The sequence below is a fragment of the Mauremys reevesii genome, linkage group 16 (genome assembly GCF_016161935.1).
Source record: "Mauremys reevesii isolate NIE-2019 linkage group 16, ASM1616193v1, whole genome shotgun sequence".
Lineage (NCBI taxonomy): Eukaryota > Metazoa > Chordata > Testudines > Geoemydidae > Mauremys > Mauremys reevesii.
In genome coordinates this window covers 26,205,039-26,706,397 of record NC_052638.1, presented here as the reverse complement: position 1 = coordinate 26,706,397, position 501,359 = coordinate 26,205,039, and the positions used below count along the sequence as shown (strand labels likewise).

Genomic DNA, 501,359 nt, shown 5'->3' with positions numbered 1-501,359 from the left:
AACTGGAGAAGCAAAAACTTTTTCACAGAATGTATTAATTTGATTCCCCCCAAAGGGCTGATGGGTGCTGTGCACTCTGTTGAGGTAACCCTCAAACGTCTGAGACCTGATGTGATGAACTGAGCCCTGGTTTGATTTCTGTGAGCAAATAAGGTTGCCCAAATCTCTCAACTTTAAGAAAAGCTGTTTGTTTGTTTTTCCAGGGGCGGTATCTGGGAAACCCTTTGGTCAAATGGCCTCCAAATCTGGATCACTAACAGAAACCTAGGCCCCCAGGAGGCATTCCACATTTCAAGGCACACTGAGTAATGGCATAGATTTTAGAGTACTTAGGAAAAGTTGCACTTTAAACAGAAAGCTGGCCCAGCCTTAACCCTACCTACAGGACAGCTATTGCTCTGCTATAATTTCACCCCAGAGGTTGCTGCATTTCAGGGGAGGGTGAAGAGATTCTAGTTTGCATGTCATTTGAACGACCTATATATAAATGCAAATTATTATTATTAAATTCTCTCAGCCCTTTTTCACAACCTGGCTTTGGTGACAAATCTGGCTTCAATTTCAGATGCTTAATAAAACCTCATTGTCTCTTCATTGTAAGTTTTCTAGGGCAGAAACTGGCCATAGCCAATGACAAAGTTTTCAAAAGTGACTGGTGATTTTGAGTGTCTAGAACACTAAAGAGGCTTTGTTTTCATATGGCAGCTGCTCAACAGTTTCCTGAAACTCAGGGATTGCCCTTCAGCGTGTCTCAAATTGGCCACCCAAAAATGAAGGTACCCAAAATTAGCAGTTACTTTTGAAAATCCTGGTCTATATGTTCATACGTGTGCAGCACCAGCCCCTCCTCCCACCATGATGAGACCTCTGGGCACTACCAATATTCATGATGAATAATAAGAAATCATTAATATTCAGCCACCTATTATACTTATTAGGATCCAAAACCCTGGGCTCGAAGATAAGGAGGCTCTTGTTTTGTAGTTTTCTTTACTTTTCAGAATTTATGGCTGGTTTGTTTTCTACCTAAATAAAACAGAATGAAGAATGCCAGATATGGGGCTGCGAGAAGAGGGATTTCAGACTCCAAAATAGGAATTAAATGATCAGCATTACCCCTCAGTGGGCAGATATGGTTTCTCACTATACCCCACCATAAATGGCCTTAATCCTCTGACCAATGTCTAAATATCTAGATCACGGAAACACCACACAGTCCATCATTCTCCATTCAGGAAGGGCCCAGGATGAGACTATTAAAATTATCCCAGGCTAATACTGAGATGCACTGGCAGAGCATTCAAACTTCACCGTGAGAATATTTACCAGATTCATCCCCAAAGTCTGAAAAAAGTTATAATATTAGCATATTTAGATCAGCAGCTCTTTTGCTATGTGTCTGTACACTGCCTAGCACAACAGGACTGATCTTAGTTGAGGCCTCTATGCTATCAGGACACAAATATTAATAATCATGGTAATAACCGGAGACAACAAATTAAGCACCAAGAATGAGACTGTGCTATCTCCTCAACAATAAGAAATGGAAACTTAGCAGATGTTAAGCATACTGGAAGACTGCTCAATCTCTCTATCAATTGCAAAATGGCCACTTTAGGCTCCAGTGACTTGGCTCCATCAAATTTAAAGGGCCAGTCCTAGAGAGGCATGCTAGGAAAAAGATTCTTATAAGAAGGCAACTCTGCCCTATGAGAGTCAGTAAGGACCAGGAAGTCACAAAGAAAGGTATGATTACATAGAGACCATTTTGGAGGCCCTTTGCTTTTATCAGTTGTATGCACCAAATATCAGATCTTGCAATAATTTTAAATTAGTCAAGAGTGACTGCTTTTCTTAAATGACAAGTGATTCTTAAAGGTACCAGATTAGCAGCCTGGGAGACTCCATTGCTGGGGTGCTGTCCTATTCAGAAAAATGGGAACAAAAATTCAAAGTAAAATCACCCCAGCTCTATGCACCACTCACAGCTGTTAGTTTAGCAGCATTGCTTTTCCAGATGAAGGCCCCCATACTGGGTCAGCTGTCCCTAGGCTACATAACACCCGTGGGCACATATCTGTAAGGGGTTCCAAAACAGCAGCACTCTGTGCAGTTTGTCAGTCAGTACACAGCACTGAGAGGCACCTTCAAAAGTGCCCTCAGGTAACAGACGTATGTACAGCCAAGGAAAGTCACTGAGCCTGACCTATATCCATTCTGCCTGAAGAGTGATGATTCCTGTTATCCACAGCACATAGTGACAGGATACTATGTACCTTAACCATACCCAGTACCAGTGCTGAAGTTCAAGCAGAACTTTCCCTCTCACCCCCTTCATTCAACCTGCCCCCCCCCCCATCTTTCCAATTGGTTTTCTTGGAATTAAGAGGATGCACTTCTCTCTTAATGCTTAAGTTGTCATGATTTTGCGTGGTGATTACTATTATGTAAACTTTACAAAAGGTGTTGTCAATAAAATATATTTCTCTTAAAATATTACAACATAATTATTTGAATTATAGTAGCACCGAGAGGCCCCAGTCAGAGGCCCACTGTGCTAGGCCCTGGACACACAATTACAATACTGTTTTAATACACTAGTGTAAAAATGGAACTTATGTTAGGCTACACAATATACTTAATGACTAGAATGCTGTTATGAAGCTGGGCAGCAGAAACTCCTGATGCAGAAGGAGGAACCACTGCACATGTCTGTATAGCAACTAACACAATGGGGTCCTGGGCAGTCACTAAGGCTCCTAGGAGCTATCAGAGTACAAACCATTGTTATATTCTCAGCATCTTGGACCCAGCCTTCTCCCTTTTCAGGCCATTTAAGTTTCCTGCTGACAGTGACATGATTGGGATTGTCATAGTCCTCTTCCGCATGGGAAGATATGAAAGGGGAGGATGCTCCATGCACCTATGAAATTCAGTGTCAATGGCATATGGGAATCTGCTTAGGGACCCTAAATGGTGCAAAATAGCTGTTGAGCCCAAGATTGTCCATAAAAATGTATTAAAAATATGCATTAAGCCAAATGAACCCTAGTTACATTATATTTTTTACACTGAAAGGAAAAGACATCATGCAGAGCTTCTTCCTCTTGGTCTTCATAATGGTACATATGCCAAAGATCAGAACAGAGGCCATAGGCCTGGTCTACACACACTTTTTTTGCACTGTATAACTATTTTGGTTAGGGGTGTGATTTCCTGCTGAAGTAATTTAACTGGTATAGTTTATTCCCATATGGGCATCTTTATGCCAGTGTAACTGCATCCACGCAAAAAGGGCTGAATTAATTTAGTTATACCAGTATAGTTTAAGTGGTACAATGTTTGTGTAGGCAAGCACTTAACTGTGAGTAAATGTCTCTGTTCACACACACCCACACATACCTTGACTGTAATTCCACTGAACTCAATGGAGTTTCACTTGAGGATGAATGTGGCCCAGTATTTCTGACAACTGATTATTCAAACCACTTCCCACGCCAGTTAATTAAATAAAAAAAAAATCTGTTGGTGTGTTCCAATTTACATTTTTTAAAGTCAAAATAAAATTGAGCAGAAAAATCATATGGCTGAACCAAACTGTGATGTTATGGGTTTGATTATTTAAAAAAAAAAAAGGATTAAACTACAAAGACACACCCAGTCCACAAAGTCTGGAGACAATAAGATATAAAGCGACCCTCCTTCTGACCTCCCATTAACACAGAAATCACCCTACAGCATAGAAGTGTCAGCCAACAATGGCACCTAGTTATTTCCTGTCAGCTGGTCCCTTTGATCTAACCTGATCCTTCTTCACTTTATTAAAAACTTTCTAATCTTTTGTCTTTGATCTCCCTGTAGGATTCTTCAAAGAGCTTCAAATTAGCAAACATGCAAACAATATATATATAATGTTCAGTACTCTGCATCTGTAAGAAAGAAGGAGGTGAGTGGCTGTTTCCTAGAGACACAGGTTTAAGTAGGGGTAGTTTTTTAAAGCTAATGGATGCTGTAGTTATCAATTGTTTATTGGAATGAGGGTGGATGACAGAGTCCAAGCTTTTTACTGCGGGGTGGTTTGCTCTGAAGGTGTAACAAGGCAGCCCAGCAGGGTTAGCAAAAAAGCCATGTGCATTCTTCATTCAGCATGCCAGATGAAAGGATTATGTCACATTCAGGAGCAACAAAGAGCTCTGTTTAAGTTTGTACCAGCCTGGAACAGTGGGGGCAGCCGTTACAGACCACCAAGGTTTTAAATAGAACCCGACACTTTAAAGTTTCCTACAGTTTTCCTTAGGGATAAGTCCACCCAACATGAAGGGAATGTCAGTATCAGCTGGGAGTAAGATTGTTATGGGTTTAAGAGAAAAATTTTATTAAAATAAATCCCTTTATTGTTGCATTTTTCTTCTTTGTAAAGTTACCTCCAAAGTTAATTTTATTACCATTTATATTCTGTTTTATCCTAGATTGAGTCAGTAAGAGAATTTATGCTGGTGAAATGTATTAGTAAGCAGCAGTGTCACCGAGGCTCTCTCATAGCAGAGTGCCTCATTTTAGTCCCAAAGTTACCTGGAGTGTTCCACACAAAGTTGGTGTTCCCCGTGCTTTTATTGTTGAACATTATTTACATCAGAAACAAAAACAAAAAAAAGTCATGAAAGTGAGGTTGGCGAGGAAGTGTGTGTTATTTACACTAAAGGGGAGCCTGCAGCATTTTAAGTTTCTTGTATGAATATTTGGTACATGCCCCTCATCTGGGGTCTTTGCATTCCACACTGTGGCCTTGGCTGATGGAGAGGTAAGAGCCATACACATTAGCTCAGTTGTTCCAGGATGCCACAAAATATTTTCTCTGTAGAGCTTGAGTTTCCAGGCCACAGGAATCTCCCCAGGATTGCAGTTAATAACCAAGGACCCAATCCCATAGCTACTGAAGTCTATGGGACTCCTTCCATTGATGTCAGTGGGAGCTGGAGCGGGTCCCAGATGAACAGTGTTAAGAACCAATAAGCAGTTCACAGAAATAAAAGATTCTACAGACAGTACCAGCCTCAAGGAATGCTTTGGCCTCTGGCCACTTGCCCTGTTCACTCTGTAAGCCTCCCAGCTTCTTCATGCAGGGACAGTCTCGCTCAGTTCAGGAGCGTTGTGACATCACCACCAAAGGTTGAGAGGTTTGTGGCTGAAGAGTTTAATACGTGTTTTACGCTGTCTGCCCCAGGCAGCACCGACATACTGCTGTCGATACACATCTGCCTAGTGGGAGGGGGGGGAGAGAAATCAGGCAGTTTGGGAAGAGGGGCTATAGCCCGACTTCCCAGGCTCTCCCTGGGGTAACAATCCAAGATCCACCCAGAAGAAGGTGCCTAAGACACACTTCTCGCTCCCCCAAAATGCTGACCGATAGGCAGAGGTACAAAGACAGAAGCAAAGGCCTCACCTGTAATTAGGGAGAGGAGAAACCCAATACAGTATCAGTCAATGGGAGAACCGACCAGTCACCTCCATAATGCCCACTCCAATAACCAGTCACACTCACCCACCTTTCCCCAGATAACTTAAATTCTTTCAGCTCAAGCAGTTGAATCCCAGGCCCAAAGTCACTTAGTTCCCCCCACCCCACAATGGTTTTACCCCGGCTCACTGCTCTAGAAAGTCCTGTAGGCTGTAAAGAAGAGTCTATGTTGCAATACAAGCCCACAGCACCGTGTCTCAGAGCCCAGGTTATCAGACTCAGTCTCAAGGGGCTTGGACTGCAGGACTAAAAATTGCAGTGTAGACATTTGGGCTCAGGCTGGAGCCCAGGCCTGGGACCCACCCTACTCTCAGGGTCACAGAGCCCAGGCTCCAGCCCAAACCCAAGCATCTAGGCTGCAGTTTTATACCCCTGCAAGCCAAGACCCATGAGCCTGAGCTGGCCCAGCTGCATCCTTGCTGCGGGTCTTTTATTACAGCATAGACATACCCTGACTGACTCTAGTCTATTTGATCAAATTACTCACCGCTCAGCCATGAGCCCTGCTGCGCGTCCTTGCATGGGAATAAGGGGCCCTAAGGAGACCCCATTATGCTACTGTGTTGACTATGTGCATTGCTGGAACCTGCTGGGGGTGGGGCAGGGAGTGGGCAAGCAGAGGCAGAAAATGTGGGCAGTGTTGGCTCCACCCCTCCTTCTGCCTCAGCCTGCATAACAAGGAGTTGAAGGGGACAAGTAACATAAGCCAGCAAAAGGGCTGGTGCAGGTTCTCTCACCCACCCCACCCTTGCTCCAGAGGAGAAAATTGGCCAAATTCTGTCTCCCAACAAGAAACAGTAGCAATTGCCTGAACTGAATGCTTCCTACAGCTATTCAACACCAGGATTCCCTCATTCTTCTGGGCAAAATGAATGAATGAATGATGATTAAACAATTGTCTGTTTACTTCAATGATGTATACAAATTCATGGCACACCTGTCTAACCCTTTAGACTGCAGATTCATTAAAAAAAAATAAAAATTGACAGATTCAGCTCATGTCCTGAGGAAATTCTGCTCAGATTAGCTCCCTTCAAGCAGTGCAAGCTCAGACCATAAAGATCACACTGAAGTCTGCTATGACTAGAATGCAGTTCTGCTGGAATTCTTTATTTATTGCTTCAGCGTTTGGAAAAATATAACAACCATTGTTATTTTAGATGACCAAAGGTTTTGCCAAATGGCATCTCTTATTGATAATTCCAGCCAAATTTGCAGCAAACAGAAGGGCTACAAGATGCCATCACTGTAATCATAACACTCAGAGCCAGTCTGTTAGTAGTTCACATTACAATGCAAAAATGTTCCTTTTTTAACCTAGCATTCTCAGGCTGTACTACATGTATTTCTGGTGGGAATGGAAGATGAATCTGTTTTTATTTCTTTTCCCTTTGAATGGAATAATTTATATTCCATGAACTGTTAACATTTCTTCATATGTGAATTTTGACTTTGAAGAAGTTACAAAGTTTACACAGTCAAGCTACCATCCTCCATCACCTGCAGAGCAGCATGGGTAGAACAACATCAGCGAGCCACGCAAATGACACTTACATGCTTACCTTTATGCACACAAGTAGTCCCACAGAACTTAATGGAACTACTCATCTGTGTAAGAATGACACATGTAACTAAGGGCTTGCAGGGTCGAGGCCTAAGTCATCAAACCCAATACAGACACCACAAAGCCATCACGTTAAATTAACCTAATCCACTTCAGATAAAACCATCTACATATCTCAGTTTCCCTGATGGACTTCAAGATTAAGGATGGCCCTGTGGTTAAGCTGCTCTGGCTGGGACTCAGGCAATCTAGGTACAGTTCCTGGCTCTGCCACAGAGTTTTCTGCGTAACCTTGGGCAAGACATTTAGTCTCTCAATGCCTCAGTTCCCCTTCTGTAAAAGAAAATATTATCCTCCTTTCTCCCACCCGTTGTCTGTCTTGTCTAGATTTTAAATTTTCCACAGCAGAGATTGTTTCTTACTGTGTGTCTAACATGCTAGCACAATGGGATCCCAATCTTGGATGGAGCCCCTAGGAGCAACCGTAATACAAATAAATAATAGGACAACCTCCTCTCTCAAGTGTACTTCTGGAGACATGGCCAGGACCAATCACAGTCTACTGGCTGGCCCAGACCTTATTCCGTGTGGACCTTGCTTTATGAGGCAGTCTGTCTTTTCAGAAGCAGCATAAGGCTTTATCACCATCTCCAGATCATGCAGAAATCATTTAGCCTGTCATGCAACAGGGGATTTTAATAAAGGATCAAATTATATTGCAATATAAATTACCTAATAGAAAAAAATATAAATCCCCTGGAGCTAGAATCCCCACTCCTGAGAGTCCCCAAGCTCTTGTGTTTTCCACTTACTCAGAAATACACCATAGTCTGGCCATATGCAGGAGCTTCCTCTGACAAGAGTTGCAGTAACTAGGCTAACAGCACTTTTGACTGTTCTGGTCTTGTGGAGTGCATCCCCTTTCAGGGTGAAGACCTCAGGCCATCCCCACTCTCAGACCAGACTTGGGCTGCAGTCCTCATATACTGGCCACGATTACCTCAGCAGGTCTGAGCACCTACATCCAGCACCTGCAAGTCTGTTCCTTCCAGGTGCAATGAGAGTGATAAGCAGGGACAAATCAGCCTATTTAAAGCAAAGTACTATTTATTAAGAACAAAAGCATATCTGGCATTGTTTTAAGACCTGTTGTCGCTGACTATACACAGGTCTGGTTTATCAATAATCTAACCATCTTCCACATAGTAGGTCTATGCTTCCTTTAGACATACCAAGACTCCTGGTGTAGTCTGTTCCCTCAACCCACAAACTATTCCCCCTCCCCCTGCTGCAGGGAGAATCTCCTTCAAAAACTGTTCATTCCTTTTCATCTACTAGTTCCCAGCCTTAGCAAAACAAGGCTTGCAACTTGTTGGAGACAGGATTGTAGGTCCTCAAAGCCAATAGCTTTGCCTATTATCTTTCAAGTGTGCATGGGGGCAGGGAAGGGAGAAGTTTCTTATCTGGAGCTGCTGTCTTCTTCCTGTTTGTAATTTCCACTGCCCCCTATTTAGCTAGATCAATGTATTCCCACAGGAAAGTCGAATCATTCACAAAATAATGCCCCCTCACTGACCAGGTCAGTGAGGTCACACACAGTGTTCATCAAATTATTATGTCTCAGTATTTTTAGGTTACCACACAGCAATTCCACTACCACAACAGGTACTAAGACTGCTGGCCAAGCCTTTCCTGACACTTCTGGTTCCTCAAAACAAACAAGCAACAATCAAAGACTTTGTTAAATTCTTGAATAGCAAGCATTTTACATGGTACAAAGAGCTGGAGAGTTCAACCTGCACCCATCCTGAGAATGGGACTAAAAGCGAGTGCAAACAGCCCCAGGAAAGAAGGGACGTGTTACAACCATGGGAGATACCAATAATCCACTGGATCAAAGCAGGTTTCCTCTAAATGGTCCCTGATCATTGAATGCCTTGGTAAATCCACAGCAACAAAACCAATTACCTGAGGATTGCTTACAAGACACTGCATTAGAAGGGGGGAGCCACCCCTGACAGAGAAGCATTTTAATAAGCATATACATTTGCTATATCACCCACCACCAATCACACAGGAGCAACAGTAGGAAGAAAGGCCCAAATACCAGAGAAATAGGTCAAAGTAGCTAGCTCCCTTTTTCTATCATCCCATCCTGCACAGCAACTTTTACTGCATTTCTAAGGGGTGGGCCAGGGAAAGAGAATGATCAATCATCCTCTGCAGCTGTGAGTGAGGATTTTTCAGCAGGCCAGGGGAAGCTGGAGCATGTGTCACTTTAATAATGGGCCCAGCTAAGAGTTACTTTCTGGGACATAGTAGTGGGATGCTTGACACTGGAAGGACTTGCTACCCAAGTTCCCCTTTCCAGGTGGATGTGGAGGGGCTCATTGTAGGACAGCAGCTAGCATAGTTATTGGTTTTTTTCTAGGAGAGATACCTGGAAAGCAGGAAACCCTTCTGCCCAACACACACACACAGGAAGTGAAGTAGGTAAGTAGCAGTATCCCTGTTTTACATATGGGGAAATGGAGTCACAGGAATTAAGTGATTTTTCTCAAGGTCATATAGGGAGTTGGTAAAGAAGTCCTGGTTGTTAGACCCATGGGCCTTTCTGTAAAAGTGACTGACAGCAAGAATCTCCCTTCCACATTAAAAACATCCTGAATGTGGAAAAATCCTTTGATTCTGACAGTATCAACATCCTACAGACACCATGGTTGCACAGACCATCCACAGTTTGTTTTGTGCAGCTCACCAGTGTATGGCTCTCAAGCTGAGGTCAGAATTAGTACTGGTAATAAAGCACTAATTCAATAAAGCCATTGGTAGTCTCTTCCTCTAACTTTGAGTTAATGTGCACTTCCCAACTGCTAAGTCTTCCCCCATCAGAATGTTGTACGCTTCAGCAATTGTTTTTCAGAGGCAATTGTGGTAGAAACCTGTAGGACCACTTATGTAAGAGCCAGTGGCTGCTATTTCTCAGTTTACATAATGATAAGCTTCTCCCCTTCCTCCTCTCAGAGAAATCCCCTCACTTCAAACCCTCAATCACTTGGAATCAATAAATCAAATATTCAGCGTGACTTACCCAGTAAGCAAGTCCATGGGGTTTGATGGGGTGTAACTCAAAGTTGCTTCAACAAGACTCTGTAGTTTTCAAATCTGTATATTCTAATAGTCTGGCTCTATACCCCTTTCCAGGTAACTAAACTTCAAACAGGCCTTTAGAACACATATTGCAGTCTATTGTCAGGCTATGAAGCCAACAAGGATATGGGCTATTACTTAATTAAAACACATTTTGTGTTGGTATTAATTCTGATTTCCCAATCAACAATTAAGCAAAATCAGCTGCTGCCTACCCAATTAACCTGCTTGTATGAGCACAGTAAAGCCATAGACCATAGTAAGAGTTGAGTGATAGATCAGGAGGATTATTGGCATCTGTTGCAGCTGCTTGCCTATTAGTCCTATTCTTTATACCAGCTGGAAACTGGTTCCTTTCAGTATGGAGCAGCTTATACTGTGGTTATTGGATTCCCCACTTTTTGCCAGGCTTCTTAAAAATATTTATAAATAGGCATAGTACCAAAGCTATAAACAGCTGGGAGTGTTGCTAGATAAAATTCCAAAGAGAAAAGGGAAAGAGACAGAACTACATTACAAAGTCTGGCCAAAAATGTTAACCAGAAGTTTGCTTATACAGTTGTAGAGGAACAACTGAGGATTTACCCTCCAGATCCAACTTTCTCCCTATAGAGTAGAAACCTATCCCAGAGGATGTTTGACTAGAAACATGAGGGAGTAGTCAAACTTCACACTGTGGGAGATCTGATGATGACAGAATAATTTTAAAATCCAGATAATGTATTAGGAAATTCAAAGGGCACCAGAAGAATATGCCTTCTAAAGGGTGGTTTACTCACTACCATCATTTCACCCTCTGTTGGGAAGTAACAGTGCCCACTTGCTCAAAGGCACAGTCCTGCAGATTTTTAGTGGTGCTAGTTAACTGAAGTCAGGGGATTATCTAGTGTGAACAAGGGTTTGCAAGATCAAGCCTCAACAGTTTCAAGCAACACTAAGGCCCCTTATCTGGATATGTATTATTCTCTTCTCATCAAACCAAAGCATGCATGTGTGTGCAAGCACGCACACGTGCGCACACACACGCCTGCTAGCTGCTTCCAGCTGGTTGAAAAGCCTATGCTTTAGCAATGCCTTCCTACCACACAGGTGATTCATGAGCAACAATTCCTCATCCAACTGGCTGATGATGACCCTCACAGTTTCAGTGCCCCATCCTGTAAGTGCCTGCAAGAGCATAGAAGAGACTGGTTACCACTAGTGCTGTTTCACCAGGTTTCTGAGATGCATACAGCTCCTCCAATCTGCTTAAGATCTTAATTGGCACCAACACCTGCTACTTATTACAATGTACAAAATTTAGCATGGTTAAATTATTCTGCATCCTAAAGTTAAATGACTGTCTCCCTTGAAAGCAAGTCTGGATTAATTTGAACTGGCCTTGTTGCTAGCTGCTTTATTTGCTTGGGGGCATATTTGTAAAAAAATAAATACCCATAGTAGTTAAAATCCAAGAGACACAGGTGCCATCAACAGTATGTTGTCTTTCTGCTTCCCAAGGCCATGTTGAAATGTTTCCAGAATGAACATTGTGGGTGGGATTTTCAAGAGCACTCCACTCTGGCCTCATTCTGCTCCCATCAATGTCAACTGTAAGATTCACTGACTGAGATCAGAGATGGTCAACCCAGAGCACCTTTGAAAATCCATCTGTCTGACTATACTTTGCTGGAGGGGAGAAATCACCCCTTTTCTCATCCATAGAAAGGCTCTGCTTCCTACAAAACAAACAGTAAGGGAAAGTTCCACTCCAATTTTTGCTGTCTAGTCTTGTGCTAGGAATCAGATGGTTTGGTAGCAGTGACTTTATGCTCAAAATTGCCCTTCTAATCCTAATAATCAGTAAAGAGGTTGGCAGAAAAACTGGATTTCTACTAACAGTCTTTCTAACTGGTGCAACTGATGCCCTGCCTCCAAGGAAAGCTACCAGAATTTTATAACTTGCAGTGGAGGGAGGGGTAGAGACTGGAATTCCAGCATTTGAGGTAGAAGGAAAAATTCTAAAGAGGAAAAAATGGGTTACCAAGCACATTGAACAGGAACTGTCTACCTAAGAGCATAACAGACACTGTGGACTAAAAGGGGTCATGTTGTTTCCCACTTGTATTTAACAAGAGAGCAAAAGACAAGCATCCCACTGCTCTAGTTTGTTCAACAGTGACTAAGCACTTGAAGGAATTCACATTACAAATAAACTGCAGTGTTGTATCTAGTAACCCCCTCTTGGTGGTTTCTTTTATTTAAGTTTATCACAAAAGTAGCAGGTAGGGTGAAGTATTTGACTTGAGAGAGCAAGTGGTGTTGACTTCTAGAGGTTGCTGGAAAAGAATCTTAAAAAAAGTCTATATAGGTGTGTTTAGGACCACCTGGTTATACCATAAGAATTAGAATACCTTGACTAACTTTTAGCAACATGCCATGGTTAGCAGGGGTTCACTGACATTCACATTGAAACATTTTAAATTCCAAAATGAATATATATGGTCACTTGCTATTTTGGTTATTTGTCAGCAGCAGGGTGCTGCAAGAAACTTGTCTTTTGGAACAGGAGGGTTGCCTTATGTTCTACCTGTTGAGTAAGCTTACAAGGAAGCTGCTGTTGTGCAGTACATTGCTCAGGTTCATACTCCTGTATTTCTGGATAGGAGATCAAATCCAAGCAACCACAGGAGATTATGGAAAATTATTAGCATTGCAGGAAGTGTTAGATTAGTGTTGGAGCCACAACTGTCATACATGTGCCATGTCTCCAAGACCCAAATTCACATGGATGCAGTATGCATTTGTGTATGCAGATAAGGGGTTGCAAGCTTGAACTTTTCTACTTCTAGCTTGGTTTCTGCTAGTTTTCTTTTAAGCTGTATTTGGTGTGTAGGTCTCATTAAATTAAAAAGTTAATTGGTCTTGCTTTCCCCTCTCTGCCCCACCCCCTTTTTGAGTCTTGATTAGGATCAAGAACTCATTTTTAATAGACTGTAAAGAAGAAATAGAGGTTGTAAGAAAGGCACCTGTGCAGCGTTAACATGATACACACACTGGCTGAGGGGATTTTAATTTCCATAACAGACTTAAGGCTTGTTTGTCAAGGCTGTTTTCTGTTCTCTTTATTCAATTTGCAGCAAATACAAATTCCTGTATGTGTAATTGTCTGAAGGATCCTGAAAAGAGATCTAGGAAACCTGAGGAGTTTTCAGTAAGTGGTGCTAAGCTTTAGCAGCTTGATAAGAAGTTGCATGCAAATATACCAAACATCTAAGTGTTTCTGAAGTCTAAAAAACATCAATGTCACATCAGGAAAGAAGTTTCCTCCTATTTGGAGTAGCTGTTTGTCTGATATATCCCTAGCTCCTGGAGAATCTGAGCAAGTAAATACAGAAGAGCCACCATAGTACACTTGTAAACCTTCCCTATCTGTTTAGCATGATAGCAGTAACAATTAATTCCTGGGGGTTAGAGTGTCCATTATGATCAGGTTTTATTCTCAGAATGTATCATGCTATACAATCTGAGCAATGCTGCAACACTGAGTTTGATTTCTGCAATGAGTTTACCCTAATCCTAAACCCCTTATCTTACAGTAACACCAGTCTCAAAAGAAGAGGACACAAATTGAATTTAGTTCCCTCAGTTTCAGAGTATCTAACTGGTAAAGCTAGGATTATCAGGCTTGCACTTAACAGAGTGAAGAGGTTCTATTGTCCACTGTCTTTTATTTTCTGATTTTAGTACATGTGATCAACTTTGAGGGAGTAGTGAGGGACATATTAGCTGCACTTTACAGTTTGACAACCACAAAAATGGAAGGCAACTATACAATCATTCACAAAACTAGCTTTCATGTGCAACACATTTGACAGAACAGGATTAGCTGCAACAAGTTACGGGGCTCCAAGTGTAAAGTGCTATTTTGGTTAAAAGTATCTGAAAAGCAATTACTACAACATTAATCTGGGTGTTCGGCAGTTAGACTGGTGGTATCCTCTGAATCTTTCAGGTCAAGCTTTATGCTTCTTGATGAAGTTAATGAGCCCATTTGTTGAGCTATCATGAGATGTCACTGGGGCATCAGAATCCAGTTCTGGTTCAATTTTCTTAGCCAGTTGCTTTCCAAGCTCAACTCTGCATTTTATGGAGGGGGAGAAAAAAATTAGTACAAACTCATTTAGGCCCAGACCCACAAAGATATTTAGGCACAAACCCCAGATTATATATTACTGTGATCCATAAAGCCTTGCTTAGCTGGTGCCTAAACTCACTCAGCACCTAAAATTTCAGGGGAAGTTCCCTAGGTGCCTAAGATTTGGCCTCTTGGCATACACACTGCTGCCTCATTTAGGTGCACAGAGGCCTACCTCATGCCTAAGCCCCAGCATGATCCACAAAGCGAGGGAAGAGAGGCATTCCCCTGCATATCTTACCTGCCATGGGCTACTGGATAGATCCCCATTTGAATCTGGCCAGAGGAGGTAGTGATGCCATCTCCCTTAACTTTTAGCCCCATGGATATCAGAGACCAAGTCACTGTTTCCCACTCTGCCTGATGGGGAGAAGAGATTTGAACAAGGGCCTCAGGATATTCTGAAGTGAGGCTCCCTCATTCTCTCCTGCTGAAGCAGTTCCACTTTAGATAAATTAGAGTCACTAGAGCAACACGGGACAGGAACCTGGTCTCCCACCTCCCAGATGGGTGCCCTAACCACTGGACTATAGAGGCATCATTCCTCATTCTGGTGGCACCTCCTCCTTTCCATACCTCACAGGTTATCCTTGCAGGAGTTATGCTGTTCTAGACAGCATTACACCCTGCAGAGACCCCTGTTCAGCTTCTACTTCAATGATTTGGAAGAAGCATGGTAGCACAGCTATGTAGGAGAGATGCAGAAAGTAGACTAGCAGTGAACAGGAACAGGGTCTTGGATCTCCAGAGTGGAGAACAGAGTCCCTTGTGGAATCCTGGGCTTTATAGGGCCTCATCCTCTTCCACTGCCCTCTCAAGAGGAAGGTACAAGTTTCATCTGAATCTTATGCATATCCTAGCCCCTCTACTTCCTCCTGGGAGTTTCTACACTGGAGAGTAAGTCATGAGCCATAGTCAGTGGTAACAGTGACAAGGAATGGCACTGACTGGCCCCTGAGAAAGGCTAGTCTTCACCTGAAAGGAAGAAAAGTGGGGAACTCCTCAAAGGGCTGCTGTCATTCAGCAACACACACATGACCCAGGAGGCAAGAAAACGTTTATTTAGTGACTTGGTAAGTCAACCAAGTACTGTCCATGCCTGCTAAATCAAGAACCAAGATTTTCAAGTGACTAGTTGTTTTAGGCACCCAACTTAAGAGCTCTTGAAGGGACTTGAGTCAGAGCCAGGTGCTCAGCACTCCCTGAAAATTAGGCCCCTGTAAGAGGTCTCAAGTTGCAGCACCTCAGTTTCTGGGGGCCCAAATTAGTCATTTAAAAAGTTTGACCAAGATGTACAAGATGCACCTCATGTGACAGTGGAGGGGATCATTTGCAATACAGCCTACATTATAGTGTTAGGGCACCTAGGTCAGAGGACAACCCTGTGCACAGGAAAAGGAAATCAAAAGGTGGGTTTTTTGGTTGCTTCAGTATCTTGGCAGCTGCTGTGCTCTCATATTGCCTAGTAGTGGTTTCCATATAGTGAAGGTAATCCATGTTGACCCTTTACTCAAGGGGGAATTGCTTTTTGTAACACTTTCTTGGTCAACTCTGACCCAGTGTCTTTCTCCACCTCTAATATTTCTATAAGTATTGCTGAAAACTCCTTTTCTTCTCCCCCTTCCCCCCTCCTCCCATATATAGTTTCTTAAAGCTAAGAAAAGTAGAGTTCCCTTAATCTTTCCTCAAAACTATCTCTGTTGTGATGCCATGCACAGGTTTAACAGGGGATAAGATGTTTTATCCCAGAGACTTGCCTTTCGAGCCACAGTAGAAGCTTTTGCACTTTGATGGATAGCACAAAGAATATGTAGCTGACTCGCTTCATTACCCTTAGCTTTCTTTTTTAAATAGGTGAGAAGTTGAGTGCCATAGTTCATAAGGATTGGAGATAGAGGTGAGTAAGACTTACCCCCACTGGTCATAGCTATTAATATCCCACACAACTCCTTGAACAAAGATCTTGTGTTCATACATAGCTATAAAAAACAAAACACCACAGAATTAACTGTAAGCCTCATCAGAAAACATCACTGAACATTACTAGTAAATTAGACATATTTACCAATTAAGGCTCCCAGAATGAATGGGGAAAGTTTTGTAAACACAATGGAATTGGTTGGGCGATTTCCTTCAAAGACCTTTCAAACAAAATAAAAACAGCGTTACAGCCCCAACAGTCTCTCACATCAGAATCATATGAATCTATTTTTTTTCCAAGAGCAGAGAGTCATGCACAAGTTATGTTTTATTTGAATTAAAGATTGTACAGAGAGCAACATGAAGAGCATTAGAAGGAGATAATAGCAATTTCAAGCTGTTGGTCATCCCCATAGACCATATTGTAATAAGTGTGTCAGCATAATAGTAGTAAAATGCCAGGAGCATGCACAGTGGAGTCCTGCAACCCAACCCAACGGGGCGCAGCGACAAGTGTTGGGTCCTGGTCAGATCAGGATGTTGCCACTAGCTGCATGGTGTAATGCCGAGTGAGTGTGCCAAGGAGTTGCAGTGCCTCTCACTCTGCAGCACACAGAGCAGGGGACTGCAGATGACAGGCGCAGGGCGTGCTGACCTCACGGGCACAGGTTTGGGGGGAGGTCAGGTTGAAAACAACTCTGCCTACTTGGATTTTGATTTTGTGGGCTTGGGTCTTGTTTGGGCCTAAAAAATAGGCCCAAGCAGACAAATGCACAAGTTCAGTACTATGGGGATGACAGCAAGTGCAGTAAGATCAGGCTTCCAGGGCTAGACATGGAAAAGCCTGTCCTGTCTGGGGAGTGCTGCAAGGTTGTAGTGTTCTGGTAGCACAACAATGACATGGTTTGTTTTTTTAAAAGAGGAATTTGCCCCATAGAGACCTCCCAAGTTAGCCACTGAATCTCTAAAAATTTAACATTTGCAGCTTGCTGCTGCTCAGATCTAGCCAATCGCCACCAGAGGGCGCCCCATTTTTCCTAACTTATTACATTTAAACATTTCAATAGTACTCTCCCCTAATGTCTGCAACACACACACACACCACTTCTGACACCAAAATGTAGCAGAGTAACTTGAATTACAGTGGTCACCACATGGATACCTTATGTGGAAGAAGTTTCTCCAGAGGATCTCCACTCAGACCAGTAGCCTGCAGTTCTTTTCGAGCCTCATCAGCAGTCTTTCCTTTCATCAAGGCCTCAGTCTGAGCAAGAAAGTTGGCCAGAAGGATCTAATGGGAAGACGTTAGATATTAACAAGCCAGTCAAATTACTGCCCTTCTAGTTAATGGAAAGGGAGCACTGTCTAGTGCTTAGAGGCCAGGACTGCACCAGGATTCCTGGATTCCATTCCAGGCTGCACAACCTCAGGCAAGTCACTTAGAGCTAAAATTGAGGTACCAGGTACAGCACAACAGAAATATGGTTTTTCTTCCTCCAAGTAGAGTCAGAAGGCTTTTCAATGTCATGAATATATGACAAGGAGGATTTAAAGATTTGGGGTGAAATCAGACTTCAGTGGGGCCAGGATTTCACCCTCAGAAACCACCACAACCACAGCACTGGATTCCGACCTCTGTAGTGCTCCTTGTGTTTTACCACTTTCATCCACAAGAGTCTGCACTTTCTTCCATGCCACCCCCCTCCCCATATCCATGGGATGTTCTTAATCAGACTACATCAATTCACCAGCTTCTCCTCAAGGCCGATACAAAAAGTTAGCCAGCTGAGAAATCCATTAACTCAGACAGAAACCTTAATGTCATGCCACATACCAGCCCTACCTGAACAAACATATATTCATATTGCAGTTACCCATCATTCCTCCTCTCTACTATCATGCTACCTCCTCGTTGCAGACTAACCCATGTGATGCAAGCTCTTCAAGGAAGAGATCACATCCTGTTTTGGGCACTGCCTATCAGTCACCATAATATATCATTTCTAATGCGCCTAGGAATGATTGAGTGAAACTGCATTTTCTCCCTTTTTTTTTTAATTAAAGTTCTTTATATTTGTCTGAAATCAGTGTTAACATCTTGTCACAAGAATCTAGAGTGCAATTTAAGAGGAGTACTGGCAACCTGTGTTTGAAATTGGTACTGGAAGTAATTCAAATTTGAGGACACCTCTCCCCAAAGCTTGAAATAAAATGTTAGCACTGGGAAAGTTACATATTGCACTGGGAAAGTTAATGGAAAAATCAGTTTGTAATTATGTTAAAGTGTGCAAATATAAATGGATTGATTAAACCTTTATCAAATCAGTCCAGGTTTATAGGACACAGTGCTCAGAAGATAAATAGCCTGTTGGTATCTTTATGAATTATTCTCCAAGGACTTGAAAACCTTGGAGGTCAGGAGCATCTCTTAAGAAAAAGGGATCATCTCCTTTGAGCATCTAACTCCTTGCAATCTGCAGGCTAAGCCTGCAATATTCTCTCCCTCTCCCCACCCCTCAAAACACCAACAGGCCACATTTTGTCTGCCTCTAGAATAGAGTTTTGCAAGTTCTGCAGGAACAAAACCTCTGTGTAATCAAGTCAGATTGTTCTGCCACACCCTGTGTGTGGGGGCAGTCTCAGACATTAAAAATGTGGTCCAGTGTCTAAAACAGATGAATTCTGATATACTGTAGTGTTGACTGAACTCTAGCCTCTTCAGCAGTAGTAAGAGGAAATATGACTGCCAATGATTACAAGCACAAGTAGTTTTACCTTGTGATGCAAGCCATTTCTGATGGGATGTTGGGTCTGGACTGGGATTAGAAAATCGCAGGGGATTATACGAGTTCCTACAGGGAAGACAATGTTAAAAATCTATGAATACTTTGTATTAAAATCAAGCAGGAAGTGTTTTCTTAAAAAAAAAGAAACCCAAAATTTTGACAAGTTTCAGACACTCTAAACTAGTCTAAGACAGCAGCAAAAAGTTTTCCAAAAAATTAACATTTCACAAATTCTTGACCAGCTCTACTTTAGTTTTTTAGAAGTCTAAATCCTTTTGCTGCAACACCAGAGCACGTTGCCTTCTAAGGCCACTGGTTGACAATAATAGGGTGATGGTAGGTAAGAGGCCTATGCCAATTTAGCCAATACCTTGCCCTCAAGACAGTATCAATTCTGCAACCTCTGCAGCATCTAGGGTGACCAGATGGGAAGAAGAAAATATCGGGACACATGGGGGGGGGCGGGGGGTAGTCCCACCAGCAGAGCAAAAAGAGGAGCAGATTCCCAGAGTCCCACTGGCAGAGGAGGAAAAAAAAAAGAAGGAGTCCCGCCAGCAGGGGGTGGGGAAGAAGAAGGAAGCAGAGTCCCACCCATGTCTGGTCACCCTAGCAGCATCTGGTGTTCAGAATTTCCTCCCAAGCCCAGGTGTTCTGCATAGCAGTTACCAGTTTTACAGTTGTACCTTGATGAATGAGCTGATAAAAGGCATGCTGCCCATTAGTTCCAGGTTCTCCCCACACAATAGGGCCAGTATTGTAGTCCACACGAGTGCCTTTCTTGGTGATGTATTTCCCATTAGATTCCATATCACCCTACAAGCAATGAGGTTAGAAGTTTATAATCAGATATACCCTATGGGCTTTTTTTGTTCTTGTAGAGGCCTCTATTAGGCCTGTAACAACTTCCTCCATTTACTTTAACTTTGTTTATCTTTATCAATTTTAAAACACGTTAAAGTTAGTAGTTTGGTTTGTTGACATCAGGAAGGTTGGGATGCTAACAAAATCTGTGTTGAGACAGGGTTTTTATGAGCTTCTCTATGGATGGTTGTGAATACAGCCAATAGTTGTATTGCTGTCTGTTACCAAGACAGTATTCTTCCTGAGAACCCTCCAAAATGCCATTATATGAGGTATGCAGTGTTTTAGCAACATCAATCCCAGGCTATTAAAAAGACAAGATGGTTGAGGCAATATTTTTTATTGGACCAAACTTCTGCTGGTGAAAGACAAGCTTTCAAGCTACACAGAGCTCTTCATCAAGTCCAGGAAAGATACTCCCAGCATCACAGCTAAATACTATATGGAACAGTTAGTTTAGCACAAGTAGTTAACACATATTCTAAGGGACCATTCCAGGTGAAGTAGCCTGTTATATTACGCTCCAGTGATCACCATCAAAAAAGAGATTCTTTGCTTGTTAGGGTAAAGTGCACCCTGACCTCAAAAGGCAGTGAACTATCTATGCACAGACTTACAGACAACCTTCTGTACAAGCTGAGCCTTACCTGCTGGAAGTAAGCAGCAAATCGGTGCATGTACTGGTCATATGGCAGGAGTGCATGGGTTTCACAGCCATAAAAGTTTATATACCAGACACCCAGCATGGCCAGCAGAACTGGCACATTCTTTTCCAGTGGAGCAGTGTGGAAGTGGTTGTCCTATGTAGGAAAGAGATGAGCGATAAAGAAAACTACAGCAACCAAAGAAATTTACTTCCTTGAATAAGACTATCAGATTCTGAATTTGGTCCAATTGTCCCCCAAATTGAAGAGTGGCAATAAAAACCGATCTAAGACTGGGAAGGAAGGGGTGAGCTCCAACAGAAAGTGTTTCCACTGCTTTGAAAACAATAAGGAGCTTGGGGAAGACAGGTACTTTTCCACAGGTGATCTTTAAAGTTTGTCACCACCAGTAGTCTTAATAGCAACATTGTAGCAAGTTAATGGGAATACAATATTTAGCAAGTATTGGCATACTCACCATCCAGTGGGCTCCTGCAAGCAGTTTCTCAAAGTTGTCAAAACCTAACCCAAAAAAAAGTGCATTTTAACTATCACAGCTTACACATGGTTTCCTTGGAAGATGAGGCCTCAACACAGCCTAGATTCTTGTACACTGTAAGATTTCCTTTCGTTAGTGAAATTTTGCGTTGGAAAGCTGCATTTCTACTACATTTTATATCTTCGACTCTATCTGTGCCCCCTAGGTTGGGATGTACTTAATTTTGAGTAAGTCTGGGCTTTAAAATTTCAGGGCTCAACTTCAGTAAGTTTTTATACGTTAACCTTAGCCTGAAAGCCAAATGAGACAGAATAAGTAACAAAGGGAAATGTACAGAGGCAGCATCTGTTATCAGTATCTGAATTACTATAGCATAGCTTTCTGTTCAGTCTAATTAATGGGACATAGTTCACCCTAGAAAAAAATTGGAGAACTTTATCAATAATTTGCCTAGCTTGGTTTATATACAGTCTTATAGCGGTCCTTAACCAGCACCACTCATCAGTGCACATTAGAAACTGGTGCCCTAATCACTCCCAACTACACTACAGAATTAATTGATAAACCTGTCCCTCTTCAGTATAAAATTCTGAAGAGGAAGAGAAAATGGAACTGGTGATGAAAGCAGTAACTCTGTACAGAGCTACTTTTGTAGACTACTGGATCAAGAGCAAATAGTGCAGCTAAATCAGTATGCCAGCAACGTTTATTTAAAGGCAGACTTGGGTTGCTCAGGCAGGCAGAAGGGTACTGCCTATCTGCCACTTAGTTAGAATGGAAGAAATCTATTTAGTTTTACACAGCCAAGTAGTATTTCACACACTGCAACTTCCAATACTCAATCTCAAAAGCACAACTCTATTTCCTCATCGCCATGTCAGTGTCCAGGAAATTTTAGTTTTCATTTAGAAAATGAAATTCAAAAAAATGACTGACTTTGCACAGAAGTCAAAAATTTTTTGACCATGCAAGTGGCCAAGATACATGGTTGGCCATTTTATCAAAGGCAAAATTTGTGGGTGCAATTTCAGAAGTTGAGATGTGCTACTGAAATCCAAAGAGCCAAGTTATATATTTCACTATAGATCATTTTAGCATATTCAATGAATGTAAATCACACTGATCATGCAACCCATGTTGAGTATTTTTATATAATATGGATACATACCAACATGTAGAGCAATGGAGAGACCAATGGCTGACCACAATGAGTAACGGCCACCAACCCACTGCAAATAAAAGATTGTTTTAGATAGCAGTAACTTTATATGAGGATTCTGTGTTTAAACATATGGCAACAAGTTCTACTAATTCCTCTTGTACTGCACTCTTTAGATCTTAAATAGAAATTTCCAAATTCATTTTTGCTCTTCAGAACACAAGTTTGCATTTTAATACAGTATGGAGATTTGTGTCCTTCCTTGTTCTGCACACCCACACCAGACCATCTCTGGGAATGGGTTTAGTTTAACTGGTAGAACAGAGCCAGAAGATGCTTACACTTTTTATGGGTTCCAGAATCAGCTGCCTTAAGTGTTCAAACCAAAATGGAGCTACATGTCATTTTTACAGAATCACTTTTTGGCAATGTGGGGCTGTGTCCATTGCCTATGAAGGACTATCAGTTCGGTTATATGGGGGGGGGGGGGGGAAGGGAGAAGAGGAGAAAGGGATTTCTTTAATAAAATCTTAAATATCAGAAGTGAAAAAAAGCCATTCCATAAAATAATTCGAGTGGCTCAGTGATCTGATTGGTGAATATGCTTGGTATGTTTTATGTGCATCCATTAGGAGGCAAATGTGTTTGGAGGCTGTCAGCCAGTGAGATCAAAGCTTGTGGTCCAGGGAGCTGGCAGATCACCTAGTACTGGCTTCTACCTCACTTCCAGCTGCTAACCTGAATCAAAGCCGCTAAATATGCCTTAACTGCTGTCCTAATATTACTTTTGCTTATAAGTAATCCTTGTGTCAACTACAGCAATGTGAAGGCATTGCGAATGGGAGAGGCGGTGTACCACAAAACACTGACAAGTTGGCCAGGCTACAAAACTGTTCAAGAATCCTTGTTATAAGGGTTAAACCAATCTGGATGTTAAATAGCTTTCATGGTTTCAATAACAGCATATTTAAAATTAGGTTTTAAAATTCTTGTCAGGCATGTAACAAGGAGCAATATAGCGATCTGTCTGATGTTTACAGGCATAGGTCAGGTATATTTATTTTTCACAAGGTTTGAGATGAAGGTTCACTGTACTTACAATTTGTGTCCATTACTAAATATCAGATCAGATTCTGGTTCTTTGATATTTGAACTTTACTGATCTAGATTATATACAGTAGAGTGCAACAGTCAAATGTCACAGCTTATAATAACTACTTGTAAGACCTATGCTGGGAGCAATGAGCTATCTCCTGTTACTCAACAGCTGTCTAGACAGCACTGCCTACAGAAAGCTCTTCTTCTGACCTTTGACAGGGAGACATTAATCTGAATGGCCAAGATTGATATATATCGCTACTTTGACATGTTCCCTCAATTAGCTGTTAGTTAGGATTCTTCTAATATATTATTGTCTTAAAAGCACTAGTGGGTTTACTTTAGCACCTCAATTTTTTCCCCAGAATTTTGACCTTTTAATCTGGCTTTTCTGAAGCAGGTTAAGTTATTTTAACAGTTAGCATCTATTGCTTAGTGTTAAACATTTACTTACATCCCAAAACTCAAACATATTCTCAGTGTCAATTCCAAAGTCTTTAACTTTAGGCTAGAATAAAAAATACAAGGGGTAAATACATTCATATTAGAGAACACAGATATCATAAACAGCAACTCCAGGATACATCTGTAGCTAAAGTTATAGTTAGCTTAAAGTACACACACAAGACACATCTCCCTGACTTCATACTCTGGGTCAAAAGTTTAAAGCCTCCACCAGAAGATAAGCCATGACTGATCCTTCATTCCTCCTGGTCAATGTACCATCTGTCAGTGGTCCCAAACCAAGAAGTTAAATTCAGTGGTGTAAACTGATCAGAAAATTTGTAAATGGCAAGTAGTGTAATGAACCAACATGGCATTCAGTGTTGTGCAAAATGAATAGTTTACATGCAGCAGGGCGAGAATGGAATAGGAGAAAGAAAATTTAAATCAACTTGCAGAAGGCTTTGAGGTAAATGAAGACCTCATCTTCTTATAGATGTTCTTACTAATTGCTGTAGTTTTTTTACACTACAGCCCCTTTATGCATGCAAATTTTCACTGTACATTCCCACCAAATGCCAAGACTATGTGTTACACTACTTGTACCCAACACCTTACTTTCATCATTGCAGAACTCAGCCCAAAAGATTTAAATGGTGTTTAAAACCTACTTAACAGGACTTTGGACTTTACCCAAGAGAACATAACTAGTTAAGCAAGAAGTAGCACCCTTTGTTAATAATGGGGCAAACATTTGAACTAAGTCAGAAAATGATATGGAGTACAGATTTTTACAAATTTGATCTAAAAGTATATAAAGCAGATTTGAGCAATAGTTCCCATCCTAAATAAACCAACTTTTGAAGGCCCTTTGGAAACTGGATTTTCCCATAATCCACCATTGGGAATATTATTCTCTCTTGGAAAGGGAGTCTTACAATTTCATGTACAAGAGCAAGATGATCTTGAAAGCATGAGGGATTGTTTTCAGACCAATACGTTTCTACATCTTACAGGGTTTTAATTAAGTCCATTGTTAGAACCTATAACATAGGTCTAAAAGTGTTATACTTACACCATTGGTAGACAAGGCGACAAAATGCTTGGCCACAGCAGAAGGCTTTAATAAAATAAAAATATAAAATAGTTAAACACAGAACACTGCTAAATATTTTGCATTGCTGATTAGCCATGAAGCTGGTCTACATGTGCTGACACAATGACGACTTTTCTTTTGATATTTGCTACTGCTGGCATTAAGAAAACATTGTTGACTGTTGCTATTCATGTATATTTGCTCTGTCTGTGAACTTGATTTTATCATGAATACAGACATTGTAAGAGATTAAGCAGCATGTCTGTCTGACCCAACTATAGGCAAGGTTCAAAGATAGTTTAGGTCTTCTTATAGCAGATATCCTGGAGAAAAACACTCAACCTTCAGGACAAGGTGCTGAATAGGTCTGTCTTTATCAACCCTTGCTGACCAGGTTTTGGAGCAGCCTGAGTTTGTTTGATATTATGTTACAAAGATACTCCCAGCTATCATCAAAAGGTCAGTGGAGGCCAGAAATCCTTGCCTTGGTTCTTTAATGGATCAACCCCAAGTGACAGGCTTGAAATTCAGCACCTCACTTAGAGATTCAGGTTAAGTATTTCAGTATTTCTGGACTAATGGAGGTGTTATATGAATAGTTTACAGGAGAAATGCTCTCAAACCCTGATCTTGAAAAGTAAATCTAGTCACCCTAGTGCGAGTGGGTTAGAGATTGCTTCTTTAGTTAAAACTAAGGCTTGCATTTCAAAGTACGAGTGGTAGGAGGGTGAGAGAAATAGTGAGGTGCCAGAGTATGACCTGAAGACCTTTATTCACAATTCGGACATCTGCTGCAGCAGCCTCCATCTATTGCTTCAACTAACTGTGTTTAGATTTGAAAGTTTTGCCAAGTACTGGCAGGCCATTCCATGTAGGCTAGCATCTCCTCAAGTTTCCTCCACCTCACAGAAGTCTGGCAGTTGTACCATAATACAAGGTGGTTCTGAGATACAGGCTACAATCTATTCAAGTACTTTTATACAAAGGATTTTAGGTGCAACTCAAACATCTATCTTAACACCTAAATGGCTTCATCACTGATTAAGATTAGACATGCAGCCAGTAACTGTAGTGGTAATGGAATTTAGTTGAATGTGACAGATCCAACATTTGCTAACGTGTATAGTATGTCTTTGGACAGCTGTTGGCTCTGCTCCAGACCTTGCTTAGAACAGACATGGGGAAGCGCTGTTATGTATTCAGTTATGTAATTTAAGCATATTACACTTACATCATTAGCAGAAAGAAGAAGCCACTCTCTGGCCGTTTCTGCATTGGTAATAGTTTCTTGGGTGGTGAAAGTCTGCACAGCAGAAAAGAGATCTTTTAATACAGTCACATTCACAGAAAAGTACATGAAGTTTGTATGGTGTTTAAGGAGTGCAAGACAAGGTTAGGTTACCAAAACATCAAGTTGTTCCAGCTAGTCAGAGCAGAGTAACCCTAAATTTATACAACAGACAGCAGCAGCTTGATTTCAAGGAAGAATGCACCCACTGTGCATGCACAGACAGATGTTCAGATATTAGTATTTCTAGGTGTACACTTAATTTCACATTAACATTGGCCTGAAGATACAAAAATTAAGGATTTTTTTTGGCAGGTACATAGTTTTAGCTCATATAATTGATATTTGAAGGAGAGCGTGAACTGTTTGGACTATAATTTCCACTCTAAGATTAGTGTTAACTTCAAACTGAAAACTTAAATTGAGCTAATAATCTAACTACATGGTTTTCCCTATTTGTTTTCATTCCCATTTCTCATTTGGGACATTCTATTCTACTTCGTTTCTGCTAAGACTCTTGCCACAACTTCATTTTGTTGATTAAAGAAAACATGTTCCTGCTTTATGAAGTGTGCAAACAAGGTCAGTCATGCAATTCTTCTAGGATCAGCTTCAGCCATTCTGATTTACTCAACCATCACAATATAGCTTTAAGGATGAACATTACATTCATTCTACTCCCATCCATCTCCAAAATTATTTTGTTATAGAACACACATTTGTTAAGAAAATAAAAAAATACCATTCATGCCCTTCCAAATATATCCAATTATCTAACTACAATCTGGCAAATAAACTGAACTGTTACTCTTTCAATCTGGCAATATTTTGAGCCTTTGAACTGTGATGATTGAACTCAATTACTCCAAAATGACCACTAGCATTGTTTTGTAAGTTTCCTTCTTACTTCATACATTAGTTGCTGGTCTATGTTACTGCCAAAATGAGATAATGAGCAATACAAGCAAAGCAAGGTCAGCATTACACACATGGGAATTTGTTAGGGATTGTGCCTTTAAAACCAATGGGGTTCTGCTGTGCTTTAGAAATGAAGGAACCTCAGTCATACAACTATGAAATTTTTGTCTCCAACTTCCTCAGGCAAGACAGAAGCCAGCGTTTTAGTTAGTATTCCCCAAAGAGGAACAACACACAAAATAAAGACAAGACCTTCCCAGCCATGATGTTCCTGAATTAAGGCAAACCATCCTCAAGCACTGTTCTAGAAATTCAGTTATAGTAAGTTTATATTAAAATGTAAAACAATTGTACAGAATGCTTACAAATTGACAAAATATTATGCAGGCAATTTGTAGCTTCTACAATGTTTACTGTGATCAAGAAATTTAACACTGAGTTCTTCGGGACAAAGACTTGTCCATTTTGTGTTTGTACAGAGCTTAGCACAGCAGGGTCTGGTTCTGAGGGACTATCACAATACAAAAAAGTAATATAGAACAGCTACTGTGACAAATGCTACAGAAGGCTACTTAAATAAGATCTCACTCGTGTACTGTACTTTGAAGGATCTATTGTATATACAATTAAGGAGTAAAACTAGGTTTTAACTAATAGGAAAAGTGCATCAGAAATATGGGGAAAAATGCTAAAACCGATCTTTAATTTTAAAGAATAGCCACATGACATCACAAATTCCATCTATGGGATATGAACACACAAAGACAAGACTTTTTGGGTATGGCTCAAAGTACTATCGTTTTTGGACACAAAAAAAAAATCACATTCACTTAAACATCTGGAGAAGTTAGTATTTTCATAGAATTGTAGGACTGGAAGGGACCTCAAGAGGTCTTCTAGTTCAGTCCTCTGCACTCAAGGCAGGGCTAAGTATTATCTAGACCATTCCTGACAGGTGCCAGTCTAACCTGCTCTGAACCTCCAATTACAGATTCCACAACCTCCTTAGGCAATTTATTCCAGTGTTTAACTACCATGACAGTTAGGAAGTTTTTCCTAAGTGCAACCAACACTGCCCGTGCTGCAATTTTTATATATTGAGTGATCTCCATTTTGACCATTTACAAGTTGAGAAAGTGTTAATATTTGCTATACCTTAGATGCAATGACGAAGAGTGTTGTCTCAGGGTTAAGCTCAGCCACGGTTTTGGCTATATGAGTACCATCAATGTTCGATACAAACCAGACACGAGGGCCTCCCTTGGAATATGGTTTCAGGGCTTCAGTCACCATAACGGGGCCCTGGAAAGCATCAATATAGTTAGGTTGTAACAGCTTCGCTGCACGTGTGCACACGAACCCCACCTCCCCCCCACAACGTTATGCATAAGTCAGTACTTGAGAGCTTACCAAATCTGAGCCACCAATCCCAATATTGACCACATCGGTAATTGCCTTTCCAGTGTAGCCTTTCCATTCTCCACTACGAACTTTCTGCAGTTTAAATACACCAATGAACATACACAGATTTCAATTAAGGTTAAGTTACAATGACTACAATATCAAGACTGTCATTTACATGGAGTAGGTTCACAAATACTCCTGAGAGAATCTCCCAAAAGGTTCTCCTTTTAAACAAACAAATACTAAAGAACCAAATGCACAGCTAAAAAGTAAATCCACAAGACAACAAAAAAGGATTTAGAGCGTTATTAAAAGAGACTTGATCATTATGGACACAAATATACTGACTTATAAAGGGCAAAGGTCAGCCTTTACATATGCACATACTCCCCTCACTCAACTCCAACTGGAGCTGCACATTTTTCACAAGACTAATAGGGCCCTTATTGTAGAGCAGTGACTAATGTTAAAGCTTCATATAGGCCAGTGATTTCCTCATACCACAGCCAAAGTACTGCATACTAATACCAGTGGCTAAGTTTACAAGAACAGTATACAAGACCATGGTAACCCTTCCTCTGTGTTCCATCATGGCAATTACAATAAATATGAAAGTTAAAGAGGAGAAACAAAGGAGCATCCCAAATTTAAAAAACAACAAACCACACCCCCCCCTCAATAGATAGATCAGATATATATCTATCTATACATATATATATATCTATATATCTATATATATATAGATATATAGATATATAGATATGTATAGATAGATATATATATAGATATATATATATATATATATATATATATATATATATATATAAGAGAGAGAGATGAGTCTGAGCTATTAAATTCTGGTTTACATTTGAACTTAAATTCAGAGGTATTTGGATCTGAAGTTCTGCATTGGGTCTCTAATTAAAATAAGTAGGTTTAGCTAGATTATAATAGAACACTTGTTCTAAAAGGTGTCATGAGTATACAAGATCTAGGTCTAAACAAAGTATTGAAAGGTTTTCCATTGTACGCAGGTCTTGGATTAAGAGAATAATTTCTATGATTCAGCCCTACTCTTGTTGGTCTGCCAGCTACTGGAAGTTTTGAATAAAAACTGTCAAACTGGTATAATACCAAAATACCATCCTGCATTTGCCCATCAACCATCTGTACATTAATCCCACCTCACTGCACAGAGAGAAGCTTGCAAACATGAACAACATCCACTACCTAGAAGAGCTGAAAATTTTACCCAATTCTAAAGTGATTTCTTTTCTGCAATCAGATTAATCATCTGAGCGCCAATTATTCTAATACTTTCCCCCAGACATGCTTTGTTAAGATATGATTCTTTACTGAAGAAAGCTTGTAGATATAAATTGTTACATAACTGTGTACAACAATCTTAGCTCCAGGGTACTTAAACAAAAAAAAACCAAACAAGCCAGACTCTTCTCAGCCTCTTAAAACCATGTTAAGGAACTATATTTTTAGCCTTAATAGATAAGGCTAAATCAAGCATCTTTTAGTTTCCACCAGCACAGGGAAGATTAGAATGATGTTTAAACATGATTATTTTGGTCACTCAGACAGGGGTTCTGGTCTGCATGCAAAGTCCTTATCTGCAAAACAGGTATGGCAGACAGCAGTAGAAGCTTCCCCACACTATACCACCAGTACCTTTTAATCCTGACCAGGAGGGAGACCTTCTAAGGGATAAAAGAGTGTTGAGCTTCTACAGCCCATTCCATTCTTAACTGTGGGCTGAGGCTGCCAACAAAAGATGCCAATTAGTGTCAGTTATTTTGGTTTGGGCACTTCTCCACTGGGAACTGGATCTACTCCAAACTCATTTCACATAGGCCACCCAGCAGTCATCCGGCAAGGGTAACTTTTGGTCACTACCATCTGGTCAGGATTTACAACTGACAGCCTCATAAGCAAAGATTTACCCCGTTATCTCTGAACCTCAATGACATATTTGTTATGTATTGACAGGTTTAAGATACATAGAACCGTGAATATTGATCAGCCCTTATCAAGCATCTGAGTTTGGCATTCAGGCATATGAAATTCATCCAAATCTTAAGCTAATACCCAGTTTGTTCTCCATGTTTGTTCCTAGCCAACTGTTCTTAATCAAAGAATTGTCACTGTAAACTAGAACTAGTTTGACAGAAATCTACATTTTAAAGATTGTGCTGTACTAAGCTAAAGACAATAGTCATTTATGATTTGAGAGCATAAGGTGCAAGGTTTAGACTAGCCAGGGGGCAGACCAAAGAATTCTCACACTGTTAAGTTGCAAACAAACAAACAAACAAAGAGTTGACTCTTACATTTACCTTATGCAAGACCCTGAGATGCTCCACACAAAAAAATGGCTACATGATTAGAAGAGACCATGGAAAAAGTCCAAGACACCTCTTCTACAATACACTGTAGAATTGTTGGAGCTCCTACCAAGTGACAAGTGAGCTGGGAGCCTCCTGACTGCACTCACATTAGTAAATAATGACATTAAGGGGGAAGTTCCTTCTAGATGAACATTTCTACAGTAAGTGAGATATGACCAAGTGATTAATTAGTATGGGGAGGGAAAAGTCATTAAGTGTTTGGTGCCTCGTTGCCATTTGTGCCCAATATTTATATGATTGGAACTCAAGGTATGAAGAGGAGGGTAACATATTACTTTAAACAAAACAAAAAAGTTTGCATTTAAACTCAGTAAAGTGTTTTTCTAGCAAGTCTTGTTGAGAAAAAAGTAGCCATTCTTGGAAGACAGGTACATATATGGATCTGTTTTGTTCATGCAGCTACTGCTATCCCTCATTCAAACTAGTTAGGTACTGTAGTAGTCCATATTATAAGTGTAACAGAACACAGTTATGCCAAGTACACAGGTCAAATCAATTCACTAAGGACTTTATACCTGACAGAAGTGCTTCATCTTGTCCAACACCTTGTTAACTTCTGGGACTACATCTTTGCCATCCACTAATATTGGAACATTGGAGCGATTCCTCAGGGCAATATGAAGCACAGCCCGATTCTGAAACAAGAAGTCATGGTACACAAACACCATAAAATATTAATGGAGGCAGTTTGGCAGTATAGATACACAAAACAGCACCCAGAAGGCAGCAGTATAGCATTAAAGGCTGTGAAGCCTGCCTATCTAAGGATCTCTCAGACTATTAACTTGAAAGTCTTCTACGACCAGTAGCCTGCACCTCTCTCTCACTATTTCTAACATGCTCACTGTGGTATCTAAGCACCTGATCAGATTTGACAGAGTTGGTGGAAAACGGTCCAAAAGACATTTCTAGAAAAATTAAAGTATGTAGGATGCATATTAGGCAAACATAATAGATTGTTGTGAGAGGTAATGAATTTGAAATTGTAGTTAAAGCTTGATCTTTTGATAAACAATTGTAATATATTTGCAATTCATACTTCTGCAGTAAGCTTAATGAGTTCAGCAGAAATTATGGTCTTCAGGATTGAAGATAGGAGTTGATCATAAAACTACTTATATTCAATAACTCAAGGGAGTTATGTACTTTAGCAGTTTCTCAGTGACTGCAGCAGTAACAGCCCCTTCAATACAAAGGAAAAGATAAATAAGCATATATAAGTAGCAGCCACATGACAGGGAAATGTGATAAGCATGTTCTTCTATTCCACTGCTATCAGTGAAAGGCCCCAAATACTTGTGTGCTATGTTAGAATTCTAGGGTAATGCCAAATTCTAATCTCAGATGCACCACACCCCTGCTTATATCACAGGCCAGAATTTGAGTCTTCACCATCTGCAGTGATGAGTTTGTTGCTGCTGTAATCTAGGATGGAGGATTTACAGTTGAATAATTCACCTGGTCCGTCTCACTGTTCTTTGCTACAATGAAAAGAGCATTGTGAGGTAAAGCCAACAAGGAAGATACAAACTGCTCAAGTTTATGGGTTAAATTACAGTACTCAATCCAAACTAAGCGAGCTTTGGTGGCTGCTGGGTCAGAAGACTCAGGAGCTTCCTGAGCTATACAGTTATGAAGATGCACCCTGTTTTTAAATTGGGGATTAAGGATGGTCCTGGTCACTCTCCACCATGGAATCAAATATTAGTACTTGAACGGATTTCTACTTATATTTTTATCTTTAAACTTTTCAAATTGATAAATACTGCATTTGAAGAGATTTATTACTGCTGCAGTGACCATTAAACAGTAGCTTACCATCCAAGTTGTAACTCACCTGGGATGTACACCTGGCATTGCTATGCATAGGTGCACTAAATAGGACTTTTACATACATGCACATCAGGCAGCCAATGCCTCCAGCATCAAAATACAGATCAGCCTTAAATGTGGTCAACAGCTTGTTTAGATTTAGAACTCTCTCTAAATTAGAGTACAAGTCAATTCTGAATCTTTATTGCTTTGGACATGTTAAAAGGGATACCATCAAACAAAAATATTTAAGTAATTAGGACACTTCTGATTTTAAAAAATTATTTGGACATGATGTTCTGCTTGGCCAGATAGAGTGTAAATTAAACACAGATCTGATTATAGGTCAACCTTCTGATGTAGTTCTGCTAACTGCAGAGGAGAGCTAGGAATCTCATAAATGCAAGTGTTTCTGGACGCTTAGAGCCACCAGAGGTGATTGTTTTGTAGTACTACCTCTTACCATAGCAGCCCCTGAAGCAGGGAGTAAGTATTGGAGCCAAGCAGGGAACAAAGTCCACTCCTTTAAAAGAATGTTCGTTTAGGATAGAGTTCTCTGGTGAACAGTTATCTTGACTGGTATATTGTTCCAAGGCAGGGAAGAGAGCAGCCTCATAAGGAGTAATCACAAGGTAGCCCATTTTTGACAAGCCACAGGCTCTTTATGCCAGATTGAGCCACAAAGGGAGGTAGAACCTCAACACCCAGCCCTCACACTAGTCCCCATATAGTTAATAAAAAATCAAGAGCTGAATGGGGCAGAGCTGTGCCCTGCTCATCCAAGATAATCTTGGAAAGCAGGGTGCTCCCACCTGGGGCTGGGTGACTGCACATGGGAGGGATGAACAATCACCATGACTGCACTGACTTGGAAACTCTGGAGAAAAATAGTAATTTCATTCTGAACCTGAACCAGTGAACTCTTCCAAGCATTGTTTCTGGATTACTGGTCAGAATTAAAAGAAGAGGTTTGATTGGCACAAAGACCCAGTTTTCAGATAGTTGAAATTTGAGGTCTGCACATACACAGTTGCAAGTACAAACTGGCTAAATTCCTATTTCTGGGTCCAAACACAGACTTCAGCTTTCTGAAGAACAGTTAGGTTTTACAATGGTCTGTAGTCATTCTAGCCACTGAAGTTTTAACTGCTTGCCTTTTAAATAAAAAAAAAAAAGGCAGGCAACAATTTTATCTCCAGCTAAGGTTTTATTTTACTTTTGTCTGTAAGTGCAAGGGATTAAGACAAAAGAGGGAGAGAAAGCCTTTCCAATGCTGCTTTATCTGAACACTCAATACTCTCAAGCAAAACATAGCTCTTAAAAGCAAAGGGTTTAACAGTGTCTCTGCAAGTTCACATAGTCAATAAAAACAAGCAAATAACTTCCATCAGAAAAGCTCTATAATGTGAAAGGACCTTTAATATTGAAGACAACCCACTTGGTTGAGCTATATTGTAAATCACCCAGATTTTCTTCCATTCTCAATTTAAAAAAAGATGAGCAGCTATTTAATTTGTTTTATCCAACTTAACTAAAGTCCTATGCAGCACACATCACCAACTTTGAGCAAGTGTGTTCTAATAAGGGAGAATCTGGATACCCTGATTGCTTTCACACCTAGAAAAAAAGGGAAGGTATCCGTTCTCTTGATGCAATAAGTGGCTAGTTCCCAAAAACTGGGTTTATAACTGTAACTGATAAGAATCCTCAACAGCACAAAGCAGAAGTTCTTACATAGTTCTTACTAGAACTTCTTGTGTCATTTGCTAAGCTTCACCATGACTGGTCTTAAGCAGAAGCAAAGGAAGTGGCCCCCTTGGATCGAATACCCTGTCCCATGTCAAATATGAGCTCTGTAATTCATCAGTTGGTCTCATCTCCCGTCTCCAGCAGAATGCCTTCAGAACAGGCCAGTGTTGGAAACAATTTCTGGCCCAGTTTCTTCCACTTCCAGCAGCTTGGGGCCCAGTAAATTGCAAGGCTGGTCTCAAGCTCTATACACCACCTCAGTTGCCATTGATATCACTGCTTGTTTTTGTCTTCTCCCCAGAGCCTGTGTGTGCATGGTGAAGTACATGAGCAAAGAAATAAATACTACCACATTTAATAGTTCAATGCACCAAAAGTAGCCATGTGGTAGTAACTTCCAGCCCCACACTCCTCCAGCATAAATATGCATAACCTAGGTCAGCGGTTCTCAACCAGGGGATGTGTACACCTGGGAGTACACAGAGCTCTTCCAGCAGGTACATCAACTCATCTACATATTTGCCTAGTTTTACAAGAGGCTATTTAAAAAGCACTAGTGCAGTCAGTGCAAACTAAAATTTCATACAATGACCTGTTTATACTGCCCTATATACACTGAAATGTAAGTACAATATTTATATTCCAATTGATTTATTTTATAATTATATGGTAAATGAGAAAGTAAACAATTTTTCAGTACTGTGTGCTGTGACACTTGCTTACAAAATCAGACATAAAAATACACAAGTAGTATAAATGAAGTAACTTGGGGGTATGCAAGACAAATCAGACTCCTGAAAGGGGTACAGTAGTCTGGAAAGGTTGAGAGCTACCGACCTAGGTGACATAGCCAGAGACAGAAATAACCTTACCTCGGTGAAGTTGATCTTCTCTCCAGTGAACATTTGCTCCCTAGCATTTTCAACACCTCTTGACTTTGCCTGAGAAGGGTAAAAATATATCATTCACTTAAGGACAGAAGTAACTAGTCCCTCCCAGATAGGCCCAACTGCATCAAAAAGGCAAGAATTTCCTCCATAAAATAAGCTGGCTACAACAACAAAAAAGTTATATTGGCTGCCAGTAGTTTACAGCTGTAAGTTCATTCTCCTATTTTAAAGGAGATTGGTTAGAGAGTGTTAGTTCACTGAGGGGACAGTGGTATAGGTGAAACTGACAAGACAATCAACTTTTTTAAATTACTCAGTTTAATCTTGTCAACATCAGCAATACACCAGTCAATAGCTTCTGTTTTTATTAAAATAAATAAAACTGATTGAAAGTAATTTTTTTTACTGCTGGCCCAAATTTCTACTAGTACTTCCAAATACAATGCATCACAGATGCAAGACTGTCTTGGTCTTTCACCTAACCAAGTAGCCAGGGAGGATGGTAAATCTTGACATCACACTGAACTGAGGTTATCCATGCAAATCTTTTCAGAAATGACAGTCCTGAAGCTTTCAGATGACTATTTAAGCAACAAGAGATGTTTCATGCATCACTTAAATTGCAGATGTAATTCTGTTAAGGACTTGACACTTGTACTAATTTAGTTTGGTTCCTTTTTTATAATGTAAAAAAAAAAAGCTTGTTGTTGGAGACCTGCACTGATCTTTAAAAGCAACTGATTGACGAGAAACTTTTGGCTTCACAGACAGATATTTCATTACATCAGAATGGACCAATTGTTATATGGTTAATGCCAGCATGTAGATAGATTGGGCTGTGGTGGCACTTTGAGCCAGCTCTCAGATGTACAATCTAGTGGGGGAGTAGAATAGCCCTCTGCTAGTGCTCTGCAGCTAGGAAGCGGACAACAGCCATCTTTCATGGCATAATCTTCCCATTCTCAATTCCATGAGGAGTCCCATCTTATATTAATGCAGACCTTATCAGTATTGTCTTATGCTGGTTGCTCTGCTGCACAGCCAAACCCCTCCTGAGGTGGGACTCATGGCCAGTGAGGAGGCTTTGTTAGAATAGCTCCTGACAGAGTCACGCTGCCTTGGGGCCAGGAAGCAAAGCTGTGAACATACCTGCAGACCATCCTAGGGCTGCATGGGCTGATGCCTACCAAATCCTTGTGAAGGTGGGAAAAGAACTTCAGTTTCCCAATACCCTGAATGATCTGGACCTTCATGTCCTGTGCTAGAACCAACTGTGCCAGGAAGAATTTAGCTCCTCATTTTTCTACAACTTGTTTTCACCGTTTATTAGATCAGGGTGAATGTAAAGAATTACCAGTTCTATCAGCATCTTCATGATCTCTTCTGTTACAAGGTTCTTCGAATAATCCACCAAGATATCTCCATGATCAGTATTCAGAGTCACACTGCCAACAGAGATAGTTTGTTAAACTGCAAGTTCCTACAGAGCTATTGTTTTAAGCATGCAAGTAATGAGACTACCCAAATAATTTGAACCCCAAATCTACAAAAGATAGTAAGAATAGCCCAAGGGACAGTTTTGCCCAACAAGTTTCATAAGAGATTTACTAGACAGTAAACTATGTTTTTTAATTTGACTATAATTTTCCAACAAGTTAAACTATAGTGTCCATTTTCTACTTGAAGAGTTTAAATAGAATGAAATATATTAAACGGTGTTAGAAACAATCATATTGAAATGACTGGCATAAATGTCAATAAGTGCAACAAGATGAAAGCAATTAAGTATTCATATTCATTCCCAGTATCAAAGTATGACAAAAGCAAGTATGCTAAAAAAAAAAAAAAAAAACCCCCCGCTATTACAACACCAAGTATACTAAAAAAAAATGCACTCTACTCCATTCAGTATTAATCTCATTTGAGAGTTGTGTAATCTAATCCTCACTGTCCCAGTGGAGCTCGCCAAATTATTTAACTAATCCTTGTCAGAATATAGTATAAATCTCAGAAGATCAGCATTTTTAGCCTTAGATCTGTTGAAGGCTGCAACATGAAGATGCGTTTATTAGAAGTAGCATCAAGACAAATCATGTTTTGCCATGCATTTGAGTCTTCTTGGAAGATGGGACTACTTTATTAGCCCCTCGCTATAGTAGGAAGCTCTAATTATTCCATACCCCTCAAAGTAACAGAATCCTCCAGTCTTATACATCCTAATTTTCTTTGTGCTGAGGACTACTTTCACAGCACACTCTTCTGTGGAGGGGAAACTCAAAATGGTTTCCTATTGCTCATTCCAACACTAGAAAGAGAGTCTCTGCCCAAGGAATCTTGCGCCCCTAGGCTATACTATTTTTCCTTTTGCTCCAGGTGCTGTGCACCCACAAGTCCCACTGAAGTCAATGGAAGCTGCAGGTACTCAACACCTCAATGTGGATTCTGATCCTGAGTTCACTATTATCTTGTCTTTCTGCAGCAAGCTTTCCTTCCCCAGTGTCTGAACACAATTTACACACTATTTTGGAGTACGCAGCTGTGCTAGGAATCTAACAAGAGCAATAGCCCCTAGCCCAAATAAATTTGATGTGACACAACAAGCAAGGGCCACAAATAGAGAGGGCTACCACAACAAATCTAACTATCACCCAGACCTCATCTGGAGTATGAAGGGGTACAATGTAATTTTATTTTAAACTCTTACTTAGAGAATCACATACTCTTCTTAAGAAAACCAAAAAACCCCCCATAAAAGCAGCAAAGAGTCCTGTGGCATCTTATAGACTAACAGAAGTTTTGGAGCATGAGCTTTCGTGGGTGAATACCCACTTCATCGGATACAGGTATCCTTTCCTGCCCCATAATATTCATCCGACGAAGTGGGTATTCACCCACGAAAGCTCATGCTCCAAAACTTCTGTTAGTCTATAAGGTGCCACAGGACTCTCTGCTGCTTTTACAGATCCAGACTAACACGGCTACCCCTCTGATCAAAAAAACCATAGATCAATAGTGTTCTGCTACAGTGCACATGCAGCATCTATTAGATGGTGCTACCCATGTGAACACAATGGACTTGTCACGTAAGCCACATCCACACTTAAGTGATGTAACTGTTTTGTGTAAAGCCATTACCGTGGTACCATAGAGAATACTGCTCTCCCCCCTACAGTGTTAAATATTAAGAAGCCATTTGCAACCTTGAATTCATCACTGCTCAAATTCCCAGGTGACATGTAATGCTTTCACACACACACACACACACACACACACACAATTAGTTAGCCTGGAGGATCTCTGTTCCTTTCTGACGTAGGCCTTACAACAGTCATTTAAGTCTTTGTAATCGCCATGCTGTATTACAGCAATGCACTCTACCTAGGGCTATCTTTGAGAAGCACTCAAACTTTAGCTGGTGCAGAATGTAGTGGTCTTTTCTGAGTGGGGCAAGCTGTTATGAGCACATGCCAGCACTGCATATGCCGCCCTGGTTATTTACTTCAGAAAAACTTGACTTAGTCTGCGATCTCTATGTATTTATGATTTGCTGGGGTTACGCTGCTGCCAGCAGTTTTGGTGCTGAACCCTCCACAGCTGGTGGTCAGGTATTCTTAGTGGACAACCCATGCTTCTGGAATCTGCTTCTTCTGTCAGTGTGCCAGAACTAGAGATTGAATTTCAAGGAGCAGTCAACTATGATCCCAGTGATGAATTAAACTGCTCTCAGCATTTGTCAAAAGACCTATGCAGTTTTTGTTGAAGAGTTCAAATTCATGTGACATTGTGGGAATTGTTCACTCTTGCCTCCAACTATGAAGTATGCCAAACTAATTGGCAAATGTGACTTTTCCTCAGCAGGGATGCAGCAAAGGAGGAGTATAATCCATTGATGAATGTAACAAACAGGATAACACAGAATGTCTGTCAATATTAGGCATGCAAAGTAAGAGTGAAATAATAGGGGTTCTAGACTTTAAAAGATGTACATTTTATTGATAATCTCATTTCAACTTTATCTTTATTAGTCACACCTCTAGATATCCCTGCTCTCCTCTCAACAACAAAAAAAGAAGCTATCAAATTCAGTCCCAAATGCTGTATTAGACACAGGGAAACCTTGTAAGCCAGAATTTGATTTCTCTGCTACAAAGAAACAGGAATTTGTTTTTAAAACTTACAGATTTTAAAAGTACAAGGTGGCACAGTCTTGTTACCAGGGTCATAGGGCAACCATTACACAAAAATGAGGATTTAAGTCTATTATTTCATCAGCATAGAGGAAGTAGGCATACAAGAAAGCTTAGACACTAATGTGGAGAAATACACATCTTGGTCTTCAACGTACTCTTTAAAATGCTTAGATAGTTCATAAAGTGTGAAGCCCCTTTTCAAGATGATGCCAACAGTTGCATCAATCTCCCACCCAAGTGATGCCAAACAGGAAATTATCTGTACAGCAGAAGGCAACAGCTTAGGGTATCTATAGCTACACCATGATCTACAGCCATCTGAAGAAGCCCAATAATTACTATTTAGCACGTGTATGTTAATCAATTCTAATCACTCCTGCTAGGCAGGGGTAATCTTGGCTCCATTCGACAGAGAGGCTGAGCAGCGTTAAACACGGTCTGTGGCGAACCTTGTGCTTCCCCTTCCTGTGTCACAATCCCGCCTCGCTGTTGCAATGTGCTTTGAGTAACTCCGTGGGGAGCGGAGGTGCTGGGGGCCGTGCGCGGCTCTGCTCGGGGACAGCCGGGGCACCCTGCCGGCTCTGGGGGGGGAGAGGGGGCGTTCAGCGCCCTTTGGGGGGGCTCCCCATGACTACGCACGCGGATGCGAGCGGCCGAGCCACGGCGGACCCACAATGCCACTCTCCCAGCCGCGCCGTGCTGGCCAGCACGTACCGTGCCGTAAGGATGAGTCAAGGGCAGGCGGGCAGCCCGGCGAGCCAGGGGGCTCCGCGGGAGCAGTGCCCAGAGAGCACCGCCAGCTCGGGGGGAGACTCCCCCGGCCCCTCCGCGCTGCACTCCCGGGCGGGCGGGCGCCAGGGGAACGGGCTATTGGGGCCAACACGGGCCAGCCGGTGGGGAGACGGCGCCCGGGGCGGCTTGCGCTCTCTTGCGGCCCTACTCGGGCAGGTGGCAGGGCCCGGGAAAGGGTCCCGCAAAGCCTCCCGGCGGGCCCGGGCCCGGCCCAGGCAGCGCCGCCTGCAGCCCTGGGAGCGGGGGCTGGGAAGGACCCTGCAGCAGCCCGGCCCGCTGCCCTGGGAGGGGACTGGCCCGGGGGCCGGGGCGGTGCCGCTGGGCGCGCCCGCGGCCTCACCTGAATGTCTCGAAGCGGCCCTTGTCGGCCTCGAAGAGTTGCCTCAGGACGAGCTTGGCGGCGTTCGCCTTGTACCACTCGGCGAGCTTCCTGAAGGCGGGGTCGCTGGACAGGGCCATGGTGCTGGCAGGCGGCGATGCGGCAGGCAGAGCAGGCGCTGGCGGGGACCGGCGCTTTTTAACAGCAGACCCGCCCCTCCAGTGCCGGCCCCGCCCCGGCCCCCAAAGCCCGGCCCCTTGCGGAGCCGCGCCCGCCGTGGGCCCCGGGCTCCGCTTACACGCGGCTGCGGCCCCGCGGCCGTGATTGGCCTGTGGCCGGGGGTCCGCCCGAGCCGGGGCGGGGGGCTGGAGCCGTGACAGCGCTCCCGTGGGCGGCGGGCTAACGCCTTTCCCGTCCACAGCCGGGACATCCCCGCAGGTGCGATCCCGCCCACCCAAGGCTGGCCATGAGCGCCTTGCCTGGGGGGGAGCTTGCACTGGGACGCATCAAACTGTGCCCTGGGGACGGTGTGATCTTCATACCCTCACCGAGCCGCAAGGCGCCGCCGCTCCCTCCTTCTGCCTTGTATCGAAGTACATGTAGCTCTGCGGGGAAGAGACTAGAGGCCAGGTGTTTGTACAGGGCCTGGCACAGTGACAGTGGGACCTCCCTTCGGACTGGGATCTTTGGATCAGAGCCGGTGGGATGGGGCCCCCAATGACAGGGGCCCCCCAAAATGCAAGTCAAATCTCATGTGACAACCTGCCCCTGAGTCTTAGCCGGCGGTGCAGCAGGGCCCAGGCTGGCAGGCTGCCTGCATTCCGTGGCTGGTGGCCCCATGGTGCTCCCGGAAGTGGCCGGCTGCTGGCATGTCTCTGCGTGCCCCTGGGGTGGGGGAGAGGGTGGCGCCATGTGCTGCCCCCACCCCATGCAGTGCACGGAGACCCGCTGTTCCCCTCCCTCCAAGGAGTGCACAGAGACGTGCCAGCAGCAGAGCTAAGGCAGCTCCCTGCACTGCCTCCTTCCCATCATGCTGTGCCCCTCCCGGAAGCAGCCAGCATGTCCCTGCAGCCCCTGGGGGTGTGTGGGGGTGTCTCTGCGCCTTGCCCCCACCCCGAGCGCCAACTCTGCAGTTCCCATTGACTGGGAACTGTGGCCAATGGGAAAAATCCCCCCACCCCGAGCAAGGGCGGACCGGCTAAACAGGGACAAATCAGCTCGCGTGCTGCCTTGGGCACCCGTGCCATAGGTTGCCTACCCCTGGTTTAGTGTGCTTTGGGGTGAGGGGGGAGAGTGGACTGTTGAAACTCAAGACCTGGTAAATACTCCTTACTCCTGTCCAAACTGCAGACTGGCCTGGGTGCAGAACCATGTCAGAGCCTGATGCATATACTTACCCATGTCCCCCAGGAGTATTAGCTTACTCACCTCCATACATCTGTCTCTGGGGTTTAGATGTAGACAATAGGGGGGTTGTGGCACATCTAGCAGTTGCTAGTGTAGATATTGCCTATTGGGAGCATGTGCAAGCATGTACACAGTCCAGTAAGAGAGGATGTAAGCCAGTATAGGCATAGCCTTCCTTGGTTCTCCTACCTAGGTTACCACTCTTTCAATGCTCTCCTCCTCACTCTCCCTTTTGCTGCTGTTCTCTGGGTAGTACGCCACCTCTATGATGATTACTCTGAAAATTACTACTTGATTTCTATCATCTGCACAAGTTTACATCTCTTCCAGTGTGTCAATAGCTTCTCCTGGATGTCTTGCTGCTTTCTCAAACTCAACAGGGCTAAAGTTGAATTTCTCAACTTTCCTCTTACTTCTTCCTCTTTTCTCCATCACTGCTGACAACTTCCCTTCCTCTCAGTCACTCAAACCTACAGCTTTGAACTTAATTTAACTCTTTCCTGTCCTTTTCACACCAAGGATCTCATCACATTTTGTTGCTTTTCCCTCTAAAGTATGCCCTTCTTTTCTGTCTCCACTGCTAATACCTTCATAATATTATTCACACACTCCTGGAGTACTTTAATCCCCTCCTCTCTGGCCACTCTGGCCCCTACCTCTCCTTTTTTTAAAACTATCCACCATATTACAATTAATGTTCTATTCTTACTGCTCTGACCACATAACCCAACCTCCTTGAATTTCTCACTGGATCCCTTTATCTTTCTACATGAAATATAAACTCCTTTCCTCACCTTGAAGATGCTCCATGACTCTGCCTCTGCCTGCATCTCAGTCCTGGGTTCCATCTAAGGCCTGGTCTACTCTACAAAGTTAGGTTGATGTAAGTCATCTTGTTCATCTACTTGTGCATGTGTCTACACTCAAATTTGTCTCCAGCCATGAAAGGCCCATGAATCCTAGCAGGAAAAGGAAAGCCATATGCAACAGGACATAATGGGTCTTCTCAAGCTGCACACCCTGGTTGACCTGCAGGGCCAAAAATCCTGGACTCCCCACCCTATGCAGTCCTTAGAGTACTCTAAGGTAGCAGCCTCCTACACACCTCAGTATACCACGTGGCATCACACGCTGCATCCTGGATCCTACCATTTCATTCTGGTAGATAGCAAGGAAAACCACAGCTTCACATACACTGACCTTTGAGAACCATGGCTGGTATATGTGTAGCCACAATGGAGTACATTCGTGCACTGAAATGGACAGAAATGTTTGCTGCCTTCCTAATTTTAAACGTCAGATTCCATTAGTTTATTTTATAAGTTTGTCTAGCATTTCCTGTTGTTGTTTTTTTGCACACTGTTTTTCTGCATTGTTTTTGCCACTCAATAAATTTCTATCTAAAAAAAAATTATATTTATTAGTTTTCAAATATTGCATGAATGCATAGTGGCACTCAAAGCACCCAGTATTGTAAATGCAGAGCACACCAGAACGCATAAGTTCAAGGAACCACACAGTCTAATATTTATAAATGTACAGCAGGTGCTGCATAATTCATAGCTTCAGTAAAACACACAGTCATAGTGATAAATGTATGGCAAGCACTAAACAATGCCTAACAGCACCCAAAGTCCAGCATAGAACGTTCTCGTGGCTGACCATTGAAGTGCTCTTTCAAAGCTTCCCTTAACCACTTAGCTCCATGCTGAGTTCTTGTAATGGCCCTTGTGTTGGGCTGTTCAAACTCAGCAGACAGCCCCAGCATCTCTGCTCTTCATCCTGGTGGCAGCTTCCCCCCTTTGCCTCAGAGATATTATGCAGGACACAACAGGCAGCTATAACCATTGGGATATTTTTCTCAATGAGATCCAATCTAGTGAGCAAACATCACCAGCATCCCTTCTATCTACCAAAAGCACATTCAACTGTCATTCTGCACCTGCTGACCCGGTAGTTGATTCTTTCCTTGGTGCTGTCCAGGTGGCCATTATATCTCTTCATGACCCTGGGGAACAAGAGGTAGGCTAGGTCCCACATAATTACTGCTAGCATATCAATCTTGCCAATGGTAATCCACCATTCAGGAAAGAATGTCCCTGCTTGCAGTTTTCTGAACAGTACTGTGTTCTTAAAGATGCAAGTGTCATGCACTTTCCCTGACCAGCACATATTGGTATCGGTGAAGTGTCCCTGGTGATCCACCAATGCTTGCATAACCATAGAAAAGTCTCTCTTTCTGTTGATGTACTCTGTGGCCAGGTGGGCTGGTGCCAAAATAGGGATATGTGTGCCATCTATCATCCCACCACAGTTCGGGGGGACCCCATTGCTGCAAACCCATCCACTATGTTCTGCACATTGCCAAGTGTCACAATCCTGCATAGCAGTTGATGATTAATGGCCCCCACTGTGGATTTTCCAACTCCAAAATAATTTCCCACTGACTGGTAGCAATCTGATGTTGCAGACTTCCAGAGTGTGATTGCCACTTGCTTCTCCACCGTCAATGGACCTCTCATTCTGGTGTCCCTGTGCTGAGGTCTGGGGCAAGCTCAGCACACAGCTCCGGGAATGTGGCCTGTTGTATTGATCTTAAGAGCCAAATGTGTTAACATAACCTAATCACTGTCTAACATTAAACAGTGTTAAACAAAGTTCAGGGTTTGGTATACAGAGACCTCAGCCTGCTTAATACCATGGTGTAATGGGGTGCTCAGCACACCCCGCTGGGTTCAGCCTCCTGGCCCCACTCCCCAATGAGTCAGGACCACTCCAAGCTGATGCAACACCCTTGCTCTTTATTCTTGTGTCCGATCCCCACCACCAAACTCCAATTATTTACAGATTATTTACAGGTTTGGCCTTTCACAGGCCTCAGTGGTAGCAGGCTCCTTCTGAGCCTATTCTCACCTCCTGGTCTCCGCCCCTCCTTAGACTCACTTCCTCCCAAGCTTTTTGCTCATTAACAAGGCTGGCAGGTGTGGCCAGTTTCCAGGCCAGGCCTAGCTAGTGCCAAGCCCCAACCCATTTCCCCTGACTGGGGCTGGGGTGGCAGGAGCTGATTAGGGTTTCCCCTGCAGCCCCCTGCCACACATGGCAAACACCATTAAAAGATTAAAGATACAGAAAGGAAGAAAAAAAATTAAAGCATTTGAAAAGTAAAGTATTAAGTAAAGCTTTCATTTTAACTACTTTTTTGTTCCCTTTCCCTTTAGCAGGAGAGAGTACTAGAAGGAAAAAATCTGTTTAACAGTCTCTTAGGTGGTATCAAAGATGGTAATTAATAACTGTCCTGTTGGGTAACAGAGAAGAAATGTTGAGATGAACTATAGCTATTGTTGCTGTTGTTGTTAAAGTCCAATCCATTTCATCGCATGCGTTGTTTGGGGTTCAGCTGGAATTGGTGGTAGGGGTGGCAACATCACCTGAGTCCCTCTCTCTGGCCAGATCTGGTCAAGACATCTCTCTGGATTAGGATGACAAAGGCCCAGGGTCCCAGGAAATGGGCATGGAGGCAGACATAATGGTGAAGTTTGCTCCATTAGCCTCTGTTCTTCCATATTTCCACCCCAAAGTCTCTTTAGGGATCCAAAAAGGAAGTGATGGGTGGAATAGACGATCCCCTCATTATTTTGTCCATCAATTACACCTAGTTTCCAACACACCAATTTTGGTTCACTAATTTCCAGACCCACATTTTCTTGTTTACCAAGCATGATCTTAACACAGTCCTTGAGTTATATCAGCCGGCCTTTCTCTTTAACTTTAGACTAATTTGGTCTTTCTGTCTCCCTTTCATACCTTTTTCCACCAACATTTGTTACTATAGGTTATTGTGACATCTCATGAACTTTTACGTACTTTTGACAGTTCATAATTAGGGCAAATTTGTCGGCCCAATTATCACAACAGGCCTTTTGCATCTGGAAGTTCTGAAGCCACTGCTTGTTGCCCTAAACCTGCATTACGATGCAATGTTTCTCAGTTCTAGATGTCGCACTCCACTGTCAGCAGCTGCTGCATGAATGCCACCAACAAATTCCAATTATTTTGTATGCTTCTTAGCAATCTGACGTTGAAGAAATCCTCAGTCCCCCACTGTTGTGGTACTTTCTGTGGGTCTGCAAATGCAGGAGAATCATGCGTCCTGAACATTTGCAAGCATATGCAGAGCTCTGTGGGCTCCATGCTTCTGTCATAGATGGGGGACACAAAAAAGTGCTGTGAGGGTTTGTGGGATTTTAAAGAAAGGCATAAAAATTATGGGATACAGATGGCATTATAGGATGGAGAAAGTTGTATGCTGGGAACTTGTCTTCTAGCTCCTAGAGATCCCTGCGTGACTCTTTTCTACCCCACAACACATTCTGCCTTCAAATCTCTTCTTCTAATACTTATTTTGCTAGCTTTCCACAGCTGACCAACTCTATAATCTCTGTGTACTCTACTGTCCATTTCTTTTCTTTTGCCCTACCTTAGTCTCAGATTTTAAAATCTGGTTCTTTATTTCATACACCTTTGATTTTTTAATTGTGTCTGTCATTTCATGGCTTTTTCCCTACCCTTTCTTCCCTGTTGTACTCATTTCCTGATTGTTTTTGTTTCTAACTTAGATTGTATTAAACTCCTTGGAGAGTTTTAGAATAAAAAATATTTTTGTAATGCACCATGCAAATTTTTATGGCATAAAAGTGACATGCTCTGGTCAAGGTTCTACTCCTAATCTTTAGAGCTCTCAGTGGAAGGAGGCTTGTAGCTGACTCAGGGACTGCCTCTATAGACCACCATAACAGCTGCACTGTACAGAGACAGTAAGGCCTTGTCCACATTAAAGAGATCAATTGATTTTATGGTAGAGGGCAGAGAAGAGATTCTGACTAAGGAGGTTCATCAGTTGCAGCAGTTGTTGTCTTTGACAGCTGCCAGCTATCATAAGAGCTATACACATTCTAAACAGTTTAAGGCAGCCCTAGTGTGGATGCCGGGCAAAATCTTTAACTGAGGGTGGCTAGTATTGACAGAGTGATTCAAAATAACTGACTGCAACACAACCAATTGAATGCTCCAATGTCAGCAAGACCTAAGGCTAATTGAGCCTGGAGTAAAAATGTTAACGGGTAAGACGGGGTGTTTTTCGTGGATGAACTTCTATTATGGAGACTCCTATAATTGGAGATCAGAATGAATCTGAGTTTGCCCATTTTTAAACACAATGTATGGCATATCACTTTACAAAGGCTTGTCCCTATTAGCGGTAGCTGCAGAATGACCCAGCTATGTTTCTCATGAAAAAGACAAATTAAATTTCCATTTTGGAAGAAAGCTTCAGAATAAAGGAGGGATGGTAGTATGAGCCTTTTGGTTGGAAATTATTCTTTCTAAATGAGATGTATAAGACCTAGATACTACTGAGAGGCATTTTACATATATCAGAAAGGTTAATTGGAAAGATTATTAGATTACCTCTATGATTAATTTATCAGAGAGAGCAAGTCCGTTATAACAAAGTGACTGATTTCCCTTCATTCAAATTTTCTGGCATTCTATTAATCTTTTTCCCTTTTTGGTTTTGTAATACTATTTTATCTGTTTAAACCCATTTTAATAACTTATTACTAGAAAGCAAACATCTGTCATTTTACTACAAAATCTTGTACTGTACATATGAACGAAGAGAACAAAATACTTGAACAATAGCAAAAGAAGCAGTGTAGTGGATGGTTCAGGGGTTTGGTAACAAGATACAGGGCCAGATTTTCAAAGCGCTCATTTAGGCACCTGAATGAAGTGGTCACATTTTCAAAGGTGCTCAGCACTGATCAATTTCCATGTTCACATTGGAAAAAACCTGATTCTGCACTCATTACTCAGGCCAAACTCCCACTGATTCAGATAGGATCAGGCCCAATCCAACCCTCACTGACATCAATCGAGACTCATTTTCTTCTGTGGGGATTGAATCAGACCTAGAGAGAGTCACACTGTAGTGGTCTGCATATAGGATTAATACAGAACTCCTGTGTTCTGATACGACACCCACAGTTATCTTGAGCAAGTCACTTCTGCCTACATTTTCAAATGTGTCTACTAATTCTGAATGCCTCAAACTTTTTACTTCATTGGGTAGGTGCTCAGCCCTTCTGGAAATCAGACCAAAGGTGTCTCAACCGGGGCACTTTTGAAAATACTGACCCACATGATTTGTCCAGGTTAATCTAGTGATTAGTCTAGTCAGTGGCACAGATGGAACTAGATACAGAACTGGGAGTTAGAAGACTGGGATTCATGTTCCACTGCACCATTGAGATTTGGCCCACAGCGTATGAAACTCCTGTTGGCTAGAAAGTAGAATTATGCTTTAAATGCTATCTACGTAGCACTTTTCATATGACTCAAATGACTTTACACAGGTGAACACAATGCCCAGATCATCCACTCCCACAGGAAATACCCACAGGCCTCTTGGGATCGGAAATCTCTCTAAGGCCTCCCTTGTGAAGATTCTTCACATATCATCCTGTCAGTGTGGGCAGAGTGTCTCCCACAGAAAAGACTGTAGGGCTCATCTCCAAACCTGGCAGATCATAGGTAACAGGCAAGAGGATCTGGCCCATCTGTGCACAGCCTCTGAGCCTACATGCATGCTCTGCTCTCCTGACATTTCCACCAGCTCCCTGGCAACATGGCTCCACAAAGGGTATAATCTGACCCTAAATAACACACCCCTGAATTACAGCCTCCTTGGGGGGTGGAAAATAGTAGCTGTTTTAACATTGTACAGCAATTCTATATGACAGTTTAGAAATAAGTGAAAACACGGTATCCAACGGTTAAGCAATTCCAGAACATTAATCACTCTAACCAACAGATGGCAGAACTGCATTTATTGTTTGTTACTCATACATAAATGAATATGAATGATTCCATACCTCACAGTTAATTACATAGTATAATAATTACACTGTACTTTTAAAATGCCTTTCAGAATCATGTAACTTAGAAATGATATTCTCTGCCTGAAAAGTAAGTGTGAACATATTAATCACTTGAGGCTGGACATAAAACTAGCATATGACTGAATAAAGGAAATAATCAATAAAATCATTAACAGAAGAATTTTCAATAGTCTTCTTTGCTAGCCTAACTGCCCCCAATTAAGTTAATGGTAACTTCCATTAATGATCCTGGGAAGAGATTTCTGTCAACACTGAGTGCTTTTGAAAATCTCACCTAAAACTACTAGACATATGTCCCAAATCACAACATTCAGACCTGCTTTGGATCTAAATCTGAATTTCCCAAACTTTGGAAGTACACTGATTTTATTATAATGGTGTAAGAAATCTTGCTTTCTATAAGAAAAAAATTTACTGGAGAGAAAAAAAAAAAGGCTGTAACTGCAGAAATCCCAGATAACACAATCACTGGCCCAACTTCCACTCTGATGTGAGCAAACACAACTCCCAATGGCACTGTCCAAACTAGGAATATTTTTCAAAAGTTTTCCACTGCTGTTAACAGCGGTTCAGCTGCAAAGGTGGCAGTGATGTCGGGAGCCCTAGTGCAGGCAGAGATCCATCAGCGTCTTAAACACTGGATATTTTTATCTATTCAGAGCAGGTTTAGATGACACAGTGCTTAAAACACTAGTTTCAGGCAGTGTGGTTTCTGTACTCTGGCTCCCAACATTGTTAACACTGATGAAGCATAACTGGCATTAACACTCATAAAGGAGTTTTTAAAAATGTCCCTAATAATACAGACCAGGACAGTGGGAGTTGCTGGGTCAGTGTGATCTCTTTACACCAAGGTTACTTTGGTCCACCATCTGTATTTCAGTGGATTTCTCACACCTTCCAGGTTTCCTTGTTATGTAAACAGATTTACTATTCCTGTGTGCTAGTGAGTTATATTCCAAGTGATAATTTAAAAAACAATAACTCACCAGGCCCAGTTGCTATATATCCAAGAGTTCTGAAGAAGATAAAGTATGAAGCAGCTGAGCTGCTATAAAAAATATGTAACCTCTCATTAAAACAGCCATTGTTCCATAGGATTAGAGGGTAGCATATAGCTAAAAAAAGGTTCTAGGGATGATCTGGGGAATTATAAACTAGTAAACCTTACATCTGTAGCTGGCAAATTGGTTGAAATTATAATTAAAAACAGAACAATAACACACTTGGAAGAGCATGATATTATAGGGTCTAGCCAATACACATTGTGAAAAGGAAAATCGTGTCTCACTAATCTCTTAAAATCCTTTGAATGTGTCAATAAAGTAGAGCATAACTGAGAACCGGTTTACATAATTTATTTAGACTTTCACAAGGCCTTTGCCAAGGTTCCCCCATAGGAGGCTTCATGAGGCGAAAGGCACAATATTGTCATGAAACAAAAACTGACTATAAGACAGAAAGCAGAGTGGAATTAAATGGTAAATTTTCATTATGGCAAAAGGTTAACTGCTGAGTGCCTCAAGGTTCCAGACTAGGTCCTCTGTTGTTTAATATATTTATTAATGATCTCAGAAGCAGGGTGAGTAGTGAAGTAGGAAAATGTATAGAGGGCCCAAAGTTATTTAGGTTACTCAGGACCAGAGAGGGCTGCAAGGAACTTCAACAAGTCCTAAACAAACAAAACAAATAGGCAACATGATGGAAAATGAATTTCACTGTTGATAAATGCAAAATAATGTGCATTTGAGGGGAAAAAATTAAACTACTCACACACCACATAGGGTTCTAAATTAACTATTAATTTAAGAAAGAGACCTGGATGTCACTGTAGACAGTGCAATGAAGACCTCTGCTCTATATATAGCTGTGGTCTGAAAAGCAAACAATATGAATAAGGAATAGGATGGTGAATAATGCTGAGAATATTATCATTCCTTTATATAAATCGATGATGCAGCCTAACCTGGAATACTGTGTGCAGTACTGGTCACTCCATATTTAAAAGGATCTTGCACAACTCAAAGGGGTTCTGAGAAGGATGACAAGAATGATCATGGACATGGAAAAGCCTCCAGTTAAAAGAGAGAAAAATATTGGCATTATTTACCTTAGATATGAGACAACTAAGAGGAGCTATGAGAAAAGTATATACAATAATTAATGGTAGAAATCAGACTGAGAACTTTTATTCTTCCTGTTTCATAACAAAAGAACCACGGAACATTTAATAAAATTAAACGGTGGGAAATTCAAAACCAATAAAAGGAAATACTTTTTCAGACAACATGTAATTAAACTGTGAAACTCATTGTCACAGGAAGTCGTTGAGGAGAAGAATTTAACAAGATTGAGAAAGGGATTGGACATTTATATGGTGCTCAAGAAAATCCAGGATTATCATCATTAATGATAAAAAGTTTGTGGAAAGGATATTAAATCAGATGTCTCAGGGCTTAAGCCAATCTCTGTTAGAGATCAGGGTGAACCCTAATGTGTGTGGGGGGGGCATATTACCCAATATATGCATACTGCAAGGTTCTTAAACCTTCTTCTGAATCCTGGTGCTGGCCACGGTCAGAGACGGGTTACTAGGATATTGGACTATTTAGACATTGGTCTGGTTCAGCATGACAATTCCTGTGTTCCTATGTCAGGTCCACAGTGCATGCAATGTCTACTGAGAGTCACATTCTGCAAAGGTAGCACTTTTTAGTGATTCTGGAGCCACAAAGTTCATGTTCAGCAAATCTGTACAAGGATGCATATCAATATCCAATAGTGGTTTCCTTATTATTCATCACTTACTGTGTTTGTGATGGCTGGTCAATTTATTTATTGAAAAATATACTTAGTGTCACGCCCGCCCCCTCTCCCGGATTACCCAATAGTACCTCTGTATGAAACAGTTACGCAATTTTGCTTTCAGATCCATGTCTCTTCACTGATACATAGCACCTCATGAAGGAATAATAAATACTACTACTAATAATAATAAAATTTAGATTTGTGCAGTGTTTTGTAGTGGCTGTGGAGGCTCCAAAGTATTGTTCTGTTCTGCCATTGATTCACTTTGGCCTGGATCACCCTCTCCTAAGCAAAAATTATTTTCCTCCTTCTTTTGACCACAGTTTTGCTAATGGTACCAGGTCAAAGTTGATGCCTGTTTCAAATAAAGGTCGTTATTATTAGTTATTCATTGTCACCCATCTGCTACCAGATTCACATCCCCTGTCTTCAGGACAAATTCACCCCTGGTTTAATTCCCCTATAGTCAACAGGATTTCATCTGGGAGGAATTTAGCCTGCTGTCTTCCAGTGTTTTCCAGTATCTTGAATCACACACAGCAAAAAGCCAGGGTTTTCTTTGGGAACAACAAGCAGAAAACCTTGAATGTTCAATAGCATCTGCTACAATGGAAATCACAAGTTCAAATGCTGCTCACGAACACATACTGAGATGGTACTGAATTGCTTCAGATTTAGATTTCTGCCTCCAGGCTAGACTCTCCTGGTCCTGGCAATTGTGCTGTAAACATTAATGTTTGAACACAAATGAACATTTAAACAACCATTGACTTTAATGGGATCAGAATTAGGCTCCATGTATTACTCCTTCCGGAGCAGCAGATGGCACTACAGAGCAGTGCAACGCTGCTCTCTACTTCTCATTTGGTACCTGTTCTTAATTGTGTACTTTCCCCAAAAGATAATACAAATTGTTCTTTCTCAGACATAGGGATTCCTCAGTGAAAAATCAACAGCAACTCTGAATATATATTCTTACTTTTTACTGTGGGAAGCTAACATTATTATAAAAGGATATGCCTGATTTGGTTGTGTTATCAAAATTGGTAGCTACAGTTTATTTGAAGCATATTTAAAAATTATATACAAAATTAACTAATCAATTCTCACAACATATGAGTGTGTTTTCTCCCTCATTTTTTAAATTAGGGAAGTTGAAGCACAGATGTTGATGTCAGGTCCTTCCATGAAAAGTGACTCTGGAAAAATAGCATTGTGAGTTTCTATCTTTATTATTTCCCTCTCTGGCTATCAGATCAAATTTTCTCATTTTACAAATACTCCAAGAGATTTTTCTAAAGCAATTCCTAGGCATACATATTTAAAGCGGGATCTTAACATCGAGCTGTGCTTTTTCTGACTTCATATGACAGGTAATGGAGTTTCTGAAATCAGAACTAAGTTAACAATTTTGTTGATGATGCCCAAGTCAGAAAAAAAGCTGTCTCTCTCGTCTGTCTCTCTGCATTAGCTCTGCCTGCTAACAAAACTAAATAGTAATAAAAAACTATTCTTCCAAAAAGTAAGTAGACATGATTTTTTGTGTATATACTAAGCAGATCCTTCTAGTAAGGTTTTGTTTTCCAATTTTTTCCTGACCATACCCATACTTTGGGTGACTTGCTAAGCGCACAGAGGGAATTATTGTCTCTGTATGTCTTATGTAACATGAGCCAATCAGTTGGGGTAAAATCCTGGCTGCATTGAAATCAGTGGCAAAATTCCTATTGACTTCAGTGTAATCAGGATTTCAAGTGTAGTACTTTGAAAGAAAAAAATTGCAAAGGGCTGTTATTTAATTTTTTAAGGTGGCTAATATGCCTGCTGTCTGTGGAACAATAACTACTTTTCCAAAGAGGTTTTCATTATACTTATTCTGAGAATATATTTACATTATAGAGAGTAAAGGTTCTGAAAGTAATTCTTTTTGAGAAAATGCTAAACTTTTCCTGAAAAATGTCCTTTTTACAAATGAAATAATTTTAATATAAATGTGTAATTGAGAGTTGTTTTGGTCAATAGCAAAAATACATTTTTTACATAATTAGGAATTGCTCCTGCGATTATTAAGTTAATAATAAGATAGCTGTTCACCTCAATGGGGTCAGGACCAGGCCCTCAGTATATATTCTTCAAAATATGCTTGCTTCTTTGAAGAATGCTCGTTTTCTATCCAATATTAGCATTGAGTAATACACCTATTTGGAGAATTAGGACTTTCTCTAGAGCAAATGGGAGGTGACTTCCATTGATGATATTTTGCTTATTTGCACATTATTAATAACTCTATTATTTTTAGATTATCAGGGACCCTTACTGGGGGAGCAATGGCAGGTAGGCAGTAACATTCATGTGTGGCAATGTTTGGTATCTGAACCACTGGAGTTAAAAGTTTTAACAATTATGTGCGGTTGTTGTTGTTCCCACTGCCAGTCTTCTTCCTCCTCTCTCAGTGGGGCTGCTACTGGGCTTTATAAAAGACATGACTGGAGTAGCAATGGTGTGCCAATTAATGTCTTCTAGACAGGGGCCTACAAATAAAAGCCAATTGGATAATGCCATTTGGTGTACTGCAGCACATACCCTAGTAATGTAAACCAGACTGTCAGCAAAGATAAACGGTTGTTCAGCAATATGTTAACGTAATCTCTAGGTCTTAAAAAATAGAAACAAACACTTTGATATTCATTTATAAACAGGATTTCATAAAATTATTATTTAAAATCATTGCAATTTAATGAAATTGTGTCAGTGAAAGACAAGGTATCCTATCAAAAAATTTTAAAGCTATTTTAAGAATTATTATTACTAGTGTTGAAAACCCTCTCGGGAACTGTACATTCAAACATACTACAGCTGGTCTCAATTTCAAAGAATTTGCCCTGTAATTTATACTTCTATTTTAGAAGAAGAAGAAATAGGATAACATCATTAACCTGATTTTTTAAAAATTAAACATAGATACCAAAAGACAGCTTCTCATTCTCTGCCAAGAATTATCCTCATAGTCTCTCTATAAATCTCACTACTTTTGTGGAGCCTTCCAAAATTGATCTCCACCCAGACATTGTTCCCTCTCCATATTCCGTTTGAACTCTCTGCCTGTATTTTTTATTTGCCTGTCTGCGTATCACAGTTCTTTGAGTTCGAAAAGAACTGTGAACATATGTGGTAATACAGGAATGATTATAATGCAAATAATTGCAGGCCCTTAAATTGCAGGTACAATTTTGCAATCCATCCTGCAAGGTGCTGAATAATTCTTTCAACTCCTAAGCACTCTGACATTTTCAACTATTTGCTGGATTAGAGGTCAGATTGAAACCATCTGAAAATGTGATCCTTAATTAATAAACTGTGGACCCAATCCTGCTCCCACTGAAATGAACCACAAAATCCCCATTACCTTAAATGGGAGTAGGATCAGACATATGATGGAGCTATATTAGTTGATCTATATTTATGTCAGCAGATGAATTTCTGTTATACAATTTTAGATCCCAATCCTGCAATGAGATCTTGGCAGGATCTGCTTGCATGGATCTTATTGCAGGATTGAGGACATATCTTTCAAAAGATAAAAGGATAGAATAGGGTGCTAACAAGCTTTAGGTCTACTCCATTGTTGTTTCTGTATTTATATCTGTGAATCCTGGAATTAGATATGTCTCTTTTATACACTGGATGTATGTGCATTCTGCCCAGATTTCTGCCCTTATATTTGAAATATATAGGAAGGATTAAATTCAGTTTGCTACATGCTCACTGTCTATATGCTCATGGAAAAACAACGACAGTGTCTAATATGGTCAAGATGTATATCCACATATTAATTAAACTTAATCCTAATTTTGCACCATACAGTATTGCCAGTCCCAAGTGTTCAAAAATCATGAGACAGGGCCCTAAACAAATTATAGTTTGGGTTGAAATGCTCACATGATCCCATGATTCCAGGAGCTGTCGCTTTAAGAAAACACCAGATAGTGGTGGAATCTCCATCCTTAGAGGTTTTCAAGGCCCGCCTTGACAAAGCCCTGGCTGGGATGATTTAGTTGGGGTTGGTCCTGCTTTGAGCAGGGGGTTGGACTAGATGTCCTCCTGAGGCCTCTTCCAACCCTAATCTTCCATGATTCTGTGACAAGACTTGCAATCAGATTGCCAGAATTGGAAACACTGGATCCTGTCAATATATTACTTCCCCAGTATAAAGAGAAAAACACAACCCCCTTAGTGCCAAATGTGCATGGCAGAAAGCACACTCCAACCAAAACCTACAGACAGGGCCAGCTCCAGGCACCAGCTTAGCAAGCAGGTGCTTGGGGCGGCCGCTCAGGAGAGGGGCGGCACGTCCAGGTATTTGGTGGCAATTCGGCAGAGGGTCCCTCGCTCCCGCTCGGAGCGAAGGACCTCCCGCTGAATTGCCGCAGTTCGCGATTGTGGCTTTTTTTTTTTTTTTTGGGCTGCTTGGGGTGAAAAAACCCCTGGAGCCAGCCCTGCCTACAGAGGGGCCACTCTGCAACAGAAGGCATGGGTTCATTGTTGGTGGGCAACGGGGTCACATTTGTGGTCCTGTGGTCCTGGCAATGGCAAATCATATCCTCCCACAACTGCACCGATCATTCACTCTCCAGCAGCAATAATATGCACAGTCAGGGACAATGTGTGCTGCTGGTTTGAAAGCTGGGGCATATTAACAGTGCTTTTGTAGTGTTCATGAGTGTTCATTAGGTGCCATTTCCACATCAGGATGGAATGGTCCCTAAGGTTGCTTTCTAGAAAAAATGTTTGCATTTCCATTCTGTCTCCCCAGCTCAAGATGTTGCTGCTGATGGGCTACCTGTAGATATTACAGTTTATTCGCCGTCTTGCTCTCTGTAGAGCATTTGGTACAATGGAAAACAAAAACATATGTGACAAAGTATGTGCACTTCAATCATTCAAATCCGTGTAAACAACCTATAGTTCAAGCATCTCTTACGGTATTTGTGGAAAAGCAGTCGAGATAGCAAAATACAAATATATTGAAACATATCGAGGTCATCTTTGAATTGGATACAAAATTGGCACTAATGGAATATCAAATAAATTTCTTATGAGACATTTCGTATCACCTTTACCTCATACTGAGTTAGTACATATTAACCATGCAGAAAGTGAACGCTATTGTGATAGAGTCACAAAAGGATCCGTTATTAATTAGTAAGCTTTTTCTAATGCTCACTCTGATTAGGCATTTCAACTTATTTTTTCTCCCTGGTTTATAACAAAATGATGAAGTCTATGAACTACAGCAATATGTCTGTATTCTGAAAATGTTCTCTTGTTAAAAAGGAAGGCGAATGGGTGTAGTTTCCCTCTATACATGATACTCCCTTCTGCATGTTATTACTCCATTTTTAGGATTCCTACCATTGTTCTGTCCTCTTTCTGCTGTAACTGCAAAGGTCCCTAAGATGCCTATAATTTGTTGATAGTAGAATGCTAATTTAAATAAGGTCCCATATGGTATGTGTCTCTCTCTTATTCAAATTCCAAAAGAAACTAAACATATGCAATCTCTAATAGTAGAAAAGAGCTGAATAAGTATATAATGGACTATTTATTATTTTCCATTCTTACTATCCTCATACATCTTTTGGTTGCTTTTGCTACATGCAGCTAAAGAATCCTAGGTGTGTGTATTTGTACTGCAATATCTGATCAGTTAGTGTGAAGTTCATAAAAATTGAGGGGCAGGTACAGTTTGCTCACACCTTTTAAAATTCAGTAACCTGGGAGTAAAGTGCAGCAGCTATTTAACTATGGACAGCAAAAATAGTAGACCATTCTTACCTCCAAACCTCTCATTTTAGGAGAATTTAATATGTGGTCAATTGCTAAAACTCCAAAGGAAGAGGCAGGACTATTCAGTGAAGGAAGGGAGAGGCAGGACTTCCGACTCATTGTTCCCCTGCTGCTAGACAGGCCACGTATGCCTCATCAGGCATGTGATTCTCCTTTCCCTTACAATCGTCTTGCAGCGGTGTAACTCCAGTGAGCTTGATTCAGTGTTGCTCTGTACCTTGGGTAGTCATTTCAGCTCAGGAGTTGAGGTAGGAGATGTAGTGAAAACACTTAGAAACAGCCATTCATAAGAAAGCTTAGGTTGTGGTTTATATTTAATTATTCTTGAGAAAATATCTTCCTATATGTTTGTACAGTGTTGCCTTTGGGCACTACTGTAATAAAATAAATTTATATTAATAAAGGAAACTCCAGAAAGGAGGTGTATATGAACTAAGTTGTGTCAACAACGCTTTCCTGTACATTATCAAAGAATTGTGCAGGGCTTCAACTGTGCAACATCCATTGACATTAATGAAAGTTTTTCAGCTAGAACTTGGCACAATTATTTTCACAGTATCACATTCTCCATTTCTAAACTCTCCTTTATTTGGCAGCAATATCCATTGTAGGCCAAAGGTGGTAAGATTACCACTATGGCTGTTCAAGTCAAGTCGCTTTTGCTACAGTACCCTCACCAGAGCCAACAACACAATGTAGTAGTTTTCAGTCCCCCATGCTGTAGTAACCATTGCACAGAAACCCTTTAAAGCAATCTTAGTGGTACCGTTACCAGACCATTTCCTAAATATTAAGTATTATTTCTTTAAAAAAAAAACATTTTCGTCAAGAATTACAGCTCAGATATTAACATGTATCTTGAGTATAAATGACTAAAACTGCCTTATTTGTCCAGTCCAAGATGCATACGGATTGGGGCCAAATCCCGTTAATCATATTCATATGAATAGTCTCACTGGGATTAGTCATATGAGGAAATGGAGTAGGATTTGGCACTTAGTGTCTTAGCGAAACACATTTTGGAAAAAAATCCAATAGGTAGTTTATACTAATGCTTGTTTAAACCTCTCTGTCAGCAAAATGTATTCTATGGTCTGTTCTACTCTTCCTTAAGAGGTGTTTTAGTACTAGTATTTTTTGAGACATGAATATATATCATAATAGTTATTGAGAATTAAGATTTGTTCCCACTTGGAACCTTACACTAGTGTGTTCTGCATCACTACACTCACATTTCTAAACATAGAAAACATCTTATATCTAACCCTCATTCACACATGGAGTCCATATCTGTTTTTATGGCAGCCTTCAAGGGACCAGTCCTACAAGGTGTCATCCATTGCCAACTACAATTCAACTTTGCACCTCACAGGATCAGGCCCCAAATGTCTCCATATTTCCCCCATGTTTTGTACATTTGTACACATTGCTGGTACCAACAAATTAATAATAAATGCATAATAATTTGTTAATCATCAGGAAAAATTATTAAAATACATGGACTTCTCCAATATTTCAACTACTTTGCAAACTGCTTTGCCAGCATCCTGGTTGCAAACTGCATTTTTGTGGTTTTTCGGGCTAATTCCTTTTCATGAAAGTTTTAATCAAAACAAGCAGAATGAGATCCCAGACGTCTGAATCATCAGGCATTCAAAACAATTATACATGTGCTTATTTCCTGAAATAAAAATATCAAATTCAGATTACTATTGTGTGTGTGCAACTGGGGTAATTCTATGTCTGTACCCGGTGTGGCTTGTAGGGGCAGGGAGGGGAGCTTTAGTTTACTTCAGAGTCGAGTCCTCCAATTCAGCACCGGTACTTGGAGGCAGTTGTCTCAGTAAAACTTCTGACCAGATCTCTAATGATGTCTACTATTTAAAAACAAACACTTTTTCTGCTTCATCTCTGGACTAAGGATGTTGACCTTAAAAATAACTGAAATTCTTCTGTGGTCTGTAAACAAAATGGATTGCAGGGAGTCATGCTTATATGTCACTCTTCTAAAACATTCTTACTTGTTGGTAATCTTTTGAAAAGTTTATTTGCTGCCAGTCAAATGAGAATTTTTGTTTTTAATAACATTGATGACATCAAGCCCAGATATGAGAAAAATCAGTGTGGGGAGTCTCAGTACATTAGATGGCAGGACATTGGGCAGATCCAGCTCTCACTGAAGGCAATGGAAAGGCTTCCATTTACTTCAATGAGAATTTGATTGGAACTCATGGAAGTAAGAGAGATTTGTAATTATTTATTTTTACTATGGTGAGTATTTTAAGGTGACTTTTTCCAACTATAACCTGATTCTCATTTTTGTTTGTAGACATGTAGCTAGTCGTATGCATTCTTCCCAAAGTCTGACTGGCTGAGTGGAGGCAGTGGGAGAATTTAGCAAAGTAACAGGCTGGGGGGGACAAATCATTAATTTCTTGTCATTTGGTGGTGTTTATAAAGGAACTGGGCAGGAGGCCAGTGCTCATTTGAGCCTCAGACTGGACACAATGGTCAGTCTGTGCAGTTAAGTGCAGGTCAGCAGCTTTTTGTCAGACAGAAAATAACTAGATTTCACATGTATGAAATGGGATTTTGATTGTGCAGTGGCTCTAGGACAACAGGATTATTCCTACCCTGACAACTGGAATGAATGATTTGTGACATTTATTTTTAGAAGTCTTATAAGACTATGTGTATTCCAGCATTGTCAAATATCCACAGACGGCAAGAGCAGTCAGGCTACAATCCAGTAGAGGAATGTGGCCTCACAAAATTATAATGTATTGTACAAAATGCACAGTATATCCATTTCTAAAACTGCCTTTTCACTACAGTTCAGCCTCGAGTGCAAACGTACAGTTCAATTATCAATACTATATGACTGCTGTTCATGTACTTCAACATATTATAACAACAAGATTTATGTACATTTGACTTACAAGCAGGGACGGATTTATGGAGATATACCTATCTCATAGAACTGGAAGGGATCTTGAAAGGTCATGGAGTCCAGTCCCCTGCCTTCATAGGGCAGGCGACCCAGGCGTTTGCCTGGGTGCTGGGCTTGGGGTCATGGGCCATGTGTGACTCCTCCATTGGGGGAGGCTGTGTGCGCCTGGACCATGGCCCCGCCCTGAGGCCTGTCTCCGCTCAGCCTCCTCCCCCGCAAACCTCCACCCACACTCTACCCCAGGTCCCACTCGGCCCCCTCCTAGGGTTGCCAACTTTCTAATCACAGAAAACCAAACACTCCTGCCCTGCCTCTTCTCCGAGGCCCCACCAATTCTCCAAGGCCCTGCCTCCTGCTTGCTCCATCCCCCCTTCACACCATAGCTCGCTCTTTCCCACCCTCACTCACTTTCACCGGGCTGGGGCAGGGGGGTGGGGTGCAGGAGGGAGCTTCGGGCCGGGGCATGGGTGCAGGGGGGTGGTGAGGGCTCCGGCTTGGGGTGGGGCCAGGGATGAAGGGTTTGGGGTGCAGGAAGGGACTCCGGTCTGGGGTAGGGTGTTGAAGTGCAGGGTTCCGGTGATGCTTTCCGCACCTCCAAGGAAGTGGCTGCCACGTCCCTGAGGCCTCTAGATGCCTGGGCAACCAGGGAAGCTCTACCTGCTGCCTTTGCGCCCACAGGCGCTGCCCTCACAGCTCCCATTGGTCATGGTTCCCGACCAACGGGAGCTGTGGAATTGGCACTGGGGCAGCCAGAGAGCTGGCGGCCTCTTCCTGGAGCCATGTGGAGCTAGGGCAGGTAGGGAGCCTGCCTTAGCCCTGGGCACCTGCTGTGCCACTGAGTGGACTTTCAATGGCCCGGTCGGTGGTGCCAACTGGAGCCGCCAGGGTCCCTTTTCAATCGAGCATTCTGGTCGAAAACCAGATTCCTGGCAACCCTGTCCCCTCCTCGAGGCCCCCCCGCTGCTCATGCTTCTTTATCCCCTCTCTGAGGCCCCCACTCTGCCTGCCTCTCATGCCTCTTCATCCCCTCCTCCAGACCCCCACTTGCTGCTCACACCTCTTTGCCCCCCTTCTAGGGTTGCCAACTGCCTAATTGCACAAAACTGAACATCCATGTCCCGCCCCCTTCCCCTTCTCCTTCTCTGAGGCTCTGCCTGCTCACTTGCTCCACCTCCCTCCCTCCGTTGCTTGCTCTCCCCAACTCTCCTCACTTTTACCAGGCGGGGGCAGGGGGTTGGGGTGAGGGAGGCAGGTTGAGGGCTCTGGCTGGGGGTGCGGGCTCTGGGTTGGGGCCAGGGATGAGAGGTTTGGGGTGTGGGAGAGGGCTCTGGGCTGGGGTTGGGGTTGGGGTGTCGGGGGGTATGGGCTCTGGGCTGGAGGTGCGGGCTTCAGGTGGGGCCAGAAATGAGGGGTTCAGGGCACGAGAGAAGGCTCCAGGCTGGGGTAGGGGGTTAGGGTGCGAGGGGGGGTGACGGTTCCAGCTGGGGATGTGGGCTCTGGAGTGGGGCCGGGGATGAGGGGTTTGGGGTGCAGGAAGGAGCTCTGGGCTGGGGCCGAGGGGTTCGGAGTGCAGGAGGGGGTGCAGGCTCTGGGTGGGGCTAGGGATGAGGTGCTTGGGGTGCAGGAGGGGGCTCTGGGTTGGGGGTTGAGGAGTTCAGAGTGTGGGAGGGGGTGTGGGCTCAGGGAAGGGGCCAGGGATGGTGGGTTTGGGGTGCAGGAGGGGGCTTCCACCCTTCTGACAGCGGGTCGGCTGTTTGGGGAGGCTTAGCCTCCCCTGGCCTCTTATATCCGCCACCTATGTTTGGGATACTGTTTAAAAAGTTAAAAAAATTAAAAGATATTATAAGCTTAGAGGAAACAATTTTTTTTATTTACTTATATATGGCATGAATAAATACAATGTGCAAATTTATCATCTTATATGACAGAGATAAGTCATATATGCATATCATGAATCAAAGTCGTGAAATGGGCTACAAATTCAATAAAAAATAAGGTATTCGAAAATTTAACAAATGCGGGGGAGGGGGGCCCAAAGACGCTCTTCTCTTGGGGTGGCATTTGGTCTAGGGCCAGCCCTGCTTACAATAATAGGCACCCTCAAAGGGGAAATCAATGTTGATACTACAGAATATTACTGATCTCCAATGTTTTCCAAAATTATCTTGAATTTCTCATACTTCCTTTTCCTACACCTAACATCCCTGTCACATAAAAAATCCCTAGTAAATCAGCTTTTTCCTTTACTGCACATAAGACAACCCATTCTTTAGGAGTTTTATTACCAGCATCCATCCTCCTAATCTTATCCTACACCTTGTTGATAGGAATATCCTTATTATTAACCTTACCACAGTAAGATTGTGCCAATTCTGCCCTTTCTCTGAGCTAATGGTTTCTTCCTTTTACAACGTATGAGATCAGAAGCACTCATAGTACATTTAATGATATAAAAAGCTGGCTTCCTCTCTCTAAACAGCAGCTACATTCTTTGTTCCACCAGTGCACAGATTTCCTTCCTTTCCTATTCAATGGAGTTTTTGGAAAGTAATTCTCAGAGATATTAATACACAACATTCAAAGGAAATGAATAGATGTAATTAAACACAGCCATTGTATGCAAATTTCATCACTCTAATAGCTGATCTTATTACCACCTTCCCAAAGTTAGGAAAAAGTAAACATTACACTGGTAATTCATAAAACATGAATAAGGATATTCAGCTACACATATAGGAAAATTATTGAACTGGAATTTGCAAGCCAAACTAGAACTGTCAAAATGAATGTCTATATAAATGGCCAGCACATTATGTATGTTCTCCTTCTCTTTAGTTACACAAGTATATTACTCTTTATTATACATTAGTACTCTTTATTATACATTAGGTGGTATGGACTTTAGTCAGACTGAACGGAACTTAATTAGCATAATCCAACATATACTGATCACATCTAAAAATGTGTTAATGGTTTTGTTGTTGTTGTTCCATTAATGTAATCGGGTTCACAGATTTTGGCACCAGAGCCAGAATTTTACCAGGGCTGCCCAGAGGATTCAGGGGGCTGGGGCAAAGCGAGGGAGCTGCGGCACTTGTACTCACCCGGTGGTGGTCCGGGTCTTCGGTGGCATTTTGGTGGCGGCGGGGGGGGGGGGGGTCTGCAGATGCTCCGCGTGTTCGACAGCACTAAAGGGCCCCCCGCCACCAAAGACCCAGACCTCTGCCAGGCCAAGGCTCGCGGGGCCCCTGCAGGGCCTGGGACAAATTGCCCCACTTTCCCCCTTCACCCCCTCTGGGCGGGCCATGAATTTTACTATTAACCTCCTGGACTTTGACACTTTCCATTTATAACCTTCATCAATAGTAATTCTAAAATTCAAATATCTCACCTTTAGGTACAGACACACATGTTGAAATTATTAGCTTTGTAAGAGTTGCATAGGGATATGTAAGGATATATTGGAAAGTAAAATCAACACAATCATTTTAGGGCTCGATTCTGCCATCTTTACTGATGTTGGCACTTCTCTCTGTTTTATGAGTCCACTTACTTCAATAGGATTATTTGTGTAGCAAGATATCAGTCAGTGTGAATAAATAGGGCATAACCAGGCCCAGTGTGATCATTAAGGCTCTTATCTTGCAAACACTTAAACATAAGAATGGCCGTACCGGGTCAGACCAAAGGTCAATCTAGCCCAGTATCTGTCTACCGACAGTGGCCAATGCCAGGTGCCCCAGAGGGAGTGAACCTAACAGGCAATGATCAAGTGATCTCTCTCCTGCCATCCATCTCCATCCTCTGACGAACAGAGGCTAGTGACACTATTCTTTACCCATCCTGGCTAATAGCCATTTATGGACTTAGCCACCATGAATTTATCCAGTTCCCTTTTAAACATTGTTATAGTCCTAGCCTTCACAACCTCCTCAGGTAAGGAGTTCCACAAGTTGACTGCGCAGCGTGAAGAAGAACTTCCTTTTATTTGTTTTAAACCTGCTGCCTATTAATTTCATTTGGTGATCCCTAGTTCTTGTATTATGGGAATAAGTAAATAACTTTTCCTTATCCACTTTCTCAACATCACTCATGATTTTATATACCTCTATCATATCCCCCCTTAGTCTCCTCTTTTCCAAGCTGAAGAGTCCTAGCCTCTTTAATCTTTCCTCGTATGGGACCCTCTCTAAACCCCTAATCATTTTAGTTGCCCTTTTCTGAACCTTTTCTAGTGCTAGAATATCTTTTTTGAGGTGAGGAGACCACATCTGTACACAGTATTCGAGATGTGGGCGTACCATGGATTTATATAAGGGCAATAATATATTCTCAGTCTTATTCTCTATCCCCTTTTTAATGATTCCTAACATCCTGTTTGCTTTTTTGACTGCCTCTGCACACTGCATGGATATCTTCAGAGAACTATCCACGATGACTCCAAGATCTTTTTCCTGACTCGTTGTAGCTAAATTTGCCCCCATCATATTGTATGTATAGTTGGGGTTATTTTTTCCAATGTGCATTACTTTACATTTATCCACATTAAATTTCATTTGCCATTTTGTTGCCCAATCACTTAGTTTTGTGAGATCTTTTTGAAGTTCTTCACAATCTGCTTTGGTCTTAACTATCTTGAGTAGTTTAGTATCATCTGCAAACTTTGCCACCTCACTGTTTACCCCTTTCTCCAGATCATTTATGAATAAATTGAATAGGATTGGTCTTAGGACTGACCCTTGGGGAACACCACTAGTTACCCCTCTCCATTCTGAGAATTTACCATTAATTCCTACCCTTTGTTCCCTGTCATTTAACCAGTTCTCAATCCATGAAAGGACCTTCCCTTTTATCCCATGACAGCTTAATTTACATAAGAGCCTTTGGTGAGGGACCTTGTCAAAGGCTTTCTGGAAATCTAAGTACACTATGTCCACCGGATCCCCCTTGTCCACATGTTTGTTGACCCCTTCAAAGAACTCTAATAGATTAGTAAGACACGATTTCCCTTTACAGAAACCATGTTGACTATTGCTCAACAGTTTATGTTTTTCTATGTGTCTGACAATTTTATTCTTATCTATTGTTTAGACTAATTTGCCCGGTACCGACATTAGACTTACCGGTCTGTAACTGCCGGGATCACCTCTAGAGCCCTTTTTAAATATTGGTGTTACATTAGCTAACTTCCAGTCACTGGGTACTGAAGCCAATTTAAAGGACAGGTTACAAACCTTAGTTAATAGTTCCGCAACTTCACATTTGAGTTCTTTCAGAACTCTTGGGTGAATGCCATCTGGTCCCGGTGACCTGTTAATGTTGAGTTTATCAATTCATTCCAAAACCTCCTCTAGTGACACTTCAATCTGTGACAGTTCCTCAGATTTGTCACCTACAAAAGCCAGCTCAGGTTTGGGAATCTCCCTAACATCCTCAGCCGTGAAGACTGAAGCAAAGAATCCATTTAGTTTCTCCGCAATGACTTTATCGTCTTTAAGCGCTCCTTTTGTATTTCGATCGTCAAGGGGCCCCACTGGTTGTTTAGCAGGCTTCCTGCTTCTGATATACTTAAAAAACATTTTGTTATTACCTTTGGAGTTTTTGGCTAGCCGTTCTTCAAACTCCTCTTTGGCTTTTCTTATTACACTCTTGCATTTAAGTTGGCAGTGTTTGTGCTCCTTTCTATTTGCCTCACTAGGATTTGACTTCCACTTTTTAAAGGAAGTCTTTTTATCTCTCACTGCTTCTTTTACATGGTTGTTAAGCCACGGTGGCTCTTTTTTAGTTCTTTTTCTGTGTTTCTTAATTTGGGATATACATTGAAGTTGGGCCTCTATTATGGTGTCTTTAAAAAGGGCCCATGCAACTTGCAGGGATTTCACTTTAGTCACTGTACCTTTTAACTTTTGTTTAACTAACCCCCTCATTTTTGTATAGTTCCCCCTTTTGAAATTAAATGCCACAGTGTTGGGCTGTTGAGGTGTTCTTCCCACCACAGGGATGTTGAATGCTATTGTATTATGGTCACTATTTCCAAGCAGTCCTGCTATAGTTACCTCTTGGACCAGCTCCTGCGTGCCACTCAGGATTAAATCTAGAGTTGCCTCTCCCCTTGTGGGTTCCCATACCAGCTGCTCCATGAAGCAGTCATTTAAAGTATCGAGAAATTTTATCTCTGCATTTCGTCCTGAAGTGAAATGTTCCCAGTCAATATGGGGATAATTGAAATCCCCCACTATTATTGGGTTCTTAATTTTGATAGCCTCTCTAATTTCCCTTAGTATTTCATCATCACTATTACTGTCCTGGTCAGGTGGTCGATAATAGATCCCTAATGTTATATTTTTATTAGAGCATGAAATTTCTATCCATAGAGATTCTATGGAACATGTGGATTCGCTTAAGATTTTTACTTCATTTGAATCTACATTTTCTTTCACATACAGTGCCACTCCTCCCCCTGCACGACCTGTTCTGTCCTTCCGATATATTTTGTACCCCAGAATGATTGTGTCCCATTGATTGCTCTCAGTCCACCAGGTTTCTGTGATGCCTATTATATCAATATCCTCCTTTATCACAAGGCACTCTAGTTCACCCATCTTATTATTTAGACTTCTAGCATTTGTGTACAAGCACTTTAAAAACTTGTCCCTGTTTATTTGTCTGCCCTTTTCTGATGTGCCAGATTCTTTATGTGACTGTTTATCATCTGATCCATCCCTTACATTATCCTCTTCCGTCCTCTGCTCCTGACTATAACCTGGAGATTCTCTATCATCAGACTCTCCTCTAAGAGAAGTCTGTGTCTGATCCACATGCTCCTCTGCAGCAGTCGGCTTTCCCCCATCTCCTAGTTTAAAAACTGCTCTACAACCTTTTTAATGTTTAGTGCCAGCAGTCTGGTTCCACTTTGGTTTAAGTGGAGCCCATTTCTCCTGTATAGGCTCCCCCCATCCCAGAAGTTTCCCCAGTTCCTAATGAACATAAACCCCTCCTCTCTACACCATCGTCTCATCCACACATTGAGACTCTGAAGCTCTGCCTGCCTACCTGGCCCTGCGCATGGAACTGGGAGCATTTCTGAGAATGCCACCATAGAGGTCCTTGATTTCAGTCTCTTCCCTAGCAGCCTAAATTTGGCTTCCAGGACATCTCTACTACCCTTCCCTTTACACATGACTAGTCCTATTGAAGTTCTAAGTCTCAGCGGGCAGCTGTGTTAGTCTGTATCCGCAAAAACAACAAGGAGTCCAGTGGCACCTTAAAGACTAACTGATTTATTTGGGCATAAGCTTTCGTGGGTAAAAAACCTCAGATGAAGAAGTTAGTCTTTAAGGTGCCACCGGACTCCTTGTTGTTTTTACTGAAGTTCTAAAGTACTGGAAGGATCAAGACCTAAATCATCTTAACATATAAGAAGCAAAAAAGCAGAGGCAAAAAATCCCAGAAATATTATCTCTTACTCAATCCTGTAAATTTATACCAAACTTCAAGGCTCATCATCCAATGAGTTACATACCAACACGTTTTTTTATTTTTCATCCAGTATTGCTTGTCCTTGTCAGTAAGGGGCCTTTCTTTCTACCTCTTCTTTCTCACGCTTGTATTTTTAATATTTTATTACAGCAGGGCTTAAAAAATTTACCTGACACCTACTATTCAAAGGACAAAGCCAACTAGTCAGGTGAAAAACACTGCCATGCCCCCCAAACCCACAACCCCTTGCAATATAAAGGAATACAAGTCTTTGTATTCTCAACAGTAAGACTGTCAATCACCTTTGTATTTAGTACATTCTGAAAATGTATTTGATGCCCTCGCTCCATGCCTTTACAATAGCTTCTATCCCTTTCTGGCTTCACTCCACTTTTTCTTTCTAACATGGGTATTGTGTATCTTTTCTTGCATTGCTTCAAATGTCTTTTCCTTCTTCTCATTCTCACTCTATCTAGTCCTCTTTCTTTTCTTATATTTGTTCTCTATCTTCTTCCCTATAGCGTCTGTCTCTCCTTCCTTCCCAACACAAATCTCTCAAACCCCAGCTTCTCTTTTCTAACTCACTCCTCAATCTCCCTTCTCTGTACCCACATTTTGTTTAAAACAAAGTAGAAGCCTCATTCTTCCACCCCTCCAGTAAAAGGAATAATGCCACAAGGACCATTGTGCTTCCCGACTGCCCACTGTGGTGACGTAGCCAGCTGTGCTCCAGACATCTCTTCCCTGATTGCATCTGGCCCACTCCATGGTCATAGAACTTGAAAATTTCCCAAGAGACCTACTAGTTTGAAGACTAAATTTACTAGCAAGAGGCAGATATGGAACATGTGAAAAGGGCACAGCAAGGTCTTATTAGAAGCTCAGTCCTTCAGCCTCCATCAATTGTTGAGAAGCAAGTGGCTCTAGGGATTTCTACCAGGCTTCCTACAGGGTTCTGATTAACAAGAATTTACATCAATTTCTGCTGCTAATTTTGTTCTGCTACTATCTTCTCCAAAACATTCATTTGAGAGTTTGTTCTGAGTTAATGAAAGCCCATCAAACTTTTAGGCCCTTGGATCAAAACATTTGGCTCTCCCCAGGCTAAGAGTTCTTAAACTACTCTACTAGGACTACATAAATGTTACTTTTTAATCCAACTTCCACCTGCCTATTCTGTGACTGCATTACACTCCTGTTCACTTTCCAAATTAATACCCCATATCATTTAAAAAAAACCCCAACACATTACTCCTCCCCCTTCATTAATCCTACTTTCCCTACAAAGGAGTATTCCTGGATTTGAAAATCCATTACTTTCTGCAACCAAGGTTCCTGTACAGACATGAACTCTACAGCAATATCCAAATTGTGTGTTAATAAATTTGTTTAAACTCCTGCCCTGAAGACACCACACTTCAAACATTTCCTGAAGAGTGCATAAAACCACTAGTAAATACATCATAAGTGACTGGTGAGAAAGCACTTTGCAGATATGCTGCACTGAAAGTTCTCTAATTCCAGTCTAATATAATTTAACAATGATGTTGAATTTTATCATGTTCTTTTAGTCAACCTTTTTAACAAAATTGTGGACAGGAATAGTTAAAGACCTCCACCATAAAATAATAATAATTTCTGCACTAAGGAAGGAAACTCGTCCAACTTAACTATTACATATCAAAGCAGCAAATCTCATTAATGGCTTATGCAGCTACAATATATTCACTAATTTCTTTCCCGCCTCTCCTTCTATATTGAGTTTTAACAACCTAAGCTTCCCCACATCACCTGTTTCTCCTAAAGTGCCTTTGAAGTTCATTTCTCGAATTCATTCTTCTCCTGGGACATCACTGCAGCATCCACTCTGTTCTCTGGACACTTCAGTACAATACTCTAAGGCCTGGACACTTCAGGGGGCTCTGCATGGGGTGCTTAACTGGGTGCACTCTCTGGTCAGGCCGGTCCCATAGTGCCCTCTCCTGAGGAGATGGAAAGAGCTAGGGGGAGCGGGAAAGAGGTGTTGGAAAGGAGAAAGATTGGGGGAGAGATAGGAGAGGGGGATGAAGCTAGACTCCCCCTTCCCAGCCTCTGTGCTTTCCCCTCTCCCCCCACCCTGACTCCTCATTTCTTCCTCTCCTCCCATTAGCCCCATCTCCCCTCTCTGCGCCCTTGCTGGCTTCCCCATCTCCCCACAGCCCCGGCCCCCCTTTCTCTTCCCCTCCCCACCCCTGTCACTCCCCGGCTCTTCCCCGCCCCGCTCTGCCTGGTCCCTCCCCCCGGCGCCCGGCTGAGGAGCCGCCGTTTCCGGAGTACACAGAGCGGGGCTGCTGGCCGTGCTGTGCCGTGAGGGGGTGACTGGCCGAGGCAGGCAGGCAGGTGAGCGAGCGGTACGCCCGTCCTCCCTGGTCCGGGCCCGGCCCGCGGGCTTAGCTGTCTCCTTCCCGCCTCCCGCAGCGGCGGCGGCTCCCGGGGGAGGCAGCAGCCCCACGGCTCGGCTGGCGGGGGCCTTGGTGGGGCGCGAGACCTGGGGATGGCAGGGGCAGGGCAGCATTAACCCCCGCCCCCCGGCCATGAGGGGAGAGCCCCTTAAGGGAGTAATCGCCCGGGGGGGGTGGCGGGGCGCCCCCTGGCTGGGAAGGGGCGCCTATGGGGGGCTGTGAGGAGACTCTCCGGAGGGGCTGGGAGGTTAGGGGAAGCCCCTCGGGAGGTAGCGCCGGGCAGGGGAAGCCCCTGGGGAGAGGCTGGAACGCCCCAGGGCCCCTGTGGGTTGAGCCCCTCCGTCAGAGGGGGGGTGCTGATGGCCGGCCCCCTTGCGGGTGCGGGGAGGGAAGAGGGGGGATTGGGGTGCAGCGAAGGGGCCAGGGCGCCATATACACCCCCCCCCACACACACACACACCCCACGGCTGGTGACCTGCGTGTGAGAGTTTCGGGTGAAACCGGCAGAGACTGCGCCTGCGGGAATTCCAGTGCACCTTCCTGCTAAATAGTGACCCGCCCTGAAATACTCTCTGTGAGAGTGAGTGAATGTGAGAGCTGCCGCTGCCAGGCTCTAGAGAGGCCTTCTCTGATCTCACTCACTGGAGTCAGCCTCCCCGAGAGAGGGGAAAACATGATACAGAACAATGTAGGCAGAGGGATTCTTAGCTCATGCAGGCACCAGCCTTCTATGGGTTTATAAACCCTCTTATCTCCAGCCTTGTACACGTAAAAAGGAGTGAAATTGTGACCACTCTGCTGACTGCAGTTTTAGTCAGTGTCTTACATTATATTATTTTGTATGGTACTAGCTGGTGCTGTCTTTAATCACAGAAAGGAGCTATGTCTCTTATGAGCAGCAAAATTCTAAATACATTAATAACTCATTATGTGTAGCTAAAGCTTTTCTGAAGTACCTATAACAATATTTCAGTACTGACTGTTGTAGCTTGCTAAATTTATATCGACTTGCATGAGTTTTATTCATGATTTAAGATTTTGGATCTAGTGTGTTAATGGTGCCTTTTCAGTTTCCCTCACTCAGATGTGTCAGTTTGAGAAAGTCTTGTTGTGTGGTAGTTATGTACTTTAAATGAAGAATTGGTAATATATCTAGATCTAAACCAACAACTATATGTTACATTTATATGTTGAGACTCTTTTACATCCTAGTCACAAGTATGAACCAGCCCTTATTTTATTATTTTTTTATTTTTTTATTTATTTTTTCTAGAGGAACTTTGCATCTGTAGATGTTTGGATATTCTGGTCATGGGTGTGATATAAATGAATGGTAGACAGTTAAGGAACATGCTTTCCTGTGTATTTTCCGGTACTTCTGGTAAGGCCAGAAATACTGAGACATCAACCTTTCCTACTGATATTTTGTTATTTCTGATTCAGAACCAGGACGTGCACAGGTGTGAGGAAAATTAGAAATAATATATGGTTAGCCAAAACCTTTTTTTTGAGGTTCAGAAGTTTTGGTCAGTTGTTAAATAATCCCAAAGTAATGCTTAAATAACTGATATAAGCTGTATTTTTAAAAAATTCTAAATTTACATGCTGAAACCATTTGTTTACTCACCTGCAACCTTCCTTAATGCCTTATATCAATGGTTCTCAACCAGGGATACGTGTATCCTTGCGGGGGTACACAGAGATGTTCCAGGGGGTACAACAACTCATCTAGATATTTGCCTAATTTTACAACAAGCTATACAAAAAGCACTACTGAAGTCAGTACAAACTAAAATTTCATACAATGACTTGTTTATACTGCTCTATATACTATACTCTGAGATGTAAGTACAATATTTATATTCCAATTGATTTATTTTATAATTATATGGCAAAAATGAGAAAGTAAGCAACTTTTCAGTAATAGTGTGCGGTGACACTTTTGTATTTTTATGTCTGATTTTGTAAACAACCAGTTTTTAAATGAGGTGAAACTTGGGGGTACGCAGGGCTGACTCCAGGGTTTTTGCCACCCCAAGCGGCGGGGGAAAAAAAAAGAAGCCGCGATTGCGATTGGCGGCAGTTCCACCGCGCCGCTTTCTTCTTTGGCAGCAATTCGGCAGTGGGTCCCTCGGTCCCTCTTGGAGTGAAGGACCAGCTTCTGAATTGCTGCCGAAGAGCCCAACGTGCCGCCCCCTCCCCTTGGCCGCCCCAAGCATCTGCTTGCTGGGCTGGTGCCTGGAGCCAGCCCTGGGGGTATGCATGACAAATCACACTCCTGAAAAGGGTAAAGTTGTCTGGAAAGGTAGAGAGCCACTGCCTTATGCCATGTTCTTCTAATCTTCCTTATCCTTTTCTCTTCTGGTCTCACTACACTCCAGCCCTCTTTTCTTTCACTTTTTCCCCAATGTCCATCATTCTTAACCACCTTTTCTTCCTTCCCACTCAATGCACCTCTATAATCATCAATTTTCCTCTTTTGCAAAACTAAGGGAAACACATTGTCCTGTCCTGTAAGGTAGATGCATGTGTACGCATCCCTTTACGGGTTGTAGTGATTGTATCTTTCTGTAGTGTCCCTTGTCTCTGATAAAATATGATGTCCTATGGAAAAATATGATCCATATAGTTGCTCATGTGGGGAAATTGCCACCCCAAAGCAATGTGGCAGAAGACTTGAAAGTTCATTTTTCATGGTGGTTCTTGGTGCAGTGGGAGGGGTATAATGATGGCACCTGGAATACTGTTACTGACAGCAGATTATGGGATGATAGTGTGCTTTCCTGTCCCTAAGACCTACACCTTATCATTACTAATACTATCTCACATATGTAAAGCTCCTTTTATTCCAAAGGGTCTCTAAGTACTTAACAAACTATACGCTCAGATAAATTAATGCACCCCTGAAAGCAGCTCTCAGATGAAATGTGGAACTCTTTAACAATGAACAACAATACTACATGACAGTTTAGAACAGGAAGTGGAGAGTATCTTCTCATTGTAACTGCAGGGGTAATCATAGGTAAGTAGAATGTTATTACTAGAGTTAGATGTTAGCCAGGACCCTACCCCAGCTTTTATGAAGAGTGTCAGGAGACCATTAATAACTACACAGGGGGGTCAGGACCTTGGTTTTATGTCTCATCTGAAAGATGACTTTTACAGCAGCATGTTTAACTCCATTACAAAACAACATGCTGGGGCTGGTTCAGAGGGCAACTGACCTGATTAGACTTTACAAAATCTAGCTTGTGATAACATCAGCTTTTGCAGAACAAGATGGTATGTCTAGATTGCAGACAGTGCTGTATAAACTCAAAAACTCTGCTTAGTATAAGTTTAGCCATTGTAGAATTTGCCAGATGGAGGTGTTCTCCAGGTTCACAAGAAGTTAACAATTGCCTTGTTTTATTGGTCCTTTGTTTTTTAATCTTCTGTTGTTTGTATACTTTCGGATAATTTCATGATTGGATGAGTATAGAAATGCATTTTAATAGCCTTATGTTATAAGAGACTCTTTACCAATTGCCTTATTTTTCTAAAGCGACTAGTAGAAAAAATATGTGCACAATGCTTCTGTCCACAAATGCCAAGTGATGTTTGAATCATTGTTGAGAGATGCTAGTCTCTGTCTTTCTGGGGAGTTCTTTTTGACCACCCGCTCTGACTTTGCCAAAACTAAACCAATCCATCTTAAATGTCCACATGCAATTTATCAGATTTGAATTTTTCTGTGAAATTTGAAGCAAATTGGACACGATGTCTTGGTGTTTAAAAATGAGGTATTTCCACTTCTTGGGAACATTTTCAAACAGTGTTTTGTATTGTCATATCTAAGAAATGGCTTGGCTTAGCTATATGAGTTTTTTGTTTTATTCTTTTTTCTTCAGTAAGAACTGATGCTTTGAGTAGTCTAAGAAAAATTGGGGTGAATATCCTATTATGTGCAGTTGTTTCAAGGTTATAAAACCTTGCACAGTGCAAGTTGTGGGCTTCCAAAGTCCTGGATTGCAGCAGCCTTAGGATAGAAAAAGAGAGAGGAGAAGGAGAATGAGAACAGGAGATATCTAGGGAGTGTGTTCAGAAGTGAAAGAATGGAAAGAGAAGGCCATAAAGAGGCATATGGACTAATGTGTGTGTTGCTGAAGAACTGCTAAAATCTGTATATAGGAATAAAAGATTAGTATCTGTGTATATGGGGTGGGAATAACAGGCCCAATGTAGGACTTCTAACACTCTAAACAAGATTTGTTATGCTGTAGGACAGAGATTTTCAAGCTGGTACACAGGCTGCAATCAGGTGACACATGAGATTGCTTATCAGAATAAGCATCTGTTAAACTGCACTGATTAAAACAACAAAGATGGTGTAGTCAGTATGTTTGAATTTTAGATTCTATTCTATATAGGTTCGTATGCTGCGCTCATCACTTATATTATCTGACTGCCATCCAATATTGCATTAAGTGACGTGACTAACATCTGTCACATGTTTTTATTCCTTTATCTCCCCAAAGGAAAAAGTGTGTGCATTGTCTTGTTTTGGTAGGATGTTCTTTGTTTGTTTGTTTTGTTTTTTTTTTTAATATGTATCTTTATAGAAGGCATAGTGAACATTTTTTTATCAGACTTTTTAAAATATTGGATTTAAAATATTGGAAATCATCAGGGTGGGATGGAATCTTGTAACTAGTATGAGATGATAGCTCACAGATGCAGCTATATGAGAGCTTAATATCAGTGAGGAATCCAGTAGTACATCTAATTACAAACTGAATTGAGCAGTTGTGGATGTGTACCTTCAGCTAAATGAGATGTGATGTACTACGGCTTATGTTTGGAGAAGGAGAAATAAAAAATCTGTCCGTGCTAAGGGAAGTCCACAAAAGGGAACATAGCATTTGCTGAAAATATCTCTTTTTGCCTAATACTGTATTTATTTAAAAATGTTTTGAAGAATTCTTTGTATCTGTTTGGTGCTCTTAAAATGTTTACTTTCACCTTTTTCCTGTAAGCTTAGGGTATGCCCATTCATACTAATAATACTTTACATAATAGCAAAAATGTACAAGGAAACTTTTTAAGATGACTCATTGGAAAGATGTGCTAAAATGTACTCTTAAATTGTAACCTTTTCTTGTCTTTCTAATTACTTTTTAAAACTAAATCATTCTTTTAAGGTAGTATTTCCCTCTGAAATTAGTGGTAAGTATTTTAATGTTAGCTAAATCTTAGCAACATTTTTATTGTCTTGGAATAGGGACATAATCCTCCCCTGCCATCTTTTGTTTCTTGCTTTTTCACTTGCTTGTTGGATTTTTCTAGTGGTTTTTGGATAAGTATAACTGTCTTTCCCTAAGTTTTTCACCATTTCCTCTGGTCACTTTTCACTGTGCTATTTGTGTAATTCTAATCTTCCTCCATTTTGTAAACACATCTAGAGAATACAGATTATATGGAGAATTCGGATAATTTAGGACCAAAACAGGCTCTCCTTGAATTTTTTTTCAGGTCTTGGCTATGTTGTTTTTGTTCTTTCCTGACAATATAGTGGAGATTTTTAACTAAAACTTTTTAAACACATTAGCTGTTTTTTGGGTAGAAGAATGTTGATTGAACTTCCAATTCCAGCGCTGTAGTAATTACTTTTGCTTTGTAAATCAGGATTGTGCTCAATGCCCAGCATGAAGTGATACAGTGTGATTAAATAATATTCCCTGGGGGTTGGTTGAATCTTAAACATTTTGGTATAATGTGGAAATAGAAGAGCAGAATCCTGCTTTTGTTTAAATCTTTTCCAAACATGTCGTAAGGGAAGCTTGTCTTTCTCTTATCAAAATGATGTGCCCCTTTAATGTTCTGTTCTAACATGCTGAGTTTCAGGGTGGACTTTTTAAAGGGAGTCATGGAATATTAAAGTTTTCATCAGATGGCCAAAAGTTAGGAGGAGGGTAAAAAGACCCATTGTGACCTTTTTCTTTTCAATGAGGACCTCGCTACTATGATTCATGCTACAGTCACTTTAGTTAAATTATTCCAGTGCACTGTATCTCGAATCCATTCCGAAACCAAAGCTGGCAGAGAATGTGGTTCATGCTTGTTAGGTAGGGTATCTCACTGTGAGCATATTACCCTGGTGCTGCCTGTGGTTTTGGATGGTATCAAGAATTTCCCAAGACTTCCTGGGATGAAGGCAAATTCCTCTGAAGCAGGCCCAGACCTGCAGTGTGCAATATCAGATCAGTGGCTTTGTGGGATTTTTCTTCTTGAGTTAGGCAAGCTCCTGCTCCATCAATACAGATTGTAGATCCTGCAGATATGGTCTCAGAAAGGATATAGGCAGAGAGTAAAAAAGCATGAAAGTATCCTCCAGAGAGAAATAAGGCAAAACCCCTCAGTGTCCAGATCACATGTTCCTTGAAAACCTGTGGCTGAATTTCTGAGGTCTCTAATCCCCTTCATCTTCATGGTCCAAAAAGATGACTGCTTGTTTCATGGCTTCAGGATAAATTATCTACTGCCTATGATCAAAAGTATGTTGGTTGGAATTATGATGAACCATTTGGACAAGCAGCAACTTTTGCTACTTTTTAAGTAGCCATAAGCTTATGTGAGCCATTTTGTTGCTTCTTTATAAGAAGCAGACCTTTACAAACAGGCAACATAGGCAAGTTCCTTAATACGGTGCGGAAAGATTAATTTAACACTCTAAAAATAGTGTCCCCCTTTAGGCAAAGATAAAAACTTACACTTATTTTAATACATTCACAGCAATCCTTTCCCCAAATCTCCATGTTAACTGCTATGTAAGACCTGCACACAATAGAGCTTGGTGATATGCTGATTCTGTAAAAATCAATTTCTTTTCCACGGAGGGAAATACCATTATTACCTAGATTATTTTCATGTAAACAAGTACTTGTTGACTTTTACATTTTTGATGTAAAACCTCATAACGTATACAATTCTCTGCTACCTTAATTCAGTTCCTTGTAGACAACTAAAATCATCCTCATGAGTTATTCAGTTTTTATCCTGTTTATTTAAACATTCCAATCATTTCCAGGACAACAAATCATAATGTCAGATTCAGCACTTTGACTCAGTTTCGGGCCCAAAGTGGGGTATGACTGTATAGAAAGAGTCAATTGTTTAAAAACAAAAACAAAACAAAACAAAAATTGGGTAATTAGCAAACTTGGTACAAAATTATGAAACATAATTTAAAAGTTGAAGTAGATTTGAATTTAGCATGAATCAATTTGGAAGCTCTTGCGTGTCTTCTAATTCATATTACCAATACTAAGTAGAATGTCTAATTTTTTTCGTATCATATTTAGTCTTCAGAGTGAAATAGCAATTTAGGGATTTGGGGGCAGGAAGTAATCTAGTATGGTAATCTTTGTTCATAAGCAGTTATTATTTTTATCATTGTGGAAAGGTAGTACATTTGACCTGTGCTATTTTGAAATTAATCTATTGCTTGGTTTTGTGGTTAAAAAGATTTAGGTCTGGTTAAGTGAAATCTATTGCTCTGCAGATGTTACTGGATGTGAAATCTGTTCAAAACCACTAATGATACATATTTTGTTTTTGTATAGGAATGTCACATTTTTGTGGTGACGGATAGGTATGATAGAGTAAATCTGTAGTCAACACACAAGATTTAGTGAGATCATTTTGGGAAAAGACAGTGTATTTTTTCCTTTGAAGAATTTTTTTTCCAATTCATTTTCTGGAATGGTTTATATTTTTATGACATTTGATTAAGCTATGCATGTGGTCAGTTAGATAACTGTTTACTAGAATGTGATTCACCCTCTAATTATGTATCCTCTGCACATCTCTTAGAGAGGTACCAGAGGCTCTCTTTACTTCACTCATCTCTCCATACCACGGTGACCATATTTTCAGCTGAGGGCTGGATGGGTTCCCTTCAGATTGTAAGGGTGGTTGTTTGAACAACACGAGGTGTTCCTGCCACCTCAGGAGTGCACATTCTGAGCTCCTTCTGACCTGATGTTTAAAGACTAGGCCTAGAAATCTCTTCATGACTTCAGGTCAACTCTGGATGCCCTTCTGGAAGGTATGCTTTAGTCAAACATAAGTTACTTGGATCAATACGTAGATAAATGGGTGAAATGTAATGGACTGCAACATGCAGGTCCCTTCTGGCTTTGAAATCTATTAATCGGTTAAACAGAATTTGGATCTTGGAAATGGCAGTGTGTCAGTTCTAGAGCTTGATTTTTATGGCAAGTTAATGCATTTTCAAATACTTTAAATAAAGCTATGCTAGTCCATTTCTGTGCACACATCTTTAAATTAGCATGTGGCAGTGCTGCTTCATTTGATTGTTTAAGTACAATACAAAGGTGTGAAATCTTGCCAGTTTTAAGTTTCTTTTGTTGGTGACTTTGCTCACCACTTCAGCCGTTGGTATGCAAAAATGTGGAGTTCTCCATAAAGTCCCCTCTTCCCACCCTCCTACTCATTGTTTTTAGTTTAGAGTAGTGAATTCTCATTTTGCGGGCAACTTGATGGAAGAGAGATCCTCTTATGGATCTGCGTTCCCTTATGTTTTGAAATCTTCTTATCTATGTCTCACCAAAAAGCTCTTAATGGACTACAAGTCTGAGAACCACTGATACAGAGAGGGCCAGTCTGTCTGATGCTGGTCTGACTGGGAGACGATGTTGCCACAGTTGTTTCATGTTAAAAGCCAAACTTCTTTTTGTGTATGGGGGGAAGTTGTATACTAATTAATTATGTTTTTTAGTCTAGATTGCAACCATCCATTAGCTGCTGCTCTCTTTACTGTTACATTTTTGTTGCCACTGACATTTTGCTTGCCAGTTTCTTAGAAACAAACAAACAAACTTTATTTGTAAAAGCTGTTGCAGTTACAAATGCAATACTAATGAAAGGTAATACACGTGACTTATGGGGACTTAGAAAACATAAATTTTTTCCAAGCCATTGATGTAAAATTACAAAGAAGAAGATTCTACATAGACACACATAATTAAATACAGTATTTAAATTTTAATATTTTAAAACATAACTGTCAACAGGAAGTAGTAAATCCATATTCTGTTTTGAAGTGCTTTAGCAGACACAGGGCATTTGTTTTTCAAAAGTTTCTTTTTTCTCTGGGAAGTAAATGTGTCTTGTCCACCTGATTGCCTCCTCTTACTTTGTTTTGGAGTGAGAAAATTGTGTATCTGCTGTACTGGTCTCCTTTTGTTGTCCCTGTTAACTTACATGATAAACATGAGAAAATACAAGTAGTTATGGTAGGCTACAGAGTGAGGCTTTGTGTACATCTGAAAGTTGCACAGCATTCACTATACCAATATAGTTAAAGGAGTACAACTCTCACTAGTAAAGATGCAGTTATATTGCATAAAGGTGCATTATACAGGTATAAATTGATGTGTATACCTGTACAGGAAGAGGAGTAAGCTATACAAGTATAGGGCACTTTTATGGCAGTATAATTGCATCTACACTAGCAAGGGTTTTACTGATTGTACAAGCTGCACTATTGAACAGCAGTGTCCCCTTAATTCTCCAGCCCGGAATACTTTTTACAATTCTTTTCTAGTAAACAGCAAACCCCTCCAGGCTCTGTTCATTCTCAGCCATTCGCATGCAAAGGCATATCCAGCAAAGTTACATGAATGCTCTCCCAGCCACTCATGAATAGACACAGGGTGACGTTCAGAAATTCTTAGCCCAGCCTCACACCCCAGAAATGTGCATCTTTCACTCTCTAGCACTCTACTGAACAGAGCACTCTCATTAAATAATTTGTCATTTTTATCAAAGAAAATGATTATGTCACAGCCTTTGTTAATCTGAGTAGCGATTCCCCAGACGCGTCAACGAAATCACACTGGTTTAGATGAAACATTAAAAACAAGTTTATTAACTAGAGAAAGATAGATTTTATGTGATTATAAGTGAAAAGGCATAAAAGTTAGCTTGTGTGTTTATCTTTTATTTTTTTTGTAACCAGTTCTATTTCCTAAACTTTACCAAGCTAAATAAGATTTGAAAGCAAAAAATGGTTTCTCACCCAAAAGCTAGAAGCTAGAAAACTAGAAAACCTTCCAGTTAGGACTGTGCCCCCCCACAGTTCAGTGATGGTTCTTTGTCTTTCAAATGCTCTTGCTGCCATGTGTAGAGATGGGGGAGAAGGAGTAAATGAGGAAGCCATGGTCTCTTATTTTATACCCTCCTCCTCTCCACATCTGATGACCTTCAGGGCTTGTTGCAAGACTCATCTTATTTTCTCAAGCTTTTGAAAATGATAGGGAAATGAAATTGTAGGAGTGGGGAATTGTCTGATGGGGTGGGGGTGAGGAAAGGAATTTATGATGGGTTAACTTAAAAATACATGTGTAGCAAGTTCATTATGTCAAGATCACTTAGAGTATAGCTGGATGCCTATTTTAGCAATTCTGTAAATAGAAACAATAGTATTTCAGAGACCTTCTCCTTAGGTAACAACTGCCCTCCTTATATTTAATATTCAGACACTGGTGCCTTGTAGTTTGTAGCATGGGAAGACTGATTCTTTGTTTTTTGATTATGAAAAGCAGTTCTTTCTCAAACTGATCTCTGCCAGTTCTTCCAGATGGATTGTGTTGCCTCAGTGTTCACTGGAGGCAGACTAGAATGGTCAGTTGGAAGCCCTGCTGACCTTTATACAAAACACTTGCTCCCTCTTCAAGTTTTCTGGAGTTCTCAAATCCATTTTTTCTTCAAAATCTACTGAGATGTTGAAGCTGACTTTGTATGAAGGCTATGGGAAGAAAATGTATCTAAATAGCCAATTCATAGTTGTGATGGGGCACACACATCCCGCACTGGATGGGGAGGGTTATCCCTACATTGTGGTCTGAGGAAGCCATGTCCCCTCATCTCTACTGGGCATGCTCCAAATGCACTAGTATAAAAGGGAGCAGCTCAGCTCATTTGGGGCTGACCACTGGAGAGGAAGGATGCACGCCGCAGGCTCCAGCCAAAGATCAGCCGAAGCCCAAGGACATGGGAGCTGGAAATGCTGCAACTCAGGTAAACGCCAGGGTACCCACAGAGGCCCTGCAGAGTCCAGAGTTGCCGGGGACAGTGCAGACCAGGGAACCCGGAGGCAGCAGAGACTCCCAGAACCACAGTAGGAAGCAGCCCAGGGGAATTAGACTGTGGCCCTGTTAGTGAACTGGAATTTTGAGGCAGCGTGTTTTGGTTGGACCCCCCACACTGACTCAGTGGCATGTGCTCCTGCCACTCCTGGGCTGGGGCCCAATGCAGAGGGAGGGCCCAAGCTCCCCTACCCAAGCCCCTGCCGCTCCCCCGCTGTTTTTGTGCGTGGTGGCCACTAGTACTTACTACTTCATGGACAGGAGCAAACATATTGACGTTGGCCACCAGGCCTTACTGCCCTGCTAACAGGGGTGAATCTATTGACTGGCCACTGAGCCTAATTACCCTGTTGACTGGGGCGAATCCCTTGACTTTGTCTGGTAAGCCTTACTGCCCTGCTGACTGGGGTGAATCTATTGACTGGCCACTGAGCCTAATTACCCTGTTGACTGGGGCGAATCCCTTGACTTTGTCTGGTAAGCCTTACTGCCCTGCTGACTGGGGCATATCTATTGACTCCAGCCATTGGGTTGCATTGCCCTGCTAAGAGGGGCGAGTATATTGACTCGGGGTACGGAGGCATAGACCCAGGTTACGTACGCTCCGCACCTACACCCTAAGGGAGACGGGGCACACTTGCCCCACACTGGATGGAGTCCCCCCAGCCCTGTCACAATAGTTAACATTTCATTCTGTTATGACCCTAGAGGATTACACTTCATTTAACATTTGAGAAGTTTAAAACAGAGATAAATTGTGGCAAAGCCTTTCAGGGTACAATACTGGGTGTGGTATAAAAATCTAAATAGAATATGAGGCTTTCTGTCAATCCTGAACAACTATTTTCCAGAAACTTTAATAGTATAGACTTTATTTTCTTGCACTATTAAAACACTTTTTTGTTTGAGGTAGATAAGTAACACTTCTTACCAGTAAAAATGCTCTGTTTTGTCCAAGATGTGGACAAAGGAATGTGTACTTAAATGGAATCTACATACTTCAATCCTGGAGGCAAAGAAAGGCCAACAATGTGAAAGGCATCAAGACAAGTCAGTGGAAGAATTTCTTTTCCAGACACAAGAAACACATTAGATCAGACCAACTAGCTACATTTTACTAGTGACTGCCAGTTTAAATGATTTAATGACCGGCACATAACCACAGTTCAATATGCAGAGGAACTTTCAATCAGCGTTATAGTACAGGATCTAGAAATATTATTTTAATTTTAAATCTAATTGTATTGATTAGATGCAGAAAGGGCTGGAGGCCAGTGGCTTAAATTTTTAACAGTTGATTCATTCTCTAAAATTCTCCTATACCAGCCCATCCAGATGAGTTGCTTCTCAAACAGGCACATAGAATTCTTATTTTAGAGAAGAGACCTAGACTTCACTTGAAATATTGTCTTTAGTTAGGGAGTTGGGTAGAAAAAACCCCACTGTCATTCACTTTACTTGCCAAATCCACAGTCTTCTTTCTCCCTTCTTTTGCTGAATCCAGTCACCCTCATTTTCCCATGCCCCTCTTTTTTTCCCACTTGCACTTCCTCTTCCTTTCTCTATCTCTCATTTTAATGAACACTGAAAGATTTTAAAGGTTTCCTCCCAATTTTAATCCCAGATCTCAGAATCAATCACCTCTTTTGCTATTGGGTCCAGGGCTCCTCATGCATCTCCCACACTGTTGGTTTCTGTTCTGCTGGTGACTCTTTTCTGTTGATGTTTGCTTCTCCTTCTGTATGTTAATCAGATAGAGTGAGGACTGGAACACTAGCTGGGAAATGCAGAGCAAAATTTACCAACTCGAAGTTGTAGGAGGATTTCCTACCATTTTATATGGGTTTTGGTATGCAGGTTAGTGATACTTTTTTCTTCATTCTTTTTCCTTCCCTGCATCCAAGGGGCACTCTTTCGTCTCCCACACAACCAGGGTGTTTGTGTGGTAGAGTGAGAGAAGCTCTTGGTCTGTCATACTAAAACATTTTGATCACTGTTACTCCCATTCATGGCTTAATTCCAAATTGCTGCTATTAAAATAATTTTATAAATGAATGAGACACAATAATCTGTTTGGGATTTTCTTCCATTGTCTGTTTCTAAATTTCTAAATACAGGAGCTGGGAGATTTAAATTCTGCTACTATTGTTGAAAAGTCTTTAAAAGCCACAAATTTTACACCACATAAATGTGCTACCTTGTTTGGTTGTGCAGCAGCAGTTACACTATTTCTACAAAGGTGACATCAATGATACTGGAACACAGTCCAAGTGTAGGCATGTAAATTTTACATTAGAAACATTAGCAGGGGAATCAGTGCTTGCCTGTTTGTTTTGTTTGTTTTTACCTCTGTCTGTGGGGGAAAAAGAGCAACAGAGGAGTTTTAATAAGTAAAGTGAAAATAGGAGGCTGAATTTACTTTCTAGTGGCAGGGAACTCATGTTTTCCCAGACCTTTTAATTCTGTGGCAGAATCCCACTGCATGATTTGTCTTCAAGCAGCCGCAGAATGCAATTGTTGCATAAAAAATTGTTTCACTCTGCTTCTTTTGGGACATAGGTGGAAAAAGCCATTCTTTAACTTCCTGCTTCAAATATTTTATCTTCTCTCAGCTGGAATGTAGGTGAAAATGCCAGTGGCAGAAGTAGCAAACACAATCCCTTGCCACTAGCAAGAGCTCTCCCTCCTGCCCAAGCTCCTGTACTGCCAAAGCCAATGAATTGTGTCTATGCTGCTGTTTTGTCACTAGCACTTTCACCTATATTCCAGCAAAAGAGAAGGTAAAATATTTGAATACAGTGAGTGTAGTCATTGGGAGAAACATGCTCTGCACAGGGATGGATTAGGGTCTGTAAGCATACACAGTTGCTTGGGGTATCATTGCCAGAGTGTCTTGCTCTATTTAATAGTCAGATGTATAAAGAAGGGAACATATATTTATATATATTCAAAGATTTTACTACTGTTATAGAGGCCAAGTTAAATTTGAAAAAATTGATAGGTTGAAATGGAACTAAGTTCATGAACTCGAGATGAGTGTGACTTACGCAGCACAGTCCAGTGCAGGGACACCTCAACTACATTTAAGAGACAGAAACCAGTTTTGACTCTCTTGCAGCTGGTTTAAGTAGTTACTCCTTCCCTTAGCTGTGCAGATTCTATTTACTAGCCGTTTTTCTTGCTAAGTTTAATGCATTTAATTCAAAGCACCTATAAATAGGATACTTGATAAAGAAGGCATATATTGTCTCTCAAAGCAGTGTGCTTTCAAACATTTTAGAAATAAATAAAATTAGCTAGCTCTGTGGCCTGGTGAGTAGTGCTCAATGTTACGATGAAGGAAACAGAAACTTCATTTGTGGTTTCTTACTTCCTGGAGTAAGCATGCTGTGCTTCTGTAAGGGTGGGAGAAGAGGAAATACCTGTGCCTATGGAGCAGGTTACAGAGTGATGAAATAATGAAGAAATTTTCATTAACATTAATTCGGCTGTAGTATAGTAGCAACTGTGCCAAGTTTCTACTGATATTGAAAGGGATTGAAAGTGGCAGATGCTCAGGAGCGTTGGGGGCAGGAAGAGATTGAAAGGCCTAATTTCACATTTAAAAATTCTGATTGCTTCCTTAAAAAACAAAAAAAACAAAAAAAAACAAACAAACCCCACAAACTTTCAATAAAGCATTTGAGATTGTTGAACCCATTGTTAGCTGACTGGACACTGAGGCATTACATTGGCTAGGATGTCTTGGGGAATGGAATGAGCCATTTATCACTAATGGGAGAAGTACTTGTTAAAAAAAATCTTTTTGAGGATGTTGTATATTAAAGTGATAGCATCTATTTTGGTTGCAAATTTGACCTTTTAAAATCTGATTTTCCAAATCATATTTACAAAAGTGTAAGTATCCAAGTTCTAAAATTGACCATTCCATTGTTGAAAATTTTCAAAAAGCCATACTTTTTGGTGCGTTTAGTAACTGTGATCTTGAATTGAAAGCAGAGCAAGAATATTCTTCCCATTGCTTGATATTTCAGAATTGTATAAACATTGTTGCACATCTATATTTGCAAGCACTACTTTATTATTTAAGAGAATGCTTTGTTTCAATTCTTTATTTTACGTTTAGCCAAAACTAAGACAGAGTGTTGTGTCCCACCCTATCTCTAAGGTTGCCAACTTTTTAATCACACAAAACTGACCACCCTAGCCCCACCCCTTCCCCAAGGCCCTGCCCTTCCCTTTCCAAGGCGTGTTCACTACATTCCCCCTCCCTCGGTGGCTTGCTCTCCCCTACCCTCACTCACTTTCACTGGGCTGAGGCAGGAGATTGGGTGTGGGAGGGGGTGAGGGCTCTAACTGGGGGTGCAGGTTCTGGGGTGGGGCCAGAAATGAGGGGTTCAGGGTGAGGGAGGGGGCTCTGGCCTGGGGCAGGGAGTTAGGGTGCAGGCTCTGGGGTGGGGCTGGGGATGAGGGGTTTGGGGTGCAGGAGGGGGCTCCAGGTTTGGGGGGGCTCAGAGCTGGGGAAGGGGATTGGGGCTTGGATTTGGGGCATGGGCTTACCTCTGACATCTCTGGCACTGTGCTGTGCCCTAGAAGTGGTCAGCAGGTCTGGCTCCTAGGCAGGGGGGCCAGGAGGCTCTACACACTGCTCTCGCCCACAGGCACTGTCTCCCCAGCTCCTATTGGCTGCAATTCCCTACCAATGAGAGTGCGGAGCTGGTGCTAGGGATGGGGGCAGTACGCGGAGCCCCAAGGCCCCCCCGCCTAGGAGCTGGACCTGCTGGCCACTTCCGGGGTGCAGCGCAGTGCCAGGACAGGTAGAGACTAGCCTGCCTTAGGCCCCACAGCACCGCCAACCAGACTTTTAATGGCCTGGTTGGTGGTGCTGATCGGAGCCGCCAGAGTCCCTTTTTGACCAAGCGTTCCGGTCGAAAACCGGACACCTGGCAACCCTACCTATCCCAGCATGGTATACCTAGGGAATTTAGCACTATGAAGCAAAAACGTAGCATTTTAAATGGGTCATTGTTGTGGTTGCTCACTCTGTCTCCACCTTTTCTCATGTCACTACCCTAATAGAAGACCAACATATCCAGCTAACAGTTCAGGGAATGCATTGCCAGTCAGTCATTAGGAAATGTTTCAAACAATGTACAGTAGTAGATAGATATCTTCCCCATAAAGGTAGAGCATTTCTCCACCATCATTATTCCAATTATTTTTCTTCTTGCTTTGAGTGAACCACAGTAGCTTTGAATCTAGGTTTTCTCATGTGCAGGTGTAATGTAGTAACAGTTAAGTCATACCAGCAGCCTCTTAAACTATTTTTAACTATTGTGTAATTATAGGCATACACCTCACATTATTGAAGGCTTAGTTCATCTCATGCCTCAGAATCCATCTTTTAATCTTCCAGCCCATATTTTGTTCTCTACTTACTTGCCAAGAAAGCCTGGCTCCATTAATCATAACACTTAAAACAAAGGAGTATGAGATACATTCCCCAATATGGGATATGCAGAGATACACAATATTTCTGTGAAATCACTTAAAATTGATGTGAACCTGCCATATAGTGTATGTAGAAAAGAACTCAATTACAATTTAAAGAGCTACAGCAAGTTATTGATATGGAAAATTGTGGTAATATACCTGGGAACTCATTTTTTACAACAAATGAGATAAATAATTTTGTTACGCAACTTAGAAACTATATAAACTTAGTTCATTTAACCCTGGGATGATCTGGAGTGAAAACATGTTTGGGTGTTTCAAGCAGGACTTCAGCAGCTATTCTTCTCATTTCTGTACTTTCATATAAAAACTTGGAATAATATGAAACAATTTTTCAAATATTTAAGAGCTGCTCTTGACAAGTAATTTTGTATTAGTTTTTGTTAATTGAGCAATTTGTTGGAGACTAGGATGGTGCGACAACACAATATAACTTGAGAAATTTTTTAGAGCAGTTATTGAAGGGTCACTGGAAAATGGAAGTTTTGTCTGTTTTGCATTTTAAACACTATCATCCCCTCTTTAGAAGTCTAAAGATTTTCTCCCCTAAAGTCTTTTTTTCATTTGGCAAATGATTTTATTAACTTGATTAAAAAACATCATAATTTTATCATGAGTCTAGAGATATTTGGTGTTTTTTCTTAAAGCCTCAGCTCTTGCGGGCATTGATTATATGAGAAACTCAGCTTTTTCTTTTTTTTAAAAAGTTTCTAGTCATCCTGGCTGCAGAGAAGAAAAGTGTGGACCCCAAAGACTCAAAACCAGAAGGCAAATAGAAAGAACTCCAAATATATTATGTTTAAAATCTCATGATATATTGGGGACTGACTTATAATATTTAAATGCTTGAGATTGACAATGCTATATTTAAAAATGCAGAAACAAAATATTAACATCTTTATTGTTACTAGTTTCCAGTCCATTTCTAAATCCAGCTAAGGGAGGCTGCTGTGTTTTATTCAAAATGCCTCATCCCTCTCCAGTTTAAATTTTATTCACCTAAACTCTTCAGCCTGTTTGCTCTATTTACTCTTCCAGCCTAGTTCTCCTTACCGTTCACTGATGGAGGCCGTTCTCCCACTCTAGCTACTGCTTTTATAAAGAAATGTCACCCTTCTCAAATCTTGTCCCAAATCTTTAGTTCAGAAAGCAACAAACTAAAAATAAATTTTACCTCACAGATTTTCAGTTAAGTTCTAAACTTAAGCTGTTTGGTTTTCTAAAAAACTGATATCCTAAAGTTTTCTCCTGTCTTAGATGGAGAATGAAAGCTGAAATAGCAGTTTTAAAAGTCACAGCTATATTGACCTAGGATGCCATGTCCAAAATGGGATGGAAGCATGAAATTGTAGACAGAGAACATGGAACAAATGTCAGTGGTATTTATTGAGACATTAGTTCTGATTATTATAATATAGATTATTGTAAAATATACTATGTAAACTTTAAACATTTTTTGCTAAACTCTGTGTCTTGGTATTTGAATTGGGAGTCAAACAATCCCTGTGGAACTCCTTGCCTGAAGAGGTTGTGAAGGCTAGGACAATAACAGGGTTTGAAAGAGAACTAGATAAATTCATTGAGGTTAAGTCCATTAATGGCTGTTAGCCAGGATGGGTAAGGAATGTTGTCCCTAGTCTCTGTTTGTCAGAGGGTGGAGATGGATGGCAGGAGAGAGATCACTTGATCATTACCTGTTAGGTTCACTCCCTCTGGGACACCTGGCATTGGTCACTGTTGATAGACAGGATACTGGGCTGGATGGACCTTTGGTCTGACCCAGTATGGTCATTCTTATGTTCTTATCCCCATTTCCTGGTTTTGCTTCTGTGGTCAGATCATCTCATTCAGCTATGTCTAAAACAAGTGCAGTTAAGCAATCTTGTGAGCTAGTTGGGACAATTTGATTGTAAGCAAGCTTCTATACTGACCACTATTTTAACTAACAACTAATAGTGTAGATGTAAACTGGTGTAGTTTTGAGTGTCTGGGTACAAGGGTGATGGGAACACTAGAAGTGCATCAAGATAGTTTCTGAACTCATTTAATTTAAAATGAGTACAGTGGAAGTCTCTTGTATTGCACAATCAATGTATGAGATTATTGTGCCAGTCACTTATTTTTGACACAATGAGTAGGCGTTCATGCATAATGGAGAAACCATTGTCCCTTCTCCACAATGTAGCTGTAGGGAGCTGCACACATTCCCTGAGGATCTGTGCTGTATGGGTCTTCATCCACAGCACACTGCAGGGTGTGAGGTGGAGGGTTGGCATATGGTTGGAGAACCTGCAACAATGTAAATTCTCCAAATATAAACCTACCACTGTGTTGTGAGTGGAGGGCAAGTCTGCGGCAGACATCATGACAGCCTTGAGGCTACATAAATAATGGGAAAAGCTCTTTTGGTGTTTCAGTAACCTTCGGAGGGAGGATTCCTTCCCAGGGAGCACTCAAGCCAGATTACTTGGGTTTGAGTAGCAGGAGACAAAATTTGGCCCTAAACATTCCTTTAATACCTTCACAGCTCAAATTAGGTACAGGAGAGAATTACTGTTGATGACATACAATTCAGGGGCCAACCAAGGACCTTAATCCAATTAGGGCAAGAAATTCCATGGTACTAAACCAGATGATCAGTGCACAAAATAGTAAAAAAGAGGATCTTTAACAGGTTTGCATAAAGACTTGCTATAAGTATTTGCCATTGAGAATCATTATTCCACTGCATAATGAAAAACCTACAACTAACAAGACTATAAGCTTAATGGCTACAAATATGCACTAACTATATTTAAATCTTTGGGAATTGTTTTGCTTTGCAAAACCAAAATGCAACATATGCAGTTCTAAATGTTTGTGTATTAAATGGTGTGTTTTCGATTAAAAACTCAAACAAGTAAAACTGTCTTTGCTATTGAAGTGGAATACTAACCATAATACTGGAAGGTCTCTTCACAGTGAAGTCTTTCAAATTAATTCTAAAAATAGAATAAAATATTCAAACTCAAACTTAATTCAAAATTAAAATAAAATCTTCCTCAGTTGTGAGTGTAGGCTCACAAATTCTAAAATACTCAGTGCATTCTGATGTAGGAACCACAGTCCACTGCAGAAGAGAATATTTAATTTAAAAAAATGCGAGAAGGTTCCTGAAATGTGTGCTAAAAATAGAAAATAAGATTAGAGGTTATGTTTCAGACATGGAACCTTCTCTGGGGGAGAAAAATAGAACAAGGTTGCTTCAAGGTCTGTAGCCTGAGGGAGGAAGGGGAGAAAGGCACTAATAAGGGCTAAGCTGAAGGGTAGTTGGGGAATTAAAAAAAATAAAAATGGATTACTCTTCTTGTATGTTGTATCCCCTTTCCTCCCATAATTTGTTGGTGTTTGTCTTTCATGTTGTAAGTTTTCCTGAGAAGACACCTGTCTATGCATTTGTATGGTGGATGCAGTTGTGATTGGACTCTTTGGTTGCTACTGCAAAACTAATAATCCTTGTGGCTAGAAGGTTACTTTTGAAAAATCTAGTTTTATGTAACCATTTAAAAACACAGTTTAGGCCAGATCTGTATACTTGAAACTTGTGCCAATATCGTAATGTCACACGTGGTGCGTGTCTGACATTTTTATACTGTTAATGCCCTACTGTAGACACAGTTTTATTGGCAAAAAAGTACTTTTGACAATATAGCTTATTTCATTTGGGGGGAATGGTATAAGCTGTTGCGGCAGAAGCACATTTTTTGCCAGTATAAACTGTGCCTACATGAGGAGGGTTTGTTGGAATAGCTATATCAGCAAATATTTTCTATTGTAGACCTGGCTTTAAATGCTGACAAAGCATTGTTTTTAAAATGTACTTGATATGTCAGCTGGTATCAGATAAAGGAGACCATGAAGAAATATTAATAATCTTGTTAACATTCCAATATTCATTAACAGAGCTACCACGAAACTTGGCTAGTTAGATATACAGGCCTACTCTTCTGTTGGTGTGCATGCATAGTTCCTAGTAACATTGGAGTTATGTCTCTATAGATCTTAGTTTTCAGCAAGCTCTGATAAATAATAATTTAAGCTTTCAGAATGTTCAGTCTTTAGTACAGTCACTTGTCTCTAATCAACAGACCCCATTTTGTTAGGTTAGATTACTAAATCTATTTATTAAAAGTTGATCTTTTAAGGTGTAACATAGCAGCAGCTATATCTTGTGGCTTCTACTGGGGGAAAACTTAAGTTACACAACTGGAGTCAGAAATGAAGGCTTAAAAGCAACATGAGGACAGATCATGCCTGCCTTGATCTGTTTGTGGTTCGCCTCCATGATACTATCAGTGCCTCTCCACCAACAGGGTCTGATGAAGCCCTCTCTTTGTGGGACCAAGATTGCACTTTTGGGAGGGATAGAGGCTGGACGGACTGGGAGAAGTGTGGGGGGGTGGGAGAGTATTCACACTTTGGCCCTTCAGAACTTAAACTCTGGTTGTATTGCCTTTTCTGTCTAGCCCCTGCCATGGTCACAGGGAGCTGCATCAGTAAGGGGTGTCCTTATAATGGTGCCAATGGAGCAGCTGAGCCAGAGTGTGGGAAAGAAGCCTCTCTGGGAGGAGGTGTCACTGGGGTTACAATGGATGGGGGCATAGGGCCTCCTTCCTGATCTCTTGGGCTACCTACAGATTCTCTTGGGATTGACTATTGTGGGGGATGGATTTTCTGCAAGTGGGCAAACTTCTCCCCACCCCGACAGGACAAGAGCTTATTATCCTTGCTGGGGGTATCCTTGCAGAGGTTTCCCCCTAAGGAGACCCCTGATAGTTTTATTTAAATTAATTTTTCTTTCCACTGACATTGTGACATTTCTTACTATAACTTTTTGTCCCAATATGTTTTGATATGGGGCTAAGATTATATATAATTGTTTGAATTGTTCATACTAGATGTTTAAATTAGCACACCAAATGATCAAAGGCTTTTCTTTGGAAAGATCAAAAGTACAAAAACAAAACTCAATAATTACTGCTGTCCCACAGGTATAAATCTTAAACAGGCCATGTTAGGCCCTCATTTACAACGAGGCAATCTTGTTATTTTGCACAAATGTACTAATAGGAACTTAAAAGCAATTATGTCAACCAACCAAAAGAAGAATTGAGCGTATTCTCTTACGACCTTGTTGACTTTGATAGACTAACAGGAATTAAAAAAAAAATATACATTTGGTTTTGGCACTAAAGTTAGCTGTGTGAATATGCAGAGGGAACAGATCTATTGAGTAAGATAATGCCACTTACCGGTAATCACTTTTCAGAGTATAACCATCCTATCAGATGTGTTTCTGTAGATAAAGCCTTGTTATATACTCATTTGCCATACATGTATTAACTGTTTTTATTATTTGTGATGTTAGTAAGATTTTTGCCAAACTGTTATTACTTTCAGATGCAGCAAACTGCTACTTCTGCAAATTAACATAGGTAGTTATCTTGATATTTTGTAATATTTACTATTATATTTACAGAGCTCTTCAGAGGGCAAACAAAAAAGACATTTTCAAGAATGCTGATTTTTAACTCTGGAATATATTTAGTCTCTCTTAAACAAACCTACCCCAACACATTAGCACTTATATAAGTGACATTTTAATGATTGCTATATGTCTTTCCATACCCAGTACTTTATTCAGTAGTTTAACACCTTAAGCTAGAGAAGTTATGCATGCTGCTTAGATATGTCAGCTGAATTCCATGTATGCTTTTGTAAACAAACAGCTGTTCTAATAAGTACTGTATTTTCAAATCCTTCATATTCTTTATGGGGTTCTGTGCTAATTATGGGAAATTAGAATTATTTTTCAAAAGTGGGACTTGAGTTTTTTTTATAACGCTCACTATGTTTTGTTGTGAAATAAATATTGTTTTCCTGCTTCTCTGAAAATTGCAATGGTCTCTAAACAAATCATTCATTATCTTTTTAATATTAACAATGTTTAGCTTGTTTTTAATCTCAAAGTAAGTTAAATTAAAATTATAAAGGACATGTAAACAAAGTCCACCCAAAAAAGAAAATTTATTAAATTCCTAAAAACACAATATATGTATTACAGTTATAGAAATAAATGTAAAAGAATCCCCCAACACTCATAACTCAGTGTGTGTAACTTCATATTTATATTGTTTAAAGTTGACGTTCGGTGCAACTTCGTGCACAGGATAACAAATTAATGCCATGGTGTAAAATAGGAAACAGTATTACTGAAGCTATTAATAGAGGGCACTACTTATTGAAGTCTCAAAGATTTAATCTATTACACTTCTGGGAAATGTGGAATGAAGCTCACTAGAAAAGACTCTTGTCAAAGAAGGTTTAGGGAGCCTCTTGTTCTACAACATTTATCTTTTATTCTCTTTTGTTTGTTATACCATTAATTATGTTTGTAGGAATTTGAGCATCTCTAGCAAGGATATTTTAGTTATCTGCAGGAAAGCAAGGAGAGGGATCAGATGAGCACAAAGCATTGGGGTTTTTTGTGAGAGAGGGATTATGGTCTTGCAAAATAGTAATACATTGACTGTGCACTTCTCATTTTTGTTTTCTTCTTAAATAGTTAGAATCTGGGCTCAAAATTTGATTTAAACGTTATAAATTAATGTGCAATGTCCTCCATAGTACTGGAGTGACTTTTATGTGGGTTTAAATAATACTTGCTTTTTAAAATCTGGACTGCTTGTGACACTTTCTTTTTAAATCCTAGTTCTTAATGAAGAGAGCAGCGCTATGTTGAGGAGGAGCAAGGAGCTTTTTTGTAATGAAAAATGAGGAATGCTTGTGAGGTATGCATACTACTATTTTAAGGGGTTTAATCTCTGAAATCTCAGGCTTCTATGTCACCCAATAGTACCTTCATCAGCTGTTGAAGTCCATTTTAGATACTTCATTAACATAATGAAACTAGCAGATTATGTCATGAATGTGAGGACAGCAATAAAACACTGTATTGATTATTCTAAAATATGGCCTATCATAAAAACTTAGTTCAAATAATTGTTTGAAATCTTAGCTAACCAAATTACAGAGTAGCCTGTCAATTAGTGCTATTTATGACCTTGCCACTTGCAGTAATTTTATATCATGAGTTTGAGGTGCCTGTAGAAACTATAGTGTTTTCTGCTTTTATATCAAAATCAGCTCATATTTGCACTGGACTGCTTTGGTTTATTTAAATATTGTAATGACTATGAATCAATACTGCCATCCTTACAATGACAGAATTTCCTACGGACTTCAGGGAGCAAAGCTGGTAAATGTAATGTTCAAAGGTAATATGTCAAAATACACTTCTCATTAGTTTTAATTTTTCACTATTACATCTTTCTGCTAATTCCATAATTTTCAACATAAGAGGTGAAGGGCCTAATAACCATGTCCCTATCTTTCCTACATAGAACATGGCTTGCTTTCCTGGGCAAAGCTCCAAGAGTTCACTGGTGAATCTATTGCTATTTAAATAGAGTAAGCCTATAAACCATTTGGAAAGTCTGCTTGTCAAAACACAAGAGTTGTGGCATGGAGACATGAATTTCTATATTAGCTTGACGAGAAAAAGCTCATGTTTCACAACTGTCATGAGGCCTTTAGGCCAATGTATGTGCCGAGGTCAGCATTGTCCTGATATGATGTTTTCCTCTTTTTATTTTTAGAACTCAAAAGAATACATGCTATTCGGAGTACAGAACTCTTATTTAGATAACCATAAGAAATATCTCTTGGAAACAGGAGGGCCTGGATGCTGGATTTTTCGTTTATTTATTTATTTTTTTTTAAAGAGGGAAAATAGTGGGGCGGTGATAATATCACAGTAAACAGACTCTATAAACTGTATTACAAGGAATGAAAATTCTGGATCGAGTTTAGTATTTTCCTGGTACATTAGTGTTGTTTAATTTTGTTTAATATCCATAAGTAGAGTGAATAATTTATACGTGGAAATATTTGGCAGCTATAGCTATTTCATTTGTACATACACACATCAGAAATAACACTGTTTAAAGAAAAATCATATTTGTAATTTTTCACTGGGATGCAGTGCAGTCTAAAGAGAATGTGGAAGATACAATCTTAAGCAGCATTACAGTGAAATCACAGAAGAAATGTGTATTTGGGAAAAAAATTATGTGGGTATTGAGTTGCAGTTATATGTTGAGACAGATTCTTCTCTCCTACTCTTATTGTTGCAAACATCTAAGAAGGGCATTCCTCTTACTAGTCTTGTAGTTACTTTAATATTCAGGGCTTGCTGTGTGCCATCAATCTCCCATACTTGTAGTGTTCATATATATTACATAAAATATCTCTCCAGCCACTCACTGAAGAGTTTTAAATGGCTAACTGAATGAAGATAATTTATATTCAGTTCATTGTTTCAATGTATTGCTGACTAAAGTCTTGTCTATTAATCCTTCTATGTAATAGAAATAAGATCTAAAAGGTATAACAAAACCGAACTCATTAAAGGAGAGCCTGACTTCTAAAGGTCATGTCTATTATAAAACATGCCATGGGAATGCACTAACTAAAATCAGTCTATCTAAAAATACGGCTTAGAGATTTAGCAACCATTTCAATAGACGTGCTCACTTAGGTGTGTATAATCACATACAAATAATGTAAACTATGTAAATAACTATTTAATCTATATTTATGAAAATTAATTTCTATGCTTTCTAGAAAAGTCCACTTAAATATATTAAAAAGTGTTTTTAACTTATAAGGGCGGTCTCACTCAGAGGTTTAAGTTTGAGAGCCACTGTTTGAGAGCCACTGACCTAAATAGCAAACCTGTTAAAGTGCTTTCTTTGACCTCAGATACTCTACTGTGATTCCCAGTGTTCAGTATTGGAACTTTCTGCTTTGATATATATCACAAAGTAAGGCTACACTGTCTCACTATCCATATAATCAGTTTCCACAAATTAATAACACTAAATTGATTCCGTAGAGACTTTGGTATCAGAATCTTATGCATTAAGTCACTTTTCCTGCATAATATAATCTTAGCCCAGATTCTCTGCTCTGTATGAGTTTGTGTCAAAGTATAAAATGATGATGAATTAAATTTCTGTGGAGCAGCAACAGGTTTGCATGTAATCTGTACAACTTTCTAAATATCCTTAAACAAGTCATCTTTGTGCAGTAAATACAGTTTTCCTCATAGGAAGTGATCCTATCCTAAGGCTTTTCATATAATGAAGTGATTGAGGCATCTCCAGAGTGTGTTGGAATACTTCAAAGGACCAACTACTCCCTTACTCCTGTAGAAGAGCAATTCATTCCTGTAGAAGAGCAATTCATTCTACAAGTAGTCCCATTAAACCATTTTCTTAAATGTGACTAGTTGTAGAGTATCGTCTTTGAGCATGGTTATCAAAAACTGGCCCTTAGTAAAGTCAGCGCAGCAGTCAGAAATCATAAATAGCTTTGCAGAACTTTTTTTTTGCTTAGACTAAAGGCTTGTCTACATTTCCCTGCAGAGCAGACTATGGGGTATGAACTGCAGCACACACTGAAATATTGTGCTGTAACTGCCCTTGCTAGCACAAACTAAAAGGTTCATAGTTTGTTATAGTATTACATTAATGTGAACAAGTTACCCTTTAGTTTGTGCTACCAAGGTCTACACGGGGCAGTTACAACAGTACATCAGTGTGTGCTGCAGTTCATACCCACGTAGTCTGTGGCATGGCCATGAAGACAAGACCTTAGTTCCAGCGCTGCTAAGGCTCAGGATACGCAGAGTCAAAGTAACTTTCTCACATTTTTCTTTGTTTATATAAGGCAACAGGACTGACTACTTACAATAGTACTTGAATTTGATTATTTGACCCACAACCCTCTTCTTTTCTTGCCTTTCATTTCCTGAAGCCTATGCACCAAATATAGGGTTTCATAATTAACAGAATGAGAGAAAAAGTTGAGGCTTTGGTATTGTTTGCTCTGGTCATATTTTGATCTTAGAAGGGACAAACAATCCTGGACCTTCCTGTTTCCTGGACTGGAGAAATTCAGTATTAATCAGAGAAGAGAGGATGGAGAACAATCTGGCATCAGATAGACTCTTATCATGGGTGCTTTAACAATTTGTATAGTGGGGGTGCTGAGAGCCATTGACCCAAACTGTAAAACCCTGTATGTGATGGAAATCACTTCAAGCCAGAGGGTACGGCAGCATCCCCAACACACCTAGTTCCAGCACCTATGACTCTTATTGTGGGTTCACTAGTTTCCACAATTTGCTGCTTGTGGGGCTGGGTTTAAATGGAAATTGTTTTGAAAGGAAGTGGTTTTGTGATTCTGGTACAGGAGGGGGGCTCTCTGGCATTTTTTCAGTTAGAAAATAGTCTGATTTTTGGGGTGGAAACATTCAATGGCAAGTAGAATAAGCTGGTCAGGTATACTTAAATTCTTTATTAAATTTGTAAGTTAGTACTTTGCAGTTGGTGGTTCTGTCATGCTATAGCCAAAACTGGATGCATACTTATGGTTCAGCCCTGCTAAATCATCTATGTTTGGACTGTTGTTAAGGGAGTCCATGGATTCCATGACTTTTCTGTGTTAAATTAATTGAATTAGACATTTTGAGGATTTTTATGGTTTGATGTGATAGTAAACAATTGAACAACCTATCTTGAGAGCAGTAAAGTTAAACCATTTACTTCATGAGAGTCTAGCAGAGAGTAGGAGCCACATGAAAGCACCTAAATACCATGATGGGTGCCAAATGAATGTTTGTAGTAGTATTAAAACTTTATGAATTTTCTTCTTCTGAAGCATCAGCAGAGTTAGGCCAATAGTCTCTCTTTCTTTTTAGGATCAGAGGGATAGCTGTGTTAGTCTGTATCCACAAAAACAACGAGGAGTCCAGTGGTGCCTTAAAGACTAACAGATCTGTTAGTCTTTAAGGTGCCACCGGACTCCTCGTTGTTTCTTTTTAGGGCAGCTCTGCTATCCTTAGTTGTGAGCAATTACCACAGCAAATACACTGTTCTTATTGGCAAAAAGTTTTTTGTTGAAAACATTTTAAAAATAAGGATTATTTTTCCTTCTCTTCCTTCAGCCATTAATGGAGGATGTACTAGTGCTTCATCAGGAACCTATCTATTCAGTTTAAGTGTAATGGATTAGTTGATCTTTTATGTATGGAAAAACTGTAATAAGTTAGTCATGAATACTAATGCCTTCCATATGTTACTTTGTAATCTGTTGTTTCATACAAGCAGTTATTTTAAGCAAAATAAATATGAAAGAAGAAACTCAAGTTCTAGATGCATGTTAAGCACTGTATCACAGATAACAGGCGGTAGTATGTTTTAAGATGCTTTGATAAGGGCACTAGGTACTTACTTTTGCTCATATTGCCAAATTAAACAAAGTATCTGTAAAGTGCTGCCTCTAAAGCTATCATGGTATGATAACTTGAAAATACTGCAGTATTTCAGAAGCTAACTGCTGAACAAACTACTCAGTAATGGCTTTCAATGGACTAGATTAATTCTCAAGTTGTGGAGAAGACTCTTACAAAGTGTCTGGTCTTCCTCCATCCTCCCCCACTAAATTCCTGAAGCTTCTATTGATAGCAGCTTTTCAGGGCAGGGTTTTGTCTTTATCTGTTTTTGTAAGATATCTGTTACCGCTGATCAATATTATAAAACAAATATCAGATAGCCAAAATAAAATCATTAGCACAAAGGAGTTAATATTGGCTTGTTTTGAGAAGGTCACTTTAGAGATCCAACAAAGCTATTCCATCACCCAAGAACATTTAAAACCCAGCCATATCTTAGCAATAGCAAACCTTTTCCCCTTAATTTTCTATCACTGGCGAAGTTCTGTGAAGTGGAAGTCATGGTTGGAGAGCTAGCATAGTAAATTCACTAAAACCCACTTGTTGTTTCTAGACCTTCATTTTTATATCTGTTGATATAAATTTGAAATATTTACAAATAAACTTGCTTGCTAGTTAGAGGTCTGATTACATTTGTCTTTAACTTGGTTAAGGTGAACAACTTATTTTACTTCTTGAATCAAAATTACGACTTGTTAAAAAGTATCTTGTACCAGCCAAAAACTAGGCAGGGAAATTACTAGTAGTTTATCTTAACAAAAGGTAAAATTGCTTTCAAGACAGTTAAATTAGAAAAGGTGTGTAAAACAAAATGTACTTCTCTTTTATGTTAAATATTTATTATACAGAAAACTAATGTTTGAGAAGGACATAAATAGCTCTATATTGTAACTTTTTACAGAGGTTACCAGGTTTACAGTCAATAGGTTGGTTATTACTATGCTTATGACAGTTATCTTCAAAAATCTGTCATTTAGAACTTGTGTAGCCTGTATATGTTCTTCGAGTTTTTTGCTCATGTCGATTCCATTCTAGGTGTGTGCACGCCCGCGTGCACAGTCGTCAGTGATTTTTGCCTTAGCGGTATCCGTAGGGTCAGCTGTGGCACCCTCTTGAGTGCCATGCTCATGTGTCAGTATATTAGGTGCCGCCACCCCTATGCCCTCTCAGTTCCTTCCTGCTTGTGGCAATTGGTCGGAGCGCTTCTTTCCCTTGCCTAGCAAGTGGTTAGTGGTTTCTCCTTTGATTTATGTTTTAGTGTTTTTGTAAATATTTTTGTTGACAGTAGTTAGCTTAGTGAAGTAGTTGTTAAGCATTGTAGTTAGTAAGGGTATGTCTACACTTACCAGCGATCGATCCACTGGGGGTCGATTTAGCAAGTCTAGTGATCACTCTCCTATAGACTCTGGTACTCCACTGGAACGAGAAGTGTACGGTAAGTCAATGGGACACTTTCTCTCATCAACCCAGTGCGGTGTAGACTCCGCAATAAGTCGACCTAAGCTACGTGACTCGCATAGCTGAGTTTCGTAACTTAGGTCGACTTAGCCCCGTAGTGTAGACCAGGCCTTAGTTAAGGTCCCTGTGGGGACTTTGCCCCAGATGGGGCATGCCCTGGTCTCCAGGTTTTAAGCCCTGTGCTGACTGTAACAGGCCTATGCCTGTTAGTGACCCCTATAGCAGCTGCCTGAAGTGCTTGGGGAATCGCATGTAAAATAAAAGTGTCGTACCTGTAAGAACTTTCGTCCCAAGACACAGAAGGAACACGACATCCGTTTGAGGGCTCTCCTCATGGTGGTGGCTGTCTGGCCGGCTTTGGAGCTGTCCTGGCCAGACTCGACTCCCAGTACTTCTACCTCATTGTGCAGTGCATCCCCAGCACCGGGTTATACCTGGCACCGCTCCCCTTCACCGGTGCCTAAGAAGAAATTGAAGAAGCATGACTTGGCACCGAGCAAGAAAAAACAAGGGGCGTTGGGTAAAGGACCCTGTTCGGACTGCCCACCCGCCCCGGAACCACCTGGGGGTGCCTCCCCATTGGGCTTTCTAGTACCCAGTAAGTGGTACAGGTCCCAGACTCTTGGCAGAGCCGCTGTCTTCCCAGGTTCTCCCGGTGTCCAGAGAGCAAAACCTAATCTCCTAGCGCAGCTGTCACTGCATCTTGCCATGACCCTAGGAAAGGCTCCCTACAAGGGAAAGCCAGCCGTAACAACCTCCCAGAGGGTGAGCGAATGCCCCTGGTTCCTGGAGCCGTGGCAGCGCTCTCAATCACCATATCTCAGATATCTGCGTCAATCCAGGTCGTCGGTTTGCGGCTTCGGATCGCCAGAACCATACTCCTGGTCTCCACCCTGTTGACGAGGTTCACCCAGACAGAGATATCTGTCACCTTATGGCTGGTACTGGTTATCCTCCCACCAACCATCTTGACGATATGGGTCGCTGACACCTAGACCATGGGAATTGTCCCCAACAAGGTCCCAATCCCCCTGCTCCCGGCACTGATCTGCTTATTCAAGACATCTTTCACCTACAGCGATGGTTAGCCACCAGACTCAGGCATCGATGGCTTCACTGTGGTCATTGGAAGGGGATTCCTCTGGCACGGAAAGGGAGTTCAGCCCCTCACCAAGGTAGGACGGCGTGACTTGGCACCTGAGTCTGTGTCCACCTCCACAATGTCATCTTGGCAGCAGGGCCAGTGGCTGGCGCAGTGGCCATACTGGAGTGCCTGGAGCATGCCAATTATGACAGTACCTCCTTTGAACCAATTGTCAGTTGCCACTTCAGAGAAACAGGAATGGTGTGAGAAACTCAATCGGACACCGGGGTGGAGGAGCGAGTGCACACCACAAAGCCTTCCCACATGAGGGATGAAGCCTTGGACCCTCCCCCGGTGGTCCAGTCATCCTCATCTTCTCCATATGAGGCAGTTGCAGGGCCCTCCCATGCTAGCCCACCAAATGATTTTAAGGCACGCACCAAGACCTGCTCCGAAGGGTGGCCACGAACTTAGGCCTACAGGTGGAGGAAATGGCAGAGCAATCGGAAACCTTGTTTAATGTGCTCTCCACATCAACCGCATGTGCCATGCTCCTGGTGCACGATGGGGTCCTAAAGATTGCCAAAGTACTCTGGCAAACTCCATCCTGAACCATGCCCACCTCCAAGAGGGCTGAAAAGAAGTATTTTGTCCTAGCCAAGGGCTTTGAATATTTGTACACCTACCCTCCCTCGGGGTTGTTGGTTGTTTCTGAGGCCAACAAGAAAGACAGGTAATCCAGTTCTACTGGAAAGAGGCCAAGAGGCTGGACCTTTTTGGAAGGAAAATTTATTCCACAGCCAGCCTTCAGTTCAGGGTCGCAAACAACCAAGCACTTTTCGGGAGACATAACTTTAACTTATGGGACTCCCTGTTTGAGCCATTGGCTTCCTGTTCCCTTCTTTTACTCTCTTGGAAGGTGTCATTCTTGATGGCCATAACATCTGCTCGTAGGGTCTCTGAGATTAGAGTGCTTACCTCAGAGCCGCCCTATACGGTGTTTTTCAAGGACAAAGTCCAGCTGCAGCCGCACCCAGCTTTCCTGCCCAACGTTATTTCACAGTTTTACATGAACTAGGACATGTTCTTGCCAGTCTTCTTTCCAAAGCCTCATGGGTCTGAGGAGAACCATAGATTGCGCTCTCTTGTTAGGAGAGCACTAACCTTTTATATCGAAAGGACCAAGCTGTTTCGTAAGTCGATGCAGCTGTTTGTCACAGTAGCAGTATCTGGTTTTGCTATGAACAGGCAAAAGTGCCTCCTCCGGTGATTGTAACTGCTCACTCGACTAGGGTGCAAGCCTCATTGGTGGCCTTTCTGGCTCAAGTGCCTATTCGAGAAATCTGTAGGCCTGATACCTGGTCATCTGCAGGCCTGATACCTGGTCATCTATCCACACGTGTACATCTCATGTGCTTACCCAGCAAGCCCAAGACAAAGCTGGCTTTGGTAGAGCAGTGTTGCAAGCTGCACAATTGTGAACTCCGAGCCCACCTGCAGGGATACTTCTTGAGTCACCTAGAATGGAATTAACGTGGAAGCACTCGAAGAAGAAAAAACAGTTACCTATCTTTCATAACTATTGTTCTTCAAGATGTGTTGCTCGTGTCCATTCCATTACCTGCCCTCCTACCTCTCTTACAGAGTTGTTATCAAGAAGGAACTGAGAGGGCGTAGGGCCGGCTGCTCCGAAGAGGGCGCCACTGCCGACCCTACGGATACTGCTAAGGCAAAAATCTCCAACTGTGCACGTGGGTGTGCACATACCTAGCTAGAATGGAATGGACAGGAGCAACATATCTCAAAGAACAACAGTTATGAAAGATAAGAGGTAATCGTTTTTTGTTGTTGTTGCTTTTTTACCTTTTTTTTTTTTTTTGAATCATATCACTATCCCTGTAGTGAAGCTTTGTGCTGAACTACCTTTGCAGACTTAAATTTATTTGTTCCTTATCAGTCAGAAATTCCATTATCTTGTGATCCAAATTGTAATCATAATGCTGCTGGCACTATTAATTCTCAAGTTGAGAGTACTGGAGAAGTTCGGATTGAAATAGAATTGAAATTGCATCAGTGGAAAAATGGGGTTGAAATTTGCCTTTTGAATGCTAATTTAATATTTATTCTATTTCACTTCTGGTACATATTGGTGTTAATGTCCTTGTCAGCACATTAGTAGAGTGTACCTATTCAGTAGAGCAGGGGTAATCAATTGTTCTTTGTTGAAGTCCAGATTTCTTGTTCAAGGTATAGTCAAGGTCCAGACTCCAGAGAAAATTATTAAAAAAACCCAGTAATGATAAGTAGTGAATAAAAAGATTTCAGGATCCATTCAAAAGTGTCTAGTGGATTTGGCCTGCGGTCCACCTATTGACTACCCTTGCTGTAGAGGCTAAACTTGCTCTATAACTGTGGATTTAATATACATGTTTAACTCAGGATACCGTAAAAACAGAAAACCAAAACCCAGCTACCCAACAAAAGATCAAAGCCATTTAGTGTAAAAGTTGTTATACTGATGTTTCTCTTCAAACCAAAACATTCTTTTTTCTGTAGTTGGAGGCTTTTCCTTTTCATTCTTACTATTTTTATAAAATAGGCATGGATGGTATTTTTTGTTTTAAAGTTGTTCCCTTAACCTATGTATTTTCTAGGAGCCTGAAACTTCATCTAAAATAAATAAATAATTTTCAGGGTGTCAATACTAGTTCATTTGGGTCCTTGACTACTACTGTTTTCTCACAAAGGAGGGATAGCCAAAAGTCTAAAAAACAAAAACAAACCAAGAAAACCCTATTCCTCCTCCCCCACTAGGCACCCCCCTACCATCTGACCAGGAAATTGACTTTTCCATTTGACTGAAGCTTTGCTACATTTTACCATCTCTTGGTTATTTCCAATATGTTGTACATGTGGCTGCACTTGAAGACCACTCACATGTAAACAAAAATATCTAATAAATGCTGTTTTTCCTTTGTGATTGCACATGTCCATTTCATTTCATGTAGGTGCATGCCCAGTGCTCTGTTGTCAGAGATTTTTCCCTCGGCAGCACCTGTGAGGGTGCTGCTCATGCCCTCTGCTGCCTCATGCTGCTGTGCGATGGTATGAAGGGCAGAGCTGCTCCCAAATCCATCCCCAGTTCCTTCTTAGTGTCCGTGACGGTTGCTGGAAATTCTGTCTTGCTACTACTAGTTTCCCTTGTTCTACATTTACATATAGTATGTGTCCTCATTAATAGTTTTAGTATTAGAATAGCTATGTAGTAGGTTTCCTTTATTGAGGTACTTTTTTGTACTGTTCAGCTCCCACCATTTGGGTACTGGAACCCGATGCGGGGGCATTCCTCTGTTCCGAGGCTTCAAGCCCTGTGATGCGTGCAAGAAGCCGATGCTGGGTAGTGATTCACACTCCAGGTGCTTGAAGTGCCTAGGAGAGGCTCATGTCAGAGACAGTGCCAAATCTGCAGGGACTTTAAGACCAGAACTAAAAAGGACAGGGAAGTCAGACTAAAATACCTTCTGATGGAGGCATCCCTGGGCTCACACTCTGAGCATCCCTATTTGAGATGTGTCCTGAGCTTTGATTAAGAACACACCTGTTTTGACAGACTCTCAGTGCTGGTCTCCTTCTCTGGTACGGAGGAAGAGGCTCCAAAAGACTGTGTTCAAGGATTCAGTATCTGGGAGATTGAGGTCCCTAGCACTACAGTCGAGAAAATATGCTGCAGTGAGGTTAGAGCGTCAGTCAGGTTTTTGAAGGGTCTGGACCAGTGATATCCCCAAGTAAAGGCTCCTCTTTCCCCCTTGGGACTTGAACCTCATATTGGCAAAGCTAGTGGATCATCCCTTTGAGCTGTTAGCTACACGTTCATTACTTCATCTCTCAGACAAGGTAGCCTTTTTGGTAGTGTTCATCTCGGCCAGGAGAGAGGATGAATTACGTGCTCAAATCTCTGGACCTCTGTGTATAGTCTTCTGAAAGGACAGGTATACCTATGACATCATCTGAAGTTTGTGACCAAACTGGTATCTCTCTTACACAACAGTCAGGCAATATATATACCCACTTTCTTCCCAAACCCTAATTCTCATAAGGATGAAGAAAGACTCCACATATTGTATGTTAAGAGAGGGTTAGTGTATTACTTGGACAGGGCTAAACCATTCAATTTGTCTGCAATTGCCACAAACAATTGCAAAGAAAATTTAAAGGGACTTTTGGTCTCTTCTCAAAGAATCTCATGATGGCTCTCTTCTTCCATTGGCTATTTCATAGAACAACCCTATGAAAGTTCTCTGAACAGGGAGCTAGCATGTTCAACTGGATCTCACACAGACTCTGCTGCCTTTCTAGTCCAAGTGTGTATTTTGGACATTTGTAGAATTGCAACTTGGTCTTCAGTGCATACCTTTCCTCCCATTATGCCATCTCTCAGCAATCTAGAGAAGATGCCAGATTTAGATATGTAAGTCCTTTGATCATTATTGAGGTAGATTCCAATCCCACCTCCAGATCGAACTGCTTGTGAGTTATCTGAAGTAGAATGGAGATGTGCAATCATTCAAAGAAGAAATGGTTACTAACCTATTCCATAACTGTTGTTCTTAAATATGTGTTTCCAGAGTCTGTCCAGTAAAAAGGAACTGAGGGGGTTAGGAGTGGCTCTGCTATTTTAGTAGTGCATGGCCGCAGAGGGTTGCATGCACTGCCTCAACAGGTACTGCTGATGGAAAAAGCTCCAACAGGAGTGCACTGGGTGTGCACACACTTGTACACGTCCATTCCACTTCACATCTTGAAGCACAACAGTTACGGAATGGGTTAGTAATAGTTTCTTCTCGTGTTGAACTTATTACACTTGTGTTGTAGAGATCCTAGATTTTCCTGGCAAGCAACTTGTTTTTAATCGGAATTCTAGGTGTTGATCTAGGAAGCCTTAAGGTTTGGATCCTGGCTGCTACCTATTTTAGGTCTGATCCAAAAACTTTTCCTTCCCGCTCTGCCTTCCCACCCATTTATATTAATAATTCAGGCAGCTGAGATGCACTTTCATAAGTTTCCTGATTTTTAGTTCTGGGGATGGAGGAGCAGGGGTTGGTGTGCAGATTTTATTTTTTCATTATTGTGAAGTCTGAATAACTCCACTGGCATCAGTGGGATGATTTTGGATTCACACAGGATTTATATTGCGGAATTTGGCCGGGTGTATGCTCTTTGGGAGGCCCTTGACTCTGGCAGTTTGCTGACCTTCAGGCCTTGCAGCAGGCTTTGTTTGCTCAGGCTTTTCCTGAGTAAGTAGTCTGAGTGGGTCCAGGGTGTATGTGTTTTTTTTTTTCTTCTCCTTTTTGGCTTAGAGTTCTCTTTTTGAGGAATTAGCTGAATTAACTTAGTTACATTCATATTTGACTTTTTAAACTATGATGAATGTACCTAGAAACTGATGGGCACGTGTCTTACAAATCTAAAATAATAATAAAAAAACACCCTAGTACACCATTTGAAAATATGATGGTCTTTTTAAGAGACTTACAAAAATATGTGCCTGAGTTGCCAGACTCTGATATCATATCTCATTCTTATGTATGAGTTATGACCATAACTCCCCACACACTGAGAGGATAATAGACCCCATTGAGAATACCATCACATCAGTTTCAGAACGCTAGTCAGAGCGCCCCCCCCCTTTTTTTTAAATCACTTTAATGATCCACAGATTTCACCAGAGTTGTCTTACTTGTGTACTAAATGGAAGTGAGTGAAAGGAAATCTATTTTAGTCAGTCAGTATTCATTCTGAGCCTTATTTATTTTTCAACTCATGGATTCCCATATCTGTAAATATATTTTTTTATGTTAATAGTACATAGACAAAGTAATTTTACTATAAATACATACATCAAGGAATTCAACTTCGATTTGCAGTTTAATAGATTTTTCTGGGATTAACTTCCTCCGGCTCATTTTTATGAATATCACCATTGTCTCCAAAGTGTGGTACAAACTGCATATTTACATTTTTGACTGTTAATATGCTGTTCTTGCATAGTTATAATGAAATCCTTTGAGTTCTTTCTAAAATGGCAGGAGTTGGCTGATATAAAGTGCAAACTGTTATAATATGGAGCCTACAGATTTTTCATAGTTGCACTGGATTCATGGACTTAAACAATAGCATGGAAAAAATGAGTGAAAACAATATTATGGACTGAAGAAAAGCTATAGAAAGAGGGAAAAGGCAGAGAGGAAAGATCATTCACTTTTATTTTGTGCAATATACATTGCAAATTTCATTGTGGTGTGTATAATAAATGCATGTAGTATTACACACATACTCAATGTCAAGAATAAGAGGTAAGGTTTGGAGCATTCTTGCCATTAAGATTAGACGATTTTAGGGTACTAAGGAGTTCCAGGTGTCCTAAAGGTTGTCTTATGTTGGTTTTACTTATGGATATGCCCATGATGGCACTATTTAGAAATTCAATAAGAATAAAAAAGTTATTTTGTGAAACTTGAGTCCCAAATTATAAATAATTTTCTGCTTGGAAGTAGTTTATTTTCTGAGCATGAGTGTCAGTTCTCCTTCAACAACAAAATTTGGAAAAGCCAAGTCTACATGTGTCATATTCAAAGCATTGAACTAGCACATGGGAATGTGACAGTGAAGTGATTATTCTGTTATCTTTCTTCAAGCAGGTAGAAATGGTCCAGAAATAAAAATACTTAAAAATCCTAAGATTTTGGCCAAATGTTGTGTTACCATTTTACTCTTCAGAGTAACATAAATATCCACTGTGTGTACAAATTGATAACCCGCTCTCTTGTTCTCAGTACATTTGTATGCAATCAGGAAAACTGACATTTTAATCAAGCTTTCCCCAAGGCATTGTAACTTGTCTAGCAAGGAGGAAAAAAAATGCATCACTGCATTTTGAAATGTTGAATTGGGAGACTGAGAGTGAGAAAATAATCCCTGAAAACAACACGTTAATACTTCAGTGTAACACTTGAAACAAAAAGCAGTAATAGTGTGCTAGCTAGCATTTTTAAAAGTGGCTTCTAAATTAAGTATCTCAGCGATAGCCACTACTGGTTATGGTTTCTTGAAAATACTATCTTTTGGGTGACAACTATACTTATTGATCATTATTTTAATGCCAGGTTATCCTTCCCATTGTACTTGGATCCATTCTTCCTCCTCAGTTAGGAGACACCCTGGTCTCTGTCTGAGCAGTTGGTTATTGGCAATTAAGTCGTGTATATCAAACATTTTCAATATTTACATGAATAAATAAAAATCTCTTGAGTATGAAAATAATAGTGGAAACTTAAAATTATAAATGAATGCTAAAATCTATTTTTGCAACAATTTTGAGCAATAGCTTTCATATACTAAGTTGAGTCAACAGAAAAAGGAACATATGTTCAAGAATGCAAATGCTCCTCACTAAAGCACCAGAATTTAAAAAAAACATTTTAAAAAATTAAACATGGGATACCATTTATAAATCATAACCACTATTTCTCCTAGGAGAGCATCTGCAATTATATTGCCCTTGCACTATCATGTTGATTATATTTATAGAGATACAAAAGTATGGTTAATAATTATTAATAGTTTCACTATTGTCTGACCAAATTATCGTGCCTGGCATTGTACCCTTTAACAAACCCATCTTTGATGGATTGTCAGAGGAAGCAGTTTCCACAAAAAGTGAGGGCCATCTACTGATAAAGTTCTGGAAAGTATATTGTAAGGAACTCTGGCAGAGCTGCTCAACTGATCTTTACTACTGGCACAGAGTATAGACTGATAGGTCAAGGGAGTTGTTTGTACATCTTAAAGGTTTTATTTTATACTCCAGGGGGAATTTAGCACCAAAAAATTAAAAATTCTGCACTGAACATTTTAAAATTCTGTATATTTTATTTGTCAAAATAACAATATAATCGTGAGAGTTTCAACTATTTTGGTAATTTATTTCAGAATACCTGTCAGCAAGTATGTCTGTAACAATACATACAACAAAAAAAGATCCAGGAAATGTGTTTTTGACAAATAAGCATATTAATAAAGAATTTTGGATAATAATTAATTTTAAAGTACAATACATAAACGTATTTCCACCCCCCTCAGAAGCAGTGCAAAGGCCTGGAGGAGTCAGGGGTAACAGACAACTTGAGGGAGAGGGAAGTAATTGCTGGGAAGGAGTGTGAGAATGAACTTGGAGGGTTACTGAGTGTGGGGGAGAGACATATAGAACAGGATTTATTTGCGGGGGAGAGATTAAGGAGCCTCCTCCATGCAGACCCTGGCTGACCCCTAGCCTCTTTGTCAGGCACATCTGCCACTGTCCTCAGGTGTCCCTGCAGCCCCACTCGGCCACCCCCTTTCCCGTTCCCATTTGTCCCTGCGTCCCCTTCCCCCATCCTCATGTGGCCCTGCACCCCCACTCAGCCACCCCTTTCCTATCCCCATGTGTCCCTGCACCCCCTCCCCCTGTCCTCATGTGGCCCTCCACCTCCACTTCCCTTCAGCCCCCCGCCCCAGTCTGTCCCCCACTAGCCTTTCTAAACCCCAGTCTGTGATCCCCCTAGCAGCCCAGTGTGCCCCACGCTGTCCATCCCCCTATGCCCTGTGCCTCCTGACCTGGCCCCTCGGGCAGGGCACTGTGAGGAATGCAGCCTTTTCTCTTCCCTATCTGCAGCTGGTTCTGCTCCTGCCTGGGAGCAGCTGCTCTGTATTCTAGTGCCACAACAGACTCTGGTGGGCAAAAAGCATAACTGTAGCACCTTTCCAGCAGAATGTATTTTCTGCAGAGAAAAAAAAATTCTGTGTGGCACATGAATTCTGCGGTTGTATGGCACATGGATTCTGCGCTTATGCAGTGGCTCAGAATTCCTCCAGGAGTCAAAATTTTAAATATTAAAAGAAAATGAAGGATCTGTGTATGTTGTTTCTTTTTAGTTGGTTCTTTGGATCTAACAGGGTCTTCAAATTCCTGCAACAAATTGTGATGTAAACTTTTTTTGGTATATTTACCGCTTAAACAGATTCATTAAAAATGTAGGGTTGGACAACACAGGGGTATGTCTGCACTACAGTGTAAGCCTAGCATTTGAACTAAGGCTCAAGCCTAATTTCCTTCTGTCCAGACACAAATCATGCTGAACCAGGGTCTCAGGACCCCACAAGGGTGGAGAGTCTGAGCCTGAGTCAAGTCAGGATCCACGATTCATGGCCTATGCTTTTCAGTTACACACCGCCCCACTGGACTCGTGGTCTGGGAGTCCTCCAAAAGTATCCCACACTCCCACAGGCTGACTTTCTTTGTCCCCTGGACACTCAAGTTTGGTGGACAGTCAAGTTTTCCCATGCTGCATCATGAAGAGGCCACATTTTGGAAGGGCTCTAGAAAGTCTCGGATGGGTTGTTGGACTTGGATCTGCATAATGCAATGTAGATGCTGGAGCCCTAGGTTGGGATCTAGGGTTCAACTGTTCCTAGCTGGGGGTTGCAAATTATGGTAGACGCGCAAGCCCTGGGTTAACAAAGCCAGGGTCTGCTGTTTCGAGTTCTAACAACACTGGGCTTACGTTGCAGTGTAGACATACTCACAGTGGTTAAAACCTGCAGGGCCCTGGATGTGCTACAGCTCTCTACTGTTGCTGCCAGTGCTGGAGTTGAACCAGTGTTGAACTGCAAGTCCTACACTTGGCAGTTTAGATAAATCCATTAAGTGTGAGATAACTCATGAGGAAATATGCAATAGTTCTGGATTTAATTTGATTTTATTAAATTGTTATTTTTCTTTAAAAAAAAAAATGTAAATGGCCCTCTCCCATTTTGATCAGAGGTACTGTTGACAGCTTACCGCAAGATAAATGCACCAGGATACAGTAGGAGTTAAAATCTTAACAAAACCTCTCATTGTTCCATAACCTTTTTAACTTTTTTCCCTTCCCCTGACAGGAAATGACCTAGAGGCCTTACAAATACATTTGTGCATTCTTGCTGCAGACTCTACAATTGAAGGCAAACTCAATCTGGAAGCACCACTTATTAATGTTACATTGGAAACAACTACCTCATCATACAGAAGAAAAAGAGAAGGCTTGCAATAATAAACACTCTAGTTTTTAATAACTTGTACTTGCAAAGTCTTCAGAAAACAAAACAGATTTTTTTTTTCAGTATTAAGAAGAGACACTACAAACAAACTGATCTGACAGACTGGATCTGTCAAGACATGGAAGATATTTGATCTGCTGACATTATTAAGGACTTTGTTTTTCAAGGAAGGAGTCTCTGCACTGCTTTTACAATCGCTGTTGATCGGTGGTTTTGTTCCACTTTTCCTGGTATTACGAGTTGGAAAGCTCCATTAAGGTATTACTCCTAAAACATGATTTACGTTTTATGAACTTTAGCATCGGATGTCAACAAGTGCTGGCAAGGAAATTATAGGAGTTAGCTTTCTTCCCTTCATAGTGCATTTTATGTACAGAGTGGGACTACTAAATGAGAGATTTTTTTGTTTTGTTTTGAGATACTTCAGCTTGCTTTTTGAGTTCACTTTGTAACTGCAGCAGGGCTGCACTGAACTCTGAAAATACTAAGTCAGCAAATCTGCTGCCTTTTTCACTGCTGATACAGATTATACAGACGCCTGCCCTTTTGAAATGCCTTTTATGAAGCATATGTACACAGTCCTCCACTGTTACTATACATAACTACATTTCTGAGGAAGGAATTTGACAACAGATTGCTAATCCAAGGAATTTTTGAACAACTACTCACTTATGTATTGCTGTAGTGCACAGGAAAGTAAAATGGACTATAAGCGGCGCTTTTTGCTTGGCGGGTCCAAGCAAAAAGTGCAGCAACACCAGCAGTATCAAATGCCTGAGCTAGGCAGGACCTTGAGCGCACCGTTGGCATCTACTACCCCGGCTTCCCCTTTGGTCTCCTCAGCTGCTGCAGGCAGCTGCAACCACCCTGTGTCCCATACTACTCCGATTGCAGACATCCAGCAGGGAATCTCCAAATATCTGGATGCACTCAATGTGTTTTGCCGTGCGAGCACTTTCCTTACAGACCTTTTCAGCAGTGTATTTAGGAACTCACACTATTCAAAGGCAGCTATGCAACTGAAAGACGTGCAGGAACATGTCATGGAAGCAGCGAGTCGACTCACGGCAGCAATAAAACCAGAAATAGCAAAAATGCTGATGGAGCTGAGTGCTGGAGCTGCAAACTTCAAAGATCAAAAGGAATTCAGCCTACAGGACATTGAGGTAAGTTACCATAGATGATGATATTTTGCATGTGAAGTTCCTTGACCCCTTTTTAATTGCACTTATCATTGTAAGACCAACCCCACCACCACTGTTCCAAAGGTGTACCGCATTCTGCCTTTTACCTTTCCTGACAATGCTTTCCAAAATAAAAAGGAAAACATTTTACATTATAAACATTTTTATTTTCAAAATTTCAAAGGAGGAAAACATGGTAAAGAGATTTGTAGTGCATAATTTTGTGATACATTAAATTGCATATTGAATATTTTTTCCTGTGCCAGGTAATCATTTAAAAAAAGAATTGCATTACATGTGTAAGATGTCTATCAACTAGAGAAAGTAAACATCTCTTCAGTTACACTAATTTTGAGCTGTATGAGAACCACGTTGAAGTCATTTGTTAAGAAAATATACTACTGTATGCTTTATTTCCCCAGTATCATTGTTCTGTCAGGAGTAACAAATTGTGCTTTATTCATAGAGAAGATGACTTTTTTGACAAACTGTTCACCTGGATGACTTTTAGTGTGTTTGTATGTGAATGATCATTCAGTTACTGAGACGTTGTTAAGAGACATCAGTGACATATAGATATGTTTGTTTATTATTTAGTTTTGAATAATAAAGATCCCTATACAAGTCTCTTGGCTTCCTAATATGTAATCAGTAATTCAACAAAAATCCCAGCAGCCTATAAAATAATTCAAACAGGAACTCAGCCAGCCAGCCACCTAGAAAAAAATTGCTTCTTCTCCCTTCATCTCTTTGGGAAGCATACCCATAATCTTCCTCAAAAACAGCATGTAAAAGGTAAAAAGATTTTTAAAATAGGCTACAGATCAGAATTCTATCATTAAATGGAGAAAATCATATGTGATTTAAGAAAATATTTAACTACACAGGGTGACTTAACTTAAAGCATTGTGTATTTTTAAACCAATCATCAGTAAAATGAATCCTATAAAGGAAAAAAGTGTGAATTAGTATTTCTAATGACGTACTGTCTCAAAGAGAGACAGTACTGTATAAGTTGCATTGTATTTTATTTACTGCTTCTTATTGATGTGGGCTGTTGGTAAGAGTGTGAAAAGGGATTATTTTTCATAGTTACTTGACTTAAATTATAATATATACACATTAGTCTGTAGTAACTGTAATCTGAACTAATTTAAGACAAAATTCTGGGCATTGGTATCTTTAAAAATAAGTATTTAAACTTTTTAGTCTTTGTGAGAGCTGTCTGTATGTGCTCTGTAGTGTTCTCAGTGGTGGCAGATGACAGAACAAGAAGCTATGGTCTCAAGTTGCAGTGGGGGAGGTCTAGGTTGGATATTAGGAAAAACTATTTTACTAGGAGGGTGGTGAAGCACTGGAATGGGTTACCTAGGAAGGTGGTGGAATCTCTATTAGAGGTTTTTAAGGCCCGGCTTCACAATGACCTGACTGGGATGATTTAGTTGGGGTTGGTCCTGCTTTGAGTAGGGGGTTGGACTAGATGACCTCCTGAGGTCTCTTCCAACCCAATCTTCTACGATTCTATATTATTGTTAGCATTTATGAGCTGTCTGTCGTAGTATTTGGATTCACCAGCTTCGGCTAGAAAGAAAAAATAGTGCTTGTATGATGTTTGTATTACAAAACATGTATGTCATGTTGGTACAAATTCCATACAAAAAGTTATGCTAAATTTGGGTGCGCCACAGCCAAAAGTCAGAATTGTTAGTTACGATGGACTGCTCAGCTGTAAGGCCTGGTCTACACTGGGGGGCGGGGTTCGATCTAAGGTACGCAACTTCAGCTACGCGAATAGCGTAGCTGAAGTCGAAGTACCTTAGTTCGAATTACTTACCCGTCCTCACGGCGCGGGATCGACGTCCGCGGCTCCCCCGTCGACTCCGCCACCGCCGTTCGCGGTGGTGGAGTTCCGGAGTCGACGGGAGCGTGTTCGGAGTTCGATATATCGCGTCTCATCTAGACGCGATATATATCGAACTCCGAGAAATCGATTGCTACCTGCCGATATGGCGGGTAGTGAAGACGTACCCTAACTCTCCGTTTGCATTGTAACATAGTTTTAAATTACATGATTGCACAGGATTTTAAAAAATGTAATAAACAAGTGCCTCTCTAATCTTAGGATACAAATTTTGAATTTTATTTTATGCTTGTACTAATTTCATTATAGTCATTTGTCTAGGACAGTGGTTCTCAAAATGTGGGTCACAACCCCATTTTAATGGGGTCACCAGGGCTGTGCTAGACTCGCTGGAGCTCTAGACTGAAGCCGAAGCCCAAGCAAGTCCAGGGACGGCATTAGGCTCAGGCTGCGGCTTCAGGGCTGAAGCCCTCGGGCTGTGGCTTCTGCCGTGTGTGTGTGTGTGTGGTCGTGTAGTAATTTTTGTTGTCAGAAGGGGGTTGTGGTGCAATGAAGTTTGAGAACCATTGGTCTAGGAGATTTTTAATGACTCGGACATCAAATAATTTTGTTAGCTACATTGTACTATACACTACCTTTTCAAATAGCCTTCTGTAGGTACACTTTAGGAGATAAAGCAGTTAACAGTAAAACTAATTGATCTGAGAAATTTGGCTTATAATATTCCAGCAAACTTCCACTGTTACTATGGTTTATATACTTTATTGTCTTTATTGTCTATTGTCTACCAGTCTAAGATTGGTTTACTATACACTTGTCATATAAATGATTTTCATGGACTCTATTTTTCTTGCCACACACAGTAGAACACACTGCTGCACATGTCTGTCTAGTGTTTTCCACAATCTTATTTTCTTTTGTATTCTTTGAGGAATAGTATTGTGATCATGTAATTAAAGACTACCTCAATGTATATGCAAAATAGGGCAAGTTTTCTGAAAGAAAAAATAGAGGCGCTTCACTCTCCCAGACTTTGAAGCTCTGTTGTCCTGTCACCTGGGGAGAATCCCGTTTTTGTGAGCCTCAGTCTCTGCAATGCTTCTGACTTGTACTAAAGCAGGACTCCCTCTTGTTCACCTTACACAGTGCCCATCAACTCTTAGCTCCTTGCACCGTACAAGGTCTTCAGAGGTTTGGCTTGGGCTTCAGCCCCATGTCACCTGCATTAAACTACTAGGTAGCTAAATTAGCACTCAGACCCTAGGCAGTGCTGCCTTCATTAGCTGCACTAGTCACAAATTTAGTGACGTGCAGAATACACTATTTTCAAATGTTCATAACTCAGTCAAATCAAACCACATCTTACTGGAACACTCATATACCACAAGCCAAACTGAACTAGAGCTAACTTTCATACCAAATTTAAACTTTCTATACAGACTCCTTTAAACATTAAAGTTGTCTTATTTTTAAAATTGCGAGAATTTTTGCTTAATGTGACAAGTGTTTCACTCTGCTTTTGCTTAATATGGGTTGTGTTGGTTTTGCTCAGACCTTAATTTTTTTTGAAATTACTCCTTCAGGCATAGAGAGAACATGGAAAATTCTAGTGTGGAAAGGTAAAAGTTTCCTGAAAATATGTGCAGGATTTGAAACCCCACTCTTTTGTTCATCCAAGGGGAGTAGAAAGACTGGATGAGCTAGCTGCCTGAGTTCAGCTGAGGATTCACTAGCTCATTTTTTAGAGGGAAAGGGGGAAGAAAGGAGCAGAGCATGACAGGCACCATTTCCTTCAAGGGTGGGAGAGCGGTGCACAGTGTTTGAGGATACTGCTTTTCCTGGATATAAGGGAGTAGCAAACAGCAGAACAGTCCACCCATGTGGAAGAGCGTTTGGATGCAGAGGGCTTACTGCATGTCCAGGGGGGTGGCAGCCCCAGAAGAATCCTCCTGCAAAGAGGTCCCCAAATTATCACATAGGGGGGATTATGGGGAAAAGTAATTTAGGGGGTAATCCAGAATTTACTAACATGGTGTGTGAGTTAATTTTATTTGTTGGAGAAGGAAGGAGGATGTTGTGTTTTGAGGGGGAATGAAGATGAGGCAATGTAAGTTGAATAGTCATGGCTTTGGTGGGAGGGATGCAGCCTTGGTATATTTTTATCTGGGCTCATATGCTTTGACCTCAGGATAGCAGGTGTTAATTACACTTTTCAAGTCCTGATTAACATCAGCTGATATAGGTTAGAATGAAAACAAATATAGCTATAATTATAGCAATCATTGCCAATCCCACTGTAATAAATTATTTCTGGCAGAATGCAAATTGTTTAGTCATAATGAGTTATCTACCAGTGTATAAAAGGGGGTAACTTCTCCTGGTCCAGTTAGTGGTGAGACACTGTGAGCATGCACATTTTGTGTCTAGCTTCTTTACTTTCATAATTGCAAATGCTGAATCTTCCCCGCCCCCCTCAAAAAAATCAAACCAAAATTCTTAAGAGTCTTGCGTCTTTGGTGATGAGAAACAGACTGTATTGAAAGAGGAAGGAAATCAAGGGAAATTACTGTATATATTTATGCTCCTTAAGTTCCCACTTCTCTTCCCTTAAGCCCTAGTAGTATGGAACAGTGCACTGAAATTGGATTCCTGTTGATTGTCAGAATAAAAGTAAAATACATGTTAAAAGCTGGATTTGTATAGTGATAAATGTTTGAACATTCCTCCATCTACTGAGAGGTCTATGCACAAACAAGTATAATACAATGGGGAGAGGGGAATAAAAAATAAACTAATGTGAAACAATTCAAACCACTCTGAAATATGCAGTGTAAATCTTATCTTAACTATGGGTGGAGCTAATAAATTGATTTACTATCTCTTGTGATGGCAGCCATATATTCATCTTGGTCATAAACAAGAAGAAAACAGGAGGTGGGGCGCCAAATAATTCGATCTAAAATTGAGCTGCAATGTAAAACTAGTGGGAATTATTTTCTGCCTCTGTACATTAAAAGTACTTAAGATTTGTGTTCAGTCAAAGGGTTCATAGACTAAAAGGATGTCTGAATAAAAATTCTGTTCTTCAGCATGTATTTGCTTTAAAAATAAAGGGTGTTTGTTTTTTCGTTTAACAAATAAAGTCCAGGTTCAGTCTTTTTGGCCACCTGTTGCATGGCTTTAGCTCCTTACTTCATCCAAATGAGACTCTGTTAGCAGGAAAAAGAGGCTGGCCTGCTGTACAAAATGCTCTGTGGAGCTTGACGTTACTTGGCATTCTTCTGTTGCATGAGTCCCTGTTATCTCATAGTCTACCAATTTTTAAAATACCTTGTAACTGTCATGTGCATGCAGAGAGGTTTGAAAAAGCACTTTTGTTATAAAAGTAATTCATTCTTCCTAACACTAACTTAATAAAAAAGTTAATCGTAAGAACAATTAATATTCTTAATAGCAGTAAATATTGTGCTAACACTGTCTGGCTGTATTTCTATTTCTGTGGATCTTTGACCTTTAACATGAATGAATGCTGTCATGTTGCCCTTCTCTCCTGATACTGTAAACACTAACATGGCTTAAACTGGAATCTAATAAATCTTATTGTATATCTAAAGGAAGGAAAGGTAACTTTTTGTTCTGGAAAGCAGACTCTTTTGGTACAGATGTCTACTTGGGATGTTGTAAGATCACTTTTTAGATTGCATGGAAGGTACTGTGCACTGTAAAAAAGAGGAACATATTGTTCACCTTGTATAATGGCATGTGTGAGAGGGTGTTATCATATAATCTTTGTCCTCCAGTTTGAGCAATATCTGATTATTACCTTAATTATATTAGCTATTCCCATCTGGCCCCTCAAATTGGCAAAGAGCCTATACACAGTCTGATCATCCCCAAAGCCATTATTAAATATGCTGAAAAAGGGAGAATAAATACTGAAAAAGAAATAAAAGTAGTTGGAAGCCAGATCTTAAACTTCAGTGAGTTAACTTTTTTTTTAAAGTGAAAATTGTCATCATATTAAAGGGGAACGTGAAATTCAGGAGGAACGTATAACCTTGCTGCAGACATTGGTGTTAAGGCTTCTAGGACACCTTCTGCTAAATTGCAAATTAGTGATTAATTGTAGCTACCACCAGCTCATTCAACTTGTACAGAATCTACTCTCTATAAAATGCCATGGTCTGGAAATCTGCACAGAATCACTTGTTAACAATGAAATTTATGTAATGCTTTTCAGTGCACATAGTTTAGTATACAGTTGTGAAATGGACAACTGTGTGACCCCATAAAGATAACACTTCGGGAGAGGTGAGGTCAGAGTGGTAAAATGTAACCCTGCATACTGACCTTTTGCATTGCATTGAATAGGTAAAATGTACTGTGGCTTCACACAAACCAAAACCATCTATTTTTAATTGCAGGAAATTGCTCGATTTCCACAACAGCTTTGTTAGTCATTACCATCAACTTTAAGAATATTACCATGCTTGCAGTGCCTAGTAGTCAAGATAGTACTCAATACTTAAATATTTTGCCATTCTTTATTTTTAAAGATCTGACACCATGCTAGTATGTTGTCTGAGCTGCTTTGGTTTAGGAAATCCAGATTTCCAGTGGCATAAAGAATTTGATTTCTAATCTTACCAGCTCATAAAATATCAGAATTTAAAACTCTCTCTAGTCTCCCACTCTAACAGTGCTGCTTTACATTTCTCCAAGACTGAAGATGGCAAGTCCTGTACCTTGCACAAATTTTGGTTTTAGCAGTTGCACTATTCTGTTTTTCCCACTAGTGTGACTGGAGTGTCTTGGCATTGTCTAACTTTGTCAAATGTCAGTCAAAAGGGTTGATTAGGATAACTTTGGTCGCTTCAGTTATGCTGTGTTCCCATATAATCCGGACCCTCAGATTATACCACTCACTAGCAGGCGAAATAAGGAAATAGTACTAAGATATATCAGTTATAAATATTGGTGATCATTCCTCAGTGTCATACTTTTTTTGTAGGCTAATAGTCTAATACAGTCTTCTTTAGTAGTATTGACGAGAGGGTTTTTTTACTCAGAAAAAATATTTATTTTTGCTAGGTACTGGTTGAGAACCTTTCCACTTTAACTTCTGTAGTTCTTGGTCTCTGGCTTTTACACCTCTACCCTGATATAACGCGACCTGATATAACATGAATTCGGATATAACGTGGTAAAGCAGTGCTCGGGGGGCGGGGAGGGAGAGGGAGCTGTGCACTCTGGCGGATCAAAGCAAGTTCGATATAATGCGATTTCACCTATAACGTGGTAAGATTTCTTGGCTCCCGAGGACAGCGTTATATCGGGGTAGAGCTGTATCTTGGCTCAATTCTCAGTCTCTCTTGAATGAATAAATGTATGAGTTTCTGGGCAGCTGGTTCAGCTCAGTGAATTCACAAAACATGTTTTTTGCCTTCCTCGGGGATGACACTGTTTTAATATCTCACATCAGGTGACCACAGATGTCAGCGTCTAACGCCATGTTAGTAAAAGTTCTGGGATTTCAGAGCAGATATTTAACTAAATATTATGATTCTGATCTACTCTTGGACATTTAGGGAAAAAAATCTAATTTATTGGATTCTTTCTCTTAACTGGAGTAACTAGAACCTACTTTGTGAATGCAGATATAATTTTCCTTTCTCACTGCTCTTTTGTTGTTGTATTGAACCTTATTACGAAATAAGGCCACAGATTTTTTTTGAGCCATCTCTAGTTTTCCAAATCAGTAGTTCTTCTGTTTGAAGCATCCAGGCATGAAGACAGATGCAGCTGTAAAGTAGACATTATTTCTGTGAGCTTCAGACAAAACCAATGGAATGTGATCCAGTCAGCGTAAGTCACTACCAAAATTTGTGAGACTTACCACTAAGTTATTTGTGTAATAGCTGATAGAAAAATATTAATGACTGTATGCCTGAAATACAGACAACAAAATCTAATGTTCTGTGTGTGGAAACTGCTGTAGTATCTCTGAATATTTGCCCAGGTCCTTATCTACTGGTCACTTCTTGTCTCTCTGAAATGACTTTACCTAATCTGTGGTTGCTACCTTTTGAACAATTATTATGAAAAATAACTGGGTCAGCAAATAGTGTATTAGCTCCAGTGTAGACAAATATCAAGATAAAGATGTAAAATGGAAATGCTTGAATAGGGTAGAAACCCTGTAGGAATTCAAAGGAAACTTTCCTTGGATTGTTTTCTAGACAAAAATGGTGGTCTCGTCTATTCTGCTTTGCTGTTGTTGCTACTTATTGTATCTTAAATCCACTAAACTAAGTTTTGATTTATATGGTTAAATTGGAGGTAACTTCATTATTTGAGAAGTATGTGGGGGGGGGGGGGAGTTACTGGGCCAACACTGTCTCTGGATAGTTTTTTCTTCTGTTCCATACTCTGAAAGAAAGAGTAGCCACTAGCTGACACTAAATTTTTGAGATTTTTTTTTTTTTTAAACAAAACTTTCATGTTAGAGAGAGATTTCAGTTCTTAACAAAAATATTGCTGGATTACTGGGTGGAATAAAATTAACATTCCCTTTTGGAAGAAATTATACTGTGACGGGTTGGATCACAGAAACCCTCTTGGGAGCTGCCACCTGATGTGCCAAGACTACTTCTGCCCCTGCATTCCCTGCCAGCCCAGGACTCTAGCACCCTGTTGCTGAGCCAGACACTCCCGTCTGCTCCAACACAGACCCAGGATCTGAATTACTTGCCCCAAAGCTTCAGGGTTACCTGAAAGCAGCTAACAGAAGTGTTCCTGTCACTCAGATGCCCAGCTCCCCAATGGGGTCTAAACCCAAATAAATCTGTTTCACCCTGTTATAAAGCTTATACAGGGTAAACTCATAAATTGTTCGCCCTCTATAACACTGATAGAGAGAGATGCACAGTTGTTTGCTCCCCCAAGTATTAATACAGACTCTGAGTTAATTAATAAGTAGAAAGTGATTTTATTAAATACAGAAAGTAGGATTTAAGTTGTTCCAAGTAGTAACAGAACAAAGTAAGTAACCAAGCAAAATAAAATAAAATGCGCAAATCTATGTCTAATCAAATTGAATACAGATAAGTTCCTCACCAGTTCCAGAATGCTCCCTTTTACGGACTAATCTCCTTTTAGCCTGGGTCCAGCAATCACTCACACCCCTTGCAGTCACTGTCCTCTGTTCCAGCTTCTTCTAAATATCCTGGGGAGTGGAGATGCTCTCTCTTTAGCCAGCTGAAGACCAAACGGAGGGGTCTCCCAGGGGTTTAAATAGACTTTCTCTTGTGGGTGGAGACCCCCGTCCTCACTCCTATGCAAAGTCCAGCTTCAGGATGGAGTTTTGGAGTCACCTGGGCAAGTCGCATATCCATGCATGACTCAGTTTTTACAGGTAGCATCCACTGTTTACATGCTACCTTGAACATCCTCAAGTAGACTTCTTATTTGGATTGGAGCATTCCAAGATCCATTGTCCTTTAAGTGTTTCTTGATTAGGTACTTAACTTCAACATTCCTTTCTCCAGGAACTGACCAAATGCTCTACTAAAGTTATTTAGAAATCAAGCCGGTACACCACCAACATTCATAACTTTGAATACAAAAATGATACGTGCATACAAACAGGATGAATACATTCAGTAGATCATAACCTACATGGCATATGTAGCATAAAACACATTCTAAGCATATTTCCTTAAAGCCTTATGGGAGGTACCATCACACATACAATTATTCTACCATCATTAGTTTCTCTAAGTCTTTTGTAGGTTGGGAAATGCTAGATTTGAAATTGCAGTCCGCAGTAAAGCTGATCGTGTGTAATAAGCTCACACAATAAATCTTTCTGCTGTAGGGTTATGTCTAATATTGGATAACCAATTCCCAATCAACTTGGTTCTATAGAACCCTATTCTAAAAGCATGGATTTCAATAACACAAATTTCTTTGCTTCTTCAGACAGTGCTAAACTGGCTTGCAACTCAACTGACCAGGACTAGCTGTTTTGTGTTGATAATTTCAAATGACATTTAAAGTGACATTCTCCTTATTTTATATAGATAGAGCTTCATGTTTGAACTTTCATAAGATGATTGTATGTCTGAATTCTTGGAGGTAGTCTTTAAAAAAAACAAAACCAACCAACCAAACAGTGAAAGGGTAATGTAGTTATTTTGCATAGTACTTTTCCAGATAATCTGATAAATCCATTTATTGGCTTTTATATACTCTGCATACTGAAGTAGAAATATTAATATTCTTTTGTGTGCCTCACATGTGCACATCTGGTAATGTAACATTAAGATTATCCACTCTTTTTTATGCAGTATTTAAAATACAGTTTTCATTATATTCCGTTAAAAAGTTAAGTCTTAGAATGCTTTTGAATACATTCATTGCCCTTAATATGTCTAATTTCCTGTGAAGATTCCTGACTGAGAATTTGGGAGTGGTCACTTTTTATTCCAAGGAATCCATTCTAAAATCCTGATTCTGCAAATATTTTATACTGTATAGGTTCTAATACTACACTCATCACCATAATACCTGAGTGCCACCCAGTAATGGATTAGGCAACGTTGCTAACATCTGTCACATGTTATGTATTCTCTCATCCTCTCCCTGGGGGAGAAGCATGTGCAGTGGTCTATCTTATTTCAGTAGGATTTCTTTCAATGTATGTTGCTGTGCATTTGTTAGAGAAGGAAGATCAAAGAAATGTGCTGTGCACTTGGAGTGGAAGGTGGTAAAATGGTGGGAAGATGGTCCTTAGTTCTTGTGGGAGTTTATTTCACAGTCTTGGACCAGCCCCTGAGAAGGTTCGGTCTCCCATAGAGATGAGTTGGACCCTTACTGTAGAGAATACCATTGTGCCAGAAGAGACTACTTGTTGCTCACAGTCTTCATCCTGGAGCTTTAGGCCATCTTCTAGCTATCTGGGGCCAGTCCATTCAGTGCTTTGACTATAACGACTGAGAGCTTGAACTTGATTTAGTACTACATGGGAAGTTGGTGTGGAGAGCAGAAGGCAGGTTTGATATGCTTGCAGTGGCCTTCGTTGCTGGGGAGATGTTCTTCAGAGTCGTGTATTAGTTGGAGTTTAAATGCCGAAGACTTCAAGCCTAGGTGCATCTTATTGTTGTAATCCAGTCGAGAGCTGACAAATTGGGACTGTCGTGATATTTAGTTGTTTGTTCTGTGTCCCGATATTTTGGCTCAGGGCTGGAGGATTACACTGGTGCGTGCTCACCTGGGGTCCTGGCTGTGCTTATTTGGGGTGGCTCCCAGGAAACGGCGGGCCGCAGGACCCTGCGGCCCCTGGGCACAGAGGCGGACGGGACGGGTATCTCTGCATGCTGCACCTACCACAAGCGCTGGCTCCATCGTGGCCAGTGGGAGCTGTGGGCGCGGACAGGGCGCAGACTCCTCCTGGCTGCCCCTAACCTGGGGTGCTGCATGCTACTCATGCCCCAAAGTGAGTCCCGCCCCCACAGCTTCCGGCCAATGGCAGCGGGAGCCAGTGCTTGTGGCAGGTGCAGCACGTGGAATGGAGACCCCGCTGGCTGCCGCTGACCCTAGGAGCCAGAGGAACCTGCCAGGTGCTTCCCAGTGGGTGGGAACTGTCCCCTAGGTAAGTGGCAGGGCTGCGGCTGGGGCTCTCTGCCCCTGGCTTGTGGCGGGGCTGTGGGCGGGAGCCGGGGATGTGTGCTTGTGACGGGGGCTGGGGCCATGCACCCCCAACCCGCAGCTTGCAGCAGGGCTGGCGTGGGGGCGGTGAGCCCCCGACCCATGGCGGGGCTGCAACAGGAGCGGGGGCCGTGCACCCCCAACCCACGTCGGGGCTGTGCCTGGAGCCGGGGGTCCCTGACCCGTGGCTTCCTTCAGGTTGTGTATCCCCCTTTCCCATGGCTCCAATGGGGTGGGGGCTGTGATCCTATTGCTGCCCCTCCCCACGTGTCCCAATATTTTATTCTTGTCATCTGGTCACCCTATGACAAAGACATGCATAACTGAGGTCAAGTCATCTGCCAGGATAGGATGGAGTCTCCTAGCCAACCAGAGATGGTGGTAGAAAGCATTATTGGCAGATATACTATTTGACAGCTTAATGTCAGTGAGGAATCCAAGAATACACCCAAACTAGAGACTGAAATGTCCAATTGTGTGTGTTGATCTTCAAGAAAAGGAGACCATGCTATGGCTGCAAACTCTTCGAAATATTTTTCTTCTGCCTACCAGCATCATCTCTGTCTTAGTCGGGTTCGCTTCATCTAGATATGCAGCCCGCTTTACCTAAGTGAAATCTCATTGACTTCACTTGGTTTCCAGTGTGGTAGAAATGGAAGAATAATTTTATACTGAGTGGTCCTGATGGACACTTAATATTGTCCCTAGGACACTTAATATTTTTGTTTCCAAAGTTCAGTTCTTCTTCAGATATGATCTTTATTTCCCCCCACACCAATCAGAGTGTAGAGATGAGCTCATCTTTTGGATGTAGCCTGTGAGGTACGAGCTAAACAAGTAAGATCCATTCAATTAAATTTAGCGATGGAGGGAGAATTTATTAAAAAGCAAATATCACCCTTTCAGCTTTAGATATCCCTCCCATTTCTCCCCTGCCTCTCTTTTATTTTCATTTAGCTAATCCCCTCCTAACCACATTACCCACCCAAAAAAATCATAGAACTAACATGACATTCATTATTATCATGTTGCTCACATTGCCTATATGTTATATCTCTTTTCCCTACCCTTTGTCTATAAGTTTGTTAGCTCTTTGGGCAGGAACTGTCTACTACTGTTTTTGTGCAGTGCCTAGCGCAATGGGCCTCTGAATTTGGTTGGTCCCCAGGCACTCCTGTAATAAACATGATTAAGGCTGCGAGTTTGTCACGGATTCTGTGACCTCCATGACCTCTGCAGCGGCCAGTGTGCCTGGCTCAGGGGCAGTCCAGGTGGCCCCTGTGCCAGTTGCATTGGCCGCTGCTGGGGCAGTCTTGGGCCACCAGGCTCTCGCCTCCCCTGCAGCAGCAGAATTTGGGCTCTGGGCAGCACTTACCAGGGGGGCAATGTCCCCCTCGCTCAGCTGCTAGCGGAGGCATGGCCAGGCAGCTCTGCGCGCTGTCTCCGCCCAGAGCGTTGGCTTCACAGCTCCCATTGGCCGGGAACCGTGGCCAATGGGAGTACGGGGGCAGTGCCTGCAGGCAGAGGCAGCACACAGAGCTGCCTGGCCTCGCCTCCACCTAGTAGCTGAGTGAGGGGGATGTTGCCGCTTCCAGGGAGCCCCCCGGGTAAGTCCCAACCAGAACCCGCCTCACCCCGTCCCGTGTCCCAACCCCCTTCCCCCTCCCACACCCAAACTCTGCTGCTGCTGGTAGGGGAGGCGCGGAGCCAGGTAGAGAGTCTGCTGGCGACCCCCTTTTCCCCCCCAGCACCAGTGGGGGTTCTGGGTCGTGCGTGCCCCCCTGCCCCCAAGTTTTAGTCAAGAGTATATAGTAAAAGTTATGAACAGGTCACAAGCCGTGAATTTTTGTTTACTGCCCATGACCTGTCTGTGACTTTTACTAAAAATAGCCATGACTAAAACATAGCCTTAAACATGATTAATAATATTACCAATACTGGTGTAGTAGAGGGCCAAATTCTTATTGTAGGGTAATGTAAGACCATTAGTTCATTGATGTGTAACAAGTCGTTAAAGATTTATAATCCACAGACATCCATAGTTTCCAAGGGAAATGACTTTTCACAGTCCGAAAATGGGATTTAGCCAAAGGAAAACTTGCAGAAACTAGAATGAATCCATCTTCCCCAGTGGAGATGCTTAAATGGACTGTATTGTGTGATGGAGGTTAGTACCTCTTCTCTTCCCTCTGGAATTCTTTACAAACTGTAGAAATCTTCAGATACCTGGGCGTCATCATCACGCTCATGATATCCGGTCTTTTTATGCTTAAACCCTTCTCTTGTTTACATAGTCTAAAGGAAGATATAATCTAGAGCAGTTGTTTTCAAAGTTTTTGTATTGGTGACCCCTTTCACACAGCAAGCCTCTGAGTGTGACCCCCCCACCTTATAAATTAAAAATGGGGGTAGTGTAATTTAATGGAGAATTGGGGCTTGCGACCCCCATGTTAACTACCTTGCAACCTCCTGAGGGGTCACGACTTCCCCCCCCCCCAGTGTGAGAGCCCCTGATCTAGAGGGAACAACCTTTTATTGATACAGATGAATATACTACCCAGATGGTTACCAGTCTTGCCAGTCTTACTGATGTATTAGTTCAAGAAAGATCTGGATAGGATATGCAAGACTTCTTTCTGTCAGGGGAAGAGACCCAAAATCAGCTTGCTGAGGCTGTGTGGATCCAAAGAGTGAGGATAACTTAATTTACTGGAAGTTTAACATGTAATATTTGAGATCCGCTCTACTGCGGAGAGTGATAGAGGGGAAGTGATCTAGCATGGCTACTCTCTGACCTGATCTGCTTATGGCAAATTCCCTTATATTTGGCAACATAGGAAAATCTGGTGAGGGAAAGAGCCAGCTATTTAAAGAAAAGAATACAAGACTTAGCCAGTACTCAGCCTTTAGATCTATCTGGACTTTTTCCTGGTTGTGAAGACCTAATATACAAGATATGGGAAGATAAAAGACTCTCCTCTCTGGAGTTGCTTCAAAGAAGATAACTGTTTGGAATGATTTAGTGTGCTACTAGTATGAAAAGGGACACTTCTTTTTTTAAAAACAACCAAGAACAAGGCATTGCTAGATTTATTTTCTGTCTCACTGATTCCATGTCAAATTTCCTAAGTTGACAGATAAAGATAGCTCTTCTGGTTATCATACTGGGTTCTTTCCTCCTTTACACATAACCACTTACAGTCCGCAGGCCAAATGAGGCCACTTGTACCTATTCACTCTCCTTGAAGGCTAGTGAAGTTGCAGACACATAAAAGAGAATCATTTAGAATCAATGATTGGTAGTGATGCATTTAGAGGAAAGAATCTAGCTGGACTTGAAGTCTAGAACAAAACTCATGTTTTTATTTCTAAACTCTGCATATTTGGTCTAGAATCAGTGAGACAATAGACGTCTAACCCCATTATGCCAATCTTCAGTCACTTTTCAAGAGTAAAACTTCTCTATAGACCACTCTTATTTATGATATAAAGTGATCTTACATACATTTGCAAACTAGATACTTTTGAGAGAGACACTAACTTGTGTGAAAGATTGTCCTTTACTTCATAGATTACCGGGGGCGGGGAAACCAGCCGTGCAGGGAGGGGGGATTGGTAGACCAACATTTAGGGACAGAGGAATGCAGGCTTTCAGGTTGCATAATAATTGAGGATAATGTAATGCAGAGGCATGCCAGAACCATCTACTGATGCATTTGTTATCTCCTCCCAGTAAATGACCTGTTGAGTTCACTATGTCTAGAGTCCCAGCAGTAATTAAGTTTTAAGGGTGGTTGAAAGGAAGGGAGAAGTTAGAAAATAAAATAAAATAAAATAAAATATAAAAAAAAACCTTGAAGCCTTGAGTTTACACCTTATTATCCAATGCAACAAAATTTTAAATAGTTTATGATAATGACCTTGCAGAGCTTGGAAATATGATTGTAGGTTTCTTTTCTTGTCTACAGAGTTCTAAAGACTAAAAAATGAGATGAAAATGGTTTTTTTTTTATATTGTATGGAATAGTTCTTAGTAATCAACACACACTTTTTGGATTTTTATTCAAACCTATAGTTTTACAGTGATTCTTCTTCAGTGGATATGGCTAATACTTTTCCCTGTTCACAAATTAGTTGAAAATCTTTATACCCATTCTCAGTTTGCATATTAGTAAGTAATGAGCTTTAGCTGACAGTCATTTGTTGGTGAACAAGCTGATGGGAACCTGAACATCTGCTACAGCAAAACTATAATCCAATTGAACAATTACACTATATCTGATTCACTTAGTTGCTTGCTGTGTTTTAAACGGCCAGTAGCAAAATAGTACTTTGCTAATGAGTTCTTTACAATAACAAATCAGGCTAGTTACACTGCTGCCTTGGTACGGCCACATCCATTGTGAGCAGCTGTGCCCGCTGACATTGCTTCTGAGTGGAGAGGGAAAGAAGGGCAGAACAGTGAGGATACTCTTGAGAATATGCTACAGAGAAAATTCTATTGAGTTCAAAACTAGCTTTACATGGAGTTGTGTTTTAACTAAAATCTCACATTGAGAGGATTGTTATATGGTGTCAGTTAATTTTAGAAACTGAAACTTTAAAGTATATAAACTTACCTTATCTACAATAGTATATAACTTTCTACTTTAATTACGTCTGAAAATTCTTAAAATTCTATAAGGAGAATCATTTTAATCAGCAAAATAAAACAAAACACTGTATATTTGAGCAGCTGTCAGGAAGAGAAAACAGAGGTATGAGCCGCCATTGTTAAGCAGTACCCTGATACTGATATCCGGCTCTTAGTTTGTAATGAAAAGGACCAAAGATTTTTTTAAAACCAGCCCATCAGTCATCTAGCTACATGAGGAAATTCTAAAGCCACAAAGATTTTGAACAGTTAAATAATCATCACTTCCAAAATACTAAGTGAAAATTCTGTCTAAAGCTTCATTTTGGCACTTTAAGCACCCTGGCATATAGTGAATAGTGCCCTGGACTAGGATTTGAGAGACCTAGGTTCAGTGCCTGGCTCAGTTCTGTGCTGTGACCTTAGACAAGTCACTTAATCTCTCTGTTAATCTGTTTCCCCTCCCACATTTTAATAGTCTTTCTCCATTTAGACTGTAAGCTCTTTAGGACAGAGGACTGTCTTTTGCTATGTGTTTGTAGGGTGTCTGGCACAGTGGGGTCCTGATCTCAGGGTGTCTGAGTGTGACAGTAATAGAGAAATTAATTTATTGCTAGTAGTCCCTGTTACTGTACCTTTTTTTCCAATCAAAACTATATATCCAAGTGAAGTACTTCTGTTCCCCCTTAAATAACCAAAATACACAGTTAACACGATTGGATTGGAAAATGTCATTATTCCAGTTGTTCAAAGAGATAAACTGGAACTCTCTTTAAAAAGTCCAGTTCAACTTTTCAAAAATTACAAAAGTGTACCTTCAGGGTCAAGACATCATATGTCATGCTTCACCCTAAAGATATGGAAAAATAACCACTTAAAAAAATTTCCTAAAGAGTCACAGACAAATATGTAATACACCCAGCAAAATTGTAAGATGACATTATGGAAAACAAATTGTATGCCTTTATGTGCTATTAAAATAAACAGTGTTGCCTAAAATTGGTGTGCTTCTGGATGTGCACTATGCCCTCATACAAAGAGCTAACTTTAATAGCTCAGGAAAAATATTTTTTTGTTTTGTTTTGTTAGAAATTTAGCTTTGAAGCAGTGACGTGGTCTAATGCCAATGATCTTTAATGTCAGTTCTTTGCATTACATTGCAGTTCACTTGCATCTTCATAACTTTGGGATTTTTTTTTTAAAGTAGGTTTGGGCATTTGAGTGGTCAAAAAATAACTGGTCAGTTGACCAGCTGATTGGTCAATTAATGTAAAAAAAGTCAAATATTTTAAAGCACTAATTTATTAGAATATAACTATAGCAACAACAACAGCAACAACAAAAAAAGATTAAGACTTTATGGTCTCCATTTAGTATAGCTTTAGATACTTATTCCTAATTTTAAAAAAAACAAATTTACTTAGCTGAGTTATTTTAACTAAGAAAAATGTGAAACATAATGAAATGAAATTCTAAAAAATGAAATTCTTTTTTAGCAATGGTAGGTTAGCATTTAAATGTGAATGTTATTCAAGAGTGAACAGTTATAAAAGAAGAATGAAATTAAACAAATAAACATAGCAACTATAAAAGAAAATGTCATTTTTAAATGCACAATTGCTAGGCAGGCTGCTAGCCAACTCTTCAAGCAGCTTAATGGCTATGCATCTTTTCTCTTTATGTTTGGGAAGGAGGTTTAATGACTGAACCCTCTTTTCCCTCCCCCATTCCCTTCTGAGTTAATTTCTGTATGTTTTATCTAGTCAGTTTATATTGTAAACTCTTTGGGGCAGGGACCATGTCTTGTTAATTTTTGTAAATCGCTATGTACATTGATAGCCTGATATACAAATAAAAATATACATACATACAAATTTCAGTTAGTTCACCTTTTTTTCTGAGAGTATATAGTAGAGTGAGTGATCAGGACAATTAAATAGGCTTGCTAGCAGATAGTACCATTAGGCAATCAAAAAGGTAGGTCAGCAACTATGTCAAGGTGTTCTTACTGGAATATTTGACCAGGGCCGCCCTGGGCGGGGCGGGGGGGAGAGAGCAAGTGGGACAATTTGTCCCGGGCCCCACAGGGGCCCCCACGAGAGTTTTTCGGGGCCCCTGCTCCACTGGCCCCGGAAAACTCTCACAGGTCCCGGGCCTCTGGAGCTTCTTCTGCTCCGGGTCTTCGGGGCACTTTGGCAGCAGGTCCCGGAGCGAAAGGACCCCCCGCCGCCGAATTGCCGCCAAAGCGGGGGCCCCCTGCCACTGAAGACCCCAGACCCCCTGAATCCTCTGAGCAGCCCTGTATTTGACTGTGGTCAAATGATAGGCAGTCAGTTGACCAGTCAATTGAGTGGCTTGCCAAGGCAATTTTAAAATTGTTTGTAAATAGTTAAATTTTAAGAAGATTACAACAAATCCTCAACTAACTAAACCATCCTCTGCAATTGGCTTTATTAGTTACATTTTCTTTTTGGTAATATGTAACCATGAAAGAGACTTGCAGTAGAAACCTTCAGGCATCTCATACTAATTTGAATTGACAGGTGTCATTTTATTTTTGTTGCGTAGTCATGATTGCTCATATATGTGCTACCTTACCATCTGTCATGGAAAAGACATAAGCAGTGAGATTTAGAGCATTCTTTCAAAATGAAGCCAAGTATATAAGCTTGCTGTGAAAGCACAAGCATATCACAAATCTTTCTCAATATTTTTGTACTGATTATGAAGAAGCTAATCAATTTACTGATCCTCACTCCTTCATAACATAACCATTTAAAATATGTACACTGTGTTTTAGATTGCCTTTTCTGTCTGAAAAAATGCTAAAATGTAAAAGTATAGATTTTCTATTGTAGAGGACATACATGGGGAGAGGGAATTCCCCCCAAAATCATGTAAAGTCATTTCTTTATCCTTCTCCATGTCTTGCCTCAGCACTGTGATATCTGAGAATTGCTGCCCAAAACAGTGGGTAGCCAGGTGGTGAACTTAAACTATTATTTGTTATGCAAAACCATGCTTGTTTTACTGTTAGTTTATTCTTCCTTTCCACCCACTTGTTTTTCACACACCTGCTTGTGCCTTCTCATAAACCGAGATTATAAACTCTCTGTGGAAAGGAACTTTCAAATGTGTTTGTACAGCACCTAGACCAAAGGGTCTCTGGTCTTGGATTGGGGGACCCTAGGTGCTACTGTAATACAGATTTGGAGAAAGCAGTTGTTGAATGTGCTGACATGGAAAAGTGTGATTTTTCAGGCTTTGAGGCCTGTTGGAGGGGATTCACAATAGTTTCTTGCATGTCTATAGCTAGAAGCTGTACAGAGGAAGCAGAGCCTCAGCAGATCTTGCGAGTGTTGGAGGTAAGGGAGGATTTACTACACAGTATGTCTCCAACAGCCACACTATTCTCAGCTGTCCAAACATGCCAAATTCCTCTACACAAGATTGTTCAGCCATTGAGATAAGGAGAGGCATTTGTGTCTTCCTGATGACGTAGCAAAGAATAGGAATGGTATACAAGTGGTGGAGATTTATTTATCATGAGTAAATGTTTGTGAGGACGCAGAAACCTTGCTTCATCATATCTGCAATATTCAGGATTCCAGAAAAGGAGGCAGAGGCCATTTTATCTTTTGCAAATTGTGGGGAATCAAGCTGGTCCCTGTTTGTTAGATATTCTAATCTAAGAATCTAATCCATTGGGTGACAGTAAATGGATCACTTGATTACCTGTTCTGTTCATTCCCTCTGGGGCACCTGGCACAGGGCACTGTCCAAAGACAGAATAATGGGCTAGATGGACCTTTGGTCTGACCCACTATGGCCGTTCTTATGATCTTATTCCCTTTGTAGTCCCCAAGAGGAAAACTCAAGTCCCAAAATGTGAGCAAAGAAGAATAAGTTCAGAATGGCTATTTTAACTGTGCCCTACGTGACTATCCAATTTTGATAGATTGGACAGGAGGAGGCCTCTATATTCTTTTTAGAGAGACAAGGTGGGTGAGATAATATCTTTTATTGGACCAACTTCTGTTGGTGAGAGAGACAAGCTTTCGAGCTTACACAGAGCTCTTCTTTAAGCTTGTCTCTCTCACCAACAGAAGTTGGTCCAATAAAAGATACCACCTAACCACCTTGTCTCTCTAATATCCTGGGACCAATACAACAACTCTATATTCTTATGTTATTCACACAGATGGTTTTGCTACAAGTACTGTACTCTACTTTGATCTCTAGACCTAGATTGAGAGTATTTATCAAGGATTTGATGATGGTAATTACATTCCCCCCAGTGAAGAGAGGGATTCAGCTCTTTTCCTCTTTAGAAAAAAACCTTTAAAATTATGAAGTCTTACAAGGAAGTGTATATGGCCTCTGAAATGAGTCCTTAATCTAGCAGGCTGGAACAGTGCAAGAATCCCCATCCCAGTGATACTATTCTTATTTTAACCATTGGAAATGCCTCTGAACAATCACTGAAGTAGAGGAGAGTTAACATCTAGATTTAGAAAACAAAACATAGACTTTATAAAGAAGACTTGGATTTATGTGCCAATACTAGTATTTTAATCTCATTGCCTAACATTGCAAATTATACCAGGAATGTGGTGTGCTGTCCTTGTAAACCAAATAGGTTGTTTATTTTGAGAGCAGTTCCCAGGGACGGGAAGATTTCAACCACTTGTACCTCAATGTCCTTTAGAATCTCACTAGCTTGAAATTCCTAATGAGTCCTGGATTTTCTTTCCCCTGAGAATGGTTGGAGTTCTTCGTATCTTCCATACACTGAAATGTTTAGATTGATAGTTTTCTCCTCACTGGCTCCTGCAGTTTTCATAGAAATCTTTTAAATTTTGTCATCAAGTAAGTTGGTGTTTTGTTCTTAATGTCTGCAGAATACTTTTTTAATAAGGCAGACTACACTTGCAGAGGTCAGTCACAGTATCAAAACTGTTTAATGTTATACGTTGTACAAAGAGGGGAAATGATTGAACCAGAATGGAATGTCAAAAGGAGACTGGCTGCAAAGGGAAACAAAATTTGCCACTGGTAAAGTTCTGTTAAAAGTAGATTGTTAATGCATATAACTATTAGTGTGACTCCTATATCTTGCCAGTAAGATCACTGTAGCTGAATACTTTTATTAAAAAAAGAATGTAACTGAAAATAAGCCAGATAACTTCTTGTCCTCTAAGTCAGGATGCTTTTGTACACTCTTTGTACATTTTATGCATTATTCCTAAAATGGTGTAACAGTTTAATTCTGGTAGACTTTTTGTAAAGGAAGGTAAAATGTATGTAAACATTTATACATTCATATTTTGTCACTTTCTCTGTGACAACTACAGTAAACCAAAAGAACAGAAACTGTATGTGAAGTTTATCCATATTTATATTTATAACAAGTGTATATACTTATCTAACAGACAAAAATTAACACTTTAAATGTAAAATATTTTAGATTACAACTGTAATTTTGACTACTTTTCTTTTTGAAAGTCACAAGGATTCCTTAATGCTGTTTTTTTTTCATTACTTGTATTTCTGTAATACCTAGAGGCCTCACCTGAGGTTTGGACCTCATTGTGTAAGGTACTCAATAAAGACATATAAAGGATGGTCCATTCCCTGGATAGTGTACAGTCTAAATAGAAGAGAGACAAAAAGTGAGAGGGGAAACAGAGGCACTGAGAGGGAAAGTGACTTGCCCGGAGTCAGAAAAGGGTTAAGTGGAGGAGCTGAGGATAGAGCCCATTTTCTTCTGAATCCTAGTCCAGTACACTACTGGCCCATGCCTCATGAATCCAAATCAATACTTTCTACAGTAACTCTGAAAACATCTGCTGCTCTGGTGTTCTAGTTTTGGTCTCTTGCAAGTGTCGTCCTGCGTTTCTAGACCCTCTTTTACGCCCTTCCCCCCCCTTCCCCGCCCCATCCAAATGAACAGCATTAAATTATACATTTTTTTGAAATATTTTTGGAGTGAATTTTTTTGTTAGCTCTAGGGATTCCTGTCAGATGATGTAAGACATAGGTCATCAGTTTGTACAAGTTCTTCCAGGTGTACCTTATTTCCTGATCAGTCAAGATTACTCTCCAAAGAAGCCAAAAAAATGTGTTCACTGTCTTAATTGTCAAAAGGTTTTCACATATATTTCTGATGATCTTCCAAGCAGAATGTTAAACTTGATTATGAACCTTTTAATACTGTGATGAGCTTGGTGCGTACTGATTTAACCAAAGTAGATTTTATATGTTGGTCAACCATTGTAAGATAGTGTGACTCATCAGCTTTTCAGATTTGCATTCTTGAAATAACCATGACTTGAGAACAGAAGTGTTGTAAAGATGATGCAGACAAAATTCATAGCAATCAGACGCCTGATCTCTCTCAAAAGAAAAGCTGCAACTTAGATATTCAGTGTGATACATAGAACCCCAGTGTTCTGTAGAGATTTTTAAGTGTTTTAAGAACATAGTTAAGTATTAAATATGTTTTGTATTGATGATGGTTTGATTGTGAAGCATTATAAAAAAACAAACCAACCTCTTCATTGATCCATTCAAGCTTAGGAACTTGACTCTCTTGTTTAACTCAGTCATCAGGATTCACTGACCAAAAGTAACCCCAAACTCACTCTTGAATTTTGTTTTTTTTCTTTCATAGTTACTTGGACGATGTTTCTTGACAGTGATGCAGGTTCACTTTCAGTTTTTGTCACAAGCTTTGCAGAAGGTCCAACCAGTGGCACACTCTTGTTTTGCTGAAGCTGTAGCTCAGGAAAGGAAGAATGCTAGTGGGGTGGGAACCTCCAATTTGAGCCCCACAACTGAGCTAGAAGATGCAGTACGATCGTGGAGAGGAGCTGCAGAGGTATGGATGCCTTGTTTTTAATTAAGCTGAATATTTCATATTAGTAACTGGCAACTTTGAAATTAGTTGCCCTAATATGCAAAACTCTTCATATTTGTTTTATATTAAAGGAAAACCAAACTTGATATTTAATCCTATTTTCTTTAAATGACTTAAAATAGTTTTAAGTACTATTAATTATCCTGGAGCCAATTTTCCTATATATATTTTTTTTAAATTTTTCTCTATGTGAAAAACTTCACAAAAACAAAGGAAACAGTCTGTAGTGAAGCAGTGCCATTATACACAAAGTTCTGTCAGATGCACAAACTAGAGAAACAGAAAAATTTCTCCGATCTTTCAATTATAGTAGCCTTTGCTTTTGTCAAAAGAGTAGGCAAAGAAAGCACCCCAAAAGTCAGACAGAAATGATTTTGATGGTATCTTGATAACATTTTGAATATGTATCTTATTCTGTATTTTAAAAAGGTTACTCATGACTTTTATGTCCACTTTGTTGAAAAGCTGCTGTTCTTGCTGGTGGTTGAATTACAAAATTGTAAAAAATTTAATTATGTTACTCAAAATTATCTCTAGATTTATACTTCCAAAACATTATACATAATCTGTGGAATCCATATCTTCACTGCAAGGAAAAAAACACCTTTCAAGGGAACCTAGTTAATAGATCTAAAATACTTGCTTTTCCTCTTTCTATAGCTGACATTAAATTTATAATCTGCTAGAGCAAAAATGGCTTCAGACTTTTTGAGTACATGGTTTCCTTAAAATTAAAGTAACTTGAAGTATGTGCTTTTGAAGTCTAATTTGGCAGAACAGACAGGCATGTTAGTCATCTCGACTGGAAATCCTCTCAGGATTTCCATTTATCCACTAACATCTGCAAGGTATAGGACAACAGACAAGCTTCCTGTGGGACTATGAATCTAAAGAACTCTTTGTAACTGGACATGCTGCAACTGCTTTCTCTCACTGACTGGAATAAAATAGAGATTTACAACTGTTTGCTAGATACAATTTTTGGTGAATATTATTGTTCCATACTTTTGTTGTTAAGTTTATACCATAGCTTTATCTACTATGAATTCTGTTAAATATGAGCAGGATTTCAAATGTTGTCTCAGTACTTTATTCTCCTAGTTTCTTGGAAGTTGCTACATAGAAATTGCTATAACTGGTTAAAGTTAAGTACTTATGTACGTGGGTTGGGGCCTTGATATTTATGATAAAAGAGCCAGTTATGACCTTGGCCCAGTTAAGCTATTTTTATGAAGGAAATGCCTTATTATTTGTCAAAATATAGAGAATCATATACAGATTAACAGAATAAAGTCTATTAGGCATGCAAAATGAGAAAATAAGAGAAAAACATAAGACCAAATTATCTTCAATTACAGAGCTAGAAAAAAGAGAAACATCTATTTCCACAATTGACTAAAATCACCAATCCCAATAATTGTAAGGTTTTAAGATACTATTTGAAAACCTATGCTCTTAAATAATCACTAATATACAGGTGGTTTTTTCTATAATCATCACCGGATATACCAGTTAATTGTTGTTCTTGGTCCTGGTGTGGGAATTTTGGGTAGACTAGATCTGTCCCAATGTTGAACCAATACTACGATTATTTTTTATTATCCCTTATGTTAAAGGCCACATCTCGGCTGAGAGAAAGAGGCTGTGATGGGTGTTTGGCTGGAATTGAGGTTCAGCAACTCTTCTGCTCACAAAGTGTGGCAATCCCTGAGCACCAGCTGAAAGAACTGAATATGAAAATTGACAGTGCTTTGCAGGTTAGTTACCTTAATTATTTTATTTTTTTACACACGTCCACTACAGTCAGGAGGTAGGGGATTGAAGCAGGAAAGGAATGTGTTACACAAAAACATGTAGTTCAGTCAACTGAAAGTGTTGTGACTTTGCAGTATTGTCCATAGAAGATTGTGGATGTGCTGTGAAATAGGACAGTGTAAATTCATATATATACTTTCACATCACTTGTTGATTATGGCTAACTTGTATCTTAAACCATTTTGTAATATCAGGCATATAAAATCGCTTTGGAGAGTTTGGGCCATTGTGAATATGCAATGAAGGCTGGCTTCCACTTGAATCCAAAAGCTATTGAAGCAAGTTTGCAGGTAAGAGCCACTACTCTTTTTTTCCTCCTGAAAATGAATGGTAAAGAATGGTAATTCCTTAAATTTTGGTCTTTTTATTAGCTTTTTATTTACTGTCTCCCTTTCTGCTCATTGATCTACATTTTGTCTTCAAGGGCTGCTGTTGTGAAGCTGAAGCCCAACAAACAGGAAGGAGACAGACTCCACCTCAGCCAATTCAGTGTGAACTCCCCACTGTACCTGTTCAGATAGGATCCCATTTTCTAAAAGGAATATCCTTTAATGAGTCTGCAACAGAAAACCTGAAGCTAAAAACGGTAATGACCCTAAATCTAACCTCTTATACAAATTCAATATTAAATGTTCAGTATTAAATTACAATTTTAAAACCAATTACGCCAAATGAATTCAAAAGGTATTCTTAGAACTAGTGGGAAAATGGATTTCTAAATTTGGGGGGAAGGTGGGAGTGTCATTCAAAAATTATTTGGATATCTTTGAGCATTTTCACTTTTTCGAGGTAAACTTAGCTCCCTGTTCCTGGAAACATTAAAAATGGATTGTGTTTTGAACTGTTATTTACAGTGTCTCATAAGCAGTGCTCTTTTGTATTCTGATTATTATACTAATTTCCATAATTCAGTTTATACAGGTGCATTTTATAACTTAGACCTTTTACAGGTAGCAAATGCTTCCGTTAAGATTGAGAAAGCTTTTCTATTTGACACTACTATGTGTATTTAATTTCCTTGAATGTATCCTTCAGACAAATAAAAATTACAAGATAAGGACATCTGGGAACATTATATTTCCTGTTTGTAACCTCAACATATACATTCAGTAGTAGATGTTTTTTCAAATGTATGTTACTCTGTTTTGAGTAGTGTGTGTAACAAGCTTTTGTGACTTGCAGCACACAATGCTACAACTGATCAAAGAAGCTGGTTGCCATAATGGACTTACACCCCGGGATGACTCTCCTGTTACTGAAGTACTAAATCAGGTTTGCCCTTCTACTTGGCGGGGAGCCTGCAAGACTGCTGTACAGTTATTATTTGGCCAAGCTGGATTGGTAAGTAACCGTGGCTGATAGGGACAGATCAGCCGTAAACAAACTATTTTTAAAGCTATATTTGGACAAGAATACTTCTTCTTTTAAAGCAAAACTGAGATCATTTTGGGCTGATAGAACAAGGTGCTGAGCAATTTGTAGGACTGGGACCATTGTTCTCAGCCCATCAGTTTACAAGTTCACAAAATTAGGTACAACTTAGTAAAATATGAAAAGTATTAAAAGCTTTGTAATTACAGTTGACAGTTTGACCAATAATTTAACAATCAAAACACTTACATAAAACTACGCTACATAAAACTTACATAAAACTACACTACAGTACACTAAAGTTTCTCTTACAGATGTTAAAACATAATTAAAACACTTTGGAAATTGGTTCAGTTTCTTACAGTGGGCTCCTCCATTTCCAGTGTTAGAGATAACTTTACTGGTAGACAAGATGGATTTTAGCAGACCATAGATTCAGAAGTCTTAATTGTAGTTGAAAACTTACACTCTTAACATAAAGACTATTTTGAACACTGATTTTATGAAAAGAAAAGCACTAGAACTTTTAAAATCAAATAGGAAGCTGCAGGTTTTACAACCTGATGTAGATTAGGACACAGGAAATGCAGCTCCCATTTTAATGCATGGTAAAATCAGGAGACTACCACATTTAAAAAAAAAAATCTTATTCTACAACAACTCTGAAAATACTGTTTTTCACCACTGACGTGGGAGCTGGATTTCCTGTTTAATTGCCAGCAGGAGGTCCTCCCCTTCGAATATCAGTAAAATGGCAATTCAAATGGAGACACTTGCACTATTCATCAGTAAGGTATATTTAGGAACTGTTTGGATATTGTTTTAAGATATGTGTGTTTTCTTAAGTAAACATTTTATCTATGGTATAACTAATCACTGCAGTCTTTATTTAATAAAATGCACTTCCGTTTATTCATGACAAGTGTTTCTTTTGGGCTATTGTGAATTTTCAATCTACTGGGCAAGTAAAATGGGAGCAGATTTCCTTTAACAACAATGCAGCAGGAAATGTGTGTGTGGTATGTGTTTTAAAAGTACATCATTGTGCACAAGAGTTTCAATCACCTTCTTTTTAAGCCAGCACTTGGTAACAGAATCAAAATTTGGTCTAACTGTTGGATTATATACTGTCAATGGTCTCTTACTTTGTGTGCAACCTGAACATAAAATGATCAAGAATTGGTGGTTGATTTTAATCTCTGATTTAAAAAAAAAAAAAAAAAAGGGCATTTTGCTACATATCTTGTAAGGTCAGCTACTGCATCTGTTCAGGCAAGTGAAGTAGCTGATTTGTACGTGGCTTTGACTTACCTCCTGTCTTAGTTTATTAAAGCGTTTCTTCTAGTACTGTTGAGTTGATAATTTCTACAGAAATAGTGAAGCTTCATTTGTCATGCTTATCTATTTGAACATCACTTACTTTGGTATTATAAGCATCACATTAAATTGCTTCTACAACTTTGACCGTTAGTAGCACAAATTTAAGATATTCTCCCTTGTTCATATCTTAACTCAAGGGAATATCATCATAACTGTGACATGTAAACAAGATATAAAATGAAATTGACTCTAATCATGGTGTTCTGCTTTCTCTGCTGCTAATATGGCAGCAGCTGTGCTGCTACTATCAATCCTCTGACATAGCAGTTGCTGATAGGAACCTGTGTGGCACAGGTTTCTAACTTTTTAGGGGTAGGTTTCAGAGTAGCAGCTGTGTTAGTCTGTATCCTCAAAAAGAACAAGAGTACTTGAGGCACCTTAGAGACTAACACATTTACTTGCGCATAATGTTCAAATAAATGTGTTAGTCTCTAAGGTGCCACAAGTACTCCTGTTCTTTTTAGGGGTAGAGGAAGGTGTTGGTGGTAGTACAGTAAGATTGTTGGTCTCATTCTGATTGGGTGTTTTTGAGGACAAAATACTTTAAAAACATTAGATTCAAGAGGGGTTAGATCAGGGGTAGAGCTGTTCTCAAGAGGGTTAGGTGGTTTCTTCACCTGGAGGGGAAGGTTGAGACTCAGTAGCAGTGGGAAAACGCGGCTGGTGGAGAGCAGGGCAGCCCTGCTGGCCATTGAAGTGCTGCTATCATGAGAGTTCCATGCTGGCAGCAGGGAGAGTTGTTGGCATAGAACTCCTTTGATTATTGTGCAAACTAAAATGAAATTGTCATTTTTAGGAATAACTTGGGTAAAATCATGAATAACTCTATTCACTGCTGGCATCAATTATCTAATAGCAGAGGCCTTTCATATTCAGAGGCACTAACAAGATGCATAAATAACAGTAAAAAGTGTATGTCTTTCACTCTTGTAAGCCTCATCTTCTTATACTCCTGTCTTACTCTTGGTTTGTCGTTCCTTGTTGTTCCTCCCCCTAAATTACATTGTAATATCTTCAGAGTAAGGATTTGCCATTTTTGTCTGTAGACTGCTTAGCACATCTGTGGTGCTATGTAAAGATAATTCTGCAAAATTAGTTTACATTTGCGTACAATTTTATGTAATGACGACAAATTCTAATCTTTTCCTTTAGAGCATTCTCTGGGTGGGGTGAGGGAGGAAGCACCTGTAAAACAAGAACAATAGATGTCCGATGAACAGGAAGCCATTTCCTAAGTAACCACCAGGCTGGGTGTGAGAAACGCGTTCACTGTATTTTGAATTTATTTTGTTCAGAAGTCAGATAAATGAAGCAGGAATAGATATAGCACACCCTTCATTTTACTGTTTTTAGAAACTAATGTATCTGTATTGGCTGAGATTTATGAGTTAACTTGCTACCTAAGTGCCAAATAAAACATTGTAGGACAATCTCATGAAGATTTCGTTTACTCTATGCCGCACATATTTTGGCTATGCATCTTGTTAGAGAAAGATTAGAAAGTGAAATGAAGTATGACTCATAAATTGCTTAATTATTCTGGGTTTTACTGGCTTACTATGTCAGATAACAAAAAAGGAGCAGTTACTCAAGGTCAGGGGTCGGCAACCTTTCAGAAGTGATGTGCCGAGCCTTCATTTATTCACTCTAATTTAAGGTTTCGCGTGCCAGTAATACATTTTAACGTTTTTAGAAGATCTCTTTCTATAAGTCTATAATATATAACTAAACTATTGTTGTATGTAAAGTAAATAAGGTTTTTTTTTAAAAAGTTTAAGGAGCTTCATTTAAATTAAATTAAAATGCAGAGCCTCCCAGACCGGTAGCCAGGCAGCGTGAGTGCCACTGCAAATCAGCTTGCATGCCGCCTTCGGCACGTGTGCCATAGGTTGCCTACCCCTGCTCTAGTTATTCAATATTTGTCTTAATTTGTAGATTAAGAACCTGATCTTCACATTTAAGTCAACTGAAGTTGTGACTATTCAACACTTATGAAAATCATATTCTAAATTTTCAAAACTACATTCAAATGTTCTGACGTTCACCAAAGTTTATTCTGCTACACTCGGTTGAACTTAGCCCATTGTGCTTGATAATTCAGGGGTCTTTGCATATTCACTGGTACGCTCCAGCTCTGCTTTGTGCTGCTCCAGTAACGCAAAGCAACTGGAAACCCATTTTGACTGACCAGGCCTGCTGTATTGTAAAGATACTAACATTGATTTTTATTGTTAACATAAGGGTATGTCTACACTTAAACCATTACAGTGGTACAGCTGCAGCGCACCAGTTGCACTGTGTAGCGCTTCAATGTAGACATTATCTGCACCAACGCAAGGGGTTCTCCATTGGCATAGGTAATAATCCACTTCCCCAAGAGACAGTAGCTACTTTGATGGAATAATTCTTCTGTCAACCTAGCACTGTATACACCTGGAATTAGGTTGGGCTAGGTCGGATTTTTTACACTTTTGAGAGACGTAGCTATGCTGATGTAATTTCCTAGTGCAGACCAGCACTCAAAGTGTTTCTAATGTTAATTTTTCAAAGGGAAAAATCAAAAGATTAGGAGCACAGCACTGCTTTTCCTACAGAATCATCTCCTGCATTTGTTTACACATGAGCAGTGGCTGATTTGTTTGTGGCATTGCCTGACCTCCAGTCTCTTATCAAAACATTTATGTTAGTACTGTTGAGTTGATACTTCTGCAGTAATGTTGAAGTTTCATTTTGTGAATGCTTTTTTATGTGATTTGTCATGCACTTTGGTATTAAGAATCATATTTAATGACAGCCCGTTTTTTTAATAGCACTAGCACATGGATTTAAGATGTTTTCTTTTTAGTTTGTCAGGAAAAAATAATCACAACTATGACTTTTCTTAATTGGATGTCATATAAGGTAGAGATAAAATGAAACTAATTATAATCAAGGTAATTTTGTGCTAGCACTTCTCCCTGCTGTTAGCACAGTGTTCCTGTAACAGCAACATCCTAGCTTCTAGTAATTTCTAAACCCTAGATATCATAACCTTGGCCAAATGTTGAGAATTTTTCTTTTTGTTTGTAAGTTGGGTCTGAGTGAAGCAAGATTCGCTCCTGAATTACACACATCTGAGTTACAGATGGTATCTGTCCCTTGAATACTAGGATTAAATCATTCATAAATCTTTTCTTTCTTATCCTATAATACTCATAGCTACAGGTGCGGCATAAATCAATACATCTGCAGAATAAAATTCAAGTTTCATAAATACTCTGAAACCTAAACAAAGTAATAGAATGGCATTGTCATTTAAAAAAAAAAAGGTGTATGGAAGCTTGTACATAGGCCAAACACTAATCATAATGGCCTCTTTTTAAAAATAAAAAAAAAGACTCAGACTGTTTACAAGTAGGGATGAATGGACTGAGGCGACTATCCAGGGGAATGCAGTAATATGCTCAACGATGGAACATCTAAAGGGTGGGTAATGGCAGTGCAGTTATGCTTGCTGCAATTTTAGTAGGTTTGACACCATAGGAAGGAACATAGAATCTCAACAGACTTCAGGCCCCTCCATTTCAAATGCTTCACTTGACACATTTCTCCATCACCACTAGTTGACGCCAGCCTACCAGATAATAGCAGAACCAGTGGAGGGTGACTGTGGACATGCCACTAAAATCCCTTAAGGCTTCTCTGCACAGGAGGACTTGGCCATTTCAAGGTTAAATGGTACAACTAATCTGTTAGTCACTGACATGCGGTCAGATGGTGACTCAAATGTTGCTGGGAATCTCAGCACAACCAAAATAAGCTATTAGAAATTACCAAAATGGCCTGTGGATGAAGACTGGACCTCAAATGAAAACATGAATCAAATGTGGAACCTACTAAAAAATATAATTATTGAGGCTGATGCGAACCCATCCTTCTCAGTCAGTTTCCCTAATAAGGGAAGGTTCAAGACAGACTGGTAATTTCCAAACCCTCCAGCTTCAGAAACAATGTCTTATGGAGGGTTTGGAAATTATCTTATTTACCAATGTCTTATCCAAACTCAACACATTGGATAGTCATCTCCCTCTTCTTACTAAGGAAGGCATTAATAATGACACACAATTCAGCATGGGCAGAGGCAGGGACTGTGTATGTAGGATCTTAGAACCCAGAAAACCATGGAATTGCAAGTTAATCTAGAGTTGCAGACTAAAATAAAATTGATCTCTTTCACCTCAGGCATCCCAATTAAGTATCAGTTTTATCCAAAAGAGTTGACCAAAAAGATGCTTTTGGGGCTTTGAGGTAGTGGCAGCTTGGGAGAATTAGTATTCCTTGCCTCCAAGTGTGACAACCATTGTGGTGCCTGTGTGAAGTGCAGTAGCTGATACTGCATGGGTGATGCATAACTACAGGATGTAGCTGAGGATAAAATTATGCCTCTGCTGTTTATTTAAATGCTTGATTTGAGAAATTATACTACTTTTTCTGTTTTGATATATTAAAATGGAAATCAGATTGCAATTATATTTTGCTGCAGTTCTGTGTGTTTTGTCCGTTTTCATTACCTTTTGAACTTCAGGTGGTAAAACAACTTAACCGTATTCTTAAAAGAACTAAATATTGTTGCTTTATTTGCTTAGGTGGTTGTGGACACAGCGCAGATTGAAAATAAAGAAGCATATGCTCCTCAAATTAGTTTAGAAGGATCCAGAATTGTGGTGCAAGTCCCATCAACTTGGTAAATAAATATTGTATATCAGATAACACTAGTAGGCATGATTTTATTTTTTTATATAGGAAAACTGATGTTGTGATAGGCTCTTCCAATCTGGAACTGAGGTGTGGCACTCCTGTTGTAAGATTCACTGACAGGTGCGCCTAGAATTTCTTTGCATGTTCTTCTCTGTTAGCTCCTAGTATTTGCACTGTTTCTTCAGGAGGCAATAGAAGTGGAGGCAATGCTGTCAGACAAGAATACTGAAGAGGCTTTTTTAAAAGAAGAAAGGATGGTAATAGTTAAACAGATGAAAGGCAAACAAATCCTTCCCTATTGTACTCTTCTGTGGCAGACCTTCAGTGTATGAACTCTTTCTCTGAGGTGGCATGTCTCTCAGGAAGTCTGGGAGGTAAGAGGACCTCCTCAAGTATCTTGGTAGCAGGTGAGGGACTCTAGCACCTCACTGAACCTTTCCAGAAAGTTGGTGTGGGGCCTTCAGTAGTGTAGACTATGGAGCTAAATGAATTCATTTTTCTAATTGCCAGGATTGACCAAATATTGGCATCCTTTTGAAACAACAAGCATATTTTCAGATCCTTTTTGTTGCAGCGCTTCCAGTATTATGGACGACTTCAGTTTATGGTAAGTGATGAGTCTGAGCCTTTAGTGGAGACAGCCTGCAACTACTAGTATATATGGCATTTCCTCAAGTATAAATGGCCTAGTCACTTTCTGCAGAGAAAGGTGAATTCTTCTTTAATTCCTCCAGATTATAAACTGGCACTCTGGATATTGGAATGCTGTTTAAATTGCTCTGTTTTTTTAAAACAACTAAAAAGAAATTGCAAACTACTTGAACCACAACTGAAAATCTTTGGAGGGGCTCCCCCTACTGACAAACATTAATAGAGCCCTGTCTATTCACAATAGGTGCTATTTAAATATTTGACCAAATCCAGATGTTAGTGTATCACATTTTAGTCAATCACATAAATGCTGTTGGCTCCCTACTGGTGGGAGATAAGACTCTAGAAGTGGACTGCTCACTGGGTATGGGCAATGGCTGCTTCTCTCTCCTGGTTAAAGGCAATGGTTACTTCTAAAGACTCTTTGAATAAGTAGTTGGTTGGAATTCTTCGTGGATCAGCTAACCATTTCCTTGTGTACCTTTTATGGTGCTTGATTCCTCCAAGTGAAAGAAAGCATTCTCTCATTCCAGGTCTGCTGCAAATACCTTGGATTTAATGAAGTTGGTAGCTGTCTTTCTTCATGTTGTGGTTCAGGTTTCTGACCACCTAATTGTAGAATGTTCCGCTTAGTGGTAGCAAGGCAAGCCTGTTTATTTTCAGGTCACCTAGTACATCTGAACTGTAACTGTTTATTCCTTACCCCTAAGGGTGCAAGTATGTTTAGGGCGGTCTTAGATCATGATGTTAAGTATTCCAGACCATAAAGAGTCTCTGCATCCTCACTAAAAGCCTGGCCTTAGATCTCTTCAATATCCCAATTGTACTTCTAGGGCAATGCAAATTATCCTTTCTCCTCCACAGAAGATTCATTTTAGATACCAAAGTAACCATTCCTTTATCCCATCTACAGGTAATAGGAGAGGCTTTTCTGAAACTAAATCTACTAAATTGAGTTTAATTGCTCTTCCTGGGGTGCATCTGATAAAGGGCTCGACCCTGATTGAGGCTCACTAGGCAGATATAAGGCTGTTAGTTTCCTGATCTCACTTGGAGAGGTACTAAATAAAATTCTTTAACTTTCTTTCTATACAAAAATTCTGTCCCCTAATTACTGTAAAAAAGAAGCAGTGTTCTCCACTGGTATCCCATTTCAAGTGACGAGAGTTCTAATTCAGTTCTGTGGCGGGAGAACTAGCCAGGTTTTGGCAATTCTGTGCTTTGGTGGCTCAGTGAAATCTTTGTTAGTAAGTTAGACTTGGAGTCAATGGGGGGTAATCATTCAGCCATCAGTTCCAGGAATTCCTCGTATCAGTGGACCTTCAATTATTTAATGATAAATTAGTGTTATCAAAAATATCTAGGGTTTGCCCTGAACGACATCTGAAGTATTAGGCCCTACTTTTTGAACTAGCGAATGCTCTGTAGCTCTTCCCTAAAATGAAAGATAGACCCAGTGCATCAGTTCTTCCTACCTCTTGATCTGGGCCTCAGGGGTGCCATTTGCAGTGGGGGAACCCCCCCTCCCCCCCGAGCTTCGTACCACATTTTGTAGCAGGAGGGAAGATGCTGTCCTTCCTCCCCCTGCTCTGCAGCCATCTGGAGCCCCTGGGCTGCCCCTGCTTCCTGCCATGGAGCCGCCACTGTCCGACCTACTTGGGACTTGGATCCTGCCTCCTGATCTGCTGTGCAGAGCCAGGTGGGGCTGATCTCAGGGTGTCCCCCTTCCTCTGCCCATTGTATACCTGGGCGGGCAAAGTCCCCCTGGATCTGCCCCACTGTGCCAACTAGGGACTGAGTGCAGGGCTGGCCCCACAGCAGCAGCAGCACCCCCTTGGACACAGCCCCTCCCTGCACCCTAAGCAATATCCCTCCCAGCACACAGCCTTAGCTACCCCCCATGCCTGCACCTTGAGCAGTTTTCAAACCTTTTTTAGAGAGCCCCTCCCTTTGAGTTATTTTTGGTTGCAGCCCCCACCCCGTTATCTTAAAAACAAACAAACACACAAAAATCACAAACCAAAAACAAACATAATGTTTTTAGGTGCCTAAGTAGCCTCTGTAATCATGGTTAAAGTTGCCCTCCTCCCCAATTGGAAATGGTGCCCTTGCTGGACCTACCTGTTGTTCAAACTAGCTGAAGGGGTAATCAACTTGATATCGATCTCTTCTATTAAGATTAGTAATGGAGCTGGATAGAAGTTCCGCATCTCACACTCAGAATTGAGACCAACTATGTGTTCAGAAGGTGGGAATGAATGCCTAGCCTGATTTGCATAGCAAATCCTTTCGGTCATTGCCCTGGTAGCTAGTCAGGGAGGGCCTGCATGTGACGGGTCTCTGTGCCTGGATGTAGTTTCATGGGTTTAATTGCAGAAAACTACAACTAGCTCTGATACAAAACAAGGCGTGCCTCTCAGATAATCTGCAGTAATTTAGCATGACAGATTTGGATCCTGACTTCAATGGCAGCTAAACAGGTTACATCTCTTAACCAGAGGTCTACGAGAACTGTATCGGGTATGAAACATCCCCAACCCCTTCAGCTGGAGGCCTTTGAGGGATATCAGATGGCACAAGGCAAGGAGTAAATAATGAAAAATACTGTGCACTGTGTTCTGTAACTGAGAGCCATAAGACTTGCTGTGCATTGTTTTCTGCTCAAGCAGTCCTAGTACCAACAAACTCCTCTTCAGTCCCTTATGAAAAAACAGTATGGAAACTAATAAACCAAACATGGAAGCCACTTCACCTGCAAGTTTTTAACTTTCTAGAAGGTTGAGCTGAGAGCTATCTTGCCTTATATGCCAACCAAAACATCAGTCAAATACTGCCAGACTTACAGAGACCTTCACTCATATAGTCAAAACGCCTTCTTTTTCAGGTAGAACAGAGGTTATTTCTTCACCTTTCTTGATGCACAGATGCAATGCTGTTGTGGTCTGTAACAGCCCTCTGTGGATAATCCCTTTCCTAATGCCATGACATACTTAAGCATGGACCTGTTACTGATTATGAGCTAATGACTGAGTGACCTGAAAGGGTGAATGTAGTTCAGAAATGGCTAGTTAGGAAGTTCTATACTCTTAAATTGTTCCTTTTGCAATGTCTAGAAAAAATGCTCCGGCTGTCCTCAATAAGAATACATTTCTCCACACCTGTTCCTGAGCTTGTGTTTTATTTTTTCCCATTAGGAGCTGAATAGACATCTCTTGCTGTAACTTGTGTTAGGGTTCAAGCGTCTACCCTGAGTAGTTTCCGTGGCAGAACTGAAGATTTTTCATTGGGGTCATCCATTGATAATTTTATATTTTAAAGTTGTCTCTCCAGATCTCCAGTTAAACTCACCTTTCCCTGCAAAATGGCTGAGGACTTAGCTAATGAGTTTACTGTGTAAACCCCCTCAGAAGCCTATAAGTCAAATTCCTTATTCTATCTGTATTAATATAATATTTTTTTAAATTGCCATAATCTCTGCAGGGAAGATGGAACTCTCAGGAGAGAGTGACTATTTTTGCACAAGGGTGTGTGTGTGTGTGAATTAACTTTTCACCCTATTCGGTCACCTGCATCCATTTGAGCCAAAAAGTAGTTCTTTCTCAGTCCTGCATTAGAGAACCCTTGCCATTAAAGGTGTGAAAAGGTGGTTGTTTTTTTTAAGTTAGAGGGGGATGTGAGTTTTTTGTCTTTTCAGAGTGTAGTAAAGTACTTGGGGAGCTTCTCGAATCACTTTTTCCAAGTGATTTAATCTGTCTTGCACTGGCTGAACATGGAGTCTGTTTTCACTCATGTCAGGCTGGCTCACCTCTTCCTGGACTGAAATTGCAGAAGCTTCAGCAGAAGACGCTGAGGTAGCCACTTGGTCTGTTGTTTTGTGTAAACGTTTCAAGTTGGGCACTCTTGCTTCTGTTGACACTATTTCCATTGTTCTCAAAGCAGTTTGTTCTTGATATTCTTGTCTTTTTATTAAGGATGTGTGATTGCTATAGAGATCCTATCAGTTCCAGAGTGGTGGACTGTAAAATTCAAGAGACAGGATATTTTTACTGTTAGTAACGGTTCTGCATCTCAGTTCTACCAGTACTGAATGACCCATCTGAGAAGGTTATGTCATATGTGTCCAGTGCAGAGACTTCTGTTGTTATTTCAGCATTGAACATTGCCTTACTGGTACAAGTGGCTTTATTTGGGAGATAACAGGAAGTTCTGTAAGGGGAGATGCTGAGAATTCTGAGTCCTTATTTGGTCTCTGCTGCCTGTCATTCTTACAGCATGAGTGCAACCCATCCATTCCAGTTTGTGAATTTCATCATCAGTACTTGGTAGCAATTCTCTGTTCTTACCCAAAAGCAGAGTGATTTTGGTTGCTCTATATTAAGTGGTAGTAGCTAAGCTATCCATGAACGCTACCTGATTTGTTTCACAAATGCATAACTAAGTTTTAGCATAATTAAGTGGCATTTTGTTGCTTTTCCAACATATTAAACATTTGTGATTGGAATAGTCCAAGAATAACATTTTAAAAAACTCAATATTTATAGGTGTCTGAAGGAAGATCCAGCAACAATGTCTTTACTGCAGAGGAGTCTGGATCCAGAGAAGACTTTGGGACTGGTAGATGTGCTCTATACTGCTGTGTTTGACATAAACAGGTGGAAGGAAGGAAGGTACATCTCACATTTTCCTCATGCTCTACTTTTCCAGTTTAAAAGAAGTCAGAATTATTTGGAGGTCTGTAAGATGACTCAATACAATTGCAAAAATTGTTAGTGTCTGTTCTTGGGGGGAAGGAAGGCAGAGAATTGGTGCATATATCAGACTAAGCAGTAAGACGTTTGCAAAGCTTAGGTAGCCTGTAGGTAGATGAAAAGGTGCTGTAGATTCTTTTAAATTTGGAACAAAAATTACACAGTCTGCTGGTCTATTGCACAGGCATGGGTGTGTTTGTCAGATTTTTGAGCCTTATTAAAATACATTCAGAAAAATAAAACATTAATACCCCAAAACTTCAAGTCAACGAGACTAATCAATACCAATGTAGCTGTTTAGTTAATATCACTGTCAAATAAGAAAATAATTGACTAGTCAGATTGACTTTAACCAAGATTTGTCTGAAGAGCTCTATTTTGTATGTTTCCCCCATCCATTACCCAATTATTCAGTTCCCCTAAAATACACAAAGTGTGGACTTGTTAAGACATAGTTTTGTGTGTTGTATTAGGCTAGTGTATTGGTTGGCTTGAAATAGATGTTTTTTGTTGAAACAGGGAGCAAGCTTTGCCTTGTATTCAGATCCAGTTACAGCGTGAGATCTGTGACTTCGGGAATCAAGTTGACATGCCATCTGGAAATGGAAGCAAGTCATCGGGAGGCCTGCAAAAGACTTTCTCAAAACTGACTTCACGGTTTACAAAGAAAACTTCCTGCACCAGTTCAAGTAACAGTGGAAGTTACTCTATCCCCAGTACGCCTTCCAAAAATGTCTTCATAGGTAACAACGCAGAGGAGAAAACTAAAATGCCCAGTAACATAGACACACGGTTACAAAGTATTTTGAACATTGGTAATTTCCCTAGGACTATAGATCCATTACAGCCAACTCAGAGCACAAGTAACCAAATAGTCAATGGATTTCTTGTTGAAAGGTGTGATAATTTCTTCAAAGCAGATAATGGCAAGGATGATAAAGGTATGAATTTACCAACTGACCAGGAAATGCAGGAGGTTATAGATTTCTTGTCTGGTTTTAATATGGGCAAATCCCAGCAGACTTCTCCATTGGTGAAAAGAAGGAACTCTGTTGCATCTTCTACAGCAACAGAACAAAAATCGGGAGCAGTGCAACAGCAACCACAGTCTATGTCTCACGCATCTCTGCATCCTTCTCAGCAAGGGTTGTCACAGCAACAGCAGTCACAAAAGCAGCAGCAGCAGCAAATGCAGTATTATCAACATCTTCTTCAACCAATTGGAGCGCAGCAACAGCGTGTATCCAGCAAATGGGTGAATAATTCTTCACAGCAGTCAGCACAAGCAGTTGGGGCTGGATTGTCTCATATTAGTCAGTGGAACAATCCTGGCTTCTCAGATCTGAGCTCTGATTTGTATAGCTTGGGTCTTGTGAGCAGCTATATGGACAGTATGGTGTCTGAGATGTTAGGACAGAAACCACAAGGACCTAGAAACAACACATGGCCGAACCGTGACCAGAATGATGGAGTCTTTGGGATGCTGGGAGAAATTCTGCCTTTTGATCCTGCAGGTGTGTGTCCTTTTTTCTTCAAATAACTACATTTTATTTATACTTTTTACAAAGTAAAGAATATTGTTAAATGTTGGTAGTAATGGTAACAGTGCTTTGATCCCAAGTGTTTTACAAAGGTCAGTGGGCATTAACATCTGTGCACTTTTATTTTTAACAGTTGAGTGAATTGAGGAACAGAGAGGTTAAGGCCCCGATTTTTAAAGCTATTTAGTGCTGCACTCAGGGACACAACATCTAGCTGATTTAGGAGCCTAAATCAAATTTTAAAAGGATTTAGGCACTTCATCTAAATTCCATCTACTGACAGTGGAGTTTAGACTCATAAGTGCCTAAATCAGTTTTGAAAAGATAGGAGATATAGGCTCCTAAATCAGTTACGTGTTGTGATCCTGAGCGCAGCAACGCCTAAATAGCTTTAACAATCTGGGCCTAAGTGACACCTTGCAAGTCATTGGCAAAGGTGGGAGTAAAACCTCAGTTTCTAGCCCTAATTTCAAGTGTTTCTGAAACTTTTTCATAACATGGACCACATCACAATACAAAAAAGGATCCTTCATAATTATCTTCATACTCACAACACATCTAATATCAAAAAGTTTCTGCTGTGCAGAAATTATGCAGTTATTAAAACTGCTTGGAGAGACAGTAGTTGGACTGGCAGAGGAGTCTCTTCCCCCAACCATGAGATTGTGTCTCAATTCATGTGCACCTGAGGGAGATAGAGACTTTTTAGCAACCAACTCACTTGTTTCCTATTTGTATGTGGCTACTTTGTTTACTCATCTAGCTTTGCTGCTTACAGTGAGACCTACCTATTGTGCTTACTCCAAAGGCAGTCAGCACCATTTGTTAAATTCCAAAAGAGTAGTGCTCTGACTAGGTTTATTAATGCTAAGAAAGAAAAAAAAAATATTCAGTGTAAGATAAGTATTTCTTTTAGTACTAAAATGAGAGGAGAAGTTATTAGCTGTGCCCAGAGGCCTTTTTCTTTACAAACAAAAAAAACCCAAACAAATTTGGGGTCCCAATTACAGGGATGCTGTTAAGGTAAAATTGACCCAGAATTTAGATTTCAGGTTAAAAAAAAGACTGTCCAATGGAAATGTTCCAATGAACTTTAAAACAAAACCCACAACGTGTCATTTGCACCGCTTGTAGCATTTGCATTACTGGACTGAGAACATGAATGCAAAACAAACCTTATTTTTTTCCTCCCTGCTGAAAGGAATGTGGAAAGTAATTAAGCAGAGTGAATATTTTCATTTACTGTTTTAATAAATTGTTACGTAGGTAAAGAGATGGTTTTATATATGTCTTGGCCTTTAAAAAACTTAATAAGTTGACCTTTTTACAATGGAAAAATCAGCTCCTCCTTCACTCGAGTGCCATATTCTGAGCAGAGTGGTAGGAATCCTTAACTCAGGCTTTGCTTAGTACAGTAAGTAAAGGAGAAACTAATTTTTGAAATTGTTTTAAAATAATGTGCTTAGAACTTAATGTGCTTAGAGCTTAATGTGCTATAGCTAGATTTTAGTATATTTTGACCCAGTCCCACATGACATTCTCATAAACAAACTAGGGAAATGTGATCTAGATGAAATTACTATAAGGTGGATGCTCAACTGGTTGAAAGACCATACTCAGAGTAGTTATCAATGATTCACTGTCCGACTGGGAGGACATATCTAGTGGGGTCCTACAGAGGTCTGTCCTGGGGCTGGTACTATTCAATGTATTAATGACTTGGATAATGGAGTGGAGAGTATGCTTATAACATTTGTAGATGACAATGCAAGCACTTTGGAGGACAGAATGCTGCAAAAAAGGCTAATATTTTAGGATGTATTAACAGGAGTGGCGTAGGTAAAACACAGGAGGTAATTGTTCTGCTCTACTCAGCACTGATGAGGCCTCAGCTGGAGTATTATGTCCAGTTTTGGGTACCACTTGTTAAGAAAGATGTGGATAAATTGGAGAGAGTTCAGGGGAGAGCAGCAAAATGATAAAAGGTTTAGAAAACCTGAGCTATGAGGAAGGGTTTAAAAAAAAAGTGAGTTTTTGTTAAAAGTTGAGGAAAGAAGACTGAGGAGGGACTGATAAGTCTTTGAACAAATCAAGGGCTGTTCTAAAGGGGACAGTGCTCAGTTGTTCTCCTTGTCCACTGAGAGTAGGACAAGAAGTAATCAACTTTATTTGCACCAGTGGAGATTTAGGTTAGATATTAGGGAAAACTTTCTAACTAAGAATAGTTAAGCCCTGGAATAGGCTTCCAAGGGAGGTTGTGGAATCCCTTACAACTCCCACACAATTCCTTTTTGGGTCAGGACCCCTACAGTTACAACACTGTGACATTTCAGATTTAAAGGGCTAAAATGAAATTTACGATTTTTAAAATCCTATGACCATGAAATTGAACAAAATGGACTGTGACTTTGGTAGGGCCCTGACTATATTCCATAAGGATAAGGGTTGGTTTTTTTTTTTTTTTTTTTTTTTTTGCATCTACATCCCAAATTCACCTCTCCCCTTACTCCCCCCCCCCCCCATCAGTGTGGCGAAAGCTCATTCCACTAGAGCACAAGCAATGAGTAAGGCATCACTTCAGAAGGTGCCCCTCCTTGATATCTGTGAAGCAGCCATGTGGGGCTCCAGTCACACATTTGTGAGACATTATGTCTTGGTGCAGGACTCCTCCATTGATGCCTCCTTTGGGTGGGGGTTTTCCACTTAGCTCTGCCTTCTACATCCTCACACCTTCCTTCTACTTAAGTACTACTTGTCAGTCACCCACAGTGGAATCCAATAGGGACCATCGGTTGAAGAAGAGGGGGAAGTTACTGACCTGTAACTTGAGGTTCTTCCAGATGTGTGGTTCCTGTCAGTATTCCACTATCTGCTCTCCTTCCCCTCTGCTTCAAATATTATCTGATTTGTGGTAGAGAAGGAACTGGAGAGATGGTCCCACAGCCTTTATCCCTTCAGACAGAGGCACAAGGTGAGCCAGGGTGCACGCGCAGACCAATGGACACTATTTTCAAATTCTCTGGCTCATGGTGCACATGCATAACCCACAGTGGAATACAAAGAGGGACCACATCTTGAGGGACCTCCAGTTACAGGTCAGTAACTTCCCCTTTTCCCCTTATTCAGCATATGGAGATACTGTGTACCTCTTTGTCAATACGTATTTTTTTTCAGTTATCTAGTTATTTAGTACTAAATTATTGTTTCACGGAGAGTTATCAACTGTGTTGATGGGTATTCATTGTTAGGTTTTTTTTGGTGGGATAGACAGTCTAGTGAAAGGATTAAATGAAGGGATAATTACTGTAGAAATAGCTGACTATGTCAGCAACTGACTCTCAGATTTCTTTTTGTATATTCAGTTGGCTCTGATCCAGAGTTTGCCCGCTATGTAGCCGGGGTCAGCCAGGCTATGCAACAAAAAAGGCAAGCACAGCACATCCGTCGCCCAAGCAACACACGTAGCAACTGGCCTCTTCCTGATGATCCTCACAGAACCTGGCCTTTTCCGGAGTATTTCACAGAAGGGTAAGTGAGACCATAGCGTCCCCCTATACATTATGTTCTATCCACTCTATGTTCAGGTTGAACATAGTGGAGAAATGCTGTAAATAACTAGGTGTTTCCTGATAGCTATGTTAACTGCCATTGCTTCACTGGACTATGCTGTAATATTTTTCTAAAAATTACATAATTTTCAAGGGTAGTAGGTTTGACCATTTTCTGCCTTGTTGATATTGAAGTGGTAACATTGGCTTGAAATGTCCTTTAAACAAATATTTTAGTGCAGTTGAATTTATACAGTGTATTTTTAATCTTAACATAAGAAGTGACAGGTTTATAATAAAGCTTAATTCAAAATGAGTTTATTTTAATGTCTTAAAGGCCAAGGATATTTATGATCAGGAATGATGCTATGAAGCCACTTGGTATGTCAGGGGATTGAATTGAGCTTCCTAGACGTTATCAACTGGATGCTGCTACTGTGGAGCAGCAAGAGCTGCTTAATCAACAAATGTGGATTCAGTCTTCAGTATATGTAGTGAGAGGCTTGCTACATTCTCTAGTTCAGTGGTTCTCAACCTTTTCCATGCTGTGGCCAAGGGGTTCTCCCACTAGGAGTTGGGAGCCCTCAGCAGGTCACGAGGTTATTACATGGGGGGGGGTTGCAAGCTGCCAGCCTCCACCCCGAACCCTGCTTTGCCTCCAGCATTTATAGTGGTATTTAACAAGTGTTTTTAATTTATAAGTGGGGGTCACACTCAGAGGCTTGCTGTATGGAAGGGGTCACCAGTACAAAAGTTTGAGAACTACTGCTGTGGCCTCATGTTACAACACAAAAAAGTTTCAGGATCCTCTTCCCGTTTGTCCACCAAGGGAGAGTGGTTGTTTGTGACCCGCCTTGTACACCAGTTTGCAGCCTCCAGGTAGAACTCCCATGCTCATCTAATTCTGAAATAAATGTCTGAACCCTTTTGGAAATTCTTAGACCAAGTATCATTTGGATCTTCTGCCTGAGTGAGAGGTTATGGTGTGTTCGTGTGTTTAATCTGAATATGTATATATGAATGAAGGAAAGAGATTTTCTTTTTTACATTAGATTGTTGCAGTTGATGATGTTGTAGTGGCAGGACTATTACTGTAATAATAATCAGTGAAACTTACTGATTTCCATGTAAATAGATAAAAAATATGCCCCCTTCTACTTTCTGCACAATTGGGGTTTAACTCAGGGGTCCCAGGAGTAGGGACTTCCCAACATTCAGCATTTAATATAAAATCCATGAACGCTTCATGGCAGGTACTGTGGTCAGGACAGTGTAGAAATGAAGACTGACTTCCTATTTCCTTACAGTGATGTGACAAACAGCTGGTCCGGTAATCAAGGAGACTCAGCCAGCTCAAGTGATGAGACCTCCTCAGCTAATGGAGACAGTTTGTTTTCCATGTTCTCAGGGCCAGACCTTGTTGCTGCCGTCAAGCAAAGGAGGTGAGCAGATATGTGTTACTATAAACATGTGCCACTTGAATATTTTAATCCTAACTTCATAAAATAATGGCAAGACAAAGTGAAAATCTTGTGTGAGGAGTGTTCAGTTGGTGGGATTGTGAGACAACCATATGAATTGAAACTTGGTAGCCACATTGGTCATATGGATCTGTAAGTATCTGATCTTTATGCAAATGACTCACAAATCTCGCTGGAGAGCTGTCACCTCCTCCAGTCTAGTATCTTTCTGATATCTTTTCACCAATGTCCATTTATCATCTCAAACTCAACATGCACAAAAGTGAGCTTTTGAACTTTTCCCACCTTACTCTGTCACTATGGATAATACCTCCATCTTCCCAGTTACTCACCCTTTTAAACTGGGGGTCATCTTTCAGTTGGCCTTCTCTAGACTCATGTGTATAAACCCTACCACTTTTCCCACACTTCCATCTCATGCTAAAATTCTCATCCAAACCTTCTTTATGCATCTTGATTACTGCAACTTCCTCCTTTCTGGCCTTGACTGCTGCAGCCTTGTTCCCCTTAATTCTACTCAAAATGCTGCTGCTAAAATAATCTACCAGCCAGGTCATTCTTACCATGTCAGGCCCCTATTTGAGTTCTTCCATTGGTTCCCCCTTCAAGTGGGCATCAGCCTCAGACTTCCTGTCTTTATCTTTAATGGCCATGTTAGCTTGGTCCCTCCTTTTCTGCATGCACTTTTTTGTATCATATAAAGCAAATAAACTAATGAGCTTGATGAATAGCTAAAACAGAGCCAAGGTGTTTAATCAGTCTCAAAGGTGAATTACAGCAGATTATTCCTGTTACACTACACATAACAACCTAATCATTTTCTACCTTCCCGAGGGATTGAAAGCTCTGCTTTGCTGCTGGAATTTTTCACTGATCTGAGGGTAGGTGTGTCGCTAAGAGAGGAGTAATGAAGAGGCCTAAATTAAAAAGTGAATTATTCAAGGCAGTAGGCCCCAGATCCTCAAAGGCATTTAAGTGCCTTGCTCCCACTGGAATGAGTGGAAGTTAAATCTCTTAAGTGCCTTTGAGGATCAGGGCCAAGGTCCCCTACTCTAATTAGGTTCCCAAGATATGTAGTTTTCAAAATCTGCCATGTGGTTGCCCTTTGGTAAACCTAAACTATCAGCAAATACTAGTGCTGTGGCTGAACATATTTTACAGAATCTTCCATAATAGCCACTGAATAATTTAGAGCCAAAACATGCAAATATAAGTAAATTTACCCATTTTGGGGTTTGAGTGCTGAAAGCCAATGGCAGCATGGCTAAATTTCCTTGAAGCAGTGTGTCATCCTTGTGGAGGTGTTGCCCTGAAAGCAGTGTGCTGGAGCAAGATGTGGGTAAGGTTAATGCATGCAGAAAGCAAGTGAAGGATGGTCAGAACAATAAAGGAGTGGGGACTGAAGTGTCTGCAGCATAGGAGTTATACCTGAGGCTATAAGGGCTCAAGAACTAAACTTCAGAGAGTGCTTTTGCAGAGTTAGATGAAGAGGAATGTCTGTAAGCAGTTGCAGGAAAAAGCAGCACCTGAATATGGAAGAGTGAAAGCCGGGAAGCAAGTTGACAGAGAACGTAACACTCTGTGCTATATTGACAGATGCATTCTGGTAGTCCTGTTGATATCGGTTTCCAGGATAATTGTTTGGGGGTGGGGTGGGGGAGACGGAGGGAGAAGACACAACTCCTTAACAGACTTCTGATACTCCATTTACCAAATGGAAGGTAAAAAATCCCATGTATCTGAGTTGCAGGTATCATAAAAATAGCTAGTCTGCAGTGCTGGTGTTTCTTGCTTGTACTGTGGTTTATTTTAGTTATTTTTTTATAACTAAAAGAGCCTATCCATAGCTTTAGGTAATCATTTAACTAAAATATATATGAAACTATACAAGAGCATGGCAGAGTTGCGGGTTTTAGGATTATCATCTCATTTATGCCTTGTCTATCTATCTTGACAAAGGTCAATTCTGTTCCATAATCTTCTCTACAATCTTAATCAGACATGGAAGATTAAAAATAGGTCTATAGTTGGCAAACCTGGCAATGCCAAGCAAGTTTCTTGAATCAGTTGTACATATGCTTCCATAAAGGTGACAGGTCAGGGAGGAAATAATTGGTTTTCCCGAGAACCCCTCAGCGCCAACTGGAAAAGGGTTCACTGTTCTGTAACATCAACTCCGATCAGGCCTGACTAACTCGTTACACCCAACACATTGCTTTCTTAGTAGTTATCCAAAAAGGGTTGAGTAAGGTGTCTAATAAAAGCTCATATCATAGAGTCAGGTCTCCTGGAAATGAACAAAAATCAGTTGTTCCTGCTGCTAGTACTAGATCTATTAGTACCAGTGATCACAAGTGCTTACAGGCCCAAGCAGAGTATATAGGACTGTCGTACGCTGGCTTCATTCTTTTCTCTAAGGGTAGTTCTAGGTAATCAGTTTTCTGTCCTGGGGGATGTGCCATATGGAGTTTCACAAATTTCCAATTTCCAATGAATGTATGGTGGCCCACTGAGCTGTAGTGTGCTCAGCGTGCTGAGGCCGCTTGGTGCTCTGTCCACTTTGTCTGATCCTGTGGGTGTGATGCAAAGTAATGCACACTGGAAAACATGATCCCAACTATACATATAAAATGATGGGGTCTGAATTAGCTGTTACCACTCAAGAAAGATCTTGGAAGTCATTGTGGATAGTTCTCTGAAAACATCCATTCAATGCGCAGCAGCAGTCAAAAAATTAACGTTAGGAACTATTGGGAAAAGGATAGATAATAAAACAAAATGTCATATTGCCCCTATATATATATCCATGCTATGCCCACGACCTTCTGGTTGTCCCACTGGGAAAATGAGGGGTATGGAACAGCTTCCATGTGAGAGGAGATTAAAAAGACTGGAACTGTTCACCTTAGAAAAGAGAATTAAGGGGGAATATGATATAAGTCTCTACAATCATGGATGGTGTGAAGGCAAATAAGGAAGTATTATTTATTCCTTCACCTAATACAGGAACCAGGAGTCACCCAATATGATTAATAGGCAGCAGGTTTAAAACAAATGTAAGGAAATCACACAACACAGTCAACCTGTGGAACTCCTTGCAAGGGATGTGATGAAGGCCAGAAGTATAACTGGGTTCAAAAAAGAATTAAGTTCAGAGAGGATAGGTCCATCAATGGCTATTAGTCAAGATAGTCTGGGATGCAACCCCATGCTGTGTGTCCCCCTAAGCCTCTGATTGCCAAATGCTGGAACTGGACGACGGGATGGATCACTCAGTAATTTCCCTATTCTGTTCATTCCCTCTGAAGCAGTGGCTCTCAACCTTTCCAGACAACTGTACCCCTTTCAGGAGTCTGATTTGTTTTGCTTAACCCCAAGTTACACCTCACTTAAAACCTACTTGCTTACAAACGCTGGCATAATACAAAAGTGTCACAGCACACTATTACTGAAAAATTGGTTATTCTCGTTTTTACCATATAATTATAAAATAAATCAACTGGAATGCATTTTGGTCTATAGTGTATATAGAGCAGTATAAACAAGTCATTGTCCTTATGAGATTTTAGTTTGTACTGATTTCGCTAGTGCTTTTTGTGTAGCCTGTTATAAAACTAGGCAAATATCTAGATGAGTTGATATACTCCCTAGAAGACCTCTATGTACCCTTGATTGAGAACCACTGCTCTGAAGCATCTGGCAGTGGCCATTGTCAGAAAACAGGATACGGGGCTAGATGGACCACTATGGCCATTCTTATGATTACTCACCATTAGGGCATTTAAATGAGAACTTTCTATAGATGGTGATTAAAATACACACCTCTACCCTCATATAATGCGGTCCGCAGGAGTAAAAAAAATCTCACCGTGTTATAGGTGAGACTGCGTTATATCTGGGTAGGGAGAGGAACCGCTCCCCGCCCCAGCTTACCTCCATTGTGCCTCCACCTCCTCCCTGAGCGCGCCGCCACCGCTGCTCCACTTCTCCCTCTCTTCATGGCTTGCCGCGCCAATCAGCTGTTTGGCCTGGCAAGCCTGTAAGGGCAGTATGGGGGGAGAGGAGAGAAGCGGAGCGGCGGCGTGCTCAGGGGAGGAGGCGGAGATGAGCTGGAGCAGGGAGCGGTTCCTCTGCACCCCGTTACTTGCTGCAGCCCTCCCCGGGGCCCCCTTGCCCAGTTCACCTCCGTTCTACCTCCTCCCACGCTTCTCTTCCCTCCCAAGCTTGCTGCACCACTCATCTGATTGGCGCAGCAAGCCTGGGAGGGAGGAGAAGCGGAGCTGGGGTGTGCTCATGGGAGGAGGAGGTGGAGCGGAGGTGAGCTGGGGCGGGGAGGCCCCGGGGAGGGCTGCAGCAGGTAACGGGTGGGTGCAGAGTAAATGTTTGTGATAACACAAATTTGGATACAATGAGGTAAAGCAGCCCCGACCCTCTGAGCGCTACTTTACCGCGTTTTATCTGAATTCCGGTTGTATCAGACCGCATTATATCAGGATAGAGGTGTACCTACTTAAACCAAACAAAACAAGGGGTGGAAGTTGTTAATACTGTGTTAAAATTGTGTTTAAGAGCTTCTGATCAAATCAGCCATTGACAGAGGAGCTGTTATGATTTCCAAATTTTAACACTGAATCTTTTTGGTACTTGAGCTCATTTCAGCTCACTTCTCTATCACCAGCTACAAGCCAGACTCTGTACTTGCTGTAACAGATAGCATGTGCAGAGCTTGGGAGCTACACTACACTGTTGAAGGATTTTTATTACTCTGGCTTCAGTGTATGAGTACTCAGAACATACCTCAAAGATATGGCTTACTATATACAATTGGACAGAAAAAAGGTGGGCAACTAATTTCAAGATAAAAGAACAGGAGTACTTGTGGCACCTTAGAGACTAACAAATTTATTTCAGCATGAGCTTTCATGAGCTACAGCTCACTTCTTCCACAAGTACTCCTGTTCTTTTTGCGGATACAGACTAACACGGCTGCTACTCTGAAACCTGTAATTTCAAGATGTGGCCCTTTAATTACTAATTTTTTTAAAAGTTAAAGTTTAGATACTACTGTCCCAGAATTCACCTACCAACTGTTTTAAGGCAACAGGAACCTTACTGTTAATGTTCTTCTCTTCCGTTGCTGGGTGAAAGAGAGACAGAGTGAAAACAGAGACGAGTACACACACACAGCTGTCAAATGTATAGGGTAAACAATTATCTTTCAGTCATCTTAAGAATTATATGTAACAACAGTAGGTGAAAAGATGTGCTTTTAAATGACAGCAAACTGCATGTCAATCTGTTGCTTTCTGCAGAAAACACAGTAGTGGTGAGCAGGAACATAGCACACTACCATCGCCACCTCTTCTTTCCACTGTAGATGATCTTAATCAGGTAAGCTGAAAATTCCTTTTTTCTCTTTGTTAATGAAGGTGACTTAGCAAGAGAAGAAAAACTTGATAACTGGATATAGGTACTTCAGACTGCTCATGAGACAAGTTTTGAATCAACACCAAAAACCACTTGCATTGCAGCAGAAATCTAAAGCTTTGAACAAAATTTCTTAAGTATTAAAATAGGGAATCCTATAAAGCATCTTTGCCCCATTGCTTGTCACTACATAAACTTTTTTTTTAATTAGTTCAAAACGTATTGCTTCCCTCCTATTGGATTCCTGCAAACTGTTCCTGGAAGTGCTTTCCTGATTGCTTGTAGTGCTCTTTTCCCCTCACTTCCCAGATATTTTGTTGACAAACCCGAGCAAGCTGAATGCCCGTCAGGGTGCTCTAGTAACAGGCCAGGGTGGCATAGATGCCGGGTTACCAGTGCTGCACTGTCAAGTAACTTTTTAAAGTGAAAAATGAACAGGGGACTAAATCACACCATAAAGTGAGCTGCCAGCCTCTGGCTGACCACCAACATAAATGATAAATAAATTAGTCTTTGCCCTATAAAGATGTTGTTGTAGAGCTCTACAAATCATAAGTGTATTCAGAATACTTCCTGAGGAAAGTCTGCATGTAACTGATCAACATATGCCTATTTTAAGCCAATAGTCATTTTTATGAGCAAAAAAATAGGGGAATATCCAAGCCTATGGATGTTGCAACATGACCCTTTTTTCTAGGAAAAAGGGTATCTATTATGCAACTATAAAAATGAAGGGTTTTTTGTCTGATCTGCTCAGCTGTCTCCTTACTGTAAATAATTTAAGTAAATAGAAAAATCAACTTTCTGAAATCAGAACAAAATGCATTGAAATATTTTGATTTGCAAAATCAAAGCTGATAATTCTGTCTTCACAGGATAATAAAACCAAAACCTGGCCTCCTAAGGCCCCTTGGCAGCATTCTTCATCCGTTTCAAACACACTACCCAATCAGAATACATCTTTATATCAGATGAGTAATCCAGTCAGTCAGTGGAATGACACAATGCAGATTTTACAGTCACCAGTTTGGTCTACAGCCAGTGACTGTGCTCCATCTACAGGGATTTCCTCCAATTTTGCCTATGCTCAGCAGCAACACTCACCACAGCAGCAGACTTCCCAGCACAAACAGCTGAATAAGGGCTTTAAATCTTTTCCAGTAAAGCACGAACGCAGACCATCTTACCTGCATCAATACTAACTGCTTTTTTATATTGGAAAGATGCCTCATAGGGCCAAACAGTCTTATAAATTATGTATATTATCTTTGTTTCCTCTTTATGTATTGGCAGTGTTCTGGTTATTTTATTATATGTGGAGTGAAAACTTTATGGTGATGTACATAGGGTTTAAACTGTTTTACAGTGCTGAGCAAACAGACAATATATTTGTTAAATGTACATGAAACAGCCCAAAACTGTGATGCAAAACACTTTTAAAATGTGTATATTACCTTTACTTTTCAAACCCCTTTTTTAAAAAAATTGTTAAGACTACCATGCAAGACACTGTATTTTATAGCTATTTTCATATAGATTTATAGTTAAACATCTGCTAAAATGCATTGACTTTTTAAGCAAATATAGTGGTTGCTTTTGCTCAACACTGTTCTTGTTTAGATTTATAATGGACAAGTTGTAGTCTTTGTATTCTAAGTAAACAGCCTGTGACAACTTTTTTTAGTGAAGTGGGGCAGCAGCTTTTAACATGCCATGCAAGTGGGTTTGTTACAGCAGTGTTGCAAAAACCATTGCAAAACTAAGGTTTGCAGTCATTTCATTAATGTAAATACAGAGCAGCTGGAATCACTCAAACTTGCATTTCAAATGTTTTCTTGGCTGCCAAAGGTAGATGGTATGGTATCTGTGTGGATATGACCATGCTGATTTTCAAATACACAATTTGATACTTCTACTTTTGGCCAAAGGCATTACCCCCACAGTGCTCCTTAAATGTGTGAAACTATAGCTAAGACTACTTGCATATATTTAAAGTCTTATTTCAGATGCGACAGTTAGAGTAAAAATTGTGAGCTGGCTCAGAAGAGAAACTAGAATTAAAATGTGGGTAGCAGATACTTAAAAGTATATTATGTGCCATTACAAAGTTTAACCTGTGGAATTTGGAATAACGTTCCAACCAAAGGGGATCCAGCAGTGTGTGACTGGTGCTTAAATTGGAGGGGGGTGGGAAGTAAATATATATGTATAGTTATCCCATTGTATATTAATTGAAGTTACAGAAGATTCTTTATATAGTTAAAGCTTATTTAAAATTTTCATATTTCATCTTTAAAAGAGTAATTAAATCATAATATTTTCTGGTATAAAGTTTTGACAGTATTAATCTTATTTTTATATTTTCTTAAATCATTATACCATTCTAATACGTTAACTACTAGTAAAGTGGTGTTTTAGTTCTAACTACATATAAAAAATTTTCTGCAAAGATAAAAGTACATTTAAGTTCCCGTTTTTCTACAAACTAAGTACATCTATATCTAAAGATACCAAAAAATAAAATATATATATATATATAAAAAAATATACAACACTAATACTATTAAACATTTGGGTGTTTAAAACCCATTCACTCCTTTTGTTTGTATGGTGATGGGCTGTAGTTGCAGGCCCAGAATGTTACCTTTTGTGCTGTTTAAGGATGCCAATGTTGCCTGTATTTGATATACTGTCACCATGTTTTCTGAAAATTCATACTTACCATGTTTACAGAGAATTGTTTGCTGTACATAGACTTTTTACAGTAATGTGCTTTGCACAATCAGCGTGGCTTTTGTCTGTAAATTGTTAATGTTCTGTACTATTTTACTTTTGAAAACCCTCTGCTGAAAGTACTAGTCGTTATTTAGCTTGACAAATGGTTTGAAGTTTCCTAAAGCTTGACAATATTTGATCCTAAATTTGGTTGTATTTATGTCCCATGATTATTCATACTAAAACCAAAATGCAAATTAGGTTTATTTGAACTTTTCCTAACCAGTGCCAAAACTGTTGTTGCAGTTTTTGTAATTTACTGTTAATTACAAATACTGAAAGTTTCTAAACTTAATCCAAGTGAATTGTGGAAACAAAATTGAAACCATTTCTGTGTCTGCATTTTGACCACGTAGGTGCTATGTCCTGTGCTGCCGATTGTTCTGAACACTGGTAATTTTTAACATTGTTGCACTTGGCAAACAAGTCTTGCCATAAAATCTGTTTATCATTTACACTGCCAAGTGCAAGGGTTTGGTGCTTAGTTAACTTACCCTTATTGCAGTGTTTCTTGTGAATAACTAATGCTTCTGAACTGGAACTGAACATTTTGTATTTTACTTTTAAAGCGCCTGAAAGTAAAAGCTATTTGCTTTATTAAAGATATACATTTAATAATAGGTCATACCTGTTTGAAATATGCTCCCGACTGAAAATGAACAGCGCCTTAAGATGTAACTTAAATTTGTAAATGAAGAGATATTAAGGAATATTAATATAAAAAATTGTCTAATGACTTTTTAAATGCGTTGTCTGCACAGTAGAATCTGATATCAAATTTCCCCATAATCCTTATTTTAGGGCTACTTTACCCCTAGGATGGAGTGTATAGCACCCCTATTGATGCTCCTTCATTGGCAGTTGTTAATACACACTATTGCTTGTCAGCAACTTTCCTTCTTGACACCTCATGCCCAATATTTAGCTTTTGGTGGTGAACATTTTGCACTCTTGCAACTAAGTCACTTTCCTTATGTACTGTTCACAAATCTATGAATGGCTAATAACCTTTGCTTTTGGACAAAGGTATAGAGTGGTGCTATTCCATTTAAATTACTCTGTGTGACTGGAATACAAAAATCTGAAATGTGCAACGAAATACCTGTACATGACAACTCATTCTAAGGAGAAAAGCTGCTAAAAATCAAGTAGTCTTTACACTGATATCAAAGGAATGAATTCAGAGATGCTTGTTACCAGATTTTATTACAAAATATCTAACACATTTTCAAGCAAGTTAAAGTAATACTTTAGACATTACTGAAATGAGTATTCCCTTATAAAATATTTAAATGGAGATATAAAACTCATTTGTCTAGTGTTTTCGATAAATAGATATCTACATACTATTTCTGAAAAAGTTTAAATTACTTATTTCCTTAATTAATCTGTTTTCAAGACAAAAGTCAGCTGTTCCTTTTGTTGGAAAATTAGAAGCGCCTCAGAATATTTGATTAAACTTTCATGTTTGGGAGGGAACCAAATATTCAAGCCAGTTCCATAGTTTGAAATCGCATTTAGATTTGTCTACAAGAAGTAAAGTAGGTTTCCTCTAACTCACTCGTTGCATGAGTAGGGTTTCATACTAATCCCAAAAGTGCTTTTGCTTACTAGAAAGAGCTTTAGTTCAATCTACATAGTATCATATTGTAATCGGATGTGCAGCCAGATGGGTCCCTGTATTGCATCTGACAAATTCCTAACCCTGCATTTTTGCCATCTTGGAGTCTTGCAAAAATAAGATTTTTACAATTTAAATGAAAATATTTTCACTAATCATAAGTAAAATTATTGAAACAGGTGGATACTTAACCTATGATGTAGCAAACAGCATTATCCATAATGCTCAATCTTGTAGATTAAAGAGTTAATTAGAGCCAAGTGTCAGCTGTACTGCCAACTGAGATCCAAGTCTGAATCCCTTTCCAGGATACCTGGCCCATGAAGACATGCTCAGAGGGGATGCACTGGGAAGGAATAAATGTCTTCTGATTTCTGCAATGCCCAATGCCAAAGCAAGTCAAGTATAATTATACCAGTTTTACTGTGGAATTTGTAAATTCACAAACTTAGACAAATGGGAAATGAGTTGTAGACACATTTGGTTTAACCAGGAGGAGGCAGGAATGGCAAACTTAAACTGTTTGCTTTTCTTTCAGGCCACTGACAATAATTCTCTAAAGTGAGTATTGCAACTAGATGCATTCTTGAGAACTACAGTATGCCCAATAAGTGACAAGTGAGTGGAAGAGGGATAGGACACTAAGGGAGACTTAAGCTACAGTCCTCCCCGACCAAACAGCCATGCTGACTATCATTCTCTGGGCTAACTTAGATGATGTGGGGAATTGCAATGAAAATTGGAAAAGCCTGAGCCTAGTCAGGGGAGCAGTCATAATCCTCCTTAACCTCATGGTCCAATAAGTGGTACCGGAGTAGACAAAGACTGTAAGCTCTTCAGGGCATATAGCTTTACACAGCAGGCACCATAATGAGGCCCTAATTCTGCTTGGAGTTTCTGGCTGTTACTGCAATTCTATAATGAAGGCAGCAAGTCCTGGACAACCTCCAGTTATCTCACTATTTCTCCTGGGTAAGTGGGTTAGAACTTGAGCCTTTTCTAAAACTGAACCTGCCCTCTGATACCCAGTGTCATCATTTATCACCTTAATATGCTCATTTTCCAAAAGAATACATGAAGAAATTCAGGTTGCTTGGGGGTTTTAGTGTCACTGTAGCTTGATTTCCTACTCCCCATTATCACCTACCACTCAAGGAAGCATGAAAAACTTAGGCAGTAGCACTTTTAAATAAGGTGTATGTTTCTCAAAAAAAAAAAAACCACCAAGGAAGGGGAAGACTAGTTCAAGGGATCTTCCACATATTTATCAGCTCATCACTAACAGGATGCCAGGCTACAGCAACTCTATTGCTATAGGAATCTATTCCCTAATGCCCATCAATCTTGGCCCCTGGATTCCCAGCTGATCCCTATCAAAGCTTGCTCTTAGCCAGTCAGACAAAATGAGGCAATGTTGTATCCCTCTTAGCCTCAGAATTCCCCCAATTCAATCACGTCTCCATGCTTTATACAGGCACCACTGATGGGTGTTCAAGTTTGTAGGATCAGTCAGTCTTCTGTACACTGGCTGGAGTTGCATCAGCAATAGTAGCCAAATAAATAAGATTTCTGTGCAAGATATGCTGGTACCTATGAGAGGAAAAAAGTTTGGAAAATTCAAAAGGGAACAAGACTTGATAATTGTATTCCCTACACTAGAGAGATCAGGGCAGGCTGTGCCTAGATAGAATTGAAGTAGTCATGCATATTTACAATAAATAAATGCTATCTTAGGTCACCTACTACACACCCAAAATGGAAAAACTCACTCTTGGGAAATAATTACCACCCCCCACCAATATCTTATTTTCTCTCTCTTCCACCCAACTCCCCATATACCTTCTCCAACTCACTTTCATCCTAAAGATGAGACTTCCATGGCTTATTTTTCAGCTGATGATGCAGTATCTTGATGTGACTGAACAAGGCTTATTTTAAGCCAAAAACTTTCTATAAAACATTTTCTGACAAATTTCACAGTGTGCTGGGCATCTAAACTACTAGCTTTTCTATACGTACAGGGACTGCATTTTGGAATAAGTTTACTTACTGCACACATTCTGTAGCTCTTCCTTTATTTTGATATTCTACAATGCATCGAATCAGCTGATCGTTTTCATCTAGTAACTAAAATAAACAAGTTAGGGCTTTGCTTCTGCTACAGGTGCTTGAAATCTTGTTATAAGTTATTTATAGTAACTGCAAAAATTCCCTTCTGTTAGCTGGTTCTACCTGTTTTATGATAATTGGGCTGAAAATATTTTCCTGCACCTCTCTCATGTTTAGGTTTGCAGGCTGTGGTTTATTTGTAGTAGACTAGGGCCTAGAACAGCATTTCTCAAATGCAGCCACCAGGAGTTTTTCCTGTGGCCATGACCGCCTCCTTGGCACAGATGGGAGAGGGGGCAAAGCAGCACCGGGGGGGGGAGGGGGCTTCAGCTGGGGAACTCCTGGGGTGGGCTTCACCCTCCCCACCTTCAGCTGGAGGCTCCAGCTGCATGGCTCCAGCCCCACAGGGTGGTATGGCTCTGGGGCTTCGCCCCTCCCCACCCCAGATCCAGCCATGGGGTTCTGGCTCTGGCCAGCAGAGCTGGTAAAGGAGCCTTGGGTGTGCTCAGGGCAATGGGGTGGGGATGGGGAGAAGAGAAGCAACAGGGCCTTGAGGAGAGGCAGTGGGACCCAGGGGAGGCAGCAGGGGCCAAGGGCACCAAAACACAACGGTACATTCCATAGGCGCAGGAACTACAGGCAGGGGGGGTGCTGCAGCGCTCTCAGGTTTTATGCAGGGTCTGGGGTCCCAGCTCCTTGCCCCGCAGGCGGGGGTCCTGTCTGGCAGCCCTGCCCCCAGCATCAGCCCGCTTACCCCTGTCCGTGCCCCCCCATCCCAGAGCCTTGGCCCTGCGCCCAGCCCCAGCCCTAGGAGGCAGGTGTGAGCAGGGGCGAGGGGGTGGGGAACAAGGTCGAAAAAGGGCTTCGCCGTTTCAGTGGCTCTCAGCATCTCCGCTATAGAAATTGCTCTGGCGCCATTTCTATAGTATTGTCGTTGAGGCTACAAAAAACCCGACCAACAAACCACGATGATTCGGCCGCGGGTCTGTGCATATTTCTTAGTTTTCCCTAAAGTGAAGCGTTTTCAGACAACTGATCAAAGGGGCACCAGCAAGACTTGGTGGCCACGCTGAGGCCACTAACAACATGTGTCGAGACCCCGCCCGCCGCCCGAGCTGCAATAGGGCTCGAGGCTGCCAGGTGCTCGGCGCTGCACAGCTACGGGACCCAGGGGCAGGGGCGGCTGGCAAGTGTCCCAGGTACCGTAGGGATGACCCGGGCGCGGCTCCGCGGTGCGCCCCATGGGCCAGGCGCGAGCCGCCCGCTACTGGCAGTAATGCCGCGGGGGAGGGAGACGCGGGCGCGGCGGCCAGAGCCGGCCCAAGGAGAAGCGGGGAACGGGCCCCGCACGCGGGGGGCTCGAGGGGCGGGGCCGGGGCCGGACACTCACCCGCTGCAGGGTCTCTGGCGTCACTTCCGCTTTCCCGCGCAGCCGCTCCGGCACGAAAACCACCGACATGGCCCCGAGGCGCCAGCTCCGTGCGCTCCGGCCTCTCTCCCGGCCACAGGCTCCGCTTAGCTCCGCCCACAGGTCGCTACCACCACCTGCAAACCCAAGGGGGGGGGAAGCAACGTTGTAAACAAAACCTCTATCGCCTCCTCCCCCCTCCAGGCGACTGGTTCCATCCGCCCCGTGCACGCGCTGCAGCGCGGCCGCCACTAGTGCGTGGGACGGCGCGCTCCCTGCTAGAGCCACAGAGCGGGGGCAGGGGGGCGCTGACTCCCGCTGAGGTCTCGAGAGGGCGGGGGGCCGGGGACAGGACCAGCGAACCCCCCCCCCCCCGGGCCGGGGTGGTACAGCCCGACTCACCGGCTTCACTTCCAAACCGCCGGCAGGTACCGGGCCGGCCTCTCTCCCCGCGCAAGGGCAGCTGGGAATCACGCGCCGCCGGCCCCAGCCCCAGCCCTTCCTGCGGCAGATTCTGATTGGCTCCGCCCCGGCCGCTCCCAACCTGCCGCCCCAAACGGGGGCGGGGATCTCCCTTGTAAACAGAACGGGCGCCCCTGTGGCACCTTAGAGACTAACCCGTTTAGTTCAGCTGCTTCGTAGCCCAGGAAAGCTCCTGCTGAAATAAACGGGTTAGTCCCTCAGGTGCCACAGGGGCGCCGGTTCTTTCTGCGGATACAGACTAACACTAACACGGCAGCTACTCTGAACCCTTGTAAACAGCTAGTATTGCCCCCTCCCCACCCCCCGCGGATAGGACCACCCCAGCCGGGCCTGGCCCAGGCCTCCTCTGCATAGGCCACAGCCCGGCGCCGCCACGGTTAAGTGGGAGAGGCCCCTGGGCTCCGCTTTGCACCTAGCTCCGCGGGGACGCGCCGGCAAAGCCCCCCCTGCCCCAGCTCTGTACGAAGTATCCGGCAGAGCCCGCCATTCCTGCCGCAGGTGCACAGGGGAGCTTTGCTCTGACTCTCCCCTGAGGAGCTCAAACCCACTTCCTCCATCATTAGTAATAAGGCTCAAAACTAACTCAGCTGTGATTGAACAGCAGTACAAGTGGAATTAACACACACAGCACTTTCCCCCCTCACATGTTTCTATTTTTTAGAAATGCAGATTCAATTTTCAAGCGGAAAAATGACTTTTTATGAATACTTACATCTTCTATGCATGCTGAAAGCTGTAAGTTTTAGAGTGGTGCAGATCCTCCCTTATAAGAAAACTGCATTGCAGTAAGGTGTGAACTCTTACCTGTTATTTGCTGCAGCAGCTATAACCGCTTTCTGTTTTCAAACTTCTGGCTAGAAATGTTAAAGTCTAAATCACACACCCCTTTCCAGTCTAACTGTTGGAGGGTAATTAAATCAGTCGTGTGTCGTCCGTCCCCCCCCCCCCATATTTTGGCCACATGTCTTTTCCCAGGGCCCAGGAGTAGTATGAATTAGACATTTAATTTGTGCATTTTTAGAATATTTCTACATTGCAGATCTTTTTTTAAAAAAGACAGACAAAATCAGCTGGTACATTATTCAGTGAAGTTGTGTTGCGTAATTTCAGGCTGTCTTCCCACAAAAATCAGGTCAGCAAGTGGAACGGTATTGGAGAAGTAACTGCAATGTGAATACAAGAGGGGTTTGAAAATGAGAAGGGAAGTAGTATTTCATAGTTAGCTACATAGAAGATATCTAGTATCCACAGCTGAATTCCAAAGCACCTGTAATGGTTAAGAACAACTAGAAGGAGAAATAATCAACTGACTTATCTTGTAGAGTCTATGGAAACACTCTTGTATGGGGAGTAGTAGACACCACAGGATGAGAAGAGGGAAAAGAGGGCTGTAGGCAAGCCCTTCTTAGAAAGCAAATTGCAGGGCATTTTGGTAACTAGATTTAATGAGTTCTGGGAGTCCAAGAAGAACCATCAAACTAACTCATCCACTGAGCAAATCAGAAACAAGGGAAGAGGAGCTTTTCATTTGACACCACATCTGGAAACACCTTCATCCTCCCACAACCAGTCAAATCAAAAGCTTTTGCAGCATGACAAGGTGATCACCAAGTTCTGCTTATTTCAGATAAGGGAAAGTGGAGAGAGAGTGACAGTAGCAGCTAGTAGCCCAATTATGCTAGGCACCATAGAAAATGACAGCAATCTAGTTTGAGGAAGAGATGCACCAGGTCAGTGAAACACCATTAGGGTGCCTGTATTATTGCTATATTTTCAGAAAGCTGTGCACCAACTGTAGCTCACCACCTGCCTAATTCTTATCAATTGGCAGTAGTCTGCAGGCATCACAGGTCATTAAGGAGGACATGAACTGACGTAAGTTAGGGGCTTTATAAATTTGATTCTGGGAGTTTGTCATTTATAAGGAGTAGCATGGTAGAAAAATATAGCTCTACCCTGAAAAGTCAATAATATTCTGCTGTGTGGTGCGCCTAGCAAACAGATTTTTCACACTCACACTGACATTCAGGCTGTTTCTTTCATACAGCACCCATAATAAAAATTCTACAGCTTGAATTATTCTCTATATCTGTGCAATACCACTGTTTTCAATTTATTAACTTGATGCTAATGGGATTACACAGGTAACCTGAGAGGCCCAGGAGGCTCTGACTTGCTTTGGAAAGAAAAAGAAGGGAAGGCCCAGAGTAGTAGAGTTTATCTTAAAAGATGGACACCACAGGACAGCCTGAACAGGGAGTGGGTTAATAGAAGCTGGTCTGGGGAAGCACTGAATCTCTAGCTGGCACTGACTGCTGGGCCCCCAAGTGGAAGCAACCACAGGAGGGTAAGCTTCCCTTCTTTCACACATGTTCTTCCTCTAGCTTGCTTAAAAGAACTGTAAAAACAATACTTTTTTTTCTTATTCTTTTGTTTTCCCCTCTCCTTAGTATTGCCTTTGTCTAAATTGTCCCTTTGCTTGAAAAGGAAGAAAGTGGAAAACAGGATTAGAGGGAACAGAGGAGCCTGAGGTAGTTGCTGCTACCTTGCTTCCATCATGAAGGGGGAAGAGCACAGTTCTTCTGTACATCTGCTTGGGAAAACAGATTATTAATCTGTTCCTCCTACTCCAGTTTTACTAGAACTAGAAAGAATTTTCAGAAAGACTGATTTTATTGAACTGTTTATTCTGCCTTAAAATAAAAACCTTACTTTCATGTAGCAAAGTACACTGAAGGTATGCCATGCTGCTAGTTACTGGGGTACAAAACACCCCAATTAGTAACCCAAACGAGTTGGGGAAGATGCATCAACTCAGACCTTCACAGCATGTATCATTGGTAATATTTACAATTTCTCTTGTTTAAATAAGCCTGGGACACCTCATACAGTATACATGGTTATTGCAACAGTACAGCACTTGCCTTTATGTTCAAAAACCTCAGAAGTTGTTCAGGATCATGATTTGTGGTTCCCAAAAAGGCATTGTTGTTAACATGCAAAAAACATTACTAAACAATATTATTATCTAACTTCTACGGCTGCCAATACTGGACCTTAATAAGGAAACCAATTACAAAATACTTCCTTGTAGTGCTATACAAAAAGATATAAAATTAAGATAAGAGTCTATCAACCACTTTTAAATATTCCAATTTTCCAACAGTGCAGTTTTCCACATCTTTATCACCACTGAACATTGAGGATAAAAGTTAACAAAAAATCAGCAAATCAGATCAAAACATTTTAATCTTTGGATCCCTTTATTCCTGTGGCCTTCATATACATATACAAATGCAAATTACCAGATTCCTTTTTCAATTATAACTTAAACATATCAAAAAGTTGTAACTAGTAATTTAGAATTGACAAAAAAATCCATACCAAGTCATTTGTGGGTTCAGTGGTCTAACAACCAGAATTTTTAATGTCTCCAAGCTAGAGTCTATCAAAATGCAAACAACTTCAAACACTAAGAATTCTCTTTAAATTGATTATGACTACTGGTATTACAACAAAGTTAACATTTCAAGAATTGACACAGAGGCATATTTTTATCCCAAGCATTTTAGAAGGAGCATATTAACTCATACGCCTGGTCCATTTTTTAAAAAGTGAATATTTACTACTAAGTAAAATTAATTGCAAGTCCTGACATATAACAAAATGTTTTTTGTTCTTATTTGAAAAATCTTAATTTGGTCAAATCCTGTGATATGCCAGACATTACAAAATGAAGTTCTTGCAAGAAAGAAGAGTATCCAGTTTTGTATAATGGAAGAACATTTTCAAATCTTCATTATAATCCAAATGTAAAAACCAAAAATTTAAAGCCTGAAAAGCTACTAAGAAAAACTAACTCAGTGTTCTTTAGCATATCAACTTTTGCAATAACATAGTAGGTTTGCTGACTTAAAAATGTTTATTCTTTAAAAAATTAGTTGCTTTTTATACAGCTATACAAAGTTTGTAATGTTTCTTTGGCAATGGGATATAATGGAATTTTACAACTATATAAAAAGTTTCCTTTGCCTAAGAAACAATATTTACTGTGTGTACATATCTGTCTGACAAAACAAGTTTTCTACTGTCCAGCACCCTAGTTGACAAAGTACAACTATCTCAAAAGGGATATTACAGGATTTCCAAAAAACAACCTTCAGTGGATCAAAAACACTCACAGTATCGACGGCCTTCTGCATACAATTGTCCTTGTAACTTGCGGCAATTATTAAATACAGTTTAGTAATAAGAAAAATCCTTTCAGTGATGAAAAAATACTTAAATTCCATCGAAGTACTGCTTTATAGCTAACTATACATAAGAAATTACTTACCCTTCTATCTGAAATATATTTAATGCTCCTTGTTTTTTCAAAGATGGCCATTTTTCAAAAAGTAACTGCATTACCCCCCTTTGAAATTAAATAGTTAAATCCCAGTGCTGGTGACAAGTATACAGCAAATTAACTTCATTCTTTGCAAAGACAAACTAATTCTCTTGACCATGAAGATCTAGAAGTTCACCTGGTTCCAGCTTTCTTGTAGACTATGCAGAAACTTTGTTGTCTTTCTAGAAGAGACATCAGAATGTTATATTTTGTTCAAACATATTTGTAGTCAAATTAGTTTGAGAATATGGAAAGTGATTAATTGATGTTAGATAGCCACAAAAGACAGACATCACAGTATTTTTCCCAAAGGCTATTAACAGAACCACAGAAAAATGGCTTTTTATAATTAATTTAACTTCTATTCAATGCACCCCTTGTAGTCTGGCACACTTCATGGAGGCTCGTCATCCAGGCTTGGAAACACTTACGGCATTATAGATTATGTAAAGATATATCAACTTTCCAGTCAGCCTAGTTGCTGCATTATGCACCTGCTTCTGCTCAAGCCTCAGATGCTGCCTCACTCCATATCAATGCTACTGACTGGATAAAGCATGCTCAGCTCCCAAAGGAGCTCAAAACTACAGGACTAACCCCTACCAGCTTGTGAAGCATGCAGGACACAGTCAGGAAGGACTAACCCCTACCAGCTTGTGAAGCATGCCTGACACAGTCAGGAAGGACTAACCCCTACCAGCTTGTGAAGCATGCCTGACACAGTCAGGAAGTTGTACCAATGCAAGAAAATTCAGGATTCCATAATGAACCAGAAAAATATCATGAAAATTTCTAATTGACAACTGCCTCCCCTCCCTTCCCAAGTGAACTATCACAAGAACACGTATGCAACCTGGGCCAGAATTTTAACATAGAAGTAAGCCTATCTATTTTTGTTTACTTGATGTATGGCACTCAGCATGGATAATAAACTGTCACTTTAGTATTTTTTCTGGTCTGACTAACTTTCTGGTTCTAGAGCAGCAATGCAACATTTGGGAAAATGTGCAGTTCCCATACAAGTGGTTTTCACTGGAATAGTGACGTTATGAAAGTTTCAATATTGGAATCAATGGAACTATGACTAGTTATCCCAGCAAAAGATCTGGCCAATTATGGTTCTTAGTAAAAATAAAGCAAAAATCCTTAAAAAAAAGTGCCAAATCTATCTGAAGTGTCCCTTTAACTAAATGCATCACTTGGCAGTTGATACTTAGGGATGTCCACCTGCTCTGCCCCTCAATCATGACTCCAAAGGAGTACATCATGTAAGTTTTTGAGGTGGTGGTTTTAGAGTTTATATACTTTGGGGGAGGACTCCACTTCTCACCTAACTCAGTGGCTCTGCCCATCCTGAACACAAACTATTTCAGTTGGGCAACTACTGTCTCATCTTATGCTTAGGGGGACTTCAAGCTTTCTTACTGTTATATGTATATCATTAAGACACTTAAATTAAGGCAGCAAAGAAGTATGGATAAATTTGACCTATTTTTGCAGTTCAAGAGTGGATGACGTGGGAAATTCCCTTTCTTCCAAGTTCTTCCTATCCCTGTGCAGCATTCCATTGCAGTTTTTATAATGTCAAAAAGTGAAAATAATCATCTTCATCAGACCTTACATAAGAGCAATTTATAAGCACACCAGAAATTGTTTTGGCCATAGCCTTAATTCTCAGTTTGATTTTTTAGAGTTGAAATGAGACTTCTGCAGAAGGCCAACTCAAGGCATCTGCATCTCTAAGCTCAACTAACATCCTACTCTGAGGGTTTAAGTGGAATTTAACAACTGCATAGGCCTTGTGCTGACCCCTCAGTATGGGAGTGAATTTAATCCCTAAAGAACAGTTTTTGTGGAAGACTAGAGGTAACTTGAGTATGAAATGCTTGAGCAGGATGAGAGCTTACAGTGGCTTACTGCTGTCTTAGAAAACTGTGTTTCTCCATCAAAGAAAATACCAGAACTATGGAAATAATTTTAAAGCTTCTAATATTTATTTTGTTTACTGTGAAAGGTTAAAAATGGGTGATGAATTCTGCAGTAAAGGAGTTTAAGCTACAAAAAGAGTTCAACCCTCTTCTTCAAATCCTTGTATTTTCAGAATACTGCTTAAGAAATGCCTCTGTTCCAACTGCCTTTCCTGACTGTACAATCCCAAAGGGCATTGGATTAGGGCCTAAATTCTTATTAAGGATGTAACTAAGACAAGAACAAAAAACCCTTCAAATTGCACTAAACAAAATTATATTAAATATAAAGTATATTATTACCCTATATTCAAAGTCAGCAAACTCCCTGCCTCCACGACCACCTCTGAATCCGCCACGAAAACCTCGAGGAGCGCCGAAGCCACCTCTTCCACCCACACGTCCTCTGCCACCACGGAAACCAATTCCTCCTCTACCGCGGTAGCCGCCACGACCACGATTTGAACGCAGTGGTATGCCGAAAGTCTCCGCATTTAACCTTCTTTCTTCAGCCCAGGTTGGTCTCCGTTCTCTATCACATATAAAGCGGTAAGAGCCCTTTAAAATGCATCTAAACTTTCATTTTGAAACAGCCTACAATGAGAGAGCCTGTCCAGCAGCACCCAAGTCACCACAAAAGGCACTAAAATGAAACACTTCTGCTTATCTTTTATATTTAAGTTTTGCTTGATGTGATACCTATTTGTAGGTATTTGAATGCCTGGCACAATCCTTTTAGTATAATGAAAAGGAATGTTTTGCTGTAGCTATATACTGTAATATTGCACTGAGAATTTCACTTTAAGATGGAACGCTGTCTTGTGTAGACTACATTCTGCACAATTACAAAGGCTCTATGTTGATTCAAACAGGAAATTGAGAAAATTAGTACCAGGAAACTTGAAGTCAGGCCTTAGTTTTCTATTTTCTCTATCTGATGGCACTGAAACAGCACTGAACCTCCAACTGGTGAAAAGAAGTTATAGAAATCTAAATTCTTGTCCTTCCTCCTATCAGTGCATCACCGGGAAAGCGCTGAATCAACTCTCAAAAAGTGCATCACTCCATCAAAGGACCTGTGTTTTATTTTGCATATTTTTATACTGGGAAATTTCAAGTCCCACTTGTACTTTGGTTGCTTTCCAACCATAGTCATGAACTTCATTTTTAAACTATAAACAAATTAATGCTGATGCACTATATTATGAAACAGACATGCACTGAGGAGAATAATGGGCTTTCCATTGCAGACATACCTATTGTCATCACAAGAGATGTTATCAAAAAAGGATTTGGTTTTGTCATAGTAGCAGTTGGGTCCAAGTGGATCTTCTTCATCAGCATTCCCTTCACTGTTTTGGGTGTCAACACCTGAGTCTCCTTTATCTTCCCCATTTACAGGCTTCTCTGGTTTCTCAAGTTTATCTTCTAGAAAAATAAAAACAATCAGAATTCCTCCATTCCAATAAGATTTAACAGAAAAGGCCAACACTAACTTGTGACAAAAATCTAGTCCTATAATAAAAGAACGAATTTTTAAAATACAAAAAAATCCTAAAGCCTAAACATTACACACTGTTCCACCTTTTAAAAAAAAATCTGACCTTCATATGGTTCCCATATGAAAGAACATATATAGCAGTTAGTTATGACTCATAATTTAGAGGGGAACTTCTGGAAGATCTAATACATGGGAATAACCATAAGATAACTCCATTGAGAGAAGGTGAGTATCCAAATGTAACAGTCACAACTGTAGCCATCTATTAACTAGACCTTCTAAATTAGGATTTGTGTTATTGCTGTCCAGTGGACTGAGGCCCACTTGATTTTTTGCAGATTAAATGAAGTGGTATTAGTAGGGGAGATATTAAAATCATTTTATAGTTATGGAGGTGTGTTATACTTGTTTGGAAGTGTGAATTTATTAGATTCTTAACAGGACTAAAGATCTGTATTATTTAACATACAAGAACAGAACATATAATTAATTAAAAAAACTTTGCCTCTTCATCCTCTTTAAGGGTTGAGGTTTATCAAAAGAACTTCTGATATACTATAGAGGACTCCACTGCAATGTTATAGTGCATTGCTAAGTTAGCCGGTTCTGTAATAGTCCCCAAAAGTTAAATTGTCTTGCTTGGATCTCAATGCCTTGCCAAAAAAGGAAAAAATAAAAATGATACATCAAAAGCTGAACTTTTTGCACACCAATGTTAAATATTTACAACAATTCCCCTTAGCACTATGTGTTAGTAACCTTTACTGGTCTACTGCCATACACTGCACATACTTCCTCAAATGAACATGCAAAGCAGCATCTTCGTTCAAGACATATCTACCTAAGACAGACCACCACCAGTAAAAGGGCTGTGAAGACGCCCTCTCTGCATAGAAATGGCTGCAAAAAATCTGATTTTATATTTTGCCAGACCCCACATTTTAAACTCTTGCACTACAGAGCTCTAAAAACAGTTACTAACCTTTCCATAACTGTTTTTCTTTGAGATGTGCTGCACATGTCCATTCCACTCTAAGGATGTGTGTGCGCTCCAAGCACAGTCTCCAGAAGTTTATTCCTCAGTGGTATCCCGTTGGGTGCTCGCTAGTGCTGTGCACTCATAGCCCCAGTATAAGCGCCCAGCCAACCTGCGCCCCTCAGTTCCTTCTTTCCAGCTAACTCTGAAGAGGGGTAGGACGACGGGTTGTGGAATGGCCATGTGCAACACATCTCAAAGAACAACAGTTACAGAAAGATTAGTAACTATTTTTTCTTCAAGTGATTGCACAGACATGTCCATTCCACTGTAGGTCGCTCCCAAGCAGTAACACAGGAGGTTAGGTTGGACTGTAAAACAGCGTGTCTGGAAATGGCATCAGCCCTGGCTCATTGAGTAATGGCACAGTGAGTAGAAAAATGTATGCACTGACAACCAAGTCGCTGCTCTGGAGATGTCCTAGATAGGGACCCAGGCCTGAAACGCCGCTGATGAAGCTTGCGCCCTCATGGAATGGACAGTCAGGATAGCTGGCAGTCCAACACCTGCCTGTTCGTAACATGTACGAATGCATGATGTGATCCAGGAGGAGATCCTCTGAGCAGAGATGGGGAGGCCTTTCATCCTATCATCTATGGAATGGTTTGGTCCTATCAATATAAAATGCTAGGGCACATCTGACATCTAGAGAATGGAGATGTTGCTCCTCTCTAGTCACATGTGGTTTCAGGTAGAAAACCTGTAGGATAATTGCCTTTGATTACTGTGAAACTACCTTCGGAAGGAAAGCAGGGTGAGGGTGCAACTGCACCTTATCCTTAAAGATGACCATGGACAGGTGCTCTGATTTAGGGGCACAGATATCAGAGACTCTTCTGGCCAAAGTAATAGCCACCAGAAAGGCCATCTTCCAGGAAAGGTATGACAGGGGGCACATTGCCAGTGGCTCAAATGGGAAGCCTGTGAGTTTTGATAGAACCAGGTCTAGGTCCCACAGGGGTATGGGGCTCAGAATTTGAGGGTATAGCCTTTCCAGGTCCTTGAGGAAACAAATGGACGTCTCGCGCGAGAAAATAGATAGGCCATCTACGGGGTTGGGGGTGAGTGTGGAATGCAGAAATTGCTGCGAGATGTACCTTAATTGATGAAACCCTGCTGTTTTAGGTGTAGCAAATACTTAAGAACAGTCTGCATCAACAATTGCATAGGTGAGAGATTGAGTTGGGAACCCCAAACAGAAAAACGCTTCCACTTGGTGAGGTAAGTAGCTCTGGTAGAGGGCTTCCTGCTACCTAACAGGACTTGGCAAACCTGCTCTGAGCAGACTAACTCTGCTCTATTCAGCCATGGAGCTTCCATGCTGTCAGGTGGAGAGCGCTGAGGTTCAGGTGACAGGAGGAGAAGAGCGCTTCTTCCTGTCTGTTTAGGTTTCACATGGCTGCGGTGTTGTCAGTGAGCACTAGCACACTCTTGCTTGAAATGTGAGGCAGGAATGCGTGACACGCCAGGCAAACTGCCCTGAGCTCTTGGACGACATGTAACAAAAGCTCTTCTGGGGGACCACAGGCCTCAGGTTCTGAGGGGCCCTACGTGAGCTCCCCAGCTCAACTCTGATGCGTCCAAGACTAGGGAATACCTGTGCAAACCCCCAGAGGGTCCCACTACCAATCGAGGGAGGTGAAGACCAGGGGAGGACTCTGAGAATTGAGTCCAAATAATAGCAGTTTGGTGAGTACACTGAGGCAAGCCAAGCCTGAAGGGACCTGAGGTGTAGCCTTGCACACTGCACCACATACGTGCATGAGGCTACGTAGCCTAGAAGTCTGAGACAGAAATGATGGTTCTTGTTGTGTGCTATTAGTGATGTAATTGCCTGAAACCAGCCCTCCAGGAGGAAGGTCCTGGCTTGGGTGGAGTCGAGAACCACTCTGATCAATTCTATCCTTTGTATCAGAGTGAAGATAGACTTCTGCTCATTTATTAGCAGGCCCAGGGCCTGGAAAGTTGACTGTCTGAAGATTCTGCTTAAGCCTTGGATCAGCCTTTGACTAGCCAGTTGCCTAGATGGGGTAGATTTGCACATCCCCTCTCCATCTTCTCAAGAAAGCTGCCACTACTGCCATACACTTTATAAAGACCTGTGGGGCTGCCAACAAGCCAAACAGGAGGACCGTGAATTGGTGGCAGGTTTGGTTCATGAAAAACGTGAGAAATCTTCTGTGGCCTTGGAAAATTGGAATGTGGAAATAGGTGTCTCTTAAATCCAGGGCAGCTTACCAGGCCCCAGATCCAGGGAGGGGATGATGGAAGTTAGAGAGACCATGTGAAAACTTCTTCATCTTGAGGTAGCTGTTGAGGTGGCACAGGTCTAAAATAGGTCTGAGACCACCATTGGCTTTCGGGATCAGGAAATAGCGGGAGTAAAACGCTTTCCCTCTTAAGTCCTATGGAACCTCTTCCACGGTTCCCACCAGGAGGAGAGCTTTCACGTCCTGGGCTAGAAGTTGCTTGTAAGAGGGTTTCCTGAACCCACCTCCACGGTGTTCAGCACCCCATGGTCTGTGGTGATGTGAGACCATGCTGAGATGAAGTGGAACAGGTGGTTCGAAAACAAAAGGGGACAGAAGATCCAGCGATATAGGAACTTGTGTAATGACTTCAGGCGTCCCATGAAAAGGACTGTTTCGAAACCCTGGAATATCTGGGTGGAGCTGATAAAAACGTGCTGCCCAACGGGACAGGTGTCATCCTTTCAGAGGCCACCAAGAAGGAGCATCTCAAATGGGGCCCTGGCATGGGGGGGGAATGCCCATGGGTTCAGAAGAGGTCACTACATAGGTAAAGGTCAGTGACCACCGGGCCAAGCAGTCGGAGGCACCTCTGTTGCTGGGTCCATGGCAGGTCTGGGAGACCGGAAGGATTATAGGGGTGACTCCTTGGGCAACAGGGGTATGATTGAACCTGACTCCAAGGATGAGCCTTCCTTTGTGGACAATGGAGGTGCGGTTCCCACCAGTGTTGGAGATCGGTTCTGGGGCAGGGAAGCTTGCACCGGAATTAGCAAGGTCAGTTTCCCTCTGGATGGTATTGTGGGGCCCAGAATTGGATGGCAGCTAGGGGCTACCTGCTCCCTCCTGCCCATCAGCGCTGACGACTTTCGTACTGCTGGTGATGGCAGTACCTAGAGCACCAGTAGGTGTCTGGCTGTGGCAAATACCTCGGGAATGGATGGCACTGCAATTGTGCTAGCACTGCTCTCCCTCCGGAGTCAACAGCTCATCTGGGACCACATTCAACGGTGCCTGCATACAGGCTGGAGTCAATGGTGCTGCCCGCAAAACTGAGGCAGAGGAGTGGTCCAACCTAGGTTGCACTCCGCTCTCCGTGCCTAGCGGAGGTGGAGAACGTTCCCTCTCGGCCAAGGATGGCAAGCAGTGCTGAGATTTCTGCTCAGTGGGAGGAGGCCTCCTCACCAACATTGAGAATCTCGGTGCTGAGTCCAACCGGCTCAGCTCGGAAGAAGGAATGAGCACCGCCTCCATTAATAGGAACATTAGCCTGCCTCCCAGTCATTCTTTGTATGAAGCTTAAAATCAAGGCAGATCTGACAGCAACACTTTCAGCAACTAGAATGCACGTCATTCAAAGACAAAGCCCTGCTGCAGGAGGAACAGGGCTTGAAGCCCACTGACCAGGGCACGCCTTGGAACTGGGAGCAGATGAAACTCAGTTGATAGTTAGATAATCTAGCTGACACTTCTCCTTCAGCGATTTACACTCTAGAAGTTCAAAAAAAACCCGAAGGAAAAAGTCCAGAGAATAGCTTGCTGTAGAGCAAGGAGAGCAGTTCTAGTGACCATCACAGGCAGTAAGAAGGAACGAAGGGGGCACAGGTCAACCAGGTCCTTTAAAGTGGCATTATGAGCGCAAAGCACATGCGGGTGCCAGAATCGACCTGTTGGATACCACTGAGGAAAAAAACAACAAAAAAAACCTTCCAGTTGCCGTGCACGGGGTGCACACCAGGAGCAGCAAAAGCTTTCTAGAAGTGTGGGGCCACCGGCACCCAAACCATGGCCCTGCCCTCACGCCACCCCTGTCCCCACCCCCAAACCTGCACCACCACTTCCCCCCAAGCCACCCCTTCTTGCCCTCACAACCAGGTAAAAAGAGGGCTATGCCCCAGTGCGCACACCCCTGCACTGGAATGGACATGTACAATCCCTCAAACAACTACTGCTCCTCTGGCTGCTCCTAGAGGAGGAGAAAGGCAAAGACAAACAAATGGATACACTGGCAGAGGAAAAAGGAACACATATCCTCCTCTCCAATGAAAATATTTGCTCCAAATTCTCATTTTGGTATCTCACTTGACTTTCATGTACTGAATTAATGGACTATTGACTGACTTAAAAAACTGGCTAGGGACTGAAATACATAAAAAAATTCCAGAGTTGGAACATAATCCATGGATTTTTTCCCTACATCCCACCATCTTTCCAGAACTCAAACATTTACTACCTTTTCCTATTGAGAAAGGCTGCTCATAAACAGGGTTGCTAGAAAATACACCTGCTACAGCTAAGTAGCACAATTTTGGATATTCTGTACTTCAGAATTGAAAACAAAATTCTTTAAAAACCCAGCCTAAAATACTAAGCCAAATATTGTTTAGAAGTCTTTCAAGCCATTAATACATAAAGAAACAAATGTTAGAAAATAGGTTTTTTTCATGGTATCTATCAGTTTCTAGAAAGCAAAGGTTTACTATGATATGGCCTTTAAAGAAATTTTCCCAAAAGAGCCTTTGCTTTATTAAGCCACACAACCTGTTTCTTATTTTCCCATGCTGAACTCTAGAACAGAAGTGAGTTTACCTTTTAATTTAAGTTTATTATGAAATTCTCTATCAATTTCCTCCTTGTTGAATTGTGCATTTGCACTTTCAAAGTCAAAGTCCTTCTCAAACTTCATTGGGCCATCCCGCCTAATACCAAATCGTCCTCTGCCACCACGGTGACCACCACGGCCTCTTCGTGTTGAAGGTCCACCTGGAGCTGTGAGAATTTAGGATTTGAAAAGATTCACAACTTTAAGAATGCCCAGTATGACAGGTCTGTATCTCATGCACCAACTTTCTGCATCTCTTGTGAGTAAATATCTGTTATATCAGAGAGCACCTCACAATCTTAAATTCACCTATAATAAATACTACAATAGAATAGAAGTTAGGCCTTCCATGAGGATGTTCGATTACCTTGATTAAGCAATTTAAGTTAGAAAAAACAGTAAAAAAAATATTGTTTTGAATTTAAAGATGTTTGCAACATTTTATTCTTTGACAACTTCTATAATAAATGATCAGGGCTTCGCATTTCACACCTGCTGTATTTATCATCTAGTTACTAATATTTGCTTTTACAACAACACTATTCAAATCACTACTTAATGCACTGCCATCAGGGCACGTGTTTCCTTTATGCATGATTTTTGCTCCTGGTATCCCATTTCAATACTTACTGTTGCCATCCATAATTAAATGCCATCAGTTCCCTAAAACTAATTAGGTGGATTTTCTGTATTGCTGTGCTCTGTACAGCAGTGAAAGTCTGCATGGTTTTAAGCTTTATGAATTATAACTAGAGAAAAAAGTTTCCCATCACTTTCCTAATATAAAGTGAGCAGTTATGAGTCCTTCCCCATCCGTAGTCTGGACATACCCTTAGCTACGGTCTACATTTTGGGAGGGGGGGGAGAGGAGGGTGTCAACGTAAGATATGCAACTTCAGCTACGGGAATAGTTTAGCTGAAGTCGACGTATCTTATATCGACTTATCTCCCATCCTCACGGTAGATCTATTGGGGATCGATATATCGTGTCTCATCTAGATGCGATCTATTGATCCCTGAACGCGCTCCTGTCCTCCCCTGTCGACTCTGCTACTGCCACTCTCCCAGTGGAGTTCCGGAGTTGACAAGAGCGCGTTCGGGGATCAATATATCGCATCTAGATGAGACGTGATATATCAATCCCTGATAGATCGATCGCTACCCACCGATCTGGCGGGTAGTCTGGACGTACCCTTAGCTACTAAAGCCTTAAAATTAACATCTCAAAACAAAGGTAAGGTTTTTCTCAAAACAAATTTAATTTACCAATTTGTCGCTTGTTTTCATTTCTGAGTTGCTCATTTTCTGATCTTGAAACCTTGTGTGCTTCAGCTACAGATGGAAAATAATGTAGACAAGCAAGTCATATATTTTTATCATTCTTCTGTACATAGCTATGTTATATAGAATTTCAAAATCAGGTAGGTGATAAAGCTTAACAGAATTATAACAATTCCCCCACCCTAATGACGGAAATGTGTTTTTTAATTTAAGAAAAATTAAACAAGTTAAGATTACTAGAATTCATTGGGTAAAAAAGATGAGATTTCAGACCTCCACTGGCACATAAACTACCATTATGCAGTATGAATAAAAATACACCTTAAAATCTCACTTAAAAGGAATCCATAAACCATTCAAAAGAGAAAGCACAAGACAGGTAAAAGGAAAATATCCAAAGTTCTACCTCGTCTGTGCTCCTGATTCTCTAAAGATTTTTGGCTACCAGATGTGAAAGGTCTGGCTGACACAGGACTCCTTCTCCCAACAGATGCTGGAGCAGGTAAATGGGCTGAAGCTGTTTGTACTGCTTGTTCCATGGTTGGGCTCTTTCTCAAATGGTCTATCTGAGGACTTGAATGACCTAAAATGTAACCAGGGAGATAATTTCTTATCTACAAATTTTATTTGTTGCTCTCAAGTCAACCAATCTAGACTGAAGGGGTTATCTGCCTTACCAGTCAAGACAGCTGTGTCCAAAGAGGAAATAAATATTTCTGCACCCTCAGATCCACTAATCCAGACTGAAGAGATATATAGCAATTCCCCTTCCCCCAGTCTAAAAGAAAAAAAAATGGGTAGGACAATTAATTCCTACCAACCCAGCCACAAGTGTTCTAGCTATGGAATGGAATTTTCTGATGTTTGGGTGGTAGGAAATACTCTTCCCTCTTCCTTTCTGTGAAGACTGAGTAGAAGGTAACTGCCCTCCCAATGGCAGATCTGTACCTATCTATATAATTAGGTTAGTGTGCTGCTGTGTGAATGTTCTACAAATTAATGAACAGCAGGCAGATGAGCTGTGTAAGCTTCTTCACAGAGTTCTGTCCATACGCTTCAGTTTTGATTTGCAATACACTTGCTACCACAGTCATAGGCATCTCCTGAATAGACACACCCAGCCATGCATAAACTGCACGATAGCATGAGTGATGTTGACAAATTTCTGCTAGAAAAAGGAAAATAAAAACCAACCCCCCCCCAAAACCTCACTTGTGATTCAGATTCCAAGAGATTACAGAGAGTGAATCAACCCACTGCCCCCCCGTTCCCCAGTTTTTTTTTTAATTATTGTATTATTAAGCCACAACCTAGGCCTGGGATCTGAAACAAAGAATGAGTGCCAAATAGGTGCCTGACTGGAAGGTTTAGGCAGGTAAAGCCTTCAACCCAAGACTACATCTTACACGTTAGTTCTAAACACCATACAATTTTAAATATATCCATAGAAAAAAAACCAAGCTGTTCTTTTAATAGTTAAGTTTGAATGTTCAACACACTTTCCCAGTTATTGCAGCATCATTTCTATTAATATAACAACTTTGGTAACTGATTCTATTATGGACCCTGAAAAGAAGAATCTGTTAGTCTCTGATCACAAAGTTCACCTAAACCTTGACAGAAAATAAATTGAAGTTAAATATTTTTTCATCTTTTAATAACTGGAGGATCGAAGGAAAACAAAATGAAGACTTAAAAAACAAAAAAAGTCTGCTGTTCAGTTTTTCCTCACCACCCCAATGCCATTAATAAAAGGATATTTTCAGAAGACTTTACTCCTGAACTTTTCTGTGTTTAAGTATGCCATAGAGATTTGGCCAGGCAATTTCCATTACTATTGGGTTCAATGGCTTACCCCCCACATGCCACTTTAAAAAGCAGATGTTGTAAGGAGTGTGTTTTAAGCAAGACATGAAAAGTAATTCTGTTCTTCTCCATGCTTATAAGGACTGAGCTGGAGTATTGTATCCAGTTCTGGGTACCACATTTCAGGAAAGATGTGGACAAAATGGAGAAAGTTCCAAGGAGAGCAACAAAAACCATTAAAGGTCTAAAAAACAATATGACTTATGAAGCAAGATTGAAAAAAATAGGTCTGTTTAGTCTGAAGAGAAGATAGGGAGCAGAGGAGGAAGACATAACAGTTTTCAAGTACATAAAATGTTGTTACAAGGAGAAGGGTGAAAAATTGTTCTCATAACCTCTGAGATTAGGACAAGAAGCAATAAACTGAAATTGCAGCAAAGGAGGTTTAGGTTGGACATTAGGAAAAACTTCCAGTCACGGTAGTTAAGTACTGAAACAAGCTGCCTAGGGAGGCTGTGTTATCTCCTTCATTGGAGGTTTTCAAGAACAGGTTAGACAAACACTATCAGGAATGGTTCAGTTATTGCCTTCAGTGCAAGGGACAGGACCAGATGACCAACTGAGGTCCCTCCCAGTCCCATACTTCTGTGATTCGGTACTTGGAATGTGGTAGTTGATACTGACAATAAAACTGAATAGCTCCAAGGATATTAAGAAAAGCATAACATAAGGAATAAAGACTTCACAACAGGGTTAAATAAAATTTGAGAAGTCCCTCAGACCATATACATCGGAGAACTTAATGTTTATCATGCTATCTATGAAATTAATCAAGGAATTCTCCAATTACAAAATTTCACATTAACTACATTCAATGTTTATTTTAACAATCTGAACTAAGCAGTTTAACTTTTTTTGTAGAAGGAATTCTCTGGGTGGTGACCAGTGCTATAACTACATGCAATACAGCAAGTTAAGGAACAAAGACAACACCTCTTTCTTGCTTGTCTTGGCCAGAGCCACTTTTGTTATGGAATATATTTTGGCTATTGTGATTTATAAACAATTACATAGTCCCATTAAAATGGAATGAATGGGTAATGACAATAACTGGGCCTATCACTATGATTAGTAAGAAAGATCAATTAGTCACTCAAGAACTTACCTTGAGATAGCTGTGTTTTTAGTGATCTGGCATCTGTTGTAAAGACGGAACCAACTGCACTGCTTTGGGATAAGCTAGCACTAGCTGAAGTTTCTGTTCCAAAAGATGTCAAGGAACCCCCTGCTTTGAAGAAAATAAAAGAGCTGTAAAGATTTAAAATTGGTTTCAATTATTCTGTTTTGTGGGTACCATGTCATTTTTTTTAATTAGGACAAGTCACTTAATTGTTAGTGCTTTGTTAATCATCCTAGAGTAATACTGAAATAGACAAAAATTGCACTTTTAAAAAACTCTCTTCAACAGATATTGTGACTTCATGTAATGTAACTTGCCTTGTAAATCTGCACAGCTTTGGAGAGATAACAAGGTTAAGATTTAGTAATAAATTGCAATGGACATCTCATCATGATGAGGTGACCTTGCAGCAAGTTTTATAAGCCTAAGGAATCCTACTGACAAACAAAATGGTGATGCTTGGACAGTAAGCATCGGTGACAGAAGCTTGGCAGATAATGAAGTACGTTTTCTGATAATCTGTGTTGTAATTCAACATTTCCGTCTCGCTGATGGACTACAGTCTAATGGATAGTCAGAACTCCCAAGTATTACTGACTGACTCCTTGAGTTCTTAAAAGTCACAACCTTTCTGCAACAGTCTCCCTTTTATAAATGGGTATTCTATAAGCTATTGCAAGAAAGGCTGAAGCACAATTTTACCTTGAGAAGTGACTACAGGTAAAATATTCAGATGCATATAAGAGATTGCAGAGCCAAAGTCCCATTTGCAAAAGTGAAATGGTATGTTCTCACACATAGGGAGATATATTAAGCAGTTATACTGCTTTAATGATAAACTTATCCTTTTTATTCCTATTCATTCTGTGGAGTAACAGCAACCAAGGGGGAAAGCTGGATTCTGTTCTCTTCTACATTAAAAAAAAGTTATTTACTAAATTCTAAACAGATGCATCTGTTAAAACCTATGGAAAGCAATGGGGTTGCAAACGTATAACTGAAGAGTTAAATTTGCCTGCTAAAACCTTTTTTCTTACTAGTGATAATGGCTAAAACAACACTTTAATCTCAGATCACAGGCTAAACTTGTAGACCAGCAAGTAGCATCCAGAGGTCATTTTTACTCAGACTAAGCACATCTGATATGGAAGTTCTTGATACAAACAATTGTCACAATACCGTTTTACAGCCACTATAAAGTCCACTTTTATTTTTAAATGTGTGCATGGTGCTTTTTTTAAAATAATCAAAAATAATCTTTACACATTTAACTTTTCTTTCCATTTGGTGGTAAACTGTATTGGCACAAAATCCCTTTAGGAGATAATTTTGATCGCCATACAATTTTATAAATGCGAGATACAACGCCATGGCCAGCTTCCTAGTGTACGTTTCACAAGGGTGATTTTTCAAATACACATGAAAAGTATGTTATGGGTATTAAATAGCACAAGTCTGATTAAAAAGCCTCAATTTTATTTATTTATTTATTTTAAAACGTGCTATTAAGAGGTAACAGAAAAACCTGAGAGGAAGATGTACCCTCATACACTTCTCCCACTTAGTTTTAGGCATGGCAGTTTTCACACTGAGGATTCTATGGGCTACCAAAAGTACATTTTTCTATCACACTAAGTTAGATATATCCTATGCTGCAAAACAGTTTGCTCGCACCCAAATGTAGCAAGACACTTAAGGTCATCCACAAAATACATTCCTGATCATTAACAAGGTTTGCCTCTTCATTTTAGTTTCTTTCAGCAATCCAAATCAAATTCTGTAGATGAAAAAACATAAGGGTGCAAACTATGTTAAGTTCTGCTTCTGTTGTACACAGACCTCCTGAGTTTCTAGCAACCATTGCACGTCACCACATCAGCCCTGTAAATTGCACTGGCACTTGCATCCACAGCAGTACAACTATACTGGTGACTAGAATGCCAGCATACACAAGGCCTTGCTCATTTCTTTTTTCAAAAACCAGGGCAGATTTTAGGACCCATTGAGACCCAGGTACTCAACTTGTAAAGATTTTACAAAAATTGTGCTTGTGCCTTTTTTGTTTCTTTATAATGTATGAAGCAGGCATGCAAGGAGTGCTTCCTTAAAGTTTATGTTTATCTAGAGAAAGCATTAGAAATATCAACTGTCGTCTTCCCTAGTTTTACTAGAGGACATTGGTAGGGGAGGGAGTTTATCTCACAGGAGGTGCACTACTGGCTCTAACACCTTAAATGAAAGGGTTAGCTAAAGGGTCTGAGTGATACTTAAATCACAACCATTATACACCAGTCATTTATACACATTTTCTGCATCTTAATTTTACAGGAAAATACAAAATATTAAAAAGTAAACATACCAACTCCAACAGCACCAAACTGCTGCCCCACTAATGGACTTGGACTAAACTGGCTGTATGCTGGCATCCTGCCAAAAGGACCATAGGATCCCACAGATTGGAATGAAGAAGTAGAAGACGATCCTAGTGAAGACTGAAGACAAATATTTATAGAATACAATACACTTCTGCAATGCAAGGAGCTGAGAAAATGTAGGACTAAACTGCTCAATGAACAGAGACAAAGTCACTAAATCGCATAATAAAGTTTATAAAAATGTGAAACCTTACTACACCTCTATCTCAATATAACACGGTCTTCTGGAGCCAAAAAAAAATAATCTTACCACGCTATAGGTGAGACCATGTTATATCGAACTTGCTTTGGCCCCCCTGCTCCTTGTCCCCTGACCACCCACTCCAGAGACCCCTATCCCTAATCACCCCCAGGACCCCACCCCGTACCCAACCTCCCTGTCCCTTGACTGCCCTGATCCCTAGCCACACCCCCCTGCCCCCTGACAGGCACTCACTGGCAGCGGCGGGAAGCGGAGCAGCCCAGCCCCAGCCCGCTCCACTCTGCCAGCTCCCAGCTGCGGTGCCCCGCTTCCTGCCGCTGGTGAGTGCGGGGAGGTTGGGGAAAGGACGCTCCCCATACTCACCTGCGGCGGGAAGCGGAGCACCGTGGCCCCAGCCTGCTTCACTTTCCTTGCCCCGGCCCCAGCCGTGTCACTCGGGGGGGGGAGGGGGAGGGGGAGGAGGCGGCAGCAGGCTGCGGCAGCGGAAGTGGAGCAGCCCGCCCCAGCCCGCTCCACTCCACCAGCTCCCAGCCATAGCCGAGTATGGGGGGGGCATCCTTTCCCCAACCTCCCACACTCACCGGCGGTGGGAAGCGGAGCACCGCGGCCGGGAGCTAATGCGCTGATCCGCCAGAGCACTGCTTTACCACGTCGTATGCGAACCCGTGTTATATCGGGTCGCGTTATATCAGGGTAGAGATGTATTCATAAAAGGAATACACATTGTTTAATATAGACCTTTCAAACCGACAGATATTAGAAACAGTAAAGAAAGCCCCAAAATACTGAAGTACCTGGATTATTCCATGTTAGAATTATTCCACAAGAAAAAGTACATAGGCAAAACTTTCACAAATATACATGCAATTTGGGGCATTCTCACACATTTTATAGTGTTGCCAACTTGAGATTTCATCACAGAATTTATAATATTTGGTGTTTTCTTAAAGCCTCAGTTTCTGGACTCTCATGATTACAGAAGAATCTCAGCTTCCCTTAAAAAAAGTTTTCAACGTTGCCAAAAAACCCAAAGTGTTTGTCTACACTGCAATAAATAACCCCAGGCATAGAGTCTCGGAGCTCTGGCCAGTTGACTCAGGCTCAAACTGCAGGACTAACAAAATTGCAGTGTAGACATTTGGGCCGGGGCTCCAGCTGAGGCCCAAATGTCTACAGTGCTATTTTATAGCCCTGCAGCCTGAGTCCAAGTCAAGTGACCCAGCCCAGCTGCATATATGCCATGGGTCTTTCATCACAATGCAGACACACCCTAATCTCAAACTAGAAAGCAAACAAAACAACCAAAATGCATTTTTTTTTTTAAATCTCATGATCTTTTAGTGTCCAATGCATGTTTTTTAATGTCTGGCATTGGCAATATGGCAATTTATAGACTCATAGACCACAAGGTCAGAAGGAACCATTATGATCATCTAGTCCAACCCCCTGCACAATGCAGGCCACAGCAATTCCATAGCTTTTGAATAATTTGGCAGAAACACTTCTGCTAAGTTTAGTGGCGCACTGAGCTATTTGTTACCTATGATAGCAAGGGCTTTATTTGAGAATTGTGCCTTCTGGGCTAGTACGTGAACATTAAAATTGTGTCATTCAATAGAAGGAGAATTAATCAAGTTACTTTTAATTCCCCTCCCTCTCCGTCTACTATCAGAATGGCAATTCTAGAACATCCCAGCAACTATTAAGACAAAGGATGCATGCATATATAGCTTTGCCTGTGAGGAGAGATTTGAGGCTCTCCCAAGTCACATGGATACTACAAGATTGTGTGCGCGTCAGGAGTGGTGTGAAGGCAGCTGGAGATGCACTGTTTTCCTTCCAAATAATGACTACTTCCTTTTAAAATAGCTTCCCTTTAGTATGGAGACTTTTTTGATCTAGAACAAAATCAATATTATTTAATATACTTGCACTAACCTGCAGGACACAGGAATTTGAACATACAAGCCAAGATTGTTAAAAGTGACTAATGATTTTGGGTGCTGCTGTTTGTGTGTTCATCTTGACACACCTTAAGGAGTCTGATTTTCAGAAAGCACTGAGCACCATCTTTAAAAGTCAGACACTTAAGGAGTCAAGTTACACACCCAATAATTACTATTCGCTTTTGAAAATCTTGGCCAGAGTGTATAAAACACTGTTCTGTAGAGCAAACTTGCAGTTACTGTTTCCAAAGCACTAATTGCCACAATCATGGAAAGCAAATCTGGTTCCAAAAGAATGATTCTACAACTTTAGAATGCCCAGATCTTGGCACTGTGTGTTTACAACACAAGGTAGTGTGAAGAGTTTATTCTTCAATGTGTTTTGGGACGATAACTGGACAGTATTAAATTACACCCTTAGATTGCAAACAAACATATCTAACTCTTACCTGAACAATAGCAGGGTCCTGGGGCAGAGAACACTGTGGCTTTGGTGGCTCACAAACAGTAAGGTCTTTAATATCACTGCCACGGAATATAATATACTCAAAGACTTCATCACGAGGTGGTATAGGACGATCTGTTGGTCTATCTTCTGTACCAAAGGAACGTACTGCAGGGGAGAGAAGAAATCAAGTCAAGAGTTTTATGTTGTTTCAGAGACCACGGTTTTATGAGATATTTATACACCCATTCTGACAGAGCCAAAGGGAAAATTTGTATCACTGATTTTCAATTCCCTATAGATAAAACACATGCAAAACAGAGAAAATACTAGGAGTACTTGTGGCACCTTAGGCCTGGTCTACACTGGGGGGGTTCAAACTAAGGTACGCAAGTTCAGCTACGCGAATAGCGTAGCTGAACTCGAAGTATCTTAGTTCGAAGTACTTACCTGTCCTCACAGCGCGGGATCGAAGTCCGCGGCTCCCCCGTCGACTCCGCCACCGCAGTTTGCGGTGGTGGAGTTCCGGAGTCGACGGGAGCGCGTTCAGAGTTCGATATATCGCGTCTAGATGAGAGGTGATATATTGAACTCCGAGAAGTCGATCGCTACCCGCCGACCCGGGCGGGTAGTATGGACGTACCCTTAGAGACTAACAAATTTATTGTAGCATAAGCTTCCGTGGGCTACAGCTCACTTCATCGGATGCATGTAGTGGAAAATACAGAAGGAAGATTATATATACATATATACATACACACACACACACACACACACACAGGGAACATGAAACAGTGGGCGTTACCATACACATTATAAGGAGAGTGATCAGTTAAGGTGAGCTGTTGTCAGCAGGAGAGAAAAATAACTGTTTGTAATGGTAATGAAAAATACTATTTAATATTCACTAGGGGACACTGTTTGTTGCTAACACACCAGAACGCCTTACAACTAATACAAGAAACAAATTGTTTATGACTTGCAAAAAACCCACACTAGTTTAAATTTAAAGATAGAAATCTTCTTTGCCCTGTTCCACTTAGAGGTGAGCCATCATCTTTACCATCATTTGTTAACTGAAATAAGTTTTATTAGATCTGGCATTAACTACAGAACTGTTCAGAGAGAGAATCAATATAAGCCACAAGTGATAAACCAACTTTTGTCAATCTGAGGCCTTGGCTACACTTGAGAACAGCAGAGGAGAGGCTGGGGGCAAGCCTCCCGGGGCAGGAGCTAAGGGGCTGGGCAAGAAGGTCCCGCAGGCCGGATGTGGCCCACGGGCTGTAGTCTGCCCACCTCTGGTCTAAGCTGTATGATAAATTGTTATTACAAAGGTTCCTTTTCATATTTTTTTTTAAAAAGGAGAAACTTGTTGAATAGGTACCAGTCCTTGAAAGTAAATACACACCACTAAAACAAACATTTTTATGCAGATATGCAACTAGATGAGACATCCTAGGTAAGTGGTCCTGTTCTCAGAGACCTGAAATATGTTCTGGCAGTTATATATGTTGATATCTAGATTAATAGAATAGCAAATTAAATTATGCCCCTACTACTGCATTTAAGAATCACAAGGATAAACAAGACTGACCCAAAGTGATAAAGACAAGAATATTTTTCAATGAGAAAAATCTCATTTCACGTGTAAGTTATAAGCTCTATAAAAAGGAGGTGAAAAATAAGAGAGTCCAGAATAGATGTAATGCATATACTATTTCTCTTGTAGATGAAGGTTTAATTAACTTATTCTAAACTCATACTCATTTAAATTTAGATTAGACTGTCGATGAATTCATTAGAACAGGACTATCTTCATAAATGTATGCTTTGTGCAATCATAACACATTGAGTATTACTGTAATGTTAGGTATGTAAAATCTAATTTTTACAGTAACTGAATTCCAAACAATTTACAAGTCACTACTGCATTGACATTAGACTTCCTATTAGGTCCCCTCTTGTTTCACCATGCATAACCCCCTCACCACATATTCCTAACAGGCATAGTGTGTTATCAGTTCCTTCTTCATTTGTGTCCATTCCCTCTACCTTCAAACTTTGAGAGAAGACTGGAGGAGAGGAGTTCACAAGGCAAAGTCTTATCTCCTTCCTCATCTTCATGTTTATAATTCTTGAGCAGGCAGTCTACTCCTGTTTCCTTGGCTTCCTTACTTCTAACCCTTTGTAATCTGGCTTTTGTCCTTCCACTGAGACTGCTGTCATTAAGGTCCCTAGAGTCTTCTTCCTAGTGAAGTCCAAGGGCTTCCTCTCTATTTGTCATCCCAGCATTACCAGCTTCAAGTGCTCAGAAACTCTAATTCATACACCCTGAAAATTAATAAATTGACTTAAAAATAATGAGATTTTAAAATAGATTTTGGGTTTTTATTTGCATTCTGGTTTTCAAGAAATTGTGAAGTCTAGAAACTTTTTTAAACGAAAGCTGAGAGTCTCCAGTAATCACATGGCTCCAGGAACTGGGGGGTTAAGAAAAACACCAAATATTATTTTATTGTCAGTCTCACAATAACAGTTACAAAATCATCATCTGCACCATTGTCAACCACACCATTCCTCCTTAACTTCCACCTCCCTTGGTTTTCACAGCTTATGTTTGACTAGTTCTCATCCTGGTCCTTCAGTATTTCCATCTTCTCTCCATTTCTAGTTTCCAGTATACCACAGATTTGTGTCCTGCCCCCTGTCCTCTCTTATCCCTATGTCTACAACTTAAACTCAAGGAATCTAACCATCTTCAAAGAGCTTCAATGACAATAGTTATTTCTCCACCCAACCTCTCCCTGTCCATTTAGACCCCTGAGGCATCAGATAGCACTTCTTGGAACTAGAAGAATTCTATTAAGTTATAAAAGGAAAATTATGCCACTCCAAAAGCTATGCTGTTAGTCTTAGTATATTTATCTAGGTATTTTATAATGTAATTATTTGTTTCAGCCAAATTTGCATTGAACTAAATAAGGTTCACGTTTATGCAATTCCTAGAAGAGTTTATTATTAATTTTAAGAGATGGTTAACACTTGCCACCCTCCTGTCCTATGAGCAGTAGCTGAATTTTACTTTTTTTGTTAGGAGCATTTGGATGTGCACACTATCTGGTACAGATGATTTATTTAACCTATTCCATTTGCTAAGCCCTTTCTCTCAAGACTTCAGTCTCAGAAAATGTCCCAAAAGTAGGCATGTCCTTAACATCCTTTATTGTGAAGGCCAACATACAAAAAAAATAAATTTAGCTTGTCTGCTTCAGTTACTCCCCAGCAAGCCAGTAGACCAGAGATTCTCAGCATATAACTTATTACAAAATTCTGAATAAACCTATCTGAATGTCCTCTGCACTCCAAAGACACTGAGCTGGTTGGCTAATTTTAAAAATTGATCTGGATTAATAACTGTCCTGATAGTCCACAATTTCCAATCATTTTAATGCAGTGAGCTGCAATCTCTCTCTCACACACACACACTTCTGTTCAAAGTCATTGTATGCAAAATCAACCAATAACAAAACATCAAGAAACCTGCCAACTAAAAGCCAGAGGCTCCCCTCTATTTATGTAAGTGGAAAGGAGCAAAAAGCAGTGGGAGGTCAATAGATCCAGTACTTTTCCATCTTCCACCTGATTCCACAGAAGCACATCTGCAGGGATCTGGCCATATGCATAAGGAAGGAAGCAGGGTCAGGGGATGGTCCCCTTTGCTGCATCATCACGCCCTCTTCCCAGAGGGTATTCACAGCATAAGTTATTCGAACTGATCAGTATTTAGTTTATGTAGGTTCACTAATCACAGAGGATGAAGAGGAGGCATTAGCAGCTCTCCAGGAGGCAGCACAGTTCTTGAAGTAGTACAGAGGCATAGGGCCTCTATGGATCTTTTGAGATTGATAGGGAGGTTGAACAGTTCTGCAGGGTGGGGATAACCCAACCCTTAGATTGGACAATCAGGCAGAAACTGTTTTCTGACCTTTTCCTTACGCAAGTTATTTCAGGACAATTTGGCTGGCATTTTTGTGTACTGCTTGCTCAAAAACATCATGTTATGTTCTTCTTTCCCTCCCTTGTCTAGCATGTCCTGCTTACCTCTTCTCTGAGATCTTTTGTTTTGTTCTTTAGTAGCAATTTCTTCACCTATTCTTGTTACTGAAACACAGTGTCTTAATCTGGTTGTCTAGGAGCTGGGGGTTTAAGAAATTTGCAAGGCAAGGCTGATATGAAAGACAGGAATGGGGAGAGAAAGACAGTAAGGGTTAGGAACAGTGTCCTCAGTTTTTAGTGTGCACGCAAATTTCAGACATGTTCAACTCTGCACATTCCCATCCCACCACTGTTTCATTATTCATTTAGAGTCTGCAAAAACTGTAAAGTGTAACTAAACATAATATTTCAAGCTCAAAATGCATTTGTATTATGTCGCTGACTAAATGTGAGCCTGTTTTCTCCTTATATATTTTGTTTATCAATGACTGAATAAAGCAGTGACCTCATGTTTGTATGAAATACAAAGGGTTTTCTGGGTAAGAAAATTTACATTTAAATTCTAGTCTCAGTTGAAAACATTACATTTTTCATTTTGCAATCCTAGCATATAAATATAGGCTCCATAACACCAGACAGCACTAGCATTCACAGGGGTCTTTTTAGGGATGGTAAAACACAAACATGAAAAACTAACATTCCATGCAGAGGACAAAATTTAATACAGAGTGATGGTGGACTTGTCTACATGGTGCATTAGCGTATGACATGCTAGTGCATCCTGTCTATGTGGACCCTTGCTGGTGCACACTATAAGTTCCCTAATGCGAGCTGATGTAGTCCTGTTTCAAACAGGACTACATCAATGTACACTAGGGAACTTTTAGTGCATGCCAGCAACGTCCACACAGGCAATTAATGCACGACATGCTGATGTATACTCAAAATGCCATTTAGACAAGCCCTGTCAGTGCTTCCCATAAGAAGAGTTTATTTACCAGTCAGTTCACATTGAAGTATGACGTATTTACAATAAATACTCTCAGCATCAATCCAACACAAATCTAGGCTATTAGAATAGAGTAGGCCTTAGCTCACTTTGAATTGTATTGTTCATGACTGCACTATTAACACAAAACCTTAACTCCAATTCGATACTTCTCTATGGGAAAATACACACACATACACTTCACCAGTATGAATGTTTATGCTGCCAATATTACAGTTTAGGTTTTGCATTACAGTGCAATTATGTGGCATGTGCATTTGTTTTACTGCATACTTTGGATGTGTATGAGACTTATTTATAGAGGTAGAGTCTGTCAGTGAAAGTAATGAACATGAAGGGATTAATGTGTTGAAGGGGAAGCATGGTCTTGCAGACAAGACACCCTGGGGGGGGGGGGGGGGGAAATCTATCCTTTGTTCTACCATTCACTTGCTGTATGATTTTGGGCAAGTCATTTCCTTTCTTTGTGCCTTCATTTACCCTCCCAGCCTCTTTGGGGGCAGGGACCGTCTCTTACTGTATTTTTGTACAGATCCTATCACAATGAGGCCCCTCAATCTCAGTTAGGCTCTACTGTAACAAACACTAAACCAAGATTTCCTCACTTTGAAGGGTTTGTCATGTGCTGCCTTTAAGCAACCAGCTTTTTAAATGCAGCAAAGAGTCCTGTGGCACCTTCTAGACTAACAGACGTATTGGAGCATGAGCTTTCATGGGTGAATACCCACTTTGTCGGATGCATCCGGTATTCACCCACGAAAGCTCATGCTCCAATACGTCTGTTAGTCTAGAAGGTGCCACAGGACTCTGCTGCATTTACAGATTCAGACTAACACAGCTACCCCTCTGATACTGACAGCTTTTTAAATGAAGTTCTCTTTGGAAGATTAAATAGGTAACAGAATCTGAGCACCAAGCAAAAAGACTAATAAAAAAAATGTACAGTGTAATAATATCTTACTAGGAATTAGTCTTCGTTGAAGTTAGCTTTGTGTCACTAGAAAGATTAAATTGTAGAGTGCCAAAAGATAATCTGGGAGGAGCAGAACAGATTTAGAGCTCTCTACAGTTCCCTTGCTGGAAGACATCACCTAAAGCTGCATCCTGACTCCAGATGAGAATGCACTGTTTCCACAGACAAACATGGAATTAAAGGGAAACAGATGGTAGACATGTACAAAAGTAGCATGCCCTATTTATTACCCTTGCCTAAGACCGGCTAGGGAGGGCATGGGCAAATCCACTGACAATTCCTCCTGCCGATTTTTAATTATTTAAAAAGTGAACTACAATGTCATTCACTTTCAATACCCCCAAATGCTCTCTACTTTAATGTGGGTTAAGGGGAATGCTGAGAATTCATCCTATTTTTGAGTTAAATACTGCAACCAGTTTATAGCAGGTTTCTTGTAGTTGAGGTATTGTTAGGCTTCACTTTTAATCCTGAACCTAGTTTACAGTACTCCCTTCAAAATGGCTGAATGGGTTGAGAAAAAGAAAGGTTTACTTTTTGGAGTCCAGTGTGACTGATTAAAAGCAAAATCTCTTGGTCATTATACAACACCATGTACAATAACAGTCATCAAGAAAGAAGATTAACAAAGTACAACTTTGATCCTACCAAAATTATGCACATAAACTACTTGTACATGAAGTTGTCAATGGGGGCTACTCACGTGTGAGAAGGGATGTGCATAAGTCTTTGTATGATCAGAACCTAAATCTCTAATACTGCTTTGCTCTTAGAGTTGCAGTAAGAAAAAACTCCTCAGGTGAAGTACCTTATTCTAATTTTCAAGTCAGTGATCAGAAAATGAGGGCCAGTTCCTCAGTTGTGGCTGACCAGCACTCTGAGTACTGAGGAACAGAGGCAGTACAAATGAGATGTTTGACATTCCTCTACCCGTGGTAAATTATTTTACAAAGTAAAATGTTCTATTACATTTCACTCTGAGTACAAGATGCCTCATGAAAGATGTATCTAGCTTCCCTCTCCATTTTATTTCTTGAGTCAGCCAGTAAGATAGTTTACAAACATTTAGAAATAAGAATAAATTGATTTTTATTAAGCTTAATAGTCTGCAGCAAGTTGGGAGCTGGTTTCTGAAGACTGACAACTGGAGATGGTACTAGCACAGCATGATCAGAACTCATTAGTAATGCCATAGAGACTAAGTGCAAGTACCTATAATATATCATTAGAGGCAGTAGCCTCTGCATGGCTAAAGTTGCAAACATATTTCATTACAAAATACTATGGCTCAGAAATGTGGTTTAATCTGAAAATTCTCAGATTTACTCAAAGCAGAGCAGAATTTTTTTTTTTTTTTAGATCAAGTATTGAAGAACAGGTAATCAGAAATTAGCCTAATTTAAAATATATGTTTGTCTATCATTTGTTTTCCTCTAGCACAAACTGCTTTAAGCTTTCCTCACAGGTAAATCTCATGCACCAAGAAAGAAACAGATTCTAACTAAGCAAAGTTTTGTTGTTTATCTTTTGGGGCCCAGTCCTGCTGCCACTGACTCCAATAAGAGTTTTCTGCTATTATTTCAACAGCAGCAGAATCAGGAACTGTGAGGGAGTACGCTGCCCTCTACTGGCTAACTGCAGCATCGGAGAACACACTTTTATGTGCTAATATCTACCAGAACTCGTCTTTTTAACACATGTGGTAGAGCCTGAGTTTTTGATAGCTAAAGGATCAGGGTTCTAGTTCTCTCCATACTACAACACGCTGGCAGAGAAGACAATCTCTCCCTAGTTAAAGGTTGCAGTCTGTCCAATTCTGCGCCCACATGGTTATTTTGGCTAAAGAATGGCTTATTTTGGTTTAGCTTAAACCAATTTCTAACTGACAAACAAAACTGAAATAAGAATATCCAATATAGCCTTTTTCACCAGTTTAAGACACTGAACTTAAACCAGTGCAACTTTCTTGTATAGATGAGACTCAATCTAGGTAAGAGTAACATGAGGCTGGCTGGGAGGACAACGGGAAGAAACATTTGATTCAGGCCATCCATCTGCCTTTTTGGCCAGGATTTGCAGGTTCCAGTTAAGAGTTCCAGCTGCTACCGGCTCTGGTGGCTGCTACTGTCATGTAGGGATATAAATGTTGTTTAAAAAGTTAACCACTTAAATGATTAAAAATTATATCATTTAACTGGTTAACTGTTTAAAGGGAGGGGGTTGGGGCTGCTCTGGCCAGCCCAGGGTTGGGGGTTAAAGCTTAGGTTCAGTTAACAGTAAGACTAATGCTTACCAGTTAACTGTTTAATATTTTACACCCCTACTGCCAAGTCAGGTTTTTTACATCTGTGGATGATTAGAGGGTTGCACCCATTTCTTTCAGATGTGGACCTTGCAACAATCATCTAGCACCTGTCACTTCAAGATTAATGACTGCAACACATTCTGAAGAGGCTAAGTCTTAAAATCCATTCCAAAACTGCAGCTAGTCAAGAACTCAGTGGCCTGCTTCTTAACAGTATTTCTCTTTGTGAGCATATTAACCTCAGGCTCTATGGCCTGGAAGGGCTCTCATAGATGTTTATGTATAAAATCCTAAGTGGCCTGAGACCAACCCCTCTAAGAGACTGGCTTTCTCTCTGTAACATACTGTCACAGTTCAGGTCAGTAGACATGCCCAAGTCAGAACCCCCTTAGTGAGAAGGCTGGAAGATACCTAAGCCTTTAGAACAGGGGTAGGCAACCTATGGCACACGTGCCAAAGTCGGCACATGAGCTGATTTTCAGTGACACTCACACTGCCCAGGTCCTGGCCACCGGTCTGGAGGTCTCTGCATTTTAATTTAATTTTAAATGAAGCTTCTTAAACATTTTAAAAACCTTATTTACTTCACATACAAAAATAGATTAGTTATATATTATAGACATAGAAAGAGACCTTCTAAAAATGCTAAAATGTATTACTGGCACGCGAAACCTTAAATTAGAGTGAATAAATGAAGACTCGGCACACCACTTCTGAAAAGTTGCCATCCCCTGCTTTAGAATTTGTTTCCTGCGTTGGTACATAAGTACATATTTCTTAACACTCAGGGTGTGCCACAAGGCCCAACTTTTCTCCCTCAACTATAAGCAAACAGGTAGGGATGGACAGCAGTGCTCTGGACCTCTGGTAAGGATTTTGTGGAGTGTTTAATTGGTTAGATTTATATTTGATTCTATCTCAGGATAACTGACACTTTTATTTCTAAAAGATTGTGATGGGTCACAAGAACATTGGATGGGCATTCTATTATTGCACAGTAAAAAAAAATCCAACTAAATAAAGCTCAGAAGCAAAGTATAACTCAACATAAATATGGCAAAATCTGGACCATACTGAATATGCATATCCTGTCAGGTGTGTAGTGAAAAAGCCATTATTAGTTTATTAAAGGAGTGAGCAGTGCTGGCCAATCTGTCCCACTCACAGATTAAGTAAATATAGACTGTAAGCTCCTTGGGGCACACACTATCTTGAGTGTTTATATGTGGAATCACAGCCTAGGAGTCCTTAGGTACCACTGCAGTATAAATAACTTACATCTATTTATCTCTCACTTATTGCAATCTTAGCTGTTACTTTTAATGAACAGATGAATTCAATGTGATATTAAATTTATGGCATTCCTCTATGTGGAAAAAAGGTTTACCCGTTTAACATCATGAACTATGGTATTTTATAGCAACTTTGGCCCCAATTCTGCATACTCTTATACATATGCTTGAAGTTCAACATGTGTTGCAAAGAAAAATAGTCCCAATACTATATACATGCATGTTGGCTATTTAGATCTCTGTTTTGCATGAGCTGTCATCTAATATGAACTTTCATGAATGTGAGTTGAAGCAATTAAACTACTGTAAGAAACTGAGTAGACAGGTGTATAACATTTAATAAGCGGCCTTTAATCCAATGACATGCAACACTGAAGACAAAGGATAGTACATACTTCAGAGGCCAACACATGTCACACAAAAAAAACGTTTTCCAAACCTTTTACATTGTTTGGATTACACAGGAAGCTATTTTTCTCTTGGTCTAAAAGGGAAAAAATTCTCCCTGTCATTTATTTTGTATTATTTAAACAAGATTTTCAAGAAATAGTTCATATGAAAACTATAGCAAAATACATTTGTATTTTAAAGCAGATATTACATGCTGAAAGAGACCAACTTCAATTTTCTACCCACAAATTCATTTTCAAGAGTGATGTCCTGTGTTCGGAGAACCCCATATGAAACAGACCACCTAGCAAGTCCCATCACAAATGCTTTCTTCTCACTGTGGGCACTAAAATTCATGGACTCCAGACATCCCTCATGCTGCCTAAAGCCCTCTATTCTCTCACGCATCACAAATATAGGTACCCTTCATATAGCCCAAGGATTCTGCTATACTTAGTGTTGTTTTTCCCTCCTCTACCCTGAATCTTCATGGCAGATGAGGCTACACCAAAATGACAAGCACAATACAAGAATGTGTGTGTATACACAAAGATACCTGAAAGAGAGCTCTCTGAAGCCCAAAAGCTTCTCTCTTTCACCACCAGAAACTTGTCCAATAAAAGGTATTACAGTACCTCACCCACCTTATCTTTCTTTATAAACTAGAGATCAAAATGACCCACAGTCAGGTTCACCTTGTCAGTAAACACACAGTGCCAATGCCAATCTCAGCATCAATAATCTACAGGAACCCCTTCTAGAAGATCTCAACCCTTTCTCCCCACCCTCACCCATTCAGCAATGCTGTGAAGTTCTGTATCAAAGGTATATAGGACCCCCTCCTAGAAGACTTCATCCATTAGTCCAGGATACAGGCCCCTAAGCCTTTGGTCCCTTTAAGCTTTAGCTAACACCCTAGTGGAATACTTAATGCGGATGTACAGGCTTCCCTTATTCATATCATTTATACTATCCCCCCCCAATTTTCCTTGTGCTCTTATCCTGGACTCTTCATTCACAATACACAGGTCCACTTAATAGCCAATTTCCTCTGCCTTCTCCCTAATTCAGGGCCAGCCCCCAAAACCGAAAGCTTCCTCAGAGTAGAGAATCCCTGCTTCGTTTCTCACCAAACACCAGTTTTGCCTCACTAGCACACATTACAAACGCTGCTCGTCGAGTTCCTGCACCACCACTGCCATGGGCCCTCACCCAGTCCCAACGCCACAGTGAAATTATTGGTCCCAGTGGCCCCACAGCGCATCTCCCTTTCTCTGCTTCCCCCATAGCCTCAGTCCGGGCCAGCTCTACAGAGAGCTCTGCCAACAGTGGGCAGGATCCCTGACTGCCCCCCAACTCCTACCTCCGCACCCTCCGCCACTGGGGGCGCTGCACCGCCAGGGAACGAGGCTGCAGCGCCCCCCAGGTCCCTGCTCCACTTCCCTCGGCGGCCCCTCAACTCTGGCCAGGTCCACTGTGGAGTCCCGGTCCTTTCACAGTGTAAAGCGGGCCGCCGCTCCGCGCTCCAATCCCTCGTTAGCCAGCGCCACGGTGGAGCTCTGAGTGGCTCGTCTCCCCTCACCCATAGCGGGCCGGGACTCCCGAGGCCGCGGCCATCCGCTCGCCACCCCCGAGCCCCTTACCCTTGGCCAGCGCCACGGTGGAGTTCTCGGTGTCGATGGTGTACAGGATCCCTTCATAGCGGATCTCGGCCTTGGAGATGAGGCTGATCTTGCTGCCGATGTAGGGCGTCCCCCCGCTCATGGCGCCGGCTCCCCGGACAGGGACCCCCTTGCCGAGCACTCCTGAGGCCGGACACGGGCGGCTAAGCGAACCCCCTACAGTCCGAGCGGGCACTCCACTGCTCTGAGTTTAGGCGCGAGCGCGTGTTGACTGTCCAGCGACCGCTCCCCCCACGCAGGCCCCTCAGCACAGCCTCCGTCGAAGGCAGTCTAAAGCTGCCAACATGGCCGCCGCCTTCATCTTCCCTCAGAGCCGCCCCCTCTCCGTTCCAGGCCGCGAAATGGATGCCGGGAACAGAGCGATCTCGCGATAGCCGCGGCCTCACAGGTGCTGGGGGAGGGAGAAGCTCGCGGGTGGGAGAAGAGGGGGCTGAAAGTGGAGTAGAGAGGAAGGGCTTTATGGAGAGGTGTAATGAACAGATTGTGCTTATAAAGTGTGGAGTCCGCCATGCATTAGACTATAAATACACCTTTTTGTGCACACATCGCATGTGTCCTGCTGCATCGCACTTTGTTTCAGCGGCCTTGGATGACATCATCTGCAATTTCATTTCACTTGCATCACTCCTGAGCGTTTGTCTAACACGCTGTAGGCGTCACGCGTTGGCTTTTAGCCCATGGGAAAAAACAACAGCAGCATGTGAGATACTTTGGCTTTGCTGAGAGACAAGCCACCGGCCACGAAATGCCACTCTCTCACACATACATCTTAATAAGCAACCGCCATTTAGGCCCCAGGCCTACAGTCAATATTCATGCTGGAATTCTGCGCGGGCACCTGGGTGGGGCTAAATGGTTCATTCCAGGACTAGGGCCTTGGTTCTCTCACATACCATGTGTTAAACCTGAACAAGTTAAAAGGAAACACCAACCAGTTTGTTCAACAGCATGAACCTTTTAAAGTACTTTTCCATGTTTACAAACTTCAAAATGTATTTGAAAATAAAGTTTACAGTGACAGGAATAACTATTACATAAAACAAGTCCAACATATACACAAATCATGTGTGCTTCGTTGCAAGTCTGTCTTAGATGTCTGGCTAATTTTATGAAGTGCAGGCCTAAGGACCAATCCTGTAAATGCTTATGCACATGCTTAATTTTACATATGTGAATAAGTACTTTGACATCAATGTGACTGCTCATATGACTAAAATTAAGAATGTACATAAATGTTTGTAGGTTTAGGCCCAAACATGGGCCTACATTTTGTACAATAAGATGTAGCTTACATGTACATATTATATTGTCATTAAAAGGATAAAGTGGATCAGTTAAAGCTCAGTGGTTTGAGCACTAGCCTGCTAAATCCAGGGTTGAGTTCAGTCCTCAAGTGGGCCACTTAGGGATCTGGGGCAAAATCAGTACTTGGTCCTGCTAGTGAAGGAAGGGGACTGGACTCTATGACCTTTCAGGATCCCTTCCAGCTCTATGAGATATAAATGGAGGCAGAAAATCTAAATGTTTTACAGATTACCCACTTGTTGCCGGCTCAAAGAGCCCGAGGCGGAGCAACAGCAGGTTCGTTGCCCGGTGTGCGTCGCACTAATTATCACACCAGGGTGGAGAAGCAAAAACCAGGTTTATTTGAGCCCAAATAAGGTGCCAGGGAGAAAAGCATTCTCAAATCCTGCACACCCGCGCGCAGGCGGGATCCCAGCATTTATACCCCCCTTGTTTGTGTAAGCCTTTTGTTCGGTTTTCCCCCTCACCCCTCCCTTCCCAACAGCAGCTACATTAGGCATTACATTTCAGCGTGTTAGAAAAGTTCTCATTCGCATTCTTATCTCTGGCCTTCACAGCACAAACGCATACAGATTTTCCTCCCCCCTCTCCCCATCCTCCCCATCGCTTCTGCTGTTTCAAACTCCTGCATCTGCAAGCTGAAACAGCTGACAGTTACACATTTTGCTTGCAGTCTGTTAGCATCTTAGGCTGGTTAAAGTTCACAGCATGGAAGACCTCTGGTTCACTCAGGCCTGTAGTCACAACTTTGGTTTACTTAGGCCTAGTGACACCAAACACACTCACACATATACTGTAAACCTTTAATTAAAACGGGTTCCTTTTTAAGCTCTAAAAATTCATAGCATAAATGTGATTTGCAACCCTTTGTATAGACACTTCTTTAAGAATGGCTTATTTTGGTTTAGTTTAACACAATTTCTAAGGGGTTGTCTACACACTGTTTTTGTAATGCTTTAACTATATTGGTTTAGATGCAGATGTAGTTAGTGGTACAAACCCTTAGTTTGGATGCAGTTATACTGATATAAACATGCTTTTAGTAGTATAGATTATTCTACATGTTAAGTTATACCAGTATAAGCAGCTTAATAATGGAATAACTGTATGCACAGACTGTGTTGTACTGTTTTAAATACAGTGATATGAAATCATGTCCCTAAGTGAAATAATTCAGTATAAAAACTGTGGTTAAACCAGGCCTAATTGATTTAACTATACTGAAACAAGCCTGGTTTAAACTGAAATAAGAGTGTCCACAAGAGCCTTTTGCACCAGTTTAATTAAATCCATTTAAAATCACACCTTTAGTTAAACAAGACTAAGAAAACAGATGGTGCCTTAGGTCTTATCTACATGTATTTCTCTTACCTGCTGTTAATTAGTTTATTAATTTACCATTCATGATTTCATGACATATTTGTTTGTTTCCCCCAACACATTTATCAGTTCTCTTTACTCACTTCATCAATTCTCTCTCATGAAAATGCCAGTTTTCTCCCTAGCACCACCAAATCCTCCTGTTATTAGCAGTAGCTACCTCAGCATCTCTCCCAGTTGGGCCTCTTCTCCTCACTGCTTCACTTGTAGTATTGTGGTGTTATGAGCTACAGCAGGGTTTGACATTTTCCCATTAGTGCTGCTCAAATATTTATCCTCTATGGAAAGGATAAATATTCCCATTCCTATGCTTGGGAAGTGGACTGCCTCACCCAGACAAGAACTCTTCCCAGATTAAAAAATGTCTATATAAAATATTAATTGCATTATTTTTTCCTTGTGAAGAAAAGGCCAATACCTGCCTCCTTCCAACATAAACTGTTGCAAAATACCTCACCTCCTTCCAACACACACACACACACACACACGCCTCCTATGAACTTTTTGATAAAGGCCTTGATCCTGCAAACACCCATGAACGTGCGTAAAGTCAGTGGGACTGCTAGGCTGGCAGTTGAACTTTGGCTGGCTTCACAAGATCTATCAGAGTAGGGCTCACCTTATATATCAACTTGGTGTGAATTGGAAAACAAGGATGTTCCCATTCCCAAAGAAAAATCTTTCTTAAAAAAATAAAATGGAAAGTTTGTTTGAAATGAGTACAAAACACAAAAGGAATGGTCAGTCTGGTAGGGAAGAGTCCTGGTCCCATTAAGGAGGAAATTGTGTATTCTTATTTGGGCCTTACAAAAAGGGGGGATTTCTGTACTCCCTCAAAAGCGAAAAATTAGAGCTTTTGGATCTAACCTCAGTTACTCTGTTCCTTGACTTGGGGCAGAAATGGAGGGAGAGGAAAGGTGGCTTTTCTGGTGCATTCCTGACTCCCTCTGTTCTGAGGCCATTGAGGGGACCTGCTTTAGAGCTATTACTTCTTAAGGCCCCTTTTGAAATAGCTGTACTGTAGTGTGGTCCAGACATACCCTCCTTTGTATCCCTGACATGTCCCCCATCCATATGGGCTGGGAACATGGCTTGAGTAGAACTATTAGGTCAGTTCTATGATGGCTACAAAGGCCTCCTGAACAAGGGGGACCTAAGGCAGCCATGTCTTCCCCATTTGAAGCCCCTTTATGTGGTCAGAGTGGTGTAATGGTAAAGGGTTGTACTGAACCTAGAATCAGGCTCGCTCTTTTTCCTCTTTGAAAGTCTGCTGTTTACACCAGTGGAGAGGCAGATTACATCCTGTGAGCCCTACAATAGAATTTCTTATGTTTATAAACAATAACATATGACTTGTTCTCTAGGTATTCTATTAATACCTAGAAAAAAAGGTTGGGTAAGAATTTTTTTCTAACAGTAGTAGAGTGCATACTAAAGTACTGAATTTGCCAGTTGGGGATCACTGCATAATCAGCCTAATTAAAAAAGGGATGTCAAACTCATTCTGTGGAGAAGGCTGAATTCTATTTTTAATGAGGGCTTATAGGCTAGGGTATATATTTAGGACTCTATGCTATCCTCAAACCACAGCAGAACTCCCTCTAACATGGGGGAAGGTTTAAATAAATGTTAGGGTTGAATACTGGCCTTTAAGTAGTAAACTACACTTAACTACAAAAGTTAACTACACTTTAGATTATCATTCTTTATTTTGTTAAAGTTAAAATATAATTCTGTGATGACTGCTATTTTTACCTTCTTTTCCTATCCTCCTTGCTCTCTTCCTCCCTGACACACCTCCTGATTCCCCCCCTTATAGGTTTCATTCCCCCGTTCACAATTTCATCTGTTACAGCCATAAACAATTAATTTGTTAACATTGACAGTTAAAGTATAATTATTATATAATTTAAATTATTATTTAAAATCTATTGTAGTAACATCTAGGGGCCTCAACCAAACTGGTCCCCATTGTGCTTGGATCGATATAGCAAAAAATGGGTCCCTGACACAACAGTCTTACATTCCAAAAGACAAGACATAACAGGTGGATGAGAAACCCACAGGAGAACCGAAGAGGCAGGCAGCAAGTGAGAGCGAGAAGAGCCCCACGCTGCAGCACAAAGCGACCTGCGCGCCCCTGCCTGCCTGCCTATCCTCCCTCCCTGCCTCAGCCAGGCCCGGCCCCTCTGAGCGGGAGGGACCGACCCCTCCCAGAATGCCTCGCGCGCGGCGGAAGCCGGGCGCGCCTGTGAGCTGAGCGGCCGGCTCCCAGCTCGGCGCAAGATGGCGGCGGGCGTCTCGGACCCCCTGGAAGAGATGCTGCTCTTCTCCGAAGAGGTGGACGAGAAGGCGGTCAGCGACCTGGTGGGCTCCCTGGAATCACAGCTGGCCGGCGGGCGGGGCTCCGCCGAGGGGGGCCCCCCTAACAGCAGCCCCCCGTCCCACCAGCAGCAAGAGCACCAGGGGAGCCTGGTGGAGGGCGGCAGCCCAGTCCAGCAACAGCAGCAAGGGCATCCTGCTCCTCCGCATTTCCCCGGGGTAGGGGAGGCAGCCAGGTGTCCAAGTGCCGTGGGCAGCCCACCTCCAGGCCAGGGGGCACCCCCAGCCTTGTCCCCGCCAGCGGCGGCGGCCGGGAGGGCAGCGAGTGTAAACAGTAGTAGCATGCAGCAATCACATGGAGCAGCTCCTTGCAGCAGCAACCCGAGTGTACCTGCTGCCCCTGCCCCACTGCAATCCGCTGCCCCACCTCCGCCTGTTGGCGCCCCAACCCAGCCTGTCAACAACCACGTGGATGCCAATGCCGCCGCTGGCAGTGGTGCCCGGGAAGTGGAGAGCCCCAGACCTGGGTGTAGTCCTCCGGCAGCAGCCGCTGGTGCGGTGGACAGTGTATTGCTGCTTAACTCCGAGGCCGCCACTGCTGGAGGGTCGCCCGAAGCTGCCGGTGCTGTCACTCCAGCAGCAGCAGCCGCAGCAAGTCAGGAACTTGCAAAGGCGGTAATGCTGGGTAGTACAGCTGCTGCTGCTCCTCCTCCTGCTCTCTCTCTTCTCCAGGGACCTGCGCTGCATACTGTTCCTCCCGCGGCACACAGTGGGAATAGCACTTCCTCCAGCGCTCCTGTGGTTGTCACTCAGAGTCTAAAGGCTGGTTGTGCCCCAGCAGCAATAACACAAGTTGTCAACCATCAGAATCTGGCTGTCAGCCACAGCAAACCAGACTCCTCCACAGCACAGACTAAACTTCTCACACACAATCCTGCAGTAAATGCACTCAGTAACTCTACCAGTTCTGTTCCTACAATGAACCTTGTCACCCATCCAGCCCAAAATTCAGTAGCCAACTGTGCCCCTGTAGTGTCCAGCCCGATCACTCTCACTGCTATTTCTAAACCCACAGTTAATTTTACAGGGCCACCTGGCTCTGCTGTTGGTGTAGCCAAAACAGCCACTGCTGTACCTGTCGTCTCTGCAGTCCCCCAGTCGTTGTCACCTAGGCCTGCAGTGTGCACTGCTCAGAGAATAGTTGCACCGCAATTGATTGTTAGACCGCCTCAGCAGACTACAATCCAGTTGCCTCCAGGTTTTACTATACCACCTGGTAAGTGGAAATTACAGGCTTGTTAATCTCTGCTAACCCGTTTTCCTCATTGTGATTTTTCAAAGTTGTGGCTGTACTACAATTCAAGTACAGAACTGTCAAATAAATGCGTGGTACACCAGTAATCACATACTTTTAAAATGAATTCTGTTCTAATAAACACATTGACATTACTAAAAATATTGTTTAATCAATTTAAAATTTGTGGTGGCTAATTTAAAAAAATGGTTTGATGGTTGTTGGGGAGAATTATTTGCTTTGTTAAAGGAAAATGTTAATCATGGTAAGTTATTTAAAAACTGCAGTAAAATAAAACAAAACACTTTATTTAAGAAGTTGCTGATTTATAGATAGGTGTCCTATCTAGTTGTAGATCTAAATTTTGTTAAATTTGCTTTACTGTTGTTGATGCTGGGAAAAGTTCACCCCATTCAAGCAGTGTCTGTCCTGATGTGGCTAATTGAATAATCTAATGTAATGCTTTCAATCTCAATACATATATTGTGCTGTTCACCATAGTATCTGGGCCTCTTCCCACATCAGCAAGAGTCATCTCTAATTCCAAAGTAACAATTTCACCTCACTCCCTCTGCTCATAATGATGATCTCTTATTTAGTCTTGTTGATAAAAATAGTAGTAGTATCTGGCTTTGTTTTCTAAAAATACTAGTTTAGTAAGGTTGATCATAACCAAAACATTAGCCATATATTCTCATGCCAACAATTCCTGATTTAAATGGCTATTTTACTGTCAGTCTCAAATTTTGAAGGGTGTCCAATGTTTTGTCATGCTTGGGTACTAGTGGTGCAAATAGTGCACAAGTTGTCGCCTCTGAAATTTGGTGATTTATTCAAATTAAGTTTAATTGTTTTTCTTATGCAAATAAAGAATCTTCATCCATTAATACATTGTATGATCTGAAATTGTTTTTCTTGTCTCAGAATTCTTTGAAGTGTTTGACATCAGTTAAGTAAATGAAATTTATAGACTGGTATGCTTGCTGTGTGTGATTAAAGATTTGTCTTTAGTGCAGTGTTTTAAATAGTTGTGAAGTTGACCACAGGCTATGAAACTCCTGACATATTTTTGTAGAATGCTACTGCATAGATCAGGCAAATTCTTATGACTTTATGAAGATCTCATTTAACTTGGAACAGATATCAAGCTGCTTTTAGAAAGTGAAATTATGTAGATAATATATTAAAACACTTTGCTATTGTTTCCTATACTAAGGCATGCATGTCATAACTTACCATCAATTTCAGAAGCTGAATGCTATCATTGCTTTGTTCTACTGTTTGGTTGTTAAACAGAAGAGGAAAATGATACTCTTGAAAACATTTTATAGATTTTAGAAAATATTGTTGAAAGAAGTTAGTAGCATGCAAACTTATAAGTGTTTTTGCTCTATAGAACTACTTTCTAGTAAATCAATTCAAGTTACTTAAATTTGAATATAAAAGTCAAACATGCAAGTGTTCTCAGGGGATAAGATGGAGAGAAAATGAAAATATCTATAGTTCGACTACAAAAGTAATGGACAGCTCTTTACTGATTTTAAAATAGTGCAGTTTTCATAGAGGAAACTCGTGTTAAAGCTGAAACTTTAAAAAATATTCTTTTTTGAGTAGATTTTAAATTATATCACAAGCTCAGCTTCCTGTTTACCTAGCTGGCAGAAAAGCTGAATAATAGCTCATAATATTAGATGCTTCAGATGTGCATATGTTTTTTTAAACATAGATCAATCAAACTAAATATAACAATATCCTGACCCTGAATTAATTACATTCATTTTAAAAAGCAAATTGTCTCATATGAACATTTATACCCTCATAGCAGTAAATATTTCTACAACTTGAATAACAAACTTAATCATGCATCACAGTTACTTTAACTGTCTCATTCAAATATAGCCTATTGAAAAATAAGTCTTACAACAGCAAAACAAAAATTCCTATGGAACAAATAGATTGTGATTTTTGGGAAGTGCCCATAGGTCCATGTCCTGTAATTAAACTCTGTGAAGTACATTGTATGATCAGGCTGTTAGGTGTAAACTTTCAGAAAAATTTGCATGGATCTGTGCATACTGTTGTGGTGGCTGAATGAACACATGTCTAATTACATGTCTTAACTGGTCATTTGCATGTACAGTTACCACAACTGTTCAGTTAAATACGGCAATGGTGTGTTCAAATTAGTTGTGCATTTTATACAGTGGTGCTGTGGGAAAGACCTCACAACAAATAGGGAAAATCGAATATAGAGAAATTAATTGTAGAAATAGTTTTATCAAATATGCAAAATAATTAAAAAGAATCTTTTCAGTTTGCTTTTTTCATTATAGTAAGTATACGTGGTGTTCTAACAATACTAGGCAAAATAAGTTAAGTGGAAGTCAGATTAAGTTGACGGTGTCCCTTTAAATGGATGATTTTGTTATATTTTAGTAGTAAATACCACAAGAGAACACTCAGTTGTTGTTCTTCACCTGCTTTTGTAGTTTAGTCTGTGTCTTCCTCTTTGAACTTCCCTACTTGGTGGTATGAAGTGTAGGGACCAGTCACAGCCCAGCTACTTCAGATCTGCTTCTCAGTTAATTTCCATCTTATGTAGGGAAGATTAGCAAGTGTTTTCTAGATGTCTCCCCATAAGGTTAATCCACATAAAGAGAAACTACAGTACTTAAAAGAATTGTACTTGAGCTCAGAGTTTATATGTGTAATCAGATAAATACACGGCTATTAAATCATGTGATGCACCCATGTCACATTTCTTAAAAAACTGTAATCCCTAACTATGCTTTTAATTTTACTCATACATTGAGTATGCACGAAGCAGTTTTGGCTCTGATTTGTTCTTATGAGTTATATAGTTTAATTTTTAACTCATGAAAATTAAATGTTTCAAACTACTTGCAATTGCATATTATATTAAGTTGTTAATTGAACTAGAACATTAAATTTTATTTGTTTACAAACACATAGCAAAAAGGGTTATTTTCAAAATGAAAATGAGCTCATCTGGTTTGCAAAATAAGTGAATTTTTGTTTATCATCCTGTTTTATTTATTTATTGCAATCTAGGAACAATTATGGTTAACAGTGTTAAGTTAAAAATTAACAGACTAATAAACTGAAAATGCAGCCTGTGTATTAGATTTTGGCCTAGGATATAGGCTCTGCACTTGCAAACACTTATGCACACGCTTAACTTTGTGCATTCATTGAGACTTTATCTTCAGTGGGACTACTTGTGGGACTTACATTTAAGCCGAATGTAAGTCTTTGCAGGACTGGGGGCCTTAGTTTATAAAAATAAAAGCGGACAGCAGAGGAGGTTCAGCAGTGGACAAAGGCAAGTGAAGTGATGGGAGAGGGACAGAAGAGGTGAAGTCTGGTTTAAATTCCCAGGACTGGAGCTGGCCACAGTGCAGGGCTAAGACAAATGAGGCATCTGTGGGACTCTGTATTGGCACAAGTGTCGGTGCCAGTAGATCCCATTGCTGGATCAGGATTTAAGAATTAAATGCAACTCCTTCCCACCCCCGATGCTCTGTTACTGTCTCTAATTACACCTCTAAATTTTGTCACCTTCTTATATAGTCAGATAACCAATTGTTACGTTTGTACTGTTCAAGTGTAACCAAAATTGTTAAAGCTGTATTTTAAATTTTTTTTTCTGCTGATAGTAACTACTTTCCCTTATGAAATATCTGATTTTATACTGTAAAAAGCATGTCAGGAATGATGTATGGTGAATGAAGAAGGGAAAATGTTAAGCTACTGCATGTCAGTTCTATTCAAAGTACTTACTATTATTTTGATCATTTTCATTAGGTATGGTCTTGGTCCGCACAGAAGCTGGACAGCTTGTAATGGTGCCTCAGCAGGTTTTAGCCCAGGCTCAAGTACAAACACAAGGGCAAGGTCCTGCCAGCATCTCACCCAGGCTTTCAGTGCCCACAAGTGGTCCAGTTTTTCGTTTAACAACAACCCAGGTACATTTTTTCATGCTTGTGATTATCATTTTTCTGTATGATCTACCGTTTTTCTATCACACACATTATAAAGCTGGGCTTCTTTGCAAAATTCTTCACATAAACCATTTTTGCACTGAAAACAAATTACAGAGGAGGGAAATATTGTACCTCACCTTTAGCCAAAGTATGGGTTAGTTCCAGGAGTCCAGGAAATTTCTCTATATGTCTACATTTCAGGAGTCCCATATTATAGCTTCTGTTAAGGCCACTTTGGGCTGTGAGTCCAACAGACCTCATAAAATAAGCAGGATCAAGCTTGGTCAGAACTTATTTGGAGATCTCTGAGGAAATCATACATGCTGCTGATTCAATAGGTGACTCTCTTCCTTCTGAGTCAGTATTGATCTAAATCCCCAACATGGTGCTTGGGGGCACTGTCTTGTTAAGATTAATTTTTCAAATAAAATGAACAACAGGTGTCCTGCCCTCTTGTAGTCATTAAATGTTGTTATACATTATTCAAGAGTAAGGGTGGTGATTTGCCTGTTGCTTTAAGATTTCAAGTTGGGTGATTGCGTTTTGTGACCTGAATTTCTCTATTAAATTAAGCTGGCTACGGTATCCTTTCCTGCCCCATAATATTCATCCGACGAAGTGGGTATTCACCCACGAAAGCTCATGCTCCAAAACGTCTGTTAGTCTATAAGGTGCCACAAGACTCTTTGCTGCTTTTACAGATCCAAACTAACACGGCTACCCCTCTGATACTCCATAATATTCTGTAGAGCTTGATGTTAAAAAGTTACTGTATTTCCACACAGAGGTACTAAGATTGATATTAAGTTTCTGATGAGTTTATAAAGTGCTTTGTGATCCTTCTAGCTAAAACCCCCAAAACCTATGTTAATGCAAGTACTTATCATTTAACTAAGTGATGGTACTTCAGGGAGGTTATTCAGCTTTAGCTACTTTGGACTATAAAATTAGAGATCAATATTTCTGAGCATTGTTATTGCGCAGCTGAGCCCTAGTAATGCTCATCTGATTTGTTGGGGCAGAGTTAAGATTGCTTTGGTAAGTACTTATGAGTACTATCACTATGAGTAACTGTGAGCTGCTGTGCTAATGCACTAGCGCCCCCTTTGGTCAGAATTAACTTGGTCCGGGAAGGCGGTCAATCACGGCCTCTTAACTGAGTCTCTATGATAGTCCTATTCTGGGATATGCAGGGTGTTAGTTTCAGTCCTGCTGAGGTGTACGGGTTTCCCTTGTGCTTGGTAGGGTCAGCTGATCCTGGTCCTCGGGGGGTCTCAAAACCCCTTTTGTTCTTAAGTGTCTGTTGTGGGATTGGTAGGGAAACCCAGGCCCACCCACTCCACTGGGTTCCAACTCTGGGCTCTTAAACAAGACAGACCAAATAAGGCCTCCACAACAACTCCTGCTGTGCCCTGAGTGCCTTTCTATCTCCCTTGGTTCTGTAGGCTTCTCCAGCCTGTACATCAGTGGTACCCAAACTTTTCCTATCGTGCCCCCCCCCTTACCAGTAATGGAATCTATCCGTGCCCCCCCCTCCATTGCTGCAGAGGAGCTTGGGCTGAAGATGGAACTGGGGGCGGAAGTGGGGATGTGGCAGGAGCTGGGTCTAGAGGTGGAGCTGGCCTGGGGCTGGAGAGGGAATGAGGGGAGAGCTGGGCTAGAGATGGAGTGAAGCTGGGGCTGGGGCCGGGCTGGAAGCAGAGCAGAGCTGGGTGGCACTCGCTCCCACCCCCTGTGCGGGCTGGCCTGGGTCCCGCTGCATGTCCCCCCAAGGTTTCTTCTATGCCCTCCTCGGGAGACATGTCCCACAGTATTGGGACTACTGCCATACGTCTAGTCATCCCTTTTCTTGAGTGTCGTCTCTGGGCAGCTTCTCACCAGCTTGCTGGCAGGACTTTCGTTCTCCAGCCTGCTTGCTCCTTTAGCAGCCATCCGACATTATAAGATTGTATATTTAGATGTATCCTATATAAAGTTAGAGAGAAAATGGTTTACCTTTAATTCACCACTCATGGGAGCACAGCTTTTGAACACAATACTACAGAAAAGATATTAACAATCAGAGGGAGTTGAGAAAAGATAAAAACTTGTAAGGAATTGTTAAGAGGACTGAGGGTGTCTAATATGACCGTTTGAGGAGATGAGCATGAGGATGACAAGCCTGTTAAAGAGTAGTCTTCGAAATTATGTGGAATGCTGGAGGTGGAAGGTTGGAAAAAGTCATTAAGAAAAAATAGATTCTGTGTCTTTGTGGGAGGCTTCTCTGAAACAGGCCTAAGCACAGTGTTGCCACGCTGCTTTGCATTTTGTGTAGATAGGATGTAGTTCTGTGTATTGAAGAGGCACATAATCATTAGTGCAGCGGATCTCAAACTATTCCAGACAGACTATGGAAGCGGCGTGGGCCAAGGGATGTGCTGGCTGCTGCTTCCTGCAGCCCCCATTGGCCTGGAGTGGCGAACTGCGGCCAGTGGGAGCTGTGATTGGCCGAACCTGTGGATGCTGCAGATAAACAAACCATCCCAGCCTGCCAGTGGCTTTCCCTGATGGGCCGCGTGCCAAAGGTTGCCAATCCCTGTCCTAGAAGTTGTTGTGATTTCAACATTTTACAGTGGCAGTACTGGAACAATAGGATTATTGCTAGTCAGGGATTCATGTGCATTGACACAACAGTATGGTATCTGCCTAGACCATCATACTGGTCTGTTTCATGAGCACCACATTTGTTTACTCTTATTAATTAATAAAGGCAATGAAATGATTAAAGCAAAGTCTTTGGGAAGCTTGAATTTAATTATTCTGGAAATAGGTGATACATTTTTCTCTTCTGCTGCCAGTTACTTTTATTTGTATATATTTGGTCCAGAAAATGTGTTTTAAAACATTTGACTAGAACCATTTTTTTTAAAGCCAGAAAACGGTGAATCCCTTAAATAATAAAGGCTTTACCACATAAGCACTACACTTGTATTTGATTCTTATAGAAGACTTATTTCCTGAGGCTGTTGAACTCATTGCCTTTTTGGAGGAAATGTTTAATGACAAATATTGTGCTAAGCTTTTAGAAATGGCTGCATCTTCAGGTGTGTTTTTTTTTGGTTTTGTTTTTCATTTGAATAATGATGATTGATCAAGGAGAGGAATTTAATTCAAGTACAGCCAATAATGTATACTGTAAACAAAATTGTCTTCCAGCAATTCTATAATTGACAGGTTTTTTTTCCTGTTCCAGAATACAGTTCTGACTTGTCAGAGAGCTGGAGCCTGACAGGTTATTCCCCCCCCAAGTGAAGGGTATGGGAAATATTTTCTGCACAAATGTTGTTAGGCTTGTAAAGTAAAATCTCCAGGAGTCCTGTTCTTCTCAGTTGTTCAAACTGAGACAAATTGCATTAATCATTGGCTCAGAACAGTCTGAATGTACACATACGTTGTCTTTGACTAACCAGAAGAACAGCACAAGACAGACAAATATAACAAAAATTAATGCCGCATTGCTGCTTAATTTAGTTTCAACTTCTGCCTAGATCCTTTAATCAGTTACATACATATCTCTCCATTATGCTGATGCAGATGAGTGTCATTATCTTTGCACCAGACATTAAAATATCTTGGTCATTATGTATACTTTGAATCTGTAATTTAAGGTATTCTCTTTAGATTATATTTTAGAATGTTATTTTTTTTAAGTGCATAGAATTTTGTGATCTTCTATTTACTGGTCATCAAGGCTGAGTTTTACTCTGAGAAAACTTTGGCTGTCAGACAGTTTAGACTCCTTGCTCCTATGTAACCAAGCGCTGAAAATAGTTGTCCTTCTGCTAAGGTCTTACCGTCTGTGTAAGAGAGGCTTTGACATTCTTATTCTTGTGGTGAATATGATAGACCCCTTTTTATAAGTGGGGCATTTGTTTTCTATTCAAATCTGAGGAGAGATGGTTGAGGACTGTCATATTTAACACCCAAAGTCAAATATGGCTGTTTACTCAGTTTTTCCATTAAGGCTTGAAACCATTTTCAGGGTCATATTTGTAACACAATTTGTTATTACACCTTAAATAATCATAAACCATGTTAAGAAACCATATTATAAACTACCTAGCTCAGTGGATTACAGTGGTGAGGCAACACCACTATAGTTAAGGTTGTATCGCAACTTTTGTTTAAAGATCAACCTTTCTAAGTCCTCTAAAATCAACATGCAGTCAGATTCCTTTTTAATTTGGTTTGCAGGGCAGGGTCATTGACCCAAATTTGGGGTCATATGAGCAAGGGGTTGAAGAGAGAAAAGCTCTGAAACAAAAAGCCACTATTCAAAAAGTTTCTAGGTGTGTTTTTTGTGCCGATCTAGAGAGCAAAGTATTGATGTGATGTAGGTCAAAATGGTTTCAATCTGTAGAATTTTACCCAGGGTAGTGCATGGCACCCACTAAATCTTTGGGGATTCAAGTTGAGAATGATATTTAAGAACATTTGTAGATGTGTAGTTTAGATTGATTACTGTGCACGTGTATCAGTAAAGAAACAGTGAGAGAGTTTCTAGGCAGCCACTTTATGCTTGCTTATATAGTTCAAGGTTTTGTGCCAACACCGTTGCCCAGGTGAAAACCCGACCACTGCATTTTGTAGTCCGAACCTTTGTATACCCCTAAAAGTTTTAATAGCTCAGGGTGCTTAAACCAAGTGGTCTCTAATATAACATGTATTTATTTTATGGTGCGATTTACTGTGAATACAATAGAATAGCCAGCATTTGGTCTAACCAAAATTTTTGTTATACTGTATGGGGAGGAGCCGGAGACAGAAGATTGTGTGTGTGTGTGCGCGCGTGCATGCATGCATGCATGGGGAGGAGGGGAAGGTGGCAGTGGCAGCAAGCCTTGGATTGATTATTTGGAAAAAACTATATTTTACTAGCCCCTGGGGGATTGTTGGGGCAAGTGGGTATTTCCTGATCCCAGGGCAGATGAATGTAGTGTTTCCAAAATGCATGGCATGGGGGTTTGGAACTGGACTGCTGAGGGAAAACATGTGTGTGCTGCCAAGGTTGCTACTGGATTCTGCGTGATTCCTGGATCACAAGGTTGCAGATGTTCGTGAGAGAGCAAGGGAGTACACCATGACATGGGGATTGCTGACTACAGGCTGATTTGGGTGGAGAGAGGTGGCCTGCGTTGGCATCATATTTTGCCCATTCGGCAGCGTCTAACTGGTGGCTTAAGGTCAGGTTGTGTTCTTCCAGGCACTGTGGTGATTCACTTGCATGAATATGATCTGGGCCTTATTCCTGGTGTGTACACCTCGTAAATGTATGAGAGCAGATTTGGACTGCATCGCAGATTTGTGCCCAAGAGCTATAATAATTTTCTCTGATTTCTCTGAGCATCTGAATAATTGCTACAGGAGCAATATAAAGGTTATTAATAATGTTTGGAAAAACATTAATCAGGAAATTAGAGGGTTAATCACTGACCAGACTACACATACTGTACGTCATAGAAACATTAGAAGCTCTGATGCCTCAGTTTCCTGGAGATGGGGTGCATCTATTGCAGGGATCGGCAACCTTTCAGAAGTGGTGTGCCGAGTCTTCAGTCACTCTAATTTAAGGTTTTGCGTGCCATTTTAACGCTTTTAGAAGGTCTCTTTCTATAAGTCTGTAATACATAACTAAACTATTGTTGTATGTAAAGTAAATAAGGTTTTCAAAATGTTTAAGAAGCTTCATTTAAAATTAAATTAAAATTCAGAGCCCACCGGACCGATGGCCAGGACCCGGGCAGTGTGAGTGCCACTGAAAATCAGCTTGCGTGCTGCCTTCAGCACCTGTGCCATAGGTTGCCTACCCCTGATCTATTGGATGGGGGCTAGAGGATCTTTCTCTCAAACATAAAACTCAGTATTTTGAACAGAAATCCTGTCTATGGTTTCTCTTGCTGGCCCCTCCACGACCTCCATCCTCCAACCATTCTGAAACATGACCAGGAATACCCCTTCGCTCTAACATAGTTGATCTCTGCTTCAGGCACTGCATGTGAGTTGGGTTATAGGAGGGGGAAGTAAGGACAATATAAACATTTGTATACCAGGGAGTGGAGACTGTAGGGGTAGGCATTCCCTGCTTGGGGTGGGGTCTGGGTACAGTAGTGGGCAGAAGGCCAGGTTGGAGGTGGAAATACAGTGAATGGGTTAGGGGCATGGCTGGGGAGGTGTGCCAAAGCAGGGCTTGTGGGGCACAGCTGTGTGTGCATATGGGGAGGGGCGGTGTGTGTTTGTCTGACTCAATATGCCAGTTGTGGGACATGAGATATACAACTACCTAAATGACTACCAGCTCCTACCAACAACATTTCTGATTAAAAACACAAGGAAATTGAGTAGCAAAAAACTACATTAATGCAGATTTAAGGTTGCTTGGTGGTATTTCATAACTTCCAAGAATGTTGAGCTTAACAAAACTCAAACATCTGAAACCCAGAAAATGCACAGTTAAGGTTGCCCATGCAAACCTAACTCTGCTCTCTTTCAGCAATGTCCCAGTATGCTCTATTAACATTTATACCTTTATTCAGCCAGCTCCACAGCTGCTGCTGAAATATACAAGCTTTTCACTCCTTTCACAGCCCATTCCTCACCCCGCAGGATTCCACCTTACACTGTTAAAGGACGAAGAGGAGGAAAAATGGTTGCCCTTGTCACCTTCCCGCTTTCCTCTTCAAGCAATGCCTCATTATGCACATACTCACACTGGCCCAGAAGATTCAGGAGATTCCAGGCCCTGGTGTACACTCATACACTTAGCGAAAGCCCCAGAAAAAAATACCACACATACACAAGTTAAGATTCTCTTCAGAGACTTTTACAACTCGCTTACACTTACTCATAGGATACCATCTCTATCTGCACTTTCACTTAAACATCATTAAAGTATGACAGTCCTCTCATATTCCACTTTACTGCTGACAGTATCCTTTATAACAAAAGCCCTATGCCCTGCTATTGACATCACCTACACAATTCTGCATAGAAGAGGTGCATACTGGATCCTGTAGGTACATATGCAACTTTTCCCTTTGCTCACACATGAGAAGGTGGAAAATATAGATCTCATGTCACAATCATAGCTCCGTCGCACACATCAAAGTAATCTGCAGATCTCACAAACACATCTCTACCCCTTAACCACTGCCTCCATCATTCAGTAGCGCTACACCTGACACCAGCTACACTCACTTTACCTGGAGTTCTTGCAGATAATAAATGGTTAGACCAGGGGTCGGCAACCTTTCAGAAGCGGTGTGCCGAGTCTTCATTTGTTCACTCTAATTTATGGTTTTGGGTGCCGGTAATACATTTTAATGTTTTTTAGAAGGTCTCTCTCTATAAGTCTATATATTATATAACTAAACTAGTGTTGTATTGTAAAATAAACAAGGTTTTCAAAATGTTTAAGAAGCTTCATTTAAAATGAAATTAAAATGTTGATCTTACGCTGCCGGCCCGCTCAGCTCACTGCTGGTCTGGGGCTCTGTTCACCTAGGCCGGCAGCGGGCTGAGCGAGGCCTGTGGCCGGGACCCTGGCTGGCAAGGGTCCGTCAGCCAGAACCCAAGACCAGCAGCAGGCTGTGCGGGGTCGGGACCCAGAGGGCTGGGGGCAGAGGGCTGGAGTCAGGGCTGGGGGCTGGGTATGTGGGGGGGGGTGTAGGTGTCAAGGCAGAGGGGGGGCTGGGTATGGGTGGAGGTGCCAGAGTCAGGGCTAGGGTTGTGGGTGTGTGTGTGTGTGGGGGGATGAAGGAGTCAAGCAGAGGGCTGGGTGTGTATGAGGGAGGTACAGGGCTCAGGTCAGGGGCCTGAGGGGTGTGCAGGGCTCAGGGCAGAGGGCGTGGTGTATGTGTGGGGGTCAGGGCTCAGGGGAGAGGGCTGGGTGACTGCCCCCCTAAGAACTCCCAACCCCGCTGCTCCTTGTCCCCTGAATACCCCATCCTGGGACCTCTGCCCCCCAGGACCCCACCCCCTATCTAAGCTTCCCTGTTCCTTGTCCTCCGACTGGACCCTATCTCCCCTACCTGTCCCTTGAGTGCCCCAACCCTTATCCACACCCCAGTCCCCAGCCAGACCCCCGGGACTCCCATGCCTACCCACTCCCCACCCCTGACAGGACCCCCAGAACTCCCAACCCATCCAACCCCCCCCCGACTCCCTGCCTGCGCCAACACCTCTCCACACTCCTGCGTCCTGACAGGACCCCCAGAACTCCCAACTCATACAACCCCCCCAGCTCCTTGTCCCCTGACCACCCCCTCCAGAGACCCCCACCCTAACTGCCCCCAGGACCCTCTCTTGCTCCTGGTCCCCTGACTGCCCTGACCCCTATCCACCTCCTGCCCCTCACAAACCGCAGGACTCCCATGCCCCACCCCACCCCCACTCCCTGACTGCCCCCTTCAGAGACCCTGCCCCTAACCCCTGGGACCCCACCTCCCCATCCAACCCACCCTGCTCCCAGTCCCCAGACTGCCCCCACCCCTTATCCAACCCCCACAGCCCTGGGCCCTTTACCTTGAGGCTCCACGCAGAGCCAGACACACTGCCCCGCTGGAGAGCACAGCCCCGGCCCTCAGAGCGCTGCGCTGAGCACTGAGCTCCGGTTGAGCAGGGAGCGTGTCTGCCTCCTCGCGGAGCCAAATGCTGCCCCACGGAGCGCGCAGCCCCGACCAACCAGAGCGCTGCACGCGGCGGCAGGGCTCCAGGGGAGAAGGGGGGCAGCTTGCTGCGCTTGGCCAGCGCTCCGGACCCGGAGCGTGGGCCCCGCGGCTTGCTGTGCCGGGAGAGTGGGGCCATTTGCTCACCCCGTGCGCACAGGTATGCTTCTGCTCCCTGCTCCCACGGGGGGAGCAGAGGGCAGAGGAGAGCGGGCGAGGCTGGGCAGGATTTTTAATGGCATGCTGAAGTCCGGACAGGCTCCAGCGTACCATTAAAAATTGGCTCGCGTGCCGTCTTTGGCACGCGTGCCATAGGTTGCCGACCCCTGGGTTAGACTGTGCTCATATTCCAGCTCACTAATGACAGTACTTTTCGTAGTAAAATCTCTGGGCCTTACTGATTGTATAACATACACAATTCTGCATATAAATAATACATACAGGATTCTGAAAATACATGTGTGTCTCTTTTCGCTCACACACATTGGAGGGTGCAAAACATAGATCTCATGTCATAATCACAGCTCCGTCACTCACCTCAAAGTAATCCACCCATCTTTGTTTCACAAATACACCTTTACCAAGCAGTCCCAACTGCTGCCTCCACCATTTAGTGTAGGTACATCCAATGCACTGACTGCACCTGGAGTGTATGCAGATAATTCCCATTGGCTATAGGGAAGTAGAGGGAAGGTGTCATGGGGTACTTCCCCGCCTTTGTCCTTTAATAGTATAAGGCGGAATCCTGTGGCTGAGAGTGAATGGCTTTTAAAAAGAGAAGCTTGTACATTTCAGCAACTGTGGGATTGGCAGCATGTGTGTCTTAGGCCTGGTCTACACTAAACTGGATCGAACTAACTGACGCAAATTCAGCTCGTGAACGAAATGAGAGCTGAAACTACCTACCTAACTCGAACCGATCTAGGCGCCACCCGCCCGGAACCGAAACTCCGCTCCAAGCGACTCTGCTAACAAACCAGCTGGTGAGGTGGAGAGAGTTTAGCGCTTTCGAGTTCTTCGAACTATGGCGATAGATCAGCGCATCGATAGTTCTCGGAAAAAATCGAGAACTCACCGCGACGACAGCGGTAAGTGTAGACTAGCCCTTAATGGGGATATTTGGGCATTGCTGAAAGAGGGCAGAATAAAGATAGCTAGGAACCATTTCCTGGTTTTCAGAAGTTAGTTTTGCTCAATTCAGTGTTCTGCAAAGGGGTGACATACCACCAGGCAACCTTAACTCTGTGTTAATGTAGTTTTTGCTATTGAATAAAAGCACAGCATTGGCTAACATGAATGTTTCAGAGAAAAAATATCTTCACACTGTACAAGGGAAATTGTCCTATAATTGTACCATGCTACAACAATGTTTGAAAATTGCTATCCGGCACAGTTAGGGGTATCATTTGAGGTCTGCCATAATCTCAACATGCCTTTGAATGTGTAGGAAGATGAAGAATAACAACGCAAGAACAGCCATACTGCGTCAGACCAATGGATTAGTGCCAGATGCTTCAGAGGGAATGGACAGAACAGAGCAATTATTGAGGGATCCATCCCCTGTCGTCCAGTCCCAGAATTAAGGTTGCACAGGCAACCATAAATCTGGCATTTCGTAAAATGTGAGTGCTTGACTTTGCAACCTAAATAACTTTTGTTTAACATTTTTGTATGTAATAAAGAATAGGCCATGCCACAGAAACGTGAAATATTATTTGACTCACTTGTCAGTTTTGTGGATGGAGGGAATGCAGTAAACATAATACAGCAATATTTTAATACAGCTTTTAGAAGAGTCTTGCATGAAATTCTCACCGAAGTTAGACAAATGCCTTTTGAAAAGAATACTTTGGCATCTGTTCGCCTTGGATTCCCTTCTTGGCTCTTCCATTGATGTGTGACCTTGTGCTAGACAGTTAACATCTCTCTGCCTCAGTATTCCCATTTTACACAATGGTAAAAATACCTACCTTTATAGGTGGTGTGAGTGACTGTGGGGAAGAGAAGTGGAGTGGAGGACTATACACTCTCTATACACTCTCTGTAGCACTGTAATCTGTGCCTGTGTTTCCTAGCAGAAGTCTGGAAAACTGCTCCAGGAGGAGCTATACTGTCAGCAAGAGAGGATCAACAGAGCAACAGTAACCCTTGTAGGATGGCATCCATCTCTGGGTCAATTTAGTGCCAAGCTAGGAAAGACCATGGAGGACAAGAATAAATTACAGAAGGATGTGCAGCATATAAATAAATGAGTGCAAATCAGTACAATAACATTTAATTAAAATAAAATTCAGAATCTCAAGATTGCTGAATGCTATATAGAAAGCTGTGATTCAGAGAAAGATGCATACAATGTGTTTACATTGAAACTGTAGTCATCTTGTGAACATAAGTTGCCACTAATTTTTTTAACTGAAATAAAGTATTGAAATAAGTAAATCTTGAATAGGTGCAGTTACATTTCTAATCTTTCCTCATGGGTAAATTCTAAGATTTTATTGCATTGCTGAAACATTTCATATATTAGATAGTTTTTCTTTCATTAAACAATTATTGTAGTTTAATATAATTTTAATTTAAATCTGATGTTAAGATTATGGAAAAAATAATTATTTTATATTAATTGCAGTTTTTAGCACACTTATAGTAACATATTACAGGGAAATTTAACATTTTTCTGAACATGAACATAGATTGTTGTATGTTCCAGTCACTAGGGGGAGTCTGCCTTCTCTTTTCTTGATTATATTTCTGTGCTCCTATAAGTGTCTCTGTCTTACTGGATCCTTATGGAAATTTATTGTTGTTTTGTGGACCTTATCTGCATCATGGAGGCGATGCCCTTTGGGGAGAATGACATCTGATCTGATTGTAATAACAGTGCTTTGTGCCTTATTTATATTCTTGGTTCAGAAAAAGCCCTTTAATTAAATTGGAAAAGCATTTGGCATATTTAAAATAAATACCTTGTCATAACAGCTGTACAATATTTTACTCTCTTTATTCCATGTTTCTGTATGCATTTGATGTAATTCTGCCTATCTTCTGTGACTGAGCATTATGATATTTGGTTATTTTAACAGTGTTTTATATTATGGAATTTTCAAATCCTGTAGGTTGTAGTTTTGATATATAATTTGTATAAAGTGAGAAAGCACAATCTATACATTCCATGAAGTTTTAGTTTCATTACTGCTCCATTTTGAAATCATAGATGTCATGTATGGGAAAATAAACCAAGAGTATTGATATTTTATTTACCAAATAAATTACTTGAATTATTATAATCTTCAAAGAGTCTTTAAAAGTATGTTATGCCTACTGCTTTTCAGCCTTTGAAATAACATTAGAGAAAGCAGCACTGTACTTGGTTTTGAAGTATTTATACTTGTGAAATTTTAAAAAGTAGGTAGGTGCTGCCATCTAGTTTTTCACAGATAGCTTTCTTTTGTCTGTTTACATTTTCAGTTTATGTAGTTCTGAATGCTTTAAGCCAAATTTCCTGCTCTTTGTGTGTGTTTCTTATTAGTCAGACTGCTGCTACATGCATAAATAAAAAGTCAAAAATAATGGTACTTTCAGTAATCTGAAACTGGTGGTAAAATTACAGTTCCAATGTATACCAGTGAAATAGAAATGTGAGTTGTAGATTAAAAAAAAAAATCTTATATGCAATGTTAGCCCAGATTCTATAGATGCTTTATCCATATACGTAATCTCTTTAAATGCAAATATACCTTAATGTTAATGTTGTGTTTAATAAACTGCCTTCGTATCAGTGAAACTTAACATAGAACTAAAACTGTCAGCAAGGATCTGAAGAGTCGTCGCTGTTAATTCTTTATGATGTTTGCCCTGCATATGACCGTGTTGATCAAGTTTTCTGTGGGACTATTTGGTCATCATTGATCAGCCTGATGCTTTTCCGGAGTTGGTTAAATCTTATTTCAGTCATCACTTTTGAGAATTAAATTTCTGATAGCCTTAATGTACTTTCAGATAATACTAGGTGCCATGTAGTCAAATGTTAATGTGTTCATACCTTCTCTTTTCAGAGCATTTTGAATTGTTATGGCTTATCTTTACAGACGAGCACTCCCAATCCTATAATTTAGTTTCAGGAAGAGTTAACATAACCCATATCCAGTTTTTTTCCACAGTGAGTAACTAGATCTCTTTTTCAAGTTGTCTCTCTTCATATATGTTATTTAAAGAAATATTTGTCCATGTTAATAGGTCCCAAAATATACCTATTTTAAAGTGTCACTTACCTTCTGTTCTCTCCAACAATTAAAAAAAATATTCATAGAGTATTTGGATATGCTTGGGAGAAGGAAATTTAGCCTTGTTTGAATGCTGAAAGGTAAGCTGCCAGCATGTGAGGAGATATTAGCACTAGATGTGTAGGTGGGAGACCAATAGATATGGTGGAAGAGGGTTGACTGTGCTTTTTTTCTGTGAGGTCTAGGCTAGAGTTGACCATCTTTCCACCTTTTGTTCACCTTGGATATATAATTCTTCTATAAGAAAAATTTAACCACTGGTACATGTAAATGCTACTATTTATGTACTGGGAATATTCTTACATAGCAATTTAAACGTACATAGGATATTACACACACACAAACTACATTAAAATAACATTCTTAAGGTTCCAAATAAAAAGTTAAGAAATGCTAGAATTAAGGTTTCCTGTGTAACCTTAATTAAATCCCCTTGTGCATATGTGTTATGATAGTCTTTAGTTATGTGATCACTTACTGTTTTTTCCATAAGACCCCAACCTCATTCAGTACACTGGAGGGATTGTGCTCACTTAATGAGCAGTTCAATATTCATTGTTCAGTATGTGAAACCAGGTTGTATTTATAGCACACTATATAAACTGTGCTCTGAAGACAGAGTTACTAATTTCCTCAGGGTTTTCTGTGGTACACAATGCTATAGTATCTGAATGCTTCACAAACAGTAATGAATTGATTTTCACAACACCTCTGTGAATTGAAGGTGGTGGTATTATCCCCATTTTACAGATGGTGAACTGAGGCACAGCGCAATTCAGATAATTATCCATTAATTTTAGATGCGCAATTTGAGACACTCAGGACCTGATTTTTCTTAGTAATTAGCATTATGTAGCACTTCATATTTTCACAGCACAACTCCCATTGAGTTCAGTTGCAGCTGTGATCACTTAGCACATCTGCAGATGTAACCATAGGGTCTCAAGTCAGGCACTCGTAAAATGAGGCACATACAGTTAGTGACCAATTGTGAAGAAATTGGGTTAAGTCAGTGGTTCTCAACCGGCAGCCCACACGCTGCTTGTGGTCCAATCAGCACACAGTTGTGGCCCACGTGACATCTTCAGGGCCATACAGGTTGTATATATAGTTATGGATGCGGCCCACAATAGTAAATAGGTTCAGAACCACTGGGTTAAATTACTTTACTAGTATCACAAAAGAAACTCTCTAGTAGAGGCAAGGATAGAATTCAGTTCTCCAGGGCAACATTCAACTGTCTTTTACTATGAACCCGTCCTTTCTCTTCCTGCAGTCCCCTGTCTCATTCACTACTACACGTTGCCACTTCTGCAACAAATGAAGCAAGGGTCCCTCAGACAAATGTCTCCTTCACTATACAACCCCAGATCATCCCCAGAGCAGATTTATCTGGCACTGATGAGGCAGGGGTCCTAAGGCAAGAAAAACAGTATGAGATCATATAATTACAGACTGTTTTATAGTGTATGCACAAAGGGTTCAAATTAAGGATGCACAGACAATCTTAATTCTGTCATTTCCTAACTTGAGTGTGTGACTTTGCACCTTTAGTAAAGTTCTTTTAACATAGTTATTTTTATGTAATTTCCTAGGTTTTTCAAAAAAACAAACTGAAAGACGTTTCATCATATAGCGTCATATCTATACCCACATGATTCATCAGCAGGATTGGAACCTTTAGACTTCCATCCCAGATCACTTAACCAATAGAGTCTCGTAGGATATTTTTCTTTGTTTGAGGGGGATGAGACACTTTACCAGTGGGTTTCAAAGATATTTGCTGACATCAAAGGAGTGGTGAGACTCAGAGGTCTTGAGTTCCATTCTAGGCTCTAGAGGGGAACGCGGGAACTTCTGCCATCCCCCTGTGTCCTGTTCCAGTCCTGTGGATCAGACTCAACCCAGACTGTCTCCTCATGCTTCTTCTGATCCCAGGTCCAGTTTCCCTCTATGTTCACTTATAGTCCCAGTTTTCCCCTCCTCACCCGCCTGCCTGTAGTCCCAGTCTCACCCACCAGTGCTCCTTGTCCCATTCTGCTCCCCACTGCCCCCTCCTTACCCCCTCACCCCCAGTCCAGCTCTTCTCCCCTCTGCATAAAAATCAGGGAGTATCCTGAGCCCAGCAAGTGGGGCTTTTGAGAACACAGGGGAGAGAGTCTCTGCTTTCATTTCTAGGGCCCTGCCCCAGCTTGGCCCACAGAAGCACAGTTGCAGAGAAAGTCCTGCTCAGCCCCCTGCAGCCCCAGACTGGAGTATGCTCATTGTAGACAGAACCTGCAGAGATTTTAAAGCTGCAAAGATCTAGCAAATCTTTACTAAGCATGTGCAGTTTTTTGAGGCTTATACTTTGACTAGATTTGAGTGGATTTTAATGGGAATAACAAAAAGCGCACCTTTACACAAAAGGCACTCTCCAGCAATATTTCAAGTCCCTGCTCTAAAGTGTGGCTGTGCTAGCCTATCTTAAAAAAAAAAATCAGATTTTTTTTATTATTGGCAAAACCATTAATTTTTTACTAACTTTGTTCTTGAAAACAGGTGACCTATTTGGGCTGAAAAAATGTTTTTTTAAATCAGCTTGAGGTAGACGTGCATCATGTAAAATTTCGGTCCGAATGGTTAAAGTTTGGTGAAGTTATAAGCATCTGAAAATAAGGACTAAGAATGGGAGGTAATATAATAATAGGTGGTGCTACCAACCACACCATCAATTTCTATTTAAAAAAGGTATTTGTGATTTGTTGATCTTTTACCAAACTGCCAGGTTTGGCCTTTTGCATATGTTCTCTTCCATTTTCCTTAATCCTTCTCCAGGTATCCCTGTGTTGTTGTTTAAAAAAATAACAAATGTAAACTGTGGAAACCTCTTTTTTTTTTTAAAGACATCTAAACAATAAAAATATTACTAAAGCTGTGTACAGAGGTTTTGTTTGGGTTCAGTGGGGTTTACATTGAGTGTTGTTTTGAATTGTACAAACTCAAACCTAAAAGCCAAAGTCTGCTAAAGGTAGGTTTTGCAGTTTCCATCAGAAACTAAACCATGGTCCAGATTCACTGAAGGGGGCACAAACCTTAATCTTGATGTATCTTTTGGCAAACTTGGCCCTAGTTTTCCATGAATATTTTCTCAAAAAAAAAAAAAATAAAGTGCGGGGGTGGGGGACTCAGGCTTTGTGTGCTGTCTTTGAGTGACCAATTTTATTGGGAAGTTTGTTGACAGAACAAATTTTAATTGATTATTGTAGCATGTTTGCTCTCTGGGACAGGGGCTGTATTCTTTTTTCTTAAAGAACACAGGTACTTAATCCTGCCTAGCACAATGGGACCTAAATTCTTGACCAGTAGGTGGTACTCAATCCACAAATCTGCTTCTAAATTATTTTCAACCAATCAGAGAACATATAATGTGACCAGTGTGTCCAATCAAAATTAAAACAACTAATTTCGTGAAGATTGTTATTTTCAGTTGCTGTATTTTGAAAAATAAATGCATTCTTGATTTTTGAAGCATGCATATATATTCTGTTGATGATTTGGGATTTTAAATACCACCTTACTATAAGGTGACCAGAGAGCAAGTGTGAAAAATTGGAACGGGGGTGGTGATGGTGGTAGTAGGAGCCCATAGTAAAAAAAAAAGCCCCAAATATCGGACTGTCCCTATAAAATCGGGACATCTGGTCACCCTATCTTACAAAAGCTGTACTGTTCTTCTTTAAAGAACATTGCAGGACCATACCCTTTTCTCTTGCTATCTGGCTCAGATGAATTCATCTATATCAGTGTTTCTCAAACTGGAGTTCCCAACCCCAAAAGGGGTTGCAGTATTGCCACCCTTACTTCTGTGCTGCCTTCACTAGAGTTGGGTGACCGGAAAGCAAAAATGGTTTGAGAACCCCTGATCTATATAATAGATTCCAGGATTGTCACCCTATACGTAACTCTGAAGCCTAGCATCAGCATCAGTGTGAAGCGAAGGAAACCACTACAAGCATGGTTGAAAGCTCTTTTTGTGTAGACTATCACCAGGTTGAATTGTCACTGGGATTCGCAGTCGGTTACAACCAGTTTTTTACAGTTCTGACTTTACAAATTACACCTGTGCGGTGTATAGCTACAGTAAGGCATTCATCTGTGCCATTCCAAGAGTATTAGACTGTCGTGATATCAAAGGTAACTCAGCCAATCAAGACTCTTACTCTAAGCTAATATGCATGCAACAATTTAATTGGTTGTATGAGGGAGACTGTACAGAAAATGGATTACTTGGCCCACCTATCACAGTTCTTCAATACCATCCACACAACAACACAATAAGCACACACAACAACCCAAACACACAGTCCCTCACTGCAGCATACACCATTCACCATCCACACAAATCTCCCAGTACAACCTCCTGGACACAAATCAGCACAGCCAACCACATACTACCAACATACCCACTAACTTTGACTAAACATAGCCCCTCACAACTGCCATGCCCATGCAACAGCATGGGCTTTAATCTCAGAGATCCTGGTGCAACTCAACTGAAGTAAAGAGCATTACTCCATCAAGAAATGTGGCTTTATTACACCTAGGGTTGGTTGCTGCTATTTTCTTTTTGCTGGATTTCTAGTAATGTCTGTTTATATGCCTCATTTTATACTAAATACAGCTGTTAGGCTCCATTCCACTGGAGCTATTTTACCTTAATATTCTTGTGCTGGAGTCCCTCCACTGTCTGCCAGTAGCCTGTTGCATTGAATTGAAGATTATATTCATGATACTGAAGAGTTTCTCTAGTGTGGTTGCTTGTTATGTTTCTGATCCACTCATTTCCTTTTCCTTTATGAATCTTGAAACAGGGTATATAAACTTGCATTGGTTCATTTGCAGTCCTTTGGTATTACAGCACTTTCTTATTATGCAACTCATTAATGTAAGTTACTATTTTTTCTCATCAGAAACTCCTGCATCACACTAATTTTTTAAGACAATGTGATTTTAGTGTTTTTAGCCTTGTTTTTTGCACAGTTTGTTTAATCTGTTGCTTCTGTACTCCTGCACTGCAAGATACTGTATATGAAATGTGATGCATATTTTCTTGGATAATATATTGTATATGATAGTGAAAATTTGCTAGGCTGAGCTTTTATTTTTTTCCAGATTGTTGGTTGTCATATGGGTGAAGGTCTTTCACGGAACTGAGTTGCTGCCAGAAGTTTGCCTGGTTTTCTGCTGTCTCTGTAAATCTTCACTTCTGGACTCAATTACTGAGAAGAAGGAGATATTTAGCATTTAAACTTTTTAGGTTGGCTACAGCATTCATAAGCAAATGAACAAGGTTTACAATATTTTTAATTTTATAACTGTAAATATTCCTCACAAATGCAAGTCATGTCACTAAAATTTTTTTAAGGAAATAGAAATGAGTGATTTACATTTCTCCATTAAAAGGGAGAAAAGAAATGCATATTAAGAAAAGCCCTGTTTGCTCCTGCTTCCTAAAAGACAGACAACTCAACATTTTTATGATGATGCTGTTTATTGCCTCCAGGCTTCCTGAGTATGGAAGACATCCCAGCTCAAGATTTAAAAAAAAAAAAAAAAATTCTTGAAAGCTATCAAAATCAAACCAAAAAAAGGTTTTGTTCGGCTGTCAGGTAGATTCCCCTCTCCTCCTCCACATAAAAATAAAGAAGATTGATATCCAGTAGAAGATGCTGCTGGGGTGATTGGTAAGGAATGCTTGAGGCTTTGAATGCGTGTCTGGGCCTTTGTTCCTTCTAGAGAGGTCTCTTAAGAAAACTGAAAGTTCTTTGAAGAAATATTTTATGTAGGTTTCATAGGCAATGTGGGTATCTAAGATAAGCCATTCTGCATTAAAAACATGATGAATCTACAAAAATAGTAGTGTAACTATTGTAATTTTAGGTAAATTATTTTTCCTCTTGTGAGAACATCAGTAGTGTTTACAATCTGTTTATTAATCCAGACAGATCTTAAATTTACCTCTTTGTCTACCTATCTAATCTACAAGTATTAACAAACTCTGGAGCAAGGTTTAAGAAAGTATAGTGTATGAGGGTGGCGAGGAATAGGAAGTAGACAGATGACTCTCCACAGCTCATCAGCAGTCCTTTTCCACCTCTGTCAGTAGGCCATTGGTTCAAATCTGGTTCATATCATTACTATGGGACGGTTACTTGGTGAACTACATAAAATTAGTTAGAAAAAGCTATGTTAAATAACCTTAATGTTCTTTTTAATGTTTGAGTGCAAAGTCAAGCACTCAAGCATTAGGAAATGCCAGAATTAATGTTGCCTGTGCAAATTTAATTCAACCCTTTTGTGTGTATGCTTTATGATACAGTCTTTAATGACATGATCACGTACTATTTTTTCCCCACAAGACTACTACCTCGTTCAGTGCACAGGATGAATGGTGCTCCCTTAATGAACAGCATTTCAGTGTTTTGTTTTCTCTTTGTTCACTATGTGGCCCCATACCTTACTGCACTCTCCTCAAACACTGCTCAGAAGACAGAATTATTAGTTCCCTCCTATGCTTTTCTGTGGTGCTTGTCATTGTCACATATGAATGCTTCACAAAGATTAATGGATTTATTTTCATAACACCCCTGCAAGATGAGGGGATATTATTATTATTTATTATTACCCCCATGTTACAGATAGTAAACTGTGGCACACCAAGATGCCCAATTTGAGACACTTAGGACCTAATATTTTAAAGAGTATTTAGCATTATTTGGCACTTTATATGTTCAGAACACAGTTCCATTGAGTTCAGCTGTGAGCACTCAGCACTTGTGCAAATGTAACCGTAGGGTCCCAAGTCAGGCACTCCTAAAATGAGGAACGCACAATTAATGGTCCCTGGTGAAAGGTGACTTGACTAGCATCAGAGAGGACCTCTTGGGCAGAGACAGGGATAGAATCCAGTTCTCCAAGGTAGTAATAAACTGCCTTGACCATGAGACTGTCCTTTCTCTTCCTGCAGCCCACTGCCTCATTCACTACACACATTCCAACTTCTGCACACACACAAAAAAAAAAGATGGATCCTGTAGACAGCAGTCTCCTTCATTATGCAATCCTGATTCATTTTCGGAGCAGGTCCATCCAATGCATAGAATGAGGCAGGGGTCCCGTGAGAATAAAATGGGCTCATGTAATTAAAGACCATATTGTAATTAGGGCTCTGTGTCTGTCACGGATTCTGTGACTTTTCATGACTTCTGCAGCGGCCAGTATTGCTGACTCCAGGGCTGCCCAAGCACCTGGCTCCGGGGCTAGCTACACAGCTGCTGCTGGAGCGGCTCTGCAGCCAGCGGCTCGGGTGGCCCCACAGCCAGCTGCACTGGCTGCTGCTGCTGGAGCGGACTCGGGGCCAGCCACACAGGCTGCTGCTTGGGTGATCCTGTGTGGCTGGCCCAGGGACTGCCTGAGCAGCGGCCCCGAGGGCAGATGGAGCAGTCGCTGCTTGGTGGTCCCTGGCAGCGGTCCCAGGGTGGCCCCCGGCCCCTCCCTGAGCAGTGGCCCCCTGGTCCACTCCCAGTAGCTTCTGCCCCCAGCAGCAGTCTTGGGGGCGGCCCGAGAAGCCGGTGCTCAGCAGCCCTGGCAGCTGGTGCTCCGGACCCCCCCCCCCCCCCCAGCAACAGCCCCTCGGGGCGGCACCCCCGCAACCCGCCCCTCCCCCCCCTCAAGGTTTAGTCAGGGGTATTTTTAGTAAATGTAATGGACAGGTCACGGGTGGTGAATTTTTGTTTATTGCTCATGACCTGTCCATGACTGTTACTAAAAAAATACCCTGACTAAATCGTAGCCTTAATCATAATGCATATGCAGAAGTGGGCTGAAGTAAGGTTGCTCAGGCAACTTTAATTCTGTCACTTCCTAACTTTTGGGTGTTTGACTTTGCATCCTTAATAATGTTCATTTAACAGAAATTCTGCCATGTAGCATTATACTGACACCCACATGGCTCATCACAGAGCTGGAACCTTTAGATCCACCACACAGACTTTTGTCCCTTGAGCCAATGGAGTAACCGATAGCAGAAGTAGGTTGTTACCCTCTAGGTGGACTGGCACCAATGGGCAGTGGGACACTTTATTAGTGGATTTCACAGATATTTGCTGACAGCAGAGGAATGGTGAGACTAAGGATTTTGAGTTCTGTTCCTTGTTGTGGAAGGGGAGTGTACTCTAATGGGCACAAACTTCTCTGCCTATTTCCCTCATGCTTGACCCTTCTGCCCTGTCCCCTCCAACTTGTCCCAGTCCTGTCTCTTCCCCACCGCTGGCTCCTCATGCCACTCTCATTCTCTTCACCTACCCAGTCGTAGGCTCACCCTTCTGAACACCCGTGTGCTCTTGTTCCCACTCTCCTTGCCCAGTCATCCCCAGTCCTTCCATTTGCTCTTCCCTGGCTCCTTGTGCTCAGTGTCCTTGGCCAGCTAGACCCTGTCCTTCCCCTGCACTTGCACTTGCACTCGCTCTCTCTCTCTCTCTCTCTCTCTCTCTCTGTGCCTCCAGCCACATCTGTATTGGCTCCCATACCCTGCTTCTCCGCCAGTTCCTCTTCCAATCTCTACTGAGCATATATGAAATACGATTTGTCAAAAGCTTATGACTTGGCCAAATTCAGATGGATTTTCGTGGTCATGGCAATAGGCACATCCCTGACACAAAGGTCACCTCTTGCCAAATTTCAAGTCCTCATTTCAAAGCCTGGGGCACTAGAGCATTCCAATGAAAAGGTCTCCAGAATTTTTTTTTAACATAAGTGAAAAATGTATTTTCCTCTAATGTCATTCTTGGTAATAGCTGAACTGTTTGGCTGAAATTTTCCAGAAGAGTTCAGGCTGAGGTAGATACCTGTCATGGAAAATTTCAGCTCAGACAGTGAATTTGGCAAAGTTATAATCAATTGAAAACTGGGTCTGATTATTGGAAGTTTTGGGCAGCCTTAGTAATAAGCAGTGCTGTCAGTCTCACCTATAATGAATGTATGGTCTCTCTCTCTCTCTCTCGTGCGCTCTCTCTCTCTCTCTCTAGTTCTTAGTGGACAGATGTATCTATTATAAAGCTCTGTAATCACAGTGGGCACTAATTGGCATCCTTCTTAGCTGTATCAGCACAGATAGATGGTCATAGATATTGAATTTACCTCTCCGCACTGAAGAGTTTTCCTAGGTCAAGGTTGATGCACATTGCCAAGGGAGTGTGAGAAGCTTCCATGGTTGATGCATATGTTGTATTTGTTCTGCAAATAGTGAACTTATATTGTTTAGGGATACCAGTCTTGCCTCTTTCATAAGTGTTAAGTTATTTAAAAACAAAAGTCAGATTTTGCTTTAGAAGATAAAAGGAAGAATATATTAATATGTGCATTTATTTGTTGCTGCTGCTGCCTTGTGTAAAGTTCAGACTATAATAAATAGTTGGCCACATTGTGAACAAGGGTCTCAATACATGTACAGTTTTGTCTGTGCATTTGAATTTTCCTATGTGAATGAGGTGGTTAGATGTCTAATTACTTTATTTGCATTCACAGTTGCCCTTTGATGCTAATTTTACATTTTGTGGTTTGCATACTTGGAGCCCATTTTGAAAACTGGGCTTTCTGTGTTCCTTACTCACAAATAATTTTATTCTGTCAGTGTTTGTATGCTGCATGATAAATTTTTTATATGTAGCCTAAAATATACATAGAATTAAATCACATTTTGACTGTTGGTACATTTTTATTGTTAAGACTAGGTTGTAAATTTATTTGGTAGTAACGTATTAGATTTATCTCCTCAAATGAAAATAGACCACTAAAAATAATGGGCATGTCGGCTGCCTGGGACAATTTTATTGCTAGTCATTGCTAAAACATACTGCTGAGGGAAAGATTGTGAATAAGTCAGAATCATTTTCCTTCATAAGCTTTTAACAATCACTTTTCTTTTATTATGATAAAGAATAAATATTATCTAATTTTTCAGAGTTCCGTCTAAGCAGTGCACAAAGTGTACCATTGGTTCTGGAAATAGGTGAACTTAATTTGTTTACAGGTTAAAGGAAGGAGGAAAAGAATATTTTTTTGATGTAGATAAGAACAGTGATAGTGATCTAGACGAGGGGGATGACATTGATGATAACTTTACCTTTATTGATCTATCATGTGGTGATCTCAAAATGCTGTACTAAGTGGCATATTCTTTGTGTACAAAAAAATTTGATAGTATTTTCTGCCTTTCTCTTTTGCATATTTTTAGAAAGATTTCATATACTTCTGAGAGGCAGTTGTCCAAGAAAATTGTGTGGGCTTCCTTTTCTGAGTTGCCTTTACCTTTCAACCCATTATTTTCTCTAAATCCTTCTCTCCAGTTCACCATACTTTTCCTTATTTAGACATGGACATATGGGACCTTCTGAAGTCCCCATCATTGTAACTCTGTGGATCAAGAAATGCTCTGTTAATAATGCATCCAGCACCTCTCTCTAAAGCAGTGACTCCCAAACTTTATTAATTTACATACCACCATCTTATACATTGTTGTGAAGTGAATTGATGGAACGCCAAGATCATATATCGCAATTTGGAAGCCCCTGCCTAGAGTTGAATATTATCATTGCCCGGTTTCCCCTGGACTACTATGTGGGAGTTCAAGTCAGGGCCGCCCAGAGGATTCAAGGGGCCTGGGGCAAAGCAATTTCGGGGGTTCCTTCCATTAAAAAAAAGTTGCAATACTATAGAATGCTGTATTCTCGTGGGGGCCCCTGCGGGGCCCAGGGCCTGGGGAAAATTGCCCCACTGCCGCCCCCGCCCCCCCCCCCCCCCCCCCCCCCGGGGCGGCCCTGGTTCAAGTTAAGCTGGAACACGAATTTCTCACCAGGAATCTTATAGCAGGTTCCTTACATAATTGTGTAAATGTTTTCATATTAATTTTACTTCACTTATCTTTTTTTCTCTTTTTAAATGTTCTATCTGTATTAATTTTTCAAAGGAAATACTGGACAGAGCCAGTACATGACTACAAGATCAGTATGTACTAGTTACAAATATAATCTAAAAAATTTAATTTAGTGATGACATCATGTATGTCATATAATAACTACTGTAATGCATCTATGTGACACAAAATGTTAGTGAATTTTTTCCCCTCAGTTCACATTGTCCTTTTTTTCCTATGCTCTGCTATGTTATATTTACATATTAAGATGTTTTAGTAATGTTCCTAGCTTTTAGCAATAAGAAACACTTGTTCAAAATAAAATGATGCATGTTACTGCTCACATGCTCAAAAGAATAGGGAAGAAGATACACCTGGACATTTTTATCTGTATATGAATAAAATAATTATCTTACTGTAGGTGTAGCAATTTGATCATTTACATGTTGCTATGTAGTAAAAATAAATGATGCTTTTTTGGTAACCTTCTGTAGAGGTTAATTATTAGATACTTAATTCATCACTGTGTAAAAGAACCTTTGTACTTTTTGCATCTTCAGTAATTTAATATGAGTGCATTTAATACTTTTTCTCTTATTATACTAGCAACCAACTTCTGTAGCTGCATCTGCTGTCCACCTGGGACTTCCAGTGCAAGCCAAAGTTGTACAGTCAACTGCTACACCAGTTAGTGCTACATCGACTGCAACCTTACATGGAGGCTCCACTCTGTCACACACTACAGTAAGTATTAAAAGTGTTACCAGCACAACACAAACAAAAATGAATGCCGATGCAATCAGTCATGTAGGTAAGGCTTTCTAAATGAGCTTTGGTGATAAATATTAATATACTACTTGTATTATAAACAGAAAAAAATGAGTTTTATCCATGAGTTTATTTTCCAAATATAGCGAGGGTGAAACTCACTGCCATTGGAGTTGCACACACTAACCCTAGTGGTAAATTTGCCGCTCAAGTTCTCTAATGTGAAAGAGCCAGATTATATCACCCATATTCCTGTTTAGTAATACATTTCTCTTTGAACAGTTCCATTGAAATTAAAGGGACCACTCAAAAAGTAAAGTAACATGAGTAAGGTGTGACACATTTGTGCCCTCAAATTGTAACCTTACAGAAGAATATTTTCTTGTTGTAATAAGCTGCTAAACTCAGCAGTAGAAGGGAAGTGTAAGTTTGCAATTTTTGGGTTTTAAAGATTTATTATCGAATAAAAGATATTAAAGAAGGTAATTATCTGCTTTTTGATTATAATAATGTTATCAGGTATCAGTAGCTACCACAAGTGCTCAGAGCTTAATTAAAACAGCAGCAGCAACTGGAACCCCAGCAACTCAACAACCTACAGTAATTTTTGGAGGACAAACTCAAACCCCAGCACAACCCCAAGGTCATCCACGGTTGCCACTTCCAGCTCATACGACAGCACAAGTACCAGCACAGCCCCAGGTCATACCTAGCTCTCCTGTACCAGGGACTACAGTTGTATCACAGGTTTGTATGTAAGTTCTGGAATGTTTGAATGTTTAGAAGATTAATAGGGATTTTCTTTCTTGGTTATATGTGCACTTTTCAGTTTTATTTAATACCAGGAAGAGCTTTCACACCAACCCAATTCCCATAACATCCTGTTAGTGGCCTCCTTATACATTCTGTTAAGAACACATTTTAGCTAAATGCTTTGAGGGAATAGCAGTGATCTTGACTGTTAACTTGGCCAACTTTGTGCAGTATAAGGAGTATTTCTGTAATTGGAACAAATAGACCTCTAATTATACTGCTGGACTCCATCATTATGACTGTGTGCATAAGCAGGTTGTTCTATAATATCAGTGGCCTTGTCCTCAGTATATGGCAAAATGACAGTTTTAAAGGTCATAGTGGGTTAAGATTAGAGCATATGTTATAGTAAACTGATCAAATAAATTGGGATTTAGACATGATAATATTTGAAATGTATTTATTATTTGATTTGTAGAGTTGATGTTATATTGAATAGTAATTTAAAAAGTTAAAAAATGGGAAAAAACCCTGTGAATTCAGTATTTGCCATCTCAGTGATTGCTTGGATTTTTGACATTTCATGATGGTTTTTTATCATGTAGGGTTACAGTTCCATGAAGGATATAATGAATGATAGCATATCAGACATGAAAAATAAATATTTCTGTGATTAATTTAGTTAGTAACTGTATGGTATGACTATTAATGATTAAATGGAAGTGAAGAGAGTGCCAAACTACAGTGGCAAGAGCCAAATAATTGAAGACACTTCTCAAATTGCTTTTATTTGGATAAGAAATGTTCTAGTTTTCCCATTATTTACATGTATTAGTCTAAGCAGTGAACAATATCAAAATACTATGTATATCTGATTTTTTTTTAACAGGAAATGCAAGAGAATGTGAAGAAATGCAAAAACTTTTTAGCTACCCTGATAAAACTTGCTTCCCATAATTCACCTTCTCCAGAAACATCCCGTAATGTGAAAGCTCTGGTTCAGGATTTGTTGGTAAATATTAAGCTGTGTTAGTTGTATATTGTACGTGCTGTTTATAGATGCAGAAAATTGTTACTAAATTTGATACTCATCTATTTTTTAGCTTCTGTTTGCAGTACAGAAATGTTGAAAGGTAAAAGTGTTGCATAAAAATGGTCATAACATTTTTTCTGCACTGAATGCAACCTCACAATTTCATTGTTAATCAAGCTGTATTTTCTCTTGCTTGTAGTGGGTTAAAATGCTGATTAATGTCACAATATTTAATAAACATTATGAACAATACTCTTGTTTTGATGGATAATATTTTGATAAAGTTTATTTAGAAATATAATAAATATGTTTTGTGAGAGCTTTCTGTGGCTCTGATCCTGTAAGCTGTGGTTTCTTATGTCACAATTAAAGTCCCATTCAAGTAATTTGGACTCTATGGATGTAGGGATCTGCCTTTCTGAAGCAGAATTGGGGGCTAACTGAAACATTTTTCTAAGAAGTCACTAAGGCCAAGATTCTGTAAAAAGATCCCTGCGGGTCTTTTTGCAAGAGTGGGGCCTGAATGCCTGTGGATTTCAAAAATTCCAAACTTAAACAAAATGACTTACATGACCAAAATAGATTCCATCTACTGAAAATACTATGTGATTGGTCTTGCAGAAAAACTGACTTATGGTAGCTTCCAGTACTACATATATTTCAGTGTACACTACAGAACAGATATACACTGCAAACAGACTTTATCAAAGGCTTTGACAAATAGTCAAGCTCGCATTGTTTGTATATGCCAAGGAATATGCACCTGAAAGATGATGATGGTCTTGAATTAATCATCAAGGAACACTTGCACATTTTAAACATTTTGATTTGGAAAGTCTAAGACTCTTTCCCACATAAAAGTGATCCAACAAAAATATTAGTAGTTCCAATAAAAATTAGTTTGAACTTTTGAAAACTAATAGTTTTAAAGAATTAAAGTTTGAAACATTGAAAAATAAATATAACAGGTATATTTTGTTTCTTCTCTGCTATACTATATTAACCACAGAGAGGCTCAAGAGTAGGACAGCTGAATCATTAGACAGCCTATAAGTATTTAACTAATGATAGTTTCAGAAACATTAAAAATGTACTTAGTTTCAATAGATCCTTCATCTTCACTAATAAACTTACATACATATAATTCTTCTATTTTAAATCTTACTTCCAAAATTCTACTTGTTCTCTCATCTGGGTGGTGGTGTTATCAACAGAATGGAAGTATTGAATAAAGACTTGCATGTTTATGGGATCCAGTTATTTCTTTAAGTCTGCATCCCTGAGGGAGTTGCATACATAAAGGTCACAGATTCCTGAGTTCTGAGAAGCTGTGTGTGTGTGTTAGTTCTTGATAGAAAGATTTGATAGCCGTGGATGAGTTTGAGGGACTTTGAACTTTAAAAGTCCCTGTTGATTTGTTGCTTATCTATTGAGATATATAAATATTTCCACAATGTTAGCCTGTCCTAGTATATGTTCTCATTCTTTGAGAAAACAGAAAAATCCCAAATAGTTATTTTTTTCTTTCCCCACTCCAGGATGCAAAGATTGATCCAGAAGAATTTACAGGCTGCCTTCAGTCAGAGCTGAAATCATCTCCTCAGCCATATCTAGTACCTTTCCTGAAGGTGAATATAAATATTGTTTAGATCTGAAATTTATCTACCGAATAGGCTTCCTTACTTCAGGTTTAAATTTTTATGGACTGTACAAATTTGCTCACAATACGTAACCAGTTTTGACTGTGTAGAACATTTTAGTTAAGAAATAGAAAAAGAAGAATTTCTAATTTAGAAACATAAATATTCTGTGGGTTACTTGAATGTTATATTCCTATATTTAAACGGAAAATGTGAAGAAATGGGTTGTCTTTGGCAGCTTTATTACATCACATTTAATATAGGTAGTTAAAGACCACCCACATGACTTTAGGTATCTTACTGTTCTAATGGGTTTACTTTTCTATGATAAATAAACACAGTATTGTCTATAATAAAGTACACCAGTCAGAAGTAGTATGGTAGGTTACTTCACCAGTATGTTTGTAGTATCCATGTTGACATACTTTTTTCTAGTGCTTTTGTCTTGTCTAAATAAGAGAAATCAAGTACATTCAGTGTACATGGCAGTGTGTAAGGGAGATTACTAAACGCTTCTCTGGAACATGCTGTTGCTTTTGTTGAAATAATTAATTAGTAAATTCTGTCAGGGTGGTCCTCTTGGGGCAGGGCTCACCTATAATGAGGAACATCTGGAGAAATATTATAAAATGTGGTCTCAAATGGGATTGTTTCTTGTACCCCCAAATTAGCATATGTGGTTAAATTTTGCTTGCCTTACTTATTCAAAACTACCATTGACTTCCAGCTGCTTACCTGTGTGAGCAGAGTAAGCAGAATTTGGTGCTCTGGTACTCAACATTAGCTCCTAGATGTAAAACATGTATGTTTTGTTGTTCACCCACATCCCAGTTATCATGGTTTTCTATTTTTCTCCCAACTTGCAATCTGTCAGTTTAGGGCAGAATTTTCCTATAATTTTTTAATTCTTCCTTTCCTTTCATTTCCTTCCCTTTCCTTTCTCCTCTCTTCTCTCCTAGGATATAATTAACCCTTTCTTTTTACTCTCTTCCCTGCTTTCCTTCTTCAGCCATCTCTGGCAAAAAGTTTTAACTTCTTCACTTTCTTTGAAGTCATTTCTTGGCAACAACAATTACGTTTTTAAATAAAAAACAGAAGTTAAAAGTGACTACAGCCTGGGGTAAGCACTGCGAAAGCCTGCAGCTGCCTGGAGGAGCACTTCAAAAGAACATAATATAGAAAGTAAAAAGTTTATTCATAAAATACAGTGTACTCTTTTAGAACTTTTTTTTTTTTGGCTGAACCAGTCTGAACATGAAGCACACAATAGCACACTTTTCTAATGAAGTCAGTACAGTACATCAGTAATAATACAGTACACAACTATTGCCCTAAGACACCCACAATTAAATTGTCTTGCTTTAGGTATTCTATGTGGAGAGGTATCTTACTATAGTCCTAGGAGGGGTGCAGTTTACTTCTGGCAGCACACAGTGGGAATGGAGCTCATTTCTGCCCTTCCGCTTTTCCCCATCCACTTTTTACTCCTCACAGGATCTAAATCCATGCTTCAGGTAGTCCTAATGGGCTGCTGGTTTTGGGGTCTTACTCCCCTGTGTGGTGGGATTAGGATAGGTCATACTGTAGCCCACCATGTTGACCAAATTAATAATTTGTGATGAGATCCAGGCTGAATTTTCCCTCTTCATATAAAATATGAAGAATGTTAAAATGTACAAGTTTATTTCTCCTGAAGTGCTAGACAGGTCATACAACTGGTTTTAAAGATTTATGCTTTCCAGTGTGTGTATACATTTCAAAAACAGACTCTTTTTTTGATGGTTTAGTAAGTTTGATTTTTTTCCCCATTTTTCTTCTTTTTTTTTATTTATTTTTTTTAGAAAAGTCTGCCGGCATTGAGACAATCTTTATTGAATAGCCAACATTCGGTTTTGCAAGGACAGCCATCTCAGCAGCCGCTTCAACAAACCAAGCTGTCACAAGTTATACCTCAACCTGCCTCTGGAAGTATTTCCTCTAATGTCACAACTCAGACAGTAGGAATAAGGCAACCAAACAGCATTTGCACATTTGTATCAAATACAGTTCAGCCTCCTCAGGTTAAACTAGTACAGTCAAATCAGAGTTCTCAACTGGTAGGTACTAAAACATAAAGGAAAGCTTCTAAATAGGTTGAATAGTGGTTTTAAAGTTACTCTTTATTTCTGTTATTACATTCTAATTTGGAAATACTTCTGTTTTTCATTATCTTGTCTTTCTCATATAGTATGTTAGGTACAGATCCTACAAAGATTTACGCACATACTCATCTTTCTCAGGGCCGGCTCCAGGCACCAGCCCAGCAAGCAGGTGCTTGGGGCGGCCAAGGGGAAGGGGCAGCACATCCGGGTCTTCAGCGGCAATTCGGGGGCGGGTCCCTCTCTGAGCGAAGGACCAGCCACCGAATTGCCACCGAAGACTGAAATGGCGGCGGTAGAGCTGCAGATCGCGATTGCAGCCTTTTTTTTTTTTTTTTTTTTTTTTTTTTTTGGTGGTTGGGGCGGCACAAACCCTGGAGCCGGCCCTGACCATTATGTACTGTGAGTATTCCTATTAATTTTAACGGAAGTACTGACACTGTATAACACTAAGGATGTACGTAAGTCTTTGCAGGATCAGGGCTTTCATTTCTGGGACATAGAGATTTTTATATATTTGCAGTGGATACTTACCTAATTACAGCAGTACAAGAGAGCTAGCTTTTTAAGACTTACAGGATTCACAGGAAGAATTAAGATTTTAAAGATGATCATATGATCATGCAATCAGTGTTAAGTTATTCTGCTTTGATTAGATTTTAATTTGATTTAAAATGAAAAAGGGAGGGTCCCTTTTTAAACTCTCCTGTACATTTTTAATTAGAAAACTATGGAGAAGAAAATAATTTTACTGTAACAATCAGCTTGGTCTAGCCAGAATACCAAAATGTTATTCCTCACTCTTGCTTACACTGAATAATATCCTACTACATGCACACAGCCCCATTGATTTCAATGGGACTGCTCATGTAGTAAGGTTCTACTCACTATGGAGTGGTACCATTGGGCCCATGGTATATAGCATATGTAGCCTTGTATATGTATTTTTTCAGTTTCTACAAAAGCCTAAGTCTAATGATATGGCAGTCCATTCTTGTCTTTCTTAACCACTTTTGTGAAATGATGAAAAGTATTTCTTTGTTTGCAGTTCACACATATATGTGAATATAATACACAACTTTGGTTTAAAAATTAGGATGAGCAAATTTGAAGGTATTATCTTAAGCTGATGGAATTCTGCTTTATCAGGATTCTAAAATGCAAGTATAACAGCTTTGCCAGAACTTGTTAGTCGCATGACTGTTCCTTGAACTAGTAGACTTAGGAAAGGAAATAAATAGTTGGGGAAAAATCTATTTTAAATGTTTAACTTTAAATAGTTTATTTAATTAAAAAGTAACAATGTACAATTTTTAAATACCCATTTGAGCTCCATGTCATTTGGACACTACATAAGCTTCTTAAAACAGTTTAATCATTAACTTTTAAAATCTAAATAATTATTTTATAGTAGGAGTAGCAAAGTCCTAGGAGAACAGTTGTAGTGAACTATATGTACTTTTTGAGATGCTAAGTTACTTGACCTTATCTTTTAAAGTAAACATGAGACATGTGGATGTGATCTTGAATCTGGACTTGGCTGCTGTTGCTCCTCTCTTTTAACTGTGTGAATTCCCTCCTCTCTAATAAGGAAAACCTTTTCCGGAATGTCGTATTATTTAGAACAGAATGGTACAGAGTAGCAATATGAATGCCTGCTCAGTCATCTGTTAACTTATTCTGTACATACAACTTCATTTCCAAACTAATGTATCATAGCTGACAACTTAAAAAGTGGCATGTTTTAAGCACCAGTTGGGTGGGCCATGCCATATGACAGTTCTGTATTGTGAATTGGTAAAATGACTGTTCTTAGGAATGTGTTTTAATCTCATTTGGAGAAATGAAATAACTGCTGTAGTCTCATGAAGTAGCAATAGCTGCAGAGGCAGAAGGTTGCATCTTGACTTGCCAGAAAAAGTGTGTTTTTAAGGACTACTACAGGATGGAAATACATTTAGAAAACATACAGAAAAGTTTCATTATATAAAGAAGAGCTTTATATAAATCTATACTTCTGTGTCTGTTGCTTAGTAGTAGTATGGCTAATTGAACTGAACCTCAGGTTAACCAAAGCCCTGCTCTGTCGCCTAGATTGTGCTATATTGATTTAGTCAGCATCTGACAAAAATCATTGTTCTAGGTTATCTGAGTTACCACAACAACCACTGTTCCAATTACAGGCAGACACTGAGGTATCTTCAATACAACTGTGTGGTAACTATTACAGATATTGACCTTTTAATGGTGAGCATTGTGCATTCTTCAAAGTAGTCTGTGTTCCCCAAACCCAGAGCACAACAAGGACCCTTGGCCTGATTGCCCAAGACAGACCGACAGAGGAAGATTACAGCTGGTCTACCTAAAGCTGACCAATGCTTAGAGAGAAAGCTGGATGGGCTTCAGATTCTCTAGACTTGGAGCTCACCAAAGAGAATTTCAAGTGGCTTTGCAGACTGTCCAGATGAAGGCAGCAGAACTACTTGGAGTATAGCCTCTTTAGAGCCAGCCTGTCCACAGAGTCATTCAGTGCCTTCTAAAATTAGGGGAGCCAGTCTACTAGCCCCCTCTCTTGATTTTTCTGATTTTTACCAAGGAGTCAGAGTTTGAGGTGTCTCTGAAACCTTTGGACGCTCATGGTTGTAATATATATTCTATAATAGAGGTATTTCAGGGCTCCCCAGCTTCACTCAGTCTCACATCCTGCATTGAGGCAGTAGACTTTTCTGAAGTCCTGCATTAGCAAAACTCTCATTCTGTGGAAGTCTCTGGTCAAAGTCCCATTAGCTTCAGTGCCAGCAAGATTATACCAATGCTGAGCAATCTTGAAAGTCCCACACAGAACCAGTTGAGTTTGTTGTTTTAAAGTATTTTGTGAATTTTCCCTCAAATTGAAGTTGCATCAAAATAATAAGAAAACAGTTTTCTTGTTATCTCATTTAAGAAAGAGATATGGAACAAAAATTTTGTGGCATAATCAAGATGTTGCTGCAAAGCTGAAGTGATATTGGTAGCACCATTTTAGATGTGTGAGGGGGTGCTTTAGTATAAATTTTCATCTGTGGGACCATGTACAGTTGTGGTGCATGAATGTAGAAATCAATAGGAGACAAAGAAAACTTCAGTTTTAAAATTGTATGATGCCGCTGATAGATCAAAGAGGAGATAATGATACTGCCTTTGTAAAGCACTTTGAGATCTGCAGGTGAATGACCGAGGTGGCAGTATTAATTCCTGCTAGCTAACAAAGCTGGATGGAATCTTTGATTAGGTTTTCCTTTCGATACTGAAAAAATATTGATGAGTGACTAATGTGATGAGCCAAAAAACTATTTATATACCTACATACTTGATCTAGGTTTGAGTAAACTGCAAATACTTTGGGACTGGAACTGTGTATTCATGTGTGTGGACAGTACTTAGCACATTATGGGTACTGTAGGTAAAAAATAGTGATAGAACTGTGAAACCAAACAAGGGCAGTTTTTCATATTTGTTGACCTTGTTGAATCTGTATGTAACATATCTAGTGGTGATAATCCAGCTATGTGTTGCATTGTATGTATTGTATTTCTCAGGTTAGATTGAGAGATCAGTGCTATCAATACCATCCTTTTTTGCTATTGGACAACTTGGCTGTAGAATAAATTTTTCTTTTCGGTTTTGATTCATTTGGGTGTAGGCATATGATTCATATTCACTTGCTATGTTAGATATGGACTTGCTGATAGAATAGCTGATAAAAGAGGAAACACTGCAATATGATAAGAAAGGGCTTCAAGAAGTATAGTCAGTTCTAGAGGTTGGATGGCAAACCTGAAGGTCTCTAGTGGCAGTAGGAATGTTAGCTTTCAGACCGCCTTTTGTAAAAAAAAAAAAAAAAAAAAATCTGAGTTTAAATACAAAGAAATATAAATGTGTAACCCACATACCTCCTGGATGAGGTGCTCTGTCCCATCTAGTGGCACCGAGACGATTTACAGAGACACAGATTAATGAGCCTGCTCTACAGCCCTAGCTAACAGCCATATGGCTTTTAGCTCATGCAGTAGAGGCTCATGCACTAAGCTCCAGAGGTCCCAGATTCAATCCCACCGGCTGACAAACCAGGGTTTGTCGGTGTTATAAATGTAATGCTTGTGTTCTGAGTTCTTGGTTAGGAAATGTGTGTTTATGAAAACAGTGCATGTTGTCCAAAAGGACAACACTGGCAGAGGCGGATTAGGGATTAGGGATTTGTGAGGTCCTTGGTCAGAGGAAGTGGGGGGCCCCTCCCCACCCGTTCCACCTGCAGTCTCCCCTCACACACACCCCTGCGCTCCTGATGGGGAAATGGGGTTGGGGCACAGGGGCTTTCCCCACCTGCCCGGTGCTCTGGGCAGGGAGCAGAGTTGGGGTGTGGGGGCTTCCCCTGCCCACCTGGCGCTCCTACTGGGGAGCAGGGTCAGTGTGCAGGGGCTTCTCCTGCTTCCTGGCAGGAACACCAGGTGGATCAGGGCACAGGAGTGCCCATTTTTCTGGAGCCCCCCAATTGGCCGGGGCCTCTGGACATGGGCTCCATTGGCCCAGTGGCTAATCCACCTCTGCTTATCGGAACAATATTTGCTCTGAGATATTTCTTAACCATTATACCAGCCTTGGGAATGCTGCTAAATCAGTGGAATAATGTGAAATTAGAAGTAAAATAAAATGGCAGACCATGAATACCTGATAGTATGGGGATTTTACCCCCTCTCCCCCACTCTTCTGAAATCTTTGGTTTTGGGTCTTTAATGTTGAGCTGGTGGATTCTGAATGCGTTTTGGAGATTCAGTGGACACCACTCTCCTCTACTTTCTGTTTGGAAGACAGCTGGGATTGATCATTAGGTATCTACTGGTTTAAAGGAAGTTCACTGAAGGCAATAAAAAAGTGGCTTGTATTAATGAACAAATGCATATAGGTCCTGTCACTGAACTAAAATGAGCGTATAATAAATTTGAAATGCAAATAATCAGTGCACAGTAGATATTTAAAAGGCATTCATTCAGAAAGATACCTAGACATGACAGTGGACTGGAAATTTGATACATATTTGCAATGTAAGCCAGTGGCAAAAAGGCAAATGTGAATTTGGTGCTATATTATGGACCATTGGGGTGGCCTTTATCAACCAATGATGGCACTTCCCTAAAAATACAACGTTCAATTTTGGGTACCTGAATATATATAAAAAAATCAATTTAAAGAGAATTCAGAAAATTACAAAAATGGTGATTAAGGGACAGATTTAAAAGGAAAGATTAAGAGAATTAAAGAAATATAGCTTGGTCAAACAATGACTAAAGGGGAACATGAAAAATGTTTACAAATATTTTAAGGGTTTAAACATTAAAGTAGGGTGATGAATTATTTAGAGTGATCCATAGGCGTATAAATAGAAATAAAGGGATAAAATTAAGCAAAGTAGTATTTAGGCTGAATATAAGGGAGAAAATCCTTACCATAAGATCTGTTGTTAGATTGTGGAATAGTCTCCCAAAGGAAGTGATGAAAGGCCCATTTCTTGAAACATTTAAAAGTAGACTAGAGAATATTTTATAGAGAACAATCTTACAGTAAGTGGGAGAGGACTTACATGACCTAATAGTTTGTGGGTTTTTTTGTTTTGTTTTTTTTTCATTTCTGACTTCACTGATTCTTTGAAAGAGTATATTCAGCAACACAGTATTGGTCAAGGTGGAGAAAAAGAAGCTTTTACTAGAAGATGCTGTCTGATTTTTTTTTTATTTTATTTTTTTATTAATTTGAGGGGAGAAAACACAATTGCATATGCAATTTTACAAGCATCATTTTTAGGCAACTTGTAAAAATTTGGCCCTGGATAGCAACATTAATGTTATATATGAAATCTAAACCCACAAAAGCAAGATAGAAGTGAGTTAATGCTGCCAGATTACATGATAGCTAAGGTTTGATATGACATTTATCTTCAGGAGTGAGTAGACTGATAAATCACAAGTGGCATAGCCACAAGTGAGTTAGCAAGTGTTTACTCATGAGTGAAGATAAATGTCATATCAGACCATAGCCAATCTGTACTGTGTGCATATACAAGTTAAATGGCTTTTTTATTTCTTCCACAATATTTTCTCACTTAATTGTGAGAAAAAAAGAAAAATTACCAAGCAGAGACTGTTGTGTTCAGAATTGTATCATTTCCAGTGGTTTATTTCCTATACTGTTGCCTTTATTGCTACGTTTTGCATGTAATTGTGTGAAAACATTGTTAGTTCAGCATGCTCAAGGTGCTGGCTGAGGTGCTTCTGTGTAAGATTTGTTTTAATGAACAAAGGGCTGGATTGTAACGTTACAACCAAGGCCAACTAAGGGGCCAGCATATAGCTGTGTTGACACAAGAGGTTGTACGATGCCCACTCCCTGCCCACCTGCTTGGGAGGGGGAGTAGCAGCCTGCTATTAGATGCTCTTTGCCACGTGTAGGCTATGCAGATAGTATGGACAGGGCATAATGGGGTTCCTTTCTTTTACATAATTTTGTTTTATTATTTAAATTTGGCGATACTTTTTATTTTCACTTTATTTTTTCTGCTTTCCACCCCAGTATATTTACCCTTTTTACACTCCCTTGAAAGTTTTCATAGAGAACTGTCTGTTCTGTGGACCCTCTTCTCCACTCCTATTGTTCCTGTTGTCCCACACCCTTTCTCTCTCTGTTAAGCCACTATCAATAACTGCCTTGTCTTTGGTATCAAACCCCCTCAGCTGTTTAAAATATGTCATTTTACATCATTTCAGAGGAGAGTAGAATGTATCAGGAAATGAAGACAGGCATTGATGTCATAGAGAGGAGAAGTTTACCTGCTATCACCGTAGTAAAACTTAGTTTGAAAGAATATTGTGAGCATGGTGACTAGAGAGAGGTATGATTGAGAAACTTAGCCTTTTTTGCCTTTCAGATCAGAGTACTCTATGACATTGTGGACTATTGTCTTCCTGCCTATTAAAACACACTTGTTCTACGTCTAGTGGTAATTCTTCCTCTGCATCAAGATGCATTCAGATTCAGTTCTCCTTTCTTTTAATATTTTCAGTTACCAAGCTCCTCTTTTTCTTCTAGATCATGTTTTTCTACCTTGAAGTTTGGCTGATGCTCTGATGATCATTGTGTTTAATGACTCTTCCCTTTTCACTCATTGCCTGTCTTGGTTCATCCAAATGCTTTTAAGGTAGAAGTGTTTCTCTTGGGCAAAAGGAGCATTCCCAAATACATGCAGCTGCTCTGTCTCCCAGCTTAATAGAGACCTCCTTTTTCCCTTCTGTGTCCATAAGTGTAGCTGCCTCCTTTTTCATTGAACTGTCTTGTTCCCTCCCACCTTTCCTGTTTTTGCAAGTTGGTTTCCCCACCTCTGTAACATTGCTTGTGTATACAGTTATGATGACTCCTCATCCATGCATGTCTTTGTCTCCTCTCAGATTGACTATGGCTTCCCACTTCTCCAAATTCCAGCACGTACGGAATGCTGCTGCCTGTCTTCTCTCACGTACAAAGAATCACAACCACACATCATGCCCATCCTTATACTCCTCCAGTGGCTCCTCATTAATTTCAGGCACAATTCAGAATTGCCCCCCGTGTTTTAAAAACTCCATGGTCTTACTTTAGCCTACCCCACTAACCATGTTTCACTCAGTTCCTCTTCACACTCCCTCTGCTTAACTAGTCCCAATCGCCTTCCCTCTTCCCATAATTTCACTGCTTATGATGCAGGAACCTTTTGTTCAATTTCTGGTGATGGAAACCTTTCCTTTATCTTCCTACCTCCATTCCTTCTCAATCTGTTTTCAAAACTAAATTTGAAAACATAATTTCTCATTTTCATTGTATTTTATAATCCTGCAAAATTCCTTTTTAAATCCAGGATTTGGCCTGTATAGTTGTAAGATGTTCTGGGGTACAGTTCATAAGAATAATGCTGATCAGCCAAAAAAAGACGCGTTGTTTCCTGTTTGCTCTGTATAACATATTAAATTAGATTGCAATCTGAATTGTAGTACAGTCATCCTTCAGGAAATGTTATTGATTTTGTATCAGAGAGAGAGAGAGAAACTGCTTCCGCTTTAAAGGATGGTACAGCCATGACTGTGAAGGTTGTATGAGTTGTGATGTCTTCAGGACCCTGAGTTGTCTGTGTAGCTTTATCTTCAACCAGTCATGGCTGTGTCATTACCATCCTTTAAAGTGGATGTTGTCCCCCACCCCCACAAAATCATTAAACTTTTCTTGCAATTTTTTTAGTTTATTTATGGATTTCATCTCCCTCTGAGAAAGCCATGTTTACTGGACAGTCCACTGTTCTACATCTGTGCTGTCCTGTTCCTGATATTATGAACATGTATTTTGATATCATTGAGACGTGACCCTTGCAGATTTTGTTGTTCTGTTTTTATTTATAAGGGATCAAGTTGAAAGGTTCTTATCTCGTTCTGACTTAATTGAGAATTTCAATAAGGGCAGTAGGCTTTGGCCCAAGATTAATTGAAGCAATAAAATTCTTGAATTTTAAAAATAAATGGTACAAGGTAAAAGATGACACAGTGACTATAAAAAGTCCGTTTCCCATTTTTGCATGTGTGACTGCAAGTCTTGCGTAACCATTTGAGATTTAACTTTTTATATTTATTAAAAATGCAGAAGTGTACTAACAAAAATAGTAAAAAAGGGAAAAGCCTATGGGGCTGTCGATGAACACCACTGAAACTAGTGACCAGTATGAAGATTTCCTAAAATGTTTTTCCTTCTTAGTAAAATTGTATTTAAAAAAAACCCCCAGAGCTTTATTTTTGATCTCACACCTATGAAATACAATATTTTTGGATCAAGAAAATGACTTTTTTGCCAAACAGTATTTATGTTTATTCTTTTTCAAAAGCATACTGCTGACGTGTGTGTGTGTGCGTGTGTGTGTGTATATATATATGTGTGTGTGTGTGTGTGTGTGTGTATATATATACACACACACACACACACAAACCACATACATTACATAAATATGACTTTTGTCACCAGCTGGCTGTGCTTTAGAGACCCACATGCTTAAATTAGTAATTATACATGTTAATATATATATACACGTGGTGTGTGTTTGTATATAGAGTATAATATAAGTATACTTTTTTTCAATAATAGCAGATTATCCAGTCAACATCTGCTCAAACTGTGAAACGAAACCCTGCTTGCCAGACTACCCAGATTAGGATGCCAGTGGTAATAACTCAGACCATTAGACCACAAGGTATGGGTTTAAATGTTCTAGTGAGTTTGTTACATTTGTATGAATTCAATTGTAATTTTATTACAAAGTAGTAGCATGGGGAAAACTGAGCGTTGACATTGGCAGGCTTGACGTTACCTTTTACATTTTCCTGGCTGAAAATGCATGTTTTCACTATATAATTTTGACATATTTTTCTGACCGATATAGCTAGCTGTTTTATAACTACTAATTTAAGGCTACATCCTAAATTGCCCAGGTTGCACTCAGCAGTTTCGAATGAAGTGAGGGATTTGGTTTTTACTGTTTTATTGTATGACCTTTTTCCCCGGTTGTGGGAAAGACTTTCTTCACTTTTCTGATGCAGCCCTGAGAATGCTTCGGTTTAATCTCCCTGCTTTATCTCTCACCCTTGAGGCCACAATTGTAGCCACTGTCTTTCCAGCTGCAGAGGACCAGGTAGGACCTTTGAGGAACTTTTCAGCTAAATGTCTTTCATCTGCTGCCAGAGTCACTTTTTGTGATGCCAGAGACTGAGTGCTGAATACAGCATGCCTAGCCACTGACAGTTTGGGGTGCAAGAGGCTAGGTATGGAGCCAGGATGTTCCATACAGCTGTGCAAAGATAGATTAATGGACTGGCTTATTCTCTCCTCCTTATTCTCCCTAGAGGTTCTTGTGTGTGTTTCCCAGCACCCCTTTATTACTTGCTATCTTTAACCTTGTTTCTCTTTACAGTTGTCAAATATCTTTTTGGATGCAGGCAGTTAGATAACCGAGTATTTGTAATGGTATACAGAGCTTGTCACCTTAAGGTCTTCAGTCTGAATCCAGTCTAAATTGGGAATGTCTAAAATCATTATTGTCTGTCTGATGAGTAATTTGGTCTCTCCTGTTGCCCATAGGCAAGTATATACATACTAAACCCGCCATTACGATTAGCACCAGTTGACTCTCTAACTGGCCATTCACTTCAGAGAGGCCAAGGATTGCCTGGACATGGGGACTGCTTTCTCCAGTCAGGGTTGAAGTGAGTTTACTTCTTAAAAGAAGTATTGGATTGACAACACCGACACTAAGGGTATGTTCTGACAGGGATCGATTTATCGCGTCTAGATGAGACGTGATAAATCGATCCCCGAATGCACTCCTCGTCGACTCTGGAACTCCACCAGGGCGAGAGGCGGAAGTGGAGTCGACGGGGGAGCTGCGGCCATCGATCCCGTGCCGTGAGGACGGGAGGTAAGTCGATCTAAGATGCGTCGACTTCAGCTACGCTGTTCTCGTAGCTGAAGTTGCATCTCTTAGATTGATCCCCCCCAGTGTAGACCAGGACTAAGATCCTAATTTTATTAACACAAAAATTATTTACTATGTAATGAGAGTGCAAGCTTTCACACTCGGAATCCTGATTGGTGTACCTTAATGTGAGAAGGTTAATTTGATTACAATGCCCATTCAGTGCTTGGCCTCTGTGCTGAGAATGCCAACAGTGGTGCTAATGGTGATGGAAGTTTGCATGATGTGGACATCTCTCTGTTAAACTATGGCTAAAAAGCACATTTATTTCATGTAGCCCATTGATTGGCCATGAGGTGGTAACAGGTGGTATTCACAATCTTGCCTAAAGATTCTTAGCATAATTCTTAGCATTTATATAAAGCTTTACACATTCAAAGCATTTAGAAACATTAATTCTTAAAATTCCCCTAAGTGAGATGAGTATTGTTATCTCTGTTTACAGGCTTGTCTGCATGCAAGTTATACTGCTTTAACTATCTCAGTATAGTTAAAACAGTACAACCCCCTAATGTGAACACAGTTATGCTTGTGTCTTACACAGTATAACACATTCCCCTCTCCATACAGGAATAGGTATAGCAGGACAGAGAACCTTTATCCTGGTATAACAGGGTTTGTGCTGCTTTAACTTTACTGGTATAGTTAAAGCAGTACAACTTTTCAGTGTAGGCAGACTGACAGGTATCTTTATAGTTGTATAACTGCATCCACATGAGGGGCTGTACCGGTATAACAGTTTAAGTAAAAATTCACACCCCTTATTGAAGTAATTAACCAGTACAAAAACAGTGTAAACCAGGCCATGCAGCTGGGGAAACTGAGCTAGTGGGCTGTAAAGTAGCTTGGCAAAGGCTACACAGTGAATCATTGGCACAGCCAGGATTAGAACTAGACACCTACTGACAACTAATCTCAGGCTCATTCCTCCAGACCCTGCTGCCTATGCTTAAACCTGTGACCTAATGGTGAAAGACTCTGTATGTCATTATCAGTCTCTTGAGGTATCCAGTCCAACAGCTGATTTTAATTTACAAAAGTTATTGCAAATTGTGTTGGGCTGCCTTAATAAACAAAGAGATCATTATCAAGGTTTCTATCTTTGCTTTGGGCCTTGCAACAACAAAGTATGCAACCTAGGAAATTGTTGCTTATATACATACAGTAGCTGTTAAAAATAGAAAAGGAGGTATACATCATCCCAGATTTAAAACCTCATACTTAATTACATTCTGTCAGATCCAGTTGAGAAAATTCATATTCGTAGGGTGAAGGCAAGTGGAATTTAATTCTCTATATACAGTTTAGATATGACAGTTTATATATGTTTAGATTGCTTTCAGGAAACTAAAGGATTGACTACTGGATTGCTGTACTTTCTGTAATATTCTTGGATCAGAGTTTAGCATCCATAGAAAAATCAAACTATTGATGCTAATTAATTCTGGATGAACATTACCACTATTTCATTACTTTATTTTTAACACTATACACTAAATCTGTTACACCTTGCCAGAGCCATTGCAGCTTTTTTATTATTAATGCCCCTTTGAGTCTCCTAAACAGAAATAGCACATGCTGACCTATGTTAATTTTTCTTCTATTTCATTCATTATCCCATGCTTTCCAGTTCACTCAATAAAAAGTGTTCTAATTAGTTTACTTGAAATAGATACATGAGTTGACCAGCTAAAGGATTGATGCTATTTGTGTCATCTCATGGATCTTCAATATGTCACAATACATGTTCATTCCCTGGGTCTAGAAACTGATGGCCTAAATCTTACTGTGGATTTTCCAAGATTGAGGCTTCATACAGAGGTTTCTGTAATACACAGTAGACTGAGGGATTGAACAAAGACTGTCAAATAAATTTTGTCTTGAGAGCTCAGACTGAAGTTGAACAAAGATCTTAGAATTAAAAAAAAAAAATGCTGTCCTCAGTCAAGGCAAACCCTTTTGTTACAGAAAAGCATATGTTGTTAAATAATTTATTAGTTCAGCTAATCATGCTTTAGTTTTTAGGGCTTATAAAACAAAAAAAAAATATAAATCACAAAGGTTCATGAAAGCATGCCCACTTGCAGATAATAAATGAGTCATAAGACTACTTCAAGAAGGTCTTGCAGATGATTTTGAAGGTGTCTCAAGGTCTTCTTTACATGTGCATGTAACTCATTAATAGTAATTGAGATTTGTAAGCATAAAAAGGGAAGAATTTATTAGTTCAGAAGACCTTAATTTTTAATATCTTTTATATGCCTTAAAAGGGCTTGCACTGAAGAATGATAAAGAGAATCAGACCACCTATAGCCCGAGTAGACGTGACTAAAAAAGTATATAAGCAGTAAACTAAAGTATCACTTAAAAATGTAAAAATTCCACTTGATCAAAACTTTTTAATTCAAGCCCTGGTATAATGTTTCCTTGCATTGATCATCCAGAGCTCTATTGCTTTGTGGTAATTTTTATTGCTAATTAGTAACAGAAATTTGTTGTGTGTTTCGGTTGGAATTTTCTAAAGCACTGGTGGGAATTAGATGACCAATTCCTATTGACTTTCAATGGGAACTGAGTGCACCTAGGCCCATTTGAAAATCTTTACTTTGATTGATATAACTATGTATTTGAAAGTATTTTTTCATAGTATAGCTACAGAAGTGAACTGCTTACAAAATATTTTTTTAAATGAGAAAATAAGTGTAGGGCTTTAAATAGGATTTTATTTCAAATTTTACATATTTTATGTACTGTGTAAAACAGTAACTCAAACTGTTTTTTTTAACTGAAAATGTGTGATTCTTCATTGTAACAAAGTGAACCATTATATAGGAAAAAAGAAAATATATTTTACTTTTCAAAGACAAAATACTACAGTGTTATTGAATATCTTTAAACATGATTTTTACCAAAACTCTTAGATGGTACCACTTGCTTATCCTTTAAAATAAATTATTTCAGTTCCTGTTTGCTTATTCTGTGCACGTTATGTAGAAGAATAGTTTACTGGTAGTTGCAAACATATTTATTGCCATTAATTATATTAACATATATAATATATTATATAATATATAATAACATATTAATTAGCCAGCTATGAATAATGGTTTGCAGTGTTAGAATCTTTAATTTTTTTCACAAGTAAATGTTGAAAAAAAGTTAATATTCATCTTTATTTTTTAAATTGTTCTCTCTTCTTCAGCAATGGAACCTTTAAAAATAACAACTTGCTTTTGTTTGCAATTTAGAGACAGTTAAATTTAGTTCCTGGACAGAAGGTTCTTTGATGTAAATTGTCTAAGACAGCTCATAATAACATTGCTTGGTGTTTTTCAGGCACAGTAGGGAAGGCACCAACAATACAAGCCAGCCAAAGTCCTGGGGGCTTTGGTGTTCAGGTCTCTGCAAATCAGAAAAACAAGTTGAATGACCCTGGAGGTGGATCTTTCAGGTAAAAACAAAAAACAACAACAACCCCCTTCCTCACACACACAATTTAGAATGGGCTTAACACCAGAGGGCAGTATTTTATAATAATTCCTAGATTTCCCATGCACTTTGATTGGATGGCAATCTGCTTATTTAGTTCAACTTCTTTTTAAAAAAGGAAAGATGCCAGATTTTTCCCCCCCCAAATGCAGATATTTTTAAATATTTAATATACCTTACAAATCACTTTTGTGAATATGAATTTTTTTTTTAGTAAAGGAAGCTATGTAGATGAGGTTTTCATAAATGTGCAATACCACTATTTTTATTAATCAGATTTTAACACTTTTATATGAGATGTACCTTGTTGAGATGATCCTAATTGTGACAGCAGGGCATACTGTATGTAGATAGGCTTGTGCAGGTCAGCTGCAGGTATGAAGCCTAGGGAAAACTCTGTTCTTTTGAACTGATGAGAGAAACTTTATTGCCTTATTTGCTGTTGATGTGATTTGTTTGCGTGGCACAACTTGGGGCATTCTTTGAGTTCCTGTAGTGGTCAGGAGCTGCAGAAGTTCAGCCCAGTAGCAGGGTTTATTGAGCTGCTGTGCCTGTTATTGTGAATACCCTTCAAACTTCTATAAATATTATTGTACATTATATGTTTTGAACATTTTTAATACTTGTAGTGGAAAGCTAATGTTATATTTGCTGTTTTTATCTCCCTCCCACCTTCATTTTAATTTTGTTTAATGGATGTAAGTGCATTTTAATTGCTTTTAAAATATTGCCTTTTTTTCCTATTTATTTGCTAAAATGGGAAAGTATTCTTAGACTGTCACATTCTTCCTTTAGGATACTTACTTTGATCTGACCTCATCAAACCAGTAATTAATTGACAAGCTTAGACTTTTACAGGTAGAGTTAAAGAGAATTCGTAGGACGTTGTGAAATCTCTCTGCTCTGAGGCATGTCAGCATTGCAACTAATAGTGGTAGTACTTAGTATTAATCTAGAAGCAAAATCATTCAATTTTTTATTTTCCAATGTACTTGCCTCCCACTGAGTATTTAAATGATTTAAAATGTATGTTGGGTTCAATTGTACTGTCTTAATAAATATTTTTTGTATTAGTAAGCAACATAGGCATTTATTCTTCGTTAGCATGGCGTTCAATTTTACATACACCAAAAGGGACAGCATTTTTTTTTTTTTTTTTTACTGGCTGTTGTAAATTGTGCCAGGATTGATTCTTTCATTCACTTAGTTTATACGTAGAATATATTAGATTAGTTGGAATTGTTAATTTTCCCTGGGGGGGAAGCAAATGCTCAAGGCACTGATTGATAAATCAATAAATCTTTAGTGAGTTTGGTAAATAAGCTGTCAAGGGTGTATGTCATTTTTCCTCTAGAGAATAAATTTTAGTCAGAATGAATCTGTTTGTTTTCTTGCATTGTTTTCTTGTTCAAAATAGTAAGACACAATGCTGAATTTAAATAAATCCACAAAATTGCAAGGATTTATTAAACAGTAGTAGAGATCGAGATTTTTCTTGATATCTTAACAAAGAATTCTGTTGTTTGCATATTTGCATTTCAACCCCTAACCTCTCCTGAGGACAAATAGATGTCTGACTATTAAGCCTAAAGGCATAGAGCTGGAAATCTGTATTAATCCTCTGAATGCTGACTAGTTTTCCTCAACATTCCCAGCGTGTGTGAAGAATGTGTTTGTAGCCAGAAGGCAAACTGGCATCTAAGCAGAGCAAAAATTTTGAAAAATAGTTGTGTTATGTATAAATTCATTTTACCCTCGGTGCTTTATTATTGCATATTTGTTTCATTATTTCATACTCTTTCTTTAAAATAACTTACTTTAGTTGTTCAGTCTTATGGGCAAAGGGTTGGTCACTAGTAATAGAAGTGTGAACTTTATTTTTCTAGACATTTTCTTTTAATCATGTAAACACTAAGTCTATCATATCTTGCTGAACTATTTTTTCCAATATAAAATGTTGTTTACTGAAGTGAGTGTGAGGGATTTATACATGCGAGGCACATATGAACTGAGGGTTTCACAAATGGTAGCTTAGCCTTCAATATTGACAATAATTACTATGGTAAAAGTTAGATTCACAGTGCATTATGGAGTGATGGTTAGTGCTCTATAGTTAAGATGGAAGCTAGTTTCCCTTCATAAACCCAGTTGTCAATCCCCTAACGTCCCCAAAATAAAACCCACATAACTTCGTATATTGTTTTATCTTGGGGTAAAAACTCATCCTGGCTAAAATTTGTCAGGGAAAAATGTGAACTACCCCATTCATGTGTATGGTTTTGTTACCTGTGGTGATACCTAAAGATAAACATTATTGCCATAGGCAGGCACCAATTTTGTTTGTGGGCCTTCGGGCACTACTATAATACCAAAAATATAATAGTATTTCCCAAGTATTGCTTTCCGCAATCAGGGAGGAGAGACAAACAGAAGTCTCCTTGAAATCCACAAGGGGCCTCACCATTGTGATTTAATCTGCTACTGGGGTTCTCAAACTGGGTGTCCGGACCTCTCAGGGGGTCATGAGGTTATTACATGGAGGGGTCGCGAGCTGTCAGCCTCCACCCCAAACCCCGCTTTGCCTCCAGCATTTATAATGGTGTTAAATATATTAAAAAGTGTTTTTAATTTATAAGCGGGGGTCTCACTCAGAGGCTTGCTATGTGAAAGGGATCACCAGTATAAAAGTTTGAGAACCACTGTGCTATGCTAATCTGCCAATACAACAATCTTGGGAAGTATATATTAAATTCTTTGATAGTTGGATTTATAAATTGAGATGATAAATGGCTAACTGTAATGACAAGTGTTTGGAGATGCAATAGTGACTCCATAGTTGAGATTGCATTTACGTCTGCACATCAAGCATGGTTTACATTGTTTTTTGTTTGCATACGCATAGTGAATAATATAGTGTAACCCCCCCAAATTTACAGCACTTACTCTTTGAGTACAGAATTAATTTTCTGAAAATCTGATTTTTTTTCACTTCTTTGTGTACGTTGGGAGGGATAATATTGTTGAATTGAAAGTTAGTGTGTTAGACAGGGTATTAGCGTTTTTGGATGGTTGAGTATCATAATGGCAGGGTGGGCCTGAATGTATGCCTTTACTTTGTTTTACTGGCTCTTAGGTGTTTGTGGTGTGAAGAAATATTCCAGAGCAATATCAAACCTAAGTTAACCAAGTATTTCTGAGAATAAATGTATTAAGACTCTACTTAACGCTGATTTCTGTGGCACACTACTCCTCGCCCCATCACAACTTGAAACGCGTCTGTTTGTTCATTGACTATGGTTCCTTATCCAGTTTTCAAATCAGATGAATTCATTGTCCATAGCCAAGCTATCATGAATTATGTTGTAAATAATATTTGAGGGACAGGTCTGAGTGGAAAGAGTAACGCTTGATTGGATAGATATATTGTAATTAAATTAGGGCTGTCAATCTCAGTTAACTCACAATTAATTAAAAATTAATCACATTTGAAAATTAATTATGATTAATTGCACAGTTAAGCAATAGAATACCAATTGAAATTTATTAAATATTTTTGGATGTTTTTCTACATTTTCAAATATATTGATTTCAGTTACATCACAGAATACAAAGTGTACAGTGCTCATTTTATATTACTTTTGATTTCAAATATTTGCACTGTAAAAAGAAATAGTATTTTTCAATTCACCTCATACAAGTACTGTAGTGCAATCTCTTTATCATGAAAGTGCAATTTACAAATGTAGATTTTTGTTGTTGTTACATAACTGCACTCCATAACAAAACAATGTAAAACTTTAGAGCCAACATGTTCACTCACTCCTTGTTCAGACAATTGCTAAGAGAAACAAGTTTGTTTACATTTACGGGAGATAATGCTGACTGCTTCTTATTTACAATGTCACCTGAAAGTGAGAAGAGGCATTCACATGGCACGTTTGTAGCTGGCACTGCAAGGTATTTACATGCCAGCTATGCTAAACATTGATATGCCTCTTCATGCTTCGACCACTATTACAGAGGACATGTTTCCATGCTGATGATGCTTGTTAAAAAAAATGCGTTAATTAAATTTGTGACTGAACTCCTTGGAGGAGAATTGTATGTCTCCTGCTCCATGGTTTAACCCGCATTCTGTCATATATTTTGTGTTATGATAGTCTCGGATGATGACCCAGCATATGTTGTTTGATTTAAGAATACTTTCACTGCAGATTTGACAAAACACAAAGAAGATTCCAATATCAGATTTCTAAAGATAGCTACAGCACTCGAACCAAGGTTTAAAAATCTGAAGTGCCTTCCAAAATCTGAGAGGGACAAGGCGTGGAGCATGCTTTCAGAAGTCTTAAAAGATCAACACTCTGATACAGAAACTACAGAACCCAAACCACCAAAAAGGAAAATAAGCCTTCTGTTGGTGGCATCTGACTCAGATGATGAAAATGAACATGCGTCAGTCCGCACTGCTTTGGATAGTTGCGAACAGAATCTGTCATCAGCATGGATGCATGTCCTCTGGAATGGTGGTTGACGCATGATGAAGAGACATATGAATCTTTAGTGTATCTGGCACGTAAATACCTTGCGATGCTGGCTACAACAGTGCCATGCAAACACCTCTTCTCACTTTCAGGTGACATTGTAAACAAGAAGCGGGCAGCAATGTCTCCTGAAAATGTAAAAAAAACTTGTTTGTCTGAGCGATTGGCTGAACAAGAAATAGGACTGAGTGGACTTGTAGGCCTTAATGTTTTACATTGTTTTACTTTTGAATGAAGTTATATTTTTGTGCATAATTCTGCATTTGTAAGTTGCACTTTTGTGATAAAGAGATTGCACTACAATATTTGTATTAGGTGAGTTGAAAAATACTATTTGTTTTTTACAGTGAAAGTATTTGTAATAAAAAATAAATATAAAGTGAGCACTGTACACTTTGTATTCTGTGTCTTAATTGAAACCAATATATTTGAAAATGTAGAAAACATCCAAAAATATTTAAATAAATGGTATTCTATTATTGTTTAACAGCACAATTAATTTTTGTTAATCGCATGAGTTAACTATGATTAATCGACAGCCCTAATCTCTACAAAATGTTCTTCACCGTTTCAGACATTTTGAGATGTTGGTATTGTATACCCTGCTTTTTTCCTTTATGTAAAATAATTTAAAGCAGGATTATGGTAACTTTACTCACAATGGGTACCTTACTCCACAATTAGTTCCACTGAGTACAACAGGACTAATTGAGGAGTAAGGTGCTACGAGAAGTCTGTAAAGTATTCATAAATCTGGCCATTAATGTTTTTGCACACACTTTTTTTGGTTTCTATCTCAATTTTTAGATAACTTTGGTAGTTTTGTCTCTTTAAAACGTGAAGTGATTACATTTTGTGGCAGAATTTGGAAAACTTTGCTGAGTCTTCTCTGAAAACCATATAATCTAGTTAAAACAAGTTCAGTGCATCCTGTTTCTCTGTAAATTAAATCTTGAAACTTGAATCTTGAAAACCTGAAATCATTCTGATTTAAAATTATAGGGCAATGATTAAAAAATCTTATTTGCTGATGATGATTGTGGTCACACATTAGCCTTTTAGGTGAATTTTAACTTCCAATTTTTCACCGACAGTTATTTTACAGTCTTTTGAACTGCACAAAAGTATGAGGTGGTAGATTTTTTTTGTTTTTAGCTCTCCATTCCATTTTCAGATTTACTCCTTTTCCCATCCACTTCATGTATGTTTAATAATAAAAAAAGGAATGTTAAGGGACTGGGACTGTAATAGGGTGATCAGTGATCCAGCCCCAAGTGAAGTGTGACTAAAAACCATCATCTGGCTGATCTCATTCATTATAGAAGACAGACCTGCCAGATTTAAAACAAAGAAACTGCTGTGACTGGCTATGGGGAACACTGCCAATGTAGATTTGTTTTATTTGAGATGGGATAGATAGATATAGCGGTTATCTAGGTTCACCTCCCTTTTCCAAAGGCTCCATATTGTTCTGAGCTATATTTCAGAGCTGGCTATATGTGACCTCTGAACCTCATCAACACCACTCCTGGTGCTGCCAGAGTAATGTATTGTGGAACCTATGCCTATAAAGCGAGAATAAGATTCCCCTGAAACTCCGAGCTCACTTTTAATGTTGGAGGCCAACACCTGTGGTGTACTGCCATTGGTCCGTGAACCTTTAAAATAAGACGGTTAGTGTTAATAGTTGCACGTTCACAAGTAGACTTCATCAAAAGCTAGTTTAGACTTATGTTGGAATGGCCAAAGACACAACATCTGAATCCTTCCCCAGCTAAAGGTGTTGGCCTCCAACAGTGTCACAAATCCTTTAATATTTAAAATAATATGGAGGGAAAATATATGTAAAAACAAAGCTGTTTACACTCTCTGATCTTTTATTTCTAAAATATTAAATTAATTTTATAATTGAAATAAGACACTCCAAATTGGGTGATGTGGTGGCATATTGGCATAGTCAAGTGATTGAATCAATCTCCTAGGACCTATCAGTATTCTGCTGCAAAGTGCAAAGTGTCTTGTCCTGTTCAAATAGTTAAAATGGACGCCGTCAATGATTTTACGCTCAAAATTGTACATTACTTAAAACTTTTGATGTAGGGCTACCAGATTCTCTGCTTTTCCAAAGAGCTATTTCAAGCTAGATACATGTACAATTTATTTCACATTCCAAAATAGAAAGTTGTAAATATGTGTGGTAACTCCAGTTCTAATACCAATATTTTAGTACTTTCTCCAAAATAGATGTATAACCCACTGGCAAAGTATGTGGCATGTCCACCACTACAAATTAGTCCATATGGAGAGTAACACTATAGCCTACTCGCATCAGCATATACTCCACACAGTTCAAGTGGAATAGGTGTGTGCTGTATATCTGAAGGTTTTGGGTTCAAATCCTGCTGATAAGTATGAGAGAAAAAGTGTATGTGAAAACGTATTTAAAGACCGTATTATGCACAAAGAGACTGGCAACATGACACTGGCTCTCCTCTCTGTTTCCACATAATCATTAAAATTACATTAAGACAACTACATATATATATTACTTTCCTCCTTAATTTCATTTTTTCATGTAAGCAATGCTATAATTGCCCCAGTGTTTCCTACATGAATGGAGGAAAGGTGGTTTGTGTGATTACATGTGGGAGGGAAAATGGTCTGAGACCATCTCTCTATTAAGATGTAGACAACATTATGAGCTTGAGGGGAAAAAACCAGTCCTACACTAATAAATAACACACACAACATTGTGAGGCTGCTTCCAATACCCTAAGAACTGTACAATACAACAAAAGTGAGAATCATCAGCTACTATGCTATGTTGTACCTTTAGAGCACAGTGTGATGTGCAAAGGAACCTAATGGGGAATAGATAGTAACTATCAATCTAACCTACCACTGGATGGCATCTTTGTTCCATAGAATTACTACTGAAAACCCAATGATCTGGAGTGAAAAGTTGACTTTTATGGGAAACGGTTGAGAAACAAGGTTTGCAAGTTTTTTTGTCATTTCTTCTTACAGTATCCAAAACCACTCTACCCTCCATTCTGTAATTCTTCAAAATAAAAAAAAAATAAAAAAATAAGAGGGGGGGCGGGGAGACAGACTACCATTAGACTGGAAGAGTCAAATCACCAATTACTATTACAATTTGCTTTTTCTACCTTTCCTGTAATATTTTATTCTCTGCACAACTATTGATAAATAATTAGCAAGTGAGATGCAAGAAAATTATTCTATCCACAGGTTCTCCTGATGTATTAAACTATTAGTGCTATTGAAATGCTCTTGATAATATCATTGGAACCCCTCCACTAATTGCCGCCTATTTTATTTTGTTTATAATGTATGGACTCTAATCTTTTATTCAGAATTTGTATACTTTTAAAAAAATATTAGGTGGCAAAAGTATCATGCAGAAGAAGGGGAAAGAGTTGAGTGCATCTCTAGAAGATAAATATAAATATAAAGGATAAACTTCTTTATGTAAACTTAGCGTTCTACTTTTTTGTGATGTTTATACATCATCCCTGCAAGTTGACAGAGAGGGTTGAAGGCAGTGAATGTTTTCAGCAGTACAGTGACTCATGGTGGCATTAGAAAGAACAATAAGAATTTATTTTTAAATTGGTGTGGTAGGACCACATTGTTTTTACAAACAGAAAATGATGACTCATCCCTCTGTTTTGTAGCTTTACAGTAACTATATCTAAGGAGCGCTTTTTTTTTTTTTTGGTAGCCCTGGGGGTGGGGGGCACGGATCACCATGATAATTAGTAAAGAGAAAATATTTTAGCATTGAAATAGTGATGAATAATACTGTACTTGGTAGGGTCTGTGATCTGGCTGTAAAAATTGTCACATGTTCATGATTCAAATTGACTTTGATAGAACTGTTTTGTCCAAATGTATATATGAGTTCCATTTATGCATATTTACATAATTGTCGAATGTTAGTGCAAGAAGTAATCAGTTATGGTAATGATCCCTTTGCATAATATATATAGTTGTACTTTTAAAATTTTTACAGCAAATAGGGTTATCTTTTCCCCCAACTATTTATATTGATGTTTTGGGTTAATAATTTTCTCACAGGCATAGACATTAATGCTGACATTATGCATAAATTTCCAGTTACATTGCCATTTTAAAGCCAGTGTTACTATTAGACTGTGGTTTAGGGATTTAAACATGTCTCATAAGTGAATAAAGTTCTCTACCTTTTACTCAGATAGTGTATGGAGATTTCTTTTTGTGCTATTGCCCTTGACTCACTTTCCTCAAATCCTGATCAGCGCCATCTCACAAAAAGATTCCACATCCACAGTCTTGTCCCTCCCGAGGAAAAAAATAATCTTGTCCTTTGCCTATGCTATTTTCACCAGCGGCAATAGATTAATAAGGATTATAAGATATGGAGTGCTCCAGTGGGCTTCATTTCAGCAGCAGAGATCATAGCCTTTCTTCAGGGCCATGGATGATTTTGCTGTATGGCCAGCAGGATGGTGGATCCCCTTGATCTATGCACTCTAGTGTCAGCCCCCACCCATGCACATCTTACTTCATTATCCCCCCTGCTTGTGTACAGAGGCATCAAGCCAAATGGAATCACATACACTCAGAAGGCAATTCTGTTGTATGTGTTGCCGTCATATAACCTGCCGTTATATGCAGTTCAGTGAGACAAATATAGTCTGATGGTAGATTCCTGGCCAAAGACTTAACTGCAGTCAAGTGGCAGAGAAATGAGCTGCTAGTTTCAGTTCATTTCTAAGTGGGAAAGTATGCACATCAGTCCTCTCACCTTTTATATTTGACTGTTTCAGAAAAGAAGACAAAGATCAAGTGTGAATGGTAAAGTGTGTCCACCAGAGCAGGGTTAAAGAACACTGACAGAGCATAGAGTTTGTGGAACATTACTCTGCTGTTACTCAGGCCATATCTGTTTTGAGGGTAAATGGGATTTTTTCAGTCGTTAGGGTATCTTATACCTTTCATGAGCACTAAGTTCAATAAAGTGAAGTAAAAGATTTTTTTTAAAATGAATTACTGTACTTTGTGAGGTTTATTTGACTGTATTATTAAGGCTGGTATCTTTAGACTTTTTCACCTGCAAAATTCACATGTAGAGTTTACTTTTTTCCAGTAAATTGTACATTTTTAAACTTCAGAATTTTGAGTTTTGCTGTTACAGTATCTTCAAAAGCTACCATCCAGAAAGAATGTTAATCAGGGGCTGTATGTTAGGACTCAAATAATGTAAAAAATAGATTTTTACTTATTGTTAAAGCATAGTAAGGTAAATAGTTCAGTTCCTGCTTACTATTGTGAGGCAGATGGAAGGAGAAACATGGATAGAACACTAAAGAAAGAAGAAATGAGCATTCCCAAAGGTTAATGGGAAAGGATGTTCCTTACAATTATGTTTTGTCTTGAAAATTCTGCCAATTATTGAGTGATAAATGTTAAAGCTATGGTAATCGTACAAAATAGCATTTGTAGAGGGCAATATTAAAACCATTGCACAGTTTACTTTGGTGTTAATGTTCAATTAAATTTCAGTACACGACTAATCAAGACGCACAACAAACATTTCAGTCAAATATTGTAATACCTCTAACTTACCTTTTTATATAAATGTAATGTTCCTTATCTATTTATACATATATTTTTTTCAAACCTTGCAGTTGTTTTCACTATCCAGTTTAAAAATTCCAGTTGTCTGAATAGAGAGTCAGTCTCAGGGTTTTTAAGTCATTACCAGTAAAACTTTTTTGGCTTTTTAAGGTTCAAGAACAAAATTTGTTTGCCTGTATGTCATACTATGAACTTTTGTTGGAAATGGAGAATACTTTCTCTATTTTTCTGTTAGAATGAATGTTTGATGGAGGTGAAACTGCCTCTCAGAGACCAAATGCTGGAATCACAGGCTGAAAATGTGAAAATGCTAAAGGTACTTGTAGCTTTCCAAATTTTTCTATACAGATGTGTATACCATGGGTCCTGGTTGAAGTGAATGCGATGACATTGGCTGTATGTCTGTGTAGAAGTTGACATAATGTAAGTTTTGCTGCAAGATGCTTGCAAAATCCCATGTTTATCATAATCGTTTGGGAACACACCGATAACGGTGTCAGCATTTATTGTGTTTGCATTTCGCTTGTTGGAGACTCCGTGGGCTTGTTCTACATATACAGGGTGTTGTACAGAGTGTAAATGCAATAGTTCAGAGCCATTTCTGTGAGAATGACTCTAGGTCTTTTTCTTCCTTACTGCATTCCAGATTGTTATTAGTATCCTGTATGGCATCTTTGTAAGTTAGTGCTTTGTTTTCATTAACTACACAACCAGGTAAGCTTAAACAGCTTTGTAGTATAGTCAGCACCTTTTGTTTTAGCTCTAATCGGAGATTTGGGCCTCCAGCCTATTTGTTCTAGATTCACTTACTCTCCATACCAATTTTTCTAACCATGTGTTCATGTTTGTGATTATCTTCCCATGGTCCAATATTCAGCTAAGCGCATATGGCTTGGCCAGAAATGGATCTTCAGCCTCATGTGATCTTGTTTAGCTTCTCTGAAGTGGTGCCAGTTCCATCACAGGCATTAAGGTTTTTACACTAAAAATTTTGGTGTGTGGTTTGTTTCCTTTTTTTCTTCAGCATTTTTGAGAGATTTGTTGTTCTCAATTGTAGTTTTAATAAGGGTATCTCTTGAACCTTGAGCAATTTGAAATAATACAGTGTTTTGGTTTCAGTGTCTGTGGTTTTTTTGTTTTATTACTGTTGTTGATTGACCCCCTACTTCCAAGCCATCAGTGTACGGGGGGAAAGTGAGTGCCTTGTGGTCTGTGGTCACTACTAACCTTTGTCAGCTGGCCACATAGCTGTCATTGCTATCGCATTTCTCATCAACTTCCGGTCAAAGGAAAGGTGCCCATGTAGAATTGTGGGTGTTTCTGTCCATGCTGCACACACCACTTTTTTGCAGATTTCCTGATGTTGAGTGATCAAAGAGATATGTTCCATTAAGTTGTTTGAGTCTTGGGTATTCCATGATAAGGTAGAGCCAGGTGGCTGTGCCAATAAACTGGCCCCGCTTCTCTCTTCTGAACAGGAGCATTGCATGATTATTCCCTTTAAGGGAGGCAGTTAATTTATAAAAGTTACTGTATCGCATGCAAAATTATCTTTTGTTTATGCTTTTGTTATAGAGATGACGATGACATCAATGATGTTGCCTCTATGGCTGGAGTTAACCTTAATGAAGAGAGTGCCCGAATTATGGCAACCAACTCCGACTTGGTTGGAACCCAGATACAGTCTTGTAAAGATGAACCCTTTCTTGCTGCTATCCCTTTACATAAACGAATACTAGAAATGGGTGAGAAGCATGTCATTTGCTTTCAGTAGTATTGCCTTTGGAAGCTGTTCAGGTTTAGTCAATGTCACAATACACGGTAGCATCCAGCATTGATATAATGAAGGTTCTATAAGCATTTTTCATTACAAAAGTATCTTGGCTGTGTCAAACTGTATCAAAATGACACTTCGGTATTATAATCTACTTGAGGATCTCCAAACTCTTTGCAGACATTAAGGAAATAAACCTCCCATTGTCCCTGTGAAGTGGGGAAGCATTATTATTATTCAGACGTTGCATATGACCAAGATGAGGCACAGAGAGGTAAAGTGATTTGCCCTAGATCACAGCAGATGTCTAAGAATGAGTCAAGAATAGAATCCAGATCTCCTACTTTCCACTCCCTATGGTTTGCAGAAGACAAGTTGTTTGCCTGGATGTATTTTTTTCATACAAAAAAGATTTAAAATATATTAATCCTATTTTTAACGTCTATAACTATTTTAATTTTTTTTGGTGGTTTTATTTGCTATGGTATGGATAAAAATAGATTATCTTTTTATTGACAGTTGGGCCTGAATGTTACCAGTTCTTTTCAGAATTAAAAAAAAAATTAAAAAGTAAACACTCAATTAGTGACATTTAAAAAGTAGCAAGTAATTATGCGCAGTATTTATTTTATGCTACTCTGAACTAGGTTAAATGTGGTGGCCACATAAGAGCTAAAAATGTCAGGAAAACAAAATTTTATTTTGACTTAAGATAAAATTTTAAAAGCCTCCCAAGTCCCATTTTTAAATGTGATTTAGGATCTTAAATACCATTGACATTCAATGAGACTTGGGTTCTTCAATGCCCAGGTCACCTTTGAAAGTGGGATTTAGGCTCTTATGTTACTTAGGTGACTTTGGAATTTTTACCTGTAGTCTCATATTTCTTAAATTCAGCGTAAATGTATAGAAACCCTTTTACACTCTGACAGGCCCTCATCTTACAAAGACATATTCATGTGCTTTGCTTTACACACTGTAAGTAGTCCCTTTGCAGTACTGGGGCCGTAGCGAGGAACTAAATGGCACGTAAGTCCACAATTATCTTATTCCAGTGCTCTGATGATGATGTCATCATATGAAGTTACTATAAGAAACTAGTAGTGCAAATTTTTGGGAATCTGGTGGTTGCTGTATGAGATTATGAAGTCCACAAGCTTTTAGTGCAAGTCTTTGGAAGCACCATTGTGAGGCCTGCTGTAATTGTACTGTATACTGGTGCAACAAAACAAAAAGCAAAGAAAATTAGACCTAATAACTGGAAAGTCACTAATAAAGTTGCCATGCAAGCCTTAATTAATTCTTCTGGGTATAACAATTGCAGCCCAACATGGAGTTGTAATTTGAAGTGTCGGGCTTAGAAGACTCTGTACATACTTTAAGCGCCACAGAACACAGCACACTTCACCATTTGCCTTTTGGGGTTTGCTCCTCAGAGAAGCAAATCCCCGTGGCTGTTTTTTGAAACTTTATTGGCTTTGATAATTGAAAATGAAACTTTCAAAGCTTTTAAAAGCAGCTGCAGGGATTTGCTTCTCAAAAGCAGTGAATCCAAGAGAGTGGTCGCTCCTAGTGAGCTCTTGCTGCTGTTTCTAGAGCTTTATTTTGGCTTTATATAAAGTCTTTTGTAGTTTTGAAAGTGGCTTTGGGGTTCACTAGTGGCTACTATTTAGTATCCATGGCTCTTGAGGAGAGAATTCCTGCAGCTGAGTTTGAAGCTTTAAAAGCTTTGTTTTCACTGTGTGTGGCCAGATTTTGTTGCTCTCACAGGACCACACAAAATTCAGTAGTTTGTGCTACGGGGCACTTAAAATAATGGGATTGTATGAGTATCACAAAATCAGTCTGACCATGTGTTGGTATGCCTAGGCACACAAGGACTAAACAAAGGAGACTGTCACATTCTTAGACACACTAGGAAAAGAAAAGTCTCAGATAATTGGATCCACTATTGTCTTATGGTTTTGTATTATGGCTATTGACAAACAAGGTAAAATACACTTTTTTCTTACATTAATGTATCTGAATATGGCTTAAAGTTGGGAAGTTTTTTCTGTCTTGAAAGCATTTCATATTTAATAATCACTTTAGTATTTAGGGCACCTTTCTAATGTTCCAGTAAAAGAAAGAACTGTGGTATGTACAGTATCAGGACACTGCTATTCACTCCCTGTCTCAGAAGCTGGTTCTTTCAAGTTTTCTGTAATATTAATCCCCTGCTCTCTCATCTCTGAGCAAGAGCTCTGTAGAGAAACTCAGTAGTGTTCCCCAAAGGCTGTTTCAGAGATTATGCTTCCATTCACTAGAGTCAGAATATAAACTGCTAAAGTGAGAGCAGATGCTATGCAGTCTTTGGCAGTTACCACCAGCCAAATGCCTCAAAGTTATAGTAAAAGAGATTTCTTCTTAAAATATTGTACATTCTTATCTCTACAGTAACTTGGCAGCATTATAGTCCATAGTTTATTTTAAATATAAATATTATCGATCCTTCTAAATATAAGAAATAGCTGAAAGATGCATTAATACAAAGACACTACTTCATTGCCTAAATTACTTCCTTCTCTATGTGCCTTTGAGTCTTGTCATCTTTGACTAGCAATTGTTGCCATTTGTTCATCTATGAAGGCAAGGATTTTGATTGATTCAACCTCTGTCTTGATTCAAAATCAAGAATGAATGTTTTTGCACCGGGCAATGTATTTTGTCGCCGCTCTACCCAGGATCATAAAGCTTAAAACCTGATTCTTCTGCATGGCATCACAACACAATGGCACACACAACAGTCTGCCTCCTCTTTTTTGAAAGGCTACAATTTCTCTTGTGCTTGCTGGTGCTGTATGTTTTTATTTGGCAGATCCTTATGCTTGCTCCATTAGCACACCTGGGTAGTGTTGCCTTGATGAGCCGAGAAAATTTGATTAGCCCCATTCCATGGCTGCACTTTCCCAATAAATAATAGTGATAGTTCCTAGTTTTCATTTGGGAGAAAACACAGACAAATAAAGTTGGATCATTTGTGCTTGGTTTTTTTTTCCTTCCATTTTTAGTTGTTCTTTGACTATTTTTTTGGTGGATAGGGACTATCTCTTAGCTTTATTAGCTTTTAAACAGTAGCTGTTACGTGGACATTCTTTGAATTGAGTTTCTATTGTGCAATAAACTGGCAGCACCACAATATACATAATGTGTCACAGCTCCTAAGAGGATTATTGTAAGAGTGAGTTTATTCTTTTTGCTTAGTAGCAGTTTTGATAAAAGTAGAATCCCCTTGATTCATCTTATGTATAATTGCTGCTTGATTATGAGGCATATAAAAATTAGGCTGCAGTTTATTTTATATTGCATTTAAATGAAAGGTAACAGGACCCAAGTAAAGAGTGAAACAAAAGAAGAATTTGTTTATATACATTGACAACTAAAGCTAAGAAAAAAGGGAAAAGGTACAAGAAGAGAAAGAAGCAAAGAACATCCACAATCACTGTTAATACATAGTAACAAAATAAGAACTGCATACACAGTAGGAAGCATGAAAGGTAAATGAGAAGTCATACAAAATATATGACCATAACAATGTCTAAACAACAGAGGCGTTAACCTTACTCTTTGCACAACTATAGTGGGCCTTCAAGGAAACTTGAAGGATTGTAAAAGCTGTACGTGGGGGGAAAAAGCCTGGTAAGGCAACTAGTCCATTTTCTTGCCAATGCAGGATCGTTCTCCGTTGTTCATTTTGTAGTGTGTCATGTGGCCTAATGATAAATATTGTTAGTAATTGGTTCCCATCACCTGCTGTTTTTGGGTGGAACCATCTCATTTTCTATGGAAATCCTGATAGTCATCCTAAATTTTCCTTTTCTTAACATTAGCCCATTAAATGGGACAATGGGATAGAACTCTAGTCCCCTCCCTTTCTCACACACCTTCTTTCTTGGAAAACTATTTAGGAGAATATCCCTGTACCTGTCTCTGTAGAAATGATGAGCCCTAGAACTTTATTTGGCCTTCAAAAAGCCCTCTTTTGGGGTTCCAGGTCACCAAAATGCAATCTCCTGATAATCTTAGGATTTGTAAGAAAACACAAATTCCCACAGCTCAGTCTTGACTCCACCTGACTTCCCTTTCTATTTACAACCCAACCAAATGACACCACAGTCTATATCTTGCTCTTACTTTGAGGTTAGAGTGACATGGCCATGTAATAACTCAGTTACAGCAAAAATAATGAAACATAAGCCTGAAATACTGTTCTTTGGCTTATGCTATTCCTTGCTTTCTCTCGGTATAGGGCAGTTGGCTAATCAGAACTATTCAAAGTGTGAAGTACTTAAAAATATGTATATATTTGGTTATAGGTGGAGATGGAAGTAAAATCTACTATCAGCCATATCTAACTCAGAGTAACTATCCATTTTATTTCAATATTTATTAAAGATAATGATAGCTTTTCATTTGTAGGAAGAGTCATGAATAATTGTTTTCATCCCCCATTCATTCAAAGTTATTGTTAATTTTGAGTTATGAAATTAATTTTTCTTAAAGATTTGTCTGTTGATCAATGATCAAATATTTATATCTCCTTGTTGTCAGAGACTGTTTTATGCAAAGAAAACTCTTACTTGACAAGACACAATGTGCCTAATTTTTCCTATTAATATGAGTATTGTAGCACCTTTCTTAATCTAAATAAATCTCTTGGCAGGGAAACATATCCTTCAAGAAATCTGAAAATGCATCTCTTTAATGTGTCCAAGTTCTAATGGCCTAGATAGTAGGAGGCTGAAGGTTATTCCTAAACATAGTGTCTGCAGGGCAGCTCTGTATGATACTTTGAAAGCCATTGTTTGTCAATGTTAAAATTGCAAGGATTAGGTTCAACATAATTTAGATATACCCTGTTCTTACTCTTCTTGTACTCTTCTCTAACGCCTGGTCTACACTACGATTTTAGGTCGAATTTAGCAGCCTTACCTTGATTTAAGCCTGGACCCGTCCACGTGACGAAACCCTTTTTTTCGACTTACAGGGCTCTTTAAATCGATTTCTTTATTCCACCTCCGACGAGGGGATTAGTGCTGAAATCGGCCTTGCCGGGTCGAATTTGGGGTAGTGTGGATGCAATTTGACGGTATTGGCCTCCAGGAGCTATCCCAGAGTGCTCCATTGTGACCGCTCTGGACAGTGCTCTCAACTCAGAAGCACTGGCCAGGTAGACAGGAAAAGGCCTGTGAACTTTTGAATTTCATTTCCTGCTTGGCTCAGCACAGGTGACCATGCAGAGCTCATCAGCATGATGTGCACATTGCTGGGGCATATTGCCCGGCCCGTACTTTGTGAGAAGTCTATGTCCATGTCTATGTCCTCATCACTCTCGTCACCGCACTGCCATTGCCTCCTCGCCTGGTTTTGCTTTTGCAGCTTCTGGTTCTGTGCTGAAAAAAGGCGCGAAACAATTGTCTGCCATTGCTCTGACGGAGGAAGGGGCGACCAATGACATGGCTTACAGGGAATTAAAATCAACAAAAGGGGTGGCTTTGCATCAAGGAGAAACACAAACAACTGTCACACAGAATGGCCCCCTAAAGGATTGAACACAAAACCCTGGGTTTAGCAGGCCGTTGATTTCAGAAAACAAATCGGGTCAATTTCTTGTTTTGATCCATCTATCTTTTACATCTTAGGCTGGCAGCAGACAGTGCAGTACAACTACAAGCCATCGTCATCTCTTGGGCACTCGGCAGAAGATGGGAATGACCTGGCTGAGTCACTCCCATGTCTGCCCAGGCGCCCCTGACAGATCTCACCGAGGTTGGCTAAAAGAGCAGCCAGGAATATGATGATGATATCTACCAATCGTAATGCACCGTCTGCTGCCAAAAGGCACTGAACTGCTGCTGTGTAGCAATGCAGTCCCACGTCTGCCAGCACCCAGGAGATGTACGGTGACGGTGAGCTGAGCGGGCTCCATGCTTGCCATGGTATGGTGTCTGCTCAGGTAACCCAGGAAAAAAGGCGCAAAACGATTGTCTGCTGTTGCTTTCACGGAGGGAGAGGGGGGCCTGACGACATGTACCCAGAACCACCCAGGACACTGCTTTTGCCCCATCAGGCATTGGGATCTCAACCCAGAATTCCAATAGGCAGCGGAGACTGTGGGATAGCTACCCACAGCTACCAACAGTTCAACGCTCCGGAAGTCGGCGCTAGCCTCGATACTGTGGACGCAGTCTGCCGACGTAATGCACTTAGAGCATTTCTGTGGGGACACGCACAATCAACTGTATAAAACGGTTTCTAAAAAAAGACTTCTGTAAATTTGACCTAATTTCGTAGTGTAGACATATCCTAAGTTCTGTTTGCCAGAATATTAACTGTTCTTCTGCCTAAATGAGTATTCTTCATAAACACATTCTTGGTTCTTGTGCCTGCTGCATGAATGCATGATACAACACACAGAAAGAAAAATCTTAGAACTAAAAGCTTATCTAGGACTCTACATTCTGGAGGCACACAGTAATGGCATCATAGAATAAAACAGCTGTGTGTATGTGTGTGTGTTTTAAAGAAATAATCTGAATGCTCTAGAGGGCATTTGATATTGTGTTAGAACTGCCTAGAAAATCTGCTTGGCCTTGTTCCATGAAGAGCATTCCAATAGGTTTTAGAGCCTTCTGTCTTGTTTTCTCTGAGCATTTGTTATTAGTTTAATAAATAATAAATATAGGCATTCTGTCATCACTGTTTTGTCTGCCTGTTTATCAACAGTTACATTTGTGTTTGAATAGGATACTTGTACTACTGATGATGCTCTTTTAGATAAGGAACAGTGCTAATGTAAAAGTATACTTATGTCTGTGTTTGGTTTACTGTTAATGGCTTTTATATCTGGTTAGATTATAGTTGTTGGTGTTCTCATGTTTTAAGCCATGTGATTGCCCATCAGATAACTAGGCATATTACTTTTTGCTTCTGCTTTCCTCCATCACACTGAAAAGATTTTGTTGTTTTCACCATTGGACTTTTTTATTCTTGAACTGATTTGCCTTCAAACTGAAATGTTCCTTTCCATATCAGTTTATCTACCAGCATCTTTCTGTCATGACCCTCCCCTCCCCCGCATATCTGTGGAAATTACCCTTGACTGTTTTGGAGGTAGTTTTAACATTTGCATAATGTGCCTATGAAATGTTAGTCCTCCTGAAGCATGGCCTTGTGGAGTCCTGTATTGTCCTAACATCATGGGCAGTCCTGATCCCATGAGTGAAATTCTCTGATCCCAGCCGCCTCTTTTAAGCAAGAGGTTTTGTATTAGGTATCGTATCATTTAATTTGAAAGATTGTTTGCATGCCGAGTCTGTGAACCTTTTCCAGCTCCCAGAAAGGATCCTTAATATATCATTTGTAGAGACATAACATAGACTGCGGTGGGTGTATATATGAATTTAGCGTTTGAAATGTCTGTAGTTTCATATCACTGTTAGGGAGTGCACAGATCTGTCAGTCGAAGTAAAAGGGTAATTATCTCATTGAGTTAATTTGATTTAAAAATTTTCAGATTAGAAAATTTGCCATAATTCTACATATTTAACATGCATGCCCAGATCTTCAAAGCTAGTGTGTTGAGAGAGGAAAAGAAAATGTTTATTGTGCCTGTTTCATAGAGACTTCATTTTGTTTTATTTTGCATCTGATAATGTCAAACATTTTAGGGCAACCAAATTTTGTTAAATGGTGACCTATAACTATTTCCTTGAAAAAAGAAAAAATGTTCTAATCTTATTTAGCAATGCTGCTAATACTAAGCATAATTAGTAGGCATTTCAACAAACTATTAAATTTTATTCTATTTTCTTTAATAGATCCACGATTAGACTTCTTATTCTACAAGACGTCCCAATATGCATGGGACTGGTAACATCAGTACCACTAGAGAGCCTGGAGTTTGCCTTTCTATAAAAGTAAGACAGCTTTTTGTTCAATATTTTTTGTGTATTTCTAAGGTTTTCTTTTTATTGTTATTGGTTTTTCTGTGCAACAGCACAGCATAGCTTCTGTTATGCTTTCAGCAGTGCTACTTGCACATTATACGGCTAACTTACATACCAGTATTGATGTTCTTCCACCAAAATGTAGTCCCTCAAAAATAAGCTGAAATTTAGATTTGTTCAGAACATCAGTATTTATAAATAAAATGCAGCGGGTCTCTACAGTCATAAAATTACTATTTTTTGGTGGGATTTTATTGTAATAGAACTGGCCATACTACTTGGTCCCCAAAACACATAGAGAATCCAAGTACTGTCTTTAGCATAGTACCATGCTTTTGTTTTATGAATCCCATGTAATGGTCTTCCTTAAAGATCCTGCTATCGCTGGAGGATGGTTCTAGCCTTCATGGCTTTCCACAACACCACCTGCTGCCTCAAAATAAGGGTTTGCCTGTGAATGGCTTGAAGCTATTGATATTTGCAAAGGAGGGTCGAGCTGGGAGCAGTATTCCCCGAAGATTCATCCTGTAGCAGAGTCTGGTGGTACTCTCCACCTCTTGTATAGCTTGTCAGTATAAAGATAGGATGTAAAATAAGAACAATAAAAAGAAAACCTCAGAGAACCATTCAATATTGCAATAAAGCTGACTTGCATTATCCCCATAGGCAGACTCCATGCTCTAGTGGTGGTACTGACATCACCAACCCTCAAAACATGCTGGGACATCTTTGTGGAGGGGGAAGTCATTGGTCAATGAGCCGCAACATCAAGGATCTTTAAAGGAAAAAGGGGAAAGGTAATACAGTTTCTAAAATGTGTTAAGTGACTGCTAATGTTTATTTAGCAATTCTGCTGATCAAACTAACCTTGCAATGTTTTTCCAGAAAACATTGTAGTTCGTCTTAAAGGCTTCTCCACAGTCTTTCTCCCTCTTAGAATCATCTGACTTGAGGTTTTCATGCTGCACTCGTGGGAATGTAAAAATGTGATTTCTTTTAAAATACCGTTACATTTGTTAGACCACTATATATCGTGCTGCTGCTGCTTTCAGAAACCAGTTAAACTGGGGTTCTTTGACAAATTTTTAGTGGTCATAATGAAGAGTTTATTGGCTTGCCAAGTTTTTCTCCAATATTAGACATGCACCACAGATGGCTGTAGTTTGAGAAGTTAGCGTCATTGTCCCTAGATAGGCTGTGCCTTTCAAGATCATTTTGCAGTCGTCCCAGTGCACCCATTTCAAATGACAGGCCTGTGCCTCCACTTCTCTTTGGGTTGGGATCCTGTAATCCAACCACCCTTTGACTGGGTCTCTGGGATATTCTATGTTGCCAGTCTTGGTACCTTCCAGGCTTAAATGGCTTAGCACCTGGAAGGGTTTCCCTTTGGGAGCCTTTAATAGTATACAGTGACACATGTAGTTTCTTCAAAACAAAGTATGATTTGTTTGCCAAAAGGTGCACAACAATCAGAAATTGATGTAAAATGAGGCCCTATGTACATACTGTCTTGCTTATGCTTGGCATTCCCTTCAAGCCAAGACATGACTTAGACTTGCTGTCCCCCATCTCTAGGGAACCAGGTTACAGCCTACTTGCTGCAGACCCTGACTTTCGATCAATCTGGGTGACTTCTGCATCTGGGTCAGCACTCCCTGACACTCCATGGTCTCCTATCTCAATTCACTCAATCCCCCTGCCCTTCCTTTTTTAGGCTCAGGGTCCTATAATGGTTTAGTATCCTACTTTAAGCCCAGGATTAGCAAACCATTTTAACCTGGATAGAGACAGTAATGGATATTCCACAATTAACAGTTTTCCCATTGTTTTGATTTTCCTGCTTGTCCGTCTAATGGCCTCTTTTATCTAACTCCATAGCAAGTGAGCCATCGTAAACACACAAAGGAATCTCTTCTCTTTGGTGACATCTGTATGAAATTACTTAACAGAAATCTTAATAAAAACAAGATTTATTAAAAAGAGAGAAAATGAATTTAAGAGAAGAACTATTTCTTCAGCACATCTAGATTTACACTTCTCTTTAAGCTATTTGAGACAGGGCTTTATCAGTTTAGTTACAGAGGAGAGAAAAAAGCAAACTCTTCTGTAACCCATCTGGTCAGACTGGCAGCCTCTTTTGCTGTCCAGATACCAGGTCTTTTTTGTCCCCCATAGACATGCTTATTAGATCCTTGCATCTCAATCAGCTTACTTACCTAGATAAGCCTCCCCAGTTCCTTTCAATGTTGTAGCCACGTTGGTCCCCGCATATGAGCGAGGTAAGGTAGATGAGGTAATATCTTTCATTGGACCAACATCTGTTGGTGGAATTGACAAGCTTTCGAGCTTCACAGAGCTTTTCCTCAGGTCTGGAGATGGTAACCAGAGTATCTAGGGTAACCAGACATCCCGAGGGACTGTCCTGATGTTTACTTGGTTGTCCCGCGTCCCGACTGATGTTCGGTTGGGACGCAAATTGTCCCGATATTTTGCCCTCGGGCGCACAGGCAGAGGGGGCTCGTGCCCCCCTGCCCCAACTCCACCCCGGCCCCGCCCCGACTCCGCCCCTCCCCCCCCATTGGATCCCTCCCCAAAGCCCCGCCCCCCAACCCTGCCCCCTCACTGCCCTATTGGATCCCTCCCAAAATCCCCACCCTGGCCCCGCCTCTTCCCCAAGCACACCACATTCCTCCTCCTCCTCACCCCACCCACCCAGGCTTGCGCTAATCAGCTGTATGGCGGCGCAAGCGCTGGAGGGAGGGGGGAGAAGCAGGACGCGGCAGCCAGCTCAGGGGAGGTGGAGGCAGACCGAAGGTGAGCTGGGGCGTGGAGCTGCCGATGGGTGCTCAGCCCCCACCAATTTCCTATAGTCCGACGGCTCTTGTTTTTGTTTCTTCCTCCGCCACCGGCTCTTGGGGCTTGTGGGGGTTTTTTTGTTTTTTTTTGTTGCTCTGCCGGCACCCCCTCCTGCCCCCCCGCATCCCGATATTTCACGTCTCTCATCTGGTCACCCTAAAAGTATCTGACCTAATTACAAGGTGTTGGGACAGATTAAGAACACCTTATGTTAACAGTCTGGTCTTTCCCTAATTCATGCCATAGTCCCTGCTCTCCAAACCAGTTTTGTCTACTTATCTAGGCACACAATAGTGTTTGGAAACTGGCTGTGTTCTGCAGGAGATGGACCATTGAGCTTAATATAATACAGCCATACAATACATTCTGGGGGGCTTTCTCTCTTTCTAATACTATAAAGTCTAAGAGAGAGCAAGAGGAAGATTGAGGGGAGTGGAAGAGGGAATTCTATGAAAGAAGGAGTTGAACCTTGAAGGACTACTAGTACATTTTGAATGGTTAGCACTGCAGTGGGGCTGGCAGAGTGCTCTCTGCAGTTGTCTCTGACCTTTGCATAAGGGTCAAACAGAGGAGGGGTAATTGTGCTCTTTCCTAGACCACCTATGCAAGGTCTAGACAGAGCCTAGTCCTAAATGCATTTTGATATTCTAAATTGTTTTTAACTTGTTCTTCTAAGATGGTCTTAAAAGATGGTTCTTTTAAGATGTAACTTAAATATGCAAAGACACTACCGATTTTCAATAGTTTATCACATCAGTAACCAAGGTCAGACCTGATGTTTTGCAAATAAAAACATTTTTCTCTTGCATCTCAGTCCTGTCAATCCTCTTAAAGTATAAATTATTAAAATAGCTTTTGATTCTTTAAAACCTTATCTGCTAAGATTAATATAGCAGCTTTTTTCTGCGTTTTTAAATAGTAGAAAATACAAGTTTTTTGAAGCTTTCTGCTTATAGTTTGGTCAACAATATAGTTAAAATTGAATCATAACAAAACTGTTACACCTTATGAGTTCCAGTATAACTAAGCAGACAGTGGTAACCTTTAAAATTCTCATTACTCATGACCTGAAATTTGTCAGTAAAAATTCTGAGACACTTACATTTGAAAAAACAGTACATCTCAGGTTTTAGTGATTTATATGCCAGGATAATACTGCTGTATGTTGATTCTGAGGTTGTTGAGGCCTATCATACATAACTAACATTAATATAATGTCTTTTATATAAAAAGTTTGAAGTTACGTTATATTTTATTTTTTACAAGATCTATTCTAATTTTTGTACTTGCTGTGCATGTGTTGCTACATCTTACAGTTTTGAGTGAATGTTGGTTGAACCATAGTTTGATCTTAACACATTTGAATATATAACTATGTACTAACACCAGGTAGTTTTACCCAGTGGTGCAAGTAGAAATCATTTCTTGCCGGTACACTACAGTCATGAGAGGTACACAAAGGGAAGGCACGTGTGACCTCCCCACATCACCCCCCACGTGACTCCTCCCCACCCCCAACCCGGGACCGCCACTCTCTCCCCGTCCCTTCACCATGATCCACATCCATCCCACGTTACCTGGGGCTGGGGGGAGAGAGAACTCTGTTCTCACGCTTCGCTGGAGACTTCTGCTATACAGACCTAGGCAGGAGGACTGGAGACGCAGCTGCGTGGAAGGGCTAGGGGAGGGCTCCTCCTGTGTCTTTCCGGTACGGCGTACCGGCTATAAATATCTTACTGGTACGGTTTACCGGAACGTACCACCATACGTACACCACTGGTTTTACCTCTTTATACAGAATATATACCTGCTAAAAGTGAAAATCTTCTCACTCTTTTGTATATGAGTGTCAGCCCTTGGAGTTTACTATTAGCATTTATTGGCTGCTCTGAGAGCAAGGAGACTCTGTTTCTTGCTACACAAAATAACACTTTTGAGGCAGTTGGTCACCAGTTATTTAATGCCTCATGTACAGAACTGGTGCAGTGGAGGTTTGGCTAAGAAGACATGGATGAGGAGCGTGATTTTGACTATCACTAAACCTTGTAAGAAAAATATGAGAAACTCAAATCCAAGTGGGATATCTGCCAAGGTTGTAACTTGGAGCATTACTTTGCTCCAGCTCAGTCTCCACTGATCTTCCCAGCAGGTCTAGGGAAATTTCAGGATTGCACTGGTAAGGTTATTGTAAAGACCTAGAAATACGTTAGCTTTTAAATTCACCGTATATTTTAGCAAATGTAAAAACAAAGCAGCTTGTAATGAAATACTTGTTGAAATTACAGATCAATCTTTTAAAGTTGTTAAAATTTTTAATTGTGTGTATTCTGCATCCACCACTACCATATGTGCAGTCTTTTGGTCACAAAGCTACAAGCTGTATGTAAGAAGTTCCAAAATATTAGGGCTACCAGTATTTAGGGGAAGTCACTTTGTTCCTAAACTTTTTTTAGTCTATATGGCTGGTTATTCCATTTCTGAATAAAAGAAAATAATAGCTTTTTCAACAAAAAGAAGAGAAAATCCATTCGTAAACAAAAGAATTAACCCTTTTTCTCATATGAATTCCCTCTCTCTTTGCACACATCCCGTTTAAGATGTGAGTACTTTTCAATATTAACATGTGCAGAAGTGTGTTCAGAGTCCAAAAGAGCTTACAGTCTAAGAAAGATAAGACATATATGAAGGATGGTGCAGGAGAGAGATACATATAATCAAATACATGCATGTTTACACATATATACATTCGCTTTTTCAAAAATTATAAATAAAATGAGTCAGTTACCTCCATCTGCCCTTCAGCCTAGCTATTACTTGGTTGATTTCTTTAGAGGCATTACAGCAGAAGTGAATGTTGAGAAAGGGATTTGAAGGGGCTGTATGCATAACTGTTTATATGAAGTTCATAATTACCAGATTATTCTTTGCCTAGTGTTGTGTAAGATTGTACAATTTATTGAGAAGTATATTTGCAATCATGCAGCTCTTCCATTTTTACTCAAGAAGCCAGAGTCTTTATGTAGCCTCCCAGCACTGGTATACTCACTGCTTTTGGTTTATAATCCCATCAGGACTTCAACCATCCTGCTCCACTTTGTGTTTCTTTGCTAAAAGGACCTAGAGTGGGAAGAGAGATTTTGTGACATCACAGTGGTTATGTGGTGACAAGCTGAGTTGTAATTATTTTTAAATGACCTTTTCTCTAGTCTTTTTCTTGCTCTTTGTTTGGTGCTGTTGAATTCAGCTTATGGAAAGCCTATACTGCATTTCTATTTTTTTTCTTATAATGAAATATTTAACCAAGAGCTATATGGGTAGAAAAAAGTGCCTAATTTTTTATTTTGCTAGAATGAAAATGATCACAATGCCATTTCCCAATTTTGAACAGAGCAAGATAGTCACATTTCTGTAATTAGAGCCCTGGAAAATGGGAACTGTGATTTGACTAATCCTGAAATTCAAGGACAAAGCTTATGCTACAATAAATGTTAGTCTCTAAGGTGCCACAAGTACTCCTATTCTTTTTTGCTATGACATTTTCTCAAAAACAAAAAAAAAAAAAGCCAAAAAACAACACCTATGTTGTCTAACAGAATTTTTTTTCTCATGGAATCCCTCTACTAGATCCTTTCAGTTGTGACTAGGTTTATTTTTTTATTGACTGACAGTTTTAGATATGTTTGCATAAGGTATATGCTCAGTAAGGGTTTGATCTGTCAAATCTTCCTCACCCAAATAGTTACATACATGGGTACTTCCATTGGCGTCAAGGACAAAGGCCATGTCTACACTTGGCAAAGTTTTGTCGGCAAAACTTATGTTACTCGGGGGCGTGAAAAAACCACATCCTGAGCAACATAAGTTTCACCAGCATAAGTGGTAGCGTTCACAGCTCTATGTCAGCAGGAGAGCCTCTCCTGCCGACATAGCTACCACCGCTCATTGGGGACAATTATGTCAACGGGAGAGCTCTCTCCCATTGGCCTAGAGCAGCTACATAAGAGATATTACAGCGGCACAGCTGCATCGGTACAGCTATGCTCCTGCAAGGTCTCTAATGTAGACATAGCCTTTATTTGCATGAATAAGGGTTGCATCAGCACACTCAAATGGCCGAATTCTGCCTTCAGTTACATGTACAGCTCTCAGTAATTTTAGATCCACATGTATATCAGAGAACAAATGAAGGGCCAAGAGAATTTTTTTACACTTAGTGTCACAGCAAAGATGAATTCAAAACATACAAACATATTGCTAACTTCCTTATGGTTACGCCTACAGTGTGAAACCATTGTCAGCCTAAGCTAATCTTGAGAGGACTTCAAAGTGTCTTTAAAAAAATTAATATCAGAAATGTGTTGACATAGTGAATTCAGCTCTGGGAAGTGTGAGAATGATGTACTGTAGTGATGTAATAAAATATAGATTTAAAGAGACACTGCAGTACAAAAACTTAAAGAAAAGGCTGCAGGAAACAATCTTTTTCATATGGCTTAGTATAAATTCAGTTTCAATAGCTGTATCTAGGAACAGAATTCAAAAACAGTTTTCACTTTGGGCTGTATTACTTCAGCATTTTTGATATATGAATAATTTTGTATAGCAGATAATGCTATATAGTGGTGGATATGGAAAAAATGCCAAACCATTTTGTTAGAAGATGGTTGTTGTAAGTCTTATTTCATGACAGATTTGTTTGAAATATGCATTTTTAATCAACCGACTTTCTATTGTGCTATAGCCTAAAGAAAGAAATCACTGCAGTGCCCCCTGCTGGTGAATGGCAGCTCGCTGTTTCAGTAATGTCAGTGATTGACTGAACCAAACCCATTGCTGACATAAAGCCAAGGGTGATGCTGAAGACTGCCAGTTCATTTTAAATCACATCATTAAAATAACAGAAGTATATATCAATATAAAACTACTGTTCACTGATTCCTCTTCATTTTTTAGACATGTGATGGTTTACTGCTGTTGAGTTTGGCTGAAAAAATATGAACACTTCAAAAAAAAATGTTTGTTTTTAAATCTCTCCGGTTTTTATTCACTTGTCCCCTCCTTTTTAAATGAAATTTATCTTTCTAATTAGCAATTCAGGAAATGCTTTCAGGGTGTGAACTTTTCCAGGTAACATCTTATATATAAGCACACATTCATACTTTCAATTAAAATAAAAGTTGTTCAGTTTAATCACCATAAAAATACTAGGACAGTGTATAAACCACATGTAATCTTTAGATCTTTGTAGGTTAATAGTGGGGCAAAGCCACCAATCGATGCACAAAATGCCTATTGATTTCCCTGGGAATCTTTTTCCTGATTCTACAAAAGGAGTCCCATTGAGCGGAATAGGATGTAAGGCCCCAGTCCTATGAACACTTTACTCACATAAGTCCCGTTGGGACTAACTGTCCATAAATGTTTGCAGGATCGGAACTTAGGCTTGCAATATGTGGCTAGAAATGCATTTTCAGCATTTTTAATTATTTTAATAAATTGAGGAATTCTTAAGTGCCATAAATGTTGATGCTTTTATTGGTTAAGAAAAATTTAATTCCTCGGTACATCTGGAAATTCAGGAGATTTCATCTATAATCTGTCTTGCTTTTGCTTTCTCAAGATAAAATTTCCATAATGCATGATTATTAATTATATTTAATCTATAAAATTACAGTGAAGAAGATATGAAGTTTAGGTACACTTTCAAATTTAATAATACTATCTGCATTACTAAAGATAACATTTATCACTACTTTCACTGTCAGTCCCCCTATTTTCATAAGCTCATGGCCCAGGAAAGGGATTAGTCAGGACATGCAGACACCACAGATTGACAAGAACCAAACAGATCTTTTTTTATGGGTCCAGCAACCACTCAGCCAAAGGCTAGCAATGAATTTTTAGTAACTTAACTGTAAAATACTTGCTGTTAGTATAATCTTGGCACAAAATGTCAAATGCTAAAATAATTTCAAAACTTTAGTTAGTTAGTTTACAGTTATAGTTTTTAGATTATCCAACTGCAGTTGAAGTTTCATTTTCTGATATTGGACAAATACGTTGTAAGGAATTTTTTTTTTTACAGGTAGCATGTGTAGTAAATATGCAGTTATAATACATAATATGCATTGGGCCATATTCTGACCACATTTACACTGAGGTTAATCCAGATGAACTCAATTGAAAATAAAGAAGTTATTTCTTATTTATCCAGCAGAACTGAGTTGAATTTGGCCCAGTGTGTGTGTATATAGAAAGTTACTCAGATAAACTGCAGTGAACTTCATAAATATTTTCCAGCCTTTTAAAAGAAAAACCCGTTTAAACCTATCATTTACATAATAAATAAGCATTTAAAAATGCAATCACAAATCTTTTCAAGAGATCATGAATGTGTGAAGAAAGGTGGATGAATAATCTTCAAGGACTGTGATATTTAACAAAATGAAACCCACATTTAAAAATTATGATTAAATGTCACTGTTGTGGTACAAATGGACAAAAGGCAAATAGGTTTAAAACAGTGGCACAGATCTTTCCTTGGGTACAATAGGCACAATTGAGAACTTGTAATCAGGTGGATTTTTAAAGAATATGTCAGCCTCAACATTGAATTTCCTAACTTTTGTTGGTTCATCTTAACAATGGTTAAGCAGATTTTTTTTTTTATTTCATTACATGTCTGAAATAGCCATTAAGGTCAGTTATTTAAAACAGAACCCATTATATCTTTCTGTAGGACCCAAACCTGCAAAGAAATGCAGTTCATCTGAAAAGAAGTTCTGTAGTGCATTAATATAATTTACTCCCAATTTAAGCCAGTTTACGTTGCTAGAGTGGCGTAAAATGCATGAGTGTAAATGCACTTGTAGGATTTTTTAATACTAAGCTCCATATGTTCACATTTTTTTATAACTGTGTTTAAGTTTATAGACTAAGCATAATTAACCACCCATTACACACAACTTTTGTCTTGAAAGAGAAAAAGCAAAAAAAGATTGATATCTTCAGAATTTGCTCTTAACCAATTTTTTTATTAGCAAAAAATATTAACTGAACTTTTTTTCAAATGGTCATCTTATAAGTTGATGAATAACTGAAAGTGAAATATATATGCAGTGGTGTTATAGCTGTGTTGGTCACAGGATATCAGAGAGACAAAATGGGTGAGGTAATATCTTTTATTGAACCAACTTCTATTGGTGACAGAGACAGCTCTGAAGAATCTCAGTGTATTTCAAAAGCTTGTTTCCCTCACCAGCAGAAGTGGGTCCAATAAAATATATTGCCTCACCCAGCTTGGGTCTCTAGTGAAAGATATGTATATCTAACCATTTATTATGTGTGTCTAATGCTGTTCCAATGAGGTTTTCTCAAAAAATGTTCCTTTACTTATAGTCCGTACCGGCATATTCTGTAATTTCTTCTCAGGACTATTGTACTTTATTTTTTCACTAACTTAAGACTGTATACATTACATTCCCTTCTGTACTCCCAATAGCAATCCTTCCAGGGAATTTTACTAAAGAGAGACATTTTTGAGATATTTCAAGTACTGTGTTTGTAATTGCTGTTGTGTCATGGTGCTAAGAAATGTTAGGGGGTGTTTTGAGGAGGCTAATTTCATTTTTTTTTCTGCTTCAGCTAAAAAATTAGGAATTACAGATGTGCCCGCTGAGGTGGTTACCTTTATTTCCCATGCAACACAAAACCGATTGAGAACCATGATAGAAAAAGTAACAATGGTAACACAGCACCGAATGGAATCGCACAAAGTAAGTATGTAGAGACATGGTACTGAATGCTGTCCAATTATACGGTTTGAGGTATTTCAGTAATAAATCTATTCTTTCCTTTCTGAGCAGACTATAGGTGGAATATCTTCACTGTTAGTGGCATGGTTTGGTCAGAATTTATCCATGATTAATTAATGAGAGTTGGTAGGTGCCTTTCTCTATGATAGAACTTGTCCATGGAATGTTGCCTTAAATCCCTGTAGTCTGATTATTTCAGTTAACAATACTAAAATCTCTTGTGGGACGGCAGTTAAACTGTTCCTAACTGTGGGTCATGGTTGAAATTGCTGTTTCTCATTGCCTCATGGATATCTTTGAACCATGGTAACCACATCTTGGATTGAAATTGCTTTCCTTACGTGTAAACCTGCTTTTAAAAGAGCTTATAATTCTACTTCTTGGCTGTGAGAAAAATTAGTATGTACTGTTACAAACAGAATTAGCTGAAAGGAACATTGATCCAAGTAATGAATACGTCAGAGACTACAAAGATGAGATCTTGCATATTGGGCTGAAACTGAAATGAAAAATGATAATTTTAAATCAGCTTTAACTGTTTTATAATGCATATCTAGTTTCATTAATAATGGAGGGAAATGTCACATATTTTTCTTAGACCAGCAGTTTCAAAATTCAGAGGTTCAACACTGAATAATCAATGACATTTTCTTTGAAAATAACATTTCATGTTAAAATTGTCCTTTGAGCCTGTTGTGTGATTATAATTTTACAGAAAAGTGACATAATTTGGGTATTTGACACTATGGGAGCTCTGGGAAGAGACTGCAAGCTAGTTTCTGACCACTGGTAATAAATAGAAAATCTTTAACAAGCAAACCAAGTTTTTATTCCTTAACCTTAAATACTAAAGATATTTTTATGCCTGTTAAACTAGTATCAAAGCACACTGAGGAGATCATGATCACAGGGCACATGGCAATTTGGACCCCTCTTAGACCGTTTTAGGTGGATCCTTCAGGTGACTGGCTTGTCTTTCTTCACCTCCAAGATGCCACCACACTTGGACTGGCTCTCGGGGAAGCCGAGGGGCTGCATCCCAACTATGTAAACGCGATAGGTCCAATTGTACTTAACTAGCATCTGCAAGACGTCATCTTCTAGGAGTCCGTGACCAGTGACTGATTAAAGTGACTGAAATTAAACATCTTGTTTATTCATCCAAAGGTACATAGAGGTCCAGACACTCTGCCACATCCTCTGTGTGAGTCTCTTAGAGACTCATCTCCGGTCACTGCTGCTCAGTTATTCCCACCTTTTTCTCTTCCCTAGGTCAGGAAAATTAGTAGTTTAGTATCCCCTTTGATCCCAGGCTTGGGCCCAGGAAGGATAAACCTTGCTAGCATTGGCAAGAAGGTATTCCCCAATTAATAGCTTCCCAATAGTTTCTTTCACCGGCAGCGCCTTATGTATGTCATTGTTTTGTTTCCTATTTGTTTCCTCCCATCAGCTTCCTTTACTTTAACTCCTGGCAGTAAAGCAGGATAGTATCAAGCAGATAAACAGAGGTGCAATGTGATGTTCATAAAAAATAATAGATAACTCCCTCATTCTCCATAAAAATGTCTGACATGCTCCCGTGCAGCCAGTGTCATAAATAATTGTTTGTTGAGTGCTGACGTTATGTTCATAGTCTTTTTGCCTTACCTTTGTCCATTTTATTTTTAATATAGATCTGTTTTAACTTGTGTTTTAAGCTCTAAATGTTTTCTGAAGTTCTACATATTTTGACAATTTCTGTAACTATATTCCAGTTAACTATAAATATAGGACCTGCAATTTATATCTAGGTTTAATTGTCTACTGTTTAATCATAAAATTAAATGCCACATTTTTCAGTCAGTTAATCCATTGTTTTGATTTATTTAAGTGTGTGATACCTCTGACATTGATTAATCAGTCCATATATTTAGTATTTAAAATATTATGTTAATTAAATAATTTTATCAATTACTTGTGTAGCTACAATATAACAAATAAGTCTGTTGGCTTCATTCTCTTTTTTTAATAAATTGGTGCACCATATACATCTTGTTTGTTAACACTTAGGAAAGATTCTAAGGCATAGTAGTTTAAAAGCCTGCATGGATTTATAGCTTTGTTAAGATGACTTGTTTCTTATTTCCCAGGATGATGAATGGTATGAACAGGCTACAGATGTTCGATCACAGCTGAAGTTTTTTGAACAGTTGGAGCGTTTAGAAAAGCAAAGGAAAGATGAACAAGAGAGGGAAATTTTGTTAAAGGCAGCCAAGGTACCTGTTTTATTTCTTTTTTAAAAAACAAATATTTACATAAATAGTAGCATTTATGTATCAAAAGCTAATACAGTGTAACAAAAAAGTATATATACATTGGCCAAGTTCATCCAGGATGATGTAGGAGAAGTTGAATAAGTGACTTCTAGATGTACCCAGTGTTAGCAGAGCCCATTGGGGGCCAGCGGAAGGAGATTCACAGCTGCCTCCAACCTTGCCCTGGGCTGTATTTACATCAGGGGAGAGGCAAAGCTGTAACTTTGACACCAGACTTTCAGGGAAACTGCCAGTGTGACCCTCTTCACAAAGCCACAGTGCGTAATCAAGCTCAGCTGCCCTTCTCAGTGCTCTGACCCATGTAACTTCCCCACTTGCAAGTGCACATGCTTTTCACTAGTGCACGTTAGTCCACATGGATCCCCAAGAACCTTTGCTGCCATTTGTGCTGTCATAGCCCGATGTAATACATTCTGCTGGAAAATTTTCCCCATTAGGGATAAATTGGCTGATCGGTACTGAAACTTGAGACCAGCTCTAATACTACTAGTATTATATAAAGACATTTTCCATTTAAACAACTTTTCATTTAGAGTTTTGTAAACAGATAGTAATAGTACATTGTATGTTGTTCACATAAACAAGTTATGTTCAAGCAGGTATCCAGTTTAAAATAAAAAAAAAGAAAATTCAGGTGATTAATCCACTCTCAGTGCACTGGGTTATCCTGATTTATTATAGTTATTGTAATCTGTAAAATCATTCCGGCCCTGATCTGGAGCAGTGCCAAGCACTGCAATTCCCATTGATGTCAGTGGGAGTTGTGGGTGTTCAACTTTTCCCAAGTTCAAGCTTCTATTGCAATGAGGCCTCTGGATCTAGATGACTATGGATAAGATTTTCCAAGAAGTGTAAGGGAATTAGGTGCTCGACTCCCACTGAATTTCAACAGGAGCCTAACTCCATTATGTCCTTTTAAAATTCCAGCTTATATCTGCAGTATTTAAACACAGTGCAGTGAGCCAATGGTGGATTTTTACTTTTAATTCTCGATTTTCAAGATATTTTGTTTCATTAATTGGCTAAATTCTGCTCGTTTGCATCAATGTAATTCTGAAGCAATACCACATGGGCGTAGAATCTGTCCCAACATATGTAGAAATGTTGGTGCAGTAATTTCTAAATACCTGCAATTCTGATCGTTGTGATTTCACAGTTCTTCTGGGATTCAGATGGGGAGGGATGCAACACCATAATTTGAGTGTCCCTAGCCTCTATTTCCAGAAGCTGGTAATGGATGACAGGGGATGGATCACTTGATGCCTGCCTGTTCTGTTCATTCCCGCGGAAGCACCTGGCATTGGCCACTGTCAGAAGACAGGATACTGGGCTAGATGGACCATTCGTCTGACCCAGCATGGCCATTCTTATCTTCTTATATTCACAAACACATAACTGCAGCTTTTTAAAGTTTATCTTGAAGCCTGATGCCTGTATTTTATGAGCCTATCTGTAATATGTACTATAAAGATTGCTGATTTTGATACGCTCAGCATAAGATACTTCAAAGTTGTTTCTGGGGAACAGTCCTGAGTTGGATTGGATGAGAGGATACACTAGATGACCTAATTAGTCTTTTATGTCTCTAACTGCAGTGATTATAATATAATTTACAAATAGGCTTATTATTTACCCTTTCTTCTTACAATTTTAATCTTCCTAATCGTCTTTATTGCCTCTTGTATATGTAACTAAACTGTATAAATACAATATCCACAAGAGGGACAAAATGGGGGAAATCAGTACCCTTTTTAAAGACGTGATGTTCCTAATTTTGTTCCATTAGTTCTTACAAATGAAGATGGGCCTTCAGAAAGAGCTTCTACCAATTAAAGAAATTAGTTTGTTAATTTTTTTTTAATGGACTGAAAAGAAGAATTGACTCATTCAAATGCTTTTCTCTCATCTAAGTATCCTAACAGACTTCAGAGCATGTTAAACTGGGTGAAAAGGATGATACTCATTTGTCTTCTGCTAACTTAAACTGCCTACCTCTTTTTGATAAAGACTTATCATTAGTTACATTTGGGAAGAATATTTTTCTGGTTCTCTTGTCAACTGTTTTTTATTTTTAAAATAGTGGCCAACAGAGCCAGCTGGTCCAGTTTGTCACACTTTCCCCTTTCCTAGCAGAGTTATTACTCTATGCTTGTTTCTTTTGGTTTAATCAGGATTTGAGAACTTTCCAGGAAGACATAAAACAATATAGCCATTGGTCCTCTGAACTAATTTTTAAATTCTTAAAACACCAAAGAAAATCATTCTGGACCTGAAATGTTTCCTGATGCCAAGAGCTTTACAATTTTTCATTAATTCCAGTGTAAATGGGACATTTTATTTAAGCCCCTCATTTTCTGTGTTTTGTTTTTCATTCTGTTTTGTTTTTTTGAAGTTCATATTCTTTCGCTATGTCGCATTCTCACAACAGTATAAATAGGCCTGTTAATTTTCCCTTAATGATTCTTTGAATACAAGTCAGAAGGTATCATTATTACTTCATGTGTCATTTCCCCCAAAGTGTGCTCTTACTACTTCTTTGAGTGCTTGCTCATGTCGATTCCATGCTAGGCATGTGCGTGCCCATGTGCACAGTTGTCAGAGATTTTTGCCTTAGTGGTATCCATAGGGCCGGCTGTGGCGCTATATGGGGTGCCACGCTCATGCGGCGGTATATCAAGTGCTGCCAGCACTATGCCCTCTCAGTTCCTTCTTACCGCCCGTGACGGGTGGTTGGAGCGCCTGGCCTTGCTTAGCAAGAGCATTAGTGGTTCTTCACTGTTTAGATTGTTCTCCTTTGTTGTTTAGTGGAGTGATTAGTTAGCTGTTAAGTGTTTTAGTTTAGTGGTTAGAGTCCTGGCTGGGACTCCCGCTCCCCAGGCTTCAAGCGAGTTCTGAGTGCAACCAGCTGATGCACATCAGTGACCCACACAATAGCTGTATAAAGTGCCTGGGGGAGTTCTGTAGAAAAGATGAGTGCCGGATCTGCAAAAACTTTCATCCCCAGGCTCAGGAAGAGCAGGACATTCGATTGCAGGCCCTCCTAATGGACGCTGTTCTGCGCCTGGCATCAGAGCCGTCACACTCAGACTCGATGCCCGGTGCTTCGTCGTCGGCATGCAGCGCACCCCCAGCACCAGAATCCGCCTATCACCGTTCCCCCTCACTGTTACCGAAGAAGCGGTCTAGGTTGACTGATCCGCAAACACTGCGCAAGAAGGGAACATTGGGCAAAGGGCTGGTATTATGCCTCATTCCCACTATGGAGGCTCTCAGAGGTACCACTGTGGTTGGACCCTCTAGCCCAGCCAGAGACCCACCTCCAACTTTGGGGAGCAGTAGGGGGTCCCGGCCCATCGCAGTGCCGTCTGCGCCCGAAGCAGGCCCAGCGGCCAAAAAACAGGCCAACTGGCACTTCAGATCCCGCCAAGATACCGGTACTGACAGTCAGGCTGGTTTTGGGGCTGCCCCCGAAGGTAGTGGAGCGTCTCCAGTTGCTGGAACGCAGGCATCATTCCCCTTCACTACAGCCAAGGACCCTGGTACCGCAACCTCAGTCTCTGGCCAGGAGGCCCAGATCTCCAACACCACTGTCCCCAACAACAAGACATAGGACTCTGGAGTTGCGATGCCAATCCCCATATTCACAGTACCATCGGTCCTCCCACCAGAGATTGCCAAAGCGCCGATTACCATCGCCTTGCAGATCTCCCAGCAATTGGGCCCATCCAGTAGGGTACCGTTCCTGGTCGCAGCACCGGTCATGAGGGCCCCGGTACCGTTCTTTGGGCAGGCACCAGCCCTCAACTTCCCCATACCAGTCTCCAACAAGGGTCAGTTGACAGATTCAGGCTTCCACAGCCCTGCTCTGGTCACCAGAAGGGCAGTGGTCCAGGTCGGAGGGCCAGTTCAGCCTTCCCCCATAAAGGGCAAATAGTCTCCTAGCCAGGAACCTGGGGTCAAGTTTGGGGTCAAGAACAGTGGCCCGCCCAGTGGGAATACTGGAATCTAGGGGTGAGGGTGGGGTGCCTGGCCTGTTATGCCGGCACCATACTCCCACCACTCCTCTCAGGCTCCATCGGACAGACTACCCCCAGCACATGGAGATGAGGCGGCAGCAGGGCCCTCACAAACCAATAGTGCCCCCCTCCGATGACTTCAGGGAGCACCAACCCCTATTCAAGAGGGTGACTGCCAACCTGAAGTTGGAGGTCAAGGAGCTAGCTGAGGAGTTCAATCACCTCTTCAGTGTCATTCCCTCCTCCGCCCCAGCCCGGGTCACGTTGCCCATTCACCCAGCGGTCCTGAAAATTGACAAGTCTGTATGGCAGTCCCCATCTTCCATTCAGCCCACATCCAAGAAGGAGGAAAAGAAGTACTATATCGCCACAAAGGGGTTTGAATACCTGTACACGCCCCCCTCCCACGGGGTCCCTGGTCATGTCCACTGTCAATGAGAGGGCCAGGCAGGGCCAGGCGAGTGGCACACCCAAGAATAAAGATGCCAAGAGGCTGGACTTATTTGGCAAAAAGATTTATTCGAGAGCCAGCCTCCAATTCTGGGTATCTAACCATCAGGCCCTACTCGGCAGATACAGTTTCAACCTGTGGGACTCCATCAGCAAGTTCAAGGAGAGTCTCCCACAGGAATAGGATCAGGAGTTCACCACGTTGGTGGAGGAGGGCAAGGCTGTGGCCACAGGTGCCCTCCAGATGGCCTAGAATGCCACAGACTCAGCATTCAGTGTGGTCGTCTCTGCGATAACCATGAGGCATAGCTCCTGGTTTCAAACCTCTGGGCTGTCCCAGGAGATGCAAACTACTCTCCAAGACCTCCCTTTTGAGGGAATGGGGCTATTCTCGGGGATAACTGATGCAGGGCTCCATGCCTTAAAGACTTACGGGCCACCCTCTGCTCCTTGTGCCTGCATACTCCTCAGAAGGCTAGTTCTGCCCCCCATCTCCTCCACCATCGTCGAAGTCTTGGGGTGCCTACAGAAAGGACAGAGACAGGGGCTTTAAGCAACACCACCAGTCATCATCTTTTCCCCTGCCCAGCCTGGTCCTTCCAGGGACCAAGGCAGCCAAAAGCAGTCATTTTGAGGGTGCGCCCAAGGATGACACTCCAGTCAATGCACTGGATTCCTGTCTTCCTTAAGTGCCGCCACCCTTTCCAATCAGCCTGGTCCTATATCACCTCAAACTGCTGGGTGCTTGACACAGTTTTGTTGGGCTATACCCTGCAATTTATAGCCGACCAACCCCTCTACCCCCTTCCTCGTCCCTCTTCAGGGACCCTTCTCATAAGCAACTACTTGTTCAGGAGTGCTCACCTCGGAACTGCCTGAAACAGTCTTCTGCAAGGACAAGGTCCAATTAAGACCACATCCGGCCTTCCTTCCCAAGGTAGTCTTTCAGTTTAATTTGAGCCAAGACATTTACTTACTGGTCTTCTTTCCGAAACTGCATAAGTCGGAGGAGGAGCGCAGGCTATGCCCTGGATGTCAAGAGGGCTCTGGCCTTCTACATTGACAGGACCAAACCATTCCATAAGTCGACACAATTATTCGTCACTGTGGCCGACAGGATGAAAGGTCAGCTGTATCTGCTCAAAGAATTTCTCCTTGGATCACTGCTGGTATTCGCTTCTGCTATGATCAAGTGAAGGTGCCGTCCCCGGCGATCATCACTGCCTGCTCTACCAGGGTGCAGGCCTCTTCGGGACCCTTTCTGGCCCAAGGGCCTATCCAGGACATCTGTAGGGCAGCCACCTGGTCATCGGTCCATACCTTTTCATCCCACTACGCACATACCCAGCAGGACTGGGACGATGCTGGCTTCGGTAGAGCAGTATTATAAGCCGTTAACCTGTGAACTCCGAGCCCACCACCATAGATACTGCTTGAGAGTCACCTAGAATGGAATCGACATGAGCAAGCACTCGAAGAAGAAAAAACGGTTACCTGCCTTTTTGTAACTGTTCTTCGACATGTGTTGCTCATGTTCATTCCATTACCCGCCCTCCTGCCTCTCTGTTGGAGTTGCTGTCAAGAAGAAACTGAGAGGGCAAAGGGCTGGCAACACTTGATATACTGCTACATGAGCATGGCACGCCAGAGGGCACCACAGCCAGCCCAACGGATAACGCTAAGGCAAAAATCAACAACTGTGCATGAGGACACGCACGCACGCACACCTAGAATGGAATGGACATGAGCAACTCGAAGAACAACTGTTACGAAAAGGTAGGTAACCACTTTTTCTCTGAATTTGCTCTACTACTATGGAATCCTTTAGTAGTTACAGCACTGAGCCTCAAATACATACAGTATCTGATCATCCCCATCCTAACTGTCAGTATTAGCCACATAGGTGGATGGTCTAACCAAGTAAGCTTTGCCTGTCTTACTTCTTTTTAGGTTTCTGTGCATATTATCATGAGTTAAAATAGCCTTGAGAACCACTTGTATGAGGAAACTGTAAAATCAAATCATCAGGGTTAGCAGGAAACAAGTTAAAATGTCTTTAAAAAAAATCTTTCTATGTTGTCTCAAACTATCTTCCTTTTTTGTGGCGTGTTCTCATTTTCCTCACGTAGGATTATGCTCTATTATGTGTGTTCAGATAGATACACTTTTAGTGTGGTTTGTGATAAGAAAGAATTTGTTCTGAACACCCATCTTTTATTTATTTTTATTGTGTTTCTCTTTCCTTTCTTTGTCTCAAAGTCCTGTGACTATTATAGCTGAGCCTTACTTTGTTTTATTTTATCACATACCTTTTCATTACCTTTTCCTAGGGTATTACAGTGCCACTATTGATCCTTTATTTGTAAGTGTCAGACTATGAGATCTTTCTCTCACCTTTTGTTCCACAAATTTCACCCATTATAAATACTTTGCAGTATTATATGCTAAAATTATGCACACCTTAAATGTTTGTGTGCAAATAGAACTATTACTTATCTTTTGTTCATTTTTTTCATTTTCTATTTCTTCTTCCTTTTTTATGTTTCTGTTTCTGAATTCTTTTTTTCTCATCTTGCATTCTTTTCAACATTTTATCTGTTTTCAAACTATGCTCTTCTGAATTATTTTCTCTTTTCCGTGATGTTTGTTTTCCTTTCTGTTATTGTTGGATGTTGGGGAGATCAAGGATCTCTTATCCATTACTTCCAGAATAAAACCATTTTGATTTATAAGAGTCTGATCTTGCAAAATGCTGAGTGCCCTTAAACCCTGCTGAAACAAAGATCTAGAAAATACACAGAAATGCAACAACTTGAATTCTGATAATTACAGAAGGATTGAAGAATGGATTTGTAACTAAAAGAGTGAACAATCTTGTGTGAGACTACAAGAAACCAACTGCATGAAAATGATGAATTCATAGATCTGCTCCAAACCAGCAGTAGATGGTGGGCAACAGATGATATAAATATTACAGATATTAGATATGATAGGTGCAGTATAATAGAAAAATATGAACGCATAAGGGTACAAACAAATTATCCGTGAAAGGAGTATCATGTCACAGTGTCATTCTTTGGGCTGGAGGTCATGTGCCATACTGTGACTGCTGTTTCTTAGCAAGGGCTTCATGAGACTCTTACTTGAATGGAAAGAGGTCCCTCCCTGATTCTCCTCTTCTCTGAAATATCATATTTCTTGGTGGCACCCATACTTTAAAATATTGTTCTGTCATTTCTTGTTGCTCAGTCCAGATGGACTGTGTATAACTATATATGACAGAAGAAATTGTGACGTTGAAAGGAAAAACATCTATGGAAGTAAGGAAGGGAAAATCCTAAATCATCTACCATTCTGTGGGTGGGTTGGGTGTGGGAAATGCCCAACTTGCAGAAAAATAGGTAGAGAGTAGAGTCTGTCCTGGAGATTGAGGGTAAGTACAGTGGTTTATATTAAAAAGGGAGTTATTTGTCTTACCATATTATTGATCTTACTATACACTGTGATATATTTCTATTTTTACAATATAATATGATGATAATCTCATACAGCATAAGATAAATGATTACTTTTTAATGTAAACCACTCTATGGGTACATCTGTCTGTATTTTTTAAGTTATGGTACTTAACTCCAGTTGATCTTTTCTTTTTTAAATTGTCTTGCTCTGTAACATTCATATTTAAATGATCCTAAATAACTTGAGGGACTGGAGGGCTCAGAGGATTGGTAAAGGCGTAATGAACTCTCCCCCCCATGTCACCTCCAGTTCATATGTGACCTGGTTTCATAGTGATTGGAAGTTATTACTATCTGATAGCTGTTCAGTAGCCCGTGTGCAAAGAATTGGTGATTCCCATCCAGCTCTTAGTGACTTTCATAGTGTTGTCATATATTCCTATAATAAAAACTTCTGCCGCATTTAGCAATGTAGTTTGAAGTCCTATCAGAGAGGCTGATGATAAAAATTAACATTGACAATGAACTAGACGGTTTTCAACCTGTGGTTGATGGACCCCCAGGGATCCACAGACTGTCTAAAATTTCCAAAGGGGCCTGCATCTCCATTCAAAATTTTTTAGGTGTCTGCAAATGAAAAAGGTTTGAAAACGGTTGAACTAGGCCAAGTTTTGAAAATCCCACAGTGACTGGTTGTTGGATTGGATGACTTCCTGGGACTTTTCTGACTTCAGCTTCTACGGTTGTATGCATCTTCTGGTTCATTGGTCTTTCCAGGAATGGTACAGACAGTGCCGTATTTGTTCTATGACTTGAGCTGTCAGATGCATTAAACAGACACTTTTGTTACCAGTCCAGCTGAGCTGGATTTTAACTACTGATCAAAATATGTAACTGTCTGATGACTGTTGGTGGTCTACTATTTGACATCCTTGTCATCAGTGAGGCCAATGATTGAACTGGCTCTTGGAAACTGAACTACCTATGCATAAGGCTACAGTTTTGTCACGGGTATTTTTAGTAAAAGTCATGGGCAGTTAACAAAAATTCACGGCCCATGACCTATCCATGACTTTTACTATATACCCCTATCTAAAACATGGGGCTGGGGGTGCTCCAGGGTGGTGGTCTGGGGGTGATCTGATAAGTGGGATGATCAAGTAGACAAGGGTCAAAGCACGATACTGGGGTGAGTTCTGGAACAACTTGAAAACCAAGTTGGCATTTATTCATTGGATTTTGAAGATGGATAAAAAGCACTGAAAGGTGATGGAAGAAGGAAGGAATATGGTCTTACTTTCTTGAGCAAGAAAGTAGCTTGACCCTAGAATTCTGAATCCCTGATAATAGGTGATCATAAAGGAGGCAAATGCAGTAATCAAATCAGGACATGATTAGGAAATAGGTAAGCATCTTAACAGGCAGAATTAGATTCTGGAAATATTTTAGAGAGGATGATAAGTAGAATTACAGACAAGGGAGACATAGAAGGAAAAAGAGAATTTAGGGAAAGCAAAGTCTAACTAAAGAGTACCACCTAAAGATATACTGAAATATCAGTATGCAAAATAGCCTTAATCTGACTGGAACTCTCCTAATGCCATGGCCACTCCTTGTAGCTCATTGAGTTTGCCAATAATTTGGGCAGAATATAGGGATTCCTATACTATTTTCATTGTATTGCAGATGTAAAATTGATCGATCACAGGTAGACACTTTCTAACAGTGATGTGGTTTATTATGAATAAAAGTACAGTCACAGGACTGTGGTAGTTTCATTTTTAAGGTTAGTATTTTAGGACTATAGGAATTGCTTTACCTGATCAGCCCAGGGGTCCATCTAGACTAGTACCGTGTCTTTAACAGGAGCCGGTACCAGATGCTTTGGGGGGAAGTGCAACAAACCATACAACAGGCGGTTATGGAGTAACCTGTCCATAGAAGAAATTTGGTGTATGTCTGTGATATGGTGAGTATGATGATAGAGAAAGCTGAATAGGTCAAGTCCACAGGTTTTTTCCCCAGTGTTTCTACTCTCTCCCTGGTAGAAGTAGCTGGAGTGAGGTTGTTCCCCAAAACCCACTGTGATCCCCAGCCACCTCCTGTCTTGGACTCCCTCACTCTGGCTCAGACACCATGGTAGTGAGTTCAATATGAAAACATAAATTTGGAGGAGATGGGTTGTCAAGGGAGGGTTTCACATTGTGGCAAGAGGATCCACACAAGATCATAGAATCATAGAATACCAGCGTTGGAAGGGACCTCAGGAGGTCATCTAGTCCAACCCCCTGCTCAAAGCAGGACCAATTCCCAACTAAATCATCCCAGCCAGGGCTTTGTCAAGCCTGACCTTAAAAATCTCTAAGGAAGGAGAGTCTACCACCTCCCTAGGTAACCCATTCCAGTACTTCACCACTCTCTGAGTGAAAAGTTTTTCCTAATATCCAACCTAAACCTTCCCCACTGCAATTTGAGACCATTACTCCTTGTTCTGTCATCTTCTACCACTGAGAACAGTCTAAATCCATCCTCTTTGGAACCCCCTTTCAGGTAGTTGAAAGCAGCTGAATCAACATTACCTTATTTTGGTTTGTCTTGCTGGTGAAAAATGCTGGGGTGAGAGAACAATGCCATACCACAGCTGGCCACACCTTCTTTGCATACATGGAGCCCAAACCCTACAGAGGAAACATGCATCAGAGCCTGCTCTCCACCTTGTATGCACTTCTAGTCAGGATCCACTAGTCTTTGCTCTCCTCTGGATGCCGAAGGGAGAGATCCTTTGAATCTGTTAGTGGTGGGTGGGGGAAATTACATTCTTAGAGAGAGTCAGCAAAGAGCAGTCTTAGGACAACAAAAAGGTCAAAAGCCAGACTGAAATCAGCTGAGGAATTTATCTCTACATTTAATGTGGTCTGCTTTGTATGGGATTTCTAAGAGAGCAGAACACCGATTTTGCATTACACTAAAAGTGTTGGGCCTTATTTGTTTCTTTTGTTTATTGTCTCAATAACCTGGGATGTATAAGGTTTACATGTGAGAGTAGAATAAGATTTTGAATATGTGGTCAATAATAGAAATGCTCTTGGTGGCAGAAGAAAACACAATGTGAAACCATAGTTGGTGATCATGGATTGATATTATTTCTAAATGGATATTTGAATAGTCACATGCTTTTTACACTAGATATGTCCAAGGAATTAAGAAATAAAATATATTCCATGTTACAGTATTTAAGGAAGGTGACCATTTCAAAATTGTTTATAAAACTACTTTAAAATGTTAGTTCAGGTGATCATACTGGCTGCATTGCACATGATGTGTGACATTGACAAATGAATTTTTCTCACCATACGTTTAATTGAATGGCATATATCATACTATCAGGTCCTGGCTACTCAGTTATTAGTCCATCCATTTTAGTATTTTTTTGTTTAGTGTTTATGGTAGTACCAAATTCCTGGGTATTAAAAATAAATACAACAATCATAGGAGTGTAGTATATTTTTACATAGCCTCTTTTTGGTAAAAATTGTCACTAGGTTAGTGAATAAAGGATTATATTCTGGTACAGTTTATAAAGTTAATTTTAGTGCTTGCGGATGGTGCTGAATTTGACACCACTCAAGGCTACGGTTCTCTATTCACTGAACAGATGTAATACAGATAGTGGCAATAGCAGATTTCCCTACTACAGTGCTGCCGATGGGCTTCCATCCTCTTCTGTAGGAGCCACCTCTCTGAGTGAGAGGAGAGTTAAATCTCCATGCTCATTTAATCCTTTTCCTGTCTCCTGAGACTAACAATGAGCGTGACAATTGATGCAATACTGCTTTTTGTGAGATGGACTCCTTTCTGAACTGACACTGCCCACTCATTTGTGATAAGAAAGTGGGGGGCTTAGTTCTAGGGGATTTGAAATTTTGTTACTTTCTATTATTTTAACAATTAAAAACAAAACAAAAAAAAACAGCTTTTGGACGTGTTCTTTTGCATGCCACCTCAGTGTGACCACAACTTTGAATATGGTTTTACCCTCAGCTATGCTGCTTTTAACTTTCACTTTTTATTAACACAGCTAATGTGAAAGCAAAGTGTTTCATGTTGCCAATTTAACTTCTTTAATGAAAAGTGAAAGTTATAAGTTGGTGCAGCCGTGGGTGAAGTTCTAATGTCATCAATGGGAAAAATAGGTTTAAAATTGAAACTGTTGGCACAGCAGTGGCTCTCAATAGTGCAGCACCTACACTTGTGACTCTTACCTTTAATGAAAAAGATGAATTTGAAACATTAAAGTCTCCCAATATAGATTTAAAAAAAAAGTGAAGTTATAAGTGCCTAGCGCTAGACTGTGATGGAAGTGCTTGCTGAAAGCAGAAGACAATCACATGCTAGCCCTGAGAGCTTTTAAAGCACAAGTCCTTTAAGCTTAAGGCTCCAAAGTGGTTCTGAATCTAGTGGTATATCTTACATTTTTGTAAATGACATAAAATGTAAAATGTAGTGCAGCACTGATTTTACAAATTGTGTGGATAAATTGTAACAACCTATTGAACTGTGAGCAAAGGGATTATAATTCTGACCATAATATTATGCATAATTATTCATATTCTATCTGTCTTGAAAAAATGGCTATAGGAGGAGGATATATTCAACTAAAATATAAACATAAAACTTGTAAACTTTGTTCATTAAAAAAACTGCAAACGCTGTCTAACTGCAAGAAAGAACTCTATGGCCGCAGTTCTCAAACTTTAGCAATCTGAGGACCCCCATTTTGATTTAAAATTTTTCGCAGACCCACAAGCCGGCTTTTAATTTTGCCTGGGGGTGCTTAACCCCACTTAGCCCCAGGCCCCATCCCCACACTACCCCTTCCTCCACCTCCCTGCACCTGGTTCCCCCCTGCCCTTCCTCTCCCTCACCTCTGCTCTCCCCTGAGCGTGCCCCATCCCTGCTCCTCCCCCTTCCTCCCAGCGCCTCCTGTACGCTGCTGAACAGCTGTTCGCAGAGTAAAGGAGGCACTGGGGGGAGGAGGAGGAGTTGATCAGCGGGGCCAGCAGCCCGGGACGTGACTCGTGGGCCCCCCTGGAACCAGACATGACTCACAGACCCCCCCTGGAACCAGACATGATTTGCGGACACCTGGAGCAGGACATGACTTGGGGTCCGTGAACCCCAGTTTGAGAACCGCTGCTCCATGGGATGCATATCTCCTGCCTTAAAATGCAGCAACGGTCGTCATTCTATTTAATAATACTTCACTATATTAGGAAGAAAAGCTGAGGTTTTAGAAAGCGCCTTTGTCAAAGAAGTTTGACAAAATGTGCTTTGAAACCCCCCCTTAAGTATTTATTTTGAATACATACATTAAACTTAACATTAGTGAATCACATTTTCAAAGCTTATTATGTATATTAAAGCTCCAAGTGCTCTTCAGATAAGTAAGATGACAAGGCCCCTACCCCAAGGAACTTACAGACTACCCAGACAAAATAGCATCCTGCCCAGCCTAGGAAAATAGGTCGTGTTTAAAAACATGTTAGCTAAGTAATTAATGAACGTGTTCTTAAATTCTAAGAGGTGGGGTTAACAACTTTAAAAACATGTTAGCTGGTCATGGTCAACCCTCAAAGGGAATCTTAGGAGGAAGCCTAGGGTTTAAAAATGTGCTAGTTAAAATATGTTAGATCACGTTTAAAATATATCAGCTATTTTCCTAGTCTAGACATGGCCACAGAGTTGAATGATGGGGGAAGGGTTCCAAAAGGAACTGAAGTGACTGAATGGTGGTGAACAGGTGCCTGAAAAAAGTTTCATGATTTAAAGTTTATATTTTTAATATCCACTTTACTTAGAGCTTCCGTGCTTTGAGGTTGTGAAAGAAGTTTGTGTTTGAAGGACAGAGAGGGTGGAGATGTGGCAGACTGAGATTGGAGGGGAAGGGTCCAAGTAAAAGGGGTGACCTGGAAGAAGTCCTGGAGACCAGAATAAGAGAGCACAAAGGAGGTTGTTAGTCAGGTAGCTTGAGTGGAAGTGGAGTGAAGAAGGCGAGAAGGGAGCAAAAAGGGACAAGAGTAGAGTGGTAAGTAGGAGTTCAAGAGCTGAGCAGGAGCAAAGTTGTACAGGATCTGAGAAGCAAGGACAAGAAGCTTACAGTTGAAATGGAGTGTGAAGAGAAGCCAGTGATGTTTTTAAAAGTAGCGTATCAAATCACCCCAGTTAGCTATGACACATTTCGGACAGCTTATATGCTTTTAAGTCTTGATTTCATCAGCATTTGAAGAAACCTTTCTTAAAAATCTCAGATTTTAAAATGAAGGCTTTCTACTAGACTGGTCAGGAGAATAGAGAATCTGTCTTACAAGAGGAGATTAAAAGAACTTGTCTTGTTTAGCCTAGCAAAGCGTAGACTGAGAGGTGATGGGATATGGTTGCTCTCTACAAATACATTAGGCAGGTAAACACCAGGCAGGGAGAAGAGCTATTTAAGCTAAAGGACAGTGTTGGCACAAAATAAATGTATATAAGCTGGGCATGAGTAAATTTAGGCTGGAAATTGGGCAAAGCTTTCTAACCATCAGAGGAGTGAGGTCCTGGAACAGCATTCTAGTAGGAGTACTTTTGGTGGGGGGAAATCTAACTAGTTTTAAGATGGAGCTTTGCTTCAATGATCTATTCTTCTGTCACCTCCCTGTTAGACTTCTGCAACATGCTGCATATAGGGCTACCTCTGAAAGTCAATGGGAAGCTTCTTCTAGTGTTGAGCATCATGGCATTTTCTTTGTAGTCTAAATTATATCAAACATATTACATTAGCCTCCTAGTTGCTTCAGCGTCCAATCCAAGTGTTGGGTTTATTCTGTTATGACGCACATAAGACCTACCTAAGAGACCACCTCTCACCCTATAAGCCATTGTGACAGCTGAGATCCCTCTATTTCTGCATCTTTATACTGTGCTCTTCATTATGTTTTCTGAGGGTCTTAGAAATCAATTGAGTTGCCTCTCCTGGGAGTACTTAGCTTTGCACACTCTGGATAGTCCTTAAATCAGGAACCTGCTCTTACTACAGGTCAAAACAGCAGAACTTGCATTGGATGACCCTCAGAGACCAGACACAGCTGTTTACTTGGGCTTTAGCTTAAGGTGGGTTAACTACAAGGTGATTTCATCTTTTGTCATTACACTGAAAACGATCATTTATTAGGAGGCTTGAGGAGCTTGATACATTTATGAATAGGATTACGTGACAAGGGTACCTGTAGTAGCAAGGGATTGGACTCGAAGGCCCAGAAGCTCCCTTCCAGTCCAATGCAAGTATGTTCCTTTGGTAATGTAATTGTTGTTTTATCATTTTTGATTTTCCCTGATGCATTTCAAACTGTGTGTGCTGAGGCTTTTGTTTATACAGTGCCAATCTCTTAGCAGTTGCAAGCTGACCCAGTAACCAGTGCAAAATAGGAGTTCACTTCAAACGTTCTGTTAAAAAGTCTAATTCTTGACAAGAAGGGTAGATAAAAGTTCCTGCATTTGACCGATGCACTAAAGCAAGAAAGGCCACTACTGATCGCAGCAGTGAGCCATATAACATGAAGTCTGGATTCTAGTTATTCTAATGGCAGTCAGGCTTATTTTTTTTTTAAATAAAGACTTAATAATGGGTTAGTAGCGGAACCATAAATCCACTGAATTATTCTAAATATGGTATCAACTTCACCTTTAACTATAAGTTTACCTATTTAATGCCACTCATTACCATATGTCTTCACCACTGAAGAAATTCTCTTATTTAGTTCTGTGTGGGAGTTGGCTGGCTGCTTTCACCTCCAGACCATTTTTATTATTTGTTCTGGATCTTTGCAGGGAATAGTTCGGTTGCTTTAAGAATCTCTTTCAGATTATCTTGAACTTTCATCTCCTGACCTGGTTTTGTTTGATCAGGTCAGGAAAAAAAATTTTTTTTTACACCTTAAAACATAAGATCATAGCTGTTATCTGTAGCAATTCCTCAAATGTTGATCCTTATGAGTATTCACTGTGGGGGTGCTGTGATGGTTGTTGCTCATGGGGAATATCACCTACTGGTCAGGGATTGGGCCCTTCAACATACAGACGGGAGTTGGTAGGAAAGCCCAGGCCCTCCCACTCCACTGGGCTCTGGCTCAGGGCCCGTGAGGGCTACCAAAGGGTCTGACACCTTAAGGCTTCCCTCCCTAGTTAGTTACAGTTGTAATGAGTTAGCAGGGATTTGGGGTCCCCTTCCACCTCGAAGAGTCACATCTCACATCAAAGTGTGACATCTGACATTCTTTCCATCCCCACACCAAAAACTATTTTGTTCCCTCAAAGGGGGCAGAAAATTTATTCTCACACCTGGACCCACTCTGGTGGTGCCAGTGGTCACAGAGTGGAAGAGATTACATGAACCAAAATCTACCCCTTTGAATAAGGATGCCAAGAGATTGGATCTCTTCGTCAGAAAGAACTTTTCCTCAGCTAGCCTACTATTCCATATTGCAAAATTCCAGGCACTTATGTTGAAGTAATACTTTGTTAACTATAACAAGCTTTCTGAGTTAGTTAGTAAATTATCACAGGAATGAAAACACCAGTTCCAGGCTATCCTTTACAAAGGGAAATTAGAACAGGAGTACTTGTGGCACCTTAGAGACTAACAAATTTATTTCAGCATAAGCTTTCGTGGGCTACAGCTCACTTCTTCGGATGCATAGAATGGAACACACAGAAAGAAGATATTTAGACATACAGAGAACATGAAAAGGTAGAAGTAGCCATGCCAACTGTAAGAGGCCAATCAATTGAGATGAGCTATCATCAGCAGGTTTTTTTTCTCCTGTTGATGATAGCTCATCTCAATTGATTGGCCTCTTACAGTTGGCATGGCTACTTCCACATTTTCATGTTCTCTGTATGTCTAAATCTCTTTTTTCTGTGTGTTCCATTCTAAGCATCCAAAGAAGTGAGCTGTAGCCCACGAAAGCTTATGCTGAAATAAATTTGTCAGTCTCTAAGGTGCCACAAGTATTCCTGTTCCCTTTTTGCGGATACAGACTAACATGTCTGCTACTCTGAAACCTGTCATAAGGGAAATTAGTAGCCAGGTCATCCCTTCAAGCAAAGCTTGATGCAGCAGACACTGCATCTTGCTCCATGGAGACCTTGGTGGTCATGAGACGGGCTTCATGGCCGCAGTCATTGGGGTTTCCCAGGGAAGTCTGGGCAATAGTAAAGGTTTCTCTTTGAGGATAATAACCTTTTCATTTCACTTAGTAAAGGACTCCCATGACACCCTCCATTCCTTGGAAATATATACCCTGGTGCTTCTTTGAAAAGTCTCTAAGGCACTGCAGCAGAGTTATTGGCCAGCCCCTCAGCCATTTTACCATCACAAACCCTGTGAACCTGGGAAAGTGCCACAAGGTACAGGGTGGCAGATACACTGACCCACCACCATCCCTAGAGCCCTGCACAGATACAAAAAAGTGGATCTGCATCCGATCCACATCCACTAGGATCAACCCGCGATCTGAGCTGCGATCAGCTAGCTGTCTTTTCCCTGTGTTCACATCCTCAACAGCAAACTGTCCACAAGGGCTAGCGATGGGAGAGGGAGGGGCCATGGTGGGGATGCTGGTGCTGCCCGAGGGGCCCAAGCTGCTGGACAGGAAGTGGCGCAGTGAGCGGGTTCTGGACAGCCCCGACCCCAACTTGCCACCCGGCTGCTGGTCCCGAGTGTGCTGCGCCCCCCCTCCCCCAGGCACTGCCAGTGGTGAGTAGAGCCCTGTGCAGTTTTAACTGCATCCAATCCACTACCTGCAAAAATGATGCGCGGATATCAGCATCCACATCCATGGATATGAAGCGGATATCCACGGATTTTCAAAGCTCTAACCATTCCCTCCCTAGACCAAGCCACCCACAAAGACAGCATTTTGACGGGATGTCTCCTTCACTCACCCCTGTTAGTGGTTGTCTGGTCCATTTCTTTCTGAGGTGGCAACATTTTGGACAAATGGGTCTTGGACATCATATCAACTGCCTATTTACAGATGAGCTCCTATCTATCCCTTCCCCAAAAGTCCCTTCCCCATACTTTTTCAGGGACCTTTCTCCCAAGATAATTTTCAAACAGCAGGCAGATTCTCTGATGCAACTGGGGTAATAGAGCCAGTACCTCCTCAACACAAGGGGAAAGGAGAGCTTTTACTGCAAATAGTTCCTAATCCCTGAAAAGCCCGAGGGGCTGGAGATCCATCTTGGATCTCAGGTAGTTGAATGTCCTCATCTGCCACTCAAGATTCAGGTGATTACCTTAACCACTATAATCCTCTCCCTGAATGTCGTCAACGGTTTGTGGCGCTCGATTTAAAAGACATTTGTTTTCATGTAGATATCCCAGCATACAGGGAATTCCTGTGTTTTACAATGGGCTCAATACAAGGTTCTCCTCTTCGGCCTTTCTACATGGCTGTGGTAGCAGCACATTTCTGCTGTCACAGCTACCATATATTTCCGTACCTGGACAACTGGCTTTTCAAGGGTTGATCATATTGAGAAGTGCAGGTAGCACTCACTGTCATATTTGCCCTTTGCCACTCCCAGCATCTTCAAGTAAACCCAGGAAAGTCCAATTCAAACCTATGACGTCTATGGAATTTTTAGGAGCAGTCCTGGACCCGAGGCGGCCAGGGTCTAATTACCACAGGACAGATTCCTTGCAGTAAAGGACCTCGGTATCCCAATTCAACTTTGTTCTCAAACAACAGTCTGGGCCTGCTTAGTCCTCCCTAAGCCACACAGCATCATGAGCATATGTGAGACACCCCCACTCACCAGACTTCATCTGTGCAGCCTCCAGTCCCTGGCTGAGAAATGTCTGTGCCCTGAACAAGTGACAAGAGTCTCACTTCCTCCCAGTATCTCTCACCTGCTGGGAGAAGACTGACAATGTTTTTGTGGGGGTTCCTTTTACTCCCACCCCACCCACAGGAACGCTTGTCACAGACATATCTCCTCTTGTCTGGGAAAGCACTTGGATGACCATGTGTCTCAAGGTTCCTGGACTCCACAACACATCAATCTCCTTGACCTTATATAGAGCATGCAAGCAAATCCTGCCTTCAATCTGATTCACTCATGTCCAAATCAGGTCAGACAATATGACCATTGTATGTTATATAAACAAGTGCAGGGAAGCAAGGTGCACACCACTCTCCACACAGCAGTTTAGCTATGGAACTGGTGCATCTAACATCAGATCACCCTCTCTGCAATCCACCTACCAAGACATTGAATTTCGTAGCAGTTGGCATTTGCATGAGGACCACAAATGGATGCTCATTTCATCTGTGGCCTAACAGTTATTTCCTCATTGGGTATTCCCATCTTGGGCCCCTTCCGCCCTTGCAGGCAAACAAGAAATGCCCTGCTTACTGATCTTGTAATGCACAGGGACGCAGATCCAGAGGATATGGCTTCCTAGTGCAATGGTCAGACTCACTGATGTAGGCCTTTCCTCCCATCCCTCTCCTACCACGTGTCTCCATGAAAATCAAGGTGGACAAGGTGACAGTAATCTTAATAGCTCCTTGGTGGCCAAGATGGTTCTGGTTCATGATGACTCTCCAGGTGGCCTCCCAGCCACGGAAACCTCAAAACCTACTGTCACTGAAGGGGGCAGGATCAACCCACCCCAACACAGCATCTGACAGCCTGGCTTTTGGATGGACAAGGGACTTCTAGAGAAATTCTGCTCAAACGAGGTCCAAACTGTCCTTCTCAGTAGCAGTTCTTCATATTACACATGGAGATACTGAGTCACAAATAGGTTAAATGAGTTGTACTAGGTGACAAAGCAAGGCCTGTTCAGCTAAGCCCTTGAGTATGTGCTTAAGTCCATCCCTTTTCTGCAAAGCATAAATTGACACCCTACTGCATGCCAAATAAATATGTTTAAATTCTTTGCTGAGTAGGAATGGATTTAAGTAAGTTCTTAGTTGCTTTGCTGAATCGGTTCACAGATCTCTCAGATCTGAAAATAGAACCCAGATCTCCTTATTCCCAGCCTTCTACTTTAACAATTGATTAGACTGATGTACCTGTCGTGAGCTTTTGCATTTGCCTGATCGCTGTAGTTTCAAGTCCCCTTCTGTATGTTATCTTAAAGTTTTATCTTGGCTGGTTTAACTTTGTAGTCATTAGAGATCTATAGTCTTCTGCTTCTCATTACCTGTTCTCCAGAAGCTCTCTAGCCAAGCTGTCCTTAACTATGCCAGCAGCCACAAAATCACTGCTAGGTGCTATTGGAAGATGAAGCTAGCATGTGTGATGACAGTGTCAGACAAATCTTGAAAAAGCCTTTCCTCCAGTTTGGTCCCTTTTTTTTGGCATCATAGTTTAATCTACATGCAGTACCAGTTGGAAAAATAATCCCAGTTAAAAAACAGTACAGTAAATTCAGAGTGAGTTTTCCCTTACCTGCCAAAATTCAGTGTTGTAGCTGTGTTTGTCCCAGGACATTAGAGAATATCAGCTACGAGATAGTCAGAACTCCCTACAGCTATGTCTGCCATGCTAGGAGCTGGCCTCTTCCTGCTCCTAATCCGTGCTTTCCATTTGCTTTTTCTTCATGGACTTTTAACTTCCTACATTTTTAACGAGAGCACAGTATAAGATGTTCCACCCACAAACACACAAAAAGCAGCATCTATGTGATTGCAAATTATTCACTCTTTCTTTTCCGAAGCCTCAGATCTTTCTCCAAGTTGGAAAGGTGGAGGAAAGAAAAAGGATAGAACTACTGTTCCATTAGTATTTGTGTAAATGACATAGCAGGAAACTTAATATGCAAAGAAATATACAAATAAATAATTACACCTTTCATGTGTCAAACAAGAATAATTGTTCATATGGGAACCACAGGTTTTTTAACAATGACTGGATATGGTTTTGATACGTAACTATCTAAAATTTAGCCAATCATATAATAAATTAAGAAACGACAATAATACATTTCTAATCTGCTTCTAAATTTGTTTTGTTTTGTTTGAGTGATAACTGAATTCCATGAATCTGAATTAAGGAATTTCTCATTACTGTTGACCTTTAATACATATTTAGTGTCTGCATATTGGTTTAAATGTGTGACATAATTGTCTTAAAATATTCAGGCAATAATTAGTTATTAGTATTTACATACAAATATATAAATACCTATAGAGAGATACTCTAAGGATCACATATATATAACCATATAGCTTTATTCTTTCTGCATCTGAAAGCTACTTATTTCTATTTCTGAAGGGAAAATATTTTGTAAGGAGGGTTTCACTGGTAGTTTGTAGATTGACAATTAATAGAAAGGTGTCATGTCTTGGCTGAGCCTTAAATATGTGTTTTTATGCAGTAAACACAGTATGCTTTTACAGAATGCTCACATTTTTAATTGTGCTAGTTTGATGGTAGCTGAGACAAGGACTTTCTAATAGATGTATTCAGTCTGTATCGAAACCAGTTTTAACCTTAGAATATGTTTCTGTTAATGAAATATTTGAGTATAATTATTTGATTGTGAAGGATTTTAAATCAATAAATGATAAAAGATAATGTAAAATATTTGAATGATGCTTCTATCAGGTGTTTTTCTTTTCTGAGTTAGGACATAATTGTTTCATAGCAAATGCATGTGTATGTATTAAATAGCCAGAATCTAAACTTCTCTTGAAACTTTAGAATTGGTAATAACAGAAGTAGGTTGGGTTTTTTATTTAAACTTACAGTGTCGATTTTATTTACAACTGAATATTTAACAGTGTATTGGGTGAGGCCTACAGGCTTGAAATTGCACTTCTATGACTTTAAGCATCCCATCTTTGACACCTTGTATCCTGTTCTCTTTTCTTTGCTATTTTTTAACTTACTGCAACAGATGAGGGGTTCTTAAACCATCTGTTAACCTTTTTTCCCATTTTTTTTAAACATGTAGAGTCGCTCAAGGCAAGAAGACCCAGAGCAAGCTAGGCTGAAACAAAAAGCAAAGGAGGTAAGCAGAGCTAGAGATCATTACACTTGACATTTCAAGGCTTGAACATATTAATTTTTTATGCCTTGCTACTTGTATATCGTTAATAAAAATCTGACTAAAACTTTTAGGATGTATTTGTTGCTTTGCCTTTGATCTTAATGTTTGCAAACTAATACATTAATACATGTGAAGCCTAAGGAGATTTTATAAGAGAATATTTCCATACATTACATTTTCATTTCCATTTTAGGTAGCTGTAGCTTTTGTTGGGTTGTTGATGATGACAGCAGCATTAGATTTTGGTGGAAAATGTATGCTTTTGTCTTTCTGTAAAATGTCACTTCCTAGAAATGTGTTACTTTAGTTACTAGTTTTTGTTTTTGTAACAATGTTTTTAAACTTGATGTTTTATTCAGCCATCATTCTTAGTTCCTGTAGTCTAGAAATCATCAAATAACTGCATTTGAAGTTTTGATATTATAGCTGAAGGTCCAATTCTGTGAGGTGCTGAGCATGCTTTATTCACACTGAATTAAGGAGCCTGCCTCTTGCTTACTCAAAAGGATCAAGTCATAACTTTATTTAGAAAGATATAAAATATCTATGTTATATGCAATTGTTATTTAAAAAACCAATATCAGTATAATACCCAGAAAACCCAATCCCTGTTAGCTGAAGTTAAATTCCATTAACTGTATTAATGACATCCATTCGGAGATAATAGATACAGAGATATTTGTTTGACAAATATTTTACCTATTTCCCTGTTTTATGTTAGCTCTGTGTGGTCAGTGTTTTATAATTCTCATAGCTATACAGATCTTGTATATACAGTGAGAAGCAAAAAAGCTGCTCTTTTTTGAAGTACGTAGATGAAATATATATAAATTTCTTCCATGACATGAATTACTGTGAATAGATGTGAAATATGTAATGAAGAAGAAATGTCAAAAAGAGTTCATTTAAACTTTTTGCCATGTGTAGCTGCTTTTCTTGACTAAGGATTTTGAAAATATTTTGAAAATTTCACTAATCAACTACTTTCCTGGAAAATCCCTGGAATTGTCATACCAGCTACTGACAAAGATACTAAGGCATAGATACAAAAAGAAAGTCAGTTTTGAAAATATATAAAAATAATTGAAGTTAATGAAATGTAGCAAAACTGGCTGTTAAGTTTACCACAAAAGCTATTCTACTGTTGAAAGCGAGAATGAGGCACTATTCAGACATTTGTAGTTTATACTGCCTGCAAAGCTAAGCTAGTTTGTAGATTTAATTATTTTTTATTATTTTGTTGTTGTAAGTAAACTATCCTAGAAATATTTGCCATTCGTTAGCAGTATGGTGCCATAGTCTCTCATTGAGTGCTCTTCTTATTAATTAATTGGTAGGCAGGGGAAGGAAAAATGATGGTCTCTTTTAGTAAAAATACACGTTTTAGCAAGTAATCAGACTGAAATAAAATGAATTCTTTATTGCTGTGCTGAAAGACGTACTGTCTAGTAGATTTGGTTGCTTTTGCTCTGATCAACTGCAATGAGCATCTCTTCTTCTTACTGTGAGAAATTCAAAGTAATTTTGATATACATTGCATTTCTTGATCCACTAGAGGGAGTGATGCTGTACAGACTTTTGAATAGAAGAAAATGTTTAAAAATAATAATCTTGCTTTATTATTGAGTTAGCAAGTATTTTGGTGGTAATCTAATTAGTAATGCTGAGATCAAACTGCGGTGTGACTTTAAAGTAGTAATTGTTCCTGAATATGGTAACTTGTTGGAATGAACAAATGTAGAATGGATACCGGGTTTTCTGTTTCAAAATGCTGCACCCTGTTCTTTTGTACAATAGCCCTGCCTTGTTTCCCACCCTTCTAATGAAAGTGCATAATTTGCTGGCTCTCTGCCTCTGTCTGAAGTTGAATTTAATTCTACATATTTAAAACCATATGACTATAAGATAAGACTCATTTTTCAGTAATTTTTTTTTCTTCAGTTTACTGAGCGTCTTTTCACCTACAAATATTTAAATATCTTTAATATTTATTTAAAATATATTTTGCAATGAATGTCCCCAAAATGGGTGGAGAGTACAAAACGTAAGTAGGAGTGACGTGTTTTAGTTGAGCTTTTTTTTACATATAGTTTAGTTGGATCAGTTACTGAATGAATAGTGACACTGTCAGTTGCATTGGTACTACTGAGACAAAATGACCGACTTTGTAATACAGAAGATGATATACTAGCCAGATGGTAGTTGGGGCATTATATTATTTGAAGTTAAAGACCTTGAATTAATTTTTCAAAAAAAATCTCAGTTTTATAACTTCTCTGCTACTTTTAAATGTGCAGTTAATCTATATTCAAGAGGAGATTTGGGTCTTCCTCCAGATTTTGTGAACTGATGAAGGTGATATTGTTAGCTTTAGGAAGATTAGCTGAATTGAAATCAATATAAATGACTTGAATGTTGGATTTTGAAGACACTTGTTGCGCATTTGCCCTTCTGGCTGGTGGTTAGACACTATTATTTAGTCAGGTATGCTGAGAACCCCCAAGTCTCCTATTTTATGCACAGCGCTTTGGAGCTTAGTCTTATTTCCTGGATAGTGTTGGCGTTTGTGAAGCATCATTGATATTTTATGCTTGTAAGTCATAAATTTGCTCTTCTTTTGATAAAGATTTGAGAATTTTACCATTATCTGGAAGGGATTACAGGCTCTCTAAATCTATAATGTTTCAGGGCTGTTGATATACCTGTATTTGAAGGGTGACACCAGCATATTCATTCTATTACCCACCCAAACATTTTTACATTATCTCTTCATCCTCATTTGTAGGGTGATCAGGACTGTGCTTTGGATCCATCTCAGGTAAACTCAGGCCTGGTCTACACTACGCGTTTAAACCAATTTTAGCAGCGTTAAACCGATTTAATGCTGTACCCATCCACACAACGAGGCCCTTTATATCGATATAAAGGGCTCTTTAAACCAGTTTCTGTACTCCTCCCTGACGAGAGGAGTAGCGCTGAAATCGGTATTACCATATCGGATTAGGGTTAGTGTGGCTGCAAATCGATGGTATTGGCCTCCGGGCGGTATCCCACAGTGCACCACTGTGACCGCTCTGGACAGCAATCTGAACTCGGATGCATTGGCCAGGTAGACAGGAAAAGCCCCGCAAACTTTTGAATTTCATCTACTGTTTGCCCAGCGTGGAGCTCTGATCAGCACAGGTTGCGATGCAGTCCCAAATCCAAAAAGAGCACCAGCATGGACCATACGGGAGATACTGGATCTGATTACTGTATAGGGAGGCAAATCTGTTCTATCACAGCTCCGTTACAGAAGATGAAATTACGAAGCACTTGAAAAAATCTCCAGAGGCCACAGCAGGGACTCAGCACAGTGCTGCGTGACAAGCGTAACGGAAAGCCAAAGAATCAAATGGACGCTCATGGAGGGAGGGAGGGGGGACTGAGGACTCCAGCTATCCCACAGTCCCCGCAGTCTCCGAAAAGCATTTGCATTCTTGGCTGGGCTCCAAGTGCCTCAAGGGTCAAAAACATTTTCCCAGGTGTTTCAGGGTGTATGTCGTCAATTTACACCCTTCACCCCCCCCCCCAAAGAAAAGGGGAAAAAATCGTTTCTCGCCTTTTTTCAATGTCACCCTATGTCTACTGCATGCTGCTGGTAGACGGGGTGCTGGAGAGCTAAACAGCAGCATCCTCTCCCCTCTCCTCGGTGGCAGACGGTACAGTACAGAAGGACTGGTATCCGTTCTCGTCATCAGCCCGTGACTGCTCCTGGCTGGCCTCAGGTGAGGCTCGCCGGGGGCATCTGGGTAAAAATAGGAATGATTCCCGGTCATTCCCAGTAGATGGTACAGAATGGCTGATAACCGTCCTCATCATAGCAACTGGGGGCTGAGCTTCATCAGCCTCCTCCCTTTCATGTGTAAAAAAAGCTTCTGTACTGCCTGGACTATCAAAACAGCGGGATGCTGGGCTCCTCTCCCCCGCACCGTTTAATGTCCTGCCTCTACTATCATAGCAGCTGGAGGCTGCCTTCCCCTCATTTTATCTCACTAACAAGTCACTGTTTCTTATTCTTGCATTCTTTATTACTTCATGACACAACTTGGGGGGACACTACCACGCTAGCCCAGGAAAGTTGGCGAAGGAGGGAAGCAATGGATGGGGTTGTTGCAGGGGCACCCCCGTGAATGGCATGCAGCTCATCATTTCTGCGGGGTCTGACACGGAGCAGCTATGCTCTCTGGTTCTCCGATACACTGGTTCTCTAGTACACTAGCCCCATATTCTATGCAATCTATTTTTAGATACCATAAAGGAGGGATTGACTTGGGGAGTCATTCCCATTTTTGTCTTTGCGTCCCCGGTCGACCTCAGCCAGGGGCACCCATGACAGCAGCAGACAGTACAGAACGACAGATAACCGTCATCTCATTGCCAATTTACAATGGCAGCAGACGGTACAGAATGACTGATAACCATCTCTGCTATCATGCAAAAGCAAATGAATGCTGCTGTGTAGCACTGCTGTATCGCCTCTGTCAGTGGCATCCAGTACACATACGGTGACAGTGACAAAAGGCAAAACAGGCTCCATGGTTGCCATGCTATGGCGTCTGCCAGGGCAATCCAGGGAAAAAAGGGTGCGAAATGATTGTCTGCCGTTGCTTTCCCGGAGGAGGGAATGACTGATGACATTTACCCAGAACCACCCGCGACAGTGAGTTTTGCCCCATCAGGCACTGGGATCTCAACCCAGAATTCCAAGGGGGGAGGACTGTGGGAACTATGGGATAGCTACGGAATAGCTACCCACAGTGCAACGCTCCAGAAATCGACGCTAGCCTTGGACCATGGACGCACACCGCCGAATTAATGTGCTTAGTGTGGCCGCGTGCACTCGACTTTATATAATCTGCTTTACAAAACCGGTTTATGTAAAATCGGAATAATCCCGTAGTGTAGACGTACCTTCAGAGTCAAAGTGGGTGGAGACTTTAGAAGCAGAGAGAAGTCCAAGGTGTGGGCACTAGAAATAAAGACAATGATGCGCAGAGAATGGGACCAATGGGGGAGATGAGAGAGAAGTATCTAAGGGGAGAAAGGTGACATCTGAAAGGAGTGGCTTAGCAATGGTTTATGGGGAAGACAAATCTAATGGATGAAATACCTAGTTTTAGAGTTGAGAAGAAAGCTATCAAAATATAGGAAAAAATTATAATAGGAAGAGATAGGGGAAAGAAAAAATAAATAAAGCAACGGGTACTCTTTTATGCTTAGGACCTCTGGACAGTCACATCTTCTTTAAATCAAATTAGCCCAAACCAGTTTTAAATTTGGTTAAAAAAATTATTAAACATCATAACTAACCTCGTTATAATAGGCCTACCATAGACTCTGTCTGTGAGAGTGGGGGCTTTCTCTACACACAGGCTTGCACTGTTTTAGTCATTCTTATGCAAACTCCTGTGTGGTCACTCTTATTTTTGTTTGAGTCGTCTATTAAGGTTTAGTTTTAGGCTAAATCAAAATAAGTGTTCAAGCAGGGGTTTACACTTGTTTAATTTTTAATTAAAATTCATGCCTTCATTAAACTGATGCAACTCTCCTTGTTGACAAGGACAAGACAGTGACCAGTAAGTGTATTTTAATGTTAAACCTATTTAACAAAGTGATGCAACATTATCTTTAAGCTAGTTTATTGCAAGACAAATGCTCCTCTTCACTTGTATACTGATCTACATGAGTATTTAAACCTAGGCTACATTCTGGAATAAGAAAGATCCAGTGTGATTGTCAGTTGAAACTGTGCAAGGAATAGCAATATTCGTGGACAACATTTACATTTTATTACATTGTTAAACCTTTCAAAATCAAATTTTAAAAAATATGATGGCAATTGTTCAGTCAGTTGAAAGAATGGAAAGTCAACTACAAATATGTATTAGAGAAATGAGTTCTCTAACGTTCATAAAAAGGGTTCATTAAATAGGACATAAAACAGACTATATAAGTGCTAGGAAGATTAGAGAAAGATTAGGAATAATTGAGTCAACACCTAGTAATTAATAATATAAATGGTTTCAAAGAAAGACAGAGGAGGTGAGATCCTGAGCATCCTTTCTGTTATGGATAACTTGCTATATATTCAGTGTCCATTAACTGAAATTCTTATTTAGGCTGAAAGTGAAATAGCTGAATTTGTTCATCCCAATAGATTAACTAGGTTAAAATCTTTGGGTCATCACTAATGAAGGATATTACATAGTAATAAAACTTAAAGAAGACACTATGAACACAGGATAGTAGGGCATGCATCCAGGGCCCAGATCAGTTTAAATAACCCCTAGGTAGAATTTGGTCTCAGATGCACTGTACACCGTGGGTGTGAAATCTTGGCCCCATGGAAGTCAGTGGCAAAACTCCCATTGATTTCAGTGGGGACAGAATTTCACTTTGAGTGCACTCCAGAGATATTATCCTTATCTGTGCCAGCAGCCCACCTTTTTAATATTTGCACAGCAGTAACAACACATCTGAAATGAGAAAGCTCTTCCAGGGCGTTTGTTGAGGATGGGGCAACGGAAATTGAGCTTCATGGGCCATTTGCCCTGCACCCCCAGGATCAGTGCTGATCCCTCAGCTTGCCCCATAACTTAAGCACACCCTTTCCCAGAACTCCAGCCATATGGGTGCTCTGGGTTTATAGTTCACCTCTTGAAGAGCTTGTGATAGTGAAGCAGACAAGCACACACAGATAGACTTTGCACAGCAGTTTAAAATAAATTACTCTTTACTTAACATAAGGATACACAGACATAGAGAGTTGAAAGAATGGAAAGTCAACTGCAAAACACAATTTCCCTGCCTCAGTTTCTTCACCACTCGGTCATTCTTTGTGCATAGGCTAGAGTCCTCTAGAGAGTCCAGGATCTTTCCTCTCCCCAGTCCTTCAACATGTAGCTTCTCATTATGGAGTCTTTCTCCCATCCTGCCCGCCCTGAAAAAAAAGATCAGTGAGAGTCCCTTTCTTTTATAACATCAAACTCCCTTTGTCAGGTGACTTCCTGCTCAGTTTCATTTCAAAATCCCCAACTGAGTGATCTGTTGTGTAGTTACCACCCCTCTAGAGTTTGGACAAAAGAAATCTTGTTTACCTGGAGCATCAGTTGTCTGTTTGTCCAAGGGTACACCATTTAAATGGATGATTGTCAAAGGGTATGTCTACAGTGCAATTAAACACCTGAGGCTGGCCCATGCCACCTGACATGGGCTCACAGGGCTTGGGCTAACGGGCTGTTTAATTGAGACGTAGGTCTTTGGGCTTGGGCTGGAGTCTCAGCTCTGGGACCCTGCCAGGGAGGAGGGTCCCAAGGATCAGGCTTTAGCCCAAGCCCAAACATCTGCACTGTAAATAAACAGCCACTTAGCCTGAGCCCCACAAGTCCTCAGCTGGCATGAGCCAGCCACAGGTTTTTAATTACTGTGTAGAGATACGCAAAGTTTAACCCTCTATTGTTAGCCCTGTGCCAGGTGCAAGAATTTCTCCTGTTGCCTTTGTGGGATTTAGCTCAGCATGGAGGCAAAGGACAGCAGAGAAGGCAAATACTAGCCTTACAATCAAAACAGAGTTTTCACTCTGACCCAGATACAGACAGTCCCCAATATCAAACAGAATTCATAAGCTGTACATAGATTCCTCCAAATTGTCACACCCTGTGTGCTGGCCAATGACTATGGGGATGCACTGATTGCAGACTGCACCTTTTCTGCAGCTATTGCATGAGTTTGTCAGGGAGCATGTTTCTCCCAGTGCCCTTGGAGGTGTTATGCCTGCTGCAAACCTCTGGGCATTGTGGCGTCCTTCACTTGCTTGCTACACTTTCTCTGCCTCGCCCAGAGTGGCTTTCATTGTAGGAGGGTTAAATTGGCCTTAAGCATCTAGCTTTTGAAATGCAGCCTGTTCTGATAATATATGCAAAAAGTGTTTGGAAAGGATGTTAGATATATTTGTACACAAATCTATAACACTCCTCACTGTTAAAAAAAAAAAAAAAAAGTTAGACTATTGGAGCACTGACATGGAAATATTAAACCATTCTTGTTCCTATACTAAAAAGAAAAGTTGCTTCTGAGCTAAATATTGTAATTCTGATACAGCTCAGGATATTTAACTATTAAGGGATAAAAACAATTCTGCAAAATATAATTTCTTAACATTGTATTGATAATACCTCAATAATTCTGTAGTAGTGGTATTTGCTTGTAAATAGATTCAGATTTACTGCAATTATCCCTATATTCGGGTTTTGCTGAAAACCAAAAGCATAAGGAGTTTGGTAAGAAACAATTTATTCTTTCTTAAAGGACTTTTATAACGAATTATTTTCTGTCCAGGAATTGAGCTCCTGAACAGAAAATAAGTTTATTAAATCTCCATTTAGCTCCCTAAATCATCTGAGGGTTAGAAGATTTAAAGAAAGAAGGAGAATCTTAGGAATTTGATCTTGGAATAGTGATTGATTTAATGCTCTATTTGACCAATAAAGGTGCATCTAAACTGGAACATTCTGTAAATGTTTTTCTGTATCAGTTCTGTCAGTACTGAAGCTGTTGTATAGATGGGATACAGGCATTTTTATTACCAGGTTAACAACACGGTGGTAAAAAACAACAACAACAACAAAAGAACAACAACAACAACAAAAACCTAAACCAGACAGAAACTTCCTGTATATATTATAGCTTCCATTGTTTGTCACCTGGTGGAGCTACCTAGTGCAGAAAAATACTTATAAACTTTTCCAGTGTGGACAAGGACTATAGAAAACACCACAGGTCTGAATTTGGCCTATTAAGTTTTCTGTTATGTTGGGCAGTTGCCAATTGAACTGATTTTTAGTAATTCCTTCTCTTTATCAAAATGATAGAAAAACATTGTATTAAGACAAAGGTATATATCAGACAGCCAAGCTTTGGGGTAAATGGCTTTCCTACAGTTAAAGTTCTTGTGACTTCCATTCTGTGCAAACTTGCTACTCAGAAAGAAATGATTCTGGCTATGTCAAACAAGATACTCTCATGAAAATACTGCTGCATTATCAAGCATACTAATTGGAACTATTTTTACAATATTTTTGTTCTTTTGAAGGAAGACAACATCAGACATGCAGTATGGTACCAAATCCTGATAAATTACTTTGATTGTCAGTTTTTGGGGGCAGGGCAATATATCATTATATGTGCATACATAGTCTAGCATAATGGAGATCTGATCCTCAACTGGAACCTCTAGGTGCTGCTGAAATACAAATATTAATATCTTTAACAAATAAATATTCTCCATAGATATTTTTTTAACTAAAGATCTGCAGAATTATCACGTTCTGCTAAATTTCCAAGGCTAAAACACAGTCTAGACCCCGATCCTACAAACATTTATGTTTGTGTGTGACTTTAGGCAAGAGTGTCTCTTACTGAATTCCACAGAGCTGTTCACACACATACATGTTTGTTATATTAGGGACCAGACACTCCATAGCATCTTTTGCAAGGGCAGAGTTGTAAAATAAAAGAACTGCTTGGTTGGAGGATAAGGCATGACATTGTAGTTCCTATTCAGGAATGGGAGATTGGACAATAGAAGGCAAAATGCCAAGGATCAAAAGGAAGGTCTTAATCTCTTTCTTTGTGAAGCAGGAAAGACTGGTTTAGACAAGAAGTGGATTAATTGGGGGTAAGCATAAAGGGAAAGCTTTTTTGCCTTCCCTCTACCCCAAAGTTGTCCCAAGCTGAGGATTGCCCCTTTCAGTCCAGAAAAAATCTAAACTACATCCAGTCTTCTCCCATAAAACCACACTACTTCTCCCCAGAGTGAACAATGGAGGTGATCCATAGTTGGAGGTGGGTTTTTGTCTTCCTAAGAATGATCCAGTGTTGATCACTGCAACAGACAGGATACTGGTCTTGATGAGCTTAATGGTCTGATCTGGTATATCAAATCCTATATTATACCCATGTGTAGTGCACATAGATCTTTGTGCAGAGTGAAACAATTTATTCTACCTCATAAATGTTCGTTTTTTTGTGAGAAACTGATTGTAGTTCTATTGTAGTTTATGTTTTAGATGTTAATTTTACTTCTAATTATCTTTATCGGTACAACCAGTGTTTGATCTTTCTTAGTGAACAAACTGTATGTTTTCGGATATGGTATCCCTTTAGAATACGGATCTGAAAAAAAGTTTCTCTTGTTTACATACGTGCATTTAAACTATAATATAGAAGCCATAAACGCTTCACATTTTAATTGACACCATCACTGGCATCAAATGCCATTGTTAACTAAATGTGATGAGAAATATCATGTAGTGTCAATTGGTACTGACACTTAAAATGTCTTGTTTCGGTGTTATCAGTCTATCATGATTTTCCAACTCAGGAAATATTACGTTTACAAAAGATTCAGACAGTAATGTTAATTAAGACAGATATTTCCAGTCATTGATACTAATTGTTCTTAAAAAAAATCTGTGTGGTTGAAGAATTAAAAATGTTTACACAGAAGGTCACATCAAATTTGATTATCCATATTTTTGCTATGAATAAATTTATGATCAATAGTTTATTTCAATTAACAGAATAACAGCCGGAACAATATAAGTGAAAATTTAGTATCCTTATGTATACATGTTTTGCTCTAGTCAGTTTTCCTGTTATTTAAACTTTAATTCTTAAGATTCATGCAGTTTTAAAATTAGAGTCTCAAGAAAAACCTCCAGGGCCACTGCCAATCTACCCTGGAGGAAAATTCCATATTTGGGGTCGGGAAGGAATTTTCCTCCAGGGTAGATTGGCAGTGGCCCTGGAGGTTTTTTGCCTTCCTCCGAAGCATGGGGCAGGGGTCGCTTGCTTAAGGAGTGGGTGGATCGGCTTATGTGGCCTGCATCTTGCAGGAGGTCAGACTAGATGATCATAATGGTCCCTTCTGATCTTGAATTCTATGATTCTATGAAAAGCATTATTACCAATTAAGCTTGATTTTTTTTCTGTACATATTTGAAGGACAGACCCTTATTGTTCGTTTGTTTGTGTTGTGTTGTTGTTACAAAACTGTAGCTACACCAGTACCAAAAAAAAAGTGTAGACAGCCTTAGATTTAGTTCTAGGAAAGTAGACACAATCCCAGGTATTTGAGCACTCAATCCTGTGATGTATATTTAATATCAACATTTTATTGTGCTTATAGCAGTGTTATCCAGTGAATGGAGAACAGGAGGCCTGGGCTTTATCCTCTCTCTCTCTGGACTAATTAGATTCTATCAGTGATTATCATATGGTGTCAGGTTTCTTAGATATATACATGCTATTTAAAGCTCCAAAATACAAAGACAATAGCCATATTAATAAAACATTTTAATGGGTTCCTTGTAATAATTGATAGACTTCCAAAGGAGATTGTGAAATTCCTGTCATTGGAGGTTTTTAAGAACAGGTTGGACAAGTGCCTGTCGGGGATGGTATAAGTTTAAGCACAGGGGGATGAACTTGACTTCTCGAGGTCCCTTCCAGCCCTACATTTCTATGATACTGGCAATTATGTTTATCCCAGAATGGTCATAGGTGATAGGTGTCCTTATGGAAAATAGGAAACTCTTAAGCTAAGTAGAAATGTTGTACATAAAATAGAAAATTCAGTTACTGCAAACATAGTTCTGTAAGGAATACTTTTGAAAAAGTCTGATATTCATTTTAATTTAGTATGTGGTCACATGTACCATACTTTAAATATTTGCACAAACATGCATGTCTAATAAAAATATGATGAACTGAAGTATTTTACTATCCAGTGATTGATACAGCATAAAGCTAAAAGAATCTAAATACCATACATTGGTTTATATTTAAAAATATAACTTAATTCTATGTCCTGATAAATTACGCTTACATTTCTTTTGATAATTGTTTGTATACCACCAGAATACAAAGGAATTATCATATTGTTTTGTAGTAGTGGCCCATCTAGTTAGTGTCCTGTTTGAAAGTATTCAACACACACACACACACACACACACACACCTACCTACCTACCTACCTACCTCTGTAGTTGATAATTATGGAATAACCTGCCCACAAGAAAAATTTCTTTCTTACTCTCATCAGTTAGTAGTTGACTTGTGCTTTATAGGCAATTATGAAGTCTCCACCACAGCAGGTGGACAACCTAAGGCTGTGATCCTCCAACTCTTGCTGTACAGGTCAATAGGCATGAAGTCAGTAGGGCTCCACAAGGGCACAGGGGGGCCACTCATAGAGAATTGAGTACTGTGGCTCTGATTCAGCAAATGCATGTGCAGGGGCTCAGCATTATATATGTGAGAAGTGGGTCAGGAAAACAATGGTAAATAAAAGGAAACGTATACCTTTTGGGGGGAGCACAGTTTTCTGCAGAAAGTGGAATGTTAACAGGTTATTTGCAGACTAGATATAAATTACGTATGTTCCCATGGTAGATTAGTTTTGAAAAACTTTGCAGAAAAAGTGACTTTTAATACTGAATAATTATGGAACACAAAGGGAGAAGAGTGTGTCTTAAAGTTATTAAACTTCCATTCTGCATAAAAGTTTCCATGTTTGTCTCTTAGTTGGGAAGATTGAAGTTTTGAGTAATATATCTTTGAAAAAAATAGTTTTTCACTTCTGGACAGTCATTCTCACTTTTTGTCTACTCACGATTCAAAAACTGATTTATTGTAGCCACTTATCCTCAATTGAAAGTAGCGCATAGGACTTTTTACCAAGCTGGAGTGTAAAGTTTTTAAGCAGAGCTGTTCTGAAGGTGTCCCCAAGAACAGTGGCCGTTACAAACTCTGCTCTACCAAATGTAATCTTTCATTAAAAAAAGAGAAAGACATTTCTCTAGACATTTCATTGTGAAAATATCTTTCACATTGCACACAGATTGATGGGGGGGCTCAATCCTGCAAACCTTTACTCATGCAAATAGTCCCATTAAAGTCAACAGGGCTACTCAAATTTGAGTTAGCAAAATTGGGCCCTAGGCTTGTGTGTGTGTCATTATAATTTTTTTTGTGTTAAAGAAAACATCCCATTCCAATATTTGACTTCCCTGGTTGAAGGAGGGACAAATGATAGCACAGTCTTCACGTCCCCTCTTCCCCCCAGACCGCATCACTAAGCCTCAGCAGCATCACAAGAAATAACTAGCAGTACTCCCCTCAGCTTTAGAGCTACCAATTACTTCTCCCTACACATGCTTGGAGAGGAGTGTGTGGGTGGAGAGGGAGGAATGTCGGTTGCAGATACTTTTGAGCACTAGGGTTGACCACCTTTCTAATTGCTGGTAATAAGACTCGCAAGGCCTCACCCCCATCGCAGACTCCTTGTCTCTCCCCCCGCCCACCCCCCATTGCTTGTTGGATCATCTCAAGGAGCCTGCCTGCAGCTAGGAGACGGCCCCGACTGAGCAGGGCCTGGTGCGGGTTAATGACCGGCGCCACCCCCCGCCCCACAGTAACTGGATTTTGGTTTGGGCACCATGTAGGGTTGCCAGATCCCCGAAAACTGGGCACCTGGCAACCCTAAATGGCACCCGGACATGGAAGCAAAAAAAACGGACTGTCTGGGTAAAAACCAGATGGATGGCAACCCTATTGGGTACTCAGGTGAATGGGGTCAAAGAAGAGCTGAGGAAATGGCATTCTCCCACCTCCATGCTCCTTGATCTGCAAAACTAAGTTTTTGAGTTGCATCTTCCTCGCAGCAGCAGCAGGCTCCTCAGAAAGTTCCCTCAGAGGCATTTGGGAGTGCATGCTACTCTGCTTCCTCTCTTCCAGAGGCTTAATCTGCACTACCACTCCCTGCAGGGAACATGCTGAGGTTGAATTTTCAGCCTACTGCTTGGGAAAGACAGGCAGTGGCACGTTACCCCACTGCACTTCCTCCCCACAGTAGAGACTGACAGTTGAACTTACTTGATGCCATGGGAGGATAAAATAAATAAAAAGATTCTCATTTGGCTCAAGACAAAAATATGGAAAATCATAAACCTTTATTTTCCACAGACACCATGGCAGGCTTTCTTCCCTACTGATCTTGCAAGGTGTGTGTGTGTTAGACTTTAGAATGTGATAGCATGTGTCCAGTTTAATAGGTGGGAAGCGAGCAGTTGTCAGCAGCAGCTTATTGCTAGAACCCAGGACAGGTAGCTGCAAGAGGGGCATGATTTTCAGATGTTTTGGTCTGTGAGTCAGGCCTCTACCCTACTGTGTATAAACGTTTATATTTTCAAGTTGTACTTCAGCCTCTAGGTCAAATCACCCGTTTCCTGTCCACTCTCTACACATTGGCCTCAGATTCAAGAATAAACCCATGTGAGGGCTTTAATTCTGCCGCTGAGCTAGCATGTTTGTAAGCCCTGTTTGGCAGCCTCTTTGTGCTTCAGGCAGCATACAGCTACCAGCTTTCATCTGCCCCCAATCCCTTTAGGCTCTCAAAGTCACATGGATTAACCTGAGAGGGCTGAGAGGCACCTTAGTAAATCTTCTGTTCCTCTGCCCACTCAGTCTGGGTACTGCACATTGCACCGGCAGCAGGCAGCTGGCCATCAGCAATCAGCTGCATACCTCCTGCTGACACATTTTTAGTCTCTTTAGTTCAGGGCCCAAATAGAAAAGTCTATCCCCAGTCCACCCTGATACTCCTGATACATAGTGGAAACCCCTTCTGATAATAGACTGGAAGCACAGGTGTCTGTTCTAACATTCTACAAATAATGGCCATTATTTGGTAGTTTATATACGTGGTATATACTTAGTAGAGCAGACTGAAGTTTTTTGTGGCAAATGGTATAATCATCTCCAACCGGCAGGTGAAAGATGAACAAGGATACAGGGGCAAAGTTAAGCTTGGTGTTTGAATCTTTGTATCAGTCATTGAGACTTTTTTTTACAATCTGTTAGTGTTTCAAAGGGCAATTTAATTTCAACCTTCATTCTGTCAGAACAGGTGTAGGGTGTTTTTTTCGTTTGAGATTATAACATAACTTTTTCTTGTGCATCTCAAAGTAATTTCTGAAACATTAATGAATTAATCTTCACAACACTTCTGTAGAATGTTCTCTTATTTAACAGATGGGTAAATGAGGTACAGAGAAGTTATGCAATTTGATATACAGTATGTCTGTCTCTGTAACTGGATACAGTAGACTTCCCGTGTGGCTTTCCAACAGGAAACCCTGCACAACAGGATTCGTCCCTTTAATAATTATTTTTTTGGGGGGGTATATATTCCTGTACACATTGGTAAAAGTTAGTTTTGTTATCATTAATTTTGGCACAGGTATTTTTAGTAAAAGTTATGGCCAGGATGTGGGCAATAAACAATAAATTGTGGAAGCCAGAGACCCACCACCCAGGGCTGAAGTCACGGAGGTCACTTAAAATCACGGAATCCGTGACTGACTCATAGCCTTAATTATCATCAATATCAGTCAGTTTAACCCAATAAAATATTAACTACTATTGGTTAGATTACAGGTTGTAATTAGGGTAAAAGTTGAAGTATCATTTTCTGTGATTTGTAAAACACTAGACATTTCTATCTGTATTTAGATGCATGCATAGCTTTCTAATCATACTTAAAATACAAACCAGGCAGTTGATCATTAATGTGTCTGGGGAAGACTAAAGGTGTATTGCTTTCATTTGCTGTTTTTAGTTTAGTCTTTGTATTACAAATATTTTGTGTTCTCCATTAAACACTCTACTGATAGGCACATCATCTTAATTGAATAATGAGAGACTGCTCAGCGTGTTGTTGATAAAAAAGTGCTTGTTTTCCCTCTAGTAATATTATTTTTTAAAAGTAAATAAATTGCATTATTACCATTTCTAATGTAAACAGCATGGTCAGTTTTCCCTTAAGTGTGTGTTTACCAGACATGGATTTGAATATCTGTGAAATTTAGATGTCTGAAAGAAAGTCACTCATTTTCTTTATGTTATTAGGCAGTTTAAGTAACAGTTCATAGGATTTCTTGTTCCTATTTAGTCTTGAAAGAATATTGTTGAAGCTTGTGGTTAGCTTCCATGTTTTGACTCTGGGGAAGTCAGAATGATGTGAGATATAGAAGGGAAAAACTGGAAAAAGGTGCTATATGTTTGTTCTGTTTCTTAACTGACGATGAGCTTCTGTTGACTCAGCTGTTGCTAGTTCTTTAAAATATCTCTCAATATAATGTGGGAGAGAAGAGAAGTGACCGAAAAGCATTACAAAATTTTGTGTATAAATGCAACTATAGTTAATGACTGTATGGTCTTATATACAGTGTTGTAGCCATAACAGTCCCAGGATATTAGAGAGACAAGGTGGGTGAAGTTAAATCTTTCATTGGACCAACTTCTGTTGGTGAGAGGGAGAAACTTTTGACAAGCTCTGTGTAAGCTCGAAAGCTTGTCTCTATTACCAACAGAAGTTGGTCCAATAAATATTATCTCACCTATCCTGTATGGGTTTACACAGTTAGGAATAAGTGGAAAAATCTAAACAAAAATCTTAAATCTTCTTGCAATTCATATTGTGACTCCTCCATCCCATTCCTTACTACCCTGCACATTTAGTTTCACAAGTAAGTATAATTACCGGTATATACATAAAAAAAACATTTTGTGCCTTTAAACTAGAAACACAACATGTAGATTTCTGAAGAGCCTTCCTAATCTTTATTTCTGACATGCTATCAGTATTATTACCTTTAAAGGGGTATTTCACCCTGTGTGACCAAAGTTGTATTCGCCTGTCAGACCACATGAAAATCTGTTAACTACCCGAAAGATAAGATTAAGAAATATCCGTCCTGCAAGAAGTGCTCATAATATCTGGCAAATATGTCAGACAAGTCAAGTAGGCTTTAGGGAGGTGTCAAAGATACAAAATGGGAAATTAAACTGAACATAAAAAATCAGGTGTTAATTGTATTCAGGAAGACAGTAGAGATAGAAAATGTTCGCTTGTTAATAAATATGTATGAAATGAAGGTGAGAGTGATGGGACCAGTACAGATTTTATGGGAAACTATGTAATTTCAGATTTTTATTTATTCTCTAACTTTAAACATGTAATTTTTGGTGGTAATTTTACAAATCTGGTTTAAAAGATGTTGTTTGGAAGCATAGTTGATACAGAAGAGGTTTTTTGTTTTCTGAGAACCCACTTCATCGTTTAAAATAGTGGTGTACTGCAGGACTTGCGAACAACATTGGTATTTTAACACATTCCTGCATGTATTTTTAAATAGTGTATTACTACTATCCCAGTAGGAGGAAGTGTCTTCTGGAAACCTTTTTTCTGGAGGAGAAGGTAATGTGGACATTTTCTGCCATTCCACCAGTTAGTGCTTTTATTTGTCATTTTATGTTGGATGCTGGTTTTTAGGGCTGTGGTTAAATTGTCGGACTATATGGTAACTTTTTGTTGTAAGAAGGCCTAAAGTCCTGAGTCAGCACAGTTTTGTGACATTGGTGTGCATCTGCCAGTGCTACAGAAGCAAAATAGTCTCACTGCTGTAGTGTAGCAGTAGAATCTATGGGGATACCTAATGTGATTTACTAAGAGGTACAGATCAGAAAAGTCACCAAAAGTACATTACTGTCAAAGGTCACTCACTGTCTAGGCTACCGTTGACTCTTTTGGCACTTGCAAGCTCCCATTTCAAGACAGATTAAACTAAATACTGAAGATTGATCTCTATATTTTAGTGTAGATCTATCATTGATGATTGCCAACTCCTCTAACATGAACACCATGCTTGTGGTTTAACAGTGGTTCTTGGAAAAAAATAGACACAGGTGAGGGGGCAGAGGTTAGCAAAAGCAGACCACAGGCCGAAAAGACTTTGTCTCCCCTTTTCCTACGGGCACAGTTCCTCTGGCAAAATCCTGGGTCTCATTTACTGGCCCCTTTAGCCTTTGTCAGCCCTAGACATTGGCCACAAGTTGCAACAAGCTAAACCTTTTACCTCTCCTGGTATTAAAGTACTATTGAGTCTAAATCAAGTGTGTCCCCATGATACTGTAAGGAAAGTGACAAAGATCACCAAATGTCTGCCAGTTTAGTCCAGCGGGAAAAATTGTTTTCTGATCCCCCAAACAGGCAATCAGTGAGACCTGCAGCATCCTAAAAATACAGGCCTTACACTACAGCTAAGGGCAGAATGGGTGTGACAGCCACCAGGAAACTTTAAATATGTGGTGGAGGAGGGGAGACATCCCAAAGGGGGGTAGTCCCTTGCCTGCCAGGTATGTACTCTCACATCTGAGTGCTATGCTACCTCTCCTGCAATCTGTTCAAGGTTTGTGCCTCCCCACTCTGCCAACTGCGGGGGAGAGGGCATTTTCATAGAATCATAGAATATCAGGGTTGGAAGGGACCTCAGGAGGTCATCTAGTCCAACCCCCTGCTCAAAGCAGGACCAAACCCAACTAAATCATCCCAGCCAGGGCTTTGTCTAGCCTGACCTTAAAAACCTCTAAGAAAGGAGATTCCACCACCTCCCTAGGTAACCCATTCCAGTTCTTCACCACTCTCTAAGTGAAAAAGTTTTTCCTAATATCCAACCTAAACCTCCCCCACTGCAACTTGAGACCATTACTCCGTGTTCTGTCATCAGGTACCACTGAGAACAGTCTAGATCCATCCTCTTTGGAACCCCCTTTCAAGTAGTTGAAAGCACCTATCAAATCCTCCCTCATTCTTCTCTTCTGCAGACTAAACAATCCCAGTTCCCTCAGCCTCTCCTCATAAGTCATGTGCTCCAGCCCCCTAATCATTTTTGTTGCCCTGTGTAAAAAGAGGAATTGTTACTAGATTGCCCTCAGAACTTTTGAATCCTGCAGTCACCTCACCTTTGTTTGTGATCCTCTGACATAAGCAAAGTTAGAATCATGCTGGTTCACGCTTGGGTGAGAGACTTCTAAGGGACAGGTTAACTACTTTTACCTTGATTGAGCAAACTGAGGTCAATTCTACACCCCTTGAATTGGGTTAGGGAGTATGAAGAATGATGCAGAGCCCACTGATGTTGATGGAAGTCTGTTCACTTCAGAGGACTTTGGATCAGGCCCAGAGAGCTTCTGGAGATGTCATGTTTCACACAAGAAAAGAGAGCAAGGCAGTTTTTGGTTATTGAAGAATCCATGGCACATTTCATGAAAATAGAGGAGTTTATTTCAGGGTCTGGGCTAAATTCCAGTGACAGTCATTAAAATTGATTAAAATATTCCTGTTTACTCCTGTCTTAAACTATCGAGTATACTTTTTCTCAGCCACTGCGTTCTGGCCTCAGAGGTGGCTGCATTTCAATATGTCATGTGGTCTCAATCCATATTTTACCTAATATAGAGATGATGTGAGGCTTAATTCATATTTGTAAAGTGCCCTGAGAAAGATACTATGTAAGTGCAAAATATGTATTATCCTTTATTTATCTGGTAGTTCTGCTTGTGCTGGGTATAGACATAATTTCAATTTTTTATGGTATATTGTTTTAATAAATTAGGAAATCTCTCTTGGTCCCAGGTATTATTGGTAATGTGCAATTTGCTATCAGTTACATTGTCTTAATTTCCCAAATTTTGAGCACATTTTTTTTTGCTAGATGTGCAAGTGATTTTTTTAATACTTTTTCACCAAAAAAGGGGAGTCTTAGTCCTGTTCCAATTCATTAATAGAGAACTAGGAGGAAAAAGATCTTCCTCAAAGTCTTGATTTGCTGTGGACAACTGGAAATTATTAATGACAACCCAGGAGCTGTTCTCCTAAAACTATTCAACTTCTCCCTTAGTGCAACTCAAGACTCTTTTGATTGTTTCTATTTATGGAAATTTCTTTCAGGCTAACATAGGGCAATGTAATACATGCTTTGACAACCTTGAAAGTTGTTGTTATCTCTATTATACAAATTTCTGAAATTGTCCTTGTTGCATAATTGATGATGGTAAAATTTCTGTAATTTGCTCCACTATACTACTGAACTTTCAAGAAATAAAAGTACATTTCATAAAAACCCTCAATTAATTTTTAGTGGAGCTGAAGCGGTATAAACACAGACGTTCACCAAGACAGTAACACCTAACCAATGTGGTAACCATTATCAGGAAAATGCTAGAGATGGTAGAATATGAGGTGAAAGATGCAATGACCTGAATGTTTTGCCTAAGAAATTATCTTTTGGCCTGTTTGATTCAGTGGGTTTACTCTCTTGTGTTCATTTTCCAGAGTCTGTTTCTATTCTTTAAAACAGTTTGAATCAAATTCTGCTCTTTCTCACTGATCCAATTCTGGAGTAATTCAAATGATGTCAGTGGAGGTATTTTGGATTTACACCAGTTCAAATAAGAGCAGAATTTGGCTGCTTGGTGATGGATTGTATTGTCTCATAGAAGATATTACATATGGACAGCTGCCTCTTACTGTTACATAATTTTCTTATTTAAGTACAGTGTGTGTTTATATAAAAATCATCCTTGTGTATAAAAGTTGATGAAAAATCAACCATTTAGATATTCTTGAATGTTAGATAAGATTCTATTTTTAATCTCCTATTTAGCACATTTTTTAGAATCACTTTATTTTGGTTTCATTATATTAAGATGCATAGAGGAATCTAGAGCTTTCTGATCCACCCAACCTCTTGTAAACCTCAATCTGGTGTGTGTTTTTCCAGTTGTTTCACATTTAATTACAACTGCCTTTTGATAATAATGTGCCAGTGTTTGTAATGTATTTTATGAAGCAAAGTCCTTTGGTGAATTGGTTATTGAAACAATAAGCATTTGTGACAGGTTGTTTGCTGAATACTTTCTCTGTGCATATGGCAGATCATAGTTCAGTTGTTAGCAGATTATCAGTTATGCCTTGATGTTAAGAGGATACTCTTCAGTCTGTGTTTAAAGCTGCTGGGTACTGTCCTAAGGTTGGTTATGTTGAATGGGATCTAAGAGAAGTTAGGAGAAGCTCGTAAATAAGTGAAAACATACTGAGTGCATTTAAATAGTCTATAGGTTATTTAACATTTCTGTTCAATCACAGTTTCACAAGAAATAACATTATAGATCATAAATTTAAACCTTCATTGTAACATGACTTTGAGTCATCCAATTCTATGCTAAAGCAGTTTAAAAATAGTTTTCTAATTTACATCTGTGATGCTATTGTTACATAAGGACTAGTATTTACACCCCAGTGTTTTTAAAACTGCAATGGTCCAAGCAGTGAGGTTGTCCAAGAAGAGGGAGGGTGAGGCAGAAGGATATTATTTCTCCAGTTAGAAGAGGAGGATGGGAAGAGTGTTTATTTTGGGGCTCTGAGGGGCGTTATTTGTGGCGAGGTTAATCCACAGTTTTGTCCATTTGATGAGATACACTGGAGTGTAAGTAGCAGAGCTTATTATGCAACTTTGCTATGGAGAAGCATTTACTAATGTTGGTACCTTCCACCACTGACAGTTGTAGTGCTTTTAAGGTCCTTAGAGCATAAACCAGGAAATTAATTTAGAATAAAGAATAGAAAATTAATTAAAATACTACTTGATGTTTTGAGGGTATTTTAGGTGCAGGGGGTATTCATTGGGGGAAGCATAGTGGAGAACTGAAAGATTGAGGGAAGTTGGGAAGAATTCTGTGACATGGGGTACAATTTGGATTGTCCCATCTTGTTTTATCAATGCAGATATCATTCTGTAATTTTTATTATTAGGATTATTGATCATCCTTCCATATGCAAAAGACTGAAATTTGTGGGATTGTATATATACAGAGAGAGCTTTTTATAATGCATAGAACAATGAGAACAAAGGTGAAACTAGCACATCCATTTTATGTATCCCTATGCTGAGGGATTAATTAGGGGTTTTCAAAACTATAAACTTAATGTAACTGCTGCTCTTTAAAATGGAGAAACAAGGAAGAAAACAAATACTGCCCCTTAAGCAGCTGCTTGTTTTGAGTAGGATAGCTAGCTACATTTCGGATTTTGGAGAGGTGTTATGGTATGACTTACAGTTGGAAACCTTGATTTATGTCATTATTTATATCTGAAAACAATTATAAGCATAAAACATGAAAAAGAAAAATAGGTTTTACACTGGCTCCCTTACTTTTTGTAGTTTATTTACATGAAATATACATTTTTTTAATGGCATGTTGCTATGCTTTTTGTTGACCATATCTGTACACCAGGTCTGTCTGCTTGTTTCCATTGGCTTGTCATGTTCACTAATTAGAGAACTGCTGCATGATTCACCTTGTTAATTAGAGGGACTTGCACACAAAGCCCCTTCGGGCAGTGCGAAAGAAGAGCCTAGCACTAGTGCCCTGAGAAAGCTACAGCCTGTGAAGTAATTCTTCTCATCTACCTTCTATTTTTTATTTGAAATGAATAAATCATTGAGATTTTCCTTGTGGAGTGAGAATGCAAGAATTCACATCTTTGTAAGATGTAAATTATATGTGATCAATAGAAAGGCATGACTACCGTATTGTACTTATAAGACTCCCTAATTTGCTACTTGTCAGTGTATGAAATATTTTGTCCCCACACTAGTTTTTTGTGCCCTTCATCTGTAGGAGAAATGAGTGGTAGCAATTTTGTTAGTTATTTCTAAAGATTTAGATTATTTATATCTCAGGCATGTTTCACATTCCGAAATAGAATTTGTGTTTTACTAATGGACTCCAAACACCTCCCCTGAAGTTTTTTGGTGGGAAAAAAAGTGGGAGTTTGGCTGTTTTCATTCCTAATACTCATTTTTCCCCACTCTTATGTTTGCCAAATGTAGAGTACGTTCATGTCAAGTTGAATATAGTTATAGAATAAATTAAAATTGTTTTGTCGTCACTTTGACTTGATCAAAACATGATCCAGATTACAAAAGCAGCACAACTATCCCCTACGTCACCCATTCCCCATCTGTTTATAACACTTTAAAAATTAGCTCCAGTGACATTCTCTCTAACCACTTGATTAAAATTCCTTATTTACAGCCAAATGATTTTTAGTAAATTGCTACATTTTTCTCATTTCCTAAAATGAATGACAATTTAAAGATACAGATTTCCCATAAGAAGCTTTTGGGCTTGTCTTCACTACCCTGGAGATCAACATGTCTGTAATTGATGCAGTGGATGTTGATTTAGCAGGTCTAGTGAAGCCCCACTAAATCGATGGCTGAGCGCTCTCCAGTCGACTCCGGTACTCCAGCTCCCAGAGAAGAGTAAGGTAAGTCGATCAGAGAGCATCTCCCTTCGATGCAGCGCAGTGAAGATACCGGAATAAGTTGATCTGAGCTATGTCGATTCCAGCTATGTGAATAACATAGCTGGAGTAGTGTAACTTAGGTCGATTTACCCTGGTAGTGAAGCCAAGCCCTTTCTGGTATTAACACATGTTCAGTAAAGTTTTGTAAAAACCATTTGCAAATATTGCCTTTAAAAAATAGGAAGGTACCTAGTTTTAACTGAAGATTGTGTGGGTGAAATCCTGGCTCCATTGAAGTCACTGGCAGAACTCCCCATTGACTTACTGGAGCTAGGATTTTACTGTATAAATCAGACTTCAGCTGACTGCCATAAAGTAAATAATAGGAACCTAGTTCTTCCATGGTTCTTAGCAAAGTAGCTCTGTAGTAGTTTTTAATTATTTCAAACGTTAGATGTAGTTAAGAGAGAATGTAAAAGTAATAGTGGTGGCGGGTTGTGTTACACAGCAAGAAAGCTATAGTTCAGCAATGAAGAATGTGGGGTAAAATTCCTGAGCAGATATAATTGTACTCAAAACCACAAGGTACCATGTACATGGGGAATTTAATTACCCCAGTTATCTGTTGAGTAACACATTTAACAAACATGCGTAATGAAAGAGTTTCTTAAGAAACACGGAAGAACATTTTAAAATTAAAAAAGTGAAGACTCTGACTAAATGAGAAACAACCCAAAATCTACTGGTACTTGTACTGATTTACCTGGGAATGGAGGGAGCAAGAGAGAATAATAGAGAAGTTTGGGACTGGTAACTATGAACTTGAGCTCAGCATGCAGATGAACTGTACAAGTGTATTAGAATTCAAGAAAGCAAATTTTGAAGACGGAAGAAATCCAATGAACAAGGTCAAATGGAAGGAAGTATTAAAGTCCACCATTCTAGAAGTCATCTGGGAAAACCCAAAAGATACTATAATTAACACAGGAAATGTAATTTGTTGCACCTCAAAGAAGGAATGGTGTAAGTAGGAGTTAATGTGGCTGTAAATATGACCACTCAAAGATCTTAAGTTAAAAAGAAATAGTGCTGAAAATAGAAAATCAGGAAGGCAACCAGGCAAAAAATATACAAAATTGGTTCCAAGGAAAAACCAATGGCAACCACAAAATAACATGTGTTAATCAAAGGGACTAGGGGGAATGAGAAAAGCATTTATAAATATTTTGGGAATAAAGTAGTACTAGAGAGAAAGTCAGCCTATTAATAAATGAAGAGACATACAATTTAAAAAGACTAAAAAAAAATCTGATAATGAATTCCTTTTTAAAATCTGACTTCAAAAAGATTTTTTTAAAGTAGTTTGGAAAATTATAAATTTAGAATACCCTGATTTTTTTTTAAGCTATTAGTAAAGAGCAGTTAAGGAAAGTCTTGGAAAGTTTGTATAGATCTGTTGCTTTATGGAACTAAGGAAATTAAATGACTGTTTCACTGATATTAGAGACAAGTGGGTAAGGTAATATCTTTTATTGGCCAAACTTCTGTTGGTGAGAGAGAGACGCTTTTAAGCTTACATTGAGTTCTTCTTCAGGTCACTTCATGTTTCACTGATAATTATTTTCTGAAAAATCATGGTTAATGAGTGAGGTGCTTGACTTGAGAAAATCATAGGGAGTACTGGTGTACAAAAAAAGACAAGGATGCACATAACAATTTTTGAACCATAAATGTAATTTTATATTCTCACTAAAATAATGGAGCAAATGTTAATGGAACCAGAAGTAATAAGCTGCATGGGTCTATAGCAGTAGTGACATCTGGTCGCAACCGCTCTAATTAAAGTTCCAAAACAGTATTCAGGTGCTCATTACTTTGTGAAACATTCACCTTGGGGCCTCAAATGTTCCCAGCTTAGTCTCTGCCCAAAGGTGAATTTTTTATAGTATTAAGCAATAATTTTCAACAGTTTTTTGAGTTAGAGGCTCGTGGGAAAGAAAAATATATCTTATACAGTACAATAAAGTCATGATCTCTTTTGACTAGACCTATAGCCATCATGGCTGACGGACTGATAATTTCATTTAGTCACAGGCATAACAATTTCAAAGGGGCAGCATATAGCTTTGTTGTGGAGATAATTATTTTTTATTTGACCACATTATGTTTGAAAATTACATATAGAACATTGTCAATAGAGGTGGGGTTTTTTGGGCTATACTTGTTATGTAAACATTAAATGGATTAAAACCTGACTAATAAGTCTCAAAATGTAATTGCAGATAAGGTATTGTCATCAAGTGGGTATGTTTCGAGTGGGGTCCCAAAGAGATTGGTTCTTGGCCCTATGCTATTTAATGTTTTTATCAGTAACCTGGAAGAAAATGTAAAATCATCACCAATGAAGTTTGCAGATGAAACAAAAATTGTGGCATGGTAAATAATGAAGAGGACAGGTCACTGATTCAGAGCAATGTAGAGCACTTGGTAAACTGGGCACAAGCAAACAATATGCATTTTAATACAACTAAATATATAGGCACAAAGACTGTAGGCCCATACTTCCAGGATGAGGGACGCTATCCTGGGAAGCACTGACTCTGGAAAAGATTTGGGAGTTAACATGGGCTCCCAGTGTGACACTGTGGCTCAGAAAGCTAATTGGGATACTAGGATGCATAAACAGGGGACTCTTAAGTAGGAGTAGAGAAGTTATTTATTTGGCACTGGTGTGACTGCTGCTGGAATGCTGTGTCCAGTTCTGGTGTCCACAGTTGAAGAAGGATGTTGATAAACTTTAAACTATTTGATTGATAAACTGTAAACCAGAGTGCCCACAAGGTTGGAGCTCTGAGAAAGGGTATGCTTAAGCTACTGGGTTGTCTTTGGGCGGGGGGGGGGGGGTCAACACTGGTCCTGTTGCTAACCAGTACAGAGAGAGCGAGTCCTGGAAGGTAATGTGTTCCCAGAGGCTGGTGGATTCAGGAAGCTGATCCACAGCCAGCACAGACAAGACACCTCATGCTAATGGTAGGTGGTAGCAAGGTGCGTCACAATCTTGGGTACCGCTTGAAGCCTCACATGCCCTATAGTGATAGACTCAAGGAGATCAACCTAGCTTAACAAAGAGAAGGTCAATGGGTGACTTGTTTATAGGCTGTAAATATATACATGGGGAACAAATATTTAATAAGGAGCTTTTCAATCTAGCAGAGAAAGGGATAACATGATTTCATGGCTAGAAGTTGAAGCTAGACAAATTACGCCTTATTTCCGGTCTCAAAATTTTGACAGTGAGGTAATTAGCCATTGGAATAACTTAACAAGGGTCATGGTTGATTCTCCATCACTGGCAGTTTTTAAATCAAGATTGGATTTAAAAAAAAAAGATATGCTATAGTACTCCAGGGGGTCCGCAAGTCATGTCCCCATTTCTACCTCCAGTTTAAAAAAAAAATGGGGGCGGGGGGAGGGAAATGCCTGCAATACATGTAACTAATAAACCTGGGACCAATTCTTCACCATATTAATTTGACTGTGTATTATATCCCCATTCCCTACCCTTCAACTGTTTTGTATCTTTAGATTGTAAACACTACAGGTCAGGAATTGTCTCTCTTATGTGTTTCTATCCCATCCAGCACAATAGGATCCCAGATTATAATGGAGCCTTTGGGTGCTATCATAATATAAACCTTTCCTTCTACTGCTACTAGTAGGAATCAGCATTATGGAGTCCATCCCCATCCTGGGTATTGGTGGGATTTGATGATAAGATAATATTATATTGGCAATCCTGATGGAGCTCTCTCTTGGGATCTACTTAGACCTCAGTGGCAGGAGTGTGGATATGCCAAGACCAGGAGTTGGACCAGTGTATGAAAGAATATACTATAATGACTGGGAGTTTATAATAATCAGAACCAAATGAATGAGTATTCAGCCAAGCGTCTACATTTGTTATTAGATTGTTCTACCTATCAGTGTGTATTGGTGCAGAAACACATAAGCACCATGTTCCAAAATATGAACTTTGCTCATGTAGTTTAGATGCTAACTTAAAATAATAGCTGTATTTTAAAAGTTGCCTATGATCTAGAATATGATACTGACTTTTAAGAGGAAATAATCGTGGGTGCCAGTCACGGCATGGAGGCATCTAGCTACCTGACTGCAGTGATTTGGGTGCATAAAATGTAAGATCAGGTGGGTAACCCCTTTAAAAACAAGGATTATGCATTTTTATTTTCAACAAATACTTCCAGTATTGGCTTGTTAATTTTATTTTTATTTAGTACATTTATTAACAGAATAATAGGCCCATCTTGTTATGTGTATCATAAAATATTCCTGAGATATCATAGTTATATACATTAAAATGAGATACGTTGAAATATAATTTCCTGGCTAATTTTGGTGGAAGCTTCTAACTCACATCTGTCTTTTAACAAGCTCTGGAATTCAGTAGGTGAAACTCACTAGTATGTTTGCATAGTTAACCTCAACAGATCCCAGAAGACCTGAAATCTGTTGGTTTCCACCTCCTGGGATATTTGCTTTCCCATTCTCTCAAGAGGAAAAACCATCTGTCTGCAGTAGGAATTCTAACAGCAGTCATGCTATTTAATTTTCAGAATTAGAAAAAGTATTTGGATTCAGATCTGTAGTTCTTCACTTCCAAAGGGTCCAACAGTCATATGAAGGCCATCAGGCCAAATTCATATCTAGTACAAATCAGTAGAATTACACTGGAGAGTAATCTTAGACCATTGTATTTTCTCATTATGTAATACACAATTTCATATATGGATGTTGTAACATTAGTTTTTGTTTCTTGAAAAAAAGTCTTGCAAACAAACCCATTCTGATCTCCCTAACAGGACGTTTCTTACTGTTATGTGACGTGCCAGTAGAAGAAAAGGCAAAATATAAGAAAAAAAAAAAAGGAAGGCATGTATTTACATTTAAAATTGAATTGTTTATTGGTATTTCTATAACTATCACCACCATATTATCTGTCGTTGCACAGAAGAGAATTAAAATTCCTGTTCTAAAATTATTTCCAAAACACAACATGAATAACCATGACACATATTCCTATGTTTTGAAAATAATTAGTAAGCAGTGGTAACGTTGACATTTCAAGTAGACGCACTATCAGCTTGCTTATGCCATGTGCCAAAATTACAGGCTTTCTCGCAATTATAATAATGTGGTGGGCGGAGTTGGGATTGATATTAAATATGGTGTATTTGTAATCTGCCACTTCTTTGTTGAGAAACTAAAAATAATATAATGAACAGTTGTGTGAAGGAAAACAAAACGATATTTTGTACTCTCACTGCTGGTTTTGCAGTAGTTAAGTAATGAGAAATGTCCTCAGTGCTGTTTTCATCCAGCAATGCTAGAAAGATGCTTTTATGTGAGAAAGGACATCTGTTAAAGTTGTTATTAAATAACAACAACAACACCAAAGCCAAGTAAATTTCAGCTGCATTCAAAGCACACTAAAAATTAGTCTTGGCCAGACAGAAAAGGGTAAAAGACTCATAAAAGATGTTTTATTTTTAAACTTTTAAGAAGCTATTAATGATTAATGCTTTTAAAAAGCTATAAAATGAACTGTATTTATGAATTTATAAATGTTGAAAGACAGCTGTATAGGAACAAACTTTTTTTCTTGTATAGTATAGATTGGCATGGTTATGTTCTAAATATATATCTTGATTATCAAAAATTTACTTGTCTGATTACTGTCATTTCAAAAGAGCCACTGTCCTCCTCCTAAAGACTTAAGACTTATTTTTCAGTTGTACAGTATATTAATTGTCAGAGGGTTAGTTAGAGAAATAGTGAATAAGAAATGCACTATGAAAGTGATCTACAAAAAGAATGCATTACTATAGTCAAGCTGTTGTATCCTGTTGGTTGATGTAGCATGTTGTATTTAATAAAGCTATACCTTTATTAAATGAAGGAATGTCTGTGTTGGGAAGATTGGGGGTGCAGAAAAAAGGCTAGGGAGCAAGGAGAGAGACTGATAGAGAGAGGTAATATGAGGCCAGGCAGGGAGATTGTGAGTGATGCAGGAGGGCTAAAAGGATAGGTAGGGGAGGGGTGGTGTAAATGAAATGGAGGTGAGGGATTGATGGAATAGGGAAAGAAATTAATAGCAGCTTTCACATTCCAAAGGGAATAATCTAGCTTGGGTTTCAAATATAAATTTAGATGTAAAAAGTCTGTGAAAACGAAGCTCTGGACTTTAATATTAAATATCCACGTAATCTGGAAAAGTATAAAAATATATATGATGAGCTGGTTTACTCTACTATAAAGTATTTCCTGAAATTTCACAAAGATGGCACCAAAGGCCCTGATCCTGCAGAGACCTCTGTGCTTAACTTTACACATTGTAAAGAGTTCTGTTGACTTCAGTGGGAGGACTAGTTTGTAAAGTTAATCACATTTGCAGGATCAAGACTTATTCTGGTAATCATAATGTCATAATAGTGACTTTGTAGATACTGTTGAGAATGTAATTTTATTGAGCCCCTATTTTCAGAAAATGTAACTTTTTTAAATGATCCCCTTTGACTTTTATTTTCTCATATTACATCTCAAAGGTGACTTTTTAAAGATTTTTGAGAGTTTTGAGTTATACAGCATCAGTTTCACGTCAGCACTTTTTAAACTAAGCAGCTTATTTTTAAAATTGTAACTTGTGCATCTCACTGATGACAAATGTCTTGAACATATTTGAAGTGGTTGCATACAAAAGTAATAAAGCTATATGTGGGATGCAATTTTCTCCTACAGGATACTATGGTGTGAACTGATGAGCCAGATGTTCACAAACTGTATTGTGTATGTATCTGGAGTTTCACATCTGGAAATGTACTAACTATTTATTTAGTTAGTTGTTTGTTTATATTGTAGTAATGTCTAGAGATCAGGGCCCCATTATATTAGGCAGTATAAATAAGGCACATAGTAAGAGACAATCCCTGGCTGCAAAGCCTATAGCCTACATAATATAGACAAAGGATGGGAGGGGAAACAGGCAGAGAGAGGTGAAGTAACTTGCCCATGAACACAGAACAGGTCTGTGTAATAGAACCCATGTCCTCTGACAAGTATCGTATCCACTGGATCACACTTTGTCTTGTATTATAGTCAACTGCACATGCTCTGTGTGTTTATTTGAACAGTCAATATTGTGGTAATTAAAATAAACACACTAGGCACATGGCTCTGTGATATCAAGCAGTATCCTGCCTTCCGGCAGTGGCCAATGCCAGGTACCCCAGGGGGAATGAACAGAACAGGTAATCATCAAGTGATCCATTCCCTGTTGCTCATTCCCAGCTTCTGGCAAACAGAGGCTAGGGACACTTTGCAGGCTCTCAAATCTGCCGAGGTTTGCTCTGTGAACTGGCAGACTTGGAGGTAAGGAAGGATTTTCCCCACTCTGCAAAATCTACAGCAGTGTCATGTTTATGGTTCAGAATGTGCATGTACAAAAGTCAAGGAATTCTGATTCTGAGAACACTTAGTCAGTCATATTATGTGCGTATATTAAACGTTCAACTAATACTGTATACAGTAATACAAAATAGTACATATGCCTAAGAAAGGACCGAGGTGCAGTTGGTCTAGGAATTCCAACTTTGAATGATGTATTTGAATAATATCTTTTGTATTATGTCAGTTGCCTTTCATATGGCATTTCTGACCGTAACCTCCCATAAAATTAAAACTCTTCTCCAGTTCAAAATTTCACATTCTGGGTTAGCCCTCTGCTTTACACTTTTGTCTGAGATCATGCTAAGCCAGTTGGTCCTAACTTAAATATTCAGCAGACTTCTGATAATTGTGATAACCCTTATAGGCTGGTGAGCATGGCAAATTAGCAAAAAGATGATTGATCTTTTTTATATGCAGTTTTATCTTCAACCTTTCCTGGCTATGTGTTATACTATAGTAATAATTTCTTCTCTAAGGTATTTGCCAGTATCTAGATTTGCACATCTATTTACAGTTGCCTCGAAGCCTCATAATTACAATACAGCTGAAATGTCCATTTTCTTTCCCTGACTACAAATAGGGATCAATCGAATTTTAAATGACTGCTTACGGGCTAGCTTCCAATCATGACCTTTGTAAATGATTAGAGCTCACCACTGTTCCTATCTACCTTGAAAGGGTAAGCGGGCAGGTCTGTCTTACTGGCATTTAATCTGGAAGACAGCCAAAGATATTTGAGCTAAAAACCTAATACAAGTTGGCAAAGGGAAGTACATATAGACCTTTGCACTACCATAGAGACATTATGCCCATGTTTCACTTTGGTATTTAATTAATTCTTTTATCTAATAGATGATCGAGTTGTATGGATGTGCTTAATTTTTGTGTTGAAATTATCATGCAAACTTTAAATTGCAAAATAGACAATAGAACTTAAATTCACAGTAGGCAAAGATGTCAAAGAATAGCCAGATTTAAAATGTTAAATATACTACATTTTAAGCATTCTTTTTCTTTGCCAAAGAAGGTTAACATATACAATTAATCTAGTTAGAATAAATTGCAAAAAGAAGTAATATAAAATCCAAAATGATGCAGGAAATAAGACATTTCATATACATTTCTGCTTTTTTAAACAGAAAGTGAATGAGAAAACACACATCATGTTCTGTTTGTTTATTTAAGCACCTGATCACTCAGCAGTGATCAGCAAATTCAGATCTTTCACTGTCTGTGCAATTTGCAGTTAAATAATTACGGAGTCATTTCTAAGCACTCCTGTCAATTCATTTTTCCTGTCACTGAGGAGGTGTGCTTGTCCCAGTAAAACCTGTCTAACCTCAAACCACCATTGAAGCACTTGAAACAGTGTCTTACTATCTTCTGTGGAGGTGGAGCAGTTAAATCAATGAGAGCTTAGAAAGCAAAAACCTCTTCTGAACAAACCAAATCATTGCCCAAAAAAAAAAAAAAGTGAAAGTAATGCTGAGACATGAATGATTGTGTCTAATTAAAATATATGTGCTACATTGCCCATGATTTTAATTGCTTTTGTACAATGTTAACACTACACTTTTTGTGCACTTATCTGTGAAAAATGTTTGTGGAAAATGTTTGTGCTCATTAACTCTTTCTAAAGGGATTGCACAATGTGTAATGGGTAAAACAAACTGACCTTTTCATCAGAAGGCTATCATATTTTTTCCTATTTTCTGTTCTTCCCCTTTTTGCAACAAATAGTATGTAACTTGTAGATCAAATATGTTGCTTTCCTTGCTCCAGTCTGTGACTAAATCTGGTGTTAACTAAAACCTAATCCCTTACAATTATTGGAAATTCAACTTTTCATTACCATGTTGCCAGAAAAAACTTTTACTAATGTTCAGATATAGGGATTTTTGAGTACTTTCTTAAAATGAATATTAAGTGTAGGTGAAATGGTCAAAATAAACTTCAGATTTTGAAATGAAAGGAAATGTTTGAATTATTGATCAATTTTGGCTTTTTATTTGTACTTATAGCCTTCATAGAAGTCATAGTCTGGAGATGTATAGTATATACTACTTGCCAATTAAATAAATTCCAGTGTTTAAGGGTGGGATTTTCAAAGGAAGCTCAGTGATTTGGAGAACAGATCTCATGGAAACCAATGGGATTTGTGCACCTAAGCCACTGTGATACTTTTGAAAATCTCACCCTGACATTGCATGTTTGAGTTGTTAAGATCTGGCATAGCCATACTCAGCATGATCCCGTGAGACATTTGGACACTCTGAACTTTCACCACTTTGCATGATCAGGCCTGAGAGTAACATTTGATATGTGAATGAAATTTAAAATTATATATTTTTCCCTGTAATAGATGCAGCAACAAGAACTAGCACAGATGAGGCAGAGGGATGCCAACCTAACTGCATTGGCAGCTATTGGTCAACGAAAGAAACGGAAGCTTGATTCACCTGGCTTACTTACCGTAGGAGGAGAGGTAAAAAAAACCCCAACAACAAATAGTATTAAATTTATTGTGAAAATCAATTATTTTGGAAACACACTAGTAATTACTGTGAAATACTCCTGAGTACAAATCATAATTACAGATTCTGAGAGTTGGTTGTCTTAGTGGATTATGTAATGTGGGCAAAGGTGATACAAAATACTGAATTAAAAAAAAGAGAGCCCAGATTCTTTGATTTTCCATGTGTTTCACCACCCAAAATCCAGAGACGACAGTGTGAAATAAATTTAGTCTAAAATGAGATCTCCATTATCTTAAACTTTCAAGAATCATCTTTCATTATATAATTTTTCTTTGACAATAATTAAGAATTAAACCAGAAGGACTTAAGCCTCTATCTAAAAATGTTTTTAGAGTGCATTTAAAATTAATGGTTCAGGCTGAGCAACCAGTGACCTACACAGGAAAGGTGAAAAGAAAGAACAAGTCAGGGAGAAATATCATTAGCAAGTAGTTGGAGTTGCTTGAGGTGTGGGTTGCTTGTGTATCGTGTTGGTAATGGTCAGTCTGTGTTACAACTGTGTTACAAAATGGCTGCCCCCTCACACTGTGAAAGCACAGTTCCATTTTTATAGTGTAGGCAGGACTGTATACTATACAGAACAGCTGTCTCACTGATCCAGGCTAAATCATTGAATGTTCCAGCGTATATGTTTTAACATGCTTCAAACCACTGGTGAAGCACTTCAGACAGAGTATCTGAACAGAAGTGCATGAAAGAACAATTCTTCTTTGTGCTAAAGAGCATACATCCATTACAATAAGTACTTCAGCCTGGATGCAGGACCAGATTTGTTGGTAGGCATTCCCTTGTTGCCTATGATTTCCCTCAAGTTCCGGCTGCCAGTTCCACCTGCACGGCAGCAGGCAGGTTTAATTCCTACCACAGAGCTCTTCTGAGGAGAATTCCAACATTTTCTTTCAAATTTTGAACTAATAATTTGGCTTTCTTCATTCTAGCTGCATCCCATAGACAGGTTTCCCTTTTGGGGAACTTTTTCCCCTCAGCTCTTCTTCCTTGTGTGATGTGCTACATTTGCTGGTGTCAAGGTATTTGCTCGGTTTTGATGATAGTTAAGGTTCCATCTATACTATATTACGAAATGGACTCAGATTTCAGCTGCAGTGGAGAACAGCCATGTCCTCTGACGCACATGTATTTTTAGTGTAAACCCACCCTAAACAATCTATCTGGGTTTTGTGCATGACAGCCTCTCCTCGTCTCGTCTGTCCGATTCAATGGATTTAATACAGTGTGTGAGTAACCACAACAATACAGGTGGAGAAACATCCATAAGAACCTTATCTGGGTGAAGGATGGGATTGTCCATCAGTACCAGGTCTGTTTAAAAATGAAGCCTTGAGTTAAAGGATGGGTCTTTTATACCCTTGAGCCATGGAGAAGGGCAGTCAGGGAGGCCCCAGCTGTCACTGATGTTGAAAAATCATATGGTGGGGTGGAGGCAACAACTTCCTCTTCACTTGATCATTTGGAGCTGAAATAAGGGGAATTTTTCAGCCTCAATAATTACCGCACAACCCTCTTTGTCCTTGACTGGCCCGTTTCTGAGTGGTCAGCAAAGGATCTTTTAGTTTCCAACCTTCTGTCGACTGATGAAGAACCTATGGGTTGTGTTTGTTGGAACATGCGCTAGACGGAATCTGAATTCACCAATGGAAAGGGTTAGTATTGGGCAGTTGCTTAACGGATACTGCCGAGAGTGTAGAAATCCACTGAAATAGGGAGCAGCCTTTGTGACCACATAATCATAAACTGTGGGCCTGCAGTCACACAAGGTGTTAAATCCTATACATAGTCCTTAATGAGTAATATTAAAGAGTATAACAGCTCTTATAGTGTAGAAGGAGCATCATGTGACGTTTTAGCCACAGGAATCCCATTGACTGTAATGAGTTGTTTGGCTGTTACCTCATTCGGTACTTGAAATTTTTACTTTCTAAAAGTTCAAAACAATGAGAAGATTCAATCTACTATTGAAGCTAAGTATCATATTTAGAAAGGATGTGAATGTTCATTTAAATACGTAATTCTTATTGATAGCAAAGTTAGCTTTTCTCCCTCTACATAATGCAATTGTCAGTTGTTATTTCAGTTTTGTCTCTCTTTCCAGTGTTTGTGTACATGGTTTTTTAAGGTACTTACATTGGAAACATTTTTTGTGGATGTTGCATAACAGCAGGATTTATTTAGGGCTCTTTAGTGCAAAGATCTGATGCTTCTGGTAATGCAGAAAGTGCTCTTCATTTTACAGTAAGTTATGATAATTGAACTAACTACAGACATTTAGTATTGCTTGGATTCATCTCTCTGCTTGGGCCAGAAAATACATTGGTAATTAATACTGGTTAACATAATTATTCATATTTAGAATATGTATAATTGTGAAAAAGCAATTTCAGATACTGGAATAATTTCACCTTTGCTGAGATGAAAGGATTTTGATTACACAAACCGCGTAAAGAATTATTGCCACCTATCCTGAAGAAATAGAACCATATAAACATATTTTCCAATGTACTAAGCAAATTCATTGTGATGTAATTTTAAAATAAGTTAAACTTATGATTCCTTGAAATGTTAGTTGTGTTTGTGTGAGAGAATAGGTAATAACATAAGTTTTCTTTTTTCTTAAGCAACTGATTTAAATACTCCGCTACACACTTCAGTTGATGTCAGTGGTGTAATTTTAAATAAGGCTATGAAATAGAAACAAATCCGTTGAACTGACCTGCTATCAAAATGTGTGTTTGATAATAAAACCAAGAGTTGGTGGGTAATTTCTGTTATATTTATAAAAAAATATATATTCCTTTTTAGATTCTGTCTGGGATAACTCACTGTAGTTCTCTGTTGCTTTATCTTCTCATTTTCTATATGCTTCACTCACTCTGTGTTTAGTCCTTTCCTTGTCTTCTTTCCTTTATGTGATCCTGTAGAAATGCAGCTTCTCTGTAGCAGCGCATAGCCCAAACCAACATTCAGGCTGTTTATTACTATATTAATGTAGTTTAATTCAAGAGGAGAGGGAAGGGGAAAAGAGAATGTATGATGCCTTTCAGAGAATTGAACTTGAGCATTTCAGTAGGTTCTTTTTATTTGTTCATCTGATGATTTCTGATGATGTTTCAAGAAATTAGATCCAAAATATTAACATTATTTTGATTGAAGGCTTGAATTTTTGTGGCAGAGTTTTGAATTTTGTATCCTTCTATTGTTTTGTGAACCTCAAGTGTTTAAAAATCATGAGTCAGTGTTCCCAAAATCATAAGATTTTAATAATAATAGACTTTGGGTTGTTTTGCCTTTTTTCATTTGGAACCTGTATGGTTCATGTTTTCAAGCTTTTCTCTGGAACCATGAGGGTTAGAAACTTGATTTTCTTTATAAAGCAGAGATTCTAATGTAATTGCAGGAACTGGGACTTTAAGAAAAATACTAAATATAACTAAATTCCTGATGAATTTGCAAGAGTTGCTTCTAATAATTCAAAATCTGTCTGAGCATCCCTGTACAGGTAGTTAAACTAGGGCTAAATTTGTATATTCCATGGAGTGAAAGTGCACAAGTTAAGTGCCAATATTTGTCTAGATTAAGCAGTAATATTAATTAACACATTTTGGCTCTTCATCAAAAGAGACAGCTAGTGTCCCAAAATATGTAAGTATGAAGTATATGTTTGAAATATCTGAGATTATAGCTTGTTTAAATATCAAGTGAAAGCAGCATGTGAAGGCCCCTCTCCTGGTACTTGCTGGCACAGATGTTTTTTGAATACTGATCTTTCAACAGCAGCTTCAGGGCTAGTTCAGTGAATCACCACTTATTGAAGACAATCATTGCAGAGATAAAGAAAAAGAACCTCTAACATAGTGGAAGAGCCACCATCTTAAAAATCCATAGCAAGCTAACCGCAGACCTCCATCCTCTACCAGAAAAAAAAAATTGCTGAACTGAATTGCTGAATGTTCAGTATCAAGTCCTGGATCAGTAGCAGGGTTGAGGTCCAATACCTTGTTTCACTTCAGGACTAGAAAGCATATTTTCATGTCATCCAGGGATAGAGATTCTCATATAGCCCTGGAAGATCCCAAAATTACTGCACTCTAAAATGGTGACATTTGATGTATAGAAAAGCTGATTTAGGTCAGTTTAAGAAGTATTCTAAATGCATAGAAAAGACTCCTTTTACTCCTTCCAGCCTTCTGCCCAGATGGTGACAATAGATGGGTAGTTACAGCTTGCCTTGAAGGTCACAAGACCTAGGCTATGGCAGATTGGTTGAAGAGATCAAGGACCCCTCCCAGAGAATGCCTTACCAGCAGCTCTCTCATTGTAATGGAGACTCCAGCTGAAGTGCCCCTATTGATCTCAGCTGCAGCAGTATGACATGAGGAATGCAGTGATCTTTCCAGGGAGCCAGATCCCAAACCAGTTAGACCTTTACAGGATTAAAGCCAATACAGTGAGTTCCACTTGGAAGACAGGGTGGATTCCAGAGCACTTGAGATAATGTGCTCTTGGCATGGAACCCTGCTTAATAAGCAAGGCACCACATTCAGCACCACCTTTAGCTTCTAAATGGTACCGAAGTGCAGCTCCATGTAGAGGGCTCTACAGCACTCTAATGTTAAGGTGATAAATGTGCAGCAGGATGGGCTTGTAGTTAAGGCATTGGTCTGGGGCTCAGGAGATCCGTGTTCATTTACAAATTCTGTCACAGACTCCTGTGGGCCATAGGTAAATTGCTTGAACCTCCCTATGCCTCAGTTCTCTATCTGTGTAATAGGGCTAGTAATACTTCCTTACCTCTCAGAGGTAATGCAAGGATAAATTCAGCCCAGCATCTAACCCACCCAAATTATGCACCCGCGTGACAAATGGAACGCTCAGTCCTTGTAGTAGGGATGCCAACATAAGCTCTTCTGGATGTCTCCCACCTTCCACCAGCTTTCACTGCCTTGTCCAAATTAAGTCATATCCAAGCCCCAGCTTCATTTAGATACTGGGTAATTTGTTCTGTTCTGGCTGGGTCAGACATGATTAAGAAGTGAAGCTGTTTTTCATTAGTATACTGAATGCATTGCAGAACATGGCTCCTCACAGACTCCCCCAAAGGCTTTTCTACACTCTTTGAATAGGAAGAATGACAAGATAGCCCCCTGTGGTATCTGGAGGGACAAACCTTGTCACAGAGGAGCAGTTGTCCACAACAACCCTTTGGATTTTCTCAAAAAAAAGCCACTCAAGAACAGCACGATCCACCCCTACAAGATCTGCAGATAAGTCAATAGAATCTCACAATCGGTGTTAAGGCTGCTGACAGATTTTGAAGGATTAGCACCAATACTCAGTCTTCTTCTTTTGTTAGGAGGAGGTCATATTTCATGCAACCCATGCAATTTCTACTCCTTGCCGCATTAGGCTATACATTTTACTCTTTGGAACAGAGTAATTTTGCAACAGTGCAAGATCAAGTGCCCTTGTGTTTCCTGTTCTAATGAGCAGTTTTTACTTTGTTCTTTATAGTCCCTTACCTTACTGCATCATTAGATTTTTGTAAATAAATGTATTTTTAAAAGTATGGGCAAGAAGTATTTAAAAATAATTGAGACTAAGAATTCTTTACACTAGATAAACTTGAGTATTCTGAAGGCGTAATGGGAGCTACTGGAAGCGGCGGCCAGGATGTCCCTCAGCCCGCGCCGCTTCCCGCTGCCCCCATTGGCCTGGAGCAGCGAATCGCGGCCAGTGGGAGCCGCAATCAGCCAAACCTGCGGCTGGGTTAGGTAAACAAACTGGCCCGCCAGGGGTTTTCCCTACACAAGCGGTGTCCCAAGTTTGGGAAACACTGGTTTAAATAAATTTAAAAAAAATTGGTCCACAGTGTGGACAAAATCTATTGCAAATATCTGTTTGAAAATCAAAGCTATTTACAACATTGTCCAGATGTTCCCCTAACTAGCAAGTTCACATTTTTGTCATTCCTGTGATAAATTTAAAAAATATATAAATTAACAATAATAAAAAGGACTCCCAGGCTGAATTCTTGTTTACCAGGTTTAAGTCCAAACTGGATTTTAACCCCTGAAATAGATTTTTATTAAAACCAATATCCTATTTTTACTGTATGAAACAAGATTCACAATCAGTATGTTGATGCATTTCCGTAGACACTGTCTGCAATAAAAGGCAGTGGAAACATTAGACATGACAGACTGTTCTGTTTAACTGCAGCATTGTTAATGAATTAGGCTACACTGAGACTAAAATCATCTGGAATATTTTCCTACACCCGCTGCAAACAGGTTGAATTATTATGTATATCCCTCTGATATAAGCAGTGAGTCAAGAGGCAATAGAATAATTTTGCATGTATCTCTGTTGACAGCAAAAACAAAAAAAGAAGAGGAGGAGGAAGTAAGTCAGCCTGCTATGCAAGAATATAGTGTGGCTCTGTGCCAGCGAAAGCATTCTTTTTTCACTGGCAGAACAGGTTTGCGTACTGTGTGTATTCCTTTGAGCTGTGTAACACAAAATACTCTGACAGAGGTTCAGTGATCTTAATAATTTCCCCTTATTGGCCAAGACAAATCTGGCTGCTGCTTCTCTTGGAGATGGCAACGGTAGTTGTTCCCAACTGACTGCAGAAAGGAGTTGACCTAACACCCAGAAGCAGACCATTTGAGGATTTCTTTCTATGCTGCTCAAATATTTTTCTCAAGGCATACTTTTAGTACCGCTATATATCTAATAAAATATTTGGGTGTGTTTGGAAAAAGTGTTTATAGTCCTCCTCTGTGCCAGAAAGGATTGCACATTAACAGGGAAGAAGAGGTTTAGGTGTATATCCTCATGTCAAGGTCTCTCCTATAGATGCTTCTCCAGAAGAGGCAGTGTTAGGCCAGCACCATCAGGTGGATTTTGTTCCCCTTCTCCCTGCCATCTCTTTTGATGTTAAAATGGACCTAGTGGGCTGGACTCATCTACTTTTTCCTTCTAGCTAAAAAATACATTTTCTGAGACTGGGATTTTGAAAGGTTCTTAAGGAAACTGGGTGTTTTAAAATCCAGTTTGATTGGATGCCCTAATGCCCCTAGGCTCTTTTCACAATCTCAGCATGGGGATTATCTCCTTTACAAGGGTTATCAACTCAATTCAAGACTCTCTTGGACTTTCCATTATCTAAAATATAATGAAGACCTATTGAAATAATGAGCTCACCCTTAAAAATATCATCTACCTACCTGAGATACCTGCAGTCTCCCAAGAAGCCTGCCTTGATGCTCCTAAAGTGGATCTTTTTGTTGTGGCCTGTTCCAAATTCTTATCCATTTCACTACATTTGAATGTCATCTTATGATATTCTTTTGATGAAAAGGCAGAGGGAACCTTGACTAACAAATTGGAGATGGCAGCATCTCACTTAAGAATTCCTGTCTTACCCATTGTATATTTCTGCAGTTATTCAGCATCTGGATTGAAGAAAATATACAGCTGGAATACAAGATCCCCTGAAGTGTTAAAAAGAATATCATCAAATGTAACTGGGCCGCCTATGGCTTCAGTGGTACAATCAGCATGTAGTAAATCAGATCCTTCGTTATAGGAAGCTTTGTTCTGGTCAAAATTGCTCCCTGTTTAAGATCTTAGAAATCATAATACAGGAGCATCTAAACTAAGACTGATGTCTTTCATTGTTTTCTTGATCCCCTGCCCACTTCTGCCAGGACCATACCTTAATTTTGAATGTCTTCCTCTCTTACAACTTGGGAGAGCACTTAGTGGATGCAGTTAAACATCTCTTCCAGATCCAGGCCCTGTCCCAATTTTCAAAGATGTTGTTCTGAGGTGGTCTGTTGTCATTGATTTGTGGTGCTGGCAGACTTCACCTTATTTAGCCCTCAAGTGCTTAGTAAGTCTGAGCCATCCTTAGTCCAGCAACACTATCTTAGTATTGTCATAGGATTTTGATCAAACCTTTATTTAACTCTGAAGTTTCTCTTGTCCATACTGGTACCATACATTTTTGACCATTCTGTCAGTAAACACGTTGCCTCTTCAGAGCTTGGTTTCACAATATCTGCCAAGGATAAAGTTGAGGGCTGAAAGTGCTCCAAGTTCTTCTTTCGTGTTGTAAGTGAATCTTTTTGGAGTAATTTTGTTTCTGTTGCTCAATAAGCACACTAATTTTAACAAAAGTTTTAAAGAAAGTGACATTTAAACTTTGTTAAAATAGTTTAATAGTTTAAATGAAAAATACAAATTTAGGTATAATGGTTCATAAGAGAGATAGTGAATCAAGAAAAGATTTTTTTTTAAATTGTTAATACAGCTCTGAAAGTGATTTCTTTGTGAAGCCCCTTGTGAGTATCTGTCTCCAAAGGAAAACAAAAATATCCTGCTGAATGGATTGTACATTGGAGGTGCCAGAATTATTTACATATATATCTTAGATAAGAGAAAACTTATAAGTGTAAGTCAATCAAAATATAATAGACGATTCCCATTATCAACTCCCTGCCCTTCCGGTCCCTGGGTGATGAGTTAGTGTCGCCCCCTTTGCTTCTTCAGTAGAGTACCTGCCTCTCTTCCCCCTCCCTGGGCAAGCCAGACAACACACTCCTCACCCCACACACACATTTAAGGTGTGGTGCGGACTGTATCAAGAATGAAAAGTGATGATAAAATGTTACATATGTGTCTAAGGAACTATATATATTATTTGTCTGTTTGCACAAGGGGGCAGAGTTAAGGTTATACATAGTCTGCCTTTTACTTTGGCATTTTCTGATTGAATGCTTAACTTTGCAATGTTTATAGTTTTATTTTTTTTAATGGAAGTTCCTATTTGGTGTTATCAGGATCTTCCCAGTCTGCATACATTGATATGTACAGTCCATGTACATTTGTTAACTCTTTTCTTCTCTAGACACTAGAATATGTCTCACCAGTGATAATTTCCCCACTGTTTTAATCTGTCACAAATGTCCTGTCTTACCCCGTTAGCAAAAAATGAAGCATTTGGGCCTCAATCATCCAAAGACTTGTGTACATACTTAGTCCCTTTGAAGTCAAGACTACTCATAGGGAATAAAATAGTCACATACGTTAAGTTTTTGTAGGACCAGGGTGTATGTATTCCTGTAAATTTTTTTGCTTTTACTATTGTGTGTGAAGGCAGTTTCTGCTAGTCTAAAAGCCAAAACTGATTTTATTTAAGCAAATACCTCAGTTCTATTTTTTCACATTGGTAAAAGCTGGTTCTGTTGGTGAGAATGGAAAGAAGGCATATTTTAGTGAAGTCTCATGTTATTTGTCAGTGAGAACTCGGCAGCAGCATTATTATATGTTGAGTATAGGTTTGGGCTGTCATTCAGATTGTGTTTCAAATTACTGTAAGCAATTTATTTTATTTTAAAAATAATTTAAAAAATTGTAATTGTGATTTCTTTATATCGATGTCCTTTTGTTACACAGTCCCTTCTAGTGAGTGACTGGGAAAAATGTTTTTTTATTTTTGTTTTGCCTGGAGTCAAACAGGAATATGCTGGTTAAAGGGATTCTGTGGTAGAGTTGGACTGGGGAGGGCCTGAGGGAACCCAGGGAGCCATGTACCACCAGCAGCTTGTCTGTGCTAACTAATTATAGCTAGTGTATTGTTTACTTTAGTGGTGTACTCCTTATTTATTAGTTGCTTAGTTACTGCCTGCCTTTGAGTTAAGGCTTGTGGCCAGTTGCTGCAGGGGTGGTATAGTTGGAGGGACAGACATCAGCCACTACAGGAAATCACAACTCCCCGACCTTGTCATGTATTTTAAAATAGAGAAAAATATTGACAACAGAGGGGAATAGGAGGGTCAAAAAGTGAACTGGACAAGGAGAAAAAATTGGGAAAACTTCAGGAACCTTTTCTCTGTCTATTAGGACTGAGAGTTAAAAATAGACTTAAGAAGGTTTAGAGAAGAGATTTACAATAAACACAAAGGGTAATATTTTCATAAGTGTCTCAGTGATTTGGGAGTTTGTCTTATATCCAAAAGAAACTAAGGTCTGGTTTACACAGAAGTGTACTAGTTTCAGTATAGGTGTGATTTTATATTGCTTTAGTTAAACTGATGCAACTATATAAGTTTCAACCTGGTTTATATCTGTTTATTTAGCTCAGCACAAGCTAAACTGATATAAGAGAGTCCACACACACAAAAGTGCACCAGTTTAACTCAATGATTTAAGTTAAATCAGTGCAATCTCTGTGTATAGACAGGCCCTAAGTCACTTCGGAGCCCAAGTAACTGAGACTTAGCCTCTATGGCTATGACTACACTGCATCTGGGAGGGATTCTTCCAGCCCAGGCTGACAGACTTGTGCTAGCGGTGCTCGTGCTATCATACTAAAAATAGCTGTGAAGATGTTGTGGCTCAGGCTCTCAAGCCTGTGATGGACACAGCTATTTTTAGTGGTGCTGCTGGGGAGGGGAGAATGTATGACTTCTAATAGAACCATAATATTTTCCTACAGCTGTATTTGAGAAAGTGGAAGACATCACAAACATTATCCATAGCGCATGGAAATGGTGGCTGTTCATGCCAAAATCAGCAGATAAGACGTATTTCCCATGCTTTGCTGAACATATCAATCTCTTGCAGAGCCAGGACAAGAACAGTGAGATGCTGTACGAAGCTGCATTTCTCTACAGTGGGCCATTTACTGAACAGTTTAAAGAAAGCTCAGTTAACAGAACCAGCAGAGTGCAGGACCCATAAAAAGGCAAAGTTCCAATCTCCAAAGAAGGAGGTAGAAAGTAAAGGGAACATAACAGGTTAAACAGCTTCGGCCAAAGATGTGAGTACCCCTAGGCAGACCAGCATCTCTAATCACTGGTAGTGGTACTAGCTCTGAGGGGAGGGAAACTCAGGCTGGTGCTCTCATGTAACATTAAAAAGGACAAGCATTCTGACGGGAAAAAGTCATTGGCGTGGGATTTCTTCTCTTGATCAAAAAGATAGCAGCACTGCAGTCTTACTTTCCGTATAGAATAGGTGTTAGCAGAGGATTTTTTTCTTCCTAGGCTTTATCACTGATCTGTGATGCTTCTTCCCAAGATGTAAAAGAAGTCACCTAGCTGTCTGTCTCCTTAAGAGATTTGGGCTTGTCTCAGTTTTAATCTTCTTTGTTACCTTTTTCCTATTGCAGTTAGAGATTTATAAGGAATGTTTTTACAAAGCAGTATGCACCTGCAGTTCTGATGGACATAGAAAATACGTAAAATGTCTGGCTCTCCAAAAGTCAACATTAATTGTGTGTTCTTTGCTAACAATTCTTCATAAATACCAGCAAATGCAGGTTCAGAAGACTGCTTTTGCTTTCCTTGATTGAGCTTGAAGAAGCTCTTTCTCTCAACTTTTTCTTCTTGGGAAAAGTTGACAGCCATTAGTCCTTGCTTTTTGGTAGAGCTCTGGCTGAGAAAAAATTCTCTTCAGTTCTTATTAGCCCCAGTTATAACCATAACTTTCAGAGCTCACTTTTATGTTCTTGTTAAATTGAGCTTTTACCTTACTTTAATAACAGAAGGAACATCTATATAAGAACTGTAAGTAATGTTCTTAGTATTTTTGTGAGCTGTGCAGATAATTCTGGAGGATGTAAGAAGAGAGGAGGCTTTTTTACATTCTTCTAATTTCACAAGATATCTTCACTGGTTCAGATCCAGCACTGGAAGAATTCTAAAAGAACACAAGTTTAAAATAAGGGGTAAAATGTCTTTTTAGAAGAAAATACAAAGAAAAATGTCATCCTTGGCTAATCTATATCTTCTTTCCCCACTCCATCATTGTACAAAGATATGGCATTCTGCACATTTCCATCCCACCTGGTAGCTGAAGTTTTACATCCAAACAGAAATGCCCTATGTCTCTCTGCAAACCTGAAGGTATCTCCTACCACTTGTTTGATAATAACTTCCTAATTTCTTCAGCAGTATACTCTGACTCAGGGAGTATGATTTCTGAAACTAAAATATTGAAAGAATCTAAAAGGTGAATATCTAAGTGCATTCCCTTATCTGCTGTAAGAATTGCTTTCTATCTAAATCTTGAATAAGTTATTGAAGATTTTAATCAAGAAATCTAATTGATATTACTAAATGCAAAATCAACAGCTGATTTTACTTTGAACTGGGCATGTTCGTTGGCTGCTCCTGCTTATAGACAGGAAGAATTACAAAGTGTTGTCTTTGATTCCATGCTAGATCAGCAGACTTCCTCAACCCTCACCCATTTGTTCATGGCAGAATCATTGTTAAAACAATCATAAATTATGTTAGTGAACTCTTCAAGTTTCACCCGAGATTAAAATTGTACTCTAGAGACTTAGACTCATAGACTTTAAGGTCAGAAGGGACCACTATGATCTTCTAGTCTGGCCTCCTGCACAACGCAGGCCACAGAATCTCACCCCTGTGATTATCTCCCATGAGACCATAAGTAAAGGATTTTTTAAAGTAGTGATTCTAAAGCAACTTCCATTTCTATAGAATATTTCCTCTAGCTCTGCATGGTCAAATAATATAAAGCATCTACTCTGTAAGTTAAGAAATCACAGGCATCTGGTCAATTTGCAGCAAAAAGTTACTAATTATGAAGCATATATAATATATGTTCCCCCCTCCCCCTTGGGAAAACTTAAGAACCTTAAAATTTTTATTACTGATTCAATAGACATCTTCTTAATAATGTAGTGGAACGACTCTAAACTTCCAAATATCAGCTTTGAATACCCAAAGGTTTTATGGCTCATAAGCTGGTATTCTTCACCATATTTATTTTAGCTAGTGTACTCCAGTTAATTGTTCAAAATTTGTGATCTACAGATGAGTTTGGAGTGAAATTGGGGATTTTCAAATAATCGCTATAGCAAGAGGCAAGTAACTGTGCATCACATACAACTTTTAAAAGGGCTTGTGCTATCTTTTTATTAAACTACCGTAATTAATCCAAGTGATAATCAAAATGTTTTTTCATACCCAATGGTCTAAGTCAGTGGTTCCCAAGGTGGGGTTCCCGGAACCAAGGGATCTGCTGTGGATTATGCAGGGGTCCGTCCCTTGAGCCAGCGCTGGAATTGTTTTGCTACATGGAGGATGCAATTTTTTTCTCAAAATGGTGTCCTCCACACAACATGACAGTGCAAGAGATCATGCTAGCAGGGGGCATTTCCACACTGGCAGGAGTATTCCAAAGTACCGGAAATGAAAAGGGTCCGGGACATCTAGTCAGATGCCCAAGGGAAAAAAGTTTGGGAGCCACCTTGTTTCTCATCTTCATGTTGCTTAATTACTACATATTGTTGTGGAAAAATGTATTAAATTGTGCGGAGGAAGCAGTTGGGTGAAAAGGAAAGCAAAAATTCTCATTGTGGAAATGTTACTCAAAATGTAGGTTCTGCAGAATGGTTTTTCGCTCCTCAACTAAATAATGACTTCACCCCTAATCCTTTCCACATAGGATGAGCCTATAAACAAGAACCCACTATAGGTTACTAATCAAATTTTTAGTTACTTAGTTTAACTGTATATTTAGAGACATTGCTGTTTAATTTAAAAGCAGGATGTATATTTAATGGAGTCCACTTCAGTTAGAGGTATATTACAAATCAGATGCAGGACAATGTGGGCAAAGGAAAGTTTTCCCAAATAACTTGGGCTATCTCACACAACAGACAGGAAATCATAATTTAAAACTTTCTGAACTGTTTAATACCTCATTGCACCTGATATCTTTGGCTACCTGCTTTGTGAACAGATCAAAATGTCTTGATTTTTGTTCTGCGTGTTGTGGTATCACTTTATCCAGAAAAACACACTAACAGCATCTTCCACCTGTACTTTCTCCCTCTCAAGGCAAAGCTACCTGAATTCTGTGTGGTTAGAATGAACATCAAGTAAAATAGACAAATCAAGCTGTATCAGATTAATCCTCCTTAAGCAGCTTACACTCCAGTTGCATAAATGACTACATATCATGGAGAACTTGTTCAGAATTGACACCAAACTAGAGAGAGAGAGTGTGTAAATAAATAGTTTTACCTACCTACTTTGAAGTCTACCCTTCAGTTTGAATTCTTCTTCTAAATCTTGATAATGGAACACTTCTGGCTGACTGTACCATATCATCATGACAATAGATATAAGAAAAGCATGTCATGTTAACAGAACACTACAACTGTCGCACTTTGTCTTGACAGGGGAATTGCAGCATATATAGAGTAATTCATGTTGACAATAAGAACTTGTAGATGGACAAATTAAATAGTGAAATCATTATAGAAATTTATCTAACTGATTGAGTGGTCTTAGCAAATTGGTTGAGCCAATTACTAAATCCAAAAGGTTTTGAAGATTTCTTCACCACCACAAATTACAGATAATATATTTATGTGTCTGGGCTAAAAACATATGCATTCCAAAGATTTGCAAAAAACAAAAGACAATCTCCTTGCTCAAATATTTTGATAAAATCCTTAATTTTAAAATTTTAGACAAATTCTGATATCTTTTTTACCCACTTGAACTTTGAGAAATAATTGTGAAAAGGAGTCTAGAGACTAGCTGAGGATAAAACATTGTAAACTTATTTAAATATTTTATTACACTCTATTTAAAAAGACACGTCTGTAATTTGATAGCCAATTTCACCTTAAATTTGTATTAAATATTTTAAAGACTACTTACACAGTTCCATGTGTATCCTTCATTTAGACTGTTTTCCTTTGTGCAAATCAGATTTTTGTCTAGATAAAACAAAGATGAGACTTTAAATAGGAAAATAAACACATCGTAAGAGATACTATTTATAAAATAATCTTTTCTCTAATATCTTTGATATTTCACAATTTTTATTCCCAGAAATTTTTTATATCAAACTGATTTTTTTTTGCTTTAACATGTTTACAAACTGTCTAAAATGAATTGAGAAAATGAGTTCTTAGGATGAATATAGTCTCCATGGTTAGTCCACTTGGTGAGAAAATAATATCTTATTTCTTTTTCTGCAAGACATGTATAAGTCCATAACCATAAATGCACACAGGTAAACCATTCTAAGAACAACAGAGGGGGCTTATTTTGCCACCCCACCTCTGTTTTCAAGTAGTCACCTTTGCACATATGTGCCTATCTTTCCTCCCTCCATAGGGCTTCGCTTCCTGACATTTTCCTGATAGATGGGTAGTGCCAATATGAGTTTTAAAATAGACTGTAGTGTTCTTCTCAGACTTTAATCCTTTCTGCATATTATCTCCTTCTCAGATTTTCAGTGTCCCAGGTATTCAGGAGCTGTATTGCATAAACAATCATAAACCAACCATGTTTTAAGGGTCAGAGATGCCACTCCCGCCAGGGCCTGTCACCTCCAATTCTGACGTCAGCCAAAAGCAGTAGCTAAAGAGCATAATGAGTGGCTTCCTTTCACCCAGTCATTTTGCATATTCCCAGCCTGAGATGAATGGTAAAAAGAGCTCGGACTCAGATCCCTATTTGGCTGGGCTATAAGCAAACTTAAAGAATAACTTTTACATGTGTTTGTCAGAAAATATAAAGGTTGCATATTTAAGTTATTTTTTAAAGCCCAAAGTGAACTTGAGTATGAGCACCTTCCAAAATAATTCCAGAACAACAAAATTCATATTGCTTTAGTTTCTGATTCAAATCAGTGACATGCTTTTACTGCTCTTGGGGTCTCCCTTGTGGCAGTGTGTTGTACTGTGGCCAAGCCCTTGGGTCATCTCAAAACTGTTTATTTTAAAACTACAGTATTATTACTGAAGGCTTTCTTACACAAAACGTCTGCGAGCAAGGGACCAAGCTATTCTATAACCCTCATTTAACTCATATTCTTATTCTGGACTGCCCCTTAATATGGATTAACCACTCTAGACTCACATATGGAAGATGGCCCATACTGATGAAGTACTGAAGGGTGAACTGACTGCATGCCAATAAGGGGTAAAATTCTGGACGGCTGACTAAATACAAAAGTGCCACTAATTTCCTTCAGAGGTAAACAAACAGGTTTTTCTGTTAATGTTTGTCAGGATTTTGCTAACATATATTTGCAGACTCTAGCTCAGGATAATAATACATTTTATTTATATGGTGCCTATTTGTCATGGAACCCTATTGCACTTTGATAAATAGATGACAGTAAGTATTTAAAGAGAGAGAAAACTTTAGCAAATAGAAAAATCTTGGCCATGACAGGCCAGTTCCATGGTACTTTTAAAGTTGGAAGGCCAAGCGTTCTGGAAGCACAGGCTGCAGAGTCAAAAATATACACTAGCTAGGACCCAGATTGAACCAAAAGCCTTATTCTCTCCCATTAAGAGGGCACAGTCCTAAATAGGGTGACAAAAGGTCATTATGAAAATTGGAACTATCCTCCTTTAGGTTTTTAAACTTTAAAATTAAAGCCCTAATCTTACTCCACACACATGTAAATTGGCAACCACTGTAGAAAGTGAAATAGAAGGTAGACTGAACTCCCACTTCCCACCCTTCATGACTGTGCTGTTTCCTTCTGTACAAGCTGAAGGCAGCGAATCTGCTGCATGGGCTCCCCGTTGTGGAACATGGTGCCATATTACAATATGGAGGTCACCACAGCGGTATTATGATTACCAGGTCAGAATGTGAAAGGGACGGCTGGCAGGCTGGCAACATTTTTAGTTACTTTTTTGTCCTAACCACAATTGGCACCTGATCATATAGTCAGCTCTGTCCAGGTCCACACCACCAGAGTCATGATTTGTTCATTCATGATTCATTATCAGAGACCTGAGGGAGTAAAACTTCCCTTGCACCTGACCAAACCTAACCAATCAGCATATTTATATATCTTCCTAGGATACAGTCTCAATAAATTTCTAGTCATACCCTCATGGATCTCAGACAGATCTATAGGTATAGCAAATTCATTAAAGGCCCTACTGCAGCAGAGCATTTAGAGCATGTGCCCAACTTTAAGCACATGAAACCTAAGCCTGGAGAGAGAGAGAGACACTTTGGGAATTATCTACATAACAAAGTGATATCCCAAACTATATATTTGTAAAATGTTTCCCCAAAGCGTGTCTTTTGGTATATATACTAACTGCATCAGAGCCAATGCTAACCCAGGGAGAACACCACTTTCAGTGTAGTCCAAGGTGATGTGAATTCTTCCATTGTCACTGTGGCTCTGCTTCTATGGGTAATCTTATCTTCTGTGCTTATCCCTTTGCCTTTGCTATTCATATCCAATGCTTGTGTGAAATATTTTCAAAAATTCCTTGTCCCTTTATTTCTGTTTAAAGGAATGTTGACTACTAATTTTTGACATTGGGACAATCAACTAAAAAACCCATTGACTGGTTTTCCACACTCAGCTTGATTATGCGTCCTGTATTTTAGACTTCTTTATCTGGATTCTTATCTTGTACCATGATGCTATTGGTTGCATTTGCCTTTGCATGTTAACAAGCGTAAGACTGAGTGAGTGACAGTATGACATTACTGTTAGAGGAGATATTTTCTGCACAAAGACATGGCATTTCTGTAACTTGGGTAGCCGAGTTGAGGACCACTTTGTAAAATGATACCATACCAGAGTAATATGTGCGTATGATAGACATGAGAAATTATGCACATTATGGGTATTGAGTTATTTCTAGTGATGCACACTTTTCAGAAGAAAGGAATATTTTAATGATACATGAGTTCAAAAATTTAAGGAAATCATTTCCACAAACAAGAAAGATTTAAATTTTGGCTATAATTGGTTGGGATTAGGCTTCTAGAATAAAATATCTTTTCTCATCCACGTAGAAGTCTCCAACTCATTTGGCTCCCACGAGAGGCCTATGCTAAATTGGGGAAATGTAATTCTGAGATTCAGCCAGATTGTGCCGAGTAGACTGGAGAGAGTAAGAAACAGTAGTCAGTACTTTGTCAGCTTTCTTGTAACATTTCTGTTAACTAGAACAGCAAGGTATTGGATCTTAGACTCCTGCTTTAGTTGTCTAATCAGCTTCAGTTTAGCTGACTTATGCAATAGATAATTGAGAAGTAATCACTAAGAGTTTGCTAATCAAGTGGAAGATGTATGAATCTTGGGGTTGATTTCTGATGTACTGCTGCACAGATACTGTAGAAGGTTACCTCTTCTGATTGAAGTCTTTCTTCCTTTTGTAAAAAAGCAGCATAATTAATCAGGCCTTAATGAATTCAGGTACTGCCATTTGTCACCTCAACAGAGAAGTTATCAGAGCAGGTTGAAATCCAAATTGTAAATATGGTTACTATTACTATTTATTATTTTAAAAATATTTTAACGTGTAATGTAATAATAGATTCCTTTTGTTAATGCTTGGGAAGGCAGATGTCATATTGTCAGGCTTTAAATATATATTCAGATATGATGTCAGACAATTAACTTAAAATTATGTAAAGCTTAAAATTGTAAAATATCTTGTAAGGTGGAACAATACTTAGGAGATTTTTTCCTATAAATGAATGTGCCAGTTTTGCCTGGAAATATTGCATAGCCACATGTGGAGTCTCTACAGTTTGAAATGGAAAAATCAACTCAAAATCTAATGTATGTGTTAATTTTATCTTTACAATGAAAAATCTCAAATACATAGTGTGGAGGTTTTATGAAATGACCAAAATTTTACAGTGTTACACCTAATGTGGTATTAGTTGCGTTAATTGTTATAATCTATAACATTGGGGGGGGGGGTTAACTGCTTTGGGAAGAGAACTCATGAGCCAAGCAGGGTCAGGCCTGGTTGTTCAGTACTTCAGTGGGAGACCTCCAGAGCAAACCAATGTTCTGCAAGAAATAATTTAACTCTCAGCCACTTCCTTGTTACTAAGGTGGTTTTGTACGACTTTTTATTGAGATGTGAGATTGAACTACTAAGAGACACCGCAGAGAGCTGAATTTGCATTTGTTGAATTATCTTGGTAACAGTATTTTTCTTTCTCTGTTAAGACATTTTCATCTGTAATCATTCTCTCTGCACGCACAGTATAGAAGAAACAGAACAGTTTTCTTTTTCATGTAACTCTTTAACAATTAACAACTTACCCAACACTATCCTAGTAATAGTTAAGAGACCAAGGTTTAGTCTACACTACCACTTAAGTCGATGTAACTTATGTCACTCAAGAGTGTGTAAAAGCCACCCCCCAAGCAATGCAAGTTACATCGACTTAAAGCAGTGTCCACACCGTGCTATGTCCGCAGGGAGACACTCTTCTGCTCACACAGCTTCCGCCTCTTATTGAGCTGGAGTAATTATACCAACTGTAGCGCACACTCCCATCGGCATATCGTGTCTTCACCAGACATGCTACAGTGGCGCAGCTGCATCAGTGCCGCTGTGCCGATTTACTGCAGTAGTGTGGACTAGCCCTCAATCTCTGTTTTAAAAAAAAAAAAAAGCTGGTAAATTGAGATAAATAGGATCACAGGAACAAATTGTTTAGTTGTGCTGGCTCGGCCATCAACTCGCGCGTTTCTCCCTCTCTCTCTCAGGATGGAAAAGGGTCCATGTCACCATGTACTTGGGATGTTTGTTGTTCCTACAGTACATGGAGCTTCTCTATGCCTGAATTCAGAGCTCCCTATAATAATCTAGCAAAGGGGAGTTAAGGAACACACACAGGGAAGTATTACGTAACTGTTCTTATTAGATATGCAAGCCATGTTGTGAAGCAATAATGCAAGTGCTTAGTAATCCCTTTTCTTCACCTACGGTGTCTGTCTGCTCTTTCTTTGTATGCCGGCAATTTCATAAGAATCCTGCTCTCTAACTACTTCAGAGAACCAGAATCTTGTAAACATTTCGTTATCATTGGCACAGAATAATAAAGCAGACAGACAACTGTCACATGAATGATGGTGTAACTTGTACAAATGCCTGTGTCCCAAAACAGGGCAGGCAGATGATATTTTTAGCCCACTAGCCATAACTGTGTGAACTAGAAGAGGCATAAACCCATTTGTGTGAAGTTTTAATCTATCAAACACTGAAGATCCATAATTTGGACAGGACCCAGAACCTTTCAAGATTCATACTCTCTCTAAATTGATTACAGTAAGAGGGCTGAAGAATCTGCAGCAGATCAGGTGGAAATTTAATTACATTATGTTTAGTAGTATCTTCCCCCCAAGTTTGGTTGCAGTGAAATATGGTGAATGGGTAAAAGTGGAGAAATATCAGAGCTGAATGTTACATTGGTTCCTTTTGCTCCGTTCCCTGGATGCTATCCAGCACTTCTGACGCTATATGTCATCTGACTGAAGCAACGGGGAGGGTTTTGGAGGTGATCCTTGGTCATTATTATCAATTACATGACAATCATCTTTGTCCACCTCCCTTGTCCTTCTAATGATGATTTCTTGTACTAAGGATTTTGGAGGGTTGAGAAGACTCATATATGGTGATGATGGTTATCTCTGCTTCCCACCATAAAATATAGGGGTGAAAGCACCTGTTAGGTGCATAAAGATTATTATTTATTACTTCTTTTATTATTAATGTTTATGATGGTAGTGCCTAAGGACCAACCAAGAATGGGTCCCTTTGTGTTAGGCACTCTACAAACATGTGTTTGCAAAACTCCTACAAGTCTTTGTTAAAAACAACCAACCCCTCCCCCCGAAAAAAATTCTAGATACTGTTTATAAGACTTATAAGGTCTCCGAGTTCCACCATGTTTAAATATAACCATAAAAATACTAGCACTTGCATTTATTTTCCCTTTAATTTACGTAAGTGTATTTAGTCAAGGCTTAACGTTAATTTGTTGAGATCTGATGCAGTCTGAATTTTTCCATACTAGTGCTACACCACCATTTTCCTATCCCAGAGAGATTAGTCCCTTGTGATGTATTCTGATAGCTGGCCACCACCTTTTACCTTTCTTTTTGCTTTTACCCTCTCTCCCCCCAGTTCCCTTCCTTCCCTTAAAAAATAAAAATAATAATAAATTCAAGGCTACTTTGTTTTTATGCGAAGAGTTCATTTTTATGGGTTGAAACTTCAACTGGAATGAAACAGATTTTCTGTGAATTATAATCATGTTAATTAATTCTCTGTCACTCCATTATGATAATATGGAGACATTTCAAGAGAATGTAGTCTAAAGAATAAAATGCTATAAGTATTTATATACTTTTATTTCAGTATTCTTAATAGATTTTCAAGATACAATATTTTATCAATGAAAGAGTATTTTGGAACAAGATTAACAGTGCTTAGCCAAATAATAAACTAACTCTGAACATACATTTGTGTAGACCTTGGTCATATTAAAGAGGAAATTAGGTTGGATCTGCTGTGCCATGAGATAAAAACCCAGTCTGAGCTGAAAGTCTTAACAGTTTAAAAAAAAAAGGCACAGTTTTAGAATGAAATGAGAGTGGAGACTTGGCAGGTTAGATTTGTTTTAAGTCTATAAGAGTTAAAATAACCCTTTTAAAAAATTTGAAACTGTAATTTACATGTTACTTTATTATTCAGATTTATACTAAAAGGGCAGCAGAAGTATAAGGAAGTTGTAAATTATTTTTCTTCCCCTTTATCTCAGTGAAGATTTATTTCAAAATCTGTTTTTAATATTTTTAATTTTGTTGTTATTGTTTTGCCAGAAAGTAACTTGTTTCTCTCTATTAATGCTACTAAGAAATAAAGATGCTTTTACAAAATGCTTTCAAGCACAAAAGAAGATGGTTTTCAAGAGATTATTTTACATATTTACATATTTTACCTTAAGCATTTTGTAGTCACTGTCTACTGGTGAATGTATCAGATTTTTACACTCTTTCAAAATGAACCAGTTTTGCTTCTAAGCCATTGCAAAGGGAGGAAATGAATTCTAACTTTTTTCACTTCATTTTCACATCCTCACATTTCCTTATTTCACATGGTTTAAAACAAAATGCCTCCAGCATTATTTTTCCTTTCTCAAGAGCAAAGTGAATGTGACTTTTCTAAGGGGGTCACAGGATGCCTCTAAGGCCTGTGGGTGTTACTGGACTGCTGCCTGCTTTCAGCTTAACTGAAGGGCTTGTCATAGTTTTCATCTCCTAAGAAATTAGCCTTAGGCGCTGGCCAGAAGCAGGAGAAGGCAGCATTATGAGTCCCACGCTGGTTATTTCCCACTGACATCAAATCCTGAGGTTTTTAAATTAATCCCACACAAAGACAACCCTTCATTTCAGTGCCAGTTTGAAATTAGACTGCAATAATGACCTTTTAAAGATGTCTAGTTGTTAAGATAACCCCCTGTTGAAACTTAAAGGTAGCCATTGCACCCTGTGTTGATAAGACATAACTGATGCTTTAGCAGATTTTGTAAAGGTGACTGGAAGTCATGGCCAGTGACTTGACCTATGCTGCCAAAAGGAATGAAACTGATAGCCAACCAAGACTGCCTACCCTTGTCTCACACTAACTTTTACATCCTGAAGCAAACAAAGGATCTTTACAAAGTTCCAGCAGTCAGATTAGTTACAAACTAGCAGAAAAGAGGACTTACCTCAGCACCAGAAGAAGTTAATATTCAGATAGTTCAGGATGTGAATTCATAGCTTATATTTTAATTAATGTTTTTGTTTAAGGCAGTTGGAGAGTGTTGGGAAATTAAGTATTAACAGTAACTATTAATATAAATGACTAAAGAGAGTGATTGATCTGTGTAACTGCAATGCTACATTTGCAGCCAAATCTGGTCTAGCAGAAAATGGTACACACAGTACAGGAGATTTTTGTCTATTGGAATAATCAGTAATGTGCATTTAGTTCTAAGTGAAAATAATCATCCTAATTTTTCCTGTATTTTCACCTTCGGGTTTTTCATCATTACCCTGTATGAATTCATCATGTGCAAAGCTGTCTTTCATTATTAATAATAAATAAGTATGAAGGTAGAAGTAGTATCTCTTTGCTGCAGTCAAAATAGGTATATGTAAACAAAGGTGAGACACTGAAATTGAAACTAATACTACATATCTAGAGGTATATTAGTATTTATTAGAGTAACTCTTACTATTAACATTTGTTTTTGTGCATTCAAATTATGTAGAGTATTTAACAGGTTGCCATCATATTGGGGTTTGGTTTTTTTGTTGTGTTGTTTTTTGTTAAAATGACTTTCAGGCATCTGTGTCATTTCTTACTGCTTAGAATTGAATATTATATACACAAACTTAATTTCAACTATAGCTCTTTCAATTTTGTGATGTTTAAAGTAGAATGGAACATCGGTTTGATTACTCAAGCCAGTTTGATACACAATATGTATAGTATATAAAGATTTTAATAGTTTAACCTTTATCAATGGCACCTCTACTTGAAGATATTAAATCTTGTATTATGTCCTATAGACTGACAACTTTTTAGCTGTATGAGAGGACTTGACCTTTGAGTGTTTTCAGTTTTTTAATTGCTGTTCTTCAAAAATATACATTAAACATTTTATTATTTTGTGGTACACTACACCATCTGCTGACATCATACATAGAAGTCTTATTTGTAAACACGGCTGTTTCATGTAAGGTAAGTATTGTGAAATCTTAGTTTGAATCCAGAGATTTTGTGTAATCTATAGAATGCAGATGTTTAATACCTTTTTTCCTTTTTTTAACCCTTAGCATTATTTAGAAACCATAAGTATATCAAGAGCTTCATTTCAGTGTTTCACAAATGAAAGGTTTTTCAAAACACAAACACACATAAAAATAGACTGTTTAAACCTTTATTTTCTGTGTAGAGTGCTAAAGAAATGTGATTATTTGGTTTTTCTGTTTAAGAAGTTAGTAGAACATTGAAGCTCTCGTTTTGTGATCATTTCTCTTCTTTTAATACATTTCACCTAGTTTAGGAGTATGGATCAGAAACTCACAAGGAAAACTGATGCCCTTTCCTGCAGCTAAATTAACAGGAATCACGTGGAAAACAATCTGAGCCTTGTATGAAAAGGGGAGCCATTAAAATTAGCCCTAAGCTATGGACTGCACCCAATATCACTAGAACTGCACTCACTGCAGATGTGGAGGCTGGCTCTCAGGCAAACTGAGCTGTGTTGTATAGCTACAATTAAAATCAACTCCTCTGCCAAAAAATAAAAGGGAGGAGGGTAGAAGGAGAACATCAAAGACAGATTGAAATGTGTAGTTAGTAATAAGAGTGGTCTCCTCTTGAACCAAGCCCTGCAGCAATTCATGGCCCCCTTGTTAATGAGAAATTTTGACCTCTGGTTTGTAAGTTAAACTTGTAATCCCAGCTAATGAAGTAAATCAATCCCAACTTCAGTCTGTTGTTCCCATTTTTCTTTGCACACAGTGTCTGGGAGTTAGTATCCAGGTCCACAAACATGATTTGGAAAAACATAATTATTCTGTAGCTATGTAGCTGCTCACATTTTTTTAGATGAACTCAGATATATCTATGCTGACAAATTATTTTAACTTTTCCATGCACTTGTGAAGCATCATATTAGATTGGCTGGTGTAACAACATTTAAATAATAGGCTTGGAATACCAATTTAAATGGCAAGCAACATTTATAACTTCCCAGAACATTTGTTTAGTCAACAGATTTATACTTCAGATATGTGGATTAGTCTTTTCAAAATTATTTAATGTACTTTTCTTCATTTTGTGCTATATTTAAGGCATAATGGCAATAGAGTATTGTATTGTGACAGGATAAAGGTCTCCCACTACAATATAAACTTTCAGGCAAAATTGAACCATTAATAAAAAATAAATGCAAAGCCAAGATGCTTATTCTGACAGTGCTGGCTCATTCTATGAAACTTATGCTCTTGTATCTTGTAAACCACAGAGTAACAAAAAACAACAACACAGCAACTTGTTACAAATCCAGCCCCCAAATCCTCAGTGCTGGCTATAAAGTCTCTGACTGGTTTGATGCCTTACCATGTTACAACAGAAAATTGTTGCCACTAGGAAAATTTGTGAAAGATCAACAAATGGCAAACATGGAGGTGTTGTCTTTGCAAATGTGGGAAGAATAAGGGAAGAAGCCAAATTATTACATATGATGGTGCTGTCCTTTCGTCTGTGACAGTAACTTGCTATCTCTGCAGAGCATGCTAAGAATGAGTTGGAGCCCTTTTTTGTTCTGATCTGTTTCATTTTTAGAGAGGATGTTTTAAATTATTTTTAAAATATATTTTGATTTGTTTTTATTAATTTCCATAGTACTAGGAACATTGAGGTTTAGGAGGAGTTTCCTAGCAAAGAGAACAGAAGCTATTTCAAAATATGGTGAGTCTATAAGCTCCCTCTCTCATTGCAAAAGACTTGCTGCATGTTTACGTACATTTGAGTTACCCACTGCAGTTGCCTGGAAGGGGTTCAGTGAGTTACTACTTTACTCAATTTTTGGCGCTTATCATTAGGTTTTCATAGCCTGTGATTTCCTCCACATATGAAAGAGAAACTTACTATGGAGATTGGTCACATTTAGACTTTTTGCTTAAAAGGGGAGCAAATGGCCCAGTATTGCCATGTTTTAACCAATTCTTTTATTTCTGTTATAGAAAATTATTTTTTTAAAATTGACATAGGTGTTGATTCAGTACATTGTTTGCTTTTTGTGCGATGATGGAAGAGCACTGTATTTTGATTACCTCTCTGACTGAGCATGTTCTGTACTTTCGGTAATCAGAAGCCACCTTATTCACTACCCTTTTAAAAAAAAAAGCTGCTTATATTTTCAAGAATAAGTTAGCACCTGATTGGGATAGAATGTTTAATGCCAAGAGTTGGTGCTTGTGCTCTCTTTCATGAACCCAGATTATTATGAAGTTCCAGACCTAAGTCATCAGCAGATGCGATTCCTGAGAGTGGGAATATATAGAGGGTATGTCTACACTGCAGGGATTGTAGTGGTTAATTCCATAGAGTACGCGCAGCCTACACCAACAGAAGGTGTTTTCCATCAGTGTAGGAATACCACTTCCCCGAATGACGATAGTTATGTTGATAGCATTCTTCTGTTGACACAGCTGCGTCTACACTAGGGATTAGATCGGCATAGCTATGTCAGTCAGGGAAGGGATGTTGATTTTTCACACTCCATAACTGATGTATCTATGTCATCTTAAATTTTGAGTGTAGACCAGGCCACAAGCTCTTGAAAATCAATGTGAGAGACCCAAGTTTGGTTCTCCATCTGTTGTCTGTGCCTGAGCTGACATCATCTGGAAACAGCGCAGAGACTGATTGCTGCTGGAGAAAAGCTGCTTCACATGTCACTGTAGCCAATCCTTGCGGCCCTGCAAGAGATGACACTGTTGGTCTCTGAAGTGAGTTTCGTCCAGCCATTCTGAGAAAAGGAAGGCAAATTGAGATGCCAGATCTTGAAGGAGATATTGATAGGTGGTGCTTTTTCCTGAGGACCAAAAGGGGGGGGAAGGAAGATGTCTTCTGAGGAATTTCCTGTTAATGATGAAAAACAACAGTAATGCATTCCAAATTTAAGGTTACTATCCTCTGATAAAACATAGCATGCAATGTTCATTTTCCTAAAAATCTAACCTATAGGAGATTGTTATTAATCAATGTTATTTATATATTTCTGCAAGCAGAGGGCTTCCATTTGATTTATAAATACATAACTATTACATATATTCCTCAAAGTACAGATGGAGGTCTAGATTAAATATTATACTATTTTAGTTGGCAATAATATTTTAATCAATAGCTTAACCTAGAGTACTCTTTTCAGATACTCAAATATCACATGATTTGAAGTTGGATAGTTAATGCTGCTACAAATCACAATAAATTGTAATTAAGACTTAATAATAATCTACTTTTTGTCTCACTAAATCTGCAAGAAGCTATGTTGATTTTGACAAGTGGAAAAACACAGCAGTGAATCTATCCTCAAATGATATACCTTAATGTATGGAGGATCCTGTTGAGAAGAACTTCGAAAATAATCATGGTTTATTAGCTGCACAGTCTTTTTCCCTTTGTTTCTATTCATTTAATTTAAAGTGAAACAACTCAGCATGCAAAACTAAAATTAGCTGCAAAAAAAGGTGTAAGTGAATAAACAGGCAAATCCATTAGAGTCGATGGGTTATTGGATCCCTTGCCATTCCTCAGATGGCGGCCTATTAAAAGTGGTAATGTCTGCCTCCAGCATTGCCTCAAGGCAAGAAAGAAGGCCAAGACAGGCATATTTCACATGCATCAGACACAAGAATTAAATAGACCAATGTTCCCTAAAAGACTGAAGTACATCTCTTTCTGACGTTCATCTCGGGCAAAAATTCATTGATCTCAGTATGTCCCTTGGCAATTATAAAATATTAAATCCAAGTCACACTTTTCTAGTTGGCTTAATTTTTTCTCTATTCACAGCTTTCTATTTGATCAATTTTAACAAGTTAGGAATAGCATCTAATAAAATAAAAATTGCAGAGTTAAAAAGTTTGTTCATTTGACATTCTTCTTGGATTTTTGTATTTAGTCTTGAGACTTGCATGTCATTTTATTGTATTTTAAATAAATTTTCACTCTAAATAGGTTAAAATAAAATATATATTAATGTACTTTATCTTTTGGATTAGTATTTTCTTTATAGAATAGGATACATGCTATGGCAAGTAAAATTTGTATTTTAAAGCTAACTCTGTATTGCTAACCACCAGAATTTTTACCAGTATGAGACCATAATTATCTCTACCTCTAGTTCCGGTAGGCAGTTTCTCTGTATTGTGTCAGATTAACTATCCAATGTAGCTGGAAGCACACACTCAGAATTAATATTTACATAAAAATGAATCCTTCCCCCCCCATTTTTAACTTATATTTTAATTTTAAAGTTTTTTAAAATAGTTTTTGTCGTGAGTCAATATTCCAACATAGTCTGTCTTGTATAAATACCAGTGGAATATCAGAATGAAAAATAGCCAATCAGAACTTTGATCTATTTGAACATAACATTAATTTGGAAATTGTAGTGCATGGGGAAACTTTAAAAGGATAGGTTAACTAGTGTGTGTTAGCGATCATATAGGCAGGCTCTGTTGTGTTCACTTAATCTGTTCCTGCTTAACATTCTCATGTGGCTGGCACATTTACATTCTTCAGGCCCTTAAATAAGCTATTGTGATGGGCAGCAGCTATAAGCAGGATTGGCACAAAAGATAGCAGGAAGAATGCTCAGAATCTTGGATGGCTTTCAGAAAATGACTTTTGATTATTTATTACCTTCTAAATAACTGCTTTAAAAAGGGGGCTAAGCAAATGTGAGTTTGAATGTGTGAAGTTTTCAGAATAGTGATAGGGATAACATTTTGGTTTTCATTTCAGCATTAAGACCCCTTTGCTCTGTGCAATTGAACATTTATCAACTGTTCCAGTATATTTTACAAAGAAAATCCAATTTTAAGTAAACTGATCAATTATGTTAAGTAGGGGGACCAGTTTCCTTACTGGTGTAATTCCATTGACTTCATTGAAGTTACACCAGTAGAGAATTTGGCCTGCTTGGTATGCTTGATTAGAACGACATTGAACACGTACATAAAAATGTTCATTTGATCTTGTGTTTTTCAATGGATTTGTAAACCCACAAAACATTTACATGAATGTTCAAACCAGGTGCCTAAAGTTAGGCATCCTAATCCATATTTAGGTGCCTTAATGCCATGGACTTGTTTCTGGAAGTGTGAGAACCCTCACAACACAGTGAAGGCACAGGGACTCAGGAGATTTTCATTCATTTCCACTCTGTGTTTGTGCCTCAGCTCCCCATCTGTAAAATGGAGATATTAACACTACCTATCTCCCACACTTTGTCTTGTCTTTGTAGCTTGAAGGCCCTTCAGGGTTATGACTGTCTCTTGCTATGTGTTTGTACAGTGCCTAGCATACCTGAGTCTCAGTTTCAGCTGGGGACTTCAGGCACTACCATAATATAAATAATTAAGATAATGGGTGACTAATTGTCTTGTACTTATCTACAGGACTATGGAATGGTCAGCTGCCTACCTGTAACTGAGAACACAATGCAGATTTACTACAATAACTAAATAAACTTAAAATCTGTACTGATGACCCATGACATCATTGGTCTAAAAGGACTCCTTCCATTTTAAGTTAAAACCTGTGGTGAAGGAAAGTAGAACGTCACCTTAGGAGCAATAACACTTAGAAGTATAGAGCACATTTTAAAAAAATCTAGATTGGCTTTTGGGGTACTCTCCTTTCCCTCCCCCAATTTAAAAAAAATTAGATTTTTTAGCAGAGCAGAAATAGATAAAGATCTGAAATCTGACCTAGATTCCATAGTAGTAATAATAATAAATAAAACCCCAGCTTTCTAGCTACCATTCTGCTTTTTCTGTCAGTCTCCAGACAGCATTCTAGAATGCCCAATAACCTTTCATCAAAAGGCTGCTGAATCTGGATAAATGTAACCCATGTTCATAAATCTTTAATTCTGCCAAGATAAGGATGCATCTTTCCAATGCTCAGTATAATATTGTTTGTTAAAACCTTCCTCTTTAAAGGATGTTTTATTGAACAGCCGACATATTTTTATGACCAGCCAAAATCTAACTTACATTTCCTAACTAGTGGAGTGACCAAGCATACTACTGAGATTCCATTATTTATTAACAAAGGACTCATTCTAAGTTAATTGGACTTATGCCTGAGTAAAAACTGCAGAATTGGGCCCAAGGTATTTTCCATTAATATGTTTCCTTTTCCGAGGCCCTATTGCCATTAACCATACATTCTTAATCTCCTCCCATTCATCTCCATCCTCCCCTGAACCTGACTCTTTCTTGTCACCTATTAAAGAATTGCCTTCATATTTATTAATTCCAGAGCAGAGTTTGCTGTTTGAGATCAATTGTTAAGTTTTGTATTTTGGCAAAATTAGGCAAAACCATCTAAGATTAACAGTTTTGGCTATCTTTAGTCTAAACATTGCCTCAACTACACATTATATAAAAATATGATGTTTGTTATACTGGTACCACTGTGTGTTTGTCTACAAAACAAACAAACAAATCTTAATTTTTGAAAAGTTTTATTTATAAAGCTGTGGTAGCTAAAACACAGCTTTCTAATTTTTCAGATGTTTTCCCCAGAGTTAGCAGATTTCCTGACCATGTTATCATGATGTTCTTTTGTGAAATTAATAGCTTTAAAAATTGACAACATATTGTACAACAAGAATGTGCAATATTGTTTGTTAAAGTGATCCTGTTTAAAGAACATTTTATTGAACTTTATTTTTCTTTGTTAACTGCATACTAATTTTAAAGGTCAGTGTGGTTAGTTACCATAGTAGTGACCTAAAAATAACCTTTCTAGTGTACCTGTATATTTCTGATCTGTAGTGTTAGCATTCAGAAATGTTCTTTCCCTTAGAGTTTCAGCAGCTAAATAAGTTGCAACCCCTTCAGCTATACTCATAAAAATTTGCTTCCAGACAACATGGTCTGTTTATTGTGTAATAATCGAAATGGCACTAAATTGCAATGATTGCTGAACACTTAGGAATTGCATTAACCACTTAACCGCTAAACTATTTTCTGTTTTCTTCCTCACTGAGAAGTATTATATTGATTTTTCCTCTTAGTTAGTGCTGCTTATTCAACCTCTAAGATGAACAGAATATTTTAGTAGCCTCCTACACTGTCATATTTTGAGTCAGTCAGCAGTGACCTTGGCTAGGAATTTTCTAGAGGTTTTTTAAAGAGCTATGGAACAAAGTAGCTTGCAGTGCATAGCCTTGAATTTATTCAGAAAATGGAGGGGAGCACCTTTTGCCTAAGTTACTTCAGAAAATTTATCAGTAGGAAGAAATTGCTCTCTTTCTTTCCCTGTATATGAGAGAATATATTTCCTATTCCCATTTAATACTCTGGCACTCAGACAAATTAGTTAATAGTGATGAGGCTTTTAGCCAGATATTTAGTCTTGGCCTATAGTGCAGTGTTTTGCATGTAATTAAAAAACTAAATACAGTATTATCTGAAACACGTTTTTCTAGCTGTGGTTCTTGCTTTTTGCGGGGAGGGGGTGATGGTGATTGTTATTTGTTTCTAACCATTCTGACTTTACTGAGGTAAACTAGACAAATATTTGGGCAATATCAAACTTTAAAGGTCTGTGATCGCAGCTAGTTTTGTTAGAAAATTTTATCAGAGAATAAACTCCTTTCAAGGGTATATGCAGATAAATTGTGGTGTTTGCATTTTTTAGAGAATTTGGCAGAAAAGCTTTGTTTTCTTTTTGTTTTGAAACACCCCTTCCCTCCGCCCCGCCCCTCAAAAAAAAAACCCTTTCTAAAATCTTGCTTTAAAAAAGAAAAAACAGAGGCTGATATAGGTAAGGAAGAGTTAAACAGAAATTGAGCGGGGATGCTGGGGGGCAGCAGTGCTGCAGAACATAGCAGTGTTCGTGCGAAGGCAAGTCATTTCCCGAAACACTGCAGACACATGGCCTCAGGCAGTCTAAAACCTTTGGAGACCAAAATGGCTCGCAGGAGTTAGAAGTAATAAGGTGTTTTTCTCTTCTTTCTCCTTCACTGAAATTCTGTAAGGTTGCTATGCATTACCAAGGAACAATGCCACTATTTTTGTGTTTTATATGGGTATTAAGATCCATTACAATTTGACATTTTTAAGATTGGTTATCCTGTAGTTTGGTGTTAAATTGAAGTTGTTTGTTTTGAATTTAATTCTTTCATTTTTCAAAGGGGAAAAAGGCAGCACTGCTGTGCTGATAGCTTACTGAAGTATGCCAGGATTTGGAGTTGGAATCAAATCTGATTGCTATCACAAAATATAGATGAAATTATTTTTTAAAGAAGTCTATTTTTTTTATTGCAAAGTCTGCAGTGATTTTTGGTCAGCTTTTTAAAATCAGAATACAGAAAGTACTGTGTATATCTATTTTTGAGGCATATAGTATCTGAGATTCTTTTTAACTGTTATATATCAAATACGTATTATGCTTAATGCAACCTGCTTATGATTATTATAACTCTGTGTTTGCAGCAGTTAAATAAACTCCACATCAAATAAATTACTGCAGCAATGTTATTAGGCCAGCAGCAATGTTAAGGACATCTGTTAACTCTTTTTCAAATGCCCTGTCCTTACTCGTTTATTCCAAACATTTCTGTTGTTAATTACTACTTGAAGTATATGACATAGCCCTTCAAACGTAGCTGTGGAGACTTGGAGTAGAAGGGGGAAGTCTGGCTTCAAGTAATAATTCTCCCTCCCGTCCACCGTCTTCTGAACCTCAGACTACAAATACCCATATCTCATTGTTTTAAAGTAAGCATTTTAAATAAAAGTCAGGCAAACTGTGTGACCAGAATATATGTTTCATTAAATCCTAAGAGCCTGATCCTGTAAACGTATATACACACAAATAGTCCATACATTGGCCCATAAGATTACTCACATGAGTAAAGACTTACTTATGTGAGTGAAAGTTTGTAGAATTGGGCCGCCTAAAATTCTAGGTTATTACAGCTGGTCAAAAATGTTCTGACAAAACTTTTTTATATCCAAAAAATCATGTCAAAACCTAAAAGTTTCACAGAAAATCTCTTTTACTGACCTGTTTGTCAGGAAGGTTTCTCAGGTCTAAGGTGGCATTTCTAGCGGGAGGCTCCCTATAGCTCAGTGGTTAGGAGAATGGCCTGGGACCTGTCTTCCATGTTATCCTCTTCATTTTCATTTTGATGCAGAATGAGAACAAATTTTGAAAACCTCAGAACTGTGATTTTTCTGGCAAGCCTTAGTCACTGTGTAGTTTGTGTGTCACTCTAAGGTGGTCCACTAACTGAACAAGAGTGGGCCAAGTCGTTTCCAATATTTATGATTTACTGGGCCTCAGATATTTGACCACAAAAATTAAATAAACTGAATGCTTGGTTTTTTAAAAAGTCATATAAAGCTTTAGAATGAAATTTATTTTGGGGGGGTGGGGGGGAAAAGAGATGAGACCTGAAGACAGACTGTTAATAAGATTTTGTCTTGTTGAGCTACATTAAGTCTGTCTGTATGGTGTGAATGAACATAGCTTTTCATTAACATTACATAATTTGCAATGGTAGGAAAATGTTATGCAAACTAAGGAGATCTTGATCATGGTAGTCCAGTTTTCTCATCTGGATAATTCCTATGCTTCAATTTACTCTCTCTCTCGAATATTCCTGTATACTACTGGAGGTTTTGAGTTTTTTTTCAAGTGTTGGGAATTTTCATAGACTGAGACTTTGGAGTGTTTTCTCATGTTTTTATTAATGGGATAAATTCATCACAGAACTTCTGTGTGGCTTACTGTGCTGCATGTGGCTGTGGAGGGTCACAAATGCGATCTTAGAACATCGCCAAGTGATTCACCTGGAAGCTGGCTGAGCCACTAAAGACAGAACTGACTACTCTGGAACTTCAGGTTCTTAGTTGCAAAATGACATCCCTCCCTTTATATTTTCTGATTTGATGATGGGAGAATGGGAGGCCCAGGTACTTGTAATTGAGCACCTTGCTGTCTGTGTTTGATTCCAAAGCACTCTTGATACTGATTGGCAGCAGTTGCAAGTGAAGCTCGATGAAGGCTTCCCTCATATAGAGCTTTTTATATGTGCTCTGTAGTGTCTGTCAGATAAGATCATGAGTTGGCCAACTTTTGTTTGTGGGCCAATGAATTATGCAGGTGGAGTAATTAGATGTTTTTGTTTTGTGAATCAGGATTAAGCTCTAGGGATGCCTACCTAGGAAAGCCTGTTGAACTGCATAATAAAAGGCATTTTTAATGCAGAGGCAGGAAATGTTTTAATGCAAAAGAAAATTGCAAAATATAAAAGGTAATGTCCTCTTGTATATGAAGAGGAAAAGTGAATTATAAACTCTAATTGATACCTATTGAAGCTTTTATCACTATTGCTCTGTGTGGAGAAGGGAATATTTTAACGTAAGCTCCAAAAAGAAAAACAAGCATTTTCCCCTCCAATGGAAGATTTTTCAAAAGTAAAATATTTTTATATGGCTGGAAGTTATGTATGAAATACATACTATTACTGACCAGCATTTCTGCACTGTTGTTACAACTGCGCTGCAAATTACTTTAATCAAGCATTGTGTTCATTATATCGTTTGCACATTAAACAAAATATTTGAAATAGCTAGTACACAAGGATGTAGTTTTGACTTTTCTAACCTAAATGCCTTATGTTTATGCCTCAAGATAACATTAAATAACATATTTAAACTACTCGTGTGGAAAAAACAAAATTATATCTCATGAACTGATTTCTTCACACACAGGAAATTCGATCTCCTTTTGTTCAGACACGAAACAGAAGACATAGGGGTACGAATGTTTGTAGAAGTGACATTATAGTTAAGAATGGAGAAGGCATTAACTCTTTCTAAAGGGAAAAGATACATGCTCATTTTTAAAATTTAGCATGAAATTCCTTTGCAAGAATATTCCTTTATAAATGTGCTAATTGGATCCATTTCCATTACTAAGACATTACAATAATATTGATGGGACTAATTGATGGGGGATAATAGGTCAAAAGAGAAGTATATTGAGCTATTATCATTTAATGTTCTGAGTTATGTCTGAATTATGAAGGAACTGATCTTGACCAATGGGAAATCTTGGCAAGTGATCATAACAACAAGTGGCACCATCGTCTCCATCAGGGTATCAAAGTCCATGACAGGAGCTGGTTCCTACAACTACAAGAGAAAAGAGCCCATAGGATCCAAGCAGCTCCCAGCCCAGATACATACACTGCCAAAGAGCATTCACATCTCAGATTGGCTTATTCAGTCCCATGAGATATTGCAAACCATCTACACCATAGGCTGTAGTTCCCTCCATCTCTCACAGACGAAAGGATGCCAACAAAATATGTATGAATATAAGAAAAAATTAGTAATATCTAGTGCTGTCAATTAATCATAGTTAACTCACGTGATTAACTAAAAAAATCAATTGCGATTAAAAAAAAATTAATCGCGATTAATCACAGTTTTAATCGCACTGTTAAAAACAATACAAATTGAAATTTCTTAATTATTTTGGATGTTTTTCTACATTTCTATATATTGTATTCTGTGTTGTAATTTAAATTAAAGTGTGAATTTTTAATTACAAATATTTGCACTGTAAAATGATAAAATAAATAGTATTTTTCAATTCACCTCATACAAGTACTGTAGTGGAATCTCTTTGTCCTGAAAGTGAAACTTACAAATGTAGATTTTTTTTTGTTGCATACCTGTACTCATAAACAAAACTTCAGAGCCTACAAGTCCACTCAGTCCTACTTCTTGTTCAGCCAATCACTAAGACAAACAAAAACAACAAGGAGTCTGGTGGCACCTTAAAGACTGACATTTATTTATGAATAAATAAATCAATAAACAAATAAATCTGTTAGTCTTTAAGGTGCCACCAGACTCCTCATTGTTTTTGTGGATGCAGACTAACATGGATACCCCTCTGATACTTAAGACAAACAAGTTCGTTTACATTTACAGGAGATAATGCTGCCCTCTACTTATTTACAGTGTCACCAGAAAGTGAAAACAGGTATTTGCATGGCACTTTTGTAGCCGGCATTGCAAGGTATTTATGTGCCAGATATGCTAAACATTCGTATGCCCCTTCATACTTCGACAACCATTCCAGAGGACATGCTTCCATGCTGATGATGCTTTCTGCTCAGTGCATGTTCGGATCAATGCATGTTCATTTTCATGATTATCAGCATTATCTCCTGCAAATGGAAACAAATTTGTTTGTCTGAGCGATTAGCTGATGCAGGACTGAGTGGACTTGTAGGCTCTAAAGTTTGATATTATTTTATTTTTGAATGCAGGGTTTTTTTTGTACATAATTCTACATTTGTAAGTTCAACTTTCATGATAAAGAGATTGCACTACAATACTTATATTAGGTGAATTGAAAACTACTATTTCATTTGGTTTTTTTACAGTGCAAATACTTGTAATAAAAATAAATACAAAGTGAGCACTGTACACTTTGTATTCTGTTGTAATTGAAATAAATATATTTGAAAATGTAGAAAACATCCAAAAATATTTAAATAAATGGTATTCTATTACTGTTTAACAGTGCGATTAATCATGATAAATTTTTTTAATCGCATGATTAATCACAATTTTTTAATCACTTGACAGCCCTAGTAATATCCATATCTGATTTTCCCTCCATTTTCACATTCCACAGGAAATTATTCTGTCATATGCTAATTCTTTATTAAATTTAATAAAACCAGAAGTGTATATTTTCTTGTGGATATCATAAGTTTTCTTTAATATGATACAGAAGCAATATTTTTGTAGAGATGGAAATCATTACACCCAGGCCAAAAGTTCTCATAGCTTTTAGCTAAATAGTGTGTAGCTATTTTTATGGTATTTTTCAAAAGACAGAATTAAAACTTAAATCCAGTGTCCCAGATAAGTTACTCTGCAAATCCCTGGAATTAACACTGCCTTTGAAAATTCAACTTCACTATGAAACTAAAAATTATGACATGGAACATCAGACTTTTGCAAAGAAGCCTCTCCCTCGGTTTATGTACCTGTCTCAGAAAAATATATTCTTCTGCTCAGTTTGCTCTGTGTTTGGGAAAACTCACCTAGATATTGCTGGTGAACAGTTTGGGACAAAATATGGATCAACAAAAGCAAAACAATTTCATCTCAATGCTACGAACCTTATTATTATTATATTGACTTACTTTGGTCTAGCTGTGCTGCAATATTTGCTAGTTTTGAAAATCAGAACTTGAGGCAAATTCTGATCTCATTTAAGTAAATGTAAAAATCCCTTTTGACTTCCAGTTTTGATAAATGGTCTCTATGGTATGTCTACACAGGGATAAAAGACCTGTGGCATGGCTGTGGCTGGCCGAGGTCAGCTGGCTCAGGCTGGAGGGCTAAAAATCACGTTGTAGATGTTTGGACTTAGGCTGGAGTCCAAACGAGGGTGGAGGGTCCCACAGCTTGGACTCCAAACCAAGCCCAAATCACACAGTGATTTTTTTAGCCCCAGAGCCTGAGTCCCGTAAGCACAAGTCAGCTGACCGGGACAGCTGTGGGTTTTTATTCCTGTGTAGATGCACTCTAAGGCAGTGGGTTCTCAACCAGGAGTCTGGGGCACCTTGTGGAGCTGCAAGAAGATTTCAGGAGGTCCACCAAGCAGGGCCAGCATTAGACTCGCTGGGGCCCAGGCAGAAAACTGAAGCCTGAGCAATGTAGCTTTGCAGGGGCCCCTGTGGCATGGGGCCCCGAGCAATTATTCTGCTTGCTACCCCTAACGTTGGCCCTGGCTTTTATATGCAGAAAAACAGTTGTGACACAGGTGGGCAGTGAACATAAGAACGGCCATACTGGGTCAGACCAAAGGTCCATCCAGCCCAGTATTCTGTCTTCCAACAGTGGCCAATGCCAGGTGCCCCAGTGGAGTTTTCATAGCATGGAAAGAAAAAGGTTAAGAACCCCTGCCCTAAGGCACACAGTTTTGTTATCAAGATACCTCTTAAACCTTTCATACATCTACTCATTTTGAAATTTAGACTTTCTATTTAATCTGAAACTAATACTTGAACATTGGAAAGATTTTTTAGATTCAATCATTGTTTTCATCTAATAACTATTATATATAAATTTGTAAGAGAGCCATCTAATGAAATTGATATAGTAGAAAGATTTAACAAAGTCTGGGAACCTTTTGACTTATTTCTTAACTAAAATTACCCAAATATCTTCTCTCTTATATAGCAGCACTTGTTAGATTTTCCTTTACTGCATTCTTCAACTGCTTTGTTGAATGCCATCTTGTGCAATCTGTTTCTTTTTTCATTTTGTGTGTTTTTGGGAATATACTTCAGTAATACAATACATTTCAATTTTTTTCTATAGAAGTTATTTTTCTTTTTTCATTGCGGTGTTTTAAATTGTGCCATTGTTGTTTTTTTTTAAAGTTATGGTTTTTTTCATTTGTTCGTAGACAGATACCTGTCAGGAATGGTCTAGATAATACTTAGTCCTGCCATGAGTGCAGAGGACTGTACTAGATGACGTCTTGAGGTCCCTTCCAGTCCTATTATTCTATACCCAAGCAAAGGTACAGACCACTTGATACAGCACATTGCTTATATAGAATCTGAGCTAAATAGTATATGATGAACTAAAGAATATAATCCTGATTTTGAGAGGTGCTGAGTACCCACTATTCCTGCTGTAGAAGAGACACCTCTCAGGATCAGGACCATAACATGTAAAAGTAAGTCAATCTCGGTATGATGGATGCATGAATAAAGTTATCAAGATCTTAGGAGTCTTTTCAGAAAGATAAAGGATTCCCTGATTACAGATTTACCTTGTTATATGACAGATTTCAGCCTAAAATAAAAACTTTGGGTTTAAAGATTTTTATTTTTTTTTGGCTTTTGACCATCTAACATCAGCTGGGGAGCAGTGAAGGCTTCTGAAGAACAACATATAACCCAGCCATCCATTTTGCTACAATTTAATTTTAAAAGGGTAAGTGGAAGCCAAGATCTAAGAATTGCAGTAGTTACTGGCAAAAGCTGATATGGGATTATAAAGGTTATAGTTCAGATAGAACAGATGGTAAAATAGTTATAACCTACAATACCATATGTTACTACATAACACATGCAGGTAGTAGTATATATATGTTATGCTGAAAAATTAGTGATTCTAACACAGATTTTAAGAAAGCAAAAAGGATCAATTGTATACATGAATATATAGCATTTGCTTAAAATATTTTGTTCAGTGATGTCACATATTTCAGGCCAGGATAATCAAAGGACTGTAGTTAGTAATTATGTAACTCAAAGTACCAAAGTGGAGATGATAAGATCTTAAACCAAGTCCAAAAATAAATCACTGATTATTCCAAAATGGCTAATATAAATTAGGTGGTTTAATTAAATCTTATTGATCTTGGTTATAAACAGACTGTAGAAAAAGTAATCAAAGTTAAATTCAAAGCACCAAGAACAGGCCTTGATCTGTGGTTTCTGTAATTATTCATCTGGGGCTGGATTTTCAAAAGTGCACGTTACCCACAACTGAGACCGGATTTCCAAAGAGCTTTGCTCTCATTTAGGTACCAATGAAGTGGTCATGTTCCCATTGAGAACAATGGAAGCTACTGAGTGCTGAGCACTTTGGAAAATGTGGCACCCACAGTATAGTTTCTACCATTATTATTCAATTTATCTTTTTAAGAATCTGATTTTATGTTAGAAAAATTGAAAATATCAGACAATAAAGAGAAAAAAGGGTTAATCAAATCAGAAATACTTGGAGAAGTGGAATGGTAGCAAAGGAGAAAAATGAAGGCAGAGAGTTGTGATTTGGAGTGGTGCTAAAGAGCCTCTGGGCTTGAGATTCATCTCGCATTTTATAATGCTCATGTTGTGTTGTATCATAATGCACTTGCTTCTACTAGAGCTAGCTGTTTCTCATATCTTGTTGCCAATGGTAAAAATAGGCCAGTAGCATCATTCCATACTAGTGAGCACATTCTGAATCTCACATTTTTTCATTTGCCTTCACTAATTAATTTAGTAAATCTTATTTCTCATATTTCTGTTGATTGGTTGTGCCAGCTCCCATCCAAAGATACTGACTATATTATGCTCCACTGCCTTTTGTTTAACTTTGCCAAAATTCGTCCCATTACTAATCTCCATTTTTGGCGAGTATTTTGGAAAGGTGGTTGTTCTGTAGCTGTGGCCTATTTCCCTAGTAATTATTTGTATGAGAAATTTCAGTTAATATGTTGGTCATTGTCACTTTGGGAAACTGTCAGTCTTGATCTATTTTGCTTCTTCAGTTGGTACCACACAATTTTGTCTTTTGTCTGTTATTTTGTTTATACATGCTATTTTGTATCTTTGAGAATTGTTTCCCATTATACTGTAATATCTGTTTTAATTATTAAACAGATTTGTTACTACTGACCCCTCTGATTTTTGTTGGTCTTGATTTTAACATCCTATCTAACTTAGGTGCAATAAATATCTATATATTTGAAATTTATTCTTAATCAAGCAGAGATCATGGTAGATCTTTGGTGTTTACTTTTACTTGTTAATTTATCTCTTCCTAAAGTACTCTGAATGGTATTCAACTTTAACAAGATACTAAAGTTACCAGTTTAGGGGCGATTTCAGGAATTTGACAAGAATTTTTCACTTCTTGATATGGTAATACTGGATCATAACTTTGTTATATAAATGTATAATTAGTTAAAGTCTTTGCTAATTGGGCTTGTAGCTTGTACTTTCCAGAGGCTATATCTTATTCACAGTGTTGTTGCAAAATTTCTTGCAGATGTATTCCTGTATTCATTGTACCCTCAGTTCATGTATTCAACCTACTTCTGTTTTTAAGTCCCTTCCTTAACTACTTGTACAACTTTGTGTGAGCTGTAATATCAGTTTCCTAAAAAAGAAGCTGATCTTTCTGAAGCTTTTCATGTTGCATCTCAGTCCACAGTAGGGATTTTTATGGAAGCTTTGGTTTAAAAAAAAAATTTTTTTTTAAAAGGACTTTTAAAGTTACGAACCAAAATTTTCTCCAAAATAGTTTGGCATAGAAACTCAAAAATGTGTTGTTTTGTTGGCCATCCTGCAGAGAAGTGCCTTTTGGGTTTTGGGTGGGAGTCAGTGGAGAAAGCAGCAATTTGGAGATTGCAGAGAACGGGGCGAGATAAAGAATTGTTGATAATTTTATAAAGAGCAAAGCTTAAATGTGCAGTACAATAAATGTTTATAAATTTAAACTGACCTGCTATTGGCTCCAGGCTTTGCTTTTTCATCAGCTGCTGGGTTGAGCCACAGATTGGGAGACATGGATTTGGAGGGTATGTGACCAAAGAGGGGTAGTAGTAATGCATAGTGGCAGGAGTACAGGAGACTGTATAGAGAGAAGGGTATGGGAAGGACATGGATTAAGGGGTGCATAGAGGGCTGACACAAAATTATGCTCTGGGCTCTAGTGCTGTGATAGTGACAGGATAAGGGTCAGCTTCTGGGGGTGGGGGCAAGAAATTGGAGAGCATAGAGGGAAGCATGGAATGAAGGTAGGGGAGAGGACATGGGGATCAGAAAAGGGGTGTACAGTACTTGGCAGAAGGCTTGCAAGGGAAGTATGCAGGGGATTAGAGTCGGGGCATGGAGAGTGTGGGTATGGAACAGTGAAGATAGATGGGAGTATGAAAGAGAATGAGACATAAGGGGTTGCTTGGTGCTAGGAGAATTGAGCAGGGCATGAAAAAAGGAGAGGCGCGGGGGATATGGAAATGGAGGCAGCAGGGCATGATAAGCAGTATAGCACAGATGGTGTGTGCGTGGGACCCGGGTGGAACGTAGAAAGAAGATGGCGAGAACCATGAGGAGCATGGAGGGAGCAGGGGAGTTTGGGGCATGAGATGTCTCTCCTAAATGTTAAGAAATCTGGAAATGAATAGCCAGTTCCCACTGTACATGATCCTTCCTCATTCACTGTTACCCAATCTGATTTACCCCTAGGGTGACCAAATGTCCCGATATTAGGGGTTTTGTCTTATACATGCAACTCTACTCCCCACCTCTTCCCAAAAAAAGTGTATCCCAATTTTTTACACTTGCTGTCTGGTCACCCTATTTATACCAATCATCAACTGTATTCCTTGACATTTGCAAAAATACATGAAAGGATAAAAATATCTCTCTATTGACAAATTTTAACATCTCATTTCCTATTCAAGTGATTAATTTTCAACACACTGTTTGTCCTGTATGCTGAAGGTAATAATATTTAGATCTTAAAATTTCATTGCTGCTTGAATGTACGAGACCACCAGATATTAATTTTAGATAATTTCTACTTTTAAATGTAAATATTAGACTTTGTGAAGCCTCATCAGATGATGCATGAGAGGGGTTTCTGCTTGGTTTGTTTCATCCATGCTCTAAGATAGTATTTTGTGTAATTTCAAGGTGGATGCGAGTCCAGGACGTAAGTAGGGGACTCCTGAGTTAGTCTGACCAGCTCTAAGCTTTAAGTGGGAGAGGATTCCAACCCAAGGATGTTCATTCTGTGAAGAGAGCCACATTGCATATTTAAGTGGTTTTATGGCCTGGATTTACAAATTAGGGGCATACATTACCCTCCATTCACAGGACCTCAGTGAAAACTGTAGGAGGTTTGTACTACTGTACTTAGCTTATGACTAAACTTTTAACACAGTGACTGTTGCATACAACATCATTCAATGGAAAAACTTACGCTAAGCACTTCTAGTTCCATTGTTGTTTTTTCTCTCTTTGTTTATTTGGGCATTGGCGCAAAAAATATTTAATTTGTGCACAGAATTGCTGGGACTGCTCAAAATAGGCACACAGTTGCATAACAAAATTATTTGAAAATCTTGCTCTTAATGTGTCATAATTAGGCTTAAGAGTTGAAAATTAGTTGAGATGAATGAGGGCAGTTCACACCTCTAAGGGCTTTTGTTTGACACCATCTGCAGAATCAGGAAGATTTTGCTTTGAGCTACACTCGGATCACGTAAGATTTTCTTCACAACCATTAAGACTAGACAATTAGGGCTTGTCTACATGGTGCAGTTAATGTATACTGGGGTTTGATTTGTAAAGTGCACTAACACGATCCATATTAACTGGTCCATGTAGACTCTGCTGGTGCATACTAAAGGTTCCCCAGTGCAGATACTCCTGAGCGCATTCTGCACCAAAATATAAAAAATTTTGCACACAATATTTTAAAATTCTGAAAATTTTATTTGTCAAAATAATACTACATAATTACGCCAGTTTCAATTATTTTGATAATTTATTTCAAAATACCAGTCAGCAAGTAAGTCTGTAACAATACAGACTTTTTCCTCCTGCTGATGATAGCTCATCTCAATTGCTTAGACTTTCCTGTTGGTATGCATACTTCTACCTTTTCATGTTCTCTGTATGTATAAATATCTCCTGTCTGTGTGTTCCATTCTATCCATCCGAAGAAGTGAGCTGTAGCTCACGAAAGCTCATGCTAAAATAAATTTGTTAGTCTTTAAGGTGCCACAAGTAGTCCTGTTCTTTTTGCGGATACAGACTAACACGGCTGCTACTCTGAAACCTGTAACAATACAGACACACACAAAAATTCCCTCAGGAGTAGAGAGTTAAAGAAACCCCTATGATAACCCAATTCCCGTTTCTCTGCTCCCTTCCCCTCCCTAGAGCCCAGCCAGGGGACCCAAACACCCACAACCCCTCCCTCCCAGAGCCCACCTGTGGGCCCCCCGTGCCAATACACTCGAACCCCTCCTCCCCAGAGCCCAGCCTAGCCCAGATACTCGCACCCACCCCCAGAACCCAGCTGGTGTCCTATCCCATTTGCTACATTTCTTCAGCTCAACATGTCTTTACCAAAGGGAGAGGCAAAGAAAAATAGCCCTTACTTGGCAAGCAATTAGGTATATCTTGATTAGGTTTGAAACACTTAAATTCTGCTGTTATATGTATTCCAGATATTGATATTGTGGAAGCAGAGAAAGAATGGACGGGAACGTGAAGGGGATTTCAATGCAAATAGTCCCCTCTGTGAGCAAGTCAGGCTAGCTGTAACCCTAATAATGCGAGAACTGTGTGAGAAGTTGTTGCGACCTTGTGTTAGATAAGTAGGGAATGTAGACTAGTCTAAATAGAGGTGAGAAAAATAAGATATCAGGATGACCTATGTAAACAAAATACAGCTGTTACCCATTATTGTATGTAACAAAGGTATAAATGCGTGCTGTAATTGTTTACTTGGAGAGAGACCTGTTTAGGTCTCTCCCTGCAGGCAATTGCTAGAGATAATAAAGTATCTGAGTATCAGAGGGGTAGCCATGTTAGTCTGGTTCTGTAGAAGCAGCAAAGAATCCTGTGGCACCTTATAGACTAACAGACGTTTTGCAGCATGAGCTTTTGTGGGTGAATACCCACTTCTTCGGATGCAAAAGAAAGTATCTGACTTGCTGCACCCAACCTGAGAGTGAGAACTCGGTTTTTCTCTGACAATATCAAAACAGTTCCAGTGTTCTAAGTTTCTTGTTGAATAAGTCACAAAATCATACAGATTACAAAATGAAGGACCAGCCAAAATCAAAGAATGCAAAATGCAGGTAATGATTTTGAACAAATATAAAGGAAAAGAAATCAGATGAGAATCAAATAAGATTCTAGGGACCATTTTCTCTGTTGGCTGATCCATCACAGTTCCTCCAGAGATGTTTTGAACTTCTTTGTCTCACAGTGATGGCAAGTAGAGGGATATGCAACATGATTGGACTGGAGTAAGATGGGCAAGGATACAAAAATATTTGTGTTAGAGTGTAAACTGCTGTTGAAAGATGAGTAAAAGAGACTGCCTTGATGTTGACAACAAAAAAATAATTGGCAGGGTCTGTATTTCAAAGGGAGCAGCACCTGATTAAATATTTGCGAAGCATAGGAGGAGGAGCATTCCAGGTGAAATGTGTGTGTGTTTTATATATATATAATGTATGCACACACACATACGCAGAATAAAGAGGTTATTCTATACATAATTATGTCTACAAGAATACAGCTCCAAATCCTGAAGTTCTTACTCAGGTAAATCACTCATTGGAATCCAAGTAAGGCAATAAGTTGTGGTAGCTGCAAGATGTCTGTGGATTGAGACTATGGCAAGGTCTATACCTGCAACGAAGAGCAAGTTGGTGAACAACATGGATGAAAAGATTTGGGGACCACAGAGCCTAGCAGCTACTGAGCACCTTGCAAAAAGTGGGGGGATCTAAAACATGACATTTTTAAGGTAGACTAGCTGTGGAGTCAAGGATACAGAAAGATAATGAACAGTTTAAAACGAAATAGTTTTATTCAGCTTTTATCTGAAGAAGGAAAAAAGAGAGCAAGAGAGATGACCAATTGTCACATGTGAAGGAGGCAAAAATTCTATTCTCATTTTGGCTGACTGACCTTAATAATTCTCTGCATTTCTCAAACCTTATATGACAATGCCAAGCATCAAATATCCCTACCCCCATTTCATAGATGACAAAACAGAGGAATAGAGTTAAGTGATTTCCAAGGTTACATAGGAGTTTTGTGGCAGAGCTAAAAACAGAACCTAGGTTTTTGTCATCTATTGGAACAGAGTTCTCAGATGTATCAAAGATGTGCCACATTTCTGGGGCTGTGTGAAGCTGAGTGCCAGTTTGGCCCCCAGGGCCAACTATACTAGGTTATGGCTACTAAGTGTCGTTGGCTTGTAACAGTCCCAGAGGGGCTCTTACACTGGCCAGGGATCATTGGAACAGGGTCTGCACACTAGTGGGCAGGGCAGGAATTAATGGTGTTTGTTTGATGTAGAACTCAGTATCTTTGACATACTTCTAGCACATCATCCGTGTTGTCTGAGACGATGTTGGACACAGATTTTTTGCTAGCTTGATTAAATTGCATGAAAGAATGAGATTAGGCACTGGGCAATAGTTTGTGACCTGTTTAACATCAAGTGATGGGTGTTTTTTTAGCACTGGTTGGATTGCTGCATGTTTTAGGAGAGGGTGGGGGAGATTCCCCTTAGCTAAGGAAGTGTTGACAACTTATGTCATTAGGAGTGCTAGGTGTTATCTACTTTACCATCCAGGAAGGGCTGGTGGCCCTGATTATTGCTGGTGCTTCCATGACTACTGCTTATGTCAATGGACTGAATTCTTGGAAGGGGAAGGCATTGTTTCTCCAGTCCTACTCTCAGCTTGTTGTTGTTAGTGGCCTGTGAGGCCTTCCTGCATGCAGGTGACCTTTTCTGTGAAATAAGATTCCTGACAGTGGGAGGAGCTTTGTTCTGCTGATTCAAGGCAGTTTTGCAGAGTTCCAGCAGCTTACTATGTAGATTTTTCAGACCAGCCCGTAAATCTTGAACCTCTGTTGGCTGTATGTGTTAAAGAGCCCATGATATATTTCATAAGACTAAGGGGTTTCCCCTTGTATCAGTGCATAAACGTTCACCTCCCTCATTCTTGTGCAGCATGCTGTGTAGACAACTGACTGCTGCCCGCTCCCTTAAAGGTTTCTTCAGTTCCATGGTGCTCTGTATACAATGTGTCAAGTATTTGTGGATGAAAGGTGCTATATAATTGTAAATTATTTTTACCATGCATGCTGCTACTTTGAAGCATGCCTATTTTATTGAGATGAATCTTAAGAGAGTGATTTAGACAAATGATTGATTGGTAATGACTGCTTGATTGAGACAATAATATTATAAATGCAACTAGTTCCAAGTAGTTTAGTAGTGATTAACCAGGTGTTATGAGAGTGTGAAATTAAAACATCTGATCTTTAAACACAAGTTGCCAAATAAAGATTAAAAGGATGTATTTTCTCATAGCCCTCTGGAGGTCACTGTAAATTCTAGTGACCACAGTCAAGTGTAGCTACATTCTGCTAGTATTTTCCCAATAACGCCAATAAAATGTACTGAATGATTTGAAATTGGTGTAATATACAAGTTTTTACATTACAAATGCTATATACATGTATCTATAGCTGTTGGTAAAATATATTTATTAAAATAGCACATATTATAGTAAACAGAATATAATATATGTCTATTTTATATTATCTAAGAAATGTAGTTGAAGACTGCACCATAATGCACAAGAGGTCATAGTTAAGTTTATGTGGGCAATCTTATTTTAGTATTTTCTGACTTTTGATTTTCTTACTATGGAACCATAAAAGTCTTTTAATGTTGATTTTTGCATTTGGGAGCACAGTTGTACTTCATTTATTTTGAAAATATGGTCCAGGCAGTTTTGAATGGTTATCTTTGAGAGTCCCCATTTCCTTAACCACTGGACAGTCCTTCAGCCTATATCTCCTGTTTGGCCTTCAGTTCTGTTTGTCACTCTCAATCTGCAAGCTACATCTTCTTCAGAGGGAGTGAATAGCGCTCTGCCAACCTGCCCAAATGGTGGGGAGGTACCATTTGGAGCTCTTTTGGGTATGTGAAGTGGTGCTGGCTACAGGTGGAGGAGACTTAGAATTCCAGACAGATCTGACTCTGAAGTTAGTTTGGGTTTTCCTTTGAGTGTGTTCTCATTTTACTGAAACGAGTTTGCTGTCCTTAACGTAGACACTGGAACAATAATGCCAACAGCTATAACCCATGGCACAGAGAGCAAAAAAATAAAATAAAATACAAGATCCTGACAAGTTGCAGCTGTGTCAAGATCAAAATCCAAACAGAGGATTTACAGTGGAAGGCCAACAAAAGAACAAATACGCCTTTAATAAGAACCTAAGTCTTGGTGACTAATGATGTTAGGGAGCAGTGCTGTTTGAGAACAATCCTAACAGCCGGCATGTTCCACTCCGATAAAGGTGCCATCTGCTATAGGTGGAATCCCAGGTAACCAGCCAAATGACTGTTGTTATTAATGAATGCATGCAGTGTTGTTGTAGCCAGGTGGTAGGACATTAGAGAGACAAGGTGGGTGAAGTAATATCATCTTATTGGAGCAACTTCTGTTGGTGGGAGAGACAAGCCAGACCTGAAGAGCTCTGTGTCTCTCTCACCAGTAGAAGTTGGTCCAATAAAAGATATTACCTCACCCACCTTGTCTCTCTCATTAATGAATGGCAGCCATCAGAAAGCCGCTTTCTTTGCACAACCCAAAGATAAATCGCTGTGTGGGCAGAAATTCAGTTTCTCTTGCCCACCGTAATTATGCATGGGACACTGTGCATAAATTGATTTAGGGGACTGAAACTTTTCAAATGGACTGATATCTCTGTGAGAATGACATATGGGTGCTCAGGCACTTGAGCATCCTGAGCTAATCCCCTTCAGTAGGCAAAGCTAGACATAACCCCATCACTCATTTTCATTCAGGCAGACTGGTGCACTGATCTCCTCCCAAGGTTGTTACTCTCTGTTTAGAAATAGTGTTGCATAACCAATTTCTGCCAGAGATCAGGTTGTGTTTTTGTGGGTAATGCTCTCTTACAAGAAAGGATAGGTGGACAAATTCGTAGTGAATGCCAGTCTCTTCCAGCTGGAAGGTTTTGAGGTGAAGTAGTTTTATAAAGCTGACTGTTTCCATTGTAATATGGTACTATATTGTGCTAAACAAAGCCATATATTAAGGGAAGGAAACCTCAGAAAGCTTTCTTCTTGTAATGGCCGCCCACTTTTTTCTCAGTTTGAATCATATCCATTGAAAGGATCACATTTAATGAGAGAATTTTCTAAACATCATGGCTCAGTATACTTAACCTTCCTCATCATTTCGTGACATTAAAAATTACTGCATGCTGTCTGTGAAATGTTGCAATTGTGTTGGTATTTAAGGCGCTTGTAAATACTCGTGAAAATCAGTTTTTCTGATGTTTGACTGCAGGGTGAGGTGTGTGTTTATATGCCCAGGGGAAATGAGATGTATTTGCATCAAAGAGGGTGTAACAAGCAAGCGCGTGCCAGAACCAAGTAGTTAGGAGCAGTTGCACTGAACTAGTATGAGCCAAAAATGTTTGCAAATGAAAATCACTGGCTTCCTAAAGAAATAATGAACTTTAATCCATTTTATAAATGCTGTTGATTCGAAAGGCTAAATGGTGACTTTTGGTGAGGAATAGTTTTAGAAAACAAATCTTTTGTAAGGACTCTACATCATGCATATTAAGACTTTTTGTAGGATTGAGTTTGGCCACAATTTTATTGTTTCATGCAGTACTGCTAATCTATGAGGTGCTGTTAAAAGGTCATTTTTTTACATATCACATTTTGGTTATGCTAATTAAGAGCTTGAGTCATCTCCCATTGGAATCAATGAAACCACTCCTATTAACTTCATTGGGAGCTGATTTGAGCCCTAAATTATGTGGGACAGCTAATTATAAATAATAATTACTTTGCATTTATAAAGCCCCTTTCAGTCACAGATCTAAAATCACACAGGTGGTATTCTAGTTTTACAGATGGGGAAACCGAGGCAAAAAGGAGAGGGGGTTGTTTTTTACATTCCCAAGGGCCCCAGTAACCCAGTGGCAGATTGAGCACTTGAATCTAGGTCCCCTGACTCCCAGTTCCCTGCGGTAGCCTCTAAGCCACAACAGTTCTGTACTTCTCTATTCTTCCCTGCATTCTCTAGCTCAGTATTTATATGTCCACTTTACCTTTATTTACTTAGATTTTTTTCAAGCATACAACTACCATCTCCTTCCCCAGGCTTTGAGACTCCTAATATTGAAACAAAACAATAATCAATAAATGCATTGAACTGCTAAAATCCATGGAGAACCACATAATCCTAGTTCATTCCCACTCTGCTACACTAGTTAGCAAGCCCCTCCATTCTACCCTGAACTCATCCCCTCCTCAAATGCCCCAAAGAAAGGGGAGCCTAACACACCCGGGCTCTGGCAGAGCAAGGTGTTGGGACCATGTTCCAGAGTCAAGGGACCCTCAGGGAAAAGCTTTTGCCAGCAGCTCCCTCTCTTTTGTGTTGAGGGTGCTTGTCATGACACTGTCCCTTTAAGAGGACAAGTGCACCTGTGACTGGTCAGCTGACCCCAGTTGAGCTTTAAAAGAGGGCACCTGGGTTTACATAGAGACCCAGATGAGTGGGGAGGGCGTGGAGACACCTCGGTGATTCAGAGTTAGGGCCAGTTAGGAAAGGGGTGGGCATGAGGCTTTCACTGCCTGCTCCCTGGGAGTAGTGATTCCTGGAGAGCTAGGACTGCCACAGTCCCCTGAGCGGGGGAGGCAGGGAAGCAGGAGCAGCAGGACATTGAGAGTCCCTGGGAGGGGCTGCAGAATGAACCTGAGAACTAAAGGGGGAAAAAAACCCTGGGAGCTGTAACCGAGGGTGACTTGAGCAATTGTGTTTGTGTTGATCTGACCTAAGTCGGACAATAAAACTACATAGAGATCGTGCGCATCGCAGCGAGTCCTTAGTAAGCTGGGGAGAAGTCCTGCCTAGTGACAGTGCTCCTGCAGCAACATTTATTTTACATGAAGACTTACCTATCCCTTTATGACCTCCAGATTCAGACTTTGGTTACTATGCTACGCTCTGGGCAAAGATCACCTTCCCAAATGTCCCAAGTGGAGTCATCAAATCTTGGGTTGACAAAGGTATTAGGAAGTGTGGCGACGTCTACATCCAAAGCAAATGGCTGCATTCCTCTTACATGGGGGAGATGGAGAAGTACCCTTTTTGCCATAACTGTATCTGTTTGCAGGGTTTATTTACAAATGGTTGCCATCTGCCATCAGTTACGGGGCTGATAACTCTAACCAATTTCTCCCAGTGATTTCCACCAACACTCTAACATGCTCATCCATTTGCATTGTGCCTCTGCCCCGTAGCTCTAATCTGTTCCAGTGCACTCTTTCACCTATCTAAATTTTATCCCAAAGATTACCCTCTGACCACAAAGGCCTCTCACTTTTAAAGCCAGATAAGAGATGCCCCATCTCTCAGTTGAGTTAATTGAAACTGGAAAGACAAGACTCCCGGTATCTTCACCCAATTCACTTCCCCCTGTATCAAACATCTCCCCTCCAATACACCCCAACCAGGCCCTGTTGCTTTTGAAGCTACATTCAAAATACAGAAGTCTGAACCTCAACCATCCTTGCCCCCTCTCTTACCCAGACATGACAACTAGGAACCCCAGGAGCCACAGGCATCTGTGTCTTGGCTTTACTTTGAAGCGTTACTTCATGATTCCCACTTCTGGACCTTCGCTTGAAGTGTTAGTCTGCCACAAGGCCAGGCCATGTAGCCTGGGAAGAAAACTAGTAGATCTGTTTTATCGTTATTGCCTTGTTTCTCTGGGTCGCAGAGACGCAATAGCCTCAGTTCAAGATTGTGTTCAAAGGAGAGATGTCAAGACTGAGTTGTTTTCTGGTAAAGGAGGGATGGATAAAATATTAAATGCAGTCTTCTGCACTGGCCCTTGTCTTTGTATTTTCCAGCTGGAATCTCACAGCGTATCTCCACAGTTCTTTCACGTTTTTAAAACTTGAATTTTTTTTTCAGATTTGAGGAAATGTGTAACTTTTTAATTGGTTCACTATTGCAACCCCTATTATATAACTTAAAATACATCCTTTGTTACATGTGTAAGTTAGGCAATTCTGCTTGCTAAAGGTAGTAGCATACTTTTTGTGAGCAGTTAAGCCTATTTTTAATGTCCGTCTGGTGATGTTACTGTAATTTAATGCGTAGGGGCATTTTGACTCTGTCTCAGTGATAGTGGGTGGTGTTTTGGATTAATGTCAATGAAAAATTGTCTGTTTTTTTGTACATTCTGTCACATCCACATTGAGCGTGTGTTTCTTTGGAACATATTTGGTGCTTACCTGGTGGTCTAGTGTAGCTTTGAACAGTATTTTATTTCCATCATTTTTGTTCTGCTTTTCCTGAAATGTCTGTTTTGTATAGGAGACCATCATAAATGCAGCAGACAAACTGAGAAATACATCCCAAATGCTGCATTACATGGGAAATGAGTTTAAAATGCCTCAAATGTGCCCTTAAACAGGCCAATGTACCAGAGTTACCCTTTTCTGCCATTTCTCGCTTTTAGATCATAGATTCAAATCTCACTGTCTCAGACAGTTTGGCAATCCAACAGTATCATTAAAAAAACAGATATACACACAGCCATCTGCCCTACTGTACTGCTAGGGTCTGAGCAAAAGTCCATGGAAGTCGAGAGAGAGATTCCTATTGACTTCAGTGAGCTAGTCTCTGCAGAGAACATGGCGGTACCATGTGTTGAATGCTTGCTTCTCTATTTGATTTCCTGAGCCTCTCTTTCCCATTCTGCTCTGTGCACCAGTGCAAAATGAAGATACTCAATTCACTTTTGAGTGTCATGTTGCATGCGCATGGGCAAAGCACAAAGAACATGGGTGGAGCCTAACGGAGGAGAAGCCAACTGCTCTGTACTGTCGTCTTATTCCCTGAGATTTGCAACCTGAAAAGTGAATATAAACACACCCCACCCCACCCCACCCCAGTGTGGGATGGAGCAGCAAGGCTGGACGACAGAAAATGGAATAGGGGAATAGAGAAATGAAGTTGCCCATAGCCAATTTCTGTATGTCCTTTCTAAATGAAGGGGCAGAACAAACTGAAATGTAAATATTTTCCTGGTCTAAATCCTGTCTTCTAAAGGTCCTTCTTGCATTAAAAGCAGTAGTTCATTGCTTTACAAAAAATAGTTATGATATATACCTTGAAGTGGGCGTGATAGCTTGAACGTGGTGGGCTTTGAAATAAAGGTTGTAAACAATTTCTAGCCATTTATGTTTTTATTAGAGCTTTTATCTTTGTGACTCCTTTATTAGTTGCTATGGATACAGGCAACACAGAGCTTATTAATGAAAAATCTATCACACTGATAAAAATGTGGTTTTTTGTCAGATATGTATTACTTCAATCTTACTATGCTCCACAATTAGTTTTAACTGTGTTTGCATTCTTGTAAATAATTTAAAAAATCTGTGGCAATTAATAGTGTATGTTTTTGCCATATGGAGCATTGCAGAATGATTTTAAGTACAGTGCGATACCAAACAGAAATTGGTGTCATTCTAAAGTAGAGATTGCATTGACAGGTTTAAATTAGTGTTCCATCAATTTAAATGCATTCTTTGTTCTAAAATTGTTCATAAAAATCTGCATTGTAAAACTAAATCACAAAATGGTATTGGATAGCTGAGTGTCTTACAATACTGGGGCTATTAGGAAAACATAAACCTGGCTTTCAGGTTACAAATGTCACTTTTACTCTACCCGCTATTAAAAAAAAAAAAAAGTTCTTTCCAACAAAAAATTAAGTATTTCAGAAAATAAATGTAACAAGTGTGATTTATTTCTTCTTCATTCCAGCCACTTTGGCCAGTGAACACATAGTACTTATTTGCTACAGTGGTTTTCAGAGTAGAAAAAATAGAATTTGCAGCTTTTTTTTTTTTGAAAGCAAGCTTTCTATGAAGAAAATGTTTGAGAAAATTAGATCGTTTCATTCTGTTAATACTTTACAGTTGCAATATGTGTCTAAACTGACATGCTATGGTAGTATAAAAGTATTATCAGCATGAGTTTGGAATAGTTTCATTTCCTCACAAATAAGTCTGTCACGGGTCCAGCATTAACTGTGCTGGACTTCAGGCCAGCGTAATTTGTAGGAGGGGGAAAGGAGGTTCAGCATTTGGAGTGAAAGGAGGAAAACCTGTCTAAGTCAGGTTACTTAGAAAAAGAAGTTAGCTTTTTGGAGTTTTGGAAAAATGACAATGACCCTGGCAGAAACACATGAGTGATCAGAGTGCAGGTGAGAGGCCGTCAGAAGGTGCATGATACATGCACTTCTTCATATGGTTCTGCAATTTATCATGTGGATATTGCTGTCACATACATGGTACAGTAAAAATAGATGCTCATGTGATGCTCAGGGCTGGCTCTAGGTTTTTTGCCACCCCAAGCCAAAAAAAACCAAAACAAAACACCCTCCTGGAGCGCCACTGCCGAAGCAACCCCCCCCCAAAAAAAAAAAGGATGTCCGGAATGCTGCCCCTGAAATTGTGCCGCCCCAAGCAGGTGCTTGGTTTGCTGGGTCCTAGAGCTGGCCCTGGTGATGCTGGTCCCTGCTAAGAATGCGCAGTGTGACTTGAAACAGCTAGAGTAATGGGCTGTCCATTGGAGAGACCCTCGGGCTTCAGTGGTGGATGAACAACCCTTTCAGTTGCTGCAAACATTGCCCTCTTTGTGGTAAAATTTAGCTGGTGAATCTTTGACTTCACTGTCCCAGTCTCAGAATACAACTCCACACAGGGAGCTCCCAAGATGTAATGCTCTATAATTGACTGTGGTTGTGGGCATCTCCACTGCCCATCCCCCGGTCCTGTACAGCATGTCCACATTTGTTCCACTATATTCAGAGCCTTTTGTTTTCATGGAGCTGGGGAACAGGATTTCCCCCATTCACAGTAGTTTAATAACTGGACAGAGGAGAAATAACTCATGAGCAGTATAGTCATGCAAGTGTGAGTCTCTCTCTCTCTCAAGGCGAGTGAAGAGAAAGGCAATGAAGAAATCGGCAACTCTATGCCCTATTCAGAATGTATTGTATTTTTCCTCTTCGGGACTAGAGTTGCATATAAGTAAATGTTTTTTTAATGTGCTACAGTAAAGATCCTTGAATATAAAACTTTTTATCTTTTAAAAAAAAAAAACACCTTGGGAGCATTTTGAAGAATGGATGAATCCAGGTAAGTTTTGGGTTTCGAAACCGACTAGAACTCCTCAAAAACATTCTAGAAGTTTTTCAAAATAATGTAGATATTTCAAATCCTTATTTTCTAAGTTATTTAATATTTTTCTTTGTTAAAAATCACCTGGAAGCAATGAAAAGTTGTACAAACCAACAGTGGTCTCCTAAATGGAAAAATCCTCAATGTTCCGGTGTAGCAGGCTTTCCATTCTAGAACCAACAACATTCTAAAGGGGCTATAAATTGTGGACTGAGTTCTTAGATCTTGAGAATTTAGTGCTCTGGTTTAAGATCAGTAATTGAGGCTGGTATAGCGAATGAAACTCATCTCTGCACAGAGGGCCAGCTAGCCCTGGACTAGTTAGGTGCAGAAACTATTTAACTTGGCTTCGAAAATGTTTTTACCAATGCTTGTCTGCACTACCTCATACTGCCTGAGGCTTCCTCTCATGCCAGGTTTTTCACCTGTTTAATTTTGTCCGTCTACCAGCTGAGGATTGATTGTGCCTGCTAGCAAAATTTCTTCAGTCTCTCATCACCTTGGGCCTGTGTCGGTGAAGCCCAGAGGAGAGTATCAGAATCTAGTCCAGACTGAACTGCCCACCCAGTCAGCTACTAGAGTAATCACACTAGCCACATGTTGATATACATCCAGCACATTCTTCCAGTCCTGGGTACAAAGAACCGGGAACATGGTTCAGACTTACACACCAGCCCTCTATGATGACCTGAAGTACTGCTACTAAGCTAGCTTTGAAAAAGACTTTTGACATTTAATGAGCTAAATACTTCTCTTGTGTAACTTGATGGACTTAAATGGTGTTAACTAGAGATGAATTTGTTTTGCATAAACAGGGAGGGCCCAATCTCTCATAAACATGAATGCATGTGGATAGCTTTACTCACGTTAACTCAGTGGGACTACTCACAGTCATAAAGTTTCTGACGTGTAAGGGTTAGGCTCATAGTTATCAATTTAGGATACTAAAAAAAAAAAATCCAACGTGAAAAGAATCTTTGTTTTGCTGTAGAACATCAATGGTCTTTATTTCTCTTACAGGTTTTGGGCATGACCAGTGGAGGTCAGGCTGGTTTTGGGGCCCCTTCATCCAGACAGTATACACGACAGAAAATAACTCGAGTAAACCTCAGGGACTTCATCTTTTACATGGAACAGGAAAGAGAAACTAGCCATTCTCTCCTGCTCTACAGAGCTTTGCTTAAATAATGCCAAGAATTGTACTGGTTTTCTCATAGAGAAGCTCAACCTGCATTGAAAATCTGTAATTTGAATGTGCCTTCTATTTTTTTTCAGATGTCAGTGTTCCAGTAGTTTGTTTTTGCAAAGTTGTCAGACACATGCAATAAATCCCCTTTACATAAAATGAAAGAAAGAAATGAAAATGTGCAAAAGGTTTTTAAAGAGGTTAAATCCATGGATACGATCTATGCTTGAAGTTTTACGGCGTTTGGCCATTTTTAGATGAGGCTAACCTGAGTAGATGAGAGGGAGTTTATACCAATTCAGAGCTGGATTGCAAATGCTTACACAAGTCATCCCATTGATGACACTGGGCAATTTGCAAGAAGGGTTTGTAGAATTGGGCCTGAAGGATGGTATTTGTTTTATTAGCAGTATGTTCAATAACAGTGCTAGCTTTTCTGTTTCCTTAACTTTTACTAGCGCTGTTTTCAATGACTTACCACAGTGATGCCTATTATAATTTTAGATTAGTTACAATTACAATTTTTTGCACAGCTGAAAGAGTAGCCATCCTGCACTCCCACAAATTTTATATATTTATGATTTTTGCTTTTACTACTCATTTGCTGAGCCCATTCCTAAGTGTATGAAATCTGTGCATTCACGTCCCAGCTGAGTTACCTTGAATAGCTTCCAGTTGTTTTCTAAATCTGCTCAACCTTTTGTACATTTGTAGCAGCTGGTTAGTAACATGAATCTGAGTTGGTTTTTTATTTAAAAAAAACTTTATTTATTGTGAAGAGTATGGTCTAATCGTGGTTTTAAAAATGAGAGAGTAAAGATTTTAGAGTATTCTACACCGATTTTTAAAGTCATGGTCAAAACCAGTTGTGTTATGGAGGGGCCAGTCCTGCTCTCCTTGGAGTCAGTGCGAGCAGTATTAAGTCCTCAGGGTCCAATCCTGGAAGGTCATCAGTGTCATCACAGAAGTCACTGGGAGTTGACCTTGCTGCATGATCAGACCCGATCCAGAAAACCACTTAAACGTGTGAAACTTTCAACATGTGAATAGGTGTAAGTACACACACGTGCTTAACTGCTTTGCCGGACTAGAGCATAAGATAGCAAAGCCAATGGGAGTCTTCTTAATAGGCTTTGGATGTGGTATTCAGTAAGCAGGTGGACACCAGTTATAGTTCAGCCACAACAGTATTTTCAGTAACGATTGAAGGGAGGCATTTGCTTATTTATATTTTCAAATTTTACTACGTTTATACTTGCCACTTTTTTGAGGCATTATTTTTTTTTGGATGGGAAACAATACTGAAAGCACAAATAGAACTATCTGTCCAATAGTTTTAAAAACAAAAATTTTAATTATATTTTAAGGTTTGTTAAAAGCAGAACAAAATTTATACTGCTGCTATTTAGCCAAAAGATTATTCATACCATATTTAAAGTCAGGAAGTGTAAAATTATGTTTTAAATGTACTGATAATGTGTACATATTGTTTATAAAGACCTTGTGTTTATTAGAATTATGTTATTTTGATTATTTCTGTACATACTGGTAAATACCCCAATTTGTGTGAAAACATACTTCCTTATTTGTACTTATTTTGTAAAGAAATAAAACAATTTACTAAAGTAACACAGTTGAGTGACATACAGTATTAATTTATCAAACATTAATTTCAGTTTCACATTGTCTTGTAGTTTTTAAGCACTGTTCAAAAACATTTTGCATTAAAATATTAACAATACCCACAAAGAAATACTAAAACTGAGTATTTAATGTTCTGTTGTGCTGATTCTTATTCTTTGTCAAACATCTAATAAAACTGCCAACAAACCTTGATGCTATTAAATACAGTCAGTGAATGCACACAACATTTGCTTTCTTAAAGACTTGTTCAATAAGCACAACATAACATTTTCCTTTCACTTTTCTCTCAGACTTGGGAGCACAGTGGCACAGAACAGTACATGTAAAAGTGCTAGAGAAGATTGAAGTTCTCAAAACCACAGTTTCAGTGCTCAGCAAAGAGATTCCAACCAATTTTGTTCAGTGAAATTAGATTAAAAAACAAGGTATGTTTACTTTTCGGCCTTCAAACTAAAAGCATTCGCTGTCTGCAAACCACAGTTTTACTAGAGACGTGATGATATTTTAAAAACTGTTTTACATGACACTGAGCAATGTTCTTAATCAAGCTGTATTACTATGGTTTAGGACAGAAGTAAAAATCCACATCAGTTTTTGCTGATATTGCTACTTTAGAATACGGGGATATAAAAAAGTAAAAGAGATACAAATGAAACTGTAATAAACATTAAATCAGTGACCTGAAGTCGCTAACGAAAAGAACATGTCCTAGCTTAACTTTTCCTTTTAAAAAAAAGGGCATATTTCTCCTAACGAAGTGATTGTTCCCATATGTCTTGCTTGCTGCAGTGCTGTTTTGCAGTTAATGTTGTGATGTCATGGCTCAAACTTTCCATCTCAAGTTCACATTTAACTCAGTTGGAGCAGCCTGGAATCTTTTATGATGCCACCTTACCAAACTGCTGTCGGTACTGTAGCTGCTTTATTGAGCTATAAAAATATGGTGAACACCAAACAGAAGAAAACAGACAAACAAAACCACAAATACTTAATGGCTTTCTACATACATCTAAAGCATTCTGCCTATGGGCTTGATCCTGAGAGGAGCACAGGGCCCTTCAGCTTCCATTTTACTTCAACTGGAGCTGACAGTCCTCACCCCCTTGTAAGAGGTGCTTAATATCAGTTCCTACTGATACAACCCGGGACACAGGCAAAAACTCCTGTTGATTTCAGCAGTTTTGCCTGAGTAAGGACTGCAGGATTGGCCCATACTCCTGAAGCCTGAATGTACCGTAACTACAGAAGAACTTTCCTCTCCTAGCTGAATGTTAGTGAATGGAACAGTATGCACAGACACATAAGGGTCCAGCCTCCATTTCTCTCTGAATCACCCTGCTCAGGAAATGAATACAAAACCGGAATATACATGGTAAAAGCTAGGAGCTAAACAGATGCTTTAAGGAGAATTTGAACAGAAGTTGAACTAAATCTATAGAATCAATAAACAAACACTGTTTTTTGAAGAGATGGCTACAATAAGCTGAACTCAATCAAAGGCCAGTGGAAATACAGCCCAAGCTTCTTACCTCTCTTGAAGAATGTGGGAGATAAAGTGAGTGTTCATTCTACTTGCTGCAGTTTTGATCTTTTACTTTACAGAAATGTGTATGGCATGAAGTTCTGTATAAGAAATGTGTATACACAAATACATGACAATTATACGTTAAATTTTTTTACAATATTAAATGTATAATATACAATTCTACAGATATCTTACATAGGTAACGTAGTGCCATCTTTTCAAATATGGCAGTACCTAGCAATTTTATTTAGTGTGTCAAACAAGCATAAAACCATGAAATAAAATAACTTTAAAAATCTTTAGACAGATTTGGCCAAATGACCGTCAACTGTTCTGCTAAGGCAGCAGGCCAGTAGGCTAAGATTTTCATGAGTGACTTGTGATTTTGGGTGCCCAATCGGGGGCAATTTGAAGAAGTCTGATTTTTCAGAGGGCATTTTCCAAAAATCAGAGCCACGTACAGTCTCCAGCATGGGCACCCAAAATCACTAGGCACTTTTGAAAAATTTAGTGTTAAACTCCAGGTCCTAATTTCTGCCCAAGTAATCAGACGGCATTAGAGAAACAGAATTGTCAAATATTGCTGACTATTTAATACTCAGTACCTTGTTCTATATAGCTGTACTTACGCATCTAAAAACAGTTTAATTAAAATTCAGCATCTACAACAGTATTCTATAAATTATTGTGGGAGAAACTAAATTGCGATTAACACATGAATTAGTTATTGAGGACCCAATCATGCTAAACAGCAGTAAACAGGATTTAGCAGAATGCTATTTATATACTTGCACCTGCAAACACAGTGCTGTCTCCTGAGTTAAGGAAGCTGCGTAAGTCAGAAGAGTTGATACTGTATTTGTTAAAGGAACAGTAACCTCCTACAGACAAATGGCTTCTTTAAAGCAAAAAATACAGATACAGGGCAGCTAGAAAATCAGTATTTTAATAGTAGTTCAAAATTAATAGAAGGAAAAATAAACAAAACCTGGCCTGCTCCTGTCAGACAGAGAAATATGGGGCTTTATCATCCTTTGTAAAAATTCCCGGGCCATGGAGAGTAGGAGGTGTCCAAAATATTTAACACCTGCTCCTACACGTGGGTTTTAAGTATATTTAGTAAAAGAATAACAAAGGGCAATGGCAGATGCTTTGGCAAATGCTTGGCAGCACCACCACTCCACTGATGATGCAAAACGTTGAAACTCAGAACAAAATTGTCATCTCAAAAGAACTATAACTCCACATTTGGGGCCTGTGCTGTGCCGTTTTGATGTCAGATGGCCTTACTAAAAAATCCCTACTTTTGCACATATTAGCCACAACTAGTCCTCAATTGTGTTTACGTACAGAGCACCAGATGACTATGAATTGGTCCTTCTCTGATTTTGTATTCTGTACACAGAGTTATTTCAGTTGTAAATATTTTATAAAAATAAGCCATTTGCTTGCACAAATGAGTTACAATCACAGAAACGTAACATAACATATGGAGGTGTAAAGGTATAAATCTGATATGAGAGAAGTGTGGCATTCAGACAGGGAAGATACTCAGTGCAGTTTTTAAGGTACCATCTTCCTTTTGGTGGACCCTGTTTCATTGCCTTAGAATAATCACTGAGGAGGGAAGGGATGCTGTCAAAAGAACTGTCGTTTCTCCAGCTGACATATTCAAATTGCTTTAATTGGTCTTTCTGCAGAAGCCCAATCAAGGGTCAGTACTTTGTGAAGCTTTGCCTTTTTCAACATCACAGCTGTTCGGTTGAAAGTACATTCCCACAAAGCCTTGTACGCTGAGCATGCTCAGTTGTTCATCATGAAAAACAAACAGGTGGTTTTTCAAATGTGTTTCATGGCTGGCTATGTGACAGGTAGTTTTCGAATATCACTAATTGGCAACATAAAGTCACAATTTGTTTGCTAATACTGTTTTGCAAATCCTTAGTGTTTCACATAAGGGACTATTAAACACTTCTATGGTTACAAAGGAGGAAAGGTTGGTTCTAGTCCAGGGGTTCTTGCTTTATTCTGATTGTTGGGGTGGGCTGTGGTCTTCTGTCCTCACGGCACAGCACATATTCACTGAACTGGGAGGAATCTACCCCTCCACCACAGGAAGCTGCCACGTTAAATCCCTTCTGAAACAATCTTTCTAGCACCTGCAACATGAAAAAGAGTGCAGATTAATTTTAGCCAATTTTAGGCATTAGGGAATGTGATAAAAGCATCCTGGAGCAGTGGATCTGAATGATGCATTTGGTCATTCCAGATCTCATAGAATGAATATTATACAGCTATAATTTTATAACTTATTCTTAAATGACTACACTGTGATTAAAGTCTCGCTTACAGCAAACCTCGGTTGAAAACAAAAATTAATCAAACAAATAAGCACTCAGCAGACCAGTTCAGTACATTATATAGTAAAATACTGGACTGCAGTGATATTGATGCTCTCTCTTACAGGAAAATAACACTAGGTTTAAGTCATAATAACAAGTGCCCATAATTCATTATTAATATGGAAAGTCTCAAGAAAAAGGGCTGCAAAGATTTTGAGCCCTTCCCGAGCTCAAGTAAGTATCATGGGTATCTTTTGAGTGCCACCTCCCAAGGCTCTCTAGCATCAATCACAGACTCCTCCTCCTCTTCCTAGAATTTAGTGCTGCTTTCAGAAACCATGAATGGGATGGGGAGGCCAGAGACAGGTGGATAAGAAAACAAATTGGCGCAAGCAGGTTAATCGTATTCTCCACGTATTTTTTTCTTTTAAAGAAAACTTGGGGTAATTTGGATGCATGAGTTAAAGCAGCCCAGAGGCAGCTTTAATTTGCATGACTGGCACTTAACGCTGCAGATCACCGCTGGCTGGATGACAGGGGTCATGTTTGCACATGGATGAACTGTTGATGAACTATTTCTCCAACAGATTAGGTGTGCACACAGGCTTTTCAGCAGCAGGTTTGCCTGGACGCTAGTTTCATGTGCTGTTCTTCGACAGCCATGGGTTTGAAACCAATCAAAGAGAACCTCACTGACTCGCTCTAGGTGGGGTCAAAACTGAGTCAGGGGCAGTAACATTGCACAGAATCATCTGCCACACTCCTGTCGATTACTTTCATTGTTCACACTCCAGTGCCATAGGGGGCCTTCACTGTTCTTTTCCTGCTGAAGTGCAGCTCTAAGGGCTGGAGATTGATACTACTTGAGATAGGAACATCCAGTGAACACTCTCTTTCATACAGGCCTAGAGTGTACTTTAGCAGCAGTTGTTTAGGCATCGGCAATGACCATATCAGTATGGGAAGAATGGACTTAAGGCAGTTTCCTCATGCGTCTCCCAAATAGGCCAGGCAATGCCTATGTACTGCTATTGTAGGAGCAGAACAAGAGTCTGTCCTCTGCTACATCCCACTGAGTTCAGTGGGGAAACACTGGTGTAAATGGAAGAATAACTTAACCCACTGTGCACAATAAGATTTGCAGAATAACAGTGCAAAAGGAATCAGCACACCCATATTTGAAATCTGCATCCAAAAACTTTTCCAGCCAAACCTTTGCACTGCTACACTACGAATATTCTTTAGGCCAAGTACTATGCAGTAAAGTACCATAGAAATGATCCACAGAGGAAAGGCTAATGTTAGCATATACCTTTGAAAAGTCAGGATAGTGTCTTTAGTTTGTTTAAATAAACTGACCCAATACTTACTTTACAGACAGGAAACACTGTTCCTGCCTATTTTGCTACCTATAAATGTCACCAAAGGTGAGCAGATTGTACTATTCTTAGAGTACATAAAGATCTCTCTCATAATATAGGTATCATGTAACTCACCATGTCACAGAACCAGGACATTTGAGTCCACAACAGTAAAAACTGAGCTTGATTATTTAGCTAGTTAAAGCTAACTCCTGGCACGATCTATTGAATAATTTACCAGCAGGACTGTCGGGCCATGCTGTTGCCTTATTTTAAAGATTGTTCAGTTGACTAGATATTTTGTCCCAACAACGCAATAAGCATAACGTTAGTCTATACTACTGGGTGGGGAGAAAACCCATACGGTGTTTGTATAGGATCTACACTACAGAAGAGAAACCATTTCTTTTTAAGCCTCGTAATGAATGACAACATTTAGATGGATTTTTTTTTTGTTCTGCATACTACAAATGCCATCAAATCTCATGCTTTAAGGCATGAAGTGATCGCTAAGGAGGAATAAAAAGGAATCTAATGCCAGATTTCTGCCCTGGCCCCCCATGCACATAACCATGCTAATGACGACAGGCATTCTTGAGGATGTTGCTTCTTTTGCTTGCTTTCTCCAGAGGCAGAACACTGAATCAGACTAGCCAATGGTGTGAACTCAGTGTAGTAGATCCATGCTGGTTCATCTGTGGGAGCCTTCCTTTGGGGCCTCTAGTATTAGCCACCAGCAGTTCAAATAGTTGAGTTTGTGGAAGGCAACTAAAGCCTGGTGCTCACTAGCCTGGCTTCAGAAGACTGGCAAGGAAAAGGAAACGCTCATTCTAGCACAGCTTTGCCTGAGTCATGCAGTCTGCTCTGAATCAGCTTGCCCTGGGAGCTCCGTCTGGCCTTGGGACAAAGTGATTTGTGTTCTAATAAAGTTACATCTGCCAAATCTCAATGACTTTTGCCCTGATTTTTACGGAGTTTATGTATGTAAGAAAATATTACAACTGAAGGGAGGAAAAGCCTCCCCAGCAATTGAGAAGAAAACATCCGACAAGAAGATGAAGGAAAGAGGGAGAATTTGGGGTAAAAGAATGATTTAAAAAATGAAAGTCCTCCCCCCTTCTTCAAAAATGAAAAGAGGTGGGAGCTGGGATACAAGCAGGCGAGGGGCAAGAATGGGATGCAGGGCATAGTACTATTTTGTCAGCATTGCCCCTTCTAAGACAGAAGGGAGATGCCAGGTGTTGAGGAGCTGTAGGGAAAGCCACAGGCTGGGATTTATTTTTCAAGAGACTTAGCCTAGGCAAGGTGGAGAAAAGAATCAGTCCACCCGTACAGCAGGTGCTGCAGGACAGAGGGGGTCTCCATTTAACTGGAATGAGAGAGGTGGGATCAATAGGTCAAAGCTCAGTGTTGGCATGGATGTCAATAGCTTTACTACAAACTTTTTTTAAAATCTATTTGCTTATAATGCAAAACTAGTGCTGAGATGTTGTTGGCTTAGTCCATAGGTATGGCAAGCTGCATGTTAGCATACGGCTCCTCTTTACTGAGCCAGCTATATAAAAACACACAAACCAGACAGACGTTACACCGTTAAAACACTGCACATAGAACAAAGTGCTACCTGTGTGCTTGGAGGACTAGACTGCTGGCTGTAATCTTGTGTTAAAAATGCAGGTATCATCAATTTTCTGAGCAAGAAGCAAAATGGGTCAAATCCTGTAACAATGCTGCGATGTTTAAATATTGTTCTATTTTAACTGCATCTTGCATTAGATTATACTGAATGCTATGAGCAAAATGTACAGAATGCCACCTCCACCACATGTCTACAATATCTGTGCGTGCATGTTGCGCACCGCTGTGTGTGCAGTTCCTAGTACACGCAGGAGGCTGAGAGTGCGCTTGCACATGGATAAGTGGAAGCCATATTTTGCAAACTTGGCCCTAAGAATATCTTATACTGCTTTAAAAAGTAAGATGGCAAATATATAAATCTGAGCTACTTTCCTTTAAGTCTCCAAAGACAATATGCCAAAAAGTAAATGAATCTCAGCTGTGATTTCCCATGACCAATATGAAATAGTGCAATTATGTTAGGATTTAATATAGTCTCTCTGCCAGGCACTCTAAAGACACAGAGACATGAGCTGTTATTTTGTTGGGAAGTTCTCCAAACAGAAATATGATACCTTAATGCATTTCATTTAAATTTTGCAGAGTGATATTAACAAATATGGTCTTAATTATAAAGTATTGAAATGTTCAACATACACAATTTTCACAGCATTTTCTCTAAAGTATATTCATATATTTCACTAAGTCCTATTGTCAGAAGATTAAAAAAATAAATTATAGGAAACCTTTATACTCTAAATACAGATACAAATGGGAATTTTAAATTGAGGGCTGCTATTTTTTTGGCCATAATCCACTAACATGTTGACATTATTTGTTTTACATGTACAGTTTCATATGAGTCCTTGATATGAAACACCATTTCATGAAAGAATTTGTGTAAGTTCCAAAGAATTTATAAATGTTGCAATAATAAATGCTGTATGTCAACCAGGAATGTGGGGTACTGGAATGAACTAATGCTGAAAAAAGCGCCCCATTAAAGAACATGAAGTATGAGCAAGTTACTTTTTGCTTTTCTATGTGACACTACTCTCCACAACTCACCTACCAAAACAAATGCCTTCTGACCTCACCCGAGTGTTTGTGTTTACAGTGCATTGTTGGGTTTGTCATTGACTAGCATGACCTTTCGTTGTTTTATTTCTTTTCAATTTCTTTAATGCACCTAACCATGGCACATAGACAATGTGCACTAAAACAGTTGCACTAACACCTTTAAACTGACTCACCCAACCTATCTAGACTGCAGACACCTCCTTCCTCAGTGGTGCAGAAAGCTTGTTAAAATGCCATGTCACCAGCAAATGGCCCTGCCTTTGACCCACCTCCAGGGACTCCATTTTGTTTGGTCAAAACAGGGCCGCCCAGAGGGGGGGGCAAGTGGGGCAATTTGCCCTGGGCCCCACAGGGACCCCCACATGAATATAGTATTCTATAATATTGCAACTTTTTTTTATGGAAGGGGCCCCCGAAATTGCTTTGCCCCGGGCCCCCTGAATCCTCTGGGTGGCCTTGGGTCAAAATGTGATCCAACCGAGTTTAAACCTCACTCAAATAGAAAATGGATGTGGACCTGTGCAAAACTAGCCAAGGGAACTGAGTTCATCAGCTGAGCTGAATGAAATGTTTGGGAGCGTTTAGTGTGAAACCAAAATTTGCCAATAGATCTGTTTTGCAGAACACATCAAGGAATGTTATTACAGTAACTTTAATTAAAGAGGAAACTTATTAATGTAAAATACAGATTATTAAAGCAAATCTGCATGTATTATTATATGTCGGAATGTTTTCAGCATATTTAGTGCTCAGAAAATGTTCTAGATTGGCAGCCTGGGAGACTGACCCTCTGCTTAGTCACGGAACAAGTACAATGGTGGCAGCGCAAGCTCTTTCACGCGGCCCCACTGATATGCCTCTCCTCTCACATGAAGGGACCACCTCTAGGAGGCTAGACAGAGCTCCGTAAAGTCTGGCTGCCCATTGCTCCCTGGCCTTTCTGATTAGATTGCTTAGCGTACCAGTTGCTTTGTGAATGAGTGTCCACTAGGAAATGGCCCCAGACCTCAAAGTCTTTCCCACATTCCAGCTAACGGAACAGCTATAGATGTTAATAACCTTGGAACTGGTCACCCAGAGGTTGGAGGCTTCATTTCTCATAATAAAAATCACCGAAGACAGACATCCTCCTTGCAAAATATTTTAAAGATATACATCCAAAATAAGAGAACTTTATTTTGCCTTGACTAATGAATGTCTGTGTTAACAGCATAATCAGCACTGTTCTTTCCACTCGGCACAAGGACTACTACAAACTTCTGCAGCTTTGCCTGCAGTTGTATGTGTCGTTCCCTGTGATGGACCAGTTATAGCCCCCAAGACAACTGCCTAAAGACTAGCCAGGTATTTATTCCCACTTCCATCCACCTATCAGTCCAGTTATTTTTTGTTTCATACGTTTAATTTTAATCCTAATGTCAAAACTCTGAGTAGAAAATGAAATACATTTTGTTTAAAATACTCTGGGCAATTTTTATAGAACATCCTTTTGAAAAAAAAAGTGCAGAGATCAATTTTTTTAAGTCCATCCCGCAGGCACCATCATTTAATTATGAGTGAGACATAAATTATGCATTTACACATTGTTGCATTTTCTATAAAATGGCATGGAGATTTTTTTTTTGTAGTTTTTGGAACTCTCTTTTTCTTCCCAGGGGCACTTTGGAGGGAAAAAATGCTGTGGGCTATACATTGATGAAAAAATTAGCATTTATCAGTATAACACTATTATGAGACCAGCATGGCACTAACATACACAAAATCTAAATCTATTTTTCTGCTTAGACTTAGGAAAACCTGAAAGGCTGTGATCTCACCAGGCAAAAAATAGGTAATTGAGCAGAAGCAAATAATCTGCATATAACTGAACATGAAATAAATAAAGTTACAACATGAGACAGCATTGCTTAAAAGGCCATTACCTGCACTGAATTCAACCGGCAGTATCCATTCAAAGGAAACCTAATAACATGGGTTGGGTCTTGGTTCCAACCTGCATTTACAGAGTTGCACATGACATCCCCAGTCTCAGGGAAGATCTCTTCTATTAAAGCTTTCTCCCCACTCAGTGCAATCCTTTCCCCAAGATCTGGAGTCACTCTTACGACCAGGCAATCACAAGGCTGGAAATGTTTCCTTTGTTCTTTCTCTTGTTTCCATCGCTCGAGTTCCTTAATCATTGGCTGCAGCTGGTAATACTTTGCTTCTTCATATAAAAGATTAAAGTCCTATAAAAAGGAAAAAAGAGGAGAGAAAAGAAACGCTTATGGTTCTCTTTGTAAAATGAATATTGTTCTCCTGTGACCTACTTAGGCTTATGTATTGTCAGCAATAGCGCAAAGTCAACAGGTATCCAAACTGTCTTACTCTTCTACTACGTAACACCTACAAAGGAAGCCACACTATATTAGAGTTTTAAATCGTCTTGACCAGACTGTGAAGTTCCCATTGCTCTGAATCAGTCTTTCATGTTTATTATCCCACAAGCTCAGTGTCAAAAGGCTTTTCTTTTGGATTAAGCAATCCAAATAACTGGTTGCAATAAGCAGGGCCTGCTGATGTCAGAGGAGAGAGACAAAGCTTTATTCTTTACTCTTTGCACAACTCCTGAAATGATACGGATTTAACTTCGTTGTTGCAGCTCATACAAGTGCTACCATGGAGAGAGAAGCCTGCCAGGTTTTCATTTTAAACTCCCAGGTTTAGTGGTTTTAAACTCAGCTGTGAAAACTCCCTGCAGGCTAAATCCGCAGCACAACAAGGAAACGGCCCAGCAGCCATTTTCTTAAAAATAGAAAAATATGTTTAAAACGTAGTTTGGGACCTGGTAAGTTCCAATAATGCAATGAGCACATGCATGGCTGCAAGCTCATGTGTACTCTTAGCCATCTTTTAAACAAATACTTTTTACCAGCCATTTGTCCATCGTGTGATTTGTTCCCTTGGGTAATTAAAACAGCTCAGTGAATTGAGAGAGGTGATTTTGGCACATGCTCACTAACTTCTTTTCAGCAAACATTTCCGGCGGCTTTCTCCATCCCAGACTAAGGGCACTAGTGTGTGCTGAGGGAAAGGGTGCTGACAGCCCCCAATCCTTGGGCAAGCAGTGGGTGCCAACACAGTTTCAGATGCCAGCCAGAATCCCTCCCTAGAGCATAAGACAGTGCTGGGAGACAGCGAGCGGAGGGGCTTGTGCATCCCCATCTCAAAGACTACATTCAGTTTGGAAAGGGAAAAACAGAAACGATTGAGAGAAGGTGACAAAAATAATAATAACCCTTGGACTTTAGCACCTTTCATGTGAAGAATCATCATTAACTAACCCTCAGAATAGCCCCATGTAAGTATTATACCTGTTTTCAAATGGATATGCTACAGGTCAGAGGACAAATGCTTCTTCAGCCTACAGTCAGCAAACATATGGAAACAGAACCCTGGAGTCCTTTGCTCTGACCACCAGAAAATGCTCTGTCTAGAAGCATGGGAGGGGTATGAATACTCATGAGAATGAAACTATTGGGCTAGAAAAGAGAAGCGTTTGAGGAGACAAAATAAAGGGATATACAACAAAAATTAGTACAGTGAAAGCCATTTGGTGCCTTCTATGGATCCATAACACAGGAGAAAAGGAACTAATGGTAGAATCAAAAGCCAATGAATGTACAAGGAACACGAGGTGCTACTTTGTAACAGCATGTAATCCACCTGTCCGATCCACTGCCCCAAGGTATCATTGAAGCAAAGAGTTTAGCAATGTCCATAAAAGATCTGACTGTTAGGGCCAAATTTGGGACTGCAACTCAGCTGCCTTCGATGGAGAATATAGATATATGGATAGACAACTTAACAGTTACCCTTGTAATCTCCTAACTGTGCTAGTGTATCTCCAATCCCTGGCTTCTGGCAGAAGCTTGCTGGGGTTAGGGAGCATGCACTGGCTAAATGAATTATGGGGGTGAGTTTGTTTTTCCTTCTTTTATAGCATCAGGCATAGGCCACTACCAGGGGCAGGAGACTGCAGCAAATGGAACCATCACAGTTCCTATGCAAAGCAGTGAGCCTACAAAGTGCTGAGGGGGCCTCCTCCGAAGGACTGAACCACTCCAGTTCCCAGCATCCTCCATGGCACCTCGCAAGAATGGATCCTAAGAGAGACTAAAGAAAAAGGAGACGTGTGCTGGCAGACACGACACCACATCAGTGTCAGACAAGAAGTGCTGTGAAGAAAATCGGATTCATGCATGGGCATACGGTCGGAACAGTAGAGGATGACCTGACCTAGGGTAAGCAATGGTGTAAGAGCCTTACTTCCATACACTGTGATCCTTATTATGCATCACTGTTAACTATTTGCTGCTTAATAAGGACAAAAATAAACCAGATATAGTTTCAATCCTCCAGTTTTCTGTGATCAGCCAAAAAAAAATTATGTTAAGCCAGGAACCAGTGTTCAGACTCAAATAACTCCATTTTTGTACCCACAGTGATCAGCCCACACTACAAATTGCATACACAACCTGAGTTGTTAAAAACAAAAGTTAGCTTGAGTTATAAGAGTGCGCACACACCAGTTTCAACGTCCTGTTTTTTGCACCAATTCAAAATTGTTTAAAGCAACCACCACCACCACCACCACAACAACAAAAACAGGAAACCATTTCCTCCCTCAACTACCAATTCAGGCTGGAATATTACATGGCACCATTTATCCTGGAGTACATATTTACAACTAGTTTACTGCATAAACCTGCAAAAAGTGATTTGTAACAAATGTTTAGAATCCTTTAACTGTATTGGGATGAATGCTCTTAATACTGTAAATGCAGTTGGGGTAATCTAGGCAGGCAGTTCCTTCTGCCTGGGATTCTGTAAGTGGCAGCGAAGGGAGTGATTTGCCTGTCATTCTGCAAAAAAGATAAGGGCAATAAAATGTAATTTTTTTAACTGAGAACTTAATGACTGACAGTCCATGAGAGTGAAGTCCTCTATTAATTCACAACATAGCAGCAATGCAAGTTTCACCATACTGCTTCACCTATTCATCACCAGCATGCGCTGGTCCAAAAACTGGAACAAATACAGGCTTTGCATTTGGTCTTGCTCCTGTAACTTAAAACCTGGTGACTGTTTAATACTTGATACCATGTCTGTGGTTGGCAAATTGTCTAGCCAACTGAGCATTTTAATAATTTTAAGGAATTTTAATATTTTTGGGGGGCTGGCTGGGGGGAGAGAAGAGAATCTCAACAAAATCAGTAACAAAGAAAAAACACAGTTGCAGGCACCAGGACCTGGTTCTCCACTATCTTGCACCTGTGTAATCATTTACCGTTGCAAAGTGGGTGTAAAATGCTACTCTTCAGAGCTGCAAGTGTCTAGGGACAACCGTTGACTCAGAGTGCAAGATGGGGGAGAAGCCAGCCCACACTGCATTAGCACGACACCTGACAGTGAAGTCCCACTGAGAGTACAAGAAAAATCTCAGTTTATCTTGCCAGTCACCCTATCACGGGAGAAGCAGGAAATTGTTAAAGGAGCCCCGTCATTCATAAATGTGTATTTGTATTAGACTGGAAATAAGGTGTCAATTTTTAACAGTGAGGGTAATTAGCTATTGGAACAGCTCACTAAGTGACAATTTTTAAATCAAGAGCGGATGTTTTTCCAAAGGATGTAATCTAGCAATTAGTTTGGGGCACTTCTGTGGCTTTTGTTATACAGGAGGTCAGACTAGATTATCACAATGGTCCCTTCTGGCCTTGGAATCTATGAATCTAGTTTGAGGCACACCCAAAAACGGGAGCATTCTACACAAACAACACTAGCTAAAGTTATTATTACTGTTATTATTTTGGCTACCATAATGGCACAGGCTCAGCTGCCACACAGAAACCCAGGCTCAGAAGAGACCACAAGCTGCTGCAGATTTATCTTGTTGTTAAGCAAAGGGCAGTGTATGCTCTTAGGGACAAATCTGGTGCCTGCCTCCAGGGAGAGGCTCTGGAGTGGAACCAGTGAGGTCCTGCTGGGCAGCAGGGCAGGGTTCCAGAGACAGTCCCTGCATGGAAATCAGATCTAAAGTCCTTCCCCGCCTCCCCTTTCCTTCCGTGGGCCCATGATGTGGATTTTGTCCTCCCTGAGAAGGGAGAGGGTGATGACCATATGGTCTAACATGGTCTCCAGGCCTCGCCAGAGAGGATTTCCATCCGTCCATCTTCCTGTGATACCCAGTGCACAGCCTGGACTCCAGCACTGTGTTCTGGTCGCATATGGCCCTTAATGTCTGAAGACAGAGGAAATGTGCTCAACAGGGCCGGCCCTAGACCAACTGGTGCCACCCCCCTCCCATTTGCTAAACTTTTTAATACCTTATTTTTTATTCCATTTGTAGCCTGTTTCACGACTTCAATGCAGAATTTGCATGCATGATTTATCCCTGTCATACAAGACTGACTGGCAATGTCCCGCCTCTTATAGACCTGCAAGGGCATGGCTGACAACATTCTAGGAGGTTCAAAGAAAATGTCGTTCTCAGAAAGTCTGGAAGATTCCACGAGATTCTACAAAGGTCCAGAACATTCTAGGAGGTTAGTGAAAAATGAAGCCACATACGGAATACTTGGAACATGTAACTTCAAACATTCTATTTTCCCTTTTGTCGCTAACAACAAAAAGAGCCCCCCAAGCCTGGCACCTCAGGCAGTCGCCTAGGTTGCCTGCCCTTAAATCCAGCCCTGGTACTGAACTAAACCACTCAGAGCATGCCTCCTATCAGCTACTATTCTGAGGGACACTGATGATGGTCTCGTCAGAAGAGGAGGGCTGTTGTGGCTCCCACTGCTGTAAGGTTTGTGAGAAAACTCAGCCCGTCTCACAGTTTGGGGGGGGGGGGGCTGATGAGAAGCAATATAAGGGCCTGTTCAGCAAGTGTGTTTGTGTGCATGTGATTTTCCTCTTTTTCAGGGAACTGCAGCTTCAGACCTCTCAGTCCTGGCTAGTTATTGGCAGGGCTGTTGTATCACTCCCCTGTGGAATCACAACTCCTCACCTTTGTTTCTACCGAGTGAACTAATGGTATAGGTCTGTTATATCAATTGAAACAGGGAACCTATGTACAATGGGCAGAGGGCCATGCACACACAAGCCAACTGGCCATTCCTCGGTACCCAGGACAATGTTTAGAGCTAGAGAGAATGACCAACAAATCTTCTTAAGAGACAGCGTTCTGCCTTTCTACAAAACACTTTATCTTTCTGCTCGTGATCTAGTAGAAAAGTGTTCTGGATAATCTGTTGCAGATTTCACGTTTGCTAAAGGTCATGGTCACCTCTTAGATTCGATGGTTACATCTCACGGGGAGAGTCAGGGCTCGTTTCTAGCCCAGCGAGTCAGTGGGATTACTTGTGGAATAAATCTCTACTAGGGTGACCAGATGTCCCGATTTTATAGGGACAGTCCCGTTTTGAGTTTTTTTCTTATATAGGCTCCTGTTGCCCCCACCCCCCACCCCCGTCCCGATTTTTCACATTTGCTGTCTGGTCACCCTAATCTCCACTCACAGTGAGTAAAGAGCTGGCTGCCAAAAGCTGTAAGCCACCTCTAAGGGCCTGATCTGCCCCTCTTACTGCTGGCTGGGGATGTATCACCTGTTCTTCTGCACAGTCTGAAATGGCAATGTCCCTTGGAGTTGTGTTTGCTTGTGTTTGTTTGGAGGGGGCAGCCTACTGCCTTCTGTCCTCAACCGTTCTAGGCTCCTGTAGCAGCACAGAGAGATGCATCTCTGGTCACTGAATGAGTTCCCTCCCAGTTCCATGCTCAACTGCATATTGCTACCATGGGTCATTAATTAAGGTTAAGCTGATATCAAACAATGTTAGACTTGGCCACACTAATTGTAAGGCTCTATCAAGGTAAAGGAAAAGCTGGCCTTGTGCTTACAGTGCCATACGGGCAATCTGGGTTCTATTCTAGGCTCTACCCCAGACTTCATGGGTACGGTCTTTAGCTCTTTGCGCCTCTGCTTCTCCTGTTCAATAGAAACAAGAACACTCCCCACACTTTGCTGGTCTTGTCTATTCAGATAGTAAGTTCTGTGGGCAGGACCTAATCCTTCTGCGTGTATGTACCGAGCCTAGCACAATGGGCCCCATTTTTGGTTGGGGACTTGGAGTATAAATAGCGGGCCCTGAGCAATACAAAGGGCTAAATTCTGGTTGCAAATGGCCAGGAGAAAATTCCCCTGGAGGATGGGATCCTCCTGGTGGCAAAAATCCAGCCACTCCTCCCTGACAGAAAGAGCATACCAAAGGAGGTATGGCTACACTGCAATTAAAAACCCACTGCTGGCCCATGCCAACTGACTCAGGCTTGTGGGGCTCAGGCTAAGGGGCTGTTTAATTGCAGTGTAGACATTCGGGCTCGAGCTCTGGGACCTTTCCGCCTCAGTGTCCTAGAGCCTGTGCTCCAGCCTGAATCCAAACATCTATACTGCAATTAAGCAACCCCTTAGCCCGAGCCTGAATCAGCTGGCATGGGCCAGCTGCAGGTTTTCAATTGCAGTGTAGACCTCCCCTTATGGACCTGAGGCCAGTGGCTTAAATGAGAGCAGCCCCTAGCTGCTCTGACTCCCTGAGGCTGAGCTGGTGCAGAATCAGGGATCTCTAACCAGCTCCCTGTCTGCCCTCCATCCCCTGTGCTGAGCAGAGCTTGGATGCAAGGGAAAAATCAAGCCCAGCAATTAATAATAATTTCAAAAAAAGTCTAAAGCATCACTCTGTACACTGCTTAGAATCCACAAAAACATGAACACTGTATAATCTGTTAGGAATGTTGATAGGAGGGAGACCTGTCAGATGCAGAATACTTTCAAGTCTTGTCTTATTAGTAATTGGAACTGTAGTTAATATTCACCGTAAACACACCAGTCAAACTTGATAATAAAGAATCACTAGCCTAGGAACACATACTCCACTTTCTCTGCATTTCAGTGTTATCTCAGTCTGAAAACAACACTTAAATAGCAAACACACAAACACTGGTGTGGTACTAACATTCCAAACTTTCCAAAATAATCTGAGCAGCAGTTCAAGTTGAAAAGCAAGTTGCCTTAACCTTGAGGCTACTAAATGACTTGATTAAATTAAAGGAGTAAAAACTAATAAATATTCAAAACACTTAACAATGCTTTGTTTGACATAAAAACCATTGAATGCAAGTCCCACTGGAAAACCTGTAAGGTTTTTATACCTTAAATAATGTTTTGCATTTAGAAACACCAAACAATTCCATTTGCAGCCTCTGATTGTTGTCTTCTGTTACTTTAATCACACTGGCAAAATTACAATATTTCTGTGAAGTCAAAACTGTTTACAGTGCAGTTTTACAGGGCATAGCTTTGCAATGCATTCTTCTATGCATTTTTTTGTTGAGTTACTCCCTACCTAGCAATACTTTGCTTTTGTTCTGAGCCTTAATTCCCCTGGGGTCTCCTCTAGAGCTATCTCAGGGGGGAATAAAATAAAAATACCATAACGCCATCCAAAAAGGCAGCATGGAACAGTGGACTGAGCATGGTCCTTGGAGCTAGGAATGCCTGAGTTCTAATTCCAGCCTTGCCGCAGCCTCTTTGAGGCTGGCGTACACTTTGAGGATACGCATTCTCACATCCCCTTGGTTCTTGTTGTACAGCAACTCTAAAATCCATCCTCCCAAACCCTTTACAATGCCTTGATCCTCTCTCCCAATTACTGCAGTCTCCTCCTCCCAGTTCTCCTTGGCTGGCTCCCACCAGTCTCTCCCAAATATGCTGCTAAAATCATCTCTCTCTCCTGCCATTTGTGCTATGTCCCTTTTCTATTCAGATCCCTTCACTGGCTCCTTCTCTTCATGCACAAAGAGCTTGCAGCCTTTAGCTTTATGGTTCTGGCCCAATTCCACTCCTACCTGCAGCTCTTCTCTCATTTTCCCCATCTGCCTTTCTGCTCTTCCACCCCAACTACTCCATTTATAGTCGTCTCCCTCTTTTCCACACTCCACTCAGAACCATCCACCTCTTGTGCACCAAACAACCACCTTCTCTGCACACAGAGTGCTGAAGACCACATTTCTTGTGCAAAGCCTTTCAACGAATAATCTACGAGAGCCAAAACCTTGCCACTGCTTTGAGACCAGATCTTCCAGTCCCCATTCACATCATATATTATGTGCCTGCACTCTGCTGTCTGGCCAATTTAGACTGTAAATTCCTTGGAGCCAGGGCCATGTAAGATTATTCTTGCTATATAAAAAACAAAAATACCTTATTTGTCCAGCAATGGCTGAGATTTGGTTTAGGTTGGGGAAATGGTTATACTCCCCATTCAAAACTAGTGATGATTCCCATTTGAGGAATGACTCCATCATGACCAAATTATTCACCCTATCTAGTTATACATCTAGTTATCCACTATCAAGTGGAGTGCCCCAAGGGTCGGTGCTGGGGCCGGTTTTGTTCAATATCTTCATTAACGATCTGGAGGATGGTGTGGACTGCACCCTTAGCAAGTTTGCAGATGACACTAAACTGGGAGGAGTGGTTGATATGCTGGAGGGTAGGGATAAGATACAGAGGGACCTAGACAAATTAGAGGATTGGGCCAAAAGAAATATGATGAGGTTCAACAAGGACAAGTGCAGAGTCCTGCACTTAGGATGGAAGAATCCCATGCACTGCTACAGACTAGGGACCGAATGGCTGGGCAGCAGTTCTGCAGAAAAGGACCTACGGGTTACAGTGGACGAAAAGCTGAATATGAGTCAACAGTGTGCCCTTGTTGCCAAGAAGGCTAATGGCATTTTGGGTTGTATAAGTAGGGGCATTTCCAGCAGATCGGGGGATGTGATCATTCCCCTCTATTCAGCACTGGTGAGGCTTCATTTGGAGTACTGTGTCCAGTTTTGGGCCCCACACTACAAGAAGGATGTGGATAAATTGGAGAGAGTCCAGTGGAGGGCAACAAAAATGATTAGGGGGCTGGAGCACATGACTTATGAGGAGAGGCTGAGGGAACTGAGATTGTTTAGCCTGCAGAAGAGAAGAATGAGGGGGGGATTTGATAGCTGCTTTCAACTACCTGAAAGGGGGTTCCAAAGAGGATGGATCTAGACTGTTCTCAGTGGTAGAAGATGACAGAACAAGGAGTAATGGTCTCAAGTTGCAGAGGGGGAGGTTTAGGTTGGACATTAGGAAAAACTTTTTCACTAGGAGGGTGGTGAAGCGCTGGAATGGGTTACCTAGGGAGGTGGTGGAATCTCCTTCCTTAGAGGTTTTTAAGGTCAGGCTTGACAAAGCCCTGGCTGGGATGATTTAGTTGGGTTTGGTCCTGCTTTGAGCAGGGGGTTGGACTAGATGACCTCCTGAGGTCCCTTCCAACCCTATGATTCTATGAAAGCTGAAATCTTATTGAAAATCTAGGGGCATTCCCCTTTCCAGGGGCATGTCTGCCAACTCCAAATGGGGATATATTCTTATTTTATTGTGACGTCAGTGACCTGGTACACTACGTTTTGTATCCTGTTGTCTTTTAATTTTTGGGCACGTGCCTGGATATATCAGGGCATTAGTTTTTGTAAACCCAAATATAAATAAATCACCTAGGAGGAGATTGTCTCACCACTCAACCATCCAGAATTAGCAAGCTTGTCATTATCTACAACCAAACAGTCAAAACGTATTGCTCCATAGAATCCCCTCAATAAATTGTATTCTCCTGAGAGCACTTTACCTTTCACAATCTGTGTTAGGGATCACTCCTTGAAAGCAAAATGTTTTAACGAGTTATGTCTAATAGAAATCCTCATGGGTTTATTTAAGATTGTGAGGAGTTTTTAAATCACCAATTTAGATTTATGCAACTTAAATTGCTGTAGCTATCCAATATAAAACATTTTTTTAAGGTGCTGAACATTAAACTGTGGTAAATGTTAGCTGTTGCTTCTGCCGCTTCTTAATTGTTGTTATACCCTGATAAATAAGCTAAAAATGTGAGAAAATAAAATTAGTTTAGAAAAACTGATTTAGCCTTGAGCTTCATCGTTTAACTTTTTATGGTATCCATGACAACCACTGGTCCATTTATTAAATCATAGCGTCCCCAATGTAATACACAACTACTAAAAACTCTAACAATAAACATCAACATTTAGTTAACTGTGTTTAGGTCAAGCACACAAATAAACCGACACCAAAATAAATGACAGAATGAGGAAAAAATGGATTGTAGACATGGCCTCACTTACCTTAAAGTCATCTGGGAGTAGCAGTTTAGATGTCCTTAGGAAACTTAATATGTATCTGAAAATTTCACCATCTCGATCAATGAAATAATGTTGTTTTAAACTGTCCAAGACAATAGGCTCTGTGCCATTAAACAGACGACTTATTCTGAAAAAAGAAAAGAGAAAAATGGGTAGAAGAAAGACAAAATTTCATTAGATCCTGAAGGCTTAGAAACAGTCCAGCCAATTCAGTTGTCTCAGTTCAACTTGCATAAGGATAACAATAATAATGCAGTATCTTAATTCTGTAAACTCTGTGACAAAGGAGAATGTGCGCAAAGATAGCTGTTACATACATACATATGTGTATGTAACACACACATGTGCACACACATACATCTATACTGATGGAGAGAGGGCCCTATCCCGCAACCGCTCCTCATGTAAAATTCTCATTGATCGTGACAAAAGAAAATGTGTGTAAAGATAGATGTTACCTATATACACACGTGTATGTAGGTAACATCTAACACACACACAGATCTATACTGATCTCGCAATTGCTCCTCATGTAAATTCTCATTGATCAGAATAAAGGTTGCAAATAGGGCCCATAATTTTGCCAGGAGTATTGCCTAGATTAGAAGGTTTTTGCCCTGCAATAGGCTGGGCATAGCTGATATGGATGTGGGGCACTAAGTATGTAATACGTTCCTAATTACCATGTACAGCTTATCCTGAATTGAACTGTGCTGACCTTGTGGTCAGTACATTTTTCACCAGGTCAGTTCTCATTTGCCAAAAAATATTTCTATTTTTGAGAAGGCAGTTTAAATTAACAAATGTTAGTTACATAAACCCCTCAGTGCTAGATATTTAGTCGTCTGTAGCTGGATGGTTTAGACAACTATTTTTTGCACAGCTAGGAATGGTCCATACAAGCTTCTGCAACTATTCCACTTGAGGCCGTGGTGCTGTTGCCAGTATTCCAAGAGGAGTCATTTCTCACCAGATGAGGCATACAAAGGGAAGTCATTTACGTGTTTGGTTGCCAAAGAAAAGGAATTTAGACATTATGCCAGGTGGCTAATTGGTTAGACATAAACCTGACCAAAATGCAAATTTTTAAATATTTCCTCTTTAATGAGACCATCATTCCAGTTCCCACTTCTATCTCCTTTAAATTGTGAACAATATACTCTACTCTACATACAGAGACCTGGGCATTGCCTGACTGGGATTTCATCCTCCCCAAACTTACAAATGACTGTTTGGTTACAATATGCTTTGTCTTCCCTTGAGAAATAACACAATTTATATAGAGACAGACAGACAGACAGACAGACAGACAGACAGACAGACAGACAGACACACACACACTATTCCTGGAAGCAGCATCATAGAAGACAGAAACAGAAATGACCTATGAAGTAATCGAGTCCATCTCCCCGATAATCATCGTTTCCTACTGCAGTTACGAGTGTTTTGCCACATTTTGTTTTAAATGTCCCAGACAACAGGAGTTCCATTATTTCGCTAAGAGACTAGTTTATGGTCCTCTAGATTCCACTGTTAAAAAATCTCCCCCGCTAGTTAGCTTACCTATGCTCCCACTATTCCCCATTGTACCCCCTTGCATACCCTAAATAATTTTTTCCCACAACTTGGTACTAATATTCATCAAATATTTGTATGAACTCTCCCCTTAACCAAGCTATACCGTACATAGCCCTTTTCAACCCTTCCTTATAAATTAATTTCTCCAGCCCCTCATCTTTCTGCTTCTCTCAGAACTCTCTGATCTCTCTCTGACAATGAGGTGCCCAGAACTGACTGCAGTAAGCCAGGCGCTGCTGCACCAGAGCTATTTAGAGAAGCTAGCACCTCCACGTTCTATGATGGATACCTTTGTGTCTGCAGCCCAAATCTGAACAGGCCTGTTCTGAGGTTGCATTGTACTGCGAATCTATGTCCACTTTGCTCTCCACTGTTGCACCTAAATCTGGTATCTCCAGCTCTTTCTAACTTAGTATCATCAGCAAATTTAATTAATGTCCCATTTACTGTCTTCTATATTAATTATGGAGATATTAAATAAGAATGAACCTTATAAAATTATCTGCTATACTTCACTGGAAATCCTATGCCCTTACCCTGACTCCATATTTTGCTGTTTCTTTGTCCTGTGTTTACGATCCTTCAGTCAGTATCAATACATGTGCCAGTGTTTGCATCGTAGCTGATTTGAATGATGAAAATATACCAAATGCTTTCCTAAAATCCAAGTCCCACCCATCTGCTGCATTTCCTTCAACCTCTAGTTCTGCAAATCGATCACAAAAAGCAATCAAGTTTGCCTTGCAGTGTTTATTCAGTGTAAACCCATCGTTCCATGAACTCTCAAAGTTTAAAGGTCTTGTTTTCGTGAAATAGTTATTCCACTATTTCTCTTCTAATTGTTATTTTACTAGACGTTACCAGGGGTATCTGCTTTAGTTGTTACAGGTTAAATATCTGCTTTGAACAGTGTTATATTTTAGCCCATTAACTAAAGGGTTAATTTCCTTCACAAAGTATGCACGTGGGCTAAAGGAGTCCAACTGAGTTTCTGTGCAGCTCTCGGTTTAACTGGAAAGAATAAGAGGTATCCTGATACAACAACTCATGTTCAATTTGCACTTTTATTGAATTAATTTGCTTGGTGACAGAGTAGCTTTGAGAGCTTCTACAGAAGACTGGTGTCTTACAGCTAGGCTGCAGCTTTGATCTCTTACCCCTTGGAACCCTTCTTCTGAGTTTTAAGACACACTGAAGGAAATCCAATGGCTGCTTTCAGATTATTCAGTATAAAAAGAGGAATGTTTGTCAACAAAGAAGAGACGTAGGGAGGACTGGATAAAGGATTTCCAATTAGGCTGTGCTTAGCGCAGTGCAGGATTTTTATTGTAGAGAAAACAAAAGGCGAGTTTTCAGGCTGGTATGAATTGCCTTCAGCAGTATTTCTTCACTACTGAATTTGCTGCTTGGCAAACTCACAGAGTGTTGAAAGACTTAACTGCCACCCCAAAAACAGAATGAAAAATGATTAAGGATTTACCTGACATTTTAGGAGGCTCTTATGCTCCAAGAACAAACTTCAATGGCAGTATGTTATGCTGCACCCAGAAAGGATTCATCCTCCTAAATTATTTCACAAATGCAAATGACACCTTTGTGAAATCTGCTAGAAGGAGCAACATTTCTGGAGCACATGGTGAATTCAGCAAAGAAGGCAGGAACATGGGTTGCATGACACGTTTGCTGGTGATTTGTAAAGCCATGAAGAGCCTGCTTACCGACAGCTGCACATTAGAAAGAATGATCAGTTGATTTGCTTACTCAGGTTGGCCTCATTTTGGAAGAGATGAAACAAAGCCTGCAACAGTATGGAAAGGAACGGTTTGCAGCCTGTCCAGTAAAGGAATAGCGTAGCAAATAAATTGCAATTTAGGCAAATGAGAGTCAGCGTGCAAGATGCCTGTTTGGAAACCACAAGAATGATCTGTGTCCTTTACAAGACCAGACAGCTGCTAGAACTGCAGATCTGCATATAACTATACAATAACAGAGGGTCATGTGTCTAGAGAGATGTGCTGTTTCCTGGGACACTGGGATGTGCAGAAGCCTCAGGGCTTTAGCAACTTAGCACTGTGGTTCAAGCACGTCACCAAGCAGATAAAACAGAGATGCCAAGAGTTGGCTGTCCTTAAGAGTAAGATTTACAGTCCCAAAGAGTGAGATTCAAGGCCAAAGAGTGAGACTTTCCAGGTGGCGTGTTAGGTCATTGCTTAAGACGGGGACGCTCATCTTTGATCCTTGGTGACATCCAATAGTCCAGGTTTTTAATCCAACCTGCGCTTAATCGTTTGTTTTAAAATGTAAACTGCTAAATATTGCACATGAAACGCTTAAATGTCCTAATTCATACTAAAGTCTAGGGCAGTGGTTCTCAACCTGTGGTCCGTGGCCCCCTAGGGGTCTATGGATTATGTCTAAGGAGTCTGCAAGATTTAGACTGAAAACTGACTGAACAGCATTCAACTATATATACAGACAATAGATTTCCAAGGGTCTGCATCGCCATTTGAAATTTCCAAAAGGGGCTGCACCTCCAATTGAAATTTTTTAGGGATCCACAAATTTAAAAAAGGTTGAGAACCACTGGCCTGGGGCACATGAAAATTTTATATACAATGCAAAACGGTGGATTTTAATAAAAACAGTTATTTGCTGGTTGGAACAAAAGCCTGGATGGCTGGAGATCCCTGAAGATATGTGTGGTTTAAATTTTGAACTGTACTTTGCAGAACCTGCAAACTTTTGATCAAGTCCTGCTCATTTTCTGGGCGAACTCAGATTTTTTTTGACCACACACGCAGGCAGATTAGGGGTTTGTGGGGCCCTGGGTCAGAGCAAGTGGGGGCCGGTCCCGCTGCCTAGCATCCTGCTGGGGTCCTGGGTCAGGGCATGGGGGCTTCCCCTGCTCCCCAGCAGGAGCACCAGGCGAGTGGAGTGGATTAGGGCATGCCCATTTTTCTGGGGGGCCCCCAATTGGCCGGGGTGCCTGGGCACAGGCCCCGTTGGCCCAGTGGCTAAGCTGCCCCTACATGCACATGCACCGCCTACTCTCTTGCCCATATAGAATGCCTGCCTGCCTGCCGTCTCCATGGTTACCACAGTACACAAGCTTGGAAAGCAGCTTTCCAAGCTGGAAGCCCTGTGCCTGAGGCTCCGGATGTACTGTTGTCTCTTGCAGTGCCTGAGTAATTTTAAATCTTTATATATTTACTCAAAATGAGTGAGATAAGCTTAGGGTTAGGGTGTGAGCATGCTAATGAGTGAGTCTCACACCCAATGAGTGAGACTTGACATGTCTGTATTCACAGGGAGGAAAGCGAGTGGAAGGGATATAGAAAAGGTGGAAGGAGAGCATGGCTTGCACTGCACAAGGAACCTCCTGACGTTCAATCCACCAATGATTATTGTTGTAAGTAGTAGTATTCATCACCACAATATCTGTGGCAAAATGATATGAAGCCAGCTTCAGCAGAAACCACTTGCTTTCACTGATGGTTGGAAGTGAGTAGAGAGCTCAAGAAAGTGAAATACACCTCTACCTCGATATAACACTGTCCTTGGGAGCCAAAATATCTTACCGCGTTATAGGTGAAACCGTGTTATATTGAACTTACTTTGATCCACCCGAGTGTGCAGCCCCGCCGCCCCCTCCCCCTGGAGCACGCTTTACCGCGTTATATCCAAATTTGTGTTATATCGGGTGGTGTTATATCGAGGTAGCGGTGTACTAGGGGAGGTGGGAAAGTTTCCAGCACTGAGACCTTATTTAGTATTTCCAAAGACTTCTACATGTCTTCTCTAGTAATATTATACTTTCTCATTACTAAAGACATTTCCAGACTGGATCAACTCTGTAGGCCTTAGAATTCTGTGCTTGGCTTCCCCTTCCCCCTTATTCCTGAGACATGCTGGGCGTACTTTTCTGTAGTACTTTTCACATTGCTGGCTGGTTCAACGGCTCCTCTTCCCAGCCTTGCCTCGTCACTGCCTGCTCTGACTGCAAGGCAGCTCTTCCACTTTGCATGGCCAGCACGCAGCAGATGCTAAGCACGTGCTGACCAGTGAGATGCTCCTCACTTAGCTTCCTTTATTCCTGCTACTCCCAAACCTGCCTTCTGCAGAACAGTGCCCACAAAATGGCTGTGGTCCAGCTCTGGCCTAGTGGGCCTATTGGTTAATTTGACCCTGGATCAAACACTTTTCACTACTCTTCCTCACTTTTCGAATGACACCTGCTGATTCTATTTCTATGGTTTCTTTGCACTTCCATTATTTTTATTAATGACTTTTACATTTTCAGCCAAAATGCCAAAGGGGAGTTTCCAGCTTTATACTGATTTAACAGGGATATTAAGATCTCCTTTTATCAGATTAAAAGTAAACAAACCAGCCAGCCAACCCACATTTGAATAATTTTACCAGTAAATTCTTTTCTTTCTTCCTTGGAAATGAAAAGAATCAGTTTAGTGCTTTTAGGTATCTACGGACCCTCTGTTTCAGACCACGTTACGCCAGTAACCCTGCCCACCAACTCTCGGTCTGGAAGACCAAACTAAACTCCTTTTGGTGCTTGTCAGAAATCGTTTCTTAATTTAACAAAGAGGTCATTATTGAGCAATGGCAGCACTGTCAACTCCTGGCATTCATGAGTCAGCCCCCCCCCCCCCCAATCATGAGATTGGCTTACAAACCATGACATTTTAAAAATAAATGTTGAGGAGTTTTTTATTCCTGCCATCTGCTTTTTGAGCTTTTTAGAGTCACATTTTCAAGATTTTCTTCATTATCACAAGGGGCTCTTTTTAAAAAGAAAGCTGAGATTTGCCCCATATCATCTGACTCCAAGAGGCTTTAAGAAAAATACCAAATAACATGAGACTTATGGTCAAACTGGGGGCGTCTGTAACACTTGATGTGAAAAAACAAAACTGTGGCTACTTTTCTCTCAGGTTCCAAAATTCTCCTGGTGATGCTCACAGTTCCCCAGCATCCACAAAACATGCCACACCCACAAGTCCAACATTCCCCACTCATCACGCCCACTTTGCCAGCTCCTACACAGTTCGTTAACAAAGCATCTAGGCAGTGTCAGTAAGACTCTTTACCACAAGTAGTGCATTAAAAATATTAATTTAAGTAATTATGTTATGAATATTTAACTGTTCAGTAATATTTTTGTCATTTATAATTTATTTGTTTACATTTATTAAAAATGGATTCTGTAGATATTTCTTCTGCCCTTTGTCAAATTAGTCAGGAATCTACATTTAGAAAATTATCTTTAAAATGTGGCTTTTTGTAATTTTTATGCAGGGAGCAAGGGAAGAAATTCTGGCTGTGCTCTAAGCACAAAATCCCTTTATTGCTTCGCTGCTCTATTCTTCTCTGCACCTGCTGCTCCCCTCTGCTTTTCCACACCTATTCCAAGCGTAAGCAGAGTGGCAAAGTGAAGTTGACAAGATCTCTGAAGCTCTCTCTGCACTTGATAAGGAGTCTGTCAATTGTACTTGGCTGCTTTGCTTGTGCAAGGAGTTGGAGCAGTAGAGGTGGGGAAGCAGAACATAGGAGAAAGAGGAAGGGGAAAAGGCACTGCTATAGCGGAAATAGGAGGGCAGAACCTAGGACTAAGTGTTAGTGCAGTGTACTAGCATGATCTGGCATAGGTCAATCCCTGCTATCAAGCATACAGTAATGCTTAGCACATAAATATCCACAACTGCTTCTTGGAGCAGCTTGTCCTGGAACCTACAATGGAAGAGGCAATTCTCGATTTAGTCCTAAGTGGAGCACAAGATCTGGTCAAAGAAGTAGCTGAGCCACTTGGTAATAGCAACCCTAATGTCATTAAATTTAACAGCCTCATAGAGCAAAAATAACAAAGAAGTCCACCACCGCAGCATTTAACTTCAAAAAGGGGAACTACACAAAAATGTGTAAGTTAGTTAAATGGAAATTAAAAAGAATACTCACAAGGGTGAAATGCCTGCAAACTGCATGGAGATTATTTAAAAACACCATAACGGAGACTCAAACTAAATGTAAAAAAAATAATTAAAAAAACAGCAAAAGGGTGAAAAAAGCCTACATGGCTAAACAGCAGCATAAAAGAGGCAGTTAGTAAAAAAGCATCCTTTAAAAATTGGAAGTCAGATCCTATTGAGGAAAATAGAAAGGAGCAAAAACTCTGGCAAGTCAAGTGTAAAAGTATAATAAGGTAGCCCAAGAAAGAATCTGAAGATCAACTAGCTAAAACCACAAAAACTAACTGCAATAATTTCTTTAAGTACCTCAGAAGCAGGAAGTCTGTCAAACAGTCAGCGGGGTCACTGGATGATCAAGATACTGACGGAGTACTTAAGGAAGACAAATTAGATACGGAGAAGCTAAATGAATTCTTTGCATCAGTCTTCACCTTGTGGGGGAGATCCCCACACCTAAACCATTCTTTTTAGGTGGCAAATCTGAGGAACTGTCCCAGACTAAGTTGGGAAGATTTGGGAACACATTAATAAATTAAACAGTAATAAGTCACCAGGAGCAGATGATACTCAACCAACAGTTTGGAAGGAACTCAATTATAAAACTGCAGAACTACTAACTATAGTCTATAACCTATGCCGCAGTGGTCCCCAACCTTTTTGTGGCCAGTAGCACATTCCTGGTTTCAGAAGACTGTGGTGGGCGCCAACAATTTTTCAAGACTTATTTTGTATTTGTACATTAAATAATACGAAAATCATCATATTTAATATACATAATATATGAATCCATAAAATAAAAAGGGTAATTTTACATGTAAAAGGTATTAATTAAATTATTCAGCAATTACTCTTTCACCTTACCATGTGAATTTGCTCTTTTTTATCTACCTGTAAGAAAAATCAAGGAGTTTTTACAAAATAAATATCATAAACAGTTTTCATCTTATTTATTTTAAAAAAGTAAAACATTGTTGAACTGCCAGTCCAAATATATTTATTATTCTTATTTTAACATAGAATGAAACCTGCAGCCCCGAAGGTCTCTGTCCCCGGCAGGCGCGGGGCTGCGGTTTCTCTTCGGCTTAAGCCGCAATCCCGTGCCTGCCAGGGACAGAGAACACCGGCGCCCGCAGCCTGCGGGCCCAGAGTTCTCTGTCCCCGGCAGGCGCTGGGCCGCAGCTTCTCTCCCATGCTGGGGACTAGGCGGGCGCACATAAATGCCCCAGCGGGAGCCATGGCGCCCGCGGGCACTGCGTTGGGGACCACTGACCTATGGCTTAAATCAACTTCTGTACCAGATGACTGCATGATAGCTAATGAATTTTTAAAAAGGCTCCAGAGGTGATCCTGGCAATTAAGGCCAGTAAGCCCAACTTCAGTACCAGGCAAACTGATTGTATAGTAAAGAACAGAATTATCAGACACTCAAATAAACACTATATGCTGGGAAGCGTCAACATAGCTTTTTAAAAGGAAATCATGCCTCACCAATCTATTAAAATTCTTTGAGGATGTCAACAAGCATGTGGATCAAGGTCATCCAGCTGATAATAGTGTACTTGGACTTTGAGAAGGCCTTTGACAAGGTCCCTCACCAAAGGCTGTTCAGATAAGAGGGAAGGTCCTCTCATGAATCAGTAACTGGTTAAAAGAATGGAAACAAAGGATAGAAATAAATGGTCAGTTTTCACTGGAGAGAGGTAAATAGCAGGACTTGTGCTGTTCAACATATTCAGAAATGATTTAGAAAAGATGGTGAACAGTGAGGTGGCAAAATTTGCAGACAAAACAAAATTACTCAAAATAGTTAAGTTCAAAGCTGACTGCAAAGAGTTACAAAGGGATCTTACTAAACTGGGTGACTGGGCAACAAAATGGCAGATGAAATTCAGTGTTGACAAATGCAAAGTAATCCACATTGGAAAAATAATCCCAACTATATGTAAATTAACTGCTACCACTCAAGAAAGAGATCTTGGAGTCACTGTGGATAGTTCTCTGAAAACATCCGCTCAATGTGCAACAGCAGTCAAAAAAGCTAACAGAATGTTAGGAGCCAATAGAAAAGGGATAGATAGTAAAACAGAAAATATCATCATGCCGCTGTGTAAGTCCATGGTAACCCCATACCTTGAATACTGACTGCGTGATGTTTTGGTTGCTTAAAAAAGAAGTATCAGAATTGGAAAAAGTACAGAGAAGGGCAACAAAAATGATTAGGGGTATGGCACACTTTCCATATGAGGAGAGATTAAAAAAGACTAGGACTGGTCAACTTAGAAAAGAGATGATAAAGGAGGAATATGATAGAAATCTATAAAATCATGGATGAAAGTGAATTTGGGAAGTGTTATTACTTCACTCAACACAAGAACTAGGGGTCACCCAATGAAATTAATAGGCAGCAGGTTTAAAAACAAAAAAAATGAAGTACTTCTTTACAGAATGCATAGTCAACCTCTGGAACTCCTTGCCAAGAGGTGCTGTGAAGGCCAAAAGTATAACTGGAATAAAAAACAGAATTAGATAAATTCACAGAAGATATGTCAGTCAATGGCAACTACTCACAACAGTCAGGGATGTAACTCCTTAAACCACTTACTGCCAGAAGCTAGGACTAGCTGACGGGCTGGATCGCTCAATAATTAACCGTTCTGTTCATTCCCTCTGAAGCACCTGGCACTGGCCACTGTCACAAGACAGGATACTGGGCTAGATGGACTACTGGTATAACCTAGTATGGCTGTTCTTCTGTTCATCCAAGGATCTCAACAAACTTCATATAAAAGAATCTACGATTCACAAGCCCCCTATAAGGTAAGTACAGTAGATATTATTTCTGTGTTGAAGATGGAATGCTGAGACACAGAGAAATTAAGTGATTTGCACACAGGACCAGAAAGCAGTTGAGTAGCATTTCATTCTGCCACGCATCCCATTTGAGAATATTAATTTCCACTGAAGAAAGTGAGAGACTGCTGGCAGAGTAAGGTACTATTCAATGTGCGTAAGTGTAACAGAATTAACCCAGGCGTAAATCCCAGGTCTCCTGTCCTCCAGTCCTATGTTCTAACCACAAGATCACACTTTGGCTCCAGGATTGAGCAGTACTGCTCAATGTTTCCAACAGTATTTTTTTTTCACATTTTTACTCTGTCTATTATAAAACTAATGAGGCAGACCCAGATTCACTCCAGGTTATGCGCAGGAGTCCCCGGTGGCAGAAGGCTATCAGGGGAATGGAGCTGGGATAGTGAAAAGCAGCTGCAACCTCCTTTATTATGGGGTGTTTAAAATGGGTCCCACACTGCCTGAAAAGCAGGTGGCACCTGCCAGGGAGAAGGCATGGGTGGCCTAGGAGCATACTGAATTAGTGCCGCCTGCTTTGGCGCCATGATGAGAATTCTGAGGGAGCAAAGTACTTCCTGTCCTTGGCTAGAGCACATCCTCCTCTATGCCCTGCCATACAAGGGGCTTAGCTGAAGCGTGGAGATTTCACTTACACCTTTCTGCACCACCTTTTCTGAATCTGGCTCATAATTTTATCTTTCAACTAGATTAGCATGAAGCTCAATAGGAAAAAACAGCTCCTCTGGATAGCTGTAGCATATTTCCACACACTCTTACCGATCCGATCGGGACTTTTAAAACCTTTTCCCATTATGGCTAGGGACCCACCAATTTCACGGCCGTGAAAAAGGTGTCACGGCCTGTGATATAAGCCCTTCCCCCATGAAATCTGATCTCCCCCACACTGCTGGGAATGCCCCAGAGGGGGGGCTTGTGCAAGTCCCGGCCAGGCTAGGGAGAGACAGGACTTGGGGCTGCAGGAAGCTCTGGAGCTGAGCAGCAGCCCAGTAGGTTCCTGCAGCTAGAGGAGGCTTGTGGAGGTGGATCCAATCTCTCCCTCGCTTCTGGGAGCGCCCCAGCTGGGGACTCCTACCTATGAGTCCTGGCTGGGGAGGGACAGGACTTGTCCTTCCCCTGCACAGTCACTCTCGGTGGGGGTGGGAGGGAAGGAGAGAAGACCCACCTCTGGATGCCTCCTCCTGCTGCAGGAAGCTCTGGGGCTGGGCAGCAACCGCAGAGGTTCCTGCAGCTGGAGAACACTTGTGGAGGTGGGTCCGATCTCCCCACAGCCACCAATCCCAGAGGGCTGGGGAGGGACAGGACTCAGAACTTCCTCTTCATGTACACAGTTACTTGGGGGGGAGGGGAATCAGATCCACCTCCAGGTACCTTTTGGGTTGGGACCCCCACTGTTACAACACTGTGAAATCTCCTATGTAAACATCCGAAAAGGTGAAACTGACCAATTAAAAAACCCTCTGGCCATGAAGTTGATCAAAATAAACCGTGAATTTGGTAGGGCCCTAATTATGGCAGCCAGATGAACAGCCACTCTTGTGAGGGGAAAGGAGCACGAGGGCATAAGCCCTTGGAATGCTACAGAGACTAAACACTCAGCCTTGCTGCTTCATAGAGGTGCCACTTGTGTGCCACCGTGAAGGTTCTGCCACAGGTTCCATTACAAACCCTTATTTTCAGATCCATATAAACTTGCTTCAGGCTGAAACTTGGCACTTAAGAGTGTCAGGGCAGGAGAGAATTTTGTTTTAAATTTTTTTCCTAAAAAGTCTATTGATCGTTTTTATACTGTGATTGGGGAAGGAAAGTATGAAACCCCAAAGGTGGGGGTTTCAGCTCCAACTGTACCATCCTGCCAACACCAAACATTTACAGACAGGGCCTGATTTTCAAAGGTATTTATATACCTAAATAGGGAGATTTTTAAAAACACCTATGCCCCTAACCCTCAGTGCTAGGTTGAAAATTAGGTCCTTTGCTCCATAAACAAAAACAATAGCAGAAAACAGAGAGCTAATACATTACACTCTTGTACTAAAAGCTGTGAGATGTTAAAAGTTACTCAGCAGACTTAACATGTTCCCTGCCCATCATTCTACCAGGGAGAGTGGTTTGTGGGCCCACAGAGGCCAGGGCTTTCCAACGATGCCTGCATCCCAAAATTTGCGAGGAAATCCGACAGGGAGGGCCAGTCCTTCTGCACTGGTCCAAGGGGTCCCTCCCTGGCAGCACAGCTCATGGAGAGCTGCTGTCACAGCATGACTGCCCAGAGCTGCTCCCTAGGCCCCAGCCATGGGGAATAAAGGACAAGTTGATGCCAAAACTGTCAGCACTAGCTCTCACTTGACTTTCCACCTGAAATTCTGCAGATTTGCCAAGAGATTGCTGTCACTTTGATATGACTGTCCCTATCCTTGGGCTGACATGACCTCCCTAACCATGGAGCCCCAACCATGTGATGGGCACACAGATGGGCTTCTACATCCTGAGTGCAGACTGGCAACTCAGATTTTCCATGATACTATACAGCCAAGGTAAGAAAGGCTTTCTTGAGCCTGGAGGGAAAGTGTCAAATGCTATATTGCCACTGATATCCATTGTGCACTCACCCTCGCTAGCATCCACTTGGTTTAGCTTACCTCCTCTCCTGTAAGCAAATATGCTTAGTTAATTTAGGGCCATACTTTCAAGAATCTCAAACTCAGCCTCTCATTGTGATTCCACAATTTTGGGTTAGGTGCACAAGTTCTATTGGAAGTCAATGAGCTCTGAGTGCCTATGTCATAGGCACTTTTAAAAATCCCATCTATAAAAAACTCCGGACATAAATGGCCAAATGTAAAGGTCTAAATATGGAACCTGATTTGTAGATACAAAATTTAGGCTTTTTAAAAAAAATGTAACCCAAGAACATCTATCTTTCATTATTTAAAACTGACGTGGACAAAGCGCTGGAGAATATACTGTACAGTTCAGGGAGGAGGACAAGACAACCTACAAGGTAAGCAGTTTATCCATCTCTAATTTCTATAAGCCTGAGTTCTTGCCTTTTAACTTTGATGCTGGAATGCCATAGGAGTTTTTTGAGCCATATGCTCACACTGGAGTGCTTTTGAAGGATATTACACTCATTAACTATTAAGCACCTAGAGGAACTACTGGATCTATTACTATTACCTAGATTTAATACTTTATATTTTGCTGTGCAGGCAAGAATATCTATTTTTGCAATAGATCAGAGCTGGTATATATATATTATCAACATGTATTTTTAAAAGTCAATAATCCAATGTAGCCATTACCATTCACCAAGCTAAGTAATTCTTAAGGTTCTAGGATGATTTTTTTTGTACTCGTGCCTTTTGAGGGTGCAAGGAAGGAGCAAAGTGATAGATGTTATGGCTAAAGGACCAGGGTTCAAGGGAAGTTAGTTGAGAGTCCAGTTCTGATCTCATTTCCACCAGGTTTACCCTGTTGTAAATCTACTGGCCTCACTCCTAACTTACATCAGTGTAAGTGAGATCAGAATTAGGCCCTTTAGAATTAGCTAGTCATCAGGAATTTGTTTCAGATGTTTGTAAATTGATCAGTAGTATATATTTGTTCTTTAAGGGCCTGATTCTTCATGCATGCAGTAATCAGTGGGACTATTCACAAAATAAAGCACCACTTCATAAAGAATATCAGGGTTGAAAGGGACCTCAGGTCGTCATCTAGTCCAACCCCCTGCTCAAAGCAGGACCAATCCCCAGACAGATTTTTGCCCCAAATCCCTAAATGGCCCCCTCAAGGATTGAATTCCCAACCCTGGGTTTAGCAAGCCAATGTTCAAACCACTGAGCTATCCCTCTCTGCCTCCCTACCTCTTACTTCATGTAAGTAACGGTGGCAAATTCAGTCCTAAAGCCTTATTAAACTAGATATTGTATATTTATGAGTTTATTTGATCAGCTATAAAAAAAACTTCCCTAAACAAACAGTTGGTAGTATGGTTATGCTGTATTATGGACTCTCTCATTCCTTTCATTGTATAACCATACTGACAAGCTGGATAAGCAGAGAAACCAACAGACAGAAAGGCACACGTTCTGTATATACCCCATATTTCTGCTATATTCATTTAGCTTTCAGACATCAATTACATTTGCACTCTACGCAAAATAAAGTATAACTCTGAACTACAGGGAGAAGTTGCACGTCTCCATAAAAGTTCTGTCCTCTGCACATCGCTAGCATCATTCCACAATTCTAGATAATCTTCATAATAGGGAAAGTGGAAAAACTACCCTCCATTTTTCACTGATACTTAAATAAATGTGCGGTATGGGTTAAGCTGTAGCTTAGTAACATATGCATAGTCACCCTCTCCTCCCCTGTATCTCACTTAGGGCTCAACCACTTATGGGTTAGAAAGAGTATCTAACCCAGGAAAATGATCTGCTTATTCCAAAATATTTTTTTTTATTATACAAATGTATTTATTAAATGAATTAATGATAACGTCCTTATGTTAAGCCACAGAGGAGGTGCATTGCAGTTTGGGCTACAGTCGTGCAAGCAATCGCACCTTGCATTTCCACGAAGCCTCAGCCCTGGCTTGGACAGACCACTTATGGGGATAAAATAGTTGTTCAGTTTTCAGGTCCATTCTGTCCTTGCTGCAAGGATGTCAGTTATCATAGAGGTTTCTGTGATGTGGACACAAGTCCACTGAGAACTGGATTAAGACCATCCACTTATTTCATCTACTGGAGATCACTGAGCAGCCACATAAAACAGTCTGGAACTACTTAGGGGCCCCACTCAAACCAATGACCTACATCTATTTAACAACCCCCTTGAACTCTGTTTCAGCATCCCTAACTTAGCTGGGTGGGCTTCACTCACCCCAGTAGTATTGTTTAAAACAACAGCCATATTCTGCTCTAATTTACACCAGTAAAACGTCGCTGGCTTCTATGAAGTTGCACTGGTGTTACTGACTGCAGAATGTGGCCCTACACTATTAGATCTTTAGGGCAAAGAACATGACTTGCTCTGTCAGTCAGATTCTGACTGCAGTTATGCTGGTGTAAATCCAGAGTAACTCAATGGACAGAATTGGATTTACATTGGATTTACACTGGTGTAACTGTGATCAGAATCTGGCTCTATGTTTGCAAAGTGTAATGTAAATTAACAATTAATTCTTCTACCCTTACTCCCGCTGACTAGGACGTTTCTCTGGGAGTAGTCCCATTACGTTCAGTAGGAGTGTTTGGAGAGTAAGGTATTAGTCAGGAAGAGTAAGCAGAACAGAATCCAGCCAGCTCCAACTGAGTTCTGTTTTTATGGTATGTGTATAATAGGTACATGTGATCATTCATCTTGTTTTTTCCTTTTAAATGTATCAGTTTAAAATTCAAATGACTAAGTATGTGATGTTTTGATTTCCAACAAAATTGCTTTTTCCAGTATAAGAGTCTGATCTTTTTGCTCTCTTTGACTCTTTTTAATTCAATCCTAATTGCACTTTTATTCAAGGAATTAGTAAAGATTAAAAAAACCCACAAAAACTTACATTTGTTAAAAATATCATTTTAAATGTCACTGTCCCCACTGCTCCACTTTGATCCTTATGAGTTCTTTGTCTTTTATGTTTCATTAACAGAGAATTTACTCTAAAATTGGGGTGTAAAAATCAGTATTGGAGTGATTTAAAAAAAACCAACCCAAATCCTCTAACTACCATCTTCACATTCCCTAGTCTCCAGAGGGCCCTATCCTGCAGGAATTGCATCTCCATTCAAATTCTGTGGCAGCTGAGAGCACTCAACACCTTTCAAGTTACATCTGAAGATGCACAATTCAAACAAAGCATTCCTGCCTCTTACAAACCTATTACTGCCATTCCTTTAAATAAACCAATCTGGAGCAATAAAGGCCCAGAACATACACCCAAAGAATAGCAAGCTGCATCTGTAGTGTCTCCAAAACCAGGTTAACTTTCTTCTTTTTTACTACAGAAACTTTCATCTACGCAGGAGATAATTAAACATTATGATTAAGATTCTCAAAGCTGACTGGAAGATTTACACACAGCTTCCATTAACACGGCACTGCTGGGCCCTTTGGGAAGCTGGGGAACATGAAGATATTAGTTTTGTTTTAATGTTAATGGGAGCTGTGAGTGAAATCTTTGCCCCAATGAAGTCACTGGCAAATCCCCCATTTCAGTGGTGCCAGGATTTCATCCTGTGTACCTAACTGGTGCAAGTCCTGTCCCTACCCATCCCCTGCAGGTGTACAGGAACCCTAGTACTGCCTGGTGCAGTTCTGCTGCCTAGCAGGCGGAAGGGGCTGGATCCTAGGAGCTGCATGGAGCTCCTTATTTCAACAAGTGAACGGTGCTCAGTAAATGTTCTCCTGATATGCTAGCTAGCTTCAGGCAGGAGTATGGGTATGGCTGGTGCGTAAGGCTAGAGCCTTCCATTTTCAATCAAGCCATATACCTTTTTCTGATTCTTTGAGCACAGATACACTAGAGGAGCAACTTTCTCCTATGATGCTTTTCAGCACAGCAGAGCATAAATTCTCAGAGATTTCCAGTAGCAACTCAGTTATATATGGGGCCAAATTCAGTGGGAGGATAAATGTAATTTTACACGTTGAGCCCAATTCTGCCTCAGTTGCACAGGTACAAGTCCCTCTGATGTAAATGGGACCTACACTTAGGTATCTGGGTGCAGACGTAGCTGTCAGTCAGTCACAAAAGCAGTGCAGCAGAAGAGCGCTATAACTCGCATTCGCTGGGCATTCAGTGGGTGTGCAAAGCAAGTGCACGGTACACCAGCTGGGTAAGCTAAGATTCTAAGGATGGTATTAAAGTAGGAAAACACGCGTTAACTTACATTCTCTCCCTTAGTTGCTTTTGCTGCAGTCCATCCGTTCATCCTTTTGGTGTGTAATTTATACTAATTCTGCACAACTCCTGAACACCAAATGTGCATGTTACACTAGGCTATGCCCAACATGTAATTCACACCTCCAGTTGTGTCCCTGTTTTATCCCAGTTTAGCCCAGAGAATTCCATTTACTGCAGACACCAGATGGCTACTGCTCTCTGCTCATTGGTGCTCCGAAAGCTGAGTCTATCCCTATCCATCTATATTTCTGAATCAGAGTTAAGCTTGTACATTAATAATGCTCCTCTTTATTTTTACATTTGGTTAAGTTGTATTGAATTTTTTTCCAACTGTTCACCTAAAGAAACTAAACATGTCCAGAATGATCTGTAATATCATAGTCTGGAGAGAGAATACAACCAACATGGTCCTTATTTCCACATCCAGTATGTCTAGGATCATTTTGTTTTGGAATCTGAGCGGACGGAGGATGACAGACACAACCCAAATGGAATTCCCAATGGTTTTTTTTTTTTGTTACTACTGCAGAATGAGAGGGGGGGAAACTTAGTCAACGAAAGGGAGGGCTCATGAGAGGTGTGCCATGGCTACATTCCCGAAGAAAGAAAGACCCTCCTTCCGTGAGCTGTTGGTAGGGTCATATACAGGGCAGGATCACTAAGGAAGGAAGACTACAATAGATCTGCTACTTAAGAGATGTGGTTCCCATTCTTCAACTGGATGAAACTTGAAAGAAATCAAGTAAAAAAAGCCTTGAGCCATTGGCCTCAGTGGAGTTATTCCAGATCTACTCCACATAACTGAGCGCAGAATCTCACACTTGGCCATTTCAGTGTTACTGAGTTGTTCATTCTTAACATGAAACAATAGATGCCTGGGTTTGATTCTGGTCCCACTGAAATCAAGAGTAAAACTTCCTTTGACTTAACTAGGAGCAGAATCGGGGCCATCATTTAACCATCAACTTCTTCTCCCCAAATAAATATAATTAACATTAAAATGGTAAAAAAAAAAAAAAAAAGTGCTTATTCATTGGGGTTTCTTACAAACCAACACTGGATTTTTTGTAATGCAAGTTTAAAAAACTATCATTAAATCTTTTCTTTATTCAATTATAACAAACATTAGTGGCCCAAACTCTGCCTTCATTCATACCCACACAACCACAGTGACACCAATGGGCCAAATTCATCCCTGGTGTATCTCCATTAGAGTAGAATGACACCAATCATGATTATGTATCAGTGAGGTTATATGAGATTTATGTGAGTGCCAAATTTGGCCCAGTGCCTCCAACATCTTTCACCTTTCCCAACTGCAAAGCTTCAACCTTTGGTGTAGATAATACTGGTGCAATTCATTGGCCGGTGGAAGGCAAAACACCTGCAGAACAGTATGACACCAAAATGTTAAAGATTCCCTGAGTTTTTCATTATCTACTTTCCCAAGAGAGAGATTTGCTGCTGCAAAAGCTTCTAGAGTTCTGAATGGATTACCTGCCAGCACTGGGTAGCATCTGCACTCCATTAGAACACAGACGTAACAGGAGCCTGCCCTTTGGACTGTGATTCCTTCATCGTTTCAGCTTTACGTTGAAAATTTCATTTTTCCAATTCTTGCCAACCGATCCTTTCTGTGTATGTGTATCAGCATTTGCTGCATAATAGCCTTCCACTATCCACGTGCAGGATTCCTTTCAGATATTGCTTTATGTGGTCCTCAGCAGATAAAAAAGCAGCAATTTTAGCCTTTGAACTCATACCATACTGCAGTAAAGTGAAAGCAACACAGCACACGTGAACCCTAGAACACCTCTGCCTAGCCTATGTATCCTGTGCACCAGCTCTAACCGGCAGACTGTACTCACACTGGTTGCATCAGTACAGAGTGAGAGTGCATACACGCTAGGCTAATGACCATCCTGCTTGAGAAAATTGCAAATAAGAACAAATCAAGGAAACACTGAACTTTGAATATGAAAATATAAAAAAATAATGGAAAATCAAAGATTAGAAGCCAGAGAGGGTGACCTACATGGACTGAGCAGGGGTTGGAAGTCAGTAACTCCTGAGATCTAATTCCAGCTCTACTGTGTCCTCATCTGTAGAACAGAGATAGTGGGCCATATTCATTCCTTCTGTACCTATTGATGTCAAAGGGATGAATGTAGTTCAATAATAACCTCCTGAGATCACAGATAAGGGGTGTCAGGAGTAATTATTTAATGTTAGTAAAGTCCTTTGCCAATGTAAAATGCTGGCGTGTATAGCTATTGTTATCAATTTATTATTAAATTCATATGGTAGGGAAATCTGCCCAAATCAGTAACGTACGGGTTAATGTAGCTTTAGCTGTGTTAGCTAAAGCCTACTCTGTACAGAATGTTGTGACTAAGTGCTCAATAGATCTATACTCTCACACTCTTTCATAATTTAAATCTCGTGTCTGGCATGCCTACATATTTCTTCAACTGAAATATGCATTTTCCTTTTCAAGGCTTTATTAACCCATGAATACACTGGGCCTGATTCTGATTTCACTTATACTGGAGTAAATTTGGAGTAACTCCACTGAAGTCAATTGAGTTATACGGGGTATAGTTTATGTAACCATCAGGACACAATTCCTTTTGGCCGCACACCTAAAACTTTTGTTGTGACAACCGCTGTAGCCAACAGCAGCACCTTAATACAATTTCCAAGTTCTGTTTATTTTCTTCTACACAGAATAATGGGACATGACCCCCTTGGTGTAACTCCACTGAGTCAACAAGTTACAGTCAGGATGAAATTGGCCCAATATATTTTGCAGGAAATTTTTTTAAATAAATGGGACAAATCCTGTTCCCATTGAAGGCAATGGCAAAACTCCGATTGACTTCAGTGGGACCAAGATTTGGGCCAATGGACCAAATTCATTCCTGGTTTACCTCAGTAGAGTCACTCCATGAATGAATATGGCCCAATAGCTTTTTAAATCTTAGCTTTCATAAATGAACACATGCATGTAGGTCACAATATATATACACAGAAAGACACCTATAGTAATCACCAGTGGGATCATTAAAATAATTAAGCTAGGCCTAGAGACAAATTCATTTCATATTATGCTTCTTACAAAACATACCCCTCAACTTCACAGTCCAGAGAGTGTATTTTACAAACATGCTAAGGAGTTAATGAAATATTACTCGAAGTAGACTTTGTCTGCATGCCATAATAGGGTCTGTATAAATCAAAACTCGACTTGTGTGGACAAATGGCAGTGAAATACATTTAAAGTCCAAATATTAAGAGGTAGCACCACTTTACTGCATTTTTACAGTAGTTGACTATGACCTCAGGATATGATTTCCAATGGAATGCCACTGGAGCTTCATTGTTACATAACTCCTCCACATGGGATGTTGAGTGTGCTGGATGCACAGCATTAAAAGAGAAAAATCAATAAAGGAGAATCCCCTTTGTTTTGAGTATAAAGCCACTGTAACTGTTTAACAGTGATCACAGACAGAATACTTTACACTGTTCATCAACATGAAAACAACCTCTACCCGCACATGAAAGCTAGAAACAGTTGCTTCTATGGCATCCCGTGGGAGAATTTTCTCAAACTATTCTGCTCATGCTAATGCTATTCATGCTCCACTTGCAGTGCCATGTAAACTACTTCATCTTTATTCTGTGCAGCTGGTGCCACTGTGCCCTGTCAGGTGAAAGGGTAAGACGGGCATCCTGGGTAGTGGGAGCCAGAGAAAGAATGAGGAAAATCAGTATAATTCCCTGAAGGACAAAGAACTGGTCCAACGAACAGGTATTTTACAACATCAGAGTCGGTAACAAGTCAGGATGGCACCATGAGTTGGATCCCTTTACTTCCGTTGTCTGAAAGCTCTAACAATGCTTTCCAGAGCCCTGTCTGGAACCAAGAGCCTGCCTGTAATGACACATTTTTTACACAGGCAGCACAGCAAGGGAATTATAAAAGAGATGAACAGATAGAGGCATTTGCATTGCTCTTTAACCACAATCAAGTTGTCTGTTCAGGGAAAATAAAAATAGAGTAGTTGGACAAAGAGCACAAGGCTAGCTGAGATCTGCACCAAATATGCTGGAGATACTGCTCAGTGCTGATCCTTGCAAAAGTATTACCCCATAACTGCTCCCAAAGGTTGTGTGAGGTAGAGCTCTCTACTGAGGGACCATTGGTCATGTCAGGAAGACCTGTCTAGGACTAAAGGAGCTCTGCATAATCAGAAAACCACCTAGATTGTCCTTCCCAATATACTGTTCCAGTTGAACTGGCAAATAAACTAACAGGAATGTTTAAGCTTCTCAAATTCTATTTTTAGAGCAGCCCAGGAATCGCAATATAGATACAATTTTATGTTCAGAAATCAGATAAGCTTGATCACTACTATCGATTGCTCACCATTATTAGCTTGTTTTCCCCCAAATAACATGACACCCATTTATGCCAATGATCTCCAAGTAACCTAGGCTTAGATAAATATTAATTTGGGGGAACGTGATTAGCAGAGACCAGATAAGTGACTTTGTCCTTGCAAATTCCATTAAATGCTCTGAGTAAACATCATGCCTGTAATTCACTCATGAACAGAGCTCCAGCGCTGGGATCCAGTTGATGAGAGTTGCACTCCCGTGGGGTAAATTCTCATCTCAGAAGGCTGGCAAAAGTCCCCTCGCAGCAGGTTCTGCTGCATAAGGAGGGGCCATGCCGGGGGGGGGGGGGGACACACACATTTTGCATAGCACACAGCTCCCTGCATGCCATCAAGGCAGGGCAGATCCAGGTCTGAAGAATCCACTCTTACACAGATCCTCCTATTCCCCTCATCTCACAGAAGCATGGCATTAAGACCAGGGGAACCACTTCAGCCTCAGCAGAGTAGCTTCCTAGGATAAAGGAAGAAGATTCCTTCCCCTCCGCATTCTCCCAGTGCCCAGCCCAGCTACTCAGGCTAGGCGCTGGCTTGAAGATTTTGCCCCTTATTGCAAGAAAGTGAGAGGGAGTGTAAAACAACTGTTCCAAGCTGTAATGGTGTCAGTGTCACTGTTTTCTTTTCACAGAGGCCAAATCATGTCCTCATCACCATGGAGAGATCACACAGTGCATTTCTGCACTTCTTGTGCTCTGCAGAGCTCTGCTCTAGCCATGTAGCAGCATTAGAGGCACGTTTGGAGGAATGGCAAGGAAATGCTTACTAAATCCATTACACCTCAGCATCTGCCCCTAAATTGTAAGGGTGTGTGGAGCCCTGACTGTGTATGATAATATTGAATAATATTCTGCATCTATACAGCTCCTTTCATATGAGGATCACAAAGCACTGACATGAGTAAATTAAACCACACAACACTCCTGGAAAACATTATTTACATATGAAGAAACAGAGGCACAGAGAAGCAAAATGACTGGATTAAGTTAAATTACTTGCTTCAGAAACCCAGCAACAGAACTCAGATGTCCTAGCTTCCGGAATCGGGCATCTTTCCCCTCATTCTTCCCATGACTGTAGCAGCAGCAACAGGGCAACTGCCAGGATGCAGCCACGCTGCCTCAAGAGACCAGGTTGGGCGTGAGAATTCCTTTCCCCTCTCTCCAACTCTTATTCACTGATAAGTGCAACCCTTCTTTTCTATGATTTTATGCAGACTTTTTTTGGGGGGGCAAGCATTATATGACCCTAAATTGGCCTTTGTCCTGCATAACTTTACCTGACAGAATTCCCCTGGACGCCAATGGGACTTTCGCCCAAGTAATAACAAAATCAGAGTCAAAGGATTTAGTCCTAAATGTGGGTGAATGAAATAGCAAGTTCCTTCCATAACAGTGAAAATTCTAATGTTAATCCAACAGAAACCTAGGTGCGCAGACATCAAACTGTGAACAAAAACTCTGTACACTTTTAACTGCTCTCGTCTGTATCACACACAAGCTTGCCTGAAACAGCAGAACTCCCTGTATTTTCTTGCAATAATGGGAAGTAGGCAACTCACTGGAAACTTGCCTTTCAGACTAAATCCTGAATTTCTCTGCCACCCAAAAATGTAACCTAATTTGTAAGTGTGCAATCTTTATTCCATATTCTTGCCTCCTGCTCTGCTGAATGTTTGTAAAAGAGTGGCTCCTACCTCTTTCTCAGCGGTCTAACTGGATTCTGCTGAAAATTAATCAGCTGAGGAAAACTGATGTAAGAGAGGAAAGTAACTGCAAATTAGAAATTCACCTAAAAATATCCTTTGGGTTTGAGCTTTAAAGTTCCTAAGTTTTAAGTTCATAATATGTAACCTTGTCTTGCAATCCATGCAAAAACAAAATGCCCATTTTGGAGTTTTGTCGGCATACGGATCAAACTTGTAAAATGTTTGCCTGTTGGATAATATACTATGATATGTATCCGTACAGAGTAAGAGCCCAATTCTTAGAGCTCCACTGAGGCCAAGGAGAGCTTTATCACTGACTAAAATGGGAAAACTCACTAAAGGTGAAATTCACAGTGGTTTGGACGGTCTGCCTAAAGTTCTTTACTCTTTTTAAACCTTTTAATTGGTCTGCCTGGGGGAGAGGTGTGAGTTCCAAGGAGGAACAAAACACCACATGCACACTTTGCAGGTGCACTGACCCACAAGTAGACTGGTGTGGAGGGAGTGTGGAATAGCCAAGAAAGGAACATAGTAGCTATAACCATGATGTTCCAATGGCCCAGAACTACTGCTCAGAGGGCACAAAGGGGTAGCAGAATGCAAGATCAGGCCCAAAAGGTTTGAGTATTAGCCTCACAGACTGTTCATGGGAATTCCATCCCCATCTAGTTCCCTGACTAAAGCCTTGAGCTTGTGTGGGAAGGGGTGAATTTCAGCCTGCTTGCATGTGTATGGTATACTTCAGTGTTTGCTAATTGCATATAATTTCCATTTTCAGTTAACACAGCAAGAATGTCCAAACATGACATGAGACTAGCAAATAAATCATAACAATGACACTAAATTGTTTGTGTAGGTGCAGAAATGTGAGATATTGTCAAATGTGAAAAATCTGTACAAGAATATATCCCACACCACATCTAGATGACACTGATTGGGACAAAGCCAGTGAAAAACCAAGCCATTCAAAACTGAGGCTAGCACTCCCTTCTTAGCTTATGTGACTATGGGGGAAAGAAGCACAAAGGGCTTTAGGTAAGAAGAGAGGGCTACACACTGTTCCCACTTACTGCAAATTTGCATGCCAGTGTAACAGCTTTAAATTAAAATTTCTAGATGTTTCTTCATTTGTGCCACAAGACAAATATTACTGAAACCTAGGAGTTTTTTAACGTATTTAAAATAAAAGAACAAAACATATATTTAATGGAAGGATATACAACAAATATTAATTTTCTAAGGATGTTTCTGGTAAATATATTTAGCTGGTACAGAAGAATAAACTAATAAAGAGTGCACTCCCATCCTCCCAGATAAATATTAGATTTGGTCAGAAAATAAGACTAAACATTTCTGGAAAAACATTTCCTTTTTTTTTTTTTTAATTTAATTTGAAATTTCCACTGGAAAAAACAGTAAAACTTTGAGATTTTGACTAGTTCTAGTAAATATGGACTTGGGGTCTAATCCTGCTCTCATTAAAGTCAGGGCAGCTTTTTTCTATGCACAGTGTGCATGTGATTGAACATTATGTATAATAACAGTTGTACAATAAGGGCCTTTTCTTTTTTAAGAGCCATCCCATCCTATTAGATAAATAAATATGTATAATTTTCAATTCACTTTATATACATGCTAGAGCCTTCACAGCTTTCGCAGTCTGTCATGGAAATCTGTGTTCAAGTGTCAATATGTGAGAGGGCTGCATTAGAGGTAGTCTGGGTGAAAACATGAATGAAATTTCTAGAGGAGCTGGCTGGCAAATATTAGTAACTTGTCTGTTTTCTTTGACTGTTTTATTTAAATATGCGACATGGACTGTGGGAGTGCGTAAGAGTGTCTTTCTTTTGCATGCCTGTAACTTAAAACTACCAGTGTTAAGACTTTTTGAGAATGTATTAAACAAAAATGAATGGAATAAAATTAATGTGAGACACTCAGTATACAGATCCAGCCAAGGTAGAATGTGAATCTCCTTGCACATCCAAAACTCATAATAATTTCAATTAATTTTGGGGGGGGGGGAACAAGGAATACAGGATCATTCACTAAATTGTAACTCTCCATTAAAACAGGTTAATAATGGAAACAGAATTTTACACATAACTGTCATATAAGTATATCTGTTCCTTATTTTTTTGGAATGCTGGCATATATCTTTTGAGAGATACAATAGGTGAGATAGTATCTTTGCCTTTATCCTTTGAAAGGCCAACATATTTGTTTATATATTGTTTCTGTCGGTTGGAAAAAATATACTGTACCATAATGAGAAATGCAGACTTGGAATGAATCATGTATAGTGGCCATTTAATTAGTTTCCCATTTGTCACACTAGTTAAAATGCTGCTGCTGCTTTTTCTTCTTCAAATCACACACCTGGTACAGATGAGCTGGTCATGGCACATGTGAATTAAACCACACTGTGGAGGAGTTTATGTTTCTATAACATAGCTAAATAAGTTCCCTTGCAGGAAGTGCATCATGTAGCCTATGAAAGTTTACAGCAGAAGATGTGACTAACACCTTTTGGGCCTGATCTTGCATTCTTTACTCATGAAAATTCACTCACTGGAACAAATTCTCCTCTTAGTTGCACTGATATAAGCTACAAAGACTTTAACAGAGTCACTCTGAAATTACGCTGGGATAACTGAGTACAGAATTTGGCCCACTGACCTCAAATCATTCACTAGTTCAAATCACTGACTCTCACGAGTCATGGTTGCAGAAGCAGATCCTTAATTTTCATGAATTACAGCTGAAACACATAACTTATGAATGGCAGAACAGAGCAAAGCCATGAGTGGGCTGAGCACAGTCAATTCTACCAAATTACAATGAGAAATGTATCACACTGTCTGCTGTCAGGTGTAATTTATATCATACCAGAAGGGTGACTGAAAAGCAGGTATAGGCAGGAACTTACCATGCCTATAGTTGTTCTTGTTAGGCCTGATATTGCAAGGTTGGAAAATGTTCAGGACCTTGCAGGATCAGGCCTATTATAAGTACAACTGAGAAATAAATATGACTGAATGATTTTTCTATTTTCCATTAGCATGAGGTGCGTGTGTGTGATATAATGTAAATGATAAACTAAATGTATATTTAGGATTTCAGAGCATACAAAAGCAAATAAAGCATGTAATGCAGATACACAGGAAAATTATCCCCTACACTTTAATTTTTAGGGTTCTGAAACTTTATTTTCTGCAACTGTATCAAAGATTCAGCAAGCCATATGATATCCACCCCTATTCGGCAAAGTACTTAAGCACACATTTAAGTGGTTTGTTGAACCAGGGCCTATAAAATTTGATTAATCTACAATACTTGAAGCTTTTATGAAATGTTGATTGCCAAACTGAAAAGAATTTAATATCTTGTATAAATAAACCAAAAAGCTCTGCATGTGTGAAAATAGCTGTGCCTCCATCTGTGGCCACCCATGTCTTCTTTGCAGCGTGGGCTTTTCACTATTACCAGCTGTCTCACTCAGCAACACATATCCTTTTCTCCTACACCAGCTCAAGACCCAGAATCCCTCTCTCATCCATAATAACTGCGAAGGCAATTTATAACCTCATGGACGATATTCCAGAGAGCAATGAAAACAAAAGGCTTTGTGACTTTATCTCAAGAACCAGAACATTGAATCACTGGGAGTTTTGCCACTGAATTCAATGGGAATGAAAGCAGGCCCTCCTGAGTAAAGAATGGGGTAACCATTTATATCAACTCGAACACTGAAGGAACCCAACTGGCAAAATGAAACAAAATAACCAGAATCTGTCTCTCTTTAAATACAAAATGTGTGCTCTGATACCTCTTTACTACATATCCCCTCTGGTTTTCTGACTGACTGATGTTATTCAAACTTTAGGATCTGGGGTCCAATCCTGCAAACCTTTACTCATATGAGTAGATTCACTGAAACCATGGGCAAGGATTGCTTGAGTGAGAAAGGGTTTGCAAGTTCAAGCCTTAAGAGATAACAAAACACATGCAAATGCAAGACAATACACAACAAAAATATCACACAATACACTAGTGTCTGACCAATAACTGTTTTGTACTTGCAGCTTAAAAACCAAGAGGAATACACTTCTGTTGTTTCAACAAATAGAAGTAACAAATCTGTATTATAAGCCAAAACCTCTAAATAAAATCTGTGCATTTATTTTAAACATTTATATTTTGCAAGTTACACAGTTGAAGTTTCTATTAAATAACTCTGATATGGGGCATATTTTTTAAAATGTCAGCAGTGATTTTTTTTTAATGTGGAAACAGATGTGTTATTTCACTGCAACTGCTGCATATTCTCTGTATTTTCTTTTTACTGTGAACATCCGTCTGTTTTTTTGTTATAAATCTTTCCCCACTGGATAGATTTCTTCCTTGTAATTAAATACTAGACTGAAGTCTTGAGATAGCTGGTCTCCTGAAAAATCATGTTGTTTTTTGCCTAATTTTAAAATATTGGCATTTCAATTAATGTTCCTTTTCCATGGACCATTTCAATGCACTACCTAGCCTTGGACTGAAATCACAGCCATATGCTTTATGACATCAGAGGCATTTCGAGGTGTCTCCATAAATGTCATTTACTGCTTGGGAAACTGTCAAATCAGTGCAAAAATCCCTAGTTCTTCTGAAGGGAAAATACGTGAACAAAAAAGTAGCTGAAAAGGCTGTCCCTTTGAAGAAATACAGGTCATGTTGACAGCAGAACCTCTGACAATGAAACTGCTGATCTGTGTCCTGATTTGCATTTGGGATCAAAACTGCTTTCTTTAGCCAGTGTGACCAAACACCTTGTACTGTACATCTCATACTTCCTGTTGTTCAGATGTGAGGCATTTGACCCTTACACAGAATAAACACATTCTTATAAACAAAGTATGTTATTCTTCAATCTCAGAATACTAATTTTGGTGGATGTAGTTACAAATCTAAAGCTATCAAGTAACTCTTATGAGACACTCTGACGAATATGCTTTTAACCCTTAAATCATTGACATTCTTCAGCTGCCAGCCTAGGGCCTGATCCTGAAAAGAGCCGAACACCTCCCACGAGCATCTCATAGAATCATAGAATTCAAGATCAGAAGGGACCATTATGATCATCTAGTCTGACCTCCTGCAAGATGCAGGCCACATAAGCCGATCCACCCACTCCTGAAATAATTCTCTCCCTTGACTCTGCTGTTGAATGCTCCAAATCATGATTTAAAGACTTCTAGTAGCAGATAATCCACCAGCAAGCGACCCCTGCCCCATGCTTCGGAGGAAGGCGAAAAACCTCCAGGGCCACTGCCAATCTACCCTGGAGGAAAATTCCTTCCCGACCCCAAATATGGCAATCAGCTGAACCCCGAGCATGCGGGCAAGACTCTCCAGCCAGACCCTCTGGAAAAAGGCTAACAATATCCTATCATTGACCCTTTGTACTAATTACCATTGTGGCACGTTATTGACCTATTGACTAAACCCATTATCCTATCATACCATCCCCTCCATAAACTTATCTAGCTTAATCTTAAAGTCATGGAGGTCCTTCGCCCCCACTGTTTCCCTCGGTAGGCTGTTCCAGAATTGCACTCCTCTGATGGTTAGAAACCTTCGTCTAATTTCAAGCCTAAATTTCCTGACTGACAATTTATATCCATTTGTCCTCGTGTCCACATTAGCACTGAGCTGAAATAATTCCTCTCCTTCCCTGGTATTTATCCCTCTGATATATTTAAAGAGTGCAATCATATCTCCTCTTATCCTTCTTTTGGTTAAGGAAAACAAACCGAGCTCCTCAAGTCTCCTTTCATATGACAGGCTTTCCATTCCTCGGATCATTCTAGTGGCCCTTCTTTGTACCCATTCCAGTTTGAATTCATCCTTCCATGGCGGTCTGCACCTCACAGAATAAGGCCCCAAATGAACACCGCAGAGGGTTTATGTATGCATCTCTCTGCAGTTTCTCCTGCCTTAAAATACTGGGCAGTTTAAATAATTCTCACTAGATGTATCAGTAACATGCAATAATTATATACAACTTTAACCTGATGTGCAGTTGCAAATAAATACATTGTGTGCTGGACATTCTGCTGAAAATGAATGTCTAGTGTCACTGCTGTTGAATAAGTGAGTATAGATCATCTAAGAACTCTACCAACCAATACAACTGCAGCTATTATAGGGCTTCTGCTGGCTGACATATGTATCCATAAGCACCCATATAAAAGACGAGCTGTTGTTTATTTTTTAACAAAAGTTTGTTTTGAAATAAAGAAACTGATTCATAGAGTGGTGAATATTATAGAACAGTCACATCAACAGGTGCTTCAAACATAGCAGTGTGGTAAGGAAGATGTTGAGAAAGAAAATGAATAGACTGTCTAAAGAATACATACATTTTGCAGTCTTTTTTTCCCCTATAGAACTCTAGTGAAGTTCATGTATAAACTGGAGATTGAATTATTTATAAGTTTTGAATATATAATAAATCATGTTTCACATTCCACACAGGTAAATGTATATTTCCAAGCACTGAAACGAAATAAGCACACAGCCTGACAACACTGAGGTCTTACCTGGAATCTGGATACTTTGTCAAGGTAGCCAGGCTGCTGGTATACATGTGTCCTCCTACATCAATGTGCACAGGAGCATTGGATTTGGTGAGTTGAGCTGGGAGAGGAATTCCTTGAGCAGCCAGGGGAGAAACTGGGGACCGTGTTAGAGACAGACGGGACATGCTTCTTCCCTCCTGGAAACGGAAGACAAAAAAGAACAGTTTTTCTTAAATGTAACTGTGTGTTACCTTTATTTCTAGTGTGATCACAGATCTAATCAGATCATTTTTGCATCTGCCTGATCACATATTCAGCTAACAAATTATTGCCACCACTGTAATTAAGTGTATTTGCATCATTTTCTTCAAAGTACCAGAGGGGAAGAGAAAGATGCTTATTAGCAATAAGAAATCAAGAAAAAAAATTTCAAGGTGTCAGCCTCAAGGGGCATAAAACAAACTGCAAAATTCTAATTAAAGGTCGCGGGCTTATGTGTTAGATGTGAAATATCCCCTGACAAACGAATAACCAATTTGTGAATTGGGATTCAGGGGTTTTTGCAAGTTTGTCTCAGTAACGAGACACCTCTAAATTAGTGATTTCCTCAGCACCTAAGGCATTTAGTTTATACATGTAGTAAATTTCACATCAAACTATGAAAAATAATAGATTTTATTTTTAATAATTACAAAATAAATTGATAACTATTGATTATATCTTAATAATAGATATAATGAGGGACTAATAAGCTTTCAAACTGAAGGAAATGAATAGCTGGACGCAACAACGGCAGAAATAAATATAAAATGACCAAAGTTTTCATGACACAAAGCTTTCATAAATGCCATATCTAGCATTAGAAATCAGAAATATACATATGAACATGTATATTTATTATTTTAAAATATCTAAAATTAAATGGAATTGAGTCTAAATATTTTTAGCTGATTTACAAATTCATGCACTGAATTTCTGCTTCTGTTAACCTACAACAAATATTTAAAAGACTTTCAAAAACCTCATTTGATGTGCAAGGGACTGCTAGGGAAAAAAAATATATATCTCCAAAAACTCTTCAGGTACTATAAGAAAAGGATGATAACTGATTCTCTCCCAGATACCAACATGTGTCTTACACAATTGATTTAAGTTAAATAAAAAATTATAGGTAACATACATGACAAATGGAAAAACTGCTCAAGCTTTTGGAAGTTCTATCAGACACCAATGTGTCTTTACACAACTGAATCAAATCAAATCATAATGAAAAAACATATATGACAGATGGAAATTTTTTTCAAGCTTTTGGAGGTTTTATAAAATTCCGCATCCTTTCTGTCACATATGTGTAGAACAGCATATGCAAAATATTGTAATTAAAAACATTTCTGAATATAATCTAATTTTCCTGGTATTTTGTTTTGCAGTCATGCTACCAAACGTCTAGGCTCTTCCTAACATCTGATAGACGCTTTATATGCAGTATTACAAAGTGAATGTCCAATTCTTCCAGGTTACTTTGGGGACATTTCTAAGAATCCTAAAACTGGGTCTCTCCTTTCTTTTAACAATAAATATTTTGCACAATATGCTTGCCCAAACCATTCAGTGAACATATAATTGACAAGATTCCTTAAAAACATGGTTACCAAAATATATGGAAAGGTACTGAAAATATGTCTCTCAACACCTTTAAAAGAAAACCACATCTTAGATTAGTCTATTTCATCTAGTTTAGTTCATAACAATTTTAAACTACTCCAGTACAGAAATACATCACCCCATTATGAATCCACATCCTTTTCTCTTCAAATGCAGAATGGACATCTGCACTGAATGCGAACAAAATATCAACACTAGAACTTCTGTGTCAGTCGATGTGAAATTGGCATTAACATTTTTACTGTAGCACCACCTTCAAGGAAAATGAGTGAATCCTTTAATGTCTAAAGTTGTTGCTTTCTTCTTTCCCACAAGGTCCTGTTGTGGGCAATCTTTAGGAAATATGTCATATCACAAATAAAACTACTACTTTTTTAAAACAAGGTAGTACTTTAGCAGTCTGTTCTCTAGTTGTGGATGCTATATCTGTCTACCAACACAGAAAAGGATGTGTTCCTACCAAAGAGCACTGCAAGCTCATGTTCATTCTGTACTCCTTCACTTAAATGTAAGGGTCAGTAGCTACAAGCTGAATGTCAACTCTGCCTTTGTTCTAACCCTAACTATTATCACTAATGATAAAGGTACAGACCTTGCAGGATACAGACCTGCCTTGGAAATACACCTCATGGAGTTTTACAAAAAATATGCCTAATTAGGGCTCATCTGGACCCCTACAATTTCTAAATGAAATCAAAGAACTTGTAGTTCTCTTTAAATAAGTCTTACATTTAACCGTTGTCTTGAAATACAGACTCCAATTTTAAAATATGCACAGAAAGCTAAAGATCAAGTGATCTGAATCTATTTGTGCATATTTAAACACTGCTACTGTCTTACGATTTTGTTTAATGTTAGTACATCAGCAAATGCCTTGATCTGCAAACTGTCTGAGACTCTCTGTGAGGCCATGCCCATACAGTAGAGATATTTAATTTATACTATTCACTGGAGGGACTTTTTGAACAATCCTCTCTGCTTTTGGCATCACTCAGCTATAGTATGCATTGAAAAAACACTTAATTATAGAAAATCACTGGAAAACTAAAATAGTTCACAACCTTGTATGGATTTTCATACTTACTGAGGGGTTCCAGGATTTTATTTTGGGGGAGGGAATCAGAAGGAGAACTGAAATACAGGTTTGTTTAGGTAGAGAAGATTAATATGATAAAATAACCCAAATGTTTAATAAAGTTGCGATAGCCAATGATTTTTGTATTAGTTAATCAATAAAGAGCATAGGTCTTAAACACTACCTAAACCTTGTAAAAAACACTTCCATTAATCCTAAAAATAAATATTCCTGATTCCTTAATCCTAGTTTTTATTGACTCTCTTCTTACATGTATTGCTCAACATAAACTGCTGCTAAAATTCACCAAATCAAGTAATATATTTATTTTATCCACAGAGCTGGATCTTATAAGTATTTATCTTGTGGAATTGTTTTCTAATACTGATGTGAAAATTAAAACCTTAAGGGTAAATACTGAAGAAACATTAACAATTTTCATTTTTAAACCATGTAAAATAATCCATGTTCTTTAGTTGCCTACAAAAGGGTATAACATCACTACTAGTGGCACAAGCAATAACCCTGCTCTAATAAGTAACACAGGAACCTGCTAAAGGCAAAATCAATAGAGCCTGATTCTCAAATTATCTGAATATTTAGTTTTCCAAACATTACACACCAAGATTTTTCAGAGCCAGCTTATCTTTTTCTGCCTTTCTAAGAGAACTGCATAAGTACTGCTTGTAAAAACTATTTGCCCATGCAAAGTGAAATAATCACAATGCCATGCTCATTTACACACAAAATGATTTTGTGTCCCATTGTGCTCACAGTTGTTCAGCTCTCTAGGGGTGATTAAACTAGCTATGCTGCTACAGCTTGAGATGATTTCACTGAATCGTTTCTCCATGAAGTTGCTTCTTTGCTAAGCTGTTATTTTAACCATAAAAGGTAAACAGAAGGCAGTTGTAAGAGCTCCATTCAGCTCCATGCCCAGGGCTATCACCCTAGGGCCGAGAATGCTGAAAGACTGCAGAATTTTCCAGGGTGTTGCCTTTCTTCCTCTGAAGCCTACAGGAATACTGTTCATTTAATACACACTCTAGATGATACATTTCAGATCCTACTAACATAAAGACTTCAAAAGTGTAAGAACTTTTGGGCGAATGAAGCTTTCCCACCTCTGCACATAGCTTGGGGCCATGGTAACCAATACTGCTGTTGATGTTGGGAAAATACAGTAGAAATAAACTGCACAGAACAAGGCAGAGAGATAGGGACAAGGGAGGTGAAAGGTTCCAGAAGAGAAACAAGAAACAGTCTGGAAGGGATAACAAGAAAAAAAAGGGAAAAGAATTAAAAAGAAAGCAGCTCTGAAGGAGGGACAAAGTTAAATCAAGGAACAGACACTTAAAAGACTACAGATGGGAACCAAGACTAATTAAGGATGTAAAAGTGCTTTGTTTCTAAAGTTTATTGTTGCCAGGATAAAAATTAATTGAAACTAATGCTGTTATTCACTCGTGCAGTTTAATTCCTTCATGCACATTTAAGACATGAAATGAAAACTGCAGGTTTAAGGACTTGCCATGAAACAGCTCTCTATAAGATGTTGAAAGGGGGCATCTTTCAACCCATATGCAGCCAGCTAGCTGTGTGTGCATCAAAGGCGCAAAGTCCAGTCTGCTGCAGGACCACTGACTCGTCTTTAATGAGATCAGCACCAACATCTGTTCTCTGACTGGTTCCTTTATTGGATTCTCGTTGAAGCTTTTTTTCTCCCCAGAGACCTTTCTTTCTTTAACAGCAGATCTATTATAGCACTAAAAGTAAAACCACCGTTTCAGCCCCCCGACACCCCATTTCAAGCACTTTGGAGAATAACCAGCTAAAGAACTTAACCTTGCACTCCCGTGGCTTCATGGCACTGTCTGTATTTCCAGGGAGGTAGGATTCAGCCCAGCCAGAGGGTCAAAATTAAAGAGACTTGGCATTACCTTTGTCTCTATAAACACGTAAACATGATAATATCCAGAATCTCTTAGGCGACTTTGAGCCGATTTTTTATTTTGTGAAACCAACCTAAGACAAAGAAGTGATCAGGTTATTTTAAAACCTTGGCCAATGGGTTACAAAATAAAGTCCATAAAACATTTGCACACACCTCAACACTGCTTCGGAAAACACTGGACATTTGCTAGCAAGTGGATTAAGTCAGAAACTTTTTGGGAGCCGTTAGCTTGTTGAGCTCTCGTTTTAAAAAAAATTCTTTCCCCCACTCTCCTCCCCCCATTCCTAGCACTCTCCAATCTATTTAGTGTAAGTTTCACGTCACCCAAATGCCTTTCCCTGCTGATGGTCAGGGAAATCACCAGTAAGCCATGCACACCGGCCACTAAACTTCTGGCTTTTTTGTTAGAAATATATACAGCAATGCCCAAAGGTAACATTCAAAAAAAAAAAAAAAAAAAGGCAGCACAACATGGCGTCCCTTACTTATTCTCACATAACAAGAGATGCCTTAAATGAATGCAGGGGAAAAAATATGCACCTCCGATCCTATATATTTTATGTGCAACCAATGGTGGTGAACATTGGCCAGACTAATGTATTAATTTTGCAGAAGTGTGCCACATTACATGTAGGAACAGAAATACAAACTATAGCCTAGAGTGGTTTGAAGTCTACACCAAATCAAGCCTTCCACTCTGACTGGCGCCAGAGTTTCATTCACAGACCGCCCGTGTTTCCATATTAAGCTTTGTCATCTGCCTTCCCCCTTTGTGTTTAGACACCCTAGAGACAACCCCAAAGGACGGACCCACAAAGTCCCCACGAGAACCAAGAGGATCTCCCCTGAAAGCAAAAGGGGGAACCAAACCACAAACCATCAACAACCCCCCCGCACCCACCCCCACAAACAAACATCCCCCCTCCCTTCACAAACAGTGCAAGGAAAAACAACCCCCCAAACCCTAGATCCCCCCTCCCAGCCCTACAACGCGGTGGCAGCGCCTGCTGCCTATTGCAGCTGCCCTTTTGGAAAGTGCAATTGTTGCCAGTGCTCCTTGTGTACCATTCAAAAGCCCGGGACCCAGTTAGCTCTGCCTCCTCCGCGCTGCGGCTTTGCCCCCGGATCCTTTGCCTTCTTCAGTGCTGGGGCTAGGGCGGCAGCAGCAGCCTAGGAACCCCGGGCACCGGGGCTCCAGCAACACTGGCCATGCTTTAGAAAAAGGAAACAAACCATACACACATGCATGCACACACACACGGAGCGCCAGCGCTATCAAAGGAGGGTGGATGAAAATGGATCCTGTAGCTTTAAAAAAAACCCTCTGTCTCTTCTCCAGAGCCAAGATCTGAGTTAGTTTCAAGAAGAGGCACTTTCCAAAAAAAAAAAAAAAAAAAGCCATGCAATGCAATGCGCACTCCCCAGTCCATGCAGGGAGAGAGACAGGAGCAGCAGTCAGAGCAGCTTTCCTTACCTTGAACACAGAAGAGAGATCTGCAAACCCCCCTTTTGCTTTGGGCTCTGTTGGGTTTGTGTGTTGATGGGTTTGTTTTTGGCTTTTATTACTATCTTTGTTCCTTAGATCCTGCTGTGATTATTATTTTTAAAGCTGCTTCTTCTCTCTCTCCCTCTCTCTTTTTTTATGCTTCTTCTGTTTATTTTGTGCGTGTGTGTGTGTGTGGAGAGGGAAAAAAAACCCTTAAAATGAAACTGCCGAGGCTGTTATGAGAAGAAAGGCAATAATCCCGTCTCTAAATAACAGAGGGAAGGGAGAAGAGAAGGAAAAAAGGCGAATTCTTGCTCAGGGCTTTGCAAACGCCTCCAGGGCAGAGGATTAGGCTACAATTAGCTCAGCCCTTTGCTCTCGCCCTAGCTAATTTTGCGATGAAAATTGGATATTTTTCCCTCCTTTTGCTGGCGATCTCCAGATTAAAAAAATACCTTTACAAATAAAATTAATAATAACAATACAAAATCAGATGGCAAACCCCAACCCCCCCTCCTCCTGCTTCCCACCCCCCTCCCCAAACTAACCCCCCTCTCTCCTTGGCTGCAGAATCCTTTTGCTAACGGTTTGGGTTGCCAGCTCCTCTCCTTCCTTGGCTGGGGGGATAACGGTTTAATGTTGTGGAATATCAGGCCACTGTCACGTCCTTCAATAGACTTACTGAAAAGAAGGAGGAAGGGGGGGAAAAAGCTGATTTTAATCATTGTCATTTGGTCTGATGTAATATTTCCCCAGGCATTTTCAACTAGGCATAAATTTTCAGCTCCCAAATAAGTAACACAGGGCACGTTTCTCACATCTCTTGACTCCTCTGTTACAATTAGGGTAGCACCCACTCTGCACTTGTTGATAAACTAGATCAAGTTAACAAAAAAAAAATCAAAACTACAGCAATCAAGCTGCAGATCGGGGGTATTTTTGGGGAGGGGGGGTTGCAATTATTCCCTTCCCCCCTCCCCTCCGTTTTCCCTCCCCTCGCTCCCTTTTCACCCTTTGCTAATGTCTCGCATTGTAAACGCCAAATTTCCTGTAGGCCATTAAAACCAAATGACGTCTATCGACATGCATTGTGCTATTGCAGAAAGCGCCCTGGCAGGCCGCCCCTGGCCAAAAGCGCCATTTCAATTATAGCGCACGGCTAGATGGAGATGTCTGCCATGAAGATTTCCCAGGCAGACAGGCAGCTCCACAGGCGCTCCGCTGGCTTGGCCACAACAGCAGCCGCTGCTGCTGCTGCTTCCCGTCGCTGTGCCTCCCCCTTTGGAACCTCACACCCAGCCCCCCTCCCTCCAACCAGCGGAGCAAAAGCCTCCATAAACTTTTAACAAAAGCAGATTGATTTGGTTCCCTGCATTTATTTATTTTTTTGCAGCTCACCCAATCTGGGATATTGATCTCGAGGGAAACCTGCATTCTCCACCTCCCCCCACCCGTACTACCCTCCTCTCCCACACAATGATGTTTACCTTGAATAAACTTTTAACATTTGTGCGTGTGGTTTCATGTATTTATTATTAATATTATTAGTTGCAGATGGCCAATGTGGCATATGGATTTCGGGAGAGTTGCCTGCTGGGCAGCCTTACACCAAATATATATATTTATAATATTCGTCCTGGAATAAACTTTTTTTTTAAAAATCTGTCTCCTTTATTTTATTTATATGATTTAATACAGATCAGGACTTTTTTATTTTGCAGATCACCCATCTGGCTAATGAACACTATAAAAACATCCTTCTCAGCCCCTTCCTCCTAAAATTATGTTTCTCTCTGAATAAACTTTAAAAAAACTGTGTCCTTTGTTTCATTTATGTGATTTCATGCAGCTCAAACCCCCTTGTTATTTTTGCAGTTCATCACTCAGCCATGTTGATCTCCAGAACGTACCTTTCCTTGACCTCCACCCTCCCTGAATTTTTTCAGTGCATCATGACTTTTCAGACCTCAAGAGTGTAAGGATGGGATATATTTGTGTGTGTGTTTGTATTTATATATTACAAAAATTTCAGCCTCTGTGGACTAGAATTAGCTTAATTTTAGATCTTCAGCGCCTACTAGCTGCAAACAACTGTAAGTGCAGAAAAGTTATGTAATTATTTATTTATTTTTTTGTTATTGCAAAGGTCAGGCCATTTTCATGGTTAAAGGGAAATCAGAATTGCTTGTCCTCACCAGAGAACTCCTCTGTCAGAGAGAGGATCTGAAGCATTGGGCTGCCACTCTTTGCTTTCCTGACATTTATGGGCTGAGCAGGAAGGCGTGGGAACTAGTTGGCTTGTTTCATTATTTTTATTATTGCACCATCAAGGAACAAAGTGAGAAAGGCAGAAACCCCTAAAATTGGGGTTTTTTAAAGTTATCTTCCATGGCAGGAATAAACAGAAACTTTTTTCCTAAGGGTAGTGTTTTTTTTTAAGAGTACAAACTACAGCAGAAGAGGGAAATTTTCTCATTAAAGTTACATCCCTGCAGTTAGTTCAATTACTTGATATATGCAGAAGATGTTGTAAATTTAAAGATTTAAATAGCTTACAAAGATGCCGGAGGCTCCATCAGTTAATTTCCTTAATTTATGGATTTTTAGCTGAGCTTCTGAAATGAAAAGGAGAATGAGAACTAGGTCAGCTGAGAGATTTGCATCCAGCACAGACTCAAATTTGTTTTGCCTTGACCATCCTACCAGGTACCGTTTTTAGCAGGGGCAACAGTTTCACCTTTGGCCTTTGAAGTATGTCTCTGTATTGCCTATGAAAGCCCAGCACAAAAGGGTGGATTTTATTTTAAACTAACCTCCTAAACATAACAGTGGCTTCAAACAGCTGCCTCACCATAACACTGGACAAGATTCTAGCCTAAGTAGTTTCCCTTTAACAGTTCAACAAGTGCAGTTTCAGGAGAGAAAGAAAACCCACTGGGACTTAAAGTCTTTTACGGCACAAGTCAAATAAGACTCTTTTGGTGAGGCACAGACTGAAGATTTTGTATGATTTAGCAGCTTCATTTTTGTTTCATCTGTAGGTTATGGTCTAACTGCCAAACATAAAATAAATATGAGAATCATGAGCAGTAATCAAAACATAACTGGAAATATAGTGTTTCTATATCAAGGCCCAATAAAGAGGAAACAGAAATAATTAAAATATTTTATTGTACAGAAAGCAGAAATTGCTTCCTTACTCAGTCCCAACCCATCTCAAAAAGGTATAATTTAATTGTACTGCATAGTAATAAAATGGCTGGGTTGTTTTTTTGTTTTTTTAAGATCAAAACAAAGACACAATTGTAGCTGAGATTGAAAAAGATGTATGTATTACACAGTATTGTTTTCATGATATCTCGAAAGGGACATTGTTCTCAATTTAGGGTTTTTTTGTTACCCATAATACTGTAGTAGATAGTAAAGGTGTTCTGTATAGCACTACATGCACTCACTCAGTTCTTTCTTCTCACTCAATTGTGTGAATGCCACTTTGTTGTTGTGTTTCAATATGTATGAATATATACATATGAATTAATACTTAAAAGATTTATATAAACTAAACAGTTTTAGGAAGCAACATTGCAATATGATTAGTGTTGGTGTTCATGATTTAACATTACTTTTCCCACTAGATGAAGTTTCTAAGATTTGCAAGGTACATGTCAAGGACGGGTATATAAATGGATTTTTATTTATTCACAACTCCAAGACTAATTGCTTCTCTTTGCCTGAAGGCCAAGAGATTGGTTTTAATATGACACTTCAAAAGTATTCATAGAACTACACAGATACTAAGTGTCATTGTTTAAGAGAGAAATCTCGCTATGGTACTTGTGACCCTGAAAATAAAATCTTCCACTGTTTTTCAGAGCTTCACTTAAAGCTCAACTATTAAAAAAATGTACAAAAGAAAATATTAAATACTTTGCAGCAAACAAGAAAAAAGAAACAATTTTAGAAGTGAACATAACTTATTTTCTTAGCAATATTATCGCATCCTTTATAAAAGAAATCCAAATTCATAATATAAAATTTCTGAGCTCAGGTATGGAATATTATAATTAAAATTGGTAGCTTAGAGGATAGCTTACCTTAAGTGTTTTAAAAGTTCTTGGCTAAATGTGAAACGTATTTTATTTAGGTATTAAATAGCACAGGCAATAAACTATTTTGCATTTTCCTTATCAACATTTCTTTGTATCCTGTTGCAGATGCTTAATTTGTATTGAAAAGGACAAAACCATTTTATAACATATGTCTTGTTTTATCTTATTATTGAGTTTGAATTTTTTCAGTATGCTAATCAAAGATTTATTGGTAAGTATTAAGAATTGAAATCAAAATCCATAAAAGCCACTATATTTCTGTTTTCTTTAAACTGTTTTCATGTTGTGCTGAAACAATGCATGATGCATATTTTACAATAAAAAATTAAAATAAAATAGGAGGCCAACACATGCACAAGTTCAGATTTCCAGGTGTCCTAAATCTCCTTTCACTATAATTTACTGAAGTCTTTTAAAATAATCATATCTGAAAATTACTACTCACATCAAAGAAAGTGCGAATGAAATACAAAGTAAGAACATCCTGTTTCCATTAATACAGTAGTCACAACAGTAACTTCTTAACTATTATTTCTTAATTATTGTAAAAAGAACCACAACAAGTGCATATTGCAGTCCATGCCTGATCTTGTTATTGTATGCTTTGTCCTGTGTCATAATGTACCTCTGTACTTGTTGCCCTGTTGTATTATGTCTGAAATTAGGTTCTAATCCTGCCTTTACTAAAGTCAATGGTAACACGCCCATTAACTTCAAAGGGAGTAGGATCAAATCCATAAACTATACATTTCTGGGGCAGGCGCCTTGCCTTCTCATGTTTCTGTAAAGTGCCTAGAACACTTTGTGATATTTTTAATAATCATAAATAATAACAATAAGTAAAACAGGTCACTTACGATTTAAAAAAAAAACAAGAATGAAACAGTGAAGGATTGAGAGCTAGATGTCTGTCCCTTTAAAACTAATGTCTTCATACATAATTATATTTCTTCCTACTCATGGTTAAGAAACCATTACATTGCAGTTTTGTCTGAGGGGAAAGTTAGAGAACTGAGCAAGTACTTTGTGAACCAGTGCTTCAAAAATAATTGTTGGGCCCAAGTGTGTCCTCAATCAATTAAACCTTGGTGACTTTGATGAGTTTTCATTGGTATGGCTGAAAGTAGAATTTTGTCTTCTGTCAGGGTAAATAAGGCCAAAGTTAAACACAGAAATGAATAAGGAACAAGACACATCTCCTGGTGAAGAAAGCATAGATGCCGGGGGACTTGTAACCAGCACTAATGCTTCCACTGGTGAGAATGAGATGGAGCCAAAGATGTGAAAAGGATGCCAATTCAGAGAAAGTTTTATATGGAAGATGTGCTGCGTATGTGGAGAAGCAGTTATTTTAGTGAGATACTTCAAAAGATTAGTATCAGAGGGGTAGCAGTGTTAGTCTGGCTCTGTAAAAAGCGACAAAGAGTCCTGTGGCACCTTATAGACTAACAGACATTTTGGAGAATAAGCTTTCGTGGGTGAATACCCATTTCGTCAGATGCAACATGCATTTGCCAAACATTTTAGGCAAACTAAACTTAAGCTGGAAATACAATCTAGATGAAATGTTTGCCCATTTCTCATCTTCTGGTCCTGACTGTTACGAGCCAAAAAAAGTACCCAAAATACAATTTTGTTGATCGATATGTACTGCATCATTTCAGCATACAGTATTTCTCAGATTTTGTACTTTGCCATTCTGTTATGTCCTCTCACACTTTTATTGAAACAATTAATATTAAGAGTATTTTTAACTTATATGGGTAAGTTAATTAGTCTTTTGTTAATTGTTAAATAAATAATATCCATATTATATATGTCACAGATGAAAAACCACTTCTATTGATGATTGTAATCCATTCTCTGGTTTATTATAGACACAAAGTCCTCCAGGGAGTGTCACAAAGCCACATGGTGTTCCTGAGTGCTTGATTTTGCATTTGGATCGCTGAATTAACTGAATGATGTGTAAAATCCAGGGTAGCAGACAGCTCCCTATTAAATACACATCTAAGAGAGGTTGTATGTGTTGCTTATTCCAGCAAAGGTCTTCAATAAGTTATACTCAGAAAAATGATTCCTGAATGGTAGGATACAAAGAACTGATGAAAAAGGCTACAGGCTCTATTTTGATTCAAATCATGATCCATTTTCAGAATTTTTGGGCATAGGCATATCTGGTATGGAACCCAAGATGCATCTTAGTGCTCTCTTCTTTGGGCAAATAATGGATTGATTAATGCAGTGGTTCTCAAACTGTTGTGACCTCTTTTGGGATAGCAAGTCCAACAAGCCAGATTCGGCCTGCAAGACAATGCTGTCTACCCCCAAATGTGTCCTGACCTGCTCCACAAATGCTGTGCCAGGAAGCCACCATATTCATCCACAAACTGGCAGCCTCCACACACGAAGACTTTGCACATACAGTGTGTTCTAGGATACCGTGAAGGCTGCCATTTTGTAGATCAAAATGGAGGCCTTCTCACAGCGTGACCTCATGCTTGCTGTACTTGTGAGGTCATATTGCATGGAGACTGCCATTTTTCCTGGCTTGGATTTTTTGGAACAGGTCTGGAGACACTCACTGGTCAGATGCCATTTTGCCATTTTCACCATCCAGCTGTGCAAACATATGGGTGAGAGACTTGAATCCAGAAGATCCTTATCTGTGGGCAGCAGCCGTATTAACAGAGAATCCTCTGCCTGAGCTGGTAGGAGGCTGTGCTAGCCTTCTTTGAGATGGGAAAGCAGTGGCTTGTAAGCACCTTAAGGCAGGGCCCATATCTTCTTTTATGCTACCCTGAGTACCCTGTTGGCAGTCGATAAAGAATCATGGTTAGTCACAGGTGATGGCTGAGCATCTCAGCCCAATGGAGGAACAGGTTGCATCCTTTTCCCTCTGCTGGACATGGCAAAGTATGATTGGGTAAAAAAACGCTTTCAGTGCAAGCCTGGTACCATGGATTTGCCAGCTGCTGAGATTGAATAACTCATCAAAATTTCCTGCAACCAATTCTTGCGAGGATCAAAGGCCTGACTTACTGTTCTGGAGTTTTGGGTCACTGTCAAGAATGAATATCCTGTACTCTCAACATGTGCCTTGAAACTGATGGTGCCTTTTGTGAGCGCATATTTGTGTGTAGCTGGATTCAGTGCACTTGTGTTCATTAAGTCTCAGTATCCATCTGCTGTTGATGTCACATCAGAGATTAGATATGCAATTTCTACCACACCACCAGACTCTGAGAAACTGTGCCGCAATACAAAAGCCCATGTGCCACATTACAGAGCATTAGATAACATACTTAAGATGTAAATTCCAGGGATTCCTTGTTCACTATGTTGCTTTGTTGCTGTCTGGGGTCACAAAGTCTCAAAATGGGGTCACATAGGCAAAACATTTGAGAAGGGCTGGATTAATCATTTTACTGGCTTTTGTGTGGTCCGGACCCTACATGAGAGATCCATAGCTCTGCTGAGGCTCACTGACAATGCCATAAAAATGAAAAACAAATGATTTCTTCCAGGGTTGAAGGCCTTTAGTGATGCAGGATGTAGGGTAGGGCAGCCAATGGGAAAGGAAGGCAAGACTTGATGTAGGTGGCAGCAACTGATGTGGTTTCCTCCTAAGATCAATGTTAGATGAGATCAGTTCTAAAATAAGTGATTTACATGGTGTTGTGTCCCCTTTGGACAATCTGTATAGTCTTAGCACAAGGGTATATTCTCTTAGAGAGATGATATAGTGAATTCTCAACTATTAAAGCAGAGCATGAATTTCATAGCATGTGAGGAGAAAGTTAAACACACATCTATGTTGTGTAATAAGAGATAACAAAACACTGAACTGGAGTGAAGAATACCTCAAAATTAAATAATTTAGTAGGGAAAGGAGGTGATCAGTGAAGTGTGGCTGGTTATATTGGGACCGAGGATGACCTGCTGTGGCAACTGTCCAAAGAGGTGCAGGTGGAACATACTGTGCTGCACCCATCAACAGCTAGCATGCGGTCTCTTGGGGGCCATTGCCAGCTGGGATCTAATGTATATTGGTCCTGAAAATCAGGGAGCCTTTACTGGCTTCTTGATGACTCTTCTCTTCTACTGTGATGAGTTCCACATAGCAAATAATCTGGGCCTTTAATTTTTCCTGACCTGGATCCATAGACCCTTGCATAGACATGCACTTCATTTGTGGTTAAGGCAGAGGGAAGTATTCTGCACATGCTAAATTGAAAGTAAAATTTCAGTGAGGTACATACCTGAAGATCCTACATCTGCACAATTTTTGACATGTCTAGCACCAATATAAATGCATTAGATTAGATGAATAAAGCAAACATCCAAAACTCTGAGAGTTTGCAAACAATTAAAGAAATGTATAAGTGTGCTAACATGCATTTGGAGGATACATGTGCTGCAGTATCACAAAGTGTGCTGATAGCTCCTCAGACATGGATAATGCCACTTTTTGAGTCATGTGTAGTTTCTCATCTGAAGTCAGAATCTTGCCCTGAACAGAATGCCTTTGCTCTTGTGGGTATGAATGAATCCCTTAACTTTATGTAACTTAGGGTCTTGTTCTTATTTTGATACATGTGCTGATTCATCTTGACATAAAAGGGAGATGTACATTGAGAAGAGAATAAATGCTATGGTTTCTGGAGATGAATCCTGTAATTATTCAGCTTTCTTGCTCAAACCTTTTTATTTATTTTACTATAATGTCACTATTTTTGCAATCTTGTCAGTCAAAATCCTCAATATGGAAAGTTATTGAGGGAAAGCAATATTACATTTTAATATTCAGCTTTTAATCCATAATCAATTTTTGAACTGTGGAATTTGCAGAAAGAATCTGTAAACAGACCAGGTAAATTTAGTGTGAAATAAAAATGATGTGGTGTTACTGGATGTGGTATAGTGCACTTATTAACATAGTTTATAGTAACAATTACACTGTTATGTTTCTGTCCATTATAAGTTAACTTCAATGTGGTGGAGAGAAAATTAATATTCAGTGAAAACAATTATTCAATCAGTTTAACTTCCTGCTGTTGGTACTTCCTGTGAGCTAGGAGTGGAAACTGATTTTCCAACATAAAATGTTCCTTTGTGAATAGGTGTATTTAACATGCCCTAGTGTCACATTGATTTTTGTCTGTCTGCCATATTCAGTTTTTATTGCTGCCCACCCAATCCTGACAGTAGCTAATCATTGCCCATTTGTCTGCTACTCTCCCAAAGGTCTTGCCTCAGGAAGTCCCTCCCTGAATTACTCTGCTAAACCACTACCTTTTTTTCTCAAATCCTTCCTTAAGCCACACCTCAGCTGTAGTGCCCACAAGAAATCAGTCAATCAAACATCTAAGATGATTTAGAACCATCAACTTGTGCCATAGCTAATTTACATAATCATATCACTTTATATAATCTATATTATCACATCACCTGTAGCCTCCATTCCTTCCTTCCCTCCTTCCATTTGTTTATCACACTCACTTATTGCATCTTATTGCAAATTCTTTTGTCAACATCCCTCTTCCTATGTTTTTATGCAGGAGCCTACCACAATGGCAGCCTGATTCTGGCTGGACCTTCTAGATGCTTCAATACTCATATTAATACCATTTATCTTTGGTATCAGCTGTGCATGTTCCTTTGCTTTAACTTCAGGCCTTGCTGCTGATTGATTTTTTATCAGCTCTTCATATTTTATCTGATATCCCTTTAAAGCCTGTTATCAAGTAAGAAACTTTAAATGGCAGACAGCATTTGCCTGAAACTTCCACTATCAGCAGTGGGGATCCTGCTGACAAAGGGTTAACTGGGTTCTGCTGACTCATTGAAGCAGGTGGTGCCTTACCCCACCTGTATATAAGGGAGATGGGTGGGGCTTTCTGGGAGAAAGGATTTGAGGTGTAGGCTGAGCAGTTCTGGAGATGGGGGTCTTAGGAACAGCTACATCAGTGTGAAGGCTTATGGTGAAATTTCTTACCTTATTTTTAGTTGTTTGTTAAGAAAGGTAAACTTCAGAAAGCGGGTGAGTTCTGATTGTACCACATGTGCAGACTTTGTTGTGAGGTCCCAGTCTTTCACCTTTGAAGTTTATCATTCACTTCAGTTGCAGCAGGATAGAACCCTGAGAGCAGAATTTGATTTCTGGGCCAGATATTGTTAGTGTAAATCAATGCAGCTCCATTAGCTTCAAACCTTCTAAATGTGGGTTCCTAAAGTCACAGTGTATTTTAACTGTAAAGACACAACTTATCCAATGGGGTTACACAGGCAACCTTTAAATATCTCAGCCAAACTAAAAAGAGGATATAAATGAGATGATGTGTGTAACAAGGCTATGCTGTAGCAAAGATCTCTGTATGGGGTGGGGGGAATAGCTGATGGCCATCTTTCATTCCCTATGAATGGACATAGTAAGATCATTTGGGAAGGAAACTTGGGGTATGCCTACATTGCAATAAAAGAACTGTTGCATGGCTGTGACTAGCCCTGGGTCAGCTAACTTGGGATCCTGGGGATAAAAAAATGCAGTGTAGATGTTTGGGGTGGAGCCCAGGCTCTGAAACTCTTGAGGGAGGGAGGGTCTCAGAGCATAGACACCAGGCTGAGCCCCAACTGTGTATGATGCAATTTTTAACCCCACAACCTGAGCCCCTGACCCAAGTCAATTGCTCTGGCCTCTGAAGGTCTGTGCTGTAGCTTTTTTCTATCGGGACATCTCTTTCATGGACACCCTGTGTGTTAACAGAGAATTCTCTATGGTTTTATTCTATTGTTTCACAGTCCTTTCCCCCTGAAAATAGTGAGGTTCTCTCTCTCCTCTCACTCTGGTTTTACGTCAGTAAATGAGGAACATTACTGACTTCACTGGAGTTCCTCCTGATTTAGAGGTGTCAGTGAAATCAGAATCAGGCTCCCAGCCTCCTCCTAAAAAGTGAATTACCAAACACAGTTTAAATGAATCTTGAATTGCTCATGAGAAAAATGTTTTCAGTGACTAACAAGGCAATGGTTCTTATTTTGGTGGTGGTTTTGTAAATAACATTCAGGGTATGAATAATGCAAGTGTTGGGACTCCCTTTTCTTATTCTTGTTTTAAAAGATGGGACTTGGTGAACAGGTAGAAGAACACCAAGACAGAAGGAAGAGCTTGGTATCTCACTGTACAAATAGCTTATACAGAAAGTGTAACAACAAAGGTTGTCCATGTTACTCACAGCAGAGCCTTTTAGACTTTCGTTGCTTATAGCTGTGTAGAAATGTCTACAACACTATCAGTCTTGTAAGAATTAAATGCTTTTGTGATGAGAGGTACCTTTGGAGGCTCAATGAGGAAACCCTTTTGGGCCAGAGGTATCCCCTTATCCCAGTTTTTCCACTGAGGTAATGCCCCTCCCTTCCCCCATCAGCTGTGTAAATGATACAAGAATGTTTTCAGGCTACTAGTGGTTGCCTAGGAAACCAGCTGCTGCTCCCAGGAGACCTATGGGGTTTGATTTTGAATCAGGATCGTAGATGGTTCTTGTGGGCCCCAGGAGTGGTGCTCCTGAAGATGGTCTGGCCAAGAGTTTCTTCCTCCAAAGCTTGTCTGGGGTGAGGGTCTGTGCTAGTCAGAGCAGGTTGACCTTGTTACCCTTATAACCATTACAGGAGAAAGCTTCTTTATCATTAGGGGAGAGACTGGGAGTATCTGTGAGGAGAGGAGAAGGCTCAGGAGATTGTGCAGTGTGTGTGCAGTCAGGTGTAGCTCAGACTGACTTGTGATGTTTATATTAAACTATCTGCTAGCTGTATAAGGAGGAATATTGTACTGTAACACTTGAATAGTGACTCACAAGAAACCAATACACAAAAGTCCTGGCTGGGAAGGGGTATTTTCCTTTTGCCCAGGGTCCTAACTGTTCAGTGGCACTAAGCATGGCCCTTCAGGAGGGCAGTGTTTCTTATTTGTAATTAATACCCCTAGATAAAGCTCTACTTTATACATCTGTAACAACATACAGATTAACTTACAGTATTTCTTGTGCATTCTCATTAAAACTTAAGAGCAGCCAAACTACATCTTAGGGTTCAACTAATTGGAAACCATTTTGAGTTATTTAATAATCCTCATTATATACCTGAAGAAGAGCTCTATTTAGCTTGCAATCTTGTCTCTTGCACCAACTGAAGTTGGTTCAGTAAAAGATATTATCTCACCCACCTTGTCCCCCATATGCCAACTACTCATCCTCCCATTATATTAATGTCATTAATTCTGCATTAAGGATGGTTTCACCTCTAGTTCCTAATTCTCATACTGGAAGAGATTATAAATAGACTCCAGACAATAATGAATAAGGGCCCATCTACACTGCAAATATAATTGTCAGGAGACCTCATTACAGCACTGTAGTCCCCTGACTTGGTTATAAGAGTTTGTAGTGGGCCTAAAGCCCTGGATGTCCAGGTGATGTGATTAGGTTCTGCCTCAGCCCATGTTCTAAATGTTAACCATTGTTGATAGAGACAGAAAGTGAATGAACTTAGGGCAGAGCTGCACTGGTGAAGATGCTGTATGCCGATGGGAGAGTGCTCCCCCCGTCGGCATAATTACTCCACCTCTGTGAGAGGCAGAAGCTATGTCAGTGGGAGAGCATCTCCTGCCGACATAGTGCCGGTGTGGATAGCATTTAGGTCAGTGTAACTTGCGTCGCTCAGTGGGTGTTGTTTTCACACTCTTGAGCAAGGTACATTAGATAGACTTAAGTGGTAGTGTAGGTCTGCCCTTTGTGTTTATTATTGGGTATTGCATGTTATGGTAACTAATTTTTGTTTAATCTCAAAATAGAGACACAAGTATAATGTGTATTATGTTGGAAAATTGATTATCATCATAATTTAAAAAAAAATTCTCAGGCAATAGAGGCAGGGTATTGAAAGAGTGATGGATAGCCATGTTTATAGTGACTCAGCCTGGTTCTCACTTAACACTAATGTTAGTCTGGTAAAGTAACCTCTTAACAGGATGAAAAGGGCTGTAGAGTGGGTATGAATTACTGTAAAGTTGTGCAGACTGGGCTAATGTTAAGAGATTTTCTGAATCTTTTGAGTGAATTCCATTTTGAGATTAATAATATATTTTGGTTTCTCTCAAAAGTCAGATCCAGAAGAATACTTAGTTTGGGAATTGGATTTAGCATGTATAATAGCGAAAGAAACTCAATCACCTTGATAGCACTAAGCTCCCAAATTTCACGCCGCATTGCAAAGTATGGCAAGCCTTTTTAACTGTTGAATTTCTCAGGAGTGCTTTGCAAGTAGTACCGACACTTGGATTTCCAGAAATAGATGTTTAATCAAAGTGTCTGGAATCATGAATTCAGATGGCTATTTGTTTAGGTGCTTCAAAAATATGATCTGATTTTAAATGAGTGATGAAATAGTGTTTCTCTTCCTCTCCCCCATCTGGATGATAAAAGATAAAATAATAAATAAAAGAAAATAAAGAGTTATTCAAAACACGAATTAAGTGGCACTCACATTACAAACACTGTATATTTTTGTATTTCTCTATTTCAGAACAAGGCACCGCAACCACTTCACCCTCCCCAAAATTCTTCTCTCCAATTTGGCAAGATGCTTTTTTTTTTAAATAAACCTGTATAGATAACACAGCTGCAGTTCTCTTCGTCATGTACAATTTGAATTATCATGTTCCTTAAAGTGTTTATCCAAAGCATTAGGATGAAGGAAATGCATCACTATCCAATACAATGGAAAATTTCTATTTTTAAACAGCAACATGAATATTGCCCCTAGAACCTGTTAGAATGCACTTGTGCCCTCTGGATGTAGAGCAACCAAATGGATAGTGGCAGATAAGCTCTTCAAATGGGACTCTTGTCCAGAACTGGAGAGAGATAGCATGAGCCATCCTTCTCATCATACTTTTGTTTCAATCCAAAAGGTACTAGGGTTTTACTGCAACCACAATGTCTTGATTTTTGGTATCTTTCTTTCACAAAAGCACAATCTATTCCATGCTGGCTGATGCGCCCCAGGAACACCTCTCATTGAAAATACTGCAATGTGCTAATTTCACACCAGCCTGAAAATGATACTGAATAGCTGACTGAAATGTTAAAAGTGGCTGTCTTCTGTCTCGATGAAAATACTTATTTAATGATTTAAGATTCTCTCATGTGCTTTTGGTAGAAAACAGTAACTACTAAAGAGAACATGAGGGAGGTTTACCTATAATGCAGTAATTGAAACTTCTCACACTCTCCTTTACAAAGGTAGTCTCAGTGAGTGCTGATTATGTTTCATGGTTGGTTTGTACCTTTTTCAGGAACCGACATATGTGGTCATGCAGTTTTGCTGCTTGTCTCATCAGAAGGCTTCTTCCCTGTGAGGAAGACATTGCTCAAGCGCATCTTGGCTTCATGTCTAAGGTAAGACATCTTCAATTCCAGGCACTCTTTGAAATACTTCCATCACAGCACCTGTCTTTATTAGGGTACTGAACTGCTGCATTGCATATTTAAATGAGCTAATACAAATGCCCCTTCAGCACTGCTGTCAAGCCAAAAGGTTTGGCAGGATCCTTGCCACATTTGGTCAATAGTTTGATGGGGAGATCCATGTTTAAACATCCAAATCCTTGGGTGGTAAGAGCAGAGTCCATTCTGAATAGTTATATTTGTATGTTAATGCTGTATTTGGTATCTAGATGCTAAGGTGCCTTTATGAATGTATTGGATGGCACTAACTTTACCATTAAGGTTTAATTTGCCAGGAACAACTGCCTGCCTTGGCAAGGCTTCCTGCTATTGATCCACCAATTGCAGCGTATTGTCTCTGATTTCCGTCTTAGTGAGGCAAAGATGCACCTGTTTGAAGTTCATAGATAGCAATGGATTTTGCAGATGTAGAAGTTCCAGGAGCCCTAATTTTTTCACCATCTCATAATCAGAAAAATTGCTTTTTGGATAAAAGTTATTTAATCCTTAATCTCTCAATGCACAGCTATAATATGGGGTGAATATATATGTGATGTGTGAATTGAAATGAAAGATGCTGTACACAGATCATTTGTAACTATTCTTTCATATCAGAAGTGACATTTTTAGGGCCAAAACTTATTGCCAGCTTTGGATACCAAGGGGAGCTACTGCCATGAAAATATTAATTTGTTTTTCCTGTTAGATTCATGTGCTTAATAAAATATTAGTCTGTACAAATCAGACATGTCTGTAAAAGGTCAAAATATTTCTATTTACAATATAGATTCAGCCTTTTGCTCAATAATTCTTCTTTCGGTTGAGCTGTTATTCCCAGGGTCTGGTCTGTGGTGAATATGCCCTAAAGTTTAACTCATTAGAAAGAAAACTTGCCTTTATTAAATAATCTAGGGAGGAGATATCAGGTGAGTACTAAACACATTATCACCCATAGTGTGAGATTATTAAGGGGAACTATAAACTATACTTGCACGGGGATGGATTTAGTGATCCTGTATGTAACTTCTACCTGAACATCCAGGACCTTGTGAGCCAACCTCTGGCCTGACATACACCCTTGTGCATCCCCAATAAACTCAGTGCTAGAATTTAGCCCATGAATTTTTCTTATGCACCGGTGATCATGGTAATGTAGTGATAACTTCCTGATATGTAAATATTTACAACATTAATCACAAAGCTGTCATTAATTTTAGCACTATTGTATTCGAGGTTTGGGTATGCTGTTTATAGAGCAGATAGTTAGATACTATATAAAACCCTTCAATATGAAAAATGTTACATTTCTGAGCAGACAGAAAATTACCTTTTAGAGGTCAAAACTCCCCATGCCTCTGGCAATATGGCCTCAGATGTCATCTGACAAGGTGGAAACACAAGCCCTTCATGGAGCAAACAGCCAATATATGCACAATTCATTTTGTTAGGTGGTCTGTCTTACCATTGCTCAGTGATATTTATTATGTAGTGTAATGAAATCTGCTCCGTATTTATTAAAAAAAATCTTTCTTATGCAGTCTGTCTTGCATCTGATGTTAACTAGCTAAATAATAACTTCTCCTTTCTGCAGAATTAGCAGAGAAAGTAGTAAGTGAATCCCATGACATTTCATATGCCCTGGTGATACCTGAACTTCTTAGAGATGGAGGGAGGGAGGTGGGAAAGTGTTGGCACCTGGTTAGCGGAACATTCTCTTGCTGTTTCCTCCTTCCGTACCTTTTTAGGGCTGTCTGTTTGGAAATGCTCAGCTGTTTTGTGATGTGCAATTCTTAGAGAAGAAACATGGCAGAGACCAGCAGACATTCATTTGAAATGATCTTCATTCACTGTATTCTGGAATGGACTTGAAAGCAGGTCTCAGAGGCAACTTGTATGTACCAGTTTGTCTTTCATATTTATTTATGACAGACTTGAATCTTCAGGATGGCTTTCTATCAAGTGACATACCCGTTCAGTGTGATATGTGTCTAAAAATAGGTCATTGTCAAAGAACAGGAAAGAAATTATATCAAGTTATAAACTAAACCTTTGTAGTGGAATATTAACAGCACATTTGTCTGTCTGAAGCTGAGACAATGAGGTAGTGTGTTGGATGTTCAAATTGGTGCTTCATGTGGATTAATTTTTAGCATATTAGACATTTTTTATTAAAAATAGAAAAAGGCTGGCTGCAGACTGTTCAGGTGGCTTCTTCTAGAGATACTGATTACTTTTGCATGGAAAGCATGAAAAGATTTTGAAAATGGCTAAAATCTTCCAATACACGGGATAATAGGAATATTGGACCCAGTTCCGCTCTGTTACACAGGTATAAATCACAAACATTTCACTGACTTAAAACAAACCGAACACAAAAACACTGTCTTCCATCTTTTGAAAATCACACAACTTATGTAGGTGCTTAAATAAGGATTTAGGCACTCAGTTTTAAAAATGTTATCCCTGATCCATAGACTCATAGGACTGGAAGGGACCTTGAGAGGTCATCTAGTCCAGTCCCTTGCTCTCATGGCACGCTCTTGATTAATAAGCACAGAATAATTAAATTCCTCCTGCTATGGAATAAATATTGTGTATCTAGCTGAAAATAAAACCACTAAGAAATATGGGCCTTAACTATAGTATGTCAGTAGGGGGTGAGGGATTAAGAGAGGGAGTGTTGGCTGTTCTGATTTCCCATTCACACTTATATTTAAGGATCCTTGGAAACAAACTGTCTAAAGGATCAGAATGCAAATTAATTCAAGTGACTTGATACCCAGCTATAAGTTTAGTACTTCAGGATGCTGGAAATATGAAATTGCTTTTCTGGTTGCGATACAGTTCAATAGCTCCTATTTAAATTAGGCTGGGGATCGAGGTATGTAGTATAAAAATACCTTCTAATGTCTACCTTAAGGTTTATTACGACTGCCAAATTAGAGTGACTGATATCTGAGGATTTATTTGTGAGGTTTGCAGTAAGAGATGAATAAATTGAGCATGATAGTGCATAGATGTTTGTGTGCTTTTAAAAAATTTTTTTTTGTAAATGTGATCTGAAGTTAATCCCAGGTAAAAACTGGCAAGAAATAAAAGGGAAGTGTGACATCTGGTGGAAAGATGATCTTATTGGCATGCAGGAGTTCTGCAAACAATAAGCAGGGATTTCTTGTAAAATTTGAAATTTACACTTTTGAATATCATGCCTTAAGCATAAATATCAGTAATTTAGCAGTGAAGTTGATGTGAGATTTCTCCCTTCCAGCCCCTAATTCATATTGTCCTAGCTAATAAAATATGGAAAGATTAATATATTCTTAATGAATGGTGGAAAAATATTCTGATAAATAAAACTTCTGTAGTATCTTTTTTTGCAAGGAACTTAAAAGGCCTTACAAACATTAAGTCTCAAAACACCACGAGATACAGAATTCAGCCACCTCAGATATGTAACAGTTCACAATGGTTTAGGACAAAAGTAGAAATTACTTTACATTTCCTAACTTGTTTCTAGAGCAGTTATAATGCAATATAATCTGGCCAGGACACCAGGGTTATCATCATTACTTACTCTTGTGAAAAGTACCATGGAGTCTAAAGGATGATAAATGACCAGCACGTTAGCTTTCTTTAAAAACATCACCTGCAGGAAAGTACCACTTATGTTTTTCTCAAACGTGGCCACTGTGGTTGCATGTGGCCTCCAGGGGCTTTTCTTGTGGCCGCAGCCTCCAGGGCAGTGGGCGTTGGGGGGGCAAAGCAGTGGCCCCTCCCCCCTCTGTTGCTTCTGGATGCACCATCTTGGTTGCTGGGGCCACCAGCAGAGATTGAGACCTGCCCCCTTCTGGAGACACCTGGGGCACAATGCTGGAGGAGCAGGCAGCTGGTGAGTTTCCCACCTTCCCAGACTTTGGGCTTTAGCCCTGGAGTAGTGAGGCAGCAGACTCTGACCATGGGGCTTTGGGTGCACGGTGGCAGGCCCCAGACTCCGGCCATGTGGCTTTGAGGTCTGTCCCCGGGCTCCATTCCCTGGCAGTGGGGCTTCAGGTTCCGTCCCCCCACAGCCTGCCCCGGCCACCCCCATTGCCCCAGCCCCCTCTGCCGCCTCCATCCAGGGCTTAATTTGTCTCCAAGTTTGCTGGGGCTGAGCAAGTTTGCTGTGAAAAGTGATACTTGTGAAAAGTGATATTAACAAATATCACTTTTTACAGCAGACTCACTAGCTAGCAATACATAAATCACAATGATTTGGACTTGTATATGTGCATATTTATTGGTTTTTCCTAAAGCTAATTAAGTATTTTAGGAAAGTGTGAGAGTGGCCACCAGCAAGAGTTGGTGGCTGCACTCTGAGGCCACCAAATAATTTGTCCCGAGAACCACTATACAATGAGAGGTGCTGGCTCAAAGGAAGGAGTGGTACCTATTGAATAAGCAGTGCCTCTTGGAAGCACCCTGGTCTCTCTTTCAACTAATACCTATCTTATCTTGGAAGGTATGTCTCCAGATCTACTAACGAACAGCAGTCTCTGAAATGGCATTGCCTTATGCTTCCAAACTGAGAAAATGTAAAATGTTCAGATTATCTGATATTTGATGAATGTATATTCCTGTTTATAGAGCATGTTGGATAAACACGCCAATGCACACTTCTGCATTTAGCACAGTAATACCCTTGACTGGTGGAGAATGGAAGGGTGGAAGAAAAAGAGAGCAGGATCCCTACAGAAAAAAGAGGTGGGGAGATTAGTTGCCCATTGGTTAGTGTCTTTAAACTCCTCAGATAAAAGATTGTGCAGTCTTTATGCCAGCAAAACTCCCCTTGAAACCAAAATAGGCTTGGAGCCAAAGTCTCTAAACGTAAAAAATACTCTGCTGAAGAAATTCCCAATGAATGCAGCATTGTGGCCTTTTCAAATTGTTATATGCAGAGCTTGAGGGAGATTCTTAACAGCCAAGAGCAGGTAGAAAAACTAATGAAAAAGCAAGGTGAGTCACTTACACCACTGCTATAAAATCGCTTATCTGATCCTTGTGTTGTCTTCTCTCCATATGGTATTATTAATTCCTTGATATTTTAAGATTTTCCCATTAATCACTTTTCTGTTGTTCATTGCATTATCCTATGATCCAGTATGGGCCAAATTATACTTTCTAGGTCGAGCCCATCTCTGGTAAATACCCTTACCCTTCCTTTTACATTGGGATTTTCAAAAGTGCATATGTGCCTTAGATGTACAAGTCCTATAGGCTTTTAATAGGACATGTGCTCCTAAATCACGCTGGTGCTCATACTTCATTTTTGTTGCATACACAACACTGGGAGTTTAAATGCACCATTTTTCCTTTAGGTTATTGATGCTGTAACCTCAGCAAGTTTTTGTTTGCCTGTCTGCTAACTTATGTTCCCATAGTCAAATTGACAAGAAATAGTTGTGAAAAACATGACATTCAAACTTCCTGTTTGCTTTCTGCTATACCTAGATTGACAGAGTTTGAGCAGCTGCATGTGCAACACATCTTGTTAGCAGCAGTGTCACCGATCTCCTTCTCGGGTTCCTCGATCAGCAGGTGTTGGGGAGGCAGGAGCCTGTTTCCTGAACACCTCAGAAGCCAGGAAGGGGGGTCCGTGGGAAATGAGGCATTGGAGGTGGGAGGGGTTGTTGGAGGGAGAATCTTGAAGAGGATTTGTTGGATGGGGGGAAGGAGCCTCCTGGTGGTTGCAGCAGAGGGAGAGTTATTGTGGGCGAGTAGGAATTGCTGGGGATTTGAGGGGCAGTGCCCCTATTTTTTCCTGCCCCCAATCTCCTTGCCTTGCTGCCAGTAGCAGCTCCCTGTTCTGCCGCCGCTGCCTCCTTGGTGCTCAGCCTCCATGCTGGCCAGTGCCAGCAGGGGGAGCAGCGGCCACCTAGCTGCTTGGAACAATGCACCAATGTTGCCCTCCATGGGCAGGAGGAGCAAGTGCAGCTGTCTGTCTGCAGCCCTGCCAAATGCACTAGGGCTTGAATAGGTTGCCAGATGTGAGCATCACTCCAGATGGCAGATGATTGGCAGCCCTATACAGGTGCACAGATAAAGCCAATGATGAAGGCTGGCCTTGTTGTGGCTAAGGACTGGACTGGGACTCAGGAGATCTGGGTTCAATTCCCAGCTCCAACACAGACTTTCGGGGTGACCAGGGCTATGTTACTTAATCGATCTGTTCCTCAGTTCCCCCCTCTGTAAACTAGAAGCATTATTCTCCCAGCCTCTGTCTTGTCTATGTAGACAGTATCATGTGCAGAGCAGGGCCTGTCTCTTACTGTCTGAAAGTATGCTACGAACCAGGGCCTCAGTCAAGGCACTGCTATTATGCAAATAGCGATGTAACTGAGTGATTGGTTTTGCTGCTTGGGAAGGACCACGACTGTTAAAGAGGTAGCTGCTGTGGGTAGAGGGTGAGGCACATCTGGCCTGCCCTTTGGTTCAACCTGCAGTGTAGAATAGGAAGCTTGCTTTTGATGGAAAATGTTTTCTAGAGGTCTGCCTCTGCCTGTCATGGGAAGATATAAGATATTGGTGGGGAGAGTTGGTATCTTGGAAATAAATGTTTCAGTGGGATTTTTATCTCCATGTTCTTGTTCTCAATTTGATTTGCTCCTTGGAAATCAAGCTTCAGCGTCTGTTGTGGAAGATGTTGTCTTGAAGATCAGTTTCCGCCTTTTCTAAGCTCTACAGGTTAGGACTGGTATGCATAAATGCAAGGCCACAGAAGCTCTGTTGCACCCCCTGTAGGAGAAATGGAGGGAACAGAAGGCACATTTAGTAACTAGCAAGCTAAATTCACATACCTATCATTTGCTTCAGTATAGTTGAATAAACTTTATTTGGAATTTCTTTGTTAAAGGCCATCTGGTCTGATGAAAGTCAGTGCTCCAGGTTAGGTAGTAGTAGAAGTAAATAAGAGAGTGAAGAGAGTGCTGATTTTTGTGCTGATCTCCCAGCTGATGTGTGGAACTCACAACAGAACACAGATTCCAGTCCAAACAGATTCCAGTGTCCACTAGGAGGCTGGCATCTGGTTTACAGATCTGGTTAAGTAGTGGTTATGAAGCCATCCACCTCCTTTCTCCAACCCATTTGACTACAATGCTGTTGAACTGGATTAATGAGTGAGGTTGATGCGGGTATGGATTTGGGGGCCTCAATGAGTAATAATAAAGACTGCAGTGTGTTCAATAGCTCACATACATGTTTTTTTTTCTTGAGCCTTGTTATACCACTGTAAGTGTACTCACTGTAACTGTACTTGCAGTCTTCTAGTGTTCAGCACAGTAGTATAGTTGTTACTGTTATAGTATATATATAGGTGATTAAGTTATAAGTTATACAGATACAGAGGCAGGATTGTACTAAGTTATACTGGTAAAATAAAAAAAACTAATACACTACACCAGAACAAATACTGGGTATACAGGTATAGCTCATAGATCAGGCCTCAGTTTTAAATTTTCCTTTTTTTTTTCCCTTTAAAGATATATAATATATATCTAGAGGATAAAGGTAGCTAGTAGTTAGGTTAGGTTCCCCTGGTGTGGGAATGGGTGGCTGAATGAACAAGGAACAAGATGAGAGATTTAGTTTTTTTTTCTTAAAAATAAATAAACATATAAAGTGTAGCTTAGGTAGCTAGGTAGGGCTTTCAATTTTTTTTATTAAAAGAAAGACTCCCATAATAATAGATATATATAGTGCACTTGAACTGTCCTTTTACTGTTTTCTGCCTCTTTGCCAGGAGCTATATGATATGAATTATTTGAATTTACTTAGTAAACAGTTCCCTCTTTCATTGTATAGTTGGCTGACATGAATACTTTGAGAACCTTACAGGTGCTGTGTAATTACAAAGTACTTTACAAACATTAATGAAGCCTCAATATACCTCTAAAGTAGGAATTATCATTTTACAGTTGAAGGAACTCAGGCACAGAAGTAAACTGATTGACCAGCCCAAAGAAAACGTGAGTCACTGGCTAACGTGGGAACCGGGCATGTGGTCTTGGTCCTCTGTTCTGTTTTAATCACTAGACACTGCTTTCTCTCCTATTCCCTCTATAATGATGATAGCTGAGTCAAACTTCACAAATATCTGTTTATGCTATTGATACCGTCACGGAAACCTTTTTGGCTGGTGTCTTATTTCAAGTGTGAGTTCATAGTCCTGAAAATCTACATTTATATAAAAAAAAATCCATATGCAAGACTAGTGTAACTTTTAATGTCTGTTCTGTTCCCTGTTTTGGCAATGATAAAAGGGCAGCAAAAATGATGTGTGTTCACATAGCGATATATAGAAATGTATGTTCAAACTGTTAATTGCATCTAAGTATGTTCCTGATATAACAGTTGATTTACTGTTACTAAAATCAGCTTTTCTCAGATGCGGCCATCATGGCTGCATGTGGCCACCACCTCCTGGACTGTGATTGAGGGGGTAAATCCCCTCCCTGTTGCTCCTGGATGCACCGCCTTGGAGTTGGTTGCTGGGGCCACCAGTAGGGGTTGGGCCCTGCCCCCCTCTGGAGACACCTGGGGCACAACGCTGGAGGAGCAGGCAGCCCATGATTTCCCCACCTTCCCGGGGCAGTGGGGCTCAGGCTTTGCGGTTCAGCCCTGGAGTGGTAGGGTGGTAGGCTTTGGCTGTGGGGCTTCAGGCTTCATCCCCAGGCTCCGGGCTGCACGGCGGCAGGTCCCAGGCTCCAGCCACATGGCTTCGGGCTCCAACCTCAGGCCCCTGTCCCCTGGCCATGGGGCTTCAGGCTCCAGCCCCCTGCTGCTTCCCTGGCCCTCCACCCACCCATCCCCATTGTCCCTGGTCCCTGCTGCCGCTCTCAACCCCCTATCAGGGGCTTAATTTGTCCCTAGGCTTGTCAGGGCTGAGTAAGTCTGCTGTGAAAGGTGATACTTGTGTGTTTGTTAATATCACTTTTCACAACAGACTTACTATTTAGCAATAAATAAATTACAATGATCTGGACATGTGTATGTGCATATATTCGTTTTTCCTAAAGCTAATTAAGTATTTTAGGAGGAAGTGTGAGAGCAGCTACCAGAAAGAGTTGGTGGCCACACTCTGAGGCCACTAAAAAATTTGTCCTGAGAACCCCTGCACTAAATGATCAAGAGACAGGACAGTAACCCCAAGAGGGCCTAACTGAACAGTACAGACCTGGAAATGTATCTGCTGCCATCTTGTGGACTTAAGTCTAAAAAACAACAGAAGGGCCAGGAGACAGCCTTAAAGACCTCAAAAAGCAAGTTTATTCTCTGACAGCTGGAAGAGAGAACTCAGACAGCAGGGTTTCAAATTTCTGAAAATAAATAACCCGAGCAAATGTTCAACTCTAACATCAGCCAATTTGCACATAAATTTCAAAGGTGCCTCAACCTAGCTTCCAAACTTTCAAAGATAATTTTAAATGCACACTAATTTGTGCAAGACCAAATTTGCATGCAAATCATAGAAATATAGGATTGGAAGGGACCTCAGTAGTCACCTAGTCCAGTCCCCTGCACTGAGGCAGGTTTCAGTATTGGTGTAAATAGCTTTCTAACTAGCTAACAGATGCACATATTAAGTCTGCTGACACACACTCTTTTCCTGGTGCTAATGACTGCATGGGTGCTGGAACAATTTGTATAGTGGGGATGCTGAGAGCAGCAGCACCCCTAGTCCCCAGCACCTATGTATGACTGTGTCCAAAAGTGAGTGCATACTGGAAAAACAGTTTTGGAAAATTTGCTCCATAGAATATTCTCATGCATGACACGATTAGTGATATTTTTATGCAATATTCTTCTACGGAAATATACCACTGGATGCCACTGTTGGTTCATGCAATAGCATACAAAATAACATTGCATCTGCTTATTATTTTTTATTCTGGTTTCCCTCTCAAAACTTCTTAGCGTCTTTCTTTCTTTAATTTTTGTTCATATCAAAGGAAAAGAAAAAAATAATGCCCCACTTATTCTCTCCAGCCATGATGATACAGTTCCCACATCTACAAGTAACAAATTGTCGCAGAAAAAAAGGGGAAAGCTTTGGGGGTGACACAGGTTTCTCTTTCCAGATGTAAAATCTTCCTGAGAAGACACGGATTTGGATGAAAGAGTAGCCACATTTACTTTTAACTAACTTGCTTCTTTATGGCTCTAACTCCCATGTTAATCATTCCAAGATAAGTGTGCAAAGGCTTTATCCTCTTACTATAAAGGGGATACAAGGCTGAGAGAGAGGTCGCTTTCCCCAGTACAGAGAATTTTGTGCCTGAAAGAATGTATTTTGCTTAGCACAAACAATTGGTGTCTCCATGGGGTGAGGTGGTGGGACAGATGAAGGTCATAAGGTAAGTTTTGATGGCTATAGTGTATTTTCATAAACTCACTTGATTCACCTGACCAGCTGCTGTGAATTTATGGAAAGACAGGTTATGGGTGTCTTAGGAGACGATTTATGAGAAATACTCCCAGAAATGCTGTAAGTGCAAAAATCTGCTCCCTCTCTTTCCCTAATTTTTCACTTCATATTTTTTGTATTCTGACCATTATATTTATATCAACTCTTAAGTGCTGGGAGGTGCGGGCATAGAGAGGGGGACAGATGGTGGGAGTGAGGGACTTGGAATGCTTCTGGCGTTGTCCCTTAAGCCTAATACATGGCTTGTGTAAGCTCTTCAGAGCAGGAGCACAATAGGGCCTCAGTGTTTGCTAGGGCTTGAAGGTGCTAGCATACTGCTAACGATAACAGAAATGTGGAAAAGGCATGGGACCCTCATGGAAAGGAATTGTTCAAAGGGGTAAGAGACAACCATGAAGATCGCAGAAAGCAAGTTTATTCTCTGATAGTTGGAAGAGAGAACTCAGATTGCAGGGCTTCAGCCTAAAGGCCTTGGCAGTGCCATGGAAACTGTGTGTTGGGAGCAACATTTCCCTCAGGCTCCCAAGTCCTCATGGTTTTATTGGGGATTTAGTAGGAGCAGCATCCACATGACCTACATTAAATGGTTGCGGAACAGAGAGGGTTAAAATGTACATCTGTTCTGACCTGTCCACCCTCCAATTAGCTTCTAAGGTGAAGTGAAAGGGTGTGTTTGTGTGTGGGCGAGGGGGAGACGGGGGTGGGGAGGGGGATGGACGGACAGAATAGCAGCTGCAGCCTGCTCCCCTGCTCTGAATGTAGAACACCCAGAGTTAATTAAGCTACTGGCTGTAGATGGCTTTAGTTTCATTGCTGGGACCTGGGATGAAGCTTTGTCTAAACTAGGCATTGGCTCTATCATGTCCAGTTAGTACAAATGCCTCTAATAAGGTGGTATGTTAAACCACTAGACGCAAAATCTTCCAGCAGGGATGGCAAACGCCACTAGCATTGATGCTGCATAAACTTGTAACAATGACCCAGATAGCATTGTGTAGGGTGACCAGACAGCAAATGTGAAAAATTGGGACAGTGGGTGGGGGGTAATAGGAGCCTATATAAGGAAAAAGACCCAAAAATTGGGATTGTCCCTATAAAATCGGGGCATCTGGTCACCCTAAGCTGCATTGTGACTGACCAGGAAGCTAGTATATTGTATTAATTTAGATCAGTGGCTCTCAGCCAGAGGTCTGGGGCCCTCTAGGGGGGCTGCAAGCAGATTTCAGGAGATCCACCAAGCAGGGCTGGCATTAGATTCCCTGGGGTCCAGGGCAAAAGCCGAAGCCCTATCATGCAGTGCTGAAGCCCAGGACCCTGCCAGCTAGGGCTGAAGACAAAGCCTGAGCAACTTAGACCCAGGCAGTTGCCCTGCTTGCTACCCCATAACCCCATCCCCGGCTTTTATATGTAGAAAAACAGTAGTTGTGGCACTGGTGGGCCATGGAGTTTTTAGAGCATGGGGGGCAGGGAATGGGGACTCAGAAAGAAAAAGGTTGAGAACCCCTAGTTTAGAGGAAATAAGTGGGATAAAAGTGTTAATATAACTCAGTTACTGTCTTGTATTTAACAGTGTTAAAAAGGGTTTGGAGCTTGGTATACAGACTTCAGCCTGCTTAGTACTATGGCAAACACTATTAAACATTCTTTAAACTTTTTTTATGAAAGATAAAAGAAGGAAAAACAGTTAAAGCATTTAAAATGTAAAGTATTAAATAAGGTTTTCATTAAAACAACATTTCTTCTCCCCTTTTCCTTTAGCTGGAAATCATTTTAAGAAGAGAAAACACCCTTGTTTGACAGTATTTTAGATGGTAATAACTTTTTACCCAAAAGGACAGAAGTTGGTTGAGATGAGCTGGAGCTGTTAAAGTCTGATCCTGTTTCATTTTAGGTGGTGGTTGGGATTCAGCTGGAGCTGGTAGGGGTGACGATGTTATCATACATCTGTCTGGCCTGGTCTGGTCAGGACATCTCTCAGGATCAGGATGACAAAGGCCTGGGGCCCAGGAAACAGTGGGGGTAGCACCCAAGCTAGTGAAGCTTGCTCCAGTAGCTTAATCTGTTCTTCTGTCTTCCCCCACACAAGTCTCTTTAAGGACTCAAAAAAGGGAGTGATGGGTGGAATAGCCCATCTTCTTTTTATTTTGTCTGCTAATTAGACCTAGTATTGACACAGAAATTTTGGTTTACTTATTTTTGGACTCACATTTTTTGTTTACTAGGCATGATTTTAACACAATCTTTGAATTATGCCAGTAGGCCTTTGTTTAGACAAATAGACTTTTTCGTTCTCCCTTTTGTATTTTTCCCATGAACATATGATAGTTTATTGGGACACTTTATGAACTTTTATACACTTTTTACAGTTGAACTCACAATTAAGGTAAATTTGTTGGCCCAGTTAGTACAAGTGTCTGTGGAAATGACTGTCCTGTGCTATGGTGTCTGCCCTTATGCCCCATCTACACGTGGAAACTGACTCGCTGCTCACAACACTGGGAACTTTGACCAGTGCTTTGAGGTTTATAAGCTAGTTATTTCAAATAGCTTCAGAGAATATATACATGTAATTGCTCACCTGCTTTATGGGTGAGCTCTCTGTGATGGTTAATTGGGCTCTGCCACCACCCACCTTTTAAGGATTCCATCACCTAATGTCTGAACCTCTTACTGTAATGGCCTCTTGGGTATGAACTTGTACTCCCTCTGACTGTCCCATGAGCCTACAAGTCTTAACTTAAACAATACACTAACACCTCCAAACACACATGACCCTTGCCATGGCTCCACCGCCCCACCTCTTCAGTGATTTTCTTTTCATCATTAAACGCTGGTGTCCCCAAAGACAGGACTTCTCCTTCTTCCCTTCTGTTTTCCTGTTTTGTTGTGCCTTTACATTTTATGGACTAAACACCCCAAAGCAGGGCCGGTGCAAAGAAGTTTCACGCCCTAGGCGAAACTTCCACCTTGCGCCACCCCCCCAGCTAAACCTGCCCCCCTGCGGCAGCTAACCCAGCCCCCCACCCGGGGAGCCTGCCACCCCCGACTTTGGGAAGCCCCCCCTGCAGTAGCTACCCTCCCTCTGCAGCTAACCCCGCCCGGGGAGATCTTCCCACCCGTGGCAGCTAACCCCGCCTGGGGAGCCCGCCTCAGCTCCGCCTCCTCCGCTGAGCATGCCGGCGCCGCTCTAATTCTCCTCCCCTCCTAGGCTTGTGGCGTCGATTGGAGGAGACTTAGAGCAGAGGCTGTGTGCTCAGCAGAGTGGAGGTAATCTGGGGCGGGCAACGGTTCACCTATGCGGCCCTCCCCAGTTACTGCGGGCGGCCCTCCCTGTGCCCCCCTGCCCCAGCTCACCTCCACTCCACCTCCTTGCCTGAGCGGGCTTTTAGGTGAGCCCAACCACTAGGCGCCCTAGGTGGCCGCCTAGTTTGCCTAAATGGTTGCACTGGCCCTGCCCCAAAGTGCAGTCACCTGTTGGCTGATTCTTGGTGGTTGTTGTATCTCTAACCTGCCATCCCCCCACCCAGGAAACTGTTATAGTCTTCCTGCTCTTCATCATAGAAATATAAGACTGGAAGGGACCTCGATAGGTCATCTAGTCCAGACCCATGCTAGACTCGGGCCAAAAAGTTTGCCCACCCCTAATCTAGACCATCCTTGACCAAGTGTTTGTGCATTCTGCTCTTAAAAACCTTCAATGACAGAGATTTCACAGCCTCCCTACGTAATGGGTAATTTGTGCTACTTCCCCTGGGGAAGGGAAAAGCACACAGCCCTCTTACTCCACCTCTTTACCATGTGGGAGGGCCAATGTTTCCCAATAGTCATCAGTAGTTGATCTCTGTGCAATCAAGATACTGAGGGCTGTGGCTCCTTTCCTGTTTTGAGAGACATTGCTGTTTGCTTCCCTGTTTCTGCATTAACTCCCCCGATGATTAAGACCATTAGTGCTTCTTTCTGCTACATGATTAAAATGGGAAGACATTTCTTTCTATTTTGCTTGCAGCAGGATCACTGCAGATTGACAGGAATGAGCACAACTGTGCACTGAATTCTTATTTTTGTGCAAAATAATAGTTCCGAATCCAAATTGTAAGAAAGGGGTAACATCATGTCGTGGGCATGCACTACTGACCTCGGAGGCTGGAGTAAGTCAAATCTCAAATGCATTGGACAGCACGGCTTCAGCCTGGGGGTGGGGAGCTAGGAATTCCTGTGTCCACCACACAGTCTCTGGCTTTGAGCAAGAGCCTTAACCCCTCATCTTCCTCATCAGAAAAATGAGAACATAAACATTTTACCTGGGAAGAAGAATTATGTGCAGCTTGATCCTGCACTTCAGAGGGGCTGAGTTTTGCAAATATTAGCACAAAATTTAAAACATTGACCAGGACAGAGTGCAGGAGAACCCAGGCCTGTGTTAATGAAGGTGCTGCTGTGTGGCTAACAAGCTACTCCTGCCTGGTACCAAGGATAAAACCAGAGAGAACCTCCAATCAGATAAGAACCTCATTTGCATGCTGAGGATCATGTTTACGTCAACGTCTGCCTAGACACATCTGTTCTTAATCCACTCTCCACACACGCAGCTCAAGCTGAGCACACTGGATTACACCTAGGCTTTACCCTTACTTGCACATACGTAGCCACTGCTCACACTTGTGCTGCAACAGCCTTGAGTTTGTGCTGAGTATCACACAAGGATGCGCAGGATCCAGCCCCTGATGAGTCTAAAGCATTTTAAAGATGAACATTCATTATTGGTTTGTAGCTGTCTCCTCTTCCGTTGCCTTGGAGTCTGTAAAATAGATATCTGCTGTAAGCCCTACTACCAGTGATCTCTAATATCTAGAGATCAGGAGAATCTGAGGTAGTAGAAGAGGAGCAGATGTGTTTCTGGAGCAGAGGATATGAGTTCTCTTCTCTGTGCTGCAGGCATGCAGTTGGCAGAGGGGTGTGTGTGTGGGTGTTTGTGTAGCCATGGTTTATTAGAGCATGATCCAGTTGTTATCTAACGTGAGCCTCTATTCGTTTGTCTGCTTGAAAGCCACAACTCATTCCCTTGCTTTTTCTTTATGACCTTCATGATTTAACGTCAGTATGAATCTTACAGGTGACATCCTCATACTGTAGCTGCTCTTCGCTCCACAGTGGTGGAGCATAATTGTTTGTAGTATCTTCACTGTAGGCAATCTCTGTAAACGCAGTCTCTAATAGGGATGACACCAACTCCAGGCATATGGATTGTACATTCAGTACAGAAATGTTTATGGCTCTTTCCTGCCATATTATTGGATCCCTGTGTTACTCCAACATGAGCCTTCTTCTCAGGTATTAGGATGACAAGATATTTTCAACAGATCCTGGGCTGTAACCCACCATTCTTAAGTCTTAATTCTGCTCCTTAAGTCACTAATTCTGCTTCTATTGGTCCAGTTCCAGGTGAGCAGGTTCACTTAGGCCTTGATCCAGCTACCATCACTGAAACAAGGCAGAGCTCGGTGGTGTTGGTGCTTCCACAGGCAGATCCATAGGTCGTATCTTCCCCTCCAGTCAGTGCTGAATGAATGGGGTAAAGGGTCACTGTAGCCGGTGACATCACATGGAGAGGATGTAAAACTGGCATTAAGGGGTGGGATTTCAAAAGTGCCAGACTGACTTATGAGCACAAATTCCATTGCAAGTCTTGGGCTCCTAAGTCACTTTTAAAAATCCCACCCTAGATGGGTTACTTTAGATGAGTAAGCGTTTGTACCATACCTGCCTTTGCCCTGAGGTCTCAGTTATATATGGTATTGTTTTTCCTAGACTTAGGAATTCCTAAATTATCCTAAGTTAAACGGTTCCTGTATTTGTCCCAGAAGGGGCAGCATTTCAGCAGTGGATGAAATAATTCCAGTACTGCAAAATGTCTTGGGACAAAAAGCACTAGCAAATGCATGAGATGATGGGAGAGATGTACAGTAGGACTACATGACATTATTAAGAAATAACCAAACTTGTCCTATGGAATAATTTAGTGTAAGTCTGTATGTGGAATGTCATTTAAAACTTTCCTGGGATAGTTTTAAATTATGCACAGATTTAAAAAAAGGGGTCAAGTTCTTGATTCAGATAAAGCATATGCACTGCCCACTGAATGCAATGGGAGGTAGGTGAAAATAACTGAACAGAAATTGGACATAGCGATTTTAGAAGGGAGAACATAGAGCTGGTTGGAAAAACTTTGATGGAGCCATTTTCCATCAAAAAATGCAGTTCTGTTAAAATCTAAATGCTTCCTGGAATTGTTGATTTCACAAACTTAATTTTGGAAAAAAACTGGGTTTGTGTGAGGGTGGGTGGATAGAGGAGTGCATGTGGTATAATTCAATATCCTGTCAAATTGGAACAATGTTTTGATTGATCCAAAATGAATCTTTGTTTGGAATTTTCTTTCATGGAAGATTTTGAAATTGTTGGGTTTTGTTCCAATTCAAAACAAAGCCAGACTTAAAAAATGTTTGACATGGAATTACCATCCACTGCACGGCTCTAGGAGCATGAGTGTAACTTGCTCAGTGTGTCAGTGCTCCCCTTTTGAATACTGGGGAGGCTGAAAGAGTGAGATGTGTCCTAAGAGACCAGAATATTTTTAGTGTGTAGAAGGCCTTATAAACGGAATGAGCTGCATTACTATTCTGCTTATTTAAAGTACATAATGATCTAAATACAAGGATGTACAAAGGTGCCAACTAGTGCCCTAAATATCTTCAGTATGATATCACATTGCTGCTTTGAGGAGAAAAGTGCATCCTTTGAATTGGTAAAGAGCAGTTGTATTATTATTATTTAGGCTTAGAATGATTATATTTCTATTGATAAATGTAAAATGTCAATTTTGGTTTGCACACAGAAGAGAAAATATTTCCATCCAATGTAATCAAAATTCACAGATAGGCAAAGTAAGAAAAATGCTGCTTTAGTTTGATTGAAGGATGTTTACTTTGTATATTTTGACATGTTGATATTCTTTTAAGTTATAAAGCGTTAACTCTTTCAACTCTTTGAATCTCAATGTCTGTCCTTAAATGATTGCCTGACCTCCTTATTGTCTGCCCCCACAACTTCCCACAGCTGTGAAGATTTAAATAGATAAAAATTAAAAAGCTTAAATGTCTATATTATCCATCAAAATTATGAAAAAAACCAAAAATGAATCTGCCAAGCCTAATTATATTGCATACTTACGATGTTGAACACCATTAAAGTAAGGCTTCAGATTTTAAAATGCTCAGTTCTTACTATCCTCATTATTAACATCCATATTCTACATTAACGCTGCTGGCAAGAGGTGAAAGGCATCCAGGGTGAAAAGAAATTAGTTTCATTATGCAGTAATTATAGGAAAAATTGTGTTCACTGGCTTTAGTCACCCTCTCAAGTTATTCCAGCGCTTCTGGTTAAAAAGATCCTGATCTATGATGTTCAGCTAATGATCAACAGTTTTAGAAATGACATTTTCTAGCAGCACAGTTTCTGTATTATTGGGACACCATTTTCTGTTAGGCAGCTGCTGGAACATTCAACACTGCTAGGAAGTTTATGAAGTGTGTTTTTATTCCTGATGTTGCGATCTCTTGGGATGAAAATTGAGAACATTTCCTTCAAGACAGATATCTAAACTTAATATCAATCTAAGACCAAGTAGAAAAAAATAGTTGTTAGTGCCTTAATACCTTCAGAACAAGGTAAAGGAAGACGAGAGAGAATCAAGAGAAATAAATGGGAGGGGCAGAACTGAGTGTTAACGTCGCAGTTGGCTGACAGTACAGTAAGCTCAATATGGACTCCAACAGGAAAACACAGCTGACAAACTAAATACCCAGCGGAGAGAAGGAAGAATTCAGCTCACCAGGCAATGCTGAATGAGAGTGGACGGGTTGTGTTTTGAGGCACTTACCCTAGAGGAAAGAGAATTTGCCACCAATGAAAATTATGAGAATCTGGCTAATTTAAGTTTCACCTGGTAAATCATCACCCTTATGGACCTGCTTTTTATTTAGTCCAGCAGATAGGATGCATGGCCTGGAATAAAGCTGCATACCATACCTTACACCTACAACCTTGCACATCAATGAGATGAAATTGTATGCCTAATTTTCATGAAAAATTACTGCATTTGCATACATAAATTGGATATTAGCAAATGAACAGTTGTGGGTTCAAGTGGTCTTTAAGTGTCTCAGTGACCATTTATATATGGAAATACTCTATTTGCACATGAAATCATAGTAAACTGCATTTATTGTCCATACAACCTTGCAGGTACAAGCATGCTTTTCTGGGAGGGGCAGGGGTGTGTTTGATTTTTCTGATAAGAACCAGGAAGAACCGCAATGAGGAGGGAGTATAGGGCTACAGGAAGGTGTATATGCCAGAGGATTGGAGAAAAATACATCTTCTGAGCCTAGTGTACGGCTTTGCCAGACACCTCCCATGTCTCTACTACCATGGTGGGCACTTAGGGCATATGGTGCCTCAATGTTTTTCTATTCTACTCACTTGGTTTCCGGATTCATACATATTTACACCACGCCTCATCCCTGATCTCTGTAGTGTTTCACCTTGGATTAATTAGAGGGATGGTGGGGGGAGTAACAGCTGGTGCTATGGAGTAACAGTGGTCTCTTGAACTGGCGGGGGGGGGGAGAGGAGAATCATGAAGTAACATGTATAGCATATCTTGACTCTTGGGCAGTCTCAGTCATGCAACTAATGCGCTCGGTTACACGTTAGTACTATTAGTTTTTACAGTTATAATTTGCTCTCACCTCATCTTTGAAGCAGTTCCATACTGTATGAACTAGAGCTCTTTCAGGTGGTTCGTAGTAATGTGCCACCAGATGAGGGCAGCATCCTCTAACATCACTCAAATTTATTAAAAGAACAGATAGTAAAAGCCTTGCAATTTCTTTTGTATAATAATCCTATTAAATACCTGTAGCATGAAGAGTTATAATTTAAATGCTCTTGGTTTAGCAACTTAATTAGATTTTAGAACCTTATTTCCATACTTCATCTTCCTCAAAATAGGAACATTGGACTTTGAAGACATTAAAACGGCAGCAAGATATTTTACATGAATAGTTTATATCTTCTGTTACCAATCAAGCCAGTAGAATGTCCAGATTCTTTCAGGCATTTGGATACCATAGAAATTATTACAGAACAAGTTACATGGGATTTGCCATAGAGCATCGGGCCACTGCTCTATCTAGTCTGGAATCCTGCCTCTGGCAGTAACCAATATCTAATACTTCAGGGGAGAGCAAATATGAAAACCCTTCATAATACACCTAGCAATTGTGCTATGCTGTGTGTGTGTGTGTGTGTGTGTGTTGGGGCGGAGTTCCTTCCTAATCCCCACACAAGCAATCATTTTATGTCTTGAGGCATGAGCTTTGATTTCCCTTCTCATTATCTTAGCTGGCCTAGCTACAAGTGCCTATTGCTGGAAAATTATTCAGACCTTTATTTTTTTTTAAGTGAGTGTCTGGCTGCGGTGGCAGTGAATCACACAGCTGACCAAACAATGTGCACAGTAGTATTTCCTTTTTTGTGCTAAATTTATAGCCTTTCATCATAAGCTCTCTCATTCCTGTAGCATGGGATAAAGTAAAAGGCAAGAGTCAAGTGGTTTTCACTGCATCCTTTGTAATTCTTCTTTAAGTTGTTGTTGCAGAGTCATCTCTGGCCAGTCAGTGCTTGCGCCAAGCTTTGTTAGTCAAAAAAGAAATGCCCTGAAGCGCACAAAGTGACTATCTACCACTGGTGTCCTAGGGAAGCAGCATGAACTTCAAGCAGTCCACACCTGAGGCGCCTATTCCCTACTCCGAGGTAGAAATACCCTCTCTAATGTTGGATGCCTGTTTCCCTGGCTGGAGTGTGTGACTTTCCCTAGCCCAGTGAATTCCCTGAACTCCTAACTTGGAAACAGGCTTGTTCCAGGCTGATTGAACACTGGTGGGAGCAGACAGTGTCTAGGAGTGTCTGACTTATCAAGATTAGACTGGTTTTCCACACACACCCTGGATGTCCTAAACAAATGTGGAGGCTACGGTGCAAAGGGGATGAGGGTTACTATTAAGGTGAGAATCAAAATGGCATTCACAATTTGACAAGGACATACCCTCAATATGTCCTACCTTGCCCATTTCACTTCTTTTCTAGGAACAGGAGTTTTTGTTCTATGATATAGGTTAGCCTTCCACAGAACTGGCCTCCATAGCCTTTAGGATTTGCATGATTTAGAAGACTGCAAATGTAACATGCTTGATTAGCCCCCGAAAGGCCTCAACATTCTGTGTAGCTAGTGGTAAGGAATGGCTCAGTCACTTCCCATTAGTGTTGTGTTCAGTTAAGAGCTCTTCGTAGACAAGCCAATGATAAAGTATCCTGAAGACTTTGAAGCTTATGGCTTGTATTTTCAAAGGGATTTAGGAACCTAACTCCAATTGAAATTCAATGGGAGTTGGGTGCAAAAATCCCTCATCTGCCTTTTGAATGTCCCAATCAATATGTTCATTTAAAAATATTTAATCGTTAGAATATATCAACTTCCATTAGTACTGAAATCTACATAACTCATGGTGAAAGAGTCAGGATTTGGTCTGGGTAGTTTAATACTGGAAAAATCAAATACCTCCAGATCCTCATGGTACAATGAGCTGCATGATCACTACTTTAATCCCAGTGTGGATAGTTATAAACTGTTTTTCCACAATGGAAATATTGAATTGGAAATAAAGAACAAATGACATAACTGGAACCAAAACTTGTATTATCATTTCTTAAAAATTAAGATTCTACCTGTGGTTAAATTATCTTCCTTCTGATCATGCATTTAAAAAGTTTCATGGACTCATTCCTATAAGAAGGGGTGACTCTCGAAACCCAATTACAAGACCAACATCATTTGTCACACATTAATAAGGGTTAGATAATCAAGATATCCAGAATATAGTGATAAATTGGAAAAAAAATTGAGCAGCTAAACATTTTTTAATATACAATTAGCAGCATGGAATGATTGATTTAACTTTGGGTCAACCTGGATTGTTTCTGCTGGAAGTTGGAATTTCTTGTATCTTTGGAAGCAAATATATGCCTTAACTACTGACCAGTCCGTGAAAAAAACAGAACTAGAGTACAGATGTATATAGTTGAGTTTGAACTTGATTTTGTGGTGCTGAATATCTTTGAAGTCTTTAAATTTATTCTGGAAGAAATGTGGAGTCATATACCACTTTCAGATCTGTAACACCTGCAGCTGCTCATCTGTTTCCCAATGATACATCAGCATTAGACCAGATGCACAGCATGCTATATCTGAGAGAATCCGACCCTCAATATGCAAGCATATAGCCCAAGTGGACAGTATATTTTTGCAAAACATGGTAAGATATTTAACCCATCCTTTTGTGGGTCTTTCAGTAGGATCAATGGATTCTGACATGCTGAAGTGAAGACAAAAAATTCCAATTCATTGTCAGTCTTGGGAAGGAGAGATTGCTTGGTGTAAAACCAGAATCAGACATGAGGGTAATGGCCTTATATTCAGAACTACTGACCACCCACAAAGTGTTTTGGAGTCAATGGGAGCTGCAGGTGCTCAATATCTTTTGAAAAATCAAGCTAGGAAAAGGCAATTCATTCATCTTGCCCATCTCCTTATAAATCCAAGATTGTTCCCTAGACCAGAATCAACCAATGTGTCTGAAGTCAGTTGGATTCCCAAGGCTGAATGTATAGCTCTTATGCCAAACTGCATTACCATGTCAGCTGCATCTGGGAAAGTTCAGCCCTGCAGAATGGGGATGTGGTGGCAGTGGGGAATGTGTGTTAGAACAGAGCTGGATGTGTTCCCTCAAACAAGAGGAAGGGAAGAACCTGTGCTGTGCTCCAGTAAGGGCTTAGAATAACATGGGAGATTTGATATATCTCTCAGCAGTCAGGCAGCTGCTCATGCCCCATACCATGCGGCACTGAACTGTGACCAGTGTACACTGCACTAGCATTGCATCCTGTACCTATCTGGTGGTGGTCCTCTCCTTGTATCCTCAACACCAGGGCTTCCGGGAAGTGCAGGCTTGGCAGCATCTTGCTGAACTGCGTTGTAGCTTGTTCTCTGTTGCTTGGCCTGTCTCTTTTCAAATTACTTTAGCAATGCTGCTTGCACCCCATCCCTTGGCAACTATTCCTCAGCTGAGAAATATCTTCCTGCTAGTCAGCATACACTCTTTCTTCACTAAAGGCTAGAGTGAAAAACTCAGTCCATGGCTGGGGCAAATCATGTAGTGCACTTTGAACTTGCTGATCTGCTTCTTGATCTTAAAACTGTCAGCATACCTCTTGGTGATTAAAGGATAAAGCACGGCAGAAGGGGCATTAGTAAACTACTGGAGAACATCTCATGTGCTTCACAGAGCACTAAACAGTGCACTGGTAACCTTTTAATTTAAACCTTGATGTAGGGTCCTAGGGTTGACCGTGACCAACTAACATCTGTAATGGTGTTAAACAGTCTTTTTGCAGAGACAAATGTGGATAAATGAGTTTGCTAACAGGGTATTTTTCTAGTTTAGAGGGGTCTATGCCAGGGAAAAAGAGTTCCTAGAGAAAGGAAAAATATGCACTACAGTGGTAGGCATCGTATATTGAGTCATTGGGTAGAAAACAAATATTGCCTGGCATCACTTTGTGTGCAAAACAACCCTGTAGAAGATGGCTCTGAAAATGCAGCATGGGTGAGTGAGGGGGTCTCTTTAGTTGCACTAAATGGCACCAATTTAGTTTTTAAATCAGCTTGTTACTGAAGTAAGCTAAATCAATACAAGACACTTTTAGACTGAATTTGAATGTCCAGGCAAGGGAGTTGCACCAATTTAACTGAATCCGTTTAGAAAAAAATTAGTTAATTAATTGTCATTTCTGTTTGTACAACCGTTCGGTGACATTGCATTTTTCTTTCTTTAAGTTTTCTTAATGATCAAAGATGGAAGAGTGCATTTTTGGCCACAATTACTACTGGGTTCCTGAGATAGGTTAAACAAACTGCAAACCACTAGCAACTGGACACAAACTCTCAACAGGAAATATTTATGGTCTCTGCCAGTTCATCCGAGTACTTTCCACTTCCTACTAAGTTCACCTCTGTCTTATAGAGGGTAAGTAAGCTTGATCCAATTGCATTTCATCCAGGTACTTATTTCTTTTAATATCCAGGCCAACTGGGTGATGGCTGTGTCTCTTTTGATGAAAAGAAGATATATAGCAAGGTGTCATCAATCTATTGCTGACATTTGTCATCTGTAGCAGTCATGCTGAAATTTAAATGTGAAATAATTGTGTTCCTAATTAGATTCTAAATTTCACTTAGAGTTATCCACAGAGCAGTTTTTCTCCCCTTGTAATCAAATCTACAGAGTCTCAGGATGGTGCATATTATCCTGTATACTTATAGCTCTGTTAAAATCAATTCACTTTCTGCTCCCGTTGGTTCATGGTTCTTCCTGATCTGCGTACTTGCCCAGATTTGGCCAAGCTTTTCTATTGATTCCTGAGTGTTGATTTTTAAAAAAGATTAGTGATCGAGGTAGTGTTAGTTGGTTTTAAACTTATTTTGAAAGAACTCCAAAAATAAAACACTTTTTTGACTAACATCTGCTGCTCCATGCTCCGGTGGAGTACAATATACACCTGGCATTCAGTTTTCTATGGGATGAGCTAATGATCTCAGACATATTTCAGATAATTAAAAAAGCCCTGCTTTGTTGCAGAGACAAATATGGATAAACTGTCAAATTCATAATACAGCTCATATTATGTCTGCAAAATTTTCCACCCTACTTGAAATGGTCACTGTGTGCATGATTTATAGAGAGAATATCACCTTGAGTGCACTGTCATTTTGGCAGGATTTGTCTATATGGATTTCAATGCAGAAATCTAGCAGTAGGCTATATAAATATCATGCCTCTTGCTCCTCCATGTCTTCTTTCCATTGCTCAAAGACTGGTGAGGTCATGGTGACTAACAGTGGTGCTTTGTTTGGCATTGCTCTGTGTCCTTTTTCTAAAAGGGAAAAGTAAGCTTTCA

At 40.0% G+C, this 501,359-nt stretch overlaps 6 protein-coding genes and 1 long non-coding RNA gene across 36 annotated transcripts; 2 read left to right on the top strand and 5 right to left on the bottom strand.

Moving 5' to 3' along the window:
• Positions 1-13,320: 13,320 nt before the first annotated feature.
• GPI (glucose-6-phosphate isomerase) lies at positions 13,321-40,878 on the bottom strand. The gene is made up of 18 exons (XM_039502583.1): positions 40,717-40,878; positions 36,749-36,839; positions 35,377-35,445; positions 31,459-31,578; positions 28,533-28,616; positions 28,278-28,424; positions 26,148-26,219; positions 24,896-24,940; positions 23,831-23,884; positions 22,288-22,348; positions 21,099-21,142; positions 20,624-20,776; positions 19,799-19,928; positions 19,105-19,181; positions 17,492-17,620; positions 16,475-16,550; positions 16,322-16,388; positions 13,321-14,351 (listed from the first exon to the last, which is right to left on the bottom strand). Exons 1-18 carry the CDS (start codon positions 40,833-40,835, stop codon positions 14,228-14,230), a joined length of 1,662 nt encoding a protein of 553 aa, XP_039358517.1. The 5' UTR covers positions 40,836-40,878; the 3' UTR covers positions 13,321-14,227.
• Positions 40,879-70,411: 29,533 nt separating this feature from the next.
• On the top strand, positions 70,412-165,723 carry GARRE1 (granule associated Rac and RHOG effector 1). Of its 9 annotated transcripts, XM_039502954.1 has the most exons (16): positions 71,182-71,274; positions 92,690-92,724; positions 94,002-94,080; positions 111,166-112,490; positions 135,384-135,590; positions 137,246-137,386; positions 137,639-137,734; positions 137,869-138,030; positions 138,627-138,785; positions 144,821-144,918; positions 150,125-150,250; positions 150,851-151,845; positions 155,235-155,400; positions 156,728-156,862; positions 162,214-162,292; positions 163,204-165,723. In XM_039502954.1, the coding sequence occupies exons 4-16, from the start codon at positions 111,996-111,998 to the stop codon at positions 163,528-163,530; spliced, it is 3,186 nt and encodes a 1,061-aa protein (XP_039358888.1). In that variant the 5' UTR covers positions 71,182-71,274; positions 92,690-92,724; positions 94,002-94,080; positions 111,166-111,995; the 3' UTR covers positions 163,531-165,723. The 9 variants fall into 9 exon arrangements, with proteins under 9 accessions (XP_039358894.1, XP_039358896.1, XP_039358893.1 ...); XM_039502955.1 differs by lacking the exons at positions 71,182-71,274; positions 92,690-92,724 and adding an exon at positions 70,463-70,524; XM_039502961.1 differs by lacking the exon at positions 111,166-112,490 and having other exon boundaries at positions 71,185-71,274.
• A 567-nt stretch (positions 165,724-166,290) lies between these two features.
• On the bottom strand, positions 166,291-170,879 carry SS18L2 (SS18 like 2). Of its 2 annotated transcripts, none has more exons than XM_039502991.1 (4): positions 170,860-170,879; positions 170,224-170,378; positions 168,775-168,851; positions 166,291-168,314 (listed from the first exon to the last, which is right to left on the bottom strand). In XM_039502991.1, the coding sequence occupies exons 2-4, from the start codon at positions 170,290-170,292 to the stop codon at positions 168,230-168,232; spliced, it is 231 nt and encodes a 76-aa protein (XP_039358925.1). In that variant the 5' UTR covers positions 170,293-170,378; positions 170,860-170,879; the 3' UTR covers positions 166,291-168,229. The 2 variants fall into 2 exon arrangements, with proteins under 2 accessions (XP_039358925.1, XP_039358924.1); XM_039502990.1 differs by lacking the exon at positions 170,860-170,879 and adding an exon at positions 170,644-170,802.
• Positions 170,880-173,391: 2,512 nt separating this feature from the next.
• Positions 173,392-205,819, bottom strand: LSM14A (LSM14A mRNA processing body assembly factor). Of its 4 annotated transcripts, none has more exons than XM_039502967.1 (10): positions 205,376-205,819; positions 193,769-193,932; positions 191,096-191,228; positions 188,722-188,841; positions 186,157-186,333; positions 185,736-185,801; positions 184,457-184,636; positions 178,338-178,506; positions 177,385-177,613; positions 173,392-175,296 (listed from the first exon to the last, which is right to left on the bottom strand). In XM_039502967.1, the coding sequence occupies exons 1-10, from the start codon at positions 205,494-205,496 to the stop codon at positions 175,273-175,275; spliced, it is 1,383 nt and encodes a 460-aa protein (XP_039358901.1). In that variant the 5' UTR covers positions 205,497-205,819; the 3' UTR covers positions 173,392-175,272. The 4 variants fall into 4 exon arrangements, with proteins under 4 accessions (XP_039358901.1, XP_039358900.1, XP_039358899.1 ...); XM_039502966.1 differs by having other exon boundaries at positions 188,722-188,844; positions 205,376-205,817; XM_039502965.1 differs by having other exon boundaries at positions 178,338-178,509; positions 205,376-205,814.
• A 4,278-nt stretch (positions 205,820-210,097) lies between these two features.
• On the top strand, positions 210,098-405,670 carry LOC120384350 (transcription initiation factor TFIID subunit 4-like). 5 transcript variants are annotated; one of them, XM_039502949.1, is made up of 15 exons: positions 210,098-211,697; positions 215,541-215,701; positions 240,265-240,402; positions 240,946-241,173; positions 242,069-242,191; positions 243,751-243,840; positions 245,694-245,948; positions 255,183-255,285; positions 259,900-260,014; positions 271,815-271,984; positions 290,502-290,632; positions 292,801-292,926; positions 314,919-314,975; positions 348,157-348,279; positions 403,868-405,670. In XM_039502949.1, the coding sequence occupies exons 1-15, from the start codon at positions 210,386-210,388 to the stop codon at positions 404,033-404,035; spliced, it is 3,300 nt and encodes a 1,099-aa protein (XP_039358883.1). In that variant the 5' UTR covers positions 210,098-210,385; the 3' UTR covers positions 404,036-405,670. The 5 variants fall into 5 exon arrangements, with proteins under 5 accessions (XP_039358883.1, XP_039358885.1, XP_039358882.1 ...); XM_039502948.1 differs by having other exon boundaries at positions 210,099-211,697; positions 255,180-255,285; XM_039502951.1 differs by lacking the exon at positions 245,694-245,948.
• On the bottom strand, positions 238,949-285,960 carry LOC120384356. Of its 2 annotated transcripts, none has more exons than XR_005588767.1 (3): positions 285,904-285,960; positions 250,698-250,884; positions 238,949-239,159 (listed from the first exon to the last, which is right to left on the bottom strand). It is a non-coding gene; the product is annotated as an uncharacterized LOC120384356 (long non-coding RNA). The 2 variants fall into 2 exon arrangements; XR_005588766.1 differs by lacking the exons at positions 238,949-239,159; positions 250,698-250,884 and adding exons at positions 259,759-259,965; positions 280,869-280,963 and having other exon boundaries at positions 285,904-285,956.
• A 3,461-nt stretch (positions 405,671-409,131) lies between the features above and the next one.
• On the bottom strand, positions 409,132-464,073 carry KCTD15 (potassium channel tetramerization domain containing 15). Of its 13 annotated transcripts, none has more exons than XM_039502979.1 (7): positions 463,305-463,417; positions 462,696-462,828; positions 460,553-460,732; positions 455,989-456,164; positions 425,879-426,023; positions 415,525-415,830; positions 409,132-409,361 (listed from the first exon to the last, which is right to left on the bottom strand). In XM_039502979.1, the coding sequence occupies exons 3-7, from the start codon at positions 460,571-460,573 to the stop codon at positions 409,206-409,208; spliced, it is 804 nt and encodes a 267-aa protein (XP_039358913.1). In that variant the 5' UTR covers positions 460,574-460,732; positions 462,696-462,828; positions 463,305-463,417; the 3' UTR covers positions 409,132-409,205. The 13 variants fall into 13 exon arrangements, with proteins under 13 accessions (XP_039358913.1, XP_039358921.1, XP_039358914.1 ...); XM_039502987.1 differs by having other exon boundaries at positions 460,648-460,732; XM_039502980.1 differs by lacking the exon at positions 463,305-463,417 and adding an exon at positions 462,966-463,130.
• Positions 464,074-501,359: the final 37,286 nt, after the last annotated feature.

Bases quoted from the DNA above. Each gene is read 5' to 3' on its own strand.
- GPI (XM_039502583.1), bottom strand. From the start codon at position 40,835: ATGGCCCTGTCCAGCGACCCCGCCTTCAGGAAGCTCGCCGAGTGGTAC. The intron at 24,941-26,147 runs GTAAGTGTAATA...ATTTTATTAAAG, and splicing joins TTCTTCTTTCTGCTAATGAT to CCTTCTGCTGTGGCCAAGCA. The intron at 14,352-16,321 runs GTAAGTCTTACT...CATAAAATGCAG, and splicing joins AATAGCTATGACCAGTGGGG to AGTTGAGCTTGGAAAGCAAC.
- GARRE1 (XM_039502959.1), top strand. From the start codon at position 111,996: ATGTATTGCTGTAGTGCACAGGAAAGTAAAATGGACTATAAGCGGCGC. The intron at 144,919-150,124 runs GTAAATAAATAT...CAATATTTATAG, and splicing joins GTGCAAGTCCCATCAACTTG to GTGTCTGAAGGAAGATCCAG. The intron at 156,863-162,213 runs GTGAGCAGATAT...TGCTTTCTGCAG, and splicing joins GCTGCCGTCAAGCAAAGGAG to AAAACACAGTAGTGGTGAGC.
- SS18L2 (XM_039502991.1), bottom strand. From the start codon at position 170,292: ATGTCGGTGGTTTTCGTGCCGGAGCGGCTGCGCGGGAAAGCGGAAGTG. The intron at 168,852-170,223 runs GTGAGTGTCCGG...TGTTTATTTTAG, and splicing joins CGCCAGAGACCCTGCAGCGG to TTACTAGATGAAAACGATCA. The intron at 168,315-168,774 runs GTAAGTAAACTT...TTCCTCTCATAG, and splicing joins AGAGCTACAGAATGTGTGCA to GTACCAGCATATCTTGCACA.
- LSM14A (XM_039502963.1), bottom strand. From the start codon at position 205,496: ATGAGCGGGGGGACGCCCTACATCGGCAGCAAGATCAGCCTCATCTCC. The intron at 186,334-188,721 runs GTAAGTTCTTGA...GTTACATTTTAG, and splicing joins AAAAACACAGCTATCTCAAG to GTCATTCAAGTCCTCAGATA. The intron at 184,637-185,735 runs GTAAATTAAATT...AAATTCTCACAG, and splicing joins TGAAAACAAGCGACAAATTG to CTCCAGGTGGACCTTCAACA.
- LOC120384350 (XM_039502948.1), top strand. From the start codon at position 210,386: ATGGCGGCGGGCGTCTCGGACCCCCTGGAAGAGATGCTGCTCTTCTCC. The intron at 211,698-215,540 runs GTAAGTGGAAAT...CATTTTCATTAG, and splicing joins AGGTTTTACTATACCACCTG to GTATGGTCTTGGTCCGCACA. The intron at 240,403-240,945 runs GTAAGTATTAAA...TAATGTTATCAG, and splicing joins CCACTCTGTCACACACTACA to GTATCAGTAGCTACCACAAG.
- KCTD15 (XM_039502975.1), bottom strand. From the start codon at position 462,878: ATGACAATGATTAAAATCAGCTTTTTCCCCCCCTTCCTCCTTCTTTTC. The intron at 456,165-462,695 runs GTTAGTTTGGGG...TTCCGTTTCCAG, and splicing joins GCAGCCAAGGAGAGAGGGGG to GAGGGAAGAAGCATGTCCCG. The intron at 426,024-455,988 runs GTAAGACCTCAG...TTCTTTTTTCAG, and splicing joins ACAAAGTATCCAGATTCCAG to AATAAGTCGTCTGTTTAATG.